At 45.5% G+C, this 504,034-nt stretch overlaps 4 protein-coding genes and 1 non-coding gene across 5 annotated transcripts; 4 read left to right on the forward strand and 1 right to left on the reverse strand.

Annotated features, from left to right (window-relative positions):
- Positions 1-14,134: 14,134 nt before the first annotated feature.
- On the forward strand, positions 14,135-30,945 carry NAA20 (N-alpha-acetyltransferase 20, NatB catalytic subunit). The gene is made up of 6 exons (XM_038744271.1): positions 14,135-14,200; positions 19,129-19,153; positions 21,438-21,528; positions 24,110-24,245; positions 29,227-29,372; positions 30,437-30,945. Exons 1-6 carry the CDS (start codon positions 14,148-14,150, stop codon positions 30,520-30,522), a joined length of 537 nt encoding a protein of 178 aa, XP_038600199.1. The 5' UTR covers positions 14,135-14,147; the 3' UTR covers positions 30,523-30,945.
- Positions 30,946-31,553: 608 nt separating this feature from the next.
- Positions 31,554-78,986, reverse strand: CRNKL1 (crooked neck pre-mRNA splicing factor 1). The gene is given in 17 exon segments (XM_038744393.1): positions 31,554-32,274; positions 32,276-32,352; positions 32,355-32,437; positions 32,719-32,903; positions 33,635-33,883; positions 38,050-38,151; positions 44,790-45,029; positions 50,054-50,134; positions 52,000-52,059; positions 52,781-52,972; positions 60,040-60,210; positions 65,403-65,581; positions 69,169-69,335; positions 72,660-72,818; positions 72,955-73,046; positions 73,624-73,776; positions 78,905-78,986. Coding segments are annotated over 17 exon segments (2,400 nt in total). The 5' UTR covers positions 78,956-78,986; the 3' UTR covers positions 31,554-32,115.
- Positions 78,987-93,081: 14,095 nt separating this feature from the next.
- On the forward strand, positions 93,082-482,107 carry CFAP61 (cilia and flagella associated protein 61). Its single transcript, XM_038744718.1, has 26 exons — positions 93,082-93,227; positions 113,917-114,067; positions 121,261-121,337; positions 122,393-122,460; positions 122,652-122,778; positions 165,464-165,596; positions 173,938-174,091; positions 210,093-210,229; positions 215,045-215,134; positions 226,832-227,022; positions 236,169-236,208; positions 241,464-241,603; positions 254,217-254,343; positions 257,300-257,377; positions 276,879-277,085; positions 277,986-278,120; positions 326,306-326,433; positions 354,826-354,921; positions 359,114-359,282; positions 364,647-364,815; positions 394,950-395,242; positions 401,750-402,077; positions 403,703-403,794; positions 406,930-407,135; positions 473,298-473,388; positions 481,569-482,107. The coding sequence occupies exons 1-26, from the start codon at positions 93,085-93,087 to the stop codon at positions 481,767-481,769; spliced, it is 3,771 nt and encodes a 1,256-aa protein (XP_038600646.1). The 5' UTR covers positions 93,082-93,084; the 3' UTR covers positions 481,770-482,107.
- Positions 438,808-438,945, forward strand: LOC119937446. Its single transcript, XR_005454113.1, has one exon. It is a non-coding gene; the product is annotated as a small nucleolar RNA SNORA7 (small nucleolar RNA).
- Positions 482,108-495,331: 13,224 nt separating the features above from the next.
- INSM1 (INSM transcriptional repressor 1) lies at positions 495,332-496,963 on the forward strand. The gene has a single exon (XM_038750857.1). The coding sequence runs from the start codon at positions 495,648-495,650 to the stop codon at positions 496,920-496,922; it is 1,275 nt and encodes a 424-aa protein (XP_038606785.1). The 5' UTR covers positions 495,332-495,647; the 3' UTR covers positions 496,923-496,963.
- Positions 496,964-504,034: the final 7,071 nt, after the last annotated feature.

Below are 504,034 nucleotides of genomic sequence, written 5' to 3' on the forward strand. Positions count from 1 at the left end.
AATAGAATAGATATGTACGAGTAAAATAAATGAATAAATAGAGTAATAAATGTGTACAAGCATATATACATATATACAGGTGCTGTGGGGAAGGGAAGGAGGTAAGATGGGGGGGATGGAGAGGGGGACGAGGGGGAGAGGAAGGAAGGGGCTCGGTCTGGGAAGGCCTCCTGGAGGAGGTGAGCTCTCAGCAGGGCCTTGAAGGGAGGAAGAGAGCTAGCTTGGAGGATGGGCAGAGGGATTGGGGGCATTCCAGGCCCGGGGGAGGATGTGGGCCGGGGGTCGATGGCGGGACAGGCGAGAACGAGGTACGGTGAGGAGATTAGCGGCGGAGGAGCGGAGGGTGCGGGCTGGGCTGGAGAAGGACAGAAGGGAGGTGAGGTAGGAGGGGGCCAGGGGATGGACAGCCTGGAAGCCCAGGGTGAGGAGTCTCTGCCTGATGCGCAGAAGGACGTTTGATGATCCAGGGAGGCCAACATGTGCAGTTTTCCGGCTGAGCTCCGCTGACCGGGAATCTCTGAGGCAGGGAACGGACGGTAGCCGAAGAGGATGTTGTGTCATCGCAACCCGGGCTGGACTAGGCCTCTGCGCTGGCTGGACACATCTCTAGCCCGTTCATTCATTCATTTGGTCGTATTTATTGAGCACTTACTGTGTGCAAAGCACTGTACTAAGCGCTTGGGAAAGTACAGTACAACGACCGAAACAGTCCCTGCTCCCGGCTTGCAGTCTGTGTGGGCTTCATCGATCGATCGATCGATCAAGCAGTGTGGCCCGAGTGGAGAGAGACCTGCCTGAGAGTCAGAAGATTTGGGTTCCAATTCCTGCTCTACCAGTTGCTTGCTGTGTGAACTTGGGCTAGTCATTTCCATTTGCTGCAGAGAAGCAGCGTGGCTCAGTGAAAGAGCCCGGGCTTTGGAGTCAGAGGTCATGGGTTCAAATCCCGACTCCGCCACATGTCTGCTGTGTGACCTTGGGCAAGTCACTTAACTTATCTGAGCCTCGGTTACCTCATCTGTAAAATGGGGATTAAGACTGTGAGCCCCACGTGGGACAACTTGATCACATTGTATCTCCCAGCGCTTAGAACAGTGCTCTGCACATGGTAAGCTCTTAATAAATGCCATTATTATTATTATTATTATTTCACTTCTCTCTGCCTCAATTTCCTCAACTGTAAAAGGGGGAGTAATTCATTAATTCATTCAATCGTATTTATTGAGCACTTACTGTGTGCAGAGCACTGTACTAAGCGCTTGGGAACTACAAGTTGGCAACATATAGAAGACGGTCCCTACCCAACAGCAGGCTCACAGTCTAGAAGGGGGAGACAGAGAACAAAACAAAACATATTAACAAAATAAAATAAATAGAATAAATATGTACTATTATGTATTATGTATGTATTATTCCTATAATAATAATAATAATAATGGCATTTATTAAGTGCTTACTATGTGCAAAGCACTGTTCTAAGCGCTGGGGAGGTTACAAGGTGATCAGGTTTTCCCACAGGGGGCTCACAGTCTTAATCCCCATTTTACAGATGAGGGAACTGAGGCCCAGAGAAGTTAAGTGTCTTGCCCAAAGTCACACAGCTGACAAGTGGCGGAGCCGGAATTAGAACCCATGACGTCTGACTCCAAAGCCCGGGCTCTTTCCACTGAGCCACACTGCTTCTCCTTCCTACTTCCTCCTACTTAGACTGTGAACCTAATATATTTATTTTATTTTGTTAGTATGTTTGGTTTTGTTCTCTGTCTCCCCCTTTTAGACTGTGAGCCCACTGTTGGGTAGGGACTGTCTCTATATGTTGCCAATTTGTACTTCCCAAGAGCTTAGTACAGTGCTCTGCACATAGTAAGCGCTCAAAAAATATGATTGATGATGATGATGAACCCCATGTAGGACAGGGACTGGGTCCAATGTGATAACTTTGTATCTACTGCAATGCTTCGAGCAGTGCTTGACACATAGTAATAAGAATGATAATAATGACGGCATTTATTAAGCACTTACTATGTGCAAAGCACTGTTCTGAGCACTGGGGAGGTTACAAGGTGATCAGGTTGTCCCACGTGGGGCTCACAGTCTTCATCCCCATTTTACAGAGGAGGTAACTGAGGCACAGAGAAGCTAAGTGCCTTGCCCAAGGTCACACAGCTGACAATTGGCGGAGCCTGGATTTGAACCCCTGACCTCTAACTCCCGAGCCCGTGCTCTTTCCATTGAGCCTAAGCACTTAAAAAATACTATTTTTTAAAAAATCAAGCTATCACTGGTGTTTATTGACAGCTTAGAGTGCTGCGTACTAAGCCTTTGGGAGAATGCAATAGAGTGGTAGACGCAATTCCCTGCCCACAAGGAGCTTAGAGTCTATGTTACCAACTTGTACTTCCCAAGTGCTTAGTACAGTGCTCTGCACACAGTAAGCGCTCAATAAATACGATTGAATGAATGAATGAATGAATGAGGGGGAGGCAGACATTTTAAATATGCCTGTTACGTGGTACTTTTCCAAGCTCTGCACTAAGCGCTTGGAAAAGTACCACGTAACAGGCATATTTAAAATGCCTGTCGATATTTAAAAATCGTACTGTTTTGCACACGGTAAGCAGTCATCATCATCATCAATCGTATTTATTGAGCGCTTACTGTGTGCAGAGCACTGTACTAAGCGCTTGGGAAGTACAAATTGGCAACACATAGAGACAGTCCCTACCCAACAGTGGGCTCACAGTCTAAAAGGGGGAGACAGGGAACAAAACCAAACAACAATTGACTGACATTAAAATACATTAAAGGTAGGGGAAGCAGCAGAGTAATAAGTGTGATGGTAAAATATTTAAGGGCTATGGGCACAAGTGCCTGGGTGACGCAGAAGGGACTTCTAGACTGTGAGCCTGCTGTTGGGGAGGGACCGTCTCTAGATGTTGCCACCTTGGACTTCCCAAGCGCTTAGTACAGTGCTCTGCACGCAGTAAGCGCTCAATAAATACGAGTGAATGAATGAATAGAGTCAGGGAAGGCTTCTGGGCGGAGACGTGGTTTTAGCGAGGCTTTGAAAATGGGGTGTGGTGGTGGTTTGGCTGCGAAGAGGACTTCCAGGCCAGAGGGAGGATGTGAGCAAGGAGTTGACCATGAGATGGATAAGATTGAGGCACAGCTAATTAGGTTGGTATTAGAGTGAAGTTAGGAGGCCGGGAGAGGCGTGATGATACGTAGGAGGGAGAGAAAGAGCTGACTGAGTGCCTTAACGCCGATGGTGAGGCGTTTCTGCTTGATTCCGACTCTCCGAACTGGATAGACCAGAAAGTCACTCCTGCCCTCCAGCACGGGCAGGACTAGCCCTGACATATACCAGGATCCTCCCTCTCTATTACAATATATCAAGCGATCAATCGATGGTATTTGTTGAATGGTTGCTGTAAGCAGAACACTTGGGAGAGACAATACAACGAGAGTTGGTAGACACGGTCCCTGCCCTCTGGGAGCTTACAATCTACAAGGGGGGGACGGGTGTTATGATAAATTAGGTACAAAAACGCTGTGGGGCGGAGGGTGGGGTAAATATCAAGTGCTTGAAAGGTTAAGTGGGTAGGCAACGCGGAAGGGAGAGGAAGTAGGGGAAATGGGGGCTTAGACAGGGAAGGTCTCTTGGAGGAGATGGGACTTTAATAAGGCTTTGAAGGAGGGAAAGGGGGTCATCTGTCGGCTTTAAGGCTGTCCGTCCCCTCGCCCCCTCCTACCTCCCATCCCTTCTCTCCTTCTCCAGCCCAGCCCGCACCCTCCGCTCCTCTGCCGCCGCTAACCTCCTCACTGGGCCTCGTTCTCGCTTGTCCTGCCGTCGACCCCCTGCCCACGTCAATCAATCAATCAATCGTATTTATTGAGAGTTTACTGTGTGCAGAGCACTGTACTTAGCGCTTGGGAAATACCAGTTGGCAACATATGGAGACGGTCCCTACCCAACAACGGGCTCACAGTCTAGAAGGGGGAGACGGACAACGACACAAAACATGTGGACGGGTGTCAAGTCATCAGAATAAATAGAAGTGAAGCTAGATGCACATCATGGACAAAATAGAGTAGTAAATTTGTACAAGTAGAATAAATAGAGTAATACATCTGTACAAACATATATACAGGTGCTGTGGGGTGGGGAAGGAGGTAGGGAGGGGGGGTCTTTTAGACTGTGAGCCCACTGTTGGGTAGGGACTGTCTCTATATGTTGCCAACCTGTACTTTCCAAGTGCTTAGTACAGTGCTCTGCACACAGTAAGCACTCAATAAATACGATTGATTGATTGAGGAGAGGAAAAAGGGGGCTCAGTCTGAATGCCCTCCCTCCACACATCCGCCAAGCTAGCTCTCTTCCTCCCTTCAAAGCCCGACTGAGAGCTCACCTCCTCCAGGAGGCCTTCCCACACTGAGCCCCCTTTTTCCTCTCCCCCTCCCCATCCCCCCGCCCTACCTCCTTCCCCTCCCCACAGCACCTGTGTATATATATTTATTCAGATTTAATACTCTATTTATTTTACTTGTACATATCTACTATTCTATTTATTTTGTTAACGATTGTGCCTATAGCTGTAATTCTATTTGTTCAGAGGATTATGACACCTGTCCAAATGTTTTGTTTTGTCATCTGTCTCCCCCTTCCAGACTGTGAGCCTGTTGTCGGGTAGGGACCGTCTCTATATGTTGCCGACTTGTAGTTCCCAAGCGCTTAGTACAGTGCTCTGCACACAGTAAGCGCTCAATAAATATGATTAATGAATGAATGAATCTGTCATTTATCAAGGGGAAGGAGTTTCAGGCCAGAAGGAAAACTTGGGGAAGATGTCGGCAGCGAGATAGATGAAACTGAGGTACAGTGAGTAGGTTGATGTGAGAGTAGCATAGACTGTGAGTCCGTTGTGGGGTAGGGATTGTCTCTGTGTGTTGCCGAATTGTACTTTCTAAGTGCTTAATACAGTGCTCTGCACACAGTAAGCGCTCAATAAATACGATTGAATGAATGAATAGGCGGGTTTTGTCGTCTGTCTCACCCTTCTAGACTGTGAGCCCGTCGTTGGTAAACTATTTAAGGACTATGGAATGTCTGTCGATATTTAAAAATCGTACTGTTTTGCACACGGTAAGCACTCACTAACCACAATTGACTGACATTAAAATACATTAAAGGTAGGGGAAGCAGCAGAGTAATAAGTGTGATGGTAAACTATTTAAGGACTATGGACACAAATGCATAGGTGATGCAGAAGGGACTTCTAGACTGCGAGCCCGCTGTTGGGGAGGGACCGTCTCTAGATGTTGCCAACTTGGACTTCCCAAGCGCTTAGTACAGTGCTCTGCACACAGTAAGCGCTCAGTAAATACGATTGAATGAATGAATGTGAGCCCGCGGTTGGGTAGGGACCGTCTCTATATGCTGCCGACTTGTACTTCCCAAGCGCTTAGTCCAGTGCTCTGCACACAGTAAGTGCTCAATAAATACGATTGAATGAATGAATGCATGGAAGTACGAGGGATTGAGCCGATTGAGTGCTTCAAGGCCAATAGATTGTGGTATCCGTTAAGCGCTTACTAGGTGCCAAGCACTGTACAGAGTGCTGGGGCAGACACAAAGGTCACACAACAGACAAGTGGAGGAGACAGAATTAGAACTGAGGTCCTCCCGACTCCAGGCCCGTGCTCTATGTGATATTCAGTACAACCTATAAAACTACAACCAAAAGAATGAATTACGACCCCCCCACCTTCTGGGCATTGAAAATCTAGGCTGCTTCCTTTGGCACAATAAAGATTCATTTGATCTTGGGATTTGGGGGTCTGTTTATCTTTCACTTGTATATATGTATATATGTTTGCACATATTTATTACTCTATTTATTTTACTTGTACCTATCTATTCTATTTATTTTATTTTGTTAGTATGTTTGGTTTTGTTCTCTGTCTCCCCCTTCTAGATTGTGAGCCCACTGTACGTATTTATTACTCTTTATTTATTTATTTTACTTGTACCTATCTATTCTATTTATTTCATTTTGTTAATATGTTTGGTTTTGTTCTCTGTCTCCCCCTTCTAGACTGTGAGCTCACTGTACGTATTTATTACTCTTTATTTATTTATTTTACTTGTACCTATCTATTCTATTTATTTCATTTTGTTAATATGTTTGGTTTTGTTCTCTGTCTCCCCCTTCTAGACTGTGAGCCCACTGTACGTATTTATTACTCTATTTATTTATTTATTTTACTTGTACCTATCTACTCTATTTATTTCATTTTGTTAATATGTTTGGTTTTGTTCTCTGTCTCCCCCTTCTAGACTGTGAGCTCACTGTATGTATTTATTACTCTTTATTTATTTATTTTACTTGTACCTATCTATTCTATTTATTTCATTTTGTTAATATGTTTGGTTTTGTTCTCTGTCTCCCCCTTCTAGACTGTGAGCCCACTGTACGTATTTATTACTCTATTTATTTATTTATTTTACTTGTACATATCTACTCTATTTTATTTTGTTAATATATTTAGTTTTGTTCTCTGTCTCCCCCTTCTAGACTGTGAGCCCGTTGTACGTATTTATTACTCTATTTATTTATTTATTTTACTTGTACCTATCTATTCTATTTATTTTATTTTGTTAATATGTTTGGTTTTGTTCTCTGTCTCCCCCTTCTAGACTGTGAGCCCGCTGTACGTATTTATTACTCTATTTATTGATTTTACTTGTACATATCTATTCTATTTATTTTATTTTGTTAATATGTTTGGTTTTGTTCTCTGTCTCCCCCTCATAGACTGTGAGCCCACTGTACATATTTATTACTCTATTTATTTATTTATTTTACTTGTACCTATCTATTCTATTTATTTTATTTTGTTAATATGTTTGGTTTTGTTCTCTGTCTCCCCCTTCTAGACTGTGAGCCCGCTGTTGGGTAGGGACTGTCTCTCTATGTTGCCAACTTGGACTTCCCAAGCGCTTAGTACAGTGCTCTGCACACAGTAAGTGCTCAATAAATCCGATTGATTGATTGATTGATTTCAGACAGCCTTGGCTGCTAGGTTGACACACACCCACGCTGATAACTGTGGCTCTCTTCGCCCACCGAGGCCGAGACACAGAGCCGTGTAGACATGGCGCTCATTTCGGCTCAATGGGAGTCAGAGGTCATGGGTTCAAATCCCGACTCATAGTAAGCGCTTAACAATTGTCATTATTATTCTTATTATGAGGTAGCTGAGACCCAGTGAAATGACTTACCCAAGGTCACACAGCAGATGGAGCCGGGATTGGACCCCATGACCTTTCATTCATTTATTCAATCATATTTATTGAGCGCTTACTGTGTACAGAGCACTGTATGAAGCGCTTGGGAAGTACAAGTTGGCAACATATAGAGACTGTCCTTACCCAGCAATGGGCTCACAGTCTAGAAAGGGGAGACAGACAACAAAACAAAACATGTAGACGGGTGTCAAAGTTGTCAGAACAAATAGAAATAAAGCTATATGCACATCATTAACAAAATAAATAGAATAGTAAGTATGCACAAGTAAAATAGAGTAATAAATCTGTACAAATGCATATACATTCCTGAGCCCTAGCACAGCAAGGGGCCAGTGCAAGAGATTTTCAATGTGACACATACTCAGGGATATAATTTTACCTTTATTTTAGAGAAGCATTTTTAGAGAAACAGCGTGGCTCAATGGAAAGAGCACGGGCTTTGGATTCAATCAATCTATCAATCAATCAGTCGTATTTATTGAGCACTTACTGTGTGCAGAGCACTGTACTAAGCACTTGGGAAGTACAAGTTGGCAACATCTAGAGATGGTCCCTACCCAACAGTGGGCTCACAGTCTAAAAGGGGGAGATAGAGAACAAAACAAAACATATTAACAAAATAAAATAAATAGAATAGATATGTCATCATCATCACTTCCGCTCTGCTTCGTCGGGGGACTGCTCAATTGACAGGGAAGTTCATTCATTCTTTCATTCAATCATATTTATTGAGCGCTTACTGTGTGCAGAGCACTGTACTAAGCGCTTGGGAAGTCCAAGTTGGCAACATATAGAGACGGCCCCTACCCAACAGTGGGCTCCCAGTCTAGAAGGGGGAGACAGAGAACAAAACAAAACATATCAACAGAATAAAATAAATAGAATAAATATGTACTAAGTATATGTACAAGTAAAATAATAGAATAAATAGAATAAATATGTACTAAGTATATGTACAAGTAAAATAAATAGAATAAATATGTACTAAGTATATGTACAAGTAAAATAATAGAATAGATAGAATAAATATGTACTAAGTATATGTACAAGTAAAATAATAGAATAGATAGAATAAATATGTACTAAGTATATGTACAAGTAAAATAAATAGAATAAATATGTACTAAGTATATGTACAAGTAAAATAAATCAATAAAATAAATAAAATAAATCAATCAATAGAGTAATAGGTGAGGTGAGAAGGCCCTGGTTATTGAGGTGGTGGCTTGAAGCGGGGTGCAGTGGGCGCAGAGCAGATATCTCTGTCTTGGTGGTCTCTGGGTTTGGGGAGGGGGAAGAGTTGGGACAGGTGACAATCGAGGTAGGGACTGTCTCTATATGTTGCCAATTTGTACTTCCCAAGCGCTTAGTACAGTGCTCTGCACACAGTAAGCGCTCAATAAATACGATTGATGGTGACAGGTGTGTAGGGACCGTCTCTATACGTTGCCAACTTGTACTTCCCAAGTGCTTAGTACAGTGCTCTGCACACAGTAAGCGCTCAATAAATACGATTGATGATGATAAGGATAGTTGTGGGGAGTGAAACAGGGAGGGGTGACTCTGCCCCTTTCATTCTGGATGTCTTAAATAAGAGGTTCCTCTCTCAAGACGGCACCTAAAGAGTTTCTAGTCCTCCACCAGCCTTGGCTACGGGAGGGAGAGTCAAGCAGAGGCCCGTCCCTTCCATTCCTACCTTGGGCATCATCATCATCAATCGTATTTATTGAGTGCTTACTGTGTGCAGAGCACTGTACTAAGTGCTGGGCAGTGGCTAGCGAGTGGCAGGCCATTTGCTACAAGTCCAAACTCACTCAAGCTGGGCAGCAGCGGTACAGGAGAGAGGCGAGGGCGGAGACTTGAGTTTACTATGCAGAAGGTGGCAACGGTAGATCGCTTCCATATTTTTACCAATAATAATAATAATAATAATAATGGCATTTGCTAAGCGCTCACAGTCTTAATCCCCATTTGACAGATGAGGGAACTGAGGCACAGGGAAGTGAGGTGACTTGCCCAAAGTCACACAGCTAACAGCATGTTGTACTCTCCCAAGTGCTTAGGACAGGGCTGTGCACAGACCAAGCGCTTCGTAAATTCCACTGGTAGATTCCGGCGGACTTATAATAATAGTAATAATAATAACGACGGTATTAATTAAGTGCTTACTATGGGCAAAGCACTGTTCTAAGCGCTGGAGAGGTTACAAGGTGATCAGGTTGTCTCACGGGGCTTGAGAAGTCTTAGTCTTGAGAAGCTGCGTGGCTCAGTGAAAAGAGCCCGGGCTTTGGAGTCAGAGGTCATGGGTTCAAATCCCGACTCTGCCAATTGTCAGCTAGGTGACTTTGGGCAAGTCACTTCACTTCTCTGGGCCTCAGTTCCCTCATCTGTAAAATGGGGATGAAGACTGTGAGCTCCCCGTGGGACAACCTCATCACCTTGTAACCTCCCCAGCATTTAGAACAGTGCTTTGCATATAGTAAGCGCGTAATAAATGCCATTATTATTATTATTATTAATCCCCATTTTACGGATGAGGAAACTGAGGCACAGAGAAGTGAAGTGACTTGCCCAAAGTCACACTGCTGACAATTGGCGGAGCTAGGATTTGAACCCATGACCTCTGACTTCAAAGTCCGGGCTCTTTCCACTGAGCCACGCTGCTTTTCAAGAAAACTCTCTGGATCCACTACCAGAATGATGGCAGGTGGTGGTGGGGCGTTCGGGGAGAGAGGTGTCCACGGAGTCGCTATTCTTTCATTCATTCATTCAATCGTATTTATTGAGCGCTTACCGTGTGCAGAGCACTGTACTAAGCGCTTGGGAAGTACAAAATCGGCAACAGAGAGGGTCCCTACCCAGCAACGGGCTCACAGTCCAGAAGGGGGGGGACAGATGAAAAAAAACAAAACAAGTAGACAGGTGTCAGAATAAATAGAATTATAGCTATATACACATCATTAATAAAACAGAGTAATAAATCTGTACACATACAATAGAGTAATAAATCTGTACAAATATATACAAGTGCTGTGGGGAGGGGAAGGGGGGTAGGGCGGGGGGGGAATGGGGAGGAGAGGAAGAAGGGGGCTCAGTGTGGGAAGGCCTCCTGGAGGAGGTGAGCTCTCAGTAGGGCTTTGAAGGGAGGAAGAGAGCGAGCTTGGCGGATGTGCGGAGGGAGGGCATTCCGGGCCAGGGAGAGGACATGGGCCAGGGGTCGATGGCGGGACGGGAGAGAACGAGGCCCGGTGAGGAGATTAGCGGCGGAGGAGCGGAGGGTGCGGGCTGGGCTGGAGAAGGAGGGAAGGGAGTTGAGGTAGGAGGGGGCCAGGGGATGGACAGCCTTGAAGCCAACAGTGAGGAGTTTCTGCCTGATGCGCAGATTGATTGGTAGCCACTGGAGGTTTTTGAGGAGGGGAGTGATATGCCCAGAGCGTTTCTGGACAAAGATAATCCGGGCAGCGGGGTGAAGTATGGATTGAAGTGGGGAGAGACACGAGGATGGGAGATCGGAGAGGAGGCTGATGCAGTAATCCATGGGTTGGAAACGACTGGACAGCCAAGGCAACACAAAATAGGGGGTGGGGAAGCGTTTCCCGCCCCCAGCATGATCCGCCAGTTCCCGCTTCCTTCTCGCCACCCAGGTCTGGCTCAGGGTTAGGTATGCCCCCAGGTCTCTGTCTTCTTCCCTCTCACCACAGCATTCCACATTCCTTAATAATAATAGTTGTGGTATTCGTTAAGCATTTACTATGATGTGCCAAGTGCTGTATTAGACTGAGCCCCCTTTTTCCTCTAATCCTCCCCATGCCCCCCACCCTACCTCCTTCCCCTCCCCATAGCACCTGTATATATGTTTGTACAGATTTATTACTCTATTTTACTTGTACATGTTTACTATTCTATTTATTTGGTTAATGATGTGCATCTAGCTTTATTTCTATTTATTCTGATGACTTGACACCTGTCCACGTTTTGTTTTGTTGTCTGTCTCCCCCTTCTAGACTGTGAACCCGCTGTTGGGTAGGGACCGTCTCTATCTGTTGCCAAATTGTACTTCCCAAGCGTTTGGTAAAGTGCTCTGCACACAGTAAGCGCTCAGTAAATGTGATTGAATGAATGAGTGAATGAATGAATGAATGAATGAATGAATGAATGAATGAATGAATGAATGCAAGGCCCCCTGCAGGAGCTGCGCCCTCAGTAAAGCTTTGAGGGTTGCTTTGGTGATCATCAGGAGACATGGTGACGGCCAGTGCGTTTTGTGGGGGAGCTCAGCCCTGATGGACGGACTGACTGACTGACTGATTGACTGACTGACGGACTGACTGAAAGACTGACTTAATGTCTGACGGACGGACTGACTGACGGACTGACAATGACTGACTGACTGACTGATGGACAGACTGAATGACTGACTTAATGTCTGACTGACGGACTGACTGACGGACTGACTGACGGACTGACTGACAATGACTGACTGACTGATGGACAGACAGACTGACTGATGGAGTGACTGAATGTCTGACTGACTGGATGGCTGACGGACTGACTGACGGACTGACAACGGCTGACTGATGGACGGACAGACAGACAGACTGATGGACTGACTGAATGACTGACGGACTAACAATGACTGACTGACAGACTGACTGACAATGTCTGACGGACTGACTGATGGACTGACAATGACTGACGGACTGACTGAGAGAGCTCACCTCCTCCAGGAGGCCTTCCAAGACTGAACCCTCTCCTTCCTCTCCCCCTCCCCATCCCCCCCCCGCCTTACCTCGTTCCCCTCCCCACAGCACCAGTATATATGTATATATGTTTGTACGGATTTATTACTCTATCTATTTTATTTGTACATATTTATTCTATTTGTTTTATTTTGTTAATATGTTTCGGTTTGTTGTCTGTCTCCCCCTTCTAGACTGTGAGCCCGCTGTTGGGTAGGGTCATCTCTATCTGTTGCCGACTTGTCCTTCCCAAGCGCTTAGTACAGTGGTCCGCACACAGTAAGCGCTCAATAAATACAATTGAATGAATGAATGAATGAATGATGGACTGACAACGACTGACAGACTGACTGACTGATAGACTGAATGATGGACTGACTGAATGTTTGACTGACTGAATGATGGACGGACTGACTGACGGACTGACTGAATGACTGACCGAATGTCTGACTGACCGAATGACGGACTGACTGACTGACTGACTGACTGACTGAGGGGCTGACTGAATGACTGACTGACTGAATGACGGACGGACTGACTGACGGACTGACTGAATGTCTGACTGACCGAATGACGGACTGACTGACTGACTGAGGGGCTGACTGAATGACGGACGGACTGACTGACGGACTGACCGAATGACGGACTGACTGACTGAGGGCTGACTGACTGACTGAATGACGGACGGACTGACTGACGGACAGACTGACTGAATGTCTGACTGAATGACGGACGGACGGACTGACTGACGGACTGACTGACTGAATGTCTGACTGAATGACTGACCGAATATCCGACTGACTGACTGAATGACGGACTGACTGACTGAATGACTGACCGAATGTCTGAGTGAGTGAGTGAGTGAGTGAGTGAGTGCGCGAGTGAGTGAGTGAGTGCGCGCCGGACGAGCGTGATGGGTCCGGGTCAACGCGGGCGGCCGCCAGGGGGCGAGCGATAGGGAGGGCGGGGCTTGGGAGGAGGCGGGGAGGGGCGGAGCCCGCTAGGGGGCGGGGCCTAACAGGAGGCGGGGCCTTTCCGCGTTACCTAGTAACCGTGGCGGAAGCGGAGGCCGGGGCCTATCAGGGACCTAGGCCTGCGAGGGGGCGGTGCCTATGAGGGGGCGGGAGCCTTCCGCGTTGCCTAGTAACCGTGGCGGAAGCGGAAAGTCGGGGGCCTATCGGGGACCGAGGCCTGCGAGGGAGAGGGAGTCCGGGGAGGGGGCGGAGCCTTCCGCGTTGCCTAGTAACCGTGACGGAAGCGGAAAGTCGGGGGCCTATCAGGGACCGAGGCCTGCGAGGGAGGGGGGGTCCGGGGAGGGGGCGGGGCCTTCCGCGTTGCCTAGTAACCGTGGCGGAAGCGGAACGTCGGGGCCTATCAGGGACCGAGGCCTGCGAGGGAGAAGGGGTCCGGGGAGGGGGCGGGGCCTTCCGCGTTGCTCAGTAACCGTGGCGGAAGCGGAAAGTCGGGGCCTATCAGGGGCCGAGGCCTGCGAGGGAGAGGTGGGGTGGGGGGGTCCGGGGAGGGGGCGGGGCCTTCCGCGTTGCCTAGTAACCGTGGCGGGTACGGAGGCCGGGGCCTATCGGGGACCGAGGCCTGAGAGGGAGGGGGAGGGGGCGGGTCTTTTCCGCGTTGCCTAGCAACCGCGGCGGAAGCGGAGGCCGGGGCCTATCAAGGGCCGAGGCCTGCGAGGGAGAGGGGGGTCCGGGGAGGGGGCGGGGCCTTCCGCGTTGCCTAGTAACCGAGGCGGATGCGGAGGCCGGGGCCTATCAGGGACCGAGGCCTGCGAGGGAGGGGGAGGGGGCGGGTCTTTACCGCGTTGCCTAGTAACCGCGGCGGAAGCGGAGGCCGGGGCCTATCAGGGGCCGAGGCCTGCGAGGGAGAGGGGGTCCGGGGAGGGGGCGGAGCCTTCCGCGTTGCCTAGTAACCGTGACGGAAGCGGAAAGTCGGGGGCCTATCAGGGACCGAGGCCTGCGAGGGAGAGGGGGTCCGGGGAGGGGGCGGGGCCTTCCGCGTTGCCTAGTAACCGTGCCGGAAGCGGAAGTGGCCGCGCGGCGCGGGCGGGAGGGAGAGAGGGAGGGAGCAGCGCGTCGTCGTCGTCGGCCATGACCACCCTGAGGGCCTTCACCTGCGACGACCTGTTCCGCTTCAACAACATGTGAGCGCCGACCCACCCTGGGCTCCCCACCCTCACTCACTCCACTCACCCAGTCAGTCGTATTTCTTCATAATTATAATAATAATAATAATGACATTTGTTAAGCGCTTACTATGTGCCAAGCACTGTTCTAAGCGCTGTGGAGGTTACAAGGTGATCAGGCTGTCCCACGGGGGGCTCACAGTCTTCATCCCCATTTTACAGATGAGGTCACTGAGGCCCGGAGAAGTGAAGTGTATACATATATACCTGTATATATGTTTGTACATATTTATTACTCTATTTTATTTGTACCTATCTATTCTATTTATTTTATTTTGTCAGGATGTTTGGTTTTGTTCTCTGTCTCCCCCTTTTAGACTGTGAGCCCACTGTTGGGTAGGGACCGTCTCTCTATGTTGCCAACTTGGACTTCCCGAGCGCTTAGTACAGTGCTCTGCACATAGTAAGCGCTCAATAAATACGACTGATGATGATGATGGTGAAGTGACTCGCCCAAAGTCACACAGCTGACAGCGGGGTCGGGATTCGAACCCACGACCTCTGAGTCCCAAGCCCGGGCTCTTTCCACGGAGCCACGCTGCTTCCATTCAGTCACTCCACCCTATTTATTGAGCGCTCCCTCCTAAATTTATTGATTTATTGATTTTACTATTTATTTATTTATTTTACTTGTACATATTTATTCTATTTATTTTATTTTGTTAAGATGCTCTGTTTTTGTCGTCTGTCTCCCCACTTTCTAGACTGTGAGCCCGCTGTTGGGTAGGGACCGTCTCTCTAGGTTGCCGACTTGGACTTCCCAAGCGCTTAGTACAGTGCTGTGCACACAGTAAGAGCTCAATAAATACGATTGAATGAATGAATGACTCCAAAGCCCGGGCTCTTTCCACTGAGCCACGCTGCTTCCATTCAGTCACTCCACCCTATTTATTGAGCGCTCCCTCCTAAATTTATTGATTTTACTATTCATTTATTTATTTATTTTACTTGTACATTTTTATTCTACTTATTTTATTTTGTTAAGGTGCTTTGTTTCTGTCGTGTGTCTCCCCACTTTCCAGACTGTGAGCCCGCTGTTGGGTAGGGACCGTCTCTATATGTTACCGACTTGGCCTTCCCAAGCGCTTAGTACAGTGCCCTGCACACAGTCAGCGCTCAATAAATACGATTGAATGAATGGAAGTCTGAGCCCCCTCCTTCCTCTCCCTCTCCTCCTTTTCCCCCCTGCCTTACCTCCTTCCCCTCCCCACGGCACCTGTATATATGTTTGTACAGATTTATTACTCTATTTATTGTACTTGTACGTATTTATTCGATTTATTTTATGCCGTTAATATGTTTTGTTTTGTCGCCTGTCTCCCCCTTCTAGACTGTGAGCCCGTTGTTGGGTTGGGACCGTCTCTGTATGTTGCCACCTTGGACTTCCCAAGCCCTTAATACAGTACTCTGCACACAGTAAGCGCTCAATAAATACCATTGAATGAATGAATGAATACGATGGAATGAATGAAGTCCAAGTCGGCAGCATCTAGAGACGGTCCCTACCCAACAACGGGCTCACAGTCTACAAGGGGGAGACATTCATTCACTCATTGAATCGTATTTATTGAGCGCTTACTGTGTGCAGAGCACTGGACTAAGCGCTTGGGAAGTACAAGTTGGCAACATATAGAGACAGTCCCTAGACAGAAGGTCGTGGGTTCGACAGTCTAGAAGGGGGAGACAGACGACAAAACAAAACATATTGACAAAATGAAACAAATAGAATAAATATATACAAGTAAAATAGAGTAATAAATCTGTACAAACATATATACATATATACAGCTGCTGCGGGGAGGGGAAGGAGGTAAGGTGGGGGGATGGGGGGGAGAGTAGGAGGGGGCTCAGACTTTCATTCATTTAATCGTATTTATTGAGCACTTACTGTGTGCAGAGCACTGTACTAAGCGCTTGGGAAATACAAGTTGGCAACGTATAGAGACGGTCCCTACCCAGCAGTGGGCTCACAGTCTAGAAGTGGGAGGCAGACAACAAAACAAAACATATTAACAAAATAAAATAAATAGAATAGTAAATACGTATGGGGCTTTGAAGGTAGGGATAGTGGGGAATCTGGTGGACATTAAGAGAAGCAGCGTGGGTCAGTGGAAAGAACCCGGGCTTGGGAGTGCGAGGTCATGGGTTCAAATCCCGGCTCCGCCCATTGTCAGCTGTGTGACTTTGGGCAAGTCACTCCACTTCTCCGGGCCTCAGTTCCCTCATCTGGAAAATGGGGGTGAAGGCTGTGAGCCCCACGTGGGACAACCTGATCACCTTGTATCCTCCCCAGCGCTTAAAACAGTGCTTTGCACGTAGTAAGCGCTTAACAAATGCCATCACTATTATCATTATTATTATTATTATTATTATTATTATTATTATCATTATGAAGGGGGAGGGAGCTCTAGGCTAGAGGCAGGGCGTGGGCAAGCATTCGGCGGCGAGATGGGCAAGAACGAGGTACCGTGAGTAGGTTGGCGTTAGAGTTGCGAAGTGCCTGGGCTCAGTTGTAATAGTGAGAGAGGAAACGCCAGTTGAGTGTCTTAAAGCCAATACTGCTCTCTCCTGCCCTGCTCTCCAATTCCCCCGACTGGCTCTCCCTTATTCATTCATTTATTCAGTTGTATTTATAATAATAATGGCATTTATTAAGCGCTTACTATGTGCAAAGCACTGTTCTTTATTCATTCAATCATATTTATTGAGCACTTACTGTGAGCAGAGCACTGTACCAAGCACTTGGGATGTACAGATCGGCAACATATGGAGGCGGTCCCCACCCAACAAGGGGCTCACAGTCTAGAAGGGGGAGACAGACAACACAAGTAGCAGATGTCATTAATGATAATGGCATTTATTAAGTGCTTACTATGTGCAAAGCACTGTTCTTTATTCATTCAATCATATTTATTGAGCACTTACTGTGAGCAGAGCACTGTACCAAGCACTTGGAATGTACAGATTGGCAACATATAGAGGCGGTCCCCACCCAACAAGGGGCTCGCAGTCTAGAAGGGGGAGACAGACAACAGCACAAGTAGCAGGTGTCATTAATAATAATAATGGCATTTATTAAGTGCTTACTATGTGCAAAGCACTGTTCTAAGTGCTGGGGAGGATACAAGGTGATCAGGTTGTCCCACGAGGGGCTCACAGTCGTAATCCCCGTTTTACAGATGAGGGAACTGTGGCACAGAGAAGTTAAGTGACTTGCCCAAACTCACACAGCTGACAATTGGAGGAGCTGGGATTTGAACCCGTGACCTCTGATTCCAAATAATAGTAATGATGGCATTTATTAAGCGCTTACTATGTGCACAGCACTGTTCTAAGGGCTGGGGAGGTTACAAGGTGATCAGGTTGTCCCTTGGGGGGCTCGCAGTCTTCATCTCCATTTGACAGATGAGGTCACTGAGGCCCAGAGAAGTGAAGTGACTTGCCCAAAGTCACCCAGCTGACAATTGGCGGAGCTGGGATTCGAACCCGTGACCTCTGATTCCAAAGCCCGGGCTCTTTCCACCGAGCCACGCTGCTTCTCTGATTCTTCTAGACTGTGAGCCCGCTGTTGGGTAGGGACCGTCTCTATGTGTTGCCGACTTGTACTTCCCAAGCGCTTAGTACAGTGCTCTGCACACAGTAAGCGCTCAATAAATGCGATTGATTTCATTCATTGTCGTCTTTATTGAGCGATTACTGTGTGCAAAGAACTGTACTAAGCGCTTGGGAAAGTACAATACAACAATAAACATCTCCCCCATCCAGCTCCTTCCCTGCTCTGCTCTCTCTGCTCTAGCCACCTTCCCTTTTTTACTCTACTTGCCATTCCCATTTCCTCTCTGCTCCTCTGTCCTACTCACCTGGGTGGAGGGGTCCCCCAAATCGCCCGCTGTTTGGAGCTTTTAAAAGCCTCAGGAATGGGATGTAGTCCGCGCCCCTCTTCCCCTGACCCAGAAACAGTCTTCCACCCGAGCAGTGCAAGTAGCAGTGGCAGGAGTGTATTGGCAGGGAACGTGTCTGCTAATTCTGTCGTGCTGTGCTCTCCCAGGCGCTCAGTACAGACAAAACAAAACGTATTAACAAAATAAAATAAATAGAATAGTAAATCCGCACAAGTAAAATAGAGTAATAAATCTGTACAAACATATATACAGGTGCTGGGGAGATGGGGAAGGGGAGGAGGGGGCTCCCAACTCTGGTTTTGTACTCTCCCAGGCTCCTAGTACAGTGCTCTGCACACAGTGAGCATTCAGTAAAAACCATTGATGATGATGATGGCTGGCAGGATCTGGAAGGAGGGGATCTTATGACAGTAATGTTCGAGAAATGCCCCAAGGGTTATAGTGGAGGTTGGAGTGGTGTGAGGGTCCCTTAGTCTTGGCTCCCTTTCTTGCTGGGCAATTGCAGGCCATAAGGAGAACGTGCGACGTGAGAGTCTCCATGGTGTGGGAGAGAAAGGACCCCAGCCAAGAACAGTTTTGCAACTGTCTTGTTTCCCCCTGGATTTGTTTCTAGACTGTGAGCCTGCTGTTGGGTAGGGACTGTCTCTATATGTTGCCAACTTGTACTTCCCAAGCGCTTAGTGCAGTGCTCTGCACACAGTAAGCGCTCAATAAATACGATTGATTGATTGATTGTTTTGGGGGCAGTGTTATTGAGCTAGATTCCAGTCAGAGGATTGGGGGTGAAAACTTTGTAGCTCAGGTACTGCCCTCTGCCTGTGTCCCAGGTGGGGTTTGGAGGGAAAGTAAGGAATTGGGAGCGTGGGGATGTTTTCCCTATGGATTTTTCTTTTCACCCGGGTGGGGGGCGGGGGGGGGTGATCAACTGCAAGCATCCACGCGTCAAAGCCCCGTCTGAAGATGAACTGCTTTTGCGTATTTCAGAAATCTGGATCCACTCACGGAAACCGTATCCTTTCTCGAGAATGTTCCCGTCAGCGTATGATGGATGCATTTGCGAGCTAAATATCGGGCCTGGCACCGGAGGGTGAGTCCCGAGCAACTCGTCTGCCCAGCTGATGGACGCCCGGGACCCCGCTGGGAGTGGAGGGCTCCAGCCGACCACGACGATCGAATAAACTCGAAGACACAGTGAAGGGAGTTAGGGCCCGCTACATCAAGACGATTAGATTTGGGGTGGGGTGGTAAATTTTGTCAGTAGAAGGATGTTTGCCGCAGCGTTTTTAAGGTGTCCGCTTTCACTCCTGTTCCACCAAGGACGCCGTTACCTATCCCAAGTCAGTTCCTTCCCCTACGCTAAGTGGAAATGGGCACTAACCACAAGTCAGTCAGAATACTTCAAGGGAAGAGAAGGAAAAGCGCGCAAGACAAGGTGAATTTTGCCCCCGTTTTTTTTACAGGGGATATCTAGATTCGATTATGCTCCCAACCTCCTTGAAGAAGCTTAGCATGGAAGAGAACCAGCCCCTCCTTTCTCCGTTTTCAGAGGAAGGCACAGAGATGTTAAGCGGCTCTCCCTAGAGGCAGACCCTTTTGAGTTACTGAAATCGGGATTAGACCGCAGATCTTTTAAGGTTCCGCCTCTGAGGTTTTGCATTTGAGGTCCTCCTCCTGGGGCACACACCGAACACAAATAGAAATAGGTGACTTGTCAAATGGAAGGAATTTTGATATACGGAGGGGGAAGTGCACAAGACAAGGTGAATTTTGCCCCCGTTTTTTTATAGGGGATGTCTAGATTCGATTATGCTCCCACCCTTCTTGAAGAAGCTTAGCATGGAAGAGAACCGGCCCCTCTTTTCTCCGTTTTCAGAGGATGGCACAGAGATGTTAAGCGGCTCTCCCTAGAGGCAAACCCTTTTGAGTTACTGAAATCAGGATTAGACCGCAGATCTTTTAATGTTCCCACCGGCCTGTTCTTCCTCTGAGGTTTTGCATCTGAGGTCCTCCTCCTGGGGCACATACCGAACACATATTGAAAATAGGTGACTTGTCAAATGGAAGGAATTTTGATATACAGAGGGTGTTTTTCTTTGATTTTGAAAATTCACAGAGGCTATTTTGAGACACAATCAGTACGAGGTGCCTCTTTTTTTTTTTATGGTACTTGTCAAGCACTTACCGAGTGCCAGGCACTGTACTAAATGATGGAGTAGATACAAGATAATTAATGTTCCCATCGGCCTGTTCTGCCTCTGAGGTTTTGCATTTGAGGTCCTCCTCCTGGGGCACATACCGAACACGTATGGAAAATAGGTGACTTGTCAAATGGAAGGAGTTTTGATATATGGAGGGTGTTTTTCTTTGATTTTGAATATTCACAGAGACTATTTTGAGACACTATCAGTACGAGGTGCCTCTTTTTTTTTTTATGGTACTTGTCAAGCACTTACCGAGTGCCAGGCACTGTACTAAATGATGGAGTAGATACAAGATAATTAATGTTCCCATCAGCCTGTTCCGCCTCTGAGGTTTTGCATTTGAGGTCCTCCTCCTGGGGCACATACCGAACACGTATGGAAAATAGGTGACTTGTCAAATGGAAGGAGTTTTGATATACGGAGGGTGTTTTTCTTTGATTTTGAAAATTCACAGAGACTATTTTGAGACACAATCAGTACGAGGTGCCTCTTTTTTTTTTTTATGGCACTTGTCAAGTGCCAGGCACTGTACTAAATGACGGAGTAGATACAAGATAATCAGGTTGAACACGATCCCTGCCTCACATGGAGAGTCTGCGTCGGAGGGAGGAGGATTTAATACCCATTGTATAAACGAGGCCCAGAGAAGTCGGAACACGGCCAGGTCACACAGGAGACGGAGCAGTGGCGGAGCCGGGATTAGAAATCAGGGGCTCCAACTCCCAGACCCGTGCGGGAACGCCAGGCCATGTTGCTTCCCAACACGTAGAGAGCCACGGGCGTCCAGGGTCGGAGTGGTTCTCCCTCCTGCCTTCCCTAACCCCTCTAGGGCTTCCCCGGGCTGGGGAGGTGTGTATTCCCGCAAACCACACCACCGCGCACACCTGCGGAGCCACGCGTGTGTTTCTTTAGGGACTCGCTCGGCGAGTTCGGGCCCGCGCCCCAGACTCCTTGTCTGACTCGGCAGCGGCTGACGAACTCGCCGAACGGCGTCGCGTGGGAGAAAGTCTCATCCATAGGCCCCGCGTGCGGCCCGGGATGCCTCTGGCTTTCCGTTGTCCCGTCGTCTCAGCTTCCTTAGCCTTTCGGCAGTATGGGATCCCCTTTTATCTGCAGTACCTGGCTCACTGGCCCGAGTATTTTATAGTTGCGGAGGCGCCCGGAGGAGAACTCATGGGATACAGTAAGTGCCGAGATATGGTAGCATTTACTTTGGGTTGGGGGCGATTTGGAATCAAGTTGGGGGCTCCATTCATCCATTCATTCATCCAGTCGTATTGAGCGCTTACTGTGTGCAGAGCACTGTACTAAGCACTTGGGAAGTACAAGTTGGCAACATATAGAGACGGTCCCTACACAACAGCGGGCTCCACCTCTCATTCATTCATTCATTCATTCAATCATATTTATTGAGCGCTTACTGTGTGCAGAGCACTGTACTAAGCCCTTGGGAAGTACAAATTGGCAACATAGAGAGACAGTCCCTATCAATCAATCAATCGTATTTATTGAGCACTTACTGTGTGCAGAGCACTGTACTAAGCGCTTGGGAAGTACAAGTTGGCAACATATAGAGAGGGTCCCTACCCAACAGCGGGCTCCACCTCTCATCATCATCATCAATCGTATTTATTGAGCGCTTACTATGTGCAGAGCACTGTACTAAGCGCTTGGGAAGTGCAAATTGGCAACATATAGAGACAGTCCCTACCCAACAGTGGGCTCACAGTCTAAAAGGGGGAGACAGAGAACAAAACCAAACATACTAACAAAATAAAATAAATAGAATAGATATGTACAAATAAAATAAATAAATAGAGTAATGAATATGTACAAACATATACATATATACAGGTGCTGTGGGGAAGGGAAGGAGGTAAGATGGGGGGGATGGAGAGGGGGACGAGGGGGAGAGGAAGGAAGGGGCTCAGTCTGGGAAGGCCTCCTGGAGGAGGTGAGATCTCAGCAGGGCCTTGAAGGGAGGAAGAGAGCTAGCTTGGCGGATGGGCAGAGGGAGGGCATTCCAGGCATTCCTTCAGTCATATTTATTGAGCGCTTTCTGTGTGTAGAGCACTGTACTGAGCGCTTGGGAAGTACAAGTTGGCAACATAGAGAGACGGTCCCTATCAATCAGTCAATCAATCGTATTTATTGAGCGCTTACTGTGTGCAGAGCACTGTACTAAGCGCTTGGGAAGTACACATTGGCAACACATAGAGACAGTCCCTACCCAACAGTGGGCTCACAGTCTAGAAGGGGGAGACAGAGAACAAAACATATTAACAAAATAAAATAGAATATGTACAAGTAAAATAAATAAATAGAGTAATAAATATGTACAAACATATATACATATATACAGGTGCTGTGGGGAAGGGGGTAGCCGAACTTACGGGTCTAAAGTGGAATCATCTACCGACGGTGAGGAGTGGAAAACAGAGGTCCGGAGGGAAAGCACTCCAGGCACTTGTAATAATAATGATGGCACTTATTAAGCTCTTACTACGTGCAAAGCACTGTTCTAAGCGCTGGGGAGGTTACAAGGTGATCAGGTTGTCCCACGGGGGGTTCACAGTCAATCCCCATTTTACAGATGAGGTAGCTGAGGCACAGAGAAGTTGTGACTTGCCCAAAGTCACCCGGCTGACAATTGGCGGAGTTGGGATTTGAACCCTTGACCACTGACTCCAAAGCCTCGGCTCTTTCCACTGAGCCACGCCGCTTCACTTGTACTCTCCAATCAATCAATCGGATTTATTGAGCGCTTACTGTGTGCAGAGCCCTGTACTCAGCGCTTGGGAAGTACAAGTTGGCAACATAGAGAGACGGTCCCTACCCAACAGCGGGATCAAGCACTTAGTACAGGGCTCTGCACACAGTAAGCAATCAGTAAACAGGGTGGAATGAGAGAATGAAGGCAACAAGCTAAAGCAAGCAGAGGACAGAGGCAGAGAGCCTGAACCGTGACAGGTTGTGCGTGACTGAGCGAGCCTCCGTTCAGGGAGGCCCCGGATACTAGTAGACGGAAAACACATCGTGGTACGGATCGACGGCAGATCAAAAGCGGAGGCGGTTCCGTGTACATTTCTCTGCCTTTTGAAGTCGTTCTGCTCTCTGAACAACCTCTGACAGTTGCTGTGGAGCTTAGGGAATAATTGTTGCCCTGTGCAGCCGTTCGAAGCAATTGCATATGTAAAAATGTGGGTTAGGCCTAGAAATTATGTGTATTGCCATTGAATAACGAGAAAACACCATTTTTGATGACTTTTTTCATGCCAACGCTGGGGTTTTTTTTGTTGATTTGTCGTCTGTCTCCCCCTTCTAGACTGTGAGCCCGCTGTTGGGTAGGGACCGTCTCTAGATGTTGCCGACTTGTACGTCCCAAGCGCGTAGTACGGTGCTGTGCACACAGTAAGCGCTCAGTAAATACGACATGAGTGAATGAATGAACGGTGAAGAAGTCCACTTTTTTTAAGAAGGTAGCGTGGGTGCGGGATTAGAGGGCCGCCCCTCCGGAAGGATGTTCCCCGTTTTTAGTTCCCGTAGACCTAATAATCCCAACGGATACCGGATGCGCTTCCACAAGTCGAAACCGGGGAAGCGCCGCAAGCGGAAGTCAGGGCCGCCCGCTCCCAGAGACCAGCCTCCAAATGCGCCTCTGGTTGGGAGTCTCCCCCTCCGCGCCCCTTCCTCCCCCGACCCCCCCGGGGAAAATGACGCGGGGAAAGTCACTGCGAGCGGTTCACCGTGGCTCTGGTCGGCAGTCATGGGGAAGGCGGAGGGCTCGGTGGCCCGGGAAGAGTGGCACGGGCACGTCACGGCTCTGTCGGTCGCCCCCGAGTTCCGCCGCCTCGGCTTGGCCGCCAAGCTGATGGAGCTGCTGGAGGAGATTTCCGAACGGTGAGTTGAGTTCCCGCCCTTTACCCGTTCTAACTGTAACTGTGTCGTGTTATGTTGTTAAGCCCGTCCACTTGCGTTGTTCTGTTTTTGTCGTCCGTCTCCCCCCTCCTAGCCTGTGAGCCCACTGTTGGGTAGGGATTGTCTCTATCTGTTGGCCCACGTCCTCCCCCGGGCCTGGAATGGCCTCCCTCTGCGCATCCGCCAAGCTAGCTCTCTTCCACCCTTCATCATCATCATCATCATCAATCGTATTTATTGAGCGCTTACTATGTGCAGAGCACTGTACTGAGCGCTTGGGAAGTACAAATTGGCAACACATAGAGACAGTCCCTACCCAACAGTGGGCTCCCTTCAAGTCCCTACTGAGAGCTCACCTCCTCCAGGAGGCCTTCCCACACTGAGCCCCTTCCTTCCTCTCCCTCTCGTCCCCCCCCTCCATCCCCCCGCATCTTACCTCCTTCCCTTCCCCACAGCACCTGTATATATGTATATATGTTTGTACATATTTATTACTATCATTATTTATTTATTTATTTTACTTGTACGTATCTATTCTATTTATTTTATTTTGTTAGTACGTATGGTTTTGTTCTCTGTCTCCCCCTCCTAGACTGTGAGCCCGCTGTTGGGTAGGGACCGTCTCTATGTGTTGCCGACTTGTACTTCCCAAGCGCTTAGTACAGTGCTCTGCACACAGAAAGCGCTCAATAAATATGATTGATTGATTGATTGTACTTCCCAAGCGCTTAGTACAGTGCTCTGCACACAGTAAGCGCTCAGTAAATACGATTGAATGAATGTAATAACAGCAGTGGTATTTGTTAAGCGCTCGCTATGGGTGAGGCACTGTCCTGAGCGCTGAGGTAGGTACAAGCCCGCTGTTGGGTAGGGACCGTCTCTATATGTTGCCAACTTGGACTTCCCAAGCGCTTAGTACAGTGCTCTGCACACAGTAAGCGCTCAATAAATACGATTGAATGAATGTAATAACAGCAGTGGTATTTGTTAAGCGCTCGCTATGGGTGAGGCACTGTCCTGAGCGCTGAGGTAGGTACAAGCCCGCTGTTGGGTAGGGACCGTCTCTATATGTTGCCAACTTGGACTTCCCAAGCGCTTAGTACAGTGCTCTGCACACAGTAAGCGCTCAATAAATACGATTGAAGGAATGTAATAACAGCAATGGTATTTGTTAGGCGCTCATTACGGGTGAGGCACTGTCCTAAGCGCTGAGGTAGATACAAGCCCTCTGCTGTTGGGTAGGGACCGTCTCTATATGTTGCCAACTTGGACCTCCCAAGCGCTCTGCACGCAGTAAGCGCTCAGTAAATACGATTGAATGAATGAATGAATACAAGCTGATCGGGTTGGACACAATCCCTGTCCCACTTGGGGCTCACAGTCGTCCTCCCCATTTGACAGATGAGGTCACTGAGGCCCAGAGAAGTGAAGCGACTTGCCCAAGGTCACCCAGCAGACAGGCGGCAGGGCCAGGATTAGAACCCAGGTCCTTCTGATTCCTAGGCCCGTGCTCTAGCAGCTAGGCCGTGTACTTTCCCGAGTGCTTAGTTCAGTGCTCTGCACAAAGTAAGTGCTCAATAAATAGCATTGACAGACTCAGTTTCCCTCATGTGTAAAATCATCATCACATTTATTGAGCGCTTACTATGTGCAGAGCACTGTACTAAGCGCTTGGGAAGTACAAATTGGCAACATATAGAGACAGTCCCTACCCAACAGTGGGCTCAGACCCAGAACCCTATGAGGGGCAGGGACTGTGTCCAACCCAATTTGCTTGTAACCCCTCCAGCGCTTAGTACAGTGCCTGGCACGTAGGAAGCGTTATCAAATACCATTATTATTACTCCAGGCACATAGTAAGCGCTTAAATTCCATAAATATTATTATTACAGTGCTCTCTACAAGGGAAACATTCAGAAAATACCATGAGACAGAGAAAAAGATCTAATATGTACTTTTCATTTAGAGAAGCAGCATGGCTCAGTGGAAAGAACACGGGCTTTGGAGTCAGAGATCATGGGTTCAAATCCCGGCTCCACCCATTGTCAGCTGTGTGACTTTGGGCATGTCACTTAACTTCTCTGGGCCTCAGTTACCTCATCTGTAAAACGGGGATTAAGACTGTGAGCCCCATGTGGGACATCCCGATCACTTTGTAACCTCCCCAGTGCTTAGAACAGTGCTTTGCACATAGTAAGCGCTTAATAAATGCCATTTTTATTATTATTATTATTATTATCTGAGAATGCCTCGGGCTGGGAAAAAGCCGTGGGAGTCCTCAGTGGCTATGTAATGGCTGCTCCTGGGCCTCGTACTACAATCCGTCCCCCCAATAAATTTGCCGATGCTCCTGGGCTTCTGCCTTTTGAAGGCTCCTTCCCTTTTTGATGGTCCCATGGAGTCAGTCTGTGGGCACACCTCCACCCACGCACACACTCTTTATGCTTTTTATAATAATAATGATGGCATTTATCAAGCGCTTACTATGTGCAAAGCACTGTTCTAAGCGCTGGGGAGGTTACAAGGTGATCAGGTTGTCCCGCGGGGGGGCTCACAGTCTTCACCCCCATTTTACAGACGAGGGAACTGAGGCCCAGAGAAGTGAAGCGACTTGCCCAAAGTCACACAGCTGACAATTGGCGGAGCTTTTTGTTACTTCAAGGGTATCGAAGTGCTTACCGTGTGCCTGGCATTGTACTGGACTACGGAGACAAGTTAATCAGATTAGACACAGTTCATGTCCCACATGGGGCTCACAGTTTTAATCCTCATTTTAGAGACGGGGAAACTGAGGCACTGAGAAGAGAAGTGACTCACCCAAGGACACAGAGCTGGGGCACTTGGCAAAACCCTTTTTTCCTTAAAGTGGGAAGTCCTTTGGGGGAGTCACGTTTACGTCCTTGGTGTTCTCCACACAGTCGAATGATATTTAGGACAAAAGTGAACTGGATTAAAGGTCTCACTGGTTGGAGAATGATTTAAATGGCATTTAGAATTATCTATTAGATGGTAAACTCCCGGAGGGCAGGGGTTATCTTTTACTCCTATGTTTTCCACATCACCTAGAGTACACAGTTGCCGTCCAGTAACTGCGGTTGTGCGTCAGGTTGCGAATTAGCTCAGACCAGAGCGTCTCATCATCATCGTCATCAATCGTATTTATTGAGCGCTTACTGTGTGCAGAGCACTGTACTAAGCGCTTGGGAAGTACAAATTGGCAACATATAGAGACGGTCCCTACCCAACAGTGGGCTCACAGTCTAAAAGGGGGAGACAATTGTTGGGTGTTTCTGGGAGGGGGAAAAGTTCCAATCTCACCGGGGAGCAGAGATGAGGTGGAAAAGTTTTTCCATTTGGGAATTGGCCGGGAACTAACTGCGTGGCAGGCCTGTTTCCTGTCCTTGATGTGTCGATTTTACCTATGGTGTTTCGCTTGTCTGAGGAGGGAACAAAATGCTGCCTCTGAACCCTGCCTATTCTGCTCTGTTGCCTTTTGTCAAATCAATCAATCAATCGTATTTATTGAGCGCTTACTGTGTGCACAGCACTGTACTAAGCGCTTGGGAAGCCCAAGTTGGCAACATAAAGAGACGGTCCCTGCCCAACAGTGGGCTCACAGTCTAGAAGGGGGAGACAGAGAACAAAACATATTAACAAAATAAAATAAATAGAATATGTACAAGTAAAATAGAGTAATGAATACGTACATACATATATACAGGTGCTGTGGGGAAGGGGGTAGGTGGATCCTTTTTCGTTCATTCATTCAATGGTATTTATCGAGCGCTTCCTGTGTTTAGAGCACTGTACTAAGCGCTTGGGAAGTGCAAGCTGGCAACATATAGAGACGGTCCCTGCCCAACAGCGGGCCCAGTTCGATTCCCCCCCCCCCCCACCCCAAGCGCTTAGTACAGTGCTCTGCACATAGTAAGCGCTCAATAAATGCGATTGATGATGATTAACTTTCGTTAAACCAGACTTCAGAGCAAGTGCTTCTGTTCTGAGCATTCTTTTGGAGGACGTGGTCAAAGGCGGCACCATATTCAGCTCAGTCTAGTATCTTGAGGAGAAGCAGCGTGGCTCAGTGGAAAGAGCCCGGGCTTTGGAGTCAGAGGTCATGGGTTCAAATCCCGCCTCTGCCAATTGTCAGCTGTGTGACTTTGGGCAAGTCACTTCACTTCTCTGGGCCTCAGTTACCTCATCTGTAAAATGGGGATTAAGACTGTGAGCCCCCCGTGGGACAACCTGATCACCTCGTAGCCTCTCCAGCGCTTAGAACAGTGCTTTGCACATAGTAAGCGCTTAATAAATGCCATTATTATTATTACTCTAATAATAACTGTGTTATTTGTAAAGCGCTTCCTATGTGCCAGGCACTGTACTAAGCGCTTGGGGGGCGGGGGGGGGAATACAAGCAAATCGGATTGGACTGTGAGCCCACTGTTGGGTAGGGACTGTCTCTATATGTTGCCAATTTGTACTTCCCAAGCGCTTAGTACAGTGCTCCGCACACAGTAAGCGCTCAATAAATACGATTGATGATGATGATTGGACAGAGTCCCTGCCCCGCATTGGGTGCACACAGCCTTAATTGCCATTTTTCAGATGAGGTAACTGAGGCCCAGAGAAGGGACTTGCCCAAGGTCACACAGCAGACACGCGGCGGAGCTGGGATTAGAACCCATGACCTTCTGACTCGCGGGCCCGTGCTTTAGCCACTACTATAGTATTTCCAGAGAAGGCGGGTGGTTCGTATCACATTTATTGAAATCGTAGTGGGTCAGTCAGCTTCCCTAGAAATCAGATTCGCGGATGCTGAGGGAAAAGCTAGCCTCAATTCAGCTATAACCCCGTAAGGTGTTTCGGGTTCATTTCTGGGTCCCAGTCTCTACGGATGTGTCTCACTCTCTCGTTGACTACGTAACACATTTCGAGCCTTTCTTCCCTTTTCTTCTTTGTGCAGAAAGGGCGGGTTTTTTGTGGATCTGTTCGTAAGGGTGTCAAATCAGGTCGCAGTCAACATGTACAAGCAACTGGGCTACAGCGTGTTCAGGACAGTCATAGAGTACTACTCAGCCAGCAACGGAGAGCCGGACGAGGACGCTTACGGTGAGTGTCAATCAATCAATCGTATTTATTGAGCGCTTACTGTGTGCAGAGCACTGCACTAAGCGCTTGGGAAGTCCAAGTTGGCAACATAGAGAGACGGTCCCTACCCCACAGTGGGCTCACAGTCTAGAAGACAGGATATTTATTTTATTTTGTTAGTATGTTTGGTTTTGTTCTCCCCCTTTTAGACTGTGAGCCCACTGTTGGGTAGGGACCGTCTCTATATGTTGCCATCTTGTACTTCCCAAGCGCTTAGTACAGTGCTCTGCACACAGTAAGCGCTCAGTAAATACGATTGATGATGATGATGATATGCCGACCGGGGCCTGAGACGTCATCCTAGGCATCTCAGATATACCCCAACACGTCACTGGTATGTTCTGCGCAAGCAGGGTAGGTTTAATGGTTCAAACTGGGAAAGAACCGGTTCTGAAGTACAGGGGTTGTGGTCTTGAAGCCTTCCCCATTGAAGGCTACTTGAGTTGTAGCAGTTGTACAAAAACTCTCCCCCTTGCCCCCTTTCAGGCAGATGTGTGTTGTGGGGAAGAACGTTCCCTAATTTTGCCGTCACGCTTGATCCAAAAGGGTAAAATGGATGTGAAATTACGCCTCTCTTATTTGGACCATTACCACTGTGTAGTTATAGTAATAATAATAATGGTATTTATTAAGCGCTTACTATGGGCACTGTTCTAAGCACTGGGGGAGACACAAGGTAATCAGGTTGTCCCACGTGGGGCTCAGTCTTAATCCCCATTTTCCAGATAAGGTAACTGAGGCTCAGAAGTAAAGTGACTCGCCCCAAGTCACACAGCTGACAAGCGGCGGAGTCAGGATTAGAACCCACGACCTCAGACTCCCAAGGCCGGGCTGTTTTCATTAAGCCACGCTGCACCAAATTAGCCTGGGCACAGTATTCCGTCCTCAGCCGGAGTCTGTCGTGCGACCTTGGTACAGGAAGAGATGTCTCAGGTCCTGGTAAAAGGTGTGACGCCGGCGTTTGTAGATAAAAGTTATTTTAAAGTGAATGTTTCCTGTGTCTTTTGCTGAATTTTACTTAACAGATATGAGGAAAGCACTGTCCAGGGATACGGAGAAGAAATCGATTATACCCTTACCCCATCCCGTGAGACCCGAGGACATCGAATAACGAGAGCCTGTGGTTCTTGGGTCAGTTGCTGCGCGTCATGAGCGATGGACAAAGGTGGGGATTTTGAGGTTGGAAATTTTAGAAAATCACGTCGTGGAAAATAAGCACTGGGAGAAAATACCGACTGCAGCTCTCGAGGCCTTGAGTTGCTTTACGGATTCGGCGTCTCCCCCGCTACAATCCCCGTCTAGCGATAGTTCGTGTGAGATAGCGGTTGCCAGGATTTAGCCAGGCCGTTTTCACGACTCGCAGCACTAACCCGTCGGGGCTGGAGAAAGATCGCGTCCCGCTCCCCTCAATCCTTGACCCGAGAATCACGGCCGCGGACGTGTTGACCAGTCGAATGAAGCCTACGAAGCTGAACCGACAGAATAATGCATAAAGCTACGATGTATATTAAATACAAATTCCATGGGGGCATGATGCCTTTGGTAAAGCACTCTGATTTTTGCTTCGTCGTCTTGTCGGTTTTGAGCAGCAGACAAGAGTCTGTGCAGGAGATGAAGTCGTAATGGGCGTGCATAAAGCTGTAGGGTACTGAAAGTTAAACTCAGCCACGTTAGGACATCTCCCCGTCCGCTTCCATTTTCAGCGGGCTTCGCACTGGCCTTTTCAGCCACACACCCATGGGGGAGTTCGCCCTCAGTGGTTCTTTGAGTAATAATTGAGGGAGGAAAAAAAAAAATCATTGAATTTCTCCGACTGCCAGAACACGAACCCAAAAAATCAGTACCTGAACGGCTCATTCGGCACCCGCGGATCCTCCGAAAAGCTTGGCGATCTGCTTAACCCACCTCTTCCCCAGGGCTTAGCGCAGTGCTTGGCATAAAGTGAGCACCTAAATCCCGTTAAAAGAAATAACAAAGAGCCAGAAACCCCAAGCTACAGGACCTCCAAGGGAACAGAGACAGGTAACCGAAAAGGCGAAGTCGGTTGCAGGAGTACGGCAATGGTACCCAATTAAAAGCTGTATGCCCCTTCCCTGAAAAACCCATTCCAATGCCTTTTTCCCACGACAGAAAACACGTACATTAGCATTTCATAGCTTTTATTACAAATCTGTTCAACCATTGGAAGTATCCTTTGCCAAAAGTTCAAAAACACGTAGGAAAACAACGCGGAAAGGAAACCACCATGTTCTTGTTGCTCTAAGACTCAGTGAGCCCTGAAAAAGGATGTTTCATTTCACCCCTACGACTCAGTGACCCCTGAAAAAGGATGTTTCACCCCTACCGGCCCTGGATGGAGGGGTGATCGGGGCCACTCGGAGGGAAAAAACCAGGCCCGGATCTGCCTCAAATGGTCGAGCAACTTGGCTAATTCCAGAAACGCAGCGGGGCACTGGAGTGACGGCGGGACGGGGGACTAAAATCAACTGAGCACAGTTTTGCAAAGCTTAGACGACACCGCTGGGCCTCAGGAAGAACCGGCTGTTTAGCTGGGAATTTTACCAGAGTTTTTCGGGCTTTACAAGAGGTATTTGGAGGACAGCCCTTTAACGGGTCACTACGGGAATGTAGTCCGGGGGCGGGAATGGGGATATCAAGTCATCGCGGCTGGCCAGGGGGGCGACCATCTCACCACCCGGGCAGCCTAGCTGACGTCACCTTGAGGGATGGCGAGTGGTCTCGCCCCGTGCTGGCTTGACATTGGTTTAGGCACACTTTTAAAATCCTGCGGCTAGGGTAAGAGAGGTAGCGGTTTCAGTGATAATCTAGTAGAGAAAAACTGGGTGCCCGGCTCATAAACCGAACGTTATGGCAGGCGAGGGAGAGACCACGACCAACAGGTAACCTGAAACTCTGTTGCCCCTGGAAAAAGATGTTCTTACCCTCCTACTGCAATTTTAGGGTTCCGCCAGCTCTTCCACCGGCTGTCCTGTGAGCCCGGGGGCGGGGGGGAGAAGGCCTGGCGTCTTTGACAGTTGGCTTTTAAAGTTTAGCAGCTGTACAGATTCAAGAAAAGCCACTTCTGCTTACAGAAACGGTATCCTATACCTGACAGAAAAGGACGGCCTGCTTGAGAGTTTGAGCCTGAAAGAGAGTCCGGTAGGAAATCCTTCGCGGCAAAAACCGCTTCCCGCCGCCGGCCCGGAGTTCCAGCCGGGGACGGGGGACGGGAGACATCGCTCCTCCCTCTCCCCCCGGCCGCCTGGAGCAGCCTTGGCGGCTTCTGCGGGGGCGGGGACCTCGCTACGACACGGCCCCGCTTACATCGCCGCCGCTCTCGTCGGCGTCTCTGTCCGGGTCCTTTTCGGCGGCGTCTTTCTCCTGCTGCTGTTTCTTCCACAGCTTGGCCATGGCGAGCAACTTGAGGTTAGGCTGGTTGGCCGCGTCCTCCGGGAAGATGTAATCGTAGTACTCCTCCCACCCGGCTTCCGACTGAGGGAGAAAAGGCAAGACACCCATCCTGAGTTTCGGTCTTTTACTGCTCAGATCGAAGGCCCCGGGGCTCTCAGAGCGCCCGTTACTGTGTAAAAGTAGCTGGGTGCTCAAAGGAATCAGGGTGGACTGTGAGCCCACTGATGGGTAGGGACCGTCTCTATATGTTGCCAACTTGTACTTTCCAAGCGCTTAGTACAGTGCTCTGCATACAGTAAGCGCTCAATAAATACGATTCATTGACTGAGGAAGCCCGCTTCAGGTAACCGAGTCCCAAAGGGGCGGGACAGGGAAACGACTACGTTTCCTTTATTCAGGAATCATAATCAAGACTCCAAGACGGTCCATTCCGGTCTCACTTAAGGGAAGCAGCGTGGCTCAGTTGAAAGAGCCCGGGCTTTGGGGTCAGGGGTCATGGGTTCGAATCCCAGCTCTGCCAGTTGTCAGCTGTGTGACTTTGGGCAAGTCACTTCTCCGGGCCTCAGTTCCCTCATCTGGAAAATGGGGATTAAGACTGTGAGCCCCCCCCCCATGGGACAACCTGATCTCCTTGTAACCTCCCCAGCGCTTAGAACAGTGCTTGGCACATAGTAAGCGCTTAGTAAATGCCATTATTAATAATAATAATTAATAAGATCGTCCCCTGCTTTGGTCCACTTCCAAACTTTCAAATGTGGACAGGCACCCCCCTCCAACAACACTGAAGTTTTGCGTGAGATTTGAGTTCTTACCCCATCTTCGGCCTGAACTTTTCTCCTCTTCTTGACTTTCTCTGGCATGAGCTTGCGTACCCGCTCCTTGCTGGATTCCGTTCCGAATTCATCTTCAAAGTTCTGCCAGGATTCTAGCAGCATGAGCCGTTCCTCTTTCTCCTCACAGTTCCTCATCGTCTTGTTGGCCTCTTCGTAAATCTGTCGACATTTTGCCAGGCTCTCCTCTTTTCCGGCCGACAGCTCAAACTGGGCAAAACTGATCCAGACCTGAAAAGGAGAGGATTGTAGAGCGAGTTGACAAAGAACATCTGTAATATCTGAATGAGACGTCTGCGGTCGTTGCCATTTGATCTCCTAGTGGAAAGAGCGTGGGCCTTGGAATCGGAGGACTTGGATGCTAATCCCAGCCTGTGATCTTGGACAATTCATTCCTCTGTGCCTCGGTTTCCTCATCTGTAAAATGGGGATTCAGTGGCCGTTCCCCTCCAACTCTAGACTGGGAACACTCTAACTTGCATCTTACCCAGTGCTTAGAACAGATTTTGGCACAGGGTAAATACTTAACAAGTAACACACGGGATTATTACTCGGCACCAAAGATAACACTGGTCTCATGAGGAGCTTCCGAAGTGTTTGCTGATTTTGCCTCCAGTAAGGAGTGATTCCATTCAATTTATTGAGCGCTTACTGTGTGCGGAGCACTGTACTAAGCGCTTGATGCCAAGTGGCAAACCTTCACCACACATCCCTGGCATCCTCTAGAGGTGGCAATCCCACTTGGGCTCATTTGAGCCTAGTTATTGGTTGAATTTCAAACTAGGATTTGGACCACGACACTAATATATTTTAGGGAGGTCCCAGAAAGTGATTAGTGAGAGAGTCAGGGCTTAATATGAAGCTCTTGATTTAGTCAAATCCTCTTTAAAAAGCTCCCAGACCAACTATCCTTCCTTTCTCAAAGACCCACAAATTTGGCATTATCCTTATCACTCTCCTTCCACTCGCATACTCCCTCAGGCATCAAATCCCGTCAGCTCTGTCGTCTTCTCCATCCAAACTGCCGTCACACTGGGCCAAACACATTCCTTAGCTTGTCTCAACCACTATGTCAGCTTCCTCACTGACCTCTCTGCCGCCAACTTCTCTCCTCTCCAGTCTCTCCTTCGCTCTGCTGCCCCGATCGCTTTTCTAAAAATATAATTCTGTCTCCCCATTCCTCACGAATCTCCTCTGGCCGCCCATCCATCTCTGCATCAAACAGAAGTCCCTTGGTTTTCAGGCCCTCTCCCTACCTATCCTTGCTCCTCTAACATCGGTAATGATAACGATGGTCCTTGTTCAGCGCTTAGTACATGTCCAGCACCGTTCTAAGCGCTGGGGTAGATACAAGGTGATCAGGTTGTCCCACGTGGGGCTCACAGTCTTCATCCCCTTTTTTACAGATGAGGGAACTGAGGCAAGGAGAAGTGAAGTGATTTGCCCAAGGTCACACAGCAGACAAGTGCCGGGATTAGAACCCACGTCCTCTGACTCACAAGCCCAGGCTCTTTCCACAAAGCTACGCTGCTTCTCCATTCATTCAATCGTATTTATTGAGCGCTTACTGTGTGCAGTGTGTATATATGTTTGTACACAGTTATTACTCTATTTATTTTACTTGTACATATCTATTCTATTTATTTTATTTTGTTAATATGTTTGGTTTTGTTGTCTGTCTCCCCTTCTAGACTGTGAGCCCGCTGTTGGGTAGGGACCGTCTCTAGATGTTGCCAACTTGTACTTCCCAAGTGCTTAGTACGGTGCTCTGCACACAGTAAGCGCTCAATAAATATGATTGAATGACTGATTGATTGCAGAGCACTGTACTAAGCGCTTGGGAAGTACAAATTGGCAGCATATAGAGACAGTCCCTACCCAACAGCGGGCTCACTACCCCTCGACTTCGGTCTCTCTCGTCATCCCCTCGTTGGCATCCTCCCTCCTGGCTGGAAGCCTCCTCCTATTACTATTACCATCGTCGTCGTCGTGGCATTTAAGTGCTCGTGACGTGGCAAGCACTGTTCTAAGCACTGGGGTAGATGCCAATTCAGCAGGTCGGACTGTTGCTCACAGTCCCAATCTGACGAGTTTTCATCCCTCCCTAGCCTGTTCTCCCTCCCTCTGTGTCATCTATGCAGGAAAGTCTTCTAGACTGTGAGCCCACTGTTGGGTAGGGACCGTCTCTATATGTGGCCGTCTTGTACTTCCCAAGCACTTAGTTCAGTGCTCTGCACACAGTAAGCGCTCAATAAATGCGATTGATTGATTGAAAGTCTGTAGCCCGTAGGCACCCTGGCAACCCGCCACACTTAGGAACGTGACCTTACACTCTATTGCTTCCCCCCGCTTGTAATTTTTTTTCAAGCCCGTCTTCCCCTCTAATGCCACTGTTCCTCAAGCCCGTCTGTTTTTTCAACGGCATTTGTTAAGCATTTACTTCGTGCCCGGAACTCTACTGAGGTCACACCTCAGACAAGGGGCGGGGGGGAGATTAGAACCCAGGCACGCTGCTTTGGCCACCATCCTCTTGCCCACATCCTCCCTTTTAGACTGTGAGCCCACTGTTGGGTAGGGACTGTCTCTACATGTTGCCAATTTGTACTTCCCAAGCGCTTAGTACAGTGCTCTGCACACAGTAAGCGCTGAATAAATACAATTGATGATGATGATGCAACTCCCTGCCTTTTCATATATGAGAGACCACTCCTCTCCCCACCTTGGAAGCCAATCTAAAATCCCAACACCTCCAAACGGCCTTCCCTGGCTTACCCTCATTTCCCCTCATCCCTCTCCCGTCTGGGTCGCTTACGCATTAATAATAATGTTGGTATTTGTTAAGCGCTTACTATGTGCCAAGCACTGTTCTAAGCGCTGGGGGAGATATCATCATCATCATCAATCGTATTTATTGAGCGCTTACTGCGTGCAGAGCACTGTACTAAGCGCTTGGGAAGTACAAGTTGGCAACATGTAGAGACAGTCCCTACCCAACAGTGGGCTCACAGTCTAAAAGGGGGAGACAGAGAACAAAACCAAACATACTGACAAAATAAAATAAATAGAATAGATATGCACAAGTAAAATAAATAAGTAAATAGAGTAACAAATATGTACAAACATATATACATATATACAGGGGCTGTGGGGAAGGGAAGGAGGTAAGATGGGGGGATGGAGAGATACAAGGTGATCAGGCTGTCCCACGTGGGGCTCCCGGTCTTCATCCCCATTATCCAGATGAGGGAACTGAGGCCCAGAGAAGTAACGTGGCTTGCCCAAAGTCACACAGCTGACGAGTGGCGGAGCCAGGATTTGAACCCATGACCTCTGACTCCAAAGCCCGGGCTCTTTCCACTGAGCCACGCTGCTTCATGCCTTCCGATCTGTCCCCCTTAAGCACTTGATAGTCACCCCAGCCTCAGCCCCCCAGAACTTTTACGTGCATATTTTTACACCCTCTCAGCTCCCTCATCGGAATTTATTTCTACCTCTGTCACCCCCTCAATCAATCGCATTTATTGAGTGCTTCCTGTGTGCAGAGCACTGTACTAAGCGCTTGGGAAGTACAAGTTGGCAACATATAGAGGCGGTCCCTACCCAACAGTGGGCTCACAGTCTAAAAGACTCTGAGCTCTGTACGGGCAGGGACTGTGTCTGCCGACTCCACTGTAATCAATCAATCAATCGTATTTATTGAGCGCTTCCTGTGTGCAGAGCACTGTACTAAGCGCTTGGGAAGTCCAAGTTGGCAACATATAGAGACGGTCCCTACCCAACAGTGGGCTCACAGTCTAAAAGGGGGAGACAGAGAACAAAACCAAACATACTAACAGTAGTATACCCTCCCAAAGCCGCGTGACTTTGGGCAAGTCACTTCACTTCTCTGGGCCTCAGTTCCCTCATCTGGAAAACGGGGATGAAGACCGTGAGCCCCACGCGGGACAACCTCATCACCTTGTATCTCCCCCAGCGCTTAAAACAGAGTAAGCCTTAGCAAACACCATCCTTAAGTGCTCACAGGAAGCGCACAACAAATACCACTGATCGCCCGGAGTCTTTCGTGAGTCATCATCATCATCATCATCAATCGTATTTATTGAGCGCTTACTATGTGCAGAGCACTGTACTAAGCGCTTGGGAAGTACAAATTGGCAACATATAGAGACAGTCCCTACCCAACAGTGGGCTCACAGTCTAAAAGAGTCCTCGGGGCTGGGGTTCTTCAAGGTTCGACTGGCCTTGAAGTTGCCAACTTGGACTTCCCAGGCGCTTAGTCCAGTGCTCTGCACACAGTAAGCGCTCAATAAATACGATTGATTGATTGATTGCCTCTAAAAGGGAAGAATTACAGTCCGAGGGCCCGAGAGAGTCTCGTCCGAGCAGGAGCCCGATACCTTGACGTGCTGTGTCCGCTGCAGCAGCCTCCGGTAAAGGTGCCTGGTTTTTTCCGACTCTTCTTGTTCGATCTCAAAATCAATGTAGGATTTCCAGAGCACCTAGAAGGAACGCACCCGCGTCAGTCGCGCTTTGGAAAACTCAGCGCCGTTCGCATTCGCCTACTGGCCTGGTCTCGGGCAATAGGGGCCTTCCCCTCCCCACAGCACCTGTATATATGTTTGTATGTATTTATTACTCTATTTTATTTGTACATATTTATTCTATTTATTTTATTTTGTTAATATTTATTTTATTTTGTTAATATTTATTTTATTTTGTTAATAATAATAATAATAATGATGGCATTTATTAAGCGCTTACTATGTGCAAAGCACTGTTCTAAGCGCTGGGGGAGATACAAGGTGATCAGGTTGTCCCACGGGGGGCTCACAGTCTTAATCCCCATTTTACAGATGAGGTCACTGAGGCACAGAGAAGTTAAGTGACTTGCCCAAAGTCACCCAGCTGCCAATTGGCGGAGCCGGGGTTTGAACCCGTGACCTCCCGGGCTCTTTTCCACTGAGCCGCGCTTCTTCTCTAATGTGTTGATGTGTTTTGTCGCCTGTCTCCCCCTTCTAGACTGTGAGCCCACTGTTGGGTAGGGACTGTCTCTATACGTTGCCAACTTGTAATAATAATAATAATAATAATAATAATAATAATAATAATAATGATGGCATTTATTAAGCGCTTACTACGTGCAAAGCACTGTTCTAAGCGCTGGGGAGGTTACAAGGTGATCAGGTTGTCCCACTGGGGGCTCACAGTCTTAATCCCCATTTTACAGATGAGGGAACTGAGGCATAGAGAAGTTAAGTGACTTGCCCAAAGTCACACAGCTGACAAGTGGCGGAGCCGGGATTTGAACCCCTGACCTCTGACTCCAAAGCCCGAGCTCTTTTCCACTGAGCCACGGTGCTTCTCTAACGTGTTGATGTGTTTTGTCGTCTGTCTCCCCCTTCTAGACTGTGAGCCTGCTGTTGGGCAGGGACCGTCTCTATAGGTTGCCAACTTGGACTTCCCAAGCGCTCAGTACAGTGCTCTGCACACAGTAAGCGCTCAATAAATACGACTGGATGAATGAATGAGTGAGGTCGGGGGCCAGGGGGGTGTTTCCCCTCAATCCCTCCCCATCTCCGTGGTTTCGGTTCCTGAGCGGGAGCGGAGGAGGTGGGCCCGGGCACGGCTCAGACTCCTAATGCTCTGTGCCCGCAGGCCTGACCGGCATTTATTAAGCGCTTACTATGTGCAAAGCACTGTTCTAAGCGCTGGGGGAGATACAAGGTGATCAGGTTGTCCCACGGGGGGCTCACAGTCTGAATCCCCATTTTACAGATGAGGTCACTGAGGCACAGAGAAGTGACGTGACTTGCCCAAAGTCACCCAGCTGCCAATTGGCGGAGCCGGGGTTTGAACCCATGACCTCCCGGGCTCTTTTCCACTGAGCTGCGCTGCTTCTCTAATGTGTTGATGTGTTTTGTCGCCTGTCTCCCCCTTCTAGACTGTGAGCCCGCTGTTGGGTAGGGACTGTCTCTATACGTTGCCAACTTGTAATAATAATAATAATGATGATGGCATTTATTAAGCGCTTACTATGTGCAAAGCACTGTTCTAAGCACTGGGGAGGTTACAAGGTGATCAGGTTGTCCCACTGGGGGCTCACAGTCTTAATCCCCATTTTACAGATGAGGGAACTGAGGCATAGAGAAGTTCAGTGACTTGCCCAAAGTCACCCAGCTGACAAGTGGCGGAGCCGGGATTTGAACCCCTGACCTCTGACTCCAAAGCCCGGGCTCTTTTCCACTGAGCCACGGTGCTTCTCTAACGTGTTGATGTGTTTTGTCGTCTGTCTCCCCCTTCTAGACCGTGAGCCCGCTGTTGGGCAGGGACCGTCTCTATAGGTTGCCAACTTGTACTTCCCAAGCGCTTAGTACAGTGCTCTGCACACAGTAAGCGCTCAATAAATACGACTGGATGAATGAATGAGTGAGGTCGGGGGCCAGGGGGGTGTTTCCCCTCAAATCCCTCCCCATCTCCGTGGTTTCGGTTCCTGAGCGGGAGCGGAGGAGGTGGGCCCGGGCACGGCTCGGACTCCTAATGCTCTGTGCCCGCAGGCCTGACCGGCATTTATTAAGCGCTTACTATGTGCAAAGCACTGTTCTAAGCGCTGGGGGAGATACAAGGTGATCAGGTTGTCCCACGGGGGGCTCACAGTCTGAATCCCCATTTTACAGATGAGGGAACTGAGGCGCAGAGAAGTTAAGTGACTTGCCCAAAGTCACCCAGCTGCCAATTGGCGGAGCCGGGGTTTGAACCCATGACCTCCCGGGCTCTTTTCCACTGAGCTGCGCTGCTTCTCTAATGTGTTGATGTGTTTTGTCGCCTGTCTCCCCCTTCTAGACTGTGAGCCCGCTGTTGGGTAGGGACTGTCTCTATACGTTGCCAACTTGTAATAATAATAATAATGATGATGGCATTTATTAAGCGCTTACTATGTGCAAAGCACTGTTCTAAGCACTGGGGAGGTTACAAGGTGATCAGGTTGTCCCACTGGGGGCTCACAGTCTTAATCCCCATTTTACAGATGAGGGAACTGAGGCATAGAGAAGTTCAGTGACTTGCCCAAAGTCACCCAGCTGACAAGTGGCGGAGCCGGGATTTGAACCCCTGACCTCTGACTCCAAAGCCCGGGCTCTTTTCCACTGAGCCACGGTGCTTCTCTAACGTGTTGATGTGTTTTGTCGTCTGTCTCCCCCTTCTAGACCGTGAGCCCGCTGTTGGGCAGGGACCGTCTCTACAGGTTGCCAACTTGTACTTCCCAAGCGCTTAGTCCAGTGCTCTGCACACAGTAAGCGCTCAATAAATACGACTGGATGAATGAATGAGTGAGGTCGGGGGCCAGGGGGGTGTTTCCCCTCAAATCCCTCCCCATCGCCATGGTTTCGGTGCCTGAGCGGGAGCGGAGGAGGTGGGCCCGGGCACGGCTCATGACTCCTAACGCTGCGTGCCCGCAGGCCCCACCGTCCTTCCCGACTTGGCTCCCTCAAGTCCAGTGCTCTGCACGCAGTAAGCGCTCAATAAATACGATTGATTGATTGATTGGAGCCCTGTTGGAGAGTTTCCCGCAACACGCCAGCGTGCCTTCTTGCAAAACCCAATCGCTGTCACCGTCTCTCACGAGAGGCAGCGCGGCTCGGCGGAAAGAGCCCGGGCTTGGGAGTCGGGGGTCATGGGTTCAAATCCCGGCTCCGCCAAATTCATTCAGTCGTATTTATTGAGCGCTTACCGTGTGCAGAGCACTGGACTGAGCGCTTGGGAAGTCCAAGTAGGCAACGTAGAGAGACGGTCCCTACCCAACAGCGGGCTCACAGTCTGGAAAGGGGGGAGACAGACAACAAAACCAAACACATTAACAAAATAAAATAAATAGAATAAATATGTGCAAATAAAATAAATGAGCAATAAATACATACAATGTGAGCCCACTGTTGGGTAGGGACTGTCTCTATATGTTGCCAACTTGTACTTCCCAAGCGCTTAGTACAGTGCTCTGCACACAGTAAGTGCTCAATAAATACGATTGATTGATTTACAGATACACAGGCTGTATACATATATACAGCCAAATGTCAGCTGTGTGGCTTTGGGCAAGTCAGTTAACTTCTCCGTGCCTCAGTTACCTCATCTGGAAAATGGGGATAAAGACTGTGAGCCCCCCGTGGCACAACCTGATCACTTTGTAACCTCCCCAGCGCTTAGAACAGTGCTTTGCACATAGTAAGTGCTTAATATACGCCATCATCATTATTATTGTCATCACCAAAGCACCCTCAAAGCCTTACTGAAGGCGCATCTCCTGCAGGCCTTGCATTCATTCATTCATTCAATCGTATTTATTGAGCGCTTACTGTGTACAGAGCACTGGACTAAGCGCTTGGGAAAGTACGACACAACAATAAACAGTGACATTCCCTGCCCACGACGAGCTCACAGTTTAGAGTAGGGGAGACAGACATCAGTAGAAATAAATAGAGAAGCAGCGTGGCTCAGTGGAAAAAGCCTGGGCTTTGGAGTCAGGGGTCATGGGTTCGAATCCTTGCTCTGCCAATTGTCAGCTGTGTGACTTTGAGCAAGTCAGTTCACTTCTCTGGGACTCAGTTCCCTCACCTGGAAAATGGGGATTAAGACTGTGAGGCCCCCGCGGGAAAACCTGATCTCCTTGTAACCTCCCCAGCGCTTAGAACAGTGCTTGGCACATAGTAAGCGCTTAATAAATGCCATCATTATTATTGTTATTATGAAATAAAATTACAGATAAGTACATAAGCGCTTTGGGGCTGGGCGGGTGGGGGGAAGAGCAAAGGGAGCAAGTCGGAGCAACGCGGAAGGGAGTGGGAGATGAGGAAAAGTGGGGCTTGGCTTGGGAAGGCCTCTTGGAGGAGATGGCTTTGAAGTGGGGGAGAATAATGGTCTGTGGGATTAGAAGAGGGAAGGCGTTCCAGGCCAGAGGCAGGGCGTGGGCCCGGGGTTTCCTGACTAAACCCTCATTTCAGATTTTCCCATTCCCTTCTATGTTGCCCTTGTACTTGCTCCCTCTTTCATTCGGTCACCGTACCTCGTTCTCGCCTGTCCCGCCATCGACCCCCGGCCCACGTCCTCCCCCGGGCCCGGAATGGCCTCCCTCTGCCCATCCGCCAAGCTAGCTCTCTTCCTCCCTTCAAGGCCCTGCTGAGAGCTCACCTCCTCCAGGAGGCCTTCCCAGACTGAGCCCCTTCCTCCCTCTTCCCCTCGTCCCCCTCTCCATCCCCCCATCTTACCTCCTTCCCTTCCCCACAGCACCTGTATATATGTTTGTACATATTTATTACTCTATTTATTTTACTTGTACATATCTACTCTATTTTATTTTTGTTAGTATGTTTGGTTTTGTCCTCTGTCTCCCCCTTTTAGACTGTGAGCCCACTGTTGGGTAGGGACCGTCTCTAGATGTTGCCAACTTGGACTTCCCAAGCGCTTAGTACAGTGCTCTGCACATAGTAAGCGCTCAATAAATACGATTGATGATGATGATGATTCGGTCGTATTGATTGAGCGCTGACTGTGTGCAGAGCACTCTCATTCATTCATTCAGTTGTATCCATTGAGTATATATACCTGTATATATGTTTGTATGTATTTATTTTACTTGTACATATTTATTCTATTTATTTTATTTGGTTGATATGTTTTGTTTCGTTGTCTGTCTCCCCCTTGTAGACGGTGAGCCCGCTGGTGGGTAGGGACCGTCTCTATATGTTGCCAACTTGGACTTCCCAGGCGCTTAGTACAGTGCTCTGCACACAGTAAGCGCTCAATCAATCAATCGCATTTACTGATTATATGATTATGTTGATTATAATATGATTAAATGAATGAATGGAGTGCTTACTGTGTGCAGAGCACTGTACTAAGTGCTTGGGAAGTACAAGCTTAGAGAAGCAGCATGGCTCAGTGGAAAGAGCGCGGGCTTGGGAGTCAGGTCATGGGTTCGAATCCCGGCTCCACCACTTGTCAGCTGTGTGACCTTGGGCAAAACACTTAACTTCTCTGAGCCTCAGTTCCCTCCTCTGTAAAATGGGGATTAAGACTGTGAGCCCCACATGGGGCAACCTGATCACCTTGTATCCCCATCCAGCACTTAGAACAGTGCTTTGTACATAGTAAGCGCTTAACAAATGCCATCATTATTACTACTATTATTACAAGTCGGCAACATATAGAGATGGTCCCTACCCGACGATGGGCTCACAGTCTAGAGCGGGGAGACAGACAACAAAACAAAACATGGAGACAGGTGTCAAAGTCGTCAGATCAAATAGAAATCAAGCTATATGCACATCATTAACAAAATAAATAGAATAGTAAATACTTACAAGTAAAATAGAGTAATAAATCTGTACAAATATATATACAAGTGCTGTGGGGAGGCGAAGGAGGTAGGGCGGGGGGATGGGGAGGAGGAGAAGAAAAAGGGGGCTCAGTGTGGGAAGGCCTCCCGGAGGAGGTGAGCTCTCAGTAGGGCTTGGAAGGGGAGGAAGAGAGCTAGCTTGGCGGATGGGCGGAGGGAGGCCATTCCGGGCCCGGGGGAGGACGTGGGCCGGGGGTCGACGGCGGGACGGGCGAGAACGAGGTACAGTGAGGGGGTTAGCAGCAGAGGAGCGGAGGGTGCGGGCTGGGCAGTAGAAGGAGAGAAGGGAGGTGAGGTAGGAGGGGGCCAGGGGATGGACAGCTTGAAGCTGAGGGTGAGGAGTTTCTGCCTGATGCGCAGGTTGATTGGTAGCCACTGCAGATTTTTGAGGAGGGGAGTAACATGCCTCGGCCCCACGGCTTTTGTTCACATAGCCGTAATTTATTTAGATTAATGTCTGTCTTCCCCTTTAGACTTTAAGTTCGTTGAGGGCAGGGACCGCGTCTACCGACTCTGTCATACCGCGCTCTCCCAAGTGCGTAGTGCAGGGCTCTGCACGCGGCAAGTGCTCAATCAATACGATTGCTGATGAAAGTGCTCAGTCAATACAACCGACTGATCGCTCCAAACCGAAACAGGGAAAGACAGCAAACCAGCAGAGTGAGCCGGAAGATGGAGAGTTCCAGGGATACGGTGGGGGAACGTGATGCTCAGGCGGCTGCGGCCGGCCTGGGCCATCCCGCCCCTTACCTCGGGCATGTCTAATCGCGGCTGGCTAATGGCCAGTTCGTATATCGCCCGGGCTCTCTCGATATCGCCCAGGATGGTCTCCAGCTCCGCAAATTTAATCCACGACGTGCAGTTCTCTGGGGTGAATTCCAGGAACTTCTCGTAGAGTTTCCGGCACCGGTCAAACTCCCTCAGCTGCAGCTCCAGTTCGATGTAGCCTTTAAATAACTTGTTCTTTGGACATTTGCCTATAGACGTTCCCTGGAAGTTGAAAAACAAAACAAAGCAAAAATCCCCCCCCAAAACCAGAAGCATAAAGCATAAATGATCACAGAACTGGGAAAGAGACCGCATATCCCAGACTGAGCCCCCTCCCCATCCGCCCCGCCTTACCTCCTTCCCCTCCCCACAGCACCTGTATATATGTATATATGTTTGTACGCATTTATTACTCAATTTATTTGTACATATTTATTCTATTTATTTTACTGTGTTAATATGTTTTGGTTTGTTCTCTGACTCCCCCTTCTAGACTGTGAGCCCGCTGTTGGGTAGGGACTGTCTCTATATGTTGCCAATACGCATTTATTACTCTATTTTATTTGTACATATCTATTCTATTTATTTTATTTTGTTAATATGTTTTGTTTTGTTCTCTGTCTCCCCCTTCTAGACTGTGAGCCCGCTGTTGGGTAGGGACTGTCTCTATATGTTGCCAACACGCATTTATTACTCTATTTTATTTGTACATATTAATTCTATTTATTTTATTTCGTTACTATGTTTTGGTTTGTTCTCTGACTCCCTCTTCTAGACTGTGAGCCCGCTGTTGGGTAGGGACCGTCTCTATAAGTTGCCGACTTGGACTTCCCAAGCGCTCAGTACAGTGCTCTGCACCCAGTAAGCGCTCAATAAATACGACTGAATGAATGGATGAATGAATATCCTTTGTGAAATGCCCATCCCCAAGCCGTGCAGCGGGTTTCTGCATCTGTCGATGGACAAGGTAATCAATCAATCAGCGTAATCGACCACTGAGCAGCGTGGCTCGGTGGAAAGTGTGAGGGCTTTGGAGTCAGAGGTCATGGGTTCGACTCCCGACTCCCCCACCTGTCTGCTGTGTGACCTTGGGCAAGTCACTTCACTCCTCTGAGCCTCAGTTCCCTCATCTGTAAAATGGGGATTAAGACTGTGAGCCCCACGTGGGACAACTTCTCCTTCTCCTTTCTCCTTGAGAAGCAGCGTGGCTCAGTGGAAAGAGCCCGGGCTTGGGAGTCAGAGGTCACGGGTTCTAATCCCGGCTCTGCTACTTATCAGCTGTGGGACTGGGGGCAAGTCACTTCACTTCTCTGGGCCTCAGTTTCCTCATCTGTAAAATGGGGATTAAGACTGTGAGCCCCCCGTGGGACCACCTGATCTCCTTGTAACCTCCCCGGCGCTTAGAACGGTGCTTTGCACATAGTAAGCGCTTAATAAATGCCATTATTATTATTATTATTATTATTACAACTTGATCACCTTGTAACCCCGCCAGCGCTTAGAACAGTGCTCTGCACAGAGTAAGCGCTTAACAAATGCCATTATTAATTAATTATTAATTAATTAACCCACGCGAGCAATCCTTAGGGTGGGAGAGATGGTGGAGCGGAGGAAGAAGAAAACCCAGAGGATAACCAGCACTTGCCTCCTTTTTCCCAGCCCCAGCTCTCATCCCGGCCCCGTCTGCCCCCTCCTCCCTCCTCACAACTCCAGTCCTCCCCTTATTCCCCCAATCCCAGCCGGGGCCAGCATTCCCAAGTCTCATTCATTCGCTCCACTGTATTTATTATTATTTATTTATCGAGCGCTGACTGTGTGCGGAGCACTGGGCTACGCACTTGGAAAATCCAATTCAGCAACAAACGGAGACAATCCCTACCCCACGTCGGGCTCACAGTCTCATTCAATCCCTCACCCAGATTCACACCTGGAAGGCTGTATTTCCAGCACTTTTAGAACAGTGCTTTGCACACGGTAAGCGCTGACTAAATGCCATTATTATTATTACTTCCAAGATATTTCGGAATCAAGGCTTAAATTCCCCCTCAATCAATCAATCAATCAATCGCATTTATTGAGCGCTTACTGTGTGCAGAGCACTGGACTAAGCGCTTGGGAAGTCCAAGTTGGCAACATATAGAGACGGTCCCTACCCAACAGTGGGCTCACAGTCTAAAAGGGGGAGACAGAGAACAAAACCAAACATACTAACAAAATAAAATAAACAGAATAGATATGTACAAGTAAAATAAATAGAGTAATAAATATGTACAAACATATATACATATATACAGGTGCTGTGGGGAAGGGAAGGAGGTAAGACGGGGGGGATGGAGAGGGGGGAATAACGATTCCCCCCTCTAATAAGAATAACGATGATGGTATTTCTTAAGTGCTTATTACGTGCCAAGCACTGTTCATTCATTCATTCACTCATTCATTCAATCGTATTTATTGAGCACTTACCGTGTGCGCAGCACTGTACTAAGCGCTTGGGAAGTACAAGTTGGCAACACATAGAGAGACGGTCCCTACCCAACAGCGGGATCACAGTCCGGGAAGCGGGGGGTGGGGGGGGGGACCGACGACAAAAACAAAGCATATTAAAAAAATAAAATGAATAGAATAATAATAATAATGATGATGATGGCATTTACTGTTCTAAGCACTGGGGAAGATACAAGGTAGTCAAGTTGTCCCACGTGGGGCTCACAGACTTAATCTCCATTTCACAGATGAGGTAACTGAGGCACAGAGAAGTGATTCGCCCGAAGTCACACAGCTGACAAGTGGCAGAAGCGGGAGTTTTTTTTTTTTAAATGGCATTTATTAAGCGCTTACTACGTGCAAAGCACTGTTCTAAGTGCTGGATTAGAACCCACAACCTCTGCCTCACAAGCCGGGGCTCTTTCCACTGCTTCTCATGACGTTAGCTCCTTGTGGGCAGGGGTCGTGTCTACCAACTCTGCTGTATGATGCTCTTCCAAGTGCTCAGTACATTGCTCTGCCCAAAGTAAGCATTCAACAAATTAAATCATTGATCGATTTAATTTTTTTTTTTTAAGTCGAAGGTAAGTGCTTACAGCCGCCAGGCAGCACGGTGTAGTGGATGGCGCCTGGGTCCACGGAGCCAGCAGGTCACAGGTTCTAATCCCGGCTCTGCCAGTTGTCTGCTGTGCAGCCCTGGGCAAATCACTTCACTTCTCTGTGTCTCAGTTACCTCATCCTTAATAATAATAATAATAATAATAATAATAGTATTTGTTAAGCGCTTACTACGTGCGAAGCACTGTTCTAAGCGCTGGGGGGATACAATCAATCAATCAATCGTATTTATTGAGCACTTACTGTGTGCAGAGCACTGTACTAAGCGCTAAGCGCTACAAGGTGATCAGGTTGTCCCACGTGGGGCTCACGGTCTTAATCCCCGTTTTAATAATAATAATAATGATGGTATTTGTTAAGCGCTTACTATATGGCAAGCACTGTTCTAAGCGCTGGGGGTGATACGAGGTGATCAGGTTGTCCCACGGGGGGCTCACCGTCTTCATTCCCATTTGACAGATGAGGAAACTGAGGCACAGAGGACTTGCCCAGAGTCGCACAGCTGACAAGTGGCGGGGCTGCGATTCGAACCCATGCCCTCTGACTCCCAAGCCCGGGCTCTTTCCACTGAGCCACGCTGCTTCTCCGTCCTTATGCTTCCTATTTATTTATTTATCCTATTTATTTTATTTTGTTAGTATGTTTGGCTTTGTTCTCTGTCTCCCCCTTTTAGACTGTGAGCCCGCTGTTGGGTAGGGACTGTCTCTATATGTTGCCAGTTTGTACTTCCCAAGCGCTTAGTACAGTGCTCTGCACATAGTAAGCGCTCAATAAATACGATTGATGATGATGATGATGATGATGATGCTTCCCCCATCCTTAAATTGGGGATTAAGACTGTGAACAGGGATTGCGTCCAACCCAATTTGGTTGCATACACCTCAGTGCTTAGTACAGTGCCTGGCACACAGTAAGCGCTTAAATACTATTATTATTATCATTATCATCAGAGTCAGTGCCTTGAGGGCAGGGAACCTATATGTTCGTACGTATTTATTACTCTATTTATTTTATTTGTACATATTTATTCTATTTATTTTGTTAATATGTCACGTTTTGTTCTCTGTCTCCCCCTTCCAGACTGTGAGCCCGCCGTTGGATAGGGACCGTCTCTATATGTTGCCGACTTGGACTTCCCAGGCGCTTAGTACAGTGCTCTGCACACAGTAAGCGCTCAATAAATACGATTGAATGAATGAATGAATACTGTTGTACTCTCCCAAGTATTCAGGACAGTGTCTAGCACTCAGTAATCAATCAATCAATCGTATTTATTGAGCGCTTACTGTGTGCAGAGCAGTGTACTAAGCGCTTGGGAAGTACAAGCTGGCAACATATAGAGACGGTCCCTACCCAACAGTGGGCTCACAGTCTAAAAGGGGGAGACAGAGAACAAAACCAAACATACTAACAAAATAAAATAAATAGAATAGATATGTACAAGCAAAATAAATAAATAAATAAATAAATTGAGTGATAAATATGTAGAAGCAGCGTGGCTCAATGGAAAGGGCCCGGGCTTGGGAGTCAGAGGTCATGGGTTCAAATCCCGACTCCACCAATTGTCAGCTGTGTGACCTTGGGCAAGTCACTTCACTTCTCTGCGCCTCAGTTACCTCACCTGTAAAATGGGGATGAAGACTGTGAGCCCCACCTGGGACAACCTGATCACCTTGTATCCCCCTCCAACGCTTAGAACAGTGCTTTGCACATAGTAAGCGCTTAACAAATGCCATTATTATTATTATTATTACGTACAAACATATATACATATATACAGGTGCTGTGGGGAAGGGAAGGAGGTAAGATGGGATGGAGAGGGGGGCGAGGGGGGAGAGGAAGGAAGATCAACACCACTGATTGACTGAAAGTTGTGTTTTTCTATACAATGCAACAGTTTACGCCCGCTTATATCTCTTTTTCTACCATTTTGCTAATAAGGACAGAAGAGATTTTCCTTCTACGACTTTCGGAGCTTAAGCAAATAACTCCTTCTGATTTCCCCCTACTTACCAAAGCTCTTCTCACGTACGGCAGATTTTTCTGCCTTATTTTAAACTGGGCATACAGAAGCCATATTTTGGCACACGTGTATCCCGGGAGCTTAAACAAATAACTCCTTCTGATTTCCCCCGACTTACCAAAGCTCTTCTTGCGTACGGCAGGTTTTTCTGCCTTATTTCGAACTGCGCATACAGAAGCCATATTTTGGCAAACGTGAACTGTAAAATAAAAACCAGAAGAACATCTAGCTTACTTTAGAGCTCTGCCAATGTTACGGTCACGGGGTTCAGCACAAATTACTCGAAAACAGACAAAGTACCGTAACGGTAGCGTGCACTTTCTAAGGACACACGCTATGCCATTAGCGGTCAGGGCACGAGTCCATCCATCCGGCAGTGAAAGCCCGGGGGAACCATGAAATTGGATGTGCTTTTTGGACACCCACCCTTACTTACATCAAGGAATGTACCGTTTTCGAGACGGTAAGCTTGTTATGGGCAGGGAACATCTCTCCTAATTCTGTTGTACCGTTCTCTCCTAAGCGCTTAGTACAGTGCTTTGCACAGAGACAGAGAGCACTGATTTAATACTCCCTATCTTCCTTTCTACTGACCCATTTAAAAACCGTTGACCCCTGAATATCCAAACGGTTCCGGAACCCTTCTGAGATGCCAAAATCGTTCCCCGGCAGAAATCCCAACTGCCTTTTCCCGCCGGGTGAAGAAGTGTTTCTGGTTTGGTTCCATTTTTGACCCTAGACTCTCTAAAAACAAGAATTACTGCACGCTCCCTTAGATTCTAAGCAGTCTGAGGGTAGAGGCCGCTTTTTTTTCCCCCGTTTTTTGGCATGTCCCCATGTCACTAGCACAGCGCTCTGCACAGGGAAGACATTGACTGAGATCCGTTGATGACGATGATAATGGTGTCGCTGTAGTCGTATATTTTCTACTGCTTGCACGCTCAAGGTGTGTATGTGTGGCACACATTGTGTTTAGGGATGATGAGAAATATAGACCCGACTGCTGCTCTCCTTCACAAGCTAACTGCGCACACGTACAAGGGACCCACAAAAAAATAAACAAACAAAAAAACAACTCTCCTGCAGAGGGGAGACCTCACAACTTGTGCCACGATACTCTGAATCTGGGCATGCGTATAACAATAATAATAATAATGACGATCAATCAATCAATCGTATTTATTGAGCGCTGTGTGCAAAGCACTGTACTAAGTACTTGGGAAGTACAAGCTGGCAACATATGATGGCAATTGTTAAGTGCTTGCTATGTGCAAAGCCCTGTTCTAAGCGCTGGGGAGGTTACAAGGTGATCGGGTTGTCCCATGGGGGGCTCACAGTTTTAATCCCCACCTTACGGATGAGGTAACTGAGGCCCAGAGAAGTGAGGCGACTTGCCCAAGGTCACACAGCTGACAGCTGGCGGAGCCGGGATTTGAACCCACGACCTCTGCCTCCAAAGCCCCTGCTCTTTCCACTGGGCCACGCTGCTTCTCTTATGATGATGATGATGGTATTTGTTAAGCGCTTACTATGTGCAAAGCACTGTTCTAAGCGCTGGGGGGGATACAAGTCTTTTAGACTGTGAGCCCACTGTTGGGTAGGGACTGTCTCTATATGTTGCCAATTTGTACTTCCCAAGCGCTTAGTACAGGGCTCTGCACACAGTAAGCGCCCAATAAATACGACTGATGATGATACAGGGTGATCAAGGTGTCCCACGTGGGGCTCACGGTCTTCACCCCCATTTTACAGACAGGGGGACTGAGGCTCTGAGAATTTAAGTGACTTGCCCAAGGTCACACAGCAGGCATGTGGCGGAGTCGGGATTCGAACCCGCGACCTCTGCCTCCAAAGCCCCTGCTCTTTCCACTGAGCCACGCTGCTTCTCTTTATGTTTTCAGAGGGCACTCCGGCAGACTGGATTGGCATCCTCTGCCCACCCCGTGCTCCCGGGGATGATGGGGAGGGGGTTCAAGGAAAGGACTCCGCCGTCGAGTGGGGCCGGGAAGCGCCAGGGGGTGAACGACGAATCTCGAATCCCGGTTTTCCGCCAGTGGGCCGTACCTTTTTGTGAGGAACCAGTTCCACGCAAGCTTGGTACACCTGCCTGGTCCTCTCCGGATCCTACAACGAGAGAGGTCAGAAACCTGAAGCGGCCGAAGGGCGGGCTTCCCAAGCTCCATCAGCAATCTAACGAATGAAAGGACTCAATACACGGCGGGCAACTGAACAGCCGGAGGACGCGGGCAAGCCGTCGGCTACTTGGAAAACCGTCACCCTCTCCACCCCCCCCGCAACTTCGGGACCGTGAGCCCGTCGTCGGGTAGGGACCGTCTCCGTACGTTGCCGACTTGCACTTCCCAAGCGCTTAGTACCGTGCCCTGCACGCAGTAAGCGCTCAATCAATACGATCGCATGAACGAACGAATTGGCTAGCCGGCCGAGGGGGCCTCCAGGAGGCCTTCCCAGACTGAGCCCCTTCTTTCCTCTCCCCCTCGTCCCCCTCTCCATCCCCCCGTCTTACCTCCTTCCCTTCCCCACAGCACCTGTATATATGTATATATGGTTGTACATATTTATTACTCTATTTATTTATTTATTTATTTTGCTTGTACATGTCTATCCTACTTATTTTATTTTGTTGGTATGTTTGGTTCTGTTCTCTGTCTCCCCCTTTTAGACTGTGAGCCCACTGTTGGGTAGGGACTGTCTCTGTGTGATGCCAATCTGTACTTCCCAAGCGCTTAGTACAGTGCTCTGCACATAGTAAGCGCTGAATAAATACGATTGACTGATTGATTGATTGATTGAAAGGCCCGGGCCGCCGGGCTCGTGACTTTTTCACCTTTGCCTCCAGCTCTTCGTAGAGCGCGTAGTTGATCCAGAGGTAGATGTATCTCTTCCAGTGCCTCTTCTCCTGAATGGGGGGCACGTTGGCAATGGCTCTCTCGTACACTTCCCGGACGGTGTCCGGGTCGCCGTCGCTCTCCACCAGCCGCAGGTAGTCAAACCAGGCGTCGTAGTTGTGCGGGTTGGCCTGGGGGGAAACCCCATCAACCGCTCACCGGGACGGGACAGCGGCGGGCCTCAGGAGTACTGCTCACGCGCCACGGGTACCGAACGAGACTACTACTAATAATAAGCTGAGCCTCATCACGCACCACGGGTACCGAATGATGATCATAATAATAAGCTTACTTACTGCGGGCCAGGCACTCTGCTAAGCACTGAGGTGGATACGAGGTAATCAGGTTGGACACAGTCCCGGTCCCACATGGGGCTCACGGTCTTCATCCCCATTTTGCAGATGAGGGGACTGAGGCACAGAAGAGTGAAGGGACTTGCCAAACGCCACGCAGCAGGAAAGTGTCTTCATCCCCTCGCCCCCTCCTACCTCACCTCCCTTCTCTCCTTCTCCAGCCCAGCCCACACCCTCCGCTCCTCTGCCGCCGCTAACCTCCTCCCCGTGCCTCGTTCTTGCCCGTCCCACCGTCGACCCCCGGCCCACGTCCTCCCCCTGGCCTGGAATGCCCTCCCTCCACACATCCACCAAGCTAGCTCTCTTCCTCCTTTCAAAGCCCTACTGAGAGCTCACCTCCTCCAGGAGGCCTTCCCACACTGAGCCCCCTCCTTCCTCTCCTCCTCCCCATCCCCACCTCCTTCCCCTCCCCACAGCACCTGTATATATGTTTGTACAGATTTATCACTCTATTTATTTTACTTGTACATATTTACTATTCTATTTATTTAATTTTGTTAATGATGCGCATCTAGCTTTACTTCTACTTATTGTGATGACACCTGTCCACGTGTTTTGTTTTGTTGTCTGTCTCCCCCTTCTAGACTGTGAGCCCGTTGTTGGGGAGGGACCGTCTCTATATGTTGCCAACTTGTACCTCCCAAGTGCTTAGTACGGTGCTCTGCACACAGTAAGCGCTCAATAAATACGATTGAATGAGTGAAAGTGGCAGAGCTGGGATTAGAACCCATCACCTTCTGAGTCCCAGGCCTGTGCTCTATCCACTATGCCACAGTGCTTCTCAGCTGTTGGCTTTGCTTCAATCTCTCATTCATTCATTCAATCGTATTTATTGAGCGCTTACTGTGTGCCCAGCACTGTACTAAGCACTTGAAAAGTACAATTCAGCAACAGATAGAAACAATCCCTACCAAACAACGGGCTCACAGTCTAGAAAGGGGAGACAGAGAACAAAACAAAACAGGTAGACAGGCATCAATAGCACCAATATAAATAAACAGAATGATAGATACATACACATCTCTAATAAGATAAATACAATAATAAATATGTACAAATATACACAAGTGCTGTGGGGAGGGGAAGGGGGTAGGGCAGAGGGAGGGAGTCGAGGTGATGGGGAGGGGAGGAGGAGCAGAGGACAAGCGGGGCTCAGTCTGGGAAGGCCTCCTGGAGGAGGTGAGCTCTCACTAGGGATTTGAAGGCGGGGGGAAGAGAGCTAGTTTGACAGGTGTGTGGATGGAGGGCATTCCAGGCCAGGGTGAGGACGTGGGCCGGGGGTCGATGGCGGGACAGGCGAGAACGAGGCCCAGTGAGGAGATTAGCGGCAGAGAAGCGGAGGGTGCGGGATGGGCTGGAGAAGGAGAGAAGGGAGGTGAGGTAGGAGGGCGCGAGGGGATGGAGGGACTTGAAGTCTCTTGTCTCTCCCCACTTCAATCCATACTTCACACCGATGCCCGGACTGTCTTTGTCCAGAAACGCTCTGGGCATATCACTCCCCTCCTCAAAAATCTCCAGTGGCTACCAATCTATCTGCGCATCAGGCAGAAACTCCTCACCCTGGGCTTCAAGGCTGTCCATCCATTCCCTGGCCCCCTCCTACCTCCCCTCCCTTCTCTCCTTCTCCAGCCCAGCCCGCACCCTCCGCTCCTCCGCCGCTAACCTCCTCACCGTACCTCGTTCTCGCCCGTCCCGCCGTCAACCCCCGGCCCACGTCCTCCCCCGGGCCTGGAATGCCCCCAATCCCTCTGCCCATCCTCCAAGCTAGCTCTCTTCCTCCCTTCAAGGCCCTACTGAGAGCTCACCTCCTCCAGGAGGCCTTCCCACACTGAGCCCCTTCCTTCCTCTCCCCCTCTCCATCCCCCATCTTACCTCCTTCCCTTCCCCACAGCTCCTGTATACATGTATGTTTGTACAGATTTATTACTCTATTTATTTATTTTACTTGTACATATCTATTCTATTTATTTTATTTTGTTAATATGTTTGGTTTTGTTCTCTGTCTCCCCCTTCTTAATGTGAGCCCGCTGTTGGGTAGGGACCGTCTCTATATGTTGCCAACTTGTACTTCCCAAGCGCTTATAACAGTGCTCTGCACACAGTAAGCACTCAATAAATACGATTGATTGATTGAAGCTGAGAGGGAGGAGTTTCTGCTTCATACGAACGTTGATACGCAACCACTGGAGATTTTTTTTGCGGGGGCTGGTGGGGGGTGGTGTGTGTGACAAGACCAGTGTTTCTGTAGAAAGATAATCCGGGCAGCAGAGTGAAGTACAGACTGAAGCAGGGAGAGACAGGAGGATGGGAGATCAGAGAGGAGGCCGATGCAGTAATCCAGTCGGGATAGGGTGAGAGATTGAGCCAGCAAGGTAGCGGTTTGGATGGAGGGGAAAGGGCGGATCTTGGCGATGTTGCGGAGCTGAGACCGGCGGGTTTTGGTGACGGCTTGGATGTGAGGGGTGAACGAGAGAGCGGAGTCGAGGATGACACCAAGGTTGCGGGCTTGGGAGACGGGAAGGAGGGTAGTGCCATCCACAGTGACAGGAAAGTCAAATAAAATGACAGATCTGTACATAGGTGCCGTGGGGCTGGGACAGGGAAAGAACCGAGGGAGCAAGTCAGGGCGACACAGTAGGGAGTAAGAAAACGGGAAACTTCCCATAAGGATCCCCTCCCATGGAGCTGCTCAGTCAATCAATGGTACTTATTGAGTGCTTACTAGGTGCGGAGCACTGTTCTAAGCACTTGGGAGAGTGCAATACAACAGGGTGGGAAGACAGGTTCCCTGCCCACTATGGGCTTCCCACACATGACCTCATTTTTCTTCACAAGTTAAGAGTTGCAGAAAGCTCTCTCAAATCTACCCTAGTTAAATGGCCTACACGCTTCCCTGGAAACGAGACTACCCTGAAGGAGATCCTTTCTGGGTGCGACGCGGTTGAAAAGACCCGGACACCACCTCTAGACCGCAAGCGTGCTGCGGGCAGGGAACACGCCTACCGACTCTGTTGTATCGTGCTCTCTCGGGTGCTTAATACAGTGCCCCGCGCACAGGAGGTACTCAAATAGCGGGGATCGATGGATAGAGTCGACGCTACATTTCGCCTTACGGGCGCGGAAAGGTTGCCCTTCGCTGTGTTGACGCATCTGCCCACTTGCCGTTTGACGAACGCGCCCCATCCCTCCCAAGGCCTTCGCCCAAAGAGCAGCCCCCTTTAATCCCCCCCACTTTTTTATTCATTCATTCAGTCGTATTTATTGAGCGCTTACTGTGTGCAGAGCCCTGGACTAAGCGCTTGGGAAGTCCAAGTCGGCAACATATAGTATATGTTATGCGCTTACCATGTGCCAGCCATTGTTCTAAGTGCTGGGCTAGCCCAAGCTAATAATAAGAATAATAATGATGATGATGGCATTTATTAAGCGCTTACTATGTGCAAAGCACTGTTCTAAGTGCTGGGATAGCCCAAGCTAATAATAAGAATAATAATGATGATGGCATTTATTAAGTGCTATGTGCCAGGCACTGTTCTAAGTGCTGGGATAGCCCAAGCTAATAATAACAGTCACAATAATAATGATGATGGCATTTATTAAGCGCTTACTATGTGCAAAGCACTGTTCTAAGTGCTGGGATAGCCCAAGCTAATAATAATAATAATGATGGCATTTATTAAGCGCTTACTATGTGCAAAGCACTGTTCTAAGTGCTGGGATAGCCCAAGCTAATAATAAGAATAATAATGATGATGATGATGGCATTTATTAAGCACTTACTATGGGCAAAGCACTGTTCCAAGTGCTGGGATAGCCCAAGCTAATAATAATAATAATAATGATGATGGCATTTGTTAAGCGCTTACTATGTGCAAAGCACTGTTCTAAGCGCTGGGGGGGATACAAGATGATCAGGTTGTCCCACGCCGGGGTTCACAGTCTTAATTCCCATTTTACAGATGAGGGAACTGAGGCTGAGAGAAGTTAAGTGACTTGCCCAAGGTCACACAGCAGACATGTGGCGGAGCCGGGATTCGAACCCATGACCACTGATTCCAAAGCCCGGGCTCTTTCCACTGAGCCACGTGCTGGGATAGCCCAAGCTAATAATAATAATAATAATAATAATAATGATAATAATGATGATGGCATTTATTAAGTCCTTACTATGTGCAAAGCACTGTTCTAAGCGCTGGGGAGGTTACAAGGTGATCCGGTTGTCCCACGGGGGGCTCACAGTCTTCATCCCCATTGTAGTGATGAGGTAACTGAGGCCCCGAGAAGTGAAGTGACTTGCCCAAAGTCACACAGCTGACAGTTGGCGGAGCGGGGATTTGAACCCATGACCTCTGACTCCCAAGCCCGGGCTCTTTCCACCGAGCCACGCTGCTTCTCAAGCTAACCGGGTTGGACACAGTCCCTGCCCCACATGGGCTCACAGCCATAAGCCCCATTTTACAGATGAGGACACTGGGGCACAGAGAAGTGAAGGGACTGGTCCAAGGTCACACAGCAGACTAGCATGGGCAGGGACTGTCTCTATTTATAATAATAATATAATAATAATAATACTGGCATTTACTAAGCACTTACTATGTGCAAAGCACTGTTCTAAGCGCTGGGGAGGTTACAAGGTGATCAGGTTGTCCCACAGGGGCCTCACAGTCTTAATCCCATTTTACAGATGAGGGAACTGAGGCCCAGAGAAGTGAAGTGACTTGCCCAAAGTCACACAGCTGACAATTGGCGGAGCCGGGATTTGAACCCGTGACCTCTGACTCCCAACCCCGGGCTCTTTCCACCGAGCCACGCTGCTTCTCTATCTGCTGCTGAATTGCACTTTCCAAGCGCTCAGTGAAGTGCTCTTCAATGTTCAACGTTATGTTGCCAATTTGTACTTCCCAAGCGCTCAGTACAGTGCTCTGCACATAGTAAGCGCTCAATAAATACGACTGATGATGATGAAGACGCTCTGCGCACGGTAAGCGCTCAATCAATACGACTGAATGAATGAATGAGCGAACTGGTGGCGGGGCCGGAATTGGAACGCGGGTCGCCCTGATCCCGAGACGCGGGCTCTTTCCGTAAACTACACTCTCCTGATCAATCAGTCGTATTTATTGAGCGCCTACTGTGTGCAGAGCACTGTACTAAGCGCTTGGGTGCCCGCCGGCCGCTGCCCCCTCCCAGCTGATGGCTCCTCTACCTCGTTGTCTGAGACGGCCCCCCGATAACCTGGGCCTCGTTTCAGATGGCCGCACAGCAGCCCCCTGGGGTACCCTGCCGTCGCTTAGCCCAGGGATGCGGCCGGCTCGGGTTTTCTCGGACAGGTGGGCGACGTCGCCTTGTACATCATTATACTGTACAGCTCCACGTGCTAATAATAATAATAACGGCATTTATTAAGCGCTTACTACGTGCAAAGCACTGTTCTAAGCGCTTTCACTTCCAAAGCACATTTCATGTGCGTTCCTGTAGGTTATTTGGGGGTCCCGGGTTGCAGGGCCTGAGAGTTTTGTTGGAGGGGCTGTGTTTCGAGCGCGGCACTTTTTACCAAGCACGTGGAGCGGTACGGTAAAAAGTGCCGCGCTCGAAACACAGCCCATCCAACAAAACCGAAATGTACTTTGGAAATGAAAGCGCTTAGAACAGTGCTTTGCACACAGTAAGCGCTTAATAAATGCCATTATTATTATTATTATTATTATTAAATGAAATCCCAGACCCTGCCTTCCGGCTTTACCAACCAAGACGTACGCTCCTGGGTCTGGAGCCTGTGAGCCCCGCGTATCCCCCCCAGTGCTTAGAACAGTGCTTGGCACATAGTAAGCGCTTAACAAATACCATCATCATCATCATCATTATTATTATAACATATTATCATTATTGCATTTGTTGAGCGCTTAAGTTATTATTATTATTATAACATATTATTATTATTGCATTTGTTGAGCGCTTACTATGTGCCAGGCACTGTACTAAGTGCTGAGGCAGATACAGTCAACTACATTAGCTGTGCTAGGGTCTAATCGAGCCTGAGAGCCGATCTCGCTGGCAAGTAGATTTAGCCAGGTTGCCCGCAATCCTCTCCCTTCCTCAACCCGTCTCTTGTCAGGTTTCCTTTTGTTCCTCCCCACCCCTTTCCTCCTGCTTTTCAAGATGGAACAGATTTTTCTTACTTTATATACGTCTTTAAAGTAATAATAATAATAATGGCATTCGTTAAGCGCTTACTATATGCCAAGCACTGTTCTAAGCGCTGGGGGGGATATACAAGGTGATCAGGTGGTCACAGTCTTCATCCCCGTTTTCCAGGTGAGGGAACTGAGGCTCAGAGAAGCGAAGTGACTTGCCCAGTGTCACACAGCAGACATGTGGCAGAGCTGGGATTCGAACCCCTGACCTCTGACTCCAAAGCCCAGGCTCTTTCCACTGAGCCACGCTGCTTCTCCTCCCTGGGATAGACCGTGAGCCCACTGTTGGGTAGGGACCGTCTCTATATGGTGCCAACGTGGACTTCCCAAGCGCTCAGTACAGTGCCCTGCACACAGTGAGCGCTCAATAAATACGACTGAATGAATGAGCCAGAATCTATCATTCCCCCTTTTAGACTGTGAGCCCACTGTTGGGTAGGGACTGTCTCTATATGTTGCCAATCTGTACTTCCCAAGCGCTTAGTACAGTGCTCTGCACATAGTAAGCGCTCAATAAATACGATTGATGATGATGATTAAGGTTAAACTCACATTTGGCGTGCAGTAATCTTGAAGGACGGTTAGCACGGTGTGTGTTTTGTTTTTTTTTTTGAACATATCGACGCGGTTAAGGATCCGCACGCTGCCTACCTTCACTTCCTCTTCATACTGGAATCTCCGTTTGCTCACAATGATGTCTTCGATACCTCTCCGGTCCCCAAATTTCTTCTCAAAGATAGTGTAATTTTTAAAGAGTTGTTGGGCCTCCTGCTTTGAAATTCTATCCAGGGCGTATTTGTAGATCACGCGCACTCTTTCGAACTGCAAAGAAGAACAAATCATCACCAGCGGGCTAACGGACTAGAGACGCAGCGTGGCTCAACGGAAAGAGCCCGGGCTTGGGAGTCGGCGGTCATGGGTTCAAATCCCGGCTTCGCCAATTGTCAGCTGTGTGACTTTGGGCAAGTCACTTAATCAATCAATCAATCAATCAATTGTATTTGAGTGCTTACTGTGTGCAGAGCACTGTACTAAGCGCTTGGGAAGTCCAAGTTGGCAACATATAGAGACGGTCTCTACTCAACAGTGGGCTCACAGTCTAGAAGAGAACCAGCGTGGCTCAGTGGAAAGAGCCCGGGCTTTGGAGTCAGAGGTCACGGGTTCAAATCCCGGCTCCGCCACTTGTCAGCTGTGCAACTTTGGGCAAGTCACTTCACTTCTCTGTGCCCCTGTGACCCCATCTGGAAAATGGGGATGAAGACTGTGAGCCCCCCGTGGGACAACCTGATCACCTTGTATCCTCCCCAGCGCTTAGAACAGTGCTTTGCACATAGTAAGTGCTTAACAAATGTCATCATTATTATTATTATTATTAGAAGGGGGAGACAGAGAACAAAACCAAACATATTAACAAAATAAAATAAATAGAATAGATATGTACAAGTAAAATAAATAGAGTAATAAATATGTACAAACATATATACATATATACAGGTGCTGTGGGGAAGGGAGGGAGGTAAGGCGGGGGGGATGAAGGGGGGGGGAGGGGGAGAGGAAGGAGGGGGCTCAGTGTGGGAAGGCCTCCTGGAGGAGGTGAGCTCTCAGTAGGGCCTTGAAGGGAGGAAGAGAGCTAGCTTGGCGGATGGGCAGAGGGAGGCCATTCCAGGCCCGGGGGAGGACGTGGGCCGGGGGTCGATGGCGGGACAGGCGAGAGCGAGGCCCGGTGAGGAGATTAGCTGCGGAGGAGCGGAGGGTGCGGGCTGGGCTGGAGAAGGAGAGAAGGGAGGGGAGGTAGGAGGGGGCCAGGGGATGGACAGCCTGGAAGCCCAGGGTGAGGAGTCTCTGCCTGATGCGCAGATTGATTGGTAGCCACTGGAGATTTTTGAGGAGGGGAGTAACATGCCCAGAGCATTTCTGGACAAAGACAATCCGGGCAGCAGCATGAAGTATGGATTGAAGTGGGGAGAGACACGAGGATGGGAGATCAGAGAGGAGGCAGGAGTTCAGTCTTGGACATGTTGAGTTTTAGGTGGCGGGCAGACATCCAAATGGAGATGTCCTGAAGGCAGGAGGAGATGCGAGCCTGGAGGGAGGGGGAGAGAGCAGGGGCAGAGATGTAGATCTGGGTGTCATCGGCGTAGAGATGATAGTTGAAGCCGTGGGAGCGAATGAGGTCACCAAGGGAGTGAGTGTATATTGAGAACAGAAGGGGACCAAGCACTGAACCTTGGGGAACCCCCACAGTAAGAGGATGGGAGGGGGAGGAGGAGCCTGCAAAAGAGACTGAGAAAGAACGACCGGAGAGATAAGAGGAGAACCAGGAGAGGACGGAGTCTGTGAAGCCAAGGTCGGATAGCGTGTTGAGGAGAAGGGGGTGGGCCACGGTGTCGAAGGCAGCTGATAGGTTGAGGAGGATTAGGACAGAGTAGGAGCCGTTGGATTTGGCAAGCAGGAGGTCATTGGTGACCTTTGAGAGGGCAGTTTCCATGGAATGTAGGGGATGGAAGCCAGACTGGAGGGGGTCGAGGAGAGTGTTGTTGTTGAGGAATTCGAGGCAGCGCGTGTAGACGACTCATTCAAGGAGTTTGGAAAGGAATGGTAGGAGGGAGATGGGGCGATAACTAGAAGGTGAGGTGGGGTCAAGAGAGGGTTTTTTTAGGATGGGAGAGACGTGGGCATGTTTGAAGGTGGAGGGGAAGGAACCAGTGGAGCGTGAGCGGTTGAAGATGGAAATTAAGGAGGGGAGAAGGGACGGAGCAAGAGATTTCATGAGATGAGAGGGAATGGGGTCAGAAGCACAGGTGGCCGGAGTAGCACTTGAGAGGAGGGAGGAGAGCTCCTCTGAGGCTACTGCTGGGAAGGATGGGAGAGTAGCAGAGAGTGCTGAGAGCCGGGGGGCTGGAGAAGTTGCGGGAGTGACCTTGGGGAGGTCGGACCTGACGGATTTAATTTTATTAATGAAGTAGGAGGCCAGATCGTTGGGGGTGAGGGAAGGAGAAGGGGGAGGAACTGGGGGCCTGAGAATTTGTGCCTAAGTTACCTCATCTGTAAAAAATGGGGATGAAGACTGTGAGCCCCACGTGAGACAACCTGATCACCCTGTATCCTCCCCAACGCTTAAAACAGTGCACCTAGGAAGCGCTTAACAAATGCCATCATTATTTATTGTGAGCCCCTGGAGGGACAAGGACTGTGCTGAATTCCCTCCTGGTGCTTAGTACAGTGCTCTGCACCCAGTAAGCGCTCAATAGATACTATTCCTACCACTACTACTTGAAGTCTATTCCTCTGGTCTGGTTTTCTCATCCTCGCTCTGCAGTGTGCCAAACGAACTTACCCTGCCATGTATCTTACATGCGTTGAGGATGGAAGTGTAACTTTTAATACATGCTGAATATCAGCGAGTCACTGCTAAAGCAGGTCTGAAAAGCTAAAGACAAATTACCCTATGACCTATGAGGTAGGCGGCGGGGAACCTACACCCGAAAAATCAACCCTGATGTTAATTTGCACCATTCTGCTCCGCCAACCCCCTTCCAACCTAAATCGGTTCACGACAATCCCTTGGAGAGGTCGGACGACACCGTTATTAATGAAAAACTGGCTTTGGACATGGGACGAAACAAGTGAGCCCTCTGGACTCTACTCCCCGTTTCCCATATTGAGCCTGGATCCGACACAGTTAAGGCTAAAAACGCATTAATGATGAAGCCATAAGCTTCATTCATTGATTCATTCATTCAATCATCATCATCATCAATCGTATTTATTGAGCGCTTACTATGTGCAGAGCACTGTACTAAGTGCTTGGGAAGTACAAATTGGCAACATATAGAGACAGTCCCTACCCAACAGTGGGCTCACAGTCTAAAAGTCTAAAATCATATTTATTGAGCGCTACTGTATGCTGAGCACTGTACTAAGCACTTGGAAAGTACAAGTTGGCAACAGATAGAGACGGTCCCTACCCAACAGTGGGCTCATTACTAATAATAATAACAATGATGGTATTTGTTAAGCGCTCACTATGAGCACAGCACTGTTCTAAGCGCTGGGGGGATACAAGGTGATCAGGTTGTCCCACATGGGGCTCGCAGTCTTAATCCTCATTTTACAGATGAGGGAACTGAGGCCCAGAGAAGTGAAGCGACTTGCCCAAAGTCACACGGCTGACAGTTGGCGGAGTCGGGATTTGAACCCACGACCTCTGACTCCGAAGCCCGGGCTCTTTCCACTGAGCCACGCTGCTTCCATTATTGTCTGCTGGTGGTAAGAAAAGCCTAAGTCCAAGCAAAGTACGCGAAGAGGAGTCACTCTTCCTGTCCCCGGACTTGGCACACTACTGTAGTATTAGGCACCTTCCCACCATTTCATCAATCAATGGTATTTATTGAGCACTTCCTGTATGCACTGTACTAAGTGTACGTCATGTCATTCTTCCCTGAACAGAGGTCGTGGAAAGAATTGGGGCTGGGGTGGGGCCCATTCCTTTAATCCAGGACTGAGGAGGCTGTAGCCCTAGAGGATGACGGCCCCCACTCGGGATCCCGGCCGCGAACGATCAGATCGATCGGAAGACCCAAGATGACGTATCCCCTGAGCGCACCCGGAATCCTCTACCGTCAGAATCCCGCCGTCATCACAAGTCATTCATTCATTCAATCGTATTTATTATTATTATTATTATTATTATTATTATTATTATTATTTATTGAGCGCTTACTGTGTGTAGAGCACTGGACTAAGCGCTTGGGAAGTCCAAGTCGGCAACATACAGAGACGGTCCCTACCCGACAGCGGGCTCACAGTCCGGAAAGTGGGGAGACAGACGACAAAAACAAAGCCTCTTAACAAAATAAAATAGATAGAATAAAAATGTACAAGTAAAATAAATAAATAAATAGTAAAATGAATGAATGAATAGTAAAATAAATAAATAAATAATAAAATGAATAAATAAATAGTAAAATAAATAAATAGTAAAATAAATAAATAAATAGTAAAATAAATAAACAGTAAAATAAATAAAAAATAGTAAAATAAATAAATAAATAGTGAAATAAATAAATAAATAGTAAAATAAATCAATAAATTTAGGAGGGAGCGCTCAATAATAGGGTGGAGTGACTGAATGGAAGCAGCGTGGCTCCGTGGAAAGGGCCCGGGCTTGGGAGTCAGAGGTCACGGGTTCGAATGCCGACTCCGCCAACTGTCAGCTGTGTGACCTTGGGCAAGTCACTTCACTTCTCTGGGCCTCAGTTCCCTCATCTGGAAAATGGGGATGAGGACTGTGAGCCCCCCGTGGGACAACCTGATCACCTTGCAACCTCCCCAGCGCTTAGAACAGTGCTTGGCACATAGTAAGCGCTTAATAAATGCTCGTCGTCTCCCACAGCTCTCCAAGTCCGAAAGGGTGACTACTGTTATTTTGCAACCGCCTCCGGGGGTTGGATTCCCGCGCTACTAATGAATTCTTCCGTCAGGGGTAACGGGTTGGGGAGAAGCTCAAACTCCGGGACAAGCAGCTCCTGAGGGAGACAAATCGTATTTCCAGACGGGACTAGATTGTAAGCAGTAAAGCAGAGATCGTGCTTACCAACAATACTGTATTGTAATAATAATAATAATAATAATAATAATAATAATAATAATGGCATTTATTAAGCGCTTACTATGTGCAAAGCACTGTTCTAAGCGCTGGGGAGGTTACAAGGTAATCAGGTTGCCCCACGGGGGGCTCACAGTCTTAATTCCCATTTTACAGATGAGGTAGAGCGTTTAGTACAGTGCTCTGCGCACTAAGTGTTCATTGATTAACTAAAGAGATGAACCGGGGCACCTAGTCAACCAAGTCACCCACCTGCACAAAGGATCCCTATCGATAACGGGGCAGGACGGAATCCAACCACCACCGAATGTTCAGTCCTCAACTGAACGCCTTCCCGGGTACAAGAAATCAATTGAGGGTGTTTATAAAAATCACGGATTCTTTTGAGTCGCAGTCCCCAACTTACTTCTTTCTGGTTTTCCTCAAACTTGGCAAAGGCCACGTAGAGATGCTCGTCCATATGGTCCGTTCCGAAGAACTCCACGGCCCTCTCGTACACCTTCCTCGCGTGGGCAAAATAGCTGTGCTTCTCTTCAAAGCGAGCGTACTTGATCCAGTTCTTCACATCGGGGTGGACAATAACGAGTGGGGAGGAATGAAGGAAAAGCCACGGAGCCGGACCCCATTTCCCGCTGGTCACCCCAGACGCAAGACGACAACGCTAGTGAAAGACGAAGCCGACTCTTCGCCTCTGGACTTATACCATCCCGAAGGACCAAGACGCGGATGAATTAGGAGAACATCAGGCAGACGTTTTCGGCTTTCAGCAAAAGAGACGCAATGTCAGAGGTGACAGGAAAGCCTTGAAGGGATTGTTTCCAAGCGGGGCAAATGAAGCGGCGAAGAGCCCGAATTTGGGAGTCGGAGGACGCGGGTTCCAATCCCGCTCCGCCACTTGCCCGCTGCGCTTGGGCAAATCACTTCACTTCTCCGTGCCTCGGTTCCCTCATCTGGAAAACGGGGATGAAGCCTGTGAGCCCCACGTGGGACAACCTGATTACCTCATATCGACCCCGGCACTTAGAATAGCGCTTGGCACATAGTAAGCGCTTAATAAGTACCGTAACTGTTATGATTATCTACTTCACTTTTATCCGGAAGAGTCTGAGGGCTGCTTAAGAAATGTTTCCTACGGTGATACCGGTTTCCCAGGCGTCAGCTCTCAGAACTGGAACTCAAGAAACTCCCCTTTCCCCTGCTGCTTAGGATACCTTCTGTCTTCAGCTTGGCCAAAACATGTTCTTCTTCCACCAAAGAAGAAAATACGATTGATATGACTGATTAAATACGATTGATTGATTCCAAAGAGCCACCTCCTCCGGAAGGCATTTCCTGATTAATTCCCCATCTTCCCCGTCATCTCACCATTCTTATGCTCCTAGTGGTTTATTATTCATTCATTCATTCATTCAATCGTATTTATTGAGCGCTTACTGTGTGCAGAGCACTGTACTAAGTGCTTGGGAAGTAGGATTTACTTATCTACCTTCACACTGGTAGATTGTTTATCCTCTTTTTTGTGTACTGCCTCTCTACAGGCAGGACATAATAATAATAATAATAATAATAATAATGTTGGTATTTATTAAGCGCTTACTAGGTGCAAAGCACTGTTCTAAGCGCTGGGGTAGATACAAGGTAATCAGGCTGTCCCACGTGGGGCTCCCAGTCTTCATCCCCATTTTACAGATGAGGGAACGGAGGCCCAGAGAAGTGAAGTGACTTGCCCAAAGTCACACAGCTGACAAGTGGAGGAGCCGGGATTTGAACCCACGACCTCTGACTCCAAAGCCCATGCTTTTTCCACTGAGCCACGCTGCTTCTCGAATGTCTAATTAGGACCTGAATCTCCTAATTCTACATCCCCTTCCGCTGCCTAAGACAGCGCTGAGTAACGCTGATACCCACGAGAAGCAGCGTGGCTTAGTGGAAAGAACCCGGGCTTGGGAATCAGAGGCCCTGGGTTCACTCATTCATTCATTCAATTGTATTTATTGAGCACTTACTGTGTGCACAGCACTATACTGAGCGCTTGGGAAGTACAAGTTGGCAACATATAGAGACGGTCCCTACCCAACAGTGGGCTCACAGTCTAGAAGGGTTCTAATTCCGGCCCCAGCGCTGGTCAGCTGTGTGACTTTGGGCAGGTCACTTCACTTCTCTGTGCCTCAGTGACCTCATCTGTCAAATGGGGATCATGATCATGACATATCAAGCAAAAACTTTTCACTCTCGGCTTCAAGCCTCTCCCTCCTACCTCACCTCCCTTCTGTCCTTCTCCAGCCCAGCCTGCACCCTCCACTGCCGCTCCTCTGCCGCTAATCTCCTCACCGTACCTCGTTCTCACCCGTCCCGCCGTTGACCCCCGGCCCACGTCCTCCCCCGGGCCTGGAATGGCCTCCCTCTGCCCATCCGCCAAGCTAGCTCTCTTCCTCCCTTCAAAGCCCAACTGAGAGCTCACCTCCTCCAGAAGGCCTTCCTAGACTAAGCCCCCTTTTCCCTCTCCTCCTCATCACCCCCCCGCCTTACCCCCTTCCCTTCCCCACAGCACTTATATATATTTGTACATATTTATTACTTTATTTCACTTGTACATATTTACTATTCTATTTTATTAATGATGTGCATATAGCTATAATTTTATTTATTCTGACAGTTTTGACACCTGTCTACTTGTTTCGTTGTCTGTCTCTCCCGTCTAGACTATGAGCCCGTTGTTGGATTGACACTGTCTCTATAGGTTGCCGACTTGTACTTCCCAAGCGCTTAGTCCAGTGTCTCTCCCGTCTATCAATCAATCGTATTTATTGAGCGCTTACTGTGTGCTGAGCACTGTACTAAGCGCTTGGGAAGTACAAGTTGGCAACATACAGAGACAGTCCCTACCCAACAGTGGGCTCACAGTCTAAAAGGGGGAGACAGAGAACAAAACCAAACATACTAACAAAATAAAATAAATAAAATAGATATGAACAAGATAAATAGAGTAATAAATATGTACAAACATATATACAAGTGCTGTGGGGAAGGGAAGGAGGTAAGATGGGGGGAATGGAGAGGGGGATGAGGGGGAGAGGAAGGAAGGGGCTCAGTCTGGGAAGGCCTCCTGGAGGAGGTGAGCTCTCAGCAGGGCCTTGAAGGGAGGAAGAGAGCTAGCTTGGCGGATGGGCAGAGGGAGGGCATTCCAGGCCCGGGGGATTACGTGGGCCGGGGGTCGATGGCGGGACAGGCGAGAGCGAGGTACGGTGAGGAGATTAGCGGCGGAGGAGCGGAGGGTGCGGGCTGGGCTGTGGAAGGACAGAAGGGAGGGGAGGTAGGAGGGGGCCAGGGGATGGACAGCCTTGAAGCCCAGGGTGAGGGGTTTCTGCCTGATGCGCAGATTGATTGGTAACCACTGGAGATTTTTGAGGAGGGGAGTAACATGCCCAGAGTGTTTCTGCACAAAGACGATCCGGGCAGCAGCATGAAGTATGGATTGAAGTCGGGAGAGACACGAGGATGGAAGATCAGAGAGAAGGCTGATGCAGTAGTCCAGAGGGGATAGGATGAGAGCTTGAACAAGCAGGGTAGTGGTTTGGATGGAGAGGAAAGGGCGGATTTGGCAATGTTGCAGAGCTGAGACCGGCAGGTTTTGGTGACAGCTTGGATGTGAGGGGTGAATGAGAGAGCGAGTCGAGGATGACACCAAGGTTGCGGGCTTGTGAGACAGGAAGGGTGGTAGTGCCGTCAACAGAGATGGGAAATTCAGGGAGAGGGCAGGGTTTGGGAGGGAAGACAAGGAGTTCAGTCTAGACTATGAGCCCATTGTTGGATTGACACCATCTCTATAGGTTGCCGACTTGTACTTCCCAAGCGCTCAGTCCAGTGCTCTGCACACAGTAAGCGCTCAATAAATACGACTGAATGAGTGACTGTGAGCCCCACGTGGGACAACCTGATGACCTCGTATCTACCCCAGCATTTAGAACAGTGCTCGGCATCTAGTCGGCGCTTACCAAATACCACCGTTACTATTACGCGCTTTGCCTGATGACGACAAAGTCAAACACGGGAACTCTGCCTCCACGGCAACTCCGGCACCGATGTTCCTTTCCTACCAGGCGGGGCTCCTTCGAGAGGCTCCTCCTTCCCGCTTCGAGTGTGAGGTTAGCCCCATCATTCCCAAAGGATATAGCGCTCGTAGATGGAGCGGGCCCGGTCCACCTCCTTGTACCTCAGCTCGAAATTGATGTAGGAGTGCCAGGCCTGCTCTTCAGGCTGCCACTCCATCCAGCGTTCGAACACCTGCCGGCCTCCGGTGACGTTCCCCAGCATCTCCTCCATGTACGTGTACTTGTACCTTGGACAACAAAGGCGTGAAGCATGGGGATATTTTAACGTCCGCCTCCCCACCCCCAGACGAGACGCTTTCATATCGGTCTCCCCCGGGCCTGTAGGGACGGAACACGCCTACTAATTCTGCGACGTTGTACTGTCCCAGGAGCTCGGTACAGTGCTCAATTTACACCGTCGATGGTCTGATGGAAAAAGTCGGAGGGGCAAAATGATCAAAGGTGTAGCAAGAGATGGGAAGTTTTGTTTGCTTGGTTTTTTTTAAGTATGGAAAGATGCATCCAAAAACATGAAGTCAGGGGGGCAAAATGATCAAAGGTGTAGCAATGGATAGGAAGTTGTGTTTGCTTGGTTTTTTTTTTTAAGTATGGAAGGGTTCATCCGAAAACGTGATGTAAAAAGCTATTTTGTTTCTCTAAAACCCTAACCTCCAGCAGCAGGTGTAGCAATGGATAGGAAGTTGTGTTTGCTTGTTTTTTTTTTTTTTTAAGTACGGAAGGGTTCATCCAAAAACGTGATGTAAAAAGCTATTTTGTTTCTCTAAAACCCTAACCTCCAGAAGCATCTCTAAAATTCCAAGGACAGGCCACTCGAATTATAGTTTCTAAAAAGCCTGTGATCTAGCAAAAAGCTGTTTTTGAGACTCATGCTCCTCCTCCCCACCCCCCACCCTACCTCCTTCCCCTCCCCACAGCACCTGTATATATGTTTGTACAGATTTATTACCCTATTTATTTTACTGGTACATATTTACTATTTATTTTGTTAATGAGGTGCATCACCATCATCATCATCATCAATCGTATTTATTGAGCGCTTACTGTGTGCAGAGCACTGTACTAAGCGCTTGGGAAGTACAAATTGGCAACATATAGAGACAGTCCCTACCCAACAGTGGGCTCCCAGTCTAAAAGGGGGAGACAAAACCAAACATACTAACAAAATAAAATAAATAGAATAGATATGTACAAGTAAAACAAATAAATAGAGTAATAAATATGTACAAACATATATACAGGTGCTGTGGGGAAGGGAAGGAGGTAAGATGGGGGGATGGAGAGGGAGAGGAGGGGGAGAGGAAGGAAGGGGCTCAGTCTGGGAAGGCCTCCTGGAGGAGGTGATTCTAGCTTTATTTCTATGACTTGACACCATATTTACTATTCTATTTATTTTGTTAATGATGTGCATCCAGCTTTACTTCTATTTATTCTGATGACTTGACACCTGTCCACGTGTTTCGTTTTGCTGTCTGTCTCCCGCTTCTAGACTGGGAGCCCGTTGTTGGGTAGGGACCGTCTCTATATGTTGCCAACTTGTACTTCCCAGGCGCTTCGTACAGTGCTCTGCACACAGTAAGTGCTCAATAAATACGACTGAATGAATGAATGAACGTAATGTCAAGTCAGTGAAACGTCCTGGCATTTCAGAGAAAATCATATCTTATTTATCGAGTCTCTGAAAACCGATTTATCTAGAATACTTTTGGCACCTGTGGTTGCTGGGTAACAAGACCCCACCAGACTCAGCCTCAATTCCCAGTTCCCCCGACCCCGACAATGGCTCCCCTAAGCAGCTTTAGCAACTGAAAGAAATGATGGCCCCTAAGTGTCAGTGCCCAGGCCTCTTTGCGTGCTAGGAAAGGCCGAGGTGCATTCGTTCATTCATTCAATCGGATTTATTGAGCGCTTACTGTGTGCACAGCACCGTACTGAGCGCTTGGGAGAGTACAAGACAACAATAAACAGACACATTCCCTACCTGCATGCAAACCCAATCCTGATGCTATTTTAAAACACCATTCTTGGAAGCAGAGTGCGTGGGTTAAGTTTCAGGGAGTTAGGGCCAATGGCGGGTTCTGGCGATTCTAAAGACAGAGGCCGGAGGGATGCTTGAAAACGCGCTTAGAACAGTGCTTTGCATGTAGTAAGCGCTTAATAAATGCCGTCATCATCATGGCCCAGCCATGGCCGGCCGTATATACAAGGCTCAAAGTTACCCAGTTTATAGTCTAGCGGGAAAAGCCTAGGAGTCAGGACTTGGATTCTAACCCTCGTTCTGTCAGGTGCCTGATGTGGGACCTTGGGTAAGTCACTAAAAGAGGGTGATGACCGGTGTATTTATTGAGCGCTTACTACGTGCCAGGTACTGTACTAATGCTAACTACAAGCTAATCAGGTTGGACACAGTCCCTGCCCCACACAGGGCTCATAATCTTAATCTCCATTTTACAGAGGAGGCCACTGAGGCCCAGAGCAACGAAGTGACTTGCCCGACATCACGCAGCAGACGAGGGGCAGAGCCGGGATTAGAACCCAGGTCCTTCTGCCTCCCAGCCCCGTGCTCTCTCTACTAGGCCGCAAAACCTCTCTGAGTTTCCGTTTCCTCATCTATAAAATGTGGATTAAATATCCACTCTTCCTCCCTCTTAGACGATGGGTTCCATGTGGGACAGGGACTGTGTCCGACCTGATTATCTTGTATCGACCCTGATGCTTAGTACAGTGCTTGGCACAGAGGCACTTTAAGACCACCCCCCCCATCTTACCTCCTTCCCTTCCCCACTGCACCTGTATATCTGTATATATGTTTGTACATATTTGTTACTCTATTTATTTTACTTGTCCATATCTATTCTATTTTATTTTGTTAGTATGTTTGGTTTTGTTCTCTGTCTCCCCCTTTTAGACTGTGAGCCCACTGTTGGGTAGGGACCGTCTCGATATGTTGCCAACTTGGACTTCCCAAGCGCTTAGTACAGTGCTCTGCCCACGGTAAGCGCTCAATAAATACGATTGATGATGATGATGATTTTATCATTATTATTCATGGTAACGGTATCCATAATGGTATTATCACTAATCGTGATGACAATAATAATAATCTCACACATCCGCCAAATAATAAGATCACTTCTCCCCTTCAAAGCCTCCTGAAAGCTCGCCTCCTCAAGGAGGCCTTCCCAGACTGAGCCCTTTTCCTCTGCTCCTCCTCCCCTCCCCATCGCCCCAACCCCCTCCCTCCTCTCTACCCCGCTCCCCACGGCATTTGTGCATATTTCTACATATTTATTATTCGATTTATTTTATCAACGATGTGTATACATCTATAATTCTATTTATCTGTTTTGATGCTACCGCTTTCTACTTGTTTTGTCTTGTCGCCCGTCTCCCCACTTCTAGACTGCGAGCCCGTCGTTGGGTGGGGATGGTCTCAATCCGTTGCTGAACTGTCCTTTTCACGTGCTTAGTCCAGTGCTCCGCACACAGTAGGCCCCCGATACATACGACAGAATGAATGAACGATAACAATAATAACAACGATAACAACTTACCAGAACTGGTTGACCCGGGGGAGAGTTGTAATGGCCCGATCCCAGATATTCCGAGCATGATTAACTTGGCGGTTCTTCATTTCCATTTCTGCATATTTCAGCCACAGGGTGATATTTCTGTAGTCCACATCCAAGGCGCGCTCGTATATGGAACGGGCCCTACGGACAAGATTTCGGGGGAACATCAAAAGCGGTATGGCTCAATTACGGGGCTTTCGATTTCCCGGCGGGGATGCCCCGTCCTACCGAAGCGCTTACCGAAAGCCCGTGAAACGGCAGCTGCGTCGAAACTCACCTTTGTATTTCCTTTAAGCTTTCTTCCCATTGTGCGTATTTTATCCAGTTACTAATGACAGTTCTGTTCTTCCGTATGTTATCTTCGAAAGTCTCGAGGGAAACAGTCGCGTTAAAAAAAAAACAAAAATCGAAGGTCTCACCGCACTCATTTCAGGCTGACTAAACGACGGAGTCACTTTCTAATGAATTCGGACAAATCATAATCCAGAAGCATCGAGGGGAGAACAATGCAGGAGATTACTACTTGCGATTGTGTGGTTCACGCAAGTATCTACAGACGTTTCCTCCTGGCATACGTGTAAGCAAGCCCACTCACCCGTTTCCCTCTACTATTTCTCCACTTGGATTTTCCCAGTTTCGTTTTCCCGCACACCCGGCCAAGGGCTTTTCGCTATTCTAGTTCCGTCGGGGTCAGTGGCCGACGCAGGATGCCGTAGGATGGGGCGGTACACTTGGATTTCATTTCTTCCCGCCACAAAATGGATCAAACTGGATCCGTATGGAGTAGGCCGGGAACCCAAGTCACCTCGAAACAGATCTTCACTTTCCACTTCACTTTAATGCCGCTAGCCGGAGGTGAGGAAACGCTCAGAAGCGTCTTCTCGCCCTGGACTAGCCATTCCTCAGCTCCCAGAATTTCCCCTCCCCAGCGTTCGCTTGGACTTACCTTTCTTTTTCTGAGTTTGTAATCGTTTAATTCTTCTTCATCGGTGATCTTCTGCTGGGGAGGTGGCGGGAGAAGCTCAAGTTCTCGTTCCTTAGCTTCTCTTAAGAGCTGTTCGGCAGTGATCTGCACTTCGGCCGGGGCTTTGTTTTTCACCTGGAAAACCAGCAGCGACCCGCTTAATCTCTCGCCTTCGTCCGCGTTCCTCCCCGCCCACGATTTCAGAACAGTTTCAGAAAATCTGGTGGCGGGCTTTTGGCCACAGAGTCAAGGGATGCTCGTGAGCTCGATGCCGAATATCTCCATCCGTTTATGAACCAAACGCAAACTACCCAGGGCGTTGTGTTCTTCAAGAACCTCGCACTAAGGAAGGACCGTGTGAGACCACACAGACACATTACCTATGATTCTGCGACTGGCGGATCCCCGGCCGATTAAGAGAAAAAGGGAGCGATCCTTTTGTCACGGGGAAGGACGCACAGTTTTCCTAAAACAAAGGGGTTGCAGGTTCAGGGACCCCTGCGGTACGGAAAACTCACGCTGTAGGACTCGGGGTGAATGTACACAAGCGATTTCCTCCCAACGCGGGGCCATGTCCTGCTTCAAACTGGCTCATGTTGTCAGGGAGATGTTCCCGAATTCCCTCCCAAGGTTCCAGTCCAAAAACCCTTGGACTTTCTGACAGAAATGGGCGCGATCAAAAGGAAACAAAAGTCACCTCCGCTACAAGCCACTCGCAGTGTTCTCGAACAAATTTGTATTCGGGGGCAAAGCCGCACACTGTAAAACCACTGCTTAAAGGGAATTACTGGGTTGGGGGTACACGATTCGACGGTACATCTGGGAGGGACGTTTTTGAAACAAATTCCTACACTGCTACGAATTACTGGATTATTATTATTAAATCTACTAACATTATACCCTGGCTACTCGGCTATTTTTATATGTTGCCAACTCGGACTTCCCAAGCGCTTAGTACAGTGCTCTGCACACAGTAAGCGCTCAATAAATACGATTGAATGAATGAATGAATGAGTATTCTGTACTGTAGAGCTGGGAAGACACCAAGTCCTGCATAATAATAATAATGATAGTAACGGTATTTGTGAAGCGCTTACTATGTGCCAGGCACTGTACTAAGCGCTGGGGTGGATACAAGTATAGTATGTGCTAATCAATAAATACGATTGATGATTGATGATGTGCTAGGGAAGCGGCATGACTCAGTGGAAAGAGCACAGGCTTAGGGAGTTAGAGGTCTTGGGTTCTAATCCTGGCTCTGCCACTTGTCGGCTGTGTGACTTTGCGCAACTCACTTCTCTGTGCCTCAGTTCCCTCATCTGTCAAATGGGGATTAAGACTGTGAGCCCCACGTGGGACAACCTAACCTTGTATCCACCCCAGCACTTAGAACAGTGCTTGGCACATAGTAATAATGATAATGGTATTTGTTAAGCGCTTACCACGCTTACTAGCAAGCACTTAAATACCACTGTTATTATTATTATTATTATTATTATTATTATCATTATTATTATTATTGCTGCAATGCCACAGGTAAATGCCCCAAAATTTCCTCCTTCACCCAAATCACTGGGGCCAAATTTTACACTGCATTTTGCCCAAATGGACCGACGTGGTAGGACTCAATCAATGGCATTTACGGAGTGCTAGCTCTGTGCAGGGCGCTGTACTAAGCGCTTCCATGTCCAAACCGGAAATTCTCATCTTTCCTCCCTGTCCACCCCGTTTTCCCCCGCACTGTAGACAACACCACTACCCTCCAACTCATGAGTCCTTAACCTTGGTATTATCCAAATCATCTCTCTCATTCAACCCATACATTGTCACCAAAATCTGTCCGTCGCTAAAGTCCACCCTGTCCTCGCCAACCAAACTGCTACTATGCTGATCCAAGCACTTCTATCCCGACTTGCCTTCTGCATCAGCCTCCTGAGAGGCTCAGTACAGTGCTCTTAAGCGCTCAGTACAGTGCTTTGCACGCCGCAGGTGCTCAATAAATACGACTGGATACTCCTATCTCTCCCCACGACAGCCCCTACTTGGCTCTGCTGCCCGGATCATTCTTCTACGAAAACGTTCAGTCCACATCTCCCCATTCCTCAAACCTACAATAATTGCTTTTCTTTTTAAGGGCATTTGTTAATAATAATAATAATAATGATAATGGTATTTATTAAGCGCTTACTATGTGCAAAGCACTGTTCTAAGAGCTGAGGAGGATACAAGGTGATCAGGTTGTCCCACATGGGGCTCACATACAAGCTAATCCGGTTGGACACGGTCCCTGTTCATTCTTTCATCCATTTTTATGGTATTTGTTGAAGTAATAATAATAATAATGATGGCATTTATTAAGCGCTTACTATGTGCAAAGCACTGTTCTAAGCGCTGGGGAAGTTACAAGGTGATCAGGTTCTTACTATGTGCCCTAAGCACTGGGGTAGATACCTGCTTCTAGACTGTGAGCCCGCCGTTGGGTAGGGACCGTCTCTACCTGTTGCCGACTTGGACTTTCCAAGCGCTTAGTACAGTGCTCTGCACACAGTAAGCGCTCAATAAATCCGATTGAATGAATATACTTAGGTCGGACACAATCCCCGTCCCACACGGGGCTCGGTCTTAATCTCCATTTTACAGATGAGGAAACTGAGGCCCAGAGAAGGTGACTGACTCCGTTTACTACATGCCAGATACTGTTCTAAGCACTGGGGCAGACCCAAGCTAATCAGGTTGGACGCCGTCCCTGCATAGGGCCCATTGTCTTAGTCTCCATTTGACAGATGAGGAAACTGAGGCCCAGAGGAGCTTACTGACTCTGCTTCTGACGTGCCCGGCACTGTTCTAAGCGCTGGGGTAGATACAATGTAATCAGGTTGGACACAGTCCCTGTCCCACGTGAGGCTCACGGTCTTTATCTCCATTTTTCAGATGAGGAAACTGAGGTCCAGAGAAGCCGATCGATTCTGCTTCCTTTGTGCAGGCACTGTTCTAAGCGCTGGGGTAGGTAAGAGGTGATCAGGTGGGATACAGTCCTTGTCCACCGAGAGGCCCACAGTCTATCACTCATTCATTCACTCAATCGTATTTATTGAGCGCTTACTGTGTGCAGAGCACTCTACTAAGCGCTTGGGAAGTACAAGTTGGCCACATGGAGAGCCAGTTCTTATTCAGTCATCCCATCATATTTAGTGAATGCTTCCTGTGTGCAGAGCACTGTACTAAGTGCTTGGGAAGTACAAGTCGGTAGCATCTAGAGTCGGCCCTTATTCAGTCATCCCATCGTATTTATTGAGCGCTTCCTGTGTGCAGAGCACTGTATTAAACGCTTGGGAAGGACAAGTCGGTAGCATCTAGAGTCGGTCCTTATTCAGTCATCCCATCGTATTTATTGAGCGCTTCCTGTGTGCAGAGCACTGTACTGAGCACTTGGGAAGGACAAGTTGGCCACACAGAGGGCCGGTCCCTCCGCAACAAGGGGCTCATGGTAAGTGCTCAATAAATAGGGATGAATGAATGAATGGCTAGGTGATCAATCAATCAATCGTATTTATTGAGCGCTTACTGTGTGCAGAGCACTGTACTAAGCGCTTGGGAAGTACAAGTTGGCAACATATAGAGACAGTCCCTACCCAACAATGGGTTCACAGTCTAGAAGGGGGAGACAGAGAACAAAACCAAACATACTAACAAAATAAAATAGAATAGATATGTACAGGTAAAATAAATAGAGTAATAAATCTGTACAAACATATATACATATATACAGGTGCTGTGGGGAAGGGAAGGAGGTAAGATGGGGGCGATGGAGGTGATCCCCCTTTTAGACCGTGAGCCCACTGTTGGGTAGGGACCGTATCTATATGTTGCCAACTTGGACTCCCCAAGCGCTTAGTACAGCGCTCTGCACACAGTAAGCGCTCAATACGATTGATTGATTGATTGACTCTCCCTCCCGTAGTCGAGACTGGTACACATCTATTCTATTGATTTTATTTTGTTAATATGTTTGGTTTTGTTGTGTGTCTCCCCCTTCTAGACTGTGAGCCCACTGTCGGGTAGGGGCCGTCTCTATATGTTGCCGACTTGTACTTCCCAAGCATTTAGTCCAGTGCTCTGCACACAGTAAGCGCTCAATAAATACGATTGATTGATTGATTGATTGACTCTCCCTCCCGTAGTCGAAACTGGTACACATCTATTCTATTTATTTTATTTTGTTAATATGTTTGGTTTTGTTGCCTGTCTCCCCCTTCTAGACAGTGAGCTCGCTGTTGGGTAGGGACCGTCTCTATATGTTGCCAACTTGGACTTCCCAAGCGCTTAGTCCAGTGCTCTGCACATGGTAAGCGCTCAATAAATACAACTGATGATGATGATCTAGGCACAGGATGGATAAGAGAAAGAAATGATTAAATGGCTATGGGATCTAGCCATGGCGGGCCTGTCCTGCCGTCGACCCCCGGCCCACGTCCTCCCCCGGGCCTGGTCTTTTAGACTGTGAGCCCACTGTTGGGTAGGGACTGTCTCTATATGTTGCCAATTTGTACTTCCCAAGCGCTTAGTACAGTGCTCTGCACACAGTAAGCGCTCAATAAATACGATTGATTGATTGCTAGCTCTCTACCTCCCTTCAAGGCCCTACTGAGAGCTCTCCTCCTCCAGGAGGCCTTCCCAGACTGAGCCCCTTCCTTCCTCTCCCCCTCGTTGCCCTCTCCACCCCCGCATCTTACCTCCTTCCCCTCCCCACAGCACCTGTATATATGTATATATGTTTGTACAGATTTATTACTCTATTTATTTTTCGTGTACATATCTATTCTATTTATTTTATCTTGTTAGCATGTTTGGTTTTGTTCTCTGTCTCCCCCTTCTAGACTGTGAGCCCACTGTTGGGTAGGGACCGTCTCTATGTGTTGCCAATTTGTACTTCCCAAGCGCTCAGTCCAGTGCTCTGCACCCAGTAAGCGCTCAATAAAGACGATTGATGATGATGATCTAGGCACCGGATGGATAAGAGAAAGGAATGAATGGATGGCTATGGGATCTAGACTTTTAGACTGTGAGCCCACTGTTGGGCAGGGACCGTCTCTATATGTTGCCAACTTGTACTTCCCAAGCGCTTAGCACAGTGCTCTGCACACGGTAAGCGCTCAATAAATACGCTTGATGATGATCCAGGCCCAGGATGGATTAAGAGAAGAGGACATGAGATGCAGTGCAATAAAATGCAGCCCTCCCGCTCGTCGTGGGCCGCCCTGACCTTGGCCACTTTGGGGATGCGCTGCTTCCCGGCCGCCGTAGAGGCCGACATCTTCCCGCCGCCGCCGCCTCCTCCTCCTCCAGGGGCCGCCGCGTGACCCTTCACCCGGAACCGGAAGTGGGGCCGCCCTCCATCCCCCGTGACGTCACCCCCGCCCATCGCGCCCGTTGCCCCGGTAACGGAGGCGCGTCTCCCGGGGCAACCCCTGCGGGAAGGACCGGTAAGCGGCCGCTCAGTCGGGTTTGTTGAGCGCTTGACTGTGTGCAGAGCACTGGACTGAGCCATGACGAGGAGGAGGAGGAGGATGCTATTTCTTATTATTACTATATCATTATATTATATTGTATTGTATTGTACTATATGTATTATCTTATATTATATTGTATTATGTTATATGTATTATATTATATTATATTGTATTATGTTATATGTGTTATATTATATATTATATATTATATTATGCCATATATATTATATTATGTTATATTATATTGTATTGTATTATATTATAAACAATAATATTGTATATTATTATATGCCAATTATATATGATCAATCATATGAGGATATATTAATATTAATTATATTATATATCATATATTATATAATCGTATGCCATTATATATAATATGCTATATTATATATGATATGCATTATATATATAATATATTATATTATATTGTATTATGTTATATGTATTGTATTATATTATATTGTATTATGTTATATGTATTGTATTATATTATATTGTATTATGTTATATGTATTGTATTGTATTATATTATATTGTATTGTATTATGTCATTTCTATTCTATTCTATTCTATTATAAACAATAATATTATATGTTATATGCCAATTATATATTATATATGATCAATTATATAATAGGATATATTAATATTAATTATATTAATAACAATGATAATGATGGCATTTGTTAAGCGCTTACTATTTGGGCAAGTCACTTGACTTCTCTGGGCCTCAGTTCCCTCTTCTGTAGAATGGGGAAGAAGATTGTGAGCCCCCCCGTGGGACAACCTTCTTATCATTATTAAATATAATAATAAGGATAATAATAATAATACTGATAATGATGGTATTTGTTAAGCGCTTACTGTTTGGGCAAGTCACTTGACTTCTCTGGGCCTCAGTTCCCTCATCTGTAAAATGGGGGATCAGATTGTGAGCCTCCCGTGGGACAGCCTGATCAATCAGTCGTATTTATAGAGCGCTTACTGTGTGCAGAGCACTGGACTAAGCCATGACGAGGAGGAGAATGCTATTTCTTCTTGTTATTATTATTATTATTGTTAATAATTATTATTAATAATGATAATGATGATGGCATTTGTTAAGCGCTTACTATTTGGGCAAGTCACTTGACTTCTCTGTGCCTCAGTTCCCTCATCTGTAAAATGGGGAAGAAGACTGTGAGCCCCCCCGTGGGACAACCTTCTTATCATTATTAAATATAATAATAATGATAATATTAATAATAATGATAATGATGGCATTTGTTAAGCGTTTACTATTTGGGCAAGTCACTTGACTTCTCTGTGCCTCAGTTTCCTCATCTGTAAAATGGGGAATAAGATTGTGAGCCCCCCGTGGGACAACCTGATCAATCAATCAGTCAATCAATCAATCAGTCGTATTCATAGAGCGCTTACTGTGTGCAGAGCACTGGACTAAGCCATGACGAGGGGGAGGATGCTATTTCTTCTTATTATTATTATTATTGTTAATAATTATTATTAATAATGATGATGATGATGGCATTTGTTAAGCGCTTACTATTTGGGCAAGTCATTTGACTTCTCGGTGCCTCAGTTCCCTCATCTGTAAAATGGGGAATAAGATTGTGAGCCCCCCGTGGGACAACCTGATCAATCAATCAGTCAATCAATCGTATTTATAGAGCGCTTACTGTGTGCAGAGCACTGGACTAAGCCATGACGAGGGGGAGGATGCTATTTCTTCTTCTTATTAATAATAATAACAATAATAATAATGATGATGATGGCATTTGTTAAGCGCTTACTATTTGGGCAAATCACTTGACTTCTCGGTGCCTCAGTTCCCTCATCTGTAAAATGGGGAATAAGATTGTGAGCCCCCCGTGGGACAACCTGATCAATCAATCAATCGTATTTATAGAGCGCTTACTGTGTGCAGAGGACTGGACTAAGCCATGACGAGGAGGACGATGCTATTTCTTCTTATTATTATTATTAATAATAATAATGATAATAATAATAATAATGATAATGATGGCATTTGTTAAGCACTTACTATTTGGGCAAATCACTTGACTTCTCTGTGCCTCGGTCCCCTCATCTGCAAAATGGGGAACAAGATTGTGAGCCCCCCGTGGGACAACCTGATCAATCAATCAATCATATTTATAGAGCGCTTACTGTGTGCAGAGCACTGTACTAAGCGCTTGGGAAGTACAAGTTGGGAACATATAGAGACGGTCCCTACCTAACAGAGATCACCTTGTATCCTCCCCAGTGCTTAGAACAGTGCTTGGCACATAGTAAGCGCTAAACAAATATTATTATTATTATTATTATTATTATAATTATTATTATTACTACTACTACTACTACTACTATTACTACTACTACTACTACTACTACTATTAGAGAAGCAGCGTGGCTCAGTGGAAAGAGCACGGGCTTTGGAGTCAGAGGTCATGGGTTCGTATCCCGACTCCGCCACATGTCTGCTGTGTGACCTTGGGCAAGTCACTTAACTTCTCTGAGCCTCAGTTACCTCGTCTGTAAAATGGGGATTAAGACTGTGAGCCCCACGTGGGACAACCTGATCACTTTGTATCCCCCATAGCGCTTAGAACAGTGCTTTGCACATAGTAAGCGCTTAACAAATACCAACATTATTATTATTATTATTATTATTACTACTAATATTATTATTATTAATAAGGCTGTAAGCCCCATGTGGGACAACCTGATCTATCCCCCCAGTGCTCAGAGCAGTGCTTGGCACATAGTAAGCACTTAACAAATATTATTATTACTACTACTACTGTGCCTCAGTTCCCTCATCTGTAAAATGGGGAATAAGACTGTGAGCCCCCCGTGGGTCAACCTGATCACCCTGTAAGCTCCCCAGTGCTTAGAACGGTGCTTTGCACATAGTAAGCGCTTAATTAATGCCATTATTATTATTATTATTATGTGCCAAGCACTATTCTGAGCACTGTGGGGGGGATACAAGGTGATCAGGTTGTCCCACATGGGGCTTACAGCCTTCTTAATAATAATAATAATATTAGTAGTAGTAGTAGTAGTAGTAGTAGTAGTAGTAGTAGTAGTAATAATAATAATATTTGTTAAGCGCTTACTATGTGCCGAGCACTGGGGGGGGGGGGGGGAATACAAGGTGATCAGGTTGTCTCACATGGGGCTCACCGCCTTCTTAACAATAATAATATTAGTAGTAGTAGTAGTAGTAATAATAATAATAATATTTGTTAAGCCCTTACCATGTGCCAAGCACTGTTCTAAGCACTGAGGGGGATACAAAGTGATCAGGTTGTCCCACATGGGGCTCACAGCCTTAATAATAATAATAATAATAATAGTATTTGTTAAGCGCTTACTATGTGCCAAGCACTGTTCTAAGCGCTGAGGGGGATACAAGGTGATCATGTTGTGCCACATGGGGCTCACAGCCTTAATAATAATAATAATAATAATAATAATTTGTTAAGCGCTTACTATGTGCCAAGCACTGTTCTAAGCGCTGAGGGGAATGCAAGGTGATCAGGTTGTCCCACGTGAGGCTCACAGCCTTAATAATAATAATGATAGTATTTGTTAAGTGCTTGCTATGTGCCAAGCACTGTTCTAAGCGCTGAGGAGGACACAAAGTGGTCAGGTTGTCCCACATGGGGCTCACAGCCTTAATAATAATAATAATAGTATTTGTTAATGCTTACTGTGTGCAAGCACTGTTCTAAGCGCTGAGGGGGATACAAGGTGATCAGGTTGTCCCACATGGGGCTCACAGCCATAATAATAATAATAATAATAATAATAATAATAATATTTGTTAAGTGCTTACTATGTGTCGAGCACTGTTCTGAGCACGGGGGGGAATACAAGGTGATCAGGTTGTCCCACATGGGGATCACAGCCATAATAATAATAATAATATTAAGTACTTACTATGTGCCAAGCACTGTTCTAAGCGCTGAGGGGGATACAAGGGGATCAGGTTGTCCCACATGAGGCTCACAGCCTTAATAATAATAATAATGATAATAATATTAGTTAAGCATTTACTATGTGCCAAGCACTGTTCTGAGCACTGAGGGAGGATACAAGGTGATCAGGTTGTCCCACATGAGGCTCACAGCCTTAATAATAATAATAATGATAATAATGATGATTTTTTAAACACTTACTACATGCCAAGCACTGTTCAAAGCACTGAGGGGGATACAAGGTGATCAAGTTGTCCCACATGGGGCTCACAGCCTTAATAATAATGATAATAATAATATTTGTTAAGTGCTTACTATGTGCCAAGCACTGTTCTAAGCGCTGAGGGGGATACAAGGTGATCAGGTTGTCCCACATGGGGCTCACAGCCTTAATAATAATAATAATAATAATAATAATAATAATAATAATAATAATAATAATAATATTTGTTAAGCGTTTACTATGTGTCAAGCACTGTTCTGAGCACTGGGGAAGGATACAAGGTGATCAGGTTGTCCCACATGGGGCTCACAGCCTTATCGATAATAATAATTATAATAATAATATTTGTTAAGCGTTTACTATGTGTCAAGCACTGTTCTGAGCACTGGGGAAGGATACAAGGTGATCAGGTTGTCCCACATGGGGCTCACAGCCTTATTGATAATAATAATTATAATAATGTTTGTTAAGCACTTACTACGTGCCAAGCACCGTTCTAAGCGCTGAGGGGAACACAAGGTGATCAGGTTGCCCCACATGGGGCTCACAGTCTTAATCATAATAAAAAAATAATAATAATAATGACGGTGTTTGTTAAGAGCTTATTAGGTGCGAAGCACTGTTCTAAGCACTGGGAGGGATACAAGGTGATCAGGTTGTCCCATTTAATAATAATAATAATAATAATGGTATTTGTTAAGTGCTTACTATGTTCCAAGCACTGTTCTTAGCACTGGGGAGATTACAAAATGATCAGGTTGTCCCTTGTGGGGCTCACAGTCTTAATCCCTATTTTCCAGATGAGGGAACTGAGGCACAGAGAAAGGAAGTGGCTTGCCCAAAGTCATTCATTCTTTCAATCATATTTATTGAGCGCTTACTGTGTGCAGAGCACTGTACTAAGCGCTTGGGAAGTCCAAGTTGGCAACAGATGGAGACGGTCCCTACCCAACAAGCGGGCTCACAGGCTAGAAGGGGGAGACGGACAACAAAACAAAAACATATTAACAAAATGAAATAAATAGAATAGATATGTACAAATAAAATAAATAAATAGAGTAATAAATCCGTACAAACATATATACAGGTGCTGTGGGGAGGGGGAGGATGTAAGGTGGGGGTGGGGGTGGGGAGGGGGAGGAGGGCACCCAGCAGCCAAGCGGCGGAGTCAGGATTAGAACCCACAACCTTTGACTCCCCAGCCTGGGGTGTTGCCACTAAGCCACGCTACAGTCAGTCTTATTTATTGAGCGCTTATCGGGTGTGGAGCACTGGACTGAGCGTTTGGGAGAGTAATAAAAATTCATTCCGTTGTATTTATTGAGTGCTTACTGTGTGCAGAGCAGACTGTGAGCCCACTGTTGGGTAGGGACTGTATATGTTGCCAATTTGTACTACCCAAGCGCTTAGTACAGTGCTCTGCACACAGAAAGCACTCAATAAATATGATTGATGATGATGATGCACACAGTAAGCACTCAATAAATACAATGGAATGAATACTAATAATGATGGTATTTGTTAAGCGCTTACTATGTGCCAAGCACTGTTCTAAGCACTGGGGGAGATACAAGGTGATCAGGTTGTCCCATGTGGGGCTCAAAGGTTTCATCCCCATTTTACAGATGAGGGAACTGAGGCCCAGAGAAGTGAAGTGACTTGCCCCAAGTCACACAGCTGGCAATCGGTGGAGCCGGGATTTGAACCCATGACCTCTGACTCCAAAGCCCAGGCTCTTTTCCACTGAGCCACGCTGCTTCCCATTGCTCCGTAAATGAATTATGGATGTGTACATAAGGGCTGTGGGGCTGAGGAAGGGGTGGAAAAAGGGAACAAATCCAAGTCAGAGGTCATGGGTTCCAATCCCGGCTCCGCCACTTGTCAGCTGCGTGATTTTGGGCAAGTCACTTCTCGGTGCCTCAGTTCCCTCATCTGGAAAATGGGGATTAAGACTTTGAGCCCCCCGTGGGACAACCTGATTACCTTGTAACCTCCCCAGCGCTTAGAACAGTGCTTTGCACATAGTAAGTGCTTAATAAATACCATCATTATCATCATCAAGTGCAAGGACAATGCTGAAGGGAGTGGGAGAAGAGGAATTGAGGGCTTAGTCAGAAAAGGCCTCTAAGATTTAGCCCAGATGCAACCAGACTGTGAGGACCTAATAGGAATTATTTGTTAATTACTGGTATTTGTTGAGCGCTTACTATGCGTTCGACACTGTACTAAGCGCCAAAGTGCCGGTTTTCATCTTGCATTTTTTTTCGATGGCATCTATTAAGTGCTTACTACATGCAAAGCACTGTTTTAAGTGCTGGGGAAGTTACAAGGTGATCAGGTTGTCCCACGGGGGGCTCACAGTCTTCATCCCCATTTTACAGATGAGGTAACTGAGGCCCAGGGAAGGGAAGTGACTTGCCCAAAGTCCCACAGCTGACAAGTGGCGGAGCCGGGATTTGAACCCATGACCCCTGATTCCAAAGCCGGGGCTCTTTCCACTGAGCCACGCTGCTTCTCTAGAGCAGGGGGAGGGATTGGGGGTGAATCGGTCTGCTCATCATCATCAATTGTATTTATTGAGCGCTTACTATGTGCAGAGCCCTGTACTAAGTGCTTGGGAAGTACAAATTGGCAACATATAGAGACAGTCCCTACCCAACAGTGGGCTCACAGTCTAAAAGGGGGAGACAGCGAACAAAACCAAACATACTAACAAAATAAAATAAATAGAATAGATATGTACAAGTAAAATAAAAAAATAGAGTAATAAATATGTACAAACATATATCCATATATACAGGTGCTGTGGGGAAGGGAAGGAGGTAAGATGGGGGGGATGGAGAGGGGGACGAGGGGGAGAGGAAGGAAGGAGCTCAGTCTGGGAAGGCCTCCTGGAGGAGGTGAGCTCGCAGCAGGGCCTCTGTTGTTTTGTTGCCTGTCTCCCCTTTCTAGACTGTGAGCCCGCTGTTGGGTAGGGACCGTCTCTATAGGTTGCCGACTTGGACTTCCCAAGCGCTTAGTACAGTGCTCTGCACACAGTAAGCGCTCAATAAATACGATTGAATGAATGAATGAACGTTCCTGAGCCCTAGCACAGCAAAGGGCCAGTGCAAGAGATTTTCAATGTGATACAGACTCAGGGATATTATTTTACCACCTTTATTGTTGTCATCCCTCTGAAGGGCCTCACAGCAGAGCGGTGGTGGGGGTGGGATTGGAACCCATGACCTTCTGGCTATCGGGCCTGGGGTCTATCCGCTGCGCCATGCTGCTTCCAGCTAGTGTCCAGTGGGGACCCTGGGATAATAATAACAATAATAATGGCATTTATTAAGTGCTTACTTTGTGCCAAGCACTGTTCTAAGCTGTTCTTTTAGACTGTGAGCCCACTGTCGGGTAGGGACTGTCTCTATATGTTGCCAACTTGTACTTCCCAAGCGCTTAGTACAGTGCTCTGCACACAGTAAGCGCTCGATAAATACGATTGATTCTAAGCGCTGGGGTGGTTACAAGATGATCAGTTTGTCCCACTGGGGGCTCACAGTCTTCATCCCCATTTGGCTGATGAGGGAACTGAGGCCCAGAGAAGTGAAGTGACTTGCCCAAGGTCACCCAGCTGACAAGTGGCGGAGCCGGGATTTGAACCCGTGACCTCAGACTCCAGGACCCGGGCTCTTTCCACTGAGCCACGCCGCTTCTAGACTGTGAGCCCGCTGTTGGGCAGGGACCGTCTCTCTACGTTGCCAACTTGGACTTTCCAAGCGCTTAGTCCAGTGCTCTGCACACAGTAAGCGCTCAATAAATGCGATTGAATGAATGAATGACTCTCCATTTTACAGATGAGGCAACTGAGGCCCAGAGAAGTGAAGTGACTTGCCCAAAGCCACCCAGCTGACAACTGGTGGAGCCGGGATATGAACCCATGACCTCCGACTCCAAAGCCCGGGCCCTTTCGTTCATTCATTCATTCATTCATTCAATCGTATTTATTGAGCGCTTACTGTGTGCAGAGCACTGTACTAAGCGCTTGGGAAGTACAAGTTGGCAACATATAGAGACGGTCCCTCCCCAGCAGCGGGCTCACCACAGAGCCACACTGCTGATCCTGCAGGCAGGGTCCATCCAGCTCCCGAGTTGGGAGGGACTGTATTTCCCAAGTGCTTAGTACAGTGCTCTGCACACAGTAAGCTCTCAATAAATATGATTGATTGATTGATTGATTGATTGGTTGGCTCCAGAAGAAGAGGCCAGGGCAGGAGTTCTTCAGGGCCTGGGGAGGCAATCAGCAAGTCAGGGACGCTGGGACTGGCCTCGAGAGAGAGAGTATAGAAGTGTAGTATAAAAAGATTGGAGAAGCACTTACTATGTGTCAGGCACTGTCTTAAGTGCTTGTAACCTCCCCAGCGCTTAGAACAGTGCTTTGCACATAGTAAGCGCTTAATAAATGCTATTAAAAAAAACAAAGTGCTGAGGTGGATCCTTGTACGTATTTACTATTCTATTTTATTTTGTTAATATGTTGTGTTTGGTTGTCTGTCTCCCCCTTCTATCAATCAATCGTATTCATTGAGTGCTTACTGTGTGCAGAGCACTGTACTGAGCGCTTGGGAAGTCCACGTTGACAACATAGAGAGACGGTCCCTACCCAACAGTGGGCTCACGGTCTAGAAGGGGGAGGCAGAGAACAAAACCAAACATATTAACAAAATAAAATAAATAGAATAGATATGTACAAGTAAAATGAAATAAATAAATAGAGTAATAAATATGTACAAACATATATACATATATACAGGTGTTGTGGGGAATCAATCAATCAATCAACCAATCATATTTATTGAGCACTTACTGTGTGCAGAGCACTGTACTAAGCGCTTGGGAAGTCCAAGTCGGCAACATATAAAGACAGTCCCTACCCAACAGCGGGCTCACAGGCTAGAAGGGGGAGAAAGACAACAACAAAACATGTAGACAGGTGTCCAATTTGTCAGAACAAATAGAATTAAAGGTATATGCATATCATTAACAAAATAAATAGAATAGTAAATAGGTACAAGTAAAATAAATAGAGTAATAAATCTGTACAAATACATGTGCATGCCTGAGCCCTAGCACAGCAAGGGGCCAGTGCAAGAGATTTTCAATGTGACACATACTCAGGGGTATAATTTTACCATTATTTTAGAGAAGCATTTTTAGAGAAGCAACGTGGCTCAATGGAAAGAGCCCGGGCTTTGGAGTCAGAGGTCATGGGTTCAAATCCCAGCTCCGCCAATTGTCAGCTGGGTGACTTTGGGCAAGTCACTTCACTTCTCTGGGCCCCAGTTCCCTCATCTGTCAAACGGGGATGAAGACGGTGGGCCCCATGTGGGACAACCTGATCGCCTTGTATCCTCCTCAGCGCTTAGAACAGTGCTTGGCACATAGTGCTTAGCAAATACCATCATTATCAATAAACAGGCACATTCCCGGAGGCTCCGCCGAGGGAGAGGAGGGTCAGTTAGAGCATGCTTCCTGGAGGAGGGGTTTTTTGAGGAGGCCTCTGGAGGGGTGGGAGGGTTGTGGTTTGGCTGGTTTTCGGGGCGGTGGGGAGGTAGGGAACTTTCTGCAAGGGGATTATTTGTTCCCACCCCCGGCTCTTGAGAGTGCTGTTTATTTTGTCGTTTGAGGCAGTGTGGGCTGGTGACTCCCCAAGTTTCTTTTTCCTTCTAGCCGGGGTCCCGGTTCCCCGTTCAGGGGGCATCAGTTGACCTTTCGGGGGTCGAGCTGGGAAACATGGGTTCATGCGATGCCCCGCATTTGTTGAGGGGAGAGGAGAAAGGGGTTGAGTGTGGGGGGACAGGGGGATGCTTAGAATCTGGGAGCTGGCTACCCTTATTCTGCCCAGCTAGCGTTCATCCCAGCCCAGCTTTTCTTCAGTAATAATAATAGTAATAATTGTGGTATCTGTTAAGCGCTTACTATGTGCCAGGAACTGGGTAGATACAAGCTAACTGGGTTGGACACCGATTTTACTTGTAAATATCTATGCTATTTATTGTATTTTGTTAGTGTGTTTGGTTTTGTTCTCCGTCTCCCCCCCTTTTAGACTGTGAGCCCACTGTTGGGTAGGGACTGTCTCTCTATGGTGCCAATTTGTACGTCCCAAGCGCTTAGTACAGTGCTCTGCACACAGTAAGCGCTTAATAAATAAGATTGGTGATAGTAAGCGCCTAACAAATGCCATCATTATTATTATTATTGTGGGGAGGGGAAGGAGGAAAGGTGGGGAGGATGGGGAGGAGGAGAGGAAAAAGGGGGCGCAGACCTTCTTGGCTCCCAGAACTGTGCTTTGTCCACTAGGCATCTCAGCTTCTCTCCCATGATGGGGAAGGGAGTCCCCTATTCTTGGGGCTGCCTGGCTTCAGGCTGTAAAGGCCGTAGAGAAGCGGCGTGGCTCAGTGGAAAAGGGCGCGGACTTTGGAGTCAGAGGTCGTGGGTTCAAATCCCGGCTCCACCAACTGTCAGCTGGGTGACTTCGGGCCAGTCGCTTCACTTCCCTGGGCCTCAGTTCCCTCATCTGGAAAATGGGGGTGAAGACTGGGAGCCCCCCGGGGGACAGCCTGATCACCTTGTAACCTCCCCAGTGCTTAGAACAAGCGCTTAGTACAGTGCTCTGCACACAGTAAGCGCTCAATAAATACAACTGATTGATTAGAGCGGTGGTTTGCACATAGTAAGCGCTGAATAAATGCCATTATGAAAGGACAGCAGCGGCCCCCAGTAGGGCTAACCCCCGCTTCAAAGCCTTACTGAGGGCACATAATAATAATAATAATGATGATGGCATTTGTTAAGCGCTTACTATGTGCAAAGCACTGTTCTAAGCTCTGGGTGGATACAAGGTGATCAGGTTGTCCCACGTGGGGCTCACGGTCTTAATCCCTATTTTCCAGATGAGGGAACTGAGGCACAGAGAAGTTAAGTGACTTGCCCAAAGTCACACCTCCTCCGAGAGGCCTTCCCTGGCTGAGCCCTTCTTTTCTCTTCTCTCACTCCCATCTGCGTCACCCTGGCTTGCTCCCTTTGTTTGTTCCCCCCCCCCCCCGTCCCAGCCCCACAGCCCTTATACCAATATTCATAATTTATTTCTATTAATATCCCCCTCTGGATTGTGAATTTGTTGTGGGCAGGGAATCTGTTGGTTATTTTTGTATTGTCACTTCACTCCTCTGTGCCTCAGTTACCTCATCTGTAAAATGGGGATTAAGACTGTGAGCACCCCCCGTGGGACAACCTGATCACCTTATATCCTCCCTAGTGCTTAGAACAGTGCTTTGCACATAGTAAGCGCTTAACAAATGCCATTATTATTATTATTATTATTATTATTGTACTCTCCCAAGCGCTTTGTACAGGGCTCTGCACATAGTAAGCACTCAATAAATACAATTGAATGGATGGATGGATGAATTAATGAATGGCTGAATGAATTATTGAATGAATGAATGAAGATCAACATCGTTGTGGATCAGAAATATTAACTGCCATCCTCATTATCCATTGAGTTGCATACATGAGTTCTAATCCCAGCTCCACCATTTGTCAGCTGTGTGACTTTGGGCCAGTCACTTAACTTCTCTGTGCCTCAGTTCCCTCATCTGTAAAATGGGGATTAAGACCGTGAACCCCACGTGGGACAACATGATTACCTTGTATCCCTCCTAGCGCTTAGAACAGTGCTCGGCACATAGTAAGCGCATATTTATTCTAATGATTTTGCCACCTGTCTACATCTTTTGTTTTGTTGTCTGTCTCCCCCTTCTAGACAGTGAGCCCCGTTGTTGGGTCGGGACCGTCTCTATGTGTTGCCGACTTGGACTTCCCAAGCGCTTAGTACAGTGCTCTGCACACAGTAAGCGCTCAATAAATACGATTGAATGAATGAATACGGGGGTGTGGTGGCAGAAGCAGGTGGGGGACCACTTTCTAATAATAATGATGGTATTTGTTAAGCACTTACTACGTACCAAGCACTGTTCTAAGTGCTAGGGTGGACACAGGGTAATCAGGTTGTCCCATTTGGGGCTCACAGTCTTCATCCCCATTTTACAGATGAGGGAACTGAGGCCCAGAGAAGTCAAATGGCTTGCCCAAAGTCACACAGCTGACAAGCGGCGGAGCTGTTATTAGAAACCACGTCCTCTGACTCCCAAGCCTGGGCTGTTTCCACTAAGCCGCGATGCTTTTTCTTCTCGCTGGCTCTTGATATGTTTTAGGGTATTTGTCAAGCGCTTAGGTAGGGACCGTCTCTATATGTTGCCAATTTGTACTTCCCAAGCGCTTAGTACAGTGCTCTGCACATAGTAAGCGCTCAATAAATACGATTGATTGATTGATTGATTGATTCTAAGTGCTGGGATAGATACAAGAAAATCAGGCCGGACGCAGTCCGTATCCCGCATGAGACTCACCGTCTTAATCGTCTTTTAGACTGTGAGCCCGCTGTTGGGTAGGGACCGTCTCTATATGTTGCCAACTTGGACTTCCCTGGCGCTTAGTACAGTGCTCTGCACACAGTAAGCGCTCAATAAATACGATTGATTGATTGATTAATCCCCATTTTACGGATCTCTGCCGTACCAGAAGAATGGCTTGGCTCTACTAAGTATTTCGGAGTGTCTGGGAATGAAAAGCCGTGGTTTGGAGGCGGTGGGCAGGGAGCCGTTGTCTTGTACTCGGTGTGGCTCAGTGGAAAGAGCCCGGCCTTAGGAGTCCGAGGTTGTGGGTTCAAATCCCGGCTCCACCGCTCCTCAGCTGAGTGACTTCGGGCAAGTCACTTCTCTGTGCCTCAGTGACCTCATCTGTAAAATGGGGATTAAGACTGTGAGCCCCACGTGGGACAACCTGACCGCCCTGTATCCTCCCCAGCGCTAAGAACAGTGCTTTGCACATAGTAAGCGCTTAACAAATGCCATCAGTATTATTATTATTATTGTACTCTCTCAAGTGCTTAGACTGTGAACCCACTGTTGGGTAGGGACTGTCTCTATATGTTGCCAACTTGTACTTCCCAAGCGCTTAGTACAGTGCTCTGTACACAGTAAGCGCTCAATAAATACGATTGATTGATTAGTATAGTGCGCTGCACACAGTAAGCGCTCAATAAACGTCATCGATTGATTATAAGTGGGAAAATATGTCACAGTGGTGGGTCTCCAGATTAAGTCTACGGAGTGCAGGGATACAGATTCCAAAACTAAATTAAAATCCCCCGATTTGTAAATGGACATTGATTATAAGGTACTCCAATTTGGCAGTACGGAAAGACCCCATCATCGGACTCTTTGGACGCAGCATAAGACTCACAAGTCTCCTTAAAGTGGTTGGTTCTTGTATTTAAAAAAGGATAAAGTGAGGTTTGGGGGGACATTAAACTATTCATTTGAAAGTCTGCGCTGAATAAGTCTATTCAAGGGGGGACACAGCCCACCACCTGTGAAAATTAGCTGGATTAGTCCAGCTAATAATTCAATTTAATAATTAAAATTAGTCCAGAAAGAACCCCGTTTCGTTTGCTTAATCGATCTAGAAATAGTCCTAGGCCTGATTTTAGGGTTATTACAGCTGTGTCTGCCTGCCTGCCAGTTCTGGCTGACAGACTGCTTTCTTACTTTTGTTTTCCTGTTTGTTTGTTGTTGTTCTTATTTTTTTTTTCCCCGTGGGGACACCAGCACCAAAAATGACTACTCTTACTTCATTGAGAGGAAAATCCGAAGTGGTCCATGCCAGAAGGACTGAATCACAGGATGTTCACTGTATTAAGGCGCTCATCAGAAGCCATACTGAAAAGATTTTTGGGAGGATGAATGTCACCTATCTTCTGTAAGTAATTTTACCAAATTTTAAGGCTAAACAGTAAAAATGAAGGAAGCTTCAAGAAACTGCCTGAATAATAATAATGATAATAATAATAATAATAATAAATAATAATAATGGTAATGTTAAGCACTTACTATCTGTCAAGCACAATTGTAAGTGCTGGGGTAGCTACAAGTCAATCAGGTTGGACATAGTCCCTGTCCCCCATGGGGCTTACACTCTTAATCCCTATTTTACATTCATTCATTCATTCATTCAGTCGTATTTATTGAGCGCTTACTGTGTGCAGAGCACTGGACTAAGCGCTTGGAAGTACAAGTTGGCAACATACAGAGACGGTCCCTACCCAACAATGGGCTCACGGTCTATAAGGGGGAGACAGACAACAAAACAGAACATATTAACAAAATAAATAAATGGAATAAATATCTCCCCCTTCTAGACTGTGAGCCCACTGTTGGGTAGGGACTGTCTCTATATGTTGCCAACTTGTACTTCCCAAGCGCTTAGTACAGTGCTCTGCACACAGTAAGCGCTCAATAAATACGATTGATAGATTGATGTACAAGTAAAATAAATAAATAGAGTAATAAATATGTACAGATGAGGTAACTGAGGCCTAGAGAAGTTAAGTAATGATAATAATAATTATTATGGTATTTGTTAATCATTTACTATGTGGAGAAGTAGAAGCAGCATGGCTCAGTGGAAAGAGCCCAGGCTTGGGAGTCAGAGGTCGTGGGTCCTAATCCTGGCTCTGCCACTTGTCAGCTGTGTGACTTTGGGCAGGTCACTTCACTTCTCTGGGCCTCAGTTACCTCATCTGTAAAATGGGGATTTAGACTGTGAGCCCCACGTGGGATGATCTGATGGGCTATGGAGCCAGAGGTCATGGGTTCAAATCCCGGCTCCGCCAACTGTCAGCTGTGTGACTTTGGGCAAGTCACGTCACTTCTCTGGGCCTCAGTTACCTCATCTGTAAAATGGGGATGAAGACTGTGAGCCCCCCATGGGACAACCTGATCACCTTGTAACCTCTCCAGCGCTTAGGAGAGTGCTTTGCACATAGTAAGCGCTTAATAAATGCCATCATTATTATTATTATTATTATTATTATTATTACCCCAGTGCTTAGAACAGTGCTTGGCACATAGTAAGTGCTTAACAAATGCCATCATTATTATTATTATTATTATTACCCCAGTGCTTAGAACAGTGCTTGGCACATAGTAAGTGCTTAACAAATGCCATCATTATTATTATTATTACTATTACCCCAGTTCTTAGAACAGTGCTTGGCACATAGTAAGCGCTTAACAAATACCATCATCATTATTATTATTGTTATTATTATGTGCCAAGCACTGTTTCTAAGCACTGGGGTAGATACAAGATAATCGGTCTGGACAGAGTCCCTGTCCCACATAGGGCTCATAGTCTTAACCCCCATTTTCCAGATGAGGTAACTGAGGCCCAGAGAAGCAAAGTGACTTGCCCAAAGTCACGCAGCTGACAGTTGGCGGAGCCGGGATTTGAACCCGTGACCCCGGGCTCCAAAGCCCATCAGATCATCCCACGTGGGGCTCACAGTTTTAATCCCCATTTTACAGGGTTAGTACAGCGCTCTGCACACAGTAAGCGCTCAATAAATACGATTGATTGATTGATTGATTGATTGATTACTCCCAGGCCCGGGCTCTAGCCACTGGGCCATGCTGCTTCTACTTACCCAAGGTCACAGAGCAGACAAGTGGCAGAGGCAGGATTTGAATCCATGGCCTTTCCACTCCCAGGCCCAGGCTCCATCCACTAATCCATGCTGCTCCTCATTTTATGAGATTTGTCCCTCCAGGCATAATGTCATTGACCTGGCATCCAGAGATCTCTGAAATCAATCAATCAATCAATCAATCGTATTTATTGAGCGCTTACTGTGTGCAGAGCACTGTACTAAGCGCTTGGGAAGTCCAAGTTGGCAACGTAATGAAATGAATATAGCAGCGTTCTCACCCTCATCTCTTTCCAGCATTTGGGGCTTCAATAAAATCAGCAGGAGTTCTCTGGGTGCTCCAGATTTCTGGAAAATCTGGCCCACTTAAATTCATCTTCAGTAATACTACCAATAATAATGGCATTTATTAAGCGCTTACTATGCGCAAAGCACTCTTCTAAGCGCTGGGGAGGTTACAAGGTGATCAGGTTGTCTCACGGGGGGCTCACAGTCTTCATCCCCATTTTCCAGATGAGGTAACTGAGGCACAGAGAAGTGAAGTCATCTTCAGTAATAATAATAATAATAATGGCATTTATTAAGCGCTTACTATGTGCAAAGCACTGTTCTAAGCCCTGGGGAGGTTACAAGGTGATCAGGTTGTCTCACGGGGGGCTCACAGTCTTCATCCCCATTTTCCAGATGAGGGAACTGAGGCACAGAGAAGTGAAGTCATCTTCAGTAATAATAATAATAATAATAATGGCATTTATTAAGCACTTACTATGCGCAAAGCACTCTTCTAAGCGCTGGGGAGGTTACAAGGTGATCAGGTTGTCTCACGGGGCGCTCACAGTCTTCATCCCCATTTTCCAGATGAGGTAACTGAGGCACAGAGAAGAGAAGTCATCTTCAGTAATAATAATAATAATAATGGCATTTATTAAGCGCTTACTATGCGCAAAGCACTCTTCTAAGCGCTGGGGAGGTTACAAGGTGATCAGGTTGTCTCACGGGGCGCTCACAGTCTTCATCCCCATTTTCCAGATGAGGTAACTGAGGCACAGAGAAGAGAAGTCATCTTCAGTAATAATAATAATGATAATAATTGCATGTATTAAGCGCTTACTATGTGCAAAGCACTGTTCTAAGCGCTGGGGAGGTTACGAGGTGATCAGGTTGTCCCACAGGGGGACTCATAGTCTTAATCCCCATTTTATAGATGAGGGAACTGAGGCACAGAGAAGTGAAGTCATCTCCAGTAATAATAATAATAATAATAATAATAATATCATTTATTAAGCACTTTGTGCAAAACACTGTTCTAAGCACTGGGGAGGTTACAAGGTGATCAGATTGTCTCACGGGGGGCTCACAGTCTTCATCCCCATTTTCCAGATGAGGTAACTGAGGCCCAGAGAAGTGAAGCGGCTTGCCCAAAGTCACACAGCCGATAAGTGGCGGAGCCGGGATTTGAACTCATGACCTCTGAGTCCAAAGCCCGGGCTCTTTCCACTGAGCCACGCTGCTTCTCTAAGGCCACTGAGAGTGTTGAACATAAAAGATCAAAGGCCAGTCAATCAATGGTATTTATTGAGCGCTCACTATGTGCAGGGCACTGTACTAAGTGCAAATTCAATTCCAGAAATTTGAACACCTGTCCGAGAGAAGCTCTCTGACCGAGGCATTTCATGTCTTGTGGTTTTTAAATCGGATTATTATTTTCTTTATAATAGAACATATGAAGTATGTTGCACACAGTAAGCGCTCAATAAATACGATTGAATGAATGAATGAATGAAAGTAATAAAAGCAATTCATCAAGATGAATAATAATAATTGTGGTACTCGTTAAGCGCTCCAGCACGGACCCGGGGGTCAGAAGGTCATGAGTTCTAATTCCGGCTCTACCACTTGTCTGCTGTGTGACCTTGGGCAAGCCACTTCATTTCTCTGGGCCTTAGTGCCCTCATCTGTAAAATGGGGGTTTAAGACTATGAGCCCTGTGGAGAAGCAGCGTGGCTTAGTGGCAAGATCCCGGGCTTGGGAGTCAGAGGTCGTGGGTTCTAATCCCGTCCCTGCCACTTGTCAACTATGTGACTTTGGGCAAGTCACTTCTCTGTGCCTCAGTTACCTCATCTGTAAAAATGGGGATTAAGACTGTGAGCCCCCCGGGGGACAACCCGATCACCTTGTAACCTCCCCAGTGCTTAGAACAGTGCTTTGCACATAGTAAGCGCTTAATAAATGCCATTATCATTATTATTATTATTACTGAAGATGACTTCACTTCTCTGTGCCTCAGTTACCTCATCTGGAAAATGGGGGTGAAGACTGTGGGACAACCCGATCACCTTGTATCTAACCCAGCGCTTAGAACACTGCTTGGCACATAGTAAGCGCTTAACAAAAACCGTGATTATTACTATTATTATTATTATTGGAAGGTCATGTGGCTCAGTGGAAAGAGCATGGGCTTTGGAGTGAGGGGTCATGGGTTCAAATCCCGGCTCTGCCAATTGTCAGCTGTGTGACTTTGGGCAAGTCACTTCACTTCTCTGTGCCTCAGTTACCTCATCTGTAAAATGGGGATTAAGACTGTGAGCCCCCCGTGGGACAACCTGATAACCCTGTAACCCCCCCACAGCGCTTAGAACAGTGCTTTGCACATAGTAAATGCTTAATAAATGCCATCATTATTATTATTATTATTATGGGTTCTAATCCCGGCTCCACCACTTGTCTGCTGTGTGACCTTGGGTAAGACACTTAACTTCTCTGTGCCTCAGTTACCTCAACTGTAAAATGGGGTTTGAGATTGTGAGCCCCACGTGGGACAGGGACTGCGTCCAACCCGCTTGGCTTGTAATCACCCCAGTCATTCATTCATTCATTCAATCGTATTTATTGAGCGCTTACTGTGTGCAGAGCACTGTACTAAGCGCTTGGGAAGTACAAGTTGGCAACATAGAGAGATGGTCCCTACCCAACAACGGGCTCACCCCAGCGCTTAGTACAGTGCCCGGCACATAGTAAGTGCTTAACAAATACCATCATTGTGATGATTAAATGCCAAGCACTGTACTAAGTGCCTGGCATAAATACAAGTTAATTAGGCGGGACACAGTCCCTGTCTCACATCATCATCATCATCATCAATCGTATTTATTGAGCGCTTACTGTGTGCAGAGCACTGTACTAAGCGCTTGGGAAGTACAAGTTGGCAACATAGAGAGACGGTCCCTACCTCACATGGGGTTCACAGTCTAATGAAGACTACTGCTTGGGTCCACAGGAGAAGCAGCATGGCCTAGTGGAAAGAGCACGGGCCTGCGAATCAGAAGGACATGGGTTCTAATCCTGCCTCCGCCCCTTGTCCGCTGTGTGACCTTGAGCAAGTCACTTCACTAGTCTGTGCCTCAGTTCCCCCACCTGTAAAAAATGAGGATATGAGTGTGAGCCCCATGTGGGACAGGGACTGTGTCCAATCCTGTGACCTTGTCTCCACCCCAGTGCTTAGTTTAGTGCCTGGTACTTAGTAAGCGCTTAACAAATACTATTATTACTATTATTATTATTATTATTATTATTATTATTATTGTTGTTGTTGTTGTTATTATTATTATTAAATGTGACCCGTTCCTAGTCATGGTGAGTGTGAAGCTTCAAGCTCCAAGCAACACACCTCGTGGCTCAGCGGAAAGAGCCCGGGCTTGGGAGTCAGAGGTCATGGGTTCTAATCCCTGCACTGCCGCTTGTCTGCTGTGTGACTTTGGGCAAGTCACTTCACTTCTCTGGGCCTCAGTTACCTCATCTGTAAAATAGGGATTAAGACTGTGAGCCCCATGTGGAGCAACCTGATTACCTTGTATCCCCCCCGCCAGTGCTTGGCACATAGTAAGCGCTTAACAAAAGCCATTGTCAGTATTATTATTATTATTATTATCATTATTATTATTATTATTATTGATGAGTCCCTTGTGAGTCATGTGGAGACCCCAGCTGCAACCCTTTCCCTCCCATAAAGGAGCAGGGAATTGAAAATGTTCAGCCCACCTCCCCACAACGGGTCCCCCATTGTCCCCCAAACCACACCGGCCGACAACACAGATGCGAGCCCCTCTGGAATGGAGCGGGTGAGCAAGACGTCTTCTCCACTGTTAGATTGTTTGGGTTTTTAAATTTGTATTTGTTAATAATAATAATGATGACGTTTGTTAAGCACTTACTATGTGCGAAGCACTGTTCTAAGCGCTGGGGAGGATACAAGGTGATCAGGCTGTCCCATGGTGGGCTCACAGTCTTAATCCCCATTTTTCAGATGAGGGAACTGAGGCCCAGAGGCCTCACAGCCGACGAGCGGCGGAGCCGGGATTTGAACCCACGGATCCTGCCTCCCAAGGCCGGGCTCTTCCATCATCATCAATCGTATTTATTGAGCGCTTACTATGTGCAGAGCACTGCACTAAGCGCTTGGGAAGTCCAAGTTGGCAGCATATAGAGACAGTCCCTACCCAACAGTGGGCTCACGGTCTGAAAGGGGGAGACGGAGAACAAAACCAAACATACTAACAAAATAAAATAAATAGAATAGATAGGTACAAGTAAAATAAATAAATAAAATAGAGTAATAAATCTGTCCAAACATATATACAGGTGCTGTGGGGAAGGGAAGGAGGTAAGATGGGGGGGATGGAGAGGGCTCTTTCCACTGAGCTACGCTGCGTCCCTACTTACTGCCCCTCTCAGGGTCACACCTGGAGAGTTTCCAGGATTTTTCCAGCCTCAACTACGGGAGGGAGAGTCAAGCGGAGGATTACTCATCCCATTCCCAGCTTGGGCAGTGGCTAGTGAGTGGAAGGCCATCTGCTGCCAGTCAAAACTCACCCGGGCCGGGCAGCGGAGCGACCCGGGTGCAGGACACTGTACTAAGCGCTGGGGAGAGCTCACTACACTTAGCAGGCGCCAGGCGGTTCCCTCTGACTCAGTGGCTCGAGAAGCAGGCTTCAGTGGAAAGAGCCCGGGCTCTGGAGTCAGAGGTCGTGGGTTCAAATCCCGCCACTTGTCAGCTGGGTGACTTTGGGCAGGTCACTTCTCTGGGCCTCAATGACCTCATCTGGAAAATGGGGATGAAGCCTGTGAGCCCCACGTGGGACAGCCTGATCACCTTGTATCCCCCCCCCAGCGCTTAGAACAGTGCTTTGCACATAGTAAGCGCCTAATAAATGCCGTCATCATCAAAGAGCCTGGGATTGGGAGGCAGAGGTCGTGGGTTGTAGTTCCGCCTCCGCCCCTTAATAATAATTATGGTATTTGTCAAGCGCTTACTATGTGCCAAGCACTGTGTGGTTCAGTGGAAAGAGCCCGGGCTTTGGAGTCAGAGGTCATGGGTTTGAATCCTGGCCCCGCCACTTGTCAGCTGGGTGACTTTGGGCAGGTCACTTCACTTCTCTGGGCCTCAGCTACCTCATCTGGGAGATGGGGATGAAGCCTGTGAGCCCCGCGTGGGACACCTGATCACCTTGTGATTTCTGCAGCGCTTAGAACAGTGCTTGGCACATAGTAAACGCTTAATAAATGCCATCATCATCATCATTTGCTGAGCGGAAGGCGACAGTGGTAAACCACTTCCTTGTTTTTACCCAGAGACTCTCTGGATCCACTACCAGAACGATTGTTCCCCTCTCCATCCCCCTCATCTTATCTCCTTCCCTTCCCCACAGCACCTGTATATATGTATATATGTTTGGACAGATTTATTACTCTATTTATTTATTTATTTTACTTGTACCTATCTATTCTATTTATTTTATTTTGTTAGTATGTTTGGTTTTGTTCTCCGTCTCCTCCTTTTAGACTGTGAGCCCACTGTTGGGTAGGGACTGTCTCTATATGTTGCCAACTTGGACTTCCCAAGCGCTTAGTACAGTGCTCTGCACACAGTAAGCGCTCAATAAATACGATTGATTGATTGATTGTTCCCTTCTCCATCCCCCCCATCTTACCTCCTTCCCTTCCCCAGAGCACCTGTATATATGTTTCTACATATTTATTACTCTATTTATTTATTTATTTTACTTGTACATATCTATTCTATTTATTTTGTTTTGTTAGTATGTTTGGTTTTGTTCTCTGTCTCCCCCTTTTAGACTGTGAGCCCACTGTTGGGTAGGGACCGTCTCTGTATGTTGCCAACTTGGACTTCCCAAGCGCTTAGTACAGTGCTCTGCACACAGTAAGCGCTCAATAAATACGATTGATTGATTGATTGATTGGAGGTGGGGTGTTCTGGGAGAGACGTGTCCATGGCTTTGCTGTAGGTCAGAGATGACTCGACAGCATAAAACAAGGCAAGAAGCACTTACTATGTGCCCGGCATGGCACTAACCACTGAGGTAGATACAAGCTAATCGGGTCAGACACATCCCATTGTCCCACGTGGGACTCACAGTCTTAATATCCCAGTTTACAGATAAGATAACTGAGGCCCAGAGAAATGAAGCAACTTGCCCAAGGCCACAGAGCCGATGAGCGGCCAAAGCCAGGACTAGAATCCAGGTCCATCCAGCCATTCATTCGATCATATTTATTGAGCGCTTAATGTGTGCAGAGCACATTCAATCGTATTTATTGAGCGCTTACTGTGTGCAGAGCACATTCAATCGTATTTATTGAGCGCTTACTGTGTGCAGAGCACTGTACTAAGCGCTTGGGAAGTCCAAGTCGGCAACATGTGGAGACGGTCCCTACCCAACGACGGGCTCCCAGTCTAGAAGGCGGGCTCCCATTCACCACCGCACACTGCTTCTAAACTGCAGCAGCTGAACCCCGATATCGCTGATGGTCTGAATCCCTGCCCTGTGTCCTGTCAATAATAATAATAATTATTATTATTATTATTATTATTAATTATTATTATTATAATTAATAATTAATGAATGATATAATTATGATTAATAATTAAATAATAATTATTAAGCACTTACTATGTGCAAAGCACCGTTCTAAGCGCTGGGGAGGTTACAAGGTGATCGGGTTATCCCACGGGAGGCTCACAGTCTTCACCCCCATTTTACAGGTGAGGGAACTGAGGTCCAGAGAAGTGAAGTGACTTGCCCGAAGTCACACAGCTGACAGTTGGCAGAGTTGGGATTTGAACCCATGACCTGTGACTGCAAAGCCCGGGTCCTTTTCCACTGAGCCACGCTGCTTCTCTAATCAATCAATCAATCAGAGCGCTTACTGTGTGCAGAGCACTGTTCTGTGAGTGTTTGGGAGAGCACAATATAACAAGAAGAAGTGTAGCCCTAGTGGAAAGAGCACAGGCCTGGAGTCAGAGGACCTGGGTTCTAATCCCAGCTCCACCACTTAAGTGCTGTATCATCAATCGTATTTACTGAGCACTTACTGTGTGCAGAGCACTGTACTAAGCGCTTGGGAAGTACAAGTTGGCAACATATAGAGACAGTCCCTACCCTGTATGACCTTGGGTAAGGCACTGAACCTCTCTATACCTCAGTTTCCTCAACTGTAAAATGGGGATTCAATCCTGTTGTCCCTCCTGCATAGAACGTGAGCCCCATGGGAGACAGGGACTGCGTCTGATCTGATTACTTTGTATCAACCCCAGCACTTAGAACAGTTCTTGACACGTAGTAAGCACTTAAAAATGCAATTAGCCGTCTTCTAGACCGTGAGCCCATTGTTGGGTAGAGATTGTCTCTATCTGTTGCCCATATTATAAGACTGTGAGCCCACTGTTGGGTAGGGACTGTCTCTATATGTTGCCAACTTGTACTTCCCGAGTGCTTAGTACAGTGCTCTGCACACAGTAAGCACTCAATAAATATGATTGAATGAATGAATGAATGAATACTTTCCAAGTGCTTAGTACAGTGCTCTGCACACAGTAAGCGCTCAATAAATACGATTGAATGAATGAATGAATGAATACTTTCCAAGTGCTTAGTACAGTGCTCTGCACACAGTAAGCGCTCAATAAATACGATTGAATGAATGAATTAAAAAACACCCCAACCAAAAAATAAATAAACAGTCCCTGCCCCAAACTATACCCTCTCGCCCTCATCAGACCCCTTCTTTTCATTTGCTAATATTTATTCATTCAATCATATTTATTGAGAGTTTACTGTGGGCAGAGCACTGTACTAGCGTGGCTCAATGGAAAGAGCACGGGCTTTGGAGTCGGAGGTCAGGGGTTCAAATCCTAGCCCCGCCACTTGTCAGCTGTGTGACTTTGGGCAAGTCACTTAACTTCTCTGGGCCTCAGTTACCTCGTCTGTAAAATGGGGATTAAGACTGTGAGCCCCTTGGGACAACCTGATCACCTTGTAACCTCCCCAGTGCTTAGAACAGTGCTTTGCACAAAGTAAGCGCTTAATAAATGCCATTATTATTTATTATTTATTGTTTACTAAGCACTTAGAAAGTTTAGCTCATCAATGAAGAGAGACAGTCTCTGTCCACAACAGGCTTACAGTCCAGAATGGAGGGAGACAGACATCAAAACAAGTAAACAGGCATCAATATAAATAGAATTATAGATATGTGGACATCAAAACAAGTGAACAGGCATTAATATAAAGAGAGTTAAAGATATGTACATATATACTTAATTTCTGTGGGGTGGGGAGAGGGGTAGAGCAAAGGGAGCGAGTCATGGTGATGTGGAGGGGAGAGGGAGCTGAAGGAAAGGGGGGCTTAGTCTGGGAAGGCCTCCTGGAGGAGGTGAGCCTTCAGAAGGGCTTTGAAGGGGGGAAGTGTGATTGTTTGGCAGATTTGAGGAGGGAGGGCATTCCAGGCCAGAGGTAGGATGTGGGCCGGGGATCGACAGCGGGACAGGCGAGAACGAGGCCCAGTGAGGAGGTTAGCAGCGGCAGAGGAGCGGAGGGTGCGGGCTGGGCTGGAGAAGGAGAGAAGGGAGGTGAGGTAGGAGGGGGCCAGGGGATGGATGGACAGCCTTGAAGCCCAGGGTGAGGAGTTTCTGCCTGATGCATAGGTTGATTGGTAGCCACTGGAGATTTTGGAGAAGTGGGGTGACTTGCCCAGAGCGTTTCTGTAGAAAGATATTCCGGGCAGCAGAGTGAAGTATAGACTGAAGAGGGTTAGAGACAGGAGGTTGGGAGATCAGAAAGGAGGCTGATGCAGTAATCCAGTTGGGATAGGGTGAGCGACTGTGGTAGCGGTTTGGGTGGAGAGGAAAGGGCGGATCTTGGCGATGTTGTGAAGGGGAGACTGGCAGGTTTTGGTGATGTGTGGGGTGAATGAGAGAGCAGAGTCAAGGAAGACATCAAGGTTACAGATTTTTGAGATGGAAAGGATGGTAGTGCCATCCACAGTGATGGGAAAGTCAATCAATCAATCAATCAATCGTATTTATTGAGCGCTTACTGTGTGCAGAGCACTGTACTAAGCGCTTGGGAAGTACAAGTTGGCAACATACAGAGATGGGCCCTACCCAACAACGGGCTCACAGTCTAGAAAGGGGGAGACAGATGACAAAACAAAGCATTAACAAAATAAAATTAATAGAATAAATATGTACAAGTAAAATAAATAGAGTGATAAATACGTGCAAACATATATACATATATACAGGTGCTGTGGGGAAGGGAAGGAGGTAAGGCAGGGGGGAAGGAGAGGGCTCAGTGTGGGAAGGCCTCCTGGAGGAGGTGAGCTCTCAGCAGGGCTTTGAAGGGAGGAAGAGAGCTAGCTTGGCGGATGTGGGGAGGGAGGGCATTCCAGGCCCGGGGTTCGACGGCGGGACGGGCGAGAACGAGGCACGGTGAGGAGATTAGCAGCAGAAGAGCGGAGGGTGCGGGCTGGGCTGTAGAAGGAGAGAAGGGAGGTGAGGTAGGAGGGGGCGAGGGGATGGACAGCCTTGAAGCCCAGGGTGAGGAGTTTCTGCCTGATGCGTAGGTTGATTGGTAGCCACTGGAGATTTTTGAGGAGGGGAGTAATATGCCCAGAACGTTTCTGGACAAAGAGAATCCGGGCAGCGGTGTGAAGTATGGATTGAAGTGGGGAGAGACAAGAGGATGGGAGATCGGAGAGGAGGCTGATACAGTAGTCCAGACGGGATAGGATGAGAGCTTGAAAGAGCAAGGTAGCGGTTTGGATGGAGAGGAAAGGGCGGATCTTGGCAATGTTGCGGAGCTGAGACTGGCAGGTTTTGGTGACGGCTTGGATGTGAGGGGTGAACGAGAGAGCGGAGTCGAGGTTGACACCGAGGTTGCGGGCCTGTGAGACGGGAAGGATGGTAGTGCCGTCAACAGTGATGGGAAAGTCAGGGAGAGGGCAGGGTTCGGGAGGGACGATAAGAAGCTCAGTCTTAGACACGTTGAGTTTTAGGTGGCGGGCGGACATCCAGGTGGAGATATCCTGAAGTCAAGAGGAGATACGAGTCTGGAGGGAGAGAGAGAGAACAGGGGAGGAGATATAGATTTGGGTGTCATCTCTCCTGCCACTGCATTAAGCCCCCCTTTCCTCACGATACTTGCCGGCACCTTGTCCCTGTCTTTTGTGTTCCTACCCGATGTCTTCCCTCCCCACTTCTGACTCCTCAGCTACAACTCAGTTGCACTGTGGTCTGTGGACCCTCCACTCCATCAAAAGGAAACTCCCCTGAATCCTTGACCCGTTCCCAGCCTGCTCACTCTTCCCCTTCTTTGCCGTCACCAAGACTTCGTTCTCACCGGACGTTTCTGTCTCCCCTGTCCTCTTGCCACTCTCTCTCCTCTCTCTCTCTCTCTCTCTCTCTCTCTCTCTCTCTCTCTCTCTCTCTCTCGGGGTCTCTTCTTTTTTATGGTATTCGTCAGAGACTGTAGTAAGCGCCGGGATAGATTTAAGAAAATTGGGTTGGACACAGTCCCTGACCTATATAGAGGCCACAGTCTTAATCCTCATTTTGCAGATGAAGTAACTGAGGCTTGGAGAAGTTAAGTGACTTGCCCAAGATCATACAGCAGACAAGTGGTGGGTCAGGATTAGAACCCAAGTCCTCTGACTCTCAGGCCTGTGCTCTTTCCACCAGGACTGCTGTTTCTCTACCGTCTCGTGGAGAAGTGGGGAGGACTTGACCTGCTCCTCTCTACAACCTCTCCTCCCCAGTCACTCCTTCCCCCTAGCTTATTATTATTATTATTATTATTATTATTATTAGTTCCAACTTTGGAATTATTTCCAACCTTAATAATCAATAATACTAATCATTAGTAGTAATAGGAAAATGGGGATGAAGACTGTGAGCCCCACCTGGGACAACCTGATGACCTTATATCAACCCCAGGGCTTAGAACAGTGCTTGGCACATAGTAAGCGCTTAACCAATACCATCATTATTATTATTTTATTTAAATCTAGCTGAAATGGGCTGTTGAGAATGCATTTTGGGGACTTTTGTATGCAAGTGAATATTTATATTTATAAAGATCAGTCAATCAATCAATCAATCAATCGTATTTATTGAGCACTTACTGTGTGCAGAGCACTGTACTAAGTGCTTGGGAAGTACAAGTTGGCAACGTATAGAGACAGTCCCTACCCAGCAGTGGGCTCACAGTCTAAAAGGGGGAGACAGAACAAAACCAAACATACTAACAAAATAAAATAAATAGAATAGATATGTACAAGTAAAATAAATAAGCAAATAGAGTAATAAATATGTACAAACGTATATACATATATACAGACAAATAATTCTGTAATATATACATATATATTAGACAAATAATTATATTTTTTCTTAAGTCCTTACTATGTGCCGAGCACTGTACTAAGCACTGGGGTAGATCATCAGGCCCCATATGGCTCTTACAGTTTAGGTAATAATAATAACAATAATAACGGCATTTGTTAAGTACTTACTATGAGCCAAGCACTGTTCTAAGCGCTGGGGTAGATACAAGGTAATCAGGTTGTCCCACGTGGGGCTCACAGTCTTAATCACAAAGTCAAAGACTCAGTCAAAGTCACACAGGCGGAGCCGGGATTAGAACCCACAACCTAAGAGGGTGAACAGTTATAGAGTCCCCATTTTGCAGATGAGGGAACTGAGGCACAGTGATGTGATTTGCCCTCAGTCACCCAGTAGACATGTGGCAGAGTGGGATTAGAACTCAAGTCCTCTGACCCCCCAGGCCCACGTTCCTCTATTCTACAAAGCCCTTTCTTGACCCCAGTAGCCCCTCCACCTATCGTCCCAACTTCCCGTTCCCATTCCTATCCAAATTCCTAGAATGGGTTCTATACAACCCGTGCTTTCTTCATTTTGCCCTTGTTTTGTTTTTGTAAATGGCATTTGTTAAGTGCTTACTATGTGTCAGGTCCTGGGGTAGATAATAATAATAATCTCCCCCTTGTCCCCCTCTCCATCCCCCTCATCTTACCTCCTTCCCTTCCCCACAGCACCTGTATATATGTATATATGTTTGTACAGATTTACTACTCTATTTATTTATTTATTTTACTTGTACCTATCTATTCTATTTATTTTATTTTGTTAGTATGATTGGTTTTGTTCTCTGTCTCCCCCTTTTAGACTGTGAGCCCACTGTTGGGTAGGGACTATCTCTATATGTTGCCAACTTGTACTTCCCAAGCGCTTAGTACAGTGCTCTGCACACAGTAAGCGCTCAATAAATACGATTGATTGATTGATTGATTGATAATAATAATTTTGGTATTTGTTAAGCGCTTACTATGTGCAAAGCACTGTTCTAACCGCTGGGGAGGATACAAGGTGATCAGGTTGTCCCACGTGGGGCTCACAATCTTAATCCCCATTTTCCAGATGAGGGAACTGAGGCCCAGAGAAGTGAAGTGACTTGCCCAAAGTCACCCAGCTGACAATCGGCGGGGCTGGGATTTGAACCCGTGGCCTCTGACTCCCAAGCCCGGACTCTTTCCACTGAGCCACGGGTTGGATGGAGTCCGTGTCCACCAAAGGCTCCAAGTCTTAATCTCCATTTTACAGATGAGGTAACAGAGTTCCAGAGAAGCGAAGTGACTTGCCCAGGGTCACACAGCAGACAAGTGGCAGAGCCGGGATTAGAACCCATGACCTTCTGAGTCTCAGGCCCGTGCTCTACCCATTACGTCATGCTGCTTCATCAACTCCCCTCACCTTACTTTTCTGCCCACTTCTCCCACTTTTCATCACCATGCTCACTTCCTTCCAAGCCAACCTTCCAACTGAACGTTAGTCTGTCCCCTTGATTCATCCATTCAATCGTACTTATTGAGCGCTTCCTGTGTGCAGAGCACTGTACTAAGCGCTTGGGAAGTACAAGTTGGCAACATGTAGAGACTGGTCCCTACCCAGCAGTGGGCTCACAGTCTAGAAGGGGGAGACAGACAAAACAAAACACATTGACAAAATAAAATAAATAGAAGGGTAAATATGTACAAGTAAAATAAATAGAGTAATAAATCTGTATAAACATATATACAGGTGCTGTGGGGAGGGGAAGGAGGTAGGGCTGGGGGGATGGGGAGAGGGAGAGGAAAGAGGGGGCCCCATCTTGGACCCCTCTCCCCTCACTAATCTGACAGACCCCAGCTCTCCCCATGTTCTCTGCGCTCCTAAAATTCCACCTCATCCAAAGAAGTTTTCTCCAAATAATTCCCAGCCCCTTTCCTCATATAAACCCATAAACCAACTCTAAAACTTATAAACTCATTTATACGCATCTTCAATACTTTGGTATCTATGTTTATTCAATTGTCCATCCAATTATTTATCTTGACTACTCTCTTTACAATCCCTTCCCCACAGCACCTGTATATATGTATATATGTTTGTACGTATTTATTACCCTATTTATTTATTTATTTTACTTGTACATATTTATTCTACTTATTTTATTTTGTTACTATGTTTGGTTTTGTTCTCTGTCTCCCCCTTTTAGACTGTGAGCCCACTGTTGGGTAGGGACCGTCTCTATATGTTGCCAACTTGTACTTCCCAAGCGCTTAGTACAGTGCTCTGCGTACAGTAAGCGCTCAATAAATACGATTGAATGAATGAATCAATCCTATTTATTGAGCGCTTACTGTACGCAGAGCACTGTACTGAGCGCTTGGGAAGTACAAGTTGGCAACATAAGTATTATTATGACGTTTTTCCCCCCTGTTAGAGTATAGGCTTTTGGGCAAGGACTGTGTCACTCTGCTCTGGACTTCCCCTGTATATATGCATATATTTTTGTACATATTTATTACTCTATTTATTTATCTTACTTGTACATATCTATTCTATTTATTTTATTTTGTTAGTATGTTTGGTTTTGTTCTCTGTCTCCCCCTTCTAGACTGTGAGCCCGCTGTTGGGTAGGGACTGTCTCTATGTGTTGCCGACTTGTACTTCCCAAGCGCTTAGTACAGCGCTCTGCACACAGTAAGCGCTCAATAAATACGATTGATTGATTGATTCCCCAAAGCTTAGTTTAGGGCATTGCACGAAGTGAGTCCTCAGTAATGCTATTCATTCATTCAATCGTATTTATTGAGCGCTTACTGTGTGCAGAGCGCTGTACTAAGCGCTTGGGAAGTCCAAGTTGGCAACATATAGAGACGGTCCCTACCCAACAGTGGGCTCACAGTCTATCACTACCACCGTGGCTGAACACCACAGGGCTAACTTGTACTTCCCAAGCGCTTAGTACAGTGCTCTGCACACAGTAAGCGCTCAATAAATACGATTGATGATGATGATGATGATGACGGCTAAAAACTTGATTAGATGGGTTGACTCTGGTGCTAAATAGATACAAAGACTGACAAATAATGATTTTTTTCTGTGTGTGTGTGTGGTATTTGTTAAGCACTTACTAGGCACCAGGGACCCGGCTCCGCCACCCGTCTGCTGAGTGACCTTGGGCAAGTCACTTAATTTATCTGGGCTTCAGTTGCCTCATCTGTAAAATGGGATTAAGATTGTGAGCCCCATATGGGACAGGGACTCTGTCCCACCTAACTCGTATCTACCCCAGCGCTTAGAACAGCACTTGGCACATAGTAAGCACTTAGCAAGTACCATACTTATATTTATTTTACTAAGCTCTGGGGGGGTAGAAAGAGTTAGGTTGAACAGAGTCCATGTCCCACTTGGGGCTTACAGTCGTAATCCCCATTTTACAGATGAGGTAAATGAGGCACAGAGAAGTGAAATGACGAGCCCAAGGTCACACAGAAGACAAGTGGCAGAGCTGGGATTAGAACACAGGATAGCAATGTTGAGCCAAGGAAATAAATAATTTTGGAAGGAGGACGGGTGGGACAGGGACTGTGTCCACCCTGATTAACTTGTATCTACCGCAGCGCTTAGTACAGTGCCTGGCACATGGTAAGTGCTTAACAAGTACTATGAAAGAACGGTATCTGTTTACAGATTGCTGCTGAATGCTCTTCAAGAACAGGAACCTCTCCCTTTCCTTTTGTCAAAATCGTCAAAATCGTCAGAACAAATAGAATTTAAAGCTATGTGCACATCATTTACAAAATAAATAGAATAGTAAATATGTATTCCTTTCTCGCATTCCTCCCCTCTTTCTCCACTGATCCTTGGGAACTTCAATATCCATGTGGATGTTCCTGATGACTCTTCCGCTCCCAGTATCTAACACTCCTCGTCTCCACCGACTGCTCTACCCCACCTCCCCCTCTCAACAACTTGGACATACACTTGATCTCATCATCTCTAGTCCGTGTACAATCTCTGCCCTCAACATCTGAAATCCCTATATGACCACAACCTTCTTACCTGCCTTCTCTCCCACATGCCCCATCCCCACAAATCCATCCTGTTCCCTCAGAGAGACCTTCTATCTTTTGAATCCATCCAATTTCCTCAAGTCATCATGCCCCATTTAGTTTCCATTCCCAAACTACCAACCGTCGATGACCAACTTGACACCCTCAACACCATATTCTCTCCTGACATCAACACAGTCATTCCCCTATCCCTTCGCCGATCTCATACCACTAATCCACAGCCCTGGATCGCCTCCACAGTCTTCTTCCTTCGCTCCGGTGCATGTACCACAGAGCACTGCTGGTGGAAATCCAGCTGTCAGGCTGACCCTGTCCACCTCAATTTCATCCGGGCCTGCTTTTACTCTGCCCTCTCCTCTGCCTGGCAACATTGTCCGTCCATCCTTATTGTCTTTCCAACCATTATTGTCTCTCCATCCTTATTGAATCCCATAACAATTGCCCTCGCCATTTGTTTGATATTTAACTCCCTCCTCAGACCCCCTGCCCCCTTCTCCGCCTGCCCCCCATCTGTTGCTCCAAATGCCCTGGCCACATACTGTACTGAGATAGTGAAAACCCTGAGCTGTGATATCCCTAAAATTTCCCCTGCTCCTTTTCTGTCCTTCCCTCCTCCTGTCCTTCTTCATCCCTCCCATCTTTCCCAGCAGTATTTCAAGAGGAAATCTCCCACCTCCTCTCAAAATCTAGCCCCTCCACCTGCGCCTCTGACCTCATCCCTTCGCGCCTTATGAAAGTTCTTGCCCCCTCCTTTCTTCCTTCCCTGAACACCATCTTCACCTGTTCACTCTCCATTAGCTTTCCCCACACTGCTTTCAAAGATGCTCATGTCTCTCCTATCCTTCAAAAAAAAACCCTCTCTTGACTCCATGGCTCCCTCCAGTTATCGCCCCATCTCCCTCCTACCATTTCTCTCCAAACTCTGTAAGCAGATTAAGTATACCCACTGTCTCTACTTCCTCTCCTCCACTTCTCTTCTTGACCCCCTCCAATCAGGCTACCTTCCCTTTCATTCCACAGAAACTGCCCTCTCAAAGGTTTCTAATGAACTCCTCCTTGCCAAATGCAAAGACCTCTACTCCACCCTAATCCTCCTCAACCTCTCAGCTGACCTCAACACTATTGACCACCCCCTTCTGAAACATTATCCAACACTGGCTTCACTGACACTGTTCTCTCCTGGTTCTCCTCCTATCTCTCTGGTCGTTCCTTAATAACAATAATAATAATAATAATAATGACATTTGTTAAGCGCATACTATGTGCAAAGCACTGTTCTAAGCGCTGAGCACTGTTCTGATCTCTTTCATGAGCTTCTCCTATGCCTCTCACCCCCTAACTCTGGGAGTCCTTCACAGTTCAGTTCTGGGCCCCCTTCTATTCTCCATCTACACCCACTCCCTTGGAGAACTCATTCACCTCCTTGGCTTCAACTGCCATCTCTGTGCAGATGATTCCCAAATCTACATCTCCAGCCCTGATCTCTCTCCTTCACTGCAGTCTCACATTTCCTCCATCTTCAGGACATCCCTACTTGGATGTTCTGCCAACGCTTCACACTTAAGATGTCCAAAGCAGAACTCCTTATCTGCTCACCCAAACCCTGCCTTCCCCGTGATTTTCCTGTCACTCTAGACAGCACCACCACCCTCCCTATTCCATAACCTCGGCATTATCCTCGACTCATCTCGCTCTTTCAACCTCATCTGGAAAATGGGGATAAAGACTGTTAGCCCCCCAGGGGGACAACCTGATCACCTTGTAACCTCCCTAGCGCTTAAAACAGTGCTTTGCACATAGTAAGCGCTTAATAAATGCTATTATTATTATTATTCCCTCATCTGCCTAGTAAAGTGCTCTGCTCTTGGGAAACACTCAGTAAAAACACTCAGTAAGTAGTGGTGATGGTGACAGTAAGTGCTGTCCTAGAGGGATCTAAGACTCTTTGAAGTGCTCAGAATACCAAAAAAAAAACTTGACAAAAATTGCACTTGGCCTGGAAAGATCATCTAAGTCTCCCCTCACACACATGCCATTAATTCATTCATTCAGTCGTATTTATTGCTCAATAAATATGATTGATTGATTTATTGAGCGCTTACTGTGTGCAGAGCACTGTACTAAGCGCTTGAGTACCAAATGAGAAGCAGAGTGGCTTAATGGAAAGAGCCTGGGCTTGGGAGTCAGAGGTCATGGGTTCTAATCCCGGCTCCGCCACTTGTCAGTTGTGTGAACTTGGGCAAGTCACTTTCATTCATTCATTCAATCGTATTTATCGAGCGCTTACTGTGTGCAGAGCACTATACTAAGCGCTTGGGAAGTACAAGTCGGCAACATCTAGAGACGGTCCCTACCCAACAGCGGGCTCACAGTCTAGAAGGGGGAGACAGACAACAAAACAAAACATATTAACAAAATAAAATAAATAGAATAAATATGTACAAGTAAAATAAATAAATGAATAGAGTAATAAATATGTACAAGTAAAATAAATAGAGTAATAAATCTGTACAAACATATATACAGGTGCCGTGGGGAGGGGAAGGAGGTAAGGTGGGGGGATGGGGAACTTGACTTCTCTGGGCCTCAGTTCCCTCACCTGTGAAATGGGGATGAAGACTGTGAGCCCCACGTGGGACAACCTGATCACCTTGTACCTACCCCAGTGCTTAGAACAGTGCTTGGCACATAGTAAGCACTTAACAAATACCAATATATGTTTGTATGTTTTTATTACTCTATATATTTATTTATTTTACTTGTACATATCTATTCTATTTATTTTATTTTGTTAATATGTTTTGTTTTGTTCTCTGTCTCCCCCTTCTAGACTGTGAGTCCACTGTTGGGTAGGGACCGTCTCTATATGTTGCCAACTTGGACTTCCCAAGCGCTTAGTACAGCGCTCTGCACACAGTAAGCGCTCAATAAATACAATTGATTGAATGATTGATTGATTATTATCATTATAAGCACTTAACCAATATGATTATTATTATCATTATTATTATTGTGAGCAGCTGAAATCCGCTGAAATCCATCAATCCCTCCTCCCAGTAAAGGTGAATCTTGCTCCATCCACAGGGCCGCTCGGTCCCGTGACCGGAGAAATGAAACAGTGAAAAGAAATTTCCAAGCCCCACTGTTCGCAATCCTTTCCACTTTTACCAGTTGCGACTGTTTCCACAGAGAAAAAACGAGCCTTGCGATAACCCTGTGCAATGAGAAGGAGGAGATTATGGCCCACGCTGCTTTCCTGGACTATCCCAATTGGAACGTGGCCCAACAGGACGAATGGGTGACAGTCTTCCACGATCTTGAAGGTGCAAGTGCCTGCACGGTAAGTAATAATAATAATAATAATAATAATAATAAATAATAATAAATAATACAATAATAATTACAATAATTATTATTGTAATTATATAATAATTATTATAGTAGGGCCAAGGCCCTACTGACAGCTCACCTCCTTCAGGAGGCCTTCCCAGACTGAGCCCCTTCCTTCCCTCCCCCTCATCCCCCTCTCCATCCCCCATCTTACCTCCTTCCCTTCCCCACAGCACCTGTATATATGTATATATGCTTGTACATATTTATTACTCTATTTATTTATTTATTTATTTTACTTGTACATATCTATTCTATTTATTTTATTTTGTTAGTATGTTTGGTTTTGTTCTCTGTCTCCCCCTTTTAGACTGTGAGCCCACTGTTGGGTAGGGACTGTCTATATATGTTGCCAACTTGTACTTCCCAAGCACTTAGTACAGTGCTCTGCACACAGTAAGTGCTTAATAAAAATGATTGATTAATTGATTGATTGAATAATATAATAATAATATTGACCTTTGTTAAGTGCTTACTATGTGCCAAACACTGTTAAGACAGACTGGTGAAGCAGAGCTGTTCTGGTGGGCCCTGAGTTTCTGAATATTGGTTGTTTTTTTCCATTTTGCTCCAAATACCTAGTAGAGTAGAATTAGTAGATATGATCCCTACTCTCAAGGAGTTTGCAATCTAGTCAGGAATAGAGAAACTAAATAAATACAGCTAGGAGGAAGAAGGCAAAGGGGATATTTAGATGAGTAAGAGAGTGCTTGTAATAATAATAATAATGATGGCATCTGTTAAGCGCTTACTACGTGCAAAGCACTGTTCTAAGCGCTGGGGAGGTTACAAGGTGATCAGGTTGTCACTGTGGGCGGGGAATGTGTCCACCAACTTTGTTATATTGTTGTACATATTTGTTACTCTATTTATTTATTTATTTTACTTGTACATATCTATTCTATTTATTTTATTTTGTTAGTATGGTTGGTTTTGTCATCTGTCTCCCCCTTTTAGACTGTGAGCCCACTGTTGGGTAGGGACTGTCTCTATATGTTGCCAACTTGTACTTCCCAAGCGCTTAGTACAGTGCTCTGCACACAGTAAGCGCTCAATAAATACGATTGATGATGATGATGATGATGATGTATTGTACTCTCCCCAGTGCTTAGTACAGTGCTCTGCACACAGCAAGCACTCAATAAACGTAATTGATTGATTGCCAAAGAAGCAGCGTGGCTCAGTGGAAAGAGCACAGGCTTGGGAGTCAGAGGTCATGGGTTCTAATTCCGACTCCGCCACTCGTCAGCCGTGTGACTTTGGGCAAGTCACTTGACTTCTCTGGGCCTCAGTTCCCTCATCTGTAAAATGGGGATTAAGACGGTGAGCCCCCCGTGGGACAACCTGATTACCTTGTATCCGCCCCCAGCGCTTAGAACAGTGCTTCGCACATAGTAAGCGCTTAACAAATGCCATTATTATTATTATTATTATTAAGTATGAGGTTGGGGATAGCAAAAGGTAGTTTGGGAGTCATCCACGCAGAGGTGGCGGCTAAAGCCACGGTTTCAGCGAGCTCCTCAAAGGAGTGAGAGGAAAGTGAGAAGAGAAGGGAAACAAACAGAACCTTGAGGACACCCACAATTAGGGGGTGAAAGACAGAGAAAGAGTCAACAAGAGAGCTTTAGAAGAAGTTGGAGAGGTACCGAAAACTAGGAAAGTCAAGGTTAGTTGGTATTTGCAGGAGAAGATGGTGGTTCCCAGGGTCTGAGCAGCCGAGAGGTTGAGGAGTATTTGGTTAGAAGAGAGTCTGTTAGGTTTGTCTTCTAGGCTGTGAGCCCACTGTTGGGTAGGGACCGTCTCTATATGTTGCCAACTTGTACTTCCCAAGCGCTCAGTACAGTGCTCTGCACACGGTAAGCGCTCAGTAAAGACGATTGATTGATTGATTGACGTCATTGGTGACTTTGGAGAGAGTGTCCTCACAGGAGTGAGGAAGGCAGACCCCAGGTTGGAGAGGAGTTGGAGGAGAAGAACTGGAGGAAAAAGATTTTTACAGCAACCCCATTTGAGGATCTGGGGCAGAGGTGGGAGAGGGAGTTGGGAGGGTGCCGTGGAATTCGGAGGTTTATTGAGGATGGGGAGATGGGGGTACGTTTGCAGGCAGAAAGGGAGTGGCTGAAGACGGTGGCTAAGGAGGGAAGGAGAGTGGATGCAAGTGTTTTCAGGAGGTGAAAAGCCGGGGTGTCAGAGACCCGGGGGAAGAGGGTCTTCTAGACTGTGAGCTCATTGTTGGGTAGGGACCGTCTCTATATGTTGCCATCTTTTACTTCCCAAACGCTTAGTACGGTGCTCTGCACACAGTAAGTGCTCAATAAATACGATTGAATGAATGAATGAAAGAGGGTAGATTTGGGAAGCAGGTGGGGAAATGAACCACCCCGGGGGGTATAAATGTGTCTGGGGTGTGGTCCCGGACCTCTCGTCCTGGTGGGAGCATAAATTTTTGTCCACGCGGACTTGACCCTGCATCGTGGAGTACCGACCCAGTGGAACAGCCCCACGTGTGGAATCTGTGCTTGTGAAGTGCTTGCCTCTGTCAGGCCTCAAGGCGCAAGACTTCAAAATGGGGGTACAGGGGACTGATGGGGCTTTCAGATAGCTACCGAGCAAAGGCAGTTGTCAATTTAGCCGCGGGCTAGTCCCCCAGATGTACCTCCAGCCCAGCCACCTACTCCTGGGGACAGAAAAGGAATACTTTTAGGCACAATTCAGTCTTCCAGATAGGAGGCCGGGTCAGGAGAGACCCAACCACTGGGAAATGAATGAGAGCCAGACCCCAAATGCATTGCCTTTAACAATGCAGGTGGGTCTCATTCTCGGTTAGCTGCCTGGTCTCCCCCCTCTTCATAACTTGCCCCTCTCAGTAAAATAAAAGAGGAAAAATGAGCCCATACGCATGAAAATACACATTTCATCCGTGGAATCGGTTATCTCTCTGCCGAGACTTAAATAGCAGCACCCGTGGAGGACTGCGCTTGACCCCAGTGTTTGATTCTGCTGTTTCCCTCTTCCTGGCCCCACCTGACTCTCCTTTACCGCAGTTTCCCCCTTTTTTCCACTTGATAGTAGGAGAAAACCCTGCCTCAAGTTCTCTGGCTGAAAGACTTCATCAGAATGAAGGAAGACATAAGAGCTATTTAGAAATCAATCAATCAATCGTATTTATTGAGCACTTACTGTGTGCAGAGCACTGTACTAAGCACTTGGGAAGTACAAGCTGGCAACATATAGAGACAGTCCCTACCCAACAGTGGGCTCACAGTCTAGAAGGGGGAGACAGAGAACAAAACCAAACATACTAACAAAATCAAATAAATAGAATAGATAGGTACAAGTAAAATAAATAAACAAATAGAGTAATAAATATGTACAAACATATATACATATATACAGGTGCTGTGGGGAAGGGAAGGAGGTAAGATCAATCAGTGTTCTCCCTCTTACTTAGACAGTGAGCCCCCCAAAGGACAGGGAATGTGTCTGACCTGATTAGTTTGTATCTACTCCGGCGGTTAGAATTGTGCTTGACACATAGTTAATGCTTAACAATTACTAATGGTATTTACTGAGTGCTTTCGCTGTGCAGAGCACTGTACTAAGCGCTTACGAAGTTGGTCGGGAGGGAAGGATACAGAGGGTCTTCGGTAGGGTTTCATGAGAAGCAGCGTGGCTCAGTGGAAAGAGCCCGGGCTTTGGAGTCAGAGGTTGTGGGTTCAGATCCCGGCTCCGCCAGTTGTCAGCTGTGTGACTTTGAGCAAGTCACTTCACTTCTCTGGGCCTCAGTTCCCTCATCTGTAAAATGGAAGTTAAAGACTGTGAGCCCCCTGTGGGACAACCTCATCACCTTGTAACCTCCCCAGCGCTTAGAACAGTGCTTTGCACATAGTAAGCACTTAATAAATGCCATTATTATTATTATTATTATTATTATTATTATTATTTATCATCTGGGTAAACTTTCCCAGAGCTTAGAACAGTGCTCGTCACAGAATTCTATTTATTCTGACGGTTTTGACACCCATCTACGTGTTTTGTTTTGTTATCTGTCTCCCCCTTCTAGACTGTGAGCCCGCTGTTGGGTAGGGACCGTCTCTAGTTGCCGACTTGTGCTTCCCAAGTGCTTAGTACAATGCTGTGCACACAGTAAATGCTCAATAAATACGATCAAATGAGTGAATAAGTACTTAATAAATACTATTACTACTACTAAGCAGTGTTGCCTAGTGGATCGAGCCTGGGTTTAGGAGTCAGAAGGACCAGGTTTCTAATCCCGGCTCTGCCACTTTTCTGCTGTGGGCAAGTCACTTAACTTTTCCGTGCCTCAGTTACGTCATCCATAAAATGGGAATGAAGACAGTAAGCACCATGTGGGACATGGACTAGGTCCAACATGATGACCTGTATCTACCCCAGCGCTTAGTACAGTGCCTGACAAATAGTAAGTGCTTAACAAAGATTGTTATTATCATCATGGTTGTCACGATTAGTATTACTACTACATAAGCCGGACCCACGAGAGTTGCTAAACAGTTTTTTGGTGGTTCCAAGCCTAGGCCAGTTCTGAAAATATATTTTCTGCCTCCTCTGAACTTTATCTAGCCTGAAGATTTTCTCTCCCGATGGAAAGAGCCCGGGCTTGGGAGTCAGAGGTCATGGGTTCAAATCCTGGCTCCGCCAATTGTCAGCTGTGTGACCTTGGGCAAGTCACTTAACTTCTCTGTGCCTCAGTTACCTCATCTGTAAAATGGGGATTAAGACTGTGAGCCCCACGGGGGACAACCTGATCACCTTGTATCCTCCCCAGTGCTTAGAACAGTGCTTTGCATATAGCAAGTGCTTAACAAATGCCATCGTTATTATATGAAAAGCAGCATGGCCTAGTGGAAAGAGCACAGGCTTGGGAGTCATATGTCATGGGTTCTAATCCTGGCTCTGCCACTCGTCCTGCTTTGTGACCTTGGGCAAGCCAATTTATTTCTCTGGGCCCCAGTTCCCTCATCTGTAAAATGGGGATTAAGATTGTGAGCCCCACGTGGGACAACCTGATTACCTTGAATCCACCCCAGCGCTTAGAACAGTGCTTGGCACATAGTAAGTGCTTAACAAATACCATAATTATTATAATTACATTTTTTCAGCACCAGTTCCCTGTGGCTTTTCAGTCAATCAGTAGTATTTATTGAGTGCTTACTGTGTGCAGAGCACTACACTAAGAGCTTAGGAGAGTACAATATAGTAGAGTTGGTAGAAAAGTTCCCTGCATACAGTGACCTTATATTCTAGAGGGGGAGCTCCTCTTCCACCGATTAGCAGAGGAACTAGCCCTTTTTTCTGGTGTGATTTATAGGAAAATCCATCCCATTCTGATGCTCTTTCAGAATTGCACAGAACCAGAGTGCAGCCCATTTTACAGAGAGAGAGAGAGAGAGAGAGGGGGCAAGACTTTGAGAGGCTATATATCCTACCCAAGGGTATGAAGCAAAATTTTGGTAGAAAGAGAAATAAAATATAGCCTTCTGTTTCCCAAACACAAAGCACTCCACACACAAAAAAAAAAACAGTGCTGAAAAATGCCAGTAGGAAAGTAGTCGGAGACTAGGCCGTCAGACACACGCCATGGATTAGGCCTAGGGATTCCATCAACTCCACAGTCAGACACGTATCCGTCGGGAACACATTTATTTCAAAGGTTTGGAGGGATCAAAGGGCTGGGGCTCTTTCTTTTAGCCATTTCCCCCCATGTGCTTCCAGTCCCCTCAGGTCATCATCTTGAAATGGTATTAAAGTAGTAAGTGTTTTCAAGTCCTTTGTTCCCAAGTTTTCCAGACCCAGGGAGAAAATTTCCATCCAGCTTCAGGAATGTCGACGAAATGAGCGCCTGAATTCATAATGGGGCACCTGCCCCGACGCGGCAAATCCATAAGAGAATCTTTCTATTATCCAGCTCGCAGCAGCTGCTGACTTGTGGGAATAGGGAAATGGGTTATTGTCTCCGCCCTGGGCACAAACACCCGAGGACAAAACTACTGAGTTAATAAGCAATTTCACTCCCCTGCAGGGCTCTTTCCTGCCTGGGAGTCCGTATTCCTGAGGTCAGACAGGACGAGCCATATGTGCCAGAAACACTGCCGCCGGAGCTGCCCTGTAGACAGGAGCTCGGAGGAGGCTGAAAGGAGACCCCCAAAATCCCAACCACAGTTTGAGGTCTTACCACGTAGAGCTCTAACATGATTTTCCAATATCTACGATCAATCGGTCGCATTTATTTTGCTCTTACCGTGTGCAGAGCACTGTACTAAGCTCTTGGGAGGGTACGGTATAACAGAGTTGGTAGACACATTCCCTGCCCACAACTAGCTTAGGGGAGATTTCTTTGTCAACTATTGCCTTCCAATGTCAAAGGCGACAGTCTCAGGGTTGGATGTATCACTTCGCTGCCTGTGAGCACAAAGTTTAATGCCAACCCTTAGTTAACGGAATGGTTATTCATTGTGAAACTATATCAGTTCCATCCTGAACTTACTCTGAAATCCATCCAGCCCAACTCCTTTCCATTTTTTCAGCAAAGGGATTGATTCGGTAGGAAATTAGTGATTATAATTCCATCACAACACATCTTTATTGCTTTTTACTTGATCCTGGTATATGAGGTTTCATGTATATTGCTCTTTTTATATAATTTGATACACACACACATACATACACACACTATCTCTCTCTCTCCCTCCTCCCTGTCCCCCAAACCCACTCTCTCTTCCGTCTGAGCCTTTTCTCTCATCTCTAGTAATAACATAAAAAAGCACCCACACTCTTTGTGCCATGCTTTCTCTAGATTTCTCTCCCATTCAAGCAATCCTGCCACGTTTGAGACCGTGTTGCAGCATGTTCATACAGTTTGTAGGGCAAAAACCGCAATTTAGGAAAAAACACATGTAGCGATCTTAGATTATCAATGGAGAAATTTTTTTCCCTTCCCTAAAAATTGTGGTCCTCTCTTACCACCTCACCCCTTCTCCCTCCCTCCGACTGCCAAAAAAAATGTGTTGCTCTCGATTGGGGTCCGAAGGACTTGTCGGCAAATCTGTCACTAGCCATTATCTAACATCATGACACGTGTCCCTATTCTTTTTCCACATCTAGCCCCTGAACACGTTGTTTTTGCATCTTTTTGTGGCCGTTGAGGAATACGCGGTCGGCTGTTGCACAGAAATCATCAGGTGAGTTGTACTATTACAGCTAATGGGTGAAGTCTGAAGGGTTATTAATTCTCCGTAAAAAGTGAGGCACAAAATAAGAGCAGTGACAAGACAGGGTGTGTTGCCAAAAAAGCATGCTGTAGCTCTTAATGGCATTCTGTTAGTCCAGAAATTTAGTTTATCATCGTTTTAGAGTTTTCCAGTCTTTTGGCTTAAGCAGAGTAGGGAAGCAGACTTCATTTCGCTTTAGGCCCAGGCAGGGTAGCGTAACATACTGTTTCCTTTCAGAAATATTCTCTCACCAGATATAATTTTCTTATGATGAATCTCACGCTCCATCTGTCACCGTAGCTGTTCTGAGGCCCCCTTGTCAGTCAGGCAGCGATCTGGGCAAATTGATTTTGGGGGGCTGGGGGTAGGGAGGGCCGGGACAATCGGCATCGGTGAAACTTAAGAAGCTGCGAATGTCGCCGAAAAATCTCTTTCCCCCAAGGTTATCTTCTGAAATGTTCATTCACGTGACAGATGATAACGACGCTGCAAGGAATACCATGTGTGTGTGTGTTTGTGTGTCTGTGGGTGTGTATGAGCAAGATGTCTGCGGGCTCGCGTCCAAGCAAATGCTGCTTGCTTAGGATGGTCGGCCTTCAGCTTGCAGGCGGGGAGTCCCAGTTTTTCGGTTACTTTGTAATGTCTAACCAGACCATCCAGATGCCAGGTCAAAGGTTAATATTGGCAGAAATCTGTTCTGTTGAGCCAAAATGGCACCCTTTATCCCCTCCCTGCCTTAGGATGGGGAGAGGAGGAGCTGGATGAAATCAAGAGCTGAAGAGAGGCGAGGAAAATTGGAAAGAAAGAGAGGGAAAATCATAGCGAATCAAGATTTTCAAAACATCTTTTTGGGCGGGAAGGAAGCCAATTTCCTTTTAACTTTTGAGGACGCATGCCTATTTTTAGGAAATGTTTTATTAAGGTATTTGCTACTAAATTGGCTATTGAAGAGATTTGCTCATCATTTAGTGGTGATTATTATCGTGACTAGCATCGTCATGGGTATTATTTTTATTTTTTTCTAGTGCCGTTTATAAGGCGGTTCCCGAATTGCACTTCATATATCTCTTAATTCCAGCTCACTTGAATTTAGGTAAGATTCACACTGTTAATCCTACTAATATGGTGAAAATACTGTTACATTTGCATCTTAACGAAACAGTTAAGGAGTTATCATTATCATTTTTTAAACATACTTCTCTTACAGCCGTGTGAGATTTGAACTGGTTTATTTATTTAAAAAAAATGCCTCCAAGATGCCAAACTTCTTTTTCTCGATTCCAGGCCCAACTTTGAAGACTGTTTTTGAACCAGTGGGCTGCCTTCCATGTTTGACATTTGAAGAGGACTTTGCCGTGTTTGTCTGTCTCAGGCAGAAGTACTGTCCTCGGTTATACATTCGAAAAGCCAGGTAATATAATATGATCCCTGATATTATATGTATGTATGCATATTACATATTATATATAGTATACATGTGTATGTCTTTATGCTGATTAGTCTGTAGGTGAGAGTTCCATGGCTTACCAATTTTCACTAAAAGGAATTATAGTTTTTAATTACATTTGTAGCCCACCCATTCTTCCAATTATAAATGAATTCTTTCATCTTTCATGATCACATAAATTGCAGTTTACAGTTTGACAAGTTACACTGTTTTCATATGGCAAGAGGAATTGATTGCTGTATTAGAAGCTGTATTCAAAAGACTTTACCAAAACATTACTATTTCCTCAAGTGAAGCCCACTGTTGGGTAGGGACTATCTCTATATGTTGCCAACTTGTACTTCCCAAGCGCTTAGTACAGTGCTCTGCACACAGTAAGCGCTCAATAAATACGATTGATTGATTGATTGATTGATTGAATGTTGATTTGAAAGAGAAAGAATGATCCAGAGATGAAGACCCTTAGGAGGTCCCGCAACAGAGTCCTCATAGTTCATTCATTCATTCAAAAGTATTCATTGAGTGCTTACTGTAATAATAATAATAGTAATGATGGTATTTATTAAGCGCTTACTATGTGCAAAGCACTGTTCTAAGCGCTGGGGAGGTTACAAGGTGATCAGGTTGCCCCACGGGGGGCTCACGTCTTAATCCCCATTTAACAGCTGAGGTAACTGAGGCCCAGAGAAGTGAAGTGACTTGCCCAAAGTCACACAGCTGACAATTGGCGGAGCTGGGATTTGAACACGTGACCTCTGACTCCAAAGCCTGTGCTCTTTCCACTGAGCCACTCTGCTTCTGTATGCAGAGCACTGTACTAAGTGCTTGGAAAGTGCAACTTAGCAATAAAGAGAGTTCAATATTCTTTGTAGAAACTCTGTGACTCACTGTGTGGCTTACTGTCGTGACCATGCTCAGAAAGTGAGCCAATCTGTCTAGAATGATGGCATTTAATAACTGCTTACCTTGTGCCGAGCACTATGCTAAGCACTAACATAGATGCAAGATTATCAGTTCAGATGTAATACTGTCCCAACCGGGGCTCAAGCGCCACAGTGGAAAGAGCCCGGGCTTTGGAGTCAGAGGTCATGGGTTCAAATCCCGGCTCCGCCACTTGTCAGCTGTGTGACTTTGGGCAAGTCACTTCACTTCTCGGGGCCTCAGTTACCTCATCTGTAAAATGGGGATCAAGACCGTGAGCCCCCTGTGGGACAACCTGATCACCTTGTAAACTCCCCAGCACTTAGAACAGTGCTTTGCACATAGAAAGCGCTTAATAAATGCCATTATTATTGTTATTATTATTATTATTATTATTATTATTATCTTACAATATCCTTGAAAACAAATAGGAAACTCAGGATGACTGTGGAGCAAGGATTTTATTCTTTAAAGCCTTGTCTCCTGCATCAGACTCCTTTCATTCATTCATTCATTCATCCAATCGTATTTACTGGTCAGTTACACTGTGCGGGGCACTGTACCAAGTGCTCGGGAGAGTACGATACAGCAATAAACTGACACATTTCCTGTCCACAGTGACCTTACAGTCTAGAGGGCTCCTCTGAACTCCCTGCTTCCTATCTCACCCCCACTCCAGCCCTTCACTCTGCTGCCCAGAACATTTTTGTACAAAACTGTTCAGTCCAGGTCTCCCCATTCCTCAAAAATCTCCGACGTCCGCTCACCCACCTCTTCATGGAGTAGAAACTCCTTACCATCGGCTTTATATTTAAAGCACTCAATCAGCTCTCTCCATACTACAGCCCAGCCCTCAGGCTTCACTCCTCCAATGCCAATGAACTATCTCTCCACCAACCTCTTGCCCATGTTTGTTCTGGATCGCCCTTCCCCTTCGTATACGACGGACTACACTTCCCCACTGTCCAAAGTCTTGTTCAAATCACATCTCCAAGAAGCCTTCCCTGACTCTGCCCTCATTCATTTCCCCTACTCCCTCTCCCTTCTACATTGTCTCTACACTTAACTTTATACCTTTGGTCTTGTCTTACGATGTCGAGTCATCTCTGATCGATAGCGAGGTCATGGACCCATCTCTCCCAGAACGCCCCACCTCCACCTGCAGTTCTAGACTGTGAGCCCACTGTTGGGTAGGGACTGTCTCTATATGTTGCCAACTTGTACTTCCCAAGCGCCTAGTACAGTGCTCTGCACACAGTAAGTGCTCAATAAATATGATTGATTGATTGATTGATTCTGGCCTTGTATCGTAGAGTTTTCTTGGTAAAAATACGGAAGCGTTTACCATCGGCTCCTTCCACGCAGTAAACTTGAGTCTCTGCCCTCGACTCTCTCCCCTGCCGCTGCTGCCCAGCATGGGTGAGTTTTGACTTGCAGCAGATTGCCTTCCACTCGCTAGCCACTGGCCAAGCTAGGAATGGGATGGGTAGGCCTCTGCTTGATTCTCTCTCCCTAGTTGAGACTGGTAGAGGGCTGGAAACTCTCCAGGTGCCACCCTGAGAGGGGTCCATACCTTTTAAGCACTTGATATTCAACTAACTCTCAGCCCCACAGCACTTATGTACATATCTCCATCCCCTCACCCCCTCCTACCTCTCCTCCTTTCTTTCCTTCTCCAGCCCAGCCCGCACCCTCTGCTCCTCTGCCGCCGCTAACCTCCTCACTCTCGTTCTCGCCTCTCCCGCTGTCGACCCCCAGCCCACATCATCCCCCTGGCCTGGAATGCCCTCCCTCTGCACATCTGCCAAACTAGCTCTCTTCCTCCCTTCAAAGCCCTACTGAGAGCTCACCTCCTCCAGGAGGCCTTCCCAGACTGAGCCCCCCCATTCCTCTCCCCCTACCCATCCCCCCTGCCCTACCTCCTTCCCCTCTCCACAGCACCTATATATATGTTTGTACAGATCTATTACTGTATTTATTTTACTTGTACATATTTACTATTCTATTTGTTTTATTTTGTTAATATGTTTTGTTTTGTTGTCTGTCTCCCCCTTCTAGACTGTGAGCCCGCTGTTGGGTAGGGACCGTCTCTATATGTTGCCAACTTGGACTTCCCAAGCGCTTAGTACAGTGCTCTCCACACAGTAAGCGCTCAGTAAATACGATTGAATGAATGAATCCATAACTTATTCTAATATCTGTCTGTCCCTCTAGACTGTAAGCTCCTGTGAACAGGGAATGTGTCTACCAACTCTGTTAAACTGTACTCTCACAAACCCTTAGTCCAGTGCTCTGCACCCAGTAACTATTCATTCAATCGTATTTATTGAGCGCTTCCTGTGTGCAGAGCACTGTACTAAGTGCTTGGTACTTAAAGAATACCACGGTTTGATTGATTGATAGAAATAGCTGCACTGGGAAGTACGTCTCACTAGCCCAGCAGGGGAGTATCATTGGACTCATTAGAGAAGCAGCGTGGCTCAGTGGAAAGGGCATGGGCTTTGGAGTCAGAGGTCATGGGTTCGAGTTCCGGCTCTGCCACTTGTCAGCTGTGTGACTTCGGGCAAGTCACTTCACTTCTCTGAGCCTCAGTTCCCTCATCTGTAAAATGGGGATGAAGACTGTGAGCCCCCCGTGGGACAACCTGTTCTCCTTGTAACCTCCCCAGCGCTTAGAACAGTGCCTTGCACATAGTAAGTGCTTAATAAATGCCATCGTCATTATTATTATTATTATTAGACCATAAAGAGTCTCCCTGGCCATTACACGAATCCATTTGCAGGATTTGAATCCGTGATCACTCTTGAACTGTGGACCATCAAACCCGACAGGCTTCCTGACATTCCAAGATCCCATCCTTCAGGTAGCCACCCTGCTCCATGTGGGAAGCTTTATCTCTTCTGTCTCTTCCTTAATCATCCTGACCCTGAGAAGTATGGCCTAGCAGAAGGAGCTCAGTCCTGGGAGTCAGAGGATCTGGGTTCTAATCCTGGCTCCACCACTAGTGTGCTTTATGGCCTCCGGCAAGGCAGTGCACTTCTTTGGGCCTCAGTTACCTCATCTGTAAAATGGGGATTAAGACTGTGAGCTCCAAGTGGGTCAGGGACTGAATCCAACCTGATTAGCTTGTATCTACCCCAGCACTTAGACAGTGCTTGGCACATAGTAAGTGCTCAATCAACACCATTAAAGAAACAAAACATGGAAGCTGATTGGCATCCATGTGCTGATGGTCACAGACTGCCTGTCACCCAGGCTCCCTGAAACCACTCACTTCTACAGTGGAGAAAAGAGGGAATCCAGTGCCTGAGGCTCCTCTAAAAATTAAGGCTCCTCACGGTGATGAATTATAGGCCTTGGCCCCCTCTGTTGCTTCCAGAGGAAGAGGTGATGCTATTCTAGAGGTTTTAATTTTTGTGAGGTGTGCTGTCTAATCAATCAGTCAATCATATTTATTTTAACTCTGGCCTAACTGTTAGGGAGAGTACGATATAACAGTTGGTAAACGTTTTCCCTGCCCACAACGAGTGTGGGCAAGCTGGTTTTCCTTAGATTGATCATACAATGCCCAGCTTTAGCGATACGAAACTACTCCAGTTACTCATTTTAGACACCGTATCACTCCTATTAGAGAAGCAGCGTAGCTCAGTGGAAAGAGCCCGGGCTTTGGAGTCAGAGGTCACGGGTTCAAATCCCGGCTCTGCCAATTGTCAGCTGTGTGACTTTGGGCAAGTCACTTCACTTCTCTGGGCCTCAGTTACCTCATCGGTAAAATGGGGATGAAGACTGTGAGCCTCCCGTGGGACAACCTGATCACCTTGTAACCTCCCCAGCTCTTAGAACAGTGCTTTGCACATAGTAAGCACTTAATAAATGCCATTATGATGATGATGATGATGATGATGATGATGATGATTATTATGTATCATCTTGGGCCAACCCAGAGGTTAGAGCAGCCATGCCTAAACCATCCCTGGGTTTCAAGACTCAGACAAAAAAGTAGTCCTATGTTTGCTACTCAAGTGGAGAATTCATTTTCATCCTGAAATCCTTACTGCATTTGCATGCCAAAAGAATCAGCAGCTCCAAGTGCATTCGGCTCCCTATGCAAATTGTCCACTTCAGCAAGGACAAACAGAAGGACAACTGCCCTCCCCCTCATGAGCTCCGCTGTTGGTTAGGTCTCAGGAGACATGTCCTCTGCCCCCTTCTCCCCATGAATTTGCATTCAGATGCTTTCCCATTTGTGCGGGTTCGGGATGCTCAATGCAGATGCAAATTCTTTTGATGTCCAAAGGTTTCCAGGAGAGAAGGGGACCCTGCGAAGGAGGCCGGTCTCCTCCATCTCAAACTCCACATCACCTGCTATAACTCTGCCCTCTCCCCTACCCATCAACAATACGTCTCCTTCCTTACTGACTCCCTTATCCAACGACCGTACCAACTGTTTCTGACTTCTTCTTTAAGTCTTAAACTTCTTTAAGTCCCCTAACCTCACTGCTTTCCCCATCTCTGGCCCTGGATGATATCACCAGCTATGTCATTGACAAAATTGAAACCACCAGGTGCGAGTCCTCTAAAATCTCCCCTGTACCTCTCCCTGACCTCATCATCAGCTCCCTGTCATCTCTCAGGAAAGGATTTCCCGATTTACTTTGAAATCCACCCCCTCATCTTGGATCCCTGACCCTATCACTTTGCACTGTATTAAAAATACTTGCCTCCTCATTTCTTCCCTCCTGATTGCCATCTGCAATAGATCACTCTCCAATGGCTCCTTCCCCTCTTCTTTCAAACAAGTCCACATATTCCCTACCTTAAGAAAAAATGAAAAAACCCTCTCTTGACTCAGTGCGCCCTCCGGTTATCACCCCATCCTCATCCTGTTATTCCTTTCTAAACCCCTCAAAGAGGTTGTTTACACCCTTTTCCTCCACCTTCTCTCCTCAACTTCCTGCAATTTAGCTTCCACCGGCTCCACTCCATGGAAAACGCTTTCTCCGAGGTCAGCAGTGACTGCCTTTTTTTCCAAATGCATTGGATTCTACTTCATCCTATTCCTTCTCAGCTGTCTCCCAAACTGGGGACCACCCCTCTTTTCATTCATTCATTCATATTTATTGAGCACTTACTGTGTGCAGAACACTGTACTAAGGGCTTGGGAGAGTACAATGCAACAGCAGACAGACACATTCCCTGCCCACAGTGAGAAACACTGTCTAACGTTGGTTTCAGTGACATTGTCCCCTCTTGTTTCTCCTACCTTTCGGGCTGCTCCTTCTCCATCATCTCTTCCGCTGGTTCCTCCTCTGCGTCCCAGCCCCTAACTGTGGGGGTCCCTGAAGGCTGCGTTGTGGGTCCCCTTCTATTCTCCAGCTTCACTCTCTTGGAGAACTCATCTGCTCCCATGTACTAAGCGCTCAGTACAGTGCTCTGAACAAATACGATTGAATGAATGGCTACAACCACCATCTCTTCCCAGATGGTTCCCAAATCTACCTCTCCAGCCCCAGCCTCTCTCCTCCTCTGCAAGTCTTTCATTTCTTCCTGTGATCAATCGCATTTATTGAGTGCTTACTATGTGCAGAGCACTGTACTAAGCCCTTGGGAGAATTCCTGTCTTCAGGACATCTCCATTTAGATGCCCCATTGGCGCTTCAAATTTCAAATGTTCCAAACGGAACTTCTCATATAATAATAATAATGATATTTGTTAAGCGCTTACTATGTGCCAAGCACTGTTCTAAGCACTGGGGTAGAATCAAGGTAATCAGGTTGTCCCATGGGGGGGTTCAGTCTTCATCCCCATTTTACAGGTAAGAATAATAATAATAATAATAATAATAATAATAATGCCATTTGTTAAGCACTTACTATGTGCAAAGCAATGTTCTAAGCACTGGATGAAGTAACTGAAGCACAGAGTAGTTAAGTGGCTTGCCGAAGATCACGCAGACAAGCGGCGGAGCCAGGATTAGAACCCATGTCCTCTGACTCCCAATCCCGTGCTCTTTCCACTAAGCCACGCTGTATATCCAAACCCTTTCCTTCCCACAACTTTCCTAACACTGCTGACAGCACATTTTCCCCATCTTCCAATTCCACAATCTTGGCATTATCCTTGCCTCATCTCTGTCATTCAATCAGCATATTTGGTCTGTCACCAAATCCTGCCAGTCCTAACTTTGTAACATCTTTAGAATCCGCTTCACCCTCTCCATCAAAACTGCCACCGTGCTGATAATAATAATAAGAATAATAATGACATGTATTAAGCGCTTACTATGTGCAAAGCACTGTTCTAAGCACTGGGGAGGTTAGAAGGTGATCAGGTTGTCCCACATGGGGCTCACAGTCTTAATTCCCATTTTACAGCTGAGGGAACTGAGGCCCAGAGAAGTGAAGCGACTTGCCCAAAGTCACACAGCTGACTGGTGGCGGAGCCGGGATTAGAACCCATGACCTCTGACTCCAAAGCCCGGGCTCTTTCCACTGAGCCATGCTGCTGATCCAAAGCGCTTGTCCTATCCTACCTCTCGACTACTGCCTTCTCACTGACCTCCCTGCCTTCTGTTTCTCCCCCTTTAGTTTACGGTTCACTTTGCCGCCTACGTCATTTTTCTTCAAGATGATTCTGTGCGCATCTCTTAGACTGTGAGCCCACTGTTGGGTAGGGACCGTCTCTATATGTTGCCAACTTGTACTTCCCAAGCGCTTAGTACAGTGCTCTGCACACAGTAAGCGCTCAATAAATACAATTGATTGATTGATCTTCCCACTCCTCAAAACCCCCCAGTGGTTGCCCATCCATCTCTGCCTCAGGCGAGAAACTCCTCACCAGCAACTCTAGAGCACTTTATCAGCTCTTTACAATAATAATAATGGTATTTATTAGGTGCCTAATATGTGCAAAGCACTGTTCTAAGTGCTGGGGAGGTTACAGGATAATAATGATGGCATTTGTTAAGCGCTTACTATGTGCAAAGCACTGTTCTAAGCGCTGGGGAGGTTACAAGATGATCAGGTTGTCCCACAGGGGGCTCAGAGTCAATCCCCATTTTACAGATGAGGTAACCGAGGCACAGAGAAGTTAAGTGACTTGCCCCAAGTCACACAGCTGACAATTGGCGGAGCCGGGATTTGAACCCCTGACCACTGACTCCAAAGCCCAGGCTCTTTCCCCTGAGTCACGCTCCTTCTTCTTTATCTCGTCTCACTTCTCAGCCACTACACTACCCTATTCTCATCATCATCATCATCATCATCAATCGTATTTATTGAGCGCTTACTGTGTACAGAGCACTGTACTAAGCGCTTGGGAAGTACAAGTTGGCAACATATAGAGACGGTCCCTACCCAACAGTGGGCTCACAGTCTAAAAGGGGGAGACAGAGAACAAAACCAAACATAGTAACAAAATAAAATAAATAGAATAGATATGTACAAGTAGAATAAATAAATAAATAAATAGAGTAACAAATATGTACAAACATATATACATATATACAGGTGCTGTGGGGAAGGGAAGGAGGTAAGATGGGGGGGTGGAGAGGAAGACAAGGGCAATTCTCCTTCCTTTTATTCTTGTATTTGTTAAGCGCTTACTATGTGCCAGACACTGTACTATGGTCTGGGGTAGATACAAGCTAATAAGGTCGGACACACTCCACGTGTCTTAACTTCTCTGTGCCTCGGCTACCTCATCTGTAAAAAGGAATTAAGTGACTTGCCCAAGGTTACCGAGCAGAGAAATGGCAGAGGCAGGATTAGAACCCACGTCCTTCTGGCTCCCAGGTCTAACCACTAGCCAACACTGCCTCTCTGGGTTTCCTGTGCATTAGGGTTCGTGCCTCTGAGGACATTGAAACTGTGTTTGTTTCTATAATTCTATTTATTTTGATGGTATTGACACCTGTCTACTTGTTTTGTTTTACTGTCTGTCTCCCCCTTCTAGACGGTGAGCTCGTTGTTGGGTAGGGACCGTCTCTATATGTTGCCAACTTGGACTTCCCAGGCACTTAGTACAGTGCTCTGCACACAGTAAGCGCTCAATAAATACGATTGATTGAATGAATGAATGAATGAATCTCACCCCCACCCACAGCACACTTATGTACATTTCCTTGTACTCTGCTGCTTCTCCTTTCTTTGATGTATTTTAATGCCTGTCTCCCCAAGACTTTAAGCTTCTTGTAGGCAGGGATCATTCCTACCAACTGTATTGTGTTCTCCTAAGCGCTTAGTACAGTGCTCTGCACATGGTAAAGCACTCAGTAAATACGATTGATTGATTGGGTATCATTCAGCTCTCTTCCACTGCTCCGAGTCCACAATCCGTCCCGTGCTTCCATAGTAAGCACTTAACAAATACCCTAATTATATTATTATTATTAATTACAGTTGGCAACGTAGCCAAAGAGTTACAATCTCTGTCCTTTAGGAGAACACATTTCTCCAAACTTATCCATCAGGGTCTTCTTGTGGTGTTGATTGAATTAGGATCAGGTTTGGTTGCCAACTTGTACTTCCCAAGCGCTTAGTACAGTGCTCTGCACACAGTAAGCGCTCAGTAAATACGATTGATTGATTGATTGATTGGTTGTTTTTTTTTTCTGTTGGATTTATCACTCTGTAAAATGAAATGTTAGCTGGCTTCATCTGGGTTTTGGGAGATAGGACCAGGGCCAGCCATGGTGGATGGAGAAGCAGCGTGGCTCAGTGGAAAGAGCCCGGGCTTTGGAGTCAGAGGTCATGAGTTCTAATCCCGGCTCTGCCACTTGTCAGCTGTGTGACTTTGGGCAAGTCACTTCACTTCTCTGGGCCTCAGTTACCTCATCGGTGAAATGGGGATGAAGACTGTGAGCCCCCCGTGGGACAACCTGATCACCTTGTATCTCCCCCAGCGCTTAGAACAGTGCTTGGCACATAATAAGCGCTTAGCAAATACCAAAATTATTATTATCATAAGCTCTAGACTGTCAACTCCTCCTCTAGACTGTGCTCCCTGTGGGCAGGGAGAGCTCTACCAACTCTTTCGTACTGTACTTTCCCAAACGCTCAGAACAGCGCTCGGCATGCAGTAAGCGCTCAATAAATACAATCGATGGAAGGGGATGGAGAGGAGATCAGAACTCCCTTTCAGGCCCTGCCCACCCTGAGCCATCTCATCTGGGGGCTGAGGTATCCCAAGGAGACAGCAACCCCTTACCATTTTTACATCTGTGGAAATTCTTCCAGGACCACCATCTCCTCCAAATTAATTCATTCCTTCAATCATATTTGTTAAGCACTCAATCATATATTGTACATACTTGTACATATCTATTCTATTCATTTTATTTTGTTAGTATGTTTGGTTTTGTTCTCTGTCTCCCCCTTTTAGACCGTGAGCCCACTGTTGGGTAGGGACTGTCTCTATATGTTGCCAACTTGGACTTCCAAAGCGCTTAGTACAGTGCTCTGCACACAGTAAGCGCTCAATAAATACGATTGATGATGATGATGATATATATTTCAGGAAATTAATTCATGCCTTCCATCATATTTATTAAGCACTCACTTTGGGCAGAGGCATCAGTGTTCCCCAACACAAACGTGCCTCTGAGGGCAGCAAGCAGACCAGTCCAAAATGTTGAGGGCCTTAGAGGGAGAGGAGGACAGTGGCAGGGAGATAATGACCAGGACAAACCCAAGGGCAGGTAAGTTTTCATTCTCAGGTACCTACCAAAGGTACTGCCCATCTTTGGGTTTCCCAGTACATACATGAAGGTGTGGGCTTCGTGTTTGCCTGTCAACGACACTGAACAGAGTGGGCAAGAGGCCGGGCGCTGAGTCTCATGCTAGGTTTGGGAATCAGTCGAATTTCTTGAGCACTTACTGTATGAGGAGCACTGTACCATTCATTCATTCATTCAATCGTATTTATTGAGCGCTTACGGCATGCAGAGCACTGGACTCAGCGCTTGGGAAGTCCCAGTTGATGACATGTAGAGACGGTCCCTACCCAACAGCGGGCTCACAGTCTAGAAGGGGGAGACGGACAACAAAACATGTGGACAGGTGTCAAGTCGTCAGAACAAATAGAATTAAAGCCAATTGCACATCTTTAACAAAATAAATAGAATAGTAACTATGTACAAGTAAAATAGATAGAGTAATAAATCTGTACAAACATATGTACAGGTGCTGTGGGGAGGGGTACTAAGTATATAAGTACTAAGAACGTACCATAGAAGGAAAAGATATTGTTCTTGCCTTCAAGGAGCTTATATGTCTTATGAGTCAGGGGACCTGGGTTCGAATCCTGAATCCGTTACGTCTGCTGGGTGACCTAGGGCAAATCACTTAACATCTCTGTGTCTCAGTTTTGTCACCTGCAAAATGGGGAGTCGATATCTGGTCTCCCTCCTTCTGTGAACCCCGTGAAGGACAGGGACTGTGTTCTACCTGATTCTCTTGCATCCGCCCCAGCGCTCAGTACAGTGCTCGGCACATGGTAGATGTTTAACAAATGCCACAAGCGCTTAACAAATACCAACATTATTATTATTATTATTATTATTATTATTATTATTATTATTATTGTGAGTGATTTTCCAGGTGCAAGTTGATTCATAAACAGAGCATCTTTCAGACTAATTGTGAAGCCTTAGGGTTTTACTATTTGTGAGAAGTGGTTCATAATCACTGACTTGCCATCTTGTGTGAGTATTTCCAGAGTAGTCATCAGCAGATAGGACCTCCTGAAGGAGTGATTTTGTATTAAAACTGCAAAGCATCAGGAACAAAGCCAATCAAGTCGATGGTTAATCACTGATATTGTTATTACAAGCCTTAGAAAGTTGACCCCACTGTGAAGTTTGAAGGTTGATAGCGGAGAATACCAGGCTCAGTAGTTTTCCATTAACCTGCCCAATTTTCTCCTCATTTATAGTAATTCTTGGATTCATCCTTAGCTCCATCCTCTGATATCAATAAAAAAAGGTAGGGTTTGGATTGGGGTAGTTAAAAATAGCCAGGTATTTTTTTTCTTAATGTGTCTATTTTACCTTACGGTCAGTTTTCATAGAATAAGGGCGTTACGTTTTTGACAGACCTCGCTTTAAGGAATACACGTGTAGCGATTCTCTCACACAAACGCACAACCGTCTCTTCACACAGGATACCATGCCGCATCCAGAGCGGCGTGTGTTGTTGGAAGAACTTTGCTTATTGTATCTTCGCATTCTATCCTCAATGCAGAGTGACAACACACGTTGTAGAAGGATTGACCGTTCTCTCCCAAGAGCCTGAAACAAGGCTGTGCACAGTCGGGACATCATCATCATCAATCGTGTTTATTGAGCGCTTACTATGTGCAGAGCACTGTACCAAGCGCTTGGGAAGTACAAATTGGCAACATATAGAGACAGTCCCTGCCCAACAGTGGGCTCACAGTCTAAAAGGGGGAGAAGGACGTCACCCCCACCTTCTCAGAAATCTCCAGTGGTTGCGTATCCACCTCCGTATCAAACGATAGCGCCTCACCATTGGCTTTAAAGCTCTCCATCACCTTGCCCCCTCCGACCTCACCTCACTTCTCTCCTACAACCCTGCCCACACACTTCGCTCCTCGGCTGCTAACCTTCTCACTGTGCCTTAATCTCACCTGTCTCACTTATGACCCCTGACCCTCTTCCCGCCTCTGCCCTGGATTGTCATCACTCCTCAAATCCTCCAGACCATTGCTCTCCCCCTTCCCCTCTCTTCAAAGCCTTATTGAAGGCCCATCTCCTCCAAGAGGCCTTACCAAACTAAGCCCCACTTTTCCTCATCTCCCACTCCCTTCTGCGTCACCCTGACTCACTCTTCCTTTCCCCCACCAGCCCCTCAGCACCTATGTATCTGTAATTTTATTTATGTGTATCATCACCATCAATCGTATTTATTGAGCGCTTACTGTGTGCAGAGCACTGTACTAAGCGCTTGGGAAGTACAAGTTGGTAACATATAGAGACAGTCCCTACCCGGCAGTGGGCTCACAGTCTAAAAGACTGTGTCAATGTCTATTTGTATTCATTCATTCATTCAGTCGTATTTATTGAGCGCTTACTGTGTGCAGAGCACTGGACTAAGCGCTTGGGAAGTCCAAGTTGGCAACATATAGAGACGGTCCCTACCCAACGGTGGGCTCACAGTCTAGAATTGACGTGTCTCATCATCATCATCAGTCGTATTTATTGAGCGCTTACTATGTGCAGAGCACTGGACTAAGCGCTTGGGAAGTCCAAGTTGGCAACATATAGAGACGGTCCCTACCCAACGGTGGGCTCACAGTCTAGAATTGACGTGTGTCTCATCATCATCATCAGTCGTATTGATTGAGCGCTTACTATGTGCAGAGCACTGTACTAAGCGCTTGGGAAGTACAAATTGGCAACATATAGAGACAGTCCCTACCCAACAGTGGGCTCACAGTCTAAAAGGGGGAGACAGAGAACAAAACCAAACATACTAACAAAATAAAATAAATAGAATAGATATGGACAAGTAAAATAAATAAATAGAGTAATAAATATGTACAAACATATATACATATATACAGGTGCTGTGGGGAAGGGAAGGAGGTAAGATGGGGGGATGGAGAGGGGGACGAGGGGGAGAGGAAGGAAGGGGCTCAGTCTGGGAAGGCCTCTTGGAGGAGCTGAGCTCTCAGCAGCTCTTCCTTTCTCCCACCAGCCCCTCAGCACCTATGTATCTGTAATTGTATTTATGTGTATCAATGTCTATTTGTATTCATTCATTCGTTCAATCGTATTTATTGAGCGCTTACTGTGTGCAGAGCACTGTACTAAGCGCTTGGGAAGTACAAATTGGCAACATATAGAGACAGTCCCTACCCACCAGTGGGCTCACAGCCTAAAAGGGGGAGACAGAGAACAAAACCAAACATACTAACAAAATAAAATAAATAGAATAGATATGTACAAGTAAAATAAATAAATAGAGTAATAAATATGTACAAACATGTATACATATATACAGGTGCTGTGGGGAAGGGAAGGAGGTAAGACGGGGGGGATGGAGAGGGGGACGAGGGGGAGAGGAAGGAAGGGGCTCAGTCTGGGAAGGCCTCTTGGAGGAGCTGAGCTCTCAGCAGTTCTTCCTTTCTCCCACCAGCCCCTCAGCACCTATGTATCTGTAATTGTATTTATGTGTATCGATGTCTGTTTATTTGCATTCATTCATTCATTCAATCGTATTTATTGAGCGCTTACTGTGTGCAGAGCACTGGACTAAGCGCTTGGGAAGTCCAAGTTGGCAACATATAGAGATGGTCCCTACCCAGCGGTGGGCTCACAGTCTAGAATTGACATGTGTCTCCCCCCGTCTAGACTGTGAGCTTGTTGTGGGCAGGGATTGTCGCTCTCTATTGCTATATTGTACTTTCCCAAGTGCTTAGTATAGTGCTCTGCACATAGTAAGCGCTTAATAAATTCGATTGAATGAATGAATGAATAGGCACTTTCTAAATACCACTTATTTGATTAAAAAACAAAAATAAGCACTCATGGGATAAGCAGAAACTGACCACATGTGCCAGTAACGGAAAATAATTCCAGACTCTTAAAAGTAGTGGTAATAATGCTTTGAGAAGCAGCGTGGCTCAATGGAAAGAGCACGGGCTTTGGAGTCAGAGGTCACGGGTTCAAATCCCGGCTCCCCCAATTGTCAGCTGTGTGACTTTGGGCAAGTCACTTCACTTCTCTGGGCCTCAGTTACCTCATCTGTAAAATAGGGATTAAGACTGTGAGCCCCCCCGTGGGACAACCTGATCACCCTGTACCTCCCCAGTGCTTAGAACAGTGCTTGGCACATAGTAAGCGCTTAATAAATGCCATTATTATTATTATTATTATTATTATTATTAATATTTATTAAGTACTGGCTGTGTGCGGAGCACTGTACTAAGCACTGGGGAAAAATATGCAGTTGGGAATAAGGCAAAGTCTCTGTCATTCAGGGGTCTCACAATCTAAAAATAAAAACAGGGAGAGGAGAGTGGAGGGAAAGGAAATTTACCAGGGGAAAAAGAAAACATTTTCAAAAAGCTTAAAAATAACTAAAATTTACAGTGATTTTCTAGACTGCAGACCAGTTCTCCTGATTACCGAGGAAATACTGATAATCCATCACACTGTTGCTTTGAAATAACTTGTCAGCAGTGACAAAGCTAGGGAGGCATTGGTCCATTTTGGAAGTGCAAGTGTTATGAAAAACCTATCAGATTCAGAACATTAGAACAGGGATTCTGTTTGGGGGTTTTAATCCTAGTTTAAAAAACGTATATGAGGTGTTAGGAATTAGATTAAATGAGGCGAAGCCCTCAAAATCCAGATCCAATAAATAAAGCAGCAGCCTACCAGCCGGGGACTGGAGGTCACTTCTCCCTGCAGCCGTCCTCCTAGCAACATAGCGAAGATCGGTGAAATGATGTCGCTGTAATTTCTGTACTTCAGTACTCCAACTAACCCATGGGGAAAATCACGCTATAAATTGTTCCTTTGCTTAGCCACTAATTAGTGGAGTTACCATTAATTCTTGAAATAAAACCTCAGTGCCTCCGAGCGTACAGACCTCTCTCGATAAGGTAGTTTGCCTTTATCTGGCCTTTACCTCAAAATGTTTCCTGTTTTCGAAGCCACTGGAGTGGTTTTCTATTTGACAAGCTACCTTTTCTACCTCTCTTTTACTTAAAAAAAGTGGGAGAGTAGCAATTTGTCCAGAAAAGAAATCTTCAGATTTTATGACGGTACAGGCAGGACAGTCAGTGGTTCCATTTTAATTTGAGTGCTGCTTTACAGGGACTGTTGGCAGCCATACATATTCTATTCTATTTATTTTATTTTGTTAGTATGTTTGGTTTTGTTCTCTGTCTCTCCCTTTTAGACTGCCACTGTTGGGTAGGGACTGTCTCTATATGTTGCCAACTTGTACTTCCCAAGCGCTTAGTACAGTGCTCTGCACACAGTAAGCGCTCAATAAATGCGATTGATGATGATGATGATGATACATGGAATTTTTACGGGTCCAGAATTCTGAATTTAAAAGGTAGAAGCCAGAGAAAGCATTATTTATAAATATCCATTAGTGGTCTTATTTTATCGTCATTTGGGATAATAAATGCATCAATCCAGTGCCTGGTTACTGGCTTCAGGAGTTTTTTAATAAGAGCTGAAGGTTGTTTTCTGCCATTTCAGCAGTAGACGGTAAGGTTCTTGTGGGCAAGGTTTGCATCGACCACTTCTGTGGTTTTGCACTTTCTCAGGTGCTTAGTACAGCGTTTTGCATACAGCAAGTGCTCAATAAGTACAATTGACTGGTTGATTTCAATTACGAACAGTATTTATGGTTCTGAAAACCAAAAGGTTTTTCTTAAAGACGTAGGAAAATCCCAAAGTTTGATTACTGCTACTGTGTCCTCTTCGACTGAACAGATGCCACGGGAAACCTGAAGATCTGGAATAGAGTTTATGCTGAAGAAAACCATTGCTTAGCAATGCATATAGTTTAGTCTTCCGAAGCAAGGATAATCACTCATTCATTCATTCAATCGTATTTATTGAGCGCTTACTGTGTGCAGAGCGCTGTACTAAGCGCTTGGGAAATACAAGTTGGCAACTTATAGAGACGGTCCCTACCCAACAGCGGGCTCACAGTCTAGAAGGGGGAGACAGAGACAACAAAACAAAACATGCGGTCAGGTGTCAAGTCATCAGAATAAATAGAAGTAAAGCTAGAATAATAATAATAATAATAATGGTATTGGTTAAGCGCTTACTATGCGCAAAGCACTGTTCTAAGCGCTGGGGAGGTTACAATAATAATAATAATGATGGCATTTGTTAAGCGCTTACTATGTGCAAAGCACTGTTCTAAGCGCTGGGGAGAATACAAGGTAATCAGATTGTCCCACGTGGGGCTCACAGTCTTCATCCCTCATTTTACAGATGAGGTCACTGAGGCCCAGCGAAGTGAACTGACTTGCCCAAAGTCACACAGCTGACAGTTGGCGGAGCAGGGTTTGAACCCATGACCTCTGACTCCAAAGCCCGGGCTCTTTCCACTGAGCCACGGCGCTTCCCTAAAGCACATCATTGACAAAATAAATAGAATAGTAACCATGTACAAGTCAAATAAATTCATTCATTCATTCAGTCGTATTTATTGAGCGCTTACTGTGTGCAGAGCACTGTACTAAGCGCTTGGGAAGTCCAAGTTGGCAACATATAGAGACGGTCCCTACCCAACAATGAGCTCACAGTCTAGGAGGGGGAGACAGACAACAAAAGCAAAACATATTAACAAAATAAAATAAATAGAATGAATATGTACAAATAAAATAAATAGAGTAATAAGTCTGTACAAACATAGATACAGGTGCTGTGGGGAGGGGAAGGAGGTAGGGCTGGGGGGATGGGGAGGGGGAGAGGAAAAAGGGGGCTCAGTCTGGGAAGGCCTCCTGGAGGAGGTGAGCTCTCAGTAGGGCTTTGAAGGGAGGAAGATTGCACCCCCAAATTTTTAAGACAGTGGGGGTAGGGAGGTTCTAAATCGTTCAAAAAGAGATATACCAGCTAATCTGCAGTATTCCGTTTTCTAAAAACTGCTTACTCGATTCACAAGTGCTGAGAAATGAAAGAAATGAAGAAATAGATTAGGGTGGGAGTTGCATATTTTTCCACTAGAGGGCACTCGCGCTCTTACAAAGAGGGAAGATCCCAAAGATTCCCTAGTTGATGGAAACTCGTATTCCAATCAATCAATCAATCAATCAATCGTATTTATTGAGCGCTTACTGTGTGCAGAGCACTGTACTAAGCGCTTGGGAAGTACAACTTGGCAACATATACAGACGGTCAATCAATCAATCGTATTTATTGAGCGCTTACTGTGTGCAAAATACTGTACTAAGCGCTTGGGAAGTACAAGTTGGCAACATATAGAGACAGTCCCTACCCAACAGTGGGCTCACAGTCTAAAAGGGGAAGACGGAGAACAAAACCAAACATATTAACAAAATAAAATAAATAGAATAGATATGTACAAGTAAAATACATAAATAAATAAATAGAGTAATAAATATGTACAAACATATATACATATATGCAGGTGCTGTGGGGAAGGGAAGGAGGTAAGATGGGGGGATGGAGAGGGGGACGAGGGGGAGAGGAAGGAAGGGGCTCAGTCTGGGAAGGCCTCCTGGAGGAGGTGAGCTCTCAGCAGGGTCTTGAAGGGAGGAAGAGAGCTAGCTTGGCGGATGGGCAGAGGGAGGGCATTCCGGGCCAGGGGGAGGACGTGGGCCGGGGGTCGATGGCGGGACAGGCGAGAACCCAAATTCCAATTTGGGTGTCTTTTAAATAGCTGCCTGGAAAGAAAACTCATCTCTTTGGGGGTTGCTGTAGAACAGTTCATTCATCCATTCATTTATTCATTCAATCGTATTTATTGAGCGCTTACTGTGTGCAGAGCACTGTACTAAGCGCTTGGGAAGTACAAGTTGGCAACATATAGAGACAGTCCCTACCCAACAGTGGACTCACAGTCTAAAAGGGGGAGACAGACAACAAAACCAAAACATATTAACAAAATAAAATAAATAGAATAAATATGTACAAATAAAATAAATAAATAAATAGAGTAATAAATACATACAAACATATATACATATATACAGGTGCGCTGTGGGGAAGGGAAAGAGGTAAGGCTGGGGGGGGGGGGGATGGAGTGGGGAAGGAGGGGGAGAGGATGGAGGGGGCTCAGTTAACAAACCTTCCCTAGCAGCTCCACTGCCCAATCAATCAATCAATCATATGTATTGAGCGCTTACTGTGTGCAGAGCAGTGTACTAAGCGCTTGGGAAGTACAAGTTGGCAACATATAGAGACGGTCCCTACCCTACAGCGGGCTCACAGTCTAGAAGGGGGAGACAGAGAACAAAACAAAACATATTAACAGAATAAAATAAATAGAATAAATATGTACAAATAAAATAAATAGAGTAATAAATGCATACAAACATATATACATATATACAGGTGCTGTGGGGAGGGGAAGGAGGTAAGGCTGGGGGGGGAATGGAGAGGGGAAGGAGGGGGAGAGGAAGGAGGGGGCTCAGTTAACAAACCTTCCCTCGCAGCTCAACTGCCCAATCAATCAATCAATCAATCGTATTTATTGAGCGCTTACTGTGTGCAGAGCACTGTACTAAGCGCTTGGGAAGTACAAGTTGGCAACATAGAGTGACGGTCCCTACTCAACTGCCCAGTTTGCTTCTGCGTGGATTTCCCTTTCCCCCTTGCAGTTTCTCTCTTTTAAAGGCTACTTCCTTCGAGTGATTAAAGGAAATGATTGTAGCCCCAAGTGAGATCAAAGACTCAATTAATCAAAAGAATAGGGGGCTAATGAAATGTGAATCCATTCTAAAGCAGGTTGGATATATCTCTCCTACCACAGCAAGGTACACTCAATATTCAAACCGCTACCTGATGAATAAAAGCAGCATCGCTCAGTGGAAAGAGCCCGGGCTTTGGAGTCAGAGGTCATGGGTTCGAATCCCGGCTCCGCCACTTATCGGCTGTGTGACTTTGGGCAAGTCACTTCACTTCTCTGGGCCTCAGTTCCCTCATCTGGAAAATGGGGATGAAGACTGTGAGCCCCCCGTGGGACAACCTGATCGCCTTGTTAACCTCCCCAGCGCTTAGAACAGTGCTTTACACATAGTAAGTGCTTAATAAATGCTATCATTAGAGAAGCAGCGTGGCTCAGTGGAAGGAGCCCAGGCTTTGGAGTCAGAGGTCATGGGTTCAAATCCCGGCTCCGCCACTTATCGGCTGTGTGACTTTGGGCAAGTCACTTCACTTCTCTGGGCCTCAGTTCCCTCATCTGGAAAATGGGGATGAAGACTGTGAGCCCCCCTGTGGGACAACCTAATCTCCTTGTTAACCTCCCCAGCGCTTAGAACAGTGCTTTGCACATAGTAAGTGCTTAATGAATGCTATCATTAGAGAAGCAGCGTGGCTCAGTGGAAAGAGCATGGGCTTTGGAGTCAGAAGTCATGGGTTCAAATCCCAGCTCCACCACTTATCGGCTGTGTGACTTTGGGCAAGTCACTTCACTTCTCTGGGCCTCAGTTCCCTCATCTGGAAAATGGGGATGAAGACTGTGAGCCCCCCGTGGGACAACCTGATCGCCTTGTTAACCTCCCCAGTGCTTAGAACAGTGCTTTGCACATAGTTAGTATTTAATAAATGCTATCATTAGAGAAGCAGCATGGCTCAGTGGAAAGAGCACGGGCTTTGGAGTCAGAGGTCATGGGTTCGAATCCCGGCTCCGCCACTTATCGGCTGTGTGACTTTGGGCAAGTCACTTCACTTCTCTGGGCCTCAGTTCCCTCATCTGGAAAATGGGGATGAAGACTGTGAGCCCCCCGTGGGACAACCTGATCGCCTTGTTAACCTCCCCAGCGCTTAGAACAGTGCTTTGCTCATAGTAAGTGCTTAATAAATGCTATCATTAGAGAAGCAGCATGGCTCAGTGGAAAGAGCATGGGCTTTGTAGTCAGAAGTCATGGGTTCAAATCCCGGCTCCGCCACTTATCAGCTGTGTGACTTTGGGCAAGTCACTTCACTTCTCTGGGCTTCAGTTCCCTCATCTGGAAAATGGGGATGAAGACTGTGAGCCCCCCATGGGACACCCTGATCACCTTGTTAACCTCCCCAGCGCTTAGAACAGTGCTTTGCACATAGTAAGTGTTTAATAAATGCTATCATTAGAGAAGCAGCGTGGCTTAGTGGAAAGAGCCCGGGCTTTGGAGTCAGAGGTCATGGGTTCAAATCCCGGCTCCACCACTTATAGGCTGTGTGACTTTGGGCAAGTCACTTCACTTCTCTGGGCCTCAGTTCCCTCATCTGGAAAATGGGGATGAAGACTGTGAGCCCCCCGTGGGACAACCCGATCACCTTGTAAACTCCTCAGTGCTTAGAACAGTGTTTTGCACATAGTAAGTGCTTAATAAATGCTATCATTAGAGAAGCAGCGTGGCTTAGTGGAAAGAGCCCGGGCTTTGGAGTCAGAGGTCATGGGTTTGAATCCCGGCTCCGCCACTTATCGGCTGTGTGACTTTGGGCAAGTCACTTCACTTCTCTGGGCCTCAGTTCCCTCATCTGTAAAATGGGGATGAAGATTGTGAGCCCCCCGTGGGACAACCTGATCGCCTTGTTAACCTCCTCAGCGCTTAGAACAGTGTGTTACACATAGTAAGTGCTTAATAAATGCTATCATTATTATCTCGCCTTGATTACTGGATCAGCCTCCTTGCTGACCTCCCTGCCTCCCGTCTCTCCCCACTCCAGTCCGTACTCCATTGTGCCGCTCAAATCATTTTCCTTCAAAAACGTTCAGCCCGTGTTTCCCCGCTCCTCCAGAACTTCCAGCGGATGCCCATCCACCTCCACCTCCAAGAAAAATTCCTCACCTTTGGCTTTAAAGCACATAATCACCTTGCCCCCTCTTCCCTCACCTCACTTCCCTCCTTCCACAGCCCAGCCCGTAGACCTCATTCAGAGAAGCAGCGTGGCTCAGTGGAAAGAGCCCGGGCTTTGGAGTCAGGGGTCATGGGTTCGAATCCCGGCTCCGCCACGTGTCTGCTGTGTGACCTCGGGCAAGTCACTTCACTTCTCTGGGCCTCAGCTACCTCATCTGTAAAATGGGGATGATGACTGTGAGCCCCACGCGGGACAACCTGATCACCTTGTATCCCCCCCCCAGCACTTAGAACAGTGCTTTGCACATAGTAAGCGCTTAACAAATGCCATCATTATTATTATTCCTCTAATGCTGACATTCTCGCCGCTCCTCAATCTCATCTGTCTTGCCGCCGACCTCTCGCCCACATCCTACCGCTGGCCTGGAATGCCCTCCCTCCTCCTATCAGGCAAATAATTGCTCTCCCCCACTTCAAAGCCTCACTGAAGGCCCATCTCCTCCAAGAAGCCTTCCTTGACCAAACCCTTCCCTCCTCTTCTCCCACTCCCTTCTGCGCTGCTCTTATTTGCTCCTTCATTCATCCCACATTTATTCTGATGACTTGACACCCGTCCGTATGTTTGGTTTTGTTGTCTCTCTCCCGCTTCTAGACTGTGAGCCCCTTGTTGGGAAGGGACCGTCTCTATATATTGCCAACTTGTACTTCCCAAGCGCTTAGTACAGTGCTCTGCACACAGTAAGTGCTTGATAAATAATAATAATAATAATAATGGCATTTATTAAGCGCTTACTATGACTTTGGGCAAATCACTTAACTTCTCTGTGCCTCAGTTACCTCATCTGTAAAATGGGGACTAAGACTGTGAGCCCCCTGTGGGACAACCTGATCACCTTGTATCTACCACAGTGCTTGGCACATAGTAAATGCTTAACAAATACCAACATTATTATTATTCTTAGGCTATAGACTCGTTGTGGTCAAGGAATGTGTCTACCAACTCAGGCTGTTCTCTCCAAAGCGCTTAGCACAGCGCTCTGCACAAAGTAAGCATTCGATAAATACCATTGACTGATTCTTATGCCCTGGCAAAGCAACAGTTTGGCTGTTGGGGTAAACCTGGGTGGGCGAGGAACAGGTTTTCCCCAAGTTGACCCATTCTGATTATTCACAGGATGTGGCCGGCAATTTTTCTCAACCAAATTTTCTAGGTCTTTACTAAAATTTTGGATAGTTGAGTCATGGTAACCCTCACTAGTAGTATATGATCAATCTATCAATCGATGGTATTCATTCATTCATTCAATCAATCGTATTTATTGAGCGCTTACTGTGTGCAGAGCACTGTACTAAGCGCTTGGGAAGTCCAAGTTGGCAACAGATAGAGACAGTCCCTACCCAATAACGGGCTCACAGTCTAAAAGGGGGAGACAGACAACAAACAAAACATGTAGACCGGTGTCAAAATAATCAGAATAAGCGCTCACTCTGTGCAGAGCACTGTACTAAGCACTTGGGAGGCTACAATTTGACAGTTGGTAGACACGTTCCCTAGTGCTTGGTTTAAAAATAATTCATTTCAAGTGTCTTTAATGCCTTAAAATAGTTGATTGTCAAATTTAAACACATCTGTCATCATTATTGCAACGTGATTCTTGGGCACCTTTTAGGAATAGCCCTATTGCAGGGGCTTAAGAATTGCAGAATAAGAAGGAATTGTCCCTTCCCTCAGAGTGAAAACAGGAATCTTTAAGGTATGCCCAATGGCTTGTTTCTGTTGGCTGTAGTGTTTTGTTATTTTGGAGCTGGAATTTTCGAGAGTTTGTGAGAATGATGTCATCCATTATAATTAGCAATTGAGGCCGATGCAACGGTGCAAATCATTAGTCACCCAAAAGAATTCGTACATCGGGGCGAGTTTCTCTTCTTTCCAATTTGGATTAGGATCTGCAGATCAGGCTGTTAAAATCGCAACCAGGTGAAGGCTTGGTTTTTCTTCAGACCCCAGAGCCCTTGCTCTGCAGATTGATTGATTGATTGATTGATTGACCGTCCCTCTATGTTGCCAACTTTTACTTCCCGAGCGCTTAGTACAGTGCTCTGCGCACAGTAAGCGCTCAATAAATACGATTGAATGAATATATGCTTGTACATATTCATTACTCTATTTTAGTTGTACATATTTACTGTTCTATGTATTTTATTTTGTTAATATGTTTCCTTTTGTTGTCTGTCTCCCCCTTATAGACTGTGAGCCCACTGTTGGGTAAGGGACTGTCTCTAGATGTTGCCAACTTGGACTTCCCAAGCGCTTAATACAGTGCTCTGCACACAGTGAGCGCTCAATAAATACGATTGAATGAATGAATGTATATATGTTTGTATGTATTTATTACTCTATTTTATTCTATTCTATTTTATTCTATTTATTCTACTTATTTTATTTTGTTAATAAGTTTTGTTCTCTGTCTCCCCCTTCTAGACTGTGAGCCCACTGTTGGGTAGGGACCGTCTCTATATGTTGCCAACTTGTACTTCCCAAGAGCTTAGTACAGTGCTCTGCACACAGTAAGCGCTCAATAAATACGATTGAATGAATGAACGTATATATGTTTGTACGTATTTGTTACTCTATTTTATTTGTACATATTTATTCTACTTATTTTATTTTATTAATATGTTTTGTTCTCTGTCTCCCCCTTCTAGCCTGTGAGCCCACTGTTGGGTAGGGACTGTCTCTATATGTTGCCAACTTGTACTTCCCAAGCGCTTAGTACAGTGCTCTGCACACAGTAAGCACTCAATAAATACGATTGAATGAATGAATTACCTGATGAGACACCGGACTTTGCAGATTGTGGGCCGGTGTGGTCACACCTGAGGCCCGGCGTTCTCCGGGGTCCTTTGTTGTCAGTGCTTGGCTAACGTTATCGAGTACTTCATACAAGTAAGAGTATTAGTTCGTAGCTGACTTTGCTTTGAGTTACAGAAGAGCCATACTTCAGATCACTCTATTACTCTATTTATTTATTTATTTTATTTGGACATATTTCTTCTATTTATTTTATTTTGTTAATATGTTTTGTTTTGTTCTCTGTCTCCCCCTTCTAGACTGTGAGCCCACTGTTGGGTAGGGACCATCTCTATATGTTGCCAACTTGTACTTCCCAAGCGCTTAGTACAGTGCTCTGCACACAGTAAGCGCTTAATAAATATGATTGAATGAATGAATGAAATCAGATAAAATGATCAGGGTACAGAGTCGACGCTGTAGGTTTTGTCGTGGGCAGGGGACATGTCTACCTGCTCGGTTGTATTGTACTTTCCCAAGCGTTTAGCCCAGTGCTCTGCACCCAGTAGACACTCACTCAATAAATACCATCGACTGATTAATAATTCATTCATTCATTCATTCATTCAATCGTATTTATTGAGCGCTTACTGTGTGCAGAGCACTGTACTAATCAATCAATCGTATTTATTGAGCACTTACTGTGTGCAGAGCACTGTACTAAGCGCTTGGGAAGTACAAGTTGGCAACAAATAGAGACGGTCCCTACCCAACAGTGGGCTCACAGTCTAGAAGGGGGAGACAGAGAACAAAACAAAACATATTAACAAAATAAAATAAACAGAATAAATATGTACAAGTAAAATAAATAAATAAATAGAGTAATAAATACGTACAAACATATATACAGATATACCAGTGCTGTGGGGAAGGGAAGGAGGTAAGGTGTGGGGGAGGAGGTAAGGCGGGGGGGAAGGAGGTAAGGTAAAACATGTTAATACTTAAAATGATAATGACTATTGGAATGAATAAATTCGAATTCAACATTTGACACTGAAAAATGTTACATTATTTCTGTTAGATATTTTCTTCTGTGATGGCAGATTTTTAATATCAGTGGGCACCTTGCATCTTTATAGGGCTACTGTACGGAAGCGATAAAATACCTGGAGAAGGAAATAACTGGTATATGAGTAACGCAGCCTCCTTCAGGAATCATTCCTCAATCCCCCCCACTCTTTGCTCACAAGAATAATAATAATGATAATTTTGGTATTTGTTAAGCGCTTACTATGTGCAAAGCACTGTTCTACGCGCTGGGGAGGATACAAGGTGATCTGGTTGTCCCAAGTGGGGCTCACAGTCTTAATCTCTATTTTACAGATGAGGTAACTGAGGCACAGAGAAGTGAAGTGACTTGCCCACAGTCACACAGCTGACAAGTGGTGCCGTCACTTCAACCGCTTCATCATTCTTCTGCACATATCTATCTATTTGCTGATGTATTTCTTCAGCTATTTATTTATTTATTTAGCTTTCTTGCTAACTGGCTACCCTCTTCAGTCTCTCCCCTCTCCAGTCTGTATTTCTCTCTGCTTTCCAAATCTCTTTTTGTATGGTATTTGTTAAGCACTTATTATGCGCCAGGCATTGTACTAAGCACAGGGGTAGATGCAGGTTTATTCATTCATTCAATCATATTTATTGAATGCTTACTGTGTGCAGAGCACTGTACTAAGCGCTTGGGAAGTACAAGTCGGCAACATATAGAGACGGCCCCTACCCAACAATGGGCTCACAGTCTAGAAAGGGGACAGGTGTCAAAATCAGATTGGACATGGTCCCTGTCCCATATGGTGCTCACGATCTTACAGATGAGGGAACTGAGGCACACAGAAGTTATGTGACTTGCAAGGTCACACAGCAGACAAGTGGTAGTCAGGATTAGAACCCAGATCTGTCTGTCTCAGGCCCATGCTCTGTCCACTAGGCCATGCTGCTTCTCTAAAACATCATTCTTGTGTTATTCCCGGGAGGGGGGATGAATAAAGGGAACGAATCAAGGCGATGCAGACGGGAGTGGGAGAAGAGGAAAAGAGGGCTCAGAAAGGGAAGGCATCTTTGAGGAGATGTGCCTTTAATTTGTGTTATTCCTCAAAACCTCCAAAGGGTATCCATTTCTTCCTTCATGAAGCAGAAACTCTTGGCACTGAACTAAGTGCTTGGGAGAGTACAATGTACTATAATAGACACATTCCCTTCCCACAACAAGTGGACAGATTAAGTGGGGAGACAGACATTAATGTAAATTAATAAAATTACAGTTGGGAGGGGGGATGAATAAAGGGAACAAATCAAGGCGATGCAGAAGGGAGTGGGAGAAGAGGAAAAGAGGGCTCAGAAAGGGAAGGCATCTTTGAGGAGATGTGCCTTTAATTTGTGTTATTCCTCAAAACCTCCAAAGGGTATCCATTTCTTCCTTCATGAAGCAGAAACTCTTGGCACTGAACTAAGTGCTTGGGAGAGTACAATGTACTATAATAGACACATTCCCTTCCTACAACAAGTGGACAGATTAAGTGGGGAGACAGACATTAATGTAAATTAATAAAATTACAGTTGGGAGGGGGGATGAATAAAGGGAACAAATCAAGGCGATGCAGAAGGGAGTGGGAGAAGAGGAAAAGAGGGCTCAGACAGGGAAGGCATCTTTGAGGAGACGTGCCTTCAATAAGGCTTGGAAGGTGGGGAGAGTCATTGTCAGATATGAAGAGGGAGGGCATTCCAGACCAGAGGCAGAATTTGGGCGAGAGGTCGTCGGCAAGATAGACGAGCTTGAGAAGTGAGGAGGTTAGCGTTAGAGGAGTGAAGTGTGTGGGCTGAGTTGTAATACCAGAACAGAAAGGGGAGGTAAGAGGGGGCAAGGCGATTGAGGGCTTTAAAGCCATTGGTGAGGAGTTTCTGTTCGACGTGGAGGTGGATGGATAACCACTGGACGTTCCTGAGGAGTGGGGAAACATGGCCTGAACCTTTCTGTAGAAAAATGATCCGGACAGGCTTTAATGCACTCAGACAACTCCGTCCCTCCTCCTCATTCCGTCTCTTCTCCCTAGCTTTGTTTTCCTCAGGCCGCTGTTCGGGGTTCTAGTCTTTCCCACTTCCAACTCCTTGTTCGTAACCTCCCTCCGCCCAGGATCCTCGTCTCCGCAACCAGCAGACCACTGGCCTCCCCATCGTCGAAGCCTTTCAGAAATCTCATCTCCTGGCGGAGGCCTTCCCTGATTCATTTCTAATTTCTCCAACTTATATCGCCCCAGTTCACTCACCCTTCTGCTCTGTCTATGCACTTGGATATGTGACCTTTGAACATTTGCTATTCACCCCACCCTCAAACCCATGGCACTTATGTACATATATTTTAATTATGTATTATACATTACTTATTTATCCATATTCACATCTGCCTTCCCCTCTAGACCATAAGCTCATTTTGGGCAGGGATCGTGTCTACCAACTCTGTTATACTGTACCCTCCCGAGTGCTTAGTACAGTACTCAGCACATAGTAGGCTCTCAATAAATACTGTTGATTGAATAACCGATATCTCCCAACTCCCATTCAGACCCTTTGAGTCACCTAAGCACTTAAGTACTCACAACTCCCCTAGCATTTATAGACACATTTTACTCTATTACTTCATACTTTAGTGTCTATCATCCCCACATGATTATAAACTCCTTGAGGGCAGTCAATCAGTGATATTCATTCATTCATTCAATCGTGTTTATTGAGCGCTTACTGTGTGCAGAGCACTGTACTAAGCGCTTGGGAATTTATTGAGCCCTTAAAATGTGCACTGTATTAAGAGTTTGGGAGAGTATAATATGAGTTGGTATCAGTCAATTTTGTTTATTGAGCACCTACTGTGCTCAGAGCACCGTACTAAGCGCTTGGGAGGGTACAAAATAACAGAGTCGGTGAACATGTTCCCTGCCCACTACGACCTTCCAGTCTTGAGGGGGAGACAGATATTAAACTAAATTTCAGATAAGGGAAATGGCAGAATATAAGGATATCTACATAAGTGCTGTTGGATTGGGGTGGGTTGAATAGCAAAGTGCTGAAAGGGTACACACTCAAAAGCATAGGTGACACAGAGGGGAGGGCAAATTTGGTGGGAAATGAGGCGGGGGTTTGTCAGGGAAGACTTCTTGGAGGAGATATGATATTAACAGGGCTTTGAAGGTGGGGAGAGTGCTGGTCTGCCAGATAATAATAATAATAATAATAATAATAATAATAATAATAATAATGGTATTTGTTAAGTGCTTACTATGTGCAAAGCACTGGTCTAAACCCTGGGGAGGTTACAAGGTGATCAGGTTGTCCCACGGGGGGCTCACAGTCTTAACCCCCATTTTACAGATGAGGGCACTGAGGCACAGAGAAGCTAAATGACTTGCCCAAAGTCACACAGCTGACAATTGGCCGAGCCGAGATTCGAACCCATGACCTCTGACTCCAAAGCCCAGGCTCTTTTCCACTGAGCCACGCTGCTTCTCGGACAATAATAATGATGGTATTTGTTCAGCACTTACTATGTGCAAAGCACTGTTCTAAACCCTGGCGAGGTTATAAGGTGATCAGGTTGTCCCACGGGGGGCTCACAGCCTTAGTCTATTACTCTATTTATTTATTATTACTCTATTTATTTATTATTACTCTATTTATTTATTTTACTTGTACCTATCTATTCTATTTATTTTATTTTGTTAGTATGTTTGGTTTTGTTCTCTGTCTCCCCCTTCTAGACTGTGAGCCCACTATTGGGTAGGGACCGTCTCTATATGTTGCCAGCTTGTACTTCCCAAGCGCTTAGTACAGTGCTCTGCACACAGTAAGCGCTCAATAAATACGATTGATTGATTGATTGATCCCCATTTTACAGATGAGGGAACCGAGGCCCAGAGAAGCGAAGTGACTTTCCCAAAGTCACACAGCTGACAGCTGGCGGAGCCGGGATTTGAACCCACGGCCTCTGACTCCAAAGCCCAGGCTCTTTCCACTGAGCCACGCTGCTTCTCAGCTATGAGTTCCAGGTCAGCGTTAGGAGGTGGGCAAATAGCAGTAAAACAGATGAGATCGAGGTACAGTGAGTAGGTTGGAGTTAGAGGAGTGAAAGCGCGTGGACTGGGTTGTAGTAGGAGCGTAGCAAGGTAAAGTTGGGAGAGGAGAGCTGATTGAGAGACTTAAAACCGATTATTAGGAGTTTCTGACGAATGAGGAGATGGATCGACAGCCTTCGGAGGTATTTGAGGAGTGGGGAGAAGTGGCCTGTATGGTTTTCCGGAACAAGGATCCAGGCAGCAGAGCGAAGTATCCAACAACCTATCGTTGGTATTTACTGCTTGCCAAATCCAACGGCTCATACTCTGTCCTAATCCTCCTCGACCTCTCAGCTGCCTTTGACACTGTGGCCCACCCCCTTCTCCTCAACACGCTATCTGACCTAGGCTTCACAGACTCCGTCCTCTCCTGGTTCTCCTCTTATCTCTCCGGTCGTTCTTTCTCAGTCTCTTTTGCAGGCTCCTCCTCCCCCTCCCATCCTCTTACTGTGGGGGTTCCCCAAGGTTCAGTGCTTGGTCCCCTTCTGTTCTCAATCTACACTCACTCGCTTGGTGACCTCATTCGCTCCCACGGCTTCAACTATCATCTCTACGCTGATGACACCCAGATCTCCATCTCTGCCCCTGCTCTCTCCCCCTCCCTCCAAGCTCGCATCTCCTCCTGCCTTCAGGACATCTCCATCTGGATGTCCGCCCGCCACCTAAAGCTCAACATGTCGAAGACTGAGCTCCTTGTCTTCCCTCCCAAACCTTGTCCTCTCCCTGACTTTCCCATCTCTGTTGACGGCACTACCATCCTTCCCATCTCACAAGCCCGCAACCTTGGTGTCATCCTCGACTCCGCTCTCTCATTCACCCCTCACATCCAAGCCGTCACCAAAACCTGCCGGTCTCAGCTCCGCAACATTGCCAAGATCCGCCCTTTCCTCTCCATCCAAACTGCTACCCTTCTCGTTCAAGCTCTCATCCTATCCCGTCTGGACTACTGCACCAGCCTTCTCTCTGATCTCCCATCCTCATGTCTCTCTCCACTTCAATCCATACTTCATGCTGCTGCCCGGATTATCTTTGTCCAGAAACGCTCTGGGCATATCACTCCCCTCCTCAAAAACCTCCAATGGCTACCAATCAATCTGCGCATCAGGCAGAAACTCCTCACCCTGGGCTTCAAGGCTGTCCATCCCCTCGCCCCCTCCTACCTCACCTCCCTTCTCTCCTTCTACTGCCCAGCCCGCACCCTCCGCTCCTCCATCGCTGAACTCCTCACCGTACCTCGTTCTCGCCTGTCCCGCCATCGACCCCCGGCCCACGTCATCCCCCGGGCCTGGAATGCCCTCCCTCTGCCCCTCCACCAAGCTAGCTCTCTTCCTCCCTTCAAGGCCCTGCTGAGAGCTCACCTCCACCAGGAAGCCTTCCCAGACTGAGCCCCTTCCTTCCTCTCCCCCTCGTTCCCCTCTCCATCTCCCCATCTTACCTCCTTCCCTTCCCCACAGCACCTGTATATATGTATACATGTTTGTACATATTTATTACTCTATTTATTTATTTATTTATTTATTTTACTTGTACATTTCTATCCTATTTATTTTATTTTGTTGGTATGTTTGATTTTGTTCTCTGTCTCCCCCTTTTAGACTGTGAGCCCACTGTTGGGTAGGGACTGTCTCTATGTGTTGTGAATTTGTACTTCCCAAGCGCTTAGTACAGTGCTCTGCACATAGTAAGCGCTCAATAAATACGATTGATTGATTGAGTGCTTACCCTGTACAAAATACTGTACTAAGTGCTTTAGAGAGGACAATAGAAAAAACGTTGGTAGGCATGATTCCTGTCCTCAAGGAACTTAATGGGGAGACAGACAGTAAAATAAATAAAGGATCAGTGCTTAAGTGCCGTGGGGCTATCAAAAAATACCTGGTATCTGTTAACCACTTACTAGGTGCCAGGCACTGTCCTAAGCACTGGGGTAGGTGCAAGATAATCAGTATGGACATCAGTATGGAGTAGAGAAACAGCAGAGAAGCAGCGTAGCTCAGTGGAAAGAGGCCGGGCTTGGGAGTCAGAAAGTCATGGGTTCTAATCCCGGCTCCACCACTTCTCCGCTGTGTGACCGTGGGCAAGTCACTTAACTTCTCTGAGCTTCAGTTCCCTCACCTGTAAAATGGGGATTAAGACTGTGAGCCCCATGTGGGACAACCTGATCGCCTCGTATCCCCCCACCAGCGCTTAGAATGGTGCTTTGCACAGAGTAAGCGCTTAACAAATGCCATCATTTATTTTTATTCATTTATGGACTAGAGAGGGGAGGGACAGGAGGGAGGGCGAGGAGGCTGATGCAGTAATCAAGGCAGGATATGCTAAGAGCTTGGAACGGCACCGTAGCATTTTGGACGCTGCAGATTCTGGAGATGTCGTGAAGCCAGAACTGAAAGGATTTGGCGACAAACGGTTTGAAAGAGAGAGCTGAGTTGAGGATACTGCTAAGTCTGTGGCACAGGGAGGTTGGTGGTGGTGTCTACAAAGATGGACTATTCCAAGTGTGTCATAATTGTGGTTTTTAATACCTGCGTGTTTTGTTAAGCACTTACTTTATGCCAAGCACTGTACTAAAGTGCTGGGGTACATACAAGGTAATCAGGGCCCATGTGGGGCTCACAATCTAGGACGGAGAACGGTTATTGAATCATCATCATCATCATCATCATCATCAATCGTATTTATTGAGCGCTTACTATATGCAGAACACTGTACTAAGCGCTTGGGAAGTACAAATTGGCAACATATAGAGACAGTCCCTACCCAACAGTGGGCTCACAGTCTAAAAGGGGGAGACAGAGAACAACACCAAACGTAATAACAAAATAAAATAAATAGAATAGATATGTACAAGTAAAATAAATAAATAGGGTAATAAATATGTACAAACATATATACATATATACAGGTGCTGTGGGGAAGGGAAGGAGTTAAGATGGGGGAATGGAGAGGGGGACGAGGGGGAGAGGAAGGAAGGGGCTCAGTCTGGGAAGGCCTCCTGGAGGAGGTGAGCTCTCAGCAGGGCCTTGAAGGGAGGAAGAGAGCTAGCTTGGCGGATGGGCAGAGGGAGGGCATTCCAGGCCCGGGGGAGGACGTGGGCCGGGGGTCGATGGCGGGACAGGCGAGAACGAGGCACGGTGAGGAGGTGAGCGGCAGAGGAGCAGAGGGTGCGGGCGGGGCTGTGGAAGGAGAGAAGGGAGGTGAGGTAGGAGGGGGCGAGGTGATGGACAGCCTTGAAGCCCAGGGTGAGGAGTTTCTGCCTGATGCACAGATTGATTGGTAGCCACTGGAGATTTTTGAGGAGGGGAGTAATATGCCCAGAGCGTTTCTGGACAAAGATAATCCGGGCAGCAGCATGAAGTATGGATTGAAGTGGAGAGAGACACGAGGATGGGAGATCAGAGAGAAGGCTGATGCAGTAGTCCAGACGTGATAGGATGAGAGCTTGAATGAGCAGGGTAGCAGTTTGGATGGAGAGGAAAGGGCGGATCTTGGCAATGTTGCGGAGCTGAGACCGGCAGGTTTTGGTGACGGCTTGGATGTGAGGGGTGAATGAGAGAGCGGAGTCGAGGATGACACCGAGGTTGCGGGCTTGTGAGACGGGAAGGATGGTAGTGCCGTCAACAGAGATGGGAAAGTTAGGGAGAGGACAAGGTTTGGGAGGGAAGACAAGGAGCTCAGTCTTCGACATGTTGAGCTTTAGGTGGTGGGCGGACATCCAGATGGAGATGTCCTGAAGGCAGGAGGAGATGCGAGCCTGGAGGGAGGGGGAGAGAGCAGGGGCAGAGATGTAGATCTGGGTGTCATCAGCGTAGAGATGATAGTTGAAGCCGTGGGAGCGAATGAGGTCACCAAGGGAGTGCGTGTAGATCGAGAACAGAAGGGGACCAAGTACTGAACCTTGGGGAACCCCCACAGTGAGAGGATGGGAGGGGAAGGAGGAGCCTGCAAGAGAGACTGAGAAAGAACGACCGGATAGGTAAGAGGAGAACCAGGAGAGGACGGAGTCTGTGAAGCCAAGGTCAGATAGCGTGTTGAGGAGAAGGGGGTGGTCCACAGTGTCAAAGGCAGCTGAGAGGTCGAGGAGGATTAAGACAGAGTAGGAGCCGTTGGATTTGGCAAGCAGGAGGTCATTGGTGACCTTTGAGAGGGCAGTTTCCGTGGAATGTAGGGGACGGAAGCCAGACTGGAGGCAGTCGAGGAGAGAGGTGTTGTTGAGGAATTCTAGGCAGCGTGTGTAGACAACTCGTTCAAGGAGTTTGGAAAGGAATGGTAGGAGGGATATGGGACGATAACTAGAAGGTGAGGTGGGGTCAAGAGAGGGTTTTTTTAGGATGGGAGAGACATGGGCATGTTTGAAGGCAGAGGGGAAGGAACCAGTGGAGAGTGAGCGGTTGAAGATGGAAGTTAAGGAGGGGAGAAGGGATGGAGCGAGAGATTTCATGAGATGAGAGGGAATGGGGTCAGAAGCACAGGTGGCCGGAGTAGAACTTGAGAGGAGGGAGGAGAGCTCCTCTGAGGATACTGCTGGGAAGGATGGGAGAGTAGCGGAGAGTGTTGAGAGCCGGGGGGTTTGAGAAGCGGGGGAAGTGACTTTGGGGAGGTCGGACCTGATGGATTTAATTTTGTTAATGAAGTAGGAGGCCAGATCGTCCATTTTGCAGGCGATGGAACTGAGGCACAGAGAAGTTAAGAATGATAATAATGATGGCATTTATTAAGCGCTTACTATGTGCAAAGCACTGTTCTAAGCGCTGCGGAGGTTACAAGGTGATCGGGTTGGCCCACGGGGGGGACTCACAGTCTTAATCCCCATTTTCCTGATGAGGGAACTGAGACCCAAAGAAGTGAAGCGACTTGCCCAAAGTCACACGGCTGACAGTTGGCAGAGCCGGAATTTGAACCCATGACCTCTGACTCCAAAGCCCGGGCTCTTTCCACTGAGCCACGCTGCTAAGCGATTTGGCCACTCGTCGCACAGCAGACAAGTGGTGGGGCCAGAAATAGAACCCAGGTCCTATATATATATATTGATGTCTGTTTACTTGCACTGATGTCTGTCTACCCCCCATCTAGATTGTGGGCAGGGATTGTCTCTTTATTGCTTAGTACTTCCCAAGTGCTTAGTACAGTGCTCTGCACACAGTAAGAGCTCAATAAATACGATTGATTGATTGATTGATTAGTACAGTGGTCTGCACATTGTAAGCGCTCAATAAATACGACTGAATGAAATGAATGAAAGAATGAATGCTCCCAGGCCCGTGCTCTTTCCACTGGTCCATGCTGCTTCTCTAAGTTCAAAAGTACAATAGTACAATGCTCCGCTCACAGTACGCCTCAAATACTATTGATCGAGTGATTGCTTGACTTATATTTTGATCTACTTTCATCTCCTAACTATTTTAAATCAATTATATGCGCTCATCTCCCCCCATAAATGGTAAACTCTTCCAACACAGGGATTGCATCATACTCCTTTTCTCTTTGTTGTTTGAGAGGCCAGTGATTAATTAATTAATTAATGATGGCATTTATTAAGCGCTTACTACACGCAAAGCACTGTTCTAAGCGCTGGGGAGGTTACAAGGTGATCAGGTTGTCCCCCGGGGGGCTCACAGTCTTCATCCCCATTTTCCAGATGAGGGAACTGAGGCCCAGAGAAGTGAAGTGACTTGCCCAAAGTCACACAGCTGACAAGTGGTGGAGCCGGGATTTGAACCTATGACCTCTGACCTCTGACTCCAAAGCCCGGGCTCTTTCCACTGAGCCATGCTGCTTCTCTCCTTGTGGGCAGTAAATATGTCATTTGCTCATTTTGTACTTCCCAAGTGTTTAGTGGTCACTCCATACCTACAATTGCTGCTACTACCACCTGACCACATGTTTTGTTTTGTTGTCTGTCTCCTCCTTCTAGACTGTGAGCCCGTTGTCGGGTAGGGATAGTCTCTATACGTTGCCAGCTTGTACTTCCCAACCGCTTAGTACAGTGTTCTGTACACAGTAAGCGCTCAATAAATACGATTGAATGAATGAATGAATGAATGTATACCACCACTACTGTGGCTGCCTCTGCTGCCGTTACTACCGCTCCTCCTCCTCCTAGTAGCACTGAGACAGAAAAATTACGAGGGGGCACCGAGGGAAAGATGAATACTTCTTCTGCAGACATGTTGAGTTTTATCGCTGGCAGGACATGGGATTGAGGTTGAACCGGAGGAAAGAGGTGATTCAGTATGACCGACGTGAGGTCATGGATGAAAAGTTGATTTGGGAGAAGTCTACATGAAAGTCTTGCTTCCTCCTGTCTTATGCTGTCGAGTCGTCTCCGACCCGTAGCGCAACCATGGGCACCTCTCTCCCAGAACGCCCCGCTCTCCATCTGCGATCATTCTGGTAGTGGATCCAGGAAATTTTCTTGGTAAAAATACGGAAGCGGTTTACCATCATCAATCGTATTTATTGAGCGCTTACTATGTGCAGAGCACTGTACTAAGCGCTTGGGAAGTACAAATTGGCAACATATAGAGACGGTCCCTACCCAACAGTGGGCTCACAGTCTAGAAGGGGGAGACAGACAACAAAACAAAACATGTGGACAGGTGTCAAGTCGTCAGAATAAATAGAAGTAAAGCTAGATGCACATCATTAACAAAATCAATCTGTTTATACCTTCCAAAGCCATTAAAACAGAGCACTGCACTTAGAAGGTACTCAGTAAATACAGTTACTACTGCTACTAATACTACCGCTACTACAACTGTCTCCTCAGCCTCAACTTCTCCTCTGCCTTACAATCTCACATCTCCTCCTATCTCCGGGACACCTTGACCCGGAGGACCCCCGGCACCTTAGATCCAATACGCCCCAAACTGAGCACTTCTAACTCACCCTTCTCTTCTTTCTCATCAAGTACAAGTAATCTCGATTGTGATGAGACTCCTCCAGGAGGCCTCCTCCTCCAGGAGGCCTTCCCAGACTGAGCCCCTTCCTTCCTCTCCCCCTCGTCCCCCTCTCCATCCGCCCCATCTTACCTCCTTCCCTTCCCCACAGCACCTGTATATATGTATATATATGTATATATGTTTGTACATATTTCTCTGTTTATTTATTTATTTATTTTACTTGTACATATCTATTCTATTTATTTTATTTTGTTAGTATCTTTGGTTTTGTTCTCTGTCTCCCCCTTTTAGACTGTGAGCCCACTGTTGGGTAGGGACTTTCCCTTCCACACGGTAAGCTCGAGTCTCCACCCTCGACTCTCTCCCATGCAGCTGCTGCCCGGCACAGGGGAGTTTTGACTTGTAGCCATTGCCTGCCACTCGCTAGCCACTGCCCAAACTAGGAATGGAATGGGCAGGCCTCTGCTTGACTCTCCCTCCCATAGCCGGGACAGGTAGAGGACGGGAAACTCTCCCCGTGCAACCCTGAGAGGGGACTATATAAAAGTAGTATCAGTCAATCAATCACTGGTATTCATTGAGCACTTACTCAATCAATCAATCAATCAATCAATCATATTTATTGAGCGCTTACTGTGTGCAGAGCACTGTACTAAGCGCTTGGGAATTCCAAGTTGGCAACATATAGAGACAGTCCCTACCCAACAGTGGGCTCACAGTCTAGAAGGGGGAGAATGCAGAACACTGTACTGAACAAGTGGGAAAGTAGAGTACAGTAATAATAATGATGGCATTTATTAAGTGCTTACTATGTGCAAAGCACTGTTCTAAGCGCTGGGGAGGTTACAAGGTGATCCGGTTGTCCCACGGGGGGCTCACAGTCTTAATCCCCATTTTCCAGCTGAGGGAACTGAGGCCCAGAGAAGTGAAGTGACCTGCCCAAAGTCACGCAGCTGACAAGCGCAGCTGACAGTCTAAAAGTGACACACTTTTAGACTGTGAGCCCACTGTTGGGTAGGGGCTGTCTCTATATGTTGCCAATTTGTACTTCCCAAGCGCTTAGTACAGTGCTCTGCACATAGTAAGCGCTCAATAAATACGATTGATGATGATGATGAAGTGGCGGAGCTGGGATTTGAACCCGTGACGTCTGACTCGAAAGCCCGGGCTCTATCCACTGAGCCACGTTGGCAGATGTGATACCTGCCCACCAGGAGTTTACAGTCTATGGCTGAAAATACGTGAATGGTTGAGTTTCTGGGAGAGTGAGGTTTGGCTGTTGTATCAGCCTCCTTGCTTGTGTCTGTACCTTCATACTCGCCCCATTGTAGTCCATGCCTTGTGGAAGCAGCATGGCTTAGTGGAAAGATCACAGGCTTGGGAGTCAGAGGACATGGGTTCTAATCCCGGTTCTGCTGTGTGACCTTGGGCAAGCCACTTCACATCTCTGGGCCTCAGTTATTTCATCTGAAAAATGGGGATGAAGACTGTGAGCCCCCCAGGGGACAAGCTGATTACCTCGTAATAATAATAATAATCATAATAATGGCACTTATTAAGCGCTTACTATGTGCCAAGCACTGTTCTAAGCACTAGGGGGGGATACAAGGTGATCAGGTTGTCCCACGTGGGGCTCACAGTCTTAATCCCCATTTTACAGATGAGGTAACTGAGGCACAGAGAAGTGAAATGACTTGCCCAAAGTCACACAGCTGACAATTGGCAGAGCCGGGATTTGAACCCATGACTTCTGACTCCAAAGCCCGGGCTCTTTCCACTGAGCCGCGCTGCTTCTTCTGCTTCTCGTACCTACCCCAGTGCTTAGAAAAGTGCTTGTCACATAGTAAGCACTTCACAAATACCATTATTATTATTATTATTGTTATGATTGTTAATCTTCCTGAAACTTCAGTCGGCAGACATCTCTCCATCCTCAAAACCCTCCATTGGTTTCCCATCTCCCTCGGCATCAAACAATAAAATTCCTTACCATTCATTCGATCATATTTATTGAGCGCTTACTGTGTGCAGAGCACTGTACTAAGCACTTGGGAAGTACAAGTTGGCAACATATAGAGACGGTCCCTACCCAACAACGGGCTCACAGTCTAGAACACCGGCTCACAGTCACCATCAACTTCAAGGCACTCTGTCACTCTCTCCATCTCACACATTGGCTAATCTTACCTGCTTTTTCCCCAGCTCACATTTTTCGCTCCTCCCAAGATCACCTCATCACTGTACTCAGCTCATAAGAATCATGGTTATTTGTTAAATCCTTATTCTGTGCCAAAAACTGTGCTAAGGACTAGGGTGGATATAAAATAATCCAGTTGGGCACAATCTTTGTCCCATAGCGGGCTCACTGTCTAAGACGAAGAGAGAAGAGCTATTTTATCTCCACTTCCCAGAAAAGGAACCTGAGGCACAGAGAAGTGAAGTGACTTGTCCAAGGTCGTACAGCAGGCAAGTGATACAGTTGGGATTAGTACAGTGCTCTGCACACGGTAAGCGCTCAATAAATACGATTGAATGAATGATTAGAACCCATTTCTAGTGCCTCCCAATCATATGGTCTTTACACTAGGCTACAGTGCTCTACTCGCTTCTGGTCCCTCGATCTTGCCATCTTCCTGACCTGGGACTCCCTTCCCCCACAAATCCTCCAGGCCTCAGCTTTCCCCACTGCCAAATCCCTCGTAAAATCCCACTCCTTTATTAAGCAATACTCCAAGTACTCACACCCTGACAAGCATCAGTCCAACAGCCGTCTCTAACACTTCCATCTCCATTCATACCCTCAACATATGTGTATTCGTGTATAGTTAGATTGGATTTTCAATTTGTTTATTTTGAGTTCACTGTAAGTACTTCTCGCTTCTCTCCCCCAATAGAATGAAACCTTCTAGTGGGCAGGGATCATTAATTCAATCAGATTTATTGAGCACCCACTGGGTGCAAAGCACTGTAAGCACAATATTACAACAGACACATCCCTTCCCACAACAAGCTCACAGTCTAGAAATCATCCAGGATCATGTCTTTCACTTCTGTTTATACCTTCCAAAGCCATTAAAACAGAGCATTGCACTTAGAAGGTACTCAGTAAATACAATTACTACTGCTACTAATACTACCGCTACTACAACTGTCTCCTCAGCCTCAACTTCTCCTCTGCCTTACAATCTCACATCTCCTATCTCTGGGACATCTTGACCCGGAGGACCCCCGCCACCTTAGATCCAGTACGCCCCAAACTGAGCACTTCTAACTCACCCTTCTCTTCTTTCTCATCAATCAATCAATCAATCAATCGTATTTATTGAGCACTTACTGTGTGCAGAGCACTGTACTAGGCGCTTGGGAAGTACAAGTTGGCAACGTATAGAGACAGTCACTACCCAACAGTGGACTCACAGTCTAAAAGGGGGAGACAGAGAACAAAACCAAACATACTAACAAAATAAAATAAATAGAATAGATATGTACAAGTAAAATAAATAAATAAATAGAGCAATAAATATGTACAAACATATATACATATATACAGGTGCTGTGGGGAAGGGAAGGAGGTAAGATGGGGGGATGGAGAAGGGGACGAGGGGGAGAGGAAGGAAGGGGCTCAGTCTGGGAAGGCCTCCTCGAGGAGGAGGCCTCCTGGAGGAGTCTCATCACAATCGAGATAATAATAATAATAATAATGATGGTATTTGTTAAGCGCTTACTATGTGCAAAGGACTGTTCTAAACGCTGGGGAGGTTACAAGGTGATGAGGTTGTCCCACGGGGCGCTCACAGTCTTAATCCCCATTTGACAGATGAGGTAACTGAGGCCCAGAGAAGTGAAGTGACTTGCCCAAAGTCACCCAGCTGACAGTTGGCGGAGCCGGGATTTGAACCAATGACCTCTGACTCCAAAGCCCGGGCTCTTTCCACTGAGCCACGTTTGGTGTCACCTCTGACCTCTCCCTGTCATTTACCTCCCTCGTTAGGCATCGGGGATGGCCTCTTGAAGGAGACGTGCCTTCAGTAAGGCTTTGAAGGTGGGGAGATTAATTGTCAGTCAGATATGAAGAAGGAGAGCGTTTCAGGTCAGAAACAGGACGTGGGCAAACGGTCGGTGATGAGCTGGGGTATAATGAATAGGTTTGCGTTAGGGGAGTGAAGTATGCAGGTTGGGTTGTAATAAGAGATCAGGGAGGGGGCAAGGTGGTTGAATTCTTTAAGGCCAGTGGTAAGGAGTTTCTCTTTGATGCAGAGGTGGATGGGCAACCATTGGAGGTTCTCGAGGAGTGGGGTAGCATGGACTGAACTATTTTGTAGAAAAATGATCCTGGCAGCAAAGTGAAGTAAGCACTGGAGTGGGGGGAGACATCAGCAAGGAGGTTGATGCAGTGGTCAAGGCAGGATAGGATAAGTGCTTGGATTACCGTGGTAATGGTTCAAATGGAGAGGAAAGGACAGATTTTGGCAATGTTGGGAAGGTTGAGCTGACAGGATTTGGTGACAGACTGAAGCACGGGGGTGGATAGAATAATAATAATAATTTTAGTATTTGTTAAGCGCTTACTATGTGCCAAGCACTGTTCTATGCGCTGGGGTAGATACAAGGTAATCAGGTTGTCCTACCTGGGGCTCACAGTCTTAATCCCCATTTTACAGATGAGGGAACTGAGGCACCGAGAAGTGAAGTGACTTGCCCCAGGTCACACAGCTGACAAGTGGCGGATGCGGGATATGAACCCACGACCTCTGATCCCCAAGCTCTGGCTCTGAGCCACGATAGAAGATAATTACGTCCCACATGGGGCTGACAGTCTAAGTAGAAGAGAGAACAGGCATCGGATCCCCATTTTGAAGCCGATGAGAGAAGGGAGGCACGGAGAAGTTAAGTGACTTGTCGAGTTCATAGAGCAGACAAGTGGCCGAAGCAGAGTTTGAACCCAGGTCTTGTGATTCCCAGGACTGTGCTATTTCCACTAGGACTCTGCTGCTTCTCGATCATCCCCTCCTCAAACATCTCCAGTGGCTCTCCATTTCTCTCTGCATTCAACAACAATTCATAACCATTAGCTCTTCCTGGTATAATCTTCTTACCTTGCCAGTCTCTTCTCCCGCTCTACCCTTGCTCTCCTCTTCCTCCTTAACAAAATTCCTAGCCATACATCTCTTGAGATGGTCGATCTGCAACCTATTGTCAAATCCTTCCCCCATGTAGAACTCCCCTGCTCTCCCTCAAATCCACCAATCCACAACCCTCCCCATTTTCAAAGCCTTCCAAAGAAGCCACTACCTTTTCCCAGAGACATTCCCTAATTGAAACTCTCCTCCCAGATCATGCACTCCTATCTGCCATTTTAGCATTCATCAGAGAGAAAAACAGAGGGGAATAGCTTAGTACAGTGCTCTGCACACAGTAAGCACTCAATAAATACGACAATGAATGAATTGAGAGTGTCGAAAGATGTGCTCTTTTGGGCGTTTCTGCCACAGAGTGGCCTAGTAGAAAAAGCATGGAACTGGTTTGAATCTCAGCTTCAATCAATCAATCAATCAATCAATCGTATTTATTGAGCGCTTACTATGTGCAGAGCACTGTACTAAGCGCTTGGGAAGTACAAATTGGCATCACATAGAGACAGTCCCTACCCAACAGTGGGCTCACAGTCTAAAAGGGGGAGACAGAGAACAGAACCAAACATACCAACAAAATAAAATAAGTAGGATAGAAATGTACAAGTAAAATAAATAAATAAATAGATAAATAGAGTAATAAATATGTACAACCATATATACATATATACAGGTGCTGTGGGGAAGGGAAGGAGGTAAGACGGGAGGATGGAGAGGGGGACGAGGGGGAAGGGGGAGCTTCCACCTCTGGAAGCTCATACAACCTTGAGCAACTTACTAACCTCTCTGGGTCTCTGTTTCCTCATCTGTAAAATGGGGTTAAGGTAGATTGGCAGCCCAAATTAGGCTAGGGATTGCTTCTGAACTCATAACCTTATATCTACCTCAGTCCTTAGCACACAGTGAGCACCTAGAAATGCCATTTAAAATCTTACGATTGGCTGAACTCCAATGATTCCCGTTAATCAACAGCCGGTTCTTTTCAGATCTCAATCTCTAAGGGATTTTGCTATTTGTAGACTTCATACAGATTCTGGGCTCCTTCCGACAGCCAGAGCTAACTAGAAAACGTTTCCTACCTCTCTGTTCTCCTTTATCAAGTGCTCTGGGTGCGTTCCCGCCCGAGGACACCCACAGCCGCCAATTCTTCCCCAGCGTTGGGCCGAGAAGGAGGCGGGGAAAGGTTATGCTGAAACCGAATGTGGTCCATTTTACAGGTTGGAAGATTATGATGATCTCATGCCTATCTTCACGCTTTACGACACCACTCTGCGGGAAATCTACGGAGAGTACTTCCTCGCTCAACTTATAGACGCTCAGGATGAAGAAAATCACACCGTCGTGTGTGAGGTCAGTGGTTATTTGTCTGTAGTATGTTCGTGATAGGAGTATGGCTGAAACGCAGCCCAGGAGCAGGGGGAGGTGGTTAGAGCTAAGCAAACAGTGGCCTCCCAGCTTGTTCTAGTACAGAAGGGTACCATCATCATCATCAATCGTATTTATTGAGCGCTTACTATGTGCAGAGCACTGTACTAAGCGCTTGGGAAGTACAAATTGGCAACATATAGAGACAGTCCCTACCCAACAGTGGGCTCACAGTCTAAAAGGGTGACTACAATAAGAGACTCTACAGTACCACTACAATAACAGACTCCTTTAAGCACTTAGTACAGTGTCTGGCACATAGCACATAGCACGCGCTTCACAAATACCATTAACATTATTATTACTTGAGGATGAATAGGAAATGGCGAAGAAATCACTTTCAGAAAGCGATGCCCTCCTCGCTCTATAGATTTTGAGTGGATGAACTGTCATGTGATTGTTTATTGTTATATTGTACTCTGCCAAGCGCTTAGTACAGTGCTCTGCACACAGTAAGTGCTCAATAAATATGATTGACTGATTATCGGGAGCCTTCAGAGGTTAGTCTTTAGCAATGTTTGAGAATAAATGGAGGCAGGAGAATGAAACCCAAATTTGGAAGCAAGAATTCTGTTTATATTTTACGAGGAAAATATCATTATTTGGAAGGCTATAGGAAGAGAGCGTCAATGGTATGTGAGCATTTACTATGTGCAGAACACTGTGTGAAGTGCTTGGGAGAGTATAGTACAACTGAGTTGATAGGGATGACTAGCCTGAAAAATGTACTGTTGCTAATGGAGTAATCAGGTTCTTGTTTAAATCAATGCTTCTCCTGTAACATAAGAATGATTTCAGTGAAAAGTGTATACAGGATTATGGAGAAGTCACCACAAATTAGACTTTTGTCTCCAAGAATGTTTTGCGTTCATTTTGAAGCGGTGGAGATTTACCAATTTGCTATGAAGTTTGATTTCCTTATACAATATGCATTTCATTTTTTGAGGGCCTCAAGAAGTACTCTAAATACGCCTTACAGAACTTGGAGCTAGACATCTTCTGGGTTGGTTTACAGAGCCCAAGGGATATCCTAGTTCCTGCTCGAGCAGCCGCAGTTACTCTCCTGGGATGCTTTAGTAGAAAAAGATTTAGCTTACGTCTACTACAGCATGGAGAGTCTTCATTTATCCTGGTTTAACTTGGCCGGGTTCAGTTTCGGGAACCTGTCCCAGAAATTGCCTTAAAAATTCTAGAATTGTCCCAAACTCCAAGCCCTGCTCAGATGCTCATAATCCTAGCAAACGTTTCGGGGTATCGTGGTCCCTGAACACCTGAGAAGCAGCATGCGTAGTGGAAAGAGCCTGGGCCTCGGAGTCAGAAGGTCATGGGTTTTAAACCCATCTCTCTCTCCCCTCCCCACCTCATCCCCCTCTCCATCCCCCCATCTTACCTCCTTCCCTTCCCCACATCACCTGTATATATGTATATATGTTTGTACATATTTATTACTCTATTTATTTATTTATTTTATTTGTATCTATCTATTCTATTTATTTTATTTTGTTAGTGTGTTTGGTTTTGTTCTCTGTCTCCCCCTTCTAGACTGTGAGCCCACTGTTGGGTAGGGACTGTCTCTATATGTTGCCAGCTTGTACTTCCCAAGCACTTAGTACAGTGCTCTGCACACAGTAAGCGCTCAGTAAATACGATTGATTGATTGATTGATCTCTGCCCTTGTCTGTCATGTGACCTTGGGCAAGTCCCTTCATGTCCTCTGTGCCTCAGTTACCGCATCTGTAAATGGGAATTAAGACTGTGAGCCCCACATGGGACAGGGACTGTGTCCAACCCAATTTGTACATATTTATTACTTTTGTACATATTGATTACTTTTGTACATATTTATTACTCTATTTATTTATTTATTTTACTGGTACATATCTATTCTATTTATTTTATTTTGTTAGTATGTTTGGTTTCGTTCTCTGTCTCCCCCTTCTAGACTGTGAGCCCACTGTTGGGTAGGGACTGTCTCTATATGTTGCCAACTTGTACTTCCCAAGCACTTAGTACAGTGCTCTGCACACAGTAAGCGCTCAATAAATATGATTGATTGATTGATTGATTTGCTGTGTACACCCCCAGTGCTTAAAAAAGTGCCTAGCACATAGTAAGCACTTAATAAATACCATCATCATCATCACATGCTGGATTTCTAATCTGCTGAGCCCTCCCTATGTGTAAGTCTACACTTTTCTTCTAAGCCTCCCCTTCCCTCGTTCGGTGGCTAAGATGAGATATGAGCGTGGCTCAGTGGAAAGAGCACGGGCTTTGGAGTCAGTGGTCATGGGTTCAAATCCCGGCTCTGCCAATTGTCAGCTGTGTAACCTTGGGCAAGTCACTTAACTTCTCTGGGCCTCAGTTCCCTCATCTGTAAAATGGGGATTGACTGTGAGCCCCCCGTAGGACAACCTGATCACCTTGTATCCCCCCTGCGCTTAGAACAGTGCTTTCTTTGGACACAGTAAGCGCTTAATAAATGTCATTATTATTATTATTATTATTATATCAGCATTCTAATGGCTTCCTACATGCCAAAAGGCGGTTAAACACAGAGGTAGATTCACATATCAGACCTGACATAGTCCCTGTCCCACAAGGGTCTCACAGTCTAAGAAGCAGGGAGAGTTCGAAGGAAGAAACAGCAGCACAGAGAGGTGAAGTGATTTGCCTGTGTCTCCTGTTTCCCAGGCCGGAGCTGTTTCCGCTAGGCTAGACTGCATCCTAGTTTTTCCTTTTAATGTTATGGGCCATCTAAAAATGTTCCAAATGGCTCCTTAGTGACCTGAAAGAGTTGGTGAGCCATTTAAGCCCCTAAATACTCAGAAGAGAGGTCTTTCCAGCAGGAAACGCTGTATGGCCACTCCCGATTGGAATTTGTGGCTGAGGTGATAATAATAGTAATAATGGTATTTGTTAAGTGCTTACAATGTGCCAAGCACCGTTCTGAGCCCTAGGGTAAATACAAGATAATCAGGTTGTCCCACAGTCTTAATCCCCATTTTTACAGATGAGGGAACTGAGGCCCAGAGAAGTTAAGTGGCTTGCCCAAAGTCACACAGCTGACAAGTGGGGGAGCGGGGATTGGAACCCATGACCTCTGACTCCCCAAACCCCTGCTCTTTCTACTAAGCCAGGCTGCTTCCAGGCAGCTTCACAAGGTGGTGGGATGGTCTTGTGATTAAAGCCACCAGTGAATGAGGCCAGAATTCGTGGTTCAGACAGAGTAGTTCCCAGTCAGTGTTTTCCCAGTCAGTGTTGGGTCCCCTATAATCTCAGTGAGTGGATACCCTGCAGTAAACATCCCAACTACTAGAATTCTTCAAGATGATCTCAAATTCTTCCCAACAATGAAGGAAAATATTTTCTGAGGCTTGGCATAAACAGAAGATTTTTCTAAACTATTATTATTATTATGGTATTTGTTAAGTGCTTACTATGTGTCAAACACTGTTCTAAGCGCTGGGGTAGACGCGCGTTAATCAGGTTGGACATGGTCTGTCCCACCTGGGGCTCATAACAGTGTACTAAATGTAAGAACAGACATGGCCTCTGTCCTCAAGAGCTTACGGTCTAATAAGAAAGATGGAAAAAAAAAACCCGGACATTCAACACATCTAGTCTAGTCCCCTTCTACACCGTGATCCTGTTGTTGGGTAGGGACCGTCTCTATGTGTTGCTGACTTATGTATATATGATTGTACATATTTATTACTCTATTTATTTATTTTACTTGTACATATCTATTCTATTTATTTTATTTTGTTAATATGTTTGGTTTTGTTCTCTGTCTCCCCCTTCTAGACTGTGAGCCCACTGTTGGGTAGGGACCGTCCCTATATGTTGCCAACTTGGACTTCCCAAGCGCTTAGTACAGTGCTCTGCTCACAGTAAGCACTCAATAAATACGATTGATTGATTGATTGATTGACTTGTACTTCCCAAGAGCTTAGTACGGTGCTCTGCGCACAGTAAGCGCTCAATAAATATGGTTGAATGAATGAATGAATGAACATATACTTATGAATACAGTAGTTACATGAAGGAAGTAAATGGAATAGATTATACGATTGTACTGGCTCACAAAAGAATACATGGGAAAAGTTATGGGAAGAGATGGTTCTGTGTTGTGACAAATAATAATAATAATGGTATTTGTTAAGCGCTTACTATGTGTCAAGCACTGTTCTAAACGCTGGGAGTGATACATGTGCATGAATGTCCTTCTCTCCCCACCCCCATGGGTATGCCTATGTTTTATGTCATCCTAGCATTCTTTGAAGTATTTATGCCCACATTAAACTGGGGGCAGAACATGTGGTTGACCTGTATATATGTATATATGTTTGTACATATTTATTACTCTATTTATTTATTTATTTATTTTATTTGGTTAGTATGTTTGGTTTTGTTCTCTGTCTCCCCCTTTTAGACTGTGAGCCCACTGTTGGGTAGGGACTGTCTCTATATGTTGCCAATTTGTACTTCCCAAGTGCTTAGTACAGTGCTCTGCACATAGTAAGCGCTCAATAAATACGATTGATTGATTGATTGATTGGAGAAACCTAGATCTGTGATTGTGATAGCAAAAGATTTTCCTCATTTTAATAATAATAATGGCATTTATTAAGCATGTACTATGTGCAAAGCACTGTTCTAAACGCTGGGGAGGTTACAAGGTGATCAGGTTATCCCATGGTGGGGCTTACAGTCTTAATTCCCATTTTACAGATGAGATTAACCGGGGCCCAGAGAAGTGACTTGCCCCAAGTCACACAGCTGACAAGTGGCGGAGCCGGGATTTGAACCCATGACCTCTGACTCCAAAGCCCGGGCTCTTTCCATCGAGCCACGCTGCTTTTAATGCGAATAGGCGATCTCTACCATTAAAATTAGCTGGTGACCGTAACAAGCCATCAGTATAATCGCACATTTCTAACCACAGTCTGATCGCTAATCCATTCTTGCCATGCACTTACTTGCTCAGTATGAAGGCAGAAAAAGATATTTCGGGCCATGACAGTTTAGGCTCACCGGTACAGTGGTGGATTGGAAAGACACCTCCATGTGAACCAAGATAGATGCCAATTTTCCCTGCTGAGAATGAAGCTGGCAACCTCTTTCTGCACATATGGTGGATGGATTGGTTAATCAGCTTCTGCTGAGCCTTGGTCCTAAAATTACAGAGCGGCCAGACAACTGCGGGGATTCTGCTTTTGTTCACGGATGCAAACCGGGCAAACAATCACTTGTTATTTGGAAGTAAATTTAAATGTTTATTTTGGATTTTTATTAAAGTGGCCAATGGCTTTGAAGAGCAGCTGTGTAAATCTAGGCTTTTAGAGCTAGTATCCATTTTTTGGAATGGAAAAACCGTATACTTAGAGGGGGAGTACTTTTTATTTCATGATGGGTTTCGGCATCGGAGTCAAAATAATGGTATTTCATCATGTTTATTATTTTAATTCATTCATTCATTCAATCGTATTTATTGAGCGCTTACTGTGTGCAGAAAACTTTACTAAGCACTTGGGAAGTCCAAGTTGGCAACATATAGAGACGGTCCCTACCCAGCAACGGGCTCACAGATCGAGAGCCATATTTTTAATGCTTAATTATTGCTCCCCCCCCTTACTCTATTAATGTTGCATTATATGAACATTTCTGCCTCACTAGTGCAAGATCCTTGCCATTTTGCTATGATGACAGTCATTTACGGAAAAATATGGTGCTTTTAGACGGTTCCAAAATCTCAGAATTATTGATTGCCTGTAATTACCACCATCTTTGAGTTCCCCCTCTTCCCGAGGAGAATGGTCTTAGGTGGGCCGAAGGAAAATGGAGACTCATGGCTGAGAATCAATCAATCAATAAATCGTATTTATTGAGCGCTTACTGTGTGCAGAGCACTGTACTAAGCGCTTGGGAAGTACAAGTCGGCAACACATAGAGACGGTCCCTACCCAACAGCGGGCTCACAGTCTAGAAAGGCACAGAAGGCACAGAAGAGCTGTGTTTATTAGTTTCTAATAATCTCAGATAAAGTCAGTCCCCAGGTTTGGTTTAAAAGCCATTTAAGGATCAACAGAAATTACTCTTCAGTGGGAAATCTAAAACTCCTTATGTCCTGGACACTGATTTTCTTTCATTTTCCATTTCTTTCTTACAAAAAAGAATGATGTTCACATCCTTCAAACAGATGCGAATATGCAATTATACTCATTTTGATCTTTCATTCATTCAATCGTATTTATTGAGCGCTTACTGTGTGCAGAGCACTGTACTGAGCACTTGGGAAGTACAAGTTGGCAACATATAATAATAATAATAATGGCATTTGTTAAGCGCTTACTATGTGCAAAGCACTGTTCTAAGCGCTGGACATATAGAGACGGTCCCTACCCAACAACGGGCTAACAGTCTAGAAATGGGCTCAGAGATCGAGAGCCATGTTTTTAATGCTTAATTATTGCTTTCATTATGGAATTTAGTAACAGCACTGTTATAGTTTAACACTAAATGATCTCTTCTTCATAGTAATTCGTATGAGGTCAAAACCGCTGCCGTTGGGGGATCGGAAAAGCTGAACTGCAAATGAGCGACGGCCTTTTCAGAGCCCCAGCATGGTGGAGGCGAAGGGACTTTCTCAGAGCCCGGCCTGGGAAATTAGACAAGGCCCATGGGCATGTTAAGGCTAGGCTAAAGGACAATTACATTCTGGGAAACGGGAAATGAAATCAAAACAGAAACTATGACTCACATTTTTAGAACCGAGCTTCTTCCCCACCACCCTTTTGCCTCCACTTTGGCAGTCCATAATTAATAATAACAATAATAGCTTAGACTCTGAGCCCACTATTGGGTAGGGACCGTCTCTATATGTTGCCAACTTGTACTTCCCAAGCGCTTAGTCCAGTGCTCTGCACACAGTAAGCGCTCAATAAATACGATTGAATAAATGAATGACACATTCATTTATTAGTAAGTTTATTTTTATATCGTACTCTCCCAAGTGCTTAGTACAGTGCACTGCACACAGTAAGCGCTCAATAAATACGATAGACTGAATGACTTGAGCTGTCCTTTGGAATCCTACGATGATACTTCTGACAGTGGCAGTAAGATGTTATAGGAAAGTGTTAGAGATAACAAAGGACTTGAGAAGTATCTAGAGTGGAAAGAGCCCGGGCTTGGGAGTCAGAGGTCATGGGTTCTAATCCTGACTCCGCCACTTGTCAGCTGGGTGACTTTAGGCAGGTCACTTAGCTTCTCTGTGCCTCAATTACCTCATCTCTCAAATGGGGATTAATAATAATAATAATGGCATTTATTAAGCACTTACTATGTGCAAAGCACTGTTCTAAGCGCTGGGGAGGTTACAAGGTGATCAGGTTGTCCCACGGGGGGCTCACAGTCTTAATCTCCATTTTACAGATGAGGTCACTGAGGCCCAGAGAAGTGACTTGCCCAAAGTCACACAGCAGACATGTGGTGGAGCCAGGATTTGAACCCATGACCTCTGACTCCAAAGCCCAGGCTCTTTCCACTGAGCCACGCTGCTTCTCAGTAGATGCTCAATAAATAGTATGGTTTGGTTGCTCTTACTTCTTTTCCAGCAGCGTGGCTCAGTGGCAAGAACGTGGGCTTTGGAGTCAGAAGCCGTGGGTTCCAATCCCGCTCTGCCACTTGTCAGCTGTGTGACTTCGGGCAAGTCACCTCACTTCTCTGTGCCTCAGTTACCTCATTTGTAAAATGGGGATTGTGACTGTGAGCCCCACGTGAGACAACCCGATCACCTTGAGAAGCAGCCTGGCTCAGTGGAAAGAGCACGGGTTTTGGAGTCAGAGGTCATGGGTCCGAACCCCGGCTGCACCACGTGTCTGCCGTGTGACCTTGGGCAAGTCACTTCACTTCTCGGAGCCTCAGTTACCTCATCTGTAAAATGGGGATGAAGCCTGTGAGCCCCATGTGGGACAACCTGATCACCTTGTATCCCCCCCAGCGCTTCGAACAGTGCTTTGCACATAGTAAGTGTTTAACAAGTGCCATTATTATTATTGCCAACTTGTACTTCCCAGGCGCTTAGTACTGTTCTCTGCACACAGTAAGCGCTCAATAAATGAGATTGATGATGATGATGATGATATTATTATTATTATTATTGTATCTCCCCCAGCGCTTGGCACATAGTAAGCACTTAACAAATACAACATTATTATTATTAACAAGTACCACAATAGTAATTATTATTATTTCAATCTTTCAGAATAGAGGCACAGCCGTGGGGTTGATGAGCGTGTGCTCCCATGTGAACCTGAGCATGCTTCATCGCTGCTTCGACCTGAGGACTTTCCATGGGTTCTGCAAACCGCATCCTGATGACGTTCTGAAACCAAGGCAGAAACCAAGCTTTCAACCAAGTGACGGTGAGGTCAATGGGATCTATTTTCAGGATACATTATACCGACGTAACTTTACAGTTTTTGTCACTTTAAAACTTGTTTTTTCCCCCTTTTTCATCTGCCGGGCCTGAAACTGCCTGGATCAGCAGAGAAGCAGCGTGGCTCAGTGGAAAGAGCCCGGGCTTTGGAGTCAGAGGGCGTGGGTTCAAATCCCAGCTGTGTGACTTTGGACAAGTCACTTCACTTCTCTGGGCCTCAGTTACCTCATCTGTAAACTGGGGATTAAGATTGTGAGCCCCCCATGAGACAACTTGATCACCTTGTAACCTCCCCAGCGCTTAGAACAGTGCTTTGCACATAGTAAGCGCTTAATAAATGCCATCATCATCATCATTATTATTATCTTGCCTTTCCAGGATGGCTCATTTAGAACAGGTTCCATTTAGAGAAGCAGCGGGCTCAGTGGCAAGAGCCTGGGCTTGGGAGTCATATGTTGTGGGTTCTAATGCCGCCTCCGCCACGTGTCTGCTGTGTGACCTTGGGCAAGTCACTTCACGTCCCTGGGCCTCGGTTACCTCATCTGGAAAATGGGGATGAAGACTGTGAGCCCCACCTGGGACAACCTGATGACCTTATATCAACCCCAGTGCTTAGAACAGTGCTTGGCACATAGTAAGCGCTTAACCAATACCATCATTATTATTATTTTATTTAAATCTAGCTGAAGTGGGCTGTCGAGAATGCATTTTGGGGACTTTTGTATGCCAGTGAATATTTATATTTATAAAGCTCAATCAATCAATCGTATTTATTGAGCGCTTACTGTGTGCAGAGCACCGTACTAAGCGCTTGGGAAGTACAAGTTGGCAACATATAGAGACAGTCCCTACCCAACAGTGGGCTCACAGTCTAAAGATGACTTGTACTTCCCAAGCTCTTAGTACAGTGCTCTGCACACAGTAAGCGCTCAATAAATATGATGATGATGATGATGATGATGATGATGATGGGTCATTTCTAGTTGTCAATCAGTGGTATTTCTCAAGAACTCTCTATGTGCCAATCCCTGTGCTAAACACCGGAGAAAGTAGTACGCAATGTCCGGGAGAGATGTTCTTGCTCAGCTAATGTTTCCCCTCAGGTAAGCTCTGTGGCAGACAGGGATTACGCCTAAACTCTGTTTCATTGTACTGTCCCAAGTGCTTAGTACAGTGCCCTGCACACAGCACTCAGTAAGTACACATCATGCTGGTGATGGAGACGATGATGCTCTGTACCCAGGAAGTCTTTAATAAATACCATTGATATTTAATAAATAAATACCATAAATATCATAAATAAATACCATTGATTGATCGATTGACTCGGAGGAAAGGATGATAGAACTGTGGTAGGTCGGAGCCACCGGTCTGCTCTCCGATTAGTCCTAAGGGCGACGGTTTCCGTCGGGCAAATATTCAAGCTCGTGAGGTACTGCGACAGATAATTATAAAAATAGTGGCTTAGAGGATACTGCACGGGACTGGGAGTCCGAAGGTCACGGGTTCTATTCCCGGCTCCGCCACATGTCCGCTCTGAAACCTTGTTGGGCAAGTCACTGCACTTCTCTGGGCCTCAGTTCCCTCATCTGGAAAATGGGGATTAAGAGCGTGAGCCGTACGCGGGACAGGGACTACGTCCAACCTGACTACCTTGTATCCACTCCAGTGCTTAGAACTGCGCTTGGCACAGAGTAAGTGTTTACCACATATAATAGTAATAATAATAATAATTATTATTATTAATAATAAATCAAACCAAATGGTGAAGTCCCTAGGTTCTTGAGAGAAAAAACTGAAAAAGGTAAAGTAAAATGAATAGTCCTCCATGACTTTTTGACAATGACTTTTTAGTTGGACTGATTCTAATTTCTGGAGTCTTGAAGGATTTCAGATTGTGGGTGATTTGATTTGGGTTTTGATTTAGGTGATCTGTCACCTGATCAGCCCTCAGTGACCTCTCAGCGGAACCCAGCCCTTCTCAAGTGACCCAATATCCGGGGAATAATAATAATAATAATAATAATAATAATAATAATAATAATAATAATAATAATAATAATAATTTTGGTATTTGTTAAGCTCTTACTATGTGCAAAGCACTGTTCTAAGTGCTGGGGAGGATACAAGGTGATCAGGTTGTCCCATGTGGGGCTCACAATCTTAATCCCCATTTTACGGATAGTAATAATAATAATGGCATTTATTAAGCGCTTACTATGTGCAAAGCACTGTTCTAAGCACTGGGGAGGTTACAAGGTGATCAGGTTGTCCCACGTGGGGCTCACAGTCTTAATCCCCATTTTACAGATGAAGTAACTGAGGCCCAGAGAAGTGAAGTGACTTGCCCAAAATCACACAGCTGACAAGTGGCGGAGCTGGGATTTAAACCCATGGACCTCTGACTCCAAAGCCCGTGTTCTTTCCATTGAGCCATGCTGAGATGGGGATTCTTCTTCAGAGATCTTCTCTGAATTTCAATTCATGGGATGGCCTGAAACTCCCCTGTTGACCATTCAGAAATAATAATAATAATGGCATTTATAAAGCACTAACTATGTGCAAAGCATTGTTCTAAGTGCTGGGGAGGTCACAAAGTGATCAGGTTGTCCCACGTGGGGCTCACAGTCTTAATCCCCGTTTTACAGATAAGGTCACTGAGGCAAAGAGAAGTGAAGTGACTTGCCCAAAGTCACACAACTGACAAGTGGTGTATATATGTTTGTACATATTTATTACTCTATTTATTTATTTATTTATTTGTTTATTTTACTTGTACCTATCTATTCTATTTATTTTATTTTGTTAGTATGTTTGGTTCTGTTCTCTGTCTTCCCCTTTTAGACTGTGAGCCCACTGTTGGGTAGGGACTGTCTCTATATGTTGCCAACTTGTACTTCCCAAGCGCTTAGTACAGTGCTCTGCACACAGTAAGCGCTCAATAAATAAGATTGATGATGATGATGAAGTGGTGGAGCCGGGATTTGAACCCATGACCTCTGACTCCAAAGCCCGGGCTCTTTCCACTGAGCCACGCTGCTTCCTCCAGAGCCTTTTCAATAACTTTCCCTAAACGTGGGACAGCCAACACCGGGAAGGATAGTGGAAAGGAATGGAAAAATATTTAGTGTTTACATTTGCTCTCCCCTAGTAAAGCAGTAGCTATCGCTAACAAAAGATCAGCCTGGCTCATCTCCGACTGTTTTCATCAGCCAGTTAGTTAATATTGTAGGCTTTTTTTTGCTCCGAGATGGATCCGGCACATAATCAACTGATGAATTCTATATTAAGAAAGCAGGAATAAACACATTTTCCTCCCTATCTGCCACAACAAAGAGTGATGGCACTGGAGAGCAATCCCAAATGCACTGTAATCTCCCGTCCCATTTCTTTGATGAAAGTCTCGAAAAAAGGAACAAGTAATGAAAAGGAGATATAATTTGTGCCAAATATTTGCCAAAAAGACTTGTAAAAAACACAAATCTACATCTGGGTGCAGTCCACACGCCCACCCCTACAGAAAGAGAAGGTCACTCAGGATTCTGTGGCCCGGCTGAGGTATTAGAAACGTCACAGTCTTTTCTGCCCCTGCCTTGCTTGTTTTGAGCCGCTTCAGTCGATTCATTCCCGTTTCATCAAACCGCAACCCTGAACAGAGGGAGCCTTCTTTGGAGAATCTCGCAGAAACCTGGGACAAAACATCGATTGGAATGAGCGATAGCGATCCACACACAGTCCACTAAAAACCAGGAGCCCTTCGCCCCTGAACGCGTATAGGTACACATATAAAATACAGACTTAAATCGACTCACGTAATTGCCTCCGCTGCATAATTTCCCCACCCCGATTTTCGAGGTGGAAATAGAAGATTCTGTTCTGTCTGACCAAATCGTGAACTGCGATAGTGGCACAGGGCAGGGCAGGGAATGGAGAAGGGTGAAAACATAATGCGACAGAGACAGGCTAGTGCTGGCTGATGGGTCTTTCCTTGAAACGGGTCATGTCCTGGTGAGAGGAAGAAGAGAAGGGCTGGGGGGGAGTTAATTCACCGTGTCTATTGTACGCTACCCTTGAGAGTGCCGTAGAAGTAAGAGCAACAGTGTCAAGTGCCTCTTATCTTCCCCTTCCTTCCCTCCTCCTTTCTTTTTTCTGCTCTTTTCCCCCCTCCCTCCCTTATTCCTAGACTTAACTGTTAAATGAACCCGATAATAACCCCATCCATGTGTTTGCCTTGCAAAAATTATGCCCAAAAATTGGGGCAATTATGCAAGTAAATATGACCTTTACAGTTTGTCTAAGGAGAGCCATATTCTCATAGTAATAATAATAATGATAGTATTTGTTAATCAATCAATCGTATTTAAGCGCTTACTATGTTGCCAACTTAACTTACTATGTTGTTAAGCGCTTACTGTATGCCAAGCGCTGTTCTAAGGGCTGAGCACTGTTCTAAGCTCATCCCTCTGGCACCCCAGAATTTATTTTTTGGGGACCAAGATCCCGACTCTGCCACATGTCTGCTGTGTGACCTTGCGCAAGTCACTTAACTTCTCTGAGCCTCAGTTACCTCATCTGTAAAATGGGGATTAAGACTGTGAGCCCCAGGTGGGACAACCTGATTGCCTTGTATCCCCCAGCGCTTAGAACAGTGCTTTGCACATAGTAAGCGCTTAACAAATGCCATTATTATTATTATTATTATTATTATGGTCAAGGGAAGCTTTTCACATGGCAGAAGAGATATGGAATGGAATCCAGCCAGTAGCGGACTCTAGCCTGGAATGACTAACTTTGCCGATGATATGAGATTTGGATTTTGAACGATTGGTCCCGCCTTCATCAATTTCCTGGTATATAAAAAAAATCCCTCGACGAGTAGGTCGGGACTGAAGGGGAGTTGACCCAATGTGCGACGAGGGTCCCACAAGCCACAAACATCTAAAGGAGGTTCCAGGGCGGAGGGCTGGGAAGGGGCTGGGATGCAGGATGGGGATGCATTGGATGGTAGGGAAGCGATGGAGTGTGATGCAGGAGACGAGTGGTCAGGAGGAATGTTGAGCTAGGAGAACGGGGATGCCATGGACCCAGGGTTGGGCGGGAGGCGATGGGGATGGTCGTGGCAAAGTCCCACATTCTGCAGACCCGCAGCGTCCTTCCAGTCCCTGATCCTGGGTGACTGCAACATCCGGTACCTGCTTCTCAAAGAGCGGGCTTTCCAAGATGTCAATCGATCGTATTTGTTGAGCGCTTACCATGCGCAGAACACCGTACCGAGTGTTTGTTGTGATGGTAATGATTTTCCAGCACTCAAAAACCGTGGGACGGTACTGATCCGCGTTTGGATGCCTTTGCCAAGCGGGTCCCTGCGGTTCAGTTTTCTTGCTCTGGGTTGTCCACTGTGAACAATTGGCACAGATCACATAGAGCAATTTCAGTTACATATTTTAGGAATGGTAGGTAAGAAGTGGGAAGGCCAGGTTGGCATGAATAAGTGTGCGCCGATTTAATTTCTAGGAGGAAATCCTCTCCCAAGGGCTTAGTGCAGTGCTCTGCACTCAGTAAGCCCTCCATCCTCCAGGAATACCACTGATTGAAATGAAAACTCTGCTACTAAAGAGTATCTTATCAGATATACAAATATAAATCATTTTTTGCCCAAGGAAAAATTAAAATCTCAAGAATGATTGTCAAACAGCATAGCCCAGTGGAAAGAGCACAGGCCTGGGGAATCCGAGGACCTGGGTTCTAATCCAGGCTTCACCACTTGCCTGCTGTGTGTCCTTGGGCAAATCACTTAACTTCTCTGGGCCTGGGCTACCTCATCTGTAAAAAGGAGATTAAGACTATGAGCCCCACCGGGACAACGTGATCACCTTGTATCTACCCCATTGCTTAGAACAGTGCTTGCCACATAGTAAGCACTTAGTACCATAATTATTATTATTGAGTACTTACTGTGTGCAAAGCACTGTCCCAAGCGCTCGGGTGAGTACAATATAACAATAAACAGACACATTCCCTGCCCAAAGCCAGCTTACTGTCTAGAGATGAGTTTACTACTTTATATCTACCCCAGTGTTTAGTGCAGTGCCTAGCACATAGTAAGTGCTTAAACAAATGTCATAAAAAAGGGAAATTGATGCTCTTTTCTTTTTTTATATATTTTGGAAAATTAGGGAAAAAGCAGTCCAAATCCTGAGCTTATGCTTCATTTCCAGATTCATTTCTGACCATCATCAGTCTGCCCTATCTCTCCTGCCATATGCTTCTGTTGACAGTTAAAGGATTTTTGTTCATTAAAGGGAGTCTAGAGTGCACATGGAAATGAAAATTTGTCCGTGCATCTAGGTGGTAGTATAATTGGTTAAGTTTCAGTTTCTCACACAACTATGTATTTAGCACAAGTAACTTAGGGTGAAAATTTGCAAAATTAGAGCAAATATTCAACAATGAGACTGGTCAGAAAAATAGCTCTGTAAAATGCATCTCTAGATAATAATCCTGAAGTAATGGGTATATTCTCCTTCAGTGACCTTCAGAGCAAATCAACTAAGCCAAGACATTATTTTTCCAACTGGCAGCACACTGGCTCAGCATAATGTTTGTAAATCAAGCTGTGTTGTTTTGCTAGATACATCACAAACAGGGAAAATTTGGGGAATCACAATTTAGCTGGTCTTTTTCTTGATAATGCTGAGGCAAAAATAGGATCCAGCTTACTTTTTCACAGCTGGTTTGATGTTGCTACATTTATTAGTACCAAGTAATGTCGTCTGTTATCTAGGTCACTTTGAACCTGACAGTACACGCACCCTCGTTTTTTAAAAATAGAGTTGCCCAATGTTTCATTTCTGTAATTCTCATTAAAGCCTGGGATCTCAGTTCACTAAATTCCTCCAGAATTTTCAGTTCGGGGGACAAGGAGCAGAAAGTAGAGCTGCACTGAAGCCACTGAAGGTAGTGCTTTGCACATAGTGAGCGCTTAATAAATGCTATCATTATTATTATTATTAGTCTTTGTGTCCTTTTAGTGTTTTCCAGGCAAAGATGCCAGGACCTCTTTGGATAATATAGTTCAGCAACGCACGGTCCTTTCCTTATAAATACACACTACCTGACCGTCTTGCTATAGTTTGAGCCTGTTTCATCTTATTCCGCCATTTGTCTTTCTTGTGATAAACCCTGGTGAGTTTGAGAACCGTCTCCTTGATTCCAGATTAAACCATCGTGATTCCCTGAACGTCTCCTCATGAGCATCTTTGATCTCTCTGTGCTCCTCAGCTTCTCCATAAGGCCCTCTGATAGAGGGGAGCCTATTCCTAGGAGTCTAGCCAATACAGGTTATATACTGTCTTCTCTGAAATGTTGTAATTCCGTTCATCCATTCCGATGTTATTTCTGTTCGACGACAATGCTCCAGTGCAAACTCACTGAATTTGTAGTCCACTTTGACCTTTGGATCTTTTTCTGCAAGAGGTTCCCTGATTAATCTCTCATCCCTCCAGAACCCATTTATTGGCACATAACAATAATAATAATTATAATAATAATGGCATTTACTAAGCGCTTACTATGTGCAAAGCACTGTTCTAAGCACTGGGGAGGTTACAAGGTGATCAGGTTGTTCCACAGGGGGTTCACAGTTTTAATCCCCATTTTCCAGATGAGGGCTAGAGAAGTGAAGTGACTTGTCCACAGTCACACAGCTGACAATTGGCGGAGCCGGGATTTGAACCCATGAACTCTGACTCCAAAGCCCGGGCTCTTTCCACTGAGCCATGCTGCTTCTCTAGTAAAAAGTAAATGCTTAGCAAATACCATAGTCATTGTTATGAGAAGCAGCGTGGCTTAGTGGAAGGAGCACGGGCTCGGGAGTCACAGGTCGTGGGTTCTAATCACGGCTCCGCCACTTATCAGCTGGGTGACTTTGGGCAAGTCACTTCACTTCTCTGTGCCTCAGTTACCTCATCTGCCAAATGGGGATTAAGACTGTGAGCCCCACGTGGGACAACCTGATTACCTTGTATCTACCCCAGTGCTTAGGACAGTGTTTGGCACATAGTAAGCGCTTAAAAACTCCTCACCCTGGGCTTCAAGGCTGTCCATCACCTCACCCCCTCCTACCTCACCTCCCTTCTCTCCTTCTCCAGCCCAGCCCGCACCCTCCGCTCCTCTGCCGCTGACCTCCTCACTGTGCCTCGTTTTCTCCTGTCCCGCCATCGACCCCCGGCCCATGTCCTCCCCCGGGCCTGGAATGTCCTCCTTCTGCACATCTGTCAAGCTAGCTCTCTTCCCCCCCGCTTCAAAGCCCTACTGAGAGCTCACCTCCTCCAGGAGGCCTTCCCACACTGAGCCCCCTTCTTCTCCCCCTCCTCCCCCTCCCCATCCCCCCCCGCCTTACCTCCTTCCCCTCCCCACAGCACCTGTATATATGTATATATGTACATATTTATTACTCTATTTATTTTATTTGTACATATTCATTCTATTTATTTTATTTTGTTAATATGTTTTGTTTTGTTGTCTGTCTCCCCCTTCTAGACTGTGAGCCCGCTGTTGGGTAGGGACCGTCTCTATATGTTGCCGACTTGTACTTCCCAAGCGCTTAGTACAGTGCTCTGCACACAGTAAGCGCTCAATAAATATGATTGAATGAATGAATGAATGAATGATTATTATTATAGCCCCCAACAAATTGCTGCTACTTCTGCACTTCTGCCTCACCTACTCATTTTCATTCATTCAATCGTATTTAGTGAGAGCTTACTATGTGCAGAGCACTGTACTAAGCACTTGGGAGAGTACAAGACAACAATAGACAGACCCATTCCCTGCCCACAATGAGCTTACAGTCCCCTAAGCACTTGGGCACTCACTTCTCACCTATGAAGTACCTTTGAACTCAGTTACTTCCCCCTCTCTGTAAGTTATTTTGGTGTCTGTCTCCCCAGCTAGATTATAAACTCCTTGAGGTCACAGATCAAGGCTCACAGTCTTAATCCTCATTTACACTAGACTAGAGCATTTTCCCAAGCACTTTATCACAGAGCTCAACACAGAGTAAGTCCTCAAAAAATAACTATTGGCGTGGCTCAGTGGAAAGAGCACGGGCTTGGGAGTCAAAGGTCAAGGGTTCGAATGCCGGCTCTGCCACTTGTCTGCTGTGTGACCTTGGGCAAGCCACTTAACTTCTCTGTGCCTCAGTTACCTCATCTGTAAAATGGGGATAAGGACTGTGAGCCCCACGTGGGACACCCTGATCACCTTGTATCGTCCCCGCACTTAGAACAGTGCTTTGCATGTAGTAAGCGCTTAACAAATACCATTATTATTATTATTATTATTATTATTAACTATTGATTGACATATGGATTGATTGGGAGATACTTCCTCCCTAAGTGTATTCCCTGGTTCTGATTAAATTTTACCTGGGTTTCAACTATTCCGCCAGTGAACTGCAGCGAGGCTTAATGGAAAGAGCTCGGGCCTGGGAAGTCAGAGCACCTGGGTTCTAATCCTGGCTCCACCATTGAATAATGATGGCATTTATTAAGCGCTTACAATGTGCAAAGCACTGTTCTAAGTGCATGCAGTCTTCTAGACTGTGAGCCCACTGTTGGGTAGGGACCGTCTCTATATGTTGCCAACTTGTACTTCCCAAGTGCTTAGTACAGTGCTCTGCACACAGTAAGCGCTCAGTAAATCTGATTGAATGTCCTCTGCGTGAACTAAGGCAAGTCGCTTCATTTCTCTGGGCCTCAGTTACTTCATCTGTAAAATGGGGATTAAGACCACGAGCCCCACATGGGACAGGGACTAATTACCCTGGTGTTGAGCACGGTGTCTGGCACATAGTAAATGCTTAACAAATACCGTTAAAAAAAAAAGCACCTGAATTTTAATTCCTAAATTAGCAACAGCTTCCAGTTTGGTATTGCTGCAAGTGGTCTCAGGAGCATTCTCTCTTCCTGAGCATTCTCTCTCCCTTCCTTCATCTGAGTTGCTAAAGAAAAATAAATGATTAAGGAAGCAGCATGGTCTAGCGGAAGAGCACGGGCCCAGGAGTCAGAGGATCTGGGTTCTCATCCCGGCTCCCCAGCTGGTGTTTGCTGTGTGACCTTGGACAAGTCACTTCACTTCTCTGAATCTCAGTTCCCTCATCTGTAAAATGGGGATTAAGACAGTGAGCCCCACATGGGACAGGGACTGTGTCCAACCTGATTAGCTTGTATCTACCCCAGCTTCTAGTACAGTGCCTGGCACACAGTAAATGCTTAACAGATACCATAAAGAAAATCCTGAATTCTATTCCGGCCCTCCTAAATTAGCAGCACTTCCCAGTTTGGTACTACTGCAAGACTCGGGAGCATTTTCTCTTCCTCGGCATTCTCCTTCCTTCCCTTCATCTGAGTTACTGATAGAAAAATAAATGATTAAGGAAGCAGCTTGGTATAGTGGAAAGGCAGGCTTGGGAGTCAGAGGATCTGGGTTCTCATTCCAGCTCCGCCACTTGTTCACTCTGTGACCTTGGGCAAGTCACTTAACTTCTCTGAGTAACATTTCCTTCATCTGTAAAATGGGAAATCAATAGCTGTTCTCCCTCCTACTTATCCTCTTACCCCCATGTGGTACAGGGACTGCGTCCAAACTGATTATTTTGTATCTAGCCCAGTGCTTAGTACAGTGCTTGACATAAACACTGCACACAGTTAAGTGCTCAATAATGAATGAGTATAGTAAGCACTTAGTAAATATTATTATTAGTATCAATATTATTGTTGTTACTGTTATCATTATTATTATTCCAACTCGGTTGTACTTTCCCAAACACTTGGTACAGTGCTCTGTACATAAGTACTCAATAAATACCATTGATTGATTGATTGATTGATTGATCGTGGATCCAGGGCCAAGCTGTGAGGCACACCATGCGATCTGTTCCTAAGGATAATAATAATAATGATTATGGTACTTGTTAAGCACTTACTATGTGCCAGGCACTGTTCTAAGCATTGGAGCAGATACAAGTTAAGCTGGTTGAATGAAATCCTTGCCTCACATGGGGCTCAAACCAGCGTGGCTCAGTGGAAGGAGGCCGGATTTGGGAGTCAGAGGATGTGCATTGTAATCCTGGCTCCACCACTTGTCTGCTGTGTGACCTTGGGCAAGCCACTTCACTTCTCTGTGCCTCAGTTTCTTCATCTGTAAAATGGAGATTAAGACTGTAAGTCCCATGTGGGATGACCTGATTACCTTGTATCTACCCAGCACTTAGAACAGTGCTCGGCACATAGTAAGTGATTAACAGATTCATTCATTCAATCGTATTTGTTGAGCGCTTACTGTGTGCAGAGCACCTACTAAGCGCTTGGGAAGTACAAGTTGGCAACATATAGAGACGGTCCCTACCCAACAGAGGGCTCACAGTCTAGAAAGTGGGCTCACAGTCTAGAAAACAGAGTGTGAAAACAGATACCATAATAATAATAATGATAATGATTATTATTATTAATCCCCATTTTAAAAATGAGGTAACTGAGGCCCGGAGAAGTGAAAAGACTTGCCCAAGTTCACACAGCAGACATGTGGTAGAGCTGGGATTAGAACCCAGGTCCTTATGACCTCTTATCTCTTATCTTATCCCGGCTCTGCCACTTGTCAGCTGTGTGACTTTGGGCAAGTCACAACTTCTCTGGGCCTCAGTTCCCTCATCTGTAAAATGGGGGTTAAAACTGTGAGCCCCCCCGTCGGACAACCTCATCACCTTGTAACCTCCCCAGCGCTTAGAACAGTGCTTTGCACATAGTAAGCGCTTAATAAATGCTATCATCATTATTATTATTATTATTATTATTATTATTATTATCTCTCCAGTCATTCATTCTCAGTCTCTTTTGCGGGCTCCTCCTCGCCCTCCCATCCCCTTACTGTGGGGGTTCCCCAAGGTTCAGTGCTTGGTCCCCTTCTGTTCTCGATCTACACGCACTCCCTTGGTGACCTCATTCGCTCCCACGGCTTCAACTATCATCTCTACGCTGATGACACCCAGATCTCCATCTCTGCCCCTGCTCGCTCCCCCTCTCTCCAGGCTCTCATCTCCTCCTGCCTTCAGGACATCTCCATCTGGATGTCTGCCCGCCACCTAAAACTCAACATGTCCAAGACTGAACTCCTTGTCTTCCCTCCCAAACCCTGCCCTCTCCCTGACTTTCCCATCACTGTTGACGGCACTACCATCCTTCCCGTCTCACAAGCCCGCAACCTTCTCACAAGAGACCTTGGTGTCATCCTCGACTCCGCTCTTTCGTTCACATCCACCCCTCACATCCAAGGCGTCACCAAAACCTGCCGGTCTCAGCTCCGCAACATCGCCAAGATCCACCCTTTCCTCTCCATCCAAACTGCTACCCTGCTCATTCAAGCTCTCATCCTATCCCGTCTGGACTACTGTATCAGCCTCCCCTCCGATCTCCCATCCTCTTGTCTCTCCCCGCTTCAATCCATGCTTCATGCCGCTGCCTGGATCATCTTTGTCCAGAAACACTCTGGGCATATTACTCCCCTCCTCAAAAATCTCCGGTGGCTACCAGTCAACCTGCACATCAGGCAGAAACTCCTCACCCTGGGCTTCAAGGCTGTCCATCCCCTGGCCCCCTCATACCTCCCCTCCCTTCTCTCCTTCTCCAGCCCAGCCCGCACCCTCCGCTCCTCTGCCGCTAATCTCCTCACCGTTAGGCCTCGTTCTCGCCTTGTCGCCGTCGACCCCGGCCCACGTCCTCCCCCGGGCCTGGAATGCCCTCCCTCTGCCCATCCTCCAAGCTAGCTCTCTTCCTCCCTTCAAGGCCCTACTGAGAGCTCACCTCCTCCAGGAGGCCTTCCCACACTCAGCCCCCTCCTTCCTCTCCCCCTCTTCCCCCCTCTACCCCCCCACCTTACCTCCTTCCCCTCCCCACAGCACCTGTATATATGTATATATGTTTGTACATATTTATTACTCTATTTATTTATTTATTTTACTTGTACATATCTATTCTAATTATTTTATTTTGTTAATATGTTTGGTTTTGTTCTCTGTCTCCTCCTTCTAGACTGTGAGCCCACTGTTGGGTAGGGACCGTCTCTAGATGTTGCCAAATTGTACTTCCCAAGTGCTTAGTACAGTGCTCTGTATACAGTAAGCGCTCAATAAATACGATTGAATGAATGAATGAATGAATGAATGAGGATAGGAGATCAGAGAGGAGGCTGATGCAGTAATCCAATCGGGATAGGATTTATTGAGTGCTTACTGTGTGCACAGCACTGTACTAAGCACTTGGGAGAGTACAATACAATAATGTAACAGACACATTCCCTGCCCACAATGAGCTTAAAGTCTAAAGGGGGGCGGACGGACATTAATCTAAATGAATAAATAAATGACAGATATGTATATAAATGCTGTGGGGCTGGAAGGGGAATGAACAAAGGGAGCAAATCCTTACTGTGACTCTCCACCCTGCTATGCCATCAAGCAGTAGTAGTAACCAACCAGATAATAATAATAATAATAATGGCATTTATTAAGCACTTACTATGTGCAAAGCACTGTTCTAAGCGGTGGGGAGTTTACAAGGTGATCAGGTTGTCCCCCGGGGGACTCACAGTCTTAATCCCCATTTTACAGATGAGGGAACTGAGGCACAGAGAAGATAAGTGACTTGCCCAAAGTCACACAGCTGACATTTGGCAGAGCCAGGATTTGAACCCATGACCTCTGACTCCAAAGCCCGGGCTTTTTCCACTGAGCCACACTGCTTCTCACTGATCATACATTCATAGGTTGCCTTGGGGTCCCAAATCCAGAGACATCCAGAGAAGCAGCATGGCTCAGTGGAAAGAGCCCGGGCTTTGGAGTCAGGGGTCATGGGTTCGAATCCCAGCTCTGCCAATTGTCAGCTGTGTGACTTTGGGCAAGTCACTTCACTTCTCTGGGCCTCAGTTCCCTCATCTGTAAAATGGGGATTAAGACTGTGAGCCCCCCCCCCCCCCCTCCGGGGGACAATCTGATCTCTTTGTAACCTCCCCAGTGCTTAGAACAGTGCTTTGCACATAGTAAGCGCTTAATAAATGCCATTATTATTATTATTATTATTACAGTCACCTTCCTGATCCCCTGTCGTCTATTAGATTGCAAACTCCTTTAGGGAAGGCATCAGGTCTTCCTACTCTATTGTACTCTCCCAAGCATTAGGTATAGCGCTCTGCTCAGAGTAAGTGCTCACTGCATGCCAATGATTGAATCGTTTCTGCCTCATTGTCAGATTTTGTCATTTTTGTCGTTCCACAAATCGCTTTTAGCCCCTGGGAATGTCAACCGCTGTCAGGCCATGATTGCATCAGTGGACTCTCTCCCACTATGGATATCATCATCATCAATCGTATTTATTGGGCACTTACTGTGTGCAGAGCACTGTACTAAGCGCTTGGGAAGTACAAGTTGGCAACATATAGAGACAGTCCCTACCCAACAGAGGGCTCACAGTCTAAAAGGGTGGGGGGGATATTCAATTCCTTTTTAATAATAATAATAATAATAGCATTTGTTAAGTGCTTACTATGTGTAAAGCACAGTTCTAAGCACTGGGGAGGATACAAGGTGATCAGATTGTCCCACGTGGGGCTCACAGTCTTCATCCCCAATTTACAGATGAGGTAACTGAGGCCCAGAGAAGTGAAGTGACTTGCCCAAAGTCACACAGCTGACAATTGGCGGAGCTGGGATTTGAACCTGTGACCGCCAACTCCCAAGCCCGTGCTCTTTCCATTGAGTCACGCTGCTTTTTCTGTGTGTGGCATTTGTTAAGCACTTACTGCGTGCCAGACACTGTACTAAGTGCTGGGGTAGAAACAAGCTAATCAGGTTGGACACAGTCCCTGTGCCACATGGGGTTCACAGTCTTCATCCCCATTTTACAGATGAGGTAACTGAGGCCCAGAGAAGTGAAGCGATTTGCCCAAGGTCAAGCAGAAGACAAGTGGAGGAGACAGGATAAGAACCCAGGTCTTTCTGACTCCCATGTCCATGGGCTATCTATTAGTCTGAGAAGCAGCGTGGCTCAGTGGAAAGAGCCCAGGCTTTGGAGTCAGAGGTCATGGGTTCAAATCCCGGCTCCACCACTTGTCAGTTGTGTAACTTTGGGCAAGTCACTTCACTTCTCTGGGCCTCAGTTACCTCATCTGTAAAATGGGGATGAAGACTATGAGCGCCCCCCATGGGACAACCTGATCACCTTGTAACCTCCCCAGCACTTAGAACAGTGCTTTTCACATAGTAAGTGCTTAATAAATGCCATCATTATTGTTATTATTACTAGGCCACGCTACTTCTCATGCCCTGCAAACATCTCACGAATAATGATTCTTGCCATGCAAACATCTCACGACTAATAATTCATGCCATTCCAACATCGCAGATGTTGGGATTCCATATTTTCATATTCTGTGATGCCCAAGGGCTGTGGTGTGATTTTGAGCAGTTTCACCCCACATCGTTGTGAGATTTCTGAATTTACGAATAGAGCCTCAAGGTCCTTGAATTAAGAAACACTTGATTTTAGTTGTTTCTATCGGATCCCAGATCAGATCAGATGCTGTTGATGCCTGTCTACTTGTTTTCATTCATTCATTCAATCGTATTTATTGAGCACTTACTGTGTGCAGAGCACTGTACTAAGCTCTTGGGAAGTACAAGTTGGCAACATATAGAGATGGTCCCTACCCAACAGCGGGCTCACAGTCTAGAAGGGGGAGACAGACAACAAAACAAAACATATTAACAAAATAAAATAAATAGAATAAATATGTACAAGTAAAATAAATAGAGTAATAAATATGTACAAACATATATACATATATACAGGTGTTGTGGGGAGGGGAAGGAGGTAAGGCGGGGGGATGGGGAGGGGGAGGAGGGGGAGAGGAAGGAGGGGGCTCAGTGTGGGAAGGCCTCCTGGAGGAGGTGAGCTCTCAGTAGGGCCTTGAAGGGAGGAAGAGAGCTAGCTTGGCGGATGGGCGGATGTGTGTTTTGTTTTGTTGTCTGTCTCCTTGCTTCTAGATTGTGAGCCATTGTTGGGTAGGGATGGTCTCTACCTGTTGCCGAATTCTACTTTCCAAGTTCAGTGCTCTGCGCACAGTAAGTGCTCAATAAATACGATTGAATGAATGAATCCCGCTCTGATTGCCGCTCTCATTTCCCGAGAGACCCACGCTGGAACCATTCTGAGGAATGGCTGGGATCACCAGGCACTTAGGTTTGGTCTGATGAAGGTAGCTACAAAACCCTTTCGATAACAGCCATTCGGGGATGAATCCCGCTCCTTCCTCCTAGAAGAAATGCTGTTCTCTACCCAGGTTGGATAATGCAGAGCTCCAATCTGTCCCTGCCCCTGCAGAGTCTTGGCTTCTCCTCACTTCATTCATTCATTCCTTCAATTCAATCATATTTATTAAGCGCTTACCGTGTGCCGAGCACTGTACTGGAGAAGCAGCGTGGCTCAGTGGAAAGAGCCCGGGCTTTGGAGTCAGAGGTCAGAGGTTTAAATCCCGGCTCTGCCAATTGCCAGCTGTGTGACTTTGGGCAAGTTACTTAACTTCTCTGGGCCTCAGTTACCTCATCTGTAAAATGGGGATTAAGACTGAGAGCCCCCTGTGGGACAACCTGATCACCTTGTAACCTCCCCAGCGCTTAGAACAGTGCTTGGCACATAGTGAGCAGCGTGGCTCACTGGAAAGAGCCCAGGCTTTGGAGTCAGAGTTCATGGGTTCAAATCCCGGCTCTGCCAGTTGTCAGCTGGGTGACTTTGGGCAAGTCACTTAACTTCTCTGGGCCTCAGTTACCTCATCTGTAAAATGGGGATGAAGACTGTGAGCCCCCCGTGGGACAACCTGATCACCTTGTAATCTCCCCAGCGCTTAGAACAGTGCTTTGCACGTAGTAAGTGCTTAATAAAATGCCATCATTATAGTAAGCTCTTTGTAAATGCCGATATTATTATTATTATTATTATTATTATTATTATTATTACTAAGCGCTTAATACCACTACTCCTCGTCCTCACTTTCTCTCGCCTGTCCTGATCTATTCCTCTCGCCTTTCCAGTCCCTCTTGCTTATCCCACCATCTCTCCTCTCTCTCTTTGCCCTCTGTGCCACTCACAGGGTAGAGCCATATGGAGGCAGAGATCCTTGTCGCTGCTGATGCTGTCTACTTGTTTTGTTTCGTTGTCTGTCTCCCTCTTCTAGACTGTGAGTCCGTTGTCGGGTAGCGACCGTCTCTATATGTTGCCACCTTGTACTTCCCAAGCGCTTAGTACGGTGCTGTGCACACAGTAAGCGCTCAATAAATACGATTGAATGAATGAATGAGCCCCTTGTTGGGTAGGGACCGTCTCTATATGTTGCCGAGTTGCACTTTCCAAGCACTTGCTACAGTGCTGTGCACACAGAAAGTGCTCAATAAATACGACTGAATGAATGAGCAGGGCCTGAAGTCACGGGAGAGAAGCCTTCCTTCCTATCACCTTCCTCTTCTGTTTGAATTCATTCATTCAATCACATTTATTGAGCGCTTACTGTGTCCAAAGCACTGTACTAAGTACTTGGGAGAGTACAATACAACAACAAACAGACACATTCCCTGCCCACAGTCTAGAGGGGGGAGACAGACATTAATATAAATAAATGAATACATTACAGATCATCATCATCATCATCATCATCATCAATCGTATTTATTGAGCGCTTACTATGTGCAGAGCACTGTACTAAGTGCTTGGGAAGTACAAATTGGCAACATATAGAGACAGTCCCTACCCAACAGTGGGCTCACAGTCTAAAAGGGGGAGATATACACATAAGTGCTGTGGAGATAGGAGTGAGAATGGTAAGCACTTAGCACAGTGCTCTGCACACAGTAAGCGCCCAATAAATACGATTGAATGAATGGATGAATGAAGGAGCAAGAAGAGCAGAGCAGAAGGGAGTGGAAAAAGAGGAGAGGAGGGCTTAGTCCAGGAAGGGTCCTTGGAGAAGATGTGCCTTCAATAAGGCTTTGAAGTCGGGGAGAGCAATTATCAGTCTGATGACTTGTGCTTCCCAAGCGCTTAGTACAGTGCTCTGCAGACAGTAAGCGCTCAATAAATATGATTGAATGAATGAATGAGTGTGAGGAGGGAGGGCGTTCCAGGCCAGAGACAGGATATGGGCGACGGGTCGGCGGCGGGATAGGCGAGATGGAGGTACAGTGAGAAGGTTAGCGCTAGAGGAGCGAAGTGTGCGGGCTGGGTTGTAGTGGGAGAGGAGCAAGGTGAGGTAGAAGGAGGGGGCAAGGTGATGGACTGCTTTAAATCAATCAATCAATCAATCATATTTATTGAGCGCTTACTGTGTGCAGAGCACTGTACTAAGCCAAAGTTCATACCTGCCCTCTTCTTAATTAATTAGGGTATTTGTTAAGCGCTTACTCTGTGCCAAGCCCTGTTCATTCATTCATTCATTCAATCGTGTTTATTGAGCATTTACTGTGTGCAGAGAACTGTACTAAGCGCTTGGGAAGTACAAGTTGGCAACATGTAGACACGGTCCCTACCCAACAACGGGCTCACAGTCTAGAAGGGGGAGACAGACAACAAAACAAAACATACTAACAAAATAAAATAAATAGAATAAATATGTACAAGTAAAATAAATACATAGAGTAATAAATGCGTACAAACATATATACATATATACAGGTGCTGTGGGGAAGGGAAGGAGGTAAGGCGGGGGGGATGGAGAGGGAGAGGAGGGGGAGAGGAAGGAGGGAAGTGCTGGGGTAAATACAAGATAATTAGGTTGTCCCACATGGGGCTCACAGTCTCAATCCCCATTTTACAGATGAGGTAACTGAGGCACAGAGAAGTGAAATTCATTCATTCATTCATTCAATCATATTTATTCAGCATTTACTGTATGCAGAGCACTGTACTAAGCACTTGGGAAGTACAAGTTGGCAACATGTAGAGAAGGTCCCTACCCAACTTCCTTCCTTTGAAGGGCTTCCTTCAAAGCCCTACTGAGAGCTCACCTCCTCCAGGAGGCCTTCCCAGACTGAGCCCCCTTTTTCCTCTCCTCCTCCCCATCCCCCCCGTCCTACCTCCTTCCCCTCCGCACAGCACCTGTATATTTGTTTGTACAGATTTATTACCCTATTTATTTGACTTGTACATATTTACTGTTCTATTTATTTTGTTAATGATGTGCATCTAGCTTTACTTCTATTTATTCTGACGACTTGACACCTGTCCACATGTTTTGTTTTGTTGTCTGTCTCCCCCTTCTAGACTGTGAGCCCGTTGTTGGGTAGGGACCGCCTCTATATGTTGCCAACTTGGACTTCCCAAATGCTTAGTACAATGCTCTGCACACAGTAAGCGCTCAATAAATACGATTGAATGAATGAATGAATGAGTGAATGAACAACGGGCTCACAGTCTAGAAGGGGGAGACAGACAACGAAACAAAACATGTGGACAGGTGTCAAGTCATCAGAACAAATGGAATTAAAGCGAGATGCACAATTTTGACTTGCCGAAAGTCACACAGATGACAGGTGGTGGAGCCGGGATTAGAACCCACAACCTCTGACCCCCTGTGCCCGGCCTCTTTGCCACTGGGCCTCTTCTTCTCCACCGGAGCAGCCCAGGGCAGGGAGTATCGATGCCTGGTGTATGGGCTCCCCATTTCTCACTCCCTGCTAAGACAGAGGACTGGGGCTCGACGTTGAGAAGTAGCATGGCCAAGCACATACAGCCCAAGCCTGCGAGTCAGAAGGAGCCCACCTCCTCCCAGACTGAGCCCCCTTTTTCCTCTCCTCCTCCCCATCCCCCCCGCCCTACCTCCTTTCCCTCCCCACAGCACCTGTATATATGTTTGTACAGATTTATTACTTGATTTTACTTGTACATATTTACTATTCTATTTATTTTGTTAGTAATGTGCATTTAGCTTTAATTTTATTCGTTCTGACGACTTGACACCTGACCACGTGTTTTGTTTTGTTGTCTGTCTCCCCCTTCTAGACTGTGAGCCCGTTGTGGGGTAGGGACCGTCTCGATCAGTTGCCGACGTACTTCCCAAGCGCTTTGTACAGTGCTCTGCACACAGTAAGTGCTCAATAAATCCGGTTGAAAGAATGAATGACCCGGGTTCTAATCCTGGCTCCCCCCACTTGTCTGCTGTGTGACTTTAGGCAAGTCACTTTATTGCTCTGTTACCTCATCTGTAAAATGGGGATAAAGACTGTGAGCCCCATGTGGGACAGGGACTGTGTCAAACCTGATTCCCATGTATGTATCCCAGTTCTTAGTACAGTGCCTGGCACATAGTAAGTGCCTAACAAATATCATTGAAAAAAGAAGTTACAGAATCTGACCTGCGCTTGGTCAGCTTTCTATCCGAATTGAATGTGAAACCACAGGAAGGAGAATTAGATACCAGTGTATACCAATTTAACTAGATTTCACTTTTAAATGCCTAATTACACGCACACATCACGCACAGTTTAGTCGCCATAGGTAGTCACTCAAAGGATGGCCAACTCCCAGTGAGTGACACAGGGGAAGCAGAGGAGATAGCGCATACAGGAGCTTCAGTGTTTGTGTGAAGCCTTCCTCAGAAGTTCTTCTCTTTCCATCGTCCTTTTAAACATTTCCTGTCAGATTCACTTTCCTTGGCCAACAATGAGCTACTTTTAGCTATCCAGCTCTCCCATCATTCAAAGTTTGCGTTCCGCTAAACCTCGCATTTAGGAAAACGTGGTGTAGTGCTTGCCTATTCCGACAGCGCAAATATGTGCCCAAGGAGTTTCTTCTCTAACAAAGTGCAAGCGGAGTTGTGTTGTTGGAAGAACATTTTCCCGATTACCTTCCTGCCAAAGAGGAAATCAAAAATGCACCGTATGGTGGAACTGAGTGTGTGGAAACACCCTTTTACTGATATTTTCTGTTGCATGTTCTATTCCAAATGTGACTGGGAGTGTCTTTGTTTGTTGTACTCCAAAGAGCCTTCCTCCAGGTGGTCTTCCCAGATTAAGCCCTCTTTCCCCCGGCTCTCTCTCTCTCTTCTGCATCATCTACGCAAATTGTAAGCACTCAATAAATATCATTGATTGATTGATTGATTGAGCACAATGTCCTTGGACGCATGCTAGTTTGCCAACATGAGCTGCTCCTTCAGATGATTTGGGAACATAGTATTGATAAAAATATGCCTAATAATAATGGTTAGGGTATTTTTGAAGTACTTGCTATGCATCAAGCACTGTACTAAGCACTGGGGAAGATACAAGACAATCAGTTAGACACAGTTCCCTGCCCGACATGGGGCTCATGGTCTAAGCAGTAGGGAGAATGGGTATCTAGTCCCCTTTTTGCAGATGAGGAAGCTGAGGCACAGAGGAGTGAAGTGACTTGCCCTAGGTCACACAGCAGACAACTGACGGGACCAGGATTAGAACCCAGAACCCAGGTCCTGACTCCAAGGCCTGTGCTCTTTCCCCTCATTTTTTTTTTTACTCCCAGATTCCTCTGTTTCCATTTCCACTAATTATTTCTTTGTCACGTTAAAGCCACCTCTAAACCCCCAAGGTGGAGAGAGTTTGCAACTTCAGATAATAATAATAATCATAATAATGGCATTTGTTAGGCACTTACTATCTGCCAAGCACTGTTCTAAGCAGGCTGTCCCACGGCGGGCTCACAGATTTAATCCCCATTTTACAGATGAGGTACCTGAGGCACAGAGAAGTGAAATGTCTTGCCCAAAGTCACACAGCTGAGGTGACGGAACATCATCATCATCAATCGTATTTATTGAGCGCTTACTATGTGCAGAGCACTGTACTAAGCGCTTGGGAAGTACAAATTGGCAACATATAGAGACAGTCCCTACCCAACAGTGGGCTCACAGTCTAAAAGGGGGAGACAGAGAACAAAACCAAACATACTAACAAAATAAAATAAATAGAATAGATACGTACAAATAAAATAAATAAATCAATAGAGTAATAAATATGTACAGGATTCGAACCCACATCCAAGCCTGGGCTCTTGTCACTAAGCCACGCTGCTTCTCCAGATCATTCGTTTGGCTTTCTTAGGGCATCTGGCCCCTAGGGATCTGTGATTTTATTTATTTATATAAATGTCTGTCTCCCCCTCTAGACTGTAAGCTCATTGTGGGCAGGGAATGTGTCTGTTTATTATTATATTGTACTCTCCCAAGCGCTTAGTACAGTGCTGTGCACACAGTAAGCACTCAAGGGGCTGAATGGACCTCCAGGCCCTGAAACCTTCTTTTCTGAGCATTGACGGTAAACCAGATGGGACAGGGTGGCTGCGCCCCTGCCTTCAAGCGCTTAGTACAGTGCTCTGCACACAGCAAGTACTCAATAAATACGATTGAATGAATGAACGGTTTCAGTATCATGAATATTAGCATGCTTTATTATTATTAATAATAATAATAATAATTTTGGTATTTCTTAAGCCCTTACTATGTTCCAAGCACTGTTCTAAGTGCTGGGGTGGATACGAGAAAATCAGGTCCCATATGGGGTTCACAGGCTAAGTATGAGGGAGAACAAGCGTCGAACCCCCATTTCGCAAGACGAGGGAACTGAGGCCCAGAGAAGTGAAATGACTAGCCCAAGGTCACACAGCAGAGAAGAGACGGAGCCGGGATTAGAACCCAGGTCCTCCAACTCCTCAGGCCCATGCTCTTTTCACTCGGCCACACTGCTTCTCTTTAATAACGGTTTTTCTCATGACTGAGAGAAGCCCGTTTAACTAGGATTTAGCACCTAGGAAGGAGCCATTTAATACATTTCAGAAAAGTGTTTTGATGTAGCCAAATTGATCCCGCTCTGAAAATCATGATATATTCACCTGAAAATAGCTGTTTTTATTCCCCTTCCATGGAGGCTTTTTCCTCTCTTTGGGAGTTTGTTGTTGTTTTTTTTTGGTTTCCAGGTGTGAGGCTGAACAATAATAATGAAAGATTATGCAAAACTCCATGTTTAAGATATGTTGATAGGCCATTTTTATTACAAGGTAATTATGGTAATTTGGCCATTACTCTGTATGGTGTCAAGACTTAGTTTCTGGAAAACACGATAATAGGGGTGAATTGAAGGGTTTCCAGGCAAACCGGCTTTTTGATCCCGCTGGCTTTTCCCTTGAAAATTGCTGCTCCTGAGGAACTCCTTTGAATTTCACCTGGATTAGAATTCCCGCCTGCGGGTCTTCGTCTTGCTTACATTACGGCCGAAACAAGTGCCTTTTTCCCGGGACGGTACGTTAGGCGCAGGGTCATCCTGAAATGCCGTTCAAGCAAATTTAACTCTGTCGGTGGCTGACGAGGAATTCTTCATCCTTCCCTCCAACTTACCCATCACCTCCAAATTCAATTTCTTCCTCCCGTGATTCCTCTCACTTATTGCTCCTGCATTCGGTGTTCCTGCCATTCCTTTGGGAGTGGAGGAGGAGGAGGAGGAGTGAGTGAGTGTTGTGTGCGTGTGCACATGTGTGTGTGTGTGTGTATGCACACACGTGTGTATGTGCATACAACAGCATCACCCTCCCTAGGTCTGCCTTGTTGCACTCAGCAGTTGGGGCAGGATATATAGGGCATAGAAAGGAGCATAAACTCCCATCTGTTTTTTTTTTGGTTATGGTTAAGCGCTTACTATGTTCTAGGCACTGTACTAAGCACTGGGGTAGATTCAAGATAACCAGAATGGACACAGTCCATGTTCCACATGGGGCTCACAGTCTTAATCCCCGTTTTACAGATGAGGTAACTGAGGCACAAAGGAGATCGGTGAATTGCCTAAAGTCCCAGAGCGGACAATAATAATGATAATGGCATTTATTAAGCGCTTACTACATGCAAAGTCTTTTAGACTGTGAGCCCACTCTTTTAGACTGTGAGCCCACTGTTGGGTAGGGACTGTCTCTATATGTTGCCAATTTGTACTTCCCAAGCGCTTAGTACAGTGCTCTGCACATAGTAAGCGCTCAATAAATACGATTGATGATGATGATGCAAAGCACTGTTCTGAGCACTGAGCACTGTTCTAAGCGCTGACAATCAATCGTTCAATCAGTCGTATTTATTGAGCGCTTACTGTGTGCAGAGCACTGTACTAAGCGCTTGGGAAGTACAAGTTGGCAACAGTGAAGTGTCAGTGACAAGTGAAGTAGCAGCGTGGCTCAGTAGAAAGAGCCCGGGCTTGGGAGTCAGAGGTCACGGGTTCTAATCCCGGCTCCGCCACTTGTCAGACGTGTGGCTTTGGGCAAGTCGCTTCACTTCTCTGAGCCGTCACGGGTTCTAATCCCGGCTCCGCCACTTGTCAGCTGTGTTACTTTGGGCAAGTCGCTTCACTTCTCTGGGCCTCAGTTACCTCATCTGGAAAATGGGGATCAAGGCTGTGAGCCCTATCACAGTCAACCTGATCACCTTGTATCCCCCACAGCGCTTAGAACAGTGCTTCGCACATAGTAAGCGCTTAACAAATGCCATCATTATTATTATGAAGTGGTGGAGCTGGGTTTAGAACCATCTGACTCCTATGCCTGTGCTCTATCCACTAAGCTATGCTGCTTCTCATGGGACAATAATCCCATTTTTCCCTAGAGGGAAACTACATCATCATCAATCGTATTTCCTGAGCGCTTACTGTGTGCAGAGCACTGTACTAAGCGCTTGGGAAGTACAAGTTGGCAACATATAGAGACAGTCCCTACCCAACAGTGGGCTCACAGTCTAAAAGGGGGAGATAATATGATATGATAATAACTACATGATAATAACACTGATGATGATGGTGTTTGTTAAGCCCGTACCACGTGTCAGGCACTGTACTAAGCAGTGGGGAAGATATAAGTTATTTGGTTCTCCAAAATAGTGTGATTGTTCTTTGTGGTTGAGGGATTAGTCACTGGCATTAATTAAGCACCAGCTGAGTGCTACGCCCTGTAGTAAGTGCTTGGAAGAGCATATCGGTAGCCAGACTCAATCAGTCAATCAATCAATCGTATTTATTGAGCGCTTACTGTGTGCAGAGCACTGTACTAAGCGCTTGGGAAGTACAAGTTGGCAACATATAGAGACGGTCCCTACCCAACAGTGGGCTCCCTGCTGTCAAGGATCTCAAGTCTAATGAGGGAGGCGGGCAAAAATTGCGTATGGATAGTGAAAGCCAGAGGACGAACAAATATAAAGCAAGACTCTATGCTCTTTATGTCCGGATCACATCTACCTACTCTATTGTATTATACTCTCCCAAGCACTTAGTACAGTGCTCTGCACACTGTGAGCGCTCAATAATGATAATGGTATTTCATTCATTCATTCATTCAATCGTATTTATCGAGCGCTTACTGTGTGCAGAGCACTGTACTAAGTATTAATATTAATTAATATTGGTATTTGTTAAGTGCTTACTATGTGCAAAGCACTGTTCTAAGCGCTGGGGAGGATACAAGGTGAACAGGTTGCCCCACGTGGGGCTCACAGTCTTAATCCCCATTTTACAGATGAGGTAACTGAGGCACAGAGAAGTCAAGTGACTTGCCCAAAGTCACACAGTGCTTGGGAAGTACAAGTTGGCGACATATAGAGACGGTCCCTACCCAACAACGGGCTCAGAGTCTAGAAGGGGGAGACAGACAACAAAACAAAACATGTGGACAGGTGTCAAGTCGTCAGAATAAATAGAATTAAAGCTAAATGCACATCATTAACAAAATTGTGCCGGGCGCTGTACTAAGCGCTAGGGTGGATACAAGCAGGTCGGGTTGGACACAGTCCCTGTCCCACATGGGGTTCACAGTCTCCATCTCCATTTTACAGACGAGGTAATTGAGGCCCAGAGAAGTGAAGTGACTGGCCCAAGGTCACACAGCAGACAAGCGGTGGGGCCGGGATTAGAACCCATGACCTTCTGATTCCCAGGCCCGTGCTCTAGCCACTACACCAGCATCACCCTCCCTAGGTCTGCCTTGTTGCACTCAGCAGTTGGGGCAGGATATATAGGGCATAGAAAGGAGCATAAACTCCCATCTGGGTTTTTTTTTTAGTTATAGTTAAGCGCTTACTATGTTCTAAGCACTGTACTAGCACTGGAATAGATTCAAGATAACCAGAATGGACACAGTCCATGTTCCACATGGGGCTCACAGTCTTAACCCCCATTTTACAAATACTATTGATTGACTGTCTTTTAGACTGTGAGCCCACTGTTGGGTAGGGACTGTCTCTATATGTTGCCAACTTGTACTTCCCAAGCGCTTAGTACAGTGCTATGCACACAGTAAGCGCTCAATAAATATGATTGATTGATTGATTGACTGCTTGATTGAAGAAGCTCAGGATGAAATGGCAGAGCAAAGAACTCAATGCTCAGATAAGTAATACAGAAATGAATAAAAATACACTTAGGTATGCAAGTGCTAAGGGTGGGTGTTCATTCATTCATTCAATTGTATTTATTGAGCGCTTACTGTGTGCAGAGCACTGTACTAAGCGCTTGGGAAGTACAAGTTGGCAACATATATGGTCTGAGGCGATCGGGTTGTTGTGCGTTGGGCATGATACATTAATTGGGGAAGGCTCCCTGTCGGGACCAACTCACAAGCAATAGCCTAAACCAAACACCAACCAATTTGCCAAATCCACCACATCTCTTTTTGGTCCTGGATCACACGACAATATTGCACTCGTACAGAACCTCTGGAAACCTCAGACACATTATGAACTAATTATACCTGCCAACACCCAAGTAACCCCGGAAAGAGATACATAGGATCAGGATTACCCTGTGCTGTAATGCATCCACCTCAGGGGAGGAACACAGCATCTGCTTAATAAATCAGCGCAATGCCCCGTAACAGTTTAGCCCAGCTAATCAGTAATTGTAGTTACTCATTGTCTGAAACATTAGACCGCCGAGCAGTTACCTCATCTATACATTTGAGTTTTTACAAAACCCACTTTCGTTTCCAGCGGCCTGGAAAAAGAATATTCTAAAATGTATCTCTGAACGTATTTCCTGGCATTTGGGTTATGTACAGATTTACAGTGGGAAAATGGCTCACAACTCAATCTCCATTTTACAGCTGAGGTAACTGAGGCACAGAGAAGTTAGATGTTTGCCCAAGGTCACAAAGCAGGCAAGCGGTATAGCTGGGGGTGATCTGACTAAGTGCTTGATAATTTTTTTATAGCATTTATTAAGCTCTTACTATGTGCAAAGCACTGTTCTAAGCGCTGGGGTGGTTACAAGGTGAACAGGTTGTCCCATGTGGGGCTCACAGTCTTAATCCCCATTTACAGGTGAGGGAATTGAGGCCCAGAGAAGTGAAGTGACTTGCCCAAAGTCACACAGCTGACAAGTGGCGGAGCCGGGATTTGAACCCATGACCTCTGACTCCAAAGCCTATAGTGAATCTTGTGGATCTGCAAGCTCTTAAAGGCCTTTTTCTATTTTCTGTGCAAGGGGTGCTCCTGCTTTTAAATGAAGATGAGAAATCCCACCCGGATAACATGAGAAGTGGTGTGGCTCAATGGAAATAGCCCAGACTTGGGAGTCAGCGGTCGTGGGTTCTAATCTCGGCTCTGCCACTTATCAGCTGTGTGACCTTGGGCAAGTCAGTCCACTTCTCTGTGCCTCAGTTCCCTCATCTGTAAAATGGGGATGAAGACTGTGAGCCCCATGTGGGACAACCTGATTACCTTGTTTCTACCCCAGCACCTGGAACAGTGCTTGGCACATAGTAAGCGCTTAACAAATACCAACATTATTATTAGTATTTGCGTTTCACTGAATCGGTTAATCCCCAGTCTGCAGGGCAAAGGGAATCTTTTCTTAAAGATTCTCCAGAAATGGATCCTTCACGGTCACCTTTGGCAGCCTATTCAGTGACGGGAAGTTCTGTCTCATATCCCACTTAAATCTCTCCCGCTATCAGCGAACCCATTGTTTAGTCTTTGGTGGGTATGAGGAACTTCATTCAATCATATTTATTGAGCACTTACTGTGTGCAGAGCACTGTACTAAGCGCTTGGGAAGTACAAGTTGGCAACATGTAGAGACGGTCCTTACCCAACAACGGGATTCAATCATATTTATTGAGCGTTTGCGGTGTGGAGAGCACAGCACTAAGCGCTTGAAAAGTACAATTCAGCAGTAAAGAGAGATAATCCCTGCCCACACCAGGCTTAGCCTCCTCCCTGCATAATTCTTCTGTGTACCTGCAATTACTAAGTCATTCCCAGTCCTCTTCTCCACAACCCCAATTCCTTTAGCCTTTTTCCTCACAGGAACAATCTTCCCTTAACTCTAGTTGTCTTAGTTGCCTCTCTCCGTACCCTTTCTAATTTTCCCCAATCCTTTTTTAAGTAGGAGTGATCAAAACGGGCCAGACTGTGAGCCCGTTGTTGGGTAGGGACCGTCTCTATATGTTGCTGATTTGTACTTCCCAAGCGCTTCGTACAGTGCTCTGCACACAGTAAGCGCTCAATAAATACGATTGAATGAATAGTGGAGAGTCCAATAGACTCTTTCTTGATTCCCACACGGGCTCTTACTGGATTCCTACATGTGCTTCTCCTGTCAATCTGACAGAGCTGGAGATTACACTTTTCTGCCATGATTTGCTCTTCATAATGTCATGTTAGCTGCTTCGGAGAATCTTGTGCTCCGGTAGGAGGTGATGGATTGATCATCATCATCAATCGTATTTATTGATCATTTGATCGCCTTCCTAGAGATCAGTGTGAGGCTTGCAGCCTTCCGTTTCCCGAATCAGACTTTCTTGCCTTCTCAAGAAAGGGCCGGAGAATTGATCCAAACAGGATTTTGGACTCTCTCAAACAGACCGGAAGACAAACCGATAACGTTTGTTTCCAGCTGACTAAAAGCAGGACCTTCTTAGGAGAGGAAACTGGGAAACTGGTCTGGAAAAGAAAATGGAGTCCATGAAGTGCCTCTAAAAGTCAAATGAATTTAAATCATCATGGCCTACTGGAAAGAGCCCAGGTCTAGGAATCAGGAGAATGAGTTCTAATCCTGGCTCCACCACTTGCCCGCTGTGTGTGCCCTGGCAAGTCACTTCACCTCTCTTTTCCTCAGTTTCCTCATCTGTAAAATGGGGATTCAATACCTGTTCTCCCTCCCTACCGAAGACTGAGAGCCCCGAGTGGGACAGAGGCTGTGTCCAACTTGATTATCTTGTATCTATCCCAGTGCTCACTACAGTGCTTGGCCTTGTAATACTTGACAAATCTTGTTTTATGCTATCGAGTCAATTCCGACCCATAGAGACACCGCGGACACATCTCCCCTGGAACGCCCTGCTCTCCATCTGCAGTCGTTCTGGTAGTGGATCCAGAGAGTTTTCTTGGTAAAAATACAAAAGTGGTTTACAATTGCCTCTTTCCATGCAGTAATAATAACGATAATAATAATAATGGTATTTGTTAAAAGCTTACTATGTGCCAAGCATTCATTCATTCATTCAATCAAATTTATTGAGCGCTTACTGTGTGCAGAGCACTGTACTAAGCGCTTAGTACTAAGGGCAAGTACTAAGAACAAGCACAAGAACAAGGATAAATACAAGGAAATCATGTTGTCCCATATGGGGCTCCCAGTCTTCATCCCCATTTTACAGATGAGGTAACTGAGGCACAGAGCAGGTAAGTGACTTGTCCAAAGTCACACAGTTGACAAGTGGCAGAGGTGGGATTAGAACCCACAACCTCTGACTCCCAAGCCCAGGCTCTTTCCACTAAGCCATGCCGCTTCAGTGAACTTGAGTCTCCTCTCTTGACTCTGTCCCATGCTGCTGCTGCCCGGAGCGGGTGAGTTTTGACCCGAAGCAGATTGCCTTCCACTCGCTAGCCACTGGCCGAGCTGGGAATGGAATGGGTAGGCCTCTGCTTGACTCGTTCAAGCTCTCATCCTATCCCGTCTGGACTGCTGTATCAGCCTCCTCTCCGGTCTCCCATCCTCCTGTCTCTCCCCACTTCAATCCATACTTCACGCCGCTGCCTGGATTGTCTTTGTCCAGAAACGCTCTGGGCATGTTACTCCCCTCCTCAAAAATCACCAGTGGCTACCAATCAATCTGCGCATCAGGCAGAAACTCCTCACCCTGGGCTTCAAGGCTGTCCATCCATCCCCTCGCCCCCTCCTACCTCACCTCCTTTCTCTCCTTCTCCAGCCCAGCCCGCACCCTCTGATCTTCTGCCGTTAATCTCCTCACCGTGCCTCGTTCTCACCTTACCTCCTTCCCCTCCCCACAGCACCTGTATATATGTATATATGTTTGTATGTATTTATTACTCAATTTATTTATTTATTTATTTTATTTGTACATATTTATTCTATTTATACATATTTATTCTATTTATTTTATTTTGTTAATATGTTTTGTTTTGTTCTCTGTCTCCCCCTTCTAGACTGTGAGCCCATTGTTGGGTAGGGACCGTCCCTATATGTTGCCAGCTTGGACTTCCCAAGCACTTAGTACGGTGCTTTGCACGCAGTAAGCGCTCAATAAATACGATTGAATGAATGAATGAATGACTCTCCCTCCCATAGCCGCAACTGGTAGAGTGCTGGAAACTCTCCAGGGGCGATCTGAGAGGTTAACCTAACAAATGCTCCTTCTCGACTGCGAGCCCGCTGTTGGGTAGGGACCGTCTCTATATGTTGCCAACTTGTACTTCCCAAGCGCTTAGTACAGTGCTCTGCACACAGTAAGCGCTAAATAAATACGATTGAATGAATGACTCTCCCTCCCATAGCCGCAACTGGTAGAGTGCTGGAAACTCTCCAGGTGCGACCTGAGAGGTTGACCTAACAAATGCTCCTTCTCGACTGTGACCCCGTTGTTGGGTAGGGACTGTCTCTATATGTTGCCAACTTGTACTTCCCAGGTGCTTAGTACAGTGCTCTGCACACAGTAAGTGCTCAATAAATACAACCGAATGAATGAACGAATGAAATGCCACAGTTGGTATCATCAGGGCCTAATCATGTACATATGCCTGAGGTTACTTAGGAAATTGCCAGGAACTCATGGATAAAAGGAGAAGCCCTTAAGAGAATTATTGGAAACACGCCCATTTCTGAAAAGAAGGAAAGGGGTGATTCTGCATGAATGGTAGTTACCAGAAACTTCTGCGTATGGAGTTTCTGAGCAGTGAACCTCTGGTGAGCAGTGGCCCTGTGGTGAGCCCCACGGAGGACAGTATCCAACCCGATTTGCTTGTAATAATAATAATGATGGCATTTACTAAGTGCTTACTATGTGCAAAGCACTGTTCTAAGGACTGGGGAGGTTACAAGGTGATCAGGTTGTGAGGTCAACCTCTCACCCTGATTTGTGCTGAAAGGGCTGGGGAGAGCTAGTCCATGGGAGTGCTGGAGAAGTAATCAAGGAACTTAGGGATCTGAGAGGCACGTTTCCCTTGGCTGGGAATCTCACCATGGATCCCTCCTCTCCTGCTTCTAGCTCCTCACGGTTGGTCCACTGTAGCTACTTCACCCCCTCCAGGGACAATAGGTTTAATGATAATAATAATAATAACAATAATAATGATGGCATCTGTTAAGCGTTTACTATGTGAATGGCATCTGTTAAGCGCTTACTTAGTCCAGGACTGGACTAAGCACTGGGGTGGATACTTGGAGAAGCAGCGTGGCTCGGTGGGAAGCACCCGGGCTTTGGAGTCAGAGGTCATGGGTTCAAATCCCGGGTCTGCCAATTGTCCGCTGTGTGACTTTGGGCAAGTCACTTCGCTTCTCTGGGCCTCAGTTACCTCAACTGTAAAATGGGGATTAATACCGTGAGCCCCCTGTGGGACAACCTGATCACCTTGTAACCTCCCCAGTGCTTAGAACATAGTAAGCATTTAGTAAATGCCATCATTATTATTATAGAGAAGCAGCGTGGCTCAGTGGAAAGAGCCCGGGCTTTGGAGTCAGAGGTCATGGGTTCAAATCCCGGCTCCACCACTTATCAGCTGTGTGACTTCGGGCAAGTCACTTAACTTCTCTGTGCCTCTGTGCCTCAGTTACCTCATCTGTAAAACGGGGGTGAAGACTGTGAGCCCCCCGTGGGACAACCTGATCACCCTGTTAACCACCCCAGTGCTTAGAACAGTGCTTTGCACATAGTAAGCGCTTAATAAATGCTATCGTTATTATTATTATTATTCTTATTACAAGCAAATCGGGTTGGACACGGTCCCCCGTGGGGCTCACAGTCTCCCTCCCCATTTTACAGGTGGGGTAAGTGAGGCCCAGAGAGGTGAAGTGACTTGCCCAAGGTCTCACAGCAGACAAAGGGTGGAGCTGGGATTAGAACTCATGACCTTCTACTCCCAGGCCTGTGCTCTATCCACTGTGCCATGGAGGTTTCCCTGCATCTCCCGCTTCGACAGGCCTCTCGGACCGGTCGACAGGAAAAGCTCAGAAGCCTGGCAACGGGCATAAACGGAAGGTAAAAAGGTGCCAGGCGGGGGGAATCTAGGAGTCCTTCCAACCCAAAAGTAATCCCCTGCCCTAATTAAAATGGAAAGATAACACTGATTTCCAGGCTGACAGGATCCGCACCGCAGCTGCTGCGGCACTTCAAAGAAGCTGCAGTGGCTGGACAAAACAGCCTCGCTTTGGTCTGAGCCGAGCCCCCAAAGGCAGGCACCAGATGTCCCGGCTCAGCCGACGTCGGCGGAGGAGAAAACAGGTAAGTAGTAAGGAAGACCCCTCTCACGGGCGCAACTGGAGGGTTTCCAGTCCTCTACCAGTCACGACTACGGGAGGGAGAGTCAAGAAGAGGCCTACCCGTTCCATTCCTAGCTTGGGCAGTGGCTAGAGAGTGGCAGGCCATCTGCTGCAAGTCAAAACACACCCGTGCTGGGCAGCAGCGGCATGGGAGAGAGTCGAGGGCGGAGACTCGAGTTTGTGGAAGGAGGCAATGGTCAACCACTTCCATATTTTGACCAAGAAAACTCCCTGGATCCACTACCAGAATGATGGAAGTGGGGCGTTCTGGGAGAGATGTTTCTATGGCGTCGCTGTGGGTTGGACACAACTCAACAGCATAATGCAACAACAACAAGTAAGGAAGAATCATCGTCATCATCAATCGTATTTATTGAGCGCTTACCATGTGCAGAGCACTGTACTAAGCGCTTGGGAAGTACAAATTGGCAACATATAGAGACAGTCCCTACCCAACAGTGGGCTCACAGTCTAAAATGGGCGGGGGGGGGTTGGAGAAGGGAGGGGAAGGTGATGAGCTAGGAGTGGGTTGGGAGGAACTTAGCCTTCTGGCAGCTATCATAATAATAATAATAATATTATTTGTTAAATGCTTACTACATCGGCCTAGTGAGGCAGCATGGCTCAGTGGAAAGATCGCGGGCTTTGGAGTCAGAGGTCATGTGTTCAAGCCCCGGCTCTGCCAAATGTCAGCTGTGTGACTTTGGGCAAGTCACTTCACTTCTCTGGGCCTCAGTTACCTCATCTGTAAAGTGGAGATTGACTGTGAGCCCCCCGAGGGACAACCTGATCACCTTGTAACCTCCCCAGCGCTTAGAATAGTGCTTTGCACATAGTAAGTGCGTAATAAATGCCATTATTATCCAGCGCTTAGGACAGTGCTTTGCACATAGTAAGCGCTTAATAAATGCCATTATTATTATTACGTGCCACGCACTGACTGGCACACAGATGAACCCTGCCATTCCCAAAAGGTTTGGAAAAATAATAACAGTAATATCAATTGTGGCATTTACTATGGGCAAGTGCTGTAATAATAATAAGGGCATTTATTAAGCGCTTACTATGTGCAAAGCACTGTACTAAGCGCTGGGGTAAATATAAGATAATCTGGTTGGATCCAGTCCCTGACCCTCATCGGACTCACAGTCACAGTGAAAGTCTAAGTATGGAACAGTGACAGTTGAGAAAGAGGGAGGTGGGGGAAAGGTGAAAGAAGGCTTTCTCTTGATCATTTTTGGTAAAGGGCACATGGTATAAAATGTCCAGAAACCAAAGCCATTCATTACCATTTGGTGGATTAAAAGCAGTGTAGCCTAGTGGAAAGAGCACAGGCCTGGGATCAGAGGACCTGAGTTCTAATCCTGGCTCTGCCACTTGTCTCCTGTGTCACCTTGGGCAAGTCCCTTAACTTCTCCATTGCGTCAGTTGTCTCATCTGTAAAACGGGGATTAAGATGGTGAGCCGTATTTGGGACATGGATTGTATTCTTCTGAAGTGCTTAATACAGTGTCATGTGCACAGTAAGTGGTCAATAAAAACATTGATTGATTGATCAATGGATTTAGTCCTCTCCCTGACTTTCCCATCTCTGTTGACGGCACTACCATCCTTCCCATCTCACAAGCCCGCAACCTTGGTGTCATCCTCGACTCCGCTCTCTCATTCACCCCTCACATCCAAGCCATGACCAAAACCTGCCATTCTCAGCTCCACAACATTGCCAAGATCCGCCCTTTCCTCTCCATCCCAACCGCTACCCTACTCATTCAAGCTCTCATCCTATCCCGTCTGGACTACTGCATCAGCCTTCTCTCTGATCTCCCATCCTCGTGTCTCTCTCCACTTCAATCCATACTTCATGCTGCTGCCTGGATTATCTTTGTCCAGAAACGCTCTGGGCATATCACTCCCCTCCTCAAAAATCTCCAGTGGCTACCAATCAATCTGCATATCAGGCAGAATCTCCTCACCCTGGGCTTCAAGGCTGTCCATCCATCCCCTCGCCCCCTCCTACCTCCCCTCCCTTCTGTCCTTCCACAGCCCAGCCCACACCCTCCGCTCCTCCGCTGCTAATCTCCTCACCGTACCTCGCTCTCGCCTGTCCCACCATCGACCCCCGGCCCACGTCATCCCCCGGGCCTGGAACGCCCTCCCTCTGCCCATCCGCCAAGCTAGCTCTCTTCCTCCCTTCAAGGCCCTGCTGAGAGCTCACCTCCTCCAGGAGGCCTTCCCAGACTGAGCCCCTTCCTTCCTCTCCCCCTCGCCCCCCTCCCCATCCCCCCCATCTTACCTCCTTCCCTTCCCCACAGCACCTGTATATATGTATATATGTTTGTACATATTTATTACTCTATTTATTTATTAATTTATTTTGCTTGTACATATCTATTCTATTTATTTTATTTTGTTAGTATGTTTGGTTTTGTTCTCTGTCTCCCCCTTTTAGACTGTGAGCCTACTGTTGGGTAGGGACTGTCTCTATATGTTGCCAATTTGTACTTCCCAAGCACTTAGTACAGTGCTCTGCACATAGAAAGCACTCAATAGATACGATTGATGATGATGATGATGATTTAGTTCGTTATGGGCAGGGAACGTGTTCACTAATTCTGTTTTAATGTACTCTCCCAGGTGCTTAGTCCGTTGCTCTGCACATAGTGAACACTCAATAAATACCATTGGTTGACTAGTGCTTAGCACAGTGCCTGGTACACAGTAAGCACTTAACGAATTGCACTAAACAGCTTCTTAGTGGTAATGAGTTATCCCGCTTCCCCAAGCCCCAGGCTTATTCTCGGGCTGGGGGAGAATTGACTCATTAAACCTTCATTACACTACATCGGTGACTGACATACCAAATCCCCCATATCAATTAGTCAATAATCAATTTAACGCAGCCTTTATGAAACACACTGCGTGAGGAACCGTACTAAACACCATGGCGTGTCCACAGACATCGTTCCAGAATCTGTGCCCTGGTCTGCAGGCTGCTCATCGCCTCACGGGCCGAGCGGAACGGGTGCTTAGGTATACTGGAATGCTCTGCCGTGCCCTGCTGTATTTTAGATGTTCCCTACTGACAATTCGTTTCCTTTCGTTTTTCCAGAGGAGAAGACAAGTAGCCACACAGTTCAAAAATCAAAGTCTGATGTGTGTGAACCTCCGGCGCTTCCCGAAGATAGTCAAGTCATGACAACGGTTTCCCAAAGTGTGGAGTCCGGACCCCAGAGCCCCGGGTGGAAGGTGAACGTCAGGATCCCACGCCCCATTTCCCTCCCTCATGCCTGCGTTGTTCCGGAGAGCGATGCTTTCAGTCACTAATCATCACAATATTGTTTAGGAAGGAGGAAGTGGGCTAGGACAGATAGACCCTGGCTGATTTTAAAGCTGTTCACATATTCATTAGGAACAAATGGAAAATTGAGATGTTTTGCTCATCAGTTTTACTTCAGAGGGGTACCTGGGGTATCTATTGGACATGGTGAAGACTGCTACTGCTAGAGCTTGAATAATAATAATAATAATTTTGGTATTTGTTAAGCACTTACTATGTGCAAAGCACTGTTCTAAGCACTGGGGAGGATACAGGGTGATCAGGTTGTCCCATGTGGGGCTCACAGTCTTAATCCCCATTTTACAGATGAGGGAACTGAGGCACAGAGAAGTGCCTCAAAGTCACACAGCTGACAAGTGGCGGAGGCAGGATTTGAACCCACGACCTCTGACTCCTAAACCCGGGCTCTTTCCCCTGAACCACGCTGCTTCTTGCATCATTATATATTTTATTTATTTATTACAAAATAAGCACCATCCAAGTGCTGTCAATGAGTACTAATATTGATGATTATAGTACTTGAATGCTTACTCTGTACTAAGGGTTCAGAGCATGGGCCCAGGAGTCAGAGAGTCATGAGTTCTAATCCTGACTGTGCCACTTGTCTGCTGTGTGGCCCTGGACAAGTCACTTCACATCTCTGGGCCTCAGTACCTCATCCGTTAAATGGGCATTGAGACTGTGAGCCCAACCTGAGACAGAGACTGTCCAACTTGATTTGCTTGTATCCACCCCAACGCTTAGTACAGTGCCTGGCACATAGTAAGCGCTTAACAAATGCCATAAAAATCTTAAAGGAAATATAAAAAAATCAGAGGACCTGAGTTCTAATCCCAGCCGAGGCACTTAATAATAACAACAATAACATTAATAAGAATAATGATTGTATTTGTTAAGTGCTCACTATGTGTCAAGCACTGTAATAAGCAGTGGGGTAGATACAAGAGATTCAGGTTCCACATGGGGGGCACACAGTCTAACCAGGGAGAAGAACAGGGATTTAATCCCCATGTTTCAGCTGAGGTAACTGAGGCACAGAGAAGTTGAGACTCCCCAAGGTCGCCCAGCGGACAAGTGACGGAGCGGGATTAGAACCCAGGCCCTCTGAGTTCCAGAGCCTGTGCTCTTTCCACTAGGCCACGCTGGCTCCCTGTCCTGCTGTGTGGCTTTGGGAAAGTCAGTTAACGTCTCTGGGCCTTAATTTCCTCATCTGGAAAATAGAGATTCAATTCTACTCCCTCCTACTTGGACTATGAGCCACTTATGGGGCAAGGAGTCTGTCCAACCTGATTATCTGATATCTTTCACCGTGTTTGGTACTCCCCACATGTCCTCACCCTGAGGCGGGCTTGGAAGTATCTGGGAGCCCCAAGCCCCTCCCCAGTCTATCCAATATAAAGCAATGTAGGGGTGGAAGTGCATGAATACATTCATTTCATTCATTCGTTCATTCAATCATATTTATTGAGCGCTTACTGTGTGCAGCGCACTGTACGAAGCGCTTGGGAAGTCCAAGTTGGCAACATATAGAGACGGTCCCTACCCAGCAGCGGGCTCACAGTCTAGAAGCGGGAGACAGACAACAAAACAAAACATATTAACAAAATAAAATAAATAGAATAAATATGTACAAGTAAAATAAATAGAGTAATAAATATGTACAAACATATATATATATACATATATATATACCTACATATGTATACATATATATATATATGTGATATATATATATATATATATATACCTACATATGTATACATATATATGTGCTATATATATATATATATGCAGGTGCTGTGGGGAGGGGAAGGAGGTAAGGCAGGGGGGATGGGGAAATGAAGACTGGAAGCCCCATGTGGGACCACCTGATCACCTTGGAACCTCCCCAGCTCTTAGAACAGTGCTTTGCACATAGTAAGCGCTTAATAAATGCCATTATTATTGTTATTGGATAGGGACGGCAATAGTCTCGGCCTAGTTGGCAGAGAAGGTGGGCCTATGGAAAGAGTGTGGGTGGGGAGGGATCCTGGCTGGATTTTGGATGCGTAGGTGTCTGAGTGGGGCCCAGAGTTTCTGAGCAGCTCTCCGTTCCAGGTACAGTACGTTTTAGCCTTTCATTCATTCAGTCCTATTTATTGAGCGCTTACTGTGTGCAGAACACTGTACTAAGCGCTTGGGAAGCACAAATCGGCTACATATAGAGACGGTCCCTACCCAACAACGGGCTCACAGTCTAGGAGGTCGCCACATATACCTTAATTTTTGAACCCTTAGAGGGCCAATTCCATGTCTGTAGCTCTTCAGACTCTTTCTATTCCCATGCTTAGAACAGTGCTTTACAAGCAGTAAACTCTATTTAATCCATCAATCCATGGCATTTATTGAGTGCTTACTATTTGCAGAGCACTGTACTAAGAATTGGGGAAAATACATTATAACAATCAATCAATCAATCAATCGTATTTGTTGAGCGCTTACTGTGTGCAGAGCACTGTACTAAACACTTGGGAAGTACAAGTTAGCAACATATAGAGATGGTCCCTATCCAACAGTGGGCTCACAGTCTAGAAGGGGGAGACAGAGAACAAAACAAAACATGTTAACAAAATAAAATAAATAGAATAGATATGTACAAGTAAAATAAATAAATAAATAGAGTAATAAATATGTACAAACATATATACAGGTGACATATATACAGGTGACATACAGGTGTTATAACAATATAACAGACACATTCCCTTCCAACAACAAGTTTACAGTCTATAAGGGGAGACAGACGAGGTGGAGTTTACAGTCTAATAAATACAGTTAAATATTAAATTGTATTAATGACTACTTCAGCACTTAGAACAGCGCTTTGCACATAGTAAGCGCTTAATAAATGCCATCGTTATTACTCATAATCCTGACCCTAACCCGGTGCTTCACCTTAATAGCTTTGCCCACCCTGGTTTTAACTCTAATCCTCGATCCATTCGAATCCAGATCTTAATCCTGTCTTTGGCCCTAATCTGATAGTTAAAACCAGGATTTCCTTTAATCGAGGTTGACTTTGAGTTTTGGAAGAACGAATGATCATAACTTGCTGACTACTGGTTTATAAGTCATAGGACTGTAGACATTTGCCACTCTGCCCCCTGGGTACTCTGCCCCCTTTTTTATCTGCTGCCAAATTGTACTTTCCAAGCGCTTAGTTCAGTGCTCTGCACACAGTAAGCGCTCAATAAATATGATTGAATGAATGAATGAATGAATAAATGCCCATAGCCAAACCAAGAGCCCAGCCCTGGTTTTAACCCTGCTGCAGAGACCTGGGGGCTAAACGCTGGGAATGGAGTGAGCACGAAGCCAGGGAGATGCTGTAAATCCTGCAAGGCTCAAACAGACAAGACTGGAAGCTCAGGGTGGGCAGGGAACACGTCTAGCAGCTCTGCTGTATTGGACTCGCCCAAGCACTTAGTACAGTGCTCTGCACACAGTAAGTGCTCAGAAAATACCATCGATTGATTGAAAGAGGACAAATTCTCTAGATCGTAAGCTCATGTGGGCAGGGGACAGGTTTACCAGCTCTGTTGTATTGTACTCTTCCAACCGCTTAGTACAGTGCTCTGCTTAGAGTAAGCGCTCAAATATGATTGACTGATTGAAAGAGAAGGAGAAATCCTCTCAACCATAACTTTGTTGTGGGCAGGGAATGTATCCAACAGCTCTGTTATATCATTCTCTCCCAAGCGCTTAGTACAGTGCTCTCCCCCTCACCCCCCCTCCATCCCCCCATCTTACCTCCTTCCCTTCCCCACAGCACCTGTATATATGTATATATGTTTGTACATATTTATTACTCTATTTATTCATTTTACTTGTACATATCTATTCTATTTATTTTATTTTGTTAGTATGTTTGGTTTTGTTCTCTGTCTCCCCCTTTTAGACTGTGAGCCCACTGTTGGGTAGGGACTGTCTCTATATGTTGCCGACTTGTACTTCCCAAGCGCTTAGTACAGTGCTCTGCACACAGTAAGCGCTCAATAAATACGATTGATTGATTGATTGGTGCTCTGCACACAGCGCTCGATGAGTATGATTGATTGGTTGATTGGTTGGTTGAAAGAGAGGGACAAATCCTCTAGACAGTAATCTGGTTCATTCATTCAATCGTTCATTCAACCGTATTTATTGAGCGCTTACTGTGTGCAGAGCACTGTACTAAGCGCTTGGGAAGTACAAGTTGGCTACATATAGAGACGGTCCCTACCCAACAACGGGCTCACAGTCTAGAAGGGGGAGACAGACAACAAAACAAAACATGCGGACAGGTGTCAAGTCGTCGGAACAAATAGAATTAGAGCTAGATGCACATCATTAACAAAATAAATATAATACAGGTAAAATAAATAGAGTAATAAATCTGTATAAACAGATATACAGGTGCTGTGGGGAGGGGAAGGAGGTAGGGCGGGGGGGATGGGGAAGAGGAGAGGAAAAAGGGGGCTCAGTCTGGGAATGGGCAGGGAACGTGTCTACCAGCTTTGTATATCATACTCTCCCAAGCACTTGGTACAGCATTCTGCACACAGAAAGTGTGCAATAAATAGTTAGATTGATTGATTGAACAGATATATTTGGTGGGAAAATCAAGGCAGTGGATGGAGAGACTCCAGCAAAGAAAGTTTTGACTTCAAGAGGGATTTTTATCCAGCCCAATGCCTTTTCTGCAGGTGGAGGCGGTGAAGGAAGGTGGTCTCTGCCAGCTCCCAGATGGAGCCACTCCAGGAGAAGCCAGCGGTGACCATCCGGATGATTTAAAGGTGAGAAGCAGCTCAGAAAGAGCCTGGACTTCTCTGTGGAAAGCGAATCGTTAGCCTCCGATAAAAGGCCATATTTATGTAGGGGTTACATTCTCGAAGAACCCCACATTGCTGCTCTCACACCATGACTGACATTGTGCACAAATGCACAACAATTTTGTCCGACATCACAACAGCAAGAACAGCCTGGGAGTCAGAGGTCATGGGTTTCATTCTAGACTGTGAGCCCGCTGTTGGGTAGGGACCGTCTCTATATGTTGCCAAATTGTACTTCCCAAGCATTTTGTACACTGCTCTGCACACAGTAAGTGCTCAATAAATATGATTGAATGGGTTCAAATCCCACCTCTGCCAATTATCAGCTGTGTGACTTGGGGCAAGTCATTTAATTTCTCTGTGCCTCAGTTACCTCATCTATAAAATGAGGGATTAAGACTGTGAGCCACACGTGGGACAACCTGATCACCTTGTATCTCCCCAGCGCTTAGAACAGTGCTTTGCACATAGTAAGCGCTTAACAAATACCATTATTATTATTATTATCATCAGACGTATGTTGTCAGAAGAACATTCTCTATTTCCCCGATAGTGTTCCATCCAAAAACTTTGGTGAAAAAGTACATGATAGGATAGCTGACTGTAGAGCAAAACCAAGTGAATATAGGAAAATTCTGGGGTACTACGATGTCAGATTTTTTTTTACCCAAAAATGTATTTTGATGGGCCTTTCAAAATACTACATGCTTTCAATAGACATTCTTGGAACTGACATTTGTCTCTGGACTGAAAGCTCACTGTGAGCAGTGAATATGTCTGATTATTGTTATATTGTACTCTCCCAAGTGCTTAGTACAATGCTTTGCGCACATTAAGCACTCAATAAATACAATTGCATGAATGAATGAATGAATGTCATATACATCGAGTTGTCCCTTGAGTTCTTAGGAGATGATACCACCACATGTGCATTAAATGCACAGTTGTTACCCCAAATCAAAACAAAATTAAGGATAAGAACCTTGTCTAATTTGCTTGTATAATAATAATAATAATATTGGTATTTGTTAAGCACTTACTATGTGCCAAGCACCATTCTAAGCCCTGGGAGGATACAAGGTAATCAAGGTTGGCACCTGTATATATGTATATATGTTTGTACGTATTTATTACTCTATTTATTTATTTATTTTACTTGTACATATTTATTCTATTTATTTTATTTTGTTAATATGTTTTGTTTTGTTCTGTCTCCCCCTTCTAGACTGTGAGCCCACTGTTGGGTAGGGACCATCTCTATATGTTGCCAACTTGTACTTCCTAAGCACTTAGTACAGTGCTCTGCACACAGTAAGCACTCAATAAATACGATCGAATGAATGAATGAATGAATGTGGGGCTCACAGTCTTAATTTCCATTTTACAGATGAGGGAACTGAGGCCCAGAGAAGTAAAGTGACTTGCCCAAAGTCACACAGCTGACAAGTGGTGGAGCGGGGATTCGAACCCATGACCTCTGACTCCCAAGCCCGGGCTCTTTCCACTGAGCCACGCTGCTTGTATCCACACCAGCACTTAGTAGAGTGCCTGGCAACATTGTAAGCACTGAAACAATACCGTTATTATTATTCCTATTATTATTATCTGTGTATGGGCGGAAATTCTTTCAGGTGTCCCCCATGAATTTTTGGAAGAGAAAAGAATTCATACAAACTGTGGCCTATGCTTGAAATCATCCGGGCAAGGCAATGCTTCCAGGTACCCTCAGTGGCACTCTGCTGTGTGACCTTGAGCAAGTCACTTCACTTCTCTGGGCCTCAGTTCCCTCACCTGTAAAATGGAGATTGAGACTGTGAGCCCCACGTGGGACAAGGACTGTGTCCAACCCAATTTGCTTGTATCCACCCCAGTGATCCGCCCCCCAAGTGATTACTACAATGCCTGACACACAGTAAGTAAGTGAGAAGCAGTGTGGCTCAGCGGAAAGAGTTCGGGCTTTGGAGTCAGAGGTCATGGGTTCAAATCCCGGCTCCACCAATTGTCAGCTGTGTGACTGTGGGCAAGTCACTTCACTTCTCTGGGCCTCCGTTCCCTCATCTGTAAAATGGGGATGAAGACTGTGAGCCCCCCGTGGGACAACCTGATCGCCTTGTAACCTCCTCAGTGCTTAGAACAGTGCTTTGCACATCGTAAGCGCTTAATAAATGCCATTAAAAAAGTACATAACAGATACCACAAATATTATTATTATTATTATCATCATCATAGCACATTTGGGACAGAATGGCCAGTGCCTGTGAGGAGCAGTTGTTGATGATGATGACGGCATTTGTTAAGCGCTTTCTATGTGCCAAGCACTGTACTATGCGCTGGGGTGGCTACAAGTAAATCAAGCTGGGCACAGTCTCGATCCATTTTACAGATGAGGTAACTTGAGGAGCAGAGGAATGAAGTGACTTACCCAGTGTCACACAGCAGACAAGTAGCAGAGATGGGACTTGAACCCATGACCTTCTGAGTTCCAGACCTGTGCTCCCTCTAGTATGCCGTGCCTCAGTGAAAAGAGCATGGGTTTTGGAGTCAGAGGTCATGGGTTCAAATCCCGACTCTGCCACTTGTCAGCTGTGTGACTTTGGGCAAGTCACCTAACTTATCTGTGCCTCAGTTACCTCATTTGTAAAATGGGGATTAAGACTGTGAGCCCTCCGTGGGACAACCTGATCACCTTGTAATAATATTAATAATGATGATGATGGCATTTATTAAGCGCTTACTATGTGCAAAGCACTGTTCTAAGCGCAGGGGAGGTTACAAGGTGATCAGGTTGCACCACGTGGGGCTCACAGTCTTAACCCCCATTTTACAGATGAGGTAACTGAGGCCCCTCCCCAGCGCTTAGAACAGTGCTTTGCACGTAGTAAGTGCTTAATAAATGCCATCATTATTATTATTATATGCCATGGCTGCTCCTGCAGTTCTGCCAATATTACAGCAGCTGACAGAATGTGCCCCAAACAACGTAACCGTCAGCCCTGTGGCAAGCTTTGTGCAGGATCATCATCAATCGTATTTATTGAGCACTTACTGTGTGCAGAGCACTGTACTAAGCGCTTGGGAAGTACAAGTTGGCAACATATAGAGACAGTCCCTACCCAACAGTGGGCTCACAGTCTAAAAGGGGGATCCACCCAAGATCCCGGAGATCGTGGCCCCTGGAGGAACCCAGCCCCAAAAGATTCAGGGAGGCCTCCAAATAGTCCCTGCTAATGGTTAGTACAGTGCTAGTGCTTCGCACATAGTGCCTGGCACTAAGTATCATTAAAATAAAAAAAGTGAAGACACCCTGGAGGAAATCTAGAAGGATTTCAGAAAGAGAATAATATTTGAGTGCTAGCGCTTAGCACATAATGCCTGGCACTAAATATCATTAAAATACAAAAAAGCTGAAGACACCCTGGAGGAAATCTAGAAGGATTTCAGAAACAGAATAATATTTGAGTGCTAGCGCTTAGCACACAGTGCCTGGCACTAAATATCATTAAAATAAAACAAGCCGAAGACACCCTGGAGGAAATCTAGAAGGATTTCAGAAACAGAATAATATTTGAGTGCTAGCGCTTAGCACACAGTGCCTGGCGCTAAATATCATTAAAATAAAAAAAGCCGAAGACGCCCCGGAGGAAATCTAGAAGGATTTCAGAAACAGAATAATATTTGAGTGCTAGCACTTCGCACAATGTGCCTGGTGCTAAATATCATTAAAATAAAAAAAGCCAAAGACGCCCTGGAGGAAATCTAGAAGGATTTCAGAAACAGAATAATGTTTGAGTGATAGCGCTTAGCACATAGTGCCTGGCACTAAATGTCATTAAAATAAAAAAAAGCCGAAGACACCCTGGAGGAAATCTAGAAGGATTTCAGAAACAGAATAATGTTTGAGTGCTAGCGCTTAGCACATAGTGCCTGGCACTAAATGTCATTAACATAAAAAAAAGCCGAAGACACCCTGGAGGAAATCTAGAAGGATTTCAGAAACAGAATTATATTTGAGTGCTAGCGCTTAGCAAATAGTGCCTGGCACTAGATATCATTAAAATAAAAAAAGCCGAAGATGCCCCGGAGGAAATCTAGAAGGATTTCAGAAACAGAATAATATTTGAGTGCTAGCGCTTAGCACATAGTGCCTGGCACTAAATATCATTAAAATAAAAACAGCCGAAGATGCCATGAAGGAAACCTAGAAGGATTTTAGAAACAGAATAATATTTGACTGTGACCTTCCCCTTGCGCAGGGGTGTCAGGGTTGACATAAATTCCCTGCAGATGCATTTAAGCAGTGTGGCTTAGTGGATAGAGCAAAGGCCTGGGACTCAGAAAGACCTGGGTTCTAATTCCGGCTCTGCCACATGTCTGTTGTGTGACCTTGGACGAGTCACTTCTCTTCTCTGTGCTTCCCTTGCCTCATCTGTAAAATGGGGATTAAGATCATGAGCCCCACGTTGGGAAATGGATTGGGTCCAACTTGATTACCTCGTATCTACCCAGGAATTAGAACAGTGCCTGGCACCTAGTAAGCGCTTAATAAATACTGTAAAAAAAGAAAGAAAAAGTGGCTCCAATGGGTTTGTGCAGGAGAAGAGAATTCCGCCGAAGCAGATTTTGAGCTTGCTTTGGCCAGAGAATCAAGGAAGGGAGGGAGGGAGTCTGCAGTGGTTGCATCCCCAGCCACTTTGGGGAGGATTGAGATCCTGATTACTCTTCTTAAGCGCCCGATCAATACTAGTGAATGATGGAAGAGCAGAGCATGAACTTCCTTAATTGTCAAACGTTGTTCGGGGATCGGAGAGTACCAGGCCGATCACGGTGCAGCGCGGATCGGAACAGCCGGAGCAGGGCTACTTAGCCTCCTAGACTGGATCGAATGGCTTTAACTCAATTGGGTTTAGTCCAGAACTGTACTTGATTACACCCAGCTAATAATAATAATAATGATGGTATTTGTTAAGCCTAATGCTAGGATAAGTCCAAGGAAAACGTGGAAGGGGCAGATCAGCAGCTAGATGGATAGAAACCATAATAATGATAACGGAAGAGTCGTTAGCAAGGTTACAGATTATGGCAGAAGATAGGACGTTCTGGAGCAAATATGTCCATAAAGTCCCTATGAATCAGAAATGGTTTGATGGCACTTTATATGTATATAAAATTTGTTAAGTACTTCCTATGTGCCAAGCACTGTACTAAGCCCTGGGGTGGGTACAAGCAAATCATGCTGTTCCACATGGGACTCACAGCCTTCGTCCCGGTTTTGTAGATGAGATAACTAAGGCCCGGAGAAGGGAAGAAACTTGCCCAAGGTGTCACCCGTCACCCGGGGATGGGTTCGTTCAGGAATCGGCACACAAAAGAGAGAGAAAGACAGACAGAGAGAGAGAGAAAGGGGGGTGGGGGACAGAAAGGCTGAGTTTTATACAAAATTTATTCCGCGAGGCAAATGGAATTAATTGATTATTTTGGACATGGCGAATTGAACCTCCCTTTCGGGAAGAATATACTTATGTGTTACTTATGTTTGGCAAAACCCCCAGAAGGACCTGGGTTCTAATCCCAGCTCTGCCACTTTTCTGCTGTGTGACCTTGGGCAAGTCACTTTACTTCTGTGGGCCTCAGCTACGTCATCTGTAAAATGGGGATTAAGGCTGTGAGCCCCACGTGGGACGAGGACTGTGTCCAACCCGATATGCTTGTTATGTGTGTTACTTATGTTTGGCAAAACCCCCAGAAGGACCTGGGTTCTAATCCCAGCTCTGCCACTTTTCTGCTGTGTGGTCAGAGAAGTGAAGAAACTTGCCCAAGTTGTCCCCCGTCACCCGGGGATGGGTTCGTTCAGGAATCGGCACACAAAAGAGAGAGAAAGACAGATGGGGGGGGGGGGGGGGGGGGGACACAGAAAGGCTGAGTTTTATACAAAATTTATTCCGTGAGGCAAATGGAATTAATTGATTATTTTGGACATGGCAAATTGAACCTCCCTTTAGGGAAGAATATATTTATGTGTTACTTATATTTGGCAGAACCCCCAGAAGGACCTGGGTTCTAATCCCAGCTCTGCCCCTTTTCTGCTGTGTGACCTTGGGCAAGCCACTTTACTTCTGTGGGCCTCAGCTGCCTCATCTGTAAAATGGGGATTAAGGCTGTGAGCCCCACGTGGGACGAGGACTGTGTCCAACCCCGTATGCTTGTAACCACCCCAGTGGTCCCACCCAGGAGGAGTTCACTTAGGCTTTGTTCGCACGTGGTGAGGTGGCTGGTTCTCACCCACGAGCGTTTCCCATTTGGGAGGAATAAATTTATGCCTTAGCCACCCATGGCGAAGGGCCTGGCTTCGAACCCCACGAGCGCTCAGCCCCGTGGCTCCTCAGTTGGTGCAGGCAGAGCGGGCATCTCACGCTCTGGGCAGAGTTGACCCCCGGCCGGCTGCTGCAAGTCTCCATCTGCTGCACAGAAGGCATTTATCATCTCTGCACCTAGGCCATTCCAGCTCCTGGCCTCGGTTTACCTAATCTCTGCCCTCCCAGCTCCTCCAGGCCTAATTTGATTGGCACGGAGTGGCCCTCAGTGTAGCAGTTTTGGTTGTGGGAGCAGAATCCCACCCACACTTCCGAGTTCCACCCGCTGGCTTGCGTGGTCACGAGATAACATTTGACCTTGAGATGCTGGGTACCCGGTTCACCTTGGGACACAGGGTCACGCAGCAGACATGTGGCAGAGCCAGGATTAGAATCCATTCATTCATTCATTCATTCATTCAATCGTATTTATTGAGCACGTACTGTGTGCAGAGCACTGTATTAACCATCATCAATCGTATTTATTGAGCGCTTACTATGTGCAGAGCACTGTACTAGGCGCTTGGGAAGTACAAATCAACCTTCCATGACCTTCTGATTCCCAGCCCGTGCTCTCTCCACTTGGCCATGCTACTTTTCTACTCACTGATAACAGCCTGGGTCATTAATTAATTAATTAATTCATTCATTCAATCCATCATATTTATGGAGCGCTTACTGCATGCGGACCACCGTATAAGCACTTGGAAAGCACAATTCAGCAACAAATAGAGAATAGAGAAACAAATAGAGAAGCAGCGTGGCTCAGTGGAAAGAGCACGGGCTTTGGAGTCAGAGGTCATGGGTTCAAATCCCGGCTCCGCCACTTGTCAGCTGTGTGACTTTGGGCAAATCACTTAACTTCTTTGGGCCTCAGTTCCCTCATCTGTAAAATGGGGATGAAGACTGTGAGTCCCACGTGGGACAACCTGATTACCTTGTATCTACCCCCAGCGCTTAGAACAGTGCTTTGCACATAGTAAGTCCTTAACAAATACCAACATTATTATTATTATTATTATTAAATAGAGCAATCCCTACCCGACAACGGGCTCACAGTCTAGAAGGGGGGAGACAGACATCAAAACAAGTCAACAGTCACCAATAGCATCAATATAAATAAATAGAATTATAGCTACATACACATCATTAATAAAATAGAGTAATAAATATGTACAAATATACACAAGTGCTGCCGGGCGGGGAGGGGGGTAGAGCAGAGGAAAAAGGGGGGGCTCAGTGTGGGAAGGCCTCCTGGAGGAGGTGAGCTCTCAGTAGGGCTTTAAAGGAGGAAGAGAGCTAGTTTGGCAGATGTGCGGAGGGAGGGCATTCCAGGTCAGGGGGAGGATGTGGGCCGGGGGTCGACAGCGGGACGGGCGAGAACGAGGCCCGGTGAGGAGGTCTTGTACGCTAGGCTCTCCAACAGCTCCTTCTAATTTGGGGCACAAAATGAGGCAATACCCAGGATAAGGTACCCTCAGAAAGAGTTAACAAGTAATCACCACAGTTCACCTTGGGACCGCAGCGGGGAAAGTCAGCCTGGCGTGGGACGTGTAGGTACCAAGCGGGGTGGATAAGTGTCACCCATGCTACATTAAGGGGTGTCATAGGGAACTACTCTGTAGAAGGTTCACCTGTACTGTCTTGGACTGTTTTCATTTGAATAATAATAATTATTATAATAATAATCATGGTAGGTGTTAAGCACTTACTATGTGCCAAGCGCTGCACTAAGCGATGGGGTGGTTACAAGCATATCGGGTTGGACACAGTCCCTGTCCCACGGGGGGCTCATAGGCTTAATCCCCATTTTACAGATGAGGTAGCTGAGGCCCACAGAAGTAAAGTGACCAGCCCAAGGTCACACAGAAGAAAAGTGGCAGAGCTGAGTTTAGAATCCAGGTCTTTCTGGTTTTTATCAAACAGATAAAACAGGAAATGTGCCCTGATTTTCCTCCCCTTCACCAACCTGGTGTAGCTGTCCTTTTTTTATTGTATTTGTTAAGCATGTACTATGTGTTAGGCACTGTACTAAGCATTGGGGTAGGTACAAGTTTCTCAGGTTGGACATAGTCCTTGTCCCATATAATATTAATAATAATAATAGTAATAATGATGGCATTTGTTAAGTGCTTACTATGTGCTGTTCTAAGCGCTGAGGGGGATACAAGGTGAGCAGGTTGTCCCACATGGGGCTCACAGTCTTAATCCCCATTTTACAGATGAGGTAACTGAGGCTCAGAGAAGTTAAGTGACTTGCTCAAGGTCACACAGCAGCTATGTGGTGGAGCCTGGATTAGACCCCTTGACCTCTGACTCCCAAGCCCGGGCTCTTTCCACTGAGCCACGCTGCTCACAGTCTTAATCCCCATTTTACAGATGAGGTAACAGAGGCCCAGAGAGGTGAAGTGACTTGCTCAGGGTCACACAGCAGACAGGAGATAGAGCTGGGATTAGAACCCAGGAGCCCACAGTTCTCCTGAGAAGCAGCCTGGCTCAGTGGTAAGAGCCCGGGCTTTGGAATCAGAGGTCATGGGTTCAAATCCCAGCTCTGCCACTTGTCAGCTGTGTGACTTTGGGCAAGTCACTTCACTTCTCTTTGCCTCAGTTACCTCAGCTGTAAAATGGGGATTAAGACTGTGAACACCCCATGGGACAACCTGATCACCTTGTAAACTCCCCGGCACTTAGAACAGTGCTTTGCACAGAGTAAGCGCTTAATAAATGCCATTATTATTGTTCCAACAGTTTTACAGGTGGGGCCAGGTCCAAAGTCGAGATGGAGGAGAGCAGAGAAGAGGAAGCAGGGGAATCAGATGTTCTGAAATTATGTAGCAAATATTTAGGAACACCTCGGTTGGGTGCGTGGGAAAGCAAGGTGCTGGGTTGTTTGGTCCAAGGAATCTCTTTCCATTTTGAAAAGAAGGAGCGAGAAGCAGAGAGGGAAGAGGATGGGATCGGCCAGCTAGGATCTCTCAACGGGGCGGGGAAGAAGTCCAGGAGCCGTGAGTAACCGGGTCGAGGGCTCAGGGGGCCAAGTTGGGAGACGGAAGCTAAGGTGGCCGGAAAAAAGGTAGAAGACAGCGATCCGGCAGGAGAAGGGAGATGTGAAAATGGGGAGTGGATGGAGATGGGAAGCAGCACAGCCTAGTGAATAAAACATGGGCCTGGGAATCAGAAGGACCTGAGTTCTAATCCTGGCTTCATCACTCGTCTGCCGCGTAACTTTGGACAAGTCACTTCTCTTCTCTGGGCCTCGGTTACCTCACCTGTAAATTGGGACTCGAAACTGTGAGCCCCAAGTGGGAAAAGGGACCGTGTCCAACCTGATTAGCTTGTGTCTACACCAGCTCTCAGAGCGGTGCCTGGCACATAGTAAGTGCTTAACAAATACCATAGAAAAGGAAGAGAAAAGAAACCCCAAAATTCTGTAAATTTTTCACAGGTCGCAGCGAGGGTTAATTTGGAAAACTCAGGAGCTCTGCTGGGGGGATGCTGAGGATGTCAGCACTAGGCAGAGAGGCTGATACTTTATGTGATCAAGCTATAGAGCATATGAATCAATGAATGAATCTCCATTTTACAGCTGAGGAAACTGAGGCAGAGAGAAGCTAAGTGATCTGTGCCTTAATAATAACAATAATAATTTTGGTATTAGAGGGGAAGAGGATGTCTTCCCCGTTTTTGGTATTCCCCAAAGTCATTCCACCGAAAATAGACCTTTTCTCCGTTTTGTTTCCCTACAGAAACAAGCCCACTTATGCTACAAAGAAAGCACCATGGCTTAGTGAATAAGCCTGGGGTTGGGAGCTAGAGGACCTGGGTTCTAATTCGAGTTCTGCCACTTATTTGCTATGTGACCTGGGGCAAGTCATTTCACTTCTCTGTGCTTCAGTTTCCTCAACTGCAAAATGGGGATTTAATACCTGTTCTCCCTCCAACTTAGACTGTCAACCCAGTGTGGGGTAAGCACTGTATTGAGCCCGATTATCTGTTTTCTACCCCAGCGCTTAGAACAATGCTTGACACATAGCAAATACCACAGAAAAGACACTCCCATGTCTTCTGCAATGGCCATGTCACAGAAGGTTGCTCCTGCAGGAAGCCTGGGCTTCTGCCCATGTGCTCAGAGAAGGACTGTGGTAGATGACTGTGGGATCAGACCTAGAATTCCTATTTCCCCTTGGAATTTGATCCCTGATTTTAATGGGTTGCATAGGAAAGTAAATTGCCAGCAAGGTAACTATCTCCTCTTTTTTTTTAATGGTATTGGTTAAGCACTTACTACATGCTAAGCACTGTACTAAGCACTGGGGTAGATCCAAGTTAATCAGGTTGGACACAGTCCCTGTCCCACTTGAGGCTCACAGTCGTAATCCCCATTTTACATTGACTGAAGCACAGAGAAGTGAAGGGACTTGCCCCAAATCACACAGCAGACAAGTGGCAGACTCAGGATTAGAGCCCAGGTCCTCTGACTCCCAAGATAGTGGTCTTTCCACTAGGCCAGTGGCCTGAGAGTCAGAGGACCTGGGTTCTAATCCAGGTCCATCATCTGCCTGCTATGTGACCCTGGGCAGGTCAGGTCAATCAATCAATCAATCAATCAGTCAGTCATACAGTATAACAGATTTGGTAGACATGTTCTCTGCCCACAAGGCAGCGTGGCTCAGGTGAAAGAGCCTGGGCTTGGGAGTCGGAGGTCGTGGGTTCGAATCCCGCCTCGGCCACTTGTCAGCTGTGTGACTTTGGGCAAGTCACTTAACTTCTCTGTGCCTCAGTTCCCTCATCTGTAAAATGGGGATTAAGACTGTGAGCCCCACATGGGACAACCTGATCACCTTGTATCTCCCCCAGCACTTAGAACAGTGCTTGGCACATAGTAAGCGCTTAACAAATACCAAAATTATTATTATTATTAAGGCACAGATCACTTAGCTTCTCTCTGCCTCAGTTTCCTCAGCTGTAAAATGGAGATTCATTCATTGATTCATATGCTCTATAGCTTGATCACATAACAGAGTATCAGCCTTCCTGCCTTGTTCTTTTCATCCCAGAATAGGGGCCAGGAGAAGGTCAATTCTAACTCTCTTATAGGAGTCAGGTAGTTTATTAAACATTCCTCCTCGAACTCAAGGGCGGCTCCCAATGTGCCGTCCCAGATGAAACTGGGGAATGGGGTAGGAGATGGGGGGAGCATGTGTGTGTGTGAGAGAGAGATGCTAAAATGCAGGGGTGATCCTAGCACGGCTCGTTAGCCAGAAAAACAGAAACCCAGTTTCCCTTGGTCTCCCATCTCTCCTTGCCGCAGCAGGCAGAGACGGAATCCACCATTTCCAAAGCTTCGTCTTTGGTACGTGATGACAGCGACGGAGATTCGCAGACCACCCCGCCGGCTCCCTCGCCAGCTGGGCAGGACGAGGACTTTCACCCCGTGTACCGAGGCGCTTCAAATGCTTTCTGCATTCAGCTGTTTTGCATTGATGAGAAACACGAAACGAGGCAGGTATCGATTTCTGGGTTTGCTGAATTTATATATATTCTCATGACCAGTTCCACGGTTCCTTCATTCAGCACGTAGAGCGGAAAAGGTGGGTTTTTCTTCTCGGGCCAACGTAGTGGCGTTTCCACTCCCGTGTCTTCCAAGGGGCTTACGAATTCATCTACCAACCCAGGGTTTTCCCCACTCACAACAGCCTAACCTTCCCTTGAGCTGAAAGTCTTTTCCGAGCACACCCAGACCCTCCACAAACACTTGACGATTTGGAGTGGCACGGTGCAGGCGTCTTTTCATAATCGTCCATATCCACAAGTGATGCCGTGGAGGAGAGGGAATTCCTACTGTGTGAAATCAATCGTATTTATTGAGCGCTTACCGTGTGCAGAGCACTGTACTTAGCACTTGGGAAGTACAAGTTGGCAACATATAGAGACAGTCCCTACCCAACAGTGGGCTAAAGAATCCAGGGAGTTTAGCCATAGTGTTTGTGTTCCTCCCTCTCCACCCCTACCACCTCTCCCTAAACGTGTTTCTGCCCCCGCTCCACTGTCCCCACTGAAAACGTCCTCCGTATCGCCTTCCTCCACGGCCTCCGGATTTTTTCCGACCCCGTTATCCCGGGAACAGTTGACGCCATCTCTTTCACAGCACAGGCTGCTCCCGTTTCCATTCCTGTCAAGAGCGTAGGCTGTCGTAGATGCCGTCCTCGCCTCTTAGAGAAGCAGCGGGGCCCGGCAGACAGAGTGCAGGCCTGGGAGCCAGAAGACCTGGGTTCTAATCCAGGTCCACCATCTTCCTGCTGTGTCACCTTGGCCAGGTCAATCAATCAGACATACAATAGAACAGATTTGGTCGACATGTTCACTGCCCACAAAGCACAGATCACTAAACTTCTCTGTGCCTCAGTTTCCTCAGCTGTAAAATGGCGATTCAATACCATTAGTGGTATTTATCAAGTGCTTACTATTCATTCATTCATTCATTCATTCAATCGTATTTATTGAGCGCTTACTGCGTGCAGAGCACTGTACTAAGCGCTTGGGAAGTACAAGCGGGCAGCATATAGAGACGGTCCCTACCCAACAGTGGGCTCACAGTCTATGTGCAGAGCACTCTCCTAAGTTCTTAGGCGAGTGCCCGCAAGAGCCTTGTATCAATCAATCAATCAATCAATCGTATTTATTGAGCGCTTACTGTGTGCAGAGCACTGTACTAAGCGCTTGGGAAGTACAAGTTGGCAACATATGGAGACGGTCCCTACCCAACAGTGGGCTCACAGTCTAGCAGGGGGAGACAGAGAACTAAACCAAACATATTAACAAAATAAAATAAATAGAATAGATATGTACAAGTAAAATAAATAAATAGAGTAATAAATACGTACAAATATATATACATATATACAGGTGCTAGAGTAGTCTAGAGGAATATAATCTACCCATTAGACAGTGAGCCTCATGTGGGACAGTGACTATGTCTGACCCGATTTATCTTGTGTCTATACCAGCGTTTATTTCAGTACTTTCGAGAGTAAGGATTAAGCAGCACAGGCCTGAGAGTCAGAGGATGTGGGTTCTAATCCTGCTCCGTCACTTTTTTTCAATGGTATTTGTTAAGCGCTTACTGTTTGTCAGACGCCATACTAAGTGCTGGGGTAAATACAAGCTAATCAGGTTGGACACAGTCCTTGTCTCACCTGAGGCTCTCAGTCTTAAACCCCATTTTACAGATGAGGTGATTGAGGCACAGAGACATGAACTGACTTGCCCAAGGTCACACAGCAGACACAGCGTGGCTCAGTGGCAAGAGCCCGGGCTTTGGAGTCAGTGGTCATGGGTTCAAATCCTGGCTCCACCAATTATCAGCTGTGTGACTTTGGGCAAGTCACTTAAGTTCTCTGGGCTTCAGTTACCTCATCTGTAAAATGGTTTTGACTGTGAGCCCCCCTTGGGACAACCTGATCACCTTGTAGCCTCCCCAGCGTTTAGAGCAGTGCTTTGCACATAGTAAGTGCTTAACAAATGCCATAATAATAATAATAATATTAATAATTATTATTATTAAGTGGCAAATCTGGGATTAGAACCCAGGTCTTTTTGACTCCCATGCCTGTGCTCTACCCACTGTATCCCACTGTTTCTCACTTACTTGTTGTGCGACCTTGGGCAAGTCGCTTAACTTCTCTGTGCCTCAGTTCCCTCATCTGCAAAATGGGGATTTAATACCTCTGCTCCCTACTACTTAGACTGCGAGCCCCTGTTGGGACGTGAGTTCCTTGTATCTACCCCAGCGGTTAGTACAGTGCTTGGCTCACAGTAAATCTTTAATGAATACCACAATTATTGACCAACATTTTCCGAGCCCTTTGCCTTTAGAGGCTCTGTTGACCTGACTCCTTCCGTCATAAAATGACCAGGAATGGGCGGTGGTCATGATGATTATGTTGATGGTATGTGTTCATACAGTCACCAGGAATGGGTGGTGGTCATGATGATGATGATGATGGTATTTGTTAAGTGCTTACTATGTGTATTATGTGCCAAGCACTGTTCTCAGATACAAGGTAATCAGGTTGTCCCACGTGGGGCTCCCAGTCTTAATCCTCATTTTACAGATGAGGGAACTGAGGCACAGAAGTTGAGTGACTTCCGAAAGTCACCCAAGCTGATAAGTGGCAGAGTCGGAATCGGAACCCACGACCTCTGGCTCCCAAGCCCGGGCTCTTTCCACTGAGCCACGCGGCTTCTCGCGTTTTGGGGGGCTTTCCCACATTTCAGAATCTGCTCTGGGCTGGGTGGCGGGAGGAGACAGAGTAGCCGGGGCGGCAGCTGCCCGCTCAGCAGCGGGGAAGGGGAAACGGTGCCGATGCCACCTCCCTGCTGTGGTCTGGGCAGCGGGAGTCTCACTGGTGTTCTCCGCTTTGGGCTGTGGTAGCAACCCTCCTGCCAGGGTGGCTTGGGTGGAGATTTTAGATGCATAAATCTGGGCTCCTATGCGGGGAGGGGTGTGTATGTTTGTGTGTGTGTATGTGTGTGCCAACTTGTACTTCCCAAGCCCTTAGTACAGTGCTCTGCACACCGTAAGCGCTCAATAAATGCAATTGAATGAATGTGTGTGCGCGTGTGTTCAGTGTGTTCAGTGTCCACGTGTGCTTCCCATTTCTCCATCCTACTCTTCTAAACTGTGAGCCCACTGTTGGGTAGGGACCGTCTCTATATGTTGGCAACTTGTACTTCGCAAGCGCTTAGTACAGTGCTCTGCACACCGTAAGCGCTCAATAAATACAATTGAATGAATGAATGCGTGTGCGCGTGTGTTCAGTGTGTTCAGTGTCCACATGTGCTTCCCCTGCTTCCCATTTCTCCGTCCTACTCTTCTAGACTGTGAGCCCACTGTTGGGTAGGGACCGTCTCTATATGTTGGCAACTTGTACTTCGCAAGCGCTTAGTACAGTGCTCTGCACACCGTAAGCGCTCAATAAATACAATTGAATGAATGAATGCGTGTGCGCGTGTGTTCAGTGTGTTCAGTGTCCACGTGTGCTTCCCCTGCTTCCCATTTCTCCGTCCTACTCTTCTAGACTGTGAGCCCACTGTTGGGTAGGGACCGTCTCTATATGTTGGCAACTTGTACTTCGCAAGCGCTTAGTACAGTGCTCTGCACACCGTAAGCGCTCAATAAATACAATTGAATGAATGAATGCGTGTGCGCGTGTGTTCAGTGTGTTCAGTGTCCACGTGTGCTTCCCCTGCTTCCCATTTCTCCGTCCTACTCTTCTAGACTGTGAGCCCACTGTTGGGTAGGGACCGTCTCTATATGTTGCCAACTTGTACTTCCCAAGTGCTTAGTACAGTGCTCTGCACACCGTAAGCGCTCAATAAATACAATTGAATGAATGAATGCGTGTGCGCGTGTGTTCAGTGTGTTCAGTGTCCACGTGTGCTTCCCCTGCTTCCCATTTCTCCATCCTACTCTTCTAGACTGTGAGCCCACTGTTGGGTGGGGACCGTCTCTATATGTTGCCAACTTGTACTTCCCAAGCACTTAGTACAGTGCTCTGCACACAGTAAGCACTCAATAAATACGATTGATTGATTGATTGATTGATTTTTTTCCCCATGACCATGTGTATTCTGTGGCCACATCTTTTTTTGTTTGTTTGTTTGTGTTTCAGCGCTTGCTATGTGCCAAGCTCTGTACCGAGTGCTGGGCTAGATACAAGCTAATCAAGTTAGACACGGTGCATGTCCCTCATGGGGCTCACCGCCTTAAATCCCCATTTTACAGATGAGGGAACTGAGGCACAGAGAAGTCAAGTGACTTGCCCAGGATCACACAGCGGGCAAGCGGCGGAGGTGGGGTTAGAACCAAGTCCCTCTGACTCCTAGGCCAATGTTCAGCGCTTTCAGTGCTTAGAACAGTGCTTTGCACATAGTAAGCACTTAATAAATGCCATTATAATTATTGCTATGTTCTATCCAGTAGGCCTTGCCGCTACTCGATTTTAACTCTGTCCTCCCTCTCTTTGCCCCTTCCTTTCACCATCCCCATGCTGTCTGCCCCCAGCCTCTCTTTTTGTGTTTTTTTTCTGTCTCTCTCACTCCGCCTTTCCTCTCCGTCTCTGTCCCTCTCTCTTTCACCTCTTCTTCCCCCATCTCTGCGTGTGGTTCTCTGTGGGTGTGTCTCTCCCTATCTGTCTCTTTCTCCATTTCCATCTCCCACCCCAATCCTGTCTCCCTCCATCTGTCTCTCTGTCCATTTTGATCTCTAACCCGAATCCCTAATCCTAAACCTTCACTGCCTCTCTAGACTATAAGCTTGTTGTGGGCAAGGAAATGTGTCTGTTACATTGTTAGATTGTCCTCTCCCAAGAGCTCAGTTCAGTGCTCTGCACACAGTGAGCCCTCAATATCAATCAATAAATCAATCGTATTTATTGAGCGCTTACTGTGTGCAGAGCACTGTACTAAGCGCTTGGGAAGTACAAGTTGGCAACATGTAGAGACGGTCCCTACCCAACAGTGGGCTCACAGTCTATACGATTGACTGACTCTGCATCTTTCCCTTTCTCTATGGCCTTTTCGGCCCCATCCACTGAGGTGTTCACCGCTTGCCCTCTTTAAGCATGCACAATTCTGACCCCAATTACCACCACACCCTCCCTATCCTGTCATCCCCCCCTCCTCTGGCCTTCTGACTACATCCCACCCCTGTCTCTTGTCGTCAGCAAGTAGAGAAGCAGCGTGGCTCAGGGGAAAGAGCACGGGCTTTGGAGTCAGAGGTCATGGGTTCAAATCCCGGCTCTGCCGATTGTCAGCTGTGTGACTTTGGGCAAGTCACTTTACTTCTCTGTGGCTCAGTTCCCTCATCTGTAAAATGGGGATTAAGACTGTGAGGGCCCAGTGGGGCAACCTAATCACCTTGTAACCTCCCCAGCGCTTAGAACAGTGCTTTGCACATAGTAAGTGATTAATAAATGCTATTATTATTATTATTATTAATCCCCACACTCCCCTAAGGACCTCCCCGCTTTACCTCCTCTGCCCCTCCATATCCTGACTGCTCTTCTGGTGCCAGCTCAGAAAACCATTTCCTCACCACCCCCTCCCTTTCCCAGCCCATAAGGGTCTATTTATTTTATTTTGTTGTTTTGTTAGTATGTTTGGTTTTGTCTCCCCCTTTTAGACTGTGAGCCCACTGTTGGGTAGGGACTGTCTCTATATGTTGCCAATTTGTACTTCCCAAGCGCTTAGTACAGTGCTCTGCACACAGTAAGTGCTCAATAAATACGATTGATGATGATGATGATGATGATAAGGGTCACTTGTCTTCCTGAAGTCAAGAGCAAAGCCTAGGAACGCTGTGTATGAAAATCACGTGTTTTTATTCCTGGAGAAAGCTGAATCTTTGTCCTCACCACATTATTATTACTCTTCTTCATTCATTCACTCAGTCGTATTTATTGAGTGCTTACTCTGTACTAAGTGCTTGGAAAGTACAATTCGGCAACAGATAGAGACAATCCCTACCCAACAGCGGGCTCACAGTCTATAGGCCACTGATCCAGAAATGGGCCTCTCTTTTTTCTGACGGTATTTGCTAAGCTCTTACTACATGCCAGGCACTGTACTAAGCGCCGTAGTAAATAAAAGTTAATCAGGTTGGACAAAGTCCGGGTCCCACATCGGGCTCACAGTCGCAATCCCCATTTTGCCCCCCGCCTTACCTCCTTCCCCTCCCCACAGCACCTGTATATATGTATATAGGTTTGTACATATTTATTACTCTATTTATTTATTTATTTCATTTGTACATCTTTATTCTATTTATTTTATTTTGTTAACACGTTTTGTTTTGTTGTCTGTCTCCCCCTTCTAGACTGTGAGCCCGCTGTTGGGTAGGGACTGTCTCTCTATGTTGCCAACTTGTACTTCCCAAGTGCTTAGTACAGTGCTGTGCACACAGTAAGCGCTCAATAAATACGATTGAATGAATGAATGAATGCAGATGAGATAACTGAGGCACAGAGAAGTGAAGTGACTTGCTTGAGGTCACAACAGCAGACAAGTGGTGGAACTGGGACCAGAACCCAGGTGTGTATGATCCTCAGTCCCGTGCCCTAGTAGCCACTAGGCCAAAGAGATCTTTCTAGGAAGTATTTACGGTCCTGGGCCCATTGGAGTTATCAGTTTTCAACTGTCAAATCGACAGTGGAGACCCTCTGAACAATAGAAACAGCAAGCCTTTCGAGCTGTTCATCTGTCTAAGAAGAAGTGATTTCATCATCATCATCAATCGTATTTATTGAGCGCTTACTATGTGCAGAGCACTGTACTAAGCGCTTGGGAAGTACAAATTGGCAACATATAGAGACAGTCCCTACCCAACAGTGGGCTCACAGTCTAAAAGGGGGAGACAGAGAACAAAACCAAACATACTAACAAAATAAAATAAATAGAATAGATATGTACAAATAAAATAAATAAATAAATAGAGTAAAAATATGTACAAACATATATACATATTATACAGGTGCTGTGGGGAAGGGAAGGAGGTAAGATGGGGGGATGGAGGGGGGACGAGGGGGAGAGGAAGGAAGGGGCTCAGTCTGGATCATGATTTGGATCATTATTCTCCAATCCTCCTCCTCCTCCACCCTCCTCCCCTCCCCAAAGGTTTCTTCCTTTCCTTTTCTCCTTTTCTCTTTAAATCTCATGCTCTTTCGAGTATATTGTTGGAAAAGGAAAATTGCATTATTATAATTGGATATAATATATCTGAAAAATATGTCAATTAGCAACAGATACGTATCGGCATTTAACAAGATTGGTGAATATATCACTACGTTATCCCATTACAGGAATTTCTTGCAGGAAGATAGCTATGTTACTGGTATTTCATCAGATACTCCAAATGACAATCCGGGAAGTCATTGGATTTTGTGAAATTTCTTATCCATCAAACCCTTTACGAACATATGGCTCAACCCTCAATCCTCAGAACAGATGCCTGTCTCCTCTGGGCATGGACCTCCCATTGACTTTGAACCGAGCAGTTAATTTCTTAAGTCTTAGTTGTCATAGTTTCTTTAACTTCAGTAAACTGGTGGAATTAAATGAGAAAAACAGGGTCAGCTTTATCATTATCCTTTTACTAATAAGGCTTGAAACCTATGGGCCAAGCTAAGGATCCAAGTTTAAAGTTTACTTTAGATCTGTAAACATTTCTGAGACAGACGTCAGGACCATTGTTTTGGGATAGAAAAGGAAGCAAGAATAAAGAAGTTAGAGAAAAAGGATGAGAAAAGGGCTGCACATATCAGGCGCTCCAGTTGCCTTAGAAAATAACAATAATAATGATGGCATTTGTTAAGCGCTTACTATGTGCCAAGCACTGTTCTAAGCACTGAGAAGACTCTATTTGGTTGCCGACCTTGCTTTATTGCCTAGGAAAGCCAGTTTCATAAATGTGGATGAAGCACTAACTCACCAACTGCAGTTTTTCAACTGTGCAAGTGGGTTTTCCAGGATTATTATTATTTTGCAGTTCTGTACTATATTTTGACATTCATTCTTTGGCTATACAGGGTCAAAAGAGTGTGCATTTGTTCCTCAAATTTAATTTCTGAATGGGACAACAGGGAGTTTGGAGGAAGGAATTGTCACTTCTCCTTGAAATCACAGTTCGCAAGTGCCGATTTGGCTAATTAAGGAACTCTTTTTAAGAGCATACATGTAAGGATTAGAGAGAGACTACTGTAGATTTTTTTTACTAACAAAGAGAGGAAGTGATGTGCAATAAAGAGGGTCTATGAGGATTGTATCCAGGGCATCAAATGGCTGTACTATGGGGGTGAAATTAGACTTCATTGTTCCTTTTGTGATGTTGAAAACAAAAAAGAATTATATCCAAAACAGAAGGCAAAAAATGAAGAGGACCTCTCCTTCCCCGGAAATAAAATCAAAGGACTGGATCCAAAAAGCATAAATCATATTAGTGTGGGGATTTGTTTGGAGACTGTGTTGGATGGACCAGACAGAAACAGCAAGATTTCGAAGCCATGTCCATGAAGGCTCGCTGTCAGGCAGACCGTGGATCCCAGTGGAGAAACAGGATTATGGCCATGCGACTATTTCTCTTTTAAAATGTCTTCTATAATCTCCCAAAACACACGTCTGAATCAGTAGCGTTTTATTCCTCCCGGCCATTAATGAGACCATTCTCTGACTTTTAAAATGGAAATCTGGTGACTCAGTATGGTTTGCCCGTGAAAATACAACTCCAGCTGGTGATCACACACTTTGCATATAAAAGAGAGAAGGTTAGAATGGCCCATGTATCCCCTTGCAAAAGAAAAACGATAGATTATCTGCAAAGAGCAACCGTCTTCTTTTGGGTAATTCAAATGCTCTGAAATTATTAAATGTTGTAATATGGCTTTGGACTTTAGGACATACTATCTTAATGACAACTGATGTGAAGCTTATAATGTCTCCAATTGATTAATGCTCAGCAAGAAGCAATCTCTGATTAGTAAGGATGACTAATTGCTGCCTGGAGGGACAAGGAGAGATAAATCTCTTTAAATATACAGTTCACGCTGGAAATGCTCTCAGTTCTGTAACACTGTTTGCTCTTTTGTTCACAGGTCACTGGATTTTATGCAATTTGTTTTCAGCCTTTTCCCTGTAAGTAACCGGCAAAAACTTAGGGTAAAACCCAAAACTTTTACTGAGCACTTAAGGGGAAGCTAGGCTTTAAAAATAATGTGATGTACCATATCTGATCATGCTAAAGGAGCCTGTTGGGGACCGTCTCTATATGTTGCTGACTTGTACTTCCCAAGCGCTTAGTACAGTGCTCTGCACACAGACAGCACTCAATAAAAACGATTGAATGAATGAATGAATAAATAGATGAACAGCTGGACTCAAGCTAGCCAGCCTCCAAAAAGGTCAAAAGTCACACGCTATTAAAAAGAGAATGTCCTTTAGATGAGCGGTGATTCCTTGAATTTGATTTATGACTAGGAGATCACGCTGTATTAATGATTCCCCAATTGGGTAACATTTCAGTTTCCTCAAAAAATATTTCCTCTTTTGAATTAAGTTTCTAATTGCCCCCCTCTGACATTTTCCTAAAGGCGGCATTTCTAACACTCACAGATCTCAACTCTTCCCTGCTGGCGGTGTTCAGGATGCTCACTCCCTGGAAAATGCCAGAAGGGCACCACCCTGTGATAAATGCTCCACTCTGGTTTCCTCTCAGACCCTTGAGAGCGGATTCAGCATCCAGGGCCAGGGGCAGTTCTCTGTCATTTCAGCTGTAGTTTCTAGCTGTGGTAATTCAATAGCCTCATAATTAGGGATATTCATGTGGGCAGAAATGAACGAGATTCAGGTAAAATGACTCTTTTCCTTGTCTGGGTAGGAAAGACAGAAGGTTACAATGAGGTCTTGGAGGAGGGGCAGACTAACATTTTAGGGAAGCAGCTTGGCCTAATAGAAAGAGCAGGGCCCTGGAAGTCAGTGATTCCCTGAATTTGATTTATGACTTGGAGATCATGCTGTATTAATGATTCAGTATTAGTGATTTTAAATCCGGCCCTGCCACTTGTCTGCTGTGTGACCTGGAGCAGGTTCACTTCTCTGTGCCTCAGTTACCTCATCTGTAAAATGGGGATTAAGACTGTGAGCCCTACATGGGACAGGGACTGGGTCCGACCTGATTACCTTGTATCTACCCCAGGGCTTAGTATAGTGCTTGGCACATAGGAAAATCTTAACCAATAATAATAATAATGGCATTTGTTAAGCGCTTACTGTGTGCAAAGCACTGTTCTAACCACTATTATTATTGTTTTCCAGAGTCCAGAAAAGACTTCTTTTTCTTAGGCATGGAAGAGCAGGGGCTGAGCTTGGAATAGGCAGGCAGACATGCAGGACCCAGATGCCGGGTGGGGCCTCAATAAATTACTTATCTAAACCTGAACGCCCAGGAACTTTATCTGCCGTGAAAAGATAACTCGGCTTCACATTTTAGAAAGGAGATTTATTGAACACAACATGTGAATGTAAAGATATTAGGGCCGAATTTCCAAGAGCTGTGTTTCTGTGCCCTGGGCGATACGCGTTTAGAGTGAAACTGCTGTATGAGAGTAAACCTCTCTGTGTGCCAGGTAACATCTGAAATGGTTAGCATTTAATAGCCTAGAAACCATCTCACTCCCAGGCCGAGAGCACAGAACAACCGATAAGAACAAGGTTGACAGCTAGCTATTTAAATCTTCATTTATAGCGAACAAAACAGCGTTCCTAATTTACAACTATTAGACAACACTTGTCTGCTAAGTGACCTTGGGCAAGTCTCTTAATTTTTCACTGCCTGTTACCGCTTCTGCAAAATGGGGATTAATTCTGTGAGCCCAGTGTGGGACGTGAACTGTGTCCAAGCTGATTAGCTTGTATCTACCCCACTGTTGGGTAAGGACTGTCTCTATATGTTGCCAACTTGTACTTCCCAAGCGCTTAGTACAGTGCTCTGCACACAGTAAGCGCTCAATAAATATGATTGATGATGATGATGATGATGATGATAATAGTAATGATAATAATTATGGTATTTGTTAAGCATATACTATGTGCCAAGCACTGTTCCAAGCGCTGGGGTAGATAAAAGTTAATCAGGTTAGACAGAGTCCCTATGCCACATGGGGCTCACCCTCTTAATCCCCATTTTACAGATGAATGCGGTAACTGAGACCCAGAGAAGTTAAATGACTTGCCCAAGGTCACACAACAGACACGCGGTGGAGCCGGGATTAGAACCCAGGTCCTTCTGCACTTAACAGATACCATAAAAAACCTGCCTATGTAGCAGCCTAGTCACTGACTGTCAGAACCAGATACTTCTAGACTGTAAGCCCGCTGTTGGGTAGGCACCGTCTCTATATGTTGCCAACTTGTACTTCCCAAGCGCTTAATACAGTGCTCTGCACACAGTAAGCGCTCAATAAATACTATTGAATGAATTGAATGAATACTCTCCATTCATTATCCCTTTGTCCAAAGACATTTGGATAGTTTTTTCATGTCTGTTGCAAATTAGATTTTACTACTTATGCGGTGGCACTTTTTGACAGTATAGGCACAGGGTAGATTCAGAGAAGCAGCGTGGCTCAGTGGAAAAGACATGGGCTATAGAGTCAGAGGTCATGGGTTCAAATCCCAGCTCTGCCAATTGTCAGCTGTGTGACCTTGGGCAAGTCACTTAACTTCTCTATGCCGCAGTTCCCTCATCTGTAAAATGGGGATTAAGACTGTGAGCCCCCCGTGGGACAACCTCCTTGTAACCTCCCCAGCACTTAGAACAGTGATTTGTACATAGTAAGTGCTTAATAAATGCCATCATCATTATTATTATTATTTTATCCAGTAGCATTAGCTAATAACAATAATAATAGTAATATAATTGTGGTATAGGTTTAGTGCTTGCTTCCTATGTACTAAGCACTGAGGTAGAGACAAAATCATCAGGTCAGACACAGTCCCTATCCCTCAAGGGGCTCACAGCATATAAACGCAGTCCAAATGTATGAATGTATCGTGACTCTCACAGAGCTCCTTTCAAAATTAACAGGCAGATTTGAAAACAACAAATCAATTTTTACCAACACTTTTATTTTTTCTATATTTTTTTTAACCACCGATAGTGAGCAGGACAATTAAATCAAACTGGCTAGCAAGATCTTATCAGGAAAACTGAAATGGCCTGTATGTTCCTGATTCCCCAGCACACCCAAAACTCCCACTGGGCTTCATCCCCAGGGATTTTGCGGAGCGTGTGCTTGTCGGGCACTGGGTAAATGTCGAGCCACGACACTTGAAACATTAGGCACTGTGTGACTTTGGGCAAGTCAACTTAACTTCTCTGTGCCTCAGTTACCTCATCTTTAAAATCGGGATTAAAACTGTGAGCCGTGGGACAACCTGATCACCTTGTAACCTCTCCAGTGCTTAGAACAGTGCTTTGCACATAGTAAGATTTAACAAATACCATCATTATTATTATTATTAGGCAAGGCCATTTTTAACTTCTCAGGTTTTTCATTTATTCGTTCATTCAATCATATTTATTGAGCACTTACTGTGTGCAGAGCACTGTACTAAGTGCTTGGAAGCTACAAGTCGGCAACACATAGAGACAGTCCCTACCCAACAGCGGGCTCACAGTCTAATAGGGGGAGACAGAGAACAAAACCAAACATATTAACAAAATAAAATAAATAGAATAAATATGTACAAATAAAATAAATAAATAAATAGAGTAATAAATACTTACAAACATATATACGTATATACAGGTGCTGTGGGGAGGGGAAGGAGGTAAGGCGGGGGGGATGGGAGAGGGAGAGGAAGAAAGGGGCTCAGTCTGGGAAGGCCTCCTGGAGGAGGTGAGCTCTCAGTAGGGCTTTGAAGGGAGGAAGAGAGCTAGCTTGGCGGATGGGCAGAGGGAGGGCATTCCAGGCCAGGGGGATGATGTGGGCCAGGGGTCGACGGTGGGACAGGCGAGAACAAGACACAGTGAGGAAGTTAGCGGCGGCAGAGGAGCGGAGGGTGCGGGCTGGGCTGGAGAAGGAGAGAAGGGAGTTGAGGTAGGAGGGGGCCAGGGGATGGACAGCCTTGAAGCCCAGGGTGAGGAGTTTTTGCCTGATGCATAGGTTGATTGGTAGCCACTGGAGATTTCTGAGGAGTGATTTTGAACTCCTTGCAAAGCCTCTTTTAGTTTTTGTTTTCCATTTGTTTGTTACAGATTAGACAGCAACAAATTTACCTACCCTCCAAAAAAAAAAAAAAGAAAAAGAAAGGAAAAAGAGAAAAGTCAGATGATCCAGAGGCTTTTCCAGAACTCGGGGGAGGGCAGCTTTTGAAAATGAGCAGATATTTGCCCACTCATTTATCATTCCACCTCCGTCTCTCCTGTGTAGTAAATGAGGGGCATAAAGAGGATTAAGCCCCCAGAGCACTGGATTAACTGGGTGGGACCTTTGAGAGAGCTCAAGAGATTCCCCAAGAGACTGACTTGGTCCAGATTTATTCCACCACGGTGATGTAGGTCAATCAATCCATCAATCAATTGTATTTATTGAACACTTAGTGTGCACAGAGGAATGTCTAAGCCCTTGGGAGATTACAGCACAATAGACACATTCTCTGCCCGAAAAATCTGCACCTCAACCAAATGAAGTGAGCCTGAGCCTCTTGCTGTTGAGTAAAAACGGGGCCTTTCAAAAACATGTTTAGAGGTGTGATTCATACTGACCAGTCATACCCTAGCATACCAGCATACCTCGTATTCTCTAGCATACCAGGCTTTGGAGTCTGAGGTCATGGGTTCGAATGCCGACTCTGCCACTTGTCAGCTAGGTGACTTTGGGCAAATCACATCACTGCTCTGTGCCTCAGTTACTTCATCTGTAAAATGGGGACAAAGACTGTAAGCCCCACGTGGGACAACCTGATAACCTTGTATCTACCCCGGTGCTTAGAACAGTGCTTTGTGCATAGTAAGCACTTAACAAATACCATTATTATTATTATTATCATAACATAAGAATAAAATAACAGTGCATGCTCCACACACATCAAGTGCTCAATAAATACCACTGATATGATATTTATAAAATGCATTTATTGTAACTTCAGTTCCACAGATGGATTTCCATAGAGTATTTTTTCCCCTCATTCTCTCTATCATTTTCCTGCACCAAAATATGAAACCAAAGTACTTTTGGAAATAATGGACATCACCAGTTAGGGAAAACTTAGATATTTTCTCTTAAACATGCACTTTTCCTTCCCTTTTCCCTTCATCTCTTTAATGGTATTTCTCAAGGGAGGAGGTAGCTTCTTATCCACTGACACTCCATATTATATCCTTTCAGGAAAAAGACTACTGCATCATCTCTGTTCCTCATCTGGTGCCTGAATTTATTCTGATCCAAAATTTCGTCAGGGTCATTCCCTTTAGTAGATGCACCCTGGACCAAGAGCTCTATGTCTTTCACCGGGCCGGACTGCTCAAGTGAGTAAATCATGTTGGGCTAAATGGAAGGGCAAAATTTCAACAAGAGCCTCCGGAGGGTAGGGAAAGGTACAGTCTTTCGTTCCCATCATGGATTCATTTCTCAAGAAGAATTCTTCTTGTACCAGGAGAATAGTTCTTGCTCAGTCCTATCTTGCTTGGAATTAAGGTTAAATGTGAATATTAAAGACTTTGCGAGACAAAGAGGGAAAGGAAAAGAGAGTCCATGGCACATGAAATGCAGCCTCTCCAGAGATTCTTTGCTACTCAGAAGGCTAGCAGCATGGCTTAGTGGATAGAGCATGGGACTGGGAGACAGAAGGTCATCATCATCATCAATCGTATTTATTGAGCGCTTACTATGTGCAGAGCACTGTACTAAGCGCTTGGGAAGTACAAATTGGCAACATGGGTCATGGGTTTTGTTGTCTGTCTCCCCCTTCTAGACTGTGAGCCCGTTGTTGGATAGGGACCGTCTCTATATGTTGCCAACTTGTACATCCCAAGCGCTTGGAACAGTGCTCTGCACACAGTAAGCGCTCAATAAATACGATTGAATAAATGAATGAATGGGTTCTAATCCCGGCTCCACCACTTTTTAATAATAATAATAATAATGGCATTTATTAAGCGCTTACTATGTGCAAAGCACTGTTCTAAGCACTGGGGAGGTTACAAGGTGGTCAGGTTGTCACAGTCTTAATCCCCATTTTACAGATGGGGTAACTGAGGCCCAGAGAAGTTAAGTGACTTGCCCAAAGTCACACAGCTGACAAGTGGCGGAGCCGGGATTTGAACCCATGACCTCTGACTCCAAAGCCCTTGCTCTTTCCATTGAGCCACGCTGTTTGACTGCTGTGTGACCTTGGTCAAGTCATTTCACTTCTCTGTGCCTCAGTTACCTCATCTGTGATATGGGGATTGAGACTGTGAGCCCCACAGGGCACAGGGACTTTGTCCAACCCGATTTCCTTGTATCCACCCCAGCACTTACTACAGTGCCTGGCATAGAGTAAGCGCTTAGCAAATACCATTATTATTATTGTTATTATTATTAGGGCTGAGTGGAGGCCCAGGACCACCTTGTTTCTCTGGAAATATTCCATAGACTTATGTTAAATGCACTTGGATCTGTGACTTTTGGGCATTTTATACTCTCCCTATTCCCAGCCGCATAGTCTTGATTTATCTTAGAGGAGCAGCGTGGCTCAGTGGAGAAGAGCATGGGCTTTGAAGTCAGAGGTCATGAGTTTGACTCCCGGCTCTGCCACCTGCCTGCTGTGTAACCTTGGGCAAGTCACTTAACTTCTCTGAGCCTCAGTTACCTCATCTGTAAAATGGGGATTAAGACTGTGAGCCCCATGTGGGGCAACTTGATCACCTTGTATCCGGCACTTAGAACAGTGCTCTGCACATAGTAAGCGCTTTACAAATACCATTATTATTATTATCTTATGCTGTCGAGTCATCTCCAACCCATAGTGACACATGGACACCTCTCTCCCGGAACGCCCCACTTCCATCTGCAATCGTTCTGGTAGTGGATCCAGATAGTTTTCTTGGTAAAAATACAGAAATGGTTTAACACTGCCTCCTTCCACACGGTAAATTTGAGTCTCCTCCCTCAACTGTCTCCCATCCCGCTGCTGCCCAGCACAGGTAAGTTTTAATGTGTATCAGATGGCCTTCCAGTCGCTGGCCGCTGCCCAAGCTAGGAATAGAATGGACAGGCCTCTGCTTGACTGTCCCTCCCGTAGTCGAGACTGGTAGAGTACTGGAAACTCTCCAGATGTGACCCTGAGGGGAAGCCCCATAGTACTTATGTACATATCGACACGTTATATATTATAAATTATTTTATTTATGTTAAGGTCTGTACCCTCCCTGACTGTAAATTAGCTGTGGGCAGGGAAAGTATCTACCAACTGTCTGGTATTATACTCTCTGAAGTGCTTAATACAGTGCTCTGCTCAAAGTAAGCGCTCAATAAATATGATCGAATTCATTCATTCATTCATTCATTCATTCCATCGTATTTATTGAATGCTTACTTTGTGCAGAGCACTGTACTAAGTGCTTAGAAAGTACAAATTGGCAACATGTAGAGGTGGTCCCTACCCAACAACGGGCTCAGTCTACATTTGGGAGACAGACAACAAAACAAAACAAGTAGACAGGTGTCGATACCACCAGAATAGATAAATAGAACTATAACACTATAGAACTATATACGTCATTAATAAAATAGAGTAATAAATATGTACAAATACACAAGTGCTGTGGGGAGGGGAAGGGGGTAGGGCAGAGGGTGAGTGGGGGTGACGGGGGGGGAGGAGGAGGAGAGAAAAAGGGGGGCTCAGTCTGGGAAGGCCTCCTGGAGGAGGTGAGCTCTCAGTAGGGCTTTGGAGGGAGGAGGAGAGCTAGTTTGGCGGATATGCGGAGGGAGGGCATTCCGGGCCAGGGGGAGGACGTGGGCCAGGGGTCGACAGCTGGACAGGCGTGAACGAGGCCTGGTGAGGAAATTAGCGGCAGAGGAGCGGAGTGTGTGGGCTGGGCTGTAGCAGGAGAGAAGGGAGGTGAGGTAGGAGGGGGTGAGGTGATGGAGGGCTTTGATGCCGAGAGTGACGAGTTTTTGCTTCATTCAAAAGTTGATAGGCAACCACTGGAGATTTTTGAGGAGGGGAGTGACATACCCAGAGCGTTTCTGTACAGAGATAATCCAGGCAGCAAAGTGAAGAATAGACTGAAGTGGGGAGAGACAGGAGGATGGGAGATCAGAGAGGAGGCTGATGCAGTAATCCAGTCAGGATAGGATGAGAGATTGAACCAGCAAGGTAGTGATTTGGATGGAGAGGAAAGGGTGAATCTTGGTGATGTTGTGAAGGTGAGAACCGGCAGGTTTTGGTGATGGATTGGTTGTTTGGGGTTAATGAGAGAGCAGAGTCAAGGGTAATAATAATAATAATAATGATGGTATTTGTTAAGCACCTATGTGCCAGGAACTGTACTAAGTGCTGGGGTGGATCCAAGCAAAGGAGGTTGGACACAGTCCCTGTCCCATGTGGGGCTCACAGCATCAATCCTCATTTTACAGACAAGGTCACTGAGGCCCAGAGAAGTGAAGTGACTTGCCCAAGGCCACACAGCAGACAAGTGGCCGAGCCGGGATTAGAATCCATGACCTTCGGATTCCCAGGCCTAGGCTCTGTCCACTACGCCATGCTGCTTCTCATAAGCAGGATGACACAAAGGTTGTGGGCTTGTGAGATGGGAAGGTTGGTCGTGCCGTCCACAGTGACGGGAAAGTCAGGGAGAGGACAGGGTGTGGTTGGGAAGATAAGGAGCTCAGTCTTGGATATGTTGAGCTTTAGGTGGCGGGTGGACATACAGGCAGAAATGTCCTGAAGGCAGGAGGAGATACAAGCCTGGAGGGAGGGTGAGAGAACAGGGGAGGAGATGTAGATTTGGGTGTCATCTGCGTAGAGATGATAGTTGAAGCTGTGGGAGCAAATGAGTTTACGAAGGGAGTGAGTATAGATGGAGAACAGAAGGGGACCAAGAACTGACCCTTGGGGAACCCCCACAGTAAGAGGATGGGAGGGAGAGGGGGAGCCTGCAAAGGAGGCTGAGAATGTATGCCCAGAGAGACTAGAGGAGAACCAGGAGAGGATGGACTCCGTGAAGCCAAGGTTGGATAACGTGTGGAGGAGAAAGGAATGGTCCACAGTGTCGAAAGCAGCTAAGAGGTCAAGGAGGATTAGAATAGTGTAGGAGCCATTGGATTTGGCAAGAAGGAGGTCATTGGTGACCTTTGAAAGGGCAGTTTCAGTAGAGTGGAGGGGACAGAAGCCAGATTGGAGGGGGTCTAGGAGAGAGTTGGAGTTGAGGAATTCGAGGCAGCGAGGGTAGATGAATCTTTCTAGGAGTTTGGAAAGGAAGGGTAGGAGGGAGATAGGGCGGTAACTGGAAAGGGCAGTGGGGTCAAGAGAGGGGTTTTTAGGATGCTGGAGACGAGGGCATGTTTGAAGTGCTAAGTAAATACCAGACAATGATGATGTTGATGACCAAACAGGAATTCAAACGTTAGGAACCACAGCTGGAAACCATCCTTAAGGACCTCATAATTCAGGAGCAGGTTGTATTCTTGCATTCCCTCATGTCATTCCCCTAGAAGTCGTCGTTGTGAATGGCAGCCACTATGGTGCATGAGATTTCCAAGGTAGACTTGGCCTACCAAGAATTGGATAAGCAGTAGTAGGGAAAACCTTTAGCTAACGGGACAGTAACAAAAGTCTTTGCTAATCTTGATTTTCTGATCGATCCTGTTGGTGCAGTGTCCCATCCACTGTAGGTTCAAAGTTGAATTCTGGGAAGCGGGAGGGGGATCCAGACAAGCTCAATTCTGGAGGAGACTCCCCTCCCCACCCCCGTCTTGGAAAGTCCCCCGAGCAGGCAAATTCCGTGACAACTCCCTGTTCTTGAATTCCAAAACGTCCCTTATACATCTATCAATTGATCCATAGTATCATTAAGGGCTTACCCTGTGCAGTACTCCAGCTATGGACACGGAAGTGTACTTGTTCTTCAAATGCCATTGAGTCGTTTCCAACCTATAGTGACTCCATGGATACATCCTCTTCTGAACTTCCAATCTTCTGTCATAAAGTCGTTCTAGTATGTATAATAATAATAATCAATCAATCAATCGTATTTATTGAGCACTTACTGTGTGCAGAGCACTGTATTAAGTGCTTGGGAAGTACAAGTTGTCAACATATAGGGACAATCCCTACCCAACAGTGGGCTCACAGTCTAAAAGATAATAATGATGATGGCATTTATTAAGCACTTACTATGTGCAAAGCACTGTTCTAAGCTCTGGGGTGGTTACAAGGTGATCAGGTTGTCCCTCGGGGGCTCACAGTCAATCCCCATTTTACATATGAGGTAACTGAGGCACAGAGAAGTTAAGTGACTTGCCCAAAGTCACACAGCTGACAATCGGTGGAGCCGGGGTTTGAACCCATGACTTCTAACTCCAAAGCCCATGCTCTTTCCACTGAGCCATGCTGCTTCTCCAATGATAATAATGATGATGATGACATTTGTTAAGCACTTACTATGTGCCTAGCACTGTTCTAAGCGCTGGGGGGGGGGGAAACAGGGTAATCAGGTTGTCCCACATAGGGCTCACGGTCTTAATCCCCATTTTACAGATGAGGGAACTGAGGCACAATTGTCCCACATAGGGCTCACAGTCTTAATCCCCATTTTACAGATGAGGGAACTGAGGCACAGAGAAGTGAAGTGACTTGCCCAAAGTCACACAGCGGACAAGTGGCAGAGCCGGGATTAGAACCCATGACCTCTGACTTCCAAGTCCCTGCTCTTTCCACTGAGCCACTCTGCTTCTCGAGCAACTCTGTGTATCCATAGAGTTTTCTCAGTAAAGATACGGAAGTGGTTTACCATTGCCTTCTTCCGCGTAATAAAAACTTGAGCCTCTGCCATTGTCTTTGATTCATCTGCCTTCGACTGCTGCCCAGCCTGGGTGAATCGACTTCAAAGCTTCGGCTTAGATCTTTCCGTTATGGGTAGCCCTAGATGCCATAGCTCTAAGCTTCATCAGCACACACAAACTCTCCTGCCATTTATTCATTCATTCATTCAATTGCATTTATTTAGCGCTTACCGTGTGCAGAGCACTGTACTAAGCGCTTGGGAAGTGCCATGATAAGGCTTCAATTCAAAGGAGAGATGGAAGGGTACAGTAGAGGTTTTTTTTAAAAAAAAATAGTATTTGTTAAGTGCTTACTATGTGCCAGGCACTGTACTAAGTGCTGGAATACTTACTTTTAGACTGTGAGCCCTTTTAGACTGTGAGCCCACTGTTGGGTAGGGACTGTCTCTATATGTTGCCAACTTGTACTTCCCAAGCGCTTAGTACAGTGCTTCGCACACAGCAAGCGCTCAATAAATACGATTGATGATGATGATGGTGGAATAGGTACAAGCAAATAAGATTGGACACGGTCCCTGTCCCACATGGACCTCACAGTCTATGTCCACATTTTACACGTGAGGTAACTGAGGCACAGAGAAGTTAAGGGACTTGCCCAAGGTCACACAACAGACAAGGGGTGGAGTTGGGATTACCGTAGCTCAGTGGAAAGAGCCCAGGCTTTGGAGTCAGAGGTCATGGGTTCAAATCCTAACTCCGCCAATTGTCAGCTGTGTGACTTTGGGCAAGTCACTTCACTTCTCTGTGCCTCAGTAACCTCATCTGTAAAATGGGAATGAAGACTGTGAGCCCCCCGTGGGGCAACCTGATCACCTTGTAACCTCCCCAGCACTCAGAACAGTGCTTGGCACATAGTAAGCACTTAATAAATGTCATTATATATAAAACCTTCTGACTCCTGGGCTTGAGCTGTATACTAGGCCAGGCCTCTTCTCTGCTTCTAAAAATAATAATAATTACGGTATTTGTTAAGCACTTACTATGTGCCAAGCACTGTTCTACACGCTGGGGTAGATGCAAGGTAATTAGGTTGTCCCACGTGGGGCTCACAGTCTTAATCCCTATTTTAAAGATGAAGTAACTGAGGCACAGAGAAGTTAAGTGACTTGCCCAAGGTCACACGGGATACAAGCGGTGGGGCTGGGATTAGAACCCATGTCCTCTGACTCCCAAGCCCGGGCTCTTTCCACTGTGCCACACTGCAATTCCTGCCCTCAAGCGTCTTATCTAGCCAGGGATTCAGACCCCATAATAAATGACAGGTAGGGGGAAGCAAGAGAATTTAAAGTTAAGTTCATAAGTGTGACTCGGGGGGATTAGAGGGATAGAAATTACTCAGGAAGGCCTTCAGGAGGAGATTCGATTTGAGAATGGCTTTGAAGATGGGGAGAACCGTCTTCTTCTGGATGTGAAAGCAATAATAATAATAATAATGGCATTTGTTAAGCGCTTACTATGTGCAAAGCACTGTTCTAAGCGCTGGGGGGATACAAGGTGATCAGGTTGTCCCACGTGGGGCTCACAGTCTTAATCCCCATTTTACAGATGAGGTAACTGAGGCCCCGAGAAGTGAAGTGACTTGCCCAAAGTCACACAGCTGACAAGTGGCGGAGCCGGGATTTGAACCCAGGACCTCCGAAGGGAAAGCATAAATAAGAGACTGAAAACAAGAGGGATGGAAAGGAAACACTGTGATGGCTGGAGAGGAACAAAGCATGTGACCTGGGGTGTTGAGGAGAGAAGCAAGGATAAGTAGTGGGGATAGAGTGATTGAGTGCCTCAGAACCAAAATATTACCCTTTCCTGGTTTCAGTGTGGTTTTAAACCCCATTTCCTCGTTCATTTTGCTGAATTTCTTATGAACTTGGAAAGCTTGGCCCAGAGGGCCTAATGCATATCACCCCCCTGACACTGAACAATGAGAGGAGAATTTATAGCAATTTCAGCCCCATATGCTTACATCTGTAGCTGCTGGTTTCGCACAAGGTTTTTGGAAAACATAAGGGCACTGAGTCCTTACTTCTCTTGTTCTGACATTTTGCAATAGACTGTTTCAGGTCTTTAAGTTAGGTTAGTCTCTAGATGTTTTAATTTCTTGACTTCAGGTCCTAGTTTCCTGCATTTATTTGTTTTTAGTCCTTCCCTTGGGAAATTTGTATTTGTTTCTGTCATCTGCCCTCCAGCCACTGTGGTGAACACTGAGGCAAATAAGTCATTTACATTTCAGCAGAGTCTCTCTATTCAACAAAGTATAGTAATTCTCTCTCTCCCACCTATTTGGAAGGTTTCCTTTTCTTCATACTTGGAATGTGTAAAAATATTGGTCTTCTGATTTGAAATACAGGTCCGTTTGTGTATTCGTTTGCTTTTCTTCTTTTTCCCCATTATTAATCCAAAATTTGAGGCTTGCCCAGGTCATGCCTGTACATGATCATCTGTGCTGGGAATATTGTCCTTCAAATTTGAATGGCTTTTTGCACTTTCTAATTCTTCTAGTGTCTGGTTGTTGTTTTGTTTTTTGTTGATTTTTATTTTTCCAGATGGCTCTCTTTTCCTCTGAATACTATTCAGTTCTTCTTGGCCTTCCATCCGCTCCATTTCATCCAGCATTTAACAGTCTCATTCCTTCATATTTTGATTGGTTCAAATATGCCATCTTTTCGTAACTTGTTTTGGCCCTTTCCAAACAAACCTACTTTGTCATGTGGCTTAGAGAGAGAATCTTGTGCTAAGAGGTTTAATCAGGTCCTTGCTGCTTCCTTTAGAGTTGTAGATGAAATCACTTTTTCTAGCTTCAAGGGAAGGTCAGTGATGGTCCTGGAAATGTCTTTAAAACTCACAAACAGCCAGAGTGCTTTGTTACTTTTTTTTTTCCTTAAACTTCCTGTACCTTCCATCAGACAGGCTCCAGACAGAATTGGAAACAATACTCTCACTTTGCAGGCATATTTCCAGTTTAGTTTTGCATGGCTGAGAGTGTTAGAAAACCTCCTCAGTGTGTGATGTTTACTCACTTTTAGAACAGATTTGTTTGGCTTTCAGCTGCGCCCTTTGAAGCAACTTAAAGCCTAGTGGAGCCATTCTGGGGGTCATCATATTCTCCCTGGTGAAATACAGCAAGGCATGGCTAATTATTACTTCACTAAATCTGTACATACAAGAACAGCCCTGAAAATTAGCATGGGCCTCAAGTTCTAAACAAAAGAATGAGATTGAGAGCAAACTGATGTGGGAGTGGCCAACTTTGGGAACCACCACAAAATATTATTATTATTTTTAGTAGTCGTAATAATAATAATAATATGTTTTAAGCATTTAATCTGTGCCAAGCACTGGGATAGATGCAATATAATCAGATTGGACACAGTCCCAGTCTCAGCTGGGCCTCACAGTCCAAGAAAAAAGGAGAATGTGTATTTAATCCCTGTTTTACAGATGAAGAAACTGAGGCACAGAGAAGTTAGGTAACTTGCTCAAGATCACCCAGCAGGCAGGTGACAGAGGCAGCACTAGAACCCAGGTCTCCTGACTCCCAGTTTTATGCCTCTTTCCACTAGGCCCTGCTGCCTAATCGTTTGTACATCCCTGCTGGCCTGAAAGGGAACCGTGTTTTGCTACTGAATCTGATATTTTTATTTGAGTTTTTTTCCCTTCTTGTGGAGGGGTGGGAGGGGGAGGTGTGTGTGTGTGTGTGTGTGTGTGTGTGTGTGTGTGTGTGCGCTGTTTCTTCTGGGGAACAATTAGGCTTTGAGCTTCTCTTGATCTTGTGGTTTCTCGGGAATAGCTTGAATGATGATGTTGGGGGAATTGGCTGGGGTCCCAAACTCATATCAGGTGAGGAGTTGAAGGCTTTGGTCAATCCCAGTTTCTTTTGTCAGTCTAGGGAAAGGGAGTAAGCGTTCCACTCCTTCGATTCTTCCATCCATCCCAGCAATAACTCGAGACGATCTCCTGCCTTCTCTCAAAATCCACCCCTTCCACCCGCATCTGACCCAATTCATTAGCACCTTATCAAAACACTTGTTCCCCTCCCTTCTCCCCTCTCTGACCACCAACTGTTTGCTTCCTAATGGCTTCTTCCCCATGCTTTTAAACACACTTATGTCTCCCCTATCCTAAAAAAAAACCCTCCCTTGACCCCACAGCTCCTTCCAGTTCTCACCACATCTCCCTCCTGCCATGCCTCTCCAAACTCCTTGAGGGAGTTGTCTACACCCACTGTCTCCAGTTCCTCGCTTCCAATTCTCTCCTTGACCCCCTCCAATCTGGCTTCCGTCACCTACATTCCAGAGAAACCACCCTCTCAAAAGTCACCAGTGATCTCCTTCTTGCTAAATCCAATGGCCTCTACTCCATCCTACTCCTCCTCGACCTCTCAGATGCCTTCAACACTGTCAACCGCCCCCTTCTCCTGGAAACATTATCCAACCTTGGCTTCACTGACACTATCCTCTCCTGGTTCTCCTCCTCTCTGGCTGCTCATTCTCATTCTCTTTCGTGGGCTCCTCCTCAGCCTCCCATCTAACTGTGGGTATCCCTCAAGGTTCAGTTCTGGGTCCCACTACCACCTCGGAGAACTCATTCACTCCCATGGCTTCAACTACCATCTCTATGAGGATGATTCCCAAATCTACATCTCCGGCCATGATCTCTCTCCCTCTCAGCAGTCTCTCATTTTCTCCTGCCTTCAAGACATCGCTACTTGGGCGTTCTGCTGCCACCTCAAATTTAGCATGTTCAAAACAGAACTCCTTATTTTCCAACCCAAACCCTGTCCTGCCCGACTTTCCCATCACTGTAGAGAGCACCACCCTCCATCCTGTCCGTGACCTTGGCATTATCCTTGACTCCTCTCATTCAACCCATGTATTCGATCTCCCACTAAATCGTTTTGGTTCAGCCTTTACAACATTACTAAAATTCATCCTTTGCTCTCCATCCAAATGCTACCATGTTAATCCAGGCACTTATCCCGCCTTGATTGCTGTGTCAGCCTCCTTGCTGACCTCCGTACCTCCCATCTCTCCCCACTCCAGCCCGTGCTTCACTCTGCTGCCCAAATCATTTTTCTACAAAAACATTTAGTGCATGTCTCCCCACTCATCAGGAACCTCCTGTGGTTTCCCATCCATCTCCATCTTCTAGACTGTAAGCCCACTGTTAGGTAAGGACTGTCTCTATATGTTGCCAACTTGTACTTCCCAAGTGCTTAGTACAGTGCTCTGCACACAGTAAGTGCTCAATAAATGCGATTGATTGATTGTTCTCCACAACAAACAGAAACGCCTTTCCACCGCTTTAAAGCACCCAATCCCCTTGCCCCCTCATACTTCATCTCACTACTCTCCTACTACACTGCAGCCCCAGGCCCCACCCAAAGCTGCCTTCAGGTGCACCTGGGTAGAGCACACTTCCCTTTCCCCACCCTAATCATTCCCTTTTCCATGGTGGAACTCCTTCCTCTACCTCCAGCTCTGGCCTGGGCTGGAGAGCATCGTGGCCTGGGATTAGCAGATGGAACAGCCCAGGTCCAAGGATTTGGGGATTAGCAGATAGAACGGCCCAATTCTCGGTCCAAGGATTTGGAGATGAGGAGAGGCGGGGTGACAGGAAACTGAGGATAGAGGGGGGGAAAAGCAGGTGAGGGCCATGGGAAGAGAAGTGGTCAACATCTTTGGGGAAGGAAATGATGGAGCCCAAAGGTTGGCTCTTCCCATCCAGATCAGCTCAGTGGCCCCAGGTAGTCACAGAAAGAAAATGGGCATCTCTGACTGTCTGATTTACCAGCTATGGAGGAGAATTATCATTAGTGTTAGCATTTATTAAGCACCTAATAGGCCAGCAGGGATGTACAAATGATTAGGCAGCAGGGCCTAGTGGAAAGAGGCATAAGACTGGGAGTCAGGAGACCTGTGTTCTTGTGCTGGCTCTGTCACCTGCCTGCTGGGTGATCTGGAGCAAGTTACCTAACTTCTCTGTGCCTTGGTTTCTTCATCTGTAAAACAGGAATTAAATACACGTTCTCCCTTTTTCTTAGACCCAGAGTAGGTACTGGATTTATTTATTTTTTAGGCACTGGGTAAATATACTGAGTTTTCCATACTGCCTGTTTTCCATACAGAGAAGCAGTGTGGCTTAGTGGAAAGAGCGCAGGCTTGGGAGTCAGAGCACCTGGGTTCTAATCCCGGCTCCACCACTTGTCTGCTGTGTGACCTTGGGCAAGTCACTTAACTTCTCTTAGCACTTCGAACAGTGCTTTGTACGTAGTAAGCACTTAAATGCCATCATTATGATTATTTGGGCCTCAGTTCCCTCATCTGTAAAATGGAGATGAAGACTGTGAACCCCACATGGGACAACCTGATTACCTTGTATCTACCCCAGTGCTTAGAACAGTGCTTGGCACATAGTAAGTGCTTAACAAATACCATAATTATTGTTATATATGTTTTGGCTAGAATACTGTTGGGGAATTAGGGAACATTAGTCCATTAGAACATTAGGGAACCAACCAGGCCTGTTTGAAATAAGCACTAAAGATGTCGGAAGAAATGTGTGCATGGATACATGCACGAGGTTTGGGACACTATGAATGCCATAGGATCAGTATATACCTGTATATATGTATATATGTTTGTAAATATTTATTACTCTATTTATTTATTTATTTTACTTGTACATATTTATTCTATTCATTTTATTTCGTTAATATGTTTGGTTTTGTTTTCTGTCTCCCCCTTCTAGACTGTGAGCCCGCTGTTGGGTAGGGACCATCTCTATATGTTGCCGATTTGTACTTCCCAAGCGCTTAGTACAGTGCTCTGCATGCAGTAAGCGCTCAATAAATACGGTTGAATGAATGAATGAATGAGTATTCCTTAAAGTGGGATTTTGCCAGAGTGAACATCATTGCTATAGGAGAACCGGGTGAACAAGATAATGCAAAACCTTGCTCTCTGCTAACATGCTAACAAAAAATAAATTGATTAAGATTTCCACCTCAGAGGATTCTGGGGGAAATGAAACCGTTTTATGAATTTGTAGCAGCTATTTCAAATCAATCAAAAAATCCCTTTCTATGTCTCTGACCAGGTCAATTTCCATAAGACCAGCAAAAACCAGTGATACACCAGCAGTTGAAAAGCTCATCCAAACCCTTGTCCAGAATAAAAGCATATTGGATGATTTAGAAAAATTTAATGAAGCTCGTAGAGATCCAGTAAGTGTCAGTTCACTGTATATTTACTTTAAAAAGTGTGCATGTTCATTATTGATAGATATTATAGACTGGGAGCCCATTGTTGGGTAGGGACCGTCTTTATATGTTGCCAACTTGTACTTCCCAAGCACTTAGTACAGTGCTCTGCACAAAGTAAGTGCTCAATAAATATGATTGAATGAATGAATTATTATTGTTATTATTGGAGAAGCAGCATGGCTCAGTGGAAAGAGCACGGGCTTTGGAGTCAGAGGTCATGGATTTGAATCCCGACCGCCAATTGTCAGCTGTGTGACTTTGGACAAGTCACTTCACTTCTCTGGGCCTCAGTTACCTCATCTATAAAATAGAGATGAAGACTGTGAGCCCCCCGTGGGACAACCTGATCACCTTGTAACCTCCCCAGTGCTTAGAACAGTGCTTTGCACATAGTAAGCACTTAATAAATGCCATTATTATTATTATTATTGTATTTGTAAAGTGCTTACTATGTGTCAAGCACTGTTCTAAGTGCTGGGTACATACAAGTTAATCAGGTTGGACACAGTTTTATTCTCCTTTTTACAGATGGGGTAACTGAGGCACAGAGAAGGTAGGTGACTTGCCCAGGATCACACAGCAGACAAGTGACAGAGAAGCAGCATGGCTCAATGGAAAGAGCCTAGGCTTGGTAGTCAGAGGTCAGGGGTTCTAATCCCAGCTCCGCCACTTGTCAGCTGTGTGACTTTGGGCCAGTCACTTCACTTCTCTGTGCCTCAGTTCCCTCATCTGTAAAATGGGGGTTAAGACTGTGAGCCCCACGTGGGACAACCTTAATTACCTTGTACCCCTCCCCCCAGCACTTAGAACAGTGCTTGGCACATAGTAAGTACTTAACAAATACCAACATTATTATTATTATTAAGTGACAGAGCTGGGATTCAGACCCAGATCCTCTGATTCTCAGACCCATGCTCTTTCCACTGGGCTATTCATTCAATCATATTTATTGAGTACTTACTGTGTGCAGAGCACTGTACTAAGCGCTTGGAAAGTACAATTCAGCAACAGATAGAGACGATCCCTACCCAACAACGGGCTCACAGTATTCTCACAGTGATGTTGTCATGCCAAAGCCATTCGTTTTCCCAGAAGCAGCCAACGTGCACGTGCGTTGATCTTTAGGAATGTAAAGATGATTTTGTCTTTGTCCACATGATTTGATCTATCCTGCTGAAATGGATGTCAGTTTTGACAGTTCCGACTGTGTGCCTAATCGGTGCAGTCAGTACAAGCGATCATTGTATTAGGTGTTTGGGTTAAGCATTAAAGGAGATAAGATATTGCTCATGCCTTCTCCTCTGCTTGGAAAGCCCTCTCCGTTCATATCTGACAGACCATTCATTCATTCATTCAATCATATTTATCGAGCACTTACTGTGTGCAGAGCACTGTACTAAGCACTTGGGAAGTACAAGTTGGCAACATCTAGAGACGGTCCCTACCCAACATTGGGCTCACAGTCTAGAAGGGAGAGACAGAGAACAAAACAAAACATATTAACAAAATAAAATAAATAGAATAAATGTGACCAACATTCTCCCCATCTTCAAAACCCTCCTAAAATCATATCTCCTCCAGGAAGCCTTCCCTGACTAACCTCTCATCTCTCCACCCCTCGTTCCCTCCCTTCTTGTGTCCTGTGAACTGGTGTTCGTACCCCAAACCCTTTACGAGAAGCAGTGTGACTTAGTGGAAAGAGTGTCGGCTTGGGAGGCAGAGGTCATGGGTTCTAATCCCGGCTCCGCCATTCGTTAGCTGTGTGACCTTGAGCAAGCCACTTCACTTCTCTGGGCTTCAGTGACCTCATCTGTACAATGGGGATTAAGACTGTGAACCCCACGTGGGACAACCTGATTACCTTGTATCTAGCCCAGCGCTTAGAACGGTGCTTGGCACGTAGAAGCTGGGTGGCTCAGTGGAAAGAGCCCGGGCTTTGGAGTCAGAGGTCATGGGTTCAAATCCCCTCTCTGCCAACTGTCAGCTGTGTGACTTTGGGCAAGTCACTTCACTTCTCTGGGCCTCAGTGACCTCCTCTGTAAAATGGGGATTAAAACTGTGAGCCCCCTGTGGGACAACCTGATCACCTTGTAACCTCCCCAGCGCTTAGAACAGCACTTTGCACATAGTAAGTGCTTAATAAATGTCATTATTATTACTAGAAAGCGCTTAACAAATACCGTCATCATTATTATTATTATTATTTGATGTTCTCCACCCCCTCCTACTTCCCTTATTTGTCATTTATTTGGTCTGTCTCCTGCAATAGACTATAAACTCCTTATGGTCAGGGCTCATGTCTATTTATTGTACTGTATGTACCCAATTGCTTAGTATAATGCTCTGCACCCAGTAAGCACCCAGTAAACACCACTGATTGACTGATTGATCCTAGTGTTCACAAAGTTTACAATCTAATCAGTTTACACTCTTCATTTAGATGAGATCCTAGAGGTTGGGTTACTCATCTTTCCCATTGCTTTGTACTTTATAAGGCCACAGTACTATAAAAGCGCCATTCACGCTCTGCACACAGTAAGCGCTCAGTATACTACCGGTGGACTGATTCACGACAAAACAGATTAGCAACGAGGATGATGATAAAACAGACAAAATTTCAACAGGGTGAAGAAAAGCAAGGCTAGTTAGTGGTTTCATTAAGATTTCCCTTAATATATTATAGTTATATGTATATATATATATATATATATATATATATATAGTTATATATTAATTTCCCTTAATATATAACTCACTGGAAACAAGTCTTCCTCTTTCTCCTGGATATTATGGCTCATCAGATCTTACCACATTTCCGTTTTCTTCCAAAGCCCACGACATGGAGCGGTGTTTTGAGATTGACTGAAATAGTTCACTAGAATGATAGAATTTTAGCCAGATGTTTTCATCTTTCCAGGATGGGACACCGGTGCAGGCTTTTGTAGCTGAAGTTTTGGACCAGATAGTCGGAATTTCAGTGATCAGAAATGAAATGGTAAGTCTTATTGTGTCTAAAAACACCTAATGTTCAATGCCTTATTTACTTTAATAGAAATCCCATTTTTTAATGGTATTTGTTAATGTGCCAGGTACTGTTCTAATTGCTGGGGTTGATACAAACGAATGGAGCTCAAAGTCTTAATCCCCATTTTGTAGATGAGATCACTGGGGCACAGGGAAATTAAATGACTTGCCCAAGGTCACACGGCAAACAGGTGGCAGAGTCGGGATTAAACCCATATTCTTCCACTTCCCAGGCCCGTGCTTTATCCCCTAGGCCATGCTGCTCTATCACTTTACCAACCAGAAATCTCTAGAAGCTGAAGCGTGTGGCCAAGTGGATAGAGCAAGGGCACAGAATTCAGAATGTCCTGGGTTCTAATTCCATCTCTGCCACTTGTCTGCTGGGTGACCTCGGCCAGGTAACTTAACTTCTCTGTGCCTGTTGCCTCATCTGTAAAATGGGGATTAAGTCTGTCAGCCCCATGTGGGACAAGGAATGTGTCCAACCCAATTTGCTTGTTTCCACCCCAGTGCTTAGAACAGTCTCTGGATCATAGTAAGCGCTTACCCACAATTATTATTAAATTGGACGATTTCTGGAACCCCTTATTGGAATAACTCAGAGAAGCAGCATGGCTCAGTGGCAAGAGCCCGGGCTTTGGAGTCAGGGGTCATGGGTTTGAATCCCGGCTCCGCCACATGTCTGCTGTGTGACCTTGGGCAAGTCACTTAACTTCTCTGGGCCTCAGTTCCCTCATCTGTCCAATGGGGATGAAGACTGTGAGCCCCCCGTGGGTCAACCTGATCACCTTGTATCCCCGCCCAACGCTTAGAACAGTGCTTTGCACATAGTAAGCGCTTAACAAATGCCATTAAAAAAAATAACTAGAGAAAAAACTGGATAAATAATTAGAGAAGCAGTGTGGCTCAGTGGAAAGAGCCCGGGCTTGGGAGTCAGAGGTCATGGGTTCTACTCCCAGCTCCGCCACTTGTCTGCTGTGTGACTTTGGGCAAGTCACTTAACTTCTCCGTGTCTCAGTTACCTCATCTGTAAAATGGGGAGGAAGACTGTGAGCCCCCGTGGGACAACCTGATTACCTTGCATCTACCCCAGTGCTTAGAAAAGTGCTTGGTACATAATAAGTGCTTAATGAATACCAACATTATTATTATTGTTATTATTATTATTATTATTATTATTATAGACTTCTAGACTGTGAGCCCACTGTTGGGTAGGGACCGTCTCTATATGTTGCCAACTTGTACTTCCCAAGTGCTTAGTACAGTTCTGCACACAGTAAGTGCTCAATAAATACGATTGATTGATTGATTGATTGATTCATAACTGTCTATTGGTCCCTTGTGGGAAAGGAGTTTGCCCCCTTTACCTCCTACCTTTTTGCAGCTCCCCTGGGGTGTTGGCATAAACTCTCTGCTCAACTAATTATTGTTGGGGAATTGTTGAGGTGCTCTTGAGGAGGAAGTCCTGGTTTCTAGGGGAATCAGCTGCCCAAGATAACAAAGGATTGTGAGTAAAGAGTAGTCTCCTGACTTTGGGACAACACAGAAACAGACTTGCTGGCACCAATAGGAAATTGACTAGGCTCCCTTATGGGATGGAGGTGGAGGTGACCACCTGGGAGTTGAACTGTACCCTTTCATCCATTCAATCGTATTTATTGAGCGCTTACTGTGTGCAGAACACTGTACTAAGCACTTGGGAAGTCCAAGTCGGCAACGTATAGAGACGGTCCCTACCCAACAGTGGGCTCACAGTCTAGAAAGGGGAGACAGACAACAAAACAAAACATGTGGACAGATGTCAAGTCATCAGAATAAATAGAAGTAAAGCTAGATGCACAGCATTAACAAAATAAATAGAATAGTAAATATGTACAAGTGAAATAGACTAATTAAACTGTACTAACATATATACAGGTGCTGTGGGGAGGGGAAGGAGGTAGGGCGAGGGGGATGGGGAGGGGGAGAGGAAGGAGGGGGCTCCGTCTGGGAAGGCCTCCTGGAGGAGGTGAGCTCTCAGTAGGGCTTTGAAGGGAGGAAGAGAGCTAGTTTGGCGGATGTGCCCTGCCGTAGCAACCAGACATGCACATGGGCAAAGATGATGATTATGACTGATTTTACTGATTTTTCCATAGGGAGAGTCTCATCTGAATGGGCGCATCAACCATATGTAACACAGGGTGACCCTGGGCAAGTCACTTCACTGTGCCTCAGTTCCCTCATCTGTAAAGTGGGGATGAAGACCCTGAGTCCTATGTGGGACAGGGACTGTGTCCATCCTAATTAAGTTGTACCTATTAAGTTGTATTATGTTGCCAACTTGTACTTCCCAAGCGCTTAGTACAGTGCTCTGCACACAGTAAGTGCTCAATAAATACGATTGATTGATTGATCTACCCTGGGGCTTTAGTAGACTGCCTGGAACACTGTAAGTGCTTAATATATAACAATAATAATAATAATACTGGTATTTGTTAAGTGCTTACTATGTTCAAAGCACTGTTCTAAGCGCTGGGGGGGGGGATGCAAGGTAATCAGGTTGTCCCACGTGGCGCTCACAGTCTTAATCCCCATTTTGCAGATGAGGTAACTGATGTACAGAGAATTGAAGTGGCTTACCCAAGGTCACCCAGCTGACAAGTGGCGGAGCCGGTATTAGAACCCACAACCTCCGACTCCCAAGCCCGGGTTCTTTCCACTGAGCCAGGCTGCTTCTATATACTATAAACAACAACGACAACAAAGAGGGGGTGACAGGGGTCTGTGGAGGATCTAGGTAATAAAACCCAGTTCTATTCACATAATGAGTGTCACTAAATCAGCTAGCATCGTCAGCTAACTCAGAGCTGCTCTGGGTGCTTACCCAAATGCCACTGGCATTTTTGGATGGGCAATGGAGAGAAACCCCGATGGGGTCCTGGCTAATATCTATCAGTCAGTTTCAACTCACTGTCATTCTGTGGCCTCCCTCTTCCTGCAGACATCTGCTTCTGCCTGCTTCATGCTGTAAGGCCTCTAATGTATTGCTCTGATAACGTGATTAGCAAACAGTACTTTCCCTTCCCTATGAGTCCTTTACCTCCTAATCTGATCAGCAACTGCACTCACACCTGCATAGATCTTCCTGGAACTTCTGGAGGGTTTTACCTGGAGCTCTTCGCGAAATCAATCAATCAATCGTATTTATTGTGCGCTTACCGTGTGCAGAGCACTGTACTAAGCGCTTGGGAAGTACAAGTTGGCAACATATAGAGACAGGCCCTACCCAACAGTGGGCTCACTGTCTAGAAGGGGGAGACAGAGAACAAAACCAAACATACTAACAAAATAAAATAGAGTAGATATGTACAAGTAAAATAAATAAATAGAGTAATAAATATGTACAAACATATATACATATATACAGGTGCTGTGGGGAAGGGAAGGAGGTAAGACGGGAGGGATGGAGAGGGGGAGGAGGGGGAGAGGAAGGAGGGGGCTCAGTCTGGGAAGGCCTGCTAGGCAGCTCTGACTTCGGTATCTTGCCAGTTTGACCAACTGGCACTTGTCACTCACTCCGTCTTGTCAAGCGCTTACCGTGTGCAGAGCACTGTACTGAGTGCTTGGGAGACTTGAGCGCTTACTGTGTGCAGAGCACTGTACTAAGCGCTTGTTGTTGTTCTTGTTTAGTTTCGTTCTCTGGCTCCCCCTTCTAGACTGTGAGCCCACTGTTGAGTAGGGACCGTCTCTATCTGTTGCCAACTTGGACTTCCCAAGCGCTTAGTACAGTGCTCTGCACACAGTAAGCAGCTCAATAAATACGAATGAATGAATGAATGACAACCCCCCTCCCTTCCCACACCCCCCGACAACCCCCTCCCCTCCTTTCTCGCCCACCCCGACAACACCCCCCGCACCCCTCGACAACCCCCTCTCCCCTCCCGCACACCCTGACAATCCCCCCCTTCATTCATTCATTCATTCATTCATTCAATCGTATCTATTGAGCGCTTACTGTGTGCAGAGCACTGTACAGATTTATTACTCTATTTATTTTATTTGTACATATTTATTCTATTTATTTTATTTTGTTAATATGTTTTGTATTGTTCTCTGTCTCCCCCCTTCTAGACTGTGAGCCCACTGTTGGGTAGGGACCGTCTCTATATGTTGCCAACTTGTACTTCCCAAGCGCTTAGTACAGTGCTCTGCACACGGTAAGCGCCCAATAAATATGATTGATTGAATGAATGAATGAATGAATGAATGAGACTACAGCACAGCAGAGCTGATAGACGCGTTCCCTGTCCACAAGGAGCTTACACTCTCCAAGCTTGCCTGAAAGCAAATCTTCAACTGTTCCTGTTATTACTGGTAAATCAAAATTGGCAGTGTTCTTTCAGACCTTTTGCTGAAGCACTCATGGGTAGAGCTCTATTTTCCAAAGCATACAATGATCAATTATTTGTTTCGGAAGAATTGGCCCATTTAGGTCTTGATCTCTTTTCAGATCTACCCATTACTGCATCTTCAGTATCTTCTCAGCAGTGTTTCTCCTACATAATTTGGTTTAAAAGGGAAGCATGATGCATGTGAAGAAAAGAAGCTAGCTAGGAGGCAGATTGGGCTCGTGGGAAAAAATAAAATCTGAGTCTGTGGGGATGGATTCTAATCCCAGATCTGATCTTGCCTGCTGTGTGTCTTTGAGTAAATCACTTAACTTCTCTGCTCATCAGAAGATAAGGATTGTAATGCCTGTCCCTCCCAACTTTACGGGGATGCTTTGAGGGCAGATGGAATGAATGAAGAAAAAGTACTTTAGAAAAACAAACACAAGTTAGTATTGTTAGTAATAGCAGTCGTTAGCAGAAAGTGGAGTGATGTCAAAACACAGAAAGGTTATGTACTGCAAAGGAGAGATGATGGGAAAAGGGCAGTTTCTAGGGGAATAGATTTTTGTTTTCTGTTCTCTTTTGCTTTGAAATAAAATCCAAACAAGAAAGCTCATGTTTTAACCCACTGCTGAGACGGAAAGCCCATCTTTGGCTTTTCTAGAGCAGTTTCTAATAGATCCAACGATGGGCACAGCTAATGTTCTGTTGCCTTATTGTAATCTCTTGGCCAAATTCTTGATGGAACAACAGGACAGGTGGTCTTAAATTGGAGGATAATCGATGCCATCAACTTCTTCCTGGGGCTTTCTGTGGGGGTTGAATAGATTTTTCTCTCTGCTTTGAGGCACTGGGATTGACCAGAGCCTCTGAGCTCTGAGAAAGAGCAGAGTCAGGAAGATAGCCTTGTGTCCTAGAGGCATCTGCTAGCCCATGGGATGGGGACTGGGGATATCCACCCAGTGTTTGGATCACTCAATCAATCAATCAATCAATCAATGGCATTTATTGAGTGCCTATTGTGTGCAGAACACTGTACTGACCACTTAGGAGAGTCCAAAATACAATGGAGTTGGTAGACCCTGGCCACAACGAGTTTAAGATCTAGAGGGGGCGTTTGGATGGGGATTTAAGGCTCTTTGCCCACAAAAGCAGATAATAATAATGTTGGTATTTGTTAAGCACTTACTATGTGCCAAGCACTGTTCTAAGCACTAGGGTAGATACGAGGTAATCAGGTTATCCCACGTGGGGCTCGCAGTCTTCATCCCCATTTTACAGATGAGGGAACCGAGGCCCAGAGAATAATAATAATAATAATAATAATAATAATAATGGCATTTATTAAGAACTTACTCTGTACAAAGCACTGTTCTAAGCGCTGGGGAGGTTACAAGGTGATCAGGTTATCCCATGGGGAGCTCACAGTCTTTAATCCCCATTTTATAGATGAGGTAACTGAGGCACAGAGAAGTTAGCCCAAAGTCATACAGCTGACAATTGGTGGAGCTGGGATTTGAACCCATGACCTCTGACTCCAAATAATAATAATAATAATAATGATGGCATTTGTTAAGCACTTACTATGTGCAAAGGACTGTTCTAAGTGCTGGGGAGGTTACAAGGTGATCAGGTTGTCCCACGAGGGGCTCACAGTCTTAATCCCCATTTTACAGGTGAGGTAACTGAGGCTCAGAGAAGTGAAGTCACCTACCCAAGGTCACACAGCAGATGTGGCGGAGCCGGAATTCGAACCCATGACCACCGCCTCCAAAGCCCGTGCTCTTTCCACTGAGCCACGCTGCTTCTCTCAGTGACTTGCCCAAGGTCACACAGCTGACAAGTGGCGGAGCCGGGATTAGAAACCCCGACCTCTGGATCCCCAGCCCGTGCTCTTTCCACCGGGCCACGCTGCCCAGCTACGACAGAGGGGGGCTCCCAGTCTTAATCCCCATTTTCCAGATGAGGGAACTGAGGCCCAGAGAAGTGAGTGACTTGCCCAAGGTCATACGGCTGACAAGTGGCGGAGCCGGGATTAGAAACCACGACCTCTGGATCCCCAGCCCGTGCTCTTTCCACCGAGCCACGCTGCCGAGCTATGACAGAGGGGAGAGAAGCTCTTCTCGCCACAGTCCCAAGACCCCCAACCCCATCCTGATTCTCCCCAAGGAAACACAATTCCATGGCCCCTTAGAGAAGCGGCAAGGAGATCAGCTCTGCTACACCCTCATCGCCTACCCTGATTCAGGGGCTGAAACAGTCCCCTCCCTCACCTCCCAACTGTTTGCTTCCGTCTCTTGCCTTCGCTGTCAATCAATCAATCAATCAATCGTATTTATTGAGCACTTACTATGTGCAGAGCACTGTATTAAGCGCTTGGGAAGTACAAATTGGCATCACATAGAGACAGTCCCTACCCAACAGTGGGCTCACAGTCTAAAAGGGGGAGACAGAGAACAGAACCAAACATACCAACAAAATAAAATAAGTAGGATAGAAATGTACAAGTAAAATAAATAAATAGAGTAATAAATATGTACAACCATATATACATATATAGAGGTGCTGTGGGGAAGGGAAGGAGGTAAGACGGGGGGATGGAGAGGGGGACGAGGGGGAGAGGAAAGAAGGGGCTCAGTCTGGGAAGGCCTCCTGGAGGAGGTGAGCTCTCAGCAGGGCCTTGAAGGGAGGAAGAGAGCTAGCTTGGCGGAGGGGCAGAGGGAGGCCATTCCAGGCCCGGGGGATGACGTGGGCCGGGGGTCGACGGCGGGACAGGCGAGAGCGAGGCACGGTGAGGAGGTTAGTGGTGGAGGAGCGGAGGGTGCGGGCTGGGCAGTAGAAGGAGAGAAGGGAGGTGAGGTAGGAGGGGGCGAGGTGATGGACAGCCTTGAAGCCCAGGGTGAGGAGTTTCTGCCTGATGCGCAGATTGATCGGTAGCCATTGGAGGTTTTTGAGGAGGGGAGTAATATGTCCAGAGCGTTTCTGGACAAAGATAATCCGGGCAGCAGCATGAAGTATGGATTGAAGTGGAGAGAGACACGAGGATGGGAGATCAGAGAGAAGGCTAGTGCAGTAGTCCAGATGGGATAGGATGAGAGCTTGAATGAGCAGGGTAGCGGTTGGGATGGAGAGGAAAGGGCGGATCTTGGCAATGTTGCGGAGCTGAGACCGGCAGGTTTCGGTGACGGCTTGGATGTGAGGGGTGAATGAGAGAGCGGAGTCGAGGATGACACCAAGGTTGCGGGCTGGTGAGACGGGAAGGATGGTAGTGCCGTCAACAGAGATGGGAAAGTCAGGGAGAGGACAAGGTTTGGGAGGGAAGACAAGGAGCTCAGTCTTCGACATGTTGAGCTTTAGGTGGCGGGCGGACATCCAGATGGAGATGTCCTGAAGGCAGGAGGAGATGCGAGCCTGGAGGGAGGGGGAGAGAGCAGGGGCAGAGATGGAGATCTGGGTGTCATCAGCGTAGAGATGATAGTTGAAGCCGTGGGAGCGAATGAGGTCACCAAGGGAGTGAGTCATCTGTCAGTCATCATCATCATCAATTGTATTTATTGAGCGCTTACTGTGTGCAGAGCACTGTACTAAGCGCTTGGGAAGTACAAATTGGCAACATACAGAGACAGTCCTTACCCAACAGTGGGCTCACAGTCGGACGCACTCCCGGGTCGGTCGGGAGGTACCTCACCCCGGGCCTGCTGCATAGTAGAGAAGCAGAATTACCTAGTGGACAGAGCACAGGCCCGGAGTCAGAAGGTCATGGGTTCTAATCCCGGCTCCGCCGCCTGTCTGCTGTGTGGCCTTGGGCGAGTCGCTTCACTTCTCTGGGCCTCAGTTCCCTCATCTGGAAAATGGGGATTGAGATTGTGAGCCCCACGTGGGGCAGGGGCTGTGTCCAGACCGATTTGCTTGTATCCACCACAACAGCATTACAGTTCCTGGCACCTAGCGTTTAACAAATACTACAATTATTATTATTAAGTATTATTATTAGTATTGTTATCAAGTCCAGCCTACTGTCTTTAGGTGAACAGAGTTCCTAATTCACATCCAAAGACGTATAGCTGTCCTTCAGATTCGAAGAGCTTACAGTTATTCATGGAATTGAATCGGAGAAGCAGCGTGGCTCAGTGGAAAGAGCCCGGGCTTTGGAGTCAGAGGTCATGGGTTCAAATCCTGTCTTCTCCAACTGTCAGCTGTGTGACTTTGGGCACGTTACTTAACTTCTCTGTGCCTCAGTTACCTCATCCGTAAAATGGGGATTAAAACTGTGAGCCCCCTGTGGGACAACCTGATCACCTTGTAACCTCCCCAGCGCTTAGAACAGTGCTTTACACATAGTAAGCGCTTAACAAATACCATTATTGTTATTGCAGCATGAAATAAGACTAGATGAGACGGTTTTTGCAACCTGGCACCAGTTACACTTTTTATTTTGTCTATTTGTGTTGGGTTTTACTGTTTCTTCACTCCCATTGTGTCTGTCGCCAATCCTATCTCCCCAATTTGAGATGGAGCCCTATAAGGAACAGGGACTGTGTTTAATTCCCTCTTGCATATTCTTTCACAGTTCTCAGTACAGTGCTCACTTAAGTAACCACTTAATCAATCCATCGTATTTATTGAGCAGTTACTGTGTGCAGAGCACTGTACTAAGCACCGGGGAGAGTACAATACAACAATATAACAGACACATTCCCTGCCCACAGCCAGCTTATAGTCTAGAGGTTGGGTTTACAGGCTACTACTACTTTCTTTTGGAGAGGCCATCCCTCTTCAGATCAATGCCTCTCAGGGTTTGGATTTGCAGTCAGATGATCATTACTATCAGGTTTCCCAGGTCAGCCCAGGGATATAGGATATACAGTGCTAAGCGCTTAGTACAGTGCTCTGCACATAGTAAGCGCTCAATAAATACGATTGATGATGATGATATAAGTGATCATCTGATGATGCTATTCCTGCCCTGAGATACAAGCTCTTTGTCTCCATCATAAGCACCTGTGCTCCCACAGTGAAATACTGCTGTTAATAATAATAATAATAATATTTGTTAAGCAGTTACTGTGTGCCAAGCACTGTACTAAGCACTGAGGTAAGCCCCCTGTCTCATGTGGGGCTCACAGTCTCAATCCCCATTTTACAGATGAGGTCACTGAGGTACAGAGAAGTGAAGTGACTTGCCCGGGGTCACGCAGCAGCAATGTGGCGGAGCTGGATTAGAACCCATGACCTTCGAACTCCCAGTCCTGTGTGCTCTATCCATTACGCCATGTTCCTTCTCACTATGCCGTGCTTCTCTTTTTCTGAGAAACAAAAACGCACTTCCACAAAAGTTAAGATGAACTCAGCACAGGCGTATCGGTGTTGGAGAAATTAATCATAGTAAGTGATTTCAGCGCTGGCCTTGGAAGGGATGTCCACGCATGGAGGAAAGTCATCAGACCACATGGAATTGGCAATCTCAGCAGAAATGCCCCAATTTTCTGAATGAATGGGCCCAGTGCCGCCTAGAAACATCATCTTTCAGCCGTCAATCCAAAGAAAACCATCCTGGACTCATCCACGAGCTAAGCAGTGACATTAATTATGCCACAGTGTGACAGGGTTATTATTATTATTAATGATAATGGCATTTATTAAGCGCTTACTATGTGCAAAGCACTGTTCTAAGCACTGGGGAGGTTACAAGGTGATCAGGTTGTCCCATGTGGGGCTCACAATCTTAATCCCCATTTTACAGATGAGGTAACTGAGGCACAGAGAAGGCCTTCCCAGACTGAGCCCCTTCCTTCCTCTCCCCCTTGTCCCCCTCTCCATCCCCCCATCTTACCTCCCTCCCTTCCCCACAGCACCTGTATATATGTATATATGTTTGTACATTTTTTTTTACTCTATTTATTTATTTATTTAATTTATTTGTCCATATCTATTCTATTTATTTTGTTTTGTTAGTATGTTTGGTTTTGTTCTCTGTCTCCCCCTTTTAGACTGTGAGCCCACTGTTGGGTAGGGACTGTCCCTATATGTTGCCAATTTGTACTTCCCAAGCACTTAGTACAGTGTCCTGCACATAGTAAGCGCTCAATAAATACGATTGATGATGATGATGATGATGATAAATTATTATTAATTATAATAATAAAAATGACATTGATTAAGTGCTTACTATGTGTCAAGCGGTGCTCTAAGCACTGGGGCAAGTTAATCAGATTGGACACAGTCCATAGCCCACAGGGGGCTTTCACAATCTAAGTAGGAGGAAGAACAGGTATCGGATCCTCCTTTTACATATGAAGAAACTGAGGTTAAGAGAAGTGAAGTAAGGGACTTGCCCAGGGTCACACAGCAGAAAAGTGTAGGAGCTGGAATCAGAACTCTGACTCCCAGCGAGGTCCGTGCTATTTCCACTAGGCCATGCTGCTTGTCTAGGAAAAGACGATAGTTCCAGGAGATATTGTCTCGGTGATGGGGTCCACAGGATAAGTGGCCCCCAAAATGAGTGGAGGACCCAGGGGAGCCCAGCCTGCTGGCTACTGACTCCAGTCATCTCCAGTGGATGCAATGGCCCTGCCTCTTAATAATAATAATGGCATTTGTTAAGCGCTTACTATGTGCAAAGCACTGTTCTAAGCGCTGAATGATAGCATTTATTAAGCCCTTACTATGTGCAAAGCATTGTTCTAAGTGCTGGGGAGGTTACAAGGTGATCAGGTTGTCCCAACGTGGGCTCACAGTCTTAGTCCCCATTTGACAGATGAGGGAGCTGAGGCCTAGAGAAGGTAAGTGACTTGCCCAAAGTCACACAGCTGACAATTGGAAGAGCCGGGATTTGAACCCATGACCTTTGACTTCAAAGCCCGTGCTCTTTCCGCTGAGCCACGCTGCTTCTCCGACATTCTCAGAGATGTACAGATCCCAGCAGGTACGTGCATCGCAGGATATCAGATACACTTTCACCTCATGCGCTCTAAGTTCACACTGACCTTAGAACCATTGCATCAAATGCTGGCCTCCAGACTACAGAAACACCCGAATGCTAAATTCCTGAAGAACAGAGAGACCCGTGAGCAACTCTGCCATCCCATCACAGCAGCCTTGTTGAAAAAAGAAAACCAAACCAAAACCACCAGATACACAGTGAACGAACATTCCTCCATGATGCCAGGTAATACGTTGGTTTGGTGCAGATGACTCTGAGATTAAAAGGTGATTTGCCTCCAAACTCACGGCTCCTGAAAACTCAGGCAAAAGTGTAGCTTTCGGAAGTCTTTGTTGCGAAGTACAAATCACATGAAGCAGTGTGTGAGGAAAGTGGTGGGATGCCCAAGCAGAAGAGATACATATTTACTATTCTATTTATTTTGTTAATGATGTGCATCTAGCTTTACTTCTATTTATTCTGATGACTTGACACCTGTCCACATGTTTTGTTGTCTGTCTCCCCCTTCTAGACATTGAGCCTGCTGTTGGGTAGCGACTGTCTCTATATGTTGCCAACTTGTACTTCCCAAGCTCTTAGTACAGTGCTTTGCACACAGTAAGTGCTCAATAAATACGATTGAGTGAATGAATGAATGAAAGATGCATGGTTATGCAGATTGCCATGAAACCAGAAACTTCTATATGCTGCTGAAGATATTATATGGCCCTTGTTCAGCCTATGATCATACATCTGAGGAGTGAAGACAAGGAGGGAATCTGCCAAGATGGCAATAGCATTTCCGTGGCTTCCTCAATATGCCTTCTACTATTCGAGTCAAGACTCTGCAAAGCATGCAAAACCTCCCAATATGTGAAGATATGCCAAATTCATTCATTCATTCAATCGTATTTATGGAGCGCTTACTCTGTGTAGAGCACTGTACTAAGCACTTAATTAACTAATTAATTTGGCTTAATTAAGCCAAATGGTTGCTGCGTGACCTTGGGCAAGTCATGTCATTTTTCTGTGCCTCCCTCCTACTTAGAGCGTGAGCCCCATGTGGGACAGGGACTGTGTCCGACCCAATTAACCTGTACCTACTTCAGCACTTAGAACAGTGCTTGACACATAGTAAGCCCTTAATGAATACCGTAAGAACAAAAACAAAAAAAAAAATCGACTCCTGGGGACATCACTACAGCAGTCAGAGCCATGAAAAGTGGCAGAGCATCTAGATCCAATGGCATACCTGCTAAGACTTATTAATGTGGAGGAGACATAATAATAATAATTGTGATATTCATTAAGCACTTACTGTATGCTGTATACTTACTGTATACTGTATGTTCTCAGTGCTGGGATGAATACAAGCAAATTGGGTTGGACACAATCCCTGTCTCACATGGAGCTCACAATTTTAATCCCCATTTTATAGATGCTGGAACTGAGGCCCTGAGAAGTTAAGCCCAAAGTCACGCAGCAGACATGTGGTGGAGGCAGAATTCGAACCCAGATCCTTCTGACTCCCGAGCCCATGCTCTATCCGCTAGGCCACGCTGCTTCTTAAGAGGGGCACCCACCTCTTTCAAGCATTTGCACAAACTCTTCCTCATAATAATAATATTATATGAAGTGCTGTGCTAAGTACCTGTATATATGTATATATGTTTGTACATATTTGTTACTCTATTTATTTATTTTACCTGTACATATCTATTCTATTTATTTTATTTTGTTAGTATGTTTGGTTTTGTTCTCTGTCTCTCCCTTTTAGACTGTAAGCCCACTGTTGGGTAGGGACTGTCTCTATATGTTGCCAACTTGTACTTCCCAAGCGCTTAGTACAGTGCTCTGCACACAGTAAGCGCTCAATAAATACGATTGATGATGATGATGATGATGATGATGATACTGGGGTAGATGAAATATAATCCGGTCAGGCTCACATGGCGTTCACAGTTTAAGTAGGAGGGAGAACAGGTTTTGAATCCTCATTTTGCAGATGAGGATACTGAGGCCCAGAGATGACTTGCCCACGGTCACAAACAGTGGACAGGTGGCGGAACCAACATTAGAAGCTTATGCCCTTCCCACTAGGCTACACTGCTTCTGTAGACCACGGAGGAAATGCCACTGAATCTCAAAGATCATCACCACCATTTTCAAGAGGACAGGCGAAAGATCAAATTGTGGAAGTTATCCAAGTATCTCATTGTAAGGTCCTAGCCAGAGTGCCCCTGAATCGGCCGCTAAAGGATGTTGTCTCTAGTGCTTACAGAATCAAAGTGCTTCAGGCCACGCTCCTGGAATCACAGAGGAGATGATCTTTGCCTTGTGTCATATGGGGTGTCCTGCTGACACCTCAAATTAAACATGTCCACAACATGAATTCATTCATTCAATCGTATTTATTGAGCCCTTACTGTGTGCAGAGCACTGTACTAAGCGCTTGAGAAGTACAAGTTGGCAACATATAGAGACGGTCCCTACCCAACAACGGGCTCACAGTCTAGAAGGAGGAGACAGACAACAAAACAAAACATGTGGACAGGTGTCAAGTCATCGGAATAAATAGAAGTAAAGCTGGATGCGCATCATTAACAAAATAAATAGAATAGTAAACATGTACAAGTAAAATAGAGTAATAAATCTGTATAAACATATATACAGGTGCTGTGGGGAGAGGAAGGAGGTAGGGCAGGGGGCATGGGGAGGGGGAGAGGAAAGAGGGGACTCAGTCTCATTTTCCCACCCAAACCCTGTCCTTTCTGTGTCTTTCCCAGCACTATAGAACATGATCAGTATCCTCTGTATCTCACAGGCCTGTAACCTCGACAATATCCTCGACTCATCTCTCTCATTCAACCCTTATATTCGGCCTCTCACCAAATCCTGTTGGTTTTCTCTTTGCAAAATCCCTAAAATCTGTCCTTTCCTCTCAATCCAAACTGCTACTGTGCTGATCCAGGCACTTATCATATAGCCTGCCTTGACTACTGCATCAGCCTCCCCACTGATAAAACCCCTCACCCTGGGCTTCAAGGCTGTCCATCACCTCGCCCCCTCCTACCTCACCTCCCTTCTCTCCTTCTCCAGCCCAGCCCGCACCCTCCGCTCCTCTGCCGCTAATCTCCTCACCGGGTCTCGTTCTCGCCTGTCCCGCCGTCGACCCCCGACCCACGTCATCCCCCGGGCCTGGAATGCCCTCCCTCTGCCCATCCGCCAAACTAGCTCTCTTCCTCCCTTCAAGGCCCTACTGAGAGCTCACCTCCTCCAGGAGGCCTTCCCAGACTGAGCCCCTTCTTTCCTCTCCCCCTCGTCCCCCTCTCCATCCCCCCCACCTTACCTCCTTCCCTTCCCCACAGCACCTGTATATATATATATATATATATATGGTTGTACATATTTATTACTCTATTTATTTATTTATTTATTTTACTTGTACATATCTATTCTATTTATTTTATTTTGTTAGTACGTTTGGTTTTGTTCTCTGTCTCCCCCTTTTAGACTGTGAGCCCACTGTTGGGTAGGGACTGTCTCTATGTGTTGCCAACTTGTATTTCCCAAGCGCTTAGTACAGTGCTCTGCACACAGTAAGCGCTCAATAAATACGATTGATTGATTGATTGATTGATTGAATGCCCTCCCTCTGCCCATCCGCCAAGCTAGTTCTCTTCCTCCCTTCAAGGCCCTACTGAGAGCTCACCTCCTCCAGGAGACCTTCCCAGACTGAGCCCCCTCCTTCCTCTCCTCCTCCTCCCCCTCTCCATCCCCCCGGCCTTACCTCCTTCCCCTCCCCTCAGCACCTGTATATATGTATATATGTTTGTACGTATTTATTACCCTATTTATTTTTTATTTTACTTGTACACATTTATTCTACTTATTTTATTTTGTTAATATGTTTTGTTTTATTCTCTGTCGCCCCCTTCTAGACTGTGAGCCCACTGGTGGGTAGGGACCGTCTCTATATGTTGCCAACTTGTACTTCCCAGGCACTCAGTACAGTGCTCTGCACGCAGTAAGTGCTCAATAAATATGATTGAATGAATTGAATGAATGAATGAATGAATACCTCTTATCTTTCCCCGCTCCAGTTCATGCTTCACTCTGCTGCCCGTATCATTTTTCTAAGAAAACATTTAGCCCATGTCTTCCCCACCTCCTCAAAAACCTCCAGTGGTTGCCAATTCCCCTCCACATGAAACAAAAACTCCTTACTATCAGCTTTAAAGCACTCAGTCAGTCACCCCCCTCTCCACCTTACCCCGCTGATTTCCTACTACAGCCCAGCCAGCATGTTTGGTTCCTCTAATTCCAACATATTCACCGTTCCTCAGTCTTGTCTATCTCACCTCCAATCCTTTGCCCACATCCTCTCTCCGACCCAGAGCCTCCCCCCCCGCAACCTGACATATAACAGACCACCACTCTCCCCACCTTCAAAGCCTTAATTAAAATCACAACTCCTCCAAGAATCCTTCCCCAAGTAAGCTCTCTTTTCCCCTACTCTTTCTCTCTTCCGTGTCATCTGTGTACTTGGCTCTGTATTCTTTTAGCACTTCCTCTACACCCCACCTTCAGGCCCACAGCACTTATGTACACATTCAGAATTTATTTAAGAATATTGTCTTCTCCCACTGTAGACATTGTGGGCAGGGATTGTGTCTACTGACTCTCTTGTATCATACTATCCCAAGAGCTTAGTACAGTGCTCTGCCCAGAGTGTTCAAAAAATATGACTGATACAGGGTACAGCACCGTGACCTCTACAGAGCTCTTGGAGACTCCACGAAAGCATTTGGCATCATCAATAATAATAATTAATGGCATTTGTTAAGTGCCAAGCACTATACTAAGTGCTTTGGTGGATGCAAGCAAATCGGGTTGGACACAGTCCCTGTCCCACATGGGGCTCACAGCCTCAATGCCTGTTTTACAGATGAGAGAACTGAGACACAGAGAAATAAAGTGGCTTGCCCAAGGTCCCACAGCAGACAGGTAGTGGAGCCAGGATTAGAACCCATGCCCTGGCCTGTGCTCCATCCACTACGTCATGCTGCTTCTAAGTAGATGGGGGCTCTGGAAATTACTGAGAAAATTTGATTGGTTTGAAAAGTCCACCAAGGTTTTAAGAACTCTTCACAGCAATGTGGCTTGCCAGTCAAAAAAACTGAGGTGCCCTGCCTTGTCCGTTCCCATTGCTGGTGGAGTAAAGAGGGGATGTGCAATGGATCTGCTATTTTTAATGTCTTCTATATGGCCACGCTGGAAAAGGAAAATGAGATCTGGTCACAGGTGTTAGAATGTGCTTCTGGGAAACTTCCAACTCAACAGACAGACTCAAAATCCTAGAAAGAGTCATTTGAAATTACCGTGTGCAGATGACTGCACCCTGGAACACATATCCTAGGAGACATGCAAATTCATTCATTCAATCGTATTTATTGAGTGCTTACTGTGTGCAGAGCACTGTACTAAGTGCTTGGGAAGTACAAGTTGGCAACATATAGAGACGGTCCCTACCCAACAGCGGGCTCACAGTCTAGAAGTTTCTAGCGCAGGACCAGTTCCATCCGCAGAGAAAACAAACTTTCATTCACTAGATCCTATTTATTGAGCACTCACTGTGTGCAGAGCACTGTACTAAGCGCTTGGGAAGTACAAGTTGGCAGCATACAAAGACGGCCCCTACTCAAAAACAGGTTCACAGTCTAGAAGGGGGAGACAGACAACAAAACAAAACAGCAGCAGCAACCTTGCAAGCCCCGGAGCCAGGGCCGAAAAGCTCTCCCACTTCCCAAGCCCAGTTTCACCAAAGCTTTCCCAGCCCCGGCCCGAATTCGTGAGGGGGAGACCTGGAGGCTTAAATCCACTGACGACCTCTCGCTTTTATGACTTCCTTGGAAAAGTCTCCGGGAGGAGAAACGTCGAGGCTCCGGGAAACTGTTGGTGGTAAACCTCTGTATATAAACAAATAAATAATGATGGCATTTATTAAGCGCTTACTATGTGCAAAGCACTGTTCTAAGCGCTGGACCAAATCAGCTGTGAGTTAAGAACTGATGATGTTAAACAAAGAAACAGAGAAAAAGCAGCGATGTATCTGCCTGCACCAGGGAAGCCTTGGTGTACCTCCTCTCTTCTTCCTCTAGCTGTGAGTTCACTATGGGCAGGGAACTTGTCTACCAACTCCGTTACATTGTATTCTCCCAAGTGCTTAGTACAGTGCTCTGCACACAGTAAGCGCTCAAAAAATACAAATGATTGATTGATTTCTGGAACTCCCTTTCACATACTGCTTTCCCCATCTTCAAGTCCCTGCCCCAAATCCCATATCCTCCAGAAGGGCTTCCCTGATTTAACTCTCACCTCCTCACCCTATTTCCTCCCCTACTGCTCTTCAACATTTCCATAGCACGTAAGCATTTGGGTGCTCCTAATGTCCCTCATCTGTCCCCATAGCACTTACATATATATCTTTCAACTCGGTTAATTCCCCCTTCCTGTAATTTGCTTTGATTGTACACTTCTTGAGGGCAGGGATCATGCCTACTCTATTGAATTTTCCCAAATAGTAGTGTGCTCTGCTCAGAGTAAGCACTCAAAAAATGCAATTGATTGATTGATTGATTGATGAATAAATGATGTAACATATACAAAAAAGTGGTAATCTCTGTAATAATTGTACCTGCAATTTCAGTACACAAAACTCCCTTTTTATTGTACTGTGACAGAGATGAAAAACAACTTTGTGAAAGTACTGTATCCCCAGCCAGAGCCCATTATTTCCAATAATTTGGGTTTAAAGCAAATTCAAAATTGCTTTCTACCAAAGGGCTAACGTAGAAGCACCCCAATTCGCAGCACAGGCGGCAATTGTCTTTTAAAACCCGATTGCCCTGATTTCCCAAACAGCACGAGAGCTTTGTTCGCCCTCGGAAGTATGCTAAAACAGAAACCCAAATGGCTAATGGAGAGAGATAACTTTGGTAAAAATGATTCTGACTTTGTCTTGATTAACATGCTTCGTCGGTGACACCCAAACGGAAATCAAGACCGACTCCTACTCTCAAAAGCTCAACATTCGCTAGAAAGTTGGTTACTATTCAACACTTTTTTAGCTGACCCATTTTATTTTTTAATCTCTCATCCCCGGCTGTTTGCTGCAAACCGTGGGATGCCAATCTGTTGGAGAGATTGGAGCCGCTCTGAGTGGGTGTTGCGGGGGGAGGAGTGGGAGCTTCGCCCCGCAGGCCCCCATTAGGGGACCGGGGTCTGTTTGGAGGTGACCCAGCCTCACCGCGCCCACCGCCCCTCCAACCAGACTGTTTTCCGTCCTCCATTTCGCCCATTATGCTACAGGTGGACTAGGTTATGTCAGCTTTCCTGCATTCCAGTGGTCCAGTGGACCACTGACCTAACACTGAGGCCCGCACCCTCTTATAATAATAATGATAATGATGGTATTTGTTAAGTGCTTTCTATGTGCCAAACACTGTTCTAAGCGCTTATCCCCACCTCTCTAAGACCAGGCCCTTTTTCAAATGCTAATGGCCTTATGATGGGCTGTCTCTGACTACCTCTGGGGGCCAGATGAGCCAACCAGAACAATCCAGACTCAGTTGCCCAGTTGGACCACTGCTCCATCTGCCTTTCTTAGATCCCATCACCTCTTCACCCTCTCTTTTCACCCCTCTGCACTTCCTACAAGCCTCAGAGAGCTGGCAAGCCCCCTCGACAACTTGATACGGCTGCCCACATCTGACACTGCAGCCAATACTCCCGGGTCAATTCAGAGGATTCCTGGGGTTTTCCCGGAAAATAAATGAGTTGGACATACCTCACTTTAGGGCCATATTCATCCTCTCTGGCATTTTTTTAAATGGTATTTGTTAAGTGCTTATTACGTGCCAGGTACTGTACTAAGCACTGGGGTGGATACAAGCAAATCTGATTGGACAGAGTCCCTGTCCCACAAGGGGCTCTCGGTTTCAACCCCCATTTTCCAGATGAGGTAACTGAGGCCCAGAGAAGTGAAGTGACTTGCCCAGGGTCACACACCAGACAAGTGGCAGGGCTGGGATTAGAACCCATGACCTTCTGACTCTCAGACCCATTCTCTCATGCTGCTTCTTCATTAAATATAGATGTATTATTTTCCTATTTTCCAGGACATTGAGTATATACGGGCACATTACAATATTGAAGATTTTATCTACTTCAACCATCACCAGCGGGAGGAGCATGGCCATCTATACCACTTTACTCTAAATCCCATATTCAAGCACTATACCAAGTACTTTCTGAAGGAGATACTCCGGCTAAGCTTCAAATCCTGTCTCTACTACCCTGTTTATCCGCTGACCAGGGAAGGCCAGGTAAAGGAGAGATCTGTGGTTTCACTCCGTCTTGTGATAGAATACGTCTCGTGGTCCTTTCCCTTGTGACTTTCATTCCTTCCCCCAGCCCTGTGTCGGCGGGACACGGTGTTGGTTTGCGTCGATAAAGGCCGATCTAAATTGGGTTCTGGTTCATTTTAGTAACAGCCGATCATGGTCTTTTAACAACGCCCTAGTTCAGTGGATGAAAAATCAGTTTGCCGCATCTTTATCACCGGTTAAGGACATTAAAACAGAACCAATCGGGGTGAATTCTCTTACTAAACCCAGAATTCCACTCCTTTTCATGTGAATGAATAATCGATTTCAACAATGGGCGCTCTCCTCTCCCCACTTTGCCTTTTTGGAGCCGGTGGTTTAATTGGCCTTGAAATGCTAAAACAAAGATGTCCTGAGTGTCTTCTGCTCCTTATGTTGTCACCCAGAGTTTTACGTTCACTCTAGGTTACGGCACTTGGATGACATTTCAGCCTGTGTGTGTATCCTTAAAGCATCTTTTGCCAAGCCAGCAAAGGTTAACAGTGAGCAGATAACACAGCTTAATGAGGTCAAACCAAGCTGATTCATGATCACTATGGAGAAGCGGAGCCTCCTGGGGAAAATACTTGTACTGAAAAATCCCATAAACCAAACCACTTGTTTATCTGTCATTCCCACAGAGATAGTAATGTAATTACGCTCATAATTATCTTCATTAGTGTCAGGCATTATCTGCAATTCATTCCTCTGCTCTAAGAGTATGTTTGTTTATTTGCCGATTTCCCTCTCCGATTTGGCCAGCGGAGTTAAGAATTTTGTATCTGAAAAGCCATACAGCAGACATCTGCGATGCACTGTTCTGACATTCTCTCTGTTAAAATATAGATTGCCGTCTTTCAGTTTCAGAATCCCTCTGCCCATTCCCTGACATCTGCCCTTCATTACATGGTTCCCGTGCGACCAAGACGACAGATTGTCTATCCTCTGGAAAAGCTTGGCATAAATGCTCCATCAAAGGAGGTCTCCAAGGATCAGGTGGGTAACAGAAGCAGCAGCAGGCAAGAGGCACCGTGCCAGTGAAGGCAGGCTCTGGCAGATGGGATGACATTACTGTCTTAGTGTTGAATAGGGCTGCTTCTTAATTACAGGGAACCTGGTCCCCATACCCTTACAGCCTAAGGTTTTACTAACGCCCCTCAGCATCCTCTTTTCAAACGTCCATTTCAAATGGAGCATTGAAAACAGTAGCGTTTCCACCCTGTTCACATATTGGGAAAAGAATACGTACAGTGAAAGGAGTCCCACCTCTTAAATACCCTGCCCGCGCGGCCTGACTAAAAGCCCGAGCGAGATTCATAATGTATGTATTCGCTTTCCCATCTTTCCCCCCCACTCCCCACCGCCCCCAGGGCTTTCCCTCCCTGTCAGTTGTCTAGGCGGTAAATACTCTGTCACTCGTACAAAAAAGCTGACAGAAAAATCGCACTTGATGTGCTTGAAATGCTTGGTGTTTTAGTCCTAAAGCTATGTGTGTTTAATTGACTTCAGAACAAACCCTCGCCACTGCTGCAGAATGTCAAGAATGATTAACGGGAACATATTCGCTGCCCTTGGGCTGCTAGGGTTTTTGACCTAAAAATGAAAGGAGCGGCTTATCCTCTAGTGCTCTCTCATTTCAGGGGCAGGGAGCGCTCATAAACTATGAAATTGAAGCAAATATCAGATTTTTAAAACCGATAAATTGGGGCCGTTATTTCCGGTAACACACAGAACTAACTCAGAGATCGTCATCATCAACCCCTTGATTTGTGTCGCACGTGGAAGATTTTGAACTAATTTTAGAAAAGAGAAAACAAGACTCCCTCTGTGAGGGGAAAATGAAAGGGGAGAGCTTAATATCTGGGAACATCTCACAGCGGGGGGATGTTGCCTCGAAGAAAATGGAAAATAGAAGCGAAATATTTCCTTCGCAAGACTTTGCTTGTGGGTTCAGCCGAGCTTAGGCAAGCCTAGCAATCTTGAATGGGGCAGTTTCATTTCCAGCTATAGATTTTCCTCCCCGACTGTGGTTTTGACTACCCATACTTAAAAATGGAGCACACCAGGAAAAGGAAAAATTAGAATCTGTTCTGACCAAGGTTGCAATTTGCTAAAAAAAAAGTGAGGATTTTTGAGAGGGTCTCTGACCATAGATGAACCGAAGCCATGATTATTCCCATTCCCAGGGCCTGAAGGGAATTAAATGGATGCTCCTCCACTTCTTCCCCACCCCCCCCACGCCCTCACCCCAGCTTTGTGCTACTGCAGGGAAGGAAAATAGGCTTGGCTAATTGCCTTTCACTCTTGTCAGTCACTAGGCCTGTGTTTACTCGAGCCTTTGATGAGAGTCCAAAAAAGGGCTTAAGGAAAAGGGTCTTCCCCTGCCCTGGAGGGGGTGGTTGAGTCTTTTACCTCAGAGGCATAAATTCTGACCAGCCTCTCAATACAGGAGTGAGACAGAAAAAGGGGAGCCCTCTTGCATTGTCCTTCCCATCACTCCATCTGGGCCCCAAGGTCAATACTTGGCTTCCCTTCTCCAGCCCTTCTAGTGCCTGTTAGCCCACTGCCATCCCTCTGAGGTTCAGTGAGGCAGGGAGGCTGTCAACTCCTTTTTGACCCAGATTTCGCCACTGCCATCTAAGCCTAAACCTCCAGGAGCATTCACAAACCTTTGGAGGTGGTTTTAAAACCCATCCATTCTCCATCTCACCGTTCACTTCTTCGCATGTACAGTGATTTGGATTGTTTTCTTTTCATTTTCAATCTAATATGATCCTGGGCCAGACCCAAAACATGTCCTTGCTGTTAACCATTCATTCATTTTGCAATCATCACCAGTTCTTTGTTTGGTGGTTGTGAATTGAGGATGCCTTTATTGGTGAGTTGTGCACTTGGGCGGGCCACCCTTTTTTCATTCTGATTTTGGACATTTGAATCCTCAAATGACTCCATTTGCCTTCCAAGGGTGTATCCTGGACTATTGTAATCTTCATTCTCCAAGATGTGTCAAACTGTACTTTCCTGGTATGTGACCTCCTGCAAAGATGCAACTTACTGGCATTCTGTTGGGATCCTTTGAATTGCCCCTTTTCATCTCCAAATGCTCTTTCCCAACCATAATTACCCTCTGATGGACTGTTACTGGATACAGTTTCACTTGTACATCTGCTGTCCAATAAATTTCATCATGCCACCCACCACCTGTTAGCTTTTCCTCTTGTTTGTTTTCCATCTCCTCCTTAAACTCTTGATTTTCAAGGCCAGCATTTGAGTTACTGGTTATCGACACTTCAGTATCTTTTCAGTGGAGTCTTCCTGAAGGGAACCAATACCCACCTCTGTTCTCTCCTGGGATTAATGTTTTCTAGATTATTTTAGTTGGAGACCTAAGTGATGTTCCAGAGAAATGTATTTCTTCCAGATTAATTTAGGGTTTGCTTTGTTTTATTATCCTTCATAATTCAGCTCCACTTTTCTGAACTCTTTCCCTGGCAATCTCTGTTATCATCTTAGAGAATAGCCTTCATCTGAAATTGTTGGAGTGTCTTACATATCTCCAAATGCCAAGGCTTTTGTGATTTAGATGGCAAGTTCCTTGAGGATATCTCTGTTGCATCTCTCTGCAGTGTTCTCCAGATAAGTACCCAGTCCAGTGCCATAGCAGTTTACGTGATGAATTCATACTGGGCAATTTGAGTTGTATTATTCCAGTCAATCAATCAATCCATGGTATTTATTGAGCACTTACTGTGTGCAGAACACTGTTCTAAGTGCTTGGGAGAGTACAATACAATAGAGTTAGTAGACACGTTTTCTGCCCACAAGGAACTTACAGTCTGGAGGGGAGACTTGTATTTCCCAAGCGCTTAGTACAGTGCTCTGCATGCAGTAAGTGCTCAATAAATGTGATTGAATGAATGAAGGAAGGAAAGAATGAGACAGGCATTAATATAAAAAAATTACGGATATGTACATAAATGCTGTGGGGCTGGGGCGGGGAGGGGAGTAAAGGGAACAAGTCACGGTGATGCAGAAGGGAATAGGAAAAGAGGAAATGAGGGCTTAGTCAGGGAAGGCCTCTTGGAGGAGACGTGCCTTCAATAAGGCTTTGAAGGTGAGGAGAGTAATTATCTGTTGGATATGAAAAGGGAACGCCAGAGGCAGGATGTAGGGGAGAGGTCAATGGGGAGATAGATGAGACGGAGGTACAGTGAGTAGATTGGCATTGTGTGGGCTGGGTTGTAGTTGGAGAGTAGTGAGGTGAGGTAGAGGGAGGAAAGGTGATTGAGCACTTTAAAACCAGTGATAAAGAATTTCTGTTTCATCCGGAGGTGGATGGGCTAACACTGGAGGTTCTGGGGAGTGGAGAAATATGGACTGAACATTTAGGGAAGAAAACGATCCAGGCAGCAGAGTGAAGTATGGACTGGAGTGGGGAGAGGCAGGAAGCAGGGAGATCAGCAATGAGACTGATACAGTGATCAAGGTGGGAGAGGATAACTGCTTGGATTAGCATGGTAACAGTTTGGATGGAGAAGGAAGGGAGCATTTTAACGCTGTTGTGAAGAATGAACCAAAAAGATTTAGCAATGGATCGAATATGTGCGTTGAATGAGGGAGATGAGTTGAGGATAATTCCATGGTTACAGGCTTGTGAGACAGGAAGGATGGTGGTGCTGTCTACAGTGATGGGAAGGTCAAGGGAAGGACAGGGTTTGGGTGGGACAATGCGAAGCTCTGTTTTAGACATGTTAAGTTTGAGGTGACAGCTAGACATCCAAGTAGAGATGTCTTGAAGGTAGGAGGAAATGCAAGACTGCAGAGAGGGAGAGAGATCAGGGTTGGAGATGGAGATTTGGAAATCATCCACAAAGAGGAAGTATTTGAAGCAATGGGAATGAATGAGTTCTCCAAGGGAATGGGTGTAGATGGGGAATATAAGGAAACCCAGAACTGAACCTTGAGGGACATCCACACTTCAGGGGTGGGAGGCAGAGGAGGAACCCATGAAAAAGACTTAGAATGAACAGCCAGAGAGATAAGAGGAGAACCGGGAGAGGACAGTGTCAGCAAAGCCAAGGTTGGATAAGGTTTTCAGGAGAAGGGGATGGTCCACAGTGTCAAAGGCAGCTGAAAGGTCAAAGAGGATTTGGATGGAGAAGAGGCTGTTGGATTTGGCAAGACGGAGATCATTTGTGACCTTTGAGAGGGTGGCATCTGTGGAGTGAAGGGGATAGAAACCAAATTGGAGGTTCTCCAAAAAATGCCACAATTACTATCATGATGATGATGATGAGAAAATGGGATGGGGCCAAAAGATCAGAGGTCTCTTTGGAGGAACAGGACAGATTTGTCAGGAGGAGATGTCTGGTAGAGAAGGGAGGTGAGGAGGTTGTGGTCAGATGGAGGGATTTCAGGGATGGTGAGTGTAGAGAGTGTACAGTGACTAGATTTGATGAGATTGTGTGTGTCCAAGTTGGTGAAGGAGTGAGTGGAGGTCAATGGAATGGAGGAGTGGTAGAAAGCAGGTAGTGGAAGGGTCATCAGAAACATCTATGTTGGTGTTGAAGTCCCTGAAGATCAATATGTGGATGGAAAAGGAGAGAAGGAATGGGAGAAGGGGATCAAATTGGCTCTGAATAAATAAATTACCTACATATACATTAACACTGTGGGTCTGAGGGTGGGGTGAATATCAAGTGTTCAAAGGGTACAGACCCAAGTGCCTGTGTGATGCAGAAGGGAGAGAGAGTTAGGGAAAGGAAGACTCATTTGGGGAAGTCCTCTTGGAAGTATTGTGATTGGCATCAGTCAATCAGTGGTATTTATTAAGAGCTTACTATTTTCAGAGCACTGTACTAAGTGCTTGGGGGGGTACAACAGATCTGGCAGGCACATTCCCTGTCCACAGCAAACTTACAGTCTAGAGGGGGGGAGAGAGACATTAATACAAATAAATAATTTATAATATATAATTTAAAGATACGTACGTAAGTGCTGAGGGATTGAGAGTGCGGTGAATACCAAATGCCCAAAGTTCATGGATCCAAGTGCATGAATAATAATAATAATAATAATAATAATAATATAATAGTATTTATTAAGCGCTTACTAGGTGCAAAGCACTGTTCTAAGTGCTGGGGAGGATACAAGGTAATCAGGTTGTCCCACTGGGGGCTCACAGTCTTAATCCCCATTTTACAGATGAGGTAACTGAGGCGCAGAGAAGTTAAGTGACTTGCCCAAAGTCACACAGCTGACAAGTGGCGGAGCCGAGAATTGAACCCATGCCTTCTGACTCCAAAGCCCGGGCTCCTTCCACTGAGCCATGCTGATGACAGGGAAGGGAGAGGAACCTGTCTACATGTTTTGTTTTGTAGTCTGTCTCCCCCTTCTAGACTGTAAGCCCACGGTTGGGTAGGGACCATCTCTATATATTGCCAACTTGTACTTCCTAAGTGCTTAGTACAGTGCTCTGCACACAGTAAGCACTCAATAAATACGACAATGAATGAATGAATGTGCTCAGCGCATAGTATAGTGCTCAATAAATACGATTGAATGAATGAATGAATACTAAGTACTGGGGTCAATTCAAGATAATCAGATTAGATTCAGTTCCTGTCCCACAAGCGGTTCACTGGTGGTGTGCCATTAGTAGTTTGTTTTTTTCCATAGTGCCATGCAGCCGGAATGTTCTTTCATTTTTCAAATATATCTCAGAATACATTTTTCAAATACATCTCTGGAAGCTGCCATAATTCTTGTGATGAAAGGCCTCAACATTGAACCAAGTAGATTGACCCCTTCCCTGGCCCCTGCCTGGGTTCCTAATGCAAATCCATGGGGAAAGAAAATGCATTCTCATCCTGCAGGACTACGATAATGAACCCTTCGGAGTCTGAAAATTCCGGATATGATTTCTAGGAGGCTTCAGGGGCATCTCACAGTTGGACAAAGAATCTTAGGTGTGAATCTCATGTGGAAACTGTTTAACCCGAATGGCACTCTCCAATCTACCTCCAAGGCTGAAGGAAATCGTAGTGTAGTGACAACTTTAAGACAAAAATAGTTTTTTTGTTGTTTTTCTTTGTTTTAATGGTATTTGTTAAGGGTTTATTATTTGCCAAGCACTGTACTAAGCACTGGGATAGATAAAAGGTAATCACTTTAGGCACAATCCATGTCTGACATGGAGTTCACAGTCTTAATCCCCATTTTACAGATGAGAGGGAGCTGAGGCCTAGAGAAGTTAAATGACTTGCCCAAGGTCACACAGCATACAAACTTGTACTTTCCAAGTGCTTAGTACAGTGCTCTGCGCACAGTAAGCACTCAATAAATACGATTGAATGAATGAATGAAAAAGTCATGGACCCAGGATTAGAACCCAGGTCCGTGCTCTTTCCACTAGGCCACACTGCTTCTTGTTAGAGTTAGGACAGACGAGAGAGAGGAGGACTTCCTTTCCAAGTCACGTGAAAGAAATCTCGGGTTTCAGTCAGAGAATGAACAATTTGATTTGAAGTGAGAGTGCCGTCAAGCAACAGTGATGCCTTCCATTTCTTGACTTCTTGGGAATCATATTTTCAACTTTTAAGAAAGGGATGGCCCCTTAAAGTGACTTTTCACTCAAGTCCTGAACCCCAAGTCACCATCTCTATTATGTAAAATACTTTCGTAGAGGATTGGATAGATTTAGAGATGTAGAGAAATGGGGGACCGTCTCTGTATGTTGCCAACTTGTACTTCCCAAGCGCTTAGTACAGTGCTCTGCACACAGCACTCAATAAATAATAAATGAATTCTTCAATTGTATTTATTGAGCGCTTACTGTGTGCAGAGCACTGTACTAAGCACTTGGGAAGTACAAGTTGGCAACATATAGAGACGGTCCCTACCCAACAACGGGCTCACAGTCTGAACTTCTCCGTTACTCATTTGCCACCATCCCCACTGAGGTTAGGGATTAGAGAAGCAGCGTGGCTCAGTGGAAAGAGCCTGGGCTTTGGAGTCAGAGGTCATGGGTTCAAATCCCGGCTCCACCAGTTGTCACTTAATTTCTCTGTGCTTCAGTTACCTCATCTGTCAAATGGGGATTGAGACTGTGAGCCCCAAGTGGGACAACCTGATCACCTTGTATCCTTCCCAGTGCTTAGAACAGTGCTTTGCACAGAGAGTAAGTGCTTAATAAATGCCATCATCATTATTAATATTATCATTTCATTTGGTTGCTGCTGAATTATTGTCCAGGTCACAGAATTGGCACTCCTTGATTACGCTAATGAAATGAGCAATGTACATTTTGTTCACCAAAGGGGTCAAAGATGGCATGGCTTATGGAGCTTGAGAGCCTTCTGATCCCAGAGGTGATCTCTGAGAGCTGTTGAAGTGGTCCAGTGGAGAAGGTGATTTTGCTGGCTGGTCACGAGGGCAACTTGAGGATTTTCATCTCAAAGATCAATTTTAATCATCATCCATGGTGTTTATTGAACGTCTACTATGTGCAGGTGTATTGTGCTCACCCAAGCACTTAGTATAGTCCTCTGCACCTTGCAGAGCACCATACTAAACACTTGGAAGAGTTCAGTGCAACAGAGTTGGCAGTCACGTTCACTGCCCACGACGAGTTTATATGCTGAAGGAGAAGACAGGCATTATTATAAATAAATAATTTATAATACATAATAATAATGTTGGTATTTGTTAAGCGCTTACTATGTACCAAGCACCGTTCTAAGCGCTGGGGTTGATACAAGGTAATCAGGTTGTCCCACTTGGGGCTCACAGTCTTCATCCCCATTTTACAGATGAGGGAACTGAGGCCCAGAGAAGTGAAGTGACTTGCCCAAAGTCACACAGCTAAGTGGTGGAACCGGGATTTGAACCCCCGACCTCTGACTCCAAAGCCCAGGCTCTTTCCACTGAGCCACGCTGCTTCCCTAGATAATCAAAAATATGTACATAAGGACTGTGGGGTTGAGGGTGGGGTGGATAGCAAATGCCCAAATGCCCAAAGGGCAAAAATCCAAGATTTTCCTATGGCTACTTTGCACTGAGATTAAAAATGATAGAACATTTACCAACCTTTTCATCCTGCTCTTCTTGCCATCAAGCTTCTCTCGGAAGAATGATGTCATTTCTAATCTCATTCTAATTAAGAATGAAAAAACTAAAACAAAGGCAATAAAGTACGGAACAGAATGTATACCATAAAAAAGGTTTTACGGCATCTTGTTGGAGAAATCCAGTATGAATAATTGGTGACTATAGCAGGCATGCAGGACTGGATCAAGCTAATCTTCCATTAATCATGCCTCATTTAGACCTTTATCGTCACTAATGGTATTTTGAGAGCTTGCTATGTGCAGAGCAATGTACTAAGCGCTTGGGAGACTACAACATTCATTCAATGTATTAATTGAGCATTTACTGTGTGCAGAGCACTTGGTTCAGTGGAAAGAGCATGGGCTTTGGAGTCAGAAGTCATGGGTTCAAATCCCAGCCAATTGTCAGCTGTGTGACTTTGAGCAAGTCACTTAACTTCTCTCTGCCCTAGTTACCTCATCTGTAAAATGGGGATCAAGACTCTGAGCCCACCGTGGGACAACCTGATCACCTTGTAACCTCCCCAGCGCTTAGAACAGTGCTTTGCACATAGTAAGCGCTTAAGAAATACCATCATTATTATTATTATTATTATCTCTAAGCTGTTGTAGAGTCAATCCTCTAGTTAATCATCATCATAATAATAATGGTATTTGTTAAGCGCTATGTGCCAAGCACTGTTCTAAGCGCTGGGATAGATACAAGGTAATCAGTTTGTCCCACGTGGGGCTTGCAGTCTTAATCCCCATTTTACAGATGAGGTAACTGAGGCACAGAGAAGTGAAATGACTTGCCCAAAGTCATACAGCTGACCAGTGGTGGTGTCGGGATTAGAACCCACGACCTCTAACTCCCAAGCCTTTCCACTTTCCACTTTCCTCTTTCCTCTAAGCCACGCTGCTCCAGTGTTTTACATAATGGAGATGGTAGTTTGGGGAACAGGACTGAGTGAAAGGACATTTTAAGGGGCCACCTCTTTCTTGAAAGTTGAAAACAACATTCCCAAGAAACCAAGAAATGGGAGGCATCATTGCTTGATGACACTCTCACTGGAAACCAAATGTTCACTCTCTGATGAGCATCCTGCCCACAACGAGCTTACACTCCAACACATTGGCCTCATTTGCCCCTCCTTAGGAAGGCCCTGCTTTCGTCAGACTAAATCTTCACACCTCTGACTGGACCCCCGGCAGGAGTCGGAACCGCTGGGTTTCTGGAATGGTTTCTGGATCAAATCCCCGGCAGCTGGGTTTGGGGCTTCCTCTTCCCCCTTGGGTGGGAATTCTGAGTGAGGGTGCCGTGCCCTTCTGGCAGAGAGAACATCAGCCGTCGTAGATTGGTATATCCCATAGTGAAAAGTTGGAATATCATCAGGATCGAGGAAACGTTATATTGACAGGAAATGAGAAGCAGAGTGGCCTCATGGCTAGAGCACAGGCTTGGGAGTCAGGAGGACCTGGGTTCTAATCCTGGCTCCGTCACTTGTCGGCTGTGCGACTTCGGGTAACTCCCTTCATTCATTCATTCATTCAACCGTATTTATTGAGCACTTACTGTGTGCAGAGCACTGCTTGGAAAGTACAATTCAGCAACAAGTAGAGACAATCCCTGCCCAACAACGGGCTCACAGTCTAGAAGGGGGGAGACGGAGATCAAAACAAGTAGACAGGCATCAATAGCATCAATATAAATATATTATAGATTATATATATTATATTATTATTATTATATATCTATAGAATTATAGATATATACATATCACTAATAAAATACATATAATAATAAATATGTACATATATATATATACACACAAGTTATGTGGGGCGGGGAGGGGGTAGAGCAGAGGGAGGGAGTTGGGGCAATGTGGGGGGAGGAGGAGCAGAGGAAAAGGGGGCTTAGTCTGGGAAGGCCTCCTGGAGGAGGTGAGATTTCAGTTCACTTCTCTGGGCCTCAGTTCCCTCATCTGGAAAATGGGGATTAAAACTATGAACTCCGTGCTGGATGGGGACCATGTCCGAACTGATTAGCTTTATCTACCCCATTGTTTGGTACAGTGCCTGACACACAGTAAGTGCTTGAGAAGCAGCATGGTTTCATGTATTGAACACAGGCTTGGGAATCAGAAGGACCTGAGTTCTAATCCCAACTCCATCGCTTGTCTGCTTTGTGACCTTGGGCAAGTCACTTCACTTCTCTGGCCTCAGTTACCTCATCTGTAAAGTGGGGATTAAGACTGTGAGCCCCACGTGGGACAGGGACTGTGTCCAACTGGATTAGCTGTTGCCAGCTTGTAATTCCCAAGCACTTAGTACAGTGCTCTGCACACAGTAAGCGCTCAAGAAATACGACTGAATGAATGAATTAGCTTGTGTCTACCTAAAATCTTAGAACAGTGCTGGACACATAGTAAGCGCTTAACAAATACTCTCATCATCATCATCATATGCCATTATAAAAATGGAATTTAGCAATCAATCCATCAATCGATGGTATTTATTGAGCATTTACTGGTCATTCATTCATTCAATCGTATTTATTGAGCGCTTACTGTGTGCAGAGCACTGTACTAAGCACTTGGGAAGTGCAATTTAGCAACAGAGACAATCCCTGCCCACAATGGGCTCACAGTCTACAAGGGGGGAGACAGGCATCAAAACAAATAAACAGGCATCAATAGCATCAGTATAAATGAATAGAATTATAGATATATGCACATCATTAATACAGTGCTCTGCACACAGTAAGCACTCAATAAATACGATTGAATACATAAATAAATAGAATTATAAATATGTACTTATATACACAAGTGCTGTGGAGTGGGGAGGGGAGTAGAGCAAAGGGAGCGAGTCAGGGAGATGGGGAGGGGAGGAGGAGCAGGGGAAAATGAGGCTCAGTCTGGGAAGGCCTCTTGGAGGAGGTGAGCCTTCAGTAGGGCTATGAACGGGGGAAGTGTGATTGTTTGGTGAATTTGAGGAGGGAGGGCATTCCAGGCCAGAGGTAGGACGTGGACCAGGGGTCAACGGCGGGACAGGCCAGAAGGAGACTCAGTGAGAAGTTTAGCACCAGAGGAGCGGAGTGTGCAGGCTGGGATGTAGAAGGAGAGAAGGGAGGTGAGGTAAGAGGGGGCGAGGTGATGGAGAGCCTTGAAGTCAATAGTGAGGAGATTTTGCTTGTTATGTAGGTTGATAGGCAACCACTGGAGATTTTTGAGGAGGGGGGCTGATATGCCCAGAGCGTTTCTGTAGAAAGATAATCCGGGCAGCAGAGTGAAGCATAGACAGAAGAGGGGAGAGACAGGAGGATGGGAGACTAAGCGCAGAGCAGTAGGCTAAGTGCTTGGGAAAGAACAATACAGCAGAGTTGGTAGGCATGTACTCTTCCCAAAAGGAGTTGATGAAACAAGTGTACATTGGGAAACATACAAGTGTGCAGAATAGGGGCTTGTTACACCTTCTGGATTTTTGCTGGGCTCTTTTCAATCCTTTAAATTATCTAGGAAGTGGAATGCAAAAAGCAAACGTTATGAAGTTGTAAGACTGAAAAAGAATAATGACTTTAGCCTGATCACTCGGCTCAGCACGGTTCTAAAGCAGTTGCTTGCGTTAATGTCTGAGCTCGTTGTGCACAAGAATGTGATTGTTGTTATGCCTTACTCTCCCAAGCACTTAGTACAGGGCTTTGCACAAAGTAAGCACTCAATGAATATGATGGAATGAGTGAATGAATGAAAGCCAGCCTTGCAAACGTGGATTCATTCTTCCTAATAGCAAATTCTAGAATTCCTGTTCTTCCTCTTTGAAACTTTCTGATGTGTTTGGTACTCAGAGGGATTGATTTGGGTTGCACATGAATTTGACCAGCCAGTTGGCCCAGAAGCTAAAAATCTGACATCTCGACAGTCAACAGAGTTGATGGTGTGGTTGACAGAGTTGGTTCAACACTGCCTCTGTGCTCTTGGAACTCTTCAAGTAGGTAGCTTTAAGGAAGGTAAGTTGTAAAATATGGTATAAAATATGGTGTAAAATAAGGAAATGTAGTTACCTCCGCTTTGAGCGTTACTTTTAGAAGATGCATAATTCCATCTTTTTAAAATAATTCTCTATAATATCTTCCAAAATAAGCAGTTTATAAAACCTGTTTACTTTCTCGCCATCTGGGAACATTCTGCCATCCATCTGCTCTATGCAATTATGTAATTATCAATATAAGGAAAGAATAGGTGATATAATTAACAAGAAAAACTGATCCACAGTGAAGAATAGAAATGACACACATCTGTTGAATTGCTTTTTGTTTCTCCCTGTTCATTGTTATCATTCTTTTTTTTTTTAATTTCGTGGTTGTATTCAAGCTGTCAGATTTCACTGCGCACTTCAGGAAAGCTATTTTTGCTACATCTCACAAAAAAAAAGAGGCAGAGCAATTATTAGAGTATTGTGGGAGCCCACACAGCTTTATGTTGATGGGTAGAGGTCTTTTTTTGTGTGTGTGTTGCTCAGTGAATTTTCAGTGTTTAGGTATTCCTGGAGGCCTTTAGTCCTTCCTAGACCCCTCAACACAGAGCAGGTAAAACTCAAGGAAATCCTGAAATGAATTCATACCAGATGGAATAGAGCATGGCGAACGGGGGAGTTAGGGTAGACAAGGCATCCAAGAATGGCGTTTTTTCCCTACATTTGCTTCATCTACTTATTTCTTTATTTTCAATATGCCCACCCATGAATACACATTATGCCAGTTCATATAAACAGTAGCAAGCTGATTGACAGACCACCACTCTGCCAACTTTAAAGCCTTATTAAAATCATGTCTTTTCCAAGAGGCCTTCCATGACTAACCCCTCATTTCCCCATCCCATTCTTTTAGGACTTTTTACTGCATCACCTGTCTATTTGGGTCTATACCTTTTCAGTATTTTGATATTAATCCCACCCCCACTGTACTTATATACATATCCCTATGCTCTGCCATTTCCTCTATCTATAATTTATTTTAATGTGTGTCTTTACCACTAGATTGTAAACTCCTTATGGGCAGGAGTCATGTCTACCAACTCTATTGTACTGTACTCTCCTAAGCACTTAGTAAAGTGCTATGCACTCAGTAAGCACTCAATATGTATCATTTATTCATTGATTCATTGGACCACACCATTAAAAGAGACCAATTGATTTACCTTTACTGGTATTTATCCTTTAAAATAGGTAGACTTTGAGATAGATTACTTGAGGATCCTAACCAAATTCATGAACAAAATTAATTAGAATGAAAGCTGAAAGAATTAAACAAAATAGCATAAAATGAGGAATGAGGATTTCCTAAGAAAATAAGTATTTTGCTATATATATTTTCAAAATGATGTTATTGATGCAGAACACTGCACTAAGCACTTGGGAGAGTACAATACAGCAGAGCTGTTAAAACATTCCCTGGCCACACAGAACTTACAGTCTAGAGACAAGCAGCTTATAGTCTAGTCTATCAGTGCATCAGAATATAGATTTAAAAAGTGTGTTACTGACACTCCCTCTTGCATTTTTCTTCCTACTCTAATGGTTTGTCCCAAAGGGGACCTGTCTCTGTTTTCAAGCCAGCCTCTTAATATCCTGATCTGCACAAAAACCTGAGTTTTAAGAGAGGAATCCCTTTCACATTTGCTGCCGACCAGGCTGATCTGTTTGTTAGATGGTCCACAGTTCTTTTGCATTATCTGAGACTTTGCCTCACTAATTTTTCGTATTTATTTTGCCCCCAAGCTTGCCCTTTTACTGTTTCACCAATAGCAGCTGCTTGAGTATCCTGCTGTCACCTACTGTCCTTTCATTTCTGCTCCGAGGAGTTGTGTTGGTTTGAGCATTGTTTCTATTCATTCATTCATCCAGTTGTATTTATTGAGCACTTACAGTGTGCAAAGCACCATACTAAGCGCTTCGGAGATGCTGGTAAGCTGACCTCATTCCAGGACTCTGTTATGGGAAATTTTGTCCGGCCATTTGATTTGGACCGTGGTTCATGGATGAGGCTAGAGAAACTAGACACATCTTCTGTGATTGATAAAAGTCTCACCATTTTATAGATCTCTATAATGGGGTCCCATTGTAGTCCCATTGATAAGTATTGAGCGCTTACTGAGTGCACAGCACTTTACTAAGCACTTAGGAGAGTACAATACAATAGAGTTGGCAGACACGACTCCTGCCCATAAGGAGCTTACAATCTAGTGGGAAAGACACACATTAAAATAAATTACAGAGATCTTTTAAGCAATCTTTTAAGCCATGTAGACTTTTTTCATTCTTGTCCATATGTACACCGTGGAATATTGTCCTTCCTGCATAGAAATAGTAGTGGTGGTAATAGTATTAGTATTCATGTACCATACCAGGTGATTGGGAAAATCTTATTGAAGGCACAGCTCTTCCAAGAGGCCTTCCCTGACTAAGCCCTCCATCCTCATTTCCCACTCCCTTCTGCGTCACCCTAACTAGCTTCCTATATTCATTCCCCACCCCAGCCCCAAAGGACTTATGTACATATCTGTAATTTATTTATTTATATTCATGTCTGTCACCACTTCTAGACTGTAAGCTTGTTGTGGGCAGGAAATGTGTCTGTTTCTTGTTGTATTGTACTCTCCCAAGCGCTCAGTACAGTGCTCCACACAAAGTAAGTGCTCAATAAGTATTATTGAATGAATGAATGAGAAGGGACATATTTCCTTCCCTCAAGGAGCTTTCACTGTACTGGGGGGAGGCAAAAATTAAAGTATTTACAGGAGAAGCCAAAATAAATAATTGAACATACTATTGAATGGATGCACAATCAAGAGTGCCGAGGATGGGTATAAGAAAATTTTTTTTTATGGCATTTGTTAAGTGCTTACTATGTGCCAAGTACTGTTCTAAGCGCTGGGGTAGATAAAAGGTAAGCAGTTTGTCCCACGTGGGGCTCACAGTCTTCATCCCCATTTTAGAGATGAGGTAACTGAGGCACAGAGAAGTGAAGTGACTTTCCCAAAGTCACACAGCTGACAAGTGGCGGAGTAGGGATTAGAACCCATGACCTCTGACTCTCAAGCCCGGGCTCTTTCCACTAAGCCGCGCTGCTTCTCATAAATTTACAAGTGATTGAATTGGCTGCTGGGATTAGGTGGTCTAGGATGCTGGTGAGTTCATCGGGGAAGGTTTCTTGGAGGAGGAAGCATTTTAGAAGGACTTTGAATGTAGGAAGATTCATGTTCTGATAAAGTGTGTAGGGAAAGCAGTTCCAAGCCAGGGCAACAATGAGAGTGAGGGGATGGGGTCAGGACAGTCGAAAGTCGGGAACAACCAGAAGTTTGATTTAGGAGAGTGAAGGAAGCACATTTGGAAGGGAGCAGATGGATAAGGTGGAGGTGAGTTGATAGAGAGACCCTTGAAGCTGACTGTAAAGAGCTTTTGTTTGATGGAGATGGACACAAGAAGCCTGTGGAAGGTTTTGAAGAAGGGAAAATGTGGGCCAAGCAATGGTTCAATAATAATCATCATACTAATAATGGTATTTATTGAGCATTTGCTATGTGCCAAGCACTGTTCAAAGCACTGGAGGAGATGCAAGGTGATCAGGTTGTCCCAAGTAGGGCTCACAGTCTTAATCCCCATTTTACAGATGAGGTAACTGAGGCACAGAGAAGTGAAGTGACTTGCCCAAAGTCACAGGATCACTATGTGTCAGTGTGTAGTATGGATGGGAGCAGGAAGAGGCTTGAGTCAGAGAGACCAGCTTGAAGGCTGATACAGTCTAGCTGTGCTACGATCAGAGTTTATCCTAGAGTGGTAGCAGTTTGAATGGAAAGGAAGGGGTAGATCTAGGAGATTATTAATAATAATGACGGCATTTATTAAGTGCTTACTGTGTGCATTGCACCGTTCTAAGCGCTGAGGAGGTTACAAGGTGATCAGGTTGTCCCACAGGGGTGGCTCACAGTCTTAATCCCCATTTTACAGATGAGGTAACTGAGGCACAGAAAAATTAAGTGACTTGCCCAAAGTCACACAGCTGACAATTGGCGGAGCCGGGATTTGAACCCCTGACCTCTGACTCCAAAGCCCGAGCTCTTTCCACTGAGCCACGCTGCTTCTCGGTGGCTAAATTAATAAATGCATTAATAAATATTAATGTATTTGTTAAGCACTTACCTTGTGCCAGACACTGTATTAAGAAAGAAGTGGAAGGATTTGACAGTAGATTAGAAGTGAGAGTTGAAAGACAGAGAAGGAATATAATGAGAAGTTGTGGGTATCAAGGACTTAAGGGGTACACATCCATGTACATAAATGAAGCAGAAGGGAGGGTGTGTAGGGGAAATGAAACCTTAGTCAAGGAAGACCTCTTGGAGGGGATAATAATAATAATAATGATAATGATGGCATTTATTAAGCGCTTACTATGTGCAAAGCACTGTTCTAAGTGCTGGGGAGGTTACAAGGTGATCAGGTTGTCCCACGGGGGGCTCACAGTCTTAATCCCCATTTTACAGATGAGGGAACTGAGGGCCAGAGAAGTTAAGTGACTTGCCCCAAGTCACACAGCTGATAATTGGTGGAGGAGATGTGATTTTAGGAGGGTTTTGAAGAGGGGGAGGGTGATGGTCTGTCAGATATAAGTGGGGAAGGAGTTTCAGAACAGAAGGAGGATGGAGGGCCCATTGCTGGGTAGGGACCATCTCTATATATTGCCCATTTCTACTTCCAAAGCGCTTAGTACCGTGATCAATCAATCAATCGTATTTATTGAGCGCTTACTATGTGCAGAGCACTGTACTAAGCGCTTGGGAAGTACAAATTGGCAACACATAGAGACAGTCCCTACCCAACAGTGGGCTCACAGTCTAAAAGGGGGAGACAGAGAACAAAACCAAACATACCAACAAAATAAAATAAATAGGATAGAAATGTACAAGTAAAATAAATAAATAAATAAATAAATAGAGTAATATTGTGTGATCTGCACACAGTAAGCGCTCAATAAATACGATTGAATGAATGAATGAATGAATGTGGGGAAGGGGTAGGAGGTTAGAAAGACAAGATCGAGGTATAGTAAGTAAGTTGATGTTAGAGGAGGGAAGTGTGAGGGCTGGATTGTAGTAGGAAATCAATAACATGAGGTAGGAGAGGGAGAGCTGATTTGATTCCCATAAAGTCCTCTAGCCTGTAAGCTCTTTGTGGGCAGAGAACATGTCTACCAACTCTGTTGTACTGTACTCTCCCAAGTGCTTAGTACAGTGCTCTACACACAAAAAGCCTTAAGTAAATACCACTGATTAATTGATTGATATTGCCATGAGGTGGGATTATGCTACTCTTTAGGCTCTTTCTGTGGATGATGATGATGATGATGGCATTTGTTAAGCGCTTACTATATGCAAAGCACTGTTCTAAGCGCTGGGGAGGATACAAGGTGATCAGGTTATCCCATGTGGGGCTCACAGTCTTAATCGCCATTTTATAATAATGATGGCATTTGTTAAGCACTTACTATGTGCAAAGCACTGTTCTAAGCGCTGGGGGATGCAGTGGGATCAAGTTGTCCCACGTGGGGCTCACAGTCTTAATCCTCATTTTACAGATGAGGTAACTGAGGCTCAGAGAAGTGAAGTGACTTGCCCAAAGTCACACAGCTGACAAGTGGCAGAGCTGGGATTAGAACCCATGACCTCTGACTCCCAAGGCTTTAAATTCTCCTCTTCTCTGGTATATGCAGGTGCTCATTTTCTGGTCTCACTTTTTCATTTCTACTTCCTTATTTTCCTAGACTGTCCTTCTGGTTTCTGAACACCTGGCTGCTTTAATCCTATACTTTTCAGACCCATCAGAAACTTAAACCCTATGAATTATACTTAGAACCACTTCTCTAAAAGCAATTAGAGGGGCAACATTTCCATTCTAGTTTTAAAGCACTGTGGCCTAGAAGTTTGAGCACAGGCCCGGGAATCAGAAGGGCCTGGGTTCTAATCCCAGCTCCATCACTTGTCTGATGGGTGACCTTGGGCAAGTCACTTCTCTGTGCCTCAATTACCTCATCTGTAAAATAATAATAAAGATGGTATTTGTTAAGCACTTACTATGTGCAAAGCACTGTTCTAAGCACTGGGGGGATACAAGGTGATCAGGTTGTCCCACATGGGGCTCACAGTCTTAATCCCCATTTTACAGATGAGGGAACTGAGGCACAGAGAAGTTAAGGGACCTGCCCAAAGTCACACAGCTGACAACTGGTGGAGCCGGGATTTGAACCCATGACCTCTGACTCCAAAGCCCGGGCTCTTTCCACTGAGCCACGCTGCTTCTCTAATTCATTCATTCATTCATTCAATCGTATTTATTGAGCACTTACTGTGTGCAGAGCACTGGACTAAGCGCTTGGGAAGTACAAGTTGGCAACATATAGAGACGGTCCCTACCCAACAACGGGAGACTGTGAGCCCCATATGGGACATGGACTGTGTCCAACTTGTTTAGCTTATATCTATCCCAGCACTTAGTACAGTACTTGGCCCATAGTAAGCACTTAAAAAATACCATTGCATAAATACTTTAATTTGCCAATTTTTTAATAGGGATGAACATGTTTGGAGATTATTACTCTTGAAGGGCTTGATGCAGGCTACAAAAATATCGTGAGCCAATTGTGAATTTTTTTGAACTATTCTTCAAAACACAGTTTGGGACACAGTTCTGAACACAGTGGTAGACACAGGGCCCTGAGTTGAAAATATCGTGAGCAAATTGTGAATTTTTTTGAACTATTGTTCCAAACACAGTTTGGAACACAGTGCTGAACACAGTTGTAGACACAGGGCCCTTAGTTGAAAAGGCCAAGAGCAAAATTACAGAGAATGGGCAAGAATATGAGAATCAGCATGGCTTAGTGGAAAGAGCAGTCAATCAATCAATCGTATTTATTGAGTGCTTACTGTGTGCAGAGCACTGTACTAAGCGCTTGGGAAGTACAAGTTGGGGCCACCCTAGGGGTCAGAGGACCTGAGATCTAATCCCGGCTCCACCATGTAACCTGCTCTATGACCTTGAGCAAGTCACTTCCTTTCTCTGTGTCTCAGTTTCCTCATCTGTATATTGGGGATTCAATACCTGTTCTCCATCCTACCTTCGCCTTAATGTGCCTATCATTTTGCATTTTGGATAGAACACTAACTGAGGAATTAGGAAACATTCTTCTGTTCACAGTATCTTTCTGGATAAAACCTGATGTAATGCTACAAGAAACAGATATGGGCATGCACACGACATTGGAGAAGCAGCATGATCTAGTGGAAAGAGCATGGGCCTGGGAATCAGAGGACCTGGGTTCTAATCCTGGCTGTGCCATGTGTCTGCTCTGTGACCTTAGGCAAGTCGCTTAACTTCTCTGTGCCTCAGTTATCTGTAAAATGGAGATTCAATCCTACTCTCGCCTACTTGGACTGCAAGCCTTGTCTGGGACAGGGACTGTGTCCAACCTAATTAACTTGCATTGATCTCATTGTTTAGAACAGTGCTTGGCACATAGTAAGTGATTAAAAAGTATCATAATCATCATTATTGGTCAAGGTGAGACTACAAAAACATAGGTTTTCTGTAATGTGAGGTGCTTTAAGACCCCCAACCTCACATAACAGGAGAATCAATCAATAAATGGTATTTACAGAGTGCTTCCTGTGTGCAGAGCACTGTACTAAGCCCTTGGGAGAGTAAAATACAATGGCGTTGGTAGACATGATCCCTGCCCATAAGGATCTCACGATCTACAGTATTTAGTGAGAGAATTTACTAGGATCATGATTTAATGTCCTTGATTGGCTATAAAAAAGGACCAAAATGATGTTTTTATCCACTGAATTATGTTGTTAAAAACCATGCACCATTACTAAAATGAAACAGAACCCAAATTAAATTGGGCTTTATCGATTCAAATCAATACAGTGTCCCTGCAAGTAGGGGAGGGGAATGAAAATCACAAGGAGAGCTTATTTCCAAGATTGACTGAAATCACAGATATGTCCTTTACCTTGCCTTCCCTGGTCAGTGGAGCTGTGAGCCTCTTGTGGGATCTGTTTATCTAGTATCTACCCCAGCACTTAGAAAAGTGCTTGTCATATAATAAACACTTAACAAATACCACTATTATTCTCATTCTTAGAATAATATGGTGGGGGCATTGTTGGGGACAATGAATGGCGAGGGAGGGAAATAGTTACCTCTTATCCATTGCTGTCCCCAGGAAGTGGGATTGTGAAAGGCTGCCTTTAGATTCAAATGACAGAGTTTCCTCCAGTTTGAGGTGGGATTGCCAGTCTAATATTTTGTAACTTTCCAAAAGATAATAATGATAATAGCACGTTCAGTCTATCTAGGCATTCCTACGGAGGGTGGTGAAAATATTTAAACAGTAATGCCAATCCCTTGACGGTATTTTACCAATAGTCGTACAGGCACATTAAAGCAGTGAAGATTTTATCTACACTTCAGCCATCACCAGGAGAAGGAGCATGGCCTCCTGTGGCCAATTCTTATTCAAGCACTACGCTAAGTACTTTCTGAAGGAGATTCTCCGGCTAAAGCTTCAAATCCTGTCTCTACTACCCAGTTTAATAATAATAATAATAATAATAATAATAGTAATAATTTGTACCAATTAAGCACTTACTTTGTACCAAGCACTGTTCTAAGCACTGGGATAGGTACAAGTTAATCACGTTGGACATAGTGCACGTCTCACATGGGGCTCACCATCTTCATTCCCATTTTACAAATGAGGTAACTATGGCTCAGAGAAGTTAAGTGATACAGATAAGGTAACTATGGCTCAGAGAAGTTAAGTGACTTGCCCAAGGTCACCCAGCAGACATGTGGTAAAGCCGGGATTAGAACCCAGGGTCCTTCTGACTCCCAAACCTGTGCCCTCTCCACTAAGCCTTGCTGCTTCCGTGACCAGGGAAGGCAAGGTAAAGGACATATCTGTGGTTCCAGTGAACCTTGTAGATAAGCTCTCCTTGTAATTTTCATCCCCCTCCCCTACTTTATTGATTTGAATCGATAAAGCCCAATTAATTTGGGTTCTGTTTCATTTTAGTAACGGTGCATGGTTTCTAACAACATCATTCAGTGGATAAAAACATCATTTTGGTCCTTATTTTAGCGCCGGTCAAGGACATTAAATCATAATCCTAGTAAATTCTCTCACTAGACACTGTAGATCATGAGATCCTTATGGGCAGGGAACATGTCTACCAACTCCGTTGTATTTTACTCTCCCAAGGGCTTAGTACAGTGCTCTGCACACAGGAAGCATCTGTAAATACCATTTATTGATTGATTCTCCTGTTATGTGAGGTTGGGGGAGTCCTAAAGAACCTCAAATTACAGAAAACCTGTTTTTGTAGTCTCGCCTTGACCAATAATGATAATTATGGTATTTTTAAATCACTTACTATGTGCCAAGCACTGTTCTAAACACTGGGATAGATGCAAGGTAATTAGGTTGGACACAGTCCCTGTCCCAGATGGGGCTTGCAGTCCAAGTAGGAGAGAGTAGGATTGAATCTCCATTTTACAGATGAGGTAACTGAGGCACGGAGGAGTTAAGCGACTTGCCTAAAGTCACAGAGCAGACATGTGGCGTAGCCAGGATTAGAACCCAGATCCTCTGATTCCCAGGCCCATGCTCTTTCCACTAGATCATGCCACTTCTCCAGTGCTGTGTGCATGCCCATATCTGTTTCTTGTAACATCAGTGTTCTATCCAAAATGCAAAACGGTAGGCGCATTAGGGCAAACTGGCTCTTTTGCTTACCACCACCCAACGCATCTGTAGCCTCATCATATTTTATAAGATAATTTCATGTCTGAATTGAGTTATTTATATTTGAATCAAGCTAAAAGCCTAACTGGCTGTATAATTTTTCATTTTAACCAAAAAGGGGGCATCAATTTTTAAAGAAGCGACTGTTGCTAAAGGTACTTTTGTGCATAAGTAATAAATGTTGCATGGTTTTATGGTACACGTATGGATGAAAATCCATTATTTATCGCACCTTCCCTTGTCTAGGGAAGGTGATGATTTTCTAGCACCATCAGTCATGCAAACATACTTATTCCTAACTGGTGACGGAATATAAATTTCCTTACTGTAAATGTCAGTAGGTTTCGTGTGTTGCTGCCATTATATCTTGTTTGGAAGGCTGAATATTGCACAATTATGGAAAGCACCAGATGGCATCATTAACAAGAATGCTCCGAATGTTTACCACTTATGTGCCTGTGTGAAATTAAAAGTAAGATGACCTGTCTTTACTTTGAAAGCATGATGTCAGTAGTATATAGGTGTTAATGATATTTGCAGTGGTCCAGAAAATTCACTCTAACCGATAAAGTAGGTTTTATTGCCTTGGCTTCCTGAAAAGTGTTTGCATTCAAGAGCTATGTAAAGGGCAAGACCAGAAGCCCAAATGAGAGGAGCCTTTTCTCCTTGGAAAATTGGGTGAAATTTGGGTGGAAAATTCATTCAATCGTGTTTATTGAGCACTTACTTTGTGCAGAGCACTGTAGTAAGTGCTTGGGAAGTACAAGTTGGCAACATATAGAGACGGTCCCTACCCAACAATGGGCTCACAGTCTAGAAGATGAATCAAGCATTTAGTACAGTGCTCTGCAGACAGTAAGTGCTCAATAAATGCAACTGAATTATGAAGCCACAGATGCTCTCTCTTGAATTCCACACAGAACCAAGTGAAGGACTAGTTGGATCAATGTAGACAGGCAAATTGGATAGTTAAGGTCCCCTCCCCACACCCAGATTTGGATTTTTCTGGGCTGCTTTTCTAAAAACAACAATTTTTGAAAAGATTCCTAGAATGGTCAACCACTGGGTGACTACCTGGCTTTGAGTGTCAACTAGCAACACAGGAAAGGAGGGTGAAACCAAGTGTCCTGTTGATTCCGGTGACCAGGCCTCTGGAGATAACTGAACTGCTGTTTGGTAGCAGATGCGGTAGGGTGGTTCTTTAAATCACTTCTCCCTCTCTTGCACTTTCCCTAGCACAGGGACTGGCCCTCTTGCTGGAATTGTGTGTTTCTTCTCAACCCCCATTTACCAATATTTTTTTTGCAGTTACAAGAAAGAAAACACTGTTGTGTGACCCTGAGCAAGTCATTTAACTTCTTTTTGCCTCAGTTTCTTCATTTGTAAAATGGGGATTAAATAGCGGTTCTCCCTCCCACTTAGACCGTGAGCCTCATGTGGGACGGGGAGGGTGTCCAATCTACAAATACCGGGTCTACCCCAATATATAGTACAGTCTTGGCATATAGTATTTTAACCAGTACCACAATTGTTATTATTATTATGATAGCAGTGACTATGCAGACATGGCCTAGTGGATACAGAGAGGAGGAAGTTGTGCCCTCCCCCAGAGAGAGGGCGTCTGGGGCATACAGTCAAAGGACGTGGATTCTAATTCCAACTCTGTCACTTGTCTGCTGTGTGACCTGGAGCAAGTCAATTAACTTATCTGTGCCTCGGTTAACTCATCTGTAAAATGGGAATAAGACTGGGAGCCCCAGGGGAGATGGGGACTGTGTGCAACCTGATTACCTTGTATCTACCTCAGTGCTTAGAACAGTGCTTGGCACATAGTAAGGGCTTAACAAATACTCTTAGTATTATTACCCTTTAACAGTTCTGAAATGTGGGAGGAACTTATGAACCTCAAATCAATCAATGTGTTATTTGTTGAGCTCGTATTGTGGGCAGAGCACTGTCTTAAATGCTTGGGAAAGTACAATACAGTACAGTTGTAAGCATGATCCCACTGTTGGGTAGGGACCGTCTCTATATGTTGCCAACTTGTATTTCCCAAGCGCTTAGTACAGTGCTCTGCACACGGTAAGTGCTCGATAAATACGATTGAATGAATGAATGATCCCTGTCCACAAGAAGTTTGTGTTATAGAGGGAGAGGTAGACATTAAAATAAATCACAGATAGGGAAAATGGCAGACTGTAAGGATACATATGTAAGTGCTAAGAAGCAGCATGGCCTAGTGACAAGAGCACAAATTTGGGAATCAGAGGACATGGTTTTAATCCTGGCTCTGCCACTTGTCTCCTCCACTTATCAGCTGTGTGACCTTGGGCAAGTCACTTAACTTCTCTGTGCCTCAGCTACCTCATCTTTAAAAGGGGATTAAGACTGTAAACTGCATGTGGGACAGAGCCTGTGTCCGAACTGATTAGCTAGTATCTACCCCAGTGCTTAGTACAGTGCCCAGCACATAGTAAAGCTAAACAAGTGCCTTAAAAATAATAATAATAATAAAGATGATTAAAAAAGCTGAAGCTTAGGTTTTTTGCTGATTAAATTCATTCACTCATTCATTCAATCGTAATTATTGAGCACTTACAGTGTGTAGAGGACTTTACTAAGGACTTGGAAAGTCCAATACAACAATAAAGAGAGACAGTCCCCGCTCACAATGAGCTTACAGTCTAGAGAGGGGGAGACAGACATCAGAACAAGTAAACAGGCATCAATATAAATAAATAGAATTATAGATATATAGATATATAATAAGTGCTGTGGGGTGGAGAGAGTGGGGAAGAGCAAAGGGAGCAAGTAGAGGTGACGCGGAAGAGAGGGGGAGCTGAGGAAAAGCGGGCTTAGTCTGGGATTACTTGGATTACTTGGATAAATGCCAGATTTCATTTCCACTTGAGGTACATGAACCTAATATTTTTTAAGGTGCTTGTTAAGCCCTTACCAAGTGCCAGATACTGTACCAAGTGTTGGGTTAATAATAATTGTAATTATGGTATTTATTAAGTACTTACTATAATAATGATGGTATTTGTTCATTCATTCATTCATTCAATAGTATTTATTGAGCGCTTACTGTGTGCAGAGCACTGTACTAAGCACTTGGAAAGTACAATTCAGCAACATATAGAGACAGTCCTTAACAACGGGCTCACAGTCTAGAAGGGGGAGACAGACAGCAAAACAAAACAAGTAGACAGGTGTCAATACCATCAACATAAATAGAATTATATATATCCACACATCATTAATAGAACTATAGATAAATACACATCATTAATAAAATAGAGTAATAAATATGTACAAATATACACAAGTGCTGTGGGGAGGGGAAGGAGGTAGGGCAGAGGGAGAGGGAATGGGGGCGATAGGGAGGGGAGGAGTAGCAGAGGATAAGGAGGGGGCTCAGTCTGGGAAGGCCTCCTGGAGGAGGTGAGCTTTCAGCAAGACTTTGGAGGGAGGAAGAGAACTAGTTTGGCGGATGTGTGGAGGGAGGGCATTCCAGGCCAGAGGTAGGATGTGGGCCACGGATTGATGGTGGGATAGGCGAGAACAAGGCACAGTGAGGAAGTTAGTGGCAGAGAAGCAGCGTGTGCAGGCTGGGCTGAAGAAGGAGAGAAGGGAGGTGAGGTAGGAAAGGGCGAGGTGATGAAGAGCCTTGAAGCCCAGGGTGAGGAGTTTTTGCTCGATTCGAAGGTTGATAGGAAATGGAGATTTTTGAGGAAGGAAGTGACGTGCCCAGAGCGTTACTATAGAAAGATAATCCAGGCAGCAGAGTGAGTATAGACTGAAGCGGGGAGATACAGGAAGGTGGGAGATCAGTGTTCTGTTAAGTGCTTACTATGTGCCAAGCACTGGGGTAGATAGAAGGTAATCAGGTTGTCCCACGTGGGACTCACAGTAATTAATCCCCATTTTTCAGATGAGGAAACAGGCCTGGAGAAGTGAAATTACTATGTGCCAGGCACTGTACTAAGTGCTGGAGATACAGGCTAGTCTGGTTGGACACAGTCCATGTCTCACATGGGGCTCAAGTCTAATCCCCATTTTGCAGATGAGGTAACTGAGGCACAGAGAAGTGAAGTGACTCACCCAAAGTCACACAGCTGACAAGTGGCGGAGACGGGATTAGAACCCAGGTCCTTCTGACTCTCAGGCCTGTGCTCTTTCCACTAAGCCATGCCGCTTCTCTCGGTAGCCCCTGAAACCACAAACCGGCCTACCATCCACTCCTTAGATGTGGTTTACTCATTTTGTACCTGTCTCCCACTTCTCCGTGGCTGCAATAACTGGACCAGTTAAGGACATCTAGATCAGTTCCTTAGACACCATCCTTCCTATCACCTGAACTACAGAGAACATTACAGGACTCTCACAAATAATGAGATACTGAAATGAAGTCAGTTCACCAGTACCAAAGCAATGCTTGTGACAGCGTACCTTTGCAGGATGGGATATGTGAGGAGGAAGCATGACCTAGTGGAAAACCACAGGACGGAGAGGTAGGAGGCCCAAATTCTAGTCCCAGCTCTGCCACTGGCCTGCTGTGTGACCGTGGACGAGTCACTTAACCTCGCTGAGTCTTTGCTTCCTGATCTGGATAATGGGGATAAGAAACCTGCTCTCCCACCTTCTTAAATTCTGAGCCCTTATTGGATGTGGACTGAGCCCAACCTGATTATCTTGGATCGATCCTAGCACTTAGCCCGTAGTAAGTGCTTAAAAAAATACCCTAATTATTAGGGTTTCCCCTCTCAGGATCACACAAGGAGAGTTTCCAGTACTCTACCGAGTCTCAACTACTGGAGGGAGAGTCAAGCAGAGGCCTACCCATTCCATTCCTAGCTTGGGCAGTGGCTAGCGAGTGGCAGGCAATCTGCGGCAAGTCAAAACTCACCCGTGCCGGGCAGCAGCAGCACTGGAGAGAGTTGAGGGTGGAGATTCAAGTTTACTTCACAAAAGGAGACTATGGTAAACTACGGCTGTATTTTTTACCAAGAAAACTCTGTGGTTACGCTACCAGGACGATGGCAGATGGAGGTGGGGCATTCTGCGAGAGATGTGTCCGTGGCATCGCTATAGGTCGGAGATGACTCAACAGCATAAGACAATTATTAGAGTTAGCTGGAGTGGGGTGATTGTAAAGAAAGACAGAAAGAATGTTTAAAAGGCACTGTGAAGTAAAACATCAGATAATGTGGCCTGGGGACAATTAATCAATAGTATTGATTAAGAACTTACTGTGTGGAGAGCACTATACCAAGCACTTTGGGAGACTACAGCACAACAGAATTAGTGGATAAGTTCCCCTGCCCCTAACCAACAGCAGCAAAAGACGAAACAGCCTGGTCTGTAGCAATTAGAAAGTGGAGACTCAGAGAGCAAAGCCTTCGGCACCAAGAGATAGAAATTAAACCATTTCATTTCTTTCCAGAGGCCAGGGACTCTGTGGAGCAGATCCCATAGTGTAGCTAGGACATTCTTTTATCCCTCTTGCATGTCGAAGGGAATGACAGCCACACAACGATCTTTTCATTCATTCAATCATATTTCTAGAGCGCTTACTGTGTGCAAAGAACTCATTTTCATAACCCAAAGGACAACTCAATAGTCATTCATTCAATCGTATTTATTGAGCGCTTACTGTGTGCAGAGCACTGTACTAAGAGCTTGGGAAGTACAAGTTGGCAACATATAGAGACGGTCCCTATCCAACAGTGGGCTCACAGTCTAGAAAATCTCGATCATTGTCAACCGTTTGTAGAAGCGGTACGTAAATGCATTCACGTATTCTATATACATACTGAGGAAGAAGAAGATGGCGTGATCTCTGTCCTTGGGGAGTTTGCAAACTTAATGGGGAAGACGAGCAGTTATAAACTGATGAATACATAAATTGGCAACTGTGCTCTACACTTTACAAATTTCCTAGTGCTTGTTTTCCTGGATCAAATACTCCAGGCAGATTGTTCGACCAAGATGCAGATTCAGCATCCCAAGAGGCAACTAACGATACAACAAAGACTAATTTTACAAAGTCACACTGTGGAATGAAATACTGGGGATGCATCAGTCTCTTGAACCACATCCACATGCATAGATATTTACTCTCAGGGAGAAATGTGTTTTCCCTCTCCCTCTCCCCTCTTCCTACCTTTCTCTCTTTCTCTCTCTTTCTCCCTCCCTCCATATTCCATATACCCTCCTCGATATATACTATATGCACAAACACTGCCTCACACAACTAGGAACTGACTTGCTTGTAGCATTTTCTGTATCTGAACAGGTGCTGATTTCAAAATCACCTCTTAGAATACTTCTGAAAGGAGCTTAATGGTCATTATTGGACAATAATCCTCCAACCAGGAATAGAATAAGCAAGAGCTGTGTTTATTTCCCCATACTGAGCCCATTCACATATTTCAGTCCTCTTTTGAAGAGGACTGAGTCAGAGTCAGAGTCAGAGTCAAAGGTCATAAGCGCTCAGTAAATACGATTGAATGAATGAATGAATGGGTTCTAATCCTGGCTCCACCACTTATCATCTGTGTGACTTTGGTCAAGTCACTTCACTTCTCTGTGCCTCAGTTACCTCATCTGGAAAATGGGGATTAAGACTGTGAGCCCCATGTGGGACAACCTGATTACCTTGTATCTCCCCCAGTGCTTAGAACAGTGCTTGGCACATAGTAAGTGCTTAACAAATACCAAAATTATTATTCCTATTATTTTGAAAGGGCCATTATTTATTCTCCAGTCTCATACCCACTTAAAATTGAGCTCTGGTAATGAAATGATTATATTTTACTTTTCATAATGAAGTTTCTGCATTTTTCTTTACCGGGCATTTTGCCTTCAGATAATAGAAGAGCCAAGATTAGACTTGTTTTTGAAAACCGAGTCCTGGGATCAAGCAATGAAGCCATGTGGCTGTCTCCCGTTGAATTCTTTTGAACTGAGTTTTCGCCTCAGAAAATTCCATTCGATTTTAAGAAAGGCTCGTTTGTAAAATCATTGCAAATTACTTTTTAAAGAATGGGTCAACCTTTTGATGTACAGTACTAAAAAATCATATAACATAAAATACAAACTATTGTTTGGCTCAAGATGAAAGGAGCCATGCTTTATTTCTCCCAACCAGAATGCAGATATGATTTTCTGTCAACCAAAGCTATGGATCTTATCGAGGAACTTCTAAGAGTATAGGAGGGTGAACACCATATTTTTGTCTTTTATTATGAAAGAGCTAAATCTTTTGATATCATTTTTAATTGTATTTGTTAAGTGCTTACTATGTGCCAGGTGCTACACTATGTGCTGGAGAAGAAACAAAATAATCGAGTTGGATACGGTCCCTCTCCCACAGAGGGCTCACAGTTTTAATCCCCATGTTACAGATTAGGTTAGTGAGGAATAGAGAAGTTAAGTGACTTACCCGAGGTCACACAGCGCACAAGCAGGGAAGTCAGAATTCCTCTGATTCCCAGGCCCGTGCTGTTTCCATTAGGCCATGCTGCTTCCCTGGATTTTATTAATAATAGTAATAATAATAATGGCATTTGTTAAGCACTTACTATATGCCAAGCACTGTTCTTAGCGCTGGGGTAGACACAAGCTTATCAGGTTGTCCCACGGGGGGCTCACAATCTTAATCCCCATTTTACATATCAGGTAACTGAGGCACAGAGAAGTGAAGTGACTTGCCCAAAATCACACAGCTGATAAGTGGCAGAAGCGGGATTAGAACCCATGACCTCTGACTTCCAAGCCCGCATTCTTGCCACTAAGCCACTCTGCTCCTCTGGAGCTTCTCTGGAGAAGCAAGTCAGAAATGGAGATTAGAGGACCCAAGAGATTCATAAATGAATGTCAGGATTGCAGGTTAGAGTGGAATATCAATCAACATATTTATTCTATTTATTTTATTTTGTTAATATATTTGGTTTTGTTCCCTGTCTCCCCCTTCTAGACTGTGAGCCCACTGTTGGGTAGGGACCATCTCTATATGTTGCCAACTTGTACTTCCCAAGCACTTAGTACAGTGCTCTGCACACAGTAACTGCTCAATAAATACGATTGAATGAATGAATGAATTTTATTTATTGAGCACTTACTGTGTGCAGAGCACTATGCTAAGCACTAAGGAGAGTACAATGCAACAGAATTGACAGACATGTTCCCTGCCCCTGACAAGCTTGCACTCAAGAGATGAGTTTAGAGTTTAGAATGAGGACTAGTGAGGAAATTAGTGCTGTTTGCCTTAGGCCATCACCCAAAAAAATTCAAAGTCAGGGAGTCTGATCAGAGCAAAATCGAACCAGAATTCTTAGGATATTTCTTTCATGTTCTCTCCTACTTAGCCAGCACAGTTGCACTGAGGTCCCTTCACCACCTATACAAATAGGCACTTCCCAAGAAGGCATATGGAAACAACTGCTATTGTCTTAATTGTTCTATCAGGATGCTTCCAGTGGAAAGGATGGGTTAGGCTGAAAAATTCTCCTCTCCATCCTTACAACCTGCTAGACAGATGTGTGGGCTCCGTTTAGCCCCAGGCCAGTCGAGTCAAGGCAGTCTCCTTTATAATAATAATAATAATGATGGTATTTATTAAGCGCTTACTTTGTGCAAAGCACTGTTCTAAGCACTGGGGAGGTTACAAGGTGATCAGGTTGTCCCACGGGGGGCTCCCAGTATTAATCCCCATTTTACAGATGAGGTAACTGAGGCACAGAGAAGTTAAGTGACTTGTCCAAGGTCACACAGCTGACAATGGCAATGGTTTTTTTTGGCAATGAAACTTGATTGGATCCAGGTGTATTTTCACTCCCCAGGTTCTATAGAGGCCTGATACTCCACTCTGACTTCAACAGGGAGACTTCAGGTGCAGGTTATAAAATAGGGAGGGATTAGCCCCCTTAGCAGGCAATCACCAGATGCCACTGATACTTGTTGAAGATGCTTAGTTTTGGGTTGCTATGCCTGGCTTCAGAGCCTTTTTCAATCAATCAATACTAGCAGGGATTAATAATAATAATAATGGCATTTATTAAGCACTGACTATGTGCAAAACACTGTTCTAAACGCTGGTAATAATGATGGCATTTGTTAAGCACTTACTATGTGCAAAGCACTGCTCTAAGTGCTGGGGGGATACAAGGTGATCAGGTTGTCCCACGTGGGACTCACAGTCTTAATTCCCATTTTATAGATGAGGTAACTGAGGCTCAGAGAAGTTAAGTTGCCAACTTGGACTTCCCAAGCGCTTAGTACAGTGCTCTGCACACAGTAAGCGCTTAATAAATACGATTGAATGAATGAATGAATGAACCCATCCCCCCACTTACCTCCTTCCCCTCCCCACAGCACCTGTATATATGTATATATGTTTGTACGTATTTATTACTCTATTTATTTTATTTGTACATATTTATTCTATTTATTTTATTTTGTGAATATGTTTTGTTTTGTTCTCTGTCTCCCCCTTCTAGACTGTGAGCCCACTGTTGGGTAGAGACCATCTCTATATGTTGCCAACTTGTACTTCCTAAGCGCTTAGTACAGTGCCCTGCACACAGTAAGCGCTCAATAAATACGATTGATTGATTGACAAGTGGCGAAGCCGGGATTTGAACCCATGACCTCTGACTCCAAAGCCCATGCTCTTTCCACTGAGCCATGCTGCTTCTTCTTTAGCACGTTAGTTTGTGGCTAATCTGCACATGCCCAGGGACAATTGCTCCAGTCCACCAGTTCCTGGGCCAAAGTGGGCTGTCATGCATTTCTCGGCTCTACCCAGCCTCTGCTGCCTGTATTCTCTGAAGAGTGTCGGATCTCAGAAAGGAGAACTTGCTGTTCTGGAAAAAGGTTTGAGAAAAAGAAACCCTTTTTCTCAACCATTCAAAACTTCCATTTGGCTCTGAGTCAATTGTGATTGTCTCCATTTTGGATCGAGATAGACAAAAAGTGGTTCTCTTTTTCTTTTTTTGGGAGGTTTTTTTAGATCAGGAGTAGTTAGTTGCTGGGGTCTTACTGGGGTGAAACTGCCATGGGAGTCAGAGAGGAGATGAGCTGCCAAATCCCACTTCTCAGCTTCTACTTACATGAAAAGTCTTCTATTAACTTCATTTATCATTCAGTTGTATTTACTGAGTGCTTACTTTGTGCAGAGCACTGTACTAAGCACTTGGGAGAGCACAGTATCACAATAAACAGACACATTCCCTGCTCACAGTGAGCTTACTTCACAGCAGGACAAAAGATAAGAGGCTAAAGAGGCGGACTGACTCCATGAAGAGCACAGTTCTGCATCTCTGCGAAGACAGAGAAGTAGAGACTCAGTGGTCTTTCCCTACACAGTCTCCCTGGACTATTTCCTGCTTTCCCATCTCGGATGTACTGGAGAAACCTCAAATTTGCCAAAACAGGTGCCTAAAACAGAACACCTTCATTCAATCAGTGGTATTTATTGAGCGCTTACTGCGTGCTGAGCACCGTACTACGCCTTTGGAAAGTATAACTAAGAGCTCATCTTCCCACCCAAATCCTGTCCTTCTTCTGACTTTCCCATTACCTTAGATAGCATCAATATCTTCCCTGTCTCACAAGCCCATAACTTTGGCATTATCCTTGACTCATCTCTCTCATTCAACCTTTGTATTCATTCATTCAGTCATATTTATTGAGCGCTTATTGTGTGCAGAGCACTGTACTAAGCACTTGGGAAGTACAAGTCGGCAGCATATAGAGATGGTCCCTACCCAACAAGGGGCTCACAGTCTAGAAGGGGGAGACAGATAACAAAACAAAACATGTAGACAGGTGTCAAAATCATCAGAACAAATAGAATTATAGCTGTATGCACATCATTAACAAAGTAAATAGAATAGTAAATATGTACAAGTAAAATAGAGTAATAAATCTGTACAAATATACACAAGTGCTGTGGGAAGGGGAAGGAGGTAGGGCAGGGGGAATGGGGAAGAGGAGAGGAAAAAGGGGGCTCAGTATGGGAAGGCCTCCTGGAGGAAGTGAGCTCTCAGTAGGGCTTTGAAGGGAGGAAGAGAGCTAGCTTGGTGGACGTGTGGAGGGAGGGCTTTCCAGGCCAGGGGAATGATGTGGGCCGGGGGTCGACGGCAGGACAGGTGAGAACGAGGCACAGTGAGGAGGTTAGTGGTGGCAGAGGAGCGGAGGGTGTGGACTGGACTGGAGAAGGAGAGAAGGGAGGTGAGGTAGGAGGGGGCGAGGGGATGGACAGCCGAGAGTGAGGAGTTTTTACTTGATTCGTAGGTTGATCTCGTCTATCTCACCGCCAACCCCTTTCCCACATCCTCCCTCTGGCCTGGAACTCCCTCCCACTTCGTATCTGGCAGACCACCACTCTCTGCTCCTTCCAAGCCTTATTAAATTCACATCTCCTCCAAGAAGCCTTCCTCAACTAAGCCCTTATTTCCCTTACTCCTCCCTTCTGCATTTCCACTTGGATCTGTACCCTTCAAGCACTTAATATTCAGTCCACCCTCAGCCCCACGACACTTAGGCTCATATCCATAATATATCTTAATGCCTGTCTCTCCTTCTAGACTATAAGCTTCTGATGGGCAGGGAACTTGTCTGCCAACTTTGTTATGCTGTACTTTCCCAAACATTTAGTAAACTGATCTTCATACAGTTAAGTTCTCAATAAATACCATTGATCGATTGATTGGTTGATAGGGAGAGAGGAGAAAAATATATTCAAGAACCCTCTGGAGCCTATGGGGTACAACCCTCCAGTAATTTGCCCAGATGGATGGTTCTACTTCAGCCCTCTATCCTCATGGGAAGCAGTGTGGCCTAGTGGATATAGCGTGGGCCTCAGTGTCACAGAACCTGGGTTCTAATCTATACTCTGCCATTTAATAATAATAATAATAATAATAATAATAATAATGGCATTTGTTAAGCACTTACTGTGTGCAGAGCACTGTTCTAAGTGCTGGGGTGGAATACAAGGTGATCAGGTTGTCCCTGGTGTGGCTCACAGTCTTAATCCCCATTTTACAGATGAGGGAACTGAGGCCCAGAGAAGTTAAGTGACTTGCCCAAAGTCACACAGCTGACAAGTGGTGGAGCTGGGATTAGAACCCATGACCTCTGACTCCCAAGCCCGGGCTCTTTCCACTGAGCCACGCTGCTTTGCCTGCTATGTGACCTCAGGCTAGTCCTTTCACTCCTCTGTGTCTAAATTACCTCATCTGTAAAAACAGGGATTAAGACTATGAACTTCATGTAGGACAGGGATTGTGTCCAATTCATTAATCTTGTAATAATAATAATAATGGTTACGGTGTTCGTTAAGTGCTTATTATGTGTCAGGCACTGTACTAAGCGCTGGGGTGGATATAAGCAAATTAAGTTGGACACTGTCCTTGTCCCACATGGGGCTCATAGTCTTGATCCCCATTTTTACAGACGAGGTAACTGAGGCACAGAAAAATGAAGTGACTTGCCCAAGCTCCCACAGCAGATAAGTGGCAGAGCCGGGATCAGAACCCATGACCTTCTGACTCTCCGGCCTGTGCTCTATCCACTACGCCATGCTGTTTCTACCCCAGCGCTTAGTACAGTGCCTGGCACATTTTAAGCACTTAACAAATACTATTTAAACAAAAAAAAAAAACGCCACAGAGAGTTTCAGACCTGATTCCATTAGGGGAAACATCAGAGGTCTCTGGGCTGTCCCATTAACCTCCCCATCTTTCCATCACAACTCAAGAGAAGAGTAACTTGTGCCAGCCACCACAGAGAAGGAGTCCAGGGTGCTATTGCATCTTTTAACAGTCTGAAATGTATGGGGAGTGTATGAACCTCAAATCGATCGGCTCTTATTGTGGCAAAAACACTGTCCTAAATGCTTGGAAGAGTTTAATACAACAGAGCTGTAGACACGATCTCTGTTCACAAGGAGTTTGTATTACAGAGGCAGTGGTAGTCATTAAAATAAATCACAGATAGGGAAAATGGTAGAGTGTAAGGATATGTACATAAGTGCTGTGGGGTGAATATCAAGTGCTTATGGGATTCAGATCCACTCTCAGGATCACACCTGGAAAGTTTCCAGTCCTCTACCAGTCTCGGCTGCGGGAGGGAGAGTCAAGCAGAGGCCCGTCCATTCCATTCCTAGCTTGGATAGTGGCTAGAGGGTGGAAGCCTGTTGTTGAGTAGGGACCGTCTCTATATATCGCCAATTTGTAATTCCCAAGCACTTAGTTCAGTGCTCTGCACATAGTAAGCGCTCAATAAATACGATGAATGAATGAATGAATGGAAGGCAATCTGCTGCAAGTCAAAACTCACCCATGCTGGGCAGCAGTGGCACGGGAGAGAGTCGAGGATGGAGATTCGAGTTTACTGCGCAGAAGGCGGCAATGGTAAACCACTTTGGTATTTTTACCAAGAAAACTCTATGGATGCACTCCCAGAACGATTGCAAATGGATCAATCAATCAATCAATCGTATTTATTGAGTGCTTACTGTGTGCAGAAATGGAGAGCAGCGTTCTGGGAGAGATGTGTCTGTGGTGTCACTATGGGTCGGAAACGACTCGACGGCATAAGACAAGGAATTCAGATCCAAGTGCCTAGGGGATGCAGAAGGGAGAGAGATGAAAGCCCTATCAGGGAAGGCCTCTCGGGTGAGATGTGATTTTAGAAAGATTTTGAATGTTGGGAGAGTGGTGGTCTGTCAGATACGAAGGAGAGGGAGAAAGGCCCAGGCAGGAATTTTGGAGGAGCTGGGTCCTGTTGTATTGGGCTGTTTCCGCTTGTCTTTGTCAGTCTTCAAACAGGATCAGGAGTTGAGAATTTGGCTGGATTAATTAACTGGACCTCCTTCTTTCCCCACCCCCACTTTAGACTGTGAATTATATAAGGGCAGGGATTTTTGCCAATTGTGTATATGCGCAATTCTATTTATTTATATTGATGCCTGTTTACTTGTTTTGATCAATCAATCAATCAATCGTATTTATTGAGCGCTTACTATGTGCAGAGCACTGTACTAAGCGCTTGGGAAGTACAAATTGGCAACACATAGAGACAGTCCCTACCCAACAGTGGGCTCACAGTCTAAAAGGGGGAGACAGAGAACAAAACCAAACATACCAACAAAATAAAATAAATAGGATAGAAATGTACAAATAAAATAAATAAATAAATAAATAAATAGAGTAATAAATATGTACAACCATATATACATATATACAGGTGCTGTGGGGAAGGGAAGGAGGTAAGATGGGGGGATGGAGAGGGGGACGAGGGGGAGAGGAAGGAAGGGGCTCAGTCTGGGAAGGCCTCCTGGAGGAGGTGAGCTCTCAGCAGGGCCTTGAAGGGAGGAAGAGAGCCAGCTTGGCGGATGTGCAGAGGGATTGGGGGCAGTCCAGGCCCGGGGGATGACGTGGGCCGGGGGTCTATGGCGGGACAGGCGAGAGCAAGGTACAGTGATGTCTATCACCCCCCTTCTGGCCCATAAGCCCTGCGTGAGCAAGGATTATCTCTCTTTATTGCTGAATTGTACTTTCCAAGCGCTTAGTATACAGTGCTCTGCACACAGTAAGCGCTCAATAAATACAATTGACTGAGTGAATAATTTTACTTGTCATTTCCTATGCATCTGCATTTGGCCTATCACAGAATGCCCAGTAAATCCTTTAGATGAGGGGTTGCAGAATTGGGTTTGTTGTGAATCCCGACCTTTGGGATGCCTTCTTACTCCGTGGGAAACTCTCCTAAGTATGTATCCTGACATTTTGTTTAAATCTGGTAGTGTTATGGGACCAATATATAGCACTGCTCACTCCCCGAGGCCAGTTAGTGTTTGAGTTATTAGAAAGGTGATTTCTGAAGCACGACAGCTGCTCGTGTTAAGCTATTGTGTTGTGAACAAAAACTGTTATGTTCCGTTCATATGCCGCCTTTGTACGATCGGTACAGAAGCTGTTTCATAAATGAGATCCAATTCTTACCCGGCAAATCGCATTACTGCTCTATTGTCATCGTTGGCATGCATGTCTGGAAAATGACAGCACTACACAAGGAAGAAATAGTTCACTTTGCCCTTTTTGGGGAAGGAAATTTGGATTTGAACTCCGCTAGTCGTTCAAGGTTTATTCGGTCGGGTTGGGGTTAGTCAGATCGATTAGAATATAGTGACCATGCTGCTCTCCTTTCCAAACTATGACAGATTCACAGATGAGAGCTTCCTAAAAGCTTTTTGGTGGGAAATGGTGGGACTAATGGAAGATCCATTTGTAACCATGGAGTTTGAGGCCTAGGAGGGCAACCCCATTGTTTCTCCAACTATCCTTTAGTACTGTAGTTGGAGACAGATTAGCCTTCATTTTCTCTATCTGCATTCATTCATTCATTCATTCATTCAGTATTTACTGAGCGCTTACTGTGTGCAGAGTACTGTACTAAGCTCTTGGAAAATGAAATTCAGCAATAGAGACAATTCCTGCCCAAGCCAGGCCACACTTGGCTGAGTAGCTCTTCAGCACTTTTATAGAAGCAGGGTGGCTCAGTGGAAAGAGCATGGGCTTTGGAGTCAGAGGCCATGGGTTCGAGTTCTGGCTCTGCCAATTGTCAGCTGTGTGACTTTGGGCAAGTCACTTAAATTCTCTGTACAATGGAGATGAAGACTGTGAGCCCCCTGAGGGACAACCTGATCACCTTGTAACCTCCCCAGCGCTCAGAACAGTGCCCACAGCACCTGTATATATGTATATATGTTTGTACATATTTATTACTCTATTTATTTATTAATTTTACTTGTACATATCTATTCTATTTATTTTATTTTATTAGTATGTTTGGTTTTGTTCTCTGTCTCCCCCTTTTAGACTGTGAGCACATTGTTGGGTAGGGACTGTCTCTATATGTTGCCAACTTGTACTTCCCAAGCACTTAGTACAGTGCTCTGCACACAGTAAGTGCTCAATAAACATGATTGATTGATTGATTGATTGATTGATTTGCACATAGTAAACGTTTCATAAATGCCATTATTATTATTTATTTATACTCCCTCCAGCCCCACAGCACTTATTTACATATCCTTATGCTCTACTACTTCCTCTAGCTGTAATTTATTTTATTATCTACCTCCCCGCAAAGACTGTAAGCTCCCTTGTGGGCAGGGGTCACACCTACCAACTCACTTCCATTCCACTTTCCCAAGCTCTTAGTATAGCGCTCAGCACAGAGTAAGTAGGTGCTCAGTTAATACCACTGACTGACAGGAAGGACCAGAGTTCTGACTCAGTTTTGGCATGGCTGGCGATCTCACAACACATTTTACAAGTCTTCTTTTAAGCTCCTTTCCCTTCTTCTTCTCAAAAGAAATCATAACTACTTAGAATTCTGATGTTCACACTCTCAGTATCCCAAAGGATACACTAGCCCTGATTTGGTTTTCGGCCACCATGTCTATAATAATAATAATAATGGCATTTATTAAGCACTTACTATGTGCAAAGCACTGCTCTAAGTGCTGGGAGAGATACAAGGTGATGAGGTTGTCCCACGGGGGGCTCACAGTATTCATCCCCATTTTACAGATGAGGGAACTGAGGCACAGAGAAGTGAAGTGACTGGCCCAAAGTCACACAGCTGACAAGTGGCGGTGCTGGAATTTGAATCCATGACTCCAAAGCCCAGGCTCTTTCCACTGAGCCACACTGCTTCTCTATCTTGAAGTCTCTACAGGCATTGCAGGACAACGTACAATCCAGGAAGCAGAAGTTAAAAGACAACTTTCAACTCCTTTTGCTGACACTGATCCTCAGTTGGTTGTAAAGTTCATCTGGCACAGGCTAGTGCAGAATGATCAACTTCTTCTGACCGATTGTCAATCCATAGCACATTGCTGCTTTTGCAGAGTGGTTTCTAGAAGCAGCGTGGCTTAGTGGAAAGAGCAGGGGCTTGGGAGTCAGAAGTTGTTGTTCTAATCCCGGCTCTACCAAATGTCAGCTGGGTGACTTTGGGTAAGTCACTTAACTTCTCTGTGCCTCAGTTACCACACCTGCAAAATGGGGAGGAAACCTGTGAGCCCCATGTTGGGACCACCTCATTACCTTATATCTACCCCAGCGCTTAGAACAGTACTTAGCACATAGTAAGTGCTTAATAAATACCATCATCATCATCATCATCATTCAAAAATCATCTCTATCTTCTTAGCCTGTGCTTCTTTATCAGTCAATCGATCAACCAGTCAATGGTATTTACTGAATTCTTGTGTGCAAAGCACTATACTAAGAGCTTGGGAGAGAATCATCACTATACTATACTAAGTACTATACTATAGTACTTAGTACTATACTATACTATACTATAGTATAAGTACTATACTATAGTACTTAGTACTATAGTACTATACTATAGTACTTAGTATACTACTACACTATACTAAGAGCTTGGGTGTAACATCATCATCATCATCAATCGTATTTATTGAGCGCTTACTATGTGCAGAGCACTGTAGTAAGCGCTTGGGAAGTACAAATTGGCAACATATAGAGACAGTCCCTACCCAACAGTGGGCTCACACAGAAATATCCCATGCCCACAATAAGACTTGTTAACTTTGAAGTGTACCTCACTTCAAAATGAGAGGGAGAGGATAATACCATTTCTCAAAGAGCCACAATCTTGACATTATCCTTGAATCATCTCTGGCCTTCAATCTACACTTTCAGTCAGTCACTGTATAATGATGGTATTTGTTAAGTGCTTACTATGTGCAAAGCACTGTTCTCAGCTCTGGGGAGGTTACAAGGTGATCAGGTTGTCCCACGAGGGGCTCACTTTTTTAATCCCCATTTTACAGATGAGGTAACTGAGGCACAGAGAAGTTAAGTGACTTGTCCAAAGTCGCACAGCTGACAAGTGGCAGAGTTAGGATTTGAACCCATGACCTCTGACTCCAAAGCCCGTGCTCTTTCCACTGAGCCATGCTGCTAGATTCTATTTCCACAACATCTCCAGAATTCGCTCCTTCTTCTCCATCCAAGCTACAACACTGGATACCTTAAGTCAATCAATCAGTCAATCAACCAATCAATCAATCAATCGTATTTATTGAGCGCTTACTGTGTGCAGAGCAGGGAAGCAGCGTGGCTCAGTGGAAAGAGCACGGGCTTTGGAGTCAGAGGTCAGGGGTTCAAATCCTGGCTCCGCCAATTGTCAGCTGTGTGACTTTGGGCAAGTCACTTAACTTCTCTGGGCCTCAGTTTCCTCATCTGTAAAATGGGGATGAAGCCTGTGAGCCCCACGTGGGACAACCTGATTACCTTGTATCTACCCCAGCGCTTAGAACAGTGCTTGGCACATAGTAAGCGCTTAACAAAGACCAACATTATTATTATTATTATTATTATTATTATTATTATTATTATTATTACTAAGCTCTTGGGAAGTACAAGTTGGCAACATATAGAGAAAGTCCCTACCCAACAGTGGGCTCACAGTTTAAAAGAGGGAGACAGAGAACAAAACCAAACATACTAACAAAATAAAATAAATAGAATAGATCTGTACAAGTAAAATAAATAAATAAATAAATAGAGTAATAAATATGTACAAACATATATACATATATATAAGGATCTTACATGAAAATAAATTACATGAAAATAAATTACATGAAAATAAATTACATATAAGGGAAGCAATTAAGTATAATTGTCGGTATAAAAGTGGTGGGGAGGAATTTAGGGCTTTATGAGGGGGGAATAAGTGCTTGGATGAGAGAATAGGGAGGAAGGATAGGGTGGTGGGGATGAGAGCTTGGTCAGGGAATGCTTCCTGGAAGAGATATGATTTCAGGAGGGCTTTGAAGATGAGGAGAGCGTTAATCTGTCAGATTTGGTGGGGAGGGAGTTTCAGGCTAGAGGGAAAGCAGTTGGTTGGTGTTAGAAGAGTGAAATGTGCGGGCTGGGTTGTAGCGGGGAAGGAGCAAGGAATAAGGAGGAGAGAGCTGATTGAATATCTTGAATCCAGTGGTGAGGAGTTTCTGCTTAATGCAGAGATAGATAGACAACCATTGAAGAGACATGACTGGGGAGGTATTTACAGATTGAGGTTTTAGAAAAATGATCTGGACAGCAGAATGAAGTAAGGACAAGAAAGGGGGAATGCCTGAAGGCAAGGAGGTCAGCAAGGAGGCTGATGCTGTTGTTGAGATTCCGCATGACAATTGCTTGATCCAGTGTGGTAGCTTGGATGGAGGAAGCAGGAGCGAATTCTGGAGATGTTGTGGAGATAAAATCTACAAGCTGTAGTGGCTGACTGAAAGTGTAGATCGAAGGACAGAGATGATTCAAGGATCATGTCAAGATTGTGGATCTTTGAGACAGGAAGAATAGCGTTGTTGTCAACAGTGTTGGGAAAGTCAATCAGTCAATCAATCGTATTTATTGAGCGCTTACTGTGTGCAGAGCACTGTACTAAGCGCTTGGGAAGTACAAGTTGGCAACATATAGAGACGGTCCCTACCCAACAGTGGGCTCGCAGTCTAGAAGGGGGAGTCCAGGGGAGAAGACAATTTGGGAGGGAAGATAATAATAATTATGATATTTGTTAAGTGCTGTCAGGCACTGTTCTAAATGCTGAGATAGATACAAGATAGGTTTGACACAGTCCCTGTCCCACATAGGGCTCACAGTCTCAGTCCCCATTGTACAGATGAGGGAACTGAGGCCTAGAGACGTTAAGTGACTTGACCAAGGTCACACAGCAGACAAGCGGCGGAGCAGGGATTAGAACCCATGACCTTCTGACTTCCAGGCCTGTGGTCTATCCATCAGGTCATGCTGCTTCGGGATATGTTGAGTTTGAGGTGACCGTAAACTCCTTGTGGGTGGGGAATGTGTCTACTAATGCTGTTATATTGTACTGTCCCAATCACTTAGTACAGCGCTCTGTACATGACAAGCGCTCATTAAATATCATTGATTGACCCAGGTAAAAATGTCCAGAAGGCAGGATGAAATGCAAGACTGCAGAGATGGGGAGATGTTGGGGCTGGTTTTAAGATGATAGCTGAAGCCATGGGAGCAGATGAGCCCCCCTGCTAAGGGAGTGGGTGAAAATGGTTAATAGGAGGGGACTCAGAAATGCAGCATGACCTAATGGATAGAGCGTGCATGGTCCTGGGGGTCAGAAGGACCCGGGTTCTAATCCCAGCTCCACCACTTTTTGGCTGAGTGACCTTGAGCAAGTCACTTCACTTCTCTATTTGTAAAATGGAGATTAAGACTGGGAACTTCCTGTGGTACACGGATTACGTCCAACCGATTATCTCAGATCTACCCGAGTTCTTAGTACGGTTTCTGGCATGTAGTAAGCGCTTAACAAATAGCATTGAAAAGAAAAACAAAGTAAAACAAAAAGCCAGACCCTGAGGGGGCCCCATAAAAGCGTGGGAGGCAGTGAAAAAGCTGGCAAAAAAGATCAAAAGGAGCAATCAGGGGGCAAGAGAAGAAATAAGAAAGGACTATGTCAGTGAGATATATAACAATAATAATAATAATGATAGCATTTGTCAAGCGCTTACTATGTGCAAAGCACTGTTCTAAGCGCCGGGGAGGATACAAGGTGATCGGATTGTCCCATGGGGGGCTCACAGTCTTCATACCCATTTTACAGATGAGGTCACTGAGGTACAGTGAGATATATGTTTAATAGTGTTTCTGGGAGAAGGGGTTCGTCCACGGTTCAAAGGCGATAGAGTGGTCAAAGAGACAGGATCATTCAGTCAATCAGTTGTATTTATTGAGCATTTATGGTGTGCAGAGCACAGTACTAAGAGCTTGGGAAGACAAAACAGAGTTGGTAGATGCGTGCTCTGCCCACAATGAGCAGCGTGGCTCAGTGGAAAGAGCCCGGGCTTTGGAGTCAGAGGTCATGGGTTCAAATCCCGACTCTGCCGTGTGTCCGCTGTGTGACTTCGGGCAAGTCATTTAACTTCTCTGGGCCTCAGTTCCCTCATCTGTAAAATGGGGATGAAGACTGTGAGCCCCATGTGGGACAACCTGATAACCCAGCGCTTAGAACAGTTCTTGGCACATTGTAAGCACTTAACAATTGCCATCATTATTATTATTATTGTTGTTAAATTTCTATAATAAATATAGAAACAAAAATAGAGAATTGGGAGAGGCCTAGAGGATAGAGCATGGGCCTGGAAATCAGAAAGACCTGGGTGCTAATCCTTAGCTCCACCTCCTGTCTGCTGTGTGATGCAAGTCACTTTTCTTCTCTGTTCCTCATTTACTCCCTCTGTAAAATGGGGATTAAGACTGTGAGTCCCATGTGGGGCATGGACTGTGTCCAACCTCATTATCTTGTATCTACCCCAGCGCTTGGTTCAGTGCCTGGCGCATAGAAGTGCTTAACAAATACCATAAATACCATACTATATATAATAATAATAATAATGATGGCATTTGATAAGCACTTACTATGTGCAAAGCACTGTTCTAAGTGCTGGGGGGTATACAAGTTGATCAGGTTGTCCCACGTGGGGCTCACAGTCTTAATCCCCATTTTACAGATGATGACACTGAGGCTCAGAGAAGTTAAATGACTTGCCCAAGGTCACACAGCAGGCATGTGGTTGAGGCAGGATTAGAACCCATGACCTCTTACTCCCAAGCCCGTGATCTTTCCACTGAGCCACGCTGCTTCTCTAATATATAAATATATATATATGTATAGAATATATATGTATCATACATATATATGAATAGATATGTACAAGTAAAATAAATAAACAATAAATAAATAAACATATATATATATATGTATATATATGTTCAAATCGTTCAAATCTCGGCTCCGCCAATTGTCAGCTGTGTGACTTTGGGCAAGTCATTTCACTTCTCTGTGCCTCAATTACCTCATCTGTAAAATGGGGATTAAGACTGTGAGCCCCCCTTGGGACAACCTGATCACTTGGTAACCTCCCCAGCACTTAGAACAGTGCTTTGCACATAGTAAGCGCTTAATAAATGCCATCATTATTATTATTATTACATATGCCTCAAAATCTGCTCAATTTTCATTGAGCAAAGTAGACAAACTTACTAGCAATAATGAATCAGCTAGTTGACCCGTCAAATTTCTTTTAATTCAACAGTAGTTCCAAAGTGGGGTTGAAGCACTCCTCTTCATATGAGTGTAGATCGCTTTCACAGTATTACATGTGAAATAACATGCCGCCCATCCAAAAATATCCACTTTTACAGAGATTTAAAGTGGGGTCCTTCATGACTTGAATTTCCAGAAGTAACTTGACTTGAGCCTGCCACCACTCAGAGTCTCATCACCAATTTGAAGCTGAAAATTGATGTTCTTCGTTGACATGTTTAGTCAGCCCCCGAGCCTCTTTGCTTATTTAATCCCTTTTTCTGTTGTTATGACTCAGCTTGACTGTGACATCAGCCTCCTCACTGGTCTCCCTGCCTCTCTCTCCTCCCCAGGCCATACTTCCTCCACTCTGCTGCTTTGATCACTTTACTGAAACGTCATTCCGCATACATCGCCCCACTTCTCTAAAACCTGCGATCGTTATCCATTCTTCTCCACGTCAATCAGAAGCTCTTGAATGTTGGCTTCAAGGCACTCAATCAGCTCTCTCCCTCCTACTTGTCCACTTCGTTTTCCCACTACGTCCCATCTCGCACTCTTAATTCTTAAGGTAACCTACTCACTGCGTGCCTTGTTCTCACCTCTCTGGTTGCTGACCATTTTGGTCACACCCATCCCCTGCATGGTATTCTCCTTACAGCCACCCCAACCTCCTCTCCCAGCTTCAGATCATCATCATCAATCGTATTTATTGAGCGCTTACTGTGTGCAGAGCACTGTACTAAGCGCTTCAGATCCGACAGACCACAACTCTCTTAATTTTGGATACCCTTCAGAAATCATATCCCCGCTAGGATTGCATCCCTGATTAATTTCTCATCTTCTCCATTTATATCTCCCCAGCTATCACTTCAGCAGTTCCGTGCCATCTCAGCATTTGAATGTTCGCAACTTCTTATAGTTCTTACGTCCACGTACCTTTTTACTTAAGCACTAATTCACATACATCTCCCCTTTTCCTTTTTTCTCCTATCTGTAATTAGTTTTACCGTCTGGCTCCCCTGCTAGATTGCAAACTCCTTGAAGGTCAGAAGTCATGTCTATGAATTCTGGTGTGTCCTCCCAAGTCTTTAATACAAAGCATAAAGAAATTGCCAATGCCACCGATAATGATGATGGACAAGTGATTCTTTGATTTATTGCCCTCATAACTGATAGAACTGAGTTACCGCTCATTGGGTGAAGAATACCGTACTAACTGCTGGAGAGGCGAACAAGACAATAACGATTGTAATAATAATAGTGGTATTTGTTAAATGCTTACTGTGTACCAAGCAGTAGAGTAGGTACAATGCAATCAGATTCATTCATTCATTCATTCAATCGTATTTACTGAGTGCTTACTGTGTGCAGAGCACTGTACTAAGCGCTTCAGAACTACAAGTTGGCAACATATAGAGATGGTCCCTACCCAACAACGAGCTACAGTCTAGAAGGAGCAGACACAGTCTCCGTCCCCACTTGGGGTTCACATTCTATGAGGGAGGGAGAACAGGTATTTAATACCCACTTTTTAGGTGAGGAAACTGAGGCGTTTAGAAGTTAAGTGGCTTGCCCAACATCACACACAGCTAGTGATAATGGTGGGATTAGAATGCGGGTCCTCTGACTCCCAGGGCTGCGCTCTTTCTAGGCCACACTAATCTTCACGGGCAAAGAAGCAGCTTGGCAAGAGAAGCAGCGTGACTCAGTGGAAATCAATCAATCAATCAATCAATCATATTTATTGACCACTTACTGTGTGCAGAGACTGTACTAAGAGCTTTGGGAAGTACAAGTTGGCAACATATAGAGACGGTCCCTACCCAACAGTGGGCTCACAGTCTAGAAGGGGGAGGCAGAGAAAAAAACAAAACATATTAACAAAATAAAATAAATAGAATAGATATGTACAAGTAAAATAAATAAATAGAGTAATCAGAGGTCATGGGTTCTAATCCCACCTCCACCGCTTGTCAACTGTGTGACTTTGGGCAAGTCATTTAACTTCTCTGTACCTCAGTTACCTCATCTGTAAAATGGGGATTAAGACTGTGAGCCCCCCGTGGGACAACCTGATCACCTTGTATCCACCCCAGCGCTTAGAACAGTGCTTTGCACATAGTAAGCACTTAACAAATGCCATTATTATTATTATTTAAGGCACAGTGCTTGCCCATGAGGAGTTCACAATCTATCGGGGAAAACAAGCCATCATAAATCAGTGAAAAAACATTAGTTTAGATAAAAAATAAGAAACAGAAATAGATAAATACATCTACAATAAACAAACAGTTAAGGGCATCGATATGCAGAAGTGGCTGAGGGGAGAGGCTGGCATGACCAGGAAGCTGTAGAATACCTCCTGGAGTTGGGTGATATTTTAGGCAGCCTTTACAGAAGGGGAGGTATATGGTTTGGTAACCTGTGTGGGATGGGTGTGCCATAAAGAGGGAGAGGTGTAGACGGTTAGATTGCTAGCTCCTTGAAAGCGGGAATCACGTCTACTAACTCTATCAAACCATGCTCTCCCAAGCACTTAGTACAGCACTCTGCTCTGCTAGAGAAGCGGTGTGGCTCAATGGAAAGAGCACGGGCTTGGGAGTCAGAGGTCATCATCATCATCAATCGTATTTATTGAGCGCTTTCTGTGTGCAGAGCACTGTACTAAGCGCTTGGGAAGTACAAATTGGCAACATACAGAGACAGTCCCTGCCCAACAGTGGGCTCACAGTCTAAAAGGGGGAGACAGAGAACAAAACCAAACATACTAACAAAATAAAATAAATAGAATAGATATGCACAAGTAAAATAAATAAATAAATAGAGTAATAAATATGTACAAACATATATACATATATACAGGTGCTGTGGGGAAGGGAAGGAGGTAAGATGGGGGGGATGGAGAGGGGGACGAGGGGGAGAGGAGGGAAGGGGCTCAGTCTGGGAAGGCCTCCTGGAGGAGGTGAGCTCTCAGTAGGGCCTTGAAGGGAGGTCATGGGTTCTAATCCTGGCTCCGCCACTTTGTGTGACCTTGAGCAAGTCACTTAACTTCTCTGTGCTTCAGTTCCTTCATCTGTAAAATGGGGATTAAGACTGTGAGCCCCACGTGGGACAACCTGGTTATCTTGAATCCCCCCCAGCTCTTAGAACAGTGTTTGGCACACAGTAAGCACTTAACAAATACCATCGTTATTATTAATGGGGCCTAGTGGATAGAGCATGGGCCTAGGTTCTAATCCCAGCTCTGCCACTTGTCAGCTGTGTGACTTTGGGCAAGTCACTTCACTTCTCTGGGCCTCAATTACCTCACCTGTAAAATGAGGATTAAGATTGTGAGCTCCGTGAGGGACAAGGGTTGTGTCCACCCTGAATAGCTGGTATCTACCCCAGTGCCTAGTGCTGGCATATAGTAAGCACTTAAAAATTCTGTAAAAAATAAATACGATTTGTTGATAGATCGATTGTTTAGAGGATACCAATAATGAGAGACGATTTGGAGGTTTGCATGGAAGGAAAGAAGAGCACAAGCTGGGACCATCTACATCTATTTCATGCAAAGAATGGGGAAGAAGGGAGGAGAAAGGCTTCCTATGGGTAAGAGATGGTGTCTGTCATCTCTATAGTATTGCACTCTCCCAAGCCCTTAGTACAGTGCTGTGCACATGGTAAATTCCACTCTCCCAAGCACTTAGTACAGTACTTTGCACACTACATGTGCTCAAAAATATCACTGATTGATTGATGACTGGACAGTTGGGCTCATCAACACAGCCTAGTGGTCTCAGCTTAGGGAGAAAACCAAAGTATAGCAAACGTGGGTTTCTCAGATGAGCAGAAGAGTGAGTAGACATTCCAGAAAGGAGAAAGCATGGAATTACTGATGTCACACACTCAGTTTCTTGGAAAATATCTTAGCCATTTCACCAATGCTGAGCCCTAGTAGTTTTCAGGTTTGTTTTAGCCATGGTACCCGCCCTCAATGGGCTGACTATCCATGAAGATTTCCCTGCCTTGATGTTATTTTCCTGGTTCATCCCTTTCAGCTGAAGTATGCACTGAACCACACCAACCGGAAATTAATGCTGGAACCCAAGGTGACTATCAATGCCAGAGTCGTGGTGGTTGGAGCATCCAACGTTGGAATTTCCTTTCTAGAAACGCTCGTCTTTTGGTAAGTTGATTTTTTTTTTCATTTTATAATTATATAGATAACCTTGTTGTGGGCAGGGAATGTGCCTACCAACTCTGTTATATTCTTCCAAGCGCTTAGTACAGTGCTCTGCACACAGAAAGTGCTCAATAAGTACCATTGATTGATTGATTGATCTAATGATATTGTTTTAAAGCCCCTCCGTGGATGTAGCTATCTGAAATATGGGAAGACTGGAAGAATACAGTGATGAATCAACATTATCTCCTTAACCAAGATATAATCCGGGGAGTGAAGCTTGCTCCCTTAGTAGCCCAGAGATAATCAGAGTTAAAATCAGATTGCCAGATGCACAGTTATTGAAAACCTGCAATTTCCGCCTGATGATAATGATGGTATAAAAGGCTTACTATGTGCCATGCAGTGTATTAAGTGCTGGGGTAAATACAAGACACTTAGGTTGGACACAAGTCTAATGCAAGGCTCACAGTCTCAGTGGGAGGGAGAACAGACTGACAGATACTACAAGAAGAATGCAGTTGTACAGATCAATGCAAACTGATGGAGGTCTGCCATTTCCTACAGCACGAGATGTGACTATTTCTTACATTATTATTGTGGCTGGGTAGCAAGATGTCGAGTTCATTTTTGATGAGAGCTTCTGCACTAAAGTGCTTATAGTGCAGGTAATGTTATGTCATCTACTGCATTCATTCATTCAATCATATTTATTGAGTGCTTACTGTGTACAGAGCACTGTACTAAGTGCTTGGGAAGTACATGTTGGCAACATATAGAGACAGTCCCTACCCAACGATGGGCTCACAGTCTAGAAGGGGGAGACAGACAACAGACAACAAAACAAAACAAGTAGACAGGTGTACAAGACAAGTAGAATAAATAGAATTATAGATATAGACACATAATTATTAACATAGAGTAATAAATATGTACAAATATACACAAGTGCTGTGTTGACAGGGGATGGCATGGGGGCAATGGAGGGGGAGGAGGAGGAGAGGAAAAGGGGGAACTCAGTCTGGAAGGCCTCCTGGAGGAGGTGAGCTCTCAGTAGGGCTTTGAAGGGAGGAAGAGAGCTAGTTTGGCAGAAGTGTGGAGGGAGGGCATTCCAGGCCAGGGGAAGGAGGTGGACCAGGGGTCGACGGTGGGATGGGCGACAATGAGGCCAAGTGAGGAGGTTAGCGGTGGCAGAGGAGCAGAGGGTGCGGGCTGGGCTGGAGAAGGAGAGAAGAGAGGTGAGATAAGAAGGGGCGAGGGGATGGACAGCCTTGAAGCCGAGAGTGAGGAGTTTTTGCTTGATTCGTAGGTTGACAGGCCTCCACTAGAGATTTTTGAGGAGGGGAGTGACATGCTCAGAGCGTTTCTGTATAAAGATAATCCGGGCAGCAGAGTGAAGCCGGGAGAGACAGACGGATGGGAAATCAGAAAAAAGGTCGATGCAGTAATCCAGTCGGGATAGGATGAGAGATTGAACCAACAAAGTAGCAGTTTGGATGGAGAGGATTCTGAGCACATAAAGTCCCACTAGCCATAAAACTACAACTTCAGCAAGTCTTTCAGTCAAGCCGTCTTTTTGACTGAGCGCTGGTCTATGGTTAGTTTTCTAGGTCTGCATCCGGCAATCCATGCAAAACTGACTGTGGTTGTGAAAAGTCGATTCAAAAGCGGGGGAAAGTCAGACTTCTTTCTCTGCAGGTTGGGATCAGTTGCAATCCTTTGTCTGTGGTATTGCACTTATCCTGCCTTGTTGCGGTTGCCGGGGATTGAGGGCAAAAGATATTAAAATGTGGCAGATAACTGAAGAAGTGAATTTTGCGGTTGAACGATCTAGGAAGCTGGAGCAATATGCTTTTGTTCCATTGAAGTTGAATAGCCATTGTGTGGATTGGCTCTCAAATGCTGCATTATCTAAAGAGCTTGGCCTAGTGGAAAGAGAATGGACCTGAAGTCAGAGCCTGTGGGTTCTAATCCTGGCTCTGCGACTTGTCTGCTGTGAGACCTTGAGCAAGTCACTTAACTTCTCTGGGCCTCAGTATCCTCCTCTGTAAAGCATGGATTAAATCCTACGCCCTCCTACTTGGATTGTGTGCCCCATGTGGAACAGGGACTGTGTTCAACCTGACTTGCATCTACCCCAGTGCTTAGTACAGGGCTTGGCACATAGAGAAGCAGCGTGGCTCAGTGGAAAAGAGCACGGGCTTTGGAGTCATAGGTCATGGGTTCAAGTCCCGCCTCTGCCAATTGTCAGCTGTGTGACTTTGGGCAAGTCACTTCACTTCTCTGGGCCCCAGTTACCTCATCTTTAGAATGGGGATGAAGACTGTGAGCCCCACGTGGGACAATCTGATCACCTTATATCCTCCCCAGTACTTAGAACAGTGCTTTGCACATAGTAAGCACTTAACAAATGCCATTATTATTATTATAATAAGTGCCTAACGAGTACTATAATCATTGTTATTATTATCATTATTATTATTATTATCATTATTATTATTATTATTATTATTATTATTATTATTACAGCCAAGAAACCTGACCCCCAGAAGTTCCCAGAAAGACCCATAACAGATTAGCTCTGGCAGTTTCCATCCTCTATCCATTTTTTAGCCTGTTACTATACCCCAAATAAGGTGACCAGGTCATCTTGGATGGGCCTGGTGTAGGACCAGAGAGCAGAAGAAGGAGAGCAAAAAAGAGAAGCAGCGTGGCTCAGTGGAAAGAGCATGGGCTTTGGAGTCAGAGGTCATGAGTTCTAATCTCGGCTCTGCCATTTAGCTGTGTGACTTTGGACAAGTCACTTAACTTCTCTGGGCCTCAGTTCCCTCATCTGTAAAATGGGGATTAAGACTGTGAGCCCCACATGGGACAACCTGATCACCTTGTAACCTCCCCAGCGCTTAGAACAGTGCTTTGCACATAGTAAGCACTTAAGAAATGCTATTATTATTATTATAGGAAGTGCCTAATGAGTACTATATCATTGTTTATTATTATTATTATTATTATTATTATTATTATTATTACAGGCAAGAAACCTGACCCCCAGAAGTTCCCAGAAAGACCCATAACAGATTAGCTCTGGCAGTTTCCATCCTCTATCCATTTTTTAGCCTGTTACTATACGCCAAATAAGGTGACCAGGTCATCTTGGATGGGCCTGGGGTAGGACCAGAGAGCAGAAGAAAGAGAGCAAAAGATGGGGCAAGTGTGAAAAAGAAGGGAAGAGGGGTAAATGGAAAAGAGGAGGGTGAGGAGCAAACTTCTCACCTACTTCTTGCTGCCACCTCTTCCTGCTCAATAGCTCCACAGAGACACCATTCAGATTAGGCCAGTTGAAGTCTGACTACTGGCAGAATGGTTGAAGGATTCTTGTTGGATGGCCACAGCCAACAAAGTCCCCGACCTAGACTAGGGCTCAGAGTATCTGTCATCCTCCTTGCCCGTCTCCTCCCTAAACCTACCCCTCTTCCCTCCTGTTGCCAGCCATTCCATCACCTGACTGATGCCTGCATCTCGGCTGCTATTTTTTCTTTAGGTTTTTCAGAAGCAGCGTGGCCTAGTAGATAGAGCTTAGAACAGTGCTTTGCACATAGTAAGCACTTAATAAATGCTATTATTATTATTATGGAGCACGGGCTTGGAAGTCAGAAGGACCTGGGTTCTAATCCCAGCCCCATGACTTGTCTGCTGTGCGACCTTGGGCAAGTCACTTCACTTCTCTGTACCTCAGTTTCCTCATCAGTAAAATCGGGATGAAGAGAACCAGCTGCATGTGGGACAGGGACTGTGTCCAACGTGATTACCTTGTACCTGCCCCAGTGCCTAGAACAGTGCTTGGCACATTATAAGCGCTTTATAAATACCATAACTTAATAGTTATGGTAAAAATAATGATAATAATAATGATAATTCATTATTTTTAGAATACAGAGAAACCAAAAACCCTAAAGAAGGCAGTGGGCCTAGCTCTGACATTCTGGAACTCTCCTGGAAAAATCAAAACATTTAGTTGCCAGGGAGGCTAGATTCCCCATTTACAGTAATTAATCAAATTGGCAGGGGGTGGAGGCACAAGTGAACTAAATGGAAGTGGATCTTTAAATTTAAATCTTCATTTCACAAAGTTTCTCCTTTCTTTTCACAAACTAGTGAGAAATTCTCTACTTTCATCATCAAAAATCTACTATTTCCTCCCCCTTGTTTGAAAAGTTTAACTCAGTGTTACTAATAAATTTATCTCTATTATGTGTTAAAGAAATCTCCATTTGATTACTGGATTAATTTGAAATTTTAGTTCACCTCCTAACCCAGGATTTTTTACTTTTCTTGCTCTCCTCAGGCTCTTCCAGTTTCCAGTCTTGGCTTTTTCTCTTCTTTTTAATGGTATTTGTTAAGTGCTTACTATACGCCAGGCATCAGATTGTGCACAGTCCATGTCCCACCTGACACTCACAGTCTTAATCTCCATTTTGCATATGAGGTAACTGAGGCCCAGAGAAGTGAAGTGACTTTCCCAAGGTCACACAGCAGACAAGTGATGGAGCAGGGATTAGAACCCAGGTCCATTTGATTCCCAGGCCCGTGCTCTATCCACTAGGCAACGCTGTCTCCTCTCCCCAGTTAGTCTCCATTCTCCCCGCTCTTTTCTTGGAACAGTCTGACACACTGGAGATGTGTTCATTAGTCACATAACTGTTTTTTATTATTATCAATTAAGTTACTACTACTACAAATAATAATAGTGATATTTGTTACGTGCATATTATGTGCCAAGCACTGTAGTGATCCCTGGGATAGATATAAGATAATCCATCCCTGTCCCACCTGGAACTCACAATTTGAGGAGGAGGTAGAACAGTTATTGAATCCCCATTTTATACATAAGGAAACTGAGCACGGAAAAGTTGTGACTTTCCCAAAGTCACACAGCAGACAAGCGGTGGAACCAAGACTAGAACCCAAGTCCTCTGACTCCCAGCCCATGCTCTTTCCACTAGGCCGCACCACTTCATTCATCCACAGCAGCCTCATTTGTCGAAATGGAAAAACCTCAGTAGTGTCAAATTCAAATCTAACGGTTCACTTCAGAAATCTCTAGGATAGCAGTCTGTACACTCTTGGATCTCTTCCCTGGAATCTTCTGATTCAGGCACCTATGAGCCTTCCTTTTGTCAGGATCATGAGGAGTTGCAAAGGGCTTTTGATTTTTGTGTCTTTTTTTAAATCCAACCAGCCTTGAAGATGTTGGCTCACAGTGTCTTCAGCATTAATCAACTCCTCGATAGAGACAACAATTTGCTTGTTACATTACATGGGCAGGCTGGGCTCTGTTCAATCAATCTGGTATTTACAGAGCACTTACTGTGTGCAGAGAACTCTACTAAGCTTTGGGGAAAATATAACACAACCCACAGGCAGCTTACAACCTACTGAAGGAGTTCACAGCCTTTGCCCTGGTAGGACTCCTATGGCTTTTCCCCTTTAGACTGTGGGCTCATTATTATTATTAATAATAATAATAACAATTCCCTAATTTTGGGAGTCCCTCAAGACTCAGTTCTGGATCCCCTTCTATTCTCCATCTACACAGACTCCCTTGGAGAACTCACTTTCCACCGTGGCTTCAACTGTCGTCTCTTTGGGGATGATTCCCAAACTTACATCTCCAGCCCTGATCTCTCTGCTTCTCTGCAGTCTCGTATTCCTTCCTGCTTGATCATCCTGCAGACATCTCACACTTAACATGTCCAAAACAGAACTCATCTTCTCACCCAAACCCTATCCTTCCCATGACATTCCTATCATTTTAGACCACCATCCTCCCTGTCTCACAAGCCTGTACTCTTGGCGTTATTCTTGGCTCATCTCTTTTATTCAACCCGTTGTTGAGTAGGGCTTATCTCTCTTTGTTGCCGATTTGTACTTCCCAAGCACTTAGTACAGTGCTCTGCACGCAGTCAGCGCTCAATAAATGCCATTGAATGAATGAATAATAATAAGCATGGTATTTATTAAGCATTTACTTTGTGCCAAAAACTGTACTAAGCACTGGGGTAGTTACAAGATCATCAGGTCCCACATGGGGCTCACATTCTAAGTAGGAGGGAGAACAGGTATTTAATCTCCATTTTGCAGATGAGGAAACTAAGGCACAGGGAAGTTAAGTGCCTTGCCCGAGGTCACACAGCAGCCAAGCGGTGGAGCTGGGATTAGAACCCAGGTCCTCTGACTCTCAGGTCTACAGTCTTTCCACCAAGACATGCTGCTTCTCACTGTGAGCAGGGACCAGGTCTACCAACCCTGTATCATACTCTCCCAAGAGCTTAGTGGAGAGCTCATTAAATACGATGGATAGATTGATTTGTTACAGTTTCCTGGGGATTGGAGGGGGGTCTTCTTTCTGTAGACGTTTGCCGTTAAACTGCTGGATGTTTGGTTGCCATTTTGCAGTCCATTTGTTGTATCACCGGTGAAAGGTGGGATCTGTCACGAGATGAGCAGTCCAGCCCCCAAACCATGGGTAGTAGCTGAAAAGGGAACACCCTCCTAGCCTCGCTGTCGAACGACATGGGGGAGAAAGGAGATCTCCTCATTTCAGCCTTGGCTCCATCAGCTATGGCTTTCTCTTATGCCAGCTTGCGACACGATATCATCCGCAAGTCAAGGTTTAAACTGAGACCGTTTTAAATTTGGACATAAGCATCTGAGAAAGTCTCCTAATCAATAGAGAGAGACGGTTTAATACACAGTAATTTAATGTGCTTGTGATTTTCGACTATTCTTGCATAAGTTACAGGCACTAAAAATAGATTGTTTGGATCAATTTAGAAGCCTCTAATCCTTAAAAGAGGAAGTCATTTTCTCCTCATTATTCTTCCTACTTAATTATTTTAAATTAGCCATTTCTATGGTAACACACATAATGTATTTACCTGCATAGCAATCAGATGAACTAGATTTTAGAAATGATTTGAGCTTGGGCAAGACTGGAGAAATATATATTTTTCTCCAAGCATTGGAAGGCTAATGAGGTTTAAGATGGATTGAGAGATTGAGAAAACTGCCTTTTGGTGCCATTGTACTGTGTCATTAACTGCAGCAGGAGAATTGTGGTTCCTGGAAAATCCATATGAGGCCGAGCGCACCAATCATCTTTCCAGGAAATCCAGTAATCTTCCTCTCGCGGAGATGCAGCCTAACAGACGCTTCCCATCTAGCCTGACATCAACTAAGTGCCAACTGTGGTTTTGACCCCTTACACAAAATTAAAAGGACATTTTGTGTAATTTTAAAAGCAGAGATGGCCTCTTTCAGCATTCCTTCTGGGTGATTTTGCCTTTTGTATTTTCCTCCGACGAACAAGGGGAATCAAACAGCTCCGCCAGGCCTTTGACTTTGTTCCACTGCACACATGTTCACCCTAACTCTGAATCAGGTGTATTTTTGTATCATTTTTGCTCCAAGCAGTGAGGGCTAGAAATATGTGGTAGTAGAATTCCAAGATCTCTCATTTCCCTGAGGGAGGAGGCTTCTGAAATTGATCAGAATATTTGGGAGTCAAACTGCCCAAAGGAGAAGCACATAAATCCATTTTACCTAAAGGAGATATGCAGAGTTTTTCTACAATCTCTACCACTTCCTTAGACATACCGCCAATCCCTTAAGACCAGCAAGTAGAAGAAAATACCCGTTTACTTATTTCCTTTTATCTTACTTTTCTGTTTTTACCGGTCTTTTCTCTCTAGACCGTAAGCTCACTGCGACCAGAGAATGTGTCTACTGACTCTGTTCTTTGGCACTCTCCCAAGTGTTTAGTTCAGTGCTCTGCACACAGTAAGGGCTCGATAGATGCCATTGATTGATGGATTGATTTCTATTGACTATTTGCAGCCTGGGTCTGCCTATCTGCTCCAGAAGATTAGAAACGCTTGGAGGGCAGGGACTATGATTTCAGTTTTTATTGTACGTCCCAAGTGCCACAGTGCACCACACCCATGATCTGCATACAGTAAGCTCTAAATCCGTTCTGATGATGATGGAGAGTTTTGCCAGCTATTCATGACATAGTTTGGTGCTTCAGGTACACTTCCAGTCCCTGAAAACTCCTTGTTTTGTCACTGACAAGTGACTGGGAGCCGTTGGGAAGCTCACTGTGGGCAGGGAACATGTCTACCAACTCTGTTATAGTGTACTTTCCCAAGCCCTTACTACAGTGCTTTGCACACAGCAAGCGCTCAACAAATATAATTGATAGATTGATTGATTAATTGTAAACTCATTATGGGCAGGGAGTATGTCTCTCTTCCTCCCTTCAAGGCCCTACTGAGAGCTCACCTCCTCCAGGAGGCCTTCCCAGACTGAGCCCCTTCCTTCCTCTCCCCCTCGTCCCCCTCTCCATCCCCCTGTCTTACCTCCTTCCCTTCCCCACAGCACCTGTATATATGTATATATGTTTGTACATATTTATTGCCCTATTTATTTATTTATTTTACTTGTACATATCTATTCTATTTATTTTATTTTGTTAATATGTTTGGTTTTGTTCTCTGTCTCCCCCTTCTAGACTGTGAGCCCACTGTTGGGTAGGGACTGTCTCTATATGTTGCCAACTTGTACTTCCCAAGCGCTTAGTACAGTGTTCTGCACACAGTAAGCGCTCAATAAATACAATTGATTGATTGATTGATTGCTAATTCTGGTGTATTGTGATCTCCCAAGTGCTTAGCACAGTGCTCTGCACAGAGTAAGTGCAGTAAGTGCAATAAATACTCATTCATTCAATCGTATTTATTGAGCGCTTACTGTGTGCAGAGCATGGTACTAAGCGCTTGGGAACTACAAGTCGGCAACCTGTAGAGACGGTCCCTACCCAACAACAGGTTCACAGTCTAGAAAGGGGAGACAGACAACAAAACAAAACACGTAGACAGGTGTCAAAACCGTCAGAATAAATAGAGTTAAAGCTATATGTACATCATTAATAAAATAGAGTAGTAAATATGTACAAGTAAAATAAATAGAGTAATAAATCTGTACAAATATACACAAGTGCTGTGGGGAGGGGAAGGAGATAGGGCGGGGGGGTGATGGGGAGGAGGAGAGGAAAAAGGGGGCTCAGTCTGGGAAGGCCTCCTGGAGGAGGGGAAGACCTCAGCAGTGTGGCTAAGTGGAAGGAGCCCAAGCTTGGGAGTCAGAGGACGTGGGATCTAATCCTGGCTCCACCACTTGTCTGCTGTGTGACCTTGGGCAAGCCACTTCACTTCTCTGGGCCTCAGTTCCCTCATCTGTGAAATGGGGATTAAGACTGTGAGCCCCACATGGGACAACCTGATTACCTTGTATCTACCCCGGTGCTTAGAACAGTGCTTGGCACATAGTAAGCGCTTAAACAAATACCACAATTATCAATAAGTGATTGATTAATTGGGAGGAGGGCAATTTGAGAGATGTTGAGGCATTTCCTCCCCCTCCTCCTAACTCTCTCTCTCTCTCTCTCTCTCTCTCTCTCTCTCTCTCTCTCTCTCTCTCTCTCTCTCTCTCTCTCTCCCCCTCTCTCTGTGTTTAATAGTGCCAAGAGCTGGGGTAGACATGAGTAATCAGGTCAGACACAGTCCCCATCCCACATGAGGCCCACAGTCAAAGTAGGAGGGAGAACAGGTACTGAGTACCCATTTTGCAGCTGAGGAAACTGAGAAACAGAGATGTTAAATGCCTTACCCAAGGTCACACAGCAGACAAGTGGCAGAGCTATTAGAACCCTGGTCCTCTGACTCCCAAGCTCATGTTCTTTCCACTAGGTGAAGCTGGAATAACATTTTCTTCTAGACTGTGAGCCCACTGTTGGGTAGGGACTGTCCCTATATGTTGCCAACTTGTACTTCCCAAGTGCTTAGTACAGTGTTCTGCACACAGTAAGCGCTCAATAAATACGATTGAATGAATGAATGAATTTTCTCAAGCTTTACTCTGATATTCCCCTTAGTCAAACAGAAAGCAATTAAAAGAATTTGTGCTGCATCCACAGAACTTGTATTTATTTGTACATACTTATTATCCTATTTATTTTATAAATGATGTGTATATATCTATCATTCTATTTATTTTGATGCTATTGATGCCTGTCTACTTGTTTGGTTTTGTTGTCTGTCTCCCCCACTCCTAGACTGTGAGCCCGTTGTTAGGTAGGGAGTATCTCTATTTTTTGCCAAATTGTACTTTCCAAGTGCCTAGTACAGTGCTCACAGTAAGCGCTCAATAAATGCAACTGAATGAATGAATGAGTGAATAAATTCAGTGCATTTGTGTAATGAATTGTCAGTGTCCACTTTCATCACTGAAATCAACAACTATTTTTGGCAGGAGATAGCTAGAAGATTTGGTCACTCATAAATGCAGCATAAATATATTTCTTTTCCTGGGAGTCTTTCTCTTCTTTCTCCTCTAAAACCTCTCCAAAGTTCTCCTGGGTAACCGGTACTTAGGCCTGTTTTTGGCTTAGGTCTTATGGGTGTGTCATCATTATTTTTGCTCCAGTTTAGAGCCCTTATTTCAAAACCAGGATGGGATAATGTTAAGTTTTACGTTGGTGCTGGAGTACGATACCAGGAAGCTGCAATGTCAAGTGTTCTTTTAGCCGTTTTGGGGATTTCAAATGCCTCTAAGGAGTAATAATCCCAACAATACAGTTGCCATGAATCAATATGTGAATCACCGAAATAAAAGCCAAAGTAAAACTAGGAATCTTTGAATTTTTACTCATATATTATAATGATGGTATTTCTAAAGCGCTTACTATGTGCCAAGCACTGTTCTAAGCATTGGGGTAGATACAGGGTAATCAGGTTGTCCCACGGGGGGCTCACAGTCTTCATCCCCATTTTATAGATGAAGTAACTGAGGCACAGAGAAGCTAAGTGACTTGCTCAGAGTCACACAGCTGTCGAGTGGTGGAGTCAGGAGTAGAACCCCCAAACTCTGACTCCCAAGCCTGGGCTCTTTCCACTAAGCCATGCTGCTTCTCCTAAAAAATGTACATAAATATATATATATATATATATATATATATATATATATATATATATATCTGTTAAACACATTAATTATCCCTGGTTTATATATTTTTAAACCCCTCAAATCTTATACACTAGGTCAAAGTAAAATAATTCCAGGTATTGAATAATAATAATAATGATGATGATGGTCTCTGTTAAGCACTTACTATGTGCCAAGCACTGTTCTAAGCACTGAAAAACCCTAATTATGATTAGAATGGGAGAATACAAATCTGAATGTGTGAAAAATCTGAATTGTCAAAATGTTTTAAAATGCAGGTTTATGCTATATGTTCTGTATGTTGAAACTAAATAATCAGTTTTCCAGTAACAGTCTTTCGATTGCATTTATTCATCATGATGGCATTTATTAAGCGCTTACTATATGCAAAACACTGTTCTAAGCGCTGGGGGGATACAAGGTGATCGAGTTGTCCCACGTGGGACTCACAGTCCTAATCCCCATTTTACAGATGAGGTAACTGAGGCCCAGAGAAGTGAAGTGACTTGCCCAAAGTCACACAGCTGACAAGTGGCAGAGTCGGGATTTGAACCCATGACCTCTGACTCCAAAGCCCGTGCTGTTTCCACTGAGCCACGCTGCTTCTCTATTTATTTATTGAGCACTTACCGTGCGCAGAACACTGTACTAAGCACTTGGAAAGTACAACAAGGGGGTTGTGCCCTTGTTGAATCTTACAGTAAGAAAAACTCATATTACAGTACTCTGTGGACATTTGGACAACGCAGCATACAAGTTTCATTGGATGACCTTTCCCTAATGACCTAATGGGATTCTAGCCAAAACAGGTAGTGGAAACTAGAACTGAGTGTATATACGAGGAACATGTCTGCTAATTCTGTGGTATTGTACTCTCTTAAGCACTTAGTACACTGCACTATTCATATTGAGCTCAATAAATATGATTGACTGATTAATTGATGAGTTGTACATAGCAGTTTCAGTTAAAATCCGCCCTTTCCTCTCCATCCAAAGTGCTTCCACGTTATTTCGAGCATTCTGCCTCGATTACTGCATGAGCCTCCTTGCTGATCTCCCTGCCTCCTGTCGATCCATACTTCCTTCTGCTGCCTGGATCATTTTTCTGCAAAACTGTTCAGCCCTTATTTCCCCACTCTTTAAGAAGTACCAGTAGTTGCCCTCCATCGACGCATCAAACCAAAACTCCTTACCACCGGCTTTTAAAGCAGTCGATCACCTTTCCCCCGCCTATTTTACTTTCCTTATTTCCTACATTTCACTCCTCTAAAGCCAATCTTGATCTCATCTATCTTGTGAACGACCTCTCGTACCTCTTGTCTGGAACAACCTCCGTCTTCGTATCTGACAGATGATCACTCTCCCCACCTTCAAAACCTTATTGAAGGCACACTTCCTCCAAGAGGCCTTCCCCCACTAAGCCCTCATTTCTTCTCCATTCCCTTCTGCATCACCTTGCACTGGATTTACACCTTTTATTCACCACAGCCCCACAGCTCTTACGTACCTATCCATAATTTATTTATTCATATTAATAATAATAATAATAATAATGTCATTTATTAAGCACTTACTATGTGCAAAGCAATCAGCCAATCAATCAATCGTATTTATTGAGTGCTTACTGTGTGCAGAGCACTGTACTAAGCGCTTGGGAAGTACAAGTTGGCAACATATAGAGACAGTCCCTACCCAACAGTGGGCTCACAGTCTAGAAAGCAAAGCACTGTTCTAAGCGCTGGGGAGGTTACAAGGTGATCAGGTTGTCCCAGGGGGGACTCACAGTTTTAATCCCCATTTTACAGATGAGGTAACTGAGGCCCAGAGAAGTGAAGTGACTTGCCCAAAGTCACACAGCTGACAACTGGCGGAGTCGGGATAATGTCTGTATATCCTTCTAGACTGTAAACTGCTTTTGGGCAGCTTATATTGTGCTCTCCCAAGCCTTAGAACATTGCTCTACACACAGCAAGCATTCAACAAATAGGGTCGATGGATGGATTGATTAAGGTTGGGATAAGAAGTCAGAGTAATTTTAGCAGGAAGACTTGATAAAACCTGTAACAATAGGGTCCTTTTTTGTTTCCTCCATTCCTTTCCCTCTCCTCCACCCTCATCTGTTCGGGGTGTTTGACTTCCCCAAGTCCGTCGTGTGTTTTGAAAGCAAGATCAGTGGTGGGACAGGGGAGCGAAGGGAATTGGCTGTGCCAAAGACCGGACAGATAATCTTTTTTTTCCAGTTCTTGTAATTCATTTTTCATTCATTCAATCGTATTTATTGAGGGCTTACTGTGTGCAGAGCACTGTACTAAGCACTTGGGAAGTACAAATTGGCAACACATAGAGACGGTCCCTACCCAGCAACGGGCTCACAATCTAGAAGGAGGAGACAGACAACAAAACAAAACATGTGGACAGGTGTCAGGTCATCAGAATTAAAAAAAATAAAGCTAAATGCGCATTATTAACAAAATAAATAGAATAGTAAATATGTACAAGTCAAATAAATAGAGTAATAAATCTGTACAAATATATATGCAGGTGCTGTGGGGAGGGGAAGGAGGTAGGGCGGGGGCGGACTGTCTCTATATGTTGCCAACTTCTACTTCCCAAGCGCTTAGTACAGTGCTCTGCACACAGTAAGCGCTCAATAAATACGATTGATTGATTGAGGAGAGGAAAAAGGGGGCTCATTCTGGGAAGGCCTCTTGGAGGAGGTGAGCGCTCAGTAGGACTGTAATTGACTGCCTGGCTTAGTAAGAGGGACTCCCCTTCCCCGCATACCCATAGACCCCCACCCAAAAGCGTACTGTTGGATTGAGGGACTCTGAGTGATCAGTGAATCAATCAATTTATTGAGCGCTTACCATGTGCAGAGCATTGTACTAAGTGCTCGGGAGGATATAACAGGACACAGTTGGCAGACGCATCTCCTGCCCACAGCGTTCTTACGGGACAGAGGGGGAGACGATTATTAGTAGAAATAAATAAATCGTGGATATGTACAAAAGTGCTGTGGGGTTGAGGGAGAGGAGATTAAAGGGAGCAAATCCAAGTGAAAGGGTGAGGCAGAAGGGAGAAAAGGAGGGCCTAGTCAAGGAATGATCTTCTAGACTGTGAGCCCACTGTTGCGTAGGGACCGTCTCTATATGTTGCCAATTTGTTCTTCCCAAGCGCTTCGTACAGTGCTCTGCACACAGTAAGCGCTCAATAAATACGATTGAATGAATGAGTATAGGGGCTATTCAAGCCCAGACCAAACCTACTCAGATTTTGGAGAGCCCAGTGACTGACAGATAGACTTGGATGAAGCAGCATGACATTGTGGATGGAGCACGGGCCTCGGAGTCAGAAGGTCATGGGTTCTAATCCCGGCTCCGCTATTTGTCTGCTGTGTGACCTTGGGCAAGGCACTTAACTTCTCCGGGCCTCAGTTACCTCATCTGTAAAATGGGGATCAAGACTGTGAGCCCCACATGGAACAGGGACTGTGTCCAACCCAATTTGCTAATGTCCACCCCAGCACTAAGTACAGTGCCTGGCACATAGTAAGCGCTTAACAAATACCATAATTATTATTAACGGTCCTTTTGCCCAAAAGATAAAAGTAGACCCTGATCACATTAGCATGTTGGTGTGCTGGATGACAGGATGCCGGGAAGCCTTTTCCTAGATCTGTCTTGTCAGAGAAGTGGCGTGGCTTAGTGGTAAGAGCATGGGCTTGGGAGTCATAGGTCATGGGTTCAAATCCTAGCTCCGCCAATTGTCAGCTGTGTGACTTTGGGCAAGTCATTTAACTTCCCTGTGCCTCAGTTACCTCATCTGTAAAATGGGGATTAAAGACTGTGAACCCCATGTGGGACAACCTGATCACCTTGTATCCTCCCCAGCACTTAGAACAGTGCTTTGCACAGAGTAAGCGCTTAACAAATGCCATTATTATTATTATTCATTCATTCAATCATATATATTGAGTGCTTACTGTGTGCAGAGCACTGTACTAAGCGCTTGAATAATGGCATTTGTTAAGCATTTACTATGTGATCATCGTCATCATCAATCGTATTTATTGAGCGCTTACTATGTGCAGAGCACTGTACTAAGCGCTTGGGAAGTACAAATTGGCAACATATACAGACAGTCCCTACCCAACAGTGGGCTCACAGTCTGAAAGGGGGAGACAGAGAACAAAACGAAACATACTAACAAAATAAAATAAATAGAATAGCTATGTACAAGTAAAATAAATAAATAAATAAATGAATAAATGAATAAATAAATACATAAATAAATAAATAAATAGAGTAATAAATATGTACAAACATATATGCATATATACAGGTGCTGTGGGGAAGGGGAGGAGGTAAGATGGGGGGATGGAGAGGGGGGCGAGGGGGAGAGGAAGGAAGGGGCTCAGTCTGGGAAGGCCTTCTGGAGGAGGTGATCAGCACTGTTCTATGCACTGGGGGGGATACAAAGTGATCAGGTCGTCCCATGTGGGGCTCACAGTCTTCATCCCCATTTTATAGATGAGGTAACTGTGGCACAGAGAAGTTAAGTGACTTACCAAAAGTCACACAGTTGATATGTGGCGGAGTCGGGATTAGAACCCGTGACCTGTGACTCCCAGCCTGTGCTCTTTCCACTAAGCCACACTGCTTCTCAATGCTGAAGCAGTGAGCCCTTTCAGGGAGAATGGAATGGGTCTCCGATTATGGGGCAGATAGTCTAGGATTGAAAAATCCTTCTTGGTTCAGTCTGAAGTTTAGAATCACCCGAGAGTTCACCAAAGAACTAAACCACATGCCTAAATGCCTCCATAAAAATAGGGAAAGCAGTGTGGCCTAGTAGAAAGAGCAGGAGCCTGGAAGGCAGAAGACCTGAGTTCTAATCCTGCCTCTGCCACTTGCCTGCTGTGTGAGCTTGGGCAAGTCACTTAACTTCTCTGTTCCTCAGTTTCCTTATCTGTATAATGAGGATTAATTACCTTTTCTCCCTCCTACTTAGACTGGTATTTGTATATATAGAGACAGTCCCTACCCAACAGTGGGCTCACAGTCTAAAAGATCAATAAATACGATTGATTGATTCCCCACAGCACCTGTATATATGTATATATGTTTGTACATATTTATTCCTCTATTTTACTTGTACATATCTATTCTATTTATTTTATTTTGTTAGTATGTTTGGTTTTGTTCTCTGTCTCCCCCTTTTAGACTGTGAGCCCACTGTTGGGTAGGGACTGTCTCTATATGTTGCCAACTTGGACTTCCCAAGTGCTTAGTACAGTGCTCTGCACACAGTAAGCGCTCAATAAATACGATTGATTGATTGACTGGTATTTGTTAAGCACTTACTATGTGCCAGTCACTGTACTAAGTGCTGGTTATGAGGTAAGTGGGTTGGACACAGTTCTGCACTTGACCTGATTATCTTGTATCTGCCCCAGCACTTAGTACAGTGCTTGACACGTAGTAAATGCCCCCTTCTAGACTGTGAGCCTGCTGTTGGGTCGGGACCATCTCTATATGTTGCCAACTTGTACTTCCCAAGCGCTTAGTACAGTGTTCTGCACACAGTAAGCACTCAATAAATACGATTGAATGAATGAATGAATGAATGAAATGCTTTGCAAATAACATTATTAATATTATTATTGTTATTATTATCATCGTGGCTCAATGGAAAGAGCCCGGGCTTTGGAGTCAGAGGTCATGGGTTCAAATCCCGGATCCACCAATTGCCAGCTGTGTGACTTTGGGCGTGTCACTTAACTTCTTGGTGCCTCAGTTCCCTCATATGTAAAATGGGGACTAAGACTGTGAGCCCCCACGGGACAACCTGATCACCTTATAACCTCCCCAGCACTTAGAACAGTGCTTTGCCCATAGTAAGCGCTTAATAAATGCTATCATTATTATTATTATTATTTATTTTTATATGGTTTTCAGTTCTAAAGTGTTCCATTCTGACACTGAACTAGATGAACAGCGTGGCTTAGAGGAAAGAGCACGGACTTGGGAGTCAGAGGTCATGGGTTCAAATCCCGACTCTGCCGCATGTCTGCTGTGTGACTTTGGGCAAGTCACTTAATTTCTCTGTACCTTAGTACCCTCATCTGTAAAATGGAGATGAAGACTGTGAGCCCCACATGGGACAACCTGATCACTTTGTATCCTCCCCAGCGCTTAAGATAGTGCTTTGCACATAGTAAGTACTTAACAAATGCCATCATTATTATGAATAAGCATGAATAAGCTCTTTCCCCTTAATCAATCAATCAATCAATCAATCGTATTTATTGAGCACTTACTATGTGCAGAGCACTGTACTAAGCGCTTGGGAAGTACAAATTGGCAACATATAGAGACAGTCCCTACCCAACAGTGGGCTCACAGTCTAAAAGGGGGGAGACAGAGAACAAAACCAAACATACTAACAAAATCAAATAAATAGAATAGATATGTACAAATAAAATAAATAAATAAATAAATAGAGTAAAAAATATGTACAAACATATATATATATATACAGGTGCTGTGGGGAAGGGAAGGAGGTAAGATGGGGGGATGGAGAGGGGGACGAGGGGGAGAGGAAGGAAGGGGCTCAGTCTGGGAAGGCCTCCTGGAGGAGGTGAGCTCTCAGCAGGGCCTTGAAGGGAGGAAGAGAGCTAGCTTGGCGGATGGGCAGAGGGAGGGCATTCCAAGCCCGGGGGATGACGTGGGCCGGGGGTCGGTGGCGGGACAGGCGAGAACGAGGTACGGTGAGGAGTTCAGCGGTGGAGGAGCGGAGGGTGCGGACTGGGCTGTAGAAGGAGAGAAGGGAGGTGAGGTAGGAGGGGGCGAGGTGATGGACAGCCTTGAAGCCCAGGGTGAGGAGTTTCTGCCTGATGCGCAGATTGATTGGTAGCCACTGGAGATTTTTGAGGAGGGGAGTGATATGCCCAGAGCGTTTCTGGACAAAGATAATCCGGGCAGCAGCATGAAGTATGGATTGAAGTGGAGAGAGACTCGAGGATGGGAGATCAGAGAGAAGGCTGATGCAGTAGTCCAGACGGGATTCCCCTTAAGCCCCGATATTTTCTTTTTATGTTTAACCAGCTATCGTTTTCAGTCGTATTTTGATTGCTCATTAAGATTTTTCCCTTACTAATTGGTTAAGTCTCTAGTTGCCTTTTGTAGAAATCAGGTACTTTTTAAGGTTGCATTGATGAAGAACCAAGAATAAGGACAGGTTGGAAATGGAAATGAGAAGCCTCTTGTTTTACAACACCGTGGTGGCAGAATGATTGTAACTTCTGGCTGGCACCCCAGCATCATACAATATCTTGCACATCTGTCCTGTTTGGCATTAGGTAGCATGATGCTTGCTGCTTAATTAGGCTTTTTATCTTTACATTTGTTTGAGAACATCTGAAACCTTCAGCGTCGCCTGTCACTAATGAGCCGACTAATTAAATAGTTAGTGCTTACTTGCCGATCACAGAGCTGACGCGTAATGAATGGTTTAGCGGTCTTCATTGTTTTATATTACCGTCCTCTGCCACGTGAATTTACATAAATGTGTTGATTCTTCGTGTTTATTCAGTTGGGGTAGATCTGAATTAAAGTCGGAGCCCATTCCTGGCTCAGTGCCCTTGAGCCTGGATTGGGCAGATACGGTGGATTTCCGTCATGTAGAGCGAATGGGCGTCAGGCCGGGATGGACCAGTGGGGTGACGCTCATCATCATCATCACCATCATCAATTGTATTTATTGAGCGCTTACTGTGTGCAGAGCACTGTACTAAGCGCTTGGGAAGTACAAGTTGACAACATATAGAGACAGTCCGTACCCAACAGTGGGCTCACAGTCTAAAAGGTCTAAAGGACGAATCCAGAGGAAACGTTACGCGTGAAGATGGAGTCGGAGGATGTGGGTTCTAATCCCAGCTCCGCCACTTGTCTGCTGTGTGACCTTGGGCAAGCCACTTAACTTCTGTGTGCCTCAGTTACCTCATCTGTAAAATGGGGATTACGACTATGAGCCCATTGTGGGACAATCTGATTACTTTATATCTAGCCCAGTACTTAGAACAGTGCTCGGCAATCAATCAATCAATCAATCAATCAATCAATCGTATTTATTTAGCGCTTACTTAGTGCAGAGCACTGTACTAAGCGCTTGGGAAGTACAGGTTGGCAACATATAGTGACAGTCCCTACCCAGCAGTGGGCTCACAGTCAGCATACAGTAAGTGCTTAACAAATACCATCATCATCATCGTAATCCACTTCAGGAATTTCTTATTATTTTGGGGTCACAAAATAATAACACTGAATAACTAATAATGATTATGGTATTTGTTAAGCGCTTACTATGTGCCAGGCACTGTACTAAGCCCTGGATACAGACAGTTCGGGTTGGACACAGTCCTTGTCCCATCTGTAGATCCCCATTTCACAGATGAGGGAACTGAGGCACAGAGAAGTGTAGTGACTTGCCCAAGATCACACAGCAGACAAGGGGGCTGGGATTAGAACCCATGACCTTCCAAATCCCAGGCCCATGCTCTAACCACTATGCCATGCTGCTTCTCTAATTCAGTCACCTTTCATAGTCTGAGTTCAGCTTGAAAATAGGAACCATTTATCATGGATTACTCTGCTTCCAGCTTCCTATTTTTTACAAATATGTGCGTACCTATATGTATATATATATAATAATGGCATTTATTAAGCGCTTACTATGTGCAAAGCACTGTTCTAAGTGCTGGGTAGGTAACAAAGTGATCAGGTTGTCCCACCGGGGGCTCACAGTCTTAATCTCCATTTTACAGATGAGGGAACTGAGGCCCAGAGAAGTTAAGTGACTTGCCCAAAGTCACACAGCTGACAATTGGCGTAGCTGGGATTTGAACCCATGGCCTCTGACTCCAAAGCCCAGGCTCTTTCCACTGAGCCACGCTGCTTCCCATATATATGTATATATATACATATATATATGTATATATATATATGTATATATATGTATATATATACACTGAGCCACGCTGCTTCCCATGTATATAACATTATATATACATATACATATATATACATATATACATGGGAAGCAGCGTGACTCAGTGTATATATATACACATATATATACATATACATGGGAAGCAGCGTGGCTCAGTGTATATATATACATATACATGGGAAGCAGCGTGGCTCAGTGGAAAAAGCCTGGGCTTTTGAGTATATATATATATACATATGTATATATCACCTGCCCAAATAGTTTGTTCCTCTCATGCCAACCTACTCACTATACTTCGATCTTGTCTATCTGACCACCAGCCCCTTTCCCAAGTCATCCCTCCATCCTGGAACTCCTTCCCTCTTCATATACGACAGACCGCCACACTCTCTCCACCTTCAAAACCTTCCTACGATCACATCTCCTTTAAGAGGCCTTCCCAATTAAGCTCTCATTTTAACTTCTCTGTGCCTCAGTTATCTCATCCGTAAAATGGGGATGAAGACTGTGAGCCCCATGTGGGACAACCTGATAATCTTGTATCTACCCCAGCATGGCACATAGTACATGCTTAACAAATACCAACATTAGTATTGTTATTATTATTTTTCCCCTATTCCCACTCCCATCTGTGCCACCTATTCACTCGGTTCTGTACCCTTTAAGCACTTGCTATTCACCCCACCCTCAGCCCCACAGCACTTACATGCACGGGCAGGGAATGTGCCTGTTTATTGTTATATTGAACTCTTCCGAGCACCTAGTACCGTGCTTTGCACACAGTAAGCACTCAATAAATATGATTGAATGAGTGAATGAATCCATAATTTATTTTCACGTCTCCCTCCCCTTTTAGACTGTAAGCTCCTTGTGGGCAGGGAAAGTGTCTACCGACACTGTTTTGTATTATTCCAAGTGCTTAATACAATGTTCTGTATACAGCCAGCACTCAAGAATTGGTTGATTGATTGATAATATATATCAGGACTTTCGTACTCAAAGAGGTCGTCACTGAAAATGCAATTCTTGTAGGGATATATGTGAGGCTGAGAAGTCCAGTGCCGCAGCAACCATCTCAAGGACACGGCACGCACACAAACATAATCCTTGTTGCACTTTTTCAGCTGTTGGAGCTATTTTCACTTCATCTCTTTTGTTTCCCGATCTTTTCAAAGTCTTTGCTCCAAAAGGATGATTCCTTTTCTGGGTTGCAATACACCAAGCAGGTCTGTCTGCCACAGGGGCCTCCCAGTTTTCACCTGAGAACCTGTATTTATTTATTTTATTTGTTAGGTGCTTTCTATGTGCCAGGCACTGTACTTAGTGCTGGGGTAGACAGAAGCTAATCAGATTGGACACAGTCCATGTGCCACTTGAGGCTCACAATTTACAGATCAGGTAACTGAGGCACAGAGAAATGAAGTGAGTTGCCCAAGGTCACACGACAGAGAAGTGACTTTTGAAGCCTTACAACTCCTCCAAGAGGCATTCCCAGACTAAGCCCCACTTTTCCTCATCTCTCATTCCTTTCTGCAAGTCACCCTGACTTGCTGCCTTTACTCTTTCCCCCCACATCCTAGCCCCACAGCACTTATGTACATATCTGTAATTTTATTTATTTGTGTTGATATCTGTCTTCCCCCTCAACCCCAGACTGTGAGCCTGTTGTGGGATTGTCACTGTTTATTGTTGTGTTGTTCTTTCCCAAGCACTCAGTACAGTGCTCTGCACATAGCAAGCACTTAATAAATGTGATTGAATAAATGAATGAACAAAGTGGCAGAGCCAGGATTAGAACATAGGCCCTTCTGACTCCTAAGCCTGTGTTCTGTCTACTAGGCCAGGTTGTGTCAAAGCCATTTTGTGTTTCTTGCAGACTGAGAGGTCTGTAATATAGTTCTCATTAAATGCTACTCTGGTTGCCCATAAAGATTTCATTTCTGGATTTTTTCTTGGAAGTGGGGGAAGAATGGAAAGTGATGACCGAGACCACTAGGGAAAAGATGATAAATTGTTGTCAGAATCCCAAAGGACCCCCAACAGTCTGGAGGAATCTGTGCTCCAGTGTATTCGGAGACTGCCAAACCCAACAGATACCATTGGTTGATTGAACAATTGCTTGACTGCCTGGGGTACTGCAAAGTACCAGATTTCCAAATAGTTTTTTCAGCAAGTAGCCAGTAGCTCAAAAGGTAAAACAATTTTAAGCAACATTCCATACCACTCTGTACATTCATAGCCCTGCCATTTTACCTTTTCGGAAAAAATAATAATGAATAATCATGGTATTTCCGAAGCACTTCCGACCCAGTGCTTAAACCAGTGCTTGGCACATAGTAAGTGCTTAGCAAATACCATCATCATCATCATCATTATTATTATTACCAAGCAGTGTGCCAGTCCCTAGATTGATACAAGACACTCAGATCAAACATATCCCTGTTCTAAATGGGTTTCACAGTCCAAGTGGAAGAATCAGTGGATATTTTATCCCTATTTGACATATGAGAAAATGTAGACATAGAGAGGTTAAATGACTTACCCAAAGTCACACAGCAGGCCTATGGCAGAACTGGGGCAGAAACCAGATCTCCTGACTTTGAGGCCTGTATTCTTTCCACGATGGGGTGTTCTGGTAGAAATGTGTCCATGGAGTCTCTATGAGTCATAATCAACTCCACAGCATAGGACAACAACAGCAGCACAGCGTAGCGGCTAGAGCACGGGCTGGGAGTTGGAAGGTCATGGGTTCTAATTCCAGCTCTGCCACTTGTCTGCTGTCTGACCTTGGGCAAATCAGTTCACTTCTCTGTTCCTAAATTCCCTCATCTGTAAAATGGGGATTGAGACTGTGAGCCCCATGTGGGACAGGGCCCCAGTTTGCTTGTATCCACCCCAGTGCTCAGTACAGTGCCTTGCATATAGTAAGCGCTTAACAAATACCATTAAAAATACAAACAAAAAACCAACAACAAATAATTTCCACTGTCCAGATCTACTAACAGTGTCATGTGGGGCAGAGACAGTGCCCAACTGGATTGTCTTATGTCTACCCCAGCGCTTAGTACAGTCATAGGCACGAAATAAGCAATTAACAAATACCACGATTATCATGTGTCTGAAAACGACATAAAGGCTTTGGTGCTGTTCCCAATGCTTTTTTTGTGTCTGATGTGCCAAAAAAGGTCGTATCTGCTGTGCCATGCTGTGATCTGAAGTAACATTGTGATTCCAGGAGCATCTGGTAAGTAATGTTCTATAGTAGCCCACCTAGGAGCCCGCTGGCTAGGATCCAGCTGGCAACAGAGAGTAATGAGATGCCATGAGTAATAAGTGGCACACTCTTTCTCTTCAGTCAGTCAGCGGTATTTATTCATTTAGTTTTGGGGGTGTTTGTTACCCACTTACTCTGTGTCAAAGCGATGGGGCAGGTTCTAGTTAATTAGGTCGGACCCAATCCCTCTCCCGCATAGGGCTCACAGTCTAAATAAGAGGGAGAACATGTATTTAATCCCCATTGTACAGTTGAGGGACTGAGGCACAGAGAAGATAAGTGACTTGTCCAAGGTCACCCAGCAAGCAATTGACAGTGCTGGGATTAGAACCCAGGTCCTCTGATTGCCAGGCCCCTGCCCTTTCCACAAGGCCATGCTGCTTCCCTAGGCCATGCAGTGCTTACTATGTGCAGAGCATCATACCAAGAGCATTTGGAAAAAGAACACTAAAACACAGTGGGTAGACGTGATTTCTGTCCACAAGGAGCTTACAATCTGCAGGGGAAGACAGATATTAAAATCAATCAATCAATCAATCAATCAATCAATTGTATTTATTGAGCGCTTACTGTGTGCAGAGCACTGTACTAAGCTCTTGGGAAGCACAAGTTGGCAACATATAGACACAGTCGCTACCCAACAGTGGGCTCACAGTCTAGAAGGGAGAGACAGAGAGCAAAACCAAACATATTAACAAAATAAAATAAATAGAATAGATATGTATAAGTAAAATAAATAAATAAATAGAGTAATAAATAGGTACAATCATATGTACATATATACAAAATTTTATAAAATTATATACATTTTTGATAAGGGAAATTATAATAGAGTATAAAGATATGTACATAAGTGATGAGGGGCTAGGGTGAGTATCAAAGTGCTGTAAATCAGTAGTATTTATTGAGCACCCACTTTGGGCAGAGCACTGAAACTAAGTAATTTGGAGATTACAATGAAATAGAAGGCTTGATCTCAGCACAGAAGTGTATTGTCTGAGGCACCCAGACTGTGAGCCCATTTTTGGGTAGGGACTGTTTCTATATGTTGCCAGCTTGTACTTCCCAAGCACTTAGTACAGTGCTCTGCACACAGTAAGTGCTCAATAAATACGATTGATTGATTGATTGATTGATAAAATGATTTACAAATAGAGGAAATAATCATAGAGAATGGAAATAAGTATGGATCAAAATTCAGTGAGTGGCTGTGAATATGAAAGCGCTGGGTTAACAGTCGAGAGGCTGTAACTTAGGGAGAACAAAAATCCATCAGGAAATGCCTCCTGGAGGAGGTGGAATTTCAGAAGAGCTTTGAAGGGTAGAGCAGTAGTAAGGGATTTGAAAGGGAAGGAATTTTCAAGCAGAAGGAAGGTGCCAGGGCGGGAGACTTGGAACAAGGCATAGCGAGAAGGCGGTCTTGGGCGAAGAGGGTGATCTGGGGTGTGCTGGGAGAAGCGAGTGGATAGATAAGAGGCAGTGAGCTGGTTGAGTGCCTTAAAGCCAATGGTCAGGATATTCTGGTTGATTCAGAGAGAAATGGTTAATGACCGGACATTTTCAAAGAGTAACCAATTGTATGTAGGACAGTGTTTTATAATGGTGAGCAGGGAAGCTGAGCTTGGAGAGTGGAGCGAGATTAGTGAGGAAGTTGTTGTTTTTCGGTTTGTTTGTTTTAAATGGTATTTGTTATGCCTTTACTAGGAGAAGCAGCGTGGCTCCGTGGAAAGAGCCCAGGCCTTGGAGGCAGAGGTCATGGGTTCAAATCCCAGCTCTGCCAATTGTCAGCTGGGTGTCTTTGGGCAAGGCACTTCACTTCTCTGCGCCTCAGTTCCCTCATCTGTAAAATGGGGATTAAGACTGTGAGCCCCACGTGGGACAACTTGATCACCTTGTATTCCCTCAGCACTTAGTGCTTGGCACATAGCACTTAACAAATACCATCATTATTATTATTACTAGGTGCCAGATGCTGTACTAAGCACTAGGGAAAATAGGAGATAATCAGGTTGGGTCCATCATTCATCATCATCAGTGGTATTTATTGAGTGCTTACTGTATACAGAGCAGTATACTAAACTCTTGGGAGAGTACAGTGTGACAGAATTGGTCAATATGTTCCCTAGCCACAAGAGACATTCTAAATGTGGTGACGAAAGAAACATCGATAGTCAAGCTTAGTTCTTTGTTTCGAAACATATCTGGTCAAGTAACTTGAACAAGCGGTCCTTTAGACTCTAGACGCTCAGCTCACTGTGGGGAGGAATCGAGCCTAACGACTCTGTCGTATCGTGCTCTCCCAAGCGCTCAGTACAGTGCTCGGCAAAAAGAAAGCGCTCAATAAATGCCACTGATTAAATGATTGATTCCTTCTTCATAGGAAATCATCAGCCAGAGCTACAGCAAACATTTTTCTCTCTCACAGACAATACAGAAATGTTTAATTACATAGGGTTCAGTTCAGGCTCAAATAAATTAAACCAGGACACTTAGATCCATGGGAGGTAAGTCTGTCCCCTTTCCATTTGTTAAAAGGGTGTTTGACTATCTATTTGTTCAAATAAGAGGTTTAATGAAAGCTGTTAATTAAATCATTTGCTTGGCTAGCTTTTGTTATGCCAAAAAAAAAAAAATCAGCAAAAACTAATGAGAGATAGTCTGGCAGATTTACAAATGCCCATCATCACCCAGAAATGTAAATAACATCAAAAGTTTTATGTTTCTTTTATTGTGTTCACAGTGAATTGGCAATGTGGCTCTCTTTATTTGAAGGATGAGGATGTTTAGACCTAATTTTGTAGCTGTGCTCCAAAACGGGGCCTGAAACGCAATACCCTTTACTTATTTCCCTAGATACTCTAATCCCTCCCTGCTTTACAAGTATCTTTGAGCTGTCCTTCCCTTTTGTATCCACAGCAACATGAAATCCCCACTGGAATTATTGGCTGCTAAAATGCAGGTGCACTTGTTTAATGTTTCATTGCTTTGAGCTCTTAACTTGAACACTTGTTTCACGAAATGGTGACCTTTGGTTTTCAAGCATATGCATCCTTTTCCAGCAATTTTAGGCATTGTTTATATACATTAAAATCCATATGCCATTCAACCGGATGATAATGTTTTTCAGTAGCTTTGGTGTTCATCAGTTATCAAGATCTGCTTGTAAACTGACAGAAACCAAAATCCAGAAGATGCCGCAGTTTTGAATGATCAACATTTTATTTGGGCATAATAAAGAGCAGAATGATAACACGCGTGGCAGTGAGAGAGTTTAAACAGTGGAATTTGATGTTAGAAGTGCAAGGAGTTAGAAATTGTGGTTGTAACTTGGTATTTTATACTGTATTTGCAGACTATTTTATACATTTTAGAATATAAGTATTTGAAGATTCCTGAATTAAGTGCAAAAATGGTTTTAAGTAAAATAACCAATGCAGAAAAACCAACTGGGGTTGAGAAGAGGGGAAAGAATGCTCGATCTCTTCATGCCTCCATCACATGAACAACACTTGTTTTTGTGAAATTCTTTAAATTGTCCATTTGTAATTTTCCGTCATCTAATAGTAAAAATGCCACGAAGCAGTCTGTTTTCAAGGTCCAGGTTTAGGCTGTTAGGGTTTTTCATGGTTTTTAATCATTTATATGTCTGAACAATTCATGACTTTGGGTATAAATAGGTATTATTAGTATATTCGTAGTACAATTTGTAACAGACCTATTTGAACCGCACTGTGTGTGGGTTGGGATGGGGATGTTCTGAAACAGAATTAAATACATTCTGCGTAGCCAGCCATATATGTATCAGTCAACACAGTATTACTGCAATTCACATTCAGTAGTCACAGTGCAAAATGAAAGCATCATTAGTATGCATTTTCGGATTAGCAGCCATAACTTAAAATTTTCTCGGTTTCAAGTATGACCTTTAATGTTATTTGAACATATTTTTAACATTCATTAATAGCATCAGAGATAAGATGCGTGCAGACGCTTTCACATCACATGAGATTATTAATGCTTAAATGACACAAAACCCAAGAGATTGTAAAGCATTATCTTTCACAATATTTAACTGTTTTTAAATGTCAGATCCAGTTCAGTTTAACATATTGTCAGGAAAAGCCGATTTTATTACCGAAAGTATCACGTGTTTAAAAGGATTTCCTATTTCTTTCCCGGGCTTCCAAAACTACTGATCCTTTTCCAATTTTGAAGACTTCCAAATGTCCACGTGAAAGTTAGGCTGTTGCCAAGTGAGGGACAACAGCCCCTCACTTGGCTTGCTCCTCTGCTTACAGGGGTAGAGTCTCCGGGTGGCTTTTTATGTCCAGGAACACAGGGTCTAGAGTCAATGCTTTGAACACTTGGTAGTATGCTCTCGAGACTAAGAAATTTGGAATAAAACTCTCTGGGTCCCAATTTATTGACAATTAGTGGAAAACTTAAAAAAAAACTGAGGACCCCAACAAGTGATGGTTTGAGAGGGCTTTGAGAGACCCAGCGCATTACTGGGCCATCTTTTCATTGCTTAGAAATGCTGATTGAATGAATGAATGAACAAATGATTGAATGGACCAGTTCTGAACATTTTGCTGGGAAAACCCCATCAGCATTGCTTTTAAAGGACCTGGGTTCTAATCCCGCCTCCGCCACTTGTCTGCTGTGTGACCTTGGGCAAGTCACTTCACTTCCCTGTGCCCCAGTTACCTCTTCTGTAAAATGGGGATTAATACTGTAAATCCTATGTGGGACAGGGACCGCATCCAAACTGATTGCTTGTATTTACCCCAGTGTTTAGTACAGTGCTTGGCACATAGTAAGCACTTACTAGGTAGGTCTTCTAGACTGAGAGCCCGTTGTTGGGTAGGGACCATATCTATATGTTGCCGACTTGTACTTTCCAAGTGCTTAGTACAGTGCTCTGCACACAGTAAGTGCTCAATAAATACGATTGAATGAACAAATGCTGCTTTTTTTAACACAGCCGTAAATATCAAAGTGAATTATTACATGCTCTCAACCACTTATGCACATCACTCTGCTTTCTTCTTTTTTAGCCCTCACTTGAAGTTTAATAACCTGATATTGATTTCCATCCACGGACTTCCTGGAAAAAATCACCTTGGCCCAGAAAACAGATTTCTAGCAAACGAGTAGGTCTCAAATTCTGTGTTAGTTCATTCAAATCCTCATGTTTCATTTTCAAAATCATCTTGAATGTGTTTGTGCACTAGAGAGTCAAGCACCCACAGTTTGGGGGATACAGTAATGTGGGGATTTTGTATTTAGGGGAAATTTTGATTGTTTAGGACGGGGACCTGATTATCTTGTATGTCCCCCAGCACTTGGAGCAGTGTTTGACACAGAATAAGAGCTTAAAAGTATTATGATTATGATGATTGATATAGAAAAAATAAAACAAAACCGGGCACCTAGGGAGAAATTGTCCTGCATAGAGATGCCCACACAAGCCACTTACATACCCACGTATGTTAACTAAGATAACCCTCTGCAGTGGAATGTTGATTTTAGATATTTCAGTTTGATACCTTCTACCTCATCTCTATTTTGTCCAAGTGATGGGTTCTAAGCTGGGTAGCTACGTTAAATGTTAGTCTCTTCCTAATGCCCTCACATATGCTAAAAAGATTCACGCAGACACATATAGGGAGAAAGAGCTGTCATTCCTTTTCAAGATGATGCTGTTGACACAAAAATCGTATTCATCCATACAGGTTTGGTTCGAAAGGCCAACCTGTGACTGACACTCCATTTTACACTGTGTTCCTATAAAGATTAGTTGTTTGCCGTGCTACTGCTATTGCTACATGCACCTCCCGTCTCTGTTTTTGAGACTATTTCTTGTTTTTCTGATCTCTGCAAAGCCTTCTTTCAAGAAAAACATCCCTTCTCCTAGTTGCTGCTGCCTGTCTACTGGAGTAGTCTCCCAGCAAGCCACTGCAATATCACAATGTTTGAGACTGAGCTTCACCGTGTCTCCAAAATATCGGTTCTGCCCTACCTACAGATGTGCACCTTTGCAGCCGCTTGGTATCCTGCAATTGTCCATACTCTCCTCATACCAGCCTGGCAGGCAGCAACCAGGAGAAGGGATGTTTTTCTTGGAAGAAGGCTTTGTGGAGATCAGAAAAACAAGAGATAGTCTCAAAAACAGAGACGGGAGGTGCATGTAGCAATAGCAGTAGCACAGCAAACAACTAATCTTTATAAGAACACAGTGTAAATAGGTCACTGATTAATAGAAAATGATATCTCCCATTCCTATGTTTGGATTCTGTATCCCATGTTAATCTGTTCAATAATAATAATAATAATCATAATGGTATTTGTTAAGTGCTTACTATGTGCAAAACACTGTTCTAAGTGCTGGGGGGATACAAGGTAATCAGGTTGTCCCACGTGTAGCTCACATTCTTAGCCCCATTTTACAGATGAGGTAACTGAGGCAAAGAGAAGTTAAGTGATTTACCCAAAGTCACACAGCTGACAAGCGGCAGAGTCGGGATTAGAACCCATGACCTCTGACTCCCAAGCCCGTGCTCTTTCCACTTAGCTGCGCTGAAGCAGCGTTGTGATAAATAATGGGTTTTTTGTTTGTTTGCTACTATATGTGCCAGTCACTATATTATGCTCTGAGGGAGATGCAAGCTAACCAGGTTGGTAACAGTCCATGTCCCACGTGTGGCTCACAGTCTTAATCCCCATTTTACAGATGAGGTAACTGAGGCGCAGAGAAGTTAAGTGACTTGCCCAAGGTCACACAGCAGACAAGTGGCGGAGCCGGGGTTAGAACCCAGGTCTTTCTTGACTTTCAGGCCCATGCTGTACCCACAGGGCCACGCTGCTTCTCTGGTGTTATTAGAAAAATCATGTAAATATTTTATACTCATACCTAAAACTAAACATAAGCAACTATGTTTTTCTATTTCCTTCAGATCTCCAAACTAAGGACAAAGCTGCACTCAAACCCACACTTTTCAGAAAACTTTATACCCACGGTTTAGGAACGAAAACAACCCAAACCTAACTCAAACCCTTGGAAACTGTTGCCAAAATGCTGGCAAATTCCAGTTGAATATTCGAGACCTTAGTAAAATACAGGCCTGACGCCCCCCACCCCCCCCCCCCCTCGACCTAAGCATCGTCCCCCCGCCCCCATCATCTCCCTCCCGCCCGCCACTGCCAAGAGAGGCACTTCCTCACCTTGTTTATGGATGTCTAGACTGTGTGCCCATTGTTGGGTAGGGACCGTCTCTATATGTTGCCAACTTGTACTTCCCAAGCGCTTAGTACAGTGCTCTGCACACAGTAAAAGCTCAATAAATACGATGAATGAATGAAAGTCCACATTAATTCTGCATGCCTGCCGCTAGTAGACAGAGCAATCACTTCCTTAATCATATCTGCTAGGGAAGGGAATAACACTGAAAATCTGACCAGAATCATTTGCAATAAACATAATCCCATTTGGTTTCACATTTTTATTGGAATCGATCTGTTCTTATTAGAAAACAATTCAGAATCAGGTAGTAAAGTGCTTAGTACGGTGCTTTGCACACAGTAAGCCCTCAATCAATATGATTGGATGAATAAACAAATGAGATGGTTTGTTAAGTCATGGTTTATTCAGATGCCATCTTCAGAATGTAGCTAAATTAGGATTTGGTGTGTTTGGGTGACCTTCAAGCACCCTCCTTCTTCAGGCTCTGTTTTCTTTAATCACTTGGACACTTCATTTGTGATCTTGATCCTAATTTCAGGTTCATAACTTAAACAAAATGACTATCCGTATTCATTCAATCATATTTATTGAGCACTTACTGTGTGCAGAGCACTGTACTAAGCGCTTGACCATATGCCCATCCATACAACTACCACGTTAATACAATCACTCATCCTATCCCTCCTGGATTACTGCATCAGCCTCCTTGCTGACCTCCCAGCCTTCCGTCTCTCCCCACTCTAGTCCATACTTCTCTCTGCTTCCCGGATTGTTTTTCTACAAAAACGTTCTGGATACGTCACCATGCTCCTCAGAAAATCCAGTGGTTGCCCATCCACCTCCGTATCAAACAAAAACTCTTCTCCATTGGCTTTGAAGCCCTCCATCACCTTGCCCCCCTCCTACCTCACTTCGCTTGTCTCCTTCTACAACCCAGCCCACACACTTGACTCCTCTAGTGCTCACTGTGCCTTTATTTCACATATCTCACCACCAACCCCTAGCCCCATCCTGCCTCTGGCCTGAAACGCTCTCCCTTCTCTAATTCATTCATTGAATCATATTTATTGAGCGCTTACTGTGTGCAGAGCACTGTACTAAGCGCTTGGGAAGTACAAGTTGGCAATATATACATACGGTCACTACCCAACAACGGGCACACAGTCTAGAAGGGGGAGACAGAACAAAATAAAACGTGGACAGGTGTCAAGTCATCAGAACAAATAGAATTAAAGCTAAATGCACATCATTAACAAAATAAATAGAATAGTAAATATGGACAAGTAAAATAAATAGAGTAATAAATCTGTACAAACATATATACAGGTGATGTGGGGAGGGGAAGGAGGTGGGGCGGGGGGATGGGGAAGAGGAGGAAAAGGGGGGCTCAGTCTGGGAAGGCCTCTGTCTAATGTCTAATCCAACAGACAATGATTCTCCCCTGCTTCAATCAGTCAATCAATCGTATTTATTGAGTGCTTACTGTGTGCAGAGCACTGTACTAAGCGCTTGGGCACATCTCCTCCAAGAGACCTTCCCAGACCAAGCCCCAATTTTCCTCATCTCCCACTCCCTTCTGCATTGCCCTGACTTGCTCTCTTGGCTCTTTCCCCTTCCCAACCCCAAAGCACTTACGTACATATCTGCCATTTTATTTATTTGTGTTGCTGTCTGTCTCCCCACCCTCTAGACCGTGAGCTCATTGTGGGCAAGGAATGTCACTGTTTAGTGTTGTATTGTACTTTCCCAAGCGCTTAGTACAGTGCTCTGCCCACAGTAAGCACTCTATAAATACGACTGAACAAATGAATGAATGACTACAGTCCGAAGGTGTCCACTAGGCTTTGGTAGAGAAGCCCAGGGGAGAGGGTGGTTTGAGTGCTAGTGACGTTTTCAGACGGGAATAATTTGGCTTTAACAGGAAGACGTCAATTTGTAAGTGAGCATTTTCTAACAAGTAATCTCCCACTGTAGCCTCTAGCAAACTCCCAGCAAGGGAACAGACTTGAACCAGTAGGGAGCCTCAACCCATTCACCAGATGTCTAATTAATGCCTGCTGTCTGCTGCTAAAATGTCACTTATGGATATCCTTTCTTCACAGCCACTGTTTCAATGATGAAGATTATGCATTGATGGCACTTTATTCCTGGGTCAACGTGGTGGTTGGTAAAATGACGGGCATAGACCGAGCTGCCAAGTATGTGGTGGTTTCCAAGGAGAAGAAAGTTCCATACGACCACCTTGTTCTCTGTACTGGGCAGCAATACCAGGTAAGGCTGGGCACACAGGGTAAATCCCATCCTGTTTGATGATTATGATAAAAATTATTTTTTAGATGAGGGGTTCATTTTGGCTTCGGGGAAGCAGCATGGCTCAATGGAAAGAGCCCGGGCTTTGGAATCAGAGGTCACAGGTCTAATCCAGACTCCACCACTTGTCAGTTGTGTGACTTTGGGCAAGTCACTTAACTTCTCTGTGCCTCAGTTACCTCATCTGTAAAATGAGGATGAAGACTGTGAGCCCCACATGGGACAACCTGATCACCTTCCAGCACTTAGAACAGTGCTTTGCACATAGTAAGTGCTTAATAAATGCCAACATTATTATTATCATTATTATTATTATTTGTAACCTCCCCAGCACTTAGAACAGTGCTTTGCACATAGTAAGTGCTTAGTGAATGCCATTATTATTATCATTATTATTAATACCAACTTCTATATGGACTGGGACAGCCCTTGAAACACTCTGAACTAAAATTTTATTCCTAAATAATAATTACGGTAACGATGGTATTTGTTAAGCACTTACTATGTGCCAGGCACTGTTCTAAGCACTGGGGTAAATACGAGATAATTGGCCCACATAGTCTTAGTCCCCATTTTACAGATAAGGCAACTGAGGCACAGAGAAGTGGCTTGCCCTAGGTCACACAGCAGACAAGTGGCAGAGCAGGAATTAGAACCTGGGATTAGAACTGGGACTATATAAAGGCTTAGAAGCAGCATGGCCTAGTGGATAGAGCATGGGTAAGGGGGTCAGAAGGGCCTCGGTTCTAATCTCAATCTCACTACTTGTCTGCTGTGTGACCTTGGGCTAGTCGCTTCACTTCTCTGTGCCTCAGTTCCCTCATCTGTAAAATGGAAAATTAAGTTTGTGAGCCCTATATGGGACAGGGACTGTGTCCAACCCGATTATCTTGTATCTCCCCCAGGGTTTAGTACAGAGCCTGGCCCATAGTAAACACTTAACAAATTCCACAATCATCATCATCATCAAACCTGATCCTTCTGACTCTCAGGCCTGTGTTCTCTCCACTAGACCATGTTGCTTCTAAACCCTTATATAATCCCAGGCCAATGCAAATATTCTGCTTGAATGCGGAAAAGAGTTAACAAATTGTGGAAATTGAATTCTCTGAGCAGTTTATTAAGGGTTTACTGTTAGCAGTTCCAAATAGCAGTAGAAAACATAACTGATAAGCCCTTCGTAACACCAAACAATCTAGTTTATCCTGATTTCCAAGAAGAAACATAGCTAAACCCCTCAGTTGAAGTCTTAAGTGAGATTGGAATAGGGAGCTTTAAAACTGAAAAACAATTTCACATTCCAGTTCAGTGTTGCCTTCTGGGTCGGTAGTCTGCCTGCCCAAGCAGTCACATAAATAGTTGTCCTTTCATTAAATAATTGATTTATTTCATTTTCATTTTCTCCTCCGATGGTCTGCATGTTCCCTTGATTAATTGTTCATTTTCAGAGATAGGCACTGGGATGGTCACAATTACTAGCCCCCATACTCAGGAAGTGAAAGAGGAATCCAGGAAGTAGACTTGTAATTGCCTCTACCTGAGAGGAGTTCAATGGAACAACTACTAATGCCTTATATGATATTAATTTGAAAGGAGCCAATCAAAGGGAAGGATGGGGAAGGACAAATGGGGACCAGATAATTCAGGAGATGGCCCTCAGCCATTTTAGGATGAGAATGTTTGGAGCTGTGATTCTGGAAGGGCAGGACTTGAAAAAGGCTCAGAGCTTGAAGGAGCCAGGGCAGGGTGGGGATCGGAGGTATGATCACAGAGGGTTAGGATATCCAGAAGGTTTAGGGGTCCTGAGGTTAGAACTCTGGAGGAGAGAGGCTCCTGTATCTGAAGGGGAGAAATGGCACAGCTTCTCCCCGTCATTCTAAGGACTTGGAGAGGTTTTACGTGGGATTCTGTCAAATGCCTCTCCTGCAATTCTCTCCTTGACCCCCTCCAATCTGGTTTCTGTCCCTTTCCCTCCACAGAAACCACCCTGTCAAAGGTCACAAATGATCTTCTTCTTGCCAAATCAAATGGGCTGTACTCCATCCTGATCCTCTTTGACCTCTCAGCAGTCTTTGACACTGTAGACCACCCCCTTTTCAATCAATCAATCAATCAATCAATCAAGTATTTATTGAGCACTTACTGTGTGCAGAGCACTGTACTAAGCACTTGGAAAGTACAAGTTGGCAACATATAGAGACAGTCCCTACCCAACAGTGGGCTCACAGTCTAAAAGCGGGAGACAGAGAACAAAACCAAACATACCAACAAAATAAAATAAATAGAATAGATATGTACAAGTAAAATAAATAAATAGAGTAATAAATATGTACAAACATATATACATATATACAGGTGCTGTGGGGAAGGGAAGGAGGTAAGATGGGGGGATGGAGAGGGGGACGAGGGGGAGAGGAAGGAAGGGGCTCAGTCTGGGAAGGCCTCCTGGAGGAGGTGAGCTCTCAGTAGGGCCTTGAAGGGAGGAAGAGAGCTAGCTTGGCGGATGGGCAGAAGGAGGGCATTCCAAGCCCGGGGGAGGACGTGGGCCGGGGGTTGATGGCGGGACAGGCGAGAACGAGGCACGGTGAGGAGATTAGCGGCAGAGGAGCGGAGATTGCGGGGTGGGCTGTAGAAGGAGAGAAGGGAGGTGAGGTAGGAGGGGGCGAGGGGATGGACAGCCTTGAAGCCGAAGGTGAGGAGTTTCTGTCTGATGCGCAGATTGATTGGTAGCCACTGGAGATTTTTGAGGAGGGGAAGCATTTTCCTGGAAGCATTATCCAATCTCAGCTTCACTGACACTTTCCTCTCCTGGTTCTCCTCCTATCTTTCTGACCATTCATTCTCAGTCTCTTTCATGGGCTACTTCTCTCCTTCCCACTCCCTAACTGTGGGGGTCCCTTAAGGTTCAGTTCCGAGTCCCCTCCTATTCACCATCTACACCAACTTCCTGGGAGAATTCATTCTCTCCCATGGCTTCAACAACCACTTCTATGCGGATGATTCCCAAATCTACATCTACATTGTTATACTGTACTCTCCCAAGCACTTAGTACAGTGCTCTGCACACAGTAAGCACTCAATAAATAAGATCGATTTATTGACTGACTGATCGAGACTGGAACCTGGGCCACCCTAAAAGAAGAGGGGAAAGAACTAGAGGAACTCAAGCCTTAGGATGCCTTCAGGAAAGTAGAAATGAGCCTGGTGGAGAGGAGGGGGAATGTTAGAGAATTTTTAGTTTATTTGTTACCTGATTAATGCATTAAGAATTCTTGCAAGATATCTATTAAAACAAAATGAGGTCTCTGATCTCATAATGGGCTGAAGGAGAAGCCCCATGTGGTAGGATGATATGTGTAGGGACTGTCTCGGGTAGGGACTGTCTCTATATGTTGCCAACTTGTACTTCCCAAGCACTTAGTACAGTGCTCTGTGCACAGTAAGCGCTCAATAAATACGATTGATTGATTGATTGATTGATTGATATGTGCTCCGGAGGAAACTGAGGGAGGAGGAAGGAGTGCTTTCTTTACAAGCTTCTTGTAACCAGACCAGGGAGGTGAACTGTAGGCTGGTCCCCAAATGATTCCCTTGCCTTCAGAGAGATGACTAGACCTGAAGCAAGGGGCGGAGGCAAGGATTTTGTGGTTCACTAAGCAAAAATCCTAAATCCCATCTGTCTCTGGAAGGAAGAACTGGGGAGGGTTGCCCCTTGTCTGATGTGTGACTTCATTTCTCTGGGCTTCACTTGCCTCATCTGTAAAATGGGGATTGAGACTGTGAGCCCCAGGTAGGACAGGGACTGTGTCCAACCCCATTTGCTTGTATCTAGCCCAGCGCTTAGTCCAGTGCCTGGCACATAGTAAGCGCTTAACAAATGCCATTATTATTATTATTATTATGACCTAGAGGAGGTTAGCAGGGTCTGATGGCTATTTCAGTTGGGATTTAGTACTGAGAATCCCTGGAAACGTTATAGGTACACCCCTGCCTCTAAATGGATGCTGTTCAAGTGTGCAGGTTCCCAAGTCAGTGATAGTTCTGGAAAGGTAGGGGTGCTCCACTGAGAATTGTAGGCTGGTTCCTGATAGTAGTAATAATAATAATAACAATAATAATAGTAATTAATTAATTGGTTGACTATTAATTAATAGTAAGTAATTATTATTACTGTGGTATTTGTAAAGGGATTACTCTATGTTAAGTCCTGTACTGAGTGCTGATAATCATGTCAGATACAGTCCCTGTCCCCGAAGGGGCTCACAATCTGAGCGGGATGAAGAACTGGTATTCAATCCTCATTCTACCCACCCATTCATTCTTTCACTCAATCATATTTATTGAGCGCTTACTGTATGCAAAACACTGTAAGTCCCTCTAGGCTGTGAGCTCATTGTGGGCAGGGAATGTGTCTGTTTGTTGTAGTTATATAGCACTCTCCTAAGAACTTAGTACAGTGCTCTGGACACAGTAAGTGCTCAATAAATTCGATTGACTTGAATGAATGAATCAGAGTACAATGCAACAATAAGCAGACACATTCCCTGCCCACAGTGAACTTACAGTCTGTTGTCACTATTATTATTATGGGGCTTGTTAAAGAGGTGGAGAAAGACATCAATAAAAAGAAATAAATTACAGACATGTACGTAAGCGTTGTGGGGCTGGGAGGGGGGATGAACGAAGGGAGCAAGTCAGAGCGAGACAGAAGGGAATGGGAGAAGAGGAAAGGGGAGGGCTTAGTCAGGAAGACCTCCTGGAGGAGATGTGCCTTCAATAAGGCTTTGAAAGAGGGGAGAGTAATTGTCTGTTGGATTTCAGAAGAGGGAGCGTTCCAGACCAGAGGCAGGACGTGGGTGAGGGGTTTTACATTTTACATGCCTCATTTTACAGATGAGGAAAGTGAGGCTTTGAGAACTTATGTGACTTGCCCGGCCTTTTCAAAGAGAACAAACTCAAGGAGAATTCCCCTGGCTGAGGCAGACTGAAAACTTGCCATTTAGAAAGCAAGAGAATGGTTGTCATTAAGAGATGGTGTGTTGTCTTTGGGGTGTCCCTTTTTGGGGCAACTTCACCAATAGTTTTCTTCCCCTTCAACCCAAGATTTTCTCCTTGACAGACGAAGGGGGCTGGGCCTACCCAGACCAGCCATTGTAGGAGTCAGTGCTTTGCTTGCCCAAATCCCTAGTACAGGGTTGTGCACACAGGCACATAGGACAATGCTCTGCCTGAAGTAGAGGCTCAGAAAATACAGTTGAAAGAATATTCAAAATGGGGTAACTCATGCCCATTGATCTCACCTTCTGATTTTATTTTTTAAACCAGGTCCCATGTCCTACAGGAGCTGATATCAGCAAACTTTTGACCAACAGAGAGACGAACAGTAAAATGAGATATACTGGCCAAGTTCCTTCAAATCTTTTTACCCTCAATGATGACGAGGATTGCTTAAATTTCACAAAGTGGCTAAAAGACAGCTTCATCGATTCAGGAGGTATTCAATCCTCATTTTATCCATTCTTTCAGTCAGTCAGTCGTATTTATTGAGCGCGTACTGTGTGCAGGGTATTTTTTTTCAGCAGTGTTGTGTTTTCATCATGAGTCTCTTCTCCTAGTTCAGTATGTAATTAGTGCTTAATTAATTCTGACAGAATCTTTCATCTGTCATGCTTTTGTTTTCCAGATTCATTTACAACTTGTTGTCATTTTTGGATACCTTACATTGTGTAGAGGGAGTAAAACACTTGAAACAGTTTAATTATCTCTAATCACTGTATGACACAAACAGAATATCTTAAGAATAAAGGGTGGCTAAGGTCATTTACTGATTCAAGAATAATTTCAAAGACAAACATGCTAACAATTACATGAAAAACATCACCTTTTATAAAGCAGAAAAGATCAAGAAAGAAAAAGGCATAAATTATAATTTTTTATCTTTGCAAAATCTATTCTCATCTACAGATTTTTTGACATGAATACACGTATGTAAGTTTAATACCACTTTTGGCAACAAAAGCTGAAAAAAACCTGACAAATGGGCATTTATTCATCCCACCCCCTAAGCCTTTCTGGAGAGCTATCCAATCAATTAATCAATCAATCAGTGGTATTTATTGAGTACATTGCTTGCATTGCACTGAATTTTGCCTTAATACTATAAAGCCTGACACCTGATTTCTCACATTGTGCAAGAGCATAATGAGCATAATGAGGATGTCATGGAAAGGGATGGAAGTGTAACAAAAAAGACAAAGACATTCTCCAACGAATTTACTGTCTTTTCCCCATCTTCAGTGGAAAGTGAGGGCCTCAGATCACTCTGAATTCAACTTCAATCATTGTTTTTATTTGGACAGGCAATATGTCTATCAAATCTGTTATAATATAATCTCCCAAGCACTTAGTAGAGTGCTCTGTACAATGTAAGCTCTGAAAAAGTATGATTGATTGGTTGAATTTGGGGTATCATGTTTTAATTTCATCCTTGAAACCTAAAATTTTATATGCATCATGCAAAGAAACAATGTTTTTCCACAAATAACTTTCTTTTATATCAAGACTGACTCCAAGATCGTATCACTGGTATTTGTACTCTCCTAACTGCTATGTGCAGGGCTCTGCACACAGTAAGCAATCAATCAATCAATTAATTAATTGTATTTATTGAGCACTTCCTATGTGCAGAGCACTGCATTAAGCTCTTGAGAGAGTACAATATAACATAGTTAGTGGACATGTTCCCTGCCCACACGAGCTTACAGTCTAGAGGGGGAAACAGACATTGATATAAATAAATAAATTACAGATATGTACATAAGTGCTGCGGGGCTGAGGGAAGAGTGAATATAGGGAGCAAATCCAAGTGCAAGGGTGGCACAGAAGGGGTGGAAAAGAAGAAATGAGGGCTTAGGAAAGGCCTCTTGGAGGACATGTGCTGTCAATAAGGTTTTGAAGGTGGGGAGAGTAATTGTCTGTCAGATATGAAGAGGGGGGCCATTCCAGGCCAGAGGCAGGTCATGGGTGAGGGGTTGGCAGCGAGAAAGATAATAATGATAATAATGATAGCATTTGTTAAGCACTTACTATGTGCCAAACACTGTTCTAAGCACTGTGGGGGGGGATACAAGGTAATCAGGTTGTCCCACATGAGGCTCACTAATCCCCATTTTACAGATGAGGGAACTGAGGCCCAGAGAAGTAAAGTGACTTCCCCAAAGTCACAGAGCTGACAAGTGGCGGAGCCTGGATTAGAACCCATGACCTCTGACTCCCAAGTCCGGGCTCTTTCCACTGAGCCACGCTGTTTCTCTGAGGTACCGAGGTACAGTGAGATGAGACGGAGGTACAGTGAGTTGGTTGGCATTGGATGAGTGAGTGCAGGCTGGGTTGCAGTTGGAGAGCAGGGCCGAAAAGAAAGGGGGGCAAGGTGATTGAGTGCTTTAAAGCCAATGGTGAGGAGTTTGTTTGATGTGGAGTTGGTTGGACAACCAGTAGAGACTCTTGAGGAATGGGGAAACATGAACTGAATGTTTTTGTCAGAAAATGATATGGGCAGGAGAGTGAAGGGTGGCCTGGAGTGGGGAGAGACAGGAGACAGGGAGGTCAGCAAGGAGGCTGAAGAATGAATCAAGGCGGGATTAGATAAATGTTTGGATTAACATGATAACAATTTGAATGGAGAGGAAAAGACAGATTTTAGTGATGTTTTGAAGGTTGAAGTGATAGGATTTATTGACAGATTGAATATGTGGGTTGACTGAGAGATGAGTCGAGTTTAACACCAAGATCATGAGCTTGTGAGACAGGAAGAACGGTGGAGCTCTCTACAATGATGGGAAAGTCAGGAGAGGACAGTGTATAGGTGGGAAAATAAGGAGTTCTGTTTCGGACGTGTTACATTTGAGGTGTTGGGAGGACATCGAGTAGAGATGTCTTGAAGGCAGGAGGAAATATGAGATTGCAGAGAGGGAAAGAGAGAAGAGCTAGGAATGTAGATTTGGGGATTATCCCCTTGGAGATGGTGGTTGAAGCCTCAATAAATACTATTGATTGATTAACAGGATTGACCAAGTGCTTGTGGACTGTATAGAGTAATTTGAGGTATAGGCTCTTGGAAAGCATTCCAAAAAATGAAAGACACAATTCCTGCCCTCAGAGCATTTACAATCAAACCTCCTGGTAAAGAAAATACTGTTATCTATATCGGTCTCATTGGTTGTAAATGTGAAAGAGCAGGGTCCTGGAAGTCAGATGACCAGGATTCTGATCCCAGCTCTGCCAATTCATTCATTCAGTCGTATTTATTGAGCACTTACTATGTGCAGAACACTGTACTAAGCGCTTGGGAAGTACAAGTTGGCAACATATAGAGACAGTCCCAATTGCTTGCAGGGGTGACCTTGGGCTACTCGCTTAACTTCTTTGTGCCTCATTTTCCTCAACTGTGAAATGGGGATTAAATACCGGTTCACCCTCCTAATTAGACTGTGAGCCCCATGCCGTATAGGGGCCGTGTCTAACCTAATTAACTTGTAACTACCCTAGTGCTCAGGGAAGTGTTGACACATAGTAAGTGCTTAACAAATACCATAAAATAAAATAAAAATCCTGAAAATTATGGTCAAGCATAAGTAAGCTCCTCCCTCCAATCTGTAAGCTCACTGTAGACAGGGAACCTGTCTACCAACTCCGTTATATTGCACTCTCCCAAGCACTTAGTTTGGTGCTCTACACAGAGTGAGTGCTCAATAAGGCACCAATTTGGCCTTCCAAAGACCACTTTGATTTAATTTGCTCCAAAATCCATTATCTTGTTTCTCAGGCAGTCCGTGGTATTTTCAAAAGCCTTCTCCAACACCACATTTCAAAAGAATCAATGTTCCTTCTATCCTGTCTTTTCACCATCCAGCTTTCAGGTCCATACATTTTCACTGGAAACACCAAAGAGTTGACAATATGTATTTTTGTGGCAGTTGTTACATTAGCACGTCATGACTTTTTTCAGCTTCTTCATTAGCAAGTCTTTGGTGTGTTTCTTGGCTACTAGTTCCTTTATTATTGATTATCCATCCCAGCAGAGAAAAATTGTCAAGTATTTCAATCTTCTCTCCGTCCACTGCAAATGTGTTAAAACTTTCAGTTGTCATGATCTTTGTTTTCTTGACATTCAAATATAAGCCTGTCTTTTTGCTCTGTTCCTTAACTTTCAAATCATCTTCACTTTCTGCTAATAGGGTTGTATCATCAGCATAATGAAGGTTGTTTATATTCCTTCCTCCAATCTTTACTCCCCGTTTGTCTTCATCCAATCAGGCTTCCCTCATTAGATAGTCGGTGTAAAGGATGAACAGATAAAGCTATAAGATACACTGTTATTGGAGATGATACATCCTTATCTTTCACCCGTACTGATGGGAAACCAATCTGTTTCTCCATATTTTGTTCTAATTTTAGCCTCCTGTTTGTCATACAGGTTCTATATTAATGCAATTAAATGGTCCGGCATGCCCATTTTCCTTAATGTTGCTCCAGAGTTTCTCATGAACATTCATTCAGTCATATTTATTGAGTACTTACTGTGTGAAGAGCACTGTACTAAGTGCTTGGAAAGTACAATTTCACATCAGATACAGACAATCCCTACCCAACAATTGTCTCACAGTCTATAAGGGGAGACAGACAACAAAACAAAACAAGTACACAGGCATCAGTAGCATCAAAACAGATAAATAGAATTATAGATGTATACACATCATTAATAAAATAAATAGAATAATGAATATGTACAAATATACACAAGTGCTGTGGGGCGGGGTAGGGGCTAGAGCAGAGGGAGGGAGTAGAGACGATGGGGAGGAGAGGAGGAGCAGAGGACAAGGGGGCTCAGTCTGGGAAGGCCTCTTGGAAGAGGTGAGCTCTGAGTAGGGCTTTGAAGAGGGGAAGAGAGATAGTTTGGCGGATGTGAGGAGAGAGGGCATCCCAGGCCAGAGGTAGGATGTGGGCCAGGAGTCGATGGCAGGACAGGTGAAAACAAGGCACAGTGAGGAGGTTAGTGGCAGAGGAGAGGAGTGTGTGGGCTGGGCTGTAGAAGGAGAGAAGGGAAGTGAGGTAGGAGGGGGCAAGGTGATGGAGAGCTTTGAAGCCAATAGTGAGGAGTTTTTTGCTTGAAGCAAAAGTTGATAGGCAACAACTGGAGATTTTTGAGGTGGGTGGGGTGATATGCCCAGAGCATTTTTGTAGAAAGATAATCCGGGCAGCAGAGTGAAGTACAGACTGAAGCAGGGAGAAACAGGAGGATGGGAGATCAGAAAGGAGGCTGATGCAGTAATCCAGTTGGGATAGGATGAGAGATTGAACCAATAAGGTAGTGGTTTGGATGGAGAGGAAAGGGCGGATCTTGGCGATGTTGTGAAGGTGAGACTGGCAGGTTTTGTTGATGGATTGGTTGTGTGGGGTGAGTGAGAGAGTGAAGTCAAGGATGACACGAAGGTTTTGGGATTGTGAGACGGGAAAGATAGTAGTGCCATCCACAGTGACAGAAACGTCAGGGAGAGGACAGGGTTTGGGAGGGAAGATAAGGAGCTCTGTCTTGGACATGTTGAGTTTTAGGAGGTGGGCAGACATCCAGGTGGAGATATCCTGCAGGCAGGAGGAGATACGAGCCTGGAGCGAGGGAGAGAGAACAGAGGAGGAGATGTAGATTTGGGTGTCATCAGCATAGAGATAATAGTTGAAGTCGTGGGAGCAAATGATTTCACCAAGGGTGTGAGTGTAGATGGAGAACAGAAGGGGACCAAAAACTGACCCTTGAGGAACCCCTACAGTTAGGGGATGGGAGGGGGAGGAGGAGCCCATGAAAGTGACTGAGAATGAACGGCCAGAGAGATAAGAAGAGAACTAGGGGAGGACGGAGTCCGTGAAGCCAAGGTTGGATAACGTGTTGAGGAGAAGGAGATGGTCAATGGTGTCAAAGGCAGCTGAGAAGTAGAGGAGGATTATGATAGAGTAGGAGCCATTGGGTTTGGCAAGAAGGAGGTCATTGGTGACCTTTGAGAGGACAGTTTTGGTGGAGTGGAGGAGGCAGAAGCCAGATTGGAGGTGGTCCAGGAGAGAGTTGGAGTTGGGGAATTCAAGGCAGCGAGTGTAGATAACTCACTCTAGGAGTTTGGAAAGGAAGGGTAGGAGGGAGATAGCAGTCAAAGGCCTTACTACAATCAATAAAGCACATGCTGACTTCCTTTTGATATTCTCTTGTCCTTTCAATTATCCAACGGACATCAGCAATAATATCTTGTGTCCCTCATCCTTTCCAGAATCCCACTTGAACATCGGGCAATTTGCATTCCATGCAGGCCTCCATTCGACACCGTATAACTTTTAGCAGCACCTTGCTGGCGTGCGAGATCAAGGAAACTGTATGACAAGTGTCACATTTAGTTGTATGTCCTTTCTTCAGTATTGGAACATAAACTGACCTCTTCCAATCAGATGTCCATTGAGCGATTAGCCATACCTGTTGACATAATTTGGTAAGGACTTTGATTCCTCTCCAGCTGCCTGAAACACCTCAATAGGAAGTCTATCAAAGCCAGGTGCCTTATTTTTGGCAAAGCAGTGTAAAGCTTCTAACTTCACTAACTTCTAACTTCACTTTCCATGATGACTGACTCTAATTCCAAAGGAGTTTCTTCAGATACTCTTGTATAGTGCTATCTTTCTGGTATAGTTCCTATGTGTATTCTTTCCATCTCTGTTTGATTCAACTGGTATCATTTATTGTCAGTCCATCTCTGCTTTTAACAAAGCCAATCCGAGGAAGAAATGTTCCCTTAATTTCCTTAATATTCTGAAATAGTGATCTTGTCCTCCCACATCTATTAGTGACTTCCATTTCTTTACATATGCTGTTTTAATATTCCTGTTTGTCCTTCCTGGCAGAGCATTGGAATTCTCGGCTCAGTTTTTTTATCAGGTTCTTTTGTCCTCTGATTTTGTCCTCTGGCTACTTCCAGAGTTATGTTTGACATCCATTTTGGCTTTTGTTTCTTCCTGACTTTTTGCAATACTGTGTCACTTTCCTCCTTGATGACATTTTTAATCTCCATCCACATGTTCTCTGGTTCCTTGTCTGTGAGATTAAGCACCTCAAATCTATTTTTTACCTGATCCTTTGAATACGGGGGGAATATTTGAAAGGTCATATTTGGGCAGCTGTAAGGCATGACTGATCTTTCTAAGTTTTAGCCTGAGTTTACACGTTAACAGCTCATGATCCGCTCCACAATAAGCTCCAGGCCATGTTTTTGCTGCCAAAGTAGAGGTCCTCCATGTCTTTCTACAAATAATATAGTCTATTTGATTTCCATATAGTCCATCTGGTGAAGTCCATGTGTACAGTCGCCATTTAGGTTGGATAAACAAGGTGTTGGCAATAAAAAGGTCATTTGATTCACAGAAATCAATGTCAGTCCCCAGCTCGATTCCGATTTCCAACACCATATTTTCCTTCAACTTTCATTTCCATTACATTACCCACTTTTGCATTCCGATCTCCAGTGATAATCAACACATCTTGCTTGCAACTTTTATCAATCTCTCTCTGCACTTCATCGTAAAACATCATTTCTTCTTGTTCTGCATCTTTTGTTGGGGTGTACACTGGAAGTATTGAATGGTTTTTCTCTGAATCTAATAGATATCAATCAGTCATTGACAGCATTATATCCGATAACTGTCTAAGCAATTTTCTTTGTCACAACTGCGGCTATGCTATTTCTTTTTTCAGCATGGACAGAGTAGTAGATGATGTGCTCATTCTATTGGAAATGCCCAATACCAGTCCATTTCAATTTGTTTATTCCTAGGATGTCAATCTTCAATCGGTCCCTTTCATTCTTGACTATTTCCAACTTTCCCTGGTTCATACTTCGCATATTCCATGTTCAAGTAATAAGAGTATCTTTACAGCTTCAGATACTCGTTTCTCATATGGCAGCTGTGAGCCCGCTGTAGGGTAGGGACCGTCTCTATCTGCTGCCAACTTGTACTTCCCAAGTGCTTAGTACAGTGCTCTGCACACAGTAAGTGCTCAATAAATACAATTGAATGAATGAATGAATGAATCCCAAAGGCTTTATTCTGGCCACGTCGTAAACACCCTCAATACTCTGAGATCTCGCCTGCTCTTCTCCAGTAGCTCCTTGAGTGCTTTCTGACCCGAGGGGCGCATCTTCCAGCACTGTATCTGTAATCATTCTGGTATGGGCATCCATAGAGTATTCTTGGTAAAAATACAGAAGTGGTTTACCGTTCCCTCCTTCCTCACAGTGAAAACTGGAGTCTCTGCCATTGTCTTTGATCAACATTTTGATCATCATTTATTCATTCAATCCAGTATTTATTGAGCGCTTACTGTGTGCAGAGCATTATACTAAGCACTTGGGAAGTACAAGTCGGCAACATATGGAGACGGGCCCTACCCGACAACGGGCTCACAGTCTAGAAGGGGGAGACAGACGACAAAACAAAACATGTAAACAGGTGTATCAGTCTTTGACTCTTTCCCAAGCCGCTGCTGCCCAGCGTGGTTGAATCAACTTTTTCTGACGCTTCCACTTAGACCTTTCCATTATGTGTAACCCTAGCGAAAGTATCTCTCAAAGGCATAGCTAGTAGCTTCATTGGTGTACGCAAACTCTCCTGCCGCGGTAAGGCATTGATTCATAGGAGAGGATATAATTGTACTTGTTCAAAAAACTACCAACCAGGTACGTTGACCTGAACAAAAGTATAAACAGAAACCTGTCTCCTTCTGTACCCTTCTGCCCTTCTTCTAGACTGTGAGCCCGTTGTTGGGTAGGGATTGTCTCTATTTGTTGCTGAATTGTACTTTCCAAGCACTTAGTCAGTGCTCTGTGCACAGTAAGCGCTCAATAAATACAATAGAATGAATAAAGGTGGACTCGAGTCTCCCTCTCCTCAGTGGCTCACATTGACATCATAGGTTGGGAAGGACAAGGAAGGGCTTTTTTAGGGTATTTGTTAAGTGTTTACTACGTGCCAGGTACTGTACTAAGCAATGGGGGAGATACACACTAAACAGGTAACACAGTCCCTGTCCCACGTGGGGCTCACAGTCTGGTTCTGTATCCGTTCCAGATAAAGGATAAGCCAACTAAAAACCAGACTGGTATGGAATAACCTGCTCTACACTCTATATTTTCCCCTTTCATCCCTGGCTTGTTTGGGCACATCTCCAGGCCCTTCTCCCGAAATTATTTCTGGCTCTCATTCCTGGACTTTTGTTTCAGAAGTTGCTGCCGCTGCTATGGCAAAGTTATGCTGCTGGAGGGACCCAGGTGTGAAATACAATTTCTAGGAGCCCCATTGTGGTAAAACCATATTGAGGGCCTGACACTCTTTAGTCCAGGGAGAATGACAGAGAAAGACCTGAGGAAGTAGTGTGTCCTAATGGAAAGAGCCCGGGCCTGGCAGTCAAAGGACCTAGATTCTAATCCCAGCTCTGCCACTCAATCAATCAATCAATCAATCATATTTATTGAGTGCTTACTATGTGCAGAGCACTGTACTAAGTGCTTGGGAAGTACAAATTGGCAACATATAGAGACAGTCCCTACCCAACACTGGGCTCACAGTCTAAAAGGGGGAGACAGAGAAAAAAAAAAAAACCAAACATACTAACAAAATAAAATAAATAGAGTAGATATGTACAAGTAAAATAAATAAATAGAGTAATAAATATGTACAAACATATATACATATATACAGGTGCTGTGGGGAAGGGAAGGAGGTAAGATGGGGGGATGGAGAGGGGGACGAGGGGGAGAGGAAGGAAGGGGCTCAGTCTGGGAAGGCCTCCTGGAGGAGGTGAGCTCTCAGCAGGGCCTTGAAGGGAGGAAGAGAGCTAGCTTGGCGGATGGGCAGAGGGAGGGCATTCCAGGCCCGGGGGATGACGTGAGCCGGGGGTCGATGGCAGGACAGGCGAGAACGAGGTACGGTGAGGAGATTAGCGGCGGAGGAGCGGAGGGTGTGGGCTGGGCTGGAGAAGGAGAGAAGAGAGGTGAGGGAGGTGCCACTCGTCTGCTGTGTGACCTGGGGCAAGTCATGTAACTTCTCTGTGCCTCTGTTCCTCAACTGTAAAATGGGGATTCGATACCTTTTTCCCTCCTACTTAGACTGTGAGCCCCAGGTGGGACAGGGATTGTGTCCAACCTGAATAACTTGTTTCTATTCCATCCTTTAGAACAGTGCTTGACATGTAGCGAGCACTTAACAAATACCACATTAGAGACCCAGAAATAGTCAATTGTTGAGCAGTCAGAGGACCTAGCTTCTAATCCCGGCTCTGCCACTTGTCTGCTGTGTGACCAGCACTTAGAACAGTGCTTTGCACATAGTAAGCGCTTAAAAATACCAAAATTATTATTATTATATTATTATGTAACTTCTCTGGGTCTCTGTTCCTCAGCTGCAAAATGGGGACTCAATACCTTTTTCCCTCCTATTTAGACTGTGAGCCCCAGGTGGGACAGGGATTGTGTCCAACCCTTAGAACAGTGCTTGACACATAGTGAGCACTGAACAAATACCACATTAGGTAAAGACCCAGGTATAGTCAATTATTTAGTGCTTACCATGTGCAGAGCCCTGTACTAAGCACTTGGACGTGATCACTGTCCATAAAGAGCTTACAGACTACAGTGAAAGACAGACATTTAAGTAAATTATTGCTAATTTACCTACATGTTGTGGGGCTGAGGGTAGGGTGACTATCAGGAGCTTAAAGCTTAGAACGGTGCTTTGCACATTTTTAAGTGCTTAACAAATACCATCATTATTATTAAATGGGACAGATCCAAGGGCATAGGCTATGTAGAAGGGAGAGGAGCGGGAGAAACGAGGGCTTAGTCAGGGAAGGCTTCTTGGAGGAGATGTGCTTTTAATATTCATTCATTCAATTGTATTTATTGAGTGCTTACTGTGTGCAGAGCACTGTACTAAGCGCTTGGGAAGTACAAGTTGGCAACATATAGAGACGGTCCCTACCCTACAGGGGGCTCACGCATAGGGAGAGTGATCATAGGTAAGATGGAGTTACACTAAGTAGGTTGGCATCAAGTAAGTAGGTTGGAGAAGCAGCGTGGCTCACTGGAAAGAGCACAGGCTTTGGAGTCAGAGGTCATGGGTTCAAATCCCGACTCCGCCAACTGTCAGCTGTGTGACTTTGGGCAAGTCACTTAACTTCTCTGGCCCTCAGTTCCCTCATCTGTAAAAGGGGGATAAAAACTGTGAGCCCCCCGTGGGACAACCTGATCACCTTGTAACCTCCCCAGCACTCAGAACAGTGCTTTGCACATAGTAAGTGCTTAACAAATACCATTATTATCATTATTATCAAAGTAGCCGAGTGTGTGGGCTGGTTTCTAGTAGGAAATCAGTGAGGTAAGTAGGAGGGGGAGAACAGATTGAGTGCTGAAAAGCCAATAGTAAGAAGTTTCTGTTTGATGCTGAAGTGGATGGGCAACCACGGGAGGTCCTAGAGGGGTGGGGAAACACGGACTGGTGCCACTTTCATCTACATGTGTCGTCCGCTGTTTGGGCAGCTGCCATTATTCATTCATTCATTCAATCGTATTTATTGAGTGCTTACTGTGTGCAGAACACTGTACTAAGCGCTTGGGAAGTACAAGTTGGCAACATATAGAGATGGTCCCTACCCAACAGCAGGCTCACAGTTTAGAAGGGGGAGACAGACGACCAAAAAACAAAACATGTGGACAGGTGTAAAAATCGTCAGAACAAATGGAATTAAAGCTATACATACATCATTAATAAAATAAATAGAATAGTAAATATGGACAAGTAAAGTAGAGTAATAAATCTGTACAAATACATATACAAGTGCTGTGGGGAGGGGAAGGAGGTAGGGTCGGGGGGAAGGGGAGGAGGAGAGGAAAAATAGGGCATTATGTCAGGGACAGCACCCACTGTTCACAGGGATGGTCACCGGGGATCTGGGGAGAAGCAGCATGGCTCAGTGGAAAGAGCCCGGGCTTTGGAGCCAGAGGTCATGGGTTCAAATCCCGGCTCCGCCACTTGTCAGCTGTGTGACTTTGGGCAAGTCACTTCACTTCTCTGGGCCTCAGTTTCCTCATCTGTAAAATGGGGATTAAAACTGTGAGCCCCCCATGGGGCAACCTGATCACCTTGTAACCTCCCCAGTGCTTAGAACAGTGTTTTGCACATAGCGCTTAATAAATGCCATTATTATTATTATTATCCACTTCCTGATCTTAAAGAAGCATGAGACGCCTGCAATCGGAGCTACTTTGTCTTTGATTAGAGCTTGCCAGGGATACCCATCTGCTCTTTTCATTTCCCAGCTGCCAGCAGCTCTGAGGGACTTCAAATTGAGCTTCTGTGTATACTTCTCTTCTTGCCTCCCCATGTGTAACTGCTGCCTCTCTGTCACGCCTCATCTATGCTATTTTCTTGCCTAAGTTGCTCTCTATAATAATTATGGTATTTGTTAAGCGCTTACTGGGTGCCAAGCACTGTACTAAACGCTGAGGTGGATACAAGCTAATCGGGTTGAACGCAGTCCCTGTCCCACATGGCGTTCGCAGTCTCAATTCCCATTTTACAGATGAGATAACTGAGGAACAGAGAAGTGAAGTGATTTGCCCAAGTTCACACAGCAGACATGTGGCGGAGCCAGGATTAGAACCCATGACTCTACTGATTCCCAGGCCCATGCTCTATCCACTGCTCCAAACATCCTGTGCAAGGCCTCAGAACCACATGATTCAAGTTTTCCTTCCCATTCCTCTGCAACACCCTTACACTCTGCCTCCATCGACATCTTTCTCTTTGACATTGCTGGGATTTAGTCTTTTGTTCCAGAACCACGGAAGAAGGTAGAGGGAGGAAGACTAGATTGGCTGTCAGGACATCTGTTGCCTAATTGTACTTTCCAAACTCTTAGTACACAGTAAGCGCTCAATAAATGCGATGGAATAAATGAATGACAAATTCAGGGCCTCCGAGGACCCCCTAATAGTAGAGCACTGTATCACATTGCTATTGTATACTGTGCAGCACTGGTCCCCCTCTAGACTGTAAGCTCGTGGAAGGGAACTTGTCTGTTATACCGTCATGGTCTACTCTCCCTAGCGCTTAGTACAGTGCTCTTCACACAGTAAGCGCTCTTCTAGACTGTGAGCCCGCTGTTGGGTAGGGACCGTCTCTATATGTTGCTAACTTGTACTTCCCAAGCGCTTAGTATAGTGCTCTGCACACAGTAAGCGCTCAATAAATATGATTGAATGAATTAAATATGATTGATTTACTAATTGACTGGCAAGGCACCAGCAGAACTGCAGCCTCCACTTTGCAGAGTTCAGAATCTGGGACAAGCCTGCAGAGGACCTGGGGCAAACTGTGGATCTGTGGGACCAGGCTAGGTTTGCACAGACTCAATCAAACTCCTCAAATTAATCCGCCACACTCTCCCATCATCAACTGGTTACTCCTTAAATTGGTCCATATTTGGGGGGGTTTGTTAGAAACAGATTAAGAAAGGCACCTGACCATTTTCTTGCCTCCTCTCGCTATGCAAGAAAATTGTCCTCAGAACAATCCCAACTGTGAATCTGTGTCCACCAAAGGGTTTTCACAGTGGTGATTGTAATATCCATCCCACCGACACTGCCCTAGTATAAAGAAAGGCATTTATTTAGGGCCCGTTGAGTGCAGTACACTCTACCAAAGGCTTAGGAGATCCAGAAGAAAAATCTGTGAGGTCCAGTGGAAAGACCACGAGGCTGGAAGTCTGAAGACTTCTGCTAATCCTGATTCTGCCGCTTTCTTGTTCTGTGAACTTGAACAAGTCACTTAACTTCTCTGGGCCTCAGTTTCCTCACCTGTAAATGGGGATTCAATACCTGTTCTTGCTCCTCCTTACTCTGGAGCCCCATGTGGGATGGGGACTATGTCCAACCTGATTATCTTCTATTTACTCCAGTGCTTAGTCCAGGGCTTGGCACATAGTAAGTGCGTAATGACACAGTTAGAGAAGCAGCATGGCATAATGGATAGAGCATGGGCCTGGGAATCAAAAGGTCATGGGTTCTAATTCCGGCGCCACCACCTTTCTGCTGTGTGACCCTGGTCAAGTCACTTTACTTCTCTGTGCCTCAGTTACCTCATCTGTAAAATGGGGGTTGAGACTGTGAACCCCACAAAGGACAGGGACTGTGTCCAACCTGATTTGCTTGTATCTACCCCAGTGCTTAGTACAGTGGCACATAGTAAAAGCTTAACAAAAACCATTAAAAAAACCCCTAGCACTGTGTATTAAGAGCTTGGGAAAGTACAGTACAATCGAGTTGGTAGATGTGATCCCTGCAGATGCACTTACAAGGTAATCAGGTTGGACACAGTCCCTGTCCCACATGGACTCACAGTCTTCATCCCCATTTTACAGTTGAGGTAACTGAGTCACTTAACTTCTCTGAGAAACAGCGTGGCTCAATGGAAAGAGCGCGGGCTTGGGAGTCAGAGGTTGTGGGTTCTAATCCAGGCTCCGCCACTTGTCAGCTGGGTGACTTTGGGCAAGTCACATACTGAACATATTTACTATTCTATTTATTTTATTTTGTTAATATGTTTTGTTTTGTTGTCTGTCTCCCCCTTCTAGACTGTAAGCCCGCTGTTGGGTAGGGACCGTCTCTATATCTTGCCAGCTTGTACTTCCCCAGCGCTTAGTACAGTGCTCTGCACACAGCGCTCAATAAATAAGATTGAATGAAGTCACTTCCCTTCTCTGTGCCTCAGTTCCCTCATCTGTAAAATGGGGATTAATAATAATAATGGCATTTGTTAAGCGCTTACTATGTGCAAAGCACTGTTCTAAGTGCTGGGGGGATACAAGGTGATCAGGTTGTCCCACGTGGGGCTCACAGTCTTAATCCCCATTTTACAGATGAGGTAACTGAGGCTCAGAGAAGTTAAGTGACTTGCCCAAGGTCACACAGCAGACATGTGGTGGAGCCGGGATCCAAACCCATGACCTTTGACTCCAAAGCCCGTGCTCTTTCCACTGAGCCGGATTAAGACTGTGAGCCCCATGTGGGACAAACTGATTACCTTGTATCCCCCCCCAGCGCTTAGAACAGTGCTTAGCACATAGTAAGCACTTAACAAATAACATTTATTGTTATCATTCTCTGGGCCTCAGTTACCTCAACTGTGAAATGGGAATGAAGACTGTGAGCCCATGTGGGACAGGGACTGTGACCAACCTGATTACCTTGTGTCTACACCAGTCTGCAGATGTTAAAATAAATTATGGATAGGGAAAGTAAGAAAGTATAAGGATATGTACATAAGTTCTGTGGGGCTGGGGTGAATAGCACAGTACTTAAGGGATAGATCAATCAATCAATCAATCATATTTATTGAGCGCTTACTGTGTGCAGAGCACTGTACTAAGCACTTGGGAAGTACAAGTTGGCAACGTATAGAGACGGTCATCATCATCATCAATCGTATTTATTGAGCGCTTACTGTGTGCAGAGCACTGAACTAAGCTCTTGGGAAGTACAAGTTGGCAACATATAGAGACAGTCCCTACCCAACAGTGGGCTTACAGTCTAAAAGGGGGAGACAGAGAACAAAAACAAACATATTAACAAAATAAAATAAATACAATAGATATGTACAAGTAAAATAAATAAATAAATAGAGTAATAAATATGTACAAACATATGTACATATGTACAGGTGCTGTGGGGAAGGGAAGGAGGTAAGACAGGGGAGATGGAGAGGGGGACCCCCTCCCTCAGCTCTACAGCACTTAGGTACATAGCTGTAATTTATTTATTGATTTTAATGCCTGTCTCCCCCTCTAGACTGTTGGTTGGTAAGGTGCTTACAACTCTGTTTTCTTGTTATGTTGCACTCTCCCAAGTGCTTACTTAGAGTGCTCTGCGCACAGTAAGTGCTCAATAAATATGATTGATTGATTGATTGATCCTAGGCCAACCAATTCCCTGTGCCTCCCCTTCCCCCCACCCCTCACCATTGACCTCTTATCATTCTGTTCTTCCTGCTGGGACTTCCCTCCTCCTTCACATCTAACAGACACCATCATCATCATCAATCATATTTATTGAGCGCTTACTGTGTGCAGAGCACTGTACTAAGCGCTCGGGAAGTACAAGTTGGCAACATATAGAGACAGTCCCTACCCAACAGTGGGCTCACAGTCTAAAAGGGGGAGACAGAGAATGAAACCAAACATACTAACAAAATAAAATAAATAGAATAGATAGGTACAAGTAAAATAAAGAAATAAATAAATAAACAGAGTAACAAATATGTACAAACATATGTACATATATACAGGTGCTGTGGGGAAGGGAAGGAGGTAAGCTAGACTAGAATTTAGTCAGTGCAGAGGGGAGGGGAAATGAAGGCTTGGGCAGAGAAGGCCTCTTGGAGGAGATGTGATTTGAGGAGAGTTTGGAAGGTGGGCAGAGTGGTGGATTGTTGGATATGAAGGGGGAAGGAGTTCCAGGCCCAGGGTGGAAGTGGACAAAGAGTCTGTGATGGGATAGAGGAGATCGAGGTACAGAGATTAGGTTGACGTTAGAGGAACTGAGTGTGAAGATTAGGTGGAGAAGCAGCGTGGTTTAGGGGATGGAGCACGGGCCCGGGAGTCAGAAGGACCTTGGTTCGAATCCCAGCTGTGTCGCTTGTCTGCTGTGCGACCCTGGGCAAGTCACTTCACTTCTCTGAGAAGCAGCGTGGCTCAGTGGAAAGAGCGCGGGCTTGGGAGTCAGAGGTCGTGGGTCCTAATCCCAGCTCTGCTGCATGTCTGCTGTGTGACCTTGGGTAAATCACTTAACTTCTCTGAGCCTCAGTTACCTCATTTGTAAAATGGGGATTAAGACTGTAAGCCCCACATGGGACAACCTCATTACCTTGTTTCCCCTCCCCAGCGCTTAGAACAGTGCTTTGCACATAGTAAGCGCTTAACAAATGCTATTATTATTATTATTATTATTATTATTATTATTCTAATCCCAGCTCCGCCACGTCAGCTGTGTGACTTTGGGCAAGTCACTTCACTTCTCTGGGCCTCAGTTCCCTCATCTGTAAAATGGGGATTGACTGTAAACCCCACGTGGGACAACTTGATTACCTTGCATTCCCCCACCCCACCCCCGCAGCTCTTAGAACAGCGCTTGGCATATAGTACGCACTTAACAAATACCATTTATTATAATTATTCTCTGGGCCTCAGTTACCTCAACTGTAAAATGGGGATGAAGACTATGAGCCCATGTAGGACAAGGACTGTGTCCAACCTGATTACCTAGTATCTATACCAGCACTTAAACTAGTGCTTGGCACATAGTAAGCACAAGTACTATAATTATTACCATTATTATGTCATAGTAGGAGATCAACAAGGCCAAATAGGAGAGAGAGAGCTGATTGAGTGCTTTAAAGCCAATGGTCAGGAGTTTCTGGGCAGCCACTGGAGGTTTTTGAGAAGTAGGGAGCTAAACCAATTGCCTCAAGCAACTGTTGGTTGAGATTAGTCCAAGTTAGAGCATAAAGTACTATGCATAATTATACCCAGCACTGAGTTCACATTGAAAATTTACTCATAAAATATAGCAGCCTAATCCCTTGGAACATTTTATGGTTCTAACTGAAACTAATTGAAATTCATCTGCTCTCCCTACCGTACTTTTCATGAAAATGAAACGAATAGGATGGAAGTAAGGTAAAGAATAGGGCTGCTTTAATGGCCTGAAATGCAACAATTATTTTCATCTTTTGCTAAGTACAGTTGACTGCCTTATTCAAAGCACGTTGGAGGGAAAGTATAACATTAAAATTCCAGTGCATGAATCACCCGGCAAAACCATTGTTAGTGTAGCTAATGAGTGCTTCGCTTTTCATTTCGTGAAGTCAAAGACAACAGGTCATGCTCAGGTTATAGGACTCTCGTGTTTCGACATTAAACAAAAAGCAAAAGAGAATGGGCCTCAGTCTCCCCAGGGCCAGAGTCGCTCCCTGTTGGTGACTTATATTGGCCCATTAAGTCTTTCGGGCCCAGGGGACTCTTCAGCTCTAGCCCCTAGTGAAGCCGGTTATCCATTAAATGGTCCCTTTGCAGCCTCCATTAACACACTCATCCCTAAGCACCTGAATCACTCTCAGGGACTTAGATTCAAGCCCTACATCTTCAGCACCCCGTCCAGCCACGAAACATCAGAAAAACAAGCTAACGGACCTTACGGGGGAATCCTTCCTTTTCCTGCTTCAAGCTCGTTGATAATGCTACACATCCCACACCGAGTGGCTAGTTGAGCACTTCTGGGAATCTGTTATAAAGAATGCCCAAGGTCCCTATTTGGAAATTGATCGTCAATTTGTCATCTAACATATGGGCCGAGTGAACCCACAGAAATCTGTGTCGTGACCTGTGTCAGAGGTGAGATGCTAATGGATGCGCTGAGACATATACGGCTATTCCAGATGGTAGCGATCCTCAGAATTTCAGGACATCGCTGAAGAATCTGTGTGCCCCATAGACACTACCATGGCAATGCTGAAGAGAGGAATTGCCTTCGCCTTCATCACAGACAAGGAGAAAAACCAGTAGATAGAACCGTAATACTTGAGAGGTCTTCTTAAAGCATCTTCTGCATCTAAAACGGGGCCTTGGTTGTTACAATCAATCAGTCAATCAATATTTATTGAGCACTTGCTGTGTGTAGAGCACTATACTCAGCACTTAGGGGAATGCAATACAATAGGTAGACCTGATCCCTGCCCTCGAGAAACTTACAGTCTAATGGATAAATCTCCAACATTGCCAAGATCTGCCCTTTCCTCTCCATCCACACCGCTACCCTTCTCGTTCAAGCTCTCATCCTATCCCATCTGGACTACTGCATCAGCTTTCTCTCTGATCTCCCATCCTCGTGTCTCTCCCCACTTCAATCCATACTTCATGCTGCTGCCCGGATTGTCTTTGTCCAGAAACGCTCTGGGCATACTACTCCCCTCCTCAAAAACCTCCAATGGCTACCAATCAATCTGCGCATCAGGCAGAAACTCCTCACCCTGGGCTTCAAGGCTCTCCATCCCCTCACCCCCTCCTACCTCACCTCCCTTCTCTCCTTCTCCAGCCCAGCCCGCACCCTCCGCTCCTCCACCGCTGATCTCCTCACCGTACCTCGTTCTCGCCTGTTCCGCCATCGACCCCCGGCCCACGTCCTCCCCCGGGCCTGGAATGCCCTCCCTCTGCCCACCCGCCAAGCTAGCTCCCTTCCTCCCTTCAAGGCCCTACTGAGAGCTCACCTCCTCCAGGAGGCCTTCCCAGACTGAGCCCCTTCCTTCCTCTCCCCCTCGTCCCCCTCTCCACCCCCCCCATCTTACCTCCTTCCCTTCCCCACAGCACCTGTATATATTTATATATGTTTGTACATATTTGTTACTCTATTTATTTATTTATTTTACTTGTACCTATCTATTCTATTTATTTTATTTTGTTAGTATGTTTGGTTTTGTTCTCTGTCTCCCCCTTTTAGACTGTGAGCCCATTGTTGGGTAGGGACTGTCTCTATATGTTGCCAACTTGTACTTTCCAAGCGCTTAGTACAGTGCTCTGCACACAGTAAGCGCTCAATAAATACGATTGATGATGATGATGTATTTTCAATGTCACATATGGAGGAAAGCTGGGTTATGTGGGACTTGTGGGACTTTTCCTGTTCAGGCTGTGTTTTTTATAGTCATGCTGAAGAATGCAACAAGGACAGGGAAATAGTTGTAGAATATGCCTAGATTCCACTTCTGGTTGTCTGGGAAACTCTTCTACCATTACTGGCTCTGACTTGAGACAGTCAATGCAGGAACTGCTATGTATTGAAGAGCACACTCTGAAACAGATACACACAGGCCAGAAGATATGTGGGTGATCATTAAGTGCTTTGCATAATCAACACAGCAATCTACACTGTTGATAAGACTGAGGGAGGGTGAGTTACATCATCATCATCATCAATCGTATTTATTGAGCGCTTACTGTGTGCAGAGCACTGTACTAAGCGCTTGGGAAGTACAAGTTGGCAACATATAGAGACAGTCCCTACCCTAGTGGAAAGAGCATGGGCCTGGGAGACAGAGGACCTGGGTTCTAATCCTGACTCTGCCAATTGCTGTGTGACAGTGGGGAAGTCACTTAACTTCTCTCTCTCTCTCTTTTTTTTAAGCCCTTACAGGGCCAGGCACAGTACTAAGCGCTGGGGTGGATCCAAGCAAATCAGGTTGGACTCAGTCCCTGTCCTGCATGGGGCTCTCGGTTTAAATTCCCATTTTACGAATGAGGTAACTGAGGCATAGGGAAGTAAAGTGACTCACCCAAGGTCACAAAGCAGACAAGTGGTGGAGTTGGGATTAGAACCCAGGTCCACCCAGGCCCATGTAATGTGCTTCTTAAGAGAAGCAGTATGGCTCAGTGGAAAGAACACGGGCTTTGGAGTCAGAGGTCATGGGTTCAAATCCTGGATCCGCCAGTTGTCAGCTGTGTGACTTTGGGCAAGTCACTTAACTTCTCTATGCCTCAGTTACCTCATCTGTAATATGGGGATTAAGACTGTGAGCCCCCTGTGGAACAACCTGATCACCTTGTACCCTCCCCAGCGCTTAGAACAGTGCTTTGCACATAGTAAGCACTTAATAAATGCCATCATTATTATTATTATCCACAAGGCCAGACTGATTCTATATGTGCCAATCACTGTACTAAGTTCTGGGGGAGATTCTTACAAGATAATCAGTTCAGACTCAGTTTTTCGACCACATGGGACTCATGGTCTAAGTGAGACAGAGAACAGGTATTGAATTCTCATTTTACAGATGAGGAAACTGAGGCACAAAGAGGTTAAGTTACTTGACCAAGATCACATAGCAGCCAAGTGTAAGTGTTGAGATTAGAACCCAGGCCTGACTACTAGTCCCATGCTCTTTCTCCTAGGCCAGCTGCTTCTCAAGGATTTAAGGATTTTAAGAATGTGATGGTCAGATTAGGTAATCTAGCGATCTACTTTTGGTAGATCAAATAAATCAAAACGTAAGTGAAATTTCTATCAATCTGGGGAAAGGCCTGAACTCCAGAAGGGACGGTGAGCCCACTGTTGGGAAGGGACCGTCTCTATATGTTGCCAACTTGTACTTCCCAAGCGCTTAGTACAGTGCTCTGCACACAGTAAGCACTCAATAAATATGGTTGAGTGAATGAATGCAGAAAATTCAACTGTCGTTGAAACAATAATGAGGATGAGATGATAATCTATCATCCAGAGCTTAGAACAGTGCTTTGCACATAGTAAGTTCTTAATAAATTCCATCATTATTATTATTATTCTCATCTTCATCACTGGTATTTATTGAGCACTTATGTTCAGAGCACTGTACTAAGTGCTTGGAAGAGTACAGTACAACAGAGTTGTACTGAGAAGAGTTGTATGAGAAACAACAAAGCTTAGTGGAAAGAGAATGGGCCTGGGACATAGAAGGCGCTGTTCTAATTCCGGCTCTGCCACATATCTGCTGTGTGACCTTGGATAAGTCATTTAACTTCTCCATGCTTCAGTTACCTCATCTGTAAAATGGGAACTAGACTGTGAGCCCCGTGTGGCACATGGACTGTGTCCAGCCTGATTTGCTTGGCACATACTAAGCGCTTAACAAATAACAGAAAAAACAACAGAGTTTTGGCAGAAACATTTTCCCTGTTCACCGCAAGCTTACAGTCTAGAGGAATCTGTGGCTTCTTGAAATGTTTGTAAGCAAATGCCAGGAGTCTGAGGAATAACTTTTATTTATTAATCCTTCTTCATATTTTCCACCTTCCCCACCCCTATTTCTCTGACATTTGTGAAGCATTAAGTGTTAGGCACTGTACTAAGTGCTGGAGTAGAAACAAGATAATCAGATTGGGCACAGTTGTTTTCCCACATAGGGCTCCAGCTTTAATCCCCATTTTACAGATGAGGTAACTGAGGCACAGAGAAGTGAAGGGATTTGCCCAAAGTCACACAGCAGATGGGTGGCAGAGCCGGTATTAGAACCCAAATCTAAGTTGAAGTTGGAGAAACTGAACCAAGACTTGTAGGGTATGACATCACACAGAAATTCCTGATCATTTGTTTTAGGGAACTCCATCAGCTCTCTGCCTCTTCACTATCCACTCTTATCTTCTATTGCCTTTCAGCTGCCACTCTCCAATCAATCAATCAATCGTATTTATTGAGCGCTTACTGTGTGCAGAGTCCACCAAAACTAACCTTCTCATTATGACACCATCTTATCTCTTCCACCTGCAACCCCTGATTCATGTTCTCTCTCCTCCGTGGATTTCTCCTTTCAAATCTTCCAGACCACAGTTCTTCCCTTCTCCAAGACCCCTCCAAAATCCCACCTCCTCCCGGAGGCTTTCTGTGATTAATTTTTCTTCTCTCCAGGTCACATCCTCCCTACAATCACCTCAGCACTTCATTCATTCATTCATTCAGTCGTATTTATTGAGCACTTACTGAGCAAAGCACTGTATTAAGCGCTTGAGAGAGTACAGTATAACAACAAACAGATATATTCCTGCCCACAGGGAGCTCAAAGTCTAGCGGGGAGGAAAGACATTAGTATAAATAGGTAAATAAATGTTACAGATATATACATATGTGCTGTGGGGATGGGAGGGAAGATGAATGAAGGAGCAAGTAAGAGTGGCATAGAAGGGAGTGGGAGAAGAGGACAGGAGAATTTAGTCAGGGAAGACTTCTTGGAGGAGATGGGCCTTCAATAAGGTTTTGAAGTGGGGGAGAGCAATTAGCTGTCTGATAGGAAGAGAGGTAGGTTATACTGTTCTAAGCACTGGGCTGTCTCATTGCACTTTTGTATACATTTTATATACTACCCTATTTGAGCACTTCCTTCTCCTCTTTTTAAATTATTTAAATGACAGTCTCCTCAGCTAGAGTGAAAGTGCACAGCAGAAAATACCACGGTAATAATAATAATGTTGCTGATGTAAATTTTTGCATACACATACGGTTTCCCTGATGTCGGCTGATAGGTCACCAAAATAATAATGAAATACAAGTGGAGTAGAACTCACATGGAGATTTATTGCCAGTGCCTCAAGTAAATAAAACTGCTTCTCTCAGGCTGAAATTAGATATTCGGTCTGTAGAGGGTCTTCAGAAAGGAAATCGTGGGAAAGGGCTAGCAAAATGAAATTTGGCTGAAAGGGAGCACGTCCTAGCCTTCTCACCTCTAGCCAAAGCTTTGGAAACAGTTCAGAACTGCCCCTCTGAATGGAATCCCAGCTCAACCACAGCTGGGAAGGAAGAGAGGGAGAAGATTAATTACTCCAGTCAGTTCCTCTGAGATGAAGTCAGCTCCCCACTTTACCCTGAAAAGACAATTGAGAATTGTGGTTAATGCCAAAGCCCCTGGGGTCTATATCGAGCCTTCTTGGGGACACCAGTGGACACAACAAAGATTTCCATTTGATCCATGAAGAAAGGTTAGAGAAATGGTACCTTAAAAACCTCCAATCAAAAGAGACAGCTTCTCCTTTTCTGTGGTGAGGAAACAAAGTTAATCTTGCACTCTCGCTATTAGAAGGATTAGAAGCAAAATCATAAGGGAGAGAAAATTTATACCACATCCCACTTCCCCATTCATAGATGAATTAATAATGTATCTAAGTAGAAAGCCAGAGACATGAAGCTTTGGGGCTGGCCGCCCTTTAAAATTCAACTACACAAACCGAAGGACTCTGATTGGACTTTCTGAAGCAGTGTTACCCAGGAAATAAAGGGCAAATCTTCTTAACCCTCTCTCCTCTTTTTCCTAATCGAATCCTCATCTCCATTATCACATCCATTAGATGCTGAGAAGGCATTTGATTGTGCCGATTGAATGTTTTAATTTCAGTAGCTTCCCATTACTCTTTGAGTCTGTTTCATCATCTCCCGGGAATGTAAGAATAAGGGCTTTATCAGCAATTCCCTTCAAAAAGCTTCAACGTGAAAAGAAGAAAATGGAAAGGACTTGCGGGTTCTTTACTTTTGTCATCGGATCAATCTTTCATGATAGCAGAAATAAAAGCAGGAATAAAGCATCCGGAAATGAATGTGAGAAGTTAAGAAGATAAAATGTACATAGTAGAGCTTCTGAATATAAAAGTAACAAATATGCAGACACATTTGCATAAATATCCTATTTGAATGCAGAGCTAAGAGAAAGTGTTTTTATAGGTGAATGTTGGCGGGGGGATACATTCATTTCAAAATTAGTATTCCCTTCCAAAGGGAATGATGTGTTTCATTTTCCAGGTTCATTTGATACCTTTGTACAGAAATATAACGCTGTAGCATCAGTATTAAAACTTTGTAGGTTAGTATTCTGGAGTGGATTAAGATGATGAAGGAGGTGTGGGCTTAGTGGATAGGGCATGAGCTTGGGAGTCAGAAGGACCTGGGTTCTAATCCAGAATCTGCCACTAGTCCGCTGTGTGACCTGTCTGTGCCTCAGTTATCTCATCTGTAAAATTGGATTTAAGACTACAAGCCCCATGTGGGACATGGACTGTGTCCAACCTGATTAGCTTGTATCTACCCCAGCATTTTTTAATGGCATTTATTAAGCACTTACTATGTGCAAAGCACTGTTCTAAGTGCTGGGGAGGTTACAGGGTGATCAGGTTGTCCCACGGGAGGCTCACAGTCTTCACCCCCATTTTACAGATGAGGTAACTGAGGCACAGAGAAGTGAAGTGACTTGCCCAAAGTCACACAGCTGACAATTGGTGGAGCTGGGATTTGAACCCTTGACCTCTGACTCCAAAGCCCGGGCTCTTTCCACTGAGCCACACTGCTTCTCTACCAAGTACTGTGCACTTGGTATAGTACCTGGTGTACAGTAAGTGCTTAACAAATGCCCTTTTTTTTAAAAAAAAAAAGGTAGGTCACACTCTAAATCTGGAATCTGGCACCAACAGTTAATATCCAAAGGTGAAATGCAACATGCTGAAAGGATTTTTGGCCTTTCCCTCCTATCATATATATTAAGAGAATCAGACAAAAGTTTGAAATATTTCTGACTGAGGATGAAAAATTCCATCCCACTACACTCCCTTCCCCTCTTGTAAATTGAATGTGTACATTTCCCTAGCCCTTTGCCTCATGCCCTCAAAACCAGAACAGGATCTCAGATCATTAATCAATAACATATATTAGGCATGTTCCACGTGCAAAGCTCTGTTCTAAGCACTGTGAGGAAAATAGGGACGTTGTTTGAATCACGGACCAATATAGTTGGGGGTGAGAACAGACACTCAGGGAGTTCACAATTAAAATAACCTGTAAGGAAAGAATATTTAGAAAGCCACATTGGCTTCTTTGTTTTCTTCTTCTTTGCCTGCTCATGGTTCTTCAACTATTTTATGGACATGGACGTGGAAGAAATAAGCAAATAATATAGAGGTGGCTTACTTTTCTTGCGGCCCTCCTGCTGCCCCAGTGTTTAGTACCGGAACTAATACATTGTAAGCATTGAACTACTATTAACGTTAACAATAATAGTATTTGTTAAGCCCTTACCATGTGGCAAACACCGTACTAAACTCTGGAATAGATACAAGATAATCAAGTTGGGCACAGCCCCTGTCCCACAGTGGGCTCACAATCCAAGGAGGAGGGAACAGGAACTGAATTCCCATTTTACAGATGAAGAAACTGAGGCCCAGAGAAGTTAAGCAACTTGCCCAAGTTCACACAGCGGGCAAGTGGCAGAGCCAGGATTCCCAGGTCCCCTAACTCCCAGGCTTATGCCCTTTCCACTAGGCTATGCTGTCTTGTTTTAAAGAAAACCTTTGCCAAACACCAGTGATTTACTGCTCACTACTGGAGGTGATTAAGGCCTCCCTGCTCCACCCCACCCCTCAGGCCCCAAAGAGTCATGCTGCAATCACTGAAAAATCTCCAGTACAGATGAGAACCTGTGTTTTCCTCCTGTCGTATTCTCCCTATTGCTTAGCACGGTGCTTTGTACTCAGTAGGCACTCAATAAGTCATCGATTGATTGATTCTAAAATCTCATTTTGGTAGAACAAAAATGTGTTAGTGAACCAATTCCATGTTCAAATGGTCAAAGGAAAAATCAGGTTTTCGGGAAGGAGCATCGATCTTCATAATAGAGTTTATTCTGTTGTGACACCGGAGTTTATGGTCATTCAATATTTGAGCACCTCAATGATTTAAGTGAAATTTTTGCTATTTCAGGCTCATGATGAAGACCTCAGGTCAGCCTTTTTGTATAATTAGCAAGGTTTTGATTAGGACTCGTAAATAAAGGTGACACACTATCAGAGGGTCCCTGTAAACATGGAATGTCATTACAGAAAATGAAATAGGGAAGCATTCCCCAATTAATTTCTACCATCCCATGTCTTGTCTATCTGACAGACATCCTTAACGTGTATACTTCATGCTTCCATAATGCATTTTCTTAAAACGCATTTTGGCTAGATCACAGTTAGAGAATTAGAGAACACACTTCTGACAACTTGAGTCCATTTCAGCTCAGCATGGCAGGTTATCAAAGAAATGGCTTATGCGCATCCATATGACATCAGAATAGGTGAATACTACAGGGCAGGTTTTCCCTAAGACAAGGTTTTGCAAGAATGCAACCCACATGTTATAGGAGAACTGACTGTACATATGTGTGTAAATCTATTTCCACTTACTTATCCGACATATTTATTAATGCAGTTATTCATCCATTCTGCTTTCTAAGCAATTTTTATTTCCAGCTGTACTTTTGCTTTTCCTTTTCTCCCAGTGTTTGTAAACAGTTTTTGTCTCCTTGTCTTCTCCACACTCTTTGAATGCAGGGTCTGTGTCTTTGACTCCCATAGTACCCTTCCAAAGGGTTGTGCTGTCTTGTGCTGTCGAGTAATCTCTGATAGATAGCAACTCCATGGACACATCTCTCCCAGAACACCCCACACTCCATCTGCAATCATTCCGGTAGTGTATCCATACAGTTTTCTGGTAAAAATCCGGAAGTGGTTTATCATTGCCTTCTTCTGCACAGTAAACTTGAATTTCCACCCTCAATTCTCTCCCATGTCACTCCTGCCTAGTACAGGTGAGTTTTGACTTATAGCAGATGGCCTTCCACTCTCTAGCCACTGCCCCAGCTAGGAATGGAATGGGTATGCCTTTGCTTGACTCTCTCTCCTGGAGCCGAGACTGGTAGAGTACTGGAAACTCTCCAGATAATAATAATAATAATAATGATGGTGATATTTGTCAAGTGCTTACTACATCGTCCCCCTCTCCATCCTCCCCCATCTTACCTCCTTCCCTTCCCCACAGCACCTGTATATATGTATATATGTTTGTACATATTTGTTACTCTATTTATTTATTTTACTTGTACATATCTATTCTATTTTATTTTGTTAATATGTTTGGGTTTGTTCTCTGTCTCCCCCTTTTAGACTGTGAGCCCACTGTTGGGTAGGGATTGTCTCTATATGTTACCAACTTGTACTTCCCAAGCGCTTAGAACCGTGTTCTGCACACAGTAAGCACTCAATAAATACGATTGATGATGATGATGATGATGTGCATATAATCCAATACTTGAGAATCTGGGCATAGTACTGCTCCCAAAGGCCAAAACAGCTTTCCCCTTTCTATCTTACCTTGCTGATTTCCTACTCCAACCCAGCATGCTCATTTTGGTCCTTTAATGCTAACCTACTCACTGTAGCTCACTCTCATGTATCTTGCCACTGACCCCTCACCCATGTTCTAACCATCACATCTGATAGACCATCACTCTCCCTACCTTCACAGCCTTATTAAAATCCTATCGCCAAGAGGCCTTTCCCAACTGAAGCCCCCATTTCTCCTACTCCCTTTCCCTCTGCATCACCCTTGAACTTGAGTTGTAACCTTTATTCACCCCATACTTTGTACATGTCCGTAATTTCTGTATTTATATTAATGCCTGTCTACCCCTTGAGACTTTAAGCTCCTTGTGGGCGGGGAATGTGGATACCAACTCTGTTGTATTGTCCCCCTCTACCACTCTTGACTAAGGGAGGGAGAGTCAAGCAGAGGCCTACCCATTCCATTCCTAGCTTGGCCAGCGGCTAGAGAGTAGAAGGCAATCTGCCACAAGCCAAAAATCACCCATGCTGGACAGCAGCGGAATGGGAGAGAGTGGAGGATGGAGACTCAAGTTTGATGCTATTGATGCCTATCTACTTATTTTCTTTTGTTGCCCCTTCTAGACTGTGAGTCCATTGTTGGGTAGGGGTTGTCTCTATCTGTTGCCAAATTGTACTTTCCAAGCACTTAGTACAGTGCTCTGCATACAGTAAGCACTCAATAAATACATTGAATGAGTGCATGGAAGGAGTCAGTGGTAAACCTCTTCTGTATTTTTACTCTATGGATACACTACTAGAACGATTGCAGATGGAGGTGGGACATTCTGGGAGAGATGTGTCCATGGCGTCAACAGCATAAGACGAGACAAGGTTCTAGTACAGTCCTCTGCATATAGTAAGCTCTCAATAAATAAAATTGTTTGACTGATTGAGAGTCATCCTGGTAAACTATTAAATGAAGAATTTAATTTGGTGTCCAGGTTCCCTACTGGAAGGTTCTAATACTTTCTGGGGACATAGGCACTCAAATCCAAAAGGATCAATAATTGCACTAAGCGGTTCTTCAGAAAGTGGGAAAGGACTTCAGTCTGGTGCATAAAATATAGTCATGTTCAATCATATTCTTGCCTGCCAGAGAGAGGACAGATGGCAAGGGAGTCGAAGAAATAACACTGGTGTTCACTCATGTTTCATGAAGGAGTCTCCAGCTGTTAGCAGTTAGTACCTCTGACTCTTTTTCAAGTTTATGTTATAAGCAAAAGAGGCCATTCCACCTTTCTGCAGTTGGAGGTTACAACAGCTTGTTTGCATAATTTATCAGTGCTCGATTAAGCATATGCATCTGCTGTTTATTTTGCTTTTTTATGTTAGTTTTACCATTTCATAAACAAGTAACAGATGAGAAGGTAAATGTAAGGAGGATTATCATTGTTCAGTGGAGTGCAGCAATGAACAGGAATAATTTTATTTTTTTCTTCTGTGGTAGCCAACAGATAGCAGGCTATCTTCTTCAAAATGTAAAGTTTCTAAATATCTTCTCCATTGTGTTTTGCAAATCACACACTGCACCAAATATTGGTCATCTGCTTCAGTCTTACATTTTTAGTAGGACCTACATACTTTTTCATAAATAAGAGAGTAAAACATTTACCAGAAATCCAAAGGAGCAAATTAGCCTATCAAACTCAAAATGGCCTCCGTGAAAAAAAAAAATCCTTAAGAACTGTCAGAGATGTTTATTCTTTTACAGCAAAAATTACTTGTAGTATTTGGCATTGGCCACATTTTTCAGTCATTTCCATTAGCCCTTTGAAGTTGACACTCCAACCACCACCACCACTCAAGTCTTTGTAAAATGTGCCACTGATATAGGAATAATATTTCAGAACTCCAGTTTCCACAGGAGAAATTTCTTCTTGCTCTGGAGTGTCGGGGGGGAGGCTCAGGCCTTCCCATTCCATGTACTATGTGAGAAGCAGCGTGGGTCAGTGGAAAGAGCCTGGGCTTGGGAGTCAGAGGTCATGGGTTCTAATCCCGGCTCTGCCACATGTCTGCTGTGTGACCTTGGGCAAGTTAACTTCTCTGAGCCTTTGTTCCCTCATCTGTAAAATGGGGATTAAGACTGTGAACCCCATGTGGGACAATCTGATCACCTTGTATCCCCCCAGTGCTTAGAATAGTGCTTTGCATATAGTAAGTGCTTAACAAATGCCATCATTATGTACTATTTAGCTTCTTATTTTAACATTGTTATTTTGGTTTGTTGAATTTGTCATTTATTGTTATTAGTAATTCATTATTACTGGTCTTTCCTTAACTTATATTTGAGCCCCATCTTTTCTTTAACCCCAAGCTCAGTACAGTGCTTGATTCCAGGTAAGTGCTTAATGAATACCATAACTAACTAATCAAATAGCCAATTGCCAGAAAAATAATATTTTTACTTATCATTTCTGCATCTTGTAGGGAAAATCTGTATGTTCTAACCTTGATCATTTGGTTTCTCCAGCTTCTGCAGCATATAGGGAAAAAGCTAGATGAAAGGTTTTTATGCCAGGGGTTTCACTCAGCATAATTTTAAATTTTAAATTATGGGGCCATAAATGATTGTCCTACTTTTGTGTTAAAAGTACTTGTCTACTTTGTGGGATGTTTTGTACAGATTCTTCACTAAATTATCTTATCTACTGTTGCTAGGCAACATTGTTTGCTTCACAGCATCAGAGAAATAAGAGGGTCAAAGAGAGCAATTCTGTATTATTATCATTTGAGTTACACTAATAAGGTTTGTATTGTATGTCTTAGAATTTTTTTCCTTTTTCTAGGGAATGTCATTGTCTACGGGAATACAATTGACATTTACACCACAGTAGAAACCCTCTTATCTCTTGGAATTAATGGCTCTCGCATACACATCGTCCAACCTCCACTTAGCTCCAACATTACTTGCCTTAACAACTATGCAGTGGAAAAGGCTATTCAGGAAACACTGGAAATGGCTGATGTGACTGTTTATCATGATGCTCTACTTGCACAGTGGAATGAAGGCAGCCACCCGGATCCCATAACATGTGCCTCTTTCACTACACCTACAAAACCATTTAAAATCCAGTGTTCGGTAAGTAATTACCTCTCCATTATTTCTCTGCCCAGAACTCGGCTCTGACTGGACTGTAGTTGAATTAGCTGACAAATTTGGAACCGAAAGATGCAACTTTCCCAGCTAAATTTGAGTCCGATAGTAGGATTGCTTTCTATCCTGTCCTTTCTATCCTATCATTTTAATGTTTAATGTGTGGTAAAAAAAAAAAAAAACCCAGTGTTTGTTTCTGGGGAAATGCAGGAAATGAAGATCTGGATTTCCTACCAAAAGGTGACATGAAAGACCCTCAGTAAAGGACCCTCAGGAAAGTCATTCTGCCTCAAACCCCACTTAATACTTGCTCCAAGTCCCTCTCTGCCCCTCCCTTCCACCAGACCCCTCAAAACCAAATATGGGGGCCACAGGACATGAAGAAGACTTGGAAGAAGTTATTCTTCACAAAGATGGGCAACAACTCTAGCTGAGTCCTTGGCCACATGGGGATCGGGTGAGAGGGAAGGGAGGAGATTTAGAGAGGAAACCTGGTGCCTTGGACATCTTGATGAATATTTCTCTTCAATCAATCAATCAATCGTATTTATTGAGCGCTTACTGTGTGCCGAGAACTGTACTAAGCGCTTGGGAAGTCTACTCTTCCTATTCTACTTGCATACGTTGAAGCAGCAGTTGGAAAGAACTCAAGGCATTCCCATTGGGGCTGTCCTTGGGAGTCTAGTATTATTATTATTGCATTTGTTAAGCACTTACTATGGGGTAAGCACTGTACTAAGTACTGGGATAGATATGAGGTAATCATGTCGGACACCGTCCGCATGGGGCTCAGAATCTAGGTGGGAGGGAGAGTAGGATTTAATCCCCATTTTTCAGATGAGGAAACTGAGGCACAGAGAAGTTAAGTGACTTGCCCAAAATCTCACAGCAGACAAGTGGTAGAGCTGGGATTAGGACCCAGGTCCTCCGAATCCCAGGCCTGTGCTCCTTCCATTGGTCCATGTTCATGATCATGGGTAGCATGAGAACAGTGCTCAGAACAGTGCTCGGCACATAGTAAGCACTTAACAAATACCATTATTAGTAGTAGTAGTATTATAGCAAATAGCACATTGTGGATTTGTTTTTCTTGTAGTCCTCAGATAGTCACATCTCAACCTGATTTCAGGGGCTGTGCAATGCAATTAGGGCCAAATCTGGGACCAGCCAGTAGCTCCATAGATAGAAATATACGCAGAAAAGGCACAGCTAAGGTTTGAGAGGACGCATTTGCCTTGGTTAATTAACTGGATGAAAGGAACTTGGGGAAGCTAGGTTTTCTCCTGTCCTTCCTATTTTTGAAGATGATGATACCGATGATACTGATAGAGAAGCAGTGTGGCTCAGTGGAAAGAGCTCGGGCTTTGGAGTCAGAGGTCATGGGTTCAAATTCCAGCTCTGCCAATTGTCAGCTCTGTGACTTTGGGCAAGTCACTTCACTTCTCTGTGCCGCATTACCTCATCTGTAAAATGGGGATTAAGACTGTGAGCCCCCCATGGGACAACCTGATCACCTTGTGATCTCCCCTGCACTTAGAACAGTGCTTTGCACATAGTAAGTGCTTAATCAATGCCATCATTAATTAACTAATTAATGGTTGAGAAGCAGCGTGGCTCAGTGGAAAGAGCCTGGGCTTTAGAGTCAGAGATCATGAGTTCAAATCCTGGCTCTGCCAACTGCCAGCTGTGTGACTTTGGGCAAGTCACTTCACTTCTCTGTGCCTCAGTTACCTCATCTGTAAAATGAGGATTAAGACTGTGAGCCTCCCGTGGGACAACCTGATCACCTTTTAACTTCTCCAGCACTTACAGCAGTGCTTTGCACATAGTAAGCACTTAATAAATGCCATCATCATTATTATTATTATGGTGAATGTGGGTGTGAATGTGTCTGGAAAGGGCTGAAAGTCCAGATCACCCTGGGCCCACCCAAAGACTGCCCACTTTTGCGTTGTTGTGCTGTACAGACACACACTCCATGCCCTTAATTCGCTCCACCTTACATTCTTGCTCCTCTCAAGTGAACTTTTTATGTCACACTTGCCTCTCCCATCTTTGTTCCTCTCTCACACTGGTTCCTCAGATTGAATCTCCCTTTCTCAAATCTGGCAGACTACACTGGTCCCCACAGTCAGTGCCCTTCTAAAATCCCTCCTCCACCAACAAGACTTCCCCAGCTATTTCCCATTACTTCAAATCCTACATACTCACTAGCAATCTCCAGCTCTTGGGCACTTATTTCTATCCATTCTGAGCACTTTTTTACATATGTTATTCAAATGTACACTCAATTTCATTAGTCTACTGGAAAATATTTTAATTTCTGTCTCCCACTTTAGAATGAAAGACCCTCTAGACTGTAAGCTCAGTATGAGCAGGGAACGTGTCTCCTAACCATTCACTTGTACTCTCCCAAGCACTTAGTATAGAGCTCTGCATACAGTAAGTGCTTAATAAGTACCACTGATGATATTGGAGATGACCCATGTGACCAGGGACTATGTTACTCCCCTGTTTTGTGTTTTCCAATGGCTTAATACAGTATATTTGACCCATCGGTGCTTAATGCTACAAATAATAATAATAATAATAATAATAATAATGGTATTTGTTAAGCACTTACTATGTGCCAAGCACTGTTCTAAATACTGGAGTAGATACAAAGTTATCAGGTTGTTTCACATAGGGCTCACAGTCTTATTCCCCATTACATTCCTCTGTGACAGATAACGTAACTGAGGCCCAGAGAAGTTAAATGACTTGCCCAAAGTCACACAGCAGACAAGTGGCAGAGGCGGGATTAGAATCCACGACCTCTGACCCCCAAGCCCATACTCTTCCCACTAAGCCACGCTGCTTCTCTACAAAGTAAGAAGCTCACAATCTAAAGGAGAAGACAGCCAGACAAACATGTTTACATATGGTGTAAGAGGATATGACAAGAAGTAGTGCAAATAGATCGAATGAAATGGCAGAATAAATCATTGAATTAATAAATAATACCATGTTTTCATGGTATTCGATTATCTTGAACCCACCCCAGCATTAAATAAAGTGCTTGGCACCTAGTAAACAATAAATAACATAATTAATTAACTCATTAATACACATATGAAATATGCTGAGGTAGGGATAAGAGAAAAAGCTTAAGTTCTAAGAATAACTGCTGGGTTGTCATGACTGACATGACTGAAGGTGTCCCACTTGCATAACATCGCTAAAATCTGCCCTTTCTTCTCCATCCAAACTGCTACCACATTAATACAATCACTCATCCTATCCCATCTGGATTACTGCATGAGCCTCCTTGCTGACCTCCCGGCCTCCTGCGTCTCTCCACTCCAGTCCATACTTCACCCTGCTGCCCGGATCATTTTAAAACAAAAACATTCAGGACATGTCACCCTACTTCTCAAAAAACTCCGGTGGTGTCCATCTACCTCCGCATCAAACAAAAACTCCTCACCATTGGCTTTAAAACACTCCATCACTTTGCTGCATCCAGAAGCAGTGTGGCTCAGTGGAAAGAGCCCGGGCTTTGGAGTCAGAGGTCATGGGTTCAAATCCTGGCTCCGCCAATTGTCAGCTGTGTGACTTTGGGCAAGTCACTTCACTTCTCTGGGCCTCAGTGACCTCATCTGGAAATTGGGGATTAAGACTGTGAGCCCCCCGTGGGACAACCTGATCACCTTGTAACCTCCCCAGCGCTTAGAACAGTGCTTTGCACATAGTAAGCACTTAATAAATGCCATTATTATAATTATTATTATTACCTCACCTCACTTCTCTCCTGCTGACCCCTCACCCACATCCTGCCTCTGGCCTGAAATGCCCTCCCTCCTCAAATCCTCCAGACAAGCACTCTCCCCGATCTTCAAAGCCTTATTGAAGGCACATCTCCTCCAGTAGGCCTTTTCCCATTAAGCCTCCCCTTTCCTCTTCTCCCACTCCCTTCAGCATCACCCTGACTAGTTCCCTTTGTTCTTCCCCACTTCCAGCCCCACAGCACTTATGTACAGATCTGTAATTTATTTATTTATATTAATGTCTATCCTCCCCCCCGACCTCTAGACTGTAAGATCTACAGGGAATGTGTCTGTTTATTATTGTATTTTAAAAATAATGATGGCATTTATTAAGTGCTTACTATGTGCCAAACCCTATTCTAAGCACTGGGAAGGTTATAAGGAGAACAGGTTGTCCCACGGGGGGCTCACAGTCTTAATCCCCATTTTACAGATGAGGTAACTGAGGCACAGAGAAGTTAAGTGACTTGCCCAATGTCACACAGCTGACAATTGGCAGTCGGGCTTTGAACCCATGACCCCTGACTCCAAAGCCCGTGCTCTTTCCACTGAGCCATGCTGCTTCTCTCCCAAGTGCTCAATACAATGCTCTGCAAACATTAAGCACACAATAAATATGATTGAATGAATGAATGAATGAAAGTTGTGATTTATTCAAGGAAGGTTTCCTGGGGAAGGTGGGATTTTATGAGGACTTTGAAGATGGGGAGAACTGGTCTAATAAATTATGGAGGTGTGTGGGGGTAGGTGGTCCCAGGATTGTAGAACAACTCTCGCAGAGGGATAGATGCTAGAAAAATCAAGAACAAGTGTTCAGTTGGTTGCAGTATGGCCTAGTGGAAAGAGCCTGGTCCTGTGAGTCAGAGGATCTGGATTCTAATCCTGACTCTAGCAACTGCTAACTGTATACAGAGCACTGTACTAAGTACTTGGGAGAGTACAGTACAGTAGAGTTGGTAGACATGACCCCTGCCCTCAAGAAGCTTACTGTCTAGAGGGAAGACGGACATCAGTAGAAATTACAGATAAGTATGTAAATTCTGTGGGTCTGAGGCTGTTCAAGTTTTTAAGAGTTCCAGATTCAAATGCATTTGTAACACAGAAGGGATAGAGAGACGGGGAAATGAGAACTTTGTTGGGGAAGACCTCTTGGAGGAGATGTGATTTTAAAAAAAGCTTTGAAAGTGGGGAGAACTGTGGTCTGTCACATATGAAGTGGGAGGGAGTTCCAGGCCAGAGGGTGGACGTGAGCAAGGAGTCAGTGGCAAAATAGATGAGACTGAGGTACAGTGAGTAGGTTGGCATTAGGGGAACAAAGTGTGTCGGCTGGTTTGTAGCAGGAAATCAGTGAGGTAAGTTGGGAGAGAGCAAAGTGATTAAATGCTTTGAAGCTGATGGTAAGGAGTTTCTGTTTGTTGTAGAGGTGGATGGGCAACCACTAGAAGTTCTTGAGCAGAGGGGAGATGTGGACTAAATCTTTTTTTAGAACAGTGCTCTGGGCAGGAGAGTTAAATGGACTGTAGAAGGGAAGACAGGATGCAAGAAGATCAGGGAGGAGGCTGATGTGATATTCACGGTGGGATGTAATAAGTGCTTGGATCAGTGCAGTAGCAGTTTGGATAGAGAGGAAAGGGAGGCTTTTAGTGATTTTGTGAAGGTTTTGAACCGACAGGAGTAGGTGACATTGAATAGATGGGTTGAATGAGAGAGCTGAGTCAAGGAAACTGCCAAGATTAAGGGCTTGGGAGACAAGGAGGAGAGTGGTATTGTCTACAGTCATGGGAAAGATAGGGGAAGATGTGGCTTCTAAAACGTTTCCTCTACTCACTTCTTTTAGGGTGCAACTCATCATATAGCGGGTGTTTGGAATCCAAGTTGAGAGCAGTTCCAGAATTTTGTAGAAATTTTTTGGGCAGCCAAATTTACTAAGCGGTTAGCAGTTTGATCTACTGATCAACCAATTGATGAACGGTATTTATTGACCACCTACTGGATGCAGAGAGCACGGTACTAAGTGTTCGGGAGAGTAGCATAGAGTTGGTAGAAATGATATGATGATATCAAATATGACTTGCTGGCATTAAGTGCTCTGTAAGATCTCTAAAAGCTATATGGAAGTTTCAGTGTATATAGTGCCATTCAGTTTCTTTGTTGATGTGGCTCTCTCTCTCTCTCTCTCTCTAATGTGCATTTCATACTGGAGAAAATTTCTACAATGTGATCAACAAAACACACATCAACTTACACTCAAAGGTTTTCTGAAGGCTTCTGTGGGTCAAGGTTTATCAAACTAGAATGCCAACAAGACATAATAATAATAATGCCATTTATTAAGCTCTTACTATGTGCAAAGCACTGTTCTAAGTGCTGGGGAGGATACAAGTTGATCAGGTTGTTCCACGAGAGACTCACAGTCTTAATCCCCATTTTACAGATGAGGTAACTGAGGCACAGAGAAGTCAAGTGACTTGCCCAGAGTCACACAGCTGACAAGCGGTGGAGCTGGGATTTGAACCCATGACCTCTGACTCCCAAGCCCGGGCTCTTTCCACTGAGCAACGCTGCTTCTCTATCCGAGGACATCCGGGGTCCTTGACACCGTATAAGTTGAAGAAGTCCCAGGTTTGGTGGCGGTCTGTAAATTGAAGAACTCCCGCAGATTGCTCGTGTTTCTTTTGTTTTTCAGGCGTTCATCAGCTTCTATGAGAAAAACGTGGATTTTGAGACTTTCAAAGCCCTGAATGATGCTTGTCTTGTCTATGACGGGAGACTGGTGATTGACACCAATTTCCACACCAACGATGTTACCATCAGAGCTGCGGGCCCCCTCACTAAGTTCTCCAATAGGTATTATGCGAATGAGTGGACCCACAGCAGATTCAATTCCAAAGAGATCGGTTTCCAGCTCGCCGCGGCCATGCTGAATATGTTTGACCCAACCCTGGACCCAGTGATGGAGTGCCCGTGTGATCTGGACAAACTCATCCCTATCTATAAGGGAGCTAAAATTCAAGGTTTGTAAATGTGTGTGTGTGTGTGTGTGTGTGTGTGTGTGTGTGTGTGTGTGTTGTAAGAACATACAAATGACTGCAATTTCCTCTCCTCTTTCTAAGCCATTCTAAACAGCATCCTCTCCCAGAAGGCATTTTCTGATTATAATTCCCCTTACAGTTTCCCCTCAGCCATCTCAGCAGTTCTTTGAACTTATCAGCATCACCGGTGGTCTTTATCGAGCACTTTCTATGTACAGAGCACTGTCCAAGCGCTTAGTACAGTGCTCTGCACACAGTAAGCACTCAATAAATACGAATGAATGAATGTACTAAGCATTTGGGAAAGTACAAAACAACAGATTTGGCAGAGTTTACAGACTTATCTGTTTGTTGTTTGTCACCAAAGTGCCCAGTACATTCATTCATTCATTCAGTCAGTCGTATTTATTGAGGGCTTACTGTGTGCAGAGTACTGTACTAAGCGCTTGGGAAGTACAAGTTGGCAACATATAGAACATTGCTCTGCACTCCATCAAATGCTCAGAACAGTGCCCTGTCTACAACAGGTGACAAGCTCACTGCTCTACTCACAGTATGTGCTCAGTAAGATGTGCCCCAGATTGCAACCACCCTTCAAGACTTGGAACCCAGGGGATATATGTGTTGCTCTATTTATTGATTTGCTTAGCCCAAGAAAGCCCCACCCTGGCATTACGTCTTCTAGACTGTGAGCCCGCTGTTGGGTAGGGACCGTCTCTATATGTTGCCAACTTGTACTTCCCAAGCGCTTAGTACAGTGCTCCACACACAGTAAGCGCTCAATAAATACAATTGAATGAATGAATTACGTCCAATCATTGTGGGTACGACAGTTCTCTTGCTTCACCTCTCTTTCCCCTGCCTTCTCTCTGCCTTCCCCTTTTTCTCAGCCACTTTCTTCTTCAGCCACACTCCAGACCTGCCACACTCCATTTTTCCTCAGTCCTCTGTTTCCTGCCTCTGGGATCCATTTTTTCTTTGTTAGAACTTTATTCATGTAATTGTATTTATTGAACACTGACTGTGTGCAAAACACTATACTAAGCGCTTGGGAGAGTACACTAGGACAACAAACAGACGTATTCCCTGCCCACAATGAGCTCAGTCAGAGCAACAACGGGAAGCAGTGTGGCTCAGTGGAAAGAGCCCCGGCTTTGGAGTCAGAGGTCATGGGTTCAAATCCCTATTCCACCAATTGTCAGCTGTGTGACTTTGGGCAAGTCACTTTACTTCTCCGGGCCTCAGTTCCCTCATCTGTAAAATGGGGATGAATCCTGTGAGCCCCATGTAGGACAACCTGATTACCTTGTACCCCCCACCCTCCAGTGCTTAGAACAGTTCTTTGCACATAGTAAGCACTTAATAAATGCCATTATTATTATTATTATTATTATTATTATTATTAACAAGGGAGCACAAAACGAATGCCTTTGCCCCTCCCTGAAACCAGCCTGTTCCCGTAACTCCTAAAATGTCAACCCACTTTTCAGGGCCCCGGCCTCTCCAGATCATTCCATCTCCTTCATCTCCTTCATCTTATCGTCTGGTGACAATGTGAGTGCCAGTGACTCTCCCAGTGACATTCAGTTCTCTGTGTTTTATGGCAGGAGGTCGCCTTCCTGGAGGTTACGATTACTTGCACATAGCCAAACCTGGAATCCCTACACCCTTAGAGGTGCAGATCACTCAGCCTAACTTTGTGAGTATCAACACGGCATTGCCCATCCAGCAGGCCATCTAGCAGAGTTCCCATGCAGATCCTTGGGTTTCAGCGCTTCCCTGGTCCAAAAGACACAGTCAAAGGGGAGCCTGCTAATGGGCCCCCCTCCCTCCGGGAGCTCCGGAAAAGGAAGAGGGGGCAGAGGATACGCTGGCCCAAGACCAGGTCAGCGAGAAGGGAGTCTGAGGTGAAGGAGGAGGGTGGCTGACAGGTCGGGTTCAAATACAGTTTACTCTTTATAGTTCTCAGAGAGTTTGGTAGATCAGCTGGTCACAAACAGAGTTGGGAGTACCACTCAGCATCCTGTTTTCAGCTCATTGCCCTCTTCAAACAACAGGCTATTTGGCCTCGATGACCTTAACTGTCAATTGAGCCATATTTTCCTGATTTTCAGCTGCCCCTTCATTGCCTTTCAACTCGCTCCCCACTTGCTCCTCATTTTCCTTTATCGTGTGCCACTTCACCCCCATCCTGACAGACAATAAAATGAGTTACAGATAGGGGAAATGGCAGAGTAGAAGGATACGTCTGCAAGTACTGAAGCCGGGGATGGGGTGAGGATAGTAACAATAATAATAATGGCATTTATTAAGTGCTTACTATGTGCAAAGCAGTGTTCTAAGTGCTGGGGAGGTTACAAGGTGATCAGGTTGTCCCACGGGGGGCTCACAGTCTTCATCCCCATTTTACAGATGAGGGAACTGAAGCCCAGAGAAGTAAAGTGACTTGTCCAAAGTCACACAGCTGACAATTGGCAGCGCCAGGATTTGAACCCCTGACCTCTGCCTCCAAAGCCTGGGCTCTTTCCACTGAGCCACGCTGCTTCTCATGGATCAAAGTGCTTAAGTGGTACAGACCTAACGGGGAGGGCAAATAGGGTGAGGAAAAGAGGGCTTTGTCAGGCAAGGTCTCTTGGAGGAGACATGACCCTGTAGATGAGGAGAGTGGTGGTCAGTTGGATATAAAGGGAGAATTCCAGGCCAGAGGAAGGTGGTGGGCATGGGGTTGGCGGTGATACCGATGCCAATAGTGAATATTGACTAAGTGGGACCCTCCACAGAAAGGAAACTGATTTTACCCTCACTGCCTGATTTCCATTTTAAAACTGCTGCTGATTGCCTTGAGGCCTCCTCTGACTCCTTTTTCGTCCAGGACACCATGGGCACCAATTCTCTTACTGGCTAGCGGAGGACTTGCTTGCTTCTGTGAGCCAGGGAGAGGCAAGTGGGAGCCATTATTACACTCACACCCTGGCCCCTGCCCTTCAGTATGAGTTCAGCTGGGCAGCCTGGAGTAGACTAAACAACCACAAACCAGTCATAGATGTATCGAGCATGGGGTGGCCCAGAGATAAGTGTTCTGGTCTAATGCAAGTGCACTGTATGTTGATCAATCAATCAATCATATTTATTGAGCACTTACTGTGTGCAGAGCACTGTACTAAGATTTCCTACTGTTGAGAACTGCTAGGAGAGCCAGAAGGCTTTTAGGTGGTAAGGGGTTTAGTGAGACCTCAACATAGACCTATTTTGGCTGACACTGGGACAGTATCGGAATACGGACCCTGGCAATAATGGGAGGCCAGAAGACAAAAGCTACCACAGGTTTTTCCATTTCTTCTCTCTGAGGGAAAAGGGCAGAACTGTTCCCAGCCATATGCTTTAGCTATGATTCTTTAAGTTTTTGCCGAAATGGTCAAGCCATCATTTTTAAAATGGGGATTAAGACTGTGAGCCCCCTGTGGGACAACCTAATCACCTTGTAACTTCCACAAGTGCTTAGAACAGTGCTTTGCAATCAATCAATCGTATTTATTGAGCACTTACTGTGTGCAGAGCACTGTACTAAGCACTTGGGAAGTACAAGTTGGCAACATATAGAGACGGTCCCTACCCAACAGTGGGCTCACAGTCTAGAAGAATGTACATAGTAAGCACTTAATAAATGCCATCATTATTATTATTATTATCCCCCAAGAATAGATTTGTTTGCACAGTATGTTGAACAATACATTCATTTTCCTGGAGGCTCTATTTTTGCTGTTCCTATCGAAGGTTATCTATACAAGGAGCCTGGAGAAATTCAAGATTTCTCTGTGCAGTAACATGACAAAAGGAGGAAAAAGAATCATGCAACATTTCACAGAAGGGTCTCCTTTAGGGAACCCAACCCACAGGCTTACACTCCTTGAGATGAGGGGAAATGGATCACAACCAGGTCTACCTACAAATTGGGCACATCTTTTGTGCAGATTTTGTACAAATTGGGCAAATCTTTTGCACATCAAGTCTGGGCTGGACAGGGGCTTCCATCGGTCTGCTTCAAGGACCCAGAGCCTGATCACCGGGGACGACCCTCTTCAAGTCATAATAATAATGATGGTATTTATTTAGTGCTTACTATGTACAAAGCACTGTTCTAAGTGCTGTGGTGGTTACAAGGTGATCAGGTTGTCCCACAGGGGGCTCACAGTATTAATCCCCATTTTACAGATAAGGTAACTGAGGCACAGAGAAGTGACTTGCCCAAAGTCACAGAGCTGACAATTGGCAGAGCGAGGATTTGAACCCATGACCTCTGACTCCAAATCCCGAGCTCTTTCTACTGAGCCATACTGCTTCCATACCCCTTTCTCTGCTCTTCCCACAATCTACTCCAGGACTGTTGGTGCCCACACTTTCCCGAAACTATTCCCAAGCCCCCTCCCCATCGGAAATATTATCAAATCTCTTAGTGTGTCGGGCCACATTTTTCGTAGTTGCTGAGAGGATGCCATCAAATGAAAATCAAGAGAAGGGATGGAAATCCTTAAACTGAAAGCGAGCCAGCCCAGCTAAGCATGTTAGCTTGTGGGATATGAGAGTAACACAGAAATGGCTGTAACCTAGCAACTAATTTAAAAAACATCGAACCCTGGCCACAGTTTAAAACGTGACGCAGGGCATTTGCCCATTAGGTCAGAGTGCGAGCTTTCCGCAGGGTAGCTCTGCTATTTTCCGGGTTGTTCAGTCAACACCGTTAATAGTAACGATAATGAAAAGTGCGGACATCTCCAATCAGAAAATAATCTCAGCCGGTGTCGTTTTCTGATGCTGTGTATTCGCTTTGTTCTAGGGTGTGCAAGTAATAACTGGAAAAGCCAATAAAGGGAATTATTTCAGAATCCACATTAACCAGTACCACCTGGTGGAAACCATTACCTGCTTCTCTAAAAAGCCCTTTCCTGTGTCCAACTACATCTGTTTGTTTGGGCAGCACGAGCGAGTTCTGAACAACCTGTGTACACGCCATAAAGATGGTTTGATCACTGATCTTTATAGGTAAGAAGAATTTGGGATTAGGGGAAGAAGTTACAAAACCCACAGCTGTTATTGATCCTGATTAACCACACAGTGATTGCTGCCCTCTCTTCACCCCTCCCCGCAACTATAATCCTTTTCTTCCCTCCCCCTCTTCTGTCTTTTGGCCTTATCTAGACATATTCATTGGGTTTATGAGGGTTTAAAGATCACCCTGCTCTGGGCTCCCTTAGAAACTGGGGTTGAGTAGAAGAATATCAAGTTGCGATCTGTGCCATCTACTATTATTATTATTTTATTATTGTTGTTGTTAAGCACTTGCAATGTGTCAAGCACTGTTCATTCAATCGTATTTATTGAGTGCTTCTGAGTGCTGGAGTAGATACCAGAAGGGACACAGTCCCTGTACCACACGAGGCTCCCAGTCTCAGTAAAGGGAGAACAGGTTTTTAATCCCCAGTTTACAAATGAGAAAACCGATTCTCAGAGAGGTTAAGTGACTTGCCGAAGGTCACACAGCAAGGCTATTAAATGATACAACTCAGGTCCTCTGACTCCCAAGCCTGTGCTCTTTCCACTAGGCTGTGCCTCTTCTCTGCCATCTGAAAGTTTGGGGATTATTTGGGATCATAATAATTTCTCCAACTCAGATGTTCTTTTCCAAGTGTACAGATCTGCCTTTTGAAACTACTCAGCTGACAGATGACATTTGGTGGGAACTGGAATTGGCAGAGCTATTTGAGTGCATCTTTTCATCTCCTCTCAGAGCTTTCAATAGGGACTCACACCTGCATCTGACTTGAAACCAGAATCTGCAAAGCCCTAGAGCGGCCTTTTCTTTGCTGAGGTTTATAGCCCAGATTTTCTCTTTGCTGTTTGAGGAAATTTTCCCAAGGAGGCCAAGGGTGATGAAAATGTGGCCAAATATTTATATCTACAAAAAGGGAAATTAATTAAGAAAAATGTATTTATTTATTTATATTGGTTTTGGTATTTCTTAAGTGCTTACTGTGTGCCAGGCACTGTACTAGGGAAGCAGCATTGGTGCAGTGGATAGAGCATGGGCGTGGGAATCAGAAGGACCTGGGTTCTAATTCCGGGTCTGTCACTTGTCTTCTGTGTGGCCTTGAGCAAGTCACTTCACTTCTCTGTGCCTCAGTTACCTCATCTGTAAAATGGGGGTTAAGACTGTGAGCCCCATGCAGGACAGAGACTGTGTCCAACCCGATTCACTTGTATCCACCCCAGCGCTTAGTACAGTGCCTGGCACATAGTAAGCGCTTAACAAATACCACAATTATCATTAATTATCATTATTATTATTATTACTAAACTCTGAGGTAGACACAAGTTAATCAGGTTGGACACAGTCCCTGTTTGTTCATTCAATCGTATTTATTGAGAGCTTACTGCATGTAGAGCACTGCACTAAGTGCTTGGGATAGTACAATCCGACCATATAGTAGACACATTCCCTGCCCGCAATGAGTTTACAGTCTAGAGAGGGAGGCAGACGTGAATAGAAATAAATCAATGACAGATGTGGACATAAGTGCCGTTCTGAAATCCCACATGGGGCTCACAGTCTTGATCCCCATTTTACAGATGAGGAAACTGAAGCACAGAGAAGTGATTTACCCAAGGTCACATAGCAAACAAGTGGCAGACCCAGGATTAGGACCCAGGTCCTTCTGACTCCGACGTCCATGCTCTATCCACTGAGTTATGCTACTAGATAACTATAACATGAAAATGTTGTATTTAAGCTGTAACATGATTGGTTTTATTATAGAAAGTAGAGACCCTAAAGAGACTGACAAGTGGTGAAATCCACCATAGCTTCGGTTCCAGTATTTCACCTCCATATGAAGTAGAATTAGCTGATGACATGTATTTATTTTCCCCTGGGAGTCTTGTTCATATCTAAAGATGGGGTCCTTCATGGCATTTCTTTCCCAGTGGGGATACTCTGAATGAGCTTCAATTGAGAAGCAGTTGATAGAGCATGGGCCTAAGAGACAGAAGGACTTGGGTTTTAATCCCGGCTCTGCGAGATGTCTGCTGTGTGATCTTGGGTAAGGCACTTAACCTCTCTGGGCCTCAGTTCCCTCAGCTGTGAAATGGGGCTTGAGATTGTGAGCCCCATGTGGGACCAGAACTGTGTCCAATCTGATTAGCCCTGACCCCAGTGCTGACCAAAAATCAGACTGAGATTTTCCAGCCCAAAGAAGTTCTTTAATGAAATGCTTTACTCTCTCATTAATTCGTTCATTCAGTCGTGTTTATTGAGTGCTTACTGTGTGCAGAGCACTGTGCTAAGTGCTTGGGAAGTACAAGTTATCATCAATCATATTTATTGAGCACTTACTGTGTGCAGAGCACTGTACTAAGCGCTTGATGGTCCCTACCCAACAGTGGGCTCACAGTCTAGAAAGGGGAGACAGACAACAAAACAAAACATATTAACAAAATAAAATAAATATGTACAAATAAAATAGAGTAATAAATACGTACAAACATATATACATATATACAGGTATATATATACATACATATATATATATACTCTCATATAAACAGTTCCCATCATTCTTCAGTGGTGGTCAGAGTCACAGAGAGGACGCTAGACTTAAATCCCAGGGTAGTATTGGAGTCAAGAGCCTTCTTGTTTGATTATTTAAAGGGCTCCCTGAGTGACTCCTCTACCTAACACTGGGCAAAATAGATTTGCCTTGAATGGAGTTAAACTCATTGTTGGCAGGGTATGTGTCTGCCCACTCTGTTGTATTCTTCCAAGTGCTCAGTACAGTGTTCTGCTCGTAGTAAGCACTCAGGTAAATACCAGTGAGTATGATATGATATGATATTTATTTTATTTTGTTAGTATGTTTGGTTTTGTTCTCTGTCTCCCCCTTTTAGACTGTGAGCCCACTGTTGGGTAGGGACTGTCTCTATATGTTGCCAATTTGTACTTCCCAAGCGCTTAGTACAGTGCTCTGCACATAGTAAGCGCTCAATAAATGCGATTGATGATGATGATGATATGGTTTTCCATCTCAAGAAGAAGGTAGGGTAGAACCAGAGGGAAGACTTGTTTCCGAAGTGAGGTCTTCTCAACCCCCTGCAAGGCCAGCTCCTGGTGGGCCCTGGTCTGCAAAGCTTGATTGATCCATTCATTCATTCAATCATATTTATTGAGTACTTACTGTGTGCAAAGCACTGTACTTAGCTCTTGGGAGAAATATGTTGCCAGCTTGTACTTCCCAAGCACTTAGTACAGTGCTCTGCACACAGTAAGTGCTCAATAAATACGATTGAATGAAAGAATACAATGCAACAACAAATAGACACATTCCCTGTCCCAGCTCACAGTCTGCTGGGGGAGACAGACATTAACATACATGAATAAATAAATAAACAAATAAGGTAATCGGGTTGGGCACAGCCCCTGTCCCACATGGGGCTCACAGTCTTAATCCCCATTTTACAGATGAGGTAACCGAGGCACAGAGAAGTGAAGTGACTTGCCCAAGAGCACACAGTGGAGAAGTGGTGGAACTGGAAGTAGGACCCAGGTCCCTCTGACTCCCAAGCCCTCATCATCGATTCACTGATGAGGATGATGGAACCTCCTGTTGAGAATAACAGAAGAGCCTTAGTCCTGAGACAGAGCAGGGGAATGGGGTGTTTCATCATCATCATCAATCTTATTTATTGAGTGCTTACTGTGTGCAGAGCACTGTACTAAGTGCTTGGGAAGTACAAATTGGCAACATATAGAGACAGTCCTTACCCAACAGTGGGCTTACAGTCTAAAAGGGGAATACAGAGAACAAAACCAAACATACTAACAAAACAAAATAAATAGAATAGATATGTACAAGTAAAATAAATAAATAAATAAATAGAGTAATAAATATGTACAAACATATATACATATATACAGGTGCTGTGGGGAAGGGAAGGAGGTAAGAAGGGGGGATGGAGGGGGGACGAAGGGGAGAGGAAGGAAGTGCACACAGAGGAGTTGTGATTCACGGGAAGCAGTTAAGGAATATGATCTTTTGAGAGAAAAAGGAAGCTAGAGTTGAGGCACATCAAGGAGATAATAAGTGTCATAATAATAATAATCGTGGTATTTGTTAAGCACTTACTATGTGCCAGGCACTGTACTAAGCACTGGGGTGAATACAAGCAAATCGGGTCAGACACAGTCCCTGTCCCACACAGAGCTCACAGTCTCGATCCCCATTTTCCCGATGAGGCGCAGAGACGTGAAGCAACTTGTCCAAGGCCACACAGCAGACAAGCGGCAGAGCCGGAATTAGAACCCATGACCTTCTGACTCCCGGGCCTGTGCTCTAGCCACTTTACCATGATGCTTCTACTTGCTCAAGGTCACACAGCAGACAGGTAGCAGAGCCGGGGTTAGAACCCAGGTCCTAGTAATTAATGTGACCCAGGTCATAATAATTATGATATTTGTTAAGCGCTTACTATGTGCCAAGCACTGTTCTAAGCACTGGGGTTTTCACCCATTCAGTCACTCCATCCTATTTATTGAGTGCTCCCTACTAAATTTATTGATTTATTTATTTTACTTGTATATATTTATTCTATTTATTTTATTTTGTTAATATGCTTTGTTTTTGTCGTCTGTCTCCCCCCTTTCCAGACTGTGAACCCGCTCTTGGGTAGGGACCATCTCTATCTGTTGCCAACTTGGACTTCCCAAGCGCTTAGTACAGTGCTGTGCACACAGTAAGCGCTCAATAAATACGATTGAATGAATGGGGTTGATGCAAAGGAATCAGTATGGACATAATCCCTGTCTCGCATCGGGCTCACAGTCTAGGTGGGTGAGAGGGGATAGCGAGAGAACAACCAAATCAGAGACTTTTTTCAAAGGAGGTGACCCCCACATCCCAGTCTAATAAATCCGCTCCATTACTAATGGGTGCATGGCAGTGCTTGCCCACAGCTGGGGCCACATTATTCTCACGAGGCCCAAAATATTGCCAGCCCCCGCTGCCAGATCGCAGCCCCACACAGCTTGCCGTGTCATTCGTTGGCAGACAAACTGGCAGGGTTCATGGCCGTGGCAGCGAAAAGCAAGGGAAATAGTTCAGCTGGTTTTGGCTATAAGGTGACTAGCGATTGTTTTTCTGACCTTGGCAGCTGAGCAGCCCGCGTTCGGCTCCGGTTGCCCGACTCTCTCCATCAGGCTGAAGAGACTGAGCACCGGCCCCACTCTGAGGGCAGCCGACTGGAAACTGACTTTGGTTCCTTTCTCTTGCCTTGTGCTAATGGTATCTCATTCTGCCAAGGAGATAACAGGAGGGATGACCTGGACCAAGCCAGGGGTGTGTGTAATGACCGTTAGAAGCATCAGATGGGACCACGACAGCAATGACCAACAAGCGCTCCCTTTGGCAAAAATGGGGGCCAGGGCTAGCTTTGTGGGGAATGGGACATCTGGGGGAAGCGAGGGGTGGAAATGCAGTCGGTCGGCAGTACAGGCCCTCAGCTGTTCTTTCTTGGCTCCACAGTTCTCCCGTGGCTTTGATTCTGCCTCTCGTTTCCAAGGCTTATGTTGTATTTTCATTTCGGAGAGTCAGTGTTTCCCATCGTCGGACTGGGTGCTTGCTGAAGTGAAATAGTGCTCTAATAATGGCCGTGATTAGGTCTTCTGAGGCATGATGCCTTTTGTCAAAGGATTTTTCCAGGGGAAACTGCCCCGTGACCTCAATCAGCACTGGACAAGTTTACTTAGAAGGATCAAGCTACGGTTCTAAGCTGTTCCCCCTCAGCCCCTTCCTCCAGAACCTTGATGTCGTGACATTCAATGGACAGGTCTGTCTTCCTTTTTCCCCTGACATCAACGTGGCCTAGTGGATAGACGATGAGCCTGGGAGACAGAAGGCTCTGAGTTCTAATCCCGTCTCCTCCACTTGTCTGCTGTGTGACCTTGACAAGTCACTTAATTTCCCTTTCCCTCGTCTGTAAAATGTGAGCCCTAAGTGGGACAGGTACTATGTCCAACCCAATTATCTTGTATCTACCCCAGCGTTTAGAACACTGCAGGAATGTAGTAAGTGCTTAACAAATATTACAATTACTATCATTATTATCTCGGAGCTGGGCTGGGTACAGTAAAGAGAGGTCAGCATCAACAGACAGCAGTAGCAGCAATTGGATGGATTCCTCACTGTAGATGGGGAACATATCTAGCAACTCCATATTATTGTACTCTCCCAAGTGCTTAAGATACAGTGCACTGCACACAGTAAGCAGTCAGTAAATACCACTGATCGATTCCAAATAGGCTGACATGCAGACATGAGGAAGCAACTAAAAAGAAGGAAATTCTCCTGCATAATCCCAATGTAATGCTGTCCGTCCTTCTGGGTTGAAAGGCAGTAGATGGGAACTGGTCGCAAAGTCCTGTCTTTCTTCATTCATTCATTCAATCACATTTAATGAGCGCTTACTGTGTGCAAAGCACTGTACTAAGTGCTTGGGAGAGTACAATACAACAGCAGACATCTGGGGGATACGGGACCTCTCAGAAACGTGGTGAGCTGCATGATTTCCAAAATGAGTTTTCCCCAGGCACACACCAGGAAGTGTGCACGCTGACTGTGAAGATCTCTGAGAGGGAGAAGAAGAGGAGAGAGGAAATGTGAGGCAGAAGAGAGGGAGAAAGGGGAAGAAAGGAAGAGAAATGAAAAGAAAGGGAGAGAAAGGAGAGGAGGAGACAAAGGCAGAGAAGGGAAAGGGGAGAGAGAGAAGGGGAAAATGGAAGAAGGAGAGAGCATGAGCCCAGGAGTCAGAAGGACCGGGCTTCTAATCCCGGCTCTGCTATTCATTTGCTGTGTGACCTTGGGCATGTCACGTAACTTCTCTGGGCCTCAGTTACCTCATCTGTAAAATGGGAATTAAGACCGTGAGCTCCATTTGGGACATGGATTGTGTCCAACCTGATTAGTTTGACTCTACCCCAGTGCTCAGTACAGCACTTGGCACATTGTGAGTGCTTAACAAATTCCATTAAAAAGAGGAAAAAGGGAGAACATGATAGAATAAGAAGACGAGGGAGAGAAAGAAGGAGCACATATATGAATGAAGAAGGCTTTTGGCTTGCTAGGAAAGGATCACTAAAGCCCCCAAATTCTGAAATGCTGTCCCTAACACTTTCTTCTTCAATAATGAATAATTTAAATAGCACAGGCATGTTAGAAGTGGCTGTTCCACAGACAGGTTGCATAGCTGAACCAGATGCCCAACGCGACTTAACAGTCGCAACTGGACCCTCATATGCCAGCAGTGGTTGAGTTGCATTCATTCATTCAGTCAGTCAGTCATATTTATTGAATGCTTACTGTGTGCAGAGCACTATGCTAAGTACTTGGGAGAGTACAATATAAAGTTACATTCCCTGCCCCGAAAGGTGTTGCTGATTCCATTCCCAGTTCTGGCACTTCAGTTACAACCATGATGCTGACTGGAATGGGCTCTCTCTGCCACCTTGCCCTAGTTCCACACACAACATTCATTTCTTTATACTGTCCACTGTATGAAAATCAACTAATTAATCGATCAAATTTATTGATTATCTACTGTTTGCAGACCACTGGTTTAAGCACTTGGGAAAGTGCAGTTGATTAGGAGACCAGGATGTAGCTGTCAAGGAGCGTAAATCTAACCAAAGGAAATGACAGGCACAAGTCATTCACAAATAATATGACTGTTGATAAAAGTTTGGAGGGATAAATACTTGTAAATTAATCTACTAAATTGCAAATATGCATAAGCGTTGAGGTGTACAAAGGTATTATGGGTTGCTGTCGAATGTGCATGACCTGGGGAAGGTGAAACTCAATCCAGGAATGCTTCCTGGAGGAGATGCATTTACAGGAGGGCTTTGAAGATGAGGAGAGATCTGCTCTGGAACATTTGAGGAGGAAAGGCATTCCAGGCAGGCGGAAGGGCTCGGGGAATGGATCAGAGACTGGAGAGTTGACAATGAATTGTAGTGAGAAGGTTATCCCAAGTGGAACTTGAGTGCAGGCTGAGGTGCAATAGGAGAAGAGAGCTGTTAAGTAAAGGGGAGAATGTTGATGGAGAGTCTTAAGGACAATTGTCAGGAATTTCTTCTTATTGCAGAGAGGAATAAGTATCCATTGGAGATTTGGAGGAGAAGACAAGATATGACTGTAGACTGTGAGCTTGTTGTGGCAGGGAATGTGTCTTGTTTGTTGTTGTATTGTACTCTCCCAAGCGCTTAGTACAGTGCTTTACACTCAGTAAGTGCTCAATAAATATGACTGAATGAATGAATATAAGCAGAACATTGGAAAGAGCCCGGGCTTTTGAGTCAGAGGTCATGGGTTCAAATCCCGGCTCTGCCAATTGTCAGCTGTGTGACTTTGGGCAAGTCACTTAACTTCTCTGTGTCTCAGTTACCTCATCTGTAAAATGGAGTTTGAGACTGTGAGCCCCACGTGGGACAACCTGATCACCTTGTATCCCCCCAGTGCTTAGAACAGTGCTTTGCACATAGTAAGCACTTAACAAATACCATCATTATTATTATTATTATTAAAAGAATGATCTGGGCAGAAGAGTGAACTATGAAGTGGAAAAAGGAGAGATTGGAGGCAGAGACCGGTGAGTAGGCTGATCTCCCTTCAATCCTCTAGCACCCGCCTACTCTTATGCCTCAATCTCATCTCTCTTGCCATTGATTATTTGCTCATTCGCTCCCTTCTGTCTGGATCTCCCTCCCCCTTCTTATCTGACAGTCCGCCACTCTCCTGATCTTCAAAACTCTACCAAAATTAATCATCTTCATTGAGGGCTTATTAAGTGGAGAGCACTGTATTAAGTGCTTGGGAGAGTAAAATATAACAGAGTTGGTAGACACATTCCCTGCGCATAATGAGCTCACAGTCTAGAATGGGAGACAGTGTTTGGCACATAGTAAGTGCTTAACAAATACCAAAATTATTATTATTATTAATAATAAGATAAAAAAATTATGGCTATGTGTGTAAGTGCTTTGGGGCTGAGGGAGGGGTGAATAAAGACAGCAAATCAGGGTGTTGTAGAAGGGAGGTGGGAAAAGAGGAAATGAGGGCTTAGTTAGGGAAGGCTTCTTGGAGGAGATTTGTGGAGAGAATAATTGTCTGTCAGATATGAAGATGGAGGGCGTTCCAGGCCAGAGGCAAGATGTGGGTGAGGGATGGCAGTAAGATAGACGAGCTCGAGGTACAGTGAGTAGTCTGGCATTAGAGGAGTGAAATGGTGGGCTGGTTGTAGTAGAAAATCAGGGAGGTAAGGTAGGAGGGGGTAAGTTGATAGAGTGCTTTGAAGCCAGTGGTTCTGTTTGCAGAGGTGGATGGGCAACCACTGGAGGTTCTTGAGGTGTGAGGAAACATGGACTGAACAGTTTTGTAGAAAAATGCTCTGGGAAGCATAGTAAAGTATGGACTGAAGTGGAGAGAGACAGAAGGCAGGGAGGTCATCAAGGAGGCTGATGCAGCATTTAAGTTGGGAAGGGATAAGTGTTTGGATCAGTGTGGCAGCAGTTTGAATGGAGGGGAAAGGATGGATTTTAGCTATTGTGACAGTTAAATAGACAGGGTTTAGTGACAGATTGACTATGTGGATTGAATGAGAGAGATGAGTCGAGGATAATGCCAAGATTACGGGCTTGTGAGACAGTGAGATTGGTGGTGCTGTCTACAATGATGGGAAAGTAAGGGAAGGGCAGGATTTGGGTGGGAAGATGTAGAGTTCTGCTTTGGACATGTTTAAGTTGAGGTTTCGGTGGGACACCCCTCTAGACTGTAAGCTTCTTGTGGACAGGAAACATGCCTGCTAATTCTGTTATATTGGGCTCTCCCAAGTGCTTAGTACAGTGCTTTGCACATAGAAAGCACTCAATAAATATGATTGATTGACAGCCAATTAGAAATCTCCTGAATACAGGAGGAAATGTGAGACTATGGAGAAGGAGAAAGATTAGGCCTAGAGATATAGATTTGGGAATCATCCTAATAGAGATGGTATTTGAAGTCATGGGAGCAAGTGAGTTCTCCAAGGCAGTGGGTGTAAATAGAGAATAGAAAGGAACCTAGAACTAAGCCTTTAGGGACTCCCAAAGTTGGGAAGTGGGGTGGGAGGGGAGGAGAAGCTTGTGAAAGAGACTGAGAATGAGTCTAAGATCCAAAATTAAATCAATCAATCAGTTGTATTTATTGAGTGCTTACTGTGTGCTCACTGGGCTAAGCTGGAGTAAATGCAAGCTAATCATGTCCTACATGGGGGTGACAGTCTAAGTAAGAGGGGGAACAGGTATTGAATCCCCATTTAACAGGCGAGGGAACTTAGGCACAGGGAAAGTAAGTGGCGCCCAAGATCCCACAGGAGGTATATGGCAGAACTGAGAATTGAACCCAGGTTCTCTGACTCCTAGGCCAAAGCTATTTCCACTAGGCTACACTGCTCTTCCCTTCTGCATCACCCTTTCATTTGGGTCTATACCTGCTAAACCCTTTGATATTCACTTCACTGTGCCTATGCTATTTCTCCTATCTTTAATTTATTTCAATATATCTCCCCTACTAAATTGTAAATTCCTCGAGGCAAGGATCATGTCTACTAACTCTATTTTAACTCTCCCAACTGCTTACTACAGTGCTCTGTTCATAGTGATCACTCAATAAAATCCATTAATTTTTTAAAGTTGAATTAAGCTAAAGTAGAGCCCATGAGATTTGGCAAGTAGAAGGTCATTGGTATCTTGGAGAGTGTGGTGAAGAGGATGAAAACCGGACTGTAGTAAGTCCAGAAGGGGGTTGGAATATTTTTAGTTTTTCACATCTTTAAAATGTTCTTCTTTCCAAACATTTGGAGGAGTATGAGACAGAGAGAGAGAGAGAGACAGAGCGAGAGAATGTGAATGAGAATAAATATGTGCAAATGAACATACTGCCAATTCTGAACTCCCCAAACTGGCAGCGTGCCCTCCCAACCCATTAATAATAACTGCCATACAAAACAAAACCACAATAATGTGTTACATAACTGAAAATGCAATAAATGCATCCAGCCACCCAGTAAAATTGAGTGATTCTGCTGAATTTTCACTTGTACAGTTACTGCGCTAATTAAAACCATTGTCACGAAAGTGATTTGGTGACAGAATCAGAAGATGTAATTCCTAGATCTCCCTTCCTCCTGATCCAGAAGCACACAAACCTCCCTCCATACTTAAAATCTCTCTTCTGATCCTTCCATTATCTCCCCATCTACCGGCTTCCATTCTTATTATTATTAATAATATTAATGTTTGTTAAAGCACTTACTATGTGCCAGGCACTGTACTAAGCACTGGGGGAGGAGTGGAGTTGCAAGCAAATAAGGTTGGACACAGTCCCTATCCCACATGGTGCTCACAGTCTTAATTCCCATTTTATAGATGAGGTAACTGAGGCATAGAGAAGTGACTCACCCAAGGTCACACAGCAGGCAAGTGGCAGAACCAGGATTAAAACCCAGGTCCTTCTAACTCCAAGACCTGTGTTCTGCTCACTAGGCCACGCTGCTACTCATTCTTATCCAGACTCCTGGAACAAATCATGCACACTCCTGCCTCTATTTCCTTTCCACCCACAGTCGGGTGTCTGATTCCTTGACTTCACACAAACCACACTGTCTAAGCTCAGTGATGGCCCCCTTATTGTCAAGTTCAGTGGGCTCTACTCTGTCCTAATCCTCCTTGATCTCTCAGCTGCCTTTGACAATATGACTGACTCTCTCCTTGAAAAATACTATCAGACCTTGGTTTTGCTAATATTCCATTAACTGATTAACTGTAATAACTACTCCCTCCTTGAGCTCCTCAGTTTTATTCGCTAACTTCTCTTCTGTCGCTCAGCACCTAACTGTAAATATTTTCAGTCATTCATTCATTCAGTCGTATTTATTGAGCATTACTATGTGCAAAGCACTGTACTAAGCACTTGGAAAGTACAATATAACAAGAAACAAACGTTCCCTGCCCACAGTGAGTTCACAGTCTAGAGGGAGAGATGGACATTAATGTACATAAATGTATAAATAAATAAAATATAGATATATGCAGATAATAAGAATAATGGCATTTATTAAGCACTTACTATGTGCAAAGCACTGTTCTAAGCACTGGGGAGGTTACAAAGTGATCAGGTTGTCCCATGGGGGGCTCATAGTCTTAATCCCCATTTTAATAATAATGGTATTTGTTAAGTGCTTACTATGTACAAAGCACTGTTTTAAGTGCTGGGGGGAATACAAAGTGATTAGGTTGTCCCACATGGTGCTCGCAGTCTTTTACAGATGAAGGAACTGAGGCACAGAGAAGTTAAGTGACTTGCCCAAAGTCACACAACTAGCAATTGGCGGAGCCGGGATTTGAACCCATAACCTCTGACTCCAAAGCCCGTGCTCTTTCCATTGAGATACAGTTGTTGCCGAATTGTACTTTCCAAGCACTTAGTACAGTTCTCTGCACACAGTAAATGCTCAAAAATTTTGATTGAATTAATATATGGTTTGGGGATGGGAGGGTGGATGAATGAAGGAGCAAGTAAGAGCGAAGCAGAAGGGAGTGGGAGAAGAGGAAAGGAGGGCTTAGTCAGGGAAGGCTTCTTGGGGGAGATGTGCCTTTAATAATAGTAATAATAATAATAATAATAATTGTGGGTTTTGTCAAGTGCTTACTCTGTGCCAGGCACTGTACTAAGCACTGGGTTGGGTACGAACAAATTGGGTTGGACACAGTCTCTGTCCTACATGGGGCTCACAGTATCAATCCCCATTTTACAGATGAGGGAACTGAGGCTCAGAGAAGTGAATTGACTTGCCCAAGGTCACATAGAAGACAAGTGGCAGAGCTGGGATTAGAAGCCATGCCTTTCAGACTCCCGGGCCTGGGCTCTAGCTGCTGGGCCAAGCTGCTTCACTAAGCTGAAGTGGGGGAGAGCAATTATCTGTCTGATAGGAGGAGGGAGGGCGTTCCAGGCCAGAGGCAGGATGTGGGCGAGAAGTCAGAGGCCAGATAGACGAGATGGAGGTACAGTGAGGAGGTTAGCATTTAGAGAAGCCAAGTATGTGGGCTGGGCTGTAGTAGGAGAGTATTAAGGTGAGGTAAGAGGGGTCAAGGTGATTAAGTGCTTTAAAGCCAATGGTTAGGAGTTTTTGTTTGATACAGAGGTGGATGGGCAACCACTAGAGTTTCTTGAGGAGTGGGGAAACATAGTTTGATCATTTTTGAAGGAAAATTACTCGGACAGCACAGTGGAGTATGGACTGGAGTGGGGAGAGACAGAAGGCAGGGAGGTCAGCAAGGAGGCTGATACAATAATCAAGGTGGGATAGGGTAAGTACTTGCATTATTGTGGTAACTGCTTGGACTTTTGTATTTGCATTATTCTGGTAATGATTATTACCATTATTCTGGAGATGAAGGGGCAGATTTTGGTGATGTTGTGAAGGTAGAACTGACAGGATTTAGTGATGGCTTGAATATGTGGATGGAACAAGAGAGAGGAGTCAAGTATAATGCCAAGGTTACGGACTTGTGACGCAGGAAGGATGGTAGTGCCGTCAACATTGATGGTAAAGTGAGTGGTAGGATGGGGTTTGGGTGAAAAGGTATGTTCAGTTTTAACCATATTAAGTTTGAGGTGACAGGAGGACAACAAAGTTGAGATGTCAAGGCGCTGTTCTGGGTCCCCTCTTCTTCTTACTCTATAGCCTATCAGGGAACTTATCTGCTCACATGGCTTCAGTTACTATGCTGATGGCCTCACTGATCTATTATCACACAGCCTGCACTCTTCACTCTTCTAAAACCAACTTTCTCACCATACCTCAATCTTGTCTTTCTCATCATCATCATCAATCGTATTTATTGAGCACTTACTGTGTGCAGAGCACTGTACTAAGCGCTTGGGAAGTACAAGTTGGCAACATATAGAGACAGTCCCTACACAATAGTGGGCTCTCAGTCTAAAAGGGGGAGACAGAGAACAAAACCAAACATACTAACAAAATAAAATAAATAGAATAGATATGTACAAGTAAAATAAATAAATAAATAAATAGACTAATAAATATGTACAAACATATATACATATATACAGGTGCTGTGGGGAAGGGAAGGAGGTAAGATGGGGGGATGGAGAGGGGGAGAGGAAGGAAGGGGCTCAGTGTGGGAAGGCCTCCTGGAGGAGGTGAGCTCTCAGTAGGGCCTTGAAGGGAGGAAGAGAGCTAGCTTGGCGGATGGGCAGAGGGAGGGCATTCCAGGCCCGGGGGATGACGTGGGCCGGGGGTCGATGGCGGGACAGGCAAGAACGAGGAACGGTGAGGAGATTAGCGGCAGAGGAGTGGAGGGTGCGGGGTGGGCTGTAGAAGGAGAGAAGGGAGGTGAGGTAGGAGGGGGCGAGGGGATGGACAACCTTGAAGCCCAGGGTGAGGAGTTTCTGCCTGATGCGCAGATTGATTGGTAGCCACTTTAGAATTTTGAGGAGGGGAGTAACATGCCCAGAGCGTTTCTGGACAAAGACAGTCTGGGCAGCAGCATGAATTATGGATTGAATTGGGGAGAGACACGAGGATGGGAGATCAGAGAGAAGGCTGGTGCAGTAGTCCAGACGGGATAGGATGAGAGCTTGAATGAGCAGGGTAGCGGTATGGATGGAGAGGAAAGGGCGGATCTTGGCAATGTTGCGGAGCTGAGACCGGCAGGTTTTGGTGACAGCTTGGATGTGAGGGATGAACGAAAGAGCAGAGTTGAGGATGACACCAAGGTTACGGGCCTGTGAGACGGGAAGGATGGTAGTGCCGTCAACAGAGATGGGAAAGTCAGGGAGAGGGCAGGTTTTGGGAGGGAAGACAAGGAGTTCAGTCTTGGACATGTTGAGTTTTAGGTGGCGGGCAGACATCTAGATGGAGATGTCCTGAAGGCAGGAGGAGATGCGAGCCTGGAGAGAGGGGGAGAGAGCAAGGGCAGAGATGTAGATCTGGGTGTCATCAGCGTAGAGATGATAGTTGAAGCCGTGGGAGCGAATGAGGTCACCAAGGGAGTGCGTGTAGATCGAGAACAGAAGGGGACCAAGCACTGAACCTTGGGGAACCCCCACGGTAAGGGGTTGGGAGGGGGAGGAGAAGCCTGCAAAAGAGACTGAGAATGAACGACCGGAGAGATAAGAGGAGAACCAGGAGAGGACGGCCGACTCCTTGCCCAAGTCCTCCCTCTGACCTGGAACTTCCTCCCCCTTCATAGCTGGTTGACCCACCTCTCTCCCCACCTTTAAAGCCCTACTGAAATTACATCTCCTCCAACAGGCTTTCCCCAAATAAGCCATCACTTAATAATAATAATAATAATAATAATGGCATTTGTTAAGCGCTTACTATGTGCAAAGCACTGTTCTAAGTGCTGGGAAGGATACAGGGTGATAACAATAATAATAATGGCATTTATTAAGCGCTAACCATGTACAAAGCACTGTTCTAAGCGCTGGGGAGGTTACAAGGTGATCAAATTGTCCCACGGGGGGCTCACAGTCTTAATCCCCATTTTACAGATGAGGTACCTAAGGCCCAGAGAAGTTAAGTGACTTGCCCAAAGTCACACAGCTGACAATTGGCAGAGCCGGGATTTGAACCCATGAACTCTGACTCCCAAGCCTGGGCTCCTTCCATTGAGCCACGCTGCTTCCCTGCCTTAATCCTCCCTTCTTCATCACCTACACACTTGGGTCTGTTCTCTTTAAGCATTTTGATATTCACCTTTCCCCAAGCCACACAACACCTATCTTCCCCCTAGTCTGTATGTCCTTGAGGGCAGAGATCATCCAACAATGACCTCATCTAACGTACAATCCTGCATCTCATCTTCCCTTCAAGACATTTCCATTCAGGTGCCCTGCTGACGTCTCAAACTTAGGATACCTGAAACTGAACTACTCATCTTCCTTCCAAAACCCATTCCTCCTCTTAATTTTCTCATCTCTGTTGATGACAGCATGATTCTCCCTGTCCCCAAAGCCCAGTTTTGATGCCATCTTCACCTCCCCACTAGCTTTCAGTTTTCGTGTTCAGTCAACTGCCAAATCCTGCCAGTCTCCTACATAATATTAACTGCATCCACCCATTCCTCTGCACCCAGAGGAACTTGGTCCAGATTCTTGTTACATAGAACTTAGACTTATATCAGCCTCCTGTCTGGTCTCCCTGACTCCAACTTGGTCCAAATTGGTCCAACTTGGTCCAAATTCTGCCAACTTGGTCCAAATTCTTGTTACGTAGAACTTAGACTTATATCAGCCTCCTCTCTGGTCTCCCTGACTCCAGCCTCTCCCCACTTCCATTCTCTACTACACTGACCGTCTTCATGAAGCATTGCTCATTACATAAAAAATACCTCCTCGGAATTCTCTGGTTACTTCCTAATTCCCTCCATGTCAAGCAAAAACTCCTCACACTTGGATTCAAAACTTTCCATCTAACATGTCAGCTTTCTTCACCTGCTACTCCCCAAGTCTCTCTCTTCATTCCTCCCAAAATAATCTGCTAACCTCGCTCTTGACTATCCCTCTCTGTCCCCTTGGTCACATTATTTTTAGACTGTGAGCCCACTGTTGGGTAGGGACTGTCTCTATATGTTGCCAACTTGTACTTCCCAAGCGCTTAGTACAGTGCTCTGCACACAGTAAGCGCTCAATAAATACGATTGATTGATTATTCCTTCAGCCTGGAACCCCTACCTACACCTAATCTGGCAGGCTACTGCTATCTGTTCACTCAAAGCCTTCCTAAAACCCCACCTTCTCCAGCGAGTCTTCCTTGATTCAGAGCAATCCAGCAGCAATTACATGCTTATTTATACCTTTTCTCAGCCCTTGTGAATATATATATGATTAATTGTATAACCATATATGTCTGATTAATGTCTATTATTTGTTCTGACTGCTCTATTTGTGAATATTTTTATCTCTGAGCAGTGGTGAGCAACCTTTTGTGCAAAGAATCAAAACAAAGGAAACATTTGAAAAGTTGGTGCCCATAGAGCCATACAATTTCTTTATGATAATAATAATAGTAATTATAATAATTACAACAACAGCAACCCTAACAATGATAACAACCTCATAATGATAATAATAATAATAATAATAATAATGGTATTTGTTAAGCACTTACTATGTGCAAAGCACTGTTCTAAGCACTGGGGAGGTTACAAAGTGATCAGGCTGTCCCACGTGGGGCTCACATCTTAATCCCCATTTTACAGATGAGGGAACTGAAGCACAGAAAATGAATGAATGAATGAATGAATGAATGAATGAATGAATGAATGAGCCCATGACCTCTGACTCCAATGCCCGGGCTCTTTCCACTGAGCCATGCTGCTTCTCTGTGCTCAGTAAGCATAGTAAGCATTTACTATGTGTTACTATGAGGTTACTAGGTAGTAACCTCATGTGGGACAGGGACTATGTCTGATCTGATCATCCTGTATCTATCCCAGAATTTAGCAGTTGAGAATCAGTGGCCTAGTGGAAAGAGAATGGGCCTGGGAGAAAGAGGACCTGGGTTCTAATCATGACTCTGCCTCTTGTCTGCTATGTGACCTTGGCCAAGTCACTTCACTCCTCTGTGTCTCAGTTAACTCACCTGTAAAATGGGGATTAAAACTGAGCCCCATGTGGTACAGGGACTGTGTCCAATCTGATTAGCTCGCATCTAATCTCTCGCAGCTGGGGAAGCAGCATGGCTCAGTGGAAAGAGCACGGGCTTTGGAGTCAGAGGTCATGGGTTCAAATCCCTGCTCTGCCACTTGTCAGCTGTGTAACTTTGGGCAAATCACTTAACTTCTCTGTGCCTCAGTTACCTCATCTGTAAAATGGGGATTAAGACTGTGAGCCCCCCGTGGGACAACCTGATCATCTTGTAACCTCCCCAGTGCTTAGATCAGTGCTTAGCACATACTAAGCACTTAATAAATGCCATTACTATTATTATTATTATTATTATCATCATCTACTCCAACACATAGTAGAGTGCCTGGCACACGGTAAGCACTAACAAATACCATATAAAAGAAACCTAGCCCGGTGCCTGGCACATAGGAAGAGCTTAACAAATACCATTATTATTATTATTACTATTATCATTATTATTAATTCATTGGGTACCTTTGCCTACTGCCTACAGAGTACTGAACTAGGCATTTAGGAGAGTGGTACTAATAATGAAGTGGCTTGTAGCAAACAACATGATAGACAAGCCTCAATCTTGTAGAAAACTTCAGGACCAAGAATCACATAAAGGAATTCATTACAAAAGAGGCACAGACCTAAGTACCTTCATACCCCCTTTTTCCTTCCCTGACTTTTCCTTGTAACCTCTTCTTGCCCTCCTACTCACTCCATTTTCATTCTCATTCTTCCCCCGCTTTGTCTCTCTCTCTCTCCTCTTTCACTTTCTCCCTTCCTTTTTTCCCTCTACCTCTATTTTTCTCTCTCCTTAAATCCCCCACCCCATCAAAACTCTGGCCAACCAGATTTGTCCCCTCATTCAAAATGAAAGTGGACACCCTGAATTTACTGAAAGCTATTCTAGTGTAATAGGGCATCCTGAAAGAGCTGATCAATCAGTCAATCAATCAATCATACTTATATTTATTGAAAACTTACTGTGTGCAGAGCACTGTATTAAGCACGTGGGAGAGTACAATATAACAATAAACAGACTCAGTCAACATGTTCTCTGCCCACAACAAGTTTAAGTCAACCACATTGGATATAAAAAAATTATTTTGAGAGGAGCAATCTCACTCTGACTGGATTTCAAGACCCATGCCCCTGACCCTCCTAGATATTTTTCTCTTCTTTCTTCTTTTCCGTCTCAATTTTTAGCCCTCCCCGCCTCTCTCCTTGTACAATTCACCTAAGATTCACCTAGCCAGTAATTATACATTAATACTATTGAAGCTACTTTTCCCTTCAGAAAATCAGTGGCAGAAGGCATTTTCAATACAAATGCACTGAGACAGAGAAGGAGGGATGAAAAGAGAATGTGGAGAGAAGCAAAAAAGTAAAGATTTTCCATAATAAGCTTTTTTTTTATTTTAGCAATGCCTAAGCTTCCTTCCACCACCACTGTAGCATTGTTCACCCATTTTCTGCCCCACCTAATATCCTTTCTCCCCCTCATATATTCGTGACCCTGTTACAAAGCCCTTTCCTGAAAACCAACTGAAATCTCTCCTCTTTTTCTTTAATTAATGGCTCCTGCCAGTCCTTTGCCTGGTGGTGTGAATAGGTCCTGCCCTAGTTCTTTTGTGTCAGCCTTGAGCTGCTCATAAACTCTGATTAAGTCACCTAATACTCACCTCTTTTCAAGGTTAATATGAGCAGTTCTCAAAGCCAGTCCCTGAGGCCTTCTGTTCCTCTAGTTAGCACTGACAGCCTCTTCCTCTCCTCACTTTCTCTGAGACTCAGATGAGCCTCTGTTCAGTCAGTTAGTGCTGAAATGCACAATATTTTCCATGGGACTATAGCAGAGCCTTGTCAAAAACACCTTTATCGCTCTAGACTGGTTCCAGTCAGCACTACGCTAGTCTCTTTGTAATCAGGACATTTGGTTTCTGCCCATTGGAGAACTACCTTTTTACGGTATTTGTTAAGTACTTACTAAGTGTCAAGCACTGTTCTAAGCATTGGGGTAGATAAACAAGAATGATAATAATTGATAACGATGGTATTTGTTAAGTGCTGCCTATTTGCCAAGCACTGTACAAAGCGCTGGGGTGGATACAAGCAACTTGTGTTGGACACAGTCCCAGTCCCACGTGGGGCTCACAGTCTCAATCCCCAGTTACCAGATGAGGTAACTGAGGCCCAGAGAAGTGAAGTGACTTGCCCAAGGTCACACAACAGATGCGTGGTGGAGTCAGGATTAGAACTCATTACCCTCTGATTCCCAGGCCTGTGGTCTACCCACTACGCCATGCTGCTTTCTCTTCAGACTAAGACTGACATCAGTTGTGGAGCTGGGACTCAGGGAAAGTGAGCATGACTTTTGAAGATGATTTTTTCCTTAGAATTGAGTCTGGTATTGGTATCCATGGAAAACCTGCTCCCACCTCCTTCCCTCACTCTCCGCCTTTCCCTTCCATCCGTGCTTTCATGGCTGGTCCTGGGTCAGCTCTTCAGAAAGGGGAAGGAAGGTAGAGCCCATAGGGTAGAGAACCAGAGTTTCTTAGTGGAAAGAGCGCGGGTTCGGAGGTCAGAGGATGTGGGTTCTAATCCTGTCTCCACCACTTATCCACTGTGTGACTTTGGGCAAGTCACTTAACTTCTCTGCGCCTCCTGGGACAACCTGCTGACCTTGTATCTACCCCAGCACTTAGAACAGTGAGAAGCAGCGTGGCTCAGTGGAAAGAGCCCGGGATTTGGCGTCAGAGGTCATGGGTTCGAATCCCGACTCCGCCACATCCGCTGTGTGACCGTGGGCAAGTCACTTAACTTCTCTGAGCCACCGTTACCTCATCTGTAAATGGGGATTAAGACTGTGAGCCCCACGTGGGACAACTTGATCACCTTGTATCCCCCCCTGCGCTTAGAACAGTGCTCTGCACATAGTAAGCACTTAACAAATGCCATCATCATCATTATTATTATTAACAGTCCTTGGCACAACATAAGCCCTTAGCAAATACCATTTTTATTATTATTATTATTATTATTATTAAAAATAAAAGTGGTTAAGGGAGGAGTTTGAGAATAACGAGAGAAGTGAAAGGGGGTTATGGGGAGGGAATGTGTCCACCAACTCTGTTATACTGTTATATTGTACTCTCTCAAGCACTTAATATAGTGCTCTGCACACAGTAAGTGCTCAATAACTACCACTGATAGACTGATTGCTAGGTAGGACTCAACAGGACACAGGTATCGAGACTGGACAGAGAGGGAAACCAGGCTGGCTTAACTTCAGTGGCACCATGGCAACAGCCTACCTCGAGTCCCCCGTTCTCTCCCCACCCTCTAAAACACAGATCCTAGTTTGAGAAACACTACTTGACACGATGTTTGCCTTAATGGGATTGAAACACGCTACAAGCCTTCAACCTTTCTTAGCCCCACAGGTAAATAAAGAATTAGCATGGGCCTGGGAGTAGAAGGTCATGGGTTCGAATTCCAGCTCCACCACTTGTCTGCTGTATGACCTTAGGCTAGTCACTTCATTTCTCTGGGCCTCAGTTACTCATCTATGAAATGGAGATTGAGACTGTGAGCCCCACATGGGACAGGGACTGTGTCCAACTCGATTTGCTTGTACCCTCCCCAGTGCTTAGTACAGTACCTGGCACATAGTAAGTGATTAATAAATGCCATCATAATTATTATTACATTTTGAGAGTTTAAATATTGCTTTCATATAGTGTTATTGTGCTTTGGAGCGAAAATATCTCATTTATAGCCTGGAGCCAGCATCAGAAAGCAGGAGGGCAGAAAGTAAAAGAAGCCCCATCTCTTTTGTGCTTATTTTTTTGCTTCCACTAGCTTAGCCCAGAAAAAGAGGGATCTGAGTAAGTATAGTTCCTTTGTCCTCATGTCTTCTGGCTAACATGAAGTAGGATTGAGAAGAGTAATTTCATTTTTCTTCCTCGGTCTTAGGTGATTTACAACAGGCACTTCCATTATCAAATCCTTTCTAATTGCTAATATTTTGTACATTGGAAATGAGAGTCTCACCCAGCAATAACATACAAACCAAATCTAGGCAACATATCTCTGGTTACCAAACTATATTTGGTTTGCTGTGTTGTCTATAAATGTAAATGTATGGGTTGTTTCAGCTGAAAAACAGGGCTGGAAATCTAAGTACTGAATGAGATGCGACTGCACTACAAACTGCTCCTAGTGTTGGCAGTGGTTATTTATTCCTAATCCTTTTACATAAATTGTGTTTATGGAATTTAGAGCCTGTCTGCCCTAGGCACATCATCTGTGCAACATCAATCCCGGCAATACCAATAATAGACTCCACTCTGAACACGTGCAGATAGAGTGTCTGTTAAAGTACCACATGGAAGAGAGAGTGCCCAGTAAGAGCTAATTGATGATGGTCACGATGATGGTGATAATCGAAATGATAATGATGGCAACAGTGGTGGATGATGTTGATGTTGACGACGACGATGATGAGAAGCAGCGTGGCTTATTGGAAAAAGCACGGGCTTGGGAGTCAGGGGTTGTGGGTTCTAGACTGCGAGCCCATTGTTGGGTAAGGACCGTCTCTATATGTTGCCGACTTGTACTTCCCAAGCGCTTAGTACAGTGCTGTGCACACAGTAAGCACTCAATAAATACAATTGAATGAATGAATGAATCCCAGCTCTACCACTTATCATCATCATCATCATCATTATCATCATCAATCGTATTTATTGAGCGCTTACTATGTGCAGAGCACTGTACTAAGCGCTTGGGAAGTACAAATTGGCAACATATAGAGACAGTCCCTACCCAACAGTGGGCTCACAGTCTAAAAGGGGGAGACAGAGAACAAAACCAAACATACTAACAAAATAAAATAGAATAGATATGTACAAATAAATTAAATAAATAAATAAATAGAGTAAAAAAAATATGTACAAACATATATACATATATACAGCTGCTGTGAGGAAGGGAGGGAGGTAAGATGGGGGGATGGAGAGGGGGACGAGGGGGAGAGGAAGAAAGGGGCTCAGTCTGGGAAGGCCTCCTGGAGGAGGTGAGCTCTCAGCAGGGCCTTGAAGGGAGGAAGAGAGCTAGCTTGGCGGATGGGCAGAGGGAGGCCATTCCAGGCCCGGGGGAGGATGTGGGCCGGGGGTCGATGGTGGGACAGGCGAGAGCGAGGTACGGTGAGGAGATCAGCGGTGGAGGAGCGGAGGTTGCGGACTGGGCTGTAGAAGGAGAGAAGGGAGGTGAGGTAGGAGGGGGCGAGGTGATGGAGAGCATTGAAGCCCAGGGTGAGGAGTTTCTGCCTGATGCGCAGATTGATTGGTAGCCACTGGAGATTTTTGAGGAGGGGAGTGATATGCCCAGAGCGTTTCTGGACAAAGATAATCCGGGCAGCAGTATGAAGTATGGATTGAAGTGGAGAGAGACACGAGGATGGGAGATCAGAGAGAAGGCTGATGCAGTAGTCCAGACGGGATAGGATGAGAGCTTGAATGAGCAGGGTAGCGGTATGGATGGAGAGGAAAGGGAGGACCCGTGTGACTCTGGGCAAGTCATTTAACTTCTCTTTGCCCCAGTTACCTCATCTGTAAAATGGGAATTAAGCCTGTGAGCCCAACATGGGACAACCCGATCAGTTTTATCTATCCCAGCACTTAGAACAGTGCTTGGCACGTAGTAAGCACTTAACAAATACCATCATTATCATTATTATTACTATTATGAAATCCACAGGCCTGGGTGGGGCCATTCAAGGTTTCTGAAGGAACTCAGAAGGTAAAATGAAGAACTTCTGGCAAGAGTGCATAACCTATTATTACAAATGGTTACTATCCTGGAAGACTGGTGGATTACCAGCACAAATTCTGCCTATAAAAAGGTTTCCAGAAGTGATACAGAAATGAAGGAATTCTAGATGTATAAATCTGACGGGTAGCCTGTCAAATAGAATCAGTAATTAAGTTTAGGATCAGTAAACAGTGACTTTGAATCGACCTATAAAAAGGTTTCCAGAAGTGATACAGAAATGAAGGAATTCTAGATGTGTAAATCTAACAGGTAGCCTGTCAAATAGAATCAGTAATTATGTTTAGGATCAGTAAGCACTAAGAAAAGTACAGCCTGTTTGGGGAAGGCAACATGGCTTCTAAAAGGGAAAATTACACCTCTAATAATGGCATTTGTTAAGCGCTTACTATGTGCAATGCATTGTTCTAAGCACTGGGAGGGATACAAGGTGATCAGGTTGTCCCATGTGGGGCTCACAGTCTTAATCCCCATTTTACAGATAAGGTAACTGAGGCTCAGAGAAGTTAAGTGACTTGTCCAAGGTCACACAGACAGGTGGTGGAGCTGGGATTCGAACCCATGACCTCTGACTCCAAAGCCCGTGCTCTTTCCACTGAGCCACGCTGCTTCTCTAGTGTGGCATGGCACTGATCTGCTGAAATTGTTAGAAGGAATCATCAAGCATGTGGATAGAAAAATATATAATCCATAGAGTCTGGAAAGACCTTTGACAAGGTTCCAAACCCGACTTTCTAAAAAAATAAAATAATTAAGAGAATGGAAGGAAGAGATAGGAAACTAATTAAATGATAGGAACCAAAGGACCAGGTTAAACAACCACTTTTCAGGATGGAAATGGGAGAGCAGTGGAGTTCTCCTAAAATCTGTTCTAGAACCTGTTCTGTTTCATGTCTTCATAAATGATGTAGAAGAGCATACAGTGAAATCATAAAATTTGCAAGTGACCCTAAACTCTTCCAGAAGGTGAAGTGCCACGAAGATGAGGATAAACTAGAAAACTGATAGAGCTGAGTGAGCTGAAAAATGGCAGGTGAGCTTCAGTGTGAGCAAGTGCAAGAAAATGCAACAAAGGGAAAATAATCCCAATTACAAATCCATTTGGTGGGGCCAGAGCTCAGTTCGGAGCCATCAGCCATGACTCGGGAAAGACACCACGGAGTCTTTAAATCGTCTTTAAACTGTCGGTTCGATGTTCGGCGATGGACAGGAAGGTCAACCCAATTAGGCTAGGGAAAGAAAACCAAAAATGATGACTTGATTTTACCATTCTATATGATAAAGATTTGACTGAGAGTGAAGGTGGTAGAATCAGGAGAAGAAGAGGGCAGCAGGAAAACCCAACCCACTTAACACGTTTCCCCAGGGAAAATGGATCTCAGTTTCTCCATGTGTAACTAGAAGTAACCTGGGGTCAACTTCCTCCACTATGGCATGCTGCCCTCTCCATGTCTAGAACACTTCCACTTTTAGCTACGAGATCTTTTGCCAGCTAAGCCTGCTTGGTTTTTTTTTCCCAGTAGTTCATAAATTATAAGCTATCATGCCAATTCCAGTTTATTTCTCAGTTGGTGGTGCTACTTGTAACACCCCTGAATATCTCCCCCCCCCCCTACCCCCGACAGCTCTGAGAAGGATGGGAGTGGAACTATGGCCACAGTGGTCTTGAGGGGACGTGGCTCAGTGGAAAGAGCACAGGCTTTGGAGTCAGAGGTCATGGGTTCAAATCCCAGCTCTGCCAATTGTCAGTTGTGTGACTTTGGGCAAATCACTTAACTTCTCTGTGCCTCAGTTACCTCATCTGTAAAATGGGGATTAAGACTGTGAGCCCCACATGGAACAGCCTGATCACCTTGTAACCTTCCCAGTGCTTAGAACAGTGCTTTGCACATAGTAAACACTTAATAAATGCCATTATTATTATTATTATTATCCCCTCCCTCTTTTAAAAATAGTAGGGCTGCCCAGGCACGAGGGCCCCCAGAAACCACTGAGATCCCTACTTTAACTCCCAAGTGGCCATACGGAAGGCAGAGGCAGCAGTTCATGCCCATCCATCTGTCAATCAATCAGTGATATTTATTGAGAGTGTACTGTGTACAGAGCACCATAACTAAGTTCTTGGGAGAGTACAATACAGTGGAATTGGAAGATGTGATCCACAAGGACTTTGTAGACTAGATGGGGAGACAGGCATTAAAATAAAGTACATGTAGGGGAAATGGCAGAGTGTAAAGATATGCGCATAAGTGCTGTGAAGTTGGAGACAGGGTGAATATCAAAGTCCTTAATGGGTACAGATGCAAGTGTGTAGGCAATGAGAAGGGAAGGCGAATAGCTTAGGGAAAAGGGCTTAGTCAAGAAAGGCCTCCTGGAGGAGATGTGATTTTAGTAGGGTTTTGAAAGTGAGTAGAGTAGTGGTCTGTTGTCTATGAAAGGGGGGAGAGTTCCAAGCCAGAAAGAGGACATGGACAAGGGGTCATTGGCAAGACAGACAAAGTAGTGGCACAATTAGTAAATTGGCACTAAAGGAGCAAAGTGTGTAGGCCGGATTGAACTAGGAGATCAGCAAGATAAGATAGGTGGGGGAGAGCTGACTGAGAGTCATAAGCTGATGTGGAGGTGGATGGGCAACCACTGGAGGTTTCTGAGGAATGTGGAGATTTGGATTGAATGGTTTTCCAGAGAAATAATAATAATAATAATGACTGTGGTATTTGTTAAGCACTTACTATGTGCCAGGCACTGTACTAACTGCCAGAGTGGATACAAGGAAATTGGGTAGGGCCCTGTCTCTGTCCCACGCAGGTCTCACAGTCTCAATCCCCATTTTACAGTTGAGGTAACTGAAACACAGTGAAGTTAAGTGCCTTGCCCCAGGTCACACAGCAGACAAGTGGTGGAGCGGGAATAGGAACGCAGGTCTTCACACAGTGGACAATTGGCGGAGACAGTAATAGAATTTAGGTCCTTCTGACTCCCAGCTCCATGCTCTATCCACTAGACCATGCTGCTTCTCTAATGATTTGGGCAGCAAAGTGAAGTATGGACTAGAGAGAGGAGAGACAGGATGCAGGGAGGCCATTGAGGAGACTGATGTAGTAATCCACTAGATCATGCTGCTTCTCTAATGATTTGGGCAGCAAAGTGAAGTATGGACTAGAGAGAGGAGAGACAGGATGCAGGGAGGCCATTGAGGAGACTGACATAGTAATCAGGGTGGGAAACAATAAGGTCTTGGATCTGTATGGTATCAGTTTGGTTGGAGGGGAAAGGGTGGATTCTATAAATGTTGTGAAGGTGAACCGACAGGGTCTCATGACAGGTTGAATGTGTGGGTTGAAGGAGAAAGATGAGTCGAGGATAATGTCAAGGTTATGGACTTGTGAAACAGGGAGGGTGGTGATGGTGTCTACAGTGATGGAAAAGTCAAGTGAAGGACAGGATGTGGAAAGTTGAGGAGTTCTGTTTTGGACATGTGACAAACGACAGCCAAGTAGAGATGTTCTAAAGGCAGGAGGAAATGCCTGCCTCTCAGAGAACCTGGCTTCCTGCATGGTCCTAACCAAGCAGCTGACAGAGGGTCATAGCCACAAGAGGACTGCAGCCAAGTTTCCATGCTCCAGGGCTCAAAGTACAGAGGCCCAGGTTGCAAAGAATATGGATACCTCGAGAGTTGGCTTTAGTTGCAGCCACTGCAGGGAGAGCTGGATGAGACTCTTTCCCTGTTACAAGTCCCCTGTTGGGGCCTGGGTCAGAAGGGCCTCATCCATCCATCCATCCATCTAAATGAAAGGTTCCTGAAACACCCTCCCTCCCCTGGGCTGGGGACTACTCTGGTTTGAATCCTTCTGGTGAAGCCTGAAGCCCAGGATAGGACCCTGCATGACCAACAGGGATCCTTAAAGCTTAGAGCTTTGATAACCCTCAGGTGCTTCACACCCTAGCAACACAACCCCAGTGCTGTGTTATTGGATGAACATGGGCACCTGTGGTGGAGACTGGTCCCACCCCCATACCCTCATCCCGTGGGAAGGTTCTAAAAAATTGACCAGAGAGAACTTGAAACTGCCCCGGCTGGATTTCATGTTTTAAAAGAACCTAGCTTTCATATCAGTCGATTGATGCTATTTACTGAGTGCCTACTGGGTGCGGAACACTGTACTGAATGGTTGATCCTTTTGCAATGTGCTTTCCTCAGGCCCTGTCTGAAATGGCCCAGGAGTGAAAAAGATAGACATCAGCACCCAATCCAACTTCCCAGAGCTTGGGGTTGGGGGTGGGCCATCAGGGATATGGGAAAGCCCAGGGAGGTTGTGAGCTGCATCTGAGTCCAAGAAGCTCCTGGAGATCATTTATCTCACCCACCCCATCCTTCTCTGGACCAGCCATAAGTGCTCAATAAATACGACTGAATGGAATGAATGGTGAGGAGTAAGTTAGGAGCTGGTTACAACAGTGGGAAAGTGGGGAGAAACAATTGCTCTTCACCTCCTCAAATCACTTCCCTCAACTCCTTCTGGGGCTTCCTGGAAAGAGCTTACTGGGGCCAGGAGCGAGACATCACCTGAGTTCGACAATCTCTCCAGCAAACAATCAATCAATCAATCAATCATATTTATTGAGCACTTACTATGTGCAGAGCACTGTACTAAGCGCTTGGGAAGTACAAGTTGGCAACATATAGAGACAGTCCCTACCCAACAGTGGGCTCACAGTCTAGAAGGGGAAGACAGAGAACAAAACCAAGCATATTAACAAAATAAAATAAATAGAATAGATATGTACAAGTAAAATAAATAAATAAATAGAGTAATAAATAGGTACAAACATATATACAGATATACAGGTGCTGTGGGGAAGGGAAGGAGGTAAGACGGTGGGGAACAGCTCTGCCTTCACTCTACTGGCTACCCTGAGGTACGTGCCATGGGCTTTGAAGACCCAATCGAGTTCAGAGCTGCCTCACTGTGTTCCCAAAGAATCACAGCATTAATAATCCATAGTCAAATCGTTAGAAGCAAATCCAAGTGAAAGAGGAAAATGGATGGCATGCTGTAAGTTTAATGGGGAGCTAATAAGACTCTGTTCCTCTGTTGTTAACCTGATTAGTTCCTGTCTCTCACCAACCAAACTGACAGTTGGTGTGAGCTGTGTGTTTCAAATGTGTGGTAATTGAACAAAGCATCAATGCTTTCCTGGGTTAAGATGATCCTCTGTATAATTATTATTATTGAATAATAATAATATAATACTTGTCACATTTATTGTTTATTGTGCACATGGGGTAGATACAAGATTATGCGATCAGACACAGTCCATGTCCCACATGAAGATCAGAGTCCATCTTATCCCCATTTTTCAGATGAGGAGACTGAGGCATGGAAGGATTAAGTGACTTACCCAAGATAATAATAATAATAATAATAATGGCATTTATTAAGTGCTTACTATGTGTGAAGCACTGTTCTAAGTGCTGGGGAGGTTACAAGGTGATCAGGTTGTCCCACAGAGGGCTCACAGTCTTAGTCCCCATTTTACAGATGAGGTAACTGAGGCACAGAGAAGTTAAGTGACTTACCCAAGTCACACAGCCGACAATCCACACAAGTAGGCCAGTGGTGGAGCGAGTCTCCTGACTCCCAGTTCCGCGCTTTTTCCACTAAAAGGATGCAAGCTCAAAAAACCCTCCAGGACCTGGAATGAATTCTTTACTATGGGATGTAAAGCACCTATTTCCAATCAAGGCTGTTCTCAAAAAATTGGTGCTGTGGGCTATGTAGGCATCTTCCCAGAGGCATCGTCAGAGGTGAGCTGTGAGCCCCACTGAGTTGATTCATTCATTCATTCAATCGTATTTATTGAGCGCTTACTGTGTGCAGAGCACTGTACTAAGCGCTGGAAAGTACAATTCAGCAACAAATAGAGACAATCCCTGTCCACAACAGGCTCACAGTCTAGAAGGGGGGAGACAGGCATCAAAACAAGTAAACAGACATCAGTATAAAGAAATAAAATTATAGATATATACATATACACATTGCTGTGGGGAGGGGATGGGAGGGAGAGCAAAGGGAGTGAGTCGAGGTGATAGGGAAGAGAGGGGGAGCTGAGGGGAAGGGGGCTTAGTCTGGGAAGGCCTCTTGGAGGGGGTGCTCCTTCAGTAGGGCTTTGAAGGGGGGATGAATGATTGTTTGCTGGATTTGAGGAGGGAGGATGTTCTAGGCCAGAGGTAGGACGTGGGCCAGGGGTCGATGGCAGAACAGGCAAGAACGAGGCCCAGTGAAGAGGTTAGTGGCAGCAGAGGAGTGGAGGGTGCAGGCTGGGATGTAGAAGGAGAGAAGGGAAGTGAGGTAGGGAGGGGCAAGGTGATGAGAGCTTAAAAGCCAATATTGAGGAGTTTTTGTTTGATATGGAGGTGGCTAGGCAACCACTGGAAATTTTTAGGAGTGGGGGTGACATGCCCTGAACGTTTCTGTAGAAAGATGATCCAGGCAGCAGAGTGAAGTATGGACTGAAGTGGGGAGAGACAGGAGGTTGGGAGATCAGAAAGGAAGCTGATGCAGTAATCCAGACAGGACAGGGTGAGTGACTGTATTAAAGTTAGAACAGTTTGGAAGGAGAGGAAAGGGTGGATTTTGGCAATGTTGTGAAGGTAATAATAATAATGGTGGTATTTGTTAAGTGCTTACTATGTGCAAAGCACTGTTCTAAGTGCTGGGGGGGGCTACAAGGTGATCAGGTTGTCTCACTTGGGGCTCACAGTCTTAATCCCCATTTTACAGATGAGGTAACTGAGGCACAGAGAAGTTAAGTGGCTTGCCCAAGGTCACACAGCTGACAAGTGGTAGAGTCAGGATTCGAACCCATGACCCCTGAGTCTGAAGCCCTCGCTCTTTCCACTGAGCCACGCTGCAAAGGTGAAATTGACATGGAGTTGATATATGACTGAATAATTGAATAAACGAATTAATGAATGAATGTGAGCACCACGTGGGACAGGGACTGTGCCCATCCTGATTAACGTGTATCTACCCCAATGCTTAGAACAGTGCTTGACACATAGAAATCACTTAAATATATTATAATATTAATAATAAGGCAGGCAAGCACATCCATTCATTCATTCATTCAATCGTATTCTCTGTGCCTCAGTTACCTCATCTGTAAAATGAGGATTAAGACTGTGAGCCCCCCGTGGGACAACATGATCACCTTGTAACCTCCCCAGCTCTTAGAACAGTGCTTTGCACATAGTAAGAGCTTAATAAATGTCATTATTATTATTATTATTATTACTGTGGGCAGAGCACTGCACTAAGTGCTTGGGAAAGTACACTACAACAATAAACAGTGACAATACCTGCCTACAATGAGCTCATAGTCTAGAGGGGAGCAATACAAATAAATAAAATTACAGACGTGTACATAAGTCATAGTGCTGGAAACATCTTCAGGGACCTCTGACAATTTAACATGTTTGCACTGTAAAGATAAGTTTTCAGGGGTGATGCCTGAACAGAAAGAGATTTGAAGCTGACAACGCTTTTAAATTTGATAAGGTTTTTAGATTAAAGGCTAGTATAGCGAATACAGTCATTTCTAACTTGGCTTAGAAAACACGTAAAACAGACTGGTACAATTCCTGCCAGCGTAATCAATTTCTCTGTACAAGTTCTTGGTCCTGAATTCCTAAGTTTGAGACTGACCCATTTTTCCTGATGGGAGCCCGTAGAACCACCAGTTACAAATTATCTTTTTGTGGATAACAAGAAAGATGTAGGGATGAAATTCAATTCCATGCTCTGCATACTTCTCTTCATTGAAATTATATTTCAGACCTGCCTCCCTGGGTTTAGTTTGCCATAAAATGGTTTCCTATCTGTAGATTAAGTATCCTCTAAATGAAAATTCTAAAAGATCAGTGCATGGAGAGAATTTTTTTTTATTTTTGCTCTCTATACTCCACGGGGAGCTTTGGAACTTAAAATTTGCCCATTTGGTGCCTCACTAATAGAGATGAAATGTAAATAAAGGCTTCCAATTCTAATCTGGTTTTGCCTTAACCTAACTTTAGGGTTCACCATGAACAGATATGCCCCTCAGGGTTGCACCTGGAGAGTTTCCAGTACTTTACCAGTCTCGGCTATGGGAGGGAGAGTCAAGCAGAGGCCTTCCCATTCCATTCCTAGCTTGGCCAGTGGCTAGCAAGTGGAAGGCAATCTGCTACAAGTCAAAACTCACCTGTGCTGGACAGCAGTGGCATGGGAGAGAGTCGAGTGTGGAGACTTGAGTTTACTGTGTGGAAGGCTGCAGTGGTAAACCACTTCCATAGTTTTACCAAGAAAACTCCATGGATACACTACCAGAACGATTGCAGATGGAGAGCGGGACGTTCTGAGAGAGATGTGTCCATGGTGTTGATGTGGGTCGGAAATGACTCCACAACATAAGACAAGACGAACAGATACCATAGCCTCATCCTGGTCTCATAGGAAACTCCATCAAATTAAAGAAAATATGGATTGTGAGCTCCTCCTCAACGTTAAAAGGATAGAAGTATATCTTTGCCACAGGCGATTATATCCATCCTTTCCCAGCCCCCATATTTTTCTGCCAGCAGATACAGTTGCCAAGATAAGGGGAAATATCCTTAGAGTGCTGGCATCTTCTTCTACAGCCTCTGAAGTGCAGAAAAGATCATCAGAGGATCTTCATGTTACTTAGCAACCAGAGAATACTATTTGCCATCATATCATTAATACGATGTAATAGTGCTCCATATAATACATTCATTTTGCATTAATGAAAATCAAATTTGCTAATATGACACAAAATCTGGTCTAAATGGTGGTTTTCTGTAAGACTTAAGTAGCTTACTTATTAAATTACACGAAGTGGTTTTCATGTTTGAGATGGTTTTATTATCATAGTAGTGACTTTGTTTTCAATAACTCCAGCCAAAATGCAACAGTGTAATTTTCCAGTTCCAAAGCAGTAATGTCTGAACTTCAACAAAGCGCCACTCCTTGGAGTCATCATACCCAACGGGCCACCTATAAGGTGTCATTTCCCCGGTACTCTTGATGTTACCCTAGCCTCTTGGCCAGTTGGCACATCACTGGCTTCTATGTTATCTGCATTTTTCACAATAATGGAGAGGAGAAGGTGTTAGTAGCATGTCCTCTGAGGATGTGGAAAAAGCTCAGGGGAGTTAATATGCCTTGGGAGCTCCTCATTCATTGGTGGTGTTTATTGAGCACTTACTGTATGCAGAGCGTTGTTCTAAGAGCTTGGGAGAGTACAATACAACAGAATTAGTGGACACGTTCCCTGCCCATAATGAGTTTACAGTCTAGATGGGGAAACAGACTTTAATATGAATAAACTTCCCTCCCAAATCCTCTCCTCCAACCCTACTAACCTAAGGTTGAGAACACCACCGTTCTCCCCTAATCTTTCAAGCCTTTAACCTTAGCATTATCCTCGACTCCTCTCTTTCAACAGGCATATTCAGTCAATAGTAAAATTCTGTCATTTCTTCTGCCACAATATCTTTAGAACCTGCCCTTCCTGTCAATCCAAACTGCCACTTCTCTGCTTCAAGCACTCATTGTATGATGATGATGATGATGATGGTGGCATTTGTTAAGCACTTACTATGTGCAAAGCACTGTTCTAAGAGCTGGGGAGGATACAAGGTGATCAGATTGTCCCACGTGGGGCTCACAGTCTTCATCTCCATTTTGCAGATGAGGTAACTGAGGCACAGAAAAGTTGAGTGACTTGCCCAAAGTCACACAGCTGACAATTGTATCCTAATTCTACTACTCCATTAGCCTCTTCTCAGACCTCCCCAGATCAGTTTCTTAAAACAACATTCTATCCATGTCTCCCCACTCCTCAAAAACTTCCAGTGTTTACCCATTCCTCTCTACTTCAATCAGAAACTCCTGACCATTGACATGAAGGCAATCATCCCCCTCCTTGTTCTCGCTCCTCTCAATCAATCAATCATATTGAGCACTTACTGTGTGCAGAGCACTGTACTGAGCACTTGGGAGAGAACGATACAACAGAGTGGGTAGACATGTTGTTACACATGTTCCCATCCCACAACGATCTTATAGTCTAGAGAGGGAGATAGATATTAGTATAAATAAATAAAGTTCAGATATGTACATAAGTTCTGTGGGGCTGAGGGAGTGGTGAATAAATGGTGAAAATACAAGTGCAATGGTGATGTAGAAGGGAGATGGTGAAGGGGAAATAAAGGCTTAATCAGAGAAGTCCTCTTAGAAGAGACATGCCTTCAATAAGGCTTTGAAGGTGGGGAGAGTGATCATCTATTGGATATGAAGAGGGAGAGTGTTCCGGGCCAGAGACAGGACATGGGTGAGCGGTCAGTGGCTAGATAAACAAAATCAAGGTACATTGAGTAGGTTGGCACTAGAGGAGCGAAGTATGTTGGCTGGGTTCATTCATTCATTCATTCAATCGTATTTATTGAGTGCTTATTGTGTGCAGAACACTGTACTAAGCACTTGGGAAGTACAAGTCGGCAACAGATAGAGACGGTTCTTACCCAACAACGGGCTCACAGTCTTGTGGTAGGAAAGCAGTGAGGTGGTTTTGGGGGAGGGGGCAAGGTGATTGAGTGCTGTAAAGCCAGTTGTAAGGAATTTCTCGTGGATGTGGATGTGGTTGGGCATGGAGTGAACTTTTTGTAGAAAAATCATCCAGGCAGCAGAGTGATTTGTGGACTGGAGTGGGGAGAAACAGGAGGCAGGAACGTAAGAAAAGAGGCTGTTACAATAATCAAGACAGGATAGGATAAGTGCTTGGATTAACGTGGTAGCAGATGGGATGGGGAAGAAAGGATTGATTTCTCACTTTACCTCAGCTTGAATGATTAATTCCTCTTAGTTAACCTACTAATTGTTCCACATTCTCGTCTCTCTCTCACCACGGACCTCTTGCTCAAAGCCCTTCTTTCTTCCTGGAATTCCCTCACCTTTTCCCTTCAGCAGACCACTGCCTTACCTATCTTCAAGGCCCTTCTGAAATCGTGTATTCTTCGGGACCTCTTCCCTGAGTAATCTTTCATCTCCCCACAGTATTTTCCCTCTACTGCCACTTCAGCAGATGCATGTCATCTAAGCACTTGAGTATTCATGCTCCCCCCTAACACTTATGTTCATATTATTATTATTATTAGGGTACTTGTGAAGTCCTTACTATGTGCCAGGCACAGTACTAAGTGTTGTGGATATCTTTACGCTATATTCTTTCTTCCTACCTGTAATTCATTTTAGTGTCCCTCTCTGCCACAGGTTCTAAGCTCCTTGAGAGAAGGAATGGTGTCTGCTAACTCTATCGTACTCTCCCAAGTGCTTAGTACAATGCTCTGCACAAGAGTAAGCGCTCAATTGATGCTATTATTTGATTGATTCACCCACTGATCTCTGCCATGTCTTTGTACTCTGAGGGAAGATGAAGGAAAGATGAAATGAAGGATCTCCTTAAGAGGCATAAAAATGAACAGGAGACTTTTGGAAGAAGCCAGTGAAAGGAAGATGAGGTACAAACTGTGAAACTGATGGGAACCATGCCTGACTTTGAAGGATTGTAATGGGCAAGTCTAGAAGAAGATGAAAGACAGCTTTTGTTACTTCATGAATGGAATAGATGGAGCAAGTAAGGGGGCTTTTAGCAAATCTGTAATTTTTTATGGTATTTGTTAAGCACTTACTATTTGTCAGGTAGAGATTAGAGTTGGGTGTATTTATTTACATTTCATCTCTATTTATTTATTTACATTTCGCCCCCCCACGGTCGACCCCCGGCCCATGTCCTCCCCCTGACCTGGAATGCTCTCCCTCCACACATCTGCCAAGCTAGCTCTCTTCCTCCCTTCAAAGCCTTACTGAGAGCTCACCTCCTCCAAGAGGCCTTCCCATACTGAGCCCCCTTTTTCCTCTCCTCCTCCCCTCCCCCCTCCCCACAGCCCCTGTATATATGTTTGTACAGATTTATTACTCTATTTTACTTGTACATATTTACTATTCTATTTATTTTGTTAATGATGTGCATCTAGCTTTATTTGTTCTGACGATTTGACACCTGTCCACATGTTTTGTTTTGTTGTCCGTCTCCCTTTTCTAGACTGTGAGCCCATTGCTGGGTAGGGACCATCTCTTTATGTTGCCAACTTGTACTTCCCAAGCGCTTAGTACAGTGCTCTGCACACAGTAAGCGCTCAATGAATGAATGAATGAATCTCTATTAGGGATGGGGTAGATACAGGATAATTGCTTCAGATCCAGTCCAGTGAGTCCAGTGAGTGAACTGAGGCACAGAAAAGTGAAATGACTTGCCCAGGGTCACCCAGCAGACAAGCAGTGGAGCCAAGATTAGAACCTAGGTCCTTCTGACTCCCAAGCCTGTGCTCTATCCACTAGGCCATGCTGCTTCTCAAGTTGGAAAGAAGTGCTAATGATTTAGGGAATCTACTTTAGAAACAGCACAAACAAAGGGGAAATGTGTTCCTGGCCATATAGGTCTATACCTCGCCCGCTCCTACCTCACCTCCCTTCTCTCCTTCTCCAGCCCAGCCCGCACCCTCCGCTCCTCTGCCGCTAACTTCCTCACTGTACCTCATTCTCGCCTGTCCCGCCTTCGACCCCCGGCCCACGTCCTCCCCCTGGCCTGGAATGCCCTCCCTCCACACATCCACCAAGCTAGCTCCCTTCCTCCCTTCAAATCCCTACTGAGAGCTCACCTCCTTCAGGAGGCCTTCCCAGACTGAGCCCCCTTTTTCCTCTCCTCTTGCTTCTCTTCTTGTATCTACCCAAGAGCTTAGTATAGTGCCTGACACTATTAAGCACTTAACAAATAACATTAAAAAGTACCTTCACTTTTGACTTTATTCTAAAATATAAGTAATCCTGTTTGATTTACTATCATTTGCAAATTACATGAGCATATTCTTGTTATCTTCATCTAAATGGTCAGTAAAGTTCTATATGAGAACCTTGTCCAGGACTGACCCTTTGGGGTAGAGTGAAGCTTGAAGCTATACTGTGGACACACTATATTTCAGCCCCTCCCTGAGGACATGCAGAGCTTTCTTATTGTTTTCCACTTCTTTATGTATCACTCTATCGTTGAACGGTTCACTGCCTAGGTAACAAAATCTAAATGGCTGCATTCACCTTTGGTTGTGTGTGCATTCTATTCCAAGTGCCTGCTAGTACATACCTTATTGCCATCCAGAGCCCTGTGCTGATTCCGCTAAGTATTTCATTATCATCCGCACGCCTTCTTGTGTCTGTCCCTTCAGAGCCCAGTCATCAGCATGCAGTAGCTTCTGGGTGACTGTGTCAAGGATTTTTGATGATACTCGTCAGCTTGTTGAGTTGGAAGAGTTTCCTGGTTGATCAGAAATGTATTACAATACCACTGTCTCTTGTCGCATCCTCACGGCCTCTGACCAGAAGGAGAGACTAGGTTGAATAGCCCTGAGCCTTTCATGCAGCCCTACTTCATACCTTCCAAAGTGATGATTTATTCTGAATCACATGGTGATTTCCTTGTCTTGGAACAATGGTGGGTTCTCTATGCTTTCTCGATCTCGAAAAATCACTTTCAGGAAATCACTGAGGGGTTGTTGAGATCCCAGTCAGATCCACACCCCCCACCCCTGCTTAGTTTGGGATGAAGATGGGTCCAGGCAACTCATCATTGGTGCTGTGTTGGTGTTCACTGGGCCTTTTCACTCCTTTGGTGATGAGTATTAGTCTTTGGTTTTAGTGTAGATTAGCCTAGCCAAGACCCAATGCTTAATTATCTTTGGGTTTTTCCAGGGCTCAACCCTAGCACCTCAGAGCCTGCAGTTTCATGTTATGAGCCTGCAGTTTCTGCTTCTGCTCACCTGGTTTTATTATTACAAATTAGGCACTGCCTGGTTCTCTTCAACTTTGGCAACCCACCACTGATCATGAGTGTTTCTTCCTTGATCTGCACGTCCCATCTCAGGTCTCTTTGGGCCTCCCTTCTGTTGTCGTGGAGGTCTTCAAAGTGTCGACTTGGAATTGTTCACCGTAATTGCTGAATCAATCAATCGATTGGAGAACCAGTGTGGCCCCGTGGATAGAACATAGGCCTGGGTGTCAGAAGGAACTGGGTCCTCAGCCGGGCTCGCCAACATGTCTGCTGTGCGACCTTGGGCAAGTCACTTCATTTCTTTGTGCCTCAGTTATCTCATCTGGAAAATGGGGATTAAAACTGTGAGCCCCATGTGGAAAATGGACTGCATCCAATTTGATTAGCTTGTACCTACCCCAGCACTTAGTACAGTGCTTGGCACAAAGTAAGTGCTTAACAAATACCATTAAAAACAGTTATATACAACTAGTCTTTGTGGGGGTGGCTGACCACTAATAGACACTGTACAATAATAATAGTCAATGGTATTTATCATCAGTCAACATCAATGATATTTATAGAGGACTTACTGTGTGCCGAACACTGTACTAAGTGCTTGTGAGAGTACAACAGAATTGGTAGAGACATTTCCTCAAAGAGGTCCCCATTCTCTGTGCCAGTAGAGAAGCAGCATGGCGTAATGGATAGAACATGGGCCCAGGAGTCAGAAGGTCATGTGTTCTAATCCTGGTCTGCCACTTATCTGCTGTGTGACCTTGGCCAATTCACTTCACTTCCTTGAAGTATCCCATCAGTTTCTACTGCTCCCTTGGAAACGAATAATCCTGTATATATGTTTGTACATATTTATTACTCTATTTATTTATTTATTTATCTATTTTACTTGTACATATCTATTCTATTTATTTTATTTTGTTAGTATGTTTGGTTTTGTTCTCTGTCTCCCCCTTTTAGACTGTGAGCCCACTGTTGGGTAGGGACTGTCTCTATATGTTGCCAACTTGTACTTCCCAAGCGCTTAGTACAGTGCTCTGCACACAGTAAGCGCTCAGTAAATATGATTGATTGATTGATAGATTGTTTCCCTGGGCTTCAGTGACCTCATCTGGAAAAAGGGGATTGAAACTGTGAGCCCCACATGGGACAAGGGACTGTCCATCCCAGTGCTTAGAACAGTGCCTGACATATTGTGAATGCTTAACAAACACCATTATTATTATTATTACTTCTTTGCTCTGAAGAGGCACTTGTGATGTTACTACAGAGCTTCTTGAGAGTAAACTCTGTGAGGATTGGCTAACCACTAGTCACGTACCAGCTTCCCTGGATTGGAGGTGGGATTATATAGTTTGATTCCAGGCTCCCAGAGCAAATCCTGAGCACCCATTTCAGTTGATCAATCAATCAGTCATATTTATTGAGTGCTTACTGGGTGCAGGGCACTGTACTAAGCGCTTGGGAGAGTACAATCTAACATAGCTGGTAGACACCACAGTGAGTTTACAGTCTGGGGAGGGCATAGGGATGGTTTATGTAGGAATGCTCTTGAGTCTAATTTTTAAGACTACACATTGAATACAGCATCTTGAGAGACCTTGGCTTAGGGTCACTTCATATGAAGGTGTAAGGTAGGACAAGGTATCCAGGTTCTTTAAATCTCATGCTGTCAGAGGGCAATGGAGAGCAAGAAAGAAGTGAACACAGTACAACAGGGTTATGTTCCTTCTAATGGTAATGCATCGTGAATGGCTAAATTGAAGGATACATTTCTCCCTGGACTTGCAGGTGATAAATGGGATTCATTCCCAAAGCTCTGGCAAAATCATATAATAATAATAATGGCATTCGTTAAGCACTTACTATGTGCCAGGCACTGTTCTAAGCGCTGCGGTAGATAAAAGGTAGTCAAGTTGTCCCACATGGGGCTCACAGTCTTAATCCCCATTTTACAGATGAGGTAACTGAGGCACAGAGAACTTAAGTGACTTGCCCAAAGTCACACAGCTGACAAGTGGCAGAGCCGGGATTCGAACCTACGATCTCTGACTCCCAAGCCCGGGCTCTTTCCACTAAGCCACGCTGCTTCTCCTTTATGTGCCAATGTATTGTTGCATTAAATACCACTATTGCTAAATCCTCTTCAAAGTAATTCTAGGCACAACAGTAAATAAATAAGGAGTTGAGGTACGATTATAGGCCTTTGTGGGAGTATGCAGAAGCAGAAACTTGTTCTGCTTACTGTGGTGGTGGTCCTTCTTTGGTTATACAAAAGACTTCTCCTTGTACTCTATTTATTTTACTTGTACATATTTACTGTTCTATTTATTTTGGTAATGATGTGGATTTAGTTTTAATTCTATTTGTTCTGACGACTTAACACCTGTCCACATGTTTTGTTTTGTTGTTTGTCTCCCCCCTCTAGACTGTGAGCCCGTTGTTGGGTAGGGACCGTCTCTATATGTTGCCAACTTGTACTTCCCAGGCGCTTAGTACAGTGCTCTGCACACAGTAAGCGCTCAATAAATATGATTGAATGAATGAATGAATGAATGAATAAAGAACTTTGTTGCAGGCTAACACCTTCTGAACACCTGTACATACTTTGCAATCCTCTCTCCACCAAGATCTTCTTCAATTGGGTTTGTAAATTAATTCATTTTCTTAGTGATTCTTCATTCATTCATTCAATCATATTTATTGAGCGCTTACTGTGTGCAGAGCATTGTACTAGGCGCTTGGGAAGTACAAGTTGGCAACATATAGAGACGGTCCCTACCCAACAACGGGCTCACAGTCTAGAAGGGGGAGACAGACAACAAAACAAAACATATTAACAAAATAAAATAAATAGAATGAATATGTACAAGTAAAACAAATAAAGTAATAAATACATACAAACATATATACAGGTGGTGTGGGGAGGGGAAGGAGGTAAGGCGGGGGGTGGGGAGGGGGAGGAGGGGGAGAGGAAGGAGAGGGCTCAGTCTGGGAAGGCCTTCTAAATCCCCGAATGTCAGCTAGTGGCAGGGAGACCTTAATCAATCAATCAATCAATAACATTTATTGAAAACCTGCTGTATTCAGCATGCTAGACTGAGCATCTGGGAAAGTACATTAGAATTCATCATCAGCATCGTATTTATTGAGCACTTACTGTGTGCAGAGCACTGTACTAAACACTTGGGAAGTACAAGTTGGCAACATATAGAGACAGTCCCTACCCAACAGTGGGCTCACAGTCTAAAAGGGGGAGACAGAGAACAAAACCAAACATACTAACAAAATAAAATAAATAGAATAGATATGTACAAGTAAAATAAATAAATAAATAGAGTAATAAATATGTACAAACATATGTACATATATACAGGTGCTGTGGGGAAGGGAAGGAGGTAAGATGGGGGGGATGGAGAGGGGGACGAAGGGGAGAGGCGGGAAGGGGCTCAGTCTGGGAAGGCCTCCTGGAGGAGGTGAGCTCTCAGTAGGGCCTTGAATTAGCAGACACAATCCCTACCCACAAGGAATTTACAATATAGGAGGGGAGGCAGACATAAATTACAGGTAGGAGGAAGCAATAGGATAGGAACATATGTACATGAGTACTACGGTGTGGGCGTGAACTCCCAAGTGTTGGGTCATGGGGAAGTGCTGAAATGACAGTTAACCAAAGAAGGTGAGTTGTGATTTCAGAAGTGTTTTGAAGTTGGAGAGAGCAGTGTTTTACCAGATAGGAAGGAGGAGGGACTTCCAGGCAGAAGGAAGGGATTAAAAGGTCAACGAAGCTCGCTGTGGGAAGGGAATGGGTCTATTGGCGTGGTGTACAGAACATGGGCCTGAGTCAGAGGTCATGGGTTCTAATCCTGGCTCCTCCACTTTGCTGTGTGGGTTTGGGCAAGTCACTAACTTCTCTGTGCCTCAGTTACCTCATCTGTAAAATGGGGATTAAGAATGTGAGCCCCATGTGGGACGAGGAATGTGCCCAACCCGATTTGCTTGTATCCACCCCAGCGCTTAATATAGTTACTGGCATGTAGTAATAATGATAATAATAGCATTTGTTAGGCCCTAACTATGTACAAAGCACTGTTCTAAGTGCTGGGGGGGGTTACAAGGTGATCAAGTTGTCCCACGTGGGGCTCACAGTCTTAATCCCCATTTTACAGATGAGGTAACTGAGGCCCAGAGAAGTTAAGTGACTTGCCCAAGGTCACACAGCAGACATGTGGCAGAACCAGGATTCGAACCCATGACCCCTGTAAGTATCAATCGCTCAATTGATTGATTGATACTCCCCCTCCCAGACTGAGCCTCCTCCTTCCTCTCCCCCTCCTCCCCCTTCCCATCCCTCCACCTTACCTCCTTCCCCTCCCCACAGCACCTGTATATTTGTTTATATGTTTGTACGTATTTATTACTCTATTTTATTTGTACATATTTATTCTATTTATTTTATTTTGTTAATATGTTTTGTTTTATTCTCTGTCTCCCCCTTCTAGACTGTGAGTCCACTGTTGGGTAGGGACCGTCTCTATGTGTTGCCAACTTGTACTTCCCAAGTGCTTAGTACAGTGCTCTGCACAGAGTAAGCGCTCAATAAATACGATTGAAGAAGAAGAAGAATTGAATGTTCCCCAAGGAGGGGTACTTAGAAATGGATCTCCTCCCCTTTCGGAGTGTGGAAGCTGGTTGGAGTGACCACCACAGTGACTTAAAGTTGGTCATCATTCATTCATTCATTCAATCGTATTTATTGAGTGCTTACTGTGTGCAGAGCACTGTACTAAGCGCTTGGAGGATTTCCTGTCTGAGGCAGAGAAGTTGCCCATCAGAGGTTTTTGAGGAATGGTCAGACATGAAAGCAGCGTGGCTCAGAGAAGCAGCGTGACTCAATGGAAAGAGCATGGGCTTGGGAGTCAGAGGTCATGGGTTCTAATTCCGACTCCACCTTTGTCAGCTGTGTGACTTTGGGCAAGTCATTTAACTTCTCTGTGCCTCAGTTACCTCATCTGTAAAATGGGGATGAAGACTGTGAGCCCCTCGTGGGACAACCTGATCACCTTGTAACCTCCCCAGCGCTTAGAACAGTGCTTGGCACATAGTAAGTGCTTAATAAATGCCATTATTATTATTATGAAAGGAAGGATGATTTAGAAAAGTGATCCAGGAAGCAGAGTGAAGTGTGAACTGTCAAGGGGAGAGACTGGAAAAAGGATTATTACCTAGGAGGCTGATAGTTGAGTCAGGATATCATCAATCGTGTTTATTGAGCGCTTACTATGTGCAGAGCACTGTACTAAGCGCTTGGGAAGTACAAATTGGCAACATAAGGATATGAAAAGTTTCTGGACCAGAGTGGCGACAGCTTGATAACAATACTATTAATAATAGTTGTAGTATTTGTTAAGGCTTGCTATGTGCCAAGCACTGTACTAAGCATTGGAGTAGAAATCGTCAGAACAAATAGAAGTAAAGCTATATGCACATCATTAACAAAATAAATAGAATAGTAAATATGTACAAGTAATCATATTTATTGAGCGCTTACTGTGTGCAGAGCACTGTACAAAGCGCTTGGGAAGTACAAGTCGGCAACATGTAGAGATGGTCCCTACCCAATAACGGGCTCACAGTCTACAAGGGGGAGACAGACAACAAAACAAAACATGTAGACAGGTGTCAAAATCGTCAGAACAAATAGAAGTAAAGCTATATGCACATCATTAACAAAATAAATAGAATAGTAAATATGTACAAGTAAAATAAATAGAGTATTAAATATGTATAAATATATACAAGTGCTGTGGGGAGGGGAAGGAGGTAGAGCTGGGGGGATGGGAAGGAGGAGAGGAAAAAGGGGGCTCAGTCTGGGAAGGTGTCCTGGAGGAGGTGAGCTCTCAGTAGGGCTGAGACTACCTACCTATACTAGCTATTTGAGAGCTATTTATACTACCTATTTGAGAGTTTGGGCAGGAATGGAAAAATGGAGATAGGGAAATAGTTGGATGATGCAGTGGGGTCCAAAGAAGGTTTCTTTTAGCATGGAAGAGGTGTGGGTATGTTTGAAGGCAGAGTGTAAGAAATCATTAGAGAGTGAGCTTTAGGTTGGAATGTAAAGTAGCTGCAAATATTTTTATATGGTGTGAAAGAATGGGGTTGGAGGTTCACATGGAGGGAGTAGATTTTGAAATCAGTCAAGAGATCTCTTGGGAGGTGGCCGAAAAGGATGACGGAGTGCATGTTGGGTTAGGAAGAAGCTGGGAAGTTGAAGCAGAAGATTTTTTGGAGGGCTCACATCTCACGGTTTTGATTTTGTCGACAGTAATTGGCAAGGTCTTCAGAGGGCAAGCATGGGGAAAGTAAAGACATTGGGAGTTCCAGAAGGGAGTTAAAGGCCTGGGATAGTTGTGAGGCATAGGAATTTCGGGGGAGAAGAAGTGTTGCTGAGCAGAAGAGAGGGCAGATTTATAGCAGTTAAGGATGAAATTGAAATGGCATAATGTGTCTGATGCCTGAATTTCTTCTACAGTACTTCAGAGGAACATACCTTGTAGGTAATCCAGGGCTTCTTCACTTACAATGATGCTTTGGATTATCAAAGATTGATGAAGCCCTATTTACATCATCCCTTTCTAGCAGCAATAGTATAAAGTAATAGTAATAATAATGGCATTTATTAAGTGCTTACTATGTGCAAAGAACTGTTCTAAGCGCTGGGGAGGTTACAAGGTGATCAGGTTGTCCCACAGGGGGCTCACAGTCTTAATCCCCATTTTACAGATGAGGTAACTGAGGCACAGAGAAGTGACTTGTCCACAGTCACACAGCTGACAATTGGCAGAGCTGGGATTTGAACTCACAACCTCTGACTCCAAACCCGTGCTCTTTCCACTGAGCCACGCTGCTTCTCACGCTGCAAGTACTTCGTGCAGAGCACTACACTAAACACAGGGAGAGAAGGCACAGTTGGGAATTAGACATGTTCCCTGTCCCACTGGGGGCTCACAATTGGCGAGTAAATGTGGGGAGAAGGGGCTAGAGACAAACACATCAGAAATGATGAAACGTTAAGACACAACACAGACGAATACATGAAAGAAGAATAAAATCAGCAGGGGGCTGTGACTAGAGCAGAATTTCAGGTTCTTTGAGGCTCAGAGTTCAGGGCACACCCATAGCCACAACGACCACTGCAATAGCCACCACTCTTTTGTGAAGGTGTCATACTGTGGATGTTATTCTCTTTTCTTCCGGGATGGTGGAAGGCAGGACAGGATGGAGTCCAAAATAAATTGCCTCCCCAAGTCCACAGATTTTTTGCCTAGGTGCTGAGCGATCTCACCTATGCTTTGAAAATCTGATGTTAACTATAGGTATCGCTTCCTCCAGGATCCATATATTGTTGATTGTTTAATCTTATCCCAGCTGGGGAGGAGACAAGAAGGGATCTATTTACCTGTAGCGCCTAAAAGAGCAGCATGGCCTAGTGGAAAGAGGACAGGCTTGGGAGTCAAAGGACCTGGGTTCTAATCCCAACTCCACCACTTATCTGCTGCATGATCTTGGGCAAGTCAAGTTAAATGATTTAATTTCTCTGAGTCTCAGTTCTCTCATCTGCACAGTGGGAATTCAATACCTGTTCTCCCTCCTACTTAGACTGTTAGCCCCATGTGGGACTTGATTATCTTGTATCTAGCCCAGCGCTTAGTATAGTGCTTGACACAGCACTTAACAAATGTGCTTGGGTTTTTGCATAGTGTAAGGCATCAGATAATATTTAGTTGATTTGCCGGAGTGATTGTATTGTAGGTGGTTGAATCATGGCTGGTTGTAGTCCAGGTTGAAGTATAAAATAATACTTACTGTATCCCCAGATAGTAAGTGTTACAGAGTCACTGTAACTTCAGGTGTGCCTAGAATCTCTTCTGAGCTGCTCTAATCAATCAACCAATCGTATTTATTGAGCACTTACTGTGTGCAGAGCACTGTACTAAGCGCTTGGGAAGTACAGGTTGGCAACATATAGAGACAGTCGCTACCCAATAGTGGGCTCACAGTTTAGAAGGGGGAGACAGAGAACAAAACTAAACATACTAACAAAATAAAATTAATAGAATAGATATGTACAAGTAAAATAAATAAATAAATAAATAGAGTAATAAATATGTACAAACATATATACATCTATACAGGTGCTGTGGGGAAGGGAAGGAGGTAAGATGGGGGGGATGGAGAGGGAGACGAGGGGGAGAGGAAGGAAGGGGCTCAGTCTGGGAAGGCCTCCTGGAGGAGGTGAGCTCTCAGCAGGGCCTTGAAGGGAGGAAGAGAGCTAGCTTGGTGGATGGGCAGAGGGAGGGCATTCCAGGCCCGGGGGATGACGCGGGCCAGGGGTCGATGGCGGGACAGGCGAGAACGAGGATGATGGTTTGAGAAATTATTTTATGAGAATGCCAGCCTATTTGGAATGAGCAGTGCTCGTTAGCCCCTCTCAGGATTCATTCATTCATTCATTCATTCATTCATTCAATCGTATTTATTGACCACTTACTGTGTGCAGAGCACTGTACTAAGCGCTTGGGAAGTACAAGTTGGCAAAATATAGAGATGGTCCCTACCCAACAGTGGGCTCACAGTCTAGAAGGGACTAGAAGAGAGTACTGGAAAGTTTCCAGTACCCTACCAGTTTCGGCTTTGGGAGGGAAAGTCAAGCAGAGGCATACCCATTCGCTTCCCAGCTTGGGCAGTGGCTAGCCAGTGGAAGGCAATCTGCTATAAGTCAAAACTCCCCTGTGCCAGGCAGCAGCAGCATGGGAGAGAGTCGAGGGAGGAAGCTCAAGTTGAGTGCGCAGAAGGAGGCAACGGTAAACCAATTCTGTATTTTTACCAAGAAAACTCTATGGATACACTACCAGAGCAATTGCAGATGGAGGTGGGCATTCTGGATAGTTGTGTCCAAGGAGTCACTATGAGTCGGAAATCACTCGGCAGCATAATACAAAACAAGACAAGTGTTCATTAAACCATTAGAAATGCAGCCTACTACTTCAACTGGGCATAGGTTTCTCTTGGGGACCCATCCTCTTATTTCTCTGAACTGCTTAGGCAGACAAAGTGGTTGGAATTCTGAGTCCAAACTGATTACCCCAGTGCTTAGTGCAGTGTTTGATTGAGTGAATTCTATTTATTTATATTAATGCCTGTGTACTCGTTTTGATGTGTACATATATCTGTAATTCTGTTTGTTTATGTCGATGCTATTGATGCCTGTTTACGTATTTTGATGTCTGTCTCCCCCCTTCTAGACCGTGAGTCCGTTGTGGGCAGGGATTGCCTCTCTCTGTTTCCGAATTGTACTTGCCAAGTGCTTAGTACAGTGCTCTGCACACAGTAAGCGCTCAATAAATACGATTGAGTGAGTGAGTGAATGTTTGGTACATCGTAAGCATTTAACAAATACCATTTAAAAAAACCCAAAAAACCTCAAGATAATCTGAATCTAATTTTAAAACTTGCTCCACTGGACGTATTTCATTTGTATTTGTGTTGTATTTGCACATACCCAGTGCCCATTCTGTATTTTAAAGGTGACAAAATAATCAATGTCATTCTGTGAGGTTGGGCGTTTATACTAAGGTTCCATGAGTGAGCTTTTAATGTTTGACTCTTGGAAATTGCAAAACTATAGACAAAATTGAGGCACCAGAAAGGCAGAGGACTGTTGGTTTTACTCTGAGCTTTTCCTAAGACTGATAAAAAAGGTATGAGAGCATTAAGGAAAACTCCCAGGATCGTTATAGCAAAACATTAGCAACCTTATGTGAATCATGGCAACTGAATCCTGCCTCCCTGATTTATGTTTATGAAATATTTCTCACAAGGAAGAGCAGTCATTTAACCAAAGGAAGAAGAAGCAGGCAGCCGCAGGCCGAGGGAGCGGGGAGGGTCTGTAGACGTTCGCGAGGAACGGCCCCTCACAGCACAAGGTGTGCCTTGGTTCTCCTTTGTTCACCTCTCACACGTTGGCTTTCACTACCGAAAACAGCTAGGAAATGGGGCCAACTGGGAGCCGGCCGGCGTGGCTGAGTGAGTCTAATGCTCCTACATCCTCTTGGCAGCCTAATTAGAGGGAAATGGTTGTGCTTTCTATGGGGAGAGAAGCAGGATAAGAGAGGAGGGATGCACGGAGAGATGCTTAGCCCTGAGAGCTTTTCTTTTCCCCTGGAATTAACGCTGACCTTACCTCGTCCTAGTAGTCTGAACTTACATAACCGATCAATGTAAATAGCTGGACAACCTTCAGGAGTATTGGATTTGTTGTACCAATTCAATACCAAATGGGGCTCCCGATACACTACAGGCGTGCAAAGAAACCTTTCAGCCAGAAGGAGTGGGGAAATGCAGGAAGCTGAATCTTAACCTCAGTTACCTATTCAGCGAGATAGGATTCAAATGTCTTTCAAAGTGTAGGGACATGGATTAAAATTGAACCTCCACCCAAAACAAATGGCATCCAGACTGCAGAACTCAATTAGAAATGAGAATCAACTTGAGATATCTAGAGATATGACTAAGTGATGAGTGGATTGATAATACTGATCCTTCATACAGATAAATCTGCATTTAAAATCCAACACTGATTCTGGATTTGGGGTGGATTGATAGGTTCTTCATTCATTCAGTCATATTTATTGAGTGCTTATTGTGTGCAGAGCACTATATTAAGTGCTTGGGAAAGAACAATACAGCAATAAAGAGGGACAATCCCTGCCCACAACACGCTCACAGTCTAGAGGGTGGGAGACAGACATCGATACAAATAAACAGGAATCAATATAAATAAATAAAATTGCAAGTATATACATAAGTGTTGTGGGGTGGGGAGAGGGGGAAAGAGCAAAGGGAGAAAGTCAGGGTGATGCAGAAGGGAATGGGAGATAAGGAAAATGGGGGTTAGTCTGTGAAGGCCTCTTGGAGGAGATGTGCCTTCAGTAAGTCTTTGAAGGGGAGTAGAGTAATTGTCTGGTGGATTTGAGGAGGGAGGGCATTCCAGACAAGAGGTAGGACATGGGCCAGGGCTCAGTGGCGAGACAGGCGAGATTGAGGCACAGTGAGGAAGTTAGCACCAGAGGAGTGAAGTGTTCTGGCTGGGTTGTAGATGGAGAGAAGCGTAGTGAGGTGGGAGGGGGCAAGGTAATGGAGAGCTTTAAAGCCAATGGTGAGGAGATTTTGTTTGATGCAGAGGTGGATAGACAACCAGTGGAGATTTTTGAGGAGGTGGGTGACATGTCCTGAACGTTTCTGAAGAAAGATAATCCAGGCAGTGGAGTGAAGGATGGACTGGCGTGGGTAGAGACAGGTGGTTGACAGGTCAGAAAGGAGGCTGATGCAGTAATCTAGGCAGGACAGGATAAGTGATTGTATTAACGTGGTAGCAGTTTGGATGGAGAGGAAAAGGCTGATCTTAGGGATGTTGTGAAGGTGAGAACAGGATTTGTTGACAGATTGGGTATGTGGCTTGAATAAGAGAGCAGATTCAAGGATAACACCAGGGTTATGGGCTTGTGAGACAGGAAGGATGGTGGTGTCATCTATAGTGATGGGAAAGTCCAGGAGAGGACAGGATTTGGGTAGGACGATAAGGAGCTCTGTTTTGGACATGTTAAGTTTGAGGTGATGGGAAGACATCCAAGTAGAGATGTCCTGAATGCAGGAGGAGCTGCGAGCCTGGAGAGAGGGAGAGTGATCAGGGGAGGAGCTGTTGATTTGGGTATCATCCGCACAGAGGTAGTGGAAGCCGTGGGCACGAATGAGTTCTCCAAGGGAATGAGTGTAGATGGTGAATAGAAAAGGACTGAAAACTGAACTTTGAGGGATCCCCACAATTAGGGGGTGGGAGGGAGAGGAGGAGCCTGCAGAGGAGACTGTGAATGAATGGCCTGAGAGAGATGAGGAGATCCAGAAGAGGAAAGAGTCAGTGAAGCCAAGGTTGGATAATGTATCCAGGAGAAGGGGGTGGTCCACAGTGTCAAAGGCAGCTGAGAGGTTGAGGAGGATTAGAAGTTGTTGGATTTGGCAAGAAGATCATTGGTGACCTTTGAGAGGTCTGTTTCAGTGGAGTGAAGGGGAGGGAAGTCAGTTTGGAAGGGATCCAGGAGAGAATTGAAGGAGAGAAATTTGAGACAGCAGGTGTAGACGACTCGATCAAGGAGTTTGGAGATAAAAAGGTAGGAGGGAGATGTGGCCATAAATTGAGGGAGCTGTGGGGTCAAGGGAGGGTTTCTTTTTAAGATGGAGGAGGCATGGACATGTTTGAAGGCAGTGGGGAAGAAGCCATTGGAGGATGAACAGTTGAAGATGGCTGTTAAGGAGGGAAGGAGCAAGAGTTTTGTTAAGGTGTGAAGGAATGGGGTCCGATGTGCATTTGGAAGGGGTGGCATTTGAGAGGAGGCAGGGGGTTTCCTCTGAGGAAATACTGCTGAGGAAGATTGGAAAGTTGAAGAAGGGGCCAAGAGAAGGAAGGTTCTTCTTTAATTGGCACCTGAAATGGGGGCCAAGACTGATCCAAAAAGTTCTGGGAAGATCCACTGGGCTGGTGCCCATAATGATAATAATAATAATAATAATAATAATAATAATAATAATAATAGCATTTATTAAGTGCTTACTATGTGCAAAGCACTGTTCTAAGCACTGGGGATGTTACAAGTTATCAGGTTGTCCCACAGGTTGTCTGTGACGGGTTGTCACAGTCTTAATCCCCATTTTACAGATGAGGTAACTGAAGCCCATAGAAGTTAAGTGACTTGCCCAAAGTCACACAGCTGACAATTGGTAGATCCAGGATTTGAACCCATAACCTATGACTCCAAAGTCCGTTCTCTTTCCACTGAGCCACACTGCTTCTCTGCCCATGGGAACCGCTTCGTGATGGAGAGAAGGGCCAGAAGGCTAGAGAAGTTGTACACCTCCAATCGTCCTTGGAAGATTTCCTTGGAAGATTTCCTGGAGAAGCAGTGTTGCCTAGTGGATAGAACACAGGCCTGGGAGTCAAAAGGTCATGGATTCTAATGCCAGCTCCATCACTTGTCTGCTGTGTGACCTTGGGCAGTCGATTAACTTCTCTGGTCTCAGTTATCTGTAAAATGGGGGTTGAGATTGTGAGCCCCACATGGGTCAGGGACTGCATCCAACTCCATTTGCTTGTCTCCACCCCAGGGCTTATTACAGGTCCTGGCATGTAGTAAGTGCTTAACCAATACTACATATTATTATTATTATTATTACTATCATTATATTATTATTGTTATTGAGATGCTTAGAGCCAGCCCAGCTGACTTCAATCTGAGAGACTGGGGCCTGGGAGACCTAGGAGGAAGATGATAAAGTAATCCAGCCAGGGTCTGATAAGCATCTGCACCAAGAGGGCAGCTATTTGGGTGGAGAGGAAGGAATGGATCTGGGAAACAAGGAGGAAAAACACCGGCAGAATTTAGTGACAGGCTGAGTGTGGGAGTTAAAAGGCAATGAAGAATTAAGGATAATACCAAAATTGCAGGCTTCTGGGACAAGGAGGATGGAGGTGTTATAAACTATAATGAAGTTAAGAGAAGCAGCATGGCTTAGTGGAAAGGGCTTGGGCATCAGAGGACGTGGGTTCTATTCCTGGCTCCGCCCCTTGTCTGCTGTGTGATCTTGGGCAAACCACTTAACTTCTCTGTGCCTCAGTTACTTCATCTGTAAAATGAGGATTAAGACTTTGAGCCTCATGTGGGACAACCTGATTCCCTTGTGTCTACCCCAGTGCTTAGAACAGTGCTTGGCACGTAGTAAATGCTTAACAAGTACCATTATTATTATTATTACACATTTGGTGCTTGAGGAGCCAATGGGACATCCATGTGTAGATGTCCTAGGATTCAAAGGAAATGTGAGAGGATAGTGCAAGGAGGATAGTGAGGTAGATTTGGGCCTCATCTGCATCGACATAGTAGTCCACCGTAATTGAAGATGACATCACTGGCAGTGAACTGCACCTAAGGGTACATATGTGACTGAAAAAGCCAATGTATATGCATAGTCCTGGACAAGATGGACATGGGATACATGGGTGGAGGGAGAGAAGAGCCTAGCTTCCTTGTACTGTGCTCCAGAGTGAACTGACCCCGAAACATAATAATAATAATAATAATGGCATTTATTAAGTGCTTACTATGTGCAAAGCACTGTTCTAAGCACTGGAGAGGTTACAAGGTGATCAGGTTGTCCCATGCGGGGCTCACAGTCTTAATCCCCATTTTTACAGATGAGGTAACTGAGGCACAGAGAAGTTAAGTGACTTGCCCAAAGTCACACAGCTGACAATTGGCGGAGCCGGGATTTGAATCCATGACCTCTGACTCCAAAGCCCGTGCTCTTTCCACTGAGCCACATGGCTTCTAACATCACCATCGGCAGCCCTAGCCTCCCAGCGATACTGATGAATGGGGGTGGCTGTGTCATGGAATTACCCATTTTACAATCAACTAATCAATCAATCAATCATATTTATTGAGCCCTTGCTATGTGCGGAGCACTGCACTGTGTACTCAGCGCTTGGGAGAGGACAGATGTAGCAGAAACGCTCCCAGCTCATAGCTTACAATCTAAAGCTCTAAGCTTCTTGTTGCTACTTTGTCTTGTTTTATGCTGTTGAATCATCTCCAACTCATAGTGATGCCATGGATACATCTTTCCCAGAACTCCCCACCTCCATCTGCCATCGTTCTGGTAGGGTATGTGCAGAGTTTTCTTCATTCATTCATTCATTCATTCATTCATTCAATCGTATTTATTGAGCACTTACTGTGTGCAGAGCACTGTACTAAGTGCTTGGGAAGTACAAGTTGGTAACATATAGAGACGGTCCCTACCCAATGGCGGGCTCACAGTCTAGAAGGGGGAGACAGACAACAAAACAACACATATTAACAAAATAAAATAAATAGAATAGTAAATATGTACAAGTAAAATAAATAGAGTAATAAATCTGTACAAACATATATACAGGTGCTGTGGGGAGGGGAAAGAGGTAGGGTGGGGGGGATGGGGAGGGGGGTAAGGGGGAGAGAAAGGAGGGGGCTCAGTCTGGGAAGGCCTCCTGGAGGAGGTGAGCTCTCAGTAGGGCTTTGAAGGGAGGAAGAGAGCTAGCTTGGCGGATGTGCAGAGGGAGGGCATTCCAGGCCAGATGGAGGACGTGGGCCGGGGGTCGATGGCGGGACCCCTCCCGGGACCTTCGGCAGGACCCGAAGGTCCCTAGGGACGGCAGGACCTTCGTAAAAATACGGAAATGGTTTACCATTGCCTCCTTCCACGCAATTAACTTCATCCTTACCTTCTTCATTTCCTCCAAATTTGCTGCTTCAGGCTTGGGGTAGAGAAATCTGCCTTTGCCAATAAGCAAATCTAACATACAGTTGTATTAAGTAGAAGAGGTACTGAAGCCATACTGGGATTTCTGGAAAACATTCCTCCACAGCATAGAAAACTCAGGTGCAGTGAGATTTTCCATCGTATGTTGATTTCTGAACTGGCTCTCTAACAAGTTTTTCCACACACAAAAACAGGAACTGCGCAAACCTCTCTGATCACTCTCAAACAGACAAAGTAATATGTGTGGTGTTGACTGTTGTTAGCCGAAAAACAGCCATTTTGGAAAGGAACTTTGGAAAATACAGAACAAGATCCTTTTGTAAAAGATCTTTATGCAGCCTTCTTTTCTCTGGTAAAGGAAAATGTCCTAAAAAGAGATAATACCGAACTAGAACAGAAAGAGACCAACAGCAAAAGCAGCGGAGGTAGCATTAAAATTAATTATGGCAACTGAGTTTCCACCTGGCAATGGGGCTCCAAAGCACAGAATAATTTCGGGGGAGGGGGTAGTGTTGGGGGGATGTAATTGAGGCCCACAACACAAAACATAATATGCAGGAAATGGGCCTCATTACACTAGCTGCTTCAAGATCATCAGCTGAATATTTAAAAATTGCCACCAGAAAGTGTCTGCTTGTAAGAACTGTTGAAGAACTCTGCAAGGACTGTTTCTTCCTAAGCCTGCATCAGCTATAGGAACCATCCATCAATCAATTGTATTTAGTGAGCACTTGCCGTGTGCATGGCACTGTACTAAGTACTTGGGAAAGTTCAATTTAACAGCGTTGGTAGACACTTTCCCTGCCCACAGCCATCTTGCAGTCTAGAGGTCTAGAGGGAGCACATCACTAGGGCGAGAGTGAAACACAGGGATTATTGTAGAAAACATTTCCTTTTGACCAATTCCCGAGAGTCTCTAGTTCTAGCTCTTCTCCACCCTGTCAGTAGCAGTCTAGCCTCTTTATTTGAATTTGGAAATGGGGTTAATTACAGTGCAACATTCTGAGAGTTCACACGGTGCACTTTAAATAGTGCCCTTTGGTGAAAGGCACAATCGAAATACTAAGGAGCCGTGGCTTTCTTCCTGGAGACGAAGCTGTTGGCAGTTTCTTCAGATAACAGCCACTCTGGGTATTGAAACGGTCAACTGGATGTCCACCAATGGGCCTGGCCCCCTTTTTAGGAGCCGACCAAGTTCAAATCCTTGTCAGGGCCCAGAAAGCCCTGTCATCACCTTTGTACCAGTTTGGTGGGGGAAAACTAGCCACCTACCCAGGAGGACAACCACCTAGTTTGGGCATCTATGCAGTGGGCCTCAGGGCTACTGTTGACATGAGACTACCTACCTAGACTGAAGTTTGACTTGTTAGGGGATTTCATCCATGATTCTTTAATGTAACCCAAGAGTCATTTCTGGAGGGAATCAATCTAAATGTGTCCATACCGTTTTGGTTCTGTTGTACTGAGAAAAACGCAGTGCTGGAGGAGGAGACTCAGCAAATTCAATGAAAACTCTGCAATTGTCAAGTTGCACGCTTTCCCGTGAATTACAGGGATATTTTCTAGGAAGCAATGTGCTAATTGTGGTACTTAAAACTCCTGTGCATCTTCCAGGCAAAGACTGTCAAAACTTTTGCCAGCCCTTTCCCAGAAGTCCAATTGGAAATGATGGGGGACATGCAGGAAGTCTGACACCTCCTCACCACTGCAAACACATCAATCTACAACCTGCATGGACCCACTCACCCCATTATCAATCAATCAATTAATTAGTGGCATTTATTGAGCACTTACTCTGTGCAGAGAACTGAACTCAGCCCTTGGAAGAGTACGATGCAACAGAATTAGCAGCCAGGTTTCCTACCCATAACGATCTTACAGTCTAGAAGGGGAGACAAATATATAATAATAATAATAATAATAATAATGGCATTTGTTAAGCACTTACTATGTGCCAAGCACTGCTCTACGCTCTAGGGGGGATGCAAGGTAATCAGGTTGTCCCACAAGGAGTTCACAATCTTAATCCCCATTTTCCAGTTGAGGTAACTGAGGTACAGAAAAGTTAAGTGGCTTGCCCAAAGTCAAACAGCTGACAAGCGGCGGAGACAGGATTAGAACCCATGACCTCTGACTCCCAAGCCTGGACTCTTTCCACTGATCCACACTGCTTCTCAGTGTGACCTAGTGAACATAGCAGGAGGACCTGGGTTCTAATCCCAGCTCCACCAGTTGTCCACTGTGTGACCTTGGGCAAGTCCCTTAACTTATCTGTGCCTTAGTTGCCTCATCTAGAAAATGGGGATTAAGATCGTGAGAAGTTAGGTGAGACCCATGTGGGACATGAACTGGGTCCAACCTGATTAGCTTGTATCTACCCCACCATTTGGAACATTGCCTGACACATAGTAAGCACTTAACAAATACCTTTTTTAAAAAAAAAAAGTCTCATTTGGGCCTGGCTTGGTTGGAAAAGGGCGAGGGATGAGAAGGGATGGGGCAGAGGACCTGATTTTCAGGGGTCCCAAACTTTCTAGCTCGCTAACCTGGAGTCCTCAAGAAAAAAAGGGTCTCCTCAGGAGCTGGATTAAGTGGGGTTAGCCTTGTCCCCTGCAGAGTGTATATCAGGGAGCAAAAAGAGAATCCAGCCTTCACCTCCTCTTCATGCCTCCCTCTTGTCTTCAGCATAACTTTCCCTTTCTTACCGTGCCACACTCTCCCACTTCTCTCAATCAATCAATCAACGGTGCTTATTGAGTACTAACTGTGTGCACAGCACATGCTAAACGCTTGGCTCCCAGCTCTTTCCTTCTCCCCTCAGGTAATAGTCATAAATGACATGGAAAATATCAAAATGAACCCTCCTTGGCTTTAGAAATGAGCAGAATTTCTTACCAAACTCATCCACTTCTCTCAATCCATCAATCAGTGGTGCTTATTGAGTGCTTACTGTGTGCACAGCACAAACTAAACGCTTGGCTCCCAGCTCTTTCCTTCTCCCCAAAGGTAATAGTCATAAAATGACATGGAAAATACCAAAATAAACCCTCCTTGGCTTTAGAAATGAGCAGAATTTCTTAGAACAAGTATATCCCTCTAAGTTGATTCCTGGGTAATCTTTGTGAATACAGTGCCTTGAACACTCAATAAACACTATTGTTCAGTTAATTAATTGATTGATTGATTGATTATGGTGACTCTGTAAATAACCCTTGCCCATCCAGGGCAAGAATGATTTATCCTAGGCAAGAAGAAGAAAAAAGCAATAATATTCAAAATAGTGGTACTTCTTAAGTACTAAGTGCCAAGCAGTATACTAAGCACCGGGGTAGATATAAGATCATCAGGCTGGACATAGTTCTTGTCCCAGTCTAAGTAGGAGGGAGAACAGAGTTTTGAATCCTCATTTTACACATAAGGGAATTAAAGCACACAAAAGTTGTGACTTGCTCAGTATCATACAGCGGGTAAGTGGCAGAGCAGGATTGGAAACCAAGTCCTCCAGCTCCCAGGCCCACGCAGTTTCCACTAGGCCCCACTGCTTCTCTACAGGAAGACAAGTAGAAAAGAACAGTAATTGAATCCAATGACCTACCTGCTTGTGTAGGTAATAGGTAGGTAGGTGGGTAGGTAGAGAAGCAGCGTGGCTTAGTGGATAGAGCATGGGCCTAGGAATCAGGTCATGGGTTCTAATCCGAACTCCACCACACATCTGCTATGTGGCCTTTGGTAAGTCATTTGACTTCTCTGTACCCCAGTTACCTAATCTGTGAAATGGGAATTGAGAGTGTGAGCCCCACGTAGGACAGGGGCTGTGTCCAACCCAATTTGCGTATATCCACCCCGGCACTTAATACAGTGCCTGGCACACAGTCAGCACTTAACAAACACCAAAATTATTATTATAATTATCCTCCTGGGAAAATGCTTTGTGCTTGAAGCTAAACTATGGAACGGCTACCTATTCTGGGAAGCCGGTACGAAAGAATGATGAGCCACATTCTCAGATATTCCCTGGGAATGAATTAGGGACTTTTGGAAACTGCATTCCCTCCTTCAGGCTGAAAAAGTATTTGGGTCAGGGTATGGTCTGGCACCGAGAATCTGGCTCGGCAATGTTAATGACGGTACTGGCTACCTGCCAGGCCGAGTCTATTTTGAAGTTCATTTTTCTAAAGAAAAATCTATTTGAGACCCAAGTCTGCAGGGGGGCAAGGCTGGTATTTAGTGCTACCTATCTAGAGCGGGGATCTGGCCTTAATACAAGCGCTTAGTACAGTGCTCTGCACATAGTAAGCGCTCAATAAATACGATTGATGATGATTGATGATGATCTGGCCAAACTTAAAAGGGCCAACTCTCCCTCTCTGTCATCAGCAGCATATCAAATTGATTGACAGACCAATCAACCTCATTGATCCACCCCTCCCTCCAACTCCATGTTCTCTATTAAGGGGAGGAAGGCTCAGAGCAGCCCCCGGAGACCAGGCAGGCTTCCGGGAGAGAGGGTGGATAGCAGGGCAGGGCCATCGTTCATTCATTCATTCAGTCGTATTTATTGAGCGCCTACTGTGTGCAGAGCACTGTACTAAGCGCTTGGGAAGTACAAGTTGGCAACATATAGTGACAGTCCCTACCCAACAATGGGCTCACCAGACAGGTTTCTGGGAGGGAAGGAGGGAAGCAGGGCAGCAGCTGTCAATCTGGCAGACTCAGGGACCAATTAGGAAAAAGCATGAGGAGCAGAGCTTGGGAGACTACAATATAACAGAGCCAGTAGACGCACTCCCTGCCCACAACAAGCTTGCAGTCTGGAGGGGGATACGCAGCAAAGCTTCCAAAATTTAGGCATCTGGTCTAACAGAGGGGCATATACTCTAGACTGTGAGCCCACTGGTGGGTAGGGACCGTCTCTATATGTTGCCAACTTGTACTTCCCAAGCGCTTAGTACGGTGCTCCGCGCACAGTAAGCGCTCAATAAATACGATTGATTGATTGATAGTCACATCAGTGAACTGAAGACCAAAGCAATGCTAAACCATCTCACAGCCTTTTGGGGGCTTTGGGGCTTGGTGGGGTGGGGAGGGGGGTGTTTATGGCATTTGTTAAGCACTTACTGTGTACCAGCCACAGTTCTAAGTGTTGGGGTAGATCCAAGCTACTCAGGTTGGACACAGTCCCTGTTCCACATGGGGCTCACAGTCTTAATCCCCATTTTGCAGATGAGGTAAATGAGGCACAGAGAATAATAATAACAATAATAATAATGGCATTTGTTAAGCACTTACTATGTCCCAGGCACTGTACTAAGTGCTGGAGTGGATACAAGCTACTCAGGTTGGACACAGTCCCTGTTCCACATGGGGCTCACAGCCTTAATCCCCATTTTGCAGATAAGGTAAATGAGGCACAGAGAATAATAATAACAATAATAATAATGGCATTTGTTAAGCATTTACTATGTCCCAGGCACCCTTCTAGACTCCCCTTCTAGACTGTGAGCCCACTGTTGGGTAGGGACCATCTCTATATGTTGCCAACTTGTACTTCCCAAGCGCTTAGTACAGTGCTCTGCACACAGTAAGCGCTCGATAAATACGATTGAATGAATGAATGAATGAATGAATGTACTAAGTGCTGGGGTGGATACAAGCAAATCAGGTTGCACACAGTCCCCGTCCCATGTGGGGCTCACAGTCTTAATCCCCATTTTACAGATGAGGTAACTGAGGCACAGAGAATAATAATAATAATGGTATTTGTTAAGCGCTTACTATGTTCTGGGCACTGTAGTAAGTGCTGGGGTGGATACAAGCAAATCAGGTTGGACACAGTCCCCGTCCCATGTGGGGCTCACAGTCTTAATCCCCGTTTTACAGATGAGGTAACTGAGGCACAGAGAATAATAATAATAATAATAATAATAATAATAATAGTGGTATTTGTTAAGCGCTTACTATGTTCCAGGCACTGTAGTAAGTGCTGGGGTGGATACAAGCAAATCAGGTTGGACACAGTCCCTGTCCCATGTGGGGCTCACAGTCTCAATCCCCATTTCACAGAGGAGGTAACTGAGCCACAGAGAGGTGAAGTGACTTGCCCAAGGCAACACAGCAGACAAGTGGCAGATGCAGGATTAGAACCCATGACCTTCTGACTCCCAGCCCCTTGCTCTATCCACTACACCATGCGACTGACTCACCCAAGATCACACAGCGGAAAAGTGGCAGAGAAGCAGACAAGTGGTGGAGTCACTTAACTTCTCTGTGTCTCAGTCCCCTCATCTGTAAAATGGGGATTATCACTGTGAGCCCCATGTGTGGCATGGACTGCGTTTAACCTGATTAGCTTGTATCCACCCCTGACACATAGTAACTGCTTAACAAATGCCATGAAAAACTAATGTGTTCAATATATACTACCAATCGATCAACACTATTTATTGAGCGCTTCCTTTGTGCAGAGCATCATCATCATCATCATCAATCGTATTTATTGAGCGCTTACTATGTGCAGAGCACTGTACTAAGTGCTTGGGAAGTACAAATTGGCAACATATAGAGACAGTCCCTACCCAACAGTGGGCTCACAGTCTAAAAGAGGCATCTGAGGCATCAGAGCACTGTACTAGGCACTTGGGAGAGCATGATACAACAGAATTAGCAGACACATTCCCTGCCCATAATGAGCTTACAGTCTAGCAGGGGAGACAGACATCAATATAAACAAATAATTAACAATATGTAATTTAATAATAGTAATAATGGCATTTATTAAGCACTTACTATGTGTAAAGCTCTGTTCTAAGCGCTGGAGAGGTTACAAGGTGATCAGGTTGTGCCACAGGGGGCTCACAGTCTTAATCCCCATTTTACAGATGAGGTAACCGAGGCCCAGAGAAGTGAAGTGACTGGCCCAAAGTCACACAGCTGACAATTGGCAGAGCCGGGATTTGAACCCATGACCTCTGACTCCAAAGCCCAGGCTCTTTTCACTGAGCCACGCTGCTTCTCTGATTTAAAGATATGTACATTTACACATATGTATATAAATACTGTGAGCCCACTGCTGGGTAGGGACTGTCTCTATATGTTGCCAACTTGTACTTCCCAAGTGCTTAGTACAGTGCTCTGCACACAGTAAGCGCTCAATAATTACGATTGATTGATTGATTATATATATATGTATATAAAGATATGTATATAAGTATATAAGTGGTGTGGGACTGAGGGTGGGGTGAATATCAGATGTCCTCTTTATTGGTGGACCAACACATCGTGATCCAGAAGGACCCTGGGCAAAGAGTCTATGAAGCAGTGTGGCTCAGTGGAAAGAGCCCGGGCTTGGGAGTCAGAGGTCATGGGTTCAAATCCCGGCTCTGCCAGTTGTCAGCTGTGTGACTTTGGGCAAGTCACTTCACTTCTCTGGGCTTCAGTTCCTTCATCTGTAAAATGGGGATTAAGGCTGTGAGCCCCACTTGGGACAACCTGGTCACCTTGTATCCTCCCAGGCGCTTAGAACGGTGCTCTGCACATAGTAAGCGCTTAACAAATGCCATAGCTATTATTATTATTATTATTATTATGAAAGCCAGGAACATATACTCAATGATTCTGAGTGTCTCTCAAGATGGGCAGCCAGGCAACCCACTCCCACTGGGGTTGACCAAAAGCCTCTTTTGGGGGTGGGGAAAAGTTAGTCAATCGTACTTATTGAGCACTACTGTGTACAGAGCACTGTACTAAGCTCTTGGGAGAGTACAGTATAATAATCTAACAGGCTCATTTCCTGCCCAGCAGCTTTCCCAGTAGTGTCCCAGATCAAACTTCCAAATAACTCTGCATGTTTGGGGGAGCAAGGGAGAGGTTTCCTAGGTCTCTCTGTGGCAAACCCACACTTGGCAGTCTCCATGGATCTGTGAACCCCATCCTTTCCCAACATAATAATAATAATAATAATAATAATGGCATTTGTTAAGCGCTTACTACGTGCAAAGCACTGTTCTAAGTGCTGGGGGGGATACAGTGTGATCAAGTTGTCCCACGTAGGGCTCACAGTCTTAATCCCCATTTTTACAGATGAGGTAACTGAGGCTCAGAGAAGTAATAATAATAATGATAGCATTTATTAAGCGCTTACTTTGATCCCATGACTTCTGACTCCAAAGCCCGTGCTCTTTCCACTGAGCCACGCTGCTTCTCTAATGATAGCATTTATTAAGCACTTACTATGTGCAAAGCACTGTTCTAAGCGCTGGGTAGGTTACAAGGTAATCAGGTTGTCCCACGGGGGTCTCACGGTCTTAATCCCCATTTTACAGACGAGGTCACTGAGGCCCAGAGAAGCGAAATGACTTGCCCAAAGTCACACGGCCGACAATTGGCAGAGCCGAGATTTGAACCCATGACCTCGGACTCCAAAGCCTGGGCTCTTTCCACTGAGCCACGCTGCTTCTCATAACATGAGAAGATACGGGATATGAGATATCAACAGGAGAAGATAGAGCGCAGTTGTTGCGACAAATCTAATTGTGCTTCCTTCACCATCGGCCCTGGTATCTTCAAATACAAAGCATATCCATCTATCAGAGTCGGGGATTAATTCGTGCTGTCGTTCCCTGGAGCTAGACTCCGGGACGCGATCTTTTCTGGCCTGTGAGAAGCGGTTCTCGGACAGGTTTTTTAGCTCGGAATTTCTAGGCTGTTTATGAAAGAGCCACGGCTGGCTGACGGAGCAGTGGGGCCTAGTGAAAAGACCACAGGCCTGCGAGGCAGAGGACCTGGGTTCTAATCCCGGCCCTGCCCCTTTTCTGCTGTGTGACCTTAGGCAAGTCACTTGATTTTCTTTTATAGCATTTATTAAGCGCTTACTATGTGCAAAGCGCTGTTCTAAGCGCTGGAGAGGTTACAAGATGATCAGGTTGTCCCACGGGGGGCTCACAGTCTTCATCCCCATTTTACAGATGAGGTAACTCAGTTCCTTCATCTGCAAAATGGGGATTCAGTACCTGTTCTCCTGTCCTACTTACTCTGCGGGATGTGATTATCCCGTACCTACTTACCTGTGCTGGGCAGCACTGGAATGGGAGAGAGTCAAGGGCGGAGACTCAAGATTACTGCGGGGAAGAAGGAAATTCATTCATTCATTCATTCAATCGTATTTATTGAGCGCTTACTGTGTGCAGAGCACTGTACTAAGTGCTTGGGCATGGTAAACCACTTCCATAGCCTTACCAAGAAAACTCTCTGCATACACACCAGAACGCGGAGGGGCGTTCTGGGAGAGAGATGTGTCCATGGCATCGCTTAGAGAAGCAGCATGGCTTAGTGGAAGGAGCCCGGGCTTTGGAGTCAGAGGTCGTGGGTTCTAATCCCTACTCTGCCACTTGTCAGCTGGGTGACTTTGGGCAAAGTCACTTCACTTCTCTGTGCCTCAGTTACCTCATCTGTAAAATGGGGATCAAGACTGTGAGCCCCAAGTGGGACAACCTGAGTACCCTGTACCTACCCCAGCGCTTAGAACAGTGCTTGGCACATAGTAAGTGCTTAACAAATACCAACATTATTATTATTATTAATAATAGACGATTCGACAGCATAAGACAAGACCCCAGCATTTAGTACAGTGATTGGCATATAGAAAGCGCTTAAAAGCCATGATTATCATTATTATTATTACTACTCCAGCAGACCCGGCAGATCTGCACTGTTCCAGGAGGCCCAGCAAGTTAGGCAAAAGCAGAGCAGGACTCCCACATATGTCCATACACTATTTACTGAGAGCTCACCTCCTCCAGGAGGCCTTCCCAGACTGAGCCCCCTCCTTCCTCTCCCCCTTCTCCCCCTCCCCATCTCCCCCGCCTTACCTCCTTCCCCTCCCCAAAGCACCTGTATATATGTATATATGTTTGTACGTATTTATTACTCTATTTTATTTGTACATATTTATTCTATTTATTTCATTTTGTTAATATGTTTTGTTTTGTCATCTGTCTTCCCCTTCTAGACTGTGAGCCCGCTGTTGGGTAGGGACCGTCTCTATAGGTTGCCAACTTGTACTTCCCAAGCGCTTAGTACGGTGCTCTGCACACAGTAAGCACTCAATAAATACGATTGAATGAATGAATGAATGAATCAATGTCTGTCTCCCCCTTCTAAACTGTAAATTCACTGTGGGCAGGGAACCTGTTCACCAACTCTGTGCCCCACTGCTCCATCAGCCAACCGTGGCTCTTTCATAAACAGCCTAGAAATTCCGAGCTAAAAAACCTATCCGAGAACCGCTCCTCACAGTCCAGAAAAGATCGCGTCCCGGAGTCTAGCTCCAGGGAACTACAGCACGAATTAATCCCCGACTCTGATAGATGGATATGCTTTGTATTTGAAGATACCAGGGCTGATGGTGAACGAAGCACAATTAGATTTGCCACAACAAATGCGCTCTATCTCCTCATGTTGATGTCTCATATATCTTCTCATGTTATGAGAAGCAGCGTGGCTCAGTGGAAAGAGCACGAACTTTGCAGTCAGAGGTCATGGGTTCAAATCCCGGCTCTGCCAATTGCCGGCTGTGTGACTCTGTTATTGAACGCTCCCAAGCACACGGTACAGGGCTCTGCACACAGTAAGCGCTCAATAAATCCCATTGATCGATTGGTTGACCGATTGATTCCACTCTTCAAGTCCTATAATCCCAGGTCCGTGCTCTTTCCACTAAGTGATGCTGAGAGAAGCAGCATGGCCTAGTGGAAAGAGCATAAGGATCTGGGTTCCAATCCCAGCTTCACCACTTGTGTGCTGTGTGACCCTGGGCAAGTTGCTTCACTTCTCTGGGCCTCGGTTCCCTCATCTGCAAAATGTTCTCCCTCCTACTTAGTCTGTGAGCCCCATGTGGGGTCTGACTGTCTTGTCCGAGTGGAAAGAGCCCAGGTTTGGGAGTCAGAGGTCGTGGGTTCTAATCCCAGCTCTGCCACTTGTCAGCTGTGTGACTTAAGCCACTTAACTTCTCTGAGCCTCAGTTACCTCATCTGTAAAATGGGGATTACGACTGCTCTGCACACAGTAAGCGCTCAATAAATACGATTGATGATGAACCTGATTACCTTTTATCTACCCCAGTTCTTAGAACGGTGGTTGGCATTCATTCATTCATTCAATCGTATTTATTGAGCGCTTACTGTGTGCAGAGCAGTCGTAATCCCCATTTTATAGATGAGATATATAGAGCACTATACTAAGTGCTTGGGAAGGACAAGTTGGCAACATATAGAGACGGTCCCTGCCCAACAATGGGCACACATAGTAAGCACTTAACAAATACCACCATTATTATTATTATTATTATTATTAGCTACAATGCTCGGCATATAGAAACACTTATCAAACGCCACCATTATTATTATTATTATTAGCTACAATGCTCGGCACATAGAAACACTTATCAAACACCACAATTATTATATACCCTATTAAAATCACATCTCCTCCAAGAGGCCTTCCCTGACTAACCCCTCATTTCCCTACCCCATCTGCCCTCTCCTCTGCATCACCTAAGCCCCACAACGTTTATGTACAAATCCTTATACTCTGCTATTTCCCCTACCCCTACTCTATTTTAACATCTGTTTCCCTGACTAGATTGTAAATTCTTGGAGGGCAAGGAAACAGATGTCTATAACCTCTATTATGTTGGACTCTCCCAAGCACTTAGTACAGTGCTCTTTGCATGCAGCACTCAACAAAAAATAATTGATCGATTGAGCAAACCCTCCCTTTCCCACTTCTCCCACTTTCCCCACCCTGAGTCCTCCCAAAGAGACATTTGATCAGGGACAATTCATTCACAATAATAATAATAATAATAATGGCATTTATTATGCACTTACTATGTGCAAAGCACTGTTCTAAGTGCTGGGGAGGTTACAAGGTGATCAGGTTGTCCCATGTGCGGCTCACAGTCTTAATCCCCATTTTAGAGATGAGGTAACTGAGGGCCAGAGAAGTTAAGTGACTTGCCCAAAGTCACACAGCTGACAAGTGGCGGAGTCGGGATTCAAACCCATGACCTCTGACTCCAAAGCCTGCGCTCTTTCCACTGAGCCACGCTGCTTTTCTCATTCATTCATTCAATCGTATTTATTGAGCGCTTACTGTGTGCAGAGCACTATACTGTGCACTTGGAAAGTACAATTCGGCAATGAATGGAGACAATCATCATCATCAATCGTATTTATTGAGCGCTTACTATGTGCAGAGCACTGTACTAAGCGCTTGGGAAGTACAAATTGGCAACATATAGATACAGTCCCTACCCAACAGTGGGCTCACAGTCTAGAAGCGGGGAGACAGACAGGAAAACAAAGCAAAACAAGTAGACAGGTATCAATAGCATCAATTTAAATGAATAGAATTGTAGATTTATGCATATCATTAATAAAATTAATAGAATAATGAATATGTACATATAAACACCAGTGTTGTGGGGTGGGGAGGGGGGTAGAGCAGAGGGAGGGAGTCGGGGTGATGGGGAGGGGAGGAGGAGGAGAGGAAAAGGGGGGCTCAGTCTGGGCTCGACGACCCTCTCTCAGCCCCAGCACCTCTCCAAGCCGAACTATGTGCTGCTTCCAGCTGTTTCCCATTTGAAAATAGCTTCACGTGCAGCTCCCCATGACCCCAAAACCCCAGGAAAACACTCTTCTAGGAAAAGTTAGGAAAATGCAAACACCGAGAGAGGTCCCTCTCCATTTTAGGCCCATTTCAGAGTACCAGCGCGAAGGCCATATTGTCGAGTTGCGGTGGCCTGTTTGTCTGGCCATTATTAATCCTGAAACCTTAATGATGAACAGCATTTGTGTCATTGTCTGCACAAATTTAATTTGTTTAGGCAGCAGTTCAGTTAATCCTGCAATCTGCTTTTCTCAAACGAGGACAGATAATGGAGAGACCGTTCTTTACAAGTCTTCAGGCTTTTAAATTCTGATAAAATCAGGATTCTTCACTGGGACTTGCCACAGCTCTGAATTAAACCACTTTAAATGTAATTACTGGAGCTGGCTGTACATCAGGAACACCCATTAGAAACATTGATTGACCATGCTGTTACAGGAGGCATTTTATGAACAAACGATCATGATGGGTCCAGAACTGTAATTTATAAAGGCAAAAAAGCAGGGAAATACTTTATCAGTGGTAATGAGAGGTTCGCTGGATAACTAAATCTCTTCTTTTTAACCAGCTACTTCAGGGAACCTTGGTCCATGGCCGTCTTTCACGATCGTTTTATTGATCTGAAGAAAGAATTGCGTGAAATCCTTGCATTCAAGGAGGTAAGACGAGCGTGGGTCCAAGACATGGATTATTCTGGTTCAGATGTCAGGGGGCTGCCCCCGTGGATTGCTTAGATTTTGACTCTCGCGTCCACTCCGGTCACCCTGCTTTTCCCAATTGTGGTTCTCGCAAGTCCCGTAAATATCTCAGGGAGACCCAGTGACTGCAGGGTCTCACCTCAGGAGCGCAGAGAGTTCAGCCACTGCTCCAAACGGTTGTGTTTTCTTAGTTAGGCAAAAGGGTGGGCCACAGAACAGTTACCGTGCGTGTCGACTTGCCCGGGAGATATGAGGAGAGCATTCCTCTAGTCCCCGTCCGTGTCGCTCAGCTCTTTTTTTGACATCTTTACCTTTGACAGTTTGAAAAGGAGCCATCCCAATTTCAACATGGATCTCTATTCTGCCGCTCCATCCACTGGAAAAAGGGATGAACTTTGGGCGAGGCTAGCCGTGAGACCGTTGTGTTTCCACTGGGTTGGCCTTGTCTGGTTCTGGATTCTGTCTCCGATTGGGTCCTTAGGGCACTAAGAGGAAGAGTGTGACCTTGTGCCCTCCGGGACATTCACCTTCGCTGCTAGGCACTGACCTTCGAATACTCCTAACTCTCCCCTTTTCATCCCTACCTTTCCCTTTAGTGACCCATTATAGAGCCATTCATTCATGAATCCGTCCACTTGAACCTACGGATGTCTTTGGCCTGGGTAACTTCCTGTGCGAACAAATTCCAAAGGCTTCATTTTGAAGAAATTCTTCATTCTGTTTGCCGCCCTTGAGCTACAGCGGGGGTCCCTCGTTCAGGGGGATGGGACTCGGTGAACAACAATTCTGTGGTCATCCTCTCCACCCACTTCTTGATTCGGTAAACTCCAATCCTGTCTCCTCTCAGCCTGCAGCCTGCAGAGTCAGCCAGTCAGTCAGTCAATCCTATTTATCGAGCGCTTGTTGTGTGCAGAGCTCTGTAATAATAATAATAATAATAATGATGGTATTTGTTAAGTGCTTACTATGTGCAAAGCACTGTTCTAAGAGCTGGGGAGGTTACAAGGTGATCATGTTGTCCCACGGTGGGCTCACAGTTTTAATCCCCATTTTACAGATGAGGTAACTGAGGTACAGAGAAGTTAAGTGACTTGCCCAAAGTCACACAGCTGACAGTTGGCGGAGCTGGGATTTGAGCCCGCTGTTGGGTAGGGACCGTCTCTATATGTTGCCAACTTGTGCTTCCCAAGCGCTTAGGACAGTGCTCTGCACACAGTAAGCGCTCAATAAATACGATTGAATGAATGAATGAATGAATGAATGAAAGCCCGTGCTCTTTCCATTGAGCCACTCTGCTTCTGTACTAAGCACTTGGGAGAGGACAACACAATAATAAGCAGACACAGTCCCTGTCCATGACAAGCTTATAGTCTAGATGGGGTGATCCACAGTAATATAAAAAAAAAATTACAGATGTGTGCATAAGTGCTGTGGGGCTAAGAGGGGGGATGAATAAAGGGAGCAAGTTAGGGCAATGCAGAAGAGAGTTGAAAAAAAGGAAAAGAGAGCTTAGTCAGGAAAGACCTCTTGGAGGAGATGTGCCTTACTGAAGGCGAGGAGAATAATTGTCTGTTGGCTGTGATGAGGGAGGGCGTTCCAGACCAGAAGCAGCACGTGGATGAGAGAGTCCTGACCCTTTCAGGTTCTCCTCAAAAGGACAGAGGAAGTTAAGTAACTTTTAAAATGCTTATGAAAATGTGAATCTTTGCAGAGCTGAAGAGACTTTGTGCCAGAGAGAGTCAGTGGATCAGGCCAAACCGACACACGTGTTGTTTGCTTTGTCAAAGCCAGGAAGTCCCCCAGGAAGCCGTCCATGATTACCCTCTCATCTCCCCACCCTATTCTTAATCAAACAATCCATCAATCATTTCTTGAGCACTTGCTCCATGCAGAGCACTGTACTAAGCGCTTGGGAGAGTACAATATAACAATATAAAGGAGTTGGTAGAGACATTCCCTGCCCACAAGCCCATTCTAGACTGTGAGCCCATTCTAGACTGTGAGCCCATTGTTGGGAAGAGACCATCTCTATAGGTTGCCAACTTGTGCTCTGCACACAGTAAGCGCTCAGTAAATACTTAGAGAAGCAGCATGGCTCAGTGGCAAGAGCCCGGGCTTTGGCGTCAGAGTTCATGGGTTCAAATCCCGGCTCCGTCAACTGTCAGCTGTGTGACTTTGGGCAAGTCACTTCACTTCTCTGTTCCTCAGTTACCTCATCTGGAAAATGGGGATTAAGACTGTGAGCCCCCCGTGGAGCAACCTGATCACCTTGTAATCTCCCCAGCGCTTAGAACAGTGCTTTGCACATAGTGAGCGCTTAATAAATGCCATTAAAAAAAATACGATTGAATGAATGAATGTAGTCTAGAGGAGACTCCCTTCTATTTGAACCTGGGAGTTAATTCTATGCATTTAATGCGCCATCTATGCATTTAAATCTTTACCCACTAAGCACTTCTATACTCACACATTCCCAGACCCCATAAGGCTTTTGAACATATCCTTATGCTTTGTTTCTTCCCGTCTGTAATCTTTTTTAATGTCTGTCTCCCCAGTTTAGCTTGTAAGCTACTTAAGGGCAGGGATTGTGCCTACCTATTCTACTATATTCTCTCAAGCATTCAGACCAGTGCTCTGGACCGTGATAAGTGCTTCATGAATACCACTGATTGACAGAGTAATTGATCAACTAGTGGGAGAGGGTAGAGCTGCCTCATTCAACTTACTGGCCTCGAAACAGTTTCCATTTTCATTTCTTCCGTCTCCAGCTCACGTCCACCACCACCACCACCAAATCAGGGCCCTGGGCCCTGAAAATAAGTTAGAAGTAGTTTAAATTTTTGGTATTTCCGAAGAATACACTTATTAAATGCTGAATTAGAGGCTGATAGGATCTCTGCAAGATCCAGCCTGCTCCGGGACACTGTATCCTTTAAGTGCTCCCGCACTCCTCTCCTCTATTTTGCCTCCTATTTTGCCCATTAAGATGTCATGCAAGATCAACCATTTCATAGGATTTCTGTCTTGCCTAGAAAAGTCAAAAGGTCAGTCATGAGTTAACATAACAGAAGTTACAAAGTACCTTTCTTTAAAAAAAAGTGACACGGGGGCCCGCTTCTTTCCTGCTGTGTCCAGAAGTCACAAGCGTCATTTGTCTATTCTTCTGTAATATTTCCGTATAAATTCCGAAAGCAACGCTTGACCTGATGCTTCTGTGCCAAGATCTATTCTGTACAGCGTGGCTCAGTGGAAAGAGCGTGGGATTTGGAGTCAGAGGTCATGGGTTCAAATCCCGGCTCTGGCACTTGTCAGCTGTGTGACTTTGGGCAAGTCACTTCACTTCTCCATGCCTCAGTTACCTCATCTGGAAAATGGGGATTAAGCCTGTGAGCCCCACGTGGGACAATCTGATCACCTTGTAAACTCCCCAGCGCTTAGAACAGTGCTTTGCACATAGTAAGCGCTTAATAAATGCCATCATCATCATCAATCGTATTTATTGAGCGCTTACTATGTGCAGAGCACTGTACTAAGCGCTTGGGAAGTACAAATTGGCATCATTATTATTATTATTATTACCTGCTGTCGTTCAAACGTTCCCAAACCACCCAGATCTATGCCCCGACCCTCCCTGAGGGTCGACGTTGTCCACGTCAACTGAAAGCGTAAATTCACCTCTGAGAGCTCTGCCCAGCTAAGCCAAATTCATTTAATCGTATTTACTGAGCGCTTACTGGGCGTCGTGATCTGGTGGATAGCGCACGGGCCCTGGAATCAGAAGGACCCGGGGTTCTAATCCCACCTCTGCCACTTGACTGCTGGGCGACTTTGAGCAAGTCACTTCAATTCTCTGTGCCTCAGTTCCATCATCTGTAAAATGGGGATTAAGAATGTGAGCCCCACGTGGGACAGAGACCCAATTTGCTGGTATCCTCCGCCACCACCAGTGCTTAGTATGGTGACTGGCACCTAGTAAGTGCTTTAAAAATACCATAATAACCATACTAATTTAATTATCATTGATAATAGTATATTATATCATATTATAATATAATATTATCATATAATGTAATAATATTAATACTTATAATTATTATTATTATTAGATCGCTAGACTGTGAGCCCACTGTTGGGTAGGGACCGTCTCTATATGTTGCCAACTTGTACTTCCCAAGCGCTTAGTACAGTGCTCTGCACACAGTAAGTGCTCAATAAATATGATTTAATGAATGAATGAATTCAGTTATCAGCCATGCACTCCTATATACTTAGTGAGCCTTTAGCACACATCAGTCAGGGTATTTCAGATAAGCAGCGTGGCTCAGTAGAAAGAGCGCAGGCTTGGGAGTCAGAGGTCATGGGTTCGAATCCCGGCTCTGCCACTTGTTAGCTGTGTGACCTTGGGCAAGCCACTTAACTTCTCTGTGCCTCAGTTACCTCATCTGTAAAGTGGGGATTAAGACTGTGAGCCCCAAGTGGGACAACCTGATCACCTTGTATCCCCCCCAGCGCTTAGAACAGTGCTTTGCACATAGTAAGCGCTTAACAAATACCACCAATATTATTATTGTATTATAAAGGTTTTGCCAGCAGGTCAGACACAGGAACAGTGCATGAAATAAGATTAAAAACTTCTTTTATGATATCAGTTGGCATCATCTCTCTATTCTTCCCCAAACCCCTATTAAATTGAGTTGAAATCAATCCTATGTTTTGCACGCTCTCTTAGTCTAGTTGGAGGAAAAATCAGTCAGTGGTATTTACTGAACACTCCCTGTGTGCAGAGCACTGTACTAACCACTTGGGAGAGTGCAATGATAATAATAATAATGATAATTGTGGTATTTCAATCAATCAATCAATCAATTGTATTTATTGAGCGCTAACTGTGTGCAGAGCACTGTACTAAGCACTTGGGAAGTACAAGTTGGCATTTTTGTTAAGCACTTACGGTTTGCCAGGCACTGTACTAAGCACTGAGGTGCATACAAGCAAATCAGGTTGGACACAGTCCCTGTCCCACGCAGGGATTGCAGTCTCGAGCCCCACTTTCCAGATGAGGTAACTGAGGCCCAGAGAAGTGAAGTGACTTGCCCAGGGTCACACAACAGACAAGTGGCAGAGCTGGGATTGGAACCCACCACCTTCTAGCTACCAGGTCCGTGCTCTATCCGTTATCATCAATCGTATTTATTGAGCGCTTACTGTGTGCAGAGCACTGTACTAAGTGCTTGGTAAGTACAAGTTGGCAACATATAGAGACAGTCCCTACCCAACAGTGGGCTCACAGTCTAATGCCATGCAATCAATCAATCAATTATGCCATGCAATCAATCAATCGGTGATATTTACTGAACACCTACTGGACACAGAGCACTGCATGTGGCACTTGGGAGAGTGGATGTAACAAATAATGATAATAATGATGACATTTATTAAGCACTTACTATGTGCAAAGCACTGTTCTAAGCCCTGGGGAGGTTACAAGGTGAACAGGTTGTCCCACAAGGGGCTCACAGTCTTCGTTCATCCCCATTTTACAGATGAAGTAACTGAGGCACAGAGACGTGAAGTCACCCAGCTGACAATTGGCAGAGCCGGGATTTGAACCCATGACCTCTGACTCCAAAGCCCGGGCTCTTTCCACTGAGCCACGGTGCTTCTCATGGTGGTAGAGGTGGTAGATACGATCGCTGTCCACAAACAGCTGACAGACTAGAGGAGAAGCAAGCTCAAGTGCACTATGTGTCCCAGAGATTCTGGTGTAGACATTTTAGACCGTGAGCCCACTGTTGGGTAGGGACTGTCTCTATATGTTGCCAACTTGTACTTCCCAAGCGCTTAGTACAGTGCTCTGCACACAGTAAGCGCTCAATAAATACGATTGATGATGATGGTGGCTCACAGGAACTTAGCTGGTCTCTCCCTGTCCTCCTTCAGACAAGCCACTTAAAGATCTCAAACGATGCTCTGAGATTATGGGAAGCCCAAAGAGAAGCCGCATAACGCAGATGTGAGATTGAATGGGATGGTAATTCGTGTCAGTAAACTCTCTCGGGACAGAATTATAATCTCTGGAGTTACGACAGTCTGCTGCCTGGAATTTTTTTACTCTAAATTGGCCTCCATAATGATATAAAAGAGAAGTGGCGTGGCTCAGTGGGCAGAGCCCGGGCTTTGGAGTCAGAGGTCGTGGGTTCGAATCCCGGCTCCACCGCAAGTCTGCTGTGTGACCTTGGGCAAGTCACTTAACTTCTCTGAGCCTCAGTTACCTCGTCTGTAAAAAGGGGGATTAAGGCTGTGAGCCCCATGTGGGACAACTTAATAATAATAATAATAATAATGGCATTTGTTAAGTGCTTACTATGTGCAAAGCACTGTTCTAGGCGCTGGGGGGATACAATGTGATCAAGTTGTCCCACGTAGGGCTCACAGTCTTAATCCCCATTTTTACAGATGAGGTAACTGAGGCTCAGAGAAGTGAAGTGACTTGCCCAAGGTCACACAGCAGACTTGTGGTGGAGCCAAGATTCGAACCCATGACCTCTGACTCCAACTTGATCACATTGTATCCCCCCCAGCGCTTAGAACAGTGCTTTGCACATAGTAAGAGCTTAACGAATGCCATCATTATTTATTTATTTATTTATAGAAAAGCAGTTTGGTTACACAGAGGTTTTCTTCTTACCTTTCAAAAAACAAAAAAGGAACAAAAAGAAAAGTTCCAAATTTAAATAAAAAAGTTCATCTGAATGTTTTCCTATAGGATCCCTAGCGAGCTTTTGTTTCACTGTGGAATTCTACACTTCGAAACATTGTTTAAATTACACCCAATTATTATTCTATAAATATGCAGAACCCTAAATTTTCAAGCTCAAATAACTGTATCCTCTCTGAGCCGTGTTTCCTCAGCAGTTTCAAAGACACTTCTCGCTCAGGATTGAGTCTGAAGTTTTGAGAATCATATTTTTCGAATCGCTCAGAAGAAAAATAAAACATCTGGAATTTTTCTTGAAAAAATGAAAACCATAATTACGCTCATGCTTAGCGACTTTCAAACCAAGACTTCACCAAAACTCCTCAAAGTAAAAATATTATCTTTTATCCCAAAATTAAGATCTAGAATTTCAGCCCAAAGGGGAATTCTCCCCTTCACCACTCCCCACTCTCCCCTGGAAGAGCTAAATACTTGAAATGAAGCCATTCATCATACCTTCTGTGCCCCACCCTACTATTCAATCAATCAATCAGTGGTATTTATTGAGTGCTTACTGGGTGCAGGGCACTGTACTAAGCGCTTGGGAGAGTATAATATGGTCATGGGTTCGAATCCCGACTCCGCCACATGTCTGCTGTGTGATCTTGGGCAAGTCACTTAACTTCTCTGGGCCTCAGTTACCTCATCTGTAAAAATGGGGATTAAGACCGTGAGCCCCACGTGGGACAGCCTGATCACCCTGTATCCTCCCCAGTGCTTAGAACAGTGCTTTGCACATAGTAAGCGCTTAACAAATGCCAATTATTATTATTATTATTATATTAACAGAATTGGTAGACATGGCCCTGGCCTGCCACTTGTCAGCTGTGTGACTTTGAGCAAGTCACTTAACTTCTCTGTGCCTGTTACCTCATCTGTAAAATGGGGATTAAGACTGTGGGCCCCATGTGGGACAACCTGATCACCTTGTATCCTCCTCAGCACATAGAACCGTGCTTTGCACATAGTAAGTGCTTAACAAATGCCATCATTATTATTATGAAGCCCCCGAGTCGCAAAGAAATCTAAAGTGACAAGGTCACACAGCAAGTTAGTGACAGAGGCAGGATTAGAACCCGGGTCTTCAGCCTCCTAGGCCTGTGCTCTTTCCACGAGGTCACCCTGGAAAAAAAGAGGTAAACGTTCAAGCATTTTAAAGCTGTTGTTCTCATGTTCCTGAAAGTTTGGGCAGCTACAACTTCAACTGGGCCACAGAAGCCCATTCCCCAGCTCGTGATAGGTGGAAATAGCTTTGCCTTTCCATTCCCCTGCAAAATAGCCAACTCAATAAAGATGACTGAACGAGCAATCAGAAATGAGAAGGGGGAATTGATCGTGCGATTCCAGTTCCCTTTGGTTATTAGTTTCTTTTTCCGTTTAACAGGATGAGAGTCTTCCCTCAGTAGAAGAGCTGGCTCGGCAGATAGTGGACGAGGAGCTCAACTTGTCTGAAAAGCCAAGAAAATACCTGAAAAGGTTCTTCCAGGAGAACATCTACCAAGCCTTGGTGGAGAAAAGCATTCTTGCTTATTTGCAATATAATAACTACCATCTGCCTATGTATGCCTGGCCAGGGATTATTTAGTTATGGGCTCATTTTCAGTTTTATTGGTTTCATGTATGTGGCCTTTTTTTTTTATTGCCCTGAATTAATTAATACGGAATTTCACCGAGAGTCTTGTGTTGCATGGTAGGTACCACGGTGTCTGGGTTTTCATTTTCTTTTCCTCGTCGAGTTTCAGCTGTAATACTCACGTTCTCCAGGAGGTGGCGCGCGGCAACGGTGTCTCCGTCGAGCGAAGTTGTGCAGAGCCGCGCTCACAATTAACACAATTAACACAACAAACCAATCAATAATCATTCGACGGAAACACTTATTTTAGCCAAGAAACACTCGTTTTATTAATAAACGTCACCTGCTAGAATGTACCTGCTGTGCTTTTGTTGGGCGAGGGTGGCTTGGGGCAATCATTTGGAAGCAGGTTCCCCCTTTCAAGGAGTTGCACATTGGGGGTTGTTGAAAACTAGGAAAAAAATGAATGATCTTTCCATTTTCCCCTGAAATGAACGACCAACGGATGGGGTGAAAGGGAGGAGTCGTGCCTTTTAAAAATAACCAGAGCGGTCCAGCTTAATAACCTTAGCAGGGGATCAATCAATCAATCATATGTATTGAGCGCTTACTGTGTGCAGAGCACTTTACTAAGCGCTTGGGAAGTCCAAGTTGGCAACATATAGAGACAGTCCCTACCCAACAGCGGGCTCACAGTCTAAAATGGCGAGAATCACTAAAATACTATTGGACCCATTCTTCTTTCCTTTTGTGGAAACACAGCAGTAAAGTTGGATAGATCAGCGTGGCCTAGTGGATAGAGCACGGATCTGGGAAGGCAGAAGGGTCTGGGTTCTAATCCCAACGCTGCCACTTGTCTGCTGTGTGACTTTGGGACTTCACTTCTCTGTGCCTCAGTTAACTCATCTGCAAAATGGGTATTAGTCAGGCAGTCAGTCGTATTCATTGAACACTTACTGTGCACAAAGAACTGTACTAAGCACTTAGGAGAGTACACTATAACAATATAACGGACACAGTCCTTGCCCACAATGAGCTTACAGTCTAGAGGGGGAGACAGACATTATTACAAGTAAAAAAAAAATTACAGATATGTACATAAGTGTTATGGGGCTGGGAGGGGGGATGAATAAAGGGAGAAAGTTAGGGTGATGCAGAAAGGATTGGGAGAAGTATTAAGACTGTGTGGGACATTGACTGGGTCCAACCTGATCAATTTATATCTCCTCCAGTGCTCAGTACAGTGTCTTGGCACAAAGTAAGCACTTGACAAATACCAAAAAAAAAAAGGTCAGTTAACAGATACTCTGGCCATATTTCAGATTATTAATTCCTCAGGGACAGGAACTATGTTTGTTTCATTCCTTGGAGTAGAACTAGCTTGGTACCCATTCATGTGAAAGCCAAAGGGTTGGGGGCGGGGGGGGGGGGGGGGGGGGGGGGGGGGGGCGGTGATGATGATGATGACAATATAAATTTTCTTTCTACCCCAACATCTGATGCCAAAATTCAAAATCAATTAATTACACTCCCAAAATAAGTGCAGATCTTTAAATCAAAAAACACCCAATCTTTCAGATTATTTTCATTAAAAGACTGTTTCTGCTTTACTTGGATTTTTGTAACAAAAACAGAAGTGGGGCTGTTGACTGAATTTTTAATTAAAGAGTTTAAAATTGAGTCCCTATGCATATTTCATAGCTTCAGTTATTATTTGATCTTATTTGAACGTTTAGATGAAGTGGGAGTGATTAGAAGGATTATGTAATAAGAAAAACTGCAGTTGGAATTACAGAGTTTGTCCCTAATTCAAAATTACTTTCTACAAGGCTGAAAGAGTATTTTGTGCCGTTGCTGAGAATCCCTTTCCCCAGAAATAATTCCAGGACCAACAGCGTTAACAGAATCAGGCAGAACAAGCCATCAGCCAAAGACGTAAAGAGCTGTATTCCATTATTAATAATAATAATAATGTGTGGTATTTGTTAAGTGTTTACTCTGTGCCAGGCACTGTACTAAGCACTGGGGTGGATACAAGCAAATCATGCTGGACACAGAGTCTGTCCCATGTGGGGCTCACAGTCCCAATTCCCATTTTACAGATGAGGCAACTGAGGCAATGGGAAGTGAAGTGACTTCCCCAAGGCCACAGAGCAGACAAGAGGCAGAGTCGGGATTAGAATTCATGACCATCCGTCAGATAGCCATCCATCCACCACTTGTCAGCTGTGAGACTTTGGGCAGGTCACTTAACTTCTCTGTGCCTCAGTTACTTCATCTGGAAAATGGGGATTAAGACTGTGAGCCCCACGTGGGACAACCTGATCACCTTGTATCTCCCCCAGTGCTTAGAACAGTGCTTGGCACATAGTAAGCGCTTAACAAATACCATCATCATTATTATTATTATTAATGAAGCATTTCAGGCAAAGGATAGGCCCAGGGGCTAATCAGAATATAAAGCAGAGAAGTAGCATGGCCTAGTGGATAGAACACAGGCCTGAGAGTCAAAAGGAGCTGGGGCTTTTTTATGGTATTTGTTAAGCGATTACTATGTGCCAAGCACTGTTCTAAACTGGGGTTCTAATCTCAGCTCTGCCACTTGTCTGCTGGGTGACCTTGGGCAAGTCACTTCACTTCTCTGTGCCTCAGTTACCTCATCTGGTAACTGGGGATTGAGACTGTGAGCCCCATGAGGGATGCAGACTATCATCTCCAACCCGATTAGCTTGTAACTACCCCAGTCCTTAGTACGGTGCCTGGCACAGAGTAAGCACTTATGAAATATCCCCCACAAAAAATAAAAAAAAATCACCTGACAGTATTCGGGTAATTAGTTTATCCTGTCACCAGATTTCAGGCTGTGAGGAAGTTTGAAGCAATCGTTGGGTTTCCAAGGAGGGAGGGATTTCTTGCACCAGGATCTTGCGGCTCAGGTTGGTGGGGAAGAAGCGAAGAGCGTCCTCTATGCTCCTGGGTTGAGATGAAGATGGAGACCTTCGGTGGCCATTAAAACGAAGCAGCCACTAAAGGAAGCCGAAGCCCACGATTTCCTGGAAGTGTCTTCGCTCATCAAGTCAGCATGGACAACATTGAGGCCGTGTGCTGCCCGCCTCCTGGCATCTGGAGGGAGGAAGGGAGGAACATTTTAGTCATTCTGGGCTAGTGCAGACACAGGCCAATGAGGCCCTCTGGATTCTATGGGCATAAAAGGTCCGGGCAAATGGAAGGATTGAAAAAGTTTATTTTTAAATGAGATAAGGTAGAGCCAAACCACATTCAAAATACATCAATTATCCCATGGTCCCAGTAAATAATGCAGGCAACTAATGATCTTCTCCTCTGAAAGGGCATTCAGCTAATGTTTTACTAGCTTTCCTGAAAAGGAAGGCCAACTTAATTCCAGGACGGCTTTGTTATTTCTTTTTTATACCTAAATAGCTCCGAAAAGCAGAAAAGGGAAAGAGTGAATGTTTGGGGGCTGCCTATAAATATTCAATCCTAGGAAAGAGGAGTGGGTGTTTGTGTGCATGTGCGCGCCGGTGGAGAGGGTGAGCTAAGAATCAGAGAGAGGGAGCAAAAGAAGCCATGTGTGAGAAGCTGTTGATTGTTTTCTGGTTGAGAGAAGAAGTGATGATAAGGTTTGGAGAAAGTGTACATTGCTTGTGGGGGAGGAGTAACCTGCAGCTGTATGCTAATGCTAATAGAAACAAATCCACCGCCGCCCCCATTAAACAGGGAGGCAGGGAAACACACATCACTGAACAAACACACTCGCACTGGACAAATAAAATCACACATACACACACGCCAAAACCACAAGAAAAAAAAGGAGGGGTGGGTGGGAGGGGGATCAGAGCACCAGGAGAAAGCGTGTTTGCATCTGGCCGGGAAACTCTTCCCATCTGGAAGGGGAAGGAGAAGCGGGGGGAGAAGCGACCCTCTCCATTCCCATCCTTTACCCTCTGAGCTGGAGGTACAACGGCACGAATCGCAGAAAACCACCCCCCACAACGCACCGTTGGTGCCAGCTCGGACTGGCACACCTGTCTGTGCCCCCTTTGTCGTTGGCACGCTCTGATTCGTTCATTCATTCAATCGCATTTATTGAGTGCTTACTGTGTGCTGGGCACTGGACTGAGCGCTTGGGAAGTACAAGTCGCCAATAGATAGAGACGGTCCCTACCCAACAAGGGGCTCACATCAAGAAGGGGGAGACAGGCAACAAAACAAAACACGTAGGCGGGTGTCAGAATCGTCAGAACAAATAGAATTAAAGCTAAATGCACATCATTAACAAAATAAATAGAATAGTAAAGATGTACAAGTACAAAATAGAATAGCAAATATGTACAAGTAAAATAATTAGAGTGATAAATCTGATCCGCGGCCTTCAACAGGCAGAGGCCTTTTCCCACCCCGACGCCAAAACTTTCTGCTCTCTCTCTGCTTTTCATTCATTCATTCAATCGTATTTATTGAGCGCTTACCTTGTGCAGAGCACTGTACTAAGCGCTTGGGAAGTACAAGTCGGCAACATCTAGAGACGGTCCCTCCCCAACAACGGGCTCACAGTCTAGAAGGGGGAGACAGACAACAAAACAAAGCACGTAGACAGGTGTCAAGTCGTCAAAACAAATAGAATTAAAGCAAAATGCACATCATTAACAAAATAAATAGAATAGTAAGTATGTACAAGTAAAATAATTAGAGTGATAAATCTGATCCGCGGCCTTCGACAGGCAGAGGTCTTTTCCCACCCCGATGCCGGGACAGCGAAAACTTTCTGCTCTCTCCCTGCTTTTCATTCATTCATTCAATCGTACTTATTGAGCGTTTACTGTGTGCAGAGCACTGTACTAAGCGCTTGGGAAGTACAAGTTGGCAACGTATAGAGACGGTCCCTAACCAACAACGGGCTCACCGTCTAGAAGGGGGAGACAGACAACAAAACAAAACATGTAGACGGGTGTCAAGTCATCGGGACAAATAGAATTAAAGCAAAATCAATCAATCAATCAATCAATCATATTTATTGAGCGCTTACTATGTGCAGAGCACTGTATTAAGCGCTTGGGAAGTACAAATTGGCAACATATAGAGACAGTCCCCACCCAACATTGGGCTCACAGTCTAAAAGGGGGAGACAGAGAACAAAACCAAACATACTAACAAAATAAAATAAATAGAATAGATATGTACAAGTAAAATAAATAAATAGAGTAATAAAAATGCACATCATTAACAAAATAGAATAGTAACTATGTACAAGTAAAATAAATAGAGTGATAAATCTGATCCGCGGCCTTCAACAGGCAGAGGCCTTTTCCCACCCCATGCCCCTTCTAGATTGTGAGCCCACCGTTGGGTAGGGACCGTCTCTGTATGTTGCCAACTTGTACTTCCCAAGCGCTTAGTCCAGTGCTCTGCACACGGCAAGCGCTCAATAAATACGACTGAATGGATGAATGACCACCCAAACCATCCCCCCATCTTACCTCCTTCCCTTCCCCACAGCACCTGTATATATGTATATATGTTTGTACATATTTATTACTCTATTTATTTATTTATTTATTTTATTTGTACATATCTATTTATTTTATTTTGTTAGTATGTTCGGTTTTGTTCTCTGTCTCCCCCTTTTAGACTGTGAGCCCACTGTTGGGTGGGGACTGTCTCTATATGTTGCCAATTTGTACTTCCCAAGCGCTTAGTACAGTGCTCTGCACATAGTAAGCGCTCAATAAATAAGATTGATGATGATGATGATGATGATGCTTTTTCTCTGCTTTTCATTCATTCATTCAATCATATTTATTGAGCGCTTCCTGCGCGCAGAGCACTGGACTAAGCGCTTGGGAAGTACAAGTTGGCAACATATAGAGACGGATTGGTCCCGGTGGGAAAGGCCTTGCGTTGGGGGGGAAAGGGAGTCCGACTACCATCCCTTTTCTTTGCCCACCCCCCCAATCCCAGCCCCCTTGGGGGAATAATAGGGAGCGGAGCAGATTGCCCGGGGGCTGGAAAATACTTGAGCTCTTTCTCCAGCAAGGGCTGGGGAACGGAGCAGCTCGCGGATTCTTTCTTGTTGTCTCTCTTTCATGTTCCATTCTTTTGTGTGTAATTATTTAAACGGGAGATCCATAGCAGCTTTATGCTAATGCACCGAACAAAGGGGAGGGGGAGGTGAATAGGCCCGGGGGGCGAGGGCCGGGGGAGGGAGGGGGCTCGCGTGTCTCTCGCGTGCCCCTCGGCCAGACACAACAATCCCTCATTCCTGCGAACACAATGCTCTCCCTTCCCGCATCAGACCCCAACTCCTTGGGACTGCCATTCCCGGGGCCTGGCATCTGGGTTTGGGTCTGGGGGATTCATCCATTCCTTCAATCGACTGGATTTAGCGCTTGGGAAGCACTCATTCATTCAATCGCATTTATTGAGCGCTTACTGTGTGCTGAGCGCCTTTTTTCTTTTTGAGACTGTGAGCCCCACTTGGGGCAGGGACTGTGTCCAACCCGATTGGCTGGTATCCACCCCAGAGCTTAGTACAATGCCTGGCACATAGTGCTTAACAAATAATAATAATAGCATTTATTAAGCGCTTACTCTGTGCAAAGCACTGTTCTAAGCGCTGGGGGGGGGATTAGGTTGTCCCACGTGGGGCTCACGCTCTTAATCCCCATTTTACAGATGAGGGAACTGAGGCCCGCGGCAGTGACTTGCCCAAAATCACACAGCTGATGAGTGGTGGAGTCCGGATTTGAACCCACGACCTCTGACTCCAAAGCCCGGGCTCTTTTCCACTGAGCCACGCTGTCGGCAACAGATAGAGACGGTCCCTACCCAACAACGGGCTCACAGCCTAGAAGGGGGAGACAGGCAACAAAACAAGTAGACAGGCATAGAGGGGTGCCCCTGCTCACACACACACACAAACACACACACAAACACACACACCCCACCCCACCCCTCCTCCGAACCTGGTCTATCTCCCCTCCGACCCATCTGGACATTCCTCCTCCTTCTCCTTCGACCCTAATAATCATAATGATTATGTTTGAAGCAGCGTGGCTCAGTGGAAACAGCCCGGGCTTTGGAGTCAGAGGTCATGGGTTCAAATCCCGGCTCCGGCACTTGTCAGCTGTGTGACTTTGGGCAAGTCATTTAACTTCTCTGGGCCTTAGTTACCTCATCTGCAAAATGGGGGTGAAGACTATGAGCCCCCCGTGGGACAACCTGATCATCTTGTAACCTCCCCAGCACTTAGAACAGTGCTTTGCACATAGTAAGCGCTTAATAAATGCCATTATTATTATTATTATTTGTTAAGCACTGGGGTGGATACAAGCCAATCAGGTTGGACACAGTCCCTGTCCCAAGTGGGGCTCACAGTCTCAACCTCCACTTTCTAGATAAGGGAACTGAGGCTCAGAGAAGTGAAGTGACTGGCCCAAGGTGACACAGCAGGCAAGTGGCAGAGCCAGGATTAGAACCCATGACCTGACTCCCGGGCCCATTCTCTAGCCACTAGGTCAGGCTGCTTCCGACTGGGGAAAGAAGGTCTTTCCGCACGTCAATTCTTACCCCCAACCCCTTGCCCAGGAAAATTCTACTTAATTATATTGATCCCTGTTTACTTATTTTGATATCTGTCTCCCCTGCTTCAGACTGTAAGCCCGTTGTGGGCAGGGATTGTCTCTGCTGCTGTATTGTACTTTCCAAACGCTTAGCACACAGTAAGCATGCAATAAATACGATTGAATGAATAAATGAATGAAAACTAGGCCGAGAAGCCCAAGTGCGCAGCTCTCGGATGGCAGGAGTCCCGAGAGGGAGGGGTGAAGAGTTGTTCGTCTGATTTTTCCTTTTTTTCTTGCAGAACACTGTACTAAGCGCTGGGGAGAGCACAATACAACACGGCAGGGCCGCAGAGACCCACCAGGTTAATGTGGGCGATGGTCTTCATGGCGCCTGGGAAGGGACTGGAGAAACTGAGGCTGCACCTTCCGCACCACCCCAATCTTCCTGGTTTAGCTTTTCCTAGTGGAGGGATAGGGCTGCTCACAAAGGCGACCCAAAGGCCGCTGGTTGTCCGGGCTTTTTAATAATAATAATAATAATAATAATAATAATAATAATAATAATAATAATAATAATAATAATAATAATGGTATGTGTTAAGTGCTTACTATGTGCCAAGCACTGTTCTAAGCGCTGGGGTAGATACAAGATTATCAGGTTGTCCCACATGGGCTCACAGTCTTAATCCCCATTTTACAGATGAGGTAACTGAGGCACAGACAAGTTAAGTGACTTGCCCAAAGTCACACAGCTGACAAGTGGCAGAATAAATGAATGAATGGACCTCTTTGGGGAGGTCCAGGGGGTCCACCACCCCCCACACCCTCCAGTCCACCCCTTGGTTCCTGCATGTCCTGTTAACATTTATTAATAATAATAATAGTAGTAGTAGTAGTAGTAGTAATAATGACATTTTGTTAAGTGCTTATTATGTTCCAAGGCACTATACTGAGCACTGGGGTGGGTACAGGTCAATCGGGTTGGACACAGTCCCTGTCCCACATGGGGCTCATAGTCTTCATCCCCACTTCGCAGATGAAGTAACTGAGGCCCAGCGAATTAAAGTGACTTGCCCACGGTCACACAGCAGACAGTGGGTTCTAATCCCTATTCCACTTGCTTGCTGTGTGACCCTGGCAAGTCACTTAACTTCTCTGTGCCTCAGTTACCTCATCTGTAAAATGGGGATTGACTGTGGGCCCCACGTGGGACACCCTGATAATCTCGCGTCTACCCCAGCGCTTAGAAGAGTGCTTGGCACATAGTAAGCACTTAACAAATACCACTATTATTAAGTGGTGGAGTTGGAATTTGAACCCATGACCGTCTGACTCCCAGCACGCTGCTTCCCATTTGAATCGATCCGAGGGAAAGCTGGAGCATCTTCACTTGAAAAGGACCACCGCGCACCTCTAAAGGGGCAACCCTGTGGGCAGCGTTTACTGCCCGTGGAAGGTGAGCCCGTTGTTGGGTAGGGATTGTCTCGATCTGTTGCCGAATTGTACTTTCCAAGCGCTTAGTACAGTGCTCTGCACACAGTAAGCGCTCAGTAAATACGATTGAATGAATGAGGCCTTCTTCCAGGACGGATACCCTACCTGGGGGTCGCTCGTGGAAAACGCATTAGAGAGGCAGCGTGGCTTACTGGAAAGAGACCGGGCTTGGGAATCATAAATTGTGGGTTCTAATCAATCAATCAATCAATCAATCAATCGTATTTATTGAGCGCTTACTAATCCCGGCTCCGCCACTTGTCAGCTGTGTGACTTTGGGCAAGTCACTTCACTAAGTGCTTAACAAATACCATTAATATGATTATTCTTTTAGACTGTGAGCCCACTGCTGGGTAGGGACTGTCTCTATATGTTACCAACTTGTACTTCCCAAGCGCTTAGTACAGTGCTCTGCACACAGTAAGTGCTCAATAAATACGATTGATGATGATGATTATTCTCTGTGTTTCAGTTCCCTCGTCTGTAAAATGGGGATTAAGACTGTGCGCCCCACGGGGGACAACCTGATCACCTTGTGTCTCCCCCAGCACTTAGAACAGTGCTTGGCACATAGGAAGCGCTTAACAAATACCAACATTATTATTATCTGCCTCCCCTCTACAGCGTGAGCTCGTGGTGGGCAGGGGCTGTCTCTCTTCATTGCTGGACTGCACTTTCCCCAGCGCCTAGTCCAGTGCTCTGCACCCAGTAAGCGCTCCGTAAACACGATTTGAAGGCATGGATGCATCCGCAGGGCAGATGCAACAGGTTCCGTGGCGGACAGTGTCCTGCTTGGCCCTGCTTCCCAGGACCGGGAAGTTGGGGTTCAAACCAGGAAGGGGGGGGGGGGAGGAATCTGGATGTTTGGATGCCCCCTCCTTCCCCTCTCCACCCCCCCGCCTTACCTCCTTCTCTTCCCCACAGCACCTGTATATATGTATATCTGTTTGTACGTATTTATTACTCTATTTATTTCACTTGTACATATCTATCCTATTTATTTTATTTTGTTAATATGTTTTGTTTTTCTCTCTGTCTCCCCCTTATAGACTGTGAACCCACCGTTGGGTAGGGACCGTCTCTATATGTTGCCAACTTGGACTTCCCAAGGGCTTAGTACAGTGCTCTGCACACAGTAAGCGTTCAATACATACGATTGATTGATTGATGCCGGGTTTGCTTTTTTGCTTTCCTCCGCCGTTATGACTTTTGCTAGAAGAAGGGAGACAGCCAGCTTGTCCTCTGGTCCTGGTGGCAGATTTCCCTGTCCCTCCTCCAGCCCGCAGCACGCGTCTCTTTCTCGTCCAGATTGGCCGCGGTTCGCGCTCAATAGAAGGAGGTTAATTTCCTTCACAAAGGTGAAAGGGGCAAAGGCTCTGGGAGGCCACAGCGCGGAGACCGACAGGCCCTTTATTTATTTTTTTTTTTTTTGAGCTCCTCGATTAGACCCTTTGATTTAGCATCTGATGTCAAACAGCAGACAAAACGCACGAATGGGAGTGAAAAGGCCGGAGACAGCGCAGGATGATCGGAACGAAGTTTCTCGGGAAAGGATTTGGGCTAGGACCGGAGAATTTTACAAATGTTTGGCAAAGGTCCTCAGCCACCCATGACTTCTAGGGATTTACGCGACTTCACACACATCCATTCATTCATTCGATCGTATTTCTTGGGCGCTTACGGTGTGCAGAGCGCTGTACTGAGCGCTTGGGAAGTACAAGTCGGCAACACATGGAGACGGACCCAGTCACACACACAGACACAGGGACACAAATCAGGACAAACTCGCTTAAAAAAAATCCAAGTTGTTCTCTAAAGTAGCGGAAGAGGGGGAAGCCATCCATCCGTTTCTGCTCCCAGAAATGCTGAGTGATTAATTATAATAATGATGGCATTTATTAAGCGCTTACTATGTGCAAAGCACTGTTCTAATTAAGAACTTGCTGTCCTGGAGGAAAGAGTTGGGCGCGGGTGGTGCTGAAATACCACCTGCCTTCTTCCAAACCTCCAAGTGGGATCCGGGGAGGGGCTGGTCTGGGGCGCGCAGAAACGGCCCCGATGGGGCCCTTTTTACGGCCCTTTTAGGGGATGGGTTGTGGGGGTCGTCTTGGACGCCTCCTCCCTTCCTCCGAGACTCTCACTGCTCTGGCTCGGCATCATCATCATCATCAGTCGTATTTATTGAGCGCTTACTGTGTGCAGAGCACTGTACTAAGCGCTTGGGAAGTCCAAGTTGGCAACATATAGAGACAGTCCCTACCCAACAGTGGGCTCACAGTCTAAAAGACTCGGCAGGGTGGCCGGCTTCCCAAGCATCCCTAACCATCTTTCAGACGGTTTGGATTTTCACGTCTAACGCAGAGCAAACCCGCAATCTTTTCCCTAAGCCCCTTCCCCCGTAGCCCCCTTCCCCAATCCCCCCCGCCCTTCCTCCGCGCTCCAGTTTGCAGATTGAAGCCCTCCTGACATATTTTGGGCCATTCTTCTTCTTTGTTGCTATTTTGCTCCAGAACTATGGGTCACCCCCTCCCCGTCCCCCCCCCGCTCCGCCCCCCATCCACACAACCACCTCGATTTTCGACGCCGTTCATTGTGATGCTGATGGACATTTCCATTTGGCAGATCCGTGCCCCCCGGAGAAGAGACACAAAGCCCAGGCACGTGTGCCTTCCTATAGAAAGCCAGCAGACCGTAAAAAGAGGAGGGGTCGGGCGTGTGGCTCCATCCAGGAGGGGCCAGAAGGAAACGGGAGGAAGGGGGGGGGGGGGAAGAGGGAGAGGGCGGGAGGGGAGAAAAGAAAGGGAGAAAACACACTCACACACTCTCCTCTCTCTCAGGTACATCTGCTCTACCTAGAGAGAGACCCTGGAGTCCCTGCCCCCCCTTTTTTTTTCCTCCATCCCTCCGGCCCCCCTTCCCCTCCCCAATTTCCCTCCTCCCATCCTGGGAGCAGCGGGAAGCGCTGATTGGCTCGGGATGGAGCCGGAGGCGAGAACAATGGCCCCCTCCCCCCTTAAAGCTTGGCCGCGGCCGGGCCGGGGGAGACAGAGCCACGGCTCCGCGCCCCCAGCCCAGCCGGACCGGGCAGCGGGAAGGGACAGGGGGCAGGGCCGGAGGGGATGCCCCTCCAGGGCGAGGGCCGCTGACCAAGCCCCCACTCCCCCTGCCCCCCGGCCGGGCAACCGGGAGAGGAGGAGGCCGTCGCCCCCCAGACGCGGGCCCCGGCGACCGGGCCTGCCCGGAGACCTGTCCTGGCCGGTGACCGGTCCTGCCCAGAGAGTGGTCCTGCCCGGAGGCCTGTCCTTGCCGGTGGCAGGTCCTGCTGGGTGACCGGTCCTGCCCAGAGACTGGTCCTGCCCGGAGACCTGTCCTTGCCGGTGACAGGTCCAGCTCGGTGACCGGTCCTGCCCAGAGACTGGTCCTGCCCGGAGACCTGTCCTTGCCGGTGACAGGTCCTGCTCGGTGACCGGTCCTGCCCAGAGACTGGTCCTGCCCGGAGACCTGTCCTTGCCGGTGACCGGTCCTGCTCGGTGACCGGTCCTGCCCAGAGACTGGTCCTGCCCGGAGACCTGTCCTTGCTGGTGACAGGTCCTGCTGGGTGACCGGTCCTGCCCAGAGACTGGTCCTGCCTGGAGACCTGTCCTTGCCGGTGACCGGTCCTGCTCGGTGACCGGTCCTGCTCGGTGACCGGTCCTGCCCAGAGACTGGTCCTGCCCGGAGACCTGTCCTTGCCGGTGACCGGTCCTGCCCAGAGACTGGTCCTGCCCGGAGACCTGTCCTGCTCGGTGACCGGTCCTGCCCGGTGACCGGTCCTGCCCAGAGAGTGGTCCTGCCCTGAGACTTGTCCTTGCCGGTGACCGGTCCTGCCCGGCGACAGGTCCTGCCCAGAGAGTGGTCCTGCCCTGAGACCTGTCCTTGCCGGTGACCGGTCCTGCCCGGCGACAGGTCCTGCCCAGAGAGTGGTCCTGCCCGGAGACCTGTCCTTACCGGTGACCGGTCCTGCCCAGAGACTGGTCCTGCCCGGAGACCTGTCCTTGCCGGTGACAGGTCCTGCTGGGTGACCGGTCCTGCCCAGAGACTGGTCCTGCCCGGAGACCTGTCCTTGCCGGTGACCGGTCCTGCTCGGTGACCGGTCCTGCCCAGAGACTGGTCCTGCCCGGAGACCTGTCCTTGCCAGTGACCGGTCCTGCTCGGTGACCAGTCCTGCTCGGTGACCGGTCCTGCCCAGAGAGTGGTCCTGCCAGGAGACCTGTCCTTGCCGGTGACCGGTCCTGTTCGGTGACCGGTCCTGCTCGGTGACCAGTCCTGCTCGGTGACCGGTCCTGCCCAGAGACTGGTCCTGTCCGGAGACCTGTCCTTGCCGGTGACAGGTCCTGCTCGGTGACCGGTCCTGCCCGGAGACCTGTCCTTGCCGGTGACTGGTCCTGCTCGGTGACCGGTCCTGCCCAGAGACTGGTCCTGCCAGGAGACCTGTCCTTGCCGGTGACCGGTCCTGCCCGGTGACCGGTCCTGCCCAGAGAGTGGTCCTGCCCGGAGACCTGTCCTTGCCGGTGACCGGTCCTGCCCAGAGACTGGTCCTGCCCGGAGACCTGTCCTTGCCGGTGACCGGTCCTGCCCAGAGAGTGGTCCTGCCCGGAGACCTGTCCTTACCGGTGACCGGTCCTGCCCAGAGACTGGTCCTGCCCGGAGACCTGTCCTTGCCGGTGACCGGTCCTGCCAGAGAGTGGTCCTGCCCGGAGAGTGGTCCTGCCCGGTGACCGGTCCTGCCCGGAGAGCGGTCCCGCCCGGTGACGGTTCCCGCCGTGCTCCGAGGATGCCTCGCGGCTTCCTGGTGAAGCGGCACAAGCGGCCCACGCCGGCCTCCTACCGCATCCGCTGCTGCCAACTGGGGGAGCGGGCCCCGCCGCCCCCGGCCAGCGGGTCCTCGCCTCCGCCGTCGCCCCCGGCCCCGGCCCACGCGGCCCCGCCGAGGCCCGTGCAGTTCGGGAACCCCGAGGCCCTGGCCCCGGGGCCGCTGGCCAGCCCCACGCGGCCCGTCAGCCGGGACCACGACAGGAAGAAGTGCCTGGAGCGGGGCTTGGAGCTGGGCTCCCCCGTGTCGGCCGAGTCCTTCCCCGGCCCGGGGCCCGGGGCCCCGGGCAGCGGCGACCCCAAGATGGGCACCTCGGCCCCGTTCGCCCCGTCGGGGCCCGCCCCCAGGCCCCCGGGCAAGAGGCCCCCGGCGGGCGAGGGGCCCAGGCCCGGCAAGGCCCCGGCCGCCAAGAAGCCCAAGGCCATCCGCCGGCTGCACTTCGAGGACGAGGTGACCACCTCGCCCGTGCTGGGCCTGCGGATCAAGGAGGGCCCCCCGGGGGAGACGGCCAGGGCGCGGGCCGGCGGGCAGGCCCCGGCCCCGGCCGGGGCGGCCGTCGGAGGGGCCGGACGGCCGCTGGGCGAGTTCATCTGCCAGCTGTGCAAGGAGGAGTACGCCGACCCCTTCGCCCTGGCCCAGCACAAGTGCTCCCGCATCGTGCGGGTGGAGTACCGCTGCCCCGAGTGCGACAAGGTCTTCAGCTGCCCGGCCAACCTGGCGTCGCACCGCCGCTGGCACAAGCCGCGCCCGCCCGGCGGGGCCGGGGGGCAACCCGGGCAACCCGGGCCCCCCGAGCCCGGGAGGGACCGGGACACCCCCAGCCCCGGGGTGTCCGAGTCGGGCTCCGAGGACGGCCTCTACGACTGCCACCACTGCGGCAAGAAGTTCCGCCGCCAGGCCTACCTGAGGAAGCACCTGTTGGCCCACCACCAAGCCCTGCAGGGCAAGGCCCGGCCTCCGCAGCCCGGGCCCGAGGCCCCTGCGGCCGACGAGGCCGACGGGGAGGGCCCCCCCGACGAGTGCCACCCGTGCCCGGTGTGCGGGGAGGCCTTCCCCACCGGGGCCGGCCAGGAACGCCACCTGCGCCTGCTGCACGCCGCCCAGGTCTTCCCCTGCAAGTACTGCCCTGCCACCTTCTACAGCTCCCCGGGCCTCACCCGCCACATCAACAAATGCCACCCGTCCGAGAACCGCCAGGTCGTTCTGCTCCAGGTGCCCGTCCGCCCCGCCTGCTAGGGCCCGTCGGGGCCCGTCGGAAGAAAAAAGTAGGGGAAAAACCGGCCCATCCGTCCGGCTCCTACTATGTTCCCAGCACTGGTGGTGGTGGTGAGGGCCTCCTCCCCGATGACGCTTCAAGTGACTCGCCCAGGGTCACCCCGCCGACGCGGGGCCGGGATTAGAACCCGTGACCTCTGACCCGGGCTCTCCACTAAGCCACACCGCTTCGACGCTCCTTCCCCTGTGACCCGTCCCCGCGAGAGACCCTCCCCCTGCCCCGGACCGTGCCTTCGCTTGTAGAACCCCCCCAAAAAGGGGAAACTGAGCCCTCCCCCCCCCAACTTTGGCTTCTCCCCCTCCACAGCTTCTCTCCGTTCCGAGAACGCGCCGGGTGGTGAAAACTGAAACGTGAAAAGTGTTGTCTTTTTCTCCGTGTAGCGTGGTGATGACCCCCTCCCTGAGGCTTTCTCCCTCCCTTTCCCCCACCCCAAGACCCTCCTCCAGTTAATCGGATGACGAAAAAGCCGATTTATTTCTGTTTTCACGGGGAGGCCCAAAGCCACCCACGCCCCTCCTTTCCCCCAGGTCCTTCCTATTTTTTTAGTCGCTCGAAATACGCCCTTCCCAATCATCTGGATGTGTTTTCCGTCCCTAGAAAGCCCCGTCTAAATCCCCGTCCCGTCCGTCCCCTCTCCTCCTACGGGTTGTTTTGAGTCGATCTCGAGGAAATAATGCCTTTAAAGACTTCACAGGCTGTAAATCGAATTTACCTGATTAGCTTTATTATGGCTTGTGAACCGCTGGATTCTGGCTTTACCTTTTTTTAAAAAAAAATTTCTTTTTTGGATGTGAACAAATCAGAACTGCTTACAGAAGAGTTTTCGTTAGCATAGCCACAAATGCCTTGACTTGTTGTTTGTTGGGGGGGGGGGGAGGGGATGGGGAAAGGGGGGGGGTCGGAATATGCTGTAGAAACTGCCTTAATATTCGATGTGGACCTTTTTTTCGTTTGCTGATCTTGGCTGAGGTAGGACCGTCCGAGTTTACGTCGAAATGTATATGTTGATTTATGGGTCATTGTTATTTATTCGTTATTTATTTATATTAATTATGAAGAGGATTATTTGATTGCGGATCTTGTTTTTTACGCGCTTTTCTGTTCCCCGCCACTCGCGACATTCCACTGTGCATTTTGGAAGAGGGTCTTTTTTCTAAAGGGATCTGTTTAAAAAAAAAGAAAAGAAAAGAAAAAGGTTTTAACTTTTATACCATTGTCCTCCCGCGGCGAGGCCCGGCCCGCCGAGCCCCCCTGTGCCACCGACAGCTCTTACTTTTAGATGCAATCTCTTTTCTACACACATTATTTTCTTAATCGTTAGCTATTTATAGGATGCTTCGATAGAACCGTTTCAACTGTATAACTATTTACTTATTCAAATAAAATATTTTCAAATTCAAATACTGGAAGCCACCCCCCCCCCCCGTGTGTTACTGCGGCTGCGCGGTCCGGGCCTCGGGCCTCGTGGGGGGGGGGGGGCGGTGTGTGCGCGCGCGCATGCGCAGATCGGATCTGGCCTCGTGGCCCGAGGCCTTTTCCCGCCTTTTCTCCCGCAAAGGGCGCGTCTGAGGCGATGGCGGCCGCCATTTTGAGGCCCAGGTGGCTTCCCAATCTACCTTCCTACCCTCGACGGGGAGAACTGCAGGCGGCCCCCGGGGCCAAGATGTCCACTCGTTCATACATTCAGTCACATTTATTGAGCGCTTACTGAGTGCAGAGCACTATACTAAGCGAGGCGATGGCGGCCGCCACTTTGAGGCCCAGGTGGCTTCACCATCTACCTTCCTCCCCTCGACGGGGAGTACTGCAGGCGGCCCCCGGGGCCAAGATGTCCACTCGTTCATACATTCAGTCGAATTTATTGAGTGCTTACTGAGTGCAGAACACTGTACTAAGCGAGGTGATGGCGGCCTCCACTTTGAGGCCCAGGTGGCTTCCCCATCTACCTTCCTCCCCTCGACGGGGAGAACTGCAGGCGGACACCGGGGCCAAGATGTCCACTCGTTCATACATTCAGTCGAATTTATTGAGCGCTTACTGAGTGCAGAGCACTATACTAAGCGAGGCGATGGCGGCCGCCACTTTGAGGCCCAGGTGGCTTCCCCATCTACCTTCCTCCCCTCGACGGGGAGAACTGCAGGCGGACACCGGGGCCAAGATGTCCACTCGTTCATATTCAGTCGAATTTATTGAGCGCTTACTGAGTGCAGAGCACTATACTAAGTGAGGCGATGGCGGCCGCCACTTTGAGGCCCAGGTGGCTTCACCATCTACCTTCCTCCCCTCGACGGGAAGAACTGCAGGCGGCCCCCGGGGAGAAGATGTCCACTCATTCATACATTCAGTCGAATTTATTGAGCGCTTACTGAGTGCAGAGCACTATACTAAGTGAGGCGATGGCGGCCGCCACTTTGAGGCCCAGGTGGCTTCACCATCTACCTTCCTCCCCTCGACGGGGAGAACTGCAGGTGGCCCCCGGGGCCAAGATGTCCACTCGTTCATACATTCAGTCGCATTTATTGAGCGCTTACTGAGTGCAGAGCACTATACTAAGCGAGGCGATGGCGGCCGCCACTTTGAGGCCCAGGTGGCTTCACCATCTACCTTCCTCCCCTCGACGGGGAGTACTGCAGGCGGCCCCCGGGGCCAAGATGTCCACTCATTCATACATTCAGTCGAATTTATTGAGCGCTTACTGAGTGCAGAGCACTATACTAAGTGAGGCGATGGCGGCCGCCACTTTGAGGCCCAGGTGGCTTCCCCATCTACCTTCCTCCCCTCGACGGGGAGAACTGCAGGCATCCCCCGGGGCCAAGATGTCCACTCATTCATACATTCAGTCGAATTTATTGAGCGCTTACTGAGTGCAGAGCACTATACTAAGCGAGGCGATGGCGGCCGCCACTTTGAGGCCCAGGTGGCTTCACCATCTACCTTCCTCCCCTCGACGGGGAGTACTGCAGGCGGCCCCCGGGGCCAAGATGTCCACTCGTTCATACATTCAGTCGAATTTATTGAGTGCTTACTGAGTGCAGAATACTGTACTAAGCGAGGTGATGGCGGCCTCCACTTTGAGGCCCAGGTGGCTTCCCCATCTACCTTCCTCCCCTCGACGGGAAGAACTGCAGGCGGCCCCCGGGGAGAAGATGTCCACTCATTCATACATTCAGTCGAATTTATTGAGCGCTTACTGAGTGCAGAGCACTATACTAAGTGAGGCGATGGCGGCCGCCACTTTGAGGCCCAGGTGGCTTCACCATCTACCTTCCTCCCCTCGACGGGGAGAACTGCAGGTGGCCCCCGGGGCCAAGATGTCCACTCGTTCATACATTCAGTCGCATTTATTGAGCGCTTACTGAGTGCAGAGCACTATACTAAGCGAGGCGATGGCGGCCGCCACTTTGAGGCCCAGGTGGCTTCACCATCTACCTTCCTCCCCTCGACGGGGAGTACTGCAGGCGGCCCCCGGGGCCAAGATGTCCACTCATTCATACATTCAGTCGAATTTATTGAGCGCTTACTGAGTGCAGAGCACTATACTAAGTGAGGCGATGGCGGCCGCCACTTTGAGGCCCAGGTGGCTTCCCCATCTACCTTCCTCCCCTCGACGGGGAGAACTGCAGGCATCCCCCGGGGCCAAGATGTCCACTCATTCATACATTCAGTCGAATTTATTGAGCGCTTACTGAGTGCAGAGCACTATACTAAGCGAGGCGATGGCGGCCGCCGCTTTGAGACCCAGGTGGCTTCCCCATCTACCTTCCTCCCCTCGACGGGGGGAACTGCAGGCGGCCCCCAGGGCCAAGACGTCCACTCATTCATACATTCAGTCGCATTTATTGAGCGCTTACTGAGTGCAGAGCACTATACTAAGTGAGGCAATGGCGGCCGCCACTTTGAGGACCAGGTGGCTTCACCATCTACCTTCCTCCCCTCGACGGGGAGAACTGCAGGCAGCCCCCGGGGCCAAGATGTCCACTCGTTCATACATTCAGTCGAATTTATTGAGCGCTTACTGAGTGCAGAGCACTATACTAAGTGAGGCGATGGCGGCCGCCATTTTGAGGCCCAGGTGGCTTCCCCATCTACCTTCCTCCCCTCGACGGGGAGAACTGCAGGCGGCCCCCGGGGCCAAGATGTCCACTCGTTCATACATTCAGTCGAATTTATTGAGCGCTTACTGAGTGCAGAGCACTATACTAAGCGAGGCGATGGCGGCCGCCACTTTGAGGCCCAGGTGGCTTCACCATCTACCTTCCTCCCCTCGACGGGGAGAACTGCAGGTGGCCCCCAGGGCCAAGATGTCCACTCATTCATACATTCAGTCGCATTTATTGAGCGCTTACTGAGTGCAGAGCACTATACTAAGCGAGGCGATGGCGGCCGCCACTTTGAGGCCCAGGTGGCTTCCCCATCTACCTTCCTCCCCTCGACGGGGAGAACTGCAGGTGGCCCCCGGGGCCAAGATGTCCACTCGTTCATACATTCAGTCACATTTATTGAGCGCTTACTGAGTGCAGAGCACTATACTAAGCGAGGCGATGGCGGCCGCCACTTTGAGGCCCAGGTGGCTTCACCATCTACCTTCCTCCCCTCGACGGGGAGAACTGCAGGCGGCCCCCAGGGCCAAGATGTCCACTCATTCATACATTCAGTCGCATTTATTGAGCACTTCCTGAGTGCAGAGCACTATACCAAGCAATGAAAAGAAGTCCCTACCCAACAACGGGCTCACAGTCTAGATGTGAGGAGGGGTCAGTCCTGGGCCTCTGCAGAGGCCCACCCCACCTGGCCTTCATGTCGGTTCCACGCACCCAGCCACCGGAACCATCCTCTCCATGCCGCCCCTCGCCTTGGTGACAAGGCCCTGTGGCAGCCATGGCCCTTTGGGCAGCAGTTCTCTCACTGATGTTGCCCCATGGCAGCCATGGCCATTTGGTCAGCAGTTCTCTCACTGATGTTGCTCCGCCAAGTTGAGCAAGGGGCTGTCCTCAGCTTGGTTCTCAGGAGGCCACCTAGGCCAAGAGGACTAGCAGCAGAAGAAGAAGAAATAATAAGAAGAAGAAGAAGCATGGCTCAATGTAAAGAGCCCGGGCTTTGGAGTCAGAGGTCATGGGTTCAAATCCCGGCTCTGCCAATTGTCAGCTGTGTGACTTTGGGCAAGTCACTTCACTTCTCTGGGCCTCAGTTCCCTCATCTGTAAAATGGGGAGGAAGACTGTGAGCCCCAGGTGGGACAACCTGATCACCTTGTAACCTCCCCAGCGCTTAGAACAGTGCTTTGCACATAGTAAGTGCTTAATAAATGCCATTATAAATGCCACTACAAGGACACGGCCCAGCCTGTCAGTCAGTTGTATTTATGCCAGCTTGTACTTCCCAAGCGCTTAGTATAGTGCTGTGCACACAGTAAGCACTCAATAAATATGATTGATTGATTGATTGATTTATTACTGTGTGCAGAGCTCTGTGCCAAGTGCTCGAGAAATACAATCTAACGATAAACAGACACATGTCCTGCCCACAACGGACACCTGGGAAAAAGCAACTCCCGGCAGAGAGGGTGGGAGCGAGTCCGTTACTTCATCTGTCGAATGGGAACGCCACTTGAGACATGGACTGGGGCCCGCCTCAGCGCTTAGAACAGTGCCTGACATATAGTAAGCGCCTAACCAGTACCATAGAAAAAGAAAGGCAGCAGGGTCAGTGGGAGCCCAACCCACTGCACAGGAATAGTGAATTACTGAAGCGCCGTAACTCGCTTTCCCTTCCTACCGGAATCAAGCAAGAGGCTCCCGGCAACCGAGGAGAAGCCGGGGGCAGGTACGGCTTAGTTTATCTTTTCAGTTTTCTCTTTTAATAGTATTTGTTAAGCCAGACATTGTACTAAGCGCTGGGGTGGATACAAGCTAGTCTGGTTGGACCCAATCCACGTCCCACAGGGGGCTCACAAGTCATTTTCCAGATGAGGTCACTGAGGCACAGAGAAGTGAAGTGACTTGCCCAAGATCACGCAGCAGACAAGTGTAGGAGCCGAAGTTAGAACCCAGGTCCTTCTGATTCCCAGGCCTGGACTTTCTCTACTAGACCACATTGCTTCAGTTTCAGTTGACAGGTTGTACCATTCATTCGGTCATCCATCTCCTCCTTCCCTGACCGATGATTGTAAATGCTGAAGGTAGGGCTAATCGACACCAGCTTTATGAGGAGGAAGCAAATTTAGAAAAGATGAATTTGCACCGCTCCCAGGGGGCGGTCGGTAAATGCTATGACTATCTTAGGGTCGATTTCTATCGAAAATGAGCTTGCGGACTTTACGACTGGAAGCTGGTTAAAAATGTTACTGTGAAAACAAAACGTATTATTAATAGGAGAGCAAATCTGAAGGAGGATCACGGCGTTTACTTCACTGCAAACAGTTTAGCCGACTTAAGAAATTGATTTAACAAATAGAATATGGAGAGTGTAAAACTTGTAAAGGAAGCAAATATCCTCTAGAGTTCACCTATCAGGACAATCAAGCGCTTAGTCCAGTGCTCTGCACACAGGAAGTGCTCAATAAATATGATTGAATGAATATGCTTTGGGTTCTACAGAAATCACACAACTACAATGCTTCAAAGTCAAATTCTTAATGTATGAAAAACACTTGGAGGCAAACATTCACCCTACCCTCACTCATCTCACCAAAAACAAACAAAAAAAACAAAATCCAGCCAAACTTGCAGGCCCCATCTCTAACAAACAGTTGTTTGGAACTATCCAACCCTTCTTTTTGCCATCCAGCGGGTGCTGAGGACTGGGAGGGAATGTCTTCCCTCCTCGAGATTGTAAACTCATTGTGGGCTGGGAATGGGTCTCCCAACTCTGTTATAATGTACCCCCCCACTCCCAGGCGCTTAGTACAGTGCTCTGCACACGGTAAGCGTTTAACAAATACCACTGATGGGTTGAATGTAGGGAGGCGGATGAGATGCTAGAAGTGCCCCAGCTCCCCCGTGCCTGTTCATGCTGTCTTCAGCGTTTTGATGCTACCCTCATCAAATAATGTCGATTGGAGCTGTCCAACTCAG

This window comes from Tachyglossus aculeatus, chromosome 1, assembly GCF_015852505.1.
Source record: "Tachyglossus aculeatus isolate mTacAcu1 chromosome 1, mTacAcu1.pri, whole genome shotgun sequence".
In the NCBI taxonomy this organism is placed as follows: domain Eukaryota; kingdom Metazoa; phylum Chordata; class Mammalia; order Monotremata; family Tachyglossidae; genus Tachyglossus; species Tachyglossus aculeatus.

Bases quoted from the DNA above. Each gene is read 5' to 3' on its own strand.
- CFAP61 (XM_038744718.1), top strand. From the start codon at position 93,085: ATGACTACTCTTACTTCATTGAGAGGAAAATCCGAAGTGGTCCATGCC. The intron at 241,604-254,216 runs GTGAGTAAATCA...GTCTCTGACCAG, and splicing joins CACCGGGCCGGACTGCTCAA to GTCAATTTCCATAAGACCAG. The intron at 354,922-359,113 runs GTAGGTCTCAAA...CTTTCTTCACAG, and splicing joins AACAGATTTCTAGCAAACGA to CCACTGTTTCAATGATGAAG.
- INSM1 (XM_038750857.1), top strand. From the start codon at position 495,648: ATGCCTCGCGGCTTCCTGGTGAAGCGGCACAAGCGGCCCACGCCGGCC.
- NAA20 (XM_038744271.1), top strand. From the start codon at position 14,148: ATGACCACCCTGAGGGCCTTCACCTGCGACGACCTGTTCCGCTTCAAC. The intron at 24,246-29,226 runs GTGAGTTGAGTT...TTCTTTGTGCAG, and splicing joins CTGGAGGAGATTTCCGAACG to AAAGGGCGGGTTTTTTGTGG. The intron at 29,373-30,436 runs GTGAGTGTCAAT...TTTACTTAACAG, and splicing joins GCCGGACGAGGACGCTTACG to ATATGAGGAAAGCACTGTCC.